At 48.5% G+C, this 555560-nt stretch overlaps 34 protein-coding genes and 2 long non-coding RNA genes across 97 annotated transcripts in view; 27 read left to right on the forward strand and 9 right to left on the reverse strand.

Moving 5' to 3' along the window:
- The first annotated feature begins 13571 nt into the window (after positions 1–13571).
- On the forward strand, positions 13572–73052 carry gpat2 (glycerol-3-phosphate acyltransferase 2, mitochondrial). Of its 11 annotated transcripts, XM_061816841.1 has the most exons (27): positions 13572–13767; positions 16898–16931; positions 32375–32427; positions 44841–44908; positions 45740–45831; positions 46704–46799; positions 46920–46999; positions 47616–47726; positions 48068–48190; positions 50137–50236; positions 53048–53181; positions 53633–53732; positions 54906–55085; positions 55459–55551; positions 56988–57070; positions 58380–58510; positions 58633–58703; positions 59696–59856; positions 60306–60409; positions 63267–63322; positions 63392–63451; positions 63949–64026; positions 65065–65187; positions 68409–68529; positions 69557–69625; positions 69856–69911; positions 72414–73052. In XM_061816841.1, exons 5-27 carry the CDS (start codon positions 45769–45771, stop codon positions 72528–72530), a joined length of 2310 nt encoding a protein of 769 aa, XP_061672825.1. In that variant the 5' UTR covers positions 13572–13767; positions 16898–16931; positions 32375–32427; positions 44841–44908; positions 45740–45768; the 3' UTR covers positions 72531–73052. The 11 variants fall into 11 exon arrangements, with proteins under 11 accessions (XP_061672825.1, XP_061672831.1, XP_061672826.1 ...); XM_061816847.1 differs by lacking the exon at positions 63949–64026; XM_061816836.1 differs by having other exon boundaries at positions 13573–13767; positions 63267–63451.
- A 922-nt stretch (positions 73053–73974) lies between these two features.
- On the reverse strand, positions 73975–77953 carry fahd2a (fumarylacetoacetate hydrolase domain containing 2A). Of its 3 annotated transcripts, none has more exons than XM_061816857.1 (8): positions 77629–77953; positions 76754–77001; positions 76457–76673; positions 75751–75810; positions 75530–75692; positions 75284–75392; positions 74253–74340; positions 73975–74077 (listed from the first exon to the last, which is right to left on the reverse strand). In XM_061816857.1, the coding sequence occupies exons 2-8, from the start codon at positions 76999–77001 to the stop codon at positions 74015–74017; spliced, it is 948 nt and encodes a 315-aa protein (XP_061672841.1). In that variant the 5' UTR covers positions 77629–77953; the 3' UTR covers positions 73975–74014. The 3 variants fall into 3 exon arrangements, with proteins under 3 accessions (XP_061672841.1, XP_061672839.1, XP_061672840.1); XM_061816855.1 differs by having other exon boundaries at positions 75751–75828; XM_061816856.1 differs by lacking the exon at positions 77629–77953 and having other exon boundaries at positions 75751–75828; positions 76754–77025.
- A 137-nt stretch (positions 77954–78090) lies between these two features.
- Positions 78091–85469, forward strand: zgc:152830 (uncharacterized protein LOC767682 homolog). Its single transcript, XM_061816851.1, has 16 exons — positions 78091–78229; positions 78706–78747; positions 78872–78962; positions 79621–79769; positions 79889–79997; positions 80596–80723; positions 80796–80895; positions 81018–81093; positions 81157–81242; positions 82700–82804; positions 83125–83200; positions 83269–83387; positions 83583–83666; positions 83738–83795; positions 84936–85117; positions 85203–85469. Exons 1-16 carry the CDS (start codon positions 78219–78221, stop codon positions 85335–85337), a joined length of 1551 nt encoding a protein of 516 aa, XP_061672835.1. The 5' UTR covers positions 78091–78218; the 3' UTR covers positions 85338–85469.
- Positions 85470–86588: 1119 nt separating this feature from the next.
- pcna (proliferating cell nuclear antigen) lies at positions 86589–90156 on the forward strand. Its single transcript, XM_061816852.1, has 6 exons — positions 86589–87180; positions 88056–88153; positions 88232–88299; positions 88375–88569; positions 89161–89284; positions 89775–90156. The coding sequence occupies exons 1-6, from the start codon at positions 86747–86749 to the stop codon at positions 89849–89851; spliced, it is 996 nt and encodes a 331-aa protein (XP_061672836.1). The 5' UTR covers positions 86589–86746; the 3' UTR covers positions 89852–90156.
- Positions 90157–90894: 738 nt separating this feature from the next.
- Positions 90895–92219, forward strand: LOC133499183 (uncharacterized). The gene is made up of 2 exons (XR_009794573.1): positions 90895–91147; positions 91323–92219. It is a non-coding gene; the product is annotated as an uncharacterized LOC133499183 (long non-coding RNA).
- Positions 92220–103726: 11507 nt separating this feature from the next.
- On the forward strand, positions 103727–132801 carry kcnip3a (Kv channel interacting protein 3a, calsenilin). Of its 2 annotated transcripts, XM_061816859.1 has the most exons (8): positions 103727–103926; positions 111699–111873; positions 129200–129324; positions 129988–130057; positions 130138–130316; positions 130506–130610; positions 130728–130790; positions 131899–132801. In XM_061816859.1, the coding sequence occupies exons 1-8, from the start codon at positions 103921–103923 to the stop codon at positions 131944–131946; spliced, it is 771 nt and encodes a 256-aa protein (XP_061672843.1). In that variant the 5' UTR covers positions 103727–103920; the 3' UTR covers positions 131947–132801. The 2 variants fall into 2 exon arrangements, with proteins under 2 accessions (XP_061672843.1, XP_061672844.1); XM_061816860.1 differs by lacking the exons at positions 103727–103926; positions 111699–111873 and adding an exon at positions 125221–126462.
- A 2231-nt stretch (positions 132802–135032) lies between these two features.
- slc23a2 (solute carrier family 23 member 2) lies at positions 135033–171673 on the forward strand. 2 transcript variants are annotated; one of them, XM_061816848.1, is made up of 16 exons: positions 135033–135441; positions 153247–153295; positions 154577–154794; positions 158240–158338; positions 159982–160098; positions 162443–162600; positions 164131–164219; positions 164294–164361; positions 164749–164930; positions 167210–167330; positions 168344–168500; positions 169138–169285; positions 169370–169475; positions 169600–169867; positions 170604–170699; positions 171232–171673. In XM_061816848.1, exons 2-16 carry the CDS (start codon positions 153247–153249, stop codon positions 171504–171506), a joined length of 2151 nt encoding a protein of 716 aa, XP_061672832.1. In that variant the 5' UTR covers positions 135033–135441; the 3' UTR covers positions 171507–171673. The 2 variants fall into 2 exon arrangements, with proteins under 2 accessions (XP_061672832.1, XP_061672834.1); XM_061816850.1 differs by lacking the exon at positions 153247–153295 and having other exon boundaries at positions 135036–135441.
- A 5131-nt stretch (positions 171674–176804) lies between these two features.
- Positions 176805–188091, forward strand: rassf2a (Ras association domain family member 2a). Of its 2 annotated transcripts, none has more exons than XM_061816853.1 (10): positions 176805–176985; positions 181573–181646; positions 182723–182798; positions 182896–183047; positions 184080–184180; positions 184252–184394; positions 185498–185651; positions 185791–185912; positions 185992–186089; positions 186983–188091. In XM_061816853.1, the coding sequence occupies exons 2-10, from the start codon at positions 181594–181596 to the stop codon at positions 187050–187052; spliced, it is 969 nt and encodes a 322-aa protein (XP_061672837.1). In that variant the 5' UTR covers positions 176805–176985; positions 181573–181593; the 3' UTR covers positions 187053–188091. The 2 variants fall into 2 exon arrangements, with proteins under 2 accessions (XP_061672837.1, XP_061672838.1); XM_061816854.1 differs by lacking the exon at positions 176805–176985 and adding an exon at positions 179970–180070.
- A 5110-nt stretch (positions 188092–193201) lies between these two features.
- On the forward strand, positions 193202–199911 carry LOC133498998 (gastrula zinc finger protein XlCGF8.2DB-like). Its single transcript, XM_061816432.1, has 4 exons — positions 193202–193335; positions 194253–194363; positions 194517–194553; positions 194859–199911. Exon 4 carries the CDS (start codon positions 195011–195013, stop codon positions 195962–195964), a length of 954 nt encoding a protein of 317 aa, XP_061672416.1. The 5' UTR covers positions 193202–193335; positions 194253–194363; positions 194517–194553; positions 194859–195010; the 3' UTR covers positions 195965–199911.
- A 437-nt stretch (positions 199912–200348) lies between these two features.
- LOC133498987 (serine/arginine repetitive matrix protein 4-like) lies at positions 200349–238791 on the reverse strand. 2 transcript variants are annotated; one of them, XM_061816411.1, is made up of 14 exons: positions 238670–238791; positions 236967–237083; positions 214995–215061; positions 214229–214344; positions 212859–212954; positions 211246–211356; positions 211127–211153; positions 210143–210193; positions 208365–208473; positions 205423–205643; positions 203832–203984; positions 203605–203709; positions 203128–203274; positions 200349–202971 (listed from the first exon to the last, which is right to left on the reverse strand). In XM_061816411.1, the coding sequence occupies exons 1-14, from the start codon at positions 238771–238773 to the stop codon at positions 202869–202871; spliced, it is 1527 nt and encodes a 508-aa protein (XP_061672395.1). In that variant the 5' UTR covers positions 238774–238791; the 3' UTR covers positions 200349–202868. The 2 variants fall into 2 exon arrangements, with proteins under 2 accessions (XP_061672395.1, XP_061672394.1); XM_061816410.1 differs by having other exon boundaries at positions 203128–203277.
- A 140-nt stretch (positions 238792–238931) lies between these two features.
- Positions 238932–247121, reverse strand: suds3 (SDS3 homolog, SIN3A corepressor complex component). Of its 2 annotated transcripts, none has more exons than XM_061816429.1 (12): positions 246409–246495; positions 244686–244758; positions 244543–244598; positions 244376–244447; positions 243145–243164; positions 242886–243042; positions 242724–242819; positions 242245–242306; positions 242143–242164; positions 240967–241072; positions 239281–239365; positions 238932–239190 (listed from the first exon to the last, which is right to left on the reverse strand). In XM_061816429.1, exons 1-12 carry the CDS (start codon positions 246422–246424, stop codon positions 239092–239094), a joined length of 864 nt encoding a protein of 287 aa, XP_061672413.1. In that variant the 5' UTR covers positions 246425–246495; the 3' UTR covers positions 238932–239091. The 2 variants fall into 2 exon arrangements, with proteins under 2 accessions (XP_061672413.1, XP_061672412.1); XM_061816428.1 differs by lacking the exon at positions 246409–246495 and adding an exon at positions 246981–247121 and having other exon boundaries at positions 238933–239190.
- A 1341-nt stretch (positions 247122–248462) lies between these two features.
- Positions 248463–252890, forward strand: mfsd14bb (major facilitator superfamily domain containing 14Bb). 2 transcript variants are annotated; one of them, XM_061816405.1, is made up of 12 exons: positions 248463–248598; positions 249592–249684; positions 249757–249819; positions 250001–250128; positions 250847–250961; positions 251020–251238; positions 251317–251430; positions 251503–251574; positions 251646–251758; positions 251840–251937; positions 252023–252165; positions 252370–252890. In XM_061816405.1, exons 1-12 carry the CDS (start codon positions 248542–248544, stop codon positions 252589–252591), a joined length of 1437 nt encoding a protein of 478 aa, XP_061672389.1. In that variant the 5' UTR covers positions 248463–248541; the 3' UTR covers positions 252592–252890. The 2 variants fall into 2 exon arrangements, with proteins under 2 accessions (XP_061672389.1, XP_061672388.1); XM_061816404.1 differs by having other exon boundaries at positions 250847–251238.
- Positions 252891–253040: 150 nt separating this feature from the next.
- lrrc2 (leucine rich repeat containing 2) lies at positions 253041–256603 on the reverse strand. Of its 2 annotated transcripts, none has more exons than XM_061816401.1 (9): positions 255923–256603; positions 255711–255817; positions 255464–255543; positions 254969–255125; positions 254770–254906; positions 254248–254393; positions 254024–254176; positions 253815–253942; positions 253041–253250 (listed from the first exon to the last, which is right to left on the reverse strand). In XM_061816401.1, exons 1-9 carry the CDS (start codon positions 256564–256566, stop codon positions 253201–253203), a joined length of 1602 nt encoding a protein of 533 aa, XP_061672385.1. In that variant the 5' UTR covers positions 256567–256603; the 3' UTR covers positions 253041–253200. The 2 variants fall into 2 exon arrangements, with proteins under 2 accessions (XP_061672385.1, XP_061672386.1); XM_061816402.1 differs by having other exon boundaries at positions 255988–256263.
- A 345-nt stretch (positions 256604–256948) lies between these two features.
- LOC133499001 (uncharacterized) lies at positions 256949–262196 on the reverse strand. Of its 3 annotated transcripts, none has more exons than XR_009794509.1 (4): positions 262005–262196; positions 259662–261334; positions 258431–258562; positions 256949–257850 (listed from the first exon to the last, which is right to left on the reverse strand). XR_009794509.1 is itself a non-coding variant. In XM_061816437.1 (3 exons), exons 1-3 carry the CDS (start codon positions 259707–259709, stop codon positions 257710–257712), a joined length of 321 nt encoding a protein of 106 aa, XP_061672421.1. In that variant the 5' UTR covers positions 259710–259887; the 3' UTR covers positions 256949–257709. The 3 variants fall into 3 exon arrangements, 1 of the variants encoding a protein (XP_061672421.1); XR_009794510.1 differs by lacking the exon at positions 262005–262196 and adding an exon at positions 261425–261993; XM_061816437.1 differs by lacking the exon at positions 262005–262196 and having other exon boundaries at positions 259662–259887.
- Positions 262197–262331: 135 nt separating this feature from the next.
- On the forward strand, positions 262332–267256 carry nudt18 (nudix (nucleoside diphosphate linked moiety X)-type motif 18). 4 transcript variants are annotated; one of them, XM_061816427.1, is made up of 7 exons: positions 262332–262449; positions 264696–264906; positions 265002–265112; positions 265469–265571; positions 265681–265804; positions 266310–266431; positions 266543–267256. In XM_061816427.1, the coding sequence occupies exons 2-7, from the start codon at positions 264751–264753 to the stop codon at positions 266923–266925; spliced, it is 999 nt and encodes a 332-aa protein (XP_061672411.1). In that variant the 5' UTR covers positions 262332–262449; positions 264696–264750; the 3' UTR covers positions 266926–267256. The 4 variants fall into 4 exon arrangements, with proteins under 4 accessions (XP_061672411.1, XP_061672410.1, XP_061672408.1 ...); XM_061816426.1 differs by having other exon boundaries at positions 262370–262675; XM_061816424.1 differs by having other exon boundaries at positions 262370–262675; positions 264511–264906; positions 266543–267251.
- Positions 267257–277058: 9802 nt separating this feature from the next.
- On the forward strand, positions 277059–283690 carry vsig10 (V-set and immunoglobulin domain containing 10). 5 transcript variants are annotated; one of them, XM_061816407.1, is made up of 10 exons: positions 277059–277199; positions 277280–277582; positions 278401–278694; positions 278903–279226; positions 279677–279961; positions 280055–280168; positions 281323–281335; positions 281499–281623; positions 281697–281793; positions 282647–283690. In XM_061816407.1, exons 1-9 carry the CDS (start codon positions 277145–277147, stop codon positions 281759–281761), a joined length of 1578 nt encoding a protein of 525 aa, XP_061672391.1. In that variant the 5' UTR covers positions 277059–277144; the 3' UTR covers positions 281762–281793; positions 282647–283690. The 5 variants fall into 5 exon arrangements, 4 of the variants coding, with proteins under 4 accessions (XP_061672391.1, XP_061672392.1, XP_061672390.1 ...); XM_061816408.1 differs by lacking the exon at positions 282647–283690 and adding an exon at positions 282258–282631; XR_009794508.1 differs by lacking the exon at positions 282647–283690 and having other exon boundaries at positions 278388–278694; positions 281697–282217.
- A 143-nt stretch (positions 283691–283833) lies between these two features.
- Positions 283834–289497, forward strand: wsb2 (WD repeat and SOCS box containing 2). The gene is made up of 9 exons (XM_061816420.1): positions 283834–284106; positions 284178–284346; positions 284951–285141; positions 285888–286019; positions 286105–286205; positions 287465–287661; positions 287732–287821; positions 287893–288009; positions 288097–289497. The coding sequence occupies exons 1-9, from the start codon at positions 284040–284042 to the stop codon at positions 288275–288277; spliced, it is 1245 nt and encodes a 414-aa protein (XP_061672404.1). The 5' UTR covers positions 283834–284039; the 3' UTR covers positions 288278–289497.
- Positions 289498–289712: 215 nt separating this feature from the next.
- On the reverse strand, positions 289713–294719 carry rfc5 (replication factor C (activator 1) 5). 2 transcript variants are annotated; one of them, XM_061816418.1, is made up of 11 exons: positions 294541–294719; positions 293807–293871; positions 293553–293689; positions 293406–293485; positions 292404–292477; positions 292178–292337; positions 291415–291496; positions 291203–291332; positions 290425–290502; positions 289957–290011; positions 289713–289857 (listed from the first exon to the last, which is right to left on the reverse strand). In XM_061816418.1, exons 1-11 carry the CDS (start codon positions 294684–294686, stop codon positions 289758–289760), a joined length of 1107 nt encoding a protein of 368 aa, XP_061672402.1. In that variant the 5' UTR covers positions 294687–294719; the 3' UTR covers positions 289713–289757. The 2 variants fall into 2 exon arrangements, with proteins under 2 accessions (XP_061672402.1, XP_061672403.1); XM_061816419.1 differs by lacking the exon at positions 294541–294719 and adding an exon at positions 293955–294285.
- A 126-nt stretch (positions 294720–294845) lies between these two features.
- ksr2 (kinase suppressor of ras 2) lies at positions 294846–339390 on the forward strand. Of its 8 annotated transcripts, XM_061816385.1 has the most exons (22): positions 298338–298424; positions 299005–299399; positions 301245–301385; positions 301588–301738; positions 307759–307794; positions 309015–309528; positions 316474–316661; positions 323044–323113; positions 323873–323956; positions 324642–324727; positions 325941–325961; positions 326236–326345; positions 327131–327299; positions 327401–327442; positions 328358–328430; positions 330898–330946; positions 332030–332376; positions 333711–333807; positions 333948–334081; positions 334199–334322; positions 335975–336104; positions 337199–339390. In XM_061816385.1, exons 2-22 carry the CDS (start codon positions 299259–299261, stop codon positions 337414–337416), a joined length of 2925 nt encoding a protein of 974 aa, XP_061672369.1. In that variant the 5' UTR covers positions 298338–298424; positions 299005–299258; the 3' UTR covers positions 337417–339390. The 8 variants fall into 8 exon arrangements, with proteins under 8 accessions (XP_061672371.1, XP_061672365.1, XP_061672370.1 ...); XM_061816387.1 differs by lacking the exons at positions 298338–298424; positions 299005–299399 and adding an exon at positions 294846–296303 and having other exon boundaries at positions 334188–334322; XM_061816381.1 differs by lacking the exons at positions 298338–298424; positions 299005–299399 and adding an exon at positions 294846–296303.
- A 3804-nt stretch (positions 339391–343194) lies between these two features.
- Positions 343195–401279, forward strand: nos1 (nitric oxide synthase 1 (neuronal)). Of its 6 annotated transcripts, none has more exons than XM_061816370.1 (31): positions 343195–343430; positions 345137–345216; positions 345289–345430; positions 353238–353830; positions 362455–362545; positions 367064–367186; positions 371857–371996; positions 372500–372662; positions 374465–374556; positions 375243–375384; positions 375894–376033; positions 376980–377154; positions 377223–377324; positions 378039–378233; positions 378843–378928; positions 380564–380708; positions 382271–382375; positions 383322–383380; positions 383480–383596; positions 384724–384898; positions 385354–385492; positions 386791–386869; positions 387716–387909; positions 390368–390537; positions 395232–395442; positions 397050–397137; positions 397215–397336; positions 398177–398325; positions 399185–399379; positions 400148–400266; positions 400893–401279. In XM_061816370.1, exons 1-31 carry the CDS (start codon positions 343257–343259, stop codon positions 400906–400908), a joined length of 4521 nt encoding a protein of 1506 aa, XP_061672354.1. In that variant the 5' UTR covers positions 343195–343256; the 3' UTR covers positions 400909–401279. The 6 variants fall into 6 exon arrangements, with proteins under 6 accessions (XP_061672354.1, XP_061672355.1, XP_061672356.1 ...); XM_061816371.1 differs by having other exon boundaries at positions 345137–345201; XM_061816372.1 differs by lacking the exon at positions 343195–343430 and adding an exon at positions 343689–343751.
- Positions 401280–411584: 10305 nt separating this feature from the next.
- On the forward strand, positions 411585–418028 carry LOC133498990 (zinc finger protein OZF-like). The gene is made up of 4 exons (XM_061816417.1): positions 411585–411983; positions 413309–413521; positions 413649–413738; positions 416461–418028. Exons 1-4 carry the CDS (start codon positions 411791–411793, stop codon positions 417279–417281), a joined length of 1317 nt encoding a protein of 438 aa, XP_061672401.1. The 5' UTR covers positions 411585–411790; the 3' UTR covers positions 417282–418028.
- A 709-nt stretch (positions 418029–418737) lies between these two features.
- On the forward strand, positions 418738–422339 carry LOC133498996 (zinc finger protein 674-like). The gene is made up of 2 exons (XM_061816430.1): positions 418738–419004; positions 420310–422339. The coding sequence occupies exons 1-2, from the start codon at positions 418818–418820 to the stop codon at positions 421059–421061; spliced, it is 939 nt and encodes a 312-aa protein (XP_061672414.1). The 5' UTR covers positions 418738–418817; the 3' UTR covers positions 421062–422339.
- Positions 422340–422801: 462 nt separating this feature from the next.
- On the reverse strand, positions 422802–428816 carry LOC133498989 (uncharacterized). 4 transcript variants are annotated; one of them, XM_061816412.1, is made up of 6 exons: positions 428674–428816; positions 425581–425754; positions 424868–425507; positions 423698–424028; positions 423448–423620; positions 422802–423353 (listed from the first exon to the last, which is right to left on the reverse strand). In XM_061816412.1, exons 3-6 carry the CDS (start codon positions 425491–425493, stop codon positions 423134–423136), a joined length of 1350 nt encoding a protein of 449 aa, XP_061672396.1. In that variant the 5' UTR covers positions 425494–425507; positions 425581–425754; positions 428674–428816; the 3' UTR covers positions 422802–423133. The 4 variants fall into 4 exon arrangements, with proteins under 4 accessions (XP_061672396.1, XP_061672398.1, XP_061672397.1 ...); XM_061816414.1 differs by having other exon boundaries at positions 425581–425698; positions 428674–428768; XM_061816413.1 differs by lacking the exon at positions 428674–428816 and adding an exon at positions 428139–428667.
- Positions 428817–429223: 407 nt separating this feature from the next.
- pebp1 (phosphatidylethanolamine binding protein 1) lies at positions 429224–437682 on the forward strand. Of its 2 annotated transcripts, none has more exons than XM_061816435.1 (5): positions 429224–429365; positions 435473–435631; positions 436393–436502; positions 436941–437041; positions 437125–437682. In XM_061816435.1, the coding sequence occupies exons 2-5, from the start codon at positions 435497–435499 to the stop codon at positions 437340–437342; spliced, it is 564 nt and encodes a 187-aa protein (XP_061672419.1). In that variant the 5' UTR covers positions 429224–429365; positions 435473–435496; the 3' UTR covers positions 437343–437682. The 2 variants fall into 2 exon arrangements, with proteins under 2 accessions (XP_061672419.1, XP_061672417.1); XM_061816433.1 differs by lacking the exon at positions 429224–429365 and adding an exon at positions 434129–434287.
- A 31-nt stretch (positions 437683–437713) lies between these two features.
- On the reverse strand, positions 437714–463716 carry taok3a (TAO kinase 3a). Of its 7 annotated transcripts, XM_061816394.1 has the most exons (23): positions 463359–463581; positions 462959–463177; positions 462451–462526; positions 454736–454982; positions 453465–453684; positions 452580–452651; positions 451556–451657; positions 451406–451451; positions 451055–451151; positions 449917–450030; positions 449551–449642; positions 449383–449476; positions 448790–448871; positions 447592–447759; positions 446687–446851; positions 446506–446613; positions 442708–442944; positions 442114–442242; positions 441643–441846; positions 440866–441105; positions 440385–440597; positions 439399–439581; positions 437714–438569 (listed from the first exon to the last, which is right to left on the reverse strand). In XM_061816394.1, the coding sequence occupies exons 5-23, from the start codon at positions 453594–453596 to the stop codon at positions 438402–438404; spliced, it is 2646 nt and encodes an 881-aa protein (XP_061672378.1). In that variant the 5' UTR covers positions 453597–453684; positions 454736–454982; positions 462451–462526; positions 462959–463177; positions 463359–463581; the 3' UTR covers positions 437714–438401. The 7 variants fall into 7 exon arrangements, with proteins under 7 accessions (XP_061672378.1, XP_061672377.1, XP_061672376.1 ...); XM_061816393.1 differs by lacking the exons at positions 462451–462526; positions 462959–463177 and adding an exon at positions 463588–463682 and having other exon boundaries at positions 463359–463384; XM_061816392.1 differs by lacking the exon at positions 462451–462526.
- Positions 463717–464051: 335 nt separating this feature from the next.
- Positions 464052–469673, forward strand: ercc6l (excision repair cross-complementation group 6-like). Its single transcript, XM_061816374.1, is given in 4 exon segments — positions 464052–464268; positions 464413–464457; positions 465948–468421; positions 468424–469673. Coding segments are annotated over 4 exon segments (3759 nt in total). The 5' UTR covers positions 464052–464185; the 3' UTR covers positions 469581–469673.
- A 510-nt stretch (positions 469674–470183) lies between these two features.
- On the forward strand, positions 470184–483407 carry LOC133498981 (disintegrin and metalloproteinase domain-containing protein 9-like). Of its 2 annotated transcripts, XR_009794507.1 has the most exons (26): positions 470184–470336; positions 470407–470742; positions 471798–471901; positions 472577–472635; positions 473062–473140; positions 473796–473872; positions 474538–474718; positions 475962–476027; positions 476911–476982; positions 477324–477493; positions 477574–477655; positions 477740–477873; positions 477943–478114; positions 478187–478279; positions 478381–478485; positions 478808–478898; positions 478982–479087; positions 479238–479421; positions 479504–479584; positions 479693–479798; positions 480771–480918; positions 481226–481328; positions 481515–481544; positions 481616–481674; positions 481765–481912; positions 483122–483407. XR_009794507.1 is itself a non-coding variant. In XM_061816397.1 (25 exons), the coding sequence occupies exons 2-25, from the start codon at positions 470661–470663 to the stop codon at positions 481832–481834; spliced, it is 2454 nt and encodes an 817-aa protein (XP_061672381.1). In that variant the 5' UTR covers positions 470184–470336; positions 470407–470660; the 3' UTR covers positions 481835–483407. The 2 variants fall into 2 exon arrangements, 1 of the variants encoding a protein (XP_061672381.1); XM_061816397.1 differs by having other exon boundaries at positions 481765–483407.
- A 2186-nt stretch (positions 483408–485593) lies between these two features.
- ogdha (oxoglutarate dehydrogenase a) lies at positions 485594–510721 on the forward strand. Of its 5 annotated transcripts, XM_061816376.1 has the most exons (23): positions 485594–486800; positions 488730–489128; positions 490860–491036; positions 495165–495254; positions 495554–495656; positions 501199–501314; positions 501672–501826; positions 501891–502037; positions 502125–502215; positions 502295–502474; positions 502535–502663; positions 503218–503550; positions 504160–504262; positions 504354–504482; positions 505687–505837; positions 506558–506685; positions 506800–506978; positions 507759–507830; positions 507913–508038; positions 508114–508186; positions 509407–509570; positions 509752–509906; positions 510004–510721. In XM_061816376.1, the coding sequence occupies exons 2-23, from the start codon at positions 488889–488891 to the stop codon at positions 510122–510124; spliced, it is 3162 nt and encodes a 1053-aa protein (XP_061672360.1). In that variant the 5' UTR covers positions 485594–486800; positions 488730–488888; the 3' UTR covers positions 510125–510721. The 5 variants fall into 5 exon arrangements, with proteins under 5 accessions (XP_061672360.1, XP_061672362.1, XP_061672361.1 ...); XM_061816378.1 differs by lacking the exon at positions 495554–495656 and having other exon boundaries at positions 495165–495258; XM_061816377.1 differs by lacking the exon at positions 495165–495254 and having other exon boundaries at positions 485596–486800.
- Positions 510722–511941: 1220 nt separating this feature from the next.
- Positions 511942–515821, forward strand: LOC133500042 (zinc finger MIZ domain-containing protein 1-like; the record flags this gene model as incomplete). The annotated part of the gene is made up of 5 exons (XM_061818600.1): positions 511942–512110; positions 512170–512297; positions 512354–512455; positions 512521–513220; positions 514863–515821. Coding segments are annotated over 5 exons (1263 nt in total), but the record flags the coding sequence as incomplete, so codon positions are not given.
- Positions 515822–515973: 152 nt separating this feature from the next.
- On the forward strand, positions 515974–519682 carry LOC133499000 (peptidyl-prolyl cis-trans isomerase-like). Its single transcript, XM_061816436.1, has 4 exons — positions 515974–516164; positions 518379–518498; positions 518588–518760; positions 519285–519682. The coding sequence occupies exons 1-4, from the start codon at positions 516096–516098 to the stop codon at positions 519415–519417; spliced, it is 495 nt and encodes a 164-aa protein (XP_061672420.1). The 5' UTR covers positions 515974–516095; the 3' UTR covers positions 519418–519682.
- Positions 519683–520128: 446 nt separating this feature from the next.
- tti2 (TELO2 interacting protein 2) lies at positions 520129–524572 on the forward strand. 3 transcript variants are annotated; one of them, XM_061816399.1, is made up of 10 exons: positions 520171–520839; positions 521180–521667; positions 521744–521916; positions 521987–522044; positions 522669–522797; positions 522935–523030; positions 523099–523283; positions 523350–523493; positions 523979–524141; positions 524403–524572. In XM_061816399.1, the coding sequence occupies exons 1-10, from the start codon at positions 520659–520661 to the stop codon at positions 524472–524474; spliced, it is 1689 nt and encodes a 562-aa protein (XP_061672383.1). In that variant the 5' UTR covers positions 520171–520658; the 3' UTR covers positions 524475–524572. The 3 variants fall into 3 exon arrangements, with proteins under 3 accessions (XP_061672384.1, XP_061672382.1, XP_061672383.1); XM_061816400.1 differs by having other exon boundaries at positions 520129–520839; positions 521209–521667; positions 523979–524572; XM_061816398.1 differs by having other exon boundaries at positions 520169–520839; positions 523979–524572.
- Positions 524573–524709: 137 nt separating this feature from the next.
- On the reverse strand, positions 524710–528446 carry LOC133498993 (uncharacterized). 2 transcript variants are annotated; one of them, XM_061816421.1, is made up of 12 exons: positions 528297–528446; positions 528111–528171; positions 527850–527989; positions 527612–527720; positions 527366–527454; positions 526637–526720; positions 526362–526478; positions 526031–526293; positions 525744–525920; positions 525262–525402; positions 525104–525167; positions 524710–525029 (listed from the first exon to the last, which is right to left on the reverse strand). In XM_061816421.1, exons 4-12 carry the CDS (start codon positions 527715–527717, stop codon positions 524925–524927), a joined length of 1146 nt encoding a protein of 381 aa, XP_061672405.1. In that variant the 5' UTR covers positions 527718–527720; positions 527850–527989; positions 528111–528171; positions 528297–528446; the 3' UTR covers positions 524710–524924. The 2 variants fall into 2 exon arrangements, with proteins under 2 accessions (XP_061672405.1, XP_061672406.1); XM_061816422.1 differs by having other exon boundaries at positions 527612–527741.
- Positions 528447–528514: 68 nt separating this feature from the next.
- LOC133498997 (cip1-interacting zinc finger protein-like) lies at positions 528515–531346 on the forward strand. Its single transcript, XM_061816431.1, has 8 exons — positions 528515–528677; positions 529066–529132; positions 529207–529342; positions 529434–529568; positions 530475–530599; positions 530679–530757; positions 530832–530936; positions 531016–531346. Exons 1-8 carry the CDS (start codon positions 528515–528517, stop codon positions 531136–531138), a joined length of 933 nt encoding a protein of 310 aa, XP_061672415.1. The 3' UTR covers positions 531139–531346.
- A 4689-nt stretch (positions 531347–536035) lies between these two features.
- LOC133499423 (uncharacterized) lies at positions 536036–536603 on the forward strand. Its single transcript, XR_009794648.1, has 2 exons — positions 536036–536216; positions 536308–536603. It is a non-coding gene; the product is annotated as an uncharacterized LOC133499423 (long non-coding RNA).
- Positions 536604–539532: 2929 nt separating this feature from the next.
- LOC133498847 (far upstream element-binding protein 3-like) lies at positions 539533–551214 on the forward strand. Of its 2 annotated transcripts, none has more exons than XM_061816041.1 (18): positions 539533–540172; positions 543875–543977; positions 544229–544259; positions 544369–544415; positions 544486–544557; positions 544637–544694; positions 544779–544941; positions 545026–545124; positions 545800–545901; positions 545993–546095; positions 546167–546267; positions 546729–546870; positions 546928–547088; positions 548032–548099; positions 548168–548253; positions 548396–548467; positions 549007–549104; positions 549508–551214. In XM_061816041.1, exons 1-18 carry the CDS (start codon positions 540041–540043, stop codon positions 549514–549516), a joined length of 1647 nt encoding a protein of 548 aa, XP_061672025.1. In that variant the 5' UTR covers positions 539533–540040; the 3' UTR covers positions 549517–551214. The 2 variants fall into 2 exon arrangements, with proteins under 2 accessions (XP_061672025.1, XP_061672027.1); XM_061816043.1 differs by lacking the exon at positions 539533–540172 and adding an exon at positions 540704–540968.
- Positions 551215–553954: 2740 nt separating this feature from the next.
- Positions 553955–555560, forward strand: part of LOC133498846 (PR domain zinc finger protein 12-like) — a 22740-nt gene continuing 21134 nt past the window's right edge. Inside the window, exons 1-2 of one of the 2 annotated variants that reach the window (XM_061816040.1) lie at positions 553955–554427; positions 555216–555281. In XM_061816040.1, coding sequence (XP_061672024.1) covers positions 554166–554427; positions 555216–555281 — 328 coding nt within the window. In that variant the 5' untranslated portion in view covers positions 553955–554165. The remainder of the gene's footprint in view (positions 554428–555215; positions 555282–555560) is intronic. The other variant, XM_061816039.1, reaches the window with a different exon arrangement.

Here is a 555560-nt window from a genome sequence, read left to right on the forward strand (position 1 = left end):
CACACAAGAAGCCTTGCATGCAGATTTGAACCCAGCACCTTCCAAGCATGAGGCAGATGTTGGAACCGCTTGTGTCACATGAATAATGGATTGTTTATTAACAGAATTGGAGAAGGAATTTTTCATTTATACTTCATTTGGTTTTCCCGTCAGGGTTGGGGTTGGTGCGACTCTCGATGACCCAATTCATGGATATGCGGGAAATTGCTCCGAGTGTTGATCCAAATTTGAATTGTTTGGGTTTTGCAGAGGTCCACGCTTCCCTGAGCGTCATTGCACGCATGACAAAGGTGAACACTTGTGCACTTCTAATTGTAAAACTCTTGTAGTTTTCTAGCATCAAGATTTAATTTACACATTCATTGTAAAACAAAACAAAAAAAAGATCCGTCCATCCACTATCCCATTATTATTATGGGTGAGCCGGGGCCTCAGCCAACGGAGGCGGGGACTTGCAGCCAACCAATCAGAGGGCACGCTCTCCTCTAAGGAGAATTTTAGAATCCTCAACGAAAAGCCACATTTTTGGAATTCTCACAAAAATGGGGCTGCACGTGTGTTTGCCACCATGCGTGTGCCATACTGGGACATGACAAGTAGGCTGAAGTAGCGTATCGATGCTAATATCATACAGTATCACTGAGCCTATATTTTTTTTCTTTGTCTTTCTTGCTTACACACACAGATTCTGTGACAGCTGGTAATATTAGAGGTCAGTGGGCCAACGGTGGATTGGAAAAGAAATGGAAATGTTACGTAAAAGTGCGTCACTTTAGTTGTCTTCTTGTGGAGTTGTTGGTAGTGTGCACCATATATATATATATATATATATATATATATTTATTTTTTTTTTATGATGATGATTGTCTTTGCTGCGCTCCATGGTGAACGTAATGAATGTCTTAGCTATGATTCCTCCGTCCCCTTTCGCCTGACCTGATCTCTGAACAATGAGATCTCTCTTCTGCTGTGGAAGCTCTCTGAGACAAAATATGACCACATACAAGCAACAACTGATTTATATTTGGGCTTAATCAGAGACAACAATTTCACATGAGTTGGAATGTGACTTTATCTTGATTTCTTTTTCTTTTTTCAGGTTCTAAGTCACATTCACGGTGGGAAAAGTCACAAAAAAACGTTATTTTAAAGAGGGGGGGGGGGTGTAGACTTTTTATAGCCACCATATGTTGACGGATGGCTTGGGGATTTGTCACTTGTCTTTAGTGTCATACAGAGAATCAAGTCACCCCCCCCCCCGTCCCCATTATCCACACGCCATTCAAAGCCACCCACCCACACACATAACAAAATATCGGCAGTCGCCTTAATTTCCATAATCCCATCGGTGGCATGACTCGGGGATGTGAACGCATAAGTTACCTGAGCCAATTTGGCGTGTGTATGTTTTCAGTGTTGTACATTCAGACAGACGCCGTGGCCCTAAGCTGCTTACTCGTTTGCCAACATTGAAATATAAAATATGGCAGGTGTGAGGCAGCGGAGACCCTCAGGAGGGGATGGACGGAACCCAGCAAGCACCACACACACACACACACACACACGCAAAATTCCTCCACATGCAATTCAATATGAGAGAAACACACAAAAAATGTCCAGCAACACAGACAAATAAATGCACATCATCACAGAGAGCAAATCTAACAGCAATACGCAAGGTGAATATTGATATTGATATTCAGCTCTTGTCCACATTATGTTGGCGAGATTCTGTTTCTGCCCTTAAAACAAAATACTTTTTTTTTTTTTTTTTTTTAAAACCCAAGAGGGAGGAGGAGAACGAGAAACCAAAAAGGGGGGCCGCTCGCTACGGAACTTTTTTTATATTGAAAAGCACTTTGGCCCTGTAAGATCTGTGATAAAAACGTTTTGTTTTGTTTTGTTTCAAAAAGGCTGCGTATTTACAATTACTCTGATTGGCTGAATGTGAATGAACATAAAGACTTGTTTATTGTAAACGGTCAACGCTGCTATCTGACTCGCCATCGGCAACGATTGTTCTGGCCTGGGTCGTTCTGGCAAAAGCTCATATGCTGTAACTTTACAATGCAACATTTGTATGCAGTAATGAATGTCGAAACCCCCGCGGGCTCAGCGAGTCCTTAAACTTTTTCCTCCACAAGTCATTCACCACCTTTGTCCTCTTATCAGCGCCTCTTTCACTTCGGTTAAAGCAACAGCATCTTTTGTGTGTCACTTTTTTGAATGCACCGACATGCCATCCATGCTGATGCACCGGTCCTGCTTCTGGGAGCCCGCTTGACTTCCAGGCTGTTCGAAATTCTTTCCCCACTGGAAATAATGTCAAGCAACGTAATGTGTGCAACGGATTAGTGGCTCGCTCGTCTGCTTCCCGGTTGAGAGGTTCTGGAGTTTAAACTCTGCTTTTGGCTTCCAGTGTGGCGTTTATATTCCAACAAAATGGATGTTGTCACGGTCAGGTCTTGAGGACAAAGACGCAAAGGAGCCAAGTGCAGGGGAGTCGGGACGGAAGGCAGGAGTCCAAGAATATCAACCCCCAAAATTATTTGAAAAAGTCAAACTAAGCAAATCATCAAGGAAAACCTTGAATTAAACCAAACTGGAAACAAAACTCGACCGGGGGCTGAAGTGCCACAGCGAGACAGCGACGTGGCCATGGAGCAAGGTGACACCGACGGACCGATAGGAAGTGAAAGAAATCGGGGTGTTGAATGCACAGAGAGAGAGAGAGAGAGAAACATCTGGACAAGACAGCGGCGAGGTGGAGGGAGCTGATTGCTCAACCAACTCAAGGGAGGCAGTTCAACATGAAATAAAACCAACCATAGACCAGGACAGGTGAAACGTTCATTGGACTCTCTAAATTGTCCATCGGTCAGAATGAAGTGTTGTTCGGTGTGTGCCCTCCAATTCTGTTCTTTGACCTTTTCACTTTGGCTTCAGTACCGTTCTGTGGTGGGTGGCACGGCAAAAACACACCAAAATCCCCCAAAGCAGTCAGGCACACTTGTGGTACAGTTAATACCCGAGATACTCACTGAGCTGAACTCCTGGCCTGTCTGTCTGTCTGTCTATCTCGATGAGGAGGAGCCGTGTGGCACAAACGCTGCATGGGAGGAAGACAACCACGATGAAGAAGAAGTTCATTTGCATGGAGGAAAAACTCATTTGATACTTGTCAGCTTTGAATATTTGTGACGAATACCTTCATGACCTGACTGCGAGTGTCTCGCACCACCATTTTACGGAATCCCGTCACATTTGGGGCTGTTATGTAATGCCCAAATACTGCATGGGTTATTTACAACTTGCAAAATGCAGAAACTAAAACTTCATTCTTAGCTAGAGTGCATACAGCAAATAAAATAAGCGGAAGCGATCCTGCTGAATTCCCAAACCCATAAATAATAAGTCATACAGGCTGTCTGCCCAAAATCATTTGGAATATGAATATCAGAATAACGACCATAATTTCCGGACTATAAACCGCGACTTTTGTCACACGCTTTCAACCCTGCGTCTTATACAATGATGCGGCCAATTTATGCATTTTTCATTTTTATTTTTTTTCTCTAATGACCGCCAGGGGCGCTCGAGCATAAAAGGTAAGAGTGAGACAGGTGTGTCGAGGAAGACACAAGTTGAATGTAACTTTGTGCTTTGTGCGTGAATAAAATTCGCATGAACACACGCTCATCGTGGAAAATGCAAGAAGAAATGCATACGACGCAGCTTTCAAGTTCAAATCGACCGATAACAAAGGAAACAAAGCTGCTGCTGCTGCACGTAAACTTAAAATGAATCGATGGTGAGACGCTGGAAACGGCGGCGGGAGGAAGAACTGGAGCAATGTAAAAAGATGAAAAAAGCTTTTAAAGGTAATAAAAGGAGGTGGCCTGAACTTTGTGGCCGCTGCATCTCTGTGACTTTTACCAGTACGTTTTTTTTTTTTTTTTTTTACTAAGCCCTGTTAGTGCTGCGTTGCCGCCGCGTCACAAGCACTGTTTGGAAAGAAAAGCGAAGGTTAAATGATTAAAACTTTGACGACTCTTTCTGTGCACAATGTGGGTACATGTGGCTTATAGACAGGTGCAGCTAATATAGTCCAGAAATGACGGTACATGTCCTAGGCAAAAGAAACTATGGAACGTACTGTAGTCGTTTTCCTGAAAAATGAAGCATTTATTTATTTATGTATTTATTTTTAAAAAAGACAGATATTTGCAATGACAAATATTTACTTTCACCTGTATGAAAAAAAACCCCAAGAACACCAGCTAAACTTCTGGCTCAAAATTGGCCTAAAACTGTTAAGTCATACGAGCCCTTGATTCCGAGCAACGGGTTGTTTTCAAGACTTATTCCAACAGAGAAGAACAGCAAGAGAAAGGATGAGAATAATATTCATAGCAAGTCATGTGAAATACGCAGACTCGCATTACCTGTCATTATTTTGGGGTTTCAAGGTGGTTAACTTCTCTTCCTGCTGAAAAAAAAGGAGATTCCTTTCATCATTGAAGTTTGATACCATCTATAATGTTGATGGCGAAAAGCTTATTTCCATGTCCATTATTTCCTGTGGGGATAATTGTTTCTAAAAAAAAAAAAAAAGTCAGCTTTGATGTTCAGCAGTGCATTTATTTTGTAAGTGCCTCACCTGTAACTCTGACAATGTCTCCTTTGAGTTGAAGAATTACTTAAAAATGGAACTCCCGTGACATCGGCGAATTCATTTTGGAATGATTGAATTCAGTCATTAAATAAGGTTGGGGAAAAAACATTGCGTCAGTAATGTCACTCCAAGCACATTGAAGCCAGCACCAAACTGCATCGTTGCCGCACGGTCAACAGTACGGCCGGCAGTTAAAGAATTGTCGGTTCGAGCGCAATTGCGACGCAACTCCGAATCATCTGATGGAAAGCGCACAGATTATGAAACAAACACGAAAACCGCAGTTGACGTCTTTGTTGTGAGGCACAAAATAGTTTCAAAAGGGGATGATTCTGTGTGAGAGACTTCCAAGAAAGCGCTGGGCTTTTTTTTAGCCGCGCCGTCATGGAAAGGTCAGACACCCCCCTCGCGCACAAAGGAAACATTAACGCGCAATCAATGTGCAACAACAAAATAGATAAACAGATGACTGACACTCAGCTGCGCATACAGTATTAGTACATATCAACACAGTGCACTGTATGTGTGACCAGAGGCAGTCATGTGCACAAATTCACCTCCCCCTCAAAAAAACCTTCACCTAAGTATCTCATGATTTTTCGAGCGCAGACTGCCATTTTCAGAATTAGTCGTGCTCTGCTCATCAGTTTGAGCCACGGCAATCAGCTCAACATCAATCTGGCCTCAAACCTTTTCATAATATTTTCGCAAGTGAGCCCTCTATGTGTTTTTTTGGAGTGTGGCGCTGATTAAAAGACGCAAAAAGAGCCACGTTGAGATTGCAAAAGGTTGTTTGCGGTCCATACAAATGAGAATTTCCACGCTGTGTGTGCGCCAGACCAATTTTAGGGCACATGAAAGGCAACAGGAAGCATTGCGTATGAGGCCACGCGACGGACGGACACGTCTCCACAAACGAATCCACTGGATAGAAGCAAGCGCACGACAAATATGTCTCATCTCATGCACAACCCAGGGTCCCTGATGCATCATGCAACAGACTTCTAACGTCACAGGTGACAAATCTTCTTCCATCTCTTGGCTCATTGTCAGACAGATTGTTTTTGAAAATTTCATCCCTCCGCCTCCCAGATTTGTATGGATTCATGTCATGTGATCCCACACCGGTTCGTGGATTTGTGCTATTATCCTGTTCATCTGTGTGTGTGTGTGTGTGTGTGTGTGACTCCTGTTCGGCTGTTGGATCAAGCGCGAAGGAAAATCTGCTGGAACTGTGATTTATATATTTTTTTTAAACTGAAGTTTATTGCAGGTCGATCAGTCAAACAGAACGGAATTTCTAGGGGGGGGGGGGAGACAAAGACCAAGACAAAGACAAAGCGCTAACTGTAATAAAGAGAATGAGAAAAGTCGATCAGAGCATAATCTACCAGAAAGAAACGTGAAAAATGTATGTCGCATGCGCCCTGTGAAGGAAGGACGGGACGAGGCCTTTTTGCCACGGTTGACCCGACCGACCAGGAGCGTCAGGCCCAAGACAAATAAGATCCTACTTTCATTGGGACACATAAATTCCTCCAGCAAAATACAGAAATTGTTCCTGGAAGGGGGATGGTGATACATGCAGATATTTCACAAAACGGACAAAATAGTGACAAACTTGGTTTAAATGTGGCACGATGACAGATTGACAGATTGCATTCTTAAGTGTACGTACTTGGATGCCAGTTCACTGTGTATTGCTACTGTACCTTGAAATACAAGAAATTTTTTTAGACATTTTTTTTTTTTTTCCATGATTGATAAAGAAGGTTTAGTGAAATGACCTGCCCTAAATAAATACAGTATGACTGCCACTCATAGGACTGGAGTGGAACACTACTGCACAACATTCCGTTCTATTTTATTTTATTTCTACATTATTTCATCCTTAATCAACTCAAGACCGAGGAAAAAGCTCAACGCTGTTCCGCGCCCAACTAGCCATCCATTTTCTGAAGCGCTTATCCTCACTGGCGCCTATTTCAGCTGAGTCGAGGCGAGAGGAACTGATCGCCAGCCAATCACAGGGCACATTCATAGTCATATTTGCACCTATGAGCAATTTAGAGTCTTCGCTTAAGCTACCAGGCATGTTTTGGGAATTGAGAGGAAACCGCAGTACCCAAAGAAAACCCAAGCAGGCAAGAGAAAAAGGGAGGCCGGATTTGAGCCAGGGGCCTCAGAACTGCGAGGCAGAGGTGCCAAATTGTCATCTACCGTGCCTGGCCAACGATATCCAAGAAATATGATTTTCATTTGACAATCCCCCCACTTCCACCAAATTTGATGAGGGTTCTGGTCTTGATTATGCCGGCATAGTTTTCTTGTTGGCACTCTCCTCTGTGCTTTTCTGCCCCTGCAGTAATGGATTTCGTGGTTTGGCCTCTCATCATCAGCGTGGATGAGGACCACCATGTGACTAACAGGCGGATATCATCCTGCAAAGCAAATATAAAGAGGCATCTATTACTAATAACAGTGGTAACAGTCTAGCATTGTTGAGGCCCGTAGCAGTCATATCTCTGAGCGGTTCAATGTGTTTATGTGATTTGTTTTCAAATCGTTCTTTAAATGAGGTTGAGAAAACAACAATCTTTTGGGAAAAAGAACCCTTTTGTATACGCCGAAGTGTTATTTGTGCAGCACTTTTTTTTTTTTTTTTTCTCACAGGTTCGACTCCTCTTTCCAGCTTTTTTTTTTTTTTTTTTTTCAAAAAATAGAGAAACTCCATCCACCGTGCATTTACAGCAGAACCCTAACCCCCCCCCCCCCCACACACACAAAAAAAAAAAAAACGAACCCCTCAGAGTGCACATTCAGCATTTCTATGTCGGGCTTCGGAAAATACTGCATGAAGCGGAAAACGTCAAAGCCGTTTGAAAGACACGTTTAGTGAGGAACGCCTCTCCATGGATAATTGGAAGATTATTATTGACCGTACCCGGCCCAAATTGATGACTGTAAATTGCAATACAGCATCCAGAGGATCATTGAAGAAACAATTTTATGATCAGTAGTGGAGACTAAAGTTGAGTGCAATTTTTGCGACCACGTCTAGTTTGGCAGTCGTGAAACGTGAATGTGGTCAACTGATCAAATGATCACATCACTTTTTAGAACAAGTCCTGTATTGTTGTGTTGTACCGTACTAAAAAGTTTTGTTTTTATTTGGGCAGTTGGTAACCAATCAAAATATAACTTTTGATCATTTCTGACACGAGAATTGGTACAGTCGAGTCGTAAACAGGGTCAAAACTCAACTTATGACAAATCATGACAATTCATACCTCATATTGACTAGGTTACACACTTGTAATTATTCAATCACTATGTCCATTTCAATTTTCCAAGCCGCTCATCCTGACTCGTGTCGCAGAAGCGCTGCAGCCTGTCCCAGCTAACTTTGGACGAAAGATGGATGACACCCTGAATTGGTCGCCAGTCAGTCGCAAGGCCGACATGGACTCCATCTTGGTAGCTTTAGTTGTTTGTCTTACTGCCAAGCTTGAAGAGACTTGTAACATCCTACCCAGAGCCTGATTATGTCCTCAGGTCGTGGAGTTATCAAATGAGCATTATTCAGATTTTAAGGGCAAATTGTGCTACATAAAGCCAGACATCTAGGTTTAGGGAAGACCATGTGAACAGTTAGATGAAGTTGTAACTGAACAGGCAAAAGACGGAAAATGCTTAAGAGGGAACACATTTCGTTCCATAGAAGAGTGATTCCCAACCAGTGTGCCGTGACAGCGCTTGCTTCTCTGGTGCGCCACGGGAAATGATCACATTTCCCTTAACTGGTCAAAATAGGATTTATTTACAACAACAAAAGAATGATCTTTGTTCAACTATCTGTTGCGGCGGCATATAAAGCCAGATAACAAATAAATGCTTTTCTATTTATGGCAGAAAGTGTATATAATTAACCCATGTATCCACTTTTTCGTGGCAGTTTTGTTTGTCGGCGTGCTGTGAGATTTTTCAAATGCAAGATAGGCGCCTTGGCTCAAAGAAGGTCAGGAATGACTGCCATAGAAAATCCAGAGAACAGAGCTGAAATCTGTCATCGCTGAAAGAAATCCTTCAAATTTTGACAAATGGCCGAGAAAGAATCTGGAAAAACATGTGCAAGTATTTCAAAGCTGTAAAACATGTCTGGAGGCAGACGTCCTTGCGAAAGGGTTAGCAATAATAATTATGATATTAACAGAGTGCTTTTTTTTTTTTTTTTTGCTGTCCTTTCCATTCCTATTGTTAAGCGATTGCAAATGCTGGAAAGACGTTTAAAAATGTTTTCCATCTCGACCACCGTGGTGCAGAAAATCGATGGACGGATGTTAAATCGGTTTAAAAGTCCGATTCTTATTCACTTAATGATACCATTTATTTTGGAAGGTACTAGAAGTGGAACCAATTAGTCTACTATTCCTCATCTCCATGTTTAAAGCATCTTCAGTTTTGCCTATCCTCACGACTACCACGGGCATGCTGGAGCGCATCCCAACGATCGAGAAGCGGGGTACACCCTCAACTCGTTGCCAGCCAATCGCAGACAAGACAACATCACATCTGTCCTGGTATAAGAGTATGAAAATTGTGTCCCACTGGTGGGGATGTGGTGCGACCATGTCTTTTTCACAAAAACCTGTGTGCAAATGAACAGGAACTACGAATGCCTATTGAAAGCGAAAAAGTTTATTTTCGATATTCGAACTTTCACATCTTTGTCCAGTGCGTCCCATCAACCTTCCTGCCAAATTGCAAGATTTTCCCACAATACCACAACCATTAATACAGATTAATAGAGTGATAAAACCAAACCATTGAGACACAGCAAACATTTGAGTGCACTTGACTGAACAGACGAGCTCAAGTTTACCACATGCTAGCAAAAATGTTCGGGCACTTCAAGCCCTGTAACACATCACGATACTTTGTGTTGATTTGACACTGTCGTAATACTTGACCCGTTACTGTGCCACACTTATGCGGAAATTAGCAAGATAGCGGGCTAGCGAGCTAGCGGCAAGCCAGCCGATGCTAACAGAGACGCAGATTCCAACCTACACAACCTGCAGTCGGAACAACAAAAAACACAATTTTTCAAGTTGTAAGGATAGCTTGCAAGGTAACTGCATGCCCTTGATAGAACCGCAGCGATAAGTGCGATTGTCAACGATATGTGGCCCCAACTGTGACTTGGGTGCTGATTGGGTACGTACGTTCAGGTCAGCATCGGTCCACTTAACCTCTGCAGATCAGGAAGACCCCATTTAATTGGTATGTGGACACGGAGCACTGAATCCCAAATCAAGGTTTTAAAAAACAAACAAACACCTGCTTCCTATATAATGTGTCTTAATTATTTTGACAGTGTGAGGTCACAGTTGAGGCTGATTAAAATGTCCATCACGTCAAACAGCCAATTGCTCCTTTTTTCTTCTCTGTACCGTACTTTGCAAAAGTGACAAATCTTGAAAATAAGTGGAACCAGATTTGCATAGTCTTTGCATCATTTTAGGTAGGCTATTGCAGGAGTGGACTAAACTGTCCAAACAAAATCTACAGACTGCTCTCTTGTTTTACAGCCGTGGCTGAGCAAATATAAAGCTTTGTGTTTATCTCCCATTGCAGAGCGATATAATCATTGTGTCTGAGTGAGTCCGCTCTGTTTGTATGTCCTGCATGCTAATGGTGCTTTTGTTCCAGAGAGACGCACCGACCGCTTTGTACAGTACAGGCTCGGCCATAAGATAGATGGAAGATGCCGCACTCAATTTGGTTAAACCGCACGAGTGATCGACAGCAGTAACATTTTCGAGGGGTTTTTTTGTTTTTGTTTTTTTTTTTCACCACAGAAGGGCGACAGATGATGGAGTGGATTAATGAAAGATGACAAAAAGATACCATCAAACTGCCACCTTTTACCACTTGAAGCAGGCAATCACTTCCCCCGATCATCTTTCACAATGTGCATGTGTGTACTTGCTTTACACACGCGCAGGTGACTTGGTAAACAAAAAACAGACAACACTTCCTCTGAGTACGCCAAATGGATAAAAAGGCTGAGCCAGATGTAACCTAAAAGTAATGCTGCAATCCCGACCGCTGTGCACGATGCAGTATTTTAAAAAAAAGATCAAATATTCTGGATGAAAATCATCTGTTTTTTTTTTTTTTCCCCCTTTCTTGAATCAAATTGATCATGTGGTTTTTTTCGTCCTGGTATTTTAAAGAACTTTCAAGTAGGCTACCACGGACCCAGATACCACAACAATAGGATCCAGACCCAGTAGGGTCCAGATTTGAGGTCTTTGGGTTGCCTGACTACCATCATACCTCTATTTTCACCCTTCACCTATTTATGTTTTTATTCTGCAAGTTGGCTTTAGCATGAGATAAAAAGTCGTGAAAATGGATGGACTTTCCCTTTCTGTTAGCAATACTGTATATTTGTGTAGAACGCGCAGATCATTTTTATACGCATATTCTATCCCTGAGGAGCAGTGGGCAGCCATCACAAACCAGTAATTATCGTTCACTTTGTCCAAAACCCGGATACGAGCCATCAACGACATTTTTAGCACTGTCATAATGATAATAGTGGCATGTTTGTTCATATGTGCACTACATCAGAGGCAATTATCCCAATAACATATCCTAATATGTCTTGGAACAATTCTGTGGCGATGATCCGTCTGCCTTATTATCTCAGTAATTGCGCAGCTGGAGACTACTGTACAGTCAATATTGCGGGGAAGTGAAAGATCATATCAGTCAAGTATACACTTGATAGACAATGTACGAGTACACGCTGGCTGAAAGAAGGGGTTAATTTTCAGGCAAATTTAAAATGGCTACATTACATAAGTAGAGCCTTTTAACACCTAATTTCAATTAAGGACGATAGATTTCCATCCAGTCATTCATCAGTTCATCATAATTCCATCCATCATTCATCACGTACTCGATAATTACTTCCGTTATGTATGTGTAGTAAGACAAATGTTGAAAAATAGCCTTTCTTGCAATGTTGGCAACAGTGGAAAAAAAATGGACCAAACACTCGAGACCTTCAAGAAAATTGAATCAGCACTTCTAGCAAACAACCCAAGTGTCCAACAAAACTTCCTTCTCGTCATCATTAGTGATGTCACAGGAGACAGGAAGCAACATTAAGGTCACCTTTTGTGATACCTCAACATCGGGATAACAATGACGGTTGTGAGTCACGTCTTGCACAGAAAGATGAAAGAAAGAGCAAAGATGGGGGAATTTTCATTTTTTTTTTCTCTTTGAAGCTTGACAGCCACCTTTGTGAAGCAGGTTTTCTGCCTGAGGTCTTCGCTTCGCTTCAGACCGCCTCCCTGTCGACCCCGTCCGTGTCTGTGCGTGTCATGGAGAGAAAGACAAAAGAGCAAGGAGGGGGAAATTATTATTATTATTTTTTTTGAAGTCCAACTTGAAGGGCAGCGGGTGGACCGGGTCTTCGGGCTGTTGTGGGCGCTTTAGAGTGGGAGAGCAAATGGGAGGTGCTGAAAGTCCAACGCAATGGTCAGCGTGTGGACAAAGGCTTTGTGCTCCTGTTTAGAGCGCCTCGTTGTCGCCGTGTGGAGAAGCCCCACAACGACTCAGAGGGATAATATCCATCCACCGACCATTTGCAGCTCAAACATGAAGTTATGTGTAGGCACAAAAATGCTGCTTGGCAGCACAGCAAATATTTTCCAAGGTCATACAATGACCTTTTTTTGGTCCAATAGTCTCGCCTGGCTCAAGTTTCTTGATCAACTTGGAGTGTGCGGTTGGGTTCATCTGCCAAAGAACATTATAACCTTGAGACACTCAAATGCACTTTTAATCCTGTTCAAGATGGAAGTTTGAACTTTAATGTGCTAAATATGTTACGCGGCAGGCTTTTAACCTTTCTCCTTTCGGGGACGCTTCTGTAATTGGCTTATTAAATGGCAAAGCGTTCCTCAGAACTCCCTTTAAAGCGGTTGGACCAGACACAATGGCTCGTCTTTGGAGCTGCGTCACGACCGTGCAAGATGCTGATGATGATTGTGCCCAATACAATCGAATGATTATCCTCGTATCAGGTGTTAAAAGAGTGCAATACTTGACTTCAATCAGGTGAGGTGCTTTTGATTTTGTCCCAATTGCAAATGTACTTTGCTCCCTGAAAAAGAACAACACCTACAGGTTCAACAAAGCGTTTTCATTCTGGTCACTTGGGCTATTTTCTCTTTTTACCATTCTTGATATTAGGATACACGTTATGGCAGGGGTTCTCAATCTGAGGAGCCATACTTTGGGGGTCTGGAAAATAAATTATGATGATGTACATTTAAAAAAAAATGTGTGGGTACAGGCGCAATCAAGTAAAGAAAAACACAGAACTCCTTCCTACCGTCGCTTTGGTCCATTTAAAAGCCCTGATAGGATTGTCACAAATTATCACATAAATCTGACATTCCCGCATGAATGAAACAGTTTTTCCGTTGAATGAAACTGATCCAGGCAGTCAGATGACCACAAACAACATGATCACTGCTCCATACAGAATCAAGATTTTGTGATTAATTAATGTGATGTTTGGCAAAAACAACAGAGTCAGAGGACTAAGAACACCAGTGGCCTCACGCTCATTCTATGATTCTGTCACAAACTATATCATGAGCTAAATCGCCTTGTAGGAATTAAAACCATTTCTTATGGCTGAAGTTGCCTAATGTTCTTGCTTTCTTTCGTTTTCTTTTTTTTTTTTTTTTTTAAATAATGATAGAGTTTATTAGATAACATCTGAATTTGCACAAAAAACGCTATGAATCAGAAGTTATTCACCAGTAACTCGGTAGTTTATTTTTTACACAGAATAATTATGATCGAGTGAACGTTGAAACGGCGACGACGTCATTTTTAAAATTACGTGAACGAGGCTGGCAGCGGTCGCAGGCCGGGAGGCGGCCTGACGTGGCGGGTGCAAGAAGAAGCTAACGTGACGGTCGCGGTCGCTGTAGTCACGTCACGAAGACGTCGAGGCACATTTAAACTCGCAGTTCAGCCGAAAGACGATTATTTACTCGGTATGTAAACGCTTTTCTCCGAGCATAAAAATGTCACCGGGCTGACTTGTTGGGAGTGTGAACAACAAGTGTTAGCATATAGCTGGTCGGATGGCTTCTCGGTCACTTCACTGTTTGACAAGCTAACGTGTGTGTGTGTGCTGGGATCAATTCTGGAATTTTAACTGACTTTGACCAGAAAACTTTCGAAGAGGGACTAAGTGCGTTTCATGTGCAGCGCATAGTCCCGTTTTCACGACGCTCTTAATTTTCTGAGGGCGGCAAGGTAACTTCAACATGGACGTCAGTCGAAGCTTTCTTCGTCTAGTTGCCAAATTATCATTACAGGACGTATGTAAACGAAAACACACTTATGCGCCTAAGCGGCTAAGAGAATGGATGATATATAGATGCTATGAACCTGTAAAACGGGTGAAAATGCACACATTTCGGGACAACCTCTTAAGGCAACTGATACCAAGATAAAACCTCTGACAAATATGTTACTTTGAAATTCTCATAACTTTCTCAATCCTTATCCTATTTTCATAAGGTTGGTATAAAAAAAGCTTGCTAAACACAGACAACGTTTAATAATGATGATTACTACTTTTTTTTTTAATTCAAAAGTTATATTAGACAATTTTCGCAATGATAAAAACAAATTAATAGTCAAGAATCAACTAAAACTCCATAATGTGACTGAATAAAACAATGGTTTTAGACTGGACCCAAAAGCAGACCGAGACTGAAACGCAGTTGGTAAGGGTTTTATTAGGGGGATCACGAAGTCTAAAATTTCGAGGCTTGAGGGTGCAACGTAGGAGCAGGTGGGTGAGTTTTGCAGTGTGGTTTGTAGCAGAACGAACTGGAGGAGGATGACAAAACAAGAGGGGAAGTATATGCGCAAGTGATCAGGTAATCTTGGTCCACGAGCGAAATCAACAACAAAGATTCGGCCGGTGTACCACGGGGGTGTGAAAATACTCTGGAGCTGGGACAGTGGGACTGCGATGACTGCTAAACGTGATCAGTGCTGAAGAGACCTGCCCACGTTCCGCAGAGGTGACTCTGGGCGCTCGCTGACTTGTTAAAAAACATCGTAAGGAATTAATGTAGCGCACTTTAAGGGCATTTTCCATCCCTAGCCAATGTGGCACCCCAGGCAAGATTTTTATTTTTGCGCACCCCCACCATTTGTGCTTTGCGTACATTTTCGTAGTATTTTTTTTCCAAAGTCTTTAATTAACACTCAATTTAAAAATAAAATAATAATAATAATGATAATTGAGATATTGATTGAGTAGGTTTCATCCCCACAAATGATCTAGAAAGAAAAGATCTTTTGATGAACTATCTTTGGGCACATGTACTGTGCAGATGGGTCATGAGTTCCGATATCCGTTAAATCAGTGACCGTTAAACTGAGGTTCAACTATACATGTATTCAAATTTTGTCTGAAAACACCAGCCATAAGATTTTTAGTAAGTTAGGTTTATTCACGATTACAGTAAGTCATCAAACCAGTCATGCTCATTTGTGAGACAAGTGCAGGATGTCAGCTGTCCCATTTTCCGGGTATGGTCTCGTGACGTTCCATATATATGTCATAAAAAATGTATACACACTTTAAATAACGATACTTGTAAATTCTTTTACATGTTGCAAATTATTTGAATTATAATAAACATCAAGTTTACAATTATTAAAAGCGTGTATACGTTTTTTGGGGACACCCTGTACATAGATACATTTTGCATAATTTATCGTTACCCCAGGCCCTGGCACGACTGCTACAAAATGTGCTGCGGCACAGCGGTTGGGAATGATTGGTTGAGACTACGTGGTGCAGGTGTACCTTGTTATACCCGAAAATGAATATTTCATCAGTAAGGCGATGCCAGGATCCCTCAGACCGCAAACCTTTGACACGAGTGCCTCCTCTGGCAATTTTGAATAAATGGACATCATCATCACAAGTGAACATTGCTCATCATCAGTATGCAACGTGGGCCAACCATTGAGCTACCTGTGCCAATATTGAATTCAAAGGTCCATGCAGAAAACCTCTTTTGAAATGAAGCCAAGAAGAAAAAAAAAAAAAAATGACGGTTGTAGCGTTCACTGCACAAAATGTTCTCCCATTTTTCAGCCTTGTGAGCTGCTTTTCTAATATTGCACTTTTATGGAAAAGATAAGCTTAGCATTTTGTAAGATACATTTTGTCCCTGTATTGAGGGGAAAAAAGAAAAAAAGTTAAGAATTTGTAATGCCCACTTGAAATATATGGAGTGACGTGTAGTATAAATCTTTGCGCTGGTAAATACAGAAGAGTTTGTTCAGTGCAGCCAAATGAGCTGTTAGTCCCCCCCCCCGCCCCGCCATCCTCCAATCACATCCCCTTCGCGATCCACTCATTTGTCTTTGCCCGCTCCTCCGATGCCTTCTCCGTTACCTCTGATTTGGCTTGTCTCGTGGTGAATACCTAATCATGCCGTGACGACTTCATTCTTCTCTTTCCTTCTTCCCTTCTCATCTCATCAATGGGCCGAGACTTATTCCTCGCAAGGAAGCGGGTTTGGTGCCATGTATAGTTCATATAAGCGTGAAAAATGCCCCATGCCCGTCATGACTTTTTATAGTCACCCGCTGGGACGCAAACACAGGTTTAAGTGAAAAAAGAAAAAAATATTTAAAGGGGGCGGCCCGGAGTTTCTTCGTCTACCTCGACATTTATGACCTCTGCTAAATGCAAAAGTGCAAGGCGAGCGGTTTTGTTGTTAAATTACAGAACACATTTCCATGAAGCGTTGTAGAAGCCTGGCATATGGGCCATAAAAAAATTAATCCTAATAAAAGTGTGGATTGAAGATTTTTTGGGGGGGCATTGATCTTGCCGTAATCCGTCAGAAAAAGCTACTTTGTAAAATGTTCACAGTTGGCACCCACTCTGTAAATGCATATTAGTGCCACCCACAGGACAAAATCGCTCAGCATGTCAGAGACACATTTTCAAGTCCGTGACATTCACAGCTATTTGCACTCGCCTGAGTGATGTTTCAGTTTTGTCATTGATTTTATCATTTGTGAATTCTGTTATTGTTTCATGAACTTCCTGCTTCTAACATGTCTTTGTTTCTTACCTGACAGTGTTGCAACAATCTCTTCCCTGCTTGGGGATAAGGTAGGAATGATCTTGCTATTGCGACCGTGTGTGTGTGTGTGTTTGTTGCTGCAGTGGTGTATTGGCCTGTCTGTACACGTGAGTTTACAGGGGCTCCACCGCCCGCATAGCGCCGTAGTTGTTGGGGCGAAGATAGAGTTGAATGTGGTGTAAAGGGCCTTAACAACAGCTCAGCCTTCTGTCACAGGATGTTTCCTTCCTTTCTTTGTTATCCAAGCTGTCCTCGGTCTAAAGCGTATCTTGCCTCAGGCTTGAGTTAAAGTTGTGGATGTGTCCAAGCAATATGGTCTTTCTTGAGACTACTTTTTTTTTCTGTGCTGGATTGTTTGTCCATCGATCTAGACAGCGATACCGTGACTTGCATGTTCATTTCCATGTCCGCTCAATTCACTCATTTATCAAATCGGTTTTTGTAGTATGTTGATTACATTATTGAACCGTAAATGTTCTATCAAAGCTTTTATTTCAGCATTAAGACAAAATAGATGTCTTTCATTAAAAACACAACATAAAGGATAGCTATTAGATTTAGTACCAGAAGTATAAATCCCCGTCTGTACAGTCGTCGCATACACTAAATGAATGGTATTTAAAAACAAAACGAAAAAAAAAAAAAACAGCTTGAAGATGTAAGCTTTGTTTTCTGGTGCAGGTTTTGTGACGTGATTTGCCTTCGTGGGCCAAATAAAATCATGTGGCAGGCTGGGTCTAGCCCCAGGGCCTTAAGTTTGACATCTGTGACTTCATGGTTTTGGATCGATTTCTTTGCAGTTTGGGCTTTTCTTGGTACCTAGCTGAGGATTGTTCCTGACCTTTATCCCTTTATGTCTACAATGTCATGATCTATTTCCTGATGTTTTTTTTTTTGCTGGAAACACTCAATGTTATAAAGCTTTAATGGTCTGAAACTACTCTTATGAACATAAGAATAAGGTGACATTACTGAAATGGCCCCCACTCTCACCTGATCCACATCCAGTTTTTGGGATGCGGTCGTTGGTGAATGTGCAGTCTTGAATTGATTACTGCTATAGCGTCCATTTGTTCCATTGTTATACTTTTTTCATGATAAAGAATAGAAGCAATGTTGAAGGCGAAAGCGGGTCCAAGTCAGTAACTAGCAAGATATACTTTACAAAGTGCTAGTTGAGTGTATACACCAGTGGTGTGCTTTATAAGTGTTGTGCCGAGAGTTCTGAAGCAGGAATTCATATCTGGTGGTGATTGCATCTGGTTTCCAATGCGCAAGGGCAGTCCAAGAATGCAGGTTTATTTTTTTATTTGCAGTGCCAACTGGCATCCTCAAAATTTTGATCATGTTGTTATTACGAATGTTTCCTTCTTGTTCCCTTAGAAATCTATCTGTTTTTGGGATGAGACCAAGTAGGGAACTACTGTTGTATATCTGTCAATTTCAATAGTAGTGCAGCCACAGCCAACATTTTCTTATCTTTATCAGTTCTAATGCATTTTCTTTTCAATGCTGACTTTTTGTTGTTGTCGTGTTTGGCTGTTAAACCAAACAGAAGAGAGGATCTGTATCCGTTTTTGGCCGGAACATTTTTACCGTCTCAGGTGGAATTTCTAAGCTTCCACTGTGGTCTCTTAGGATTTGAATGGATACCTATTAAGAAGCAAAGTCAAACTCTCAAACGGAACAAGGTTTCATGAAGGGAGTGAGAAAAGACGAAGCACTGGCAATAAGATGGGAAAACGAAATCATGATATACCAAGAACAATGACACGTTAGATGAGCGTTGCATTGGGGAGTAGTCCGACAGGAAAGGACAAGCGAGGACAGGAGGGGGAAGCATGCGCGACGAGGGTCGTGAGCCCGGCTGTACGACTGAAGTGTGGTGGGAGTGGCTATGTAAATCACAAAGGTCTACAGGACCAGAGTGTGACTGAGCGCAAGAGAATCCAAGAAATTTGGATTGTAATAACGTGAGGACCCCCCAATTGACCCCTCCGTACAGGGCACTTAGACGTAAGACAAACAGTAAAAATGGCAAATACAATACAATACATTCTGAACTGAGACAGACTCCAAGCTTCTGATTTCATTCAAATCAACGATGTATTAAAGGTTCTAAATACAATACATTCTTAACTGAGAGAGATGCCATAGTTCTGATTTCATTCAATCATTCACACGTAGCAATGTTATGCTAGCGCAGAACGTCTCATTCATTTATACGAGACGTGGATTAAAAATCAAATTTAGGGCATATCTTCGTGCAAACACAGTCTGGTTAAGCTTCGGCCGCGAGCCAGCCAGAAATCGATACGTTTGTGCAGTCCGATCATCGCTAAATATCGCTCAACAAAGAATAAGTGTGGCATTCGTTCACACGCAGTGGTGTTATGCTAGCGAAGAACTTCGAATTCATTTACACGAGACCTGTATTAAAAATCAAATTTAGGGCATATCTTCGTGCAAACACAGTCTGGTTAAGCTTCGGCCGCAAGCTAGCAAGAAATCAATACGTTTGTGCAGTCGGATCATCGCTAAATATCGCTCAACAAAGAATAAGTGTGTCAATCGATCACACGCAGCAGTGTTATGCTAGCGAAGAACTTCAAATTCATTTACACGAGACGTGTATTAAAAATCAAATTTAGGGCATATCTTCGTGCAAACACAGTCTGGTTAACTTTCGGCCGCGAGCCAGCAAGAAAGCGACACTTTTGTGCAGTCCGATCGTCGCTAAATATCGCTCAACAAAGAATAAGTGTGTCAATCGTTCACACGTAGCAGTGTTATGCTAGCGGAGAACGTCTCATTCATTTATACGAGACGTGTATTGAAAATCAAATATAGGGCATACCTTGGTGCAATCATGTGTGTTCCGGTTGATATTAGATGGATTTAGTTGATGATGCGGTCTTCCACAAAGTTTGATCCATCGAAGGCATTTTTCGTACCGGGTCTTCGGTTTTGGAAAGGGTACGAATCGAAGTCCCACCGACTCGCCTTTCGGGATACCCGTCGTCACGATTACAAAGTCCGTGACTACACCTCTTAACCATATTTTTTGTTGAATAACCCAAATACGGGATAAAACGCTAACTAAACCTATACTGGACCATGCAACGTTGTCTGAGAAAATGGCGGGAGCAAAAACTGGCCTTGGCTTATGCGGATCTCTGGCCTCTGATTGGTCAGTGACGCGGATTGCGCAATATCAATTGCTGTGCCTGCATCGCTGGGGCTGATTACCCCGCCCACTCAGTTGAGAAGCGGCGTCGGGCCCAGGAGTCGACTACCCCAGAGCGGCACGGTGGATGCGACACGTCAAGCACTTAAGGACCAAGGGCGGTCCACCGGCTGCCATGCCTTTTGCCCCGTTTTGTCCTTTTGATGATGTACCGGTCTGATGAAATCGACCTGCTTTGGATACAGATTTATATGCAAATACAAGGCTTGGATCAGTTTTGAAAAAAAAAATTCAATTGTACTCTTCACAAAGAGATGAAAAAGATTTGATGCCTGTCATATTGGGACCAAAAAATCGGAATCAACCTGCGGTGTCAACATGGCTTTATTTAACCAGATAATCACACCAGACTTCGCGCAGTACATAAGTCGACAAAACATTTACAGAAAGCTGTGTTATCTTAGAGATTCACCTTTTAATAATCCTATAACTTTCACATCCAGCAGTTAACCTATCTCGTAAAGTGCAATCATACATATAATTTCAAGATCTTACAATTTCCGTACTATATGCATCCTGCCTGTTTAGTTTGATTTTTTAATTTCAATTTCAATTTTGCTTTACACTTACATGGAAAACATTGTAAATGTTTTGTTCCAGTGAGAGTTTGACCCCGGAAGGTTTTTTTTTTTTTTAAATATCATTATTTCCGACGGGATATCCTCTGGGCTAATTTTATTTTTAGAGGAGAAGAAAAGTGTTTAAAGAGATGAGTGTTCATTTCGGTCAACTGACACACTCCCCCGGCCCCTAACCGCCTGCTTACCATTTTCCTCTTTTTGAGGTGTCACTAATTGCCGAACCACAGGAACAGGCTGTAGGGAAATTCTATTTCTCTCATCACTTTTTCTTTTAATACCGTCAAGAGTGTCCTCACACACTGCTCGTATTCTCTCACAAAGCGACTTGATGTGTCACGCTTGAGCTCCCCAGGAGACTTTGGGACGGAAGATGCGGTCTTGCGGATTCAAATGAAGAAGTACTCAGTTTCTTAACGGCACCAAAACACTAGCCACTTTCACCGTGGCCAAATTTCAACCCTCGATTGGCCTCAAATAGGCTGTTCCTCTAAAATTGGGAAATGTTGACAATGCTGCCCGGTGTTGCGGAGTAAATGTCAATGATGTCATTGAGCATGATACCAAAACCGATTCGCAAAGAGTGCCAGTTATCGGCCAATCTGATCAAATAGGTGGACAAATGTTACAAAATATCATCCCAGTCACATTTTATTGGTGTGGCGATTCCAAACCTTTACAACAAAATCAAAATGAACGTTGAATCAGAGCTCCGGGAAATGGATTATTTTGCCACAACCGCGGACTCGTGGCGGACAATTGAACCGTACATAATTCTATCAGTCCATTTTATAAGTATGAATTTTTGAACTCAAGACCCAAATGTATACAGACGTCCCCCCCTTTCCTCCCCCTTACGACTGTCAGTCTTCTTCTTCTTCTTTTCCTTTCGGCTTGTCCCGTTAGGGGTCGCCACAGCGTGTCATCTTTTGCCATCTTAGCCTATCTCCTGCATCTTCCTCTCTCAACACCCCAACCGCCCTCATGTCTTCCCTCACCACATCCATAAACCTTCTCTTTGGTCTTCCTCTCGCTCTTTTGCCTGGGAGCTCCATCCTCAGCATCCTTCTACCAATATACTCACTCTCTCGCCTCTGAACATGTCCAAACCATCGAAGTCTGCTCTCTCGAATCTTGTCTCCAAAACATCCAGCTTTGGCTGTCCCTCTAATGAGCTCATTTCTAATCCTATCCAACCTGGTCACTCCGAGCGACTGTCAGTAATTTCTAGTAATTGTATTGTGCTTATTGCTGACTGTCAATGTTGTTGACTGTCACTATGTTGTAATACTTCCCACATCCTTTTGAATTATTTATCTTTGTCAATTAAAAAAAGATCTTTTTCACTGAACCTGGAGCGATATAGTTCTTTATGTGGCATGTATATCGAGATGAAATATAGTCTGTATCGGCCAGGCACAGTCAAGAGTAAATGTAGCAGGTTGTGGTCGAACTGTATTCTTTTAATCATGTGCCATTACTTGCATAGTGAGCTTCATTGGCCTTATTTTATTTATAACTCCCATATATGTAGCCCTTGACATTTGACACCCGTGACCCGCATTCAAGAAGCATAAAAGCAAGCATATTTCAAGGGCTTGCTGACGTAAATTCACTTGCACACCGGTAGCCTCTTGCGTGTTTTTTTATGATGATTTTTTTTTTTGTCCTTTGTTTGTTCCTTTTGTTTTTTCCACTTCACATTGTAGTGGCTGTAATGCTATCACATCTGTGCCATGTGGGAGAGGGTTGTAGTGTTCATTTGGCCCTGCAGGACTCTGTTTTGTAATTGTGCATAAGTGAGTAGTAGTCGCCACCGAATTAACACTCAAGTGATGTGATGTCTTTCCACTGCGGTGCTATTTGTGTTTTCAATTTGACTTTTCTGTTCACTGGCCACTCTTCTCGGTTTCTTGCTCTTCTCGCAATCTTTGTTTCTATTTTGGGCGCCGCCATCGCAGTACTGCCCTATCACAATAGTTGGTCTCGACCGCATTTCGGAGAGTGATTTTGCGTTTCCCTTTTAAATTGTTTGTCTTGATCGCAAACAAACCAGCACTGTCTGAAGTTGAACATCTTGGAAGGCCAGTTGTTGGGATTTTGACAGGATTAAAAAAGATTCCACGGGTGAATCTTTTCACGTGTTATTGTTACGATGTAGCTGGTTTAGTTGACCAGCAACTCAGAATAGATTGTCTGACTTTCTACTGTAAATTTTGCTTTTAAACAAAATAAAACATCAACTAGCAGTATTTTCTAGTGCTGACAGATATTGGCATAAAAGTCTACTATGACTGCAATTTAGTCGTGTACAAATCTGATGATTAAAGCTGCGTCATTGGCTAATTTTTCTTCCAGTTGGGTTCTGGTGCCGAAGATGTCCTGCTACACCGTAAAAATGACTCTCTTGTCACCCATTTATATCTGATATCATATCGCTTTTATCACAGACAAGGGCCTCTGCTCAGTCACAGTCCACTAAAACATCACATTAAAAAAAAAAAAAAAAAAAACCCCAAAACTTTCTTGTAGTTCTGAATCACTAGCATGTTGGTGGGGAAGATGTGGTTCTCTAAAGTCCTTTCTATTTTTGGGGGGTACATTTTGTATGCCTGGCAAAAAAATGCATATTGCCCAGAACGAAGTTGGAAACCTCAATTTGTGCATCATCCCATAACCTTGTTTAGAAATCTTTTTTTCCCCACAATAATGCTCTGTGGGAAAAATGCTGTTGTGCTGCATCCATGAAATTGGTCTTGGCCTTGCACTGAATTCACGTCATTGTCAACGTGATGTTTTTATGGAATATGTGATTTTTATTTGTCTATAATTTGTTTTCTGACATCTATAGGCTCATTGTTTCACATCAGCAGTACCGTCCGTTCAAGGTTGATTCTCTAGTATTCTCTGCCTCCCTCAAAAGACCTACAATGTATACAATACGTTAATACACCCTTATTAAAAAGCCATTTTTGTGATTTAAAAAAAAAAAAAGTAATACATTTTCAAAAGAAAAAAAAAAAGGGACTTTTAGCCTGTACAACTCCGCCCATCCATTTTCTGTACCACCTGTCCTCACTAGTATTCACTTGTCACAACTATTCACACTCACATTCGCACCTACGGGCAATTTAGAGTGGTCAATCAACCACCATACATGTTTTTTGGATGTAAGAATAAAGTTAAGTACCTGGAGAAAAGCCACACAGAGACTGGGAAAACATGCAAACTCTACACAGATGGGGTCTGGGTTTGAACCCGCATCCTCAGAACAGCGAGGCAGAAGTGCGAACCAGTTGTCCATTGTGCTGCCCCGTACAGCTAATTTGAAATGAAAAAAATAATACAAAGGACAAATAAATATAAACAACTAAATAATGCTGTTTGCACAAGTGTGCACATTCTCCTATGACTGGAGATGCGGGTGTGTTGAATATTAACCAATAAGTGTTTCAAACTCATGTCAATGGGAGTCGGCATACACTTGCCATCAGTTTCATAACTAAGTGAAATAGAGTTCAGCTGTTCTCGTAGGCTTGCATTTCTTGTCCCTTATGAAAGGCCAAGCCATTGTCATGGAAAGAACTTCCACGGCATCGAAGGGATTTCAGAATTAGACGTTCAGAAGGAAATTTACCAAGTAACACCGTGAAGACGCTCTTCATCAAGTAGAACAAAAAGGTCACAACAAGTAACGTTACCAAGTACTGGATATCCTTTTTGAAAGATAAGGTGGGATGAGGCTGACGAGAGGCAAACTGCAACGTTGAAGGAGCTGAAGGAATTTCCGACACGTACAGTACAGGCTTTTCGGTACGCGATAACAGTGTCCCATCTTTGTCGTTCGTCTTTGTCTGGCAAATGGAGGAGGACGACCAAAGAAAAACATCCCAAATGCACGTTATGTGTTATGGTCTGAAACCAATGTTGAATCTTTTTGTCCTCAATTCCAAATTTTTTGTATTGACGCAAACAAGACTGCTCATCATCAGAACACAATCATCACGCATGGAACTTGGGCTTGTTATGAGCACTTCGGAATTCCTGCCGGTGTTAACGTAAAACTGGAAAAAAAAATCAATAAATAAAAATCCCAACAGAAGATTATTTGGAGGTTAATCTGAGGCACTTTAAATTGTAGCAAAAGTGTGCTGACTCCCATTGGTCATTCACTTTTATTTGTCAAAAACACACAAGGGATTTGTCTCCGGTAGTTGGAGCCGCTCTACTGTAACACCAATCAATTGACAGAGTCCTCAGAACTGTGAGGCCAGCAGTTGATCATCGCTGATGCTTTCCGAAACCACAACTACTGCTTCAGAATGGGAAGCCTCAGGATCCGCTGCAGTATTTTTTCCGATTTTACACTTCACTTATTCTTGATTTCATAAGGGAGTTAAGTTTTAAGTAACAGTGTTTCGAATTGGAATACAGCTTTCTCCTGGAACAGAGATTTTATTGAGGAAACAAAACGCCGAGCAACCAATCCTTTTATCTATAGATCTATAGATAATGCTTTAAAATCTGGGTGTCTTTTACGCCACTTGCTACTGGTTACTTACACTTTGACAACTAAGGTCTCACACTTGGGTAAAATCCTACTTTTTTTTGGGTGAAACGTGGCTGAAATGTATTCACCTCATTTGGTGACGGGTTTTTAGACAGGATTAACAGTATACTCAAAGAAGAGAAGAAATTACCCAGTAAGATTATATCATAGTTTTCCAAATGACCACTAATGTCTTTTCTTACCGTTTTCCCACTGTACTTCTATGATTAAATTGGCTAAGAAATGTAATATCAGAAGTTTTACTTAATTCAATTCTTTCGAGACAGATGCTGGAGGCTAAAACCACTTTCCTTCACATTATAAATGGATGATTGTTTTTGGCGTTTCTCATCCCAATAATGATTTAACCGTACTCTGCAGCAGGCGTGGTCAGCCAAGAGAAGTTCTTTGTTCAGCATCTAAGACTATTGGTTCTGACGTATTCTCGTGTTTACCTGCAATCATGACAGCTCCAGACCAACTTATCCGTAGTACAAACGCTTGGCTTTTGCTGTAGAACTGAAACTCTCTGACAGCCAATAGTTATTTAAAAGAATTTTTTGTAATAAACCGTTTGTTGCATGGGAGAGAAAACTGGTGAGAAACAAGACGTAATGCGTGGATCAGATTACAAGACAAATTTGCTCTTTCACGATTGCGCTATGTCAGACTATTGCAAGAAAATCTTGTACTCTGATACCACCCTATCCTGTTTTTTTTTTTTTTTTTTTTAGGATCAGTCTGGTTTTATCCGGTCAACTCAAATGCGACAATTCCAACAAGAAGCCTGAGAGACACAATTTACAATGTTGATGGAAATGACACTTGTCACAGATCCAAATCCAGGTCCCTTGTTCACAAAAAACTGCTCAAATTCAGCTCTGAGAGTCCCGTCAAGGCACTACGAAAACCAGAGAAAAAACAGGAAACTTTTTATTCTTTGCATTTATTTTCTTTTACTCCCAACTGTCACAAAAAAGACTCAAACATATGCACAATACTGTCCCTACTGGCAGGAGTAGTTTCAAGTGTATCGTAAAACAATTTTAATTTTCTCCACTGTGAATCAAAAGGGAACGCTGGTATTTCTGTACAGCAAAAGTGAGTGTTTTTTTTTTTTTTTTTTTTTCCACATTAAATAAGATGCTGACACAGCACAGATTGCATTGAAAATACGCCAGGGCAGTTCTTGAGAGGTGGGAATAAATCAGATCCCCACGGCACAGACGAATTGGAAGCCCCGGGAGACTTAAACCCCGGGTTGGACGGTTGTTGATTGATAGTGGACGCAGTCGTCTATCGTCACCATAGTTAAGCTCTTAAATAGCCTCATGATGTAGTGAGGGAGAGAAATGAGGTGGGCAGACATGAGATATGGAGAGGAGAAGAAATAACGATGGTAGACATCGAGGTTGACGCTTTAAGGTGAGAGCTGCGCAAGTGTGAGAACATTGACAATAAGGTCATAAAGGGGAGACTGTGAGATTACTTGTTCAAAAAAAGAAATCACTTGCAAGGCTTTATTCCTTCATTTGTTGTCGAGTCCTGCTGTGTTATTTTGTGCAGCAACCAACAATTCCATACCCAAAATGGAATCACGAGATTTTGGATTTGTGATTTGTTGATCTTAATGACATGGATGTCAGCTCTTGAAATTCTATGTACATTGTCCATCACACTCACTCTATGTAATTGAATCTTTGGACAATACGTCTTGCTCCTTTAGTGTCCTCCGTGCAACACCACAATGTTTAGTTTGGGAAGTCCTGTAAGTCCGTTGCAGTACCTTCCAAGACTAACGTCACAAATGTACATCATCTAAGTAGTCCTCCAAAGAACCGAGAAGCAAACTAGTTAGAGGCTTTAATGTAAGCCTCTTTTGAGATCCATGGATGTGGATCCCGGCCCGGCCCCGCCTGTGTGGCGCTTGCATCTTGTCCCCGAGCCCGTGTGGATTTTTTTTTTCCGTGCACTCCGGTTCCCTCTCACATCCCCCAAAAAAAAGCATTAATTGGAGACTCTAAATTACCGCGTCGGTGTGATTGTGATGTGTGTGTGTGCCCTGCAATTGGCAGGCAACCAATTCAGGGTGTACCCCGCCTCCTGCTCGATGACAGCTGGGATAGGCTCCAGCGCTCTCGCGACCCTGGTGAGGATAAGTAGCTCAGAAAATGCATGGATGGATGGATAATTTTGTCATCGTGGCTGTTTGATGTCATACAAGAGTGGCTCCAACTACCAGAGACAAGTTCATTGTCTTATAACATATAACATAAACATAACATACTTAGCTAATAAAACTGATTTTCATTTTGATGTAATGTATTTTGAAACAAATCTCTGAATCCACTTTAAAGGGCCTGGAATGTCTCGTTTTTTGTTGTTGTTGTTGTTGACATTATTAGTGTCAAGTGGAAGGGGCTGAGCTTCCTTGTTTAGACCCATCTCTAAGCACAAAAAAAACCTCATAGTGCACATGCAACCTTTGGGTTGGCTTTTCTCGTTTTACCTTGGTCAGAATCGACTGTTATTGGATCCGGAAATTGTTTATAAACCAATTGTAGAGGTAATTTTTTTTTTTTGTTCCCGGATCCCTTTCTTTAACGAGTCTATTCCTTCTTTTGATTTAATATCGTCATGCGTGCACTGCAGTCTCCAGGAAACCAGGTTATGCGACAGAACCTTCTTGAGTGAGTTCAACGTCGCCGGGGAAATCTGTGGTAGTTTGGATGACGCTGTGCTTAGTGGAACACTACAATGTGCACGATCATTTTTTTGTTCTGCTTTTGGAAAAAAATGCATTGTTTTTAAAGCTCATTCAAAAAGTGGAAAAAAAGAATAAACCGTTTTATCCACAACGGATATGATGTCACGTTGGAATAAGTAGAACATTTATGTAACGGCTCTTAACGACAAGGTTTGGCCGCTGCTTCAAAGTTGTTCCTTTTGCCATTACTTGGTTTAGTATCACACGTGATGCGTGGCCAGGCACTCCAGAGGTCCAACTGTTTTCATAAAAACGTCCATTTTGAGCTTCAAAAATATAAATGGATAGAATTCTCTGTTGTTGCTGTTACGGCCACACACTTATTTCAAGAGGATTTGGGCTGCTAACTCTCGGCATCATAAGCGTACCCTGACATGAAAGCTTTGGTGGAGCCACGAACTGCAGACAATTTTCTGTATGAGCATTAATCGGCTCTATGACAACTGAATAGAAATCATCCAGATGTCTAAATAGGCCAAAATTATCTCATCTTTTTGTTTCCTAAAACTGATGTTCACGGTTTGTCCACAGCTGGGCTTCGGAGCCACATGCGACTTTTTCATCCTCATGTTGTGGCTCTGGATGGGTTGGGAAAATAAATAAGTGTCCCCTCGAAGTGTATGATATTTGTCTCAAAAGGCAGGCAGAATTGACAGCCAGCATGTGCGGAAAGCCCAGCAACACCAAAACTGCACAATATCTGAACAATAGTATTTTATTTCTGTTTATTCGTTTGTATAATTGGAGTTGGGTTTGTTAAGTTGCGCTGGGTTTTTTTTAAGCTGCTTTTTGTAATCAACACACAAGCTGCTCTAGCTTTTTAATTCATTTGAAAGAGACTTTTAACCCAGCGATTTATTTATTTTTTTTGTAAGAGATATTAATGTTTAAGGTTGGTGTGAACGGATAGGATTAGAAATGAGCTTATTAGAGGGACAGCCAAAGTTGGATGTTTTGGAGACGAGCTGAGAGAGAGAGAGAGAGCGTGCGAGAGAGCGAGAGAGAGAGAGAGGGAGGGAGAGAGAGAGAGAGGAAGACCAGAGAAAAGGTTGACGAATGTTGTGAGGGAGGACATGAGGACAGTGGGTGTTAGAAAGGAAGATGCACGAGATAGGCCAAGATGGAAAAAGATGCTGTGGCAACCCCTAACGGGACAAGTTGAAAGAAAAAGAAGAAGAAAAAGGGTCTAATGAATAAGATTACATTTTCTGAAACATGGATTTCACAAGGAACACACTATTTTACAAGTGTACAAGATGTATACATTTTTTTAGAGGGTGTATGTATGGACACCAAAAATATATATAAGCTAACATCTTCATTTCTGATGTCAAGAAGTGTTTGCGGCTCCCAGTGTTGTCTTTTCCGTAGAAACCTGGTCGAAATGGCTCTTTGAGTGTTAAAGGTTGCCGACCCTTGGTCGAAAGCATGTGACCCTCCGGTCCCTAAACCGTGTCAAACAAAACCACACAACATTTACATCACAACTGCTCATAAAAATGGCCATGTGAATGAACCTTTTAGTGCGTTCAATTACGATCTACAGTGTTCCCCCGTTATTCGCGGGAGTTACGTTCCTTACACCCCCGCGAATAATGAAAATCTGTGAATAATGGATGCAGTATTAATATACCTATGTATGATAAGTACCAACCATAAAATGCACTGAAGTCTTATATTTTCTCCAAAGTGGACACCTTATGTGCTAATTTTTGTGAGTTGGCCAATGAAGTAGACTTGAATACACTGGTTGCAATGTTAGCGTGCATGTAAACAACCAAATGACTCTCTCTCGCAAGGCAGTTAGGAAAAACAATCACATTTCACACATGTGAGCAGAAGAAGCTTACATAGGCCCACACACTGCCTAGTAGGGAGGTCATTAGTGACGATGATGATGATGATGATGATGATACACACACACACGCACTCACAATGTCACATCGAAATCAAAGCATGCTGGGAGCATGTGAAAAGCGTTTAAAGGGCATGTTTTGCGTCAGTTATTTCGTGAGTCATCTTTTATTTGTTTTATTATTTGCTAGTTATGCTATTCTATTTGCTGTGGTGTGATAATTATAGTTTCGATGTGACACCGCGAGTGTGTACAGCATTGTCAGTAATGACCTGCCTACACAGGCATTGTGTGGGCCTGTTTAAGCTTCTTCTGCTCACATATGTGAAATGTGGGTGTTCTTCACTGCCTCATGACTGCCATCATATGGTAGCTTACATAAATGCTAACAGTGTAACCAGTGTTTAAGTGTACTTTGTTGAACAAGTCACACAACAACATGTGCATGTGTCGGAACTCTGTGTGCACAGGGTGCATCAGGTGCTGTTTAATGTCGCCTCATCTATTTAGAAGAGAATTGAAAACATCAACAATCATGAAAATATGGTTAGAAAAAAAAACTTGACCTAAATACATGAATATGCCGGCAATGACCCGCGAATGGGCAAGGGCACACGGTATACACTTTGGCGGAGCCGACGTATCCATCCATCCATCCATCCATCCATCCATTATCTACCGCTTTTCCGGGTCTGGTCGCGGGGGAAGTAGCTTCAGCAGGGATACCCAGACTTCCCTTTCCACAGCCACTTCTTCCAGCTCTTCCGGAGCGATCGAGAGGCGTTCCCAAGCCAGCCGAGAGACAAGGTCTCTCCAGCGTGTCCTGGGTCGTCCTCGGGGTCTCTTTCCGGTGGGACGTGCCCGGAACACCTCACCGGGGAGGCGTCCGAATCAGGTGCCCCAGCCACCTCATCTAGCTCCTCTCAATGCAGAGGAGTAGCGGCTCGACACTGAGCAGCTCCCGGATGACCGAGCTTCTCACCCGTTCTCTAAGGGTGAGAACGGGTGAGAAGCCTGCGGAGTAAACTCATTTCGGCCGCTTGTATCTGGGATTTTGTTCTTCTTGTGCTTTCGGTCACGACCCACAGCTCATACCCATAGGTGAGGGTAGGAACGTAGATCGACTGGTAAATTGAGAGCTTGGCCTTTTGACTTAGCTCCCTCTTTACCGATACAAAGTCCGCATCACTGCAGACCCTGCACCGATCCGTCTGAAGATATATGAGCATGAATATTACTTTGGCACCTTCAGTTTTTCCTGGCTCTGGACGGACATTGTCATGCGATGCGAACCAGATGCTTTCCTCCTTTTCGCCTGCCTTTTTGTTTGGATGCTTTAAATAACAACCTTCCCATGCCCCTTTTCATTGAATTATGTTTCCTGATCCTATCAGTCTAGCTGAATCGCAAGTTGTTTGATATTATTGGTTTTTAGAGATGTATGTGTGCTCTGATCTGACGTGTTCTAGCCTCACCCCAATATGATGAGTCAGCGGGTATCCTTGAAAGTTTCCCATTTTATTTCAGATAATGTATTTGCATGTCATTGAATCCAATCACCGATTGTTCTTCTTCTGGGAACAAGTGTATGGAGTGTTGGAGAAAAAGACTTACAGTTGCTGGCTAGTAACTGAAGATAAATATGTTCTCAAATGACTTCCAGAAACATAATTGAATTGGTCCTGTGATCCATTTCCAACCCCTTAAGGCATCAGCCTTGTGATGGCAGAGACAACATCTCATTCTTTTGCTGCAGAATGCCAATGTCACACTTACCTCATCTCTGACTGCATTCAAACCACAAAATCCTTTTAATTTTTTTTTTTTTTTTTATTGCTGCTTATTTACAGAATGGCAATTGTTTTTTTTTTTTGCGTGTGTGAAGGAGAGGAGGTTCTGAAATAAATCTGGAAATCCCGGAAGTTTTAGCTTGTTGTTAGCTTTCTGTTGGAATAGGTGCCCCTTTTTGAATGGTGCCAATAGGAAGGTTTTGAAATTGATTCGCTGGAGCCTCATTTACATCCAGATTGCGCAAAACAATGGCTAAGTAACAAACCCATGCTTTATATCCATCCATTTTCTTAGCCGCTTATCTTCACAATGGTCGTGGGAGTGTTGGAGCCAATCGCAGCTGTCAACGGGCAGGAGGTGGGGTACACCCAAAGCTTGTTCCCACCCAATTGCCGGGCACATAGAGACAAAGAACCGCAGTCACAATCATACCTAGGGGCAATTTAGAGTGTCCAATTAAACCGGTAGAACATACCCTACTAATTCCAGATAGGAAAAGAAACATGTGACTTAAGTCTGGAGGCGTTGTTCCTCACTGACCTTAATACTAACTTTAACCCGTTCCAAACCCCCTGAGGCCCCACCCATAGCCCTAAATCTAACCGTAACAAAATTGTTTTTATTTTATACAAATGTGATGCATGTTTAATTGACAATAATGTTGCAGTGGTTTGTGTCCTTCCAGGAAAGTGGGAGGAAATTCCAGACACGATAGCCACCTATACTCCAAAAGCCAAGGTAAATGTTATTGCATTTTCAATCAAATGTAAACTTTTATGCTCATACTACCCAAATGAACTTTCTCGCACCACAAATTTAAATGTTCAAAGTGACAATATTTGAAGTTATTTTGGAAATACAGTATCATGTAGTTACTTTTTTTCCAGTTGTACCACCCAGTCAACATTCAAGGAAACTCACTGTAAAAGTGCAGCACTCATCTGTTTCTTATTACATAAAGAAAATGCATGAATATTTTTTGCAGGTAAAGTGTGATGTCAAGAGTTCATTTATTCAGAACTACAATTTGTATTTATATATTTTGTACATAGCGTTCTTGAAGTCTATACAGTTGAAGACATCCTAGAACATTTGGTCGTCTGAACTATTACCACTGGAGAGGTTTTACACCATTTTATTAGCATTGCTGTAATGAATGTCTACAACAAGGGTACACAAATACTAATCTTGAAGGGAATATTTTCAATGAGCTATTAAAGATAATGTGTATACATTCAGTTCAGTTTGAAAAAAAAAAAAAAAAAAAAAAAAAGAACTCCCTTTGAATGAACAAGATACACTGTTCCATCTTTAGAAGATAATAGCCAAACTCATTTTTAGAATTTCTTTCAGAAAACATTAAAGGGCTGTACAACTGAGGATGTAGTTGATATTAGCATTTTTGATCCCAGTTAATTTCAGACTTGTACCAGTAGTGAAGAGCATTCACTCTTTAGTATTCTGCAATACCAAGCAGCTATACTGCTAATACTTTGTGTAAAATTTCAATTGTAACAATGAAGGATCATTTGAAGTAAGGACCAATCTTTCTTTATGGCACGCATGATTATTTCTCCATGTCAAACCTCCAACTACTGAGGAAGACTGACTCAATATCAGATTACCGGACGCCTCCCTGGTGAGAGGTCCCACCGGAAAGAGACCCCGGGGACGACCCAGGACACGCTGGAGAGACTGTCTCTCGGCTGGCCTGGGAACGCCTCGGGATCCCTCCGGAAGTGGTTGGGGAAAGGGATGTCCGGGTATCCCTGCTGAAGCTACTTCCCAAGCGACCTGACCCGCCGTTAAAAGTAGAACATGACTGGATGGATGGGTACTCGTGAAGGCAGCCAAGAGCAGCCATCAATTCTTAGGGTGGGGGGGAACAAAAGTGAGTCCTCCTCACCAGGAGTTGGCACTCGATTGCAGTAATTACACACATCAGTGAACTATTGCATATGTCAGAAAGAAGTCTGTTTGCCATTTCCTGTCAATGTCTTGATTGAAATTTTATTTAGAAAAAGTACTATTAGTATTGGTACTCTGTATTGGTGAGTACCTTTTTGAATACGTATTGGTTTTTATCTGGATTAAAGTGGTGTCAAACTTCCCTTGTATGAAATTCCCAATACCTTGAAATAAGGCCCTGATAACAATATCTGGTATCGTTACTTGCTCATAAAAAGTTACCATTATTTTGAGATGACTATTTTTTTTTTTTTTTTTTATGTGGTCAAGCGTACTCCGTTCTTGGTTTTGCTGTTAGCAGTGTATATTTTGGAATGTTTTTTTTTTTTGTTTGTTTGTTTGTCTGTTTTTTTGTGACAGTCCAGCTTCAGGTCTGTCTGCAGAATCACTGTGGTATTTTAAGCACAGCTGCTGGGTTTTGTGTGTTTTTTGCAGCATCCTATTTGAGCAACGTGCAGCCACTAGCGCCTTTGTAGTTGTGCTGCTCACTGTTGTTGCCCAGGCACCGCGCATGGGACCATAAATCTGAAACTCTTGTGACATCACCGGTCTCTGTGGTATGGTTCCTTTGACTCTTAAATTCAATATAAAGGGAGAGAATGAGCACATGATTGAGGAGCAAAGTATAGAGAGAGCCTGATTATTTCTTTTCGTCATAATGCAATTTTTCTTGCAAGCGAGCGAGCCTCTATCGTGTTCGGTAATCATATTGATTCCATCTGTCAGTCAAGTACTTTGCAAGCGCACGGTCTTGGTTGAGTATGCTCTTGTCTGCCTGCTGTGGAGCTTCAGCTTGGCCACACAAGGGCTTGTCAGAGGAGTTTGCCTGTAATTAAAGATTGTGTGGCAACCACATGGTTCCCATTAGACCAGAGTATCACGTCCCAGCCATGTGACTCCGTTTTGTCAGTCAAGACACTCTTTCCTTGTTTAATGCAATTAAATGGGACCCTAATTCGGCAGCACCGTTTGCCTGTAGCAGTCTCACACTGAATAAGCATTAGTGATCAGCCGTCGACAGTGATCGGGGTTTAATATCGGGCATTAGGTCGCAAGTAATTGCATATATTCAGTCTTAATAAATACAAGATGGGTTGCCTTCAGGAAGGTTGCCCCTTCCAACCGCACTGAAGAAGACTTGTTGTGCAGAGACTTCTGCAAGTCATCATCCATCCATCCGTCGGGCCGTCCCCGTCCGTCCGTCTGTCCGTCCGTCCGTCCCTCATGTCAGTTCACTCTACTAAACATCAATTAACTCCAATCAATCCATTTGTGATCTGTGAGTTTAGTTTGGTGCGCGTGTAACGCGTCAGGTTGGCTGCTGGTCTGCACCTGAAATCTGAAACTCACAAATTGCTTTATTTTCACACAACTGCTGAGTACTGCCAAAGACACATCCTGTTTATCTTCTTTAACTTTATTAGGTGATTTTTTTTTTTTTTTTTTTTTTTTATCAAAAAGCACATCCTTTTAAAGAAAACCGGACATCTTTCATCTTTTTTAACGCACACATTCTAGAGAATATACAGTGTGCAGTACATGCTAGTATGATATAAAGTGCATGGCCTGCGTTAAGATGCTATTGATACATCTAATCACGCAGTACGCTACTCAAATGGAGGGAGTGTATGCGCCTCTCTGGAAGTCTGGCCTTTTGAAATGTCACAGCCATTTGAAAAGAACTTTGAAGTCTTTTAAACAAGAAGATTTCAGTCCTTGATCCTGCACTTGTCTTTTCTCCATTTCCACTTTATCTCCCCTTCTTTGGTGCTCCCACTTTTTTTGTTCACCATCTCTTCTTGAAGCCTTGACAAATGTCACATTGTGACACAAGTGATAGGAAATATAAATGTGCAGTATTAAAACTCTTTGAGCAAAACTTTTTCATACCGGGTGTAAAATACTTGAGTGAGGCTCTGTAGAAGTGTGGACGAGTCTAATATGAAATTCCTGCATTTGTTTTGAGAAAATATTCAATTATGAGTAACTTCACAGTGTAAGGTTGCTTGTGATGAATGGTTACCTAATATTTATACACTGAAGATTGTGTCCTGGGGTTAAGGCTGGGTGATTATGGAAAAAAATATTCACATACAAGTGTGTAATAAGTTTGTTTGATATTAAACTGTTTAAAACATGTACTGCAAATTGCGACACATGGGTCAGTCAGGTGGGATTCCAGTTTCCTGATTATTTCTTAGATTTTGATAGATTACAAAGTAAGTAAAAACATTCCACCACACCCGTCGTTGGTAGCACTGCCTTGCTCATTTCATCCATCATGTCCTTTTCTCCCATTTTGTCCCATTGGTTGGTTATTGCGTACACACAACTCTAGTTCTCACATCTGTTGCTGTTGCGACCCTGCCGATGTGAGTCTCAAACAATTGACCTTAACATGAAACCTTTAAACACTCAGACAGCAAGTGGAAGTGCTTTGGTTTACCACAGGTCACTCACACAGTTTTCTCCCACTCAGTTTTGCTTACTGAATAGGCTGAATCCAGCAGGATTGCAGTTTTTGACCTCAGGCTGAATGAATACATTCCTGGACAAATATAGCCTTAATTTGTTTTTCCATATTTGTAGGCCCGTCAATGTGATAGAGGTTGGTTTCAGGCAAGATCTTCAGCGGGAACTGCTACCTCAGTCATTGGAAACTTACAGCTAGATGTTTGAAGGAATTTTCCAGCCTGAAAACTATATCGAGTCTTCACGTTAAGGTTCAAATCCTTACAGCATTGTATTGTGTAAATTTAAGCCCTCTAACCTGTGTGACCTTGTGACAATGCTGTCATTGTTTGAGGTAGTTTTGGGGAAAATATATCGTCCTAAAAAAATCTGAAAGAGATCCGTTCCTTCGCTGGCGACATAACCCAAATTTCCGCACAAGTCGGATATCGCCGTTAAAGCCAAAATTTACGATGATAGCTGGATTGGCTCCAGCACTCCTGTGACCTTCGTGACGCTAAGCGGCTCAGAAAATGGCTGGGGGTGGGTACTTTGTATAAAAAAATAAATGCATTAAAAAAAAAAAAAAAAAAAAGATGCTGTAGTTACCATTACTGCGAGAGGTGGATGGCAAAGGAGGAGGGAAGGCTGTGCTTAGCTATTGCTAAGGAAGCAAGTGCAGGCCGCCCTCGCTAGCGGTAAATTCCTCCTCAGCGTCCTTCCCTTTTCTGCTCTTTCCAAGTTAGGAAAATATGCTGTGCCGTTTCCCTTAATGAACTTTAGCCTGCTATTAACCCTACCTTGATTCTGATCCTCAATCCATAACGTAAGTAATCTGTCCATCTCTGCAACGATCGATGGGCCTTGCTTGTTTTTTTTTTTTTTCCGTTTGTTTTTCCTTCACGAAAAAAATCAAGCAAGCTTGAAGATTCTAGAAGTCCTGCTGATGCCTGTGAGCTGCTATTCTTCAGTCTAATTTGATTAGAAATTGCCATAAAGGGGGCATATTTGTGAGGGGAGAAAGTGAGATGAGATTCATCCAAGATAAATGTCTTCCTTTATTTATACCAATAGCACTGATAAGGACAGGTTGGTTCTTTATTGCTATCATTAGTTTTATTGGTGGTGTTAATGCTATGGTGTGTTCTTTTGGCACTTTGGAAGCAGAGAAGATTAGTGGATCAATCACAGTCAGATTTGGCTTCTGGAGGATAACTGTTGTGAATGAAGAGAGGAAATGCTGAGTCAGTAAGCAGAAAAAATATGCTAAAAACGAAAAAAAAAAAAAAAACCTGATTGGATTAAAAAAAAAAAAAAAAAACCCCGAAGTGGATATGTACGAATTTTAATTCAAGAGACGGGCCCAATTGCGACAAAGATGCATTGCCTTGGATCATGTGGTGTGGTTATGAAAGTGATTTAAAGCTTGGGGGGGGGGGGGGGAGTCACTGCAAGAAAAAAAAATATATATATATATTTATTTATTTTTTATCTCTGAAATGCAACAATAAGCACCTCCTTAGAAATAAGTGCTGCAACAATACAAAATATATTCAGCATTTCCCTACAATATGAATAATATTTAACATTCGTGTGCTGACATTTTAGGGGATGTGAAATCCTCATTTCACCCACTAACTGACTAACCTGTATCAAGAAACGCAATTAAATGTAAGTGGATTTGCCTCTGAAATATTCCAAAACTGTCACTTTTCAATAAGACACATCAAAAGATTGGCTACCAAAGGTCCCATTCCATCTGAATACATTTTCTCCAACTGTTTTATGCATAGATCAAAATGAGTTTGATGTACGTTTGACACCTGTGGTTTGTCAATTGAATGCAAAACACAATAAGGTGTAAAAAAAAAAAAAAAAAAAAAAAAAGCTTGTGGTCCCGATTTCCTGACCGACCCTTGGAGAGAGGCTGAGAAGCTCGGTCAAATTCGACCCGCTGCTCATCCGGATTGAGAGGAGCCAAATGAGGTGGCTGGGGCATCAGATTCGGATGCCTCCCCGACGAGGTGTTGCGGACCCGTCCCACCGGAAGGAGACCCCGGGGACCACCCACTACATGCTGGAGAGTCTACGGCTCTCGACTGGCCTGGGAACGCCTCGGGCTCACCCCGGAAGAGCTGGATGAAGTGGCTGGGGAAAGGGAAGTCTGGGGATCCCTGTTAAAGCAACTACACCACAACATGACCTTGGATAAGCAGTAGAAGATGAATGGATGAATAAAGATATGAAGGTACGCAGCCAACTGTTCATTTTTTTCAATAAAGATCGTGCACCGAGATCACAGAATCATGTGATCGCCATATTACCGGTCAAACAAAGGATTGTTGAAAGTTAATTTCGTTGAGATGAAATTAAAATGTCTTTTAGAATGACACCCAGAGTTTTTTCCGATACCGTTAAACATTTAGAAGGTGATGATAAACGAAGCTACGTGGAAAAATTAGACACTTTGCATGGAGGATGCATTTTTAATGCCAAAGTCGATGTTTTCGCCGATAAGAAATTTGTTAATTCGCTTTCCTGTCTTGGCCAACTAGATCCACACGTGTACCTGGTGAAGAAGTCGGCGAGACTTTGAAAGCGTATTCAAGTCTTGATGCATATAAATACTTGGTTGCTGGATCTGTTCTCAATCAGGAATAAATCCCACATAGTGACTGACCCACTCAGATTTTTTCAATACAAATACCAATATTTCAATAGATGACCCCGACCAGGTTTTACACAAACTCGCATTCATTAACTATGACTGGGGGGAAAAAAAAAAAAATGTAGGACAGGGAGTCGTCTCATCCGTACACGGAAGCGTATCGCCGCCACACGTAAATCTCCTGTAAGCCACTCTGTGACAGATGGCTTATTATTTTTTTTAAATACGCGTTGTTCTCAAAGGAGTCAACAGCACAACAGGTCCTGGGAAATGTGAAAAATCTGCTCCTGTTCAACGACTCCCACACCGCCGAGCAGCTTTGTTTGACTGGCAAAACGGTGACGTCACGTGCGCGATCTCTATACTTGGAAGAGTTTATTTTCTCTTCTTCGTTTCAAGTGATGGGATGAATGATAGCCTGTCGGCTTTTTTTTTTATTTTTTATTTAACACAATGTCATGCGATCTACCTATACTACCTTCGACGCAGTGAGGCACCCCTGCTCTAGTATAACCACGTAAGAACCTACTGGTATCATTGTTAAAAAATAAAGTATAGAATCACTTAATTTAGGGCTCGAAGAAAAATAGATGGATTGTAAATGTTTTCTTTGTGTTCACCTTGAGTAAATCCATGAACTGCAAAGACTGATCGTAGCCTTTCGCTTTGTGAGTCAGTAATTCTAACGCTGCATCTATTGTTGCTATTACTATTACTGCGTATGAAAGCGTGTCCTCTTCCATCTGGTCTATTGATTTAAAAAAAAAAAAAAAAAAAAATCCTTGGAATAGAACACGTCGATTTTGTTGTTTTTCTGGACTTGGACAGTTGGTTTATTGTGAAAAAGACCAAGGTCGTGTTGTTTTTCCGTTTGGGAGAAGAAATAAAGGATGGAAAAGAGTCGCATCCTTTGCTTCTTTAACCACTTGTCCTTTCAGCAGGAGCAGATGGCTGGGTGGGTGTTGTTAGTCTTCATAGACTTCACCCTTGTAAAGCCACAGGCTCTTTAATGAGCTCACCTAATAACCCTTGCATGTCTGCCTCTCTGAAATGAATCCACCGGTCCGCTGACTTCTTCTGTTTGATTCGGTCGGCTACAGTGAAATTTGTGGTCGTGAGACCTCAATATAGTTGTTTGGTTTTTTTTTTTTTTGTTTTCTTGGAAAGGGATGGACAGACTGCCGCATCAACATCACTCCTGGTTACAGCTGAGTAGTGTAGTGCACTCTATTTGGACTCACTCCCTTCAAATCTGCAAACAATGGAAGCATTATTAATAATTAATATGCCTACTCCTCTTTTTCCCTTTTTCTTTGACTTCTAAAACCATTGTGTAAATTAGCATGCATACACTGAATGTCGGGAGACAAGATGTGAAGTGCTGCATCCATACTGTTGTTACCAATTCCGTGAGAAATGGACCATTTTGTTATTTATTTGTCAACTCTTTAAGTGATTTGTTCGCTAACTGCAACCTAAAATTCCACCTAAAAGTGTTTCTTATAATTTGGTCAGTATTTGACATTTACTGCAAACCAGTCAGCAGGGTGACAAAGTGCTCTCGTTTTTTTTCTCATTTTTCTTGGGGACTACTCCTGGTGCCAGTCATTGTACCATATGCGACTCGTTTTTGTCATGAATACATTTAGGACGTCCCATTAGTCATCTGCAGCTGCAAGCACACAAACACGCTTTCATGCAACATTCCTCCTCATATAATTAACAACCGCACACTATAATTTCTCGTATACAATGCGCACGTTTTTCAAAAATATTTTCAGAAAGTCAATTGAGCACATTATATTTAGGTATAGATTAAAAATAAAATCACATTGTATATTTGTATACAGGTATTTAGAGAGGTTAAAAAAAGGTATAAATTTACATTTGCAAATGATATTCAATGTCTTATGTTACACATTTCTATGTGTTAATGTAATATGCGGCCACCAACCTGAGCTCCTTGACCTGCTCGCGGGAGTTTGCATTTTGAGCGTCGTTAGCGTAGCATATTTTTTTGCTACGCTACCAAACATCAGAAACGGCTGCCCGTGAGTTTGATTTAACTTCAACTAAGACAAAATGTCGCCTATAAGGTTTGTAAGGGTTAGTTTTGCAGCCACTTTTAAAAGAAACACGTCATCACTCCTGCCGATGTAGTTTGCAACCCGGAAGCGGCGTGACATTTAAAAACAGAGAGCTCAAACTACGTAAAAATGAGTTCCACAACGATGCACCAAAGGTAGCTACTATCACATTGGAGATGAGTCAGATGCTTCTTTTGAAGGCTTAGCCAAGGATGTGTAAAGTAGTGGATATACTGCACTATGCACAAACGTTTTATCCACAAATATTGAATGCAAAAAAAAAAAAAAAAAGATGCACAAAGTACGTTAAACAGTGTTAGTGTATTTATTTAAGACAAAATTTTATACTGTCATTGAGCATTTATTTTAGTTGGTTGAGAGAATCTATTCTCCCAATTACAAGGACCAGGACGAGCGTGTCCTGTGGCCTGTCCCGAGATATATACAGTATTAGTGCTCCATCAGTACATGCACGAAGATTATTATTAATGATAGTTGTACAGACAATTAAAAAAACAAAACAATACAAGTAGAAACAAAAGTGCAAACCTAGCAAAATAGAAATACAGATAATTCTTAATATTTTGAGCATATGGATAGCAGCAAATTGGTGGTGCGCATTGTACATTGGTAGAAGGGTTTTCCTGATTTATTTTTTAAATGTGTACATGTGCACAGATTTTATCAATATATTCCTTGCAGAGAGTTCAGAGGCCACAGGGTAAGTTATGTCTTTCAGACTGTTGATTGAACTTTTATCAGTGCAATGAAGCAATTTATCGGCAGTTAAGTATCAGTTCTTGTCAATTTTACTGTTAAAGATTGATGGAAATCCATTTGGCGTCAACTTGTCACAGCGACTTTTTTGGGGACTACATGCTGGTTTTGTTATCCCATTAAGCAGCAGAGCAGAGGCCATTACGGAGATGAAGTTGATGAACTGGTTTGTGGGTCAGGAAAGCTCTTGTTCTTTGCTTGCTTGATTTGATTTATTTTATTTTTTATTTAACCTTCCTCTTTTCGTCACTTATCCACTTGTATTTACTGTTGGGTCTACTACAATAACAAATGCCAGTCAAAGCACTTAATCATGGTTTATGTATTCCAAATGTTATGGTCTGTCTAGTGGGGGTCTCCTGCACATGAAAAAGGTTTTCCATTTCCAAAAAGATGCAAGCAGCCGTGATGCACTTCACTGTTTGTGCAATGAAAACGATTGATTGACAACAGGTTTTATCCCGGATCTATAATCTTAAACAAGAAAAACTTGATGGTGAACTAAGGCAAAAACAACAACCAAAACATTTGCGCTTGTTTGTATCAGTCAACTGGAATCCAACATTTCTCTGTCCCAGATGACGCTGTACCCCTGCATATTCCCTTTTCAACATCTTCAGCAATTCCCTTATTATTTTTGTTATTTTTTGGATCAATCAAATTGGTTGCAGAGGATGCGTTACTGTTGAAGGAATCTGTCCTGGCGTTTATTATGCAAATATTCCTTATTTCTGTGACCCGTTGGTTGCTTATAATCTTGTATTTTGGAGCTTGGGAGAGGCACAGACATTGATATTTCATTGTGTCATTTCTGTCCAGCAGAGTTATTTCTTGTACGCAGCAGTAGCTGTTCTGGAATAGATCAAACATGTTAAAAGATGAGAGCGGGGCGATAACTGGGAGGCGGATTGTCTCCAACTAAAATTCTTGCTCTTTTTCTTTTGCCATCCCTAATTTACATAAAAGTCAAATGGTAACAAGATGTGTATGATCATCAGTTAGTCACTTTTCTAAATACGGTAATCCCTCTCTACTTCGCGATTCACCTATTGTGGATTCACTGCATCATTTTTTTTTTTAAACCCTAACCCTAACTCAAAAAAAAAAAAAAAAAAAAAAAGCCAGATGGGCTTACATTAGGTACTATATTTATGTGAGGCACGTCCCCAGCGCAACATGTGAAAAAATGAAGCAAAATTTCATTGGTTGCTGGCGCGACATCGACCAATGAGAGCATGAATGGCAACTTCCCTTGTCCCAGCCATTTCCTTGTTTTACACATTGTCTCGTCCACACTGTTGACAGTCTCGCATATGAAGTGTTTGTTCGCGTTGTGTTCCTGGTAACATTTTTTTTTTTTAAGCGATAACATTTTTTGATTATGTGCCACCTCACTTTTCTGGCCCAGCGGAAGCTTCCTCTGAAGTGGTAACGCCATGGGCACTTTTTTTCCTTTACGGATCCACCGAGAGGAATGGGCTCCTATTTGGGAAGCACTTTCTCCTTTTTGGGAAACATCGGGAGGAATCAACCATTTTGAGCAGCAAATTGGGCGCGGACCTACTGGGATGTCCTCCGGGCTCCGGACAGGGCACTTTTCACTTTACCTGCAGCTAATTGTAAGGCATGAAAAATGCTGATTTATGAATAAGTCATGTTTTTCAGTTAAAATTTTCTCCAAACCGCAGCATGGACTTTGAAGTTTACAGTAAGCAGTGTGAAGTTTAAGGAAGGTGTGAAGAAATCAATGCAGCTGTGCGCTGTAACACACAACTACTGATAGATACACTGATTGATTTCCTATACCTACATGATTGTAGGAGTGAGGCTGACAGCTGACTCATTTTGTCCAGCGTTATGCGCATATCTATTATTCCAATTCCAGGGTTCCTTGAAGAATGTGATAAAAGTCCATCACGTCGACGTCCCACTGGTGTTACTCAACACAATCCTCTGTCTCGGGTGTTTTGATGAAGCAGCCTTGGGCTGCATTTAAATAATGCAGCGTATCACTGGATTATTTTGTACTGCTTCGACGCAAGTGCTGTCACAACACTGCACGAAATGTTGTTTGGATGCTTTTCTTTTATCTTAGTATAGATTAGGTTTACTGCTATAACAGATGGTAATAATGTGTTATTTTGAAAAATCGTAACTGACTGACTGGCTTTTGAGAGGAATAATTGCGCACATTATGTGGCATGATTTGTACCATTGAGTTTTCACATAGAGTATTTTTTTTTTTTTACTGTGATGAATTTTTCATTTTCTAGTCTGTTAAAGTCACTTCTTTGTTGGCAGTTTTACATAGGTCTGCCCTTGGAATACTGGTGTCCGTTGCTATTTCCACGTGGTTGTGTTTTTCCTCTGAAGTGCGTTATATAACCCCATTAGAGCCTTTGCATATTCTCTGGCCGTGTAATTTGGAGTTTTATTCCCTTTTTACTTGCTGTTTTGCTGCCATCCCCCTCCATCAACCCTGCACCTGCAAAGCATCACGGATTCCCACAAACCTCCCGTCAGTGACTTTGCTCCTGGTGGAGTTGATAATGAATGTGGGAACTTGAGCTAGGAGAAATGGAGCATCTCCCCACGGGCGGGGAGCCCAGGGTTTAAATTAGCTAAGTAATAGGGCAGCCTAAGATCCACACGCGAAGGTACAAAGACAGTATTCCATTAAAACGGAGTGTTCTCACTGATGGATTCTCATCACCGAGAGGTTTGTTACACGAGATCATGCCCATCATATTTTTTTTTTTCCACATTTGGCATCAGATGTTTATAAATAAAGTAATCCAGGTATATTTTTGTGATAGAAAATAAAATGCATTTCCATTCTTAATGTTGAGGGATCCAGTTTGGTAATGTATCACAGACTAAGCGCAGAGGCAAGATACTTTATCGTCCTATGATCACAGCAGAGTTCCTCTCTGTTGATGGGGAAAAAAACTAAACTCTTCAGTTTGTGTTAACGAGTGTTAGTATCATTTGGACTAACACCATTCTGAAGGTGTTTAGGTCTCAGTTGGTCATTCGGCTGGATTCCGACTGCAAGGTAAATAAATGAAAAAAAAAAAAATCAGTCTGGACAATCTCTTTATTATGAACTTCTGTTTCATTGCCAGGTACATATTGAGAAGAATAATTTTTCAAAGTAAGGTCAAACTCCCATATCTGACGTCATCGTGTTTTTTTTCAAGGTCACAAACTAGTTGAGCTGCGATTCCCTGGCGACCAGTTCAGGGTGAACCCCGCCTCTCGCCTGCAGGTAATAAACCCCAGCACGCCACAAACCCAAGTTAGGATAAGCGGTTTGAAAAATAGATGGCTGGAAACTAGTCGAGAGTGTCATTAGTGCCGTTGCTGATTTGCAGCCAATTAGTGAAATCCATTTTGCCTTAGTTGCTTCAAGCCATACCAAATGAACAATCAGTTCCTCAAAATCTGCATAATCATCACTTGTAAAGGGGCTGGAGGCGGTGCTTCATTAAGTAATTGAGTAGTGTGGCTAATAATCCTAATCATCGTACTGCTGCTCACAGCCAAATTTGGCATTGCAAAATAGCGAAAGCATCAATATGCGGATTGAATGCATCCGCTGTGAACGAGCCACCGAACGACAGCGCGCACCGGATAATAAGCCACGCCCGCTCCGTGCAGCAACCCCCCCACATCCATGAGCTGCACCTGTCCACAGGCCACGGAAATAAACCGTACCTACTGCTGTGTTGTGGAATCAGTCAGACCAAAAGACTTGGTAAATTTGTATTTCCATCCCTTGTTTCCAAACTGTGACTGTAACCCAGTGGAAAATGAACCACTGTCAGACAAGCTACAGGGAAAGCTCGACTCGCTCCTCAATTTGCCCGCGAGAATGAAACAAAGATGATGATGATGATGATGATGGAGAAGTGGTGGTTAGTTGGATGAAATTGCATCTATGACCAAAGAATGACAGATGGTGAGTGCTCTTATAAAAGGCTTGCTTAGCAAGAGCCAGAGGACGACATTGGCTGTTGTTTTTTCAGTCTGTGTCTGTGTTATTCCTTATGAAATGCTTTCAAATAGGCATCTTTTCCCCCCATCTTTGCCTTGGCAGATCCCGGCATTGAAAGCCGTCTCGTCCCCATGGAGCAGCGTTTGAATGGCGGCAACGCCGCAGATGTGATGAGTCCACAGAAAAGATCTGCTGTAAGACCACCCCATGCTTGACTGGCTCCCCAATGTTATCTTCACCAGATGATGCATTCATTTCCTAGTGCTCCTCCTTGACAGTCACAAAGAAGCAGATGTGGAACCATGCGTGTCTTCATCTGCAATCTATTTCCTATTTATTGATACAAATTATTCACCAATAAATTGATCTACGCTTGCATGCCATGAGTAATGTAACATGGGCGGGTAGTCTCCCAAGACCTTTGCTATGCAATCCTAAAAACAAATTAAACCCCAAAGGAATCAAAATTCCAACAATATTTAACGTACAAATTTCAGAATACACTGCATGGTAAGAAGCATTTCTCCACTTATTGCAGCATAAATGCAGTGTTTTCCTCAGAGGACTTGATAAAACTCCTTTGAGTTTCCCCATTCCTGCATTATAGTGTCTCGACAAGACACTTATTCAGTGGACGGTTCTGTTTTCTGAGATCATTATCGTTGATTTCAGCAGAGCCGTCGGTGTCTTATATCTAAATTGGATTAACCTGAATTCTAAACAATGCCTTACGTCATTGTACTTACGCCTCGTTCTTGGAAAGTGCAGCATTCATTGTTCTTGTGGAATTTTTGGTTGCTTCTTTAAATGTAATCACTTTATGCACCCTCAAAATCAAAAAAGAACTCAGCCATATTTCAATTGTGTGTGGACTCAACCTTATACTACTATTTTTCTATCACGTGTACGTTTCCATTACTGTTAATGCTGCTGCAATTTATAGATAATTTTGGAAGTACACATTTGATTGATTCTTATGTCACCAAATTGTAATATCTGTTTTAATTGTATTTTGACTCCTATGATTAGTGTTGTATGAATATCATTTTATTTTCTCATCCTTTAGTTGTCACGGTCATTAAAGATGACTCCGATATCCGTGTTCGGCTGTTTCCGACCAAATGTGGGTCAGTGCTGCCAACAGTGCACGCCAGACAGTCTTGTAAGTGTGCAATTCAGAAAGAAATCATTCAAATGAAAATCTTAAATACATCTGATGGTATTGTGATATTGTGGGCAAATATTTACACCCAAGTCAAATTTCTCCTTTGTCTTTTTCCAGTCACGCCATCATAAGAACTTTGGACAAGGACCCGCTCTTGGCTTCCATAACATTCTCTGTGTCAATGAGACTCACACGAGGTAATATTGATATTCTACAAAGATTTTTTTTTTTTTTTTTGCTCAAATCAAAAAAGTTGTCAAAATATTACTGCTCAAAAACTCCTGTGGGACAACGAGGCGTTCTAAACACACACAAGACAATGACAATGAGCCGCTCTACGCGCCCACGCCAGCACAAAGTCCCATGCACATGTTTGCTGTTAAGTCTTTTTAACAATAATAATGATAACAATAATGCATTATATTTTGGGCGCCTTTCACCCCCCTCAAGGCCACTTGATGGGTTCAAAAGATAGCCAAATATCCAGTGAAGAAATACAAAAACGAGCAATAAAATAAAACAAAGTGGAAAGCAATTTAATACTCTATCTCCACTATAGAAAACGGCATCGTTTGATGATCTTTGCACATTTTCAGCAATTATCTTCAAATGTGTTTAAAAAAAAAACAACCAAAAAAAAACATTTGACTTTTGAGGGTCACGTCATGGTAACCACTGCATGGGAATTTTCTCATTCCAATTATGACATGATTCAATTTGTCGTGTTTCTCTTTTCAGTGTGGTCCCTGTTCAGGTATTTCTACGAGGACATTTGATTCAACCTGCAATACATTTTTTTCCTTTCTGTTGTAGGTACAGAGGCTGGCTAGTGCGGAGGGTATGCGGCATGCTGTTTGTGTGTGGGTGCGAGGTTTTTCCGAGTCCTGTTTGCAGTCGGCGGGAGGGGGTCTGCGAGAGCAACAGGTACTGGAGATGGAAGAACGAAGGAGCGTAAACAAATGATTAGGAGAGATCAAGAAAATGAAATGGGATCCTGCATTTCTGGGGAGGGAAAGACAAAAGGCCAAAAGATAAGGCACATAAAAAAGAGAGGGGAGGACATGTATCACCTGGAGAGGGAATAAGGTACAAACATCCTCATGATCTCTTTGTCAATATCAATGAGTTGCGCATATTGCCAACCACTTCACTCAAAGTTATTGTAATTCTACGGTAAGATGAAAGAGGTTTGTTAAGAGTCTTTTTATTTATTGATTTAAAAACATTTTTTTTTTTAACTGAGCTGTGTCGTGTGACTGTTTCAGGGTGAAGGAGGCTCTTGCAACAGACCCGAAAACGCCTGAGGGGGCTGACAGCCAAGGGCAGCTCAAAAGCATCTCATCATTTCGCCCCATAATTAATACCTGCATCTCCCCATTTTTTTTACGGTCTGTTTTGAATCATATAAATACTAGGAAATGCAAACTCTTAACCCACCCGCCCCCCTAAGATTAACCTGTTCTTGAAAATTATGCTAACAGAACCATAAGAATGTTAAAGCAATATTTATTTATAGGAAATCCATTTCATTTTTTCCAGACAGAGAACTGTTGTGTCACATAATGCAACATTTAACTTTCAGTCTTATTGAATACTTGATGATACAGCAAAATGGGGCGCGGTGAGAGTGGAGTTAATGTTTTGTGTGTTTCATATTTTTATCAAATGAGTGGCTGGCACTTAGAACTTTGTTGTATTGTGTAAAAAGAGTTCAACAGACGGCAAAGCATATTCGTCAAGGCAACTTTTTATGAACGACTCAAGGCCATAACAAGGCTCCCAGTCATCTCGGCAACATTGGTGTAACATTTTGTCAAAAGTCAGACCTTAAAATAAACGCACTCCAATATAATAACATACTTATTTAGCAATCACACTTTGAGCTATTATGTGCTCTTTTGGTTGTGGCTTGAGAAAATCTGGTTAAAGTATTTATTGTGTGCCATTAATTTTGAAAGGCTGACTTTGAACAAAATGGTTCACACAAATGTGAGTCAATTCCGAACAACGGCCAAATCAGCCGAAAAAAAAAAAAAACAAAAACCTTAAACTGAAGCATCCAAAAACTACGGATTATGTAAACGGAGGTTCTATTGTTTTCATGTTTCAACCACATTTACATTCGTTTGAAATCCTTCTTTTTTAAATCCTCTTTACCAGCAGACAGTTCTCTAGTATGGTGAAATGGGATATTGTCAAAATGGAATTGATATCAAGTCTGACAGAAAAATGTGAAAGTTAAAATGGAAAATCAATCTCCAGAATTGACCCCTCCGTACAGGGCACTTAACCACGCCTCCTGAAGTGACGTCACGCCACGTGCGCTGACGTAAGACAAACGGTAAAAATGGCAAATACAATACAATACATTCTGAACTGAGACAGACTCCAAGCTTCTGATTTCATTCAAATCAACGACATATTATAGATTCTAAATACAATACATTCTGAACTGAGAGAGACGCCATGCTTCTGATTTCATTCAATCGTTCACACGTAGCAATGTTATGCTAGCGGAGAACGTCTCGTTCATTTACACGAAACGTGTATTAAAAATCAAATTTAGGGCATATCTTCGTGCAAACACAGTCTGGTTAAGCTTCTGGCCGCGAGCCAGCAAGAAAGCGACACTTTTGTGCAGTCCGATCGTCGCTAAATATCGCTCAACAAAGAATAAGTGTGTCAATCGTTCACACGTAGCAGTGTTATGCTAGCGGAGAACTTCGAATTCATTTATACGAGACGTGTATTGAAAATCAAATATAGGGCATACCTTGGTGCAAACATATGTGTTCCGGTTGATATTAGATGGATTTAGTTGACGATGCGGTCTTCCACAAAGTTTGATCCATCGAAGGCATTTTTCGTACCGGGTCTTCGGTTTTGGAAAGGGTACGAATGGAAGTCCCACCGACTCGCCTTTCGGGATACCCGTCGTCACGATTACAAAGTCCGTGACTACGCCTCTTAACCATATTTTTTGTTCAATAACCCAAATACGCGATAAAACGCTAACTAAACCCGTACTGGACCATGCAATGTTGTCTGAGAAAATGGCGGGAGCAAAAACGGGCTTTGGCTTATGCAGATCTCTGGCCTCTGATTGGTCAGTGGCGCGGATTGCGCAATATCCACGGAGGGGTCAATTATCGAGGAGTTTCCCCAATTGCATTGCAGAGTGTATGTGACTACTTGCAGGAGTTCGCTGCCTTTCTTGCTTGTCCATTCTTGCTTTTCATGAGTCATCTCACTGTGTTCATCAACAGCCATTAATTTTCATTTTGATCTGCTTTCTTGTGTCTGTCTGCATCGCTGCCACTCCGCTCGTGACTAGATGTGTGGGTTGGGCGATGATGAAGATGTTTTGCTCTGTTTTTGGCGGCATTCAAGTGAACCTCAACCACTTTGTGGCTTTGCACAGGGCCTCAGAAGAGGTACAATCTCCATCTCTCTCTCTCTCTCTCTCTCTCTCTCTCTCTCTCTCTCTCTCTCCTCTCTCTCTCTCTCTCTCTCTCTCTCTCTCTCACACACATTATTTCCAAATGAATAAAAGTGCATAAGACCGCACATGCTTGGTCTCAAGTATTTCGACTCACCTCCCCTTACACTTGTGACTGAAGTCATATTGCGTTCTAGCATCATATATGAGACTCGAGAGGGTTGCTTCATTCATCCCTTGTCATTGCTTTTATTTTAAGATCCTTCTCCTGGCATTTAATTTTAGTCTAAATTTCATGAAAATCCTTAGATTTTTATTTATTTATGATGGGAGGCCACAGTTTGAATTGTTACATAGTTGGCTGAGTAATTAAAACAATGTACAATAGTCTGTATTGGTAATTATAGATGGGCATGAATAAATTAGTAAACTATGTGCATCTGGTTAAATCATATGAAGAGTTTTTAAAATTAGTGCGATGTTGCTGTATTCTTAACTGGTCATTTTTCTGGGGTCACTGTACTATTTGTATCTCGTCTACTTTTGGAAAAAGTGGTTCAAATGGGAATGGTGGGGTTTGACCGCGGCAATTGATGGCTAACAAAGCGTTATTTTATATCAATTTGAGAAAAGGTTTCAGGATGTCTTTTTGCACATAAGTCCATCCCCTTCATCCCCATCCGCGTGTTCTCATTGGGGTCATGCATGAGCTGGAGTTTATCCACACCGATGGACAATTTTGTCTCCAAAGAACCCGAGAAGCCTTTTTTTTTTTTTTTTTTTTTTTGGAATGTGTGGAGGAAGCTCGAGCGTTCAACGAAAACTCACTCAATTACCGATTCTTAACAATCGATCAATCAAACGGCTAATCGACTGTTTTGTCTCAAGCAGATAATTAAGTTTAAGTCTTTGGAGTATTTTTAAACTGATGCTTTTCTCTGATAGCAATTTTGTGTCTTCCTTCGCCATTATTGACTTCTGTTAAAAGTCTTTTTTTTTTTTTTTTTTTATTAAAGACAGGTCAGTACACATCATAAGTACCAGTATGTATTCATTCCGCTCTGCAGTGAAAGGAAATTGGCATTCAGAAGCTAGTTTTGTCACCACTCATCACTTCACGAAGAGGAAAATCAAAAATGAAATGAAGAATACAAATGAAGCAAATTAGCAAATCATTTTAACACACTTAGGAGTAAGAACAGAGGAGCTGTCAGCCAGAAGTACAGACGGCAAATTAACTGAACTGAGATTTGTGTCAACACTAGTGTGAGCTGCACAATTAAAACCCTTTTATCAGTCCAGTTAGTGCTACACTGGTAAAAAGTACTTCAATATACTCAACTCAAACATTTGTCAGTTGCACATGATGAAAATGTTTGAAACGTTTTATGGCGGCGCAACCGGTTAGCACGTCGGCCTCACTGTTCTGAGGACTGGGGTTCAAATCCCGGCCCCCGGCTGTGTGGAGTTTGCATGGTCTCCCCGTGCGTGCGTGCGTGGCTTTTTTTTCGGGTGGCCACTCCGCTTTCCTCCCACATCCCAAAAACATGCAACATTTGTTGGAGACTCTAAATTGCCCCGTCGGTGTGATTGTGAGTCTCGATGTGCCCTGCGATTGGCTGGAGGTCAGTTCAGGGTGTATTCCGCCTCCTGCCCAAAGATGGATTAGGCTCCAGCACTCCCGCGACCCTTGTGAAGATAAGCGGCCCAGAAAATGGATGGATGGATGAATGGATATTTTGTTTTTGAGGAAAATGTCATCGATGTTAGACATTTTAATTATGTGCAACCGGAAATAAAGTACTTATTTTTTTCAGAGTACCCTTCTACTAATAAAAAGAGTGTGCGATACTTAAAAGGCAGAACAATAAGCAGGGCAATAAATCATTATTATAAAATGAGGTCCTGCTAATGGGGATAAAAAGACTCGAGAGTTCTCTGCTTGTTTTTTTTCATAGCTTTTACTTCCCTTTTCATTAAAATAGCTAGAAAAGCACAGCCGTGTTTTATTTCTCTGGGGATATACAGTCGAGTCTGTGATAATTAGATCGTTTACTTAACACTAATAAAAAATCTGATTGTGAAAAGCAAAGAAGTCAAATAATAGTCGAATTGTGCAGTTGCTTATACTTGCAGATGAATCACATTTGTTCAAAACTTGAGTGTAGACAAGTACAGTGGTACCTTTACTTGTGTAATTAATTTGTTCCGAAAGTCGTAATGTGAATTTTTTGCAAGTAGAAGTGTTTTTTTATACGCGTAGATAGCCTAATCCGTTCCAAGCCCACCACTCGCCCCAGAAAAAGCATTCAAAGTACATAATGTAAAAAAAAGTGCTCACAAAAACAAGTTGCACTTTGCCAGGTGCGCCTTCACATGCTGTCACACGCTACCGTGTGATTCGGTGACGCTTGAGTGTCCAAGGGACATGAAAAGCATCCTGGGTAAAGATTGATGTCCCTCCTCGCCAATGGGATGCCAGGAAGATGCGATGGCGATAGCCAATGAGGGAGCAGCTCTATCGCACCACTTTCAAACCAAGATACAAGATGTTTACGTTTCCAGCGTCTATTTTTGCCTTTTGTATCCGAAAATTTTCTTCGTAACTAGAGACAGTATTTTTTCCGATTCATAACCTAAAAGTTATTTATTTTTACTAGAGACGTTTGTAAGTAGAGGTACTTAAACATTTTCCCCAGAAAAAACACGACGCTATACTGACGTTCTCATCCCTTCACGTCTGTACAACGGACCCGCAGTGTGATGAATGTTGCTTATGGTAAGCTGCTTCTGTTTTGTAACTCAGGGATCGCTGCTGGTCTACGTGTATGTGCGTCAGAGCATCATGGACAGCGTTCTCCTCTCGTTGGTGCTCTTCTGTAACAACCTGAGAGTCCCATACACAATTTTTCCAGTCCAAGTCTCCAACTCCTTCCTCAGGTATACAAAAAAAAAAAAAACCTATTCAAATTTCCCCCACATTTATCTTAGACATCACTCTGATAAGCAAAGAGAAGTGAGTTGACTTTGCTGCTACGACACGGCGCACATATGTCAAATTATTGTAACCCCCCCCAAAAAATCGGCTAAACAATGGCAGATGTCTTGTATCTCAAGGCGCCACTGTAAATCTTAAATAGGATCTCGGGTCTTGTTTAAGTGTGCAGACCTTTACCATGCCAATAACTGCTTACTCACCTGTTACTTGTCTCAGGAGCACTACCCGCCCATAGTTCATTTTCTCAGTTCATTGACAAGTAAAGACATACACACGACACAATTCTAATCAATCAGTTCATTGTCAAATGTGTTATGGTCCCCAATCCCTATTGATGACGTGTCATCGTCTCTTGAGATGTCAGAGACGTGCGAAATGACGATTCTCCTTCAGATCGCTCCTTCAGAAAATTGGCGTGATCCTCTTGCCGCCATCAGCGGCGACCGAGCAAGATGCGGAGATGGAGAAACTTTACGGGCCCGTCATGACCTCCGTAAGTCTGGCCTGTTGAGGTTGAATGCAACAGTTTCAGGTTTTCCTCGCGCCACGAGCTCTCCCACGTGACATTACACGCCAGTCGTCTGCTTAAGTTTCATATGCAAATGTAACTGAGGTTAATCCGGGGTCCAGCGCTTCCCTTTTCTCTTAGTCACCACGCTCAGAGAATCCAATCTGACCGCGGCGCAATCCATTCAAGCCTGACAATTGGAGCAGTTCTCAATAACCACGTGTCTTGAAATGTACACACAAGTGAACAATGAAATGGAAGGTCCGGGTCATGAATCAGAAAAAACATGATGCTAATGCATTTTTCTGGAAGGAAAAAACCTCCAGGCTGGTGATCATATAAAATTGCTGGGTAAGCACAAGATAGCTGGCCGGCCTTGTAATTTGTCTTTCAGTGTGCTGCTTTTGTTTTCGTCCCTCCGCGTTGGGCTCCTCAATCAAAATAAAAGCCATCGTGTAAACTCTCTTTTATTTCCCAGCCTCAGCGCACTCACAATTCCTCCTTTCTTTGCTTTTACTGCTCAAGTGATTCCATGCCTTTTTTATATTTTCGTTCTCATTTTTCCGTGCTCAGCGCCTGATTACCATCTTCCGTGTCGTGTTTGGCAAGTTAGACGTTGGTGCTTCGTGTCATTGATCTGAAGATTTCAGTTTCATTTGGAGGTGTAACCGACTTGAGTAAGATCAATAAAAGCGCTCTGGTAGTCATTAATTAGCAAAACTATAACGTTGGTGAAACAAATTGGGTTCTTTCCGTGTATTTTCTCCCCTCTTTGACCGTGAATGTGAAAAAGCGTTTCGGCTGCGTGTTCAAAAGCAATTTTGTGTATTTCAATGTTCACAAACCTCTGTTTATAGTCCAGTTTAGCTTTTGTCGCATCATGGTTTTGATTTTGTGAATTGTCCCCCATAGTCTTTTGTGCGCTCTTTATCCAGTTTATATTTTGACTTCTTGCTCTTCATCTGCGCCAAACACATTTTTTTTTTTTCATTCTGCCAGCAAGGCCTTGACCCATCATTTAGCTAATATATAATTTAATATGCACGGCAGGCATTTTATGCTAATTGGTCCCATCTGTCACGACCTTCCAGACCTTCTTCTATGACATGTCTCTCCCTCCCTCTCTCTCTCTCTTTCTCTCTCTTCTCTCCCCCACAGGTAATACGTGAGCTGCTACATGAGGGCCAAGCCTTGAGCGTCGGTGTGTCAGCCGAGTCTGGTCAAGGGGCCCGGTGGCTGGCTCGCATCAGGCAGCTCATCAAAGAGAAGTCTGTCCCTGATATAAGTCTGGTCCCTGTGGGAATCTCTTATGATTGTGTGCCAGAGATGCACACGCAGGTAAACGGCTGTAAACACACAACGCACCCTCAAGATTTGCCGAGAGGGTACTCTTATCAGTTCATGCAATGTCCGAGGGAGCAAAATTAGTTTGGAGGACGAATGGATTTTTTTTTTTTTTTTTTTTTTTTTTTTTTAACAAAGGTAGTGATGAAGTGTCATCTCGTAACTGTTGTTGCTGGGAATTGGATGTTTAGGTGAGGTTGGAACGTCGTTGATGGTTATTTGGCCTCTTATGAGTTGAGTCAACACTGGAGAGTGGCCTTCTCCTCTCATTAGCGGTAGCACATAATGTGCCTCCTAATGGCGTCGCCTCACGATGATATCATCTCCAAGTCACTGTGTGATGTGGTTCTCTTGTACATCTTTACAGGTTGGCTCTCTATTTCGCTGGCTCTTGTCTCTTCTGTGGAGGAAACCGGAAGGAATGGTTAGGATCCATCTCGCGCAGCCCTTTTCTCTTCAGGTGAACACACTGTCGGAGTATATCTGTGGCTGTCTGCCTGAGTCAACAAAACATAATAGCATCTTGCTTGAGTTACAAAAACCACCGTTTAAGTGGGTATTACACGTTCCATTCCCATCATATACTGTTATGCAGCATCAGCACAATACCTCGCCAAAAATGGCAATTATAAAGTTAATACAGTACGTAAAAAAATGAGTCACAAATTTTTATATACTAATGACGGCGACAGCTGTCCTCATCGGAGTCTGCGCTCATACCAATTCCCAGACCTGTCAAATAATATGTTAATATGTCACAAAAGCAAATCAGTTGGATTATATCAAACTACCCGTCCATCCATTTTCTTAGCTTCTTATGCTCACAAGGGTCACGGGAGTGCTGGAGCCTTTATAGTTCTGTGGGTCACTTAATCAGCCCTACCACATTGCAGTTGTATAGCCGGGTTCATGATCCTTGCCTTGCATTCGTCTTCTCCTGTCCTTGTCCTGTCCTTTCTTTCCTCATTCTTCCTTCACAGGATTTAGCGCCGCAGTCTCACGCAACATCCAGTCTTAATGTTTCTTTGTTGTGTATATATGGAACGATTTACTTCTCTCGTTCTGTTTACAGCTTATGCTTTGTCTTTTTTTTCCTCTCACCTGTCTAGAAATTCTTTTCTGTTTGACTGACTCTGGTCGTCAACAAGACTTCAATTAAAACACAAGGAAATCACTGGAAGCTCAAAATCTCCAGTGTGACACAGTAAAAAGGATGCAGATTCTTCATTCTACTTGATCTAATATGCAAAGAGGACTCAAAAATAAAAATCTTGAGCCAAAAAATGACGAAGAGGCAGAGTTTTATGACAGTTTAAGTGTCCAAGAGAATGAATAGTTAATAGGTTAACAGTTTTAGAGCGATTTCAACACTTTATATTATTTAATATTCTGTGGAAATAACAGACAGACCAACAGGTTTGATTTGTGAAAAAAATATAAAACGAACATATTAACCCTAACCCTCTTCTTTGACAAGTCCCATAATGTGCAAAAGGAACGGACGCTACGATGTTAGTGGTTAAGTCGGTTATAAATGTTTACCAACACAAGTTGGATGATTTCCAGTCAGTGGGACATTTGGTCCAGCAAATGCCACAAGACCATGAACCCAACGGTGCTCTGGTACAATTAACGATATTTATGATTTTACAGTCATAAGAATGTGTATTTTTACTGTTTAAGTGTTGACAGGGCACTATATGTACTAAAGCAGTTAAATGCACCAGACAGGTCATTTGAGGGAAATGCATTGTACTATTAAAAGAAGCTGATGTCTTGAACACAGCGCTTGACAATCTGTTCTCAAAAGTCACGAAATAAACAATTTAATATGATTTATTTGGTGCTCAGGAGGCTTTGAGGGTGTGTTGTGATAGTTTGTGTTTGTGTGTGTAGGAGATGTATGCATCAGGTAGGTGCAGAGGACTTGAATGGCGCCCTCTACAGGACTTGTTGCTGCCTGTTATCCTTTGCAAAAGGTAATCTGGCGGTACAAACACACATGCATACATACATACATACATACATACACACATACAGACTGTCTTGGAAAGTCACCACAAGCCTTTCTGATCCAGCAAAAAAAAAAATCTGCCCCTGATGCAGTCAAAGTTCATTATAACATTCTCAATGAGGTGTTTCGGCTTCTGGGAAGTAGGGGTCTCACCTCTCACCTTCAATTTCTCAGAGGTTGTGCGTAAAAGAAAGAAACTGAATGATGAAGCGAGATGAGAAGTGATGGTAGACAATGTATAGTTTGATTATATTGTTTGCATGCAATTTCATCCACTTTTGTTAGACGATTTTAACAAGCTGTGGTGCAAGCCATCATACAAGGAAACGATTACCTGACATACTGTAAAGTAGTTGTAGCACGTCATAGTACACTGGAGGCACTGTCGAACCTTTGAAAGTTCACAGTGACAGATGTCAAATGGTCTCTCATCAAAGCTAATCCGTTTACTTGAAATGCAGCGTAGCCACCAGTCAAATTAGAGCTGCAATGACTGAACGTGTCTTTAATAATCTGTTATTCAACGAGGGCCTGCTATCTTCATCTATTGCTGTAATGCAGGCCTTCCAAACCATTGTGCCGTGGGAAATTATCCATTTTTATTTTTTTTTTTTTGCTCAAAAAATGGATTTCCAAAGAACAATGTATCTTTCTTCATATGTCTACGCCAGTGGGGCATAGTGACAGACAGAACAAAAAAAAAAAACTGAGTTGGCAGGAAATACAGACAGTAATTAATGTATCAATTTTTTTTTTTTTTCCAAATGTAAAATATGTTCCTTGGCTCCATAAGGGTTGGAAATCATTGCTGTAGTGGTTCAAACACGACTCATTCTAATTGTACACAGCCATCTTCCACCAAAAAAAAAAAAAAAAAAAACTTACCCCCCCACCCACATAAAGTATTTTTCAAATGATTCTCTCTCAGCCAATGGCCGTTTCTGCACTTAGGGCGCCGTTAAAGAGCAGCGGGGCCACCTGGTCCGGTATTCACTTGTTTAGCTCGGTGTTCCTCAGGGAAATACGGCGCACCGGCAAGCGGCTGTGTCTTGTTAATGTTTGCTGCGGAGCATGTGGTGTACGGTGGGGGGTTGCAGAGGCACACTGACACTGAAAGATGTTGTGTAATTCACAATTGTGGCATTAAATTGAAGACATCTCCAGCTGCAGAGTTGGATTCGCATTTTCCGTATCTATCCTCACAATGCAATTGTTGTACTAAAAATTCCCACTTGATCCATTATTGATTGTGGCCGTTTGCTTTTTCAATCAAGCACAGAGAGTGTGTTTGGTCAGAGGAAGATATCTTGGCTTTTGCCTTCTCGTCGTGCGTCAGAAGCAACCGCAGAGCCAACTCATCGGGAGAGCGAGCTCAGCATTGGCATTGCTGTCCACCTCATCTTCTGTAAGTGAGAGATAATATTCCCCCGCTGGTCTCTAAATGAATCCCATTGAGATGTTTTAATGATCTTTGCATTGGCCAACGATATTTTTTGGACAATGTGTCAGTTCTGCTTTTCTTCCCAGCTGCAACATCCTGCATGGCTGTAATGTCCACCAATCTGCTGTCCAGTCTTTTGTTGTACAGACACCACAAGGTAAAAGTTTCATCGCTGCTCCGTAGTCAAACTGGTGCAGGCAATTCAAAAGTAATCTTTACACTATGGGACAACGTGGTAATTGCTAATTAATTGTGACGTGAAGTTGCAAAAAAAAGTTGATTAGGGGATACAATACACTTGTAACAAGTCTGGCTGGCAGTGTTGGCTAAGATCATTTGGAACCGCGCTATAGCAGGGTGCATCGGAACAAAGGATGTATTGGGATTAACTGCTTCGTTCATTGTGATCCTACTCACACACGAACATGTAGGCTGTGGGGGGGGGGGGGGCAGGTAATCTGGAACTGTGAAGGACAAACAAAAGGAAAAACAAGAAGTGGGTTCAAAGACCCCTGACAAAAGACAAGAATCAAGTATCTAAAGGTTAAAAACTACAAATATCTAAACAACGCAGGCATTCTATCCAGTTATAGCAGGGAGTCATCAACTTTGAAGAATAAAATAGCTGGAAAATTAATAAATGTCTCGGGGGGGGGGGGGAAATACCACCCTGGGACTGGAACTCACTGCCAGTCCGCTATGTCACTTGAGAAAATGGACCTATAAGGTGAAAAGTACACCAAGATAATTATTTATAAAAGATCAGTCACACATTTGGGAAGTTTTAAAATTTGTTTGTGTTTGATGTCGAAAATAATAACAATAATAAGAAAAATATAAATGCAGCTCTGCTAAATGATGCCATATTTTTATTTGTATTTTTATCACATGAAATAAAATGGTCTCCCGGTTGGTATTATTAGCCCAGGCATGCAGTTTACTTACGTGGTCCTTGGGGGCTTTTTGTCGAAAGCAGATGTACTGCATGTACAGTATGCCCGACTTTAATTCTTTGGATTTCATCTCAGAACATTCCAAAACGTTGTGGAATTCCTCCACAATTAGAGAGGCGATGTACTTGAGAAGTTCCACTGTCGTTCCTGACAAATTGACTTTGTCACAAGACTCTTCCCTGGTTCCTCTGGGCAGGGTGCGAGCATGTCGGTCTTGTGTCGTGATGTCACCTGGCTGACAAAGGAGCTCTTGTTCAGAAACAAAGATGTCGGATTTGGAGGAAGTCTAGCGGAGGTGCTCCGTTACTCCCTGGCACTGCTCGGCCCGCATCTCATCATAGCGGCGGTGCCGTTAAGGTTGGTTCTTCACAAATCAAACAGATGACTTGCCATCCATCCATTTTCCCCACCGCTTATCCTCACGGGGGTCGCGGACACGCTGTAGCCTATCCCAGCTAACTCTGGGCGAGAGGCAGGGTACAACCTGAATCGGTCGCCAGCCAATCCCACAGCACATAGAAACAAACAATCATTTCCACTCACACTCACACCTACGGCGAGTTTAGTCATCAATGACTCTACCATGCATGTTTTTGGGATGTGGGAGGTGGAAACCGGCATCCCTGGAGAAAACCCACACAGCACGGGGAGACCAAGCATACTCCACACCGGCGAGGGCAAATTTCAACCTGGGTCAAATGCGCTAAAACACTCATCCATCATGCCACTGTCATATGAATATGACTCAGGAGAACTTTGCATAACGTGCAGTATCTTTTTTTTCTTTTTTTTTTTTTTACCTTTAGGCAAGACCCTTTAATTGTCCCTCGTCCTACGCCTGCCGCCGCACTTCACTTTTTCCTGCAGGCCCAGATTGTTACCCATACTTTTATTTTGGAAGCAGTTGGCGGTGAGTGATTTTGCATGCATGTATTTTGGTAAGATGGCAGAAGCTTCACTCAACACTTAAGTCACGTTAAGACTTTATGTTCTCTTTGTGGGAGGGTTTGGCTGAGACTTGCGACGGTTGCCATGCCAGGATGGAAAATTCATTTGAAACATGATATTTTAAAAGTTCAAAGTGTTATTGGAGATACAACAAGAAGACTGCCAATGAGCTTCCTTTTTTTTAAAAAAAAAAAAAAAATCATCCACAGAGTCTGAAGTTGCCATCAGTGAAAGTGTCTGAAATTTGTTCATCTACCATTTACTGTTGTCCCCTGCTCGAAATTTTCAGATTAATGCCGTCATTGATAAGTTACTCATTTATTTAAAAGTTGACTCAGAAGCAACTGGATCTGGTTATTTTTGCAAGGCATAAAAAAAAAAAAAAGATTTTTTTTTTTTTTCTACTCATGGACACCTAACTCTAAATTCCTGCCATCTCAGCATAAATATGAAATTATTGGGAAGCTGAGATGCATTGGCAAAAGTTGCTCTTAATTGTAGAAACCATACGGTTAAAGTTATCTTGTCCTGGATTCTTAACTTTAACGATATGTACTGTACGTGTGCTTGTTTCTGTAACTTGCAATTGACACAGCATAAGCATTATGGAGGATTTATTTATTTATTTATTTTTTTTTTAAATTGAAAATGACTTTGCTGTTCGATTCATCCTAGCAACAATTTCATTTCCACTTAATACATTGTGTCCAACATAATCAGGGACATCAAATATTATTGAGGGGGTGCAGAAGACTGCTCAATTCTTTACATTTTAAGTCATTGTGTCATTACTGAAGGTTTTTACAAAATACAATATACGATGATATTTTTTTCATTAGAAATACATTTCAAAATTTGACATGCTTTTCAAAAGAGGGAAACTGATTTGGGATATGAATGTTTTAAGTTACACAGAATAAATGTGACTCATATTTCAAGGCACCACTGTGCGTTGAATACAAAAAAAAACAACACAATTCCAACAGGCCGTCTCATTATTTCGCCAGTGGACATCGATAATGTTGCAGAAGCTTTGAATTTTATCCTCGTAAGTAGCCAAAACAAAGGCTGTATTTCTTTTAACCACTTGAAGATGTCGTGTCATTTTGTACTTTTTTGAAAGATGTTTTCCTTGAATCGCCGACTGTTTTGTCAGACTCTTCTGCTAAGCCAACTGGTTTTCAGCTTCCTCACGTTCTATAAAAAACATGCTTTCACCTACTTAGCCCCTAATCAATTTTTCCTGGCTGTGTCGGGAATGGATGGCTCTCAATCTCAGTCTGCACGCCTCACTGTGACCATCTGCTCACGCTTGATCTGCCGACTCAAACATTTGTTCTGTAGATTGCTCTTTTTCCTCATCTTCAACTTTTCATCCTGATTGCTCCAACTTGCTCTTGAAAGTCTGCTTCCTATCTGTGGCCCTCGAGAGTCAGGATGCTCCTTTTAAAGTTTCACCTCCTTTCTTTCACTCTTGCACCGTCTCTCCAGAGACTTAGGATATAGTAGTTGTTCTTTTGGACCTGGTTGTATGTGTCAAAAGCGGTGAAAACGGACCGTATTGCTGTCTGGAGAGAGATTCAGCCATGTGTTGCTGAAAAGTCTAGTCAGAACCATGTATCAGCATCTACGTACTACTAAACTTCTCAAGATAAAGATAAAGTCTCAACACTAAAAGGAAACCAAACAAGGTGGACATTCAAATCTTCTTCCTTTTTTTTCCAGAATCTTGACTGAGCTGCTTTTTTATAGCCACTGCCATGACTGTGATGATTCACTTGCGCTTCATTGATGGCACATTCTTAGCTCTGTTCTGTTTACAAAACACTTGACTGACAGTTGACTGGCTGTTTTTTCAAGCACGTTTTTTTTTGTTGTTGTTGTAGTTGCCTGATTATTATTATTATTATTATTATATATATATTTTTTTACGGGAACATCCAATGCCTTGATAATAATGGTCTCTGTGCACGATCGATTATGTAAGCACAATGTATTTCTGTTGCGGAAGTGAAGGTTGTGGGCAACAAACATTATGAAACATTGTCTTTGCTCTCAAATCCTTCAAATAATCCTGACTATAGTCAGCATACACTTTATTAGGTGCACTTGCATATTGTCAGACCTGTTGCATTGTCACAAATTCTGCCTTTAAGATGATCGACACTGTCTGAGAGGTATACATTTGTGTGTGTGCGTGTGTGTGTGTATATATATATATATATATATATATATAATATATATATATATATATATATATATATAATAGTTTACAGTGGCGTGGAACTCCAGTGAATCGCATTGCAGCGGTTTTTAAGTATAGGACTCGCTGATGAGTATCGTACTTCTTGGGAGGGCTTTAACATGCTTAAAAATGCACTCTCAATGCCTGAGATTTTACTGGAAGTCGACCATTTTGGTTTGAGGCATCCTTTTTGAATGAATTCCAGTGCTTGTAATTGGAGCTCCTCCGAGGTAATTCTGCCAATCGATCCCCAATTGGGGGTGGTGCCATCTTACTTGGTCTGTGCAGGACTTGAAAGATTTATGGTCATTTCAAGGATCATTTTGATTGAAAGATTTCTGGGATATACAAGATATAAAAGTAGGAAAGTAATTCCTGTCACTTCTTTGTCTGGTGAAGCAAACATGTTCAGCTCTTTCTTAAGAGCATTTCAATGACTGCCTCATTCCTCTCTGTATTATACAATTCATGACACCCCTACAAGTGCTATGTGTGTGAAATACATGTACGCTCAAAAGTGACTTATTTTTTGTTTCCATATCTGTTTGTTGGCCCCCCCACCCCCCACCCCCAGCGTGTGCGGTGTCAGCCATGCTATTCGAGATTGCAGCCACCGGCGTCACCAGCAAGGTGAGGCCCGACAGCGCAGATGGAGACAAAGTCAAAGGTGACGTGGAATTTGATGTGGTCCTCTGCCAGTCGGAGCTGACTGAAAAAGCCCTGCAGCTCTGCCATCTCCTGCCTCCGGGCTTCAGACCGGTGAGTTTGAATTCATATCACACGCGCGCGCACATCCGGTGCGCCTTGTTCAATAGACGTTTAATGGAGCTGAACAGTGACTCACCCTGCGCTGCGAGCGTTGAATTGCGTGCACGTGCTGTGTGTTTGTGTGCGGCTACATGTGTGCATGCTCCATTACACTGACTTCAAGGGCTCCCGGTAGGAGGCGGATATACTGTGCCTTTCTCTTTTGGCCCACCTTTCATTGGAGCAACCACTCTCTCTTTTTTTTTTTTTTTTTTATTTTGCAGCAATTTTCCTCAGCCTTTTCCTCCGTGGAAAATATCGCTCCCACTCACGTATCTCGCTGTCCGACTCTGCTTCTCTGCCTCTGATCTCATCTTCATCTCCATCTCCACCTCACAGTCAATGCTCTTTGTCACCCTTTTTCCTCTGCTTGTCTTCCGTGTACGACGAGACTGAAGCCGTTCGCTCCTCTCAATGACTTCTCGCTCATTTATTCCCAAATTCTCCAGCCCTGCCAGTCTTCTCAAAGTTTCGCGGTGGATGCTATTGACAGTCTGGTGCGATGTGGCATCTTGATCATGGAAGAAGTAAGATGTGTTTTTCATAGTTCAATAAATGTATATTGAGACATAACACCACAGCATGCCAATCAACCACTGTAGTTTTCCGTAGAAGACAGCGAAGAATGATTTTTTTTTTTTTTTTTTCCCCCCCAGAATAAACTTAATGAAACCTTTTCACCACTGGCAATTTTTAGATAACTGTCTTAGTTTGACAAAGAAAAATGTAAAACATTTAAATGGAGAGTTTCAATTAAAAAAAAAAAAAAAATTTACTTTTGTTCAAAGTAAGTAAGTTTCTTTCGGCTTGTCCCTTTCGGGGTCGCCACAGCGTGTCATCTCAGATGTTTGGCACAATTTTTACGCCGGATGCCCTTCCTGACCGACGCAAACCCTTCTCAGGGAGTGGAGGCCCCAGTGGGATACGAACCCACAACCCCTGGTTTTCCAAACCAGTGCTCTAACCAAGTAGCCCATGATAAATGTGATCTGTGAACAAATGAGTCATTTCCGGCCTCATCTCATGCCTCAAATTTGAAATATATGAACCCACTATGGCCATAGATAAACAAAGTCATGTGATAACTAATAGATGAAACGGATGACATTCATTGTTACTGTAGCACTGTGTTATAAATAAGGTGCTTCTCTGGTGTAACAACAAGGTACGAGGGCAGCGGAGGCTGCAGGTTTTTGATCCTTGTGAAGTGAAGTGAAGTGAAGTGAAGTGATCGATGAGGCTAACTGCAATTGTCTTCCACAACCATCTTCGTTTCGCACTCTTGGACGCACGACGTCTGCGTTGCTTTTTTGCTGGGACATTTTGCTGCTTCACGCAACGCTGTAGCCCAGCGATGGCAGCAGATGGATGGACAAATCAAAAGTCCATTTATTGACATATAAACTGTATTGATGTGGCTTAGTAAAGTCGACGCCGGTTCAACCCCTCGTGAATATGTTGGGGATGACAGTGTTCTGATGAAGTCCTTTTTAAACCAGGAGGTCTTGTATTTGTTTGTGTTCATAAATGGATGCAGTTTGTTTCTGGAATGTCTTTCCGCACAGGTCCAGAGGAACAGTCCAGTCTGTGATTCTTGGAAGAGGGAGGGCATGCTGACCTGGACCCCCACAGACGAGCTGTATCAAAGCGATTCCGATTGCGAGGACGAAGATTTGTGCTCCTACAAGGTACCCGAAAAGCGCTATTAGGTTTTTCTGGCTCCATCACATGCCACAGAGATGCACCTGAGCTTCCACTACATGTTAGTTGTTGACCCAGTTAACGGAGGACTGCGGCTTACCAGGGTGCAAACGGGCCACTGCGAAACTGGCAAAGCCACAACACCAAAGACGCTTTTGATGCGAGTACATCTCCATAACAAAAGTAGCCGTGCAGACGAGATGCATCACTTGAATACCAATTAGCAATACGTGTGTCAGTTTTAATTGAAAGCTGTCACGAACGCATATGTGACGTTTCAAAGCACCACAGGGAAGCTCATCAACTCCCAAAGTGACTTTGAGGTGTGGCCTCTTAATGATTGACATCAAAGCACAACTAACCAGAACTGACATCCACAAACCACTCAATTCACTTCCTCTTTTCTTTTTCCCAGAACAATAGTTTATCTAGCATTCAAATGTACACTGATTCTCTCCCCCCCAAGCGGTGTTTTTCCATCCAAATGTTGTTTTTGACCTGAAGCTTTGAGAGAGGCAGTTAGTGCAACTCTTGCCTCAGTGAACATTTTCAAAGCTACCCAGGATTCAAAACTCTTATTACATTCTGCATTCTTCTCCGCAAGCCGCCGCCTTCTCTGCTCAGACTTCATTTGGAAAGACAAAAGGGGCATAGTTACATTGATGATAATGATGATATTTCATGTTTAATGCAACATTTGGAACTTCAAAATGTTCTCAAGCTCTGCTTTCCCAGGCCTTATGTTCGGTTTCAATTGTCTATATTGTGCTTGGTTGTGGTTGACTTTTGTTCCTTTTTTTGACGTTGCATATTTAATGCAATCAACAACGATTCTGTTTATAGGAACTCTTCCTTATAAGAGTCGTGCAAGATGTGAAATCTTCTTCATTTAGAACAAGGAAGAGATAAGAGTGTGTTAAGCTTGGACCGAGTGGCCTTCTTACCCGTTGGCGGTTCCCGTTCTAGACCGGTGCAATGACAATTGTGCAAAGGGAGCAGGTTAAAGTGACCAATCGTGCGATACTCTGCAAAATATATTACTAAGACTGAATGGACCAGTGGGACGTGAGTGAGCGTCCCAACAATTGCACGAGGCAGAAAATATGTTGTAGGTTCGCTGATCAAGAATTGAATGACTTCATTGCCAGAGGGGAAAAAAAATGTTCAAATGCTTGCTCGTTTTAACTTGCATTGATCGCGAGCGCTTTCCCAACGGAAGGAACTGGAAGGCTGGTGGCCGGGATGTGGAGGGTCCGAAAGGATCCTGCCTGCTCTGGACCTTGTCCTCAAGAGTGGGTAGAGGACTTGTTGTCCCTTCGATTAAAGTTAAAGAGCCATACGTCGTTGTACAGTGTACAGTATTGTTGCATGTAGTTGGATGGGGTGTACAACTCAACTCCAGCATACATGTCTCGTCGTATTGAGGAGTGAGTGGAATGGAATATTAGAAACTCCTTTGTGTAGTTCTGTTCACGTACGGTTAATAAGGAGTCTGGTGTGTTGTTTTAGCAAAAAAAATATATACATTTTCCCACAAGAAGTCAGCGTGTCTTGGTGGATTACTGACTTTGTAGCATGCCACCGTATTGACAGCATCCTCCTCTTGAGGCAAGAAGAATCCCTTCATGATTTTGTATGATTATGAGCGCCAATGCCAATACAGTCGAAGTTTCCCATTACAATGAATGGAAAAGAAATAATGCGTTCCAAGCCTAAAAAATGTGACTTTTTTTAGAGCTTTTTTTTTTCTTTTTTTTTTTTTTTTTGCTTTTCCTGATTGTAAACTGCATAGTAGAAATACATGCATAGTTGAAATACTATATTTAATAAAATAATTTAAGAAATATATTGATTTTTTTTTTTTTTTTAATTTTTTTTTTTTCCTTGAAATCTATGCTTTACCCTAGACCTGGAGTGCATTGCTGTATCTGTGGCGACTCGGCCCCCACCTTGTAAACTTTTTTTTTTTTTTTTTTTATTAACAAAAGCGCAGAATAACTTTAAACAAGCAACTTGTCTTCTTTGGAGCCATGATTAGGGGTTAATGTGGTAGTCCTCCATAAGAAGAAAAACAACAGTCACTACCGGGACACGTCCGTGTACCGAGGCTGCGTTATACACAATAACAAAAGGGCCCAGGTTGCGCCGCGCACGTTATGTCATTTCTGGGGTTTTTTTCAGGGGCCATTTGAATAGACAATAACAAAACGCGTCGTGGGTGGGTCGGCCGTATTGTTATTTCAGGGTTTTTTTTCAGCAGCGTCGGGATTCACTACAAAGCCCGTCGTGGGTCATCTGGTCGGGCTGCGCGCAATAAGGGGATGTTCAAGTAGCGATTTTTCGTCCAAAAACAGAAGCAAAAAAAATCTCAAAATTTGCGTTTGAAAACCGAGGAACGTTCACGAACCGAGGCTTTACTGTAATACAATTTCATAGAACCGGCTTCACAATATTCACATTTTCTGTATCTATTCCATCATTAAAGCAATTCAACTGTCTTAGTAAATTTGGAATGCATGAATGATCAGAAGAACACCTCCTACCTTATAACCCCCAAAATAGGTCACACAATTAAGATAATAAGACTTTGCTGGCAGAGCAACTGGTTGCTAGGACTGCAAAGCACAGGAAGCATTATGGACAGTATGACCATGCAAACAAAAAGACTGAAATGTTATATATGTTCATTTTAAACAGGTGCAGATGGCATTTTCACCATCTTAGCCAGGAAATATTGAGATTCTCATGACAGGAAGACTGTCAAACTATATGACCGCTTCCTTTGAATCGCTGACCTTTACAAAGGGAAACTCACGAGATTATTCACGGCAATAACCGATGGACATGTCGTAGTAGCTTGCGTCCATATTGTTGCTCACTTGAATGTGAACCTTAGCGGACAAGCGTGCATCCCCGTCCTCTGGGGCGCCACGAATGTTTTTATGAACTCTCATAACAATCCATAAGCACACACAGTCGCTGAATTATTTCAGCAGTCTGAGGAAAAAGATGAGCCGACGGGCTGCCGGACAAATTGACAAAGAACCAAATTTAAGAGAGCTATTCAGCTCCATTTCTGTGTGGCTCGACAGGCCAGCTGACAGCGACATTTCACAGGGAGTTGAAAATGTTCTTTCCTTAGTGAACTCTTGCAATCATCCTCCCGTTGACATTTCTATCAACCTCTTTCTTTCCCCTTGCTTTCAAGGTAGGCCAACCAAATCACTGCCCTGACATGCTCCTCTTCCTATGCAACATGCTAGCCGGACGTCTGAGGGTTCTCTCCTGGACCACCTCGTTCCTGGACCACCTCTACGCTCCTCTACCAGGTTCATTTCACGGTTTTTCCAGAGAAATAAAAGCAAAGTAACAGCTTCTGTCACCTCCTTGTCGTCATGTACTGTCTGTCATAACGATACACAGTTTTTACAGTGGAGCCTCGAATTTCAAACCTTTTTACATTTTGAAAACTGACCAAATTGTTGGAGGGAAAAATGCCGCAAGTGTTTTTTTTTTTTTTTTTTTTTTATGCCTACCCTTGTATTCCAAATAATATAATATTAAATATACATCTTGGGGTTCACACTTTTTAATGCCATAGTTAACATTTATTGTCAAACTAAACAAAAAAAAATAACTTTAAGTGTTCATAGCTTTTGCCTTATGGCCATCTGTTTAGCTTAATGCTAACAAACTATGGAAAATGCTATAAGCTAACAAATAGCATCGGTGCGATCTGTCACAATCCTTTGAGGAAACTAATATTTGGTGCACAAAGTCAAATAGTACTCACAGGGATATATTCTTAATCATTTGCGAAAAATGACAAATATTACCTCACTTTATCGTGTCAGTTGTGAAATTCTTACTCGTGTTTGCCAGATTGCCATATCACAAGGAGCAGCACATTGTCCGTGGGATTGAAGCAACAAAAGGGGCAAATTTCTTTTGCCATTCTATTTAAATATGTTGTTTCTGTATGTTTTTTTTTTTTTTATGAAGTACAATATCTATTTTTCTTATTTAAAATTGTGCAGAGAAGGGCCTCTTAAACAGATTATTTCCATTTACATTTATTTGAAGCATTAGTCGCAGAACAAAATAAACTTGTATCTCAATACACCACTGGAATATTGAGGTATGATATTTTGATTATATATTCTGATATATTATTTACGATAGGAACAAATCGCAGGTTGATCAGCACTGCAAAGGCAATTTTATTCCAACTTTGAGGTTCCACTTTATGAGGATATCTTCAGGCACTTGGGGACGATATTCTCCGTCTTCTATTATAGTGGACGCCAAATGATATGTCCAGACGAGCAGAATAACCTCCCTTCTTCTCTCCGGCAGAAGAGCATTTTGTGTCTCAGCTGTGCTTTCATCTGCGCGAGATAGCAAATAAGAAGAAAGAGCACTACGGTGAGCACATGCCCCTCAAAAGACACACCACACAACTCCTCCGCACATAACGCAGACAAAATCCCGTCTAATTGAAACCACTCAATGTAAAAAAAAAAAAAAAAAAAAAAACAGCTTGGAATAATGGCTCTCTTTTTTTTTTTTTTTTTTTTTTTTTGTCCATGTTTTTCCTTTATTGGATCTCTGTCTGTTCTTTTGAATGCCGCCTGCTTTTGTCCGATATCTCGTAGAGAGCTGCTCACAGGAAGCTACTCGTGCTGCCGTTGGAACGCTAAAAGATTTGGGGGTGAGTGACGGTCTTTTTATATGCTGTGTGTGCGCGTCCAGTGAACGAATATACATGATAAAATATGGATGACATCACATCAAGTAACTTTTGACTGCCCTTGTGAAAGTTGCAATAGAAAACTTACGGAATTCAACTTTGACTTTTGAGCGCGGTTTAGGGTTCCAAGGATGACCTTATGGCAATGAATAAAACAGAAAGTTTGAAAAGGCCAGATAAATGCTTGATGATGGCAGTTTGAGATTCAGCGCAAGGAGCAAGGCCACGAGCGGTCTCCTTTCAGATAACAATAGATAGCGTCTCATCTCCTCGGAACAAAGACGAGGAGAAGGGGGGCTTCAATCCGAGCTGAAGTGAACTCTGTTCTCCTGACGCGGGCCGCGGCTCGGCCAATCGCGCATCAAAGTCTCGGAAAAAGCGTCCAATCTCGGTCTTTTGCCGTTGACAAGTCAGCCCTTCGGCCGGCGCAGTCATCAGTCTGCTCCCGCTGTGTGAGACGGGAAGCGCTGTGGCGCTAGAAGTAGAGCATCGTTGACCTCCATATTCGTAACTCTTTCAACAGACAATTATGAATTCACTTATCAGGGTCATCACTCCCAAACGCGTTTGTTTTTTCTAATTGGGTTCCACTTTACCGGCGACACGTTATGGAAAACTTTTCAATGACTTTTTGAAGTGTCATTTGGCTGCTTGCGAAAATAGAATTTGTTTGGGTTTGATGGGGACGTGTGGAAATGGGGCCCTTCCACTTAACTGGCGTTCACGTGATTTGATCAAAGAATTGAAGTCAAAATGCATTTGGAATAAGCAAATTGTCCCGCGCAGTGATCTGGAAAGATTCAATTTGCTGTGTTGTCGCTTAGGCGAGTTTCCCGGTTTGTCTCCCAACCGCAAATCGGGCAGGGACTTGAATGAGGAGCATCCCTACATCACGACAAGACCTCATTTTGCTCGGCTTATATTGCATGCCTTTTTCCTTCCGACACCTTTTTCATACAATCCAAAAATGGATGGCATATTTAAACCAGGTAACAGACTTTTATGGACCTACATTTTGCATAGAAAGTGGTTACAAAAAAAAAAAAAAAAAAAGGTTCAATGGAATGGGACCTTTAAGAAACGCTTTTGTCTTTGAGTCCTGCATGTCAAATCGATGTGAAAGCGTTTTTATTCGCATCCCATATTGCGGATTCAGAGTCGTGCGTGCAAGCCACAGCGTTCAGATTGAAAATGTTTAATAAAGTATTAGATGTTTAAAAATAGATAACAAGCATCAGAAGATGGACTTCAGGTGGTGGATCAAAAGCCCGATACGTGATGCAGCTCTTGCATTGGAGCGGACGGTCGCTTAGCAACCTGATTATTTAGACCAGGCGGTTTCCAACTGGAGGCCCGCGGGCCATCTGTAGCCCCCGCCTTACTGTGAAAGTTACATGATAGTGCGGCCCTAAAGTTTTATATGAACGGCACTTTTACAGTGTTGTGTGCGGAGCTAACGAACCTACCGACGACGGTGGGCTTGTGGCTCTTGGGGACGTGACGTTGACCAGGCATGATGCAAGCAGGGAAACATTTTTCATTGGGTGAAAGTTACAGTGGCGTTGCCATGGAGAGTTTTAGTAGTTTTTAGTAGTTTTGCACACAACTTGTTTACTCCACCAGCTTCCTTGCTTATCTCATTTTGTCTTTAAAGGATATAAAGGACATGTTTTAAAATTTCTCATTGAAACTGCGCACATGTGCGCCGACGCTGCGGCCCAGCCTCGGCCAGCGCGTGCCTTCGGCGGCCCCCGAGGTGAATTGAGATTGAGACCGCTGATTTAGACAGTTATATTAAGAATGTATTGATTTCACTCTCACAGAGTGGCAACGTCCAACTCCATATATTATATGATCAAACACAAAACAACCTTGAGCCGTCACCTAATCACGGCGGAGGGGTTAGCGTATCCCGATGATCCTCGGAGGTTAGTTACACCCCTGGTAGGGTCAGCCACGGCAGAACGGTCCTGGGTGAGGGACCAGACTAAGCACGGCTCCCATAAACCCCAGCGATGAATGCAAAAAATTGAATGGGGGTTTCCCTTGACCGGATGAGGGTCACCGGGCCGAAAGGGCAACGCCATGAACTCATCACCGGTGGGAGGGGCCATAAGGGGTCGGGTCGCGAAGGAGAAATGCTGGGTGAGGTCGAGAAGTTCTGACTAGATATGGAATATATATTCCAGCCTCCATTTCAGAAAGACAAAGTCCTGGTCATGACACGACTAAAGCATTTCGGGATCGGCATGATTACAAAATAAAATGTACATCAAAAAGATTAACAAATAACTTGTAGACATGACAACCGTGTACTTTTTGGACTTAGTTTAATCACTCATTACTACCTGTTCTAATCTAGTCACTTTTTTCCAAACATTTTCATGATTTGAAAAAAGTCAAACTTGTAGGCTGAGAAATCAGACCAATATGGTTACAAATCCATGTTCATGCTCTCATTAGGTCCTGATGGAGGAGCAGCGCGAAGGAGGAGTCTTCCTCGGGGTCACGCCTTTGTTCCAGTCGGCGGAAAACAGGCAGAAACTTCATCGTTTCATCTCTCAGTACATCTACAACTAATATGATAAACAGCGGCGTTCAATGTTAGTGGTCGGAGTTAAAATGCTGTTTTATGATTGCGTGGCTGCACGCTGGTTGCAGAGGCCTTTGGGGTTAATTGCATTGAGATTTTTCAGTTATGAGACATTGATTGAAAGTTTTTCCTTGGTAATATCATTAGCATAAAGCTGCAGGAGATGAGGATTACGAGTCTGCCGTAATCAGATGTGTGGCGCCGCCGTAGTGTCACGATGCGGAGTCCTTTCCATCGTGTTTACATTGCAACCAGGGCACTTTTGCTTGGAACCGTTCTTGCTTTTAAGTGGGTTATTTCACGTGGTAATGGGTGCCCTTGCTAATGAGGCCCACTTCTGTTCGTTTCATTTCACTGATTGAGGTTGTTTTTTTTTTTGTCTTGTTTATGAAGACTAAAGGACTTTCAACAGCCCCTTTTCTGCCGCCATTCTTCATTCAAAGTGGATGCCCGTTCCATGAGTTCTATCACATGAGTCCGGACAAAATAATAAAGAAATGCAACGTCAATTCGTTTGTCAGGATTACAGTCAGAAGCTGTAAATCCAGCATGAAACTCTACTGCCCTCCGGTGTCGACTTGCATAAAATACACAATCGGAACTCTTCCCTCCATTCCTGCAGGTTGTGTGGATTGACGTGAGTATTCTCAACTGTTAATGCGTCACCAATATACCTTTCCAGCCATCCACAGCCGTTTTCTTAACCGCTTATCCTCACGAGGGTCGCGGGAGTGCCGGAGCCTATCCGAACTGTCATCGGGCAGGAGAGAGACAACAGTCGCACTCGCAATCGCACCGACGGGGCAATTTTGAGTCTCCAATGACTGTTGCATGTCTTCGGGATGGGGGGGGGGGGGGGGGGAACCGGAGGAAAAACCCACGCGGGCGCGGGGAGAACATGCAAGCGGGATTGATCTCTGGACCTCAGAACTTTACAGCTGTGCCGCCGCAATATACTCAGATTGGGGAAATTATTAACTGCAAACAATCATCCTGGAGCACAAATTGTACAACAAGTTGCACATAACTGAAATATTTCTGCAGGCACTTACTGTACCGTGTACTGTAATTTTGTATCCATTGTGTTAGGTGATCGAGTCACATTTTCTTGGGAAGCCTGGAAAAACTTCAATTAAGTTTAATAAATATCGGTTGCATTTACATAAACTGAATTTTGATTTTGAAATTGTTATTGGTTGCGCGTTGACAATTGTGCGCGTAAATGCACAACCAATACGGTCGAGCGATCATCTTCAGAGTAATTTTACCACAGGTTGCATTACCATCGTTAATATCTCCATAGAAATGTATATATTTTCAAATGTGCATGCTTATTACAGAACTGCAGCACATGTACCATTTCATACGAAACGACATGGGAGGCGGATTTGGTCCGCCTTGTGAGAAACTTTTTTTTTTTTTTTTGGTGAAGGTGAAGTTTGCAGCAGCTGACGTGAACGTTTGTGGCAGTTCAAAGCACTTTGTTGATGATGGAGCCCAGCTGGTCTATTTGACACTCCACCACATCCCCTTTCTGAAAGACAACAGTTGGATGAGAGCAACACTATTTTGAACGCGTCTCATTAAAATGTTGCAGCTGGTTCCACGGCGCAACAGTTTTTAAGTCGTCTATGGAGCTCGGTTTACGTGCAAGCTTTTCTTTTTTTTTTTTTTTTCTTGCATCTTTTAGCCTTTTGATACAAAATCACCTTGAGGAAGACGGGCGGCTTCCGGAACACCCCCACGCCGGGAGGGGTGCCTGTCAGGAACACGTCTCCGGGAGTTAATGTCACAAATCTGGCGGGGGGGAGAACACAGGCAAGTTGAGACACATTGTAACCATCGTGCCTTTTTACACTGAGGTTATTATGCACATTACAGCAACAAGATGAAAACCACAGATGTTGGAAATTTATCATTGATGTTTTTGTTACTTAATTCTTAAAATATTGCACAGATCCATGTAATGTTTTTTGTAGTATGTGGGCCATTGTATCGAATCTGTGCCATTTGCAAGGGGAGAGGGCGCTTAAATACAAGCTAAAATAATGTTTTGCATTATTCCTTATCCCAACTAATGCATTGCTTAAGTTTATATTTAAAAAAAAAAAACAGTTTAAATATACACTTTAGACTTTCTTGGCCTTCCTGTCAATGCTGTTACTTCAACATGTCACCCCTATGAAAGAATTTGAATATTCCACATGCTACGTCTCATCATTTGGATCCTCTAAAGGCCTGGAAGGCAAAAAGTATTTTCACTTCTTATTTTGTCTGTATATTGAATAATATTTCAACTTTGACTGAGGATAATTTTGGATTCAATCACTTTGATGTCTAATCATGATATTGGGATGTATGCCATGGCGGGCAAAATCATACGTTTTGCTGGAATGACCCATATACAATAAACATCCATCCATTTTCTGAGCTGCTTATCCTCACAAGGAGTGCTGGAGCCCATCCCAGTTGCCAACAGGCAGGAGGCGGGGTGCACCCTGAACCGGTCGCCGGCCAATCGCAGGGCACATTGAGACAAACAGCCGCACTCACAATCACACCGACGGGGAAATTTAGAGTGTCCACCGAATGTTGCACGTTTTTTGGGCTGTAGGAGGAAACCGCAGCGCCCATCCAGAGAAAAGCCACGCAAACTCCACACTTGCGGGGTCCTCAGAACTGGGAGGCCGAGCCGCCGTACAATAAACGGTTCCCTGAAAAGAAGAATTGGCAGCCTCACTTTGAAACCCAGGCGATGAGTTCCTCGGTCTTGAAGATCATCTGATCGGTATTGCCGCTCTGGACTTCCTCTCCGTTGACGAGGCAGCGAATTCCCAACTTGTGCGGATCTGAAGGTGACGACATGTTATGACAATCTAATATCTTTAAACAGAAAGCATTTGTATTGGCTCGACGAGCGCAGCAAAGGTGAATAGAAGCGAGGACGTGAGTAAAGAGGAAAAGCTGCCGGCGACGTGCGAGTCACCTGTGACGGCGTCCGCGGTCACTAACGCGGGGCCGAGGGGACAAAAGCTTTCAAACGTCTTTCCCAGCAGCCACTGCTTTCCGTTGCGTTTCATTTGCCAGTCGCGCGCGCTGACGTCATTGGCCACCGTGAAGCCCGCCACGTAGGAGAGGGCGTCCTCCTCCTAAACGGCCACACGCGTGAGGAGCTTTCGGGGGTTGCGCGGCGGCGGCGACGCTCACCTTGACGTGCTTTCCTCTGCGTCCGATCACAAACGCCAGCTCCGCCTCCCAGTCCACCTCCTTTACGCAGGAAGCGCACTGTTGTAAACGTGAAACTACTTGGACTACTCTCGTATTTGCGTCCACGTTGTTTTGTCTCCATTTATGCCGCGCTGGAGCGACTGCCCGGTTTGGCCCTCTCCACGCCGTTTTAATCAGTGTCGGCATAAACAAAAAAAATGTATTAGCGATTGAACATGTTCTGTTGTTTGTGGCTAGCAATACATTATCGCAGTATAAGCTGTAGTAGCAACTTGATCAGGGCAGTGTTCATCTCCCCCCCCAACCTTAGGAGACGTGAGGGTTCCACCCAGTGCCAATATGTCCCCTACGACTGAGCGATGACCGCCCGTGATGTACGCCCAACCCCCCCAAAGTCAGCCGGGAAAGGCTCCAGCTCACCTGCGACTGTGACCTTAATGATGACGAGCAAAAATGGGTGGATGAGATTCTTCCCAATTTGGGGATTTCTGCCTCTACAAGTTTTCTGTCCTATAGTTTTTTTTTTTTGCATAATGCTGCTGCAAAGTTAAGGGGAATTGTTTTTATGAGCCGAAATCATACATTTAAGAAGATGAATTCTGAAAACTCTTATTTAAAGTTATACTACAATGCTGGAAAGGAGGAGTGATTTTGCTTTCACTCTGAATTGTCATCGCAAACTCACGCGGCTCTCGGAAGGCAGAACGATGTCATCGTACGGCCCCGTGATGGCGTTGGAGAACTTGCTGAAGATGACGGGCTCCTTCGGGATTGCGGCCTTCTGTTCCAGGCAGTGGTCGCGGTAGTTGAGACCCACGCAGATGACCTTCTCTGGGGCTAAAATGGGAGACGACAGCCTCACGTCCGAGCGGTCCAGCACGCAGCGGCCAGACGACAACGCCCTGAAGGGGGGGGGGGGGGGGGGGTGACGACGAGGTTCACGTCATGTCCGTGACTTGATGCGTGTGCGTGCGCGCGATACCTCCGTGCGCACGCCAGACCCTCATCTCCCAGCTCCAGAAGGCCTTTCATCGTGGAAGGCACGGAGGGCTCAAACGCCTTCAGGTCCACCACGCCGAGGCCCGCAGCCTGCTCGACTCCCACTCGGATGGCGCCTCCATCGCCGCGACGATAGAACTGCACCAGGCGCAAGCCCCTTTTCTGGTGGTTCTTCGGCTGTCTGAGGGAGAACAAGCTGCGGATGCCCACGGAACCCATAGGAAGTCTCATCTGTTGACGAGGTCCAAAAGTGCACAGTATGTATGGAATCGGTCCGTTTGCTTCATGATTACAATTCAAACTCAATGTTAGTTTTATGCATTATCATCAGTTTTGTGTTTTTTGTCTGGATGTTTTACAGCAAAACGATTCAGACTGCAAACTACAACCAGAATAATAACCCAACCATGTATCTGCTAAAGTCCTCGCTAGGGTCCCAGGTGGGGCTGGTGCGCACACCCTGGACTTGGTCACGAGCCCACTGCAGGGCGCAACTCTTTGCACTCACATTCACTCCTAATCTAACAAGTGTGGAGGTTGCATGTCCCCCCCCGGGTGCCTGCGTGGGCACTCGGCTTTCCTCCCACATCCCAAAAAGATGCAACATTAACTGGACACTCCACTCTTGTCTCCGTGTGCACTGCGACTGGCTGGCGACCAGTCCAGGGTGTGCCCCGCCTCCTGCCAAGGTGATAGCTGGGATTCAATTTCAAACACGACTGCGTTAAAGGTGCAAAGGCGGTGATCGCATTGGTTGTCTTGTCAGCTAGTCTGATGAGGACATTTTCAAACATCATTACATACGTTAAAAAAAAAAACAAAACAAAACGTGCGTTCTCAGTTAATCTTACTGCTTACCTGAAGCTCGAGCAACGTGATCTACTTTTGCAAGATTTCAGAGGTCATTGAAGCACAGTTGCTGGTTCCTGCTCGTCCTCCCAAAACTCGACTTCCACAACTTCCGCTTAGCTGCTGTGGCTCATTTTTCATTTATTCGCGCTCCCACTGAAACATGGTTAAATAATGTATACGGCCACGGAAATAATCCCATGTATCCACATGAACTAGGTATTATTAATAATAAGTTGCGTACGCATTTTTTTAATTAAAAAAAAAAAAAAATTCCCGTCAGGCATTTCCAAGCACCGTTCACGGTAAACGGAACATATTGTGTTGTATTGCCCGAAATGGACATTTGTGGTTCAAAAACAGAAAAAAATAATATTGGTTAATATGAGTGACGTGAATATGTTTTTGAAACAGTTAATACTAAGCTAAATGTGCATTGAAATTAGCTACTTGTAATTACGATTGTGCAACTCCAACATTTTTAATGCACGTGAATGCAACCCGTGTGCCACTCGGGGAGATCATGTGACCACACGGTTGCCAGTTCCATTCTTTCCAGTCTTCGCCTTTGACGACGAACGAGCCAGTCCAGCGTCATCATGTGCACCAGGTAATATCTGCGCATTAACAACAATCTGTGAGACTTCTTTTACGAAGTCACGTGCCAGATTTTAATTTGCGGAGTGCATTGGTCGATGATTGACAATGTGTGGACATAAAATGGAATGTTTTTTGGGAACGATGGAATGTTGAATTCAGTGGACTTTTGCTTTCCGTTTCGTTCTGTGTCATTTGGCCTTACTGGAAATGTCGACTTGACGGACGTTTTTTTTTTTTTTTGTTTGTTTTGTTTTTTGTTCTCTCTCTCTCTCTCTCTCTTCTCTCTCTCTCTCTCTCTCTCTTTTTTTTTTTTTTTAAAACGTACAAGTCGAGACACTCTTTGTTCAGAAGAGATTGAAGATAAACACGGACCAAAGGTCCTCCCAGACTTTGAACAGTCTGTTACGCACCGGCATCTTTGACTTCTTATCTGTCCAGCCCGAAGTTGTCTTAACTCTGACCTTTTTCTCTTGTTGTTTGTTGTAGTGTGCAGCCCATCGAGTGGACCACTGAGGTCAAGGACCAGAAGTGAGAACAAAAAGCCGCCGACTCACATCCTCTTTTTTGTTGTTGTTGTTGTTGCTGCTGGTTTTCATATCCTGTGCATGCAGACACTTTGTTGATTATGCATTTTTTTCCCCCCCACATGCAGATTTGATGGCATCATATTGGTGACCCACATCTATGATGATTTGCCCTCTGAACTTGAGTGTCTGAAAGCCCCCCTGCAAGACTACAACTCTGTAAGTTTTCCATGTGTACGTAGACAATATTATACTTATGTAAAACCTCTTGGGTCTCAGGGTCTTGATTGCAGAACGTGGTTATCGACGTCGCTATTGGGCGTGTTCGCTGCTGAGCCTGGCTTCTTCCTTCACTTTTTATTGGAATTTTGAAACAAAGATGATTGTTGTCAAAGATTAAAAAAATAACATACACGTGCCATATTCGTATTTCTTTCTTTCGGCTTGTCGTCTCAGATGAACGCTCATATTTGTTTGGCACAGTTTGTACGCCGGATGCCCTTCCCGATTTACACTATGAATATGGCACATGGACTCGCTAAAGCGTCCAGCAAAAGTCAATGCAGCTCTGCTTACCGTGTGGTGTGGACGCAATTCCAAGAGTTTTCGCACCTGTAGACGTTTCACTTTAGTTGAATGTAGCCATTGCTTGAAAGTGGCTCTGAACCTTCACCCAAGATAACAGATCATGCAGAGAGAGGGAGCACTTGTAGGTAATATGAAAATGAGCCACACTGTCGGGTAGAACGGCAAACTCTTGACTCCTTTTGACTAATGAACGGATAACAACGCCCGAGTCAAAATGGATCTGTTTTGGGAACACATGAAACTTTGAGCTTTGTACATCATAACGTGTCACGATTCAACGTTTGAACAGGTGGACAGCGGACTGGGGGAGGAGGTGGTGCTCCTGAAGGTCCCCGGTCTCCCTGGCAACCGCCTGGTGTTTTCCGCCACCGGCCCCGTGGACCGCGACTACGACGACGTCCGACGGTTCAGCGACGCGGCCGTCAACGCCGTCAAACGGTCAGCTCGTGTTCGCGCCGGGAGAGGGGATGGGAGGGGAGGGGGCGGGGAGGGGGCGGGAGCGGTTGTTCTTCAGACTTTTTTTTTTTTTTTTGCATTACTCACACGTGTCTTTCCAGGGCCTTGAAAGCCGGAATGCAGCGGCCCTTACTGATCTGCCCCCCGCACAAGGACTACAAGAACAGCACGCTGGTGGCTGCGCTCGGGGCTCTTCATGCGCTCTACATGGTTCGGTTCCGTCCGCACGTCAAAACAATCGGACTGCTGTTGCGCCCGTTTTGCACTTTCCCGTACAAGGCCGTCAAATGTCACGCAATCTTACGTCCGCCGTTGTCCTAGAAGAATATCCTCATGTTGGAGGTGTACTCAAGAGTGGATTTTACTCAATTTTAGGGTCCGAAACGGGTGGAGGCCGACAATCCTAAATAATGTTCAATATTGGCGACTGGAACGCTTGATGAGTGCGGGGAAAGCAGACTGCCTGAATTGTGACGTGGAACCGAAACTTGCCAATCCAGACCTGGCCTAAAACTTTACTTTACTTTCATTTTTTTTTTTTTTTTTGGTACAAATGTGGGCTGATTTGGAAAAATCCCGATGTTTGGTCCAAATAGCATGCGACCCACAAATTGGATGCACGCTATTGCTCGTGACTTGATTCACACAATTTTTCCCCTCGATCGGCACGATGCGTGCAAACTCATGAGCGTGACTCGAGCATTTTTGTTTGATCTCCACGTTGACGCTTGCATAGCTGTCGGTCGTGTCACGCGTCGCTTGAAGCGTACACGCCGATGCAGTCACAAATCTGTGTGTTCCCTTTCAGCCTCTGGAAGTGAGGGAGGCGAACATCAAATCGTCCAAGCACAAAGTGTGCGCGCTGGGTCTGTGGGCGGCTCGCGAGAGCCACGCTCAAAGGCTGGCGGAAGTGGCCGGTGCTCTGGAAAGCGGAAGGTACAAATACGTCAGCTCCGGCTCTCGTGATTGCGCCGTCGGAGCCCTCAACCCGGACGTGCGCTCTCTCAGGCTGGCGTGCCGTGACATCGGCGGTTCTGATCCCGAGCGAATGGCCGCTCCCCGTGTGGCCGACTACGTTGCGGAACTCTTCAAGGACGGCCCCGTGCAGGTTGTCGTTTCACATGCAGATCAGAATTTGTGACGTCTGCAGGAAAGCTTTTGTCGCGATGTAATAAGTAATACAGTATTTGTCGTGGATAATATTGATCTAAAGAACATGTCGCCTTTCAGGTGGCGGTTATCGACGATGTCAAAGTTCTGGAGAGGGAGTACCCGTGCCTGGCCGCCGTCAACCGCTGCGCCAACAGTAAGGCCACATCTCGCCGGCGGTTCTTAACCCGCGAGCTCACTTTGGGGTTCCGTCGCGCAGGCGTCCCCCGTCACCGGGCCAGAGTCGTCAAGTTGGAGTACTGCGGCGAGGGACCCGTCGGGAAGACGCTCATGCTGGTGGGCAAGGTGAGACCAGGACAGCCGTAAATGAAAAGCTAAGTACAGGCGTATTTGCGCATTTATGGAGGACCGACACTTTGAGATGACAAGAAGTCTCTTTTCGTTCTTACAATGATGACAAAAGTACTTCTCACTATGAACGTAAATCAATTTGATTTGCCATCACGATGGCGACCAGTTCTTGGCGACAAGTGCTTGACTTTTGTTCGTTTGATTATTTTGTCTTTATGCGAAAAGTTGTCCAAATGTGTATTGGCAACGTCAAGCACGAATGCTTTGTTTGGCCTCCTCGCCGTCTGTGAACGGCTTTCCATCGCTCACTTCCACTTTGCTTGCATTTGAAGGAGGACGGAAAAGAAGTGCACCCCACGATTCTCAACCACGCCCTGAAGCCGTTCTCCCCGACTTCTTTCTTTTATTTGCTTTCCCAAGGTGGGGGGGGGGGGGGGGCAGAAGCATTAATGATGGGTCACATGTCAAGCGAGTGAATGAAAACGAACATTCGTAAGCGTCTTGGAACTGGAAAGTGTGGCTGAAGTTCTCCTCAGGCTGGCTCCGTCTGGTCTCCAGGTTCTTCCTCTTTTTGCCGCAGAACTTTCTCCCTCCACAAAGGCTGCTCGTTCGTGTCGAAAACTTTGCTTCTCCTCGTCTTTTTTTCTTTGAGCGACTTTTGTCAAAAGTGTTTCCACGATGAGTTGTTGCGACCCGCTCTGCGTTCGACCCTTACCTTCCTGGCGAAGCAAACTGTCTCAACCTCCTTTGCGTTGGCCACGTCACATGTACAGTGTGTCGTTAAGAGGACGCTGCGAGCCGTTTGCAGCCGTCAAAAGAGCCAGATATGGCTCGTGAGCCATAGCTTTCCGACCCCTGACCTATGCCCATGCAATTAAGTAGATTTTAACCAAAACAAAAAAAAAATGAGCAAACAGTTCCGTCCACACTAACAAAAACCAAACGCACTGAATTAGCAGGTGAGCACATGCCAGGCAACAACCTGAAAACGTTTTAGCCAATCGTGAGCTTTGAAGCAAGTCTGACATTCATTTTCTGTTGTCAAAAGGTAAGAAAGTTTATTTTGGGCTTGTCCCGTTAGGGGTCGCCAGAGCGTAACATCTCAGATGAACGCTTGTATTTGTTGGCCACCGTTTCTACGCCGGGTGCCCTTCCTGACGGGGGGGGGGCAGTGGGATACGAACTCGCAACCCCAGGTTTACTAAACCGATGCTCTAACCACTGAGCTATGCTAATTAGGATCTTTGGTAAGATGGTGCCTGGCATCTGATTTTAAACGTGAGCCAAAGTGAACCATATAAGGATTGGTCAATCAATCTCAGGGCGCGACCATTCACCCACACATTGACACCGAGTGCCCTGAAAAGGATGTTTGTTAAAAATTGGACTCTTCGGTTTGATGTCTCGGCTGTAGAGTTTAAAGCTGCATTTGTCGATTTGCCGGCGCGCAGGGAATCACGTACGACACGGGCGGAGCGGACATCAAGGCCGGCGGTTGCATGGCGGGGATGCACAGAGACAAGTGCGGCGCTGCAGCCGTCGCCGGCTTCTTCCAGGTGAGCCACGTCCGGGCCAGTGAGGCAGGGCGGTACCGCGGTCGTCAAAACCTCGCCTCTCTCTCTGTACGGGATCGGGACTGAGCCCTTTCAAACATGCGGTGGGGCCTCTCATGTTTGGTCACAGTGCTTGCGGGCGGGCGGGCGGACGGACGGACGGACGGACGGACGGAGGTCTTTGAACAAAGTTGATCCTAAAATAAAGTCAAATGTCATTTCAAAGTCTTATCTGACTTGTGATATCCAGAAAAACAAAGTTACATCGGGAACTGCAGATAAGATTCATGTGATTGATACGTTGATGCCGTTTCCCATTTTAGATTTTAGCTAAGCTGAAGCCCAAAAACCTGAAGGTTGTTGGTTCCATGGCCATGGTGCGCAACAGTGTGGGTTCAGGTTGGTGCCGTTTTGGAACAGCGCTGAATGGAATTCTGAGAAGAACGTAAACGCGTTTTGCGTTTCAGACTGCTACGTGGCGGACGAGCTGGTGGTGTCGCGAGCGGGCCGCCGAGTCCGAGTGGGCAACACGGACGCCGAGGGGCGCATGGTGATGGTTGACCTGCTTTGTGAGATGAAAGAGAAGGTCCGAAAGTGCACGCATTTGACTCCTTTTCCGGCCTTGCCGTTAAAAGTCAGCAGAGATTATGACGAGCGATTCTCGAGACGGTCGCGACTGTCCGTCGTTTGTTAGCGTGAATCTAAACGTGCTCGTTTGAAATATGTAATTACCTTAGTTCAAAGTTGACTTTTTTTTTTTTTTTGCTTCACTTTCTCACAGGCACTATCCGAGACTTCCCCGCAACTGTTTACGATCGCGACTCTGACCGGCCACGCCATCAGAGCCATGGGACCCAACTACTCGGTGAGGACCCACGCCCAAGGTTGTGCATGAATAGATGTTGTTCATCTTGCCCACTTTCAATCTCTCCGTAGATTATCATGGATAACGGACCCGCCCATCGCGCCGGCAATGCGGCTAATTGGCAGAAAGGTGAGACCGCGTGGTTGGGAAGTCACGGGCACGCGTGAGAAGTCAATTTTCCCATGCCCCCGTGTCGTCGTCTGACCAGCGTGGGAGCGTATTCATTTTTTTGTGGGCATAGTTTAATGCCCACTGCACGGAATAAGATCTTAAGATAGTGGGGAAGGGACCCGTCTACTTTTGTCACATGGTTGGCTTTTTTTTTTGGTTTGCTTTTTTTTTTTTTTAAATCTGGCCAGTTGAGATGATGAAAACGTTTTAAGATACAGCTCAAGGATTCAGCACTTAAAACCTATTCAATATCTTGACGAACATAAACACGACTTTTGGGGAACTTTTAAGTATGACTAGACCTGTCCCGAATTTTTGTAAACCAAATTTTAATCAGCTGGTTTAGTGGTCCCGTGACCTGAGTGAAGATTAAAGGATCTGAAAATGAGTGGATGGGTTTTTTTGTTCTTCAATTGAATAATTGCCCGATCAAAGAATGAAAACTTGTTCAAGTTTAGCCATCTCTGTGGAATTTTCTACAAGCACGTCGACTGCGAACTTGAAACACCTGCAAAATCCTGCAGATAACAGTTGAAATACATATTCGCCGACCCGAATCTGCGCTCGTTGAGCTTTTGAGGGCAGCTAGGTATTGATGCACTGACGTCTTGGAATTTCAGCCCGTTTTGCCAGTGATTGGAAAATTGTCATCCCAGTCAGAGAAGACGTCCCCCAAAAAGCAAACAAAATGAGATGTGTTGAGAAATCATTTTTACTCTGATTCGAAGGTGTTTGTTTGTTTTTACCCGATTCACTCAACGCCGAACCCCAACATCAACCCAGTGTTTTTTTTCCACCACCACCACCACCACCAACAACAACAAAAAAATGTCTGCGATTTTCCAAATTCTTACTGCGTTGTACTTTGGTTGAGACGGTTGTTCCAAGCCTACTCGGGACTTTGACAGACTGTCACTTTTGCTGGATCTTGCCACGTTCCCAGCGAAAAATCAATCCATTTGTTTTATTGTTTTTTTTCCTTCCATTTGCTCACGATGGGGACAAAATGATGAATGATCCCTCTTCTATTCTTGTCATTTGGGATCTTCCCCAAATTCCATGCATTTTTCTGCCAAGAATAATTGACTTGTCACGCAGCCGGGGAGGTCCTGGGCGACCCGTTGGAAGTGTCCCGCATCAGGAGGGAGGACTACGAGTTCCACAAGGGGAAATCCGAGTACGAGGACATCCTCCAGTGCAACAACCTGCCGTCTTCGGCGACCCCTCGAGGACACCAGAGCCCGGCGGCCTTCCTCATCATGGCGTCCGGCCTGCACAAGGTGATCCCGCGCAGAAACGACCCGGCCCCATTTCTCATCCCAGATCTAAAACGATTATTATTCTATCGGCCTTCCCCCGACGCAGCACGGTGTGGATTCCGAGTCGCCTCTGCCGTACTCCCACATCGACATCGCAGGCTCCAGCGGGCCCTTCCCGGGGGTGCCGACGGGAGCGCCGATCCTCGCCATGGCCACCAACTACTTCCTGTCTGATCTTTAGACCTCGAGTGGCAGGAAACTACCCCAGGTTGAAAAATGATTTTTAAAACGCCGTCATTGTTAAGTGGCAGGCCGCATGTCGCCGGATGCCGAGCGTTTCCCATTGGTTAATAAATATCCTCTGATCACTTGATTTTTTTTTTTTTTTTTGTTAACCGATGATGGTGTTGGGTTTTGCTCGCCGTGCCCACTTGGGGATGTTGTGAACGTGAACGCCACGCGAGTCCGGGATTACACCCCCGCCCGTCGCCCACTTTCAGGACAAAGGGATTGGCCCGTGTTCAGGAAAAACAACAATGTCATTAAGAATAGTTGAACAATTTTAACATTAACCAGACACACAACAGCACTATGAAATTCACAGACATTACTTTAAAAACTATTTTAAGCATGATTAGTGCTTGAATATTGATTCTCAACCATGGGAAATGATCCAATTTACCTCACCTGGCCTGAAAAATTTAGCCATGACAAATAATGTAATGTTAAATCTGCGTGATATATAGTGGCAGAATAAAATACTTCACTCGATGTCAGAAGGTACAATAAACCACCTGTTGCCATTCACGAAACAAAACAATAACTTTGTATACAACGAAACAAGCGTAGAAGTATCATTGAACAGACATTGAGGGGAAAATAACCAAAAGAAAAGATTATGGAAAAAAAAAATTGAAAACATGAGCGGGGACAGACAGATTTGGACACATAATTGAGTTTTGAACATTCAAAGAATGTCCTTTTTGTGACGTTTGTCGTCGTCGTCGTCTTCTTGTTCAGGGAGACTTCTTGTCTCTGAATAATTACCCGGACCGAATCCTCTGAGCTCCACATTCTCAGGTGAGATCCTGGAGCGCAAATTCTGGGCCTGAGATGAATGATGTCACTTCCACCTGGCACACCGATGGAGTCAATTGTTAACGGAAATGACGTCGGCCACCAAGTCCAGGTTAAGAACTCCACCCCCGCCCGTGCTTATGATCGAGCATATTTAACAATTGTGAAAGAGCGAGAGGAAGACCGAAGAAAAGGTTGATGGATGTTGTGAGCGAGGACAGTTGGTGACGGAGAGGAAGATGCACGAGATGGGCTTGGATGGAAAAAGACCCCGAGCGGGACAAGCCGAATGGCAAAGAAGAGGTTTTCAACTGTATGTTCGTTCAATAGTTGAAGCGAGCCGTCTTTTATCTATCTTTTTCAAACTGTTTTTAATCGTGTCATATTGAGTACCTTGTGTATGAAACAGGTTTGGCTTGCCTTCACAAAAGGGGAAGTTGCGGGGTTCCGTCGTTATGCGAGGTCGAACAATAACGCGAGTTCTGTTCCTGTTCCTGTGTTACGACCCTCCGCCTCCTTTTCGCCGGCGCTCCAAAGTGACCTGTCAAACGCGGCCGCCCAGCGGGAGCGGAAATGACGACAGAGCTGAACATAAGGCAGGAAGTGCGCGCGCCTCCGGCTCAGAGCTTCTTCCTGCAGAGCGGCGACGGCTTCGCGCTTTTCCTCACGAGGCTCGTCTTTTGTTGTCGGACGTATTTCCAAATCTCGGCCTTCGAGGAAGTCACCCACACGCCCCCCACCACCGACGCTTACGTTTTCCTTTCAACGACTCAGCAAACGGCAGGCATGTTTGAGGCTCGTCTGGTCCAGGGATCCATCCTGAAGAAGGTTCTGGAGGCCCTGAAGGATCTGATCACGGAGGCGTGCTGGGACGTGAGCTCGTCCGGCATCTCGCTGCAGAGCATGGACTCCTCTCACGTCTCCCTGGTGCAGCTGACCCTGCGCAGCGACGGCTTCGACTCGTACCGCTGCGACAGAAACCTCGCCATGGGGGTCAACTTGAGCAGGTTGGACTCGTTACACGCCGTTGCGTTGACAACGGCGGCGCTTTGCTTTAATTCGTTGTTGTCATTTTTGTGGCTCTCGTGAGGGAAAAGCAAAATTGAGGGGGGGCGGGGGCGGGTTGGCGGCCATCATGGCGGATTTAGCCGGGCATCTTTTAAACGCCACAATTTGCTTCGGATTGACTATTTAAGTGTGTCTCGAGTTTAATCGTCGTAATAACATAACCGTCCGTAGTGTTAGAAATTTCATTTTTTTTTTTTTCTGTTCAGCGTTTGGTCGCCAGCGAGCTGACGTCACTTGGGCGCCAATTTCAGATTTGGCGGGAATAGGGTTGACCCCGGGAATTTGTACTTCCGGTAATGACGTCACGGCGGCGGCGGATGCCCTCGTTTTCATACACAGCGGGGCGGGCTTTATGAGGAAAATTACTTGTTATTAAAATGTTAATCCCTGCAGTCACGAGCCGCTTGTGTGTGCATACATAACAAAACGTGCACTCACCCTAATATTTGACTGTAGTTTACCGTGCATTAATCCGCCCCTGCAAGCTTTTGACAATTATCTCAGAACTTGATCTGCGCATTTTTGGTAACTACTACGTTACAAACTATTGGTTAAAAATGTTTTTGTAAAGAAAAAAAATCAACAAACAGCCAAGTTGCCTCAGTTCCTCCACTTTAGGACATTAAACAATTTTTAGCAGGCACTTTTATATTTTGACGATAAATTGAAATGCCTCAGATGATTCTGTTGTTGTTTCTGAACGATATTTTTGCTGCTTACTCTTTGATTGATTTAAGAAAATGACACCTTTGAATGATTGTAAGTGCAATGTAGATGGTCAAAAGTATTTACGAATGTGTATCTCCGACAACAGCATGTCGAAGATCCTCAAGTGCGCCGGAAACGAAGACATCATCACGGTCCGAGCCGACGACAACGCAGACACGCTGACGCTGGTCTTCGAGACAGTCAGTAAGTCGGAGGACAATCTGGTGTGCCTGATGCCGTTCTTGCTTCAACTTTCATTTATTTATTGTTTTTTTTTTAAAGACCAGGAGAAAGTGTCCGATTACGAGATGAAGCTGATGGACCTCGACGTGGAGCAGCTGGGAATTCCGGTAAGACGGCGTTGTGGCTTTCGGGGAATCCGCTCGCCGAGGCGGATTCTGACCGGCTCCGGTCCCGTTTGGCAGGAGCAGGAGTACAGCTGCGTGGTGAAGATGCCGTCGGGGGAGTTTGCCCGCATCTGCCGCGACCTCTCGCAAATCGGCGACGCCGTCATGATCTCCTGCGCCAAGGACGGCGTCAAGTTCTCCGCCAACGGGGAGTTGGGAACCGGGAACGTCAAGCTGTCCCAGACCAGCAACGTGGACAAGGAGGACGAGGCGGTGAGTTTGGCCGACTGAAAATGTTTGAGTTATTCATTGAAGGATTAAAAGTTAGCCGTGCCGGAATTTGGCTCATAAAAGGGGGGGGGGGGGGGGGGCTGAGGGCTTTGACGAGGGCTGAGCTTGTTTTGCTACGCTCAAGTAAATCCAAAAATAAAGCAGTGTTTGATTTTGCTCTGATAAAGTAAATTTCAAATTATTTGAAGGAATGATTGTTCAGTTGCAAAAGGACATCTTGTTTGGTTTTGATACATTATAAATTATAATTAAAATTAAATCTCAATGATTTTTACTTTACTTACTACTTTCTTTTTTGTAAATAGTCATTTTCGAGATTGATTTACACGGTCAAAGATCTTAAAATAAGTCATTTGCGATTCAAGGAGTAAAGGATTTAAAAAATATATATATCTACAAAATAGTGTAGTAAGGGAAGTTCGACATTCAACTAAGTACAAATGAATTTAGGCATTTAGAAGTAAACATGGTTTTCATACACTGAAATGAATTTTCAAAGTCAAGTAACGTGATCCAACACGTTATGATGATGATGATGAATCATGTCAAATGGACGTTTTGCGCTTCTCTCAGGTGACCATCGAGATGAACGAGCCGGTTCAGCTCATCTTCGCCCTCAACTACTTGAACTTCTTCACCAAGGCCACGCCCCTCTCCAAGACGGTCACCCTCAGCATGTCGGCCGACATCCCCCTCGGTAAGAGCGCCAAAAACGCGGCGCGCTCGTCACGTCGATTGTCGTCTGACGTGAAAGCCGAAGCCGAAGGAAAGTTAGCTTGCCGCGAGCACGTAACGGCAGATGGGCGAATGAAACCGGCGTCGTGTTCTATGTGCCGATATATTGTGCTGCCCTCTCGTGGCCGATGCGGACGCACCAGAAGGAGCAGCGCAATGTCAGTTGAAATGAAGTTCCAATTCGTGTTCATTCTTTCCATTGCATTTAAGAGCCGTTCAGCTGTGCGCGTTTTTATTTTTAAAGAAACATTTTGCCGGGGGCATTTTCATTGATTTCTATGAGGAAAGATGATTTGAGCTGAGTCACAAACACGATTCAAAATTAATTCTGGCTTATCGCTCGTGTCCTTTGTCAATGTCTGACTTTTTTTATTTTATTATTTTTTTTTTTTTTACTATATATATATATATATATATAGTTTATATTTATTTATTTGCTCGAATCTGTCCAGTCGTGGAGTACAAGATTGCCGACATGGGCCACGTCAAATACTACCTGGCGCCCAAGATCGACGAGGAGACTTCCTAAGCTGCCCGAAAGTCCCCCAGAAGTGAGGACGACGGAGAAGCCGAAGACCGCCGAGGGTCAGGTGGTCTCCTGGTTGACGCGGCGAGAACTTCGGTGTCAACGTTTTGAAAAGAGTGATGCAAATTCCGGTTGTGGGGAGATGTCAGCACGTTTCGGGTCCTGCTGTCAATTTGCATCCACACTTGCAGTTTGTTGTTGTAGATACATATTTGTAAATACTTTGTGGTTTCCACCTGTCACTTACCAATTGTTTTTTTTTTTTTAACTCTTTGACTCGGCCCCAAATAAATGATCCATTTTTGACAGCTCTGCGGTGGGTGCCTGCATTTTGAAATCAAGTCGTACAAGTGAGGCTGCCAATAACACGAAATACAAACTTGTGTCCAAACTCAAACTTTGCGTGCATTTTTGTATGAAATGGATTTATTTAGTTTACTGTTCTAACCGGACAGTTCCATTGGCTTAGATTTATATTTCTATCTTTTTAAGAGCGAAACATTTGCTGTGTTTCTACACAAATTTGAAAAATGGTGAAAATGGGTTGCTAGTTTTTCAGGTATGCTTCTTGTTGGGATGATTGTAAATATAGTTATCATATGTTTGCTGTGCTTTGCGGCGATAATGAAATGCTTGACGACAGAAGTGAATTTAGCAATCCAGCAGGAAACAAAAAGAGGAAGAAGTAATCGGCTGCCGAAGACCAAACGGGGGCAGTCTGATGGGAGCCACCTGAAAAGAAATCCCAAATAAGTTTTTGCCTTTTCCAAAATGCATAATAAATCAAGAAAACCACTTCCGCCCTCGCCCTCCGTGGTTGTGTAAAGCAAATTGTAGTTAAAGAGGTTTCATCGTTTCAACGAAGATCTTCCCGGTGCACTCGTGTAGTCGTAGCTGGCCTCTACTGCCATCTCGCGGCCTTTTGTCATGCCTACACTAATAAAAGAAGGTCGGATTCGGACTTTTCGAGCGCACTTGCCATTGGACCTTTCCGATTGGCGATCTTAAGCTCCTCCCCCCAGCTACGTTCGCACAAGCTTCCAAAATGGCGACAGAACAGGTTGGATTCTCTAACGCGTATTCCAGATAATATTGCGATATATTTTTTTTTTTGCCAAATGCGTCAGATTTGTACGAGAGGGTTCTACAGAGAGGTCTCAACTATTTCACGCACACGGAATTAAGATTTTGGACGGAGCCGGGACGCTGGCGACGCAAAACAAGTCCGACGCCGAACAAGCTTCGTATTGAAATCCAACAGGATGAAATTGTGGAATCGTACTGCGCGTGTAAAGCAGGGTGAGTACTTTTGACTTGGAAAGATCACCAGTGACGTCTTCATAATTCATTTGACTTGGCTCGTAATGGAGCCCACTTTTCTGATGTGATCCGAATGGGCAAATGGACATTTGTTTTGCATTTACGTATCCCTAACCCCAACTCTTGGGCATAAAACAGGACACACTTCGTTCAGCAGGTAACAAAGTGAAAGTGCTTCTCCTCCACTGATAATAATTCAATGAAACTCAGAGAAGATACTTCTCCCCCGCTTACCCTGGGACATACAGCCTTGTGTTTGTTGACATTGTCCACATTTAGTTGTACGTGAGCTCTTCTGTGACCCTTAATCCATCGTCGACATCAACCGTGTGAAAATGAATCAAGCGGGCGGACCCCTTGTAAGCTAGCCGGCTACCTTTCATCAGAATTGGACGTTCCCCAAGCGCATGGGAGGACCATTTTCTTCGCAACGTGAACTTTTCCAAGCGCACGCTACTGACAAGCAGCATTGCTTGTGGGACAACATGGCGGCAGGGGCGTGTCAAGACAACGCGGCTATCTGATTCGAATCGACTGGTGAAGCCGACGTTTCTAAATCGAGTGACGGATATTAAAGTAACTAACGGCGTAAATGGAGACATGGCAGTGAGTGCTTTTGTCCACCAGGTGTTGCTGTTTTCTCTCTCTCATTAAGTGACCGCAAAAGCTGGTCTGCCTCGCGTGACTTTCCCTGAAAATCAAGCTGATCCGTCCGCGCCTTGACAAATTGGTTCGGAATTCCGAGAAATGACCTCGTTCAATTCGTCGCAGGCGGGCGGGCAGAGTTCCGCGACGGTCCGCGAAGGCAACCATCATCCATCAAACCGAGTAAATCTGCTCGTTTGGGTCTTTTTGGGTCAGATAGTTTTAATCTTTTGGATAAGCTTTTTCATCTGGTCTGGCGCTCGGATTGCATCTCCTTGCTGTGCAAACTCATTTGGGTTGAACAGATCCGCTTCCGTATGAATGACAATTTCAACGTGCTCACTTTCTGTGGGCTACATTAGCTGAGAATGCTAACATTAAGCGTGGGTGCGTCCCCCCCCCCCCCCCCCCCCCAAAAAAAAAAAAAAATTCAAAGAAGCACCGAGATACATTTCCAACCCAGATTACATATTCAAGTCCTGGTGACGATTTCAATTTAAGAACCACGTGAGGCTCCAGTCGAGTGACAGCGCGTAACTTAGCCGGCTCCCAATACACTGTTTTACTTTCTATTAATATAAATGGAACATTGCTGACTTTTGTTTTGTGTAATTTGAGAAACACGAGTCTAGTGTTAAGTTGCATGCCAACGACGTACTATTTGAAACATAAAAGGGAATTTATATCACAACACGTTCTCCAAACAGGAAGTCAGGAGGTGTCACCATCCAGAATTTACCCAATTGCATAATGCACAACGACAGCGTTTCTTCTTCTTCTTCTTCTTCTTCCCGGTCCACTCATATCATTGTAGCTGGCCTTGACTGACATCTAGTGTACTTTTGACATTACTACAACTAAGCTGAGAGGCTGCAGGTTACTTCCGGGCGCAAACTTCGCCGAACAACGAGCGCAAACAGAATTCATTTGAAATTTGGTCAATTTCATTGAAATGTACTTGTAATGTATTGTATACATGTTCTACATTCCTAATGTTCAACAAAGTACTAGCGCAAAGCTCTATTGGGCTCCTAAATGTGTCAATTCTAAATTTTAAGTAAAGTCGATGACTTAGCTCAGAATGGCAACGAATAGTTAATGCAGCATCCGACCAGTACCTGTACTTGGACTGTCTGCCCCCACCCCAGCCAGCCACCTGGTTTAAAAATAAATAAATAAATAAAATCATCTAATAAAGTGCAGGATGAAATGACGCTGCTGTGGCAGAACAGATTAAACGTGTCTGCCATCATAATCCCTCAAATTCATCAGATGAAATGGCTCAATCGTAATGAGCCTTTAGGAAAAAAATGGGGGGGGGGTTGCCCCTGGTGGACATTTTTATATCATAATTCATCGCCGGCGTCTTTGACATCCCGAGTGAATGGGAGGCGAGCGCGCCCTCTGAGGCGCAGTACTCCGAGTACTCCAATTTGATATTACTGATAAAAAACACTGCAGTCGTTTGAAGAAGTTTAATTAAGCGGTGACATTCAGGTTCACTTTAATTACTTCCTGCAATCAAAATCAAAACGGCACAGTCATAATTGAGTTTTGCAGTGTCAAAATAACGCCTATTCTTTATCTCAAAGTTGCTGACCTCATGACCAGAGTACAGGAAAGAGAAAAAGTGTGTACAGTCGCCTCTGAAGTCGTCAGCTCCAGGCAGACGCTCGCTTTCTCTTTTTCCTCAAAGTGCGCCACTGGTAACCGCTCGTCTTATCTTATGTCAAGGACCGTTTTTGAACGTGTTTGGGTAAACTGAACTCATTCAACTTTTACGTACGAGACCTCTTCAGTGATTTTCGTTGTCAGAAATTTAAGTGCTGTGTTAATGTCGAAACTGCATTTTGTTTTGGCGGCTCACGTTCATCATTTTTAGGAATAAACCTTGTTTTTGACGAGCACCTATGGCTACTATGCTACTGTACTTTGATGTTGGTCAGCGTCACAAAGTTTGTACTTGTCAATGTAAGTACAGTACAGTATTTATTTTGGGTCATACTTGGTGGAGAATGTTTAAGAACCACTCCTCGAAAGCTGGAAAAAAAAAAAAAGAATTATGTAAATGTTTCTCTCAGATGATAGATTTTTGTTTTGTGTGTTTTATTTATTTATGTTTACTTGACCCCTTTTCCTTCTTTTAAAATATTTTTTGAAAAGAGCTATTTTTACTTTATTTTGAAAGAGTCTTTTTAAATAATTATTCTTTGAATTCCTACTTTGTTCTTTATCAAAATAACTGTCATCATTTCTGATCATTAAATATTAATTAATGACATTTATCGGGATGTAATTATCTGTGTGTTGCCTGTTAAATGATTTCAATCTCTTTGATTGTTTTTGTAGTATTAATTATTCATGAATTATTTAATTGACATTATATTAAATGGTTAATGAAAAAGATTTAAAAATGATTCAAGTCAAATGTAGCGGACTTTTTGTTCGTTTTCCAATTATTTTTACGTTTTTTAGACTTTCTGATAATAATGCGCACAGCGGCCTTTTTTGACATTTGTCCCTCCCGGCCTGATGCGTCAATATTTTATATATCAAATTTTGTTTTGTTGAGTTGGCTTATTTTCCTCCTGCTTCATAACAAGGTGTACGTGTACGTGGTCCATTTTTGAACTGAGCTTCCAAAAATCCGTTTCCGTCTTCATCAAAGCGTTAACCCGAATCTCTTGACAAAGCTGACTCGGGCAACTGCTCGTATTAGGAACGTGCACGCGATTTAATGAAGTGGGTATAAAGTGCACTGAGGACGGCAAAGTAACCGCATGAAGGGGAGAGCAAAACATGCTTCCTTTTCCTTGATGTGGAATTCTTATCTTGACCTTGCGCTCCTTCTTCTTCTTCTTCTTCTTCTTCTTCTTCTTCTTCTTATCTGTCTGGCCTGCCTGCCATTAAATTGCTTTCCAGTGGCAGGAGATTTTTCGTCTGGGAGTTGAAACGTATGCAGGCCGCCTCTCTTTGTGGGTGTCGAAAGTCAACACCCCCCTCCTCCCCCATCTAAATCGCACTTTTTTCCCGTATGTGAAAATGAAGAATTTGAGAAAACAAAAGTAGATGGTGGGCCTTTAGATATTGATTTGAGAGAAGAGTGATCTGACCTACAAGGTGTTATTCAGTCATTTAAAAAAAAAAATGTTTTTTTTTTTTTTTTTTTTTGCTTGAGATAGGGTTAGTTAGCCACGTGTTGGGAGTGAACCCGGTTAAATTAATTTCACAATAAGCAGCGACGTGGTTTTAAATCGTTACATCGCTTCTACCAGTTGACTGCCAAACTAAACATCAAACACGGTGAGGATTTAAAACGATCATCCGTCTTTGCCGCTTACATTAATGCTAACGAACAACGCAAAAAGTCATTGACGTGTTTGAGGTTAGCATCGACACTGATGCTTTTGGAAGCAACACGTTGTAACATAAATGCTGGAGCAACGCATGTAGACAGTCTCCCACACAAAGTCAGTGAATGCTGAAAACGGAACTTTTTTGGGGGTGGAGACCAGCCACTTTCCTGCCGCGCCATTTTGACATTGCTTACTTGAATGCAGTTACTGAAACCAAAATTCCTTCAAGATGAAACATGCTCAAGGCTCATTTTTGGGGGACTGAGATGAATATGAGCAGTTACTGACCGATGCAGAGTTCCCGTACCATTCGGGCCTCTGCGGGAGTACAAAGGCGCTTTTAGTACTTTGGATACTTACGTTTCCAATGAACGCACTGTCAGATGAAGAAATGTCTTTCTTTCTTTCTTTCTGATGCACTTGATTGTGAATCGCCAATGTCTGAAACCGCCGCAGTCTGCTACGCTCTACGGGCCAGGTGGACTTGCAGTATTTACATATCGTTGGCTCGTATCAGCAGTCTTCACGAGTACCCGATCCTTTGAAATCCGGCCAATATCGGGGGCCGTTCCAGCCGCCTGGTATCGGTTCTTCCCCCTTCCTATTCATGATGTCTCTTGGCATCTCTCCCACTTGACGGCCAAAGAAACGATCGTGAGAGGTTAGGAAGGATGACGGGAATCTCATCGCCTGCAAAATCCTTCCTGAAAAGCGGACGTTTCGCTAAGGGCAGGCGAAATGGCTTCATTGATCGGGTTGATATCCTTTAAGTGTGATTGACACGACATTGACGTGTCAATGCAATAGTGCAACGTCCTCACTTTGTTCAAGTTCATCCAACAAATATAACCCAAACAAGCACAAAATGCTGCTTTTAAACCAGTTTATTTATGAAGGAAGAAGAAAAAAAAAAAAATCCAAGTTACCTGGTCCTTTGTGTCATCGTCATCAGCAAATCATGAATGAATTGCGGCTAATCATAATTTTTGGTTCAGTTTCACTTCGCCGCACATCCAAGCCTGATTACGTCCAGAAGTGTTCAATCAAGAAGTCACACAAACAGATTCTCTCCTGACACAATCAAGACGGCGACAAGGATTTAAAGAAATGCAGGAATTGATTTTTTTTTTTTTTTAAAGCCATTTGTAAAACTTTAGGACTCTAGCGAACCACAGGGAGAGCCATATCCTCACCTGGAGAAAAGATGGAACAGTGGCGAACCTCCCCACTAGTTGCCCGCCTACAAAGATGAACCCAAAAGAAGAAGAAGAAGAAGTCATCCAGGAGGCCACAAAGGAAGTTTAGGACAACTTTTAGGCTCCCTTGCCTCAGTTAAGGTCAGTTTTCATGACACAAGAACCTGGGTGGAAATGGTATGGTTCCGGGGTGAAAGCCACGGCTGAGCAGAAAGGCTCTTCTTACTTTTGGCAAATAAGTTAATCAATCAAGCTGAATGATCGGCAAGACTTTTGGGGGAATATTTTGTGAACTGACCAGATGAAAGTGGATGTCTGCTCACATCTGGGGTTCATATCATGTAGCACATCATACCAACAGCGCAACGTGATGACGGCCTTGGAAACTGCAAAAACTGAATATGAGAATGGACTCAATACTTTTTCATGGTCATGATGTGCCCTCTGTGGTTTGAAGCAGTTTCGCACCCCTGCAGTATGCAACCGGAGTATTTAAAAAAAAAAAAATCTCCTCAGCATTTTTTGCTTTTAATTTGTCAAGGAGTATTTAAAAAAAAACCAATCAATTTTTCATATTCCCATGGACTCAAAGAAAAAAAAAAAAGTGATGCCTCTCGCCAGTACTACTGAAACGGGGATGGGAAGTCTTGTGGTGGTTTGTTTGGTTTTTAAGGGCGGGCGGTGGGGGTTAGCCTTCCCTGTGAGCACATTTCCCGACGAGAAAGCTTCTTTTGTAAGCGCAACAGCGGGTCGGGTCGCGTCCCGCGTGGTGCGTGCCGCCGCCCGAGACCCGCGACAGAACACTCTCTTACGTAAGCCCGCAGAGCTCCGGCTGCGTGGATTATTCATGCTCGGCGATGCGCACGCACGTCCCCCCCAAAATTTCCAGGTGTCAGGATGTGAGGGGCTTTCCAACCCGAGAGGGGCCCCTTTGATACTCCCCAGCATCCCTCACAGCAGGCACGCGAGTATTTGTGACTCTGGTCCTCCTCGCCAGGCATTAGCATAGTAAGGACGCGTCCTTCTTTCGTGACCTGTCACGGGAGACCAGACAGCCCGTGGAAGACGGAGGAAGAGGGGCGGCGACACGCAAGAGAAACTCCCAGGTCGGATTCTGGAGATGAGGAACAAAAGTCGACCCTTGATCCCGTATTGCTCGCCCCCCCCACAAACATTTTCTCTGTAAACTGTTTTGGGTTTTATCTCGGACTTGTGATCGGCTCCATCTCGCCCGCGCCATTGAATGGGGACGAGCCCGACAGAAAATGATGAACGGATGGATGGATGGATGAACTCCACCTTTGCGGTTTCAACATAAACGAAGCAAGTGTGACGCTCACCGATTTGAAAGTTGAGCTCAACCGGTGGCTGAGTTTTGTTTCCGGATACGTTTTGCGTGTTTGAAGGCGAGTGGCCACGTGCCGAACAACAATCGTTGAGCTCAAGATGCAAATTCCTCCCGCTCGTCTCAGCGGGCCTGATAATATTTGGGACGGGGCTAAAAACTTTCCCCGTGATGTCAGCAGTCTTCGTGTCATCTTTTTCCATCCTCCCCTCTGTCCTCGTGTCCTCCCTCACAACATCCGTCACCCTTTCTTTTCTCTGGTCTCTCTCTCTCTCTCTCTCTCTCTCTCTCCCTCTTTTGCCCGGCAGCTCCATCCTCAGACTCTCTCTGGCCTCCGGACACGTCCAAACCATCGACGTCTTCTCTCTCTCTCTCTCTCTCTCTCTCTCTCTCTCTCTCTCTCTCTCTCTCTCTCTCACCTCGTCTCCAAAGCATCCAACTTTGGCTGTCCCTCGAATGCAGTGGTTCCCAAAATGGGGGTGAAAAACGTCTTTCCGGGGCGTCCGCCACTCGATGTCCGAGACAGAGTAATAATAAATAGTTTTCTGAAGAAAAGAACGAAAAACAAACAAAAAAAAAGGATAACTTTGCTCATTTCCCAGCACTTGAAGAAGAAATCCAGCAGCATTTGAAAACAAAGCGGGCAAGTTTTGACCACTATTTTTTTTTACACTTGATGAATTGTTTGGGAAAAGAAGAATCACGGGTTCGAGATCCTTTTGGCTTCAATCTCGACACGATGCACGACGACAGAAAGGAAGAACTCCCGGAAGTCCGTCGTTCAGAAGCCATCCGTCGACAATTGGAGACCAAGTCAAACGGCACCCAAAACTCGCCAAATCAGCCGTGGAATACTTTGTTCCCTTCCTTACTACGGACAAGTGCGAGGCGGGGTTTTCAACTCTATCAGATGTGAAGACGAAAAAACAAATTTGTCTGGAAGCTGATCACGATGTGAGAATCGAGCCACGTTTTGATTTGTTGTGCGAGAGCACGTGAGCCACTAAAATGGCGTCTTTCTTATATGGCAATATGTGTGTCCAGGACTACGTTATTGGCCAAAGTTGAGCTTTTTCAACGACTCACTGGGGGTCCGGACCCACCTTGACTCTAATGAGCTCATTTCTTATCCAATCCAAGCTGCTCACTCCCGAGCCAGAACCTCAACCTGTTCAGTTCTGCTTCAGGGCCATCTCCGTCCGTCTCTAATCCGTCCATCGTTGCCGTTTCATAAACTTTGCCCTTCGGCGACTCTTCTGTCACAAATGTCAGCAGTCTCTCGGCGTATACTTTTGAGCAATCTGAATCTTGGGTCACCATTCAAGCTAGGAACCGCCCGTTGCCACAAACATTGTCCCATTATTATTATTATTATTATTTTGGGGGTGGGGGTGGGGGGGGGGCGAAGCACACGCACTGGCGCTTGTCATGTTAGTACAGGTGTACCTAATGTTGCGACCATTGAATGTAATTGTCCCTCCGTGTCCGGGGATACCGCAGTTCGCTCCTTAGCAACTGTTTCCACGGCTACAAAGTTGACCCCCTCCCCGCCCCCCGCTCCCCAAACCTACCTCAATAATAAGTCGCTGGTGCCCCTTCGCTTCATTTGCATCCGCTGCCTAAGCCACCTGATCGTGTGGAACATCGTGCGACATATGTAGTATGGGGGGGGGGTGGGGGGGGGATTCTGATGCTATGATGTCACTGCGTCTTCTCTCGGTTCTTTGCAAGTCATCGTCATCCCTCGTACTTTGTCCGTGTATCGTTTCACTCTTCAACGAACGGTCGTCATATTGCGTATGTGAAGCAGGGCCGTAAATCGGGTTTGATCCCGCCGAGCGCGCTCGGTCGCGTACATCTAGACGTGCCATTCAAGCCTCGGAGCCACACAAAGATCTATTTATACCCCTCCTAAAAATAGACAATCTTCTCTCCATAGAAACGTGAAATCCTTCTCCGGGGCCGAGCGGCGCCACACACACACACACACACACACGCGTGATCGCGCATGGGCGTCGTTAACGCGACTAAACGCGTGTTCTGCTAATTCTTCCAAATGAGCATCATTGCGGCTGCGAGTCGCTTTTATTCGGGGAATCTCCGCTCTGACGCTCAGCAGGAGGGAAACGGGGACGGATTGGAAAGTCCACATTGGGGTTCGTGTGGCTTACTCTACATTTTGAACCATTTTCATGTTGCAAAAAAATACAGTGGTGCCTTGAGATCGGAGTTTTAATTGAGTCCATGACCACACTTGTAACTCAAAGCACAACTGCTGAACTCAATGCAAAAGCGATTCATCTGCCCCAGCCTCTCTCTTGTACCCTACATTATGGTGCCTAACAGTAGATAAACAAAACAAAACCAAAGTTTTTGCATAATTGGTTAGGATGTAAAGAAGTAGACCGGTTGTGCATTACGATGAATTCACTGCGCCTGTTTTTGTTGTGCGCGTCTCGATCGCAGCGGGACGCTCACGCAGACGCGACCGAAGACGAGTTTCATCACTACTAATAAGAAATGCAGTAATATTCGTCCTTTTTTTTCCACATAGGGAATGGAAAATATGTCTGTGTGTTGTTACGTTGCCTGGCTACATGGTTAACGTTCAAAGATGTTATTCCTGCCCGATTATGGCGTATCTCGTGTTAGCGTTAAGCTAGTGGACTCGCGCAAATTCTTTTGGTTTGGTGTTTACTTTGACAGTAAACTGCAACTGGGAGAGGCAACAAGAAGCTTGTTCATGATCTGCCAAACTGGTTCTTGGTGTCAAGTGAGCCGAGCTGGGTTCACGGCACCCCACGGTCCTCGTACGTAATCTCTATACGATTTTCGCTTGCCAGTCGTAGCAAAAGAATCGACTTGATGACAGCTCTTATCGCAAAAACCGTGTGAACGGGCTCCTAGAAACAGGGGTGCTCTTCTACACTACGGCACGCACGCCATCTTAAGTAATATCATCAAAATATCGCATCATATTCCTTGTGAGAAGCAGAAGATCTGACAGAGTTTATGTGTGTCGATAGCCTTGATAGATTCGGGAAGGTCTACCTGATGAATCGTCGCTTCAGTGCAGAAATAAAGTGGAGGACATTTTTTCCTCATGTTCAAAAATAGCTGTGACTGTGTGTGTGTGTGTGTGTGTGTGTGTGTGTGTGTTTTCCTTTTGGGAAAAGCAGCGTGCATGTTTTAGACAAAGTCACTGAGGCAGAGATAAACCCCAAATCCCACAGACGGCGAGATGGAGATAAGAGAAGAGGACGGGCAAAAAAGACAAAAGCAGAACTCTCGCGATACATAACATTCTGGACACAATCGGAACATTTGTGCTGATAAGAGCCGTGTGCACAATGCTGTGCTCGCAAGAAAATTACGCGCAAAAGATTTGGTTGCACTTACAGGCTGATGTTACCATTTCAAAATTTACAGTAACTCCAAAGAAGAAAACACTTTGATTAGTACTGAAAACCGAAAACAACAAAATCGATTTGCTTCTTAGTTTTGACCGAAATCAGACAAGCAAAATAGCAAATAGCAGATCATCACTTTCCTCTTCCTGAGGGCAGCACGTCGTGTGTCGTCTTCAGCAAAGTTGCTCATTCCACTCACCGTAACATCCATCCATCCATCCAGCCAGCCATTTTCTTGGCCGCTTATCCTCACAAGGGTCGCGGGAGTTAACCCGGCTGTTAGCGGGCAGGAGGCGGGGCACGCCCCCCGACCCTAACCCTAACCACAGCAACACGAGAAAAAAATCCAAAGTGATTGTCTCCTTCCCATTTCTTCGGATTTTGTCATGCTCGTTTTTTGCAAAGTATGTCAAAAACTCGAGAAATTTGTCTCCATTAGCTGGAGCCGCTCTAGTATGGCGACATAGCGTCATTTCCGGCCTACAAGCCGTGGCTTTTTTCACACACTTTTATGCGGTGATGCGGCTAATTTGTGCATTTTTTTTTTTTTTTTCTAACGGCCGCAAGGGGGCACTCGAGCGGAAAGGGGAAGCGCGAGACCGGAATGTATGTGCCGAGGAAGGGACTTTTACCGGCCATGTTAGTGCTGCACTAGCGTTAGCACTGTGCTACCGTGTTTCTGCTGTGTTACTGGGGTGTCTCAGTGATTTTTACCGGTAAGTTTTTTTTTTTTTTTTTAAACCTTCCCTGTCAGCAGTAGCGCTGCGTTAGCGCTAGCGTTAGCACCGCGCACTTTCTGTCTACCGCCTTTACAAATATCTGGTGTTTGAATGTGGGTTACAATGTGGGCACTTGCGGCTTTTACACGGCTGCGGCGTGTGGATGTACCAAATAGTATTTCCTTTCCAAATGTACTGGATGAGGCTCTGTAGACCGGGTATTACGGGTAAATTTTGAAACGGCCCAGAGAATTGAAGAATAAACTCAGGAAAAAGTCCTTCATATATGAGCATGATTCCAACCTTGCTGTTCGTTTTTGGACCAAAAATGACATCAGCTCACCGGTCGGTGTTGCTTTTATTTTGACGGCTGACATTTCCTCATTGATCCCGCAGGCTATTTCCATATCTCGGCTGTTCACTAGTCAATCAATGGGACGTGTGAGGAGACTCGACCCGGCTTGATTGCTTCTTTGCATCTCAGCCAAGGTCGCTTCAATGGATTCGGTCACAGAAAAAAACTCGAATTGGGTTTCCGCCGCCAGGCCGTCGCTCACGTGCCCATCGCGGCGAATTTCTCTCGTTCGCGCGCTGAAGTGATCACAGAAGAGATTAAAAACAAAAAGTAAGGTGTCGCCTTCGAGCAGTGCTGTTAAAGCGCCGACTTTCATCTGTCTGAACACAAATTGGAGCGTTGAATGCATCGCCGGTCTTTGAAGTCGGCCTCACTGCATTTTTAAAGACGTTTATTGTTCTCGTCCGTTGCACGTTATTGCGCGATAGGTGCACCTGCGCACTTTGGTAACTTCTAGAAAGGCAAAAAGTTTTGAGGGACACGTATTATTTTTACAACTCTCTATCTCGCGCACTGCTACTATTTCAACTCCCTTTAAAGTGGGGAAAAAAGTCTTTGAAATTTGCCAAACCACAAAGGAGAGTGTTGTTATCCTGCCACCGATCAAAAAAAAAAAAAAAAAAAAAAACAACACGAAATAAAGCTTACACCACGTTGCACCCCAAACTCAACTGTCAGTCAAATACTTCTCCTCCGACGGGTGACGCAAGACTTGTACTCGGCTCTCCCTGCTTCTCTTTGTGACGTGCGCTCACTCGGGGCCAACAATGAGGCGCTCTAAGCAGCCACGCGAGCCTAAAGCGCCAGTCCACGCGTTGGCTTTTCCTTTTGAGGATTGTGCTCCCACTTTTCATTGCGTGCCGTGCACACACTCGCTCGCTGACGTCAAGGTGGTCGAAAGCGGCCTGCGTTTTTTGGGTAGCTGCAAGGCCCTAGCGTAACTGCTGATGTGGACGTAGGCGCTCAAGTGTTTTGACAGTATATTGTGGTTAGGGTGGGGGATTTCTGCCTCGGGTGAGGTGGCCCCCGTTTTAGCAACGTTGGAAGTTGGAGCTCCACAATTCAGGCGTTGTCTTTTTTTTTTTTTTTTGGTTGCACATTTTCAAACATCAATCATCTTAAAATGTCATGTCATTCTCCAAGCCGCTTATCCTCACAAAGGTCAAGCCGGAGCCTATCCCAGCTAGCTTCAGGCGAAAGGCGGCCTACGCCCTGAACTGGTCGCCAGTCAGTCATCGACACCATCACTGAGCGGGAATCGAGCCCGCGCTGCCCGCGCCGAAGACGGGCGTGTGTACCACGACACCATCAGTGACTCCATTTTAAAATGTCTTTAGCCCAAATAATATTTGTATGATATCGCTAATACTCCAATCTCAGTGTTGCTGTTAAAGGTGCAGGAACTGTGTTTTGTATTGTGTCGTGTACAGCCCCCCTCCGTCCCCTCCCCGCCCACCCGCCATATGTTTCCTTTTCCTTGAACAATTTGGCGACGGGCGGCCGCGCCAAACCTCTCCGGGTGAGGTTTTCGAGCTTTGCCCGCCTGTTGACTCCATCTTTCCACGTCGCTAGTCTCTCTCTCTCTCTCTCTCTCTCTCAACCCCGCCCCCACCCAGACGCCACACGCCGCGTTGCATTCCTTCGCATCCCCTCCGTTAGCCTTTCAGTCGGAGGTTGAGGCGCGCTCCGAGCGGACACGAAAGCGGGAGCCCCACGCGCGAGCATCATGCAGGTGAGAAACATCGGACAGAAGTCAAAAGTTAAGCTTTTGTTTTCCCGTCGGAGCCGACTTAAAAAGCGATCCTCCACTTAAGATGCTTGTTGCTGCCACTCTCCGACTCGCCCTTGTTGTTGTTGTTGTTGTTGTTGTTGTTGTGAAGTGTCCCTTTTGAGCCTTCTAAGCAATTTCTCAAAGTTATATAATTGCACGGCCGATGCCGTTGCCGCTTCGGCGCTCGACCGGCGCCGACGCTTTTCTAGCAAGTGTCACTTGGCATCTTCCTCTCACTAATCCTCCTCGTCGTTCCTCTTTGTTCTTCGTTTTCCTCTCCCCCCGACTGGCTTTGACGCGGAAATCTCCAAAGGGCAGATGGTGCGGATTGAATCGAAAGCGCCGCAAAGTGACTTTCAACACCTTGGCTCATTAAAAGCGCCGGCAATGCTGCGTCTGCGCGTCACACGGTAACCCCGTAACTTTGGACACGCGCCATAAAATGTCAATTCTATTTACGGTCTGCTCCGTCCTGGCCGCCAAATTTGGCGAGGAGGAGCTTTTCCAGTAGTTGATCATCGTCAATGGGACAAATAGATGAAGCGCCTTCTGCACTGTCTCAACTGGGCCGCTCATCAGGCTGCATTTTCGTTTCTGCCCTCGCGCACGTCTTTCCTGTGACCCGGTCGGAAGGCTTTTTCACCCGTTCCACAGCAGCTGTTCCTTTCTCAAAAGTGGGCCTTTCATTGCGTGTATCCAGGTCAAGCATTCGTTTTCCACGCCGCTTATCCGAGTCATGAGCGTGAGGTGCACCCAAGACCGGTCACCGGCCAATCGCGGGGCTGATCCAGATGAGCAAACGCTCCCATTCACGCCAGCGGGGAAATTACAGTCGTACAGTTCAGATTGGAAGCATATTTTTGGAATGCGGTGGGAGGATTGAGAATGTGGAATATGCACCTGTGCGCAGGAAGAACGCTCGCTCGACCCCAGAACTGTTGGGCAAATGCGCTCTCCGCTCGGGCACCGTGCCGCAGAGGTCCCGATTGTCTATCGCACGTAAGATGGAGGGAGCTTGACTTGGGCCTCGGTCCCGTCGGTATGAATCTTTTAATCGGATTAGCCGGAGCTCACAGCGACGCTGAAATTATGTTGCTGCTCTCCGACTGGCGCAGGTGTGTGAGGACCGTGTCACCTCGCCGTTTATTGACGGGGGAAATGATCTCACGCCGGCAGAAGGGCGAGTCGGAAGGTCCTCTGTAAAGTGGACGATCGATGTCAAAATCACGGGACTACTCCATTATTATTTGTCATCGCTTCTCATGTAAACGCAAACTTGTTGTAGTAACAACACACACGGTTCAGCTTTTAGTTTTGTTCTTCTTTTGACCACTTTCATATTTTTTTTTTTTTTTTTTTTTTTTTTAGCTGTGGTTGCGTCTCTTGATGAAGTTTGGCCCCACATTTTCCTCTTATCAAATTGAAGTTCAGAGCATCCGCTGTGCTTGTGTGCTCTCGGGCTAAAAAATGCAAATAGAAATGTGTCAATTTAATTCCAATTCAGCCGTCGCGTGTTTGTTGACGCAATTCAACATAGATAATGATTGATATGTTTGTAGCTGACAGGGAGAGCGAATGTGCTTCTGTTTCATTTTGCCCTCAGAGCCGAGCACGAGTTTGACTTTTTATGTGTGCGCGTGAGAGGCTGCCACGTAGCTAGCTCAGTGGTTGGAGCACTGGTTTGGTTGTGGGTTCGTATCCCGCTGGGGCCTCCACTCCCTGAGAAGGGTTTGCGTCGGTCAGGAAGGGCATCCGGCGTAAAAAAAAACTGCGCCAAACGTGTATATATATGTGCGCTCATCTGAGATGACGCGCTGTGGCGACCCCGAACGGGACAAACCGAAAGAAACTTACTTTACATGAGAGGCTGATTTAAAAAAAAAAAAAAGAGGCAGAATGATTAAAAGAAGTCGTCCATTTGTGCTGCTGCTGCTGCTGCTGCTGCCAGATATTTCCAATGAAAGAAGTCGCTGAGAGCGGCGGTGCTTTTCTCGTCTTTCCACAAAGTGCAATTATCGCGTCCGCCGCAGAAGCACTTTCCACAACTTCCCGGCTTCATTGTTGTTTGAAGATAAAATGTGAATTCACATGGGAATCAAGAAAAATGGACCTTCAGTTAGGGGCACATTGTCTTTAGCTTTACTGGTTTGAGATTCTGAATTAGAATTAAGCGGCTCTCGTGTCAGATTATGGCTGAAGGAAATAACAGGAATCATTTCAACGATTCCATCGGAGTTAGAGTTGAAAACTGACAAATCGCTGTATTTGCCATTAAATTAGCTGCCAAATATCAAAACCGAGGCGGCACGGTGGCTCAGCTCCTGCCCGTTGACAGCTGGGATAGGCTCGGGCACTCCCTGCGTCCCTCGTGAGGATAAGTGGCAAAGAACATAAATGGATGGATGGAATATTTAAACCTCAATTCGAAAAGAGACTTGCTGTTTAAAACAGATCTTTAAGCACGAGTCCTGGTCTTCCTTGATTAACTACATCCCGGATGTTTTTTTTTTTTTTTTTTTTTTTAAAAAGATGAGATATAATATCTTCTGGGTTTGGCTTTAACGTGAAGCAAAATTTTAGTTTGATTTAAAAATTGCAGCTCGCGACAGCACATCTGTGTAGAAGAATGGCAGCAATGTAAACACGAGCTCTGGTACGCCCCCTTGTGTCTGCCTCCCCATTTATTTGCGTAAATATGTATCTCACAGATATTAAAAACAGGAGAAAGGTTGGATGTCTGTCATCGTGCTGAGGTTGGCCCGTGAGAGGCGACAAGGTGCCACAGAACGCCAGAAAATACAAAGAAAAATGAAGAAGAAATTTGAATTGATTTCCTCTCGGCCTCGCCTGCCTTTGGTGCAGGCAGCGCGGCGTCCGTTCCCACTCGGCGCTGGTGTCGATATGTGCTCTGCGATCAATTCGGGGAGTAGTTTGCCTTTTAGCTGGGATAAACTCCGGCACACCCGCGACCCTTGTGAGGATAAGCGGCTTGGAAAACAGATTTTTTTTTTTTTTATTTTTTCCCAATGCAAACGCTCAACGCACTCAGTTACTCTTCCCTTTGTGTCCGGCAACAGCGCGAGCTTCGGCTTTCTTCTTAATTGACTCTCCAGCTTTGCACACACGGCAACCTTACCCGAACCCCTCGTGACAAATTTGCCCGTATCCATCGTCACGTGTAACTTCCGGGCCCTCCCTGTCGGAGCGGACGCCCGCACGTCGGCCCTCGTAGGATGCCCGATGGGACCATCTGTTCAATAGGTGGCGCGATTGGAGACGCGTTATTGAATTTTTTAACAGGGTTAGTAACTTAATCCAGGCTCGTTCCGTCCAGCGGGCGTAAGGCAGGATGCAGAGCGGCCGTTTTTCCACTGAAAGCCACTTGAAGTCGCCCTTCAAGATGATTTTGGAGGTGGAACGACGGCACGTTATGTACGTCATAATCGTAATCATCTCTAATCAATGAATGCACGGAGGGCCTCACGCGTCACGCTTACCAACAGCCGATGCGGCCCGAACAAGACGGGCGACAACACGACGCGATGCGACGGCACCTCGACCTCGATCGGCCCGAGGGCTCCCGGAAAGGATGAATTCTTTCTCCGCATCAATATCGTTTCTGCCACGCACAGCTTGTCCTCCATATGGACGGAGCACTCTGCCCCCCGCCCCTTCCGATTTACACTGACTGAGAGCGCAAGCTGTCCGCGCACAAATAGTATCGGCTCTTTTTTTTTTTCGGCACGAGTGCACAGCGGACAAACAATTGGGTCGGATTCAAAGGGCCAAACGGAAGCGTCATCGGACCGAATTTGCCATCACAGCAAACAACAACATATACACTTTGTCATAGTTTGACAGAAAAGTTGATCGCCTCTGAGGTCGAAGCATTTCCCAGAAGTCGACGCTTCACGTTGGACCGAACGTCTGTTGTGCATGATGTGTTTCGCTTTTTTTTTTTTTTTTTTCTGCATTCTACATGTTGAGTTCCTGAACCTCTTTTGGACCGAGAGCTTCGACTTGGGCACCGATGAATGCTAATTGCAAGCCGTTGATCTGAATATAATCCAAATGTAGCTCCCGTAAACGCGTCAACTGAGAATTTTTCATTCCAATATTCGAATTCCATTTGTACAATAAAGATTCTGTTTCATCACATATTAAAAGGTGATTGACAGAAGTCCATTTTTAATATGGATCGACGACACCGTCTGTCTTTTTAAATCATGTGCAAGGTGCTTGGAGCGATTACTATTCATGCTCATTTGCATATGACCAGAAGACATTCTTTCGTGGCTCTCAAGAGGAAATCCCATCTTGCATTGTTTTTCCGTACATAGCATCAGCCAATTTCCATATTCCTCTCGCTCTTTAGGACTTAATCCAAAGCAGGAGGCCTCAGACGCGATGACGAGGGAAAGATTTGACTCGACTGGTGGGGAAAAAGAGGCAGATACGAAGAAACGAGAGTATTGGGGAGGTCTGAATGTGGCGGTGACAGCGTTGAGGGGAAAAGAACCAGCGAGCGGTTAAAAAAAAAAAAGAGTGAGGGACAAACGTGCACGAGAGGTTTCGCACTACCAAGATTCTACAGCACTCATAAGACTCTTGTTCTTTTCAAATACTGTAATTTCCGCCCTTCAAGCCGCGACTTTTTTCACACGCAGTTTATGCGGCGATGCGGCTAATTTGCCCATTTTTTTTCCCGAACGGCCACAAGGGGGCGCTCGGGCGGAAAAGGTAAGAATGAGACCAGTGGAATATATATGTGCCCAGGAAGTGACTTTTAAAGTGCTGCGCTAGCGTTAGCGCTGCGCCAGCGTGTTGCCCCTGCGTAATTGGCATGTCTCCGTGATATTTACTGGTAAGTTTTATTTTAACCGGCCCCGTTAAACTCTTTCTGTGTACCATCTTTCTTTGTAAATATCTCACGTTTCAATGTGGTCACTTGCGGTTTTTACACAGCTGTATGTACCAAATGGTATTTCCTTTACAAATGTGCTGGGTGACGCTTGTATCCAGGTGCGCTCTTTAGGCCCCGAATTACGGTAATGTTGCGGACATCAAAATATCTACAGAAGAGCCTGCGTCTAGAATCTTAGAATTATTATTAATAAAGAATCAGAAGTACAGGAAAAGGATGCATTATTACTATTATCACGACACTCGAATCAAACAAAGAAAGTGAAGCCGCCCAAACGTTTGGCCTTGAATTTAATGTAAATTGGTTTTTTTGTATTAAAAGTCTAACATTTCTAAGGGATTGAAATGATTACATTTGAAATGAAGCTTTCAATTGTCACGAGCGTCAGACAAAAGGGTAGGAGCCAAATGCAGGACTCCGAGGCGGGGACGGGATTTTTCCAGGGTACTTTCATTGTGTCGGAGGTCATACGCAGGTAAGCGGTCCGAAAAGGGAGAATCTCCCAAAAAAAAAAAAAAAAAATCACGTGGCGAAAATGCAAGGTCCAAAAATCAGGAAACGAGGTCCGATAACGACGAGGCAATTATAGCAAATACGCGGGTCGTTCTTCTGAGCCCCTGAGAGGTACACGGTACAGCGGTTGGAAGAAGTATTGAACACATCACCGTTTTTCCTCTTTTGGAGTTCTTAAACATTTTGCAGGACCCTTGTTAAGGGTTCATCCTCCGACTTTCCGTTTTTGTTTTGACTCTGTGCTTGCGGGTAACGAACACGGCCAAGCGTGCAAATTGCGGCCGAAGGTGGGCCCCTCGCCCAGCAGCGTCTTCACACTCTAAGTCGCGTTTGTCTGCGCGCTCAGCAATGCGTGTATGAGCCGCTGACGTACCAAAGAATTTCCCGGCGTCCAAAAAGAATGTCTGCCTGCAGCTGATAGTTTGGGGAACGTTGCCCTCTGGAGATGTGCCGTACCCGGATTCGTCATTCCGGCCCCCGTCACTCCTCTGGGCTACAACTCTCGGAGGCTCTTGAGGGAATAAATGGATGAATCCAAATTCAGATGTCTGCAGCGTGTACTTGCATTTTGTTGCACAGCTTGGCTTTCTTGTCGTCTAGTAACATTTTAATGGCAGCACATTTTGGGCCATTTCAACCTCCAAAGAAGGACTAAGAAGTGTCAATTTCATCCAATTCCACGAGTAGGGTCGAGTTGCGCTTTTTGGCATCCCGTCTTCCACTTGTTTGGATTCGCCCGATTGCCGCCACCGCGCGTCGGCCGATGGCGGCAATCGGGCGTTTCCGTATCTCCGTCTCCGCTCCGCCCCGCCGTCCTCTGCCCGTCCTCTCGGATCAGGCTGGGATTCATTCTGCTAATTGACTCGAGTTCTTCCAGGAACGCCGGCGGACCTCGGAGCCCTCCCGTCGCAGTTTTGCTCTCTCGCTCTTCCGCGCCGCGCTAAGACATTTATTTGCATGGTCGCGTCCACCCTTGGGATCCGATGGCCACGTTTGCGCTCTGATTCCTTCTGTTATGCTTTGCTTTCTTCTCCTCAACACAGCTTTGTTATGTTACGTTTTTTTGGTCTACTTGTCACATCCACCCGCGCATCGCTTCTCTAAATACTCTTACGTGTATTTTATTTTGTGGATTATGTCTGCGAAGGAAGAGCGGCGTAATTGAGTTTTCTGGAGTCTTTCGACGAAAGATTCTGCACATTCCAAAGTAAATATGAAACGAACGCTCGTTCAGGAGTGCTCAACGCAAAGAATATCAATGGCGGCTCCTGACTGACTTGACTCGACACGGTGCTTGCTGATTGGAACCGCATACAAAAACACGTCGACACCCAGCTGAAATGAGCGATGGTGCGGTTTATTTACATTTCAAGCCAGGGGGTGATATTTAACCCAAGCCTGATCATTTGACACACACGCAGAAGAGCACGTTTCATGTCACATCTTTTTAAAGTCTCTGGGAATGAAGATCGGGTCGGAAACGAGGTTCCCTCAGAACCGATGCTCCCTCCCCGACCTTTTTCGGACCGCAGACCGGGAAATAAATTTGCACGATTATCTTCAGAATAATGAATGTCAAATGTTGAAAAATTCCACTCGTCCTCCTCTCAAGTCTCAACCGTGCCTCGAGGTTTGCTCCCATTTCACTTATGAAGCGGGATGTTTTCAACTGTTTTTTGACTGGAACCTGTTCGAAAAGTGTCGTAAATGTGTGGCGTTAGTTGGTTCGCCATCAAAACAGCGAGAGAAATGAGCGTAAGGGCCACATGAAATACACGTAAGAAGAGTCACACAAGCCAAAGCTGTCGCTGTCTTGATAGCGACCCAGCTGACGTGACGCCATCGGTGTGGGGGCTTGTCAATCGCCCGTTGCGATGAACCCGTAACACAGATGGCGATCTGGGTATTTTCATTTCAATTCAGATTTCTTTTTGCAATTAATTTGTGACCCCCTCCGTTGTCTCATTGTTTGTCTTGTATTCCCTTTCCCAAGAAACTGTCCAGTCAACTGTTTTTGGTTCATTTTGCGAGGGCAAGCGCCAAAGAGTCAAGTGCGGAAATGAGGCGAGGGCGGAGGTGGTTGTCTTTCAAAACAAGAGATCCTGGGGGGACGGGACGGGACAATTTATTATTTAGTCTTTGCGGCCTGGTTCAAAACCGGTACCAGTCCGGGACCACTGATGTAACTTTAATGGACGACACTAACCTACTGAGCATGTTTGCTCACCCGTAACAAATTAGACGGAACGTCGGCTGGAAAGTAATTTTCGTCCCTCACTCGCGTTCCCCCCCGCAGGCCGACGGAAAAGTGGCTGACGGCAGCCTACGGGGAGACGCCAACGGCGTGGAACCGGCGCCGGGCCGGGGCAAGGAGGCCGGGAAGTGGCAGAAGCCGCGGTTCTCTCGCAAAGCTCTGATGAAGTGCTGCCTGGTCAAATGGATCATCGCCAGCACGCAGCCTCAGGACAAAGGTGAGAGGGCGACCATCGTGGATCTGGCTGAGCGCGTGAGACCATTTCAGGAGACAGCCCAGACCGACCAACAGAATCTCACTCGCTCAGATAATTGATTTCGGGAAGCTTTCTGTCGATCCCACGGGAGGGCAGCGACTCATTAAAGAGTCACGTACCTGGGAATCGTTTATCGCCGTGACTCCACTGCTCCTTCCTGTCCCGTCATTTAAACTCACAAGGTGGAATTTACTTCAGTAGATTTCATCTTTAAACTAGACAACGAACGGTGCTCAGTTATCACAGTGCGTCAGCTACTGGTGCCTGCAATGCAAAAAAAAAAAAAAAAAAAAAAATCAAATAAAAATCCGCTGTTTAGAATGCCAAACTAAACATAAAACAAAAAGATATGCATCTTATGTATTTAAAACAACCACAACTTAGCTTTAAATTGTGTAAGCTAACATATGATGGGAAATATTACAGCAGTGCTAAGGAAAAGCATGTGGCGTTGTTACATATTTAAACACAAACGATACTGAACACGTGTAGACAGAGTAAATAACAACACAGTGGTGCGTAGAGATGGTAGATTAATTCATTCCATGACCGCACGAGTAACTCAAAACTCCCCGCCTGTCTTTTTTTAAATGAATAAAAACACCCAATCCAAACATTTTGATGCTGAGAAATAGCCCTCTATAATATTGTACTTTATGAATACATAGCATCATAACTTGATGAAATGTAAATGTCAAGAATAAAACATTTTGTGTCTCACGATTTCACGTTCCAACCCACCATGACCACTGAGAGGCGCCGATAACACAGTCATACAGACACAAACTTGAAAGAATTACGGTAGTACCACCAGTACCGTGGATCAGTACGATGCTGTAACGTTGGCATTTTTTTAGGATGGAGAATATATGCCTGTGATTATTGTTAAGCGATCTGTCTGCATGTATTGCGCAACCCTTTGTGTTCAAATATCTGTTTGCTTTCTTCAAAAAAAGTAACTATTGATGCTAATTATGAGCATGTCATCGTTAGTATTAAGATACGAGGATCAGGCCAAAGTCGCCGCTCAAGTCACTCGAATATCAAGGCACGACCGCGTTATTCAAAGTATTCACGTAAAAACGTTTCTGTTGATTGTATTTCATCTGAAAGTCAAAAAATAACTCCGAGGTCCATTGAACATTAAAACAAATATTTTTAGTACTCACTGGATTATCCCAACCCCCAAACAAAACAAGAATGAATTGAAAAAATTGCATACCGTTTGTGTGCACATACTGCATTGTTTTCCCCGCCAGAAATGAGGTTGAGATTTGTTTTGTAAATCCAACCGATTCCTATTTGGCCGAGGTTTAACGTTCCGATAACCTTTAGCAGAGTTGACGTTCCCGAAAAGTGTCTCTTTTTGTACACGCAGCGTTCAAAATGTACCAAAACGGTGAAATTGAGCTTGTCCGGCCGGGAGATGAGGAGATGTTCTTAAAACCTCTGATCCGGATCGTATTTCTCGTCTCTGGTCAGTCCAGATGTGGGACGTCATCGACTCACGATCGCTGATCGGTTGAGCAGATTCCTCTTTGCAACATCTGTAAGGAACGACCCTCTTGTCTCCTTCGGCATACAATTTGTCACGTGCTGAGAAGCAAATCCTCGGGACGTCGTTTGTGTCTCCATCCGACCGATGACACAAAACCTACGTAGGATACGTTTGTGCTCGTTTTGTTTGCATCTACGCACGTGCACCGCCTTTTGTTCCCCGTAGGCGGCCGCTTGATCGACTTCGGCGGCTTACAGCAACGCGAGGCCGCATCGGGCTGGTCGGTGTCGAGTAATCTTTCCGGCACTCGCTCTTCATACTGCCTGTGGACTCTTTTCTTTTCGTGCCATTTCAGCTTTCCCTCTCGCTAAAGTCTCCTTCTGTTCTTTTTGCGCAGCTTGCGGGCAAATCATGAAGCAGAAAGGTGACGGAGAGCACCGCCGTGATGGAAAGTGCGACTCACGCAAGTCACTCAGTTTGTTTTCGGGTGAGCCCCTCACCTGGGCTAAAGATAGCAGCATTGAGATGGAGACGCGTATTGAAGGGAAGACGTTGAACCCGCTTGCAGTGGGGTGAAGTACAACGAGCGGATTGAAGGCCGTATTAGAATTGGAGTTGTTGTGAGCCCAGGCTCAGTTTTAGGATGAATTGACGCATCGAAACGGTCTCATTGCGAGTTGTGGTGGAGGTCACTGAGAGGCAACACCATCAAATGAGAGAAATCCTGCCTGTCGCTGTTTTTGGGCTGGAGAGTACAAGTGCACTGCATCATACACAGAATGTTTTCTAACGCTACCAATAGTTTGACATCACCGCATGCTGTCTTTGCATATAAACGCTGACATTAATTCATTGAGCTGGCAGATCCCAGATATGAGTTGCTCATTGAGCTGATTATTTTTTTTTTCCCCCCTTGTCTTGCATTCAAAAACTTGACATTTGACTGAGCTCAATTGGATTCACTTCACAACAAAAAGCTGTTTGCGCAAATGTGAACAATTTGTCCAAAGAGCCTTCAAGCTGTTTATTGCCACTCATTGTGGCAACCAATCAGAATCTACGAGGCAGCACAAGCCCGTGTTGACGATGGAACCGACGACTGCGATTCGAGCAAGACGACACGACCCGGCGAGAATTCTGCCTTATGGCGTTTCCCCGTTCCCGTCCCGGTGGCTCTTGGGGGTTCTGCCCGGGTTACCTTTCCCCGTTCTCGCCTCTGTGACGCGTGGCCAGAGACGACCGTGAAATGCGAGCGTTTCCTTCCCCGCCGTCGGTGGACGACGGAGCGACCCTCGAAGCTTTGACCCGCTTTAGCGTGAAGAGAACTCCACGATACTTGATGCCGGCTTTGGGTTGACCTGTCACTGGCGATCTCGAAATGATTGCGAAAATCCTTTCTCGCTTTGCCGCCGTGCTGCATTTTGGGTTGTTGGCTCTGAAGTTGCACTCGCCCCGTGTCGCAAACAACGCAAAGCGACGCAAGCTAACGAAAAACATCGCTGCGGTGGTGTCGTAACCCGTTAACCAACAGATAATTAAACGGAAACGCGTCTTATACTCGCAGGCATATATTGTTCTTAACCCATGTAAAGAGCAACTAATTGTACTTTTACTTTTAAGTGTTGTAATATTAATAGTTTTGTGACCAGCGGCGCAATGATTTCGAGCCAATGACGTCATCATGTTTATTAGAGAAGATGAGCAGAACACACACAAACATCCTTTCAAGCCAAAGCGTGCTCCACATCCCGACGGAGGAGTCGGATCATCGGGCCGGGAAGAAGCGGCTGTAATACGAGTCGGCTTCGGAGTAGACAAGTGAGCTGAAGACCGCAGCGCTTCTCAAGAATCAACTTCTCATCTTCTGCAGCCTTTTTTTCACTCCAGGTTGAGACATGCTGGCGCGTTCCAACTAATTGCTGGAGAGGAAGCTGGCCGAGTTCCGGTCGCGCTAAAGCGGCAGCGGCCCCCAAGTTCCCGACGACCGGTGCGAGAGGAGGAAGAAGGGAAGGGAAGCAAACAGTTTGAGGAAGGCCGGACAATTGTTTGCTCGCCTACATTTAGAATCATTTTTCCCCGGAGAAAATCACGTGCCAGGGTCAAAATGTCAGCGACATCAAAGCTTGAGTCAAATGTTGAATTGTGTTCGCACGCAACCGTTGCTTACTTAAATGGAGCCACGTGGTGGGCGGGACGGTGGAGCATTTCATTTCCGAGGGCTCGGGTTCAATCCCAGCCTGTGTGGCGTCTGCATGTTCTCCCCCCTCCCCCGTGCCTGCGTGGCTTTTCTCCGGGTGGGCACTCCGCTTTCCTCCCACATCCAAAACACTCGAAATTGCCCCGTCGGCGTGATTGTGAGTGAAGCTGCTTGTCTCGAATGTGCCCTGCGATCGGCTGGCGACCAGTTCACGGTGTACCCCTCCTCCTGCCCGTTGCTCCGGCACTCCCCGTGACCCTCGTGAGGATAAGCAGCAAAGAAAATGGATGGATGGGTGGTTGGACACTCTAAATTGCCCCGTCGGTGGGACTGTTTGTCTCGACGTGCCCTGCGATTGGCTGGCAACCAGCTGAGGGCGCAGCCCGCTTCTTCCCCGTCGACAGCCGGGACGGGCTCCAGCGCTCCCCGCAGCCCTCGTGAGGATAAGCAGCAAAGAAAATGGATGGATGGGTGGTTGGACACTCTAAATTGCCCCGTCGGTGGGACTGTTTGTCTCGACGTGCCCTGCGATTGGCTGGCAACCAGCTGAGGGCGCAGCCCGCTTCTTCCCCGTCGACAGCCGGGACGGGCTCCAGCGCTCCCCGCAGCCCTCGTGAGGATAAGCAGCAAAGAAAATGGATGGATGGATGGTTGGACACTCTAAATTGCCCCGTCGGTGGGACTGTTTGTCTCGACGTGCCCTGCGATTGGCTGGCAACCAGCTGAGGGCGCAGCCCGCTTCTTCCCCGTCGACAGCCGGGACGGGCTCCAGCGCTCCCCGCAGCCCTCGTGAGGATAAGCAGCAAAGAAAATGGATGGATGGATGGTTGGACACTCTAAATTGCCCCGTCGGTGGGACTGTTTGTCTCGACGTGCCCTGCGATTGGCTGGCAACCAGCTGAGGGCGCAGCCCGCTTCTTCCCCGTCGACAGCCGGGACGGGCTCCAGCGCTCCCCGCAGCCCTCGTGAGGATAAGCAGCAAAGAAAATGGATGGATGGGTGGTTGGACACTCTAAATTGCCCCGTCGGTGGGACTGTTTGTCTCGACGTGCCCTGCGATTGGCTGGCAACCAGCTGAGGGCGCAGCCCGCTTCTTCCCCGTCGACAGCCGGGACGGGCTCCAGCGCTCCCCGCAGCCCTCGTGAGGATAAGCAGCAAAGAAAATGGATGGTCGGATAGCCATATGGTGCTGTCTCAAGTTTGTCCTCTGAAAAATATGTACCGTACAAGATGACTTTGAATGATATGACCTCACGACTTTTATCGGATCATATTGCCGCTCTTTCCTTTTCGGATGTTTTTTGCATGTCCGTGTCCGATAATTCATTGATTGAAACGATGGCATGGCTTCTCCTCATCTTAAATCAGCCCGATTGGACCCCAGTTGACCCAAATTCTTCGTTCCGTGTGATATGTGAGCCTCATACCTGCACCGGTTTGTTCGTTTAAGCGGAGTACAAATACGCCGATAATCGGGTCAGGATTATCCTGTGGTGTGTGTGTGTGTGTGGGGTGCGTGAAGAATACTTTTTCCTCCCTGATCATCTTGGGAAATGTTCACGGTCTGACTGTCGTAAAGGTTAACGCCGTTTCATATTTACAATCTTTTGATCCGATTATCGACGGCGATAGCACCGCGTGTGTGTGGTTCCTCAGTCTCACATAAAAGTACATTGAGATCAGATCAAATTTGTATGCACTGTACATATAATCTGCTTTTTGCACGTTGTCCATGTCAGGGGATTATCCTCCCTGGGAGGGTTTTCTCTGAATGGGCTCTTTGCAAAATGTGCTTTACTCTTTCGCTATTGCACAAGCACATCGGCCGTATTCGCGCTCTTGACTAAACAGCCCAGTAGGAGTCCTTGAAGAAAATGACCATTCAAAACATGAATATTGCTGCGTTACAATTTCTGCATCGTGGGGGGCAGCTGAACAGTTCATCATCTGATGAGCATTTGGCCACGTGTGTTTTATTCTTTGGCACAGCCTAAAATACGTCATCCAGCGGTGTTGGAGCAGTGCTCGCGTTTGGGCTGAATATAAACTCTCAAAAAAAAAAAAAAAAAAAGTCCAGAACGGGACTTCTGACATTGTGCTCAGCATCACGACACACTTGAGTGCGTTACTCCCCGTCGTCGATTGTGTTGACTTCTGCATCTGCCTCGGTCAATTGGCAAAGTCCTCTCTTTCTTTCTTTCTTTCTTTCTTTCTTTCTTTCTTTTGATAGTTGGGTTTTTTTCTGAAGCTAATCATCGAAGCAAATGTCCTCTGCACCCAAGAAGACGGCGGCCATCAACTTGGCGAACGTCGAATGTTTTCCACTCCACGTGGACAATGCAGTGATTAGTGTGTGTGGAGTGTCGTCACTGGTGTAGTTACGGTGGGTCAACGGACAAGGTTTTTTTTTTTTTTTTTTTCCAGGGATGTATATTATGCCGTATTTTCATGGAAGCTCCTGAAGCCCAAGGTAATGAGTCGGTGGGAGGCTGCAGTGTAGTGTTGCGCTTTAACTGTGCCCACGAGAAATGATTGACAGCACCTTCCGTGCTGATTGGCTGTTTTGCTTCAGGTGCTGTGGTTTCTTCAAACTCTCATGCAAATGCGGCCCAGAGGCTGATGATTTTTTTTTTTTTTTTTTTTTTTTTCACAGATCATTTTAGCATTTTTTTGGGGGTCAAGTCACAGTTTGAACAAATACATTTTTGATTTCAAACTTAACCTTTAGGAGGGCTCAGAGTGTTTGCTGCTCATCTGAACTACGTCGAGTAGGATGGCAGGTCAGCTTCACTCAAAACACAAAAATATGTGTACTATTGTAGCCCTCGAGTGGTGAATTAGTGACGTTTGAGCGTTGCTGCCACGCTGGTGTGTTTAGAAATGGTTTACTTCCCTCTTGTGTTGACAGGAGGTACCACAACGTGGCGCGCTTGTCTGTTGTCGTCTTGCCGACGTCACATCACCCCAAGTGGGGCCCTCCGTTTTAACGGATGTTATGTAAACACGAAAGTGGACCGTCCACTTCACGGGAGGGAGCACAGAGGGATTAACCGCCGTTGTCGCTGCAATCCCAGATTAATTGTGGGTTGGTTTTGGGCCCCCCTCAGCAGCCGGTCCGGCATTAGTGAGCAGATGAATTTGCTCGTCAGTCTATTGAGTGACTTAGAACAAATGACGAAGGCGCATTCATTTTGTGCGTCCGCGTTTTCGCTCGAAAAAATTGCGATCCACTGCCGAGTGGCTGATGATGTTGCATTAGTACGTTTCGGCAAACAGGGCACAGCACCAGAGAGGCTGTTGAAAAGAAAAAAAGTCTGCTGGAGGAAGTGGATGTCCTTGGAAATAAATGACCCGTTGAGAATTGTGCGGAAGTGGGAAATACAGTCGGACTGAAAGATTGATCTCTTGGCAACATGCGGAAGTTTAAAAAGTTCGACTTCATCTCACAAGTAAATGTCATTTTTTTGGCGGATCCTGAAGGGTGACAACGGGGCCGCCGTGGAGGGTTTTGGCCCCGAGCTTGTTTGTCGTTTGGCCTTCCAATAACTGCAAATATGCATGCAGAGGAGAGGAAATGTGGAGGTGTGCAAACATTATGGGATGCGAAAGGGCACAAGTTCTTTGATCCTTTTGCTCTGTTCTCGGCTCAAAGAGATTTTCAAATGTGGCCCCCCCGCCGAATGAGGCACGTGCGCCCCCCCCCCCCCCACCCCTCCACCCCTTCATTTTGTCGTCCAGTCCCGAGCGGCCGGGCGGGGAACGCGAGCTTCTCACTTTCGGGCTGCTCATCCGTCACACGCTGAGATTAGCATCTGCACGTCGCCGTTTGTCCTTTTAAAGTTCGCACTTGTCTGCGAGCGGCAAAGTTGAGAAGTTCAGCTGCATTATGGGAGCCGTGATGGCTGCTCTGTCTGTGGAAGCCCGCAGACGTCTTTCGCGGCCCAGTTGTCTTTCTCGCTGCGGCCACAGTACAGCCAGGTACCATCGCTCAGGTAGGAATTGGGTCTTGCTCTCTCTGTCAAAAGCATTTTTGTCTCACCGGTACCGATCGCCGCCGTCACGGGTCACAACATTAGCCACACGGTCACGCTCGAATAAGGGCAACGTAACGGGATTTGATCGATCTCGTCAACGAGATACTCGTCCGGTTAGGGTTCCCGCTTGGAACAACTGTCATCCAATAAATAATTTGCCTCTTGGGGTGCCTGAACGCACGAACCAACCGCTCACTAATTTATGCAAAGAAAAGTCATTGGGAAGATGTCCCTCGGCTCTATCAACAGTTTCCAGACAGCTGCTGCCATTTCTTTGCTGATGGATGTCATCGGACGTGTGCAGTCGAACCAAGTGCAAATGTGTGGAGCTTGCGTGGCTTTTCTCCGGGTGGGCACTCCGCTTTCCTCCCACATCCCAAAAACATGCAACATGCCCCGTCGGTGTGATTGCGAGTGCGAATGTCGTCTGTCTCCGTGTGCCCTGCGACTGGCTGGCGACCAGTCCAGGGTATACCCTGCCTCCTGCCCGTTGACAGCTGGGATTGCCTCTGGCACCCCCCGCAACCCGTGAGGATAAGCGTCTCAGACACCGGACCGATGCGTGCTGAAAACCTGCAGTACTGCAACTGTCCTCCGAGAGGCAGTCCAGCTCCTGCCTTCCTGCAATTGACCCCTCCGTACAGGGCACTTAACCACGCCTCCTGAAGTGACGTCACGCCACGTGCGCTGACGTAAGACAAATGGTAAAAATGGCAAATACAATACAATACATTCTGAACCGAGACAGACGCCATGCTTCTGATTTCATTCAATCGTTCACACGTAGCAAAGTTATGCTAGCGCAGAACGTCTCATTCATTTATACGAGACGTGTATTAAAAATCAAATTTAAGGCATATCTTAGTCCAAACACAGTCTGGTTAAGCTTCTGGCCTCGAGCCAGCAAGAAACCGACACGTTTGTGCAGTCCGATCGTCGCTAAATATCGCTCAACAAAGAATAAGTGTGGCAATCGTTCGCACGTAGCAGTGTTATGCTAGCGAAGAACGTCTCATTCATTTATACGAGACGTGTATTGAAAATCAAATATAGGGCATACCTTGGTGCAAACATATCTCTTCCGGTTGATATGAGATGGATTCAGTTGATGATGCGGTCTTCCACAAAGTTTGATCCATCGAAGGCATTTTTCGTACCGGGTCTTCGGTTTTGGAAAGGGTACGAATCGAAGTCCCACCGACTCGCCTTTCGGGATACCCGTCGTCACGATTACAAAGTCCGTGACTACGCCTCTTAACCATATTTTTTGTTAAATAACCCAAATACGCGATAAAACGCTAACTAAACCCGTACTGGACCATGCAATGTTGTCTGAGAAAATGGCGGGAGCAAAAACGGGCTTTGGTTTATGCCGATCTCTGGCCTCTGATTGGTCAGTGACGCGGATTGGGCAATATCCACGGAGGGGTCAATTGCGTTTGGGGATGGACAGACCAGGTCCAGAGACTCAAATTCACGTTCAAATTGGTTCTGGGTTGGAGTGATCCAAACCCAAGTGGGGACCGTTCCATAGAATCCCTGTAAACAAAGGAAGTTGTGCAGTATGCCGTGGGTTGCAAGACCACGGAGCACTTTTCTGCGACAAGTTGGATGTTTTCAGACGTTTGCAGTGAGATGTGATGCGATGCAATTTCTCTTGGCCTTTCCAGACTCTGACGGCGGCCGGCCTTCCTTTTCCTTTTCCAAACCTGTTAGTGTCCTAACGCCTGCAAAGACGCAGTGCAATGCTTCAGGGTGTGCACTCCGGCCAGGTTTCTCCATCTCACTGAAGCGCAAATCAAAAATGTCCATTTTACTTGCAGCGGACGACGGCGCACACGCTCCCATCTGTCGATTGGCAACTATTGACGCCGGAAACTACACTTGATGTCACGTTTGATGCTCTTTCTTCTGCGTGCGTGCAAAGAAGTGGAGACTTGGGGAAAAAAAAAAGCTCAACAGTGTGAGGGAAGTGACCACAGCGATGTGGATTTTGCTGCCTCTGGCCTCCCTTTCTGTGTCTGCTTTCTTCAAGCGTGTCGGTACGCAAAGCCCACCTCCGCGCATCAGCAAGTGCAGAGTGATCCGTTATCCTCTCGACACGCCACGCACGATACAATATTTCATCCACTGGAGCTGCGGCCAGCTGTTAAATACTTTCGAGGAAATACTTTTCATTCCAGTCAGAGTATTGTCAAAGTAAAAAAGGGGTCGTGGCAAGGGTGGTGGATGGACCAAAGTTATGGAACCATCGAGGAGGAGGAGGAGGAGGTGTGTTGCGGCCTCAAATGCATATCAGATGGAGAGAAAGAGAGCAGGGAAAAGATGAGGCGGAGAGGCTGACAACGCAGGGAAGGAGGGAAAGGAAGGCGCTGTGAAATGCACGGAGCACTCGCAGGGGGGGGGGGGGGGCGGAGTCCCGTCCGCGGGATATCCCATCGCGGACGCTCGGCCATCCAGCGCCTCCCTGGACTCGCCTCCATATTGGGAGCTGCTTCTGGACTCGAAACTCTGACATTGAATTTGGATTTCGTCACCCACCGTGAAGCTGTTTCCTGAGCTCACTTTTGGGGGAGCGCCGCTTCCTTCCACCGGAGGCGGTTTGATATCGAGCGGCAGCTGTTGGGTCCAGACCGTCTTCTGTTTTCTTTTGGCTTTGTGCCTCTCCAGCATATGATGGGGTAATTCATTTATCATTGTGTCGTATGGATGATAATAACGGTCGAACTTTCTCGCGCCTAATGGAGAAGCTCTGGATCCCAAAGTTGTGAGGACAATGTTCGGGGGTGGGGGGGGGGGGGGGACACGTTTCCTCTGAGAGTTGAACCCATCATGTGATTTAATGCAAAGCGCTGACTGATCGTAGCTGCTTGCTTTAAAAGGCCGAGCAAGAATCTGGAGGAAAGTGGCCCCCGTCTTGCCTCGGGCATCCACACGGGAAGATTTTCCATATATGTCGGCGGCGTCCACCTTGTTTCTACTCCGCCATCGCTGTTGACATTCCGAGCGGCTCGTTGGCCCGCTTCTCGGAGCGTCTCGGATTCCGTCTCCCACCTGATTTCCCACCTCCGGCGAGGACCCTCGGCGGGTCGGCCCGGCTCCCCCGTGGGGATGCAAGGCATGGAGCTGTTTGCCATCGGCGTGGTGATCATCCTCTTCGTGGCAGTTCTCAAGCAGTTCGGCATCCTGGAGCCGATGTCGTCTCTGGAAGGTAAAGGTCGACGCGGGGCCCCTCGGCTTTGTCTTTCCTCAGATGGCGCGAAACCTCCGCCACGTTAGCCACTGCGAAAACAACACCGAGAAAAAAATAGAAGCGTATACTGGCACGGAGCCTGGGATGGGACTTGTAAAAAGAACAGCAGGGGACATTTTGTTATTGCAAAGCTTTGACTTTTTATTATTTGTTTCCAGGATGAAAAACCAAAGACGCGTCCTGTTCAATCCAATGTAAACTTTGCGCCTAGCGCCATAATTGATAGCCTGTTGGTCCAAAATGAATACAGCGGCAATAGTCAGCCACCGGGCAAATGCTGCACTTGAGGGCTACATAATTGATAAAGATGAGAAATACAGGAAACGATGCGATCTAGACAGGTGGCTCGAAAGATTGACTGCTGGAAAAGTACGCTCGGAGCTACGGAATCGGGTCAACGGATGGACTGAAGCCGGGCAGGGTCGGTGGGTGGTTCTGGTGGTGAGGTCCGTTTCCCGATTGGGACAAGGGATCACTACGGATGGAAGGGGTCAGTCGATCCCAGGTGACTTTGGGTGAGAAAGAGGCAAGCGGGGCATCTTGGACCGGTCGCCACTCAATCGAAGGTTTCCGTGTAGACAAAGAACCCGTCGCACTGACATGTACACCAGTGGACAGGTTGGCCTTCCGTAAATCTCACGTTCAGAATTTGGGAGTACGGACAGGAGAGTAGGAAGACGCAGAACTTCGACAAATAGACCCAGGCGAGCCTCGGTCGTAGTTCTACGTGTGTGTGGGCTCCATCTAGTGGTAGGCAAAAGAATCGCTGCCTTCAGGGCGTACAGGTCAGTTGTATTTCACTTTTAGCGTTTGTACTCTTTAAAAAAAAAAAAAATATATGCAAATATCATGTCCAATACATTATTGAAATAGTTTTTTTTTTTAATTTTCCAATAAGCACGGCAGCACTGTGGAGCAGCTGGAAAAGCGTTGGCCTCACAGTTCTGAGGTCCTGGATTCAATCCCGCACCCGCCTGCGTGGAGTTTGCACGTGCGTGGCTTTTCTCCGGGTGGGCACTCCGCTTTCCTCCCACATCCCCAAAACATGCAAGATGAATCGGACACTCGAAATAGCCCCGTCGCTGTGATTGTGAGTCTCGATGTGTCCTGCGATTGGCTGGCGACCAGTTGAGGCTGCGATTGGCTCCAGCACTCCCCGTGACCCTCGTGAGGATAAGCGGCTAAGAAAATGGATGGATGGTTAGTTAAGCACAGGTTCAAATTGTACTTCCTGCTACAGTGGCTTGCAATGATATAAAATATACTTTTGGGGTTTCAAAGCCGTCTTCACAAACATTCATGTTCCTGTATTTTGATGTACTTGAAATTCATTTTTTCTTTTTGGCTCCCGAGGCGAAATTTCCCGGCGTCTCAACGTTTTGCATGACGTTTTTGGGCCTTGGGAGTTCATATTTTTGCTCTTCTGGAGCCGTGTTGACGTCTTGGGGTGGGAGCGACTTGGAGTCAGTTTTGCCACGACAATTACAGCAGCAAGGCTGCAGGCGCCACATTAGCCTTTTAACCTTAATATTGCTCAGCATCGGCAAGTCATAAATGGAGCAAAAGCAGCGGTAATGTTCTTTTCTTTTCGTCTTCCTCATCAGCCTCCTGATGCGATTGCTCCTTCCTTCAAGCCTGCCGTGATACACCCGGGTTGAGCATTACCTCTCATTAATTATACACGCGGTATCGAACAGGTTTTCTCTCAGGCTGCCTAAATATGGAGGACTTCTCCGGGGTCACGAAGGACATTCGTCATCTGTCAGTCGTCGTAAAATAAAGAAAGAAGTCGCATCCTCACCGTGCTCACGTTTCTACTTGACCTCGTCGCATCCTCGCGCATCTTCTCAATCATCAACCGCACTCAACGTCACCGCAATGTTTCCAAAGAACATCACGCAATTGTTTGACTTCTATCTGGGCATTTGAAAGATTTTTTTTTTTTGACGCGTGCTCAATTGATAAAGCCTCCATTTTTGTTTTTGTGTTTGTGAAAGTTCTGCGAGCAGCTGAGTCGGCGCATCCCGAGACTTCCAAACGGTCGGTGGGCCGACGCCGCTTTGCTGTTTCAATCTTTTTCAGTCTTTTCAACTCCAATCACATTTTTCAGCCAGCTCGGCCTTATTTTTGGGCGACATCCATGTAAGCTTGATGTTTACAGCTGCACACCTTTTTCCATCTACAGTTTTTTTTTTTTTTTTTTTTCCTGCATTACTGACCAGTCATTTCCTTGCTTGATGTTGTTCGATTTGGCGAGTTGGAATTTTTTCATTGTTCGTTTAGTTGAGATCGTTTTCCAAAATCGCTTACTGGGGGGAATTCTGACTTCAACTGGTAGAGTATCCAAAAACAATGATCACTTGTTGTATTTTGGGACTCAATCTCCAAATTAATCAAATATCTATCCAATAAGGTCATCCGGCTATTTCTAGCTGTTGTTCTGAATGAGTTCACCCTCGTCGTCTAACCAGTGGGAAGAAGGTGACTCTGCTGTTCCATTGAAGAAATCTACGGACCTGTGATATAAGAGATGTCCACGAGAGGGAGGCAAAGAGCCACGTTCTCCGTCTGTCCGTTCGTTGCTCTTTGAGCAAGTGTAACAGAACCTGAGTGAGGAGTGAACGTTCCCTGTTCCCCGTTCCTGTTCCCTTTTTTGATCGCTCCACGAACGTGTCAGGAGTCTTTTTTGTCGAATCTTTGCGAGCGTCCCGGAGGAGACGGCGGAACAATTGCGAAAGTGGGTCACGCGGCTAGCGGAGGAAATCTGACTTATTTAGCTAAAGTCACATGATTGACTTTTGACACAAAGGCGGTGAATTTCTTGTCTTCGTCAGGAAAACAAAGAAGAAGAAAGGAATAGTGTGACGTCGCCAATGAACATTTGGCTTGGAGTCATTATCTGAGGAGTCATTTTGAGTCATTATTTGAATCCACTTGCTGCACTGGATTGGCATGTCAATGCAGGTTCTACGACGCTAATTCAATTAGTAAACGACGTCATTCTGTAACTGGTGTGGCATATGCAGTATTACTAAGAATGGGCACCGTTAAGCTAATGCTTTTTTTTTTGTACTGTGCATATTCCCGCCACTTGGGAGCTTCTGAAAGTAACTAAAAAGTTTCTTTTTTCCGAGGTAACGAGGGCAACGCTCGTCACCTTTCGCGTGCAGACGCGCCCGGTGAAATTTCCCAAAATGCAATCCGTTGGAGGGACGGAGGGAGGGCGCAGAAAGAAAGAAAGAAAGAAAAAAAAGGCCGCTCAATTCACATGGCAGAGGCGGCGAGCTAAAAAGAGGCACCGCCGGGAAGGAGCGTGACACAAAAGAGAGTGACGAGCGAGCGCGCCGGCAGGTTTGGCGGCGCAACCGCGATGAGCAAATAGCGGCAGACAGACAGACAGACAGACAGAGAAAGAGCGACGCCACCGTGGAAGGGAAGTCAGAGGACGAGGGCAGGATGAGCGTCCGTTGGGAGACGGAGGGCCTGCAGACGGTGGGCATCGTGTGTCTGGTCATCATGTTCCTCAAACTGATGCACCTGCTGGGCCTCATCGATATCACTGAGACGGGTGAGGGAGCCCACTTGGCCACTTACTTTGCTGAACTTGAAGAGGATTCCGACACAAACCCGAATCAGTGGATTATTTTTGTCACAAATCGATACCGGGCGTTCTTATCCTGTTGACGATATTTTGACAAGTGTCGCCTGCTCGTCACGCCGTGCGGAGTTACGCCAACTCAAGACTGAAAGTTTCTGCGATCAACGAGTCAAAACTTGTTAGTTGAGATACATTTAACGATGCCTGTTTTGTCAAAGTAAACACCGAAGGGAAGAAAGAGAATAGATAGCGGTGATGATTGCGGTCCTCCTATCAGGCAGGCCTGTCCGCTTCTTCGCAGTCGTTTACTTTTACAAGACAATTTGTCGTCACCGCGTGGACCGTGTGGCCACGGCCGGCGACCGTCGTTTTGCCCTGTCCTATTTGCGGGCGAGGGCAGTGGAAGGTGTCATAGGGACTCCAAAGATGCGACGTCTGGTAGCCCGAGACCGCAGCAAACAATCGCTCTTCATCTGAAATGTGATTTTTAGGCGCACGGAACTTGCCCACTTGGGAAGCAAAACTTGAATCCAAAGCATTTTCTATACCATCAAGACACAAAAATAAGATGAGTTAGTGAGCAAACATGAGGTTTGACAATGTCAAGGAATCCAGTATAAAAGTTGTGACATTGGTTCAAGGGCACCTCCATTATTATGGACTGTAGTGTTTCTCCATCCATCCATTGATGCATTTTTCCTCACTCGTTTTATTTCTGGTCAGGGACTCAGACACGGAACAAAAGTTCCACTCCAGCGCCAGTCGATCGCATCATTTTCCATTTGAAGGACACCAAGAAAGGAAGTGAAGTTGAAAGAGGAGCCGATCATTTTTCGCGACGTGCGCGCCGTAGTGGGGATGATTTCGACCCCCCCACCCCCCCCCCACCCACTTTGTTTTCAACTCAACGCATGCCGCGACAGGCAGCCAGCGAGTGAGCAATTATGAGGGAGAAAAGAAGCGTTCAGCTTTTTAACGCCACTCCCGTTTGACGTCAAACTAAACAGCGAACGAGAGAATTTCCGGTTACGTATTCAAACATCGCATATTGCTTTGCCTTAGGAAAGTCAATTTAGTTCATTCCCACACACCAAACCAAATGTCAAAAACTGGCCAATGAGTAGCATTGGTGATGAAGATTTCAATACAAATAATATCAGAATTCTAGCAGGCATATACACCGTCGTTTCCGGCCTACAAGCCGCGACATTTTTCACATGCTTTCAACCCTGCGGTTTATGCGGCGATGCAGCACTAGCATTAGCGCGGCGCTAGTGTTAGCGCACCTGCTCATAAGCCTCGGTACACAGAGTTCAACGCCAGCGCTGCGCGAATGCTAGCACTGTGCGAATACTAGCCCCGCACTAACACTGGCGTGGCGGCCTTTCTGTGTAGAGAGGCTTATGACCAGGTGTGCTCCGAAGGCCGGGAATTACGCTACTTTAACTTCTGCAAAGAACAACTGATGTGACTGTGGCTTATGAGCTTATTCGCCATGTTTGTGCGCAAGGTTCAAACCCCCCACCTTGTGGAGTTTGTATGTTCTCCCCGCACCTGGATGGCTTTTCTCTGGGTACTCCGGCTTCCTCCCACATCCCCAAAGGTTGATCGAAGACTCAAAATGACCACAAGGTGTGAATGTGAGTGCGAACGGTTGTTTGTTTACATGTGCCTTGCGACTGGCTGACCGGCAGTTCAGGGCGCACCCCCCGCCCCCCACCTCCTGGCCTCAAGATAGCTGGCATTGGCTGGAGCATGCCCGTAACCCTCGTGAGGATGAGCGGTAGAGAAAATGGATGGTGCTATTTTGATTGATTGCAAAAACATTCCCCCGAATTGTTTACCACGCTGCCATTCATGTCAGTGGGGAAAGATGATTTGAGATGCAATCATTTTTGAGGGACGAGCACGCCGACGGGATGAAGTCAACACGAGGCCGAATCGGGCGTAGTGCGAACGTGGCCAATGAAAGCGTTTGGATGAACGATGTCTTTTTTTCGACCTATCTTTGCAATTCTGTTGATTTGAATGAACTTGTGTCGTTTCTCAAAGTCCCGACGTCCACCGGGCCGGCGTGCGATCCCTTTGCGAGCGTCTCGTCGACTGGCAACCCGTCCGCAATCGGTCGCAACTGACGTTACTCCCGCGACCGTGGACGTGACAAGATGCCTTCCAGTCTGCTATCATGGTCCAAATATCTCCATTGTCCAGTCTGACTCGATTTCTTTGTTTCTCTCCCACTGTCCCTCCCCCCGTCCTGGCGTCTCCTCTCTTGCCTAAAGACGGTGAGTACGGACGTAGCGTCATCATTTCTGGTCCCGTCCGTCCCTTTGATGTGATTTCTTTTTGGGTTCCTCCCGGCCACGCAGTGCTTTCTCTTAGTGTTTGTGAACTGGCAACCAACAGATGACATTGATTGTGTTTCAAAACAAATCACGCAGAAAATGTTTGGTGACGTTTCCGGCATTAAGAAAGTACCAGCAATTTTTGGGGTTTTGTTTGGTTTTGTTTTTTCCTGCCTTCTTGCTTGTGAAGACGTTCCGTCTTCAATTTGTAGTCCCAGCCCTCCCCGAACGTTGGCCCGTATCCACGCACTCGGCGTCTGTCCCCCGTCCTCCTACCCCCAGCTCCACCCCCCCCCCACCACTCTCTCTCTCTGCATCACTCCCTATCTTTCTTTCTTTCTCTCTCTCTCTCCGGTCCACAGAAAGCAGCGACAGCGATCTGGAGCTGTCGACGGTGCGGCACCAGCCGGAGGGTCTGGACCAGCTGCAGGCTCAGACCAAGTTCACTAGGAAGGAGCTTCAGTCACTCTACAGAGGCTTCAAAAATGTACGTTTGGGGAACTAAAAATTCTTTCTACTAAGGAGCTTTGTGTCCTGCTACCCACCGCTCGTACGTTCTCCAAAATTTGAGACGAGACCCGAAATGCTTTGACTTTTACTGGGTCACAGGTCATAAAGTCCCGCAAGCTGGTTTGCTGATCATCAAGCAGGAAGCACATTTCTAAATATTGAGCTGAAAAAGTTTGTGAACGTCCCTTTTTTAAACAAAACAAACAAACAAAAAATGTCTCCAAGCTGAAAATATCTGCCCGACAGTCCGGAGACCCACGTCGACATTTCGGCTGCAACGTCTCCGCGTGGAGTTTGAACGTTGTCCCTGCGTTTGTGTTGATTCACTCCCAAGTTTCCCAGATTTTGTTCTTTTTTTTTTTTTTTTTTTTTTGTTCCTGTCCAGCTTCTGGTTACCGCCGGCCCAGTTCACGTGCCCACGGCCTCTCATTACGAAACAAACCTCCACAGACATTCAGAAGTCATCAAACTAATTCCCTTAACACAAGAGAGTAGTTCAAAAATATGTCAATAAGATAGTGGTTGTCGCTGTATCCATTTTGAATGATCTCCACTGGTAACGTGTGGAGACAAAAACGTTTTTCTCAAACTTGTCATCGCTCAGCTCAGCTCATCTTTTTTCTCGCCATCCCTGGAGCAGGAGTGTCCCAGCGGGCTGGTTGATGAGGAGACGTTCAAGTCCATCTATTCTCAGTTCTTTCCCCAAGGAGGTCAGCGCTCCTCTCCTCGCTCCGGGTTGTATCCATGGCAACGTACGCGGAACCCTCACAGCCTCTTTCCCGCTTGACAGACGCGACCACGTACGCTCACTTCCTCTTCAACGCCTTCGACATCGACCGGAACGGCTCGATCCGCTTTGAGGACTTTGTCATCGGCCTGTCCGTGCTCCTCAGGGGTTCCGTCACCGAGAAGCTCAACTGGGCTTTCAACCTTTATGACATCAACAAAGACGGCTACGTCACCAAGGAGGTCATTCTTTCTTCATTCGTCTTTCATCCCACCATCGTATCGCCGAACTGGCCACTTTCATTGGGATGTGTCGGCATGCGACGGTGAAAAGTGTGCGCGCGTGCGCGTGTGCGTGCGTGTGTGGGGGGGGGGCGCGGCGGCGTGGTTACGGTATATGCATTTCCAAAATGACTTTTGCGTCCTTCGCAGGAGATGCTGGCAATAATGAAGTCCATTTACGACATGATGGGCAGGTACACGTACCCGTGTGTGCGAGACGAGGCTCCGTCTGAGCACGTGGACAAGTTCTTCCAGGTTCCCGATACACACATTGATGCAAATGAGCATAAATCCTGCAGTCGTTTCTGATGTGATTTTTGTTTCTTTGTTTGCTTTTGGTTTTGCTCTCTCCATCCTGATTCTCTGCTCCAGAAAATGGACAGAAACAGAGACGGCGTTGTAACCATTGAAGAGTTCATCGAGACCTGCCAGAAGGTAAATATGCAAAATATCCTCAATACGGTTTCCAAACTTGGGCTTGAGAACCCAAAGTGCATCTCCGGTATTGATACGAGGGGCTCTGAGTTTGTGGACTACGGAACTGCGGCAGAGGGCAAAAAGTGCCTGTGGGTGTGTGTCCCAATTTGAAGCAGACATATGAAATATGTGCGGTCGATGAAACATTTCATTCCTTGATATGTCACCAGCGGGCATTGAACCTTCTGAACCGCTGTAAAGATCAATTCATTATTATATTTTTCGAATCAACAAGCCCATTGGCCGGCATGCAGCTACGGAAGAGGGAACGTGAACAATAGCGCGTGAAGTTTTCTGCGTTTAATCAAGATGTGTGTCGCCCCACGGCCAAAAGCAGCGACAATGCTCCAGTCATGCTTGGATCGTTCTTGCGCACAGAAATGTCTTCCCGTTCGGCTCATTTAAAGGGAATGAGAGGAGCCGCTTTGATTGGCAGGGACCGAAGAAGTCCGCTGTGTTAACTCTCCACTTTTTCTTTGAATATGGCTGCCGCGGGGGTCCGCCAAATCAAATCTAGCCCACCTCAGTGCGGTAGGGCCGTGCTTGGTTTACAGGCCCATGCTCGATTCATATTTATTCTACAAAATGAAAGTATGTTACTGTTTATTATCCAGCCCGAGTGGATTTTATTTGAAGATATTTTGTATTTTACCAAGTCTCGTCCCCGCGGAGGAACCTTTTAAATTTAGACGATAAGGTGAAATGTTTCGGCAAAAGCATCCAAACGTGATTGTTCCGTCGTCCTCGTCCTCGTCCTCATCCTCATCGGGGTGACAGCTGACTTGGAGCCGATATCTCAGCTGGTATTGGGTGATCTGGACTTGTCACGGGGCAACTGCAGGACACACGTAGAAAAACGCCTCATGCATGACATAATCGTGGGTGGGAATGTGAAACGTTAGTTTTTTTCTCGCTCTCTCTATTTGTAGCCCGCTTCTGGCTCAAGGTCAGCTCGACCGAGACCCTGATGAGAATGCAAATATGTGAAATCGTATTGTGTTGTCATTTCGATGCATAAAATGTCGTCCATCTGATACTCCTTCCTTTCTATCCTTTCCTTGTCCAGGATGAAAACATCATGAACTCCATGCAGCTGTTTGAAAACGTTATCTAATTTATCATCAGGATCCTCTGACCATGTTTTTTTTTTTTTTTTTTTTTGTAATTGATATTTTTTCTTCACACAGCAGACCCTCACAAACACAACACACGCATCACTCATGGCACAAACACCAAATAGATGACATCTCGCCACTTAATGTAAGTAGCATAAAGATAAAGAAAGGAGTTTTCTATTTCTCACCAGGATTCTTTTTTTTTTTTTGGGGGGGGGGGGGGTCATTATCTATCCGGCAGCTCCATAAAGGACACGAGACGGGCTTCCTGGCGAGAGCGCACACCCTTTATGTGTTCTGTGCCCTTAAAAAAAGCCACAAAAGGACTTTTGTTAGCAAAGTGAAAGAAGAGCTCATCGCCAAATGAAAGACAAGACAAAGGCCTCACAGACGCCGCACAAAGTCGGCCGCGCTATGACCAAACGCAAAGTCAAAAAGGTGAAACGATCGCGTTTGCCACGGGAAATTAAGATTGCGCTCGGGGTTCACGTTTAGGCGCCTTGTCAATATCTGCTCAAGGGCATGTTTGCGTAAATACGCTGTCGACTTTGGAAACAATTCTGACCTGGACATGAAAATGTTGGGAAAAAATGTTTGGCGTCATCATCCCACAGAAGCCAAGCAGATTGCCGCCGTCTTTTTTTTTTTTTTGTATTTTACGGAGACGACTTTGAAAATTGTAAGCTGCGGAGACTTGACGTTATCTGTGCGCTACTGTGACGAACGAGCTCTGTAAACGTCGACTTTATGTTGGGTCTTCGGTGTCTGCTCGCATGCTGACTTCAAGTGCCACGGTTGAGCCCGGCCACACCTTTGTGACGCGGCTTAATAAAAAAAGCACTCGGCTGCTGTGACCTCGCCTCTCGTTGTTTTTTTTTTTCTCGGCCATCTTTTACACATAATGAGCTATCAGTTGATTTAACACGGGACAAGTGTGACATCCCCAGCAGGAAGCCCAACTCCAGCCGACGGCTTTTGTTCACATCCACGAGCCGGTGAATGTGTCCCGGTTCCCTGGTTTGGAATTTCTTGGGACCACTGCAGTCAAATAAAAGCTGCCGCGAAATGTCAGCCTTGTGCTTGCTTGCGTGGAAGCATCAAGATGTAACGATGCAGTTTCAAAAGCTTTTTAAATTCATTTTACAACGCCACCCATTTGAAAATATTCCTGGAATTCACTTGCATCCTTCAGCATGATGAAGTACTTTTAGGGTACTGTTCATCCATCCATTATCCTTGCCGCTTATCCTCACAAGGGTCACGGGGAGCGCTGGAGCCCATCCCAGCTGTCGACGGGCAGGAGGCGGGGCACACCCTGAACTGGTCGCCAGCCAATCGCAGGGCACATGGAGACACACAACAGTCGCACTCACAATCACACCGACGGGGCAATTTAGAGTTTCCAATTAATGTTGCAGGTTTTTGGGATGTGGAACCGGAGTGCCCACCCGGAGAAAAGCCACGCAGGCACGGGGACAACATGCAAACTCCACAGGGATTGAACTCGGGACCTCAGAACTGTGAGGCCAACACTTTACCAGCTGCTCCGCCGGGTACTGTTAATTTTTCTCATATTGGTGGCACGGAGGGCGTCGGAGTGGTTAGAAAGTCCGTCACACGGTTCGGAGGTTGCGGGTTTAGATTTGGGCTTGGGCCTTCCCATGTGGACTTTGTATGTTCTCCTTGTGCGTTGTTGCCTCCCACCGTCCCCAAAAATGTATGGCAAATTTAAAAAAAAAAAAAGCCTCTAAATTGCCAGCAGGTGTGAATATGACTGTAGTATTGTCTATAATCTGTAATAAAGGCCATTGACCCCTCCGTGGATATTGCGCAATCCGCATCACTGACCAATCAGAGGCCAGAGATCGGCATAAGCCAAAGCCCGTTTTTGCTCCCGCCATTTTCTCAGACAACATTGAATGGTCCAGTATCGGTTTAGTTAGCGTTTTATCGCGTATTTGGGTTATTGAACAAAAAATATGGTTAAGAGGCGTAGTCACGGACTTTGTAATCGTGACGACGGGTATCCCGAAAGGCGAGTCGGTGGGACTTCCATTGGTACCCTTTCCAAAACCGAAGACCCGGTACGAAAAATGCCTTCGATGGATCAAACTTTGTGGAAGACCGCATCATCAACTGAATCCATCTAATATCAACCGGAACACATATGTTTGCACCAAGGTATGCCCTATATCTGATTTTCAATACACGTCTCGTATAAATGAATTCGAAGTTCTTTGCTAGCGTAACATTGCTACGTGCGAACGATTGCCACACTTATTCTTTGTTGAGCAATATTTAGCGATGATCGGACTGCACAAACGTGTCGCTTTCTTGCTGCCTCGCGGCCAGAACCTTAACCAGACTGTGTTTGCGCGAAGATATGCCCTAAATTTGATTTTTAATACACGTCTCGTATAAATGAATGAGACGTTCTGCGCTAGCATAACTTTGCTACGTGTGAACGATTGAATGAAATCAGAAGCATGGCGTCTTTTACGGTTTGTCTTACGTCAGCGCACGTGGCGTGACGTCACTTCAGGAGGCGTGGTTAAGTGCCCTGTACGGAGGGGTCAATTGGCAAGTGACCAATTGAGGGTGATTCCTGCTTCTCGCCCAAAGGTCACCTGGGATGCGCAACCCAAGTGAGGATAGGTGCTACACAGAACGGATGGATGGATGATCACAGATACACATTTTTTTCCATCTCTCTCAATGCAAGTGACGTCGAGTGACGGGCAGCTATGAGTGAAGGCTCTTCCACTAGATGGCAGAAGAGACGATGAAGCTGCTTTTTTTTCCCCCCACCTGTCGCCATTCAAACGGCAGAATGGCTCATAACTTTGTGTTCACCGCATTATTGTATTCCGTTATTAGGAAATATTTTTCAAAGTACAAATGGTCGACGGTAGAAAGCAGCGTGATGTTTTCCCCCAAATAAGAAACAGTCTCATAAACCCCCCCCCCAAAAAAAAAAAACACATCGAAAAATGAGCCCGCGAAGGGATTGAATTGGAATTATGTTTTTCATAAGAAACAGCAGTAAAATGTGTGACTTTAATGCAGGATCAAACTATCGCGTGCAAACGGAGGCGTTGCGTCACCATTTGTCCGACTCTGATTGGTCGAGGCGCTCGCGAATGTCCGGTGTCTGACGTCACGGCGGATATGCGCGCCTCTGATTGGCCGAGACGCTGCGGGAGGCAGGTGCATGACGTCATGAGCGATGTGCGCATGCACGAAGCCTTCCATCAAACCCGTGCTTTTGCAAAAGCCATAAATCCCTCCGCGGGGGCGAAACGGTTCTGTTGTAGAGACGAGGACTTCCTACTCTCCCCGCCGGGCTCCAAGGCGCTCTCGTCGGCCCGCCCGCCTGTGAGCTTCGTTCCGGTTCCGAGCCTAAAGCCTCTCGGAGCCGCTTACCGAGCAGCGAGCCAGCGGAACGGACGTAGCCGGCCGGGGAAGCGGGCTTCGTCATCTCTTTCTTCGGTCAGGTGAGTCAGGAAGACCGCGCCGGTCCCGTTTCTCGCTCTCGCTCTCGTCGTCGTCATTATCGTCATCGTCATCGTCATCATCATCATCATCATCATTCTTCTTCTTATTATGTTCGCAACTACACGAGGTCAGCGAGGATGTTTCCAAAGTAAGACAACGTGGGTCGGTCGGCCGAGGCTCTGGAAACAAACACACCCTCCTCCCGGGTCGACCGCGGCTGATAGTGTGACAGGGACCGACCGGCCCAATGTGGCATCCTTCATCCCCACGTTGCGAAACGGGGGGGGGGGAGTCACGGCGCTGATGTGTTTGCCCACGTCACTGCACGACTTCGAACGCGCGTTGTCCAAAATGTTCCTTTCTCGAGTCCCAACTCCAGCTGTGGCCACCCCAGTTTGGGTTTTTTGTTGGTTTTTTTTGGGGTTTTTGTGAGCGCGATGTCGCCTTCTCCTGGAAGCAAGGCCGAGCAAGCGTGGATGTGTGTCCGTGCCTGAAAAGACCTTTCAAGAGTCAGCCTAGATAGAAAAAGTGCACGCACCCCTGTTGAAATGCCAGGTTACTGACTCCCGAGGTAAAACCATTTCCAAACTTTTTTTTTTTTTTTTCTACCAGTGTGACCCATAACCCATCCAATTTAATTGAAATGACTGAAATATGTAAAGGGGGAAAAAAGGCAAGACTTGAAAAAACAACACCACACACAACCTTGTTGCATTTATATGCACACCCTCAACCTTTGGCTTTGAATGCAACACTCAGTCAGTCAGTCAGTCAGTCAGTCAGGAGTCTTCAGTGCGGCACATCTTTGATTTTGGCAATATTTGGTCAATCGTCTTTGCAAAAACGTTCACTGGTTCGCCCCGCCCTTTTCAGATCTTTGGACAGATGTTTTGTATCAAATGCAGGTCTGGACTCTGGCTCACGTCTTTCCGAACCCTTATTCCGGTGCAGCCGTTCTTTTGTTGATCTTTTTCGGTCAGAACTTGACTCGTGGGCCGACGGCCCTAAATTGAGAGGGCGGGGCCCGTCGCTCCATCTCCGTTGCCGTGGCCGTGCTCCGCTGGAGCTGTGCTGTCCTTCCTGTGATGTTTGCACCGTTGGAATGATGGACTAAAAGAAGCTAATGCGGCTATGGTTTGACATAAAATGGACCAACGAAGACAATAATTGATACGTTGCAATGTTCCCACCTCAAATTGGAAATCAGTTCAGCAAATCCTCTTCGGCTCCTTCCTTTACGCCATGCTTTACCTTTTCAACGCTTGTGTAGAAGTGCTCTTTTTCTTATGTAGGCATATCCACAAATGAGGTTTTATTTTCATTCCTTTTCTTGCTCAAAAATGTGAGGTGACATACCACATGGGACTAAGAATAAATATTTAAAGGTCGTGGAATTGTTAGTGTATTTGTATTTCTTACTGTATATCGAATTGAATCACAACCTAGAATATCAAAGTTCAATTGAATCTTTCTAGAACGTTTAAAGATTGTTCGGGGTTCTTTAATTGGCGGCAGGCCTATGCTGACTCCCCTTTAACATACATGAAATGGGCGGACGAATTAATTTTGAACACATCATCATCATCATCGTCAACATTTGCAGGAGGATGTGCACACTTGTGCAACCACATTATACATTTACAGCCGTACCTCTACTTAGTATGTGACGTCACATGACTCAGAAAGCGTAACAGGATTGACTCGGTGTTGGATTCTGACAACCTCTGCTCATGTCTGTCACCTAAAGTAACCCTTCCCTGAATTTCAGACAGCGAATTTTAACCAGTTGAATTTGTGATCACTTTGAAATTTTGAAACGTAGTCAAAATAAGTACACAAAAATACACATTTTTAATTCAAATCCTGGTGGCACACCAAACAATTTCCTCAACTTCAGGTTCAACCTCCACTTGGATCCTCTCAAAATCCTGTGGAGCAACAGCATGAGGCCACATGCACGCATTCCTTTTTCACATTTCTCGCAGATTTTCTTTTCTTTTGTCTTGTTGGACAAAACAATTCTCGAAGAAGGAGTTGGCCAGCTTGAGCGCGCGCGAGCGTATGTCAATGGATTCGGTGACCAAGATACAGTACAGGATGTGCGTCATGGGAAAAGAATGACGTCCCTCCTAGCCAATGTGATGCCAGGAAGATGCTCTGGCCTTAGCCAATGGGAGAGCAGCTCTATTGTGCCGCTTTCAAAACCAAGATACACTACAGGATGTTTACATTCGGTGGAATCCAGCATCATTTTTCTCTTTTTTTTTTTTTTTTTTTTTTCGTATTCTAAATTTCCTTCGTAACGAGAGACGGGCTTTTTGTTAGCGGAATTTTTCGTTGGTAGAGACATTTGTAAGTAGAGGTATGAATGCATTTTTTTTTTTTTTTTTTTTTTTTTTTTTAACTGCCCACTCTAAAACCTTTTCTTCAATTGAGTTGAACAAGTTATTGGTCACATTTATGGTGGGGAAAGTGTTGTAACTATTTTTATCTAATTCACCAAAACCTTGTATTTGAACAGGGGTGTGTAGACTTTTGTTCCCGCTGTAATTCCCAATGTGCCAATCTGCCTCTTGACCCCAACTTGACCCCCAGGGGACCTGCGCAATGACGACAAAAAGTGACATTTGCCCCACAAGTGCATTATCAAATATTTATGCGCACTCCTTTTACAGCTTTTTTTTTTTACTCACCGGCAATTATGAGACAGTAAAAAAAAAAAAAATTCAAGAGAGGTCATCAAGTTTGTGGTGCAATGAGATCACATTACACATTAATCTGTTAAGTTGATACTGTCGTCTGCATCATCCGTCCTTTCCCATCTCGGTGAGTCCCGGTTAAGACGAACCACGAGAGATGTTGTCCAATTGTCAGAAGATCGGTTCTTCGCTTCCATTTTTCTTTTGACTGTCTTACACTCATTGAGGGCTGAGCATTTTTTCCCCCTCCCCTTTTCCATCCAAAAAAATGAAGTCTCTCATGTAAAACCGGCTACACGAGATTTTGTTCACGAGCCAAAAGTTTTTTTTTTTTTTTTAAATTAATTGAAGGCATCCTTTGGTCTTATTTTCTCAAGTCTTGTGAATCTAATTTTGCAGCGTCTTCCTTCTAAATTGAATTTAGATCAAAATAAACTTCACAATCAGATTTTTGAGATCCACGAGTGTCACAGTCGGTGAAGTTGTGATTGGAATTTGTCTATTTCATTTATTTAATTTTTTTTCTGGCTTTAGTAAGTCATGTTGGTTTAAAAAAAAAAAAAAAAAAAAAAAGATCTGTGTACACATCAGTGTAGCGGGCTATTTAATTTGCATGAGATTGGGTTTCAGTCGGTTCCATTATGCATGGTGACCACATGCAGGACAAACTTTTTTTTTTTTTTCCCCCCTCGACTAGTTGATATCACTTTGAGACCGGACCCCGAACAAGTCTATCCTGTCTACAGACTTAAATCAATTATAAATGGTTTAATTATCATGTAATTATATTAAACTGTGGCAACCTGTGCCCAAAATAACCAGCCTGCAAAACTTGTTTCGTAATCTTAGATCTTTTTCAGCTTTTCATATACTCAGACTTGTGTGTCATATACTTTCTATTTCACCGATCACAAAGATTGCGGTGCCTTGAGTTTGGAGTTGAATTTGTTCCCTGATTTAAAATCGTCTCTCCCTGTTGAAATGAATGAAAATAATCAGATCCAGTCCCAGATTCTGCTCCTTCTGGTGTGCATGTCCTTGTCACCAGGGGGCAGTGTAGACACCCAAGAAGAAGAGTTTCACAACCAAGTGACTCTGTGATTTGCAACAGTATTAGTTGTTGTTTTTTTTTTTTTTTGCAGAGGATAAAGAATACGGCAGAACGACGGGCAACAGGTTAGGTTCAGAGAATCCCGGTTCAAATTCAGCCTCGCCTGTTCGGATCTCGCAATGTTCTCCGTGTGCCTGCGTGGGTTTTCTGTGGATGTACATTTCCTGAAACATGGCGGTCGAAATTGCTCGTGAGTGTGAATGACTCCCTGCGCGTCCTGGGATTGTCTGGCGACCAGTTCAGGGTGTCCCCCTCCTCTCGCCCAGTCAGCTGGGATAGGCGCCAACATACCCACGACCCTTGTTTGGATAAGCAGTTGGGAAAGTGGAAGTCCATTGACTCTGATTCTGTTAGATTTGCCTAACCGATCTTGACGGTGAGATCCGTTTTTCACTTCTATTGCGGTTATCGTTTTCCTGTTCGAGCCCGCTGTAAAATACGATGCGACGGTGTCCACCCGTTATTTGCGCGGGTTGCGTTGGTCACACCCCTGCGAATAACGAAAATGCGCAAATGATGGCTGCTGTATTAATAGACACCGGTTACGCCGCCGACGCGCTTTGCGGCTCACTCTTGCAGGGCCTGTTTTGTCTCAATTATTTTACGACTCCTTCTTGGATTTGCTAATCATGTTCATCTATTTGCTGTGGTGTGATAATTATCGTTTCGATGTGACACCGCGAGTGCGTACAACGTCGTCAGTAATGCAGCGTGTGGGCCTACGGAAGCTTCTTCTGCTCACATATTTTGAAATGCGATCGTTCTTCACTGCCTCATGAGCGCCATCATGTGGTGGCTTCCCTACACGCTGAAAGACTTGCTGGCGTGCGTGCTAACAGTGTGGCCGCTGTGTCCAAGTGTGCGTATTTATTTGGACAAGTCGCAACATTTGCAAATGTTGGAAGTCCACATTTGTAAGGCGCCAAGGCAAATGTGGTGGGTCGTCTCTTGAGAGGAGAATGTAAGACCTTTTCCGATTGTGAAAGTGGGGGGCCGTGAACGGTGGACCGGGGAATGGGCAGCGGCGCACTGCGCGCACAGCAAAAAGGGAGGGATCGGATCAGCTAATATTGACGCGGTCCTTGCATCAATAAGTTATCTCATCTGCACACCAAGTGAGTCAACTGCCGGTTTGAGTCGAGTCTCGGCGACTATCGGGATCGTTTGGCCTTATCGCCGAATGCGAGCTTCTCCGGCTTTCAGATAATATTCGGTACAACATCTGAAGATCTTGTGTGGTCCTTTTGATGGGAGTGACTGATCAACGTTTAGCCCCTTGCATTTCATTCTCATTTAAAAACTATGGTAAATGATTTTTGAAAGGTTTCCAATTTTTATGAAACGCAGTTTTGTTTGTTTTTTTACACCGTCGTCAAACATGTTGCGACTGTAACATCTGCTAACTGTCTGATGTTACATCAAAGCACGTGCGAGCGGCCGTTCTCGAAATCATCTTGATTTGCCAAGTGTGTCAGAAGCGCACAAGGAATTTGTCTCCGCTCTGGTTGGACAACGAAACGTTACTTTTAGGACGTCGGAAACGTTGCGCTGAAAGGTTGCCGGTGACGTGCGAATGCCGATTCGGTGACGATTGTCCTCGAGCGAAGGCGTCGCAAATAGGAATCGCTTCTCCATTTATCTGGATAGGGTCATGTTTTCATGGTATCAATTATTTTTAACTTTGATTAAGATCAAGTATAATATTTCTACAGGATTTCCCCAAAAATGTGTACACACTTTAAATAATATTTGTAAATTCTTTTACATGTTAAAAATTATTCAAATTATAAATAACATCAAGTTTACAAAGATTTAGAGTGTGTGGGTGTATAATTTTTTTTTTTTTTTTTTTTTGGGACGACGACGACGACGACACCCTATTTATACAGTACCGTAAATGTGAGATTAATTTTATCGGTTGTAAGGTAAGCCAAAGTAGCTCAAGTAATGAAAGTTTCTGGACTGCCGGCTGGCTGGAAAAGAGCCTTTTGTCGCTTTTCTGCATGAATGCCACCGACGTGAAGCTCTTCATTTTCGACACTTTTAACATCTTGTTAAATGCGCGTTCTTTAGCTACTGTTGCAGGATGTCTGCGAAAAATGGGATCAGAACTCGACATGTTCAAATTGTAATAGATGACAAGATTATGGGCTCATTTATGAATAGCCTGTAGTAACATTTGGTTAGGGTTAATTCATTGCATTTTCTATGAACTTATCGTTTGCGAATTGACAGTAGCTCAGCAGTCCCCCCAAATACAGACTTAGCTGCGCTGAGCATCGGCAGCGGCCAAACCCAGCACGACGCGGTGTTATTTAGGTCGCCGAAATTTGGTTCTTGGCTGTGTTTGCTCTGTCACTCGCAGCATGTGACTAAGCTTACGCTTTAGTTGGTTCGGCGTCCGCCCACCGTACAGCCCGAATGTGGCGTGTGTGTGTTTGCACGTCGCTCTGAGTGGTGTATCTTGAAATCTCCTTTTTTCGTCGTCGTCGTCGTCGTTGTTGTTGTTGTGTTCTCCTCCAGACTATTTCGTATTATGAGTGGTATGCAACTTTGACCCACTGTGTGTGTGTGTGTGTGTGTGTGTGTGCGTGCACAGCACATTGGCCTTCTCTAATTTTCAACTTTTAACGCCGCAAAAGAGCCAGGAATACTTTTGTAATCATACTTGTAAAAATACTCTGATACAACAACACTTGATGCCAGCCCGTCATCTACGTACAGTATTTTCCCATTGTGGGCAGGCAGCATGCAGTTTTGGCAGATAGCGAACCGTTTTTTTAAAAAAAAAAACAAACAAAAAAAAAAACAGTTGTGTGCTCGCTTGAGGCTGTCTCCAGTTGAAATGCATGATAAGACTGAACCAAACATCTAAAATATATATTTTTTTTTAAATCAACATAAATCTTCGTGTACACCCATAATTCAAAGTGCCATGGACGGACTAGTTGTCGCAGTATAAACCTCGGAATAACAGATTTTCCAACACAACCGTCGTAAAAACATGCGAGCACCGAAAGATACTGTGTGTATCAAAGTATTGGTACCCGGTAGCGGCGTGTACGCAGATATTTGTATTTGTAGTCTTACTTTGTCTGAAACATTTGACAGGAATTGTTTAATCAGAATCAGCTTTATTGTGTATAAGAACACACGAGGATTCTTTTTTTTTAATTTTTTCTCCAGCAGTCCGCGCTGCCCTAGTACGACGTTCAGAACATAGAACAACAAAGCAACAAGAGACATTTCTATTTATACGAACTATTCCTGATAGGAGTCAAGAATTCACGCGCAGAAAGTGCTCAAATCTATGTGTGTATACAACTGCTGCTGTAGATGTTTTAAAAAAGGTGATGAATTTGTTTTATTTTGGTGTCGTATCCCGTTAAACAACGCCAACGTTTTGCTCGTCCTCATCTGGCCCGGCGCAGCGTTCAGCCGCTTCGGCTTGAAACGTCGTCTCCGTGTGGGTCGGAGTGACCCAAGGGGGGGTCCTTTATTGATCTTTTGGAAACGCAACTAATCCTAGCAGACGCGGGCGCCTCTTGCGGCGGAAGGCCGCGCTTGACTTTTCGAGCGCTTAATGCTCTTTTGTATCCATGTCCAGAAAGCGGAAGAGTTGGAACAAAAAGGCTTTCTTCTGTCCGGTGTTGGCGTCTCTGCTCGGAGGCAGAGCTTAGTAACCCCACAAAAATCCGATGAGTTTTGCATCCGAGTGAGCAGACCCACATGATGCTCGCAACTTTGCGTCACGATGCCGGCCGGACAAGTGGGAGAAGAGCCCGACGAGCGTCTCGCTCGTTAATTCTCAGAAATGTCCAACGTTGTTGTGACACCCATAATAGAACTGAGACTATTCATCAGAGGGATGCGCCAAAAACCGCCGTTTTTCAGATCGAGCGGAATACTTGTATTCCAGTACTCACTTATACCAACTATCGTAATTTCCGCAAGTTTTTTCACACTCTTTCAACCCAGCGGTTTTTGCGGGAATGCGGCTAATTTGTGCATTTTTTTCAAGCGGCCACAAGGGGGCACTCGAGCGGAAAATGTAACCGTGAGACCAGTGGAATATATGTGTAGAGGAAGTGACTTTTGCTGGTATGTGTTTTTTTTTTTTTTTTTAACCGCTAAACAGTTAGCGCCACTTTAGCAGTTGCTGCTGTGTCACTGCCGCGTCTCAGTGATTTAGGTTTTTTTTTTTTTTTTTTTTAAACCGGCCCTGTTAGTACTGTGCTACCATGTTGCTACTGTGTATGTTTTTTTTTTTTTTTTTTTTTTAACAAATTGTTTTTTTTGGGGGGGCGGTGTTTTTGTTAATTTTTAAATTTTTTTTTTTTTTTTTTTTTTACCAGCTTTGTTTGTGCTACCGTGTTGTTGCTATGTTAGGCTAAGCTAAAGTATTAATACTCTGAAAACTCCTTCTGTGTACCGTGTTTCTTTGTAAATATCTCATTTCAATGTGGGCGCTCGCGGCTTTTACAGGGGTGCGGCTTATGTATGTACCAAATGGTATTTCCTTAACAAATGTACTGGGTGAGGCTTATAATCAGGTGCGCTCCGTAGACCGGAAATTACGGTACCAAGTTTTGATGATGCACATTTGACATTTTTTCATTTTAATCAAATATTGTTCAGAAACAAACCAAACAAAAATCTTTATTTAACCGGGCATAAGTTTTAATCAAACTTTTTTCATACACGCTATTTAAAAGTTCATATCACAACATTGATGATAAATTGTTAGCCCATTTATTTAAGATGTTTTTTTTTTTTTTTTTTTAAATATGTGTATGTAAATTTTTATTTTGTTAGTTAGGCAGTAGAATTCAACGGAAGTGTCAAGCAACCGCTTTTCTTTTCTTTATAAATACTCTTTGCTAGCTGGCAAGCTACACTGCACTCTCAGGGAGGCAGAATAGTAATGTCGTACGAGTAAAGTGGTGTTTGTGTCATACGATGAACATTTTGCGAGTCCAAGTACAGATGTGTACTTTTGGAAAGGACTCCAGCTCATCTGTGAATGAGGGCAAGGGCTTTATAACGTTCAGCGCTAAAACAAAACCCAAAGTGGTTCATGTTTAGTCTGGGTGGGGGGGGGGGGGGGGGGCACATAACAATGCAAACGACAATGGACGGACACAGGACCGCGGTGCCGGTACTACTTTTTTTACAACTGCTCGTTTGTCCCTCGGAGTTTCATGACTGACGTACCGTATTTCTGCAAATTGTGTCTGATGTGGGGAGGGGGGGGGGGTCCGCGCATGAAGTTGGAATGATTTTAAAAAAATGACCAATTTGTTCCGTTTATGCCAAGTGAAAGCACTAACGGAGAAATGCAGCAAAAATGCCAAGGCAGGCTTTGGAATAAACTCATTGAGTTTTGTTTTGATAGCGCTTCTCCCAAAACATTCACAAGTCGCTTCTTTCACGTGGTTCAAATCTAAAACCACATTTCTGGTCTGCTGGGAAACAAAAATATCATCTTCAAATCAGCTTTATACGAGGTGGCGCACGGTCTTGTTTGCGCACGCGATGCGTTTCAATGAGCTCAACAATGTTTTCCTGATTGTCTACGAGGGTTGCGTACGCCGTTTTAGGAAATGCGTTTATAAACGCGTGCAGACAACGAATATTCACTTCAGTAGTTGACTTGCATTGCCACAACTGGAATTTTTCAAACCATTTTAACAATGCAACGGAGGAAAGTTACACACAAAGTTTTTCCAGAAGCAGATTATAGCACATTATTTAATTCCGGAAGATTAGCACATGTCTCGTCTTCAACTTTCACCTCCATGATGTCATATTAGTAATACATTTTTTATCTTAGTCATTAGGCAGGGCAAAGGCCAAAGCCCTTTTGTTGGCAAATGAAATAATTGGATCGGCACGCCGTTCCCGTTGGCAGCATATGAGGGGGGGAAAAAGATCTTTCTGGCATCTTCATATCGTAGCAGGCAAGTGTGATTTTTTTTTTTTTTTTTTTTTTTTTTTTTTTAAATAGTCCATCATCACCATGTTGCAGTCTGATGTCAGGCCTCCCTCAGTTTTGATGCTCGTGTGCACATTTTTATTTCTATTTGTTTTTTTTTTTCATGTCCAGGACGGATCAGTCAGGGAAACTGAGCTGAAATGATTTTTCTTCATTGAGAAACAAATGTTCACTTACGTACTATGAAATGTATGCAATAAGAGACGCCCCCCCCCCTCTCCATTTTGTTGACTTTGTAGTTGACGCAAAGTGCCCACTGGCTCTTTGTTCTCTCTGTCCAACGGGTTAAGCACCGCTGGCGTAACGTCCGCCCCGTCACTCCGGCTAACCTTGATTTCTGTCAAAGCCGCGTTGGTTCATTTGGCTCCCTTATCACTCCCGCCGCTTTCACGTGAACTTGTCTGGAGAGTGACCTTTGTATCATCCTTCTTCACAGCTCTCCTCCTTATCGGCCTCCATTTTGTTTTGTCTGCCGTGTCCCCCCTCGCAATGCAAACGTTCCTCCTTTCACCTTGGTGTGGGTCGACACCGGTGTCAGAAATATCTATACGGTGTATGCGCTAATATGAAGCGCAAGTGCATCCATTCCATTCCGGCTCTGTTTGGAATGGCCGATCGCCCGGTGTGCACGTGTGAGTTGCCGACTATATTTTGTTATGGTGTGCGGCGAGCCTTATGATGCCAGATTATGACTGTCGCAATGTGTCTGGAAAAGAATTCAACACAGTGGAGTACAGTGGATAAATGTCAGGTTTTTATTTGATATAAAAGTGACAACTGACAAGTTTAATGTTCGTACCGTTAACGTGGCCTTTATCTTGTCACGTCACTGATAATGTAGCGCTACGTTGGGCTCCCTTTAGTGCGGACGGCACGTGTTGACTTCTCGTGTCTATCGTAGGCGCGACTGACTGGCGACCAGTTCGCCGTGTCGTCCAGCTTTCGCCTGAAGTCAGCTGGGATAGGCTCCAACGGCCTGTAACCCTGAGCAGGATGAGCGGTACTGACGATGGATGGATGGATGGCCGCACATCGAAATGCATGATGGGCGCTTCCTTTCAGCCGGGCTCAAGTTTGCGAGCGTACTTCGCCTCTCCTGTTGTGGCCCTTTCGCGCGACTTTCTGAAAGACTGACCACCAGAAGGAAGTCGTAAGCCAGATGAACTCATCACGTCCGAGTTGTTCAGTCGAGCCCTACCCAGCGTCTTTCGACATTGGTTCTGTTAACTGATGGCTCGCCCCGCCTCGTTCCACTCCAGCTTCAGTGGCATCCAGATTCTAAGTTTCTATCTTGAATAAATCATGAGACAACTTCATGTTCTGCACCATGAGTAAGCCGAAGATTTTCCCCGCAGGCCCGCCGTTGTTGTAACACGCGGCTATGAAACCCTCCGGGGCGTAAGGGAGAACTTAAAAACTGGCGAGTGTCTCGCTGTGGCTTAAAGGATTTTGATCTACTTGGAGCAACATTGAATAGCTTTTGGTCTTAAATGCGTCTGCTGGGCTCTGCGGGAGGGCAAAGGCCCGAGAATGTCAGGTGATCCAGTTGGACGAACCTATACGAAGAGTGTGCGGTTACGCGACAAGCCGGTGGGTTGTGAGAAAGTCGGCCGAGCCTTCGCCGGTCGTGTATTTGCAGCCGGCGGCGTGCTGCGCGGGGGCTGCCGTTGCCGGGAGAACTCAGTTGAGGAACATTCAAAGGTTGAGCATCTTTGTGTCTCTCCCGCTGCCTCGCATTCTCCGCCTGATGAATATGTTTTGTATAGCGCCGTACGGGAGGCCACCCGCTGTCCGAGCGCGCAGCGTCCCAACTTCTCCCTTTTGGGTAGACGCGACCGCCTTGCCGTTCTGATGGTCTGCAGCTGGATGGCCTTCCTCTGCGGCATTGGCGTGTCTTCTGCACTCGCGTGTGCTCCCTCGTCACACTTTCCACCCAAAGTCAGCCAGTCGCTCCCCTGTGACCCAAATGCTATACAAAGTGCAAAGATGTTCCAGCTTGAAGGAATGACCTAGTGTACAATTTCAAAAGATCAACGTGACGTTAGTGAAGACCTCCACCATGGCCCAAGTTATCCGGACAGAATTCAAATCAATCAATCGATTGGTAACCTTTATTCTTTGTGTCTCTCTTTTAACAAACAAGTCAAGGTAGACTCATTTTTGACTGCGACTCCAGCGCCCGTTCTTGCCTTTCGTGTCCTGAATTGTCCTTTGTAACTAGAGACGACATTTTTTCATAACGAGAGGCGTTGGTAAGTAGAGGTTGCGAGTTTCCGTCTTTTTCCTTCAAACGCGACAACGCTCATTTTGTCGGCCCATGAATCTAAAAAAATGAAGGTATTTATTCCCATGTGCATTTGCAAACTTTAATCTGGATTTTCCTTTGCAGTAATTGCTTTGGAATGGCTTTTCAACGCACTTTGACTTTGACAACTGCCAAAAGCTATAGTCTTAGTTTAAATTCTGCAATCATTTGTTTTTATGGTCAAACCAGTTTTTTTTTTTTTTTTTTTTTTAAATGCGATGCAATGCATGCATACAGTTCATTTTCCACAGTAGTCAGAAGCTGTTGAAGGTTTCTCCCAGAGCAATATAGTCTCGTGTCGTCATTCCCTGCAACATTTGAATCGTTGTGAGACGCGGCAAATATCATTGGAAAAACAGTGTGAATACTTTAGGCTAGGGGTTGGCCACTTAACTTCGACAAAGGGCCACCAGAATTGGGGGGGGGGGGAAAAAAAAAAACAAAACAGAATTGTGTCAGAGGGACGCACCATTGATGACTGAAATCTGAATGTCTGTTCACATATGTAAGTTGATCGTAAGAATCCAGCATTGAGACTGACCCGAAGTGAGTCCTGTCTGAACATCACTTGGTGCATTATTCACACCGCCGTTGAGGGGAGAAGAAACCATTTATTTGACCCTCAACTGTTTTGAAAAATCACCTCGAAAGCTCTCCATGCAGTGCTTCTAACATGGAGGTGATCAGATGATCTGATCTTGTTGCTTCCTTGACTGTTGGCAAGTGGGCGGGAGAAAAGAAAAGTTCTTCTCCACTTGGCTTGAGAGAAGCTGCGACTTTCTCCCGAAAACTTTTTGGTGTCTAAAAAGGGCCCTTGCAACGCAGTTTGTCGACATTGAGTTCATTCAACGGTTTTCTGGCCATCTATTTGATAGACAATGGAAACGTGCGTGTTCACATAAAAGCAAACCAATGACAAAAGCCATGTGTTTACGTGTACATACATTTTTTTTTTTTTTTTTTTCTCCTCCCCAAGTAACAGCAGCATAATTGACCTTAATAGCATTTATATGTGGGGTGTTTGGATTAAGGGACAAAAAACTGATTTGAATAAAAAAATGTTAATTCGTTAAAGAAGCAGTAGAACTTTGCGTAATGATGTAGTTGTTTTCAAAGCATGCAGTACGGTACATAAAACTCTTTAAACGCTTCTAATGAACTTTTTTGGATTTACAGTATGTATCCTGGGGTGTATGAAGTGAAGATGTATCGATCTTTTAGTGGACAAAAGTCGTAGTAGTTGCGCATCTGTTTTTGGCCCAGTTACATTCCTTACACCCCCGCGAATGACTACAGTCCGCAAACAATGGATGCACACTGGTTACCCCGTCAGCATGCACGCCTGCCCGTGTTTTGGCGTTCATGCAGGCTTACCTCATGGTGGCGCTCACAGGGCGGCGAAGAACAGTTGCATTTCACATCTGTGAAGCTCACGTTGCCCCCGGCAGGCCACACGGACGATGTCGTACACGCTCGCGGCGTCCCATCGAAAGTGAAATGATCACAAACAGAATAGCGTAAATGATAAAAGAATAACTCGTGAAATAATTGACCCCAAACATGCACTGAAACGCTATTTACATCCTTTGGGCCGCTCGAAGCCTTGCTGCACTATTGAGGTCCTGAGCGCCGCCAGGCATGCTGGGGGCATGTAAATAGCGTTTAAAGGGCATGTTTTGTGTCAATTATTTTGCGAGTCATCTTTTTCTTTGTTTTATTCTTTGCTAGTCATGCTAGTCTATTTGCTGTGGTGTGAAATGTGATCGTCCTTCACCGCCTGATGAGCGCCTTCATATGGTAGCTTACATACATACATACATACACGCTAAAACACTTGCTGGCATGCATGCTAACAGCGTAACCAATGGGTTTAAGTGTGCGTACTTTGTCGGACAAGTGTTGGTCTGAGGGCTCCCCCGTGCTGAAAAGTCTCCTTGTGCTTGATGCACGTGCGCTGCTAAGAGGGGGAACTCTGGCTACGTAGCAGACGCTGACTGGGAAATCCCCCGGTCTCATACTTCCCCTTTTTCGACGTAAAGGGAGCGAACATAGGTTTTCACCAAACCTTAAAACAAAAGTTGATGAAAAGATATCCACGTATATGTACATTTGCTGTGTTCGTCTTTCTGAGACGTCCATAGCCAACGTCGAATGGCACATGTTGAAGCACGGATGGGGATGTTTCAGACCGGCCAGAAGTTTACAAAATATACGCGCATTCATTTTCAGCACCGGGAGCGCTCAGACCGTCACACCGGGCTGCGAACGGTGAACCACAAATGGGCAAGGTCACACCGTTAATCTCAACCCTCACAAAGACCGTTTATTTCTTCCCCCCCAAAAAAAGAAGATTATTTCCATAACTCTCTATTTGTGGACAAAGGAGTCAATGAACTTGAGTTGCGCGTGGCGGGGCTCGCTGCGCTCGGTGGTGGTGTAGCTTTGGTTCTCCTTTTTGTTCTGGTCTTTTTGCTCAACGCAAAAGTTCCTCAAGACTGCATGTAGGCTTTGCCCAACATGGAATGGCGTTTCCGAGCAAAAAAATACAAGAGAAAACATCGAGTCTGGTGTGACGAGGGGCCACTGGCGTGCGAAAGCATCGGTGCTGTCTGAAATGTGCGTGTTGCCGATAGCGGAAGATCTATTCTCATTATTAAATGATCATATTTTTGATGCTTCAATTGTTTGAGTGATTCTGTTTTCAGTAGGGTCCATTAGCAGGCACACAAAAGGAGCACATTACGCACAATTGCTGCGCAGCGAAATCAATTTGGGGTGGCCAAAATTGAATGGTGGTGGCCCGCCACGAAAAAGAGGCAAAGTCCTCTCTGTGGGTTTAACGCTTTTTAATACATTTGTAATAAATGTCATATTCAAAGTACTTTCAACAGAGCGTCACTGCCATCATCATCATCATAACCCCCCCCCCCCCCATCCCTAGCGTAATATTATGCCCCAGATGGAAATGAGCAACACTACTATTATGGTCTATTTTGCCATAAACGTCTCAAATGAATCTGCTGCTATTACATGAATGTGTTTGCGCTTTGGAAATTTTCATTTGGTTGAATGAAAATCCCTCGAGCCACTCCCAAATGTAATAAAAACAGAAGCCATACCTGCAGCACGTCATGAGTGAAAGTTTTAGAATGTTTTGCGCTTCTGTAAGGAGGCTGTCAAAGCTCTCATCTTTTATTCGTCAACTATGACTCATAACGGCAGTTTCATATAATTAGAGGCTATTACCAGGGAACCAGATTTTGTTTTTTCTTGTTTTGTTTTTCTGTTTTTTTTTTTTTTTTTTTTTAGAAGTTTACGGGATACAAGACGTTATTGTACTTTTTTTTTTTTTTTTTGTTCCTTTGATTCTTTATTTATTGCCATTCACATCAAACATTTACTGTCATTTATATTTTACTACTGCCTTGGCATAAGTTCATGGTATATGCCATTTTCTAACTTACACAACATGAAAAATTTGGCTCTGGTCGCTATCTTCGGGACAAAGTTAGTTCTATCTTTTGTGCGGCGCAGCGCGGCGCAGGGGGCACGTCGTCATGGTGTCCACAGATAAGAAATGAATGAATGCGCTGGGACGTTTGGTGACTGTCGGAGGGGCCGCGGGCGCAGAATGGCAGCCACGGCGACATAAGTAGCTTAGCTCCACCAGGGTGTGACCGCGGAATGAATAAATACTGTGCAATTGTCAAGCCTCTTTGAGTGTCAAGAAAAGTGCTGCATACTATAAGTGTGCATTCCAGGATTATGAAACCTCGGGCCTCGGGTCATTTGTCCAACCTTGGGGAATTCTACGACAAAGGTTCGCCTTCATCGGGTGTACCGTACCGTCTGCAAATTCCTAAACTCCAAACTTCCAATGTTCAATTTTACTTCATACTCGAGTGGAATTTTCAACTTTGAAGGGCGGTACTTCGATGCGCGTTAGAGATACCGTAACGTACAAGAAGAAGTGTAGACGGCAAGACAGACAAATTTCTGGCCTGAAGCCCTCACTCGTGCGTCATCTTCGGGTTCCCACGGTGACGAACCCAGGTAGAGACGACGTGTGGCAACCCGTTAATACAAATGACCGTTTGGAGTGCCGTCAGCGGGCCCGACCCGTTACACGACAACGCAGTTCGCTGCGTTTCAGTTCTGTCTTGTGCTGGCCACAAGTTGTCTGTTTTTCTGCTACGTGTCTCTTGCATGGATGCATTTCCTGTCAACCGCCATCCCATCACACGCGAAAGCATGAAAGTGATTCTGTCTATCTGGCGGAAAAGGATTTGTGGTGTTTGCACATGCCTCGCCAGACCATCACGCACCCGCGGGCTGCTGGGATACTCTGTCAAACAATTCGACCGTGCCGTGTGCTCTCGGGCCACGTGCGCCGTCCTCGTCGGGCCTAAAATCCGACTTTGTTACCGACCTTAATGGGATGATTAGCAACGTGGTAAGTGGCCGCTATCTTTGTGGAATTTTATTCGTTGAAAAAAATCCACTTTAACAAATATATTCATAACCCCCCCCCCCCCCCAATGAAAAATGATTGCTTGAGGAATATGTCCTGTTCTGCTGCTCTCACCAAAAACGCACTGAATAGGTCGAGTTTTTAGTTGTAGCATTGGAGTAACTCAATTTCACCGTTCAATGAAGATAAGCGGAAGAGAAAAGGGATGGATTGATGGATTTCAAATCTACATATAATTGAAAAATGAATAATAATACTGTGGTAACTTGACTTATGACTACACCAACAGTTACGGCACATCGCTTTTACTTTGTGTCGCTCGCTGAAATTTTAGTTATGAGGGAGCGTGCGAGTACGTCACTTCTTGAGTCAAGCGGGGGCGGGGGGGAGGCTTTGCAGTATGTAAGTTACTGTAATTCCCTCAAAAGTAGGGAAAGACGGCCACAGTCGGCCGGCCATGCGCAAATGGACAACAAATTGAGAACACTCGCAAGCCGTCATGCCATCAATCCACCGCTATGCTAGTTAGCACTTTCACGGGAAGTCCACTGCGTCTTTTCCAAGAGTGGACACCTGACGTCCGCGACGCCCGCGTGACCAGAGTCGCGATGATGATGATGATTTCGGGTGACGAGCAGAGGCCGATATTGCCAAACGTGATCAAGCGCATCCTCAGATGGATGAATTCATCAGTGGAATTCTTACTCCATGAGCTCCATCTTGATCCAAATCCCACGTTTCGACGAGTAGGGGCAAATTTAATAATAATAATAATAATAATTTAAATTGAGCGTCGTTGCCTTTTTCAATTTGAAAGTTGCGCTCAGGTGACTCGATGTTGACATTTCAAATCGCATACATGAGCTTTTTTCCCCGTCTTTGGTCTGTTGGAGTTGCGCAAACACCCAGCGTGCTTATTCAGTCAATCGTCAGCGTTTTGGCTCCTCCTCCTGCGCATTTTTCTTTCATTCTGCAAGTGGCTATTAATAATCAAGCACTTATTAATTTTGTTTTGTATCAGTCATGTGTGTCCAATTAACTTGTGTTTCACCTCCCTGCTCCTTCCTGTCTTTGACCCATCCCTTGTGCCTCACCCCAACTTTTCCTCTTTTCCTTTACCTCTCCTCACTTACTCTTTCTTTACCTCTCTCTCTCTCTCTCTCTCTCTCGCCCCCCCCCCTCCCCCCACTACTCTCTCCCCAACCCCCCCCCCACACACACAGATGCTCCCAGCCGTGCAGATTGACAGGAGTGATGGGATATGTCAACTAGGTATTTCACCTATCCCCATACTTTTACACAGCAAGCAGGGGGATTGGTTGGAATGGGGGTGGGGGGGGGGGGTGTTCGTGCTTGGTCTAGTTTATTTAAAATAAATAAGAGCCTGTTCAATGATCTTGTTGTGATACGTTTTCTGCCATGGTAGTACATTTAACATTATCTTTAGAATGCTATATGACACACAACTCTCGTATTTTTTATTTTTTTTTTCAATTTCTCATTTAAAAAATGACAAATTTGAAAAGTGCTTTCACAGCCTGTCCCTGTGGCCCCTGAACTGATCGCTCATCAATCAGTCAGTTGCAGAAATTAAAAAGAAAAAAAAATCCCAACAACCGTTCAGAAAGTCAGAAACTATGAACATAATGTCTTTGTGCCTTCTCACAGCAAAGTAATCAATGTAACACCTCAAAATATGAATTCTCCTTATCTGATTTTATTTAGGGAGTTTTCAGGTACCCCGAGATGTTTTCTTCTAGTTTATTTAGCTGGGGATAATGTCCTGTTTTTGTGTTACACATCACAAAGTCCTTTTAAAAACTATTCTTTCTATGGCCTTCTGTTTAGGCCTGTAACATTGTTAGAAGTTACTTATTGCCTATTACTGTGACTTTTCACTTTTTCTTAATTGAACGCGGTCCTCTCAAAGCCATTTCAAATTACTGGTCTACAAGGTTAAAGAGTCATTTTGGTCGTGATCAGAATCGGCTTTATTGGACGAATGTGTTAAAAACGCAGGAGGGATTTGTGAGCACATGAAGCGCAGTTATCAACGAATCCGCTGAAGCTTTGGCCGACGTCGGCCAAAGGACGTGCACTGTGCCGACTAAGCGAGCTGAAGGACTCCTTTTACCCAAACAAAAGTTGCCATGACATCTGAGCCATTCCAAATAGCGGGTCTGCTATCTTTTACTTGCATCTCTCCCACTAACGTGCCGGCTTGTGTTTCACCATCTTCCCAAACTTTTTTTTTTTTTTTGCACACTGCTTCCTCTGTCTTCTCTCCTGGCGCCTGCCCTTATTTTCTGCCATATTTTTGTTATTGGAATTCGAGCAGATGTGTTGGATTGGCTGCCATTCTCTGTCCATCTGTTTAAAAAAAAAAAAAAAAAAAGTCTTATTGGGTGCGCTGTAATGCTACAAAGAAGAGCAAAAAAATATCTGGGATACTTGTAGCCTGGCAACTTCTCAGGTGATCGGATGTGAACTCATTTAATCCTGAAATGAATCTTTTCTATCTCTCTCTCTCTCTCTCTCGTGTTTTCCACTCAGATAATTCATCCGTGAATGATGTAATCGGACGTGCGGACTCATCTGCGGCGTTGACACCGGAGCGAGACAAAGCCGACGAGGCGGACCAGTGGCTAGACAGAGGTGCTGCGATCATGGGCGTGGGCAAGAACACCACCTCCAGGCCCGTGGACAGCGCCAGCGAGGGTGGCAAATATGAAGAGGAGAACAAACACGCCGCGGACTTCTACCCCATTCCGGTACTTGCTTGCGCTGCGGGCTGAGAGCGTAACGGACCCGAGCCTGCGCGTAAACGTGAACGTTAATCAAAATATTCGCGCTGCTGGAGTCACTTGGGGGTTCACACGGCTCAACTAACCATTCCAAATAAATGAATGCAAAATGATCAAGGGTCGCATAACGCAAAGCTACTTGTGGTCAGCATCCAAAGACCAAGGTCGCAGGGTAGTGTAAGTCCAATTTCCTGAAAGAGCTTCAAGTGAACTTGAGAAATTGAAGTTTACACGCACACGAGTGGACAAAAGTCTTCCAAATCCTCCATTCAAGCCTCCTTGAAATTGGCAAAAGCAATCAGATTTCAAACTTTATTTACAATTAAGCAAAGGAAATTTGATCGGAATTTTGGCCCGTACGACTAATACTACATAGTTGTATTGGATCGGATCGGATCAGCAGTGGTTCTCGGCCCGAGTTGTTGAGGTGAGGCGTTTACATTTGCGGCTCCATTTCAATGACCAAATGTTATCATCTGAGTCTTTGGATCTGTGGTCTTCCAAACAAGTATTTGCCCGCCTTTCTCTCTTCAATCCAAGCCGACGTTTCAAGATTGCTTCCCGATCGCAAAAGCGGCCGTGACTTCTGCGGATCTTTTTCGACCCAAAACGCCCCACGGGCGGCTCACCGCTGGGGAACAAAGTGCACACCGACAGCAACGACAAAAAGATGCAAAGGGGAAGGAAATGTCTCAGATTTGGAGCTTCCTCCGTGGTGGTTTGCCACCCCTCGTGACACAGAAGCTTCCACGTGTTATTTCCTTCCACCCACGTGAGCAACATTTTTTTTTTTTTTTTTCTTCCCTCCCATCATGCCAAATGTCCAAATATTTTAAGCATACAGCATTGACACATGGTGTAGTGGAGCTTCTTCAGCTTGCACGTGTGGAAATTCTTTGTCAGAAAGCCTTCGCTACTGCAACATGCTGTCCTCATTGAGCTTCTTCATTGGCACATATTTGCTTCCATAACTTATCGGTTTCGTTACGCGTCACTTCCTTGAGTGCCATTAATCTGTAAAGGCGATGCGATGCGATGCGATAAAACGGTTGCTGGGTGTTACTTTATATGATGAAGCGGCGGTCTGTCAGGGTCACGGTCTTTGGAGTCTGAGGACAAGAATTCGAGTCTCATCTTGGACAAAAACAAATGGCAACTTGTTGTTTTTGCGGAAGGGGTGTCATGATTTGTTTTCAACCAATTTGAATCATGGTGAGCGATTCCATTCACGAAAAAAATCAACCCGTGTGTTTGTCAAATAAATAGCTGGATATTGCATAGCCCAAGTGAATTTTCAATTGTTTTTTTTTTTTTTGTTTTTTTTTTTTAAGGGAATCGGGGAAAATGTAATTCCAGATACAATTCACTGCAAATGCAAATGCAATGCTAACATCTCATGTTGAATTAACAGTAGGTTTACCTGCTACTTGTGTTGGGTTTCAACAATTAGAACATTCACATAAAAACATTCAAGTCCAAGCAACAGCTCTTGAGATTAAATGAGCAGCAGTTGCACCTGCGACGACAGTGGTCCCTCTACTTATGAAATTCATTTGTGCTGGAAGTCGTTTTTTGTAATGTGAATTTTTTTGGGAAGTAGAAGCGTGTATTACATGTAAATACCGTAATCTGCTCCAACCTCCCTGCCAAAAATAAGCATTCAAAGTACGTCATGTAAAGAATAATCAAAATGACGTTCATTCACCTTTGCCATTGAGCGGCAATGTGAAGAGGAGCAAAAGTCATCGTGGGGGGTGGAGGAGGAGGCAAACCTTTGACAGCTGAGAGGAAATAGAAGTACGAACATACGCACAACTTCATTCCACTGAAGTTTCTTGGGAACCGGCTGAAAAAAGATGGATAAACTTACAAAAAAGTTGTACTTTTCCAATGTGTGCTAACCTGTGACAGCGCTAGCGAGAGTCGAGTGTCCGAGGGAAACGCAAAGCATCATGGGTAAAGATTGACGTCCCTCCTTGCCAACGGCATGCCAGGAAGATGCTTTGGCGACGGCCAACGAGAGAGCAGCCGAGAAACAGGATGTTTACGTCTGGTGGGATTTGGGGGCTGCCAATCCAGCGCTTATTTTTTTCCTTTGGTATCCTGAAGTTCCTTCATTAACATGAGACGATATTTTGCTGAGGAGGCGTTTCGTAACTTGCCAGGGACATTCATAAGTAGAGGTACCTCTGTACTCTCATTTTAATATTCAAACACAAGCGCGCTCATGTTTAACACGAGAGCAAGTGGGGCAGAGTATTCTTCAATGACAAAAAGAGCCCTCGTGTGGGGGATAAACGGGTATCATACCAATGTTTTGTGTTTGTTTGGAGCCCGAAACACGCCATTGAGACAGACAGTGTGTGTGTGTGTGTGTGCGCGCCCCCCCCCCCCCCCCCCCCCTTACGCCTGGCTAGTCGGCATTGGAACGTGTGATGAGAAATGTGAAAATCCCACGGCGGCTTCGCAGGTGCTTGGCGAAACAGCGAGCGACTTATTTAGAACATTTCCGTCATCATACCTCCACACGCTTGCCTGACACGAAAGTTTGATAATTTCCCGCTGGCCAGATTCTCACCTGCCATCTGCTGTGCTCCGCGTTGTCGCTTGCCAGCAGCGATGACATCGCAGACGGACCAGCTTATTCGCGTAAAGTCCTAAGAATGCACGCTCATCTATGTGTCCATCTCAAATCTGCCGTACTTAAAGCCATTGTATTAGTTATCCGTATCGATACAATCGATTTCATTTGCCTTTCAAAACGTGTTTAGATGGATAAATGTCATCTGGGAGTCCGATATCGATGTCGTTGGATTGTAGGACTATAAATCGCTCCGTGGACTGAGTCGATGAGTCGTTACAAGCCAACATTGCTCACATCTTTCTCTCTTCTTTCATGCCCGCGTGTGCGTTTTCTCATTGTCTGTAGTGCGCCGCACGGCGTCTACATCAGAATGGGAAGTGAGGTACACGAAGAAGTACAGAAGTGAATTTTAAAACGTTAAAAATGGTATTGTGCATAAAACAAGCCACACAAGAAGATACAATATGTTCGTTTGCATCAGCAAGAGACGTAATTGTTCTTTTTTCCTCATTGGTTAATTGAAACATTTATTAAAATGTTTCATTAATTGATTTCTTTATAAATATCATAGTTATTTTTGTTTTTTTTTTTTACTCTTCAATCTAAAAAAGCATTCCTTAAATGATCGGCTAATTCCTTACAAACGACTTGGCCCGACTGTCCCTTTAAAAATCAAATTTCCCTCGTGAGCACGACGTTTGCCAACCCGTGAAATCGTACAATTCAAAAGATGCGTGTTTAAATGTCTTTTAATGGTTCTGCATTATGCTAAAGGTACATTGATACAGCGGGGAACCATTTTTGAACATAAACCATCTTTGTGGTTAGGTGGTGGTAAATGGAGTGGGCGGAGCCAATGGCGACCAGGATACAGAGAACACCGAGCTGATGGCCATCTACACAAAAGACGCTCAAAGAGCGGAAAAGGTAACCGTGAAGCGGCGCTCGGAGCTCGTGACCAAGTCACGGGTTGCAGTCGCAGACTCGCATGTACTGCACGCTATTCGTGGGTCGAAACTTTCGCAGGCAACAGCAGCCCAGTTGAAACACAAGTTGACCCAAATACAATTGTACTGCGATGTCAGATGGAAAGACAGAGAAGGCCTCAAGTTTGGCTTCAGATCACACTTGAGTGCAAAGAGCGCGTTCACATCCGCTAAAGAAATTCATTTGATTTTTATAGCCTCTACCACCCGCCGCCAGTTACAACGTGTTGTGATGGCCCGCAACTGGTCGAGGAGCCGATCCTCGACCGGCCACCGGCGCGCTTTCAATCCTTTCGCGGGACAAACGGTAACCCAGATTCATCCTCTAGCTGCGGAAACTCAACCGATGGCCAGAGTGCGAACGCACAGACTGGCTGACGCTTAGCCGGCCAACGGCCACCGCCTGCTAACCTGCACCCCCCGACAGCCGAGCATACTGTCAATTTGCCGACTCCCATGTCACTTGCCAGACTACGGAAGCGTACTGCTGCCACACCCCCAAAAAAAAGGAAAGTTGTCATCACGTTATAACGTGATATGTTTCACGTTATAATGTGGTTAATTACACGTTCAACGCGATTCATGTTATAACAATTCATTTCATATTATAACGTGAAACGTTTCATGTTATAACATGAAATGAACCACGTTACAACATGTAATTTATCACATTATAACGTGAAACATATCATGGTAAAACCTAATAAGTTGTACGTTATAACCCGAAAAGTTGGCGTCAAGTTGCTGCGACCGTGTGGACTCACAAAACATGGATTTGGCGAGCTTTTTACCCAATGGGGGTGAACCCGACGATTGCCTCTTACGCGTGGACCAAGAACATGTCGTAATGTAGTTGAACCGGAAGTAATTCCCCTTTGGGGCTGGGGAGGTGAAGAGGGGTGAAATTTATTTATTTCTTATTTCCTGTGTTGTAACGTGAAACAAATCAGGTTATAACGTAGAGCATATCATGTTAAAACATGAAAGTTTCACACTAAAACATGAAATAAATTATGTTATGAAACTTTTCACATTGTAACGTGATACTGGCCTTTTTTTTTTTTTTTGGGTGTGGCTGCAATACGCTTCCGTACCAAGCAAAACCTACCTACTGGGGGGGTACACGACTACTATACTAGAGTCTAAAATGTGCGGCGATGCCTAGTTTGTATTTAAAAAAAAAAAAAAAAACAACAACAACCCCCTCCCTCCCCATCTGAATTTGAGGAAATAAATTTCCCTAAGAAAGGTCCTTTACTTTGTTTTCTGCCTTATCTATGGCTTAATTAAACCTCTGTACAATATTTGAAAGTATTGTTAAACTTTTAATGCACAGTAGCAGCTCCATACCTCCACCATAGCCCCCCCCCCTCGCCCCCCCCCCCCCCCTTCATTCTCACGCACGCGTTTCCACGTAGTCACTGTGACGGTGCACTTTTCGTTTCCGAGGAAGTGAAATTGCACCAGATTCGAAACTTTCCTTCATTGTCATCCTTTTTTTTGATCTGATAATTTCACACCCGAATGTTGATTACACAACTCATTAATATGTTATGACGTTGCTGTGTGTGTGTGTGTGTATAGAGCTCAATGTCGGAGACTTTGGACAGCTCAGACAGCACCGATCCGAGGAGGATGGACATGATCTATATCATAGAAGACACTCCGCCCTGGTACCTTTGTGTGTTTTTAGGCCTACAGGTAAACATTTGGGGGGGACCCCCCCCCCCCCCCGCCTCCCCAAACACGCCCACACGCAGGCTCTCTTATCGCTGTAACGTAAAATTGAGTTCAACTCAGTCTTTGTACATTTGCGGTACAGCGCCAAGGTTGAAAAGGGCCAAGACAATAATTTCAAATATGAAATTACTATTAGAGAGCAAATTTTTTCATCTTCTTCTGAAGATATTCTTCAATGAATACGTCATCTTTTTGGCACAAATCTGATTCCCGTGACGTCGAAATTATGATGTTAGTCGTTCCAAATGAATCCATTTTTGAGGCACTAAGCATCCATGAACACTCACAAAACATTGCACACATTGGTGAAACTTTTGATCATTTCATGTTTACCAAAAAAGTAGCTCAACAGTACCTCCTAGAACCACATCGCAACTCCATCAAAGCACATCTCTCTCACCGCTCTCGTACGCATAGAAAAATGGAAATTGAGCACGTTTGCCATTTGGAAGCTTTTGTGTGAATCTTTTTTGGCACAATTCCAATGGCATAATATTTCTCCACCACCTCGAATCTCCCCGCAGCTTCTCACGATGCGCGAGCGTGGCGGAGCGCTCTTCTCCATCGCCGGACCCCCTCAAGTTACATTCAAAATAGTCTCCTTGTAAAACACAACGTATGTAATGCTCATAGAGCGCTGGAATGTTCCTTCCGTATATGTATAAATAACTCCGGCGATCAAACTCATGCGCAGTCTGAACCTCTGACCTCATCCCCAAAAATCATGATCGTTTAAAGCCGAGACCAAAGCAATCACAAATGTAAGCTTGTCCCCTTTCAGCGTCTCCTTTCCGATGAAAATCAATTGTGGTTGAACGGAATTATCATTTTTTGAAAAAAAACAAACTCACGGAACAGAGCTGGACAAAAATGATGGCACCTTTGGTGGGGAGCCTGGTCACGAGATTAGGAAGAAACTCTTTGACAAGCACGTGAAAGGTCAAGGCCGTGTAGTTTGATGCTCCCGTGACTGGAGCTGCAAAAATTATCTCGAAATTGAAGATACACCGGACCGGACCGGACCGTGGCCACGAGGCAAATGGATTAACATACCCGAGAGATTGATCGTCTGAAACCTGGAGGAGTCTCTTTCACGTTCTGGGGTCGCTTCGCCGCATCTGCCACATTTAATCGATCCAGGGTAGGTCGACGAGGTCTGCTCGTGAACTTTGGGAGACAAGCCCGATCGGGAGACTTTCCTGGGAATTCTACAGTTGTCGCATCCAGTGAAGTACATCAAAGTGGTTCGAGAGTAACTGCACTTTCCACTGCATCGCGGGATTTTGCTCGAGTGTGACTATATTCTACATGCAATGTTGTGAAGCCGTGTGGCTTCCAGAATTTGAACTGTTGCCATCATCCATCCCGATTTATCGCATGTATTAAACGCAAACGCGTCATTCCCTTTGAATAGTTGGTTAGTTAGCCGCCGAAGCCGTCTTGTGTGACTCGTCAGCACCACGATGAATAAAAGTATTGATTTGACACTCGTCTTGCGTACTTAACACGCTAAATTCAAGGTGGAGTCGCTTCTGGGTTTTACGGTCATTTCCGGAAGCCCTTTTTACGTTCCTTTCTAGAACAAAGCAACAATGGTGAACGGAGCATGGCCAGGGATCGGTTCAATTATGCTTCAGAATGGCGGTGGCGGCACAGTTGGTACGTGGAACCGAGGGGAACGCTGCTTATGTCATCGCCGCATCTGACTAAGACGGACCAATGACCAGCGACGATCCCCGCCAGCGTTCCGCGCGTAGCAACAATTTTTGCGGCACGGCCCGATCGGGCCGTCGCGTGATGCAATCCGGCCGGGCGCAGGAGGAGTATAAAGAGGCCTTTCTTATTGGTTAAGGCAGGATTTTTGACACACATCTGATAAGTCGGGGATTCCCAACCACTGTACTGTGTGGCACTTTAGTGTACTTGGAGAGATCCGTCAGCTACGCTGTGGGAAATGTTCTCTCCTCTACCTTATTGGTCTGAAAGCCAACGATTACAAATAAAATAACTTTGTCGATGTATCTCCAGCAATGGCAAATTGTGAGGCACGACACAACTCTGCGAGATAGCCGGAAATTCCAAGAAAGGGGTGCACACCTCTTGCCAGTCATACAGAATCGTTTGCTAAAACATCAATTCAGAAATGTGATCATGATCTCAGTTTGACGAGATTCCGAGATTTTCTTCGGAGCGAGGGGGGGGGGCGGATCAACCTGTAAAGTGATTTATTTTCCAAATTCGGGGGGGGGGGGGGGGGGGAGATTTTGCGCTGTGTCTAACCAGCCCGCCGGTGTGGTGTTTGCAGCATTATTTGACGTGTTTCAGCGGAACCATCGCGGTGCCGTTCCTCCTGGCCGAAGCCATGTGTGTGGGCTTCGACCAATGGGCCACGAGCCAGCTCATCGGGACCATCTTCTTTTGTGTGGGGATTACAACCCTTCTGCAAACCACACTGGGCTGCAGGTACACACACACACAGACACACGCTATTCAAAGCTTGTTCTTCCACTTTCGAAGCCCTCGCCATCGATGGCCCCTGTCGTCATTTCGGGCTCATCGTGCGCTCACGTTCGTGTCGTTCGAATGTATCTGTCAATATGGCTCCGCCCAACTATACACTAACACTTGTCCCCAGAGCTCGATAGGACTATCATGTCCGTTCTAATCCTTATGCAAAGATGTGATGGTGGCGCAGTGTGGATGATACCGAAAGCCAAAGTTGTTATTGTTGTACTTCCTGTGTAATTAACTGTGAAGGGAGCTTTTTGTCTTGCCCGTTTGTGGACTGACTGGCGCCAGCAACCCAGATTTCAACAAAGTTGAACTGTTTTTTACTCTTGAGATTTATTGCAACTTCTTCCATCAATTGAACGTGCACGTATCGTTCTGCCTGTCACTGGCTTCGATAAAATTGTAATGTTAAAAAAAAAAGTTTTCTGAGAAGTGAAATTGGAAAAATGGCCCACTGCAACCTTGACGCACTCTCGTGGGCCGCGAGGACTGCATCGGTTCGCAGCGGCGCAGACGTAGAGCGTCGGCCTCACGGTTCTGAGTGACCGGGGTTCCGATCCCGGTCCCTCCCCCCGTGCCTGCGTGGGTGTTTTCCGGGTGGGCTCTCCACTTTCCTCCCACATCCCGAAAAACACGCATTGATTGAAGACCCTAAATTGTGACTGCGACTGTTGTCTGTCTCCGTGTGCCCTGTGATTGGCTGGCGACCGTTTCGCGGTGTACCCCGCTGACAGTCGGGATAGGCTCCGGCGCTGCCGCGACCTTTGTGAGGATAAGCGACTCAGGATGGATGTCGGCCTCGCAGCGCGGAGGTCTGGGGTCTGAATTTGGCTGCGCTTGTTTGGGTTTTTTCACTGGGTCCATTAAGTTTGCGGGAATGTTTAGCTCACCCAAAGTCTGCTGGGATACGCTTCAGCTCTTTGGGATTACAACGAGAATTAGTTGCGTGGGTTTAGGGTTTCCCACCGTTCTAGATATTTTGGCGATATCAAAATTCTCTTCTTTATGTATTTAGTACGACAAAAATGCATTTCATCCTCCTACGTGAGGACTGGACTTCTTCTATCTTTTAACTGTACATGTTGGTACCGAGTCAGCCATAAAGTTTGAGACCAGAAAATCAGATTTGCACTGACGATTAGCACCATAAATTACAATAATATCTTTGAAAAAAATGCTAACTACCATTCAGCTCACTCGTCAGTCACGTACATGATCACAGGTGCTGATCTACCGGTTTTGGAAATGTTTATCACAGCCAACAAATGTTGGTCAGGTAAACGTGGACAGCGGCCAAAATGGCGGGACGAATGAGCTCTTACGAACGATTATTTTCATTGCCTCGAGGCAGCAATTTTTTTTTTTTTTTCTTGTTGCCGTAGCCGAGTTCCACATTTCGTTGAAGTTTGTTCCACAATGCTGCATGGATTGTCGCAGGAAGTCTTGTGGTTCAATTCCTGACAAGTGTTTGGTGGTGTGTAGGTTGCCCTTGTTCCAGGCCAGCGCTTTCGCCTTCCTCGCCCCGGCCAGGGCCATCCTATCGCTCGACAAATGGAAGTGCAACAACACGGGTGAGTTACGGTGAAGATGGCGTCAGTGATTATGGAACGTTTTTGTCATAATCTCCCGGTTTGACTCTCCTTAGCGATCCTCGAGACGAACAGCACAGAAATTCTCCACACAGACCACATCTGGCATCCCAGGATACGAGAAGTGAGAATCGGAACAAAACAAAAAGTGTTCACACTCAAAAGGTTTTATAGGGAAGCGGTTGAAAGCAAATTGGGAACTGAAATTCACATTATGTGACTCCAGCGTAAGCGTTACCGTAACCTGTTATTAAATGAGTTGAGTAACTTCTTACCAAACAGTCGTCGAAAGCTGCCAACATATCAACAAGAGCATGTGACTGTGACTCCGGGGCTTGATTTCCGATGAATATTCATTCTGCTTGCACAATCCCAGTTGAGGAACGATTAAGTAAACGGGAACCAGTGATGCAAAAAAAAAAAAAAAAAAAAAAAATCAAATAAAAATCTGTATTTGTAGTTGCTGGAGTTGACGAGTGAATTGCGTGTATGAAAAGTTTGTTGTGTTCAGATCCAGGGGGCCATCATCGTGTCGTCCCTGGTGGAGGTGTGCATTGGGGCGCTGGGCCTACCCGGGCTCCTCCTCAAGTATATCGGACCGCTGACCATCACCCCGACTGTCGCCCTCATCGGCCTCTCCGGGTTCCAGGCTGCGGGGGAGAGGGCGGGAAAGCACTGGGGCATCGCTATGCTGTAAGTTGATGTCATTCTGCCCTTCCCCAACGTTGGAACATTTACAGAAGGTCAAATTCTGTTCATCTGTAAAGGGTTGAAATGAAAAATACAAAAAACGAAAAACGAAAAAATAAATATGAGCGGAGATCCATCCGTCCATGGGCCAAGTTGCGGAAGTGTCATTCGACGACGTCCGAGTAGTCGCCATATCGGCTGCGTCTCCTGCCCGTGACCTCACCCCAAACATCCGCCATTGAACATCCATCCATCCATCCATGGGCCAAGTTGCGGAAGTGTCATTCGACGACGTCCGAGTAGTCGCCATATCGGCTGCGTCTCCTGCCCGTGACCTCACCCCAAACATCCGCCATTGAACATCCATCCATCCATCCATGGGCCAAGTTGCGGAAGTGTCATTCGACGACGTCCGAGTAGTCGCCATATCGGCTGCGTCTCCTGCCCGTGACCTCACCCCAAACATCCGCCATTGAACATCCATCCATCCATCCATGGGCCAAGTTGCGGAAGTGTCATTCGACGACGTCCGAGTAGTCGCCATATCGGCTGCGTCTCCTGCCCGTGACCTCACCCCAAACATCCGCCATTGAAAACGCGCGGCAACCCCCGACTTCGGGAGACCACCGCGCCTCTTCTGACACGGAAGCTCTTTTCAAAGAAGAGAACATCTCACAACCGAGTGAAGTGACTGGGGCAATATTCGTTTCGAGCCATATTTAGATGATATGCGGATTACGGCAAAACCACCTCCCCGCCCGATCCACCTCCGCGCGGCGGTGATTAAAAACAACGCCGCCCATCCGCGAGCGACGATGACGCACGTCGACACATTTAGCCCCCCTAACTTACGGATTCTGGATTTTTAGCTGTATAGACACACCTGCGTCGTCCTCTGCACCCGTGCACGACATTTTTCACGGCGAACCAGGTCTCTTGCAAACTTCTGACGGGTAAATTCATCCTCCCGAGTGTTCGAGCAATATCCGGCCATACAACAAGCCGGCATTTTGGCTAACGCGAAGGAACAACGAGCGACCTTCCGGCAGGTCAAACTAGTAGAAACAGACGAGACCGCTTGAGTGCGCTACTGCCCCCCATGTCACTTCCTGCTTCTTCTCCAAAACAAATCCCTCAAGAGGATTTTCATGGCGGGAGTTACAAAAAGCCATACATGTCCAAATCATGTTTTTGTGGTGGATTGGTCCATCCGGCTGCCGTTATTTTCATTAATAACATACTAAAAATGATGCATTCGATGAGCGCGGACCTTTGACATGTTGAGCCGCCGTGGACTAAGGTCCATCGCTCAGATTGCGGCGTGTCGTGGCTCTTTCGGCCCAACGGTCTTGCGGTCGCCTCCGTCTTGCTCTCTCTTGGGCGGTCGAGGTCATTGATTTTTTTTTTTCTGCGCGGCCTTTTCCGGATCTAACAAACGCAATACGGTCGCTACGCTCGCTGAGGCGTTGTTGAAATGCAATCATTTGTACATCGCCATCAATCGCAGCCAAATGAAGAGGCCGAAGAAATTCGTTTGTCTGCCCGCTTACACGTAATCCGAGTGAATGGACGCTTCGCTTCTGCAAATTGGAAAATTCGTTCTAGTTAAACAAATCACTGCAATCGGTCCAGTTAAAGCAATCCTGATTTGTTGTTCTCACTTGGCACAATTGCTCATGCCGCATGTCAGAAGGGGAAAAATGGAGAGATTGGAAACGCGCTTGGAGATGCAAAGGACGGCGCACTCCGTACGATATTGCTGGCGTCGGCCAAACGGACGAACGCCATATTTGTTGAATCGTTTTCCGAAGCTATTTTCAAGACTTTGGCCGATAATTTGGAAAATAACCAAACCCAACTGACCAATAATAGACTTGTGAAATCAGAAGAAGGCTTTACTGATCCCACAGCAGCAGCATCATTGACTGCGTTCAGCATTGAACAACAATATGCAATATTTATTTATTGGGATTATTTATTTATTTTTTTTTTCACGTTCCATCAGTGTAAATTCACCTTTATCAGATTTGTATCATATAAAATGTAGTGGAAAAATAAAGAGTGCAACAATGATACAGGCATTAAATCCAAATTGGACACTTGAACGGATTGTGAGCTTGTGAAAATACCAGACGAGTCTTTGTTTGTACTTATTGAAGATGCTGCGCAGCGGAACGTTCGTCTTGGTGTGCTGAATGGAACAATTCCAGATCTGTAGTTACAAATCCAAAAGTGTAGAGGCTCAAATCGCTCCTTCTCCTTCATCTTGTTCCTGTTTGCAGGACTATTTTCCTGGTGCTCCTCTTCTCGCAATACGCGCGAAACGTCCACTTCCCGTTGCCCGTCTACAAAGCAAAGAAAGGCTGGACTTCCTACAGGCTGCAGGTCTTCAAAATGTTCCCAGTAAGTGGATCCTCCGCTCGGTTCCCTTGCTGCGTAACAGCAGATCTCTTTGCACAAGTACTGTTTTGTTACCAGCCAAATGTTTTTTCACATCGTTGCGTTGCAAACTTGTTATCCAAGCGCGCCACCGTAAAGTGATTTTGCTGCCATCTGCTGGTGGTGGAGTGACAAAAAAAGGTCAACAATAACAAAAGAAATACATTCAAAAGCGTAAATAAAGTGGCACTACAAGTACATTCAAATTGGGTTTTGATTGACGGAATGCATGATCCATTCATTCGTTGGTCCTGGGCCAACGACGTCGTTTGGTGCCGAAATGGGCCGCTGATGAAAATTTGGCTGTTATATTGAGCCTCATCTCATTATTGTCACTTATTTATGATTGTATATGATAGGGGAGGATGTACCGTGATGTAGTTTGACAATCCATTTTCAACTCTTTGCATCCTCACTGGAGTATTTTACCAACAGTATCTTCATTTTTTGTGCGCTTTCTTTAATAAGAGAGATGAAATATTGTTTTACGTAGACTACAAATACTTTTTTTTTTTTTTTTTTTGCAGGTGTTGTTGTGATTACGGGCAGAATGTTCGACTCTTATGTTCAATCTCAGAAAAGTACAGTGCGGTGGTTACCTACGGAACGTAAATCCTTTTGCTTTTTCGTGTTTTGAGTTAGAATCTTGCTGACCGTGTCACAACATTCACTTTTAGTCTTCACTTCATGTTCCAATGTACCGATCAAATCAAATCAAATTCCTTTCGTGTCATTCTATGCATCCAACAAAATGATGAGCGCTTCTCCGCAAGGTGCAATAAAATCAAAGAATATCTTGGATAAAAATCAATGCAAGTCCAAGCTAGCAGCCATTCAGCGGCCCTCCAAATTTCCGCCTTGTGCCGTTGTTGGGACGCTCGCTCACGTACGTAGCAGGGCGGCCGGCGCGAATTCCTCGTGTGTTTTTGCACACTGGATTGTGATGCGATCGCCTTTGTGGCTTGTCGTTGATCCAGATCATCATGGCCATCCTGGTGTCATGGCTGCTGTGCTTCATCTTCACGGTGACCGACGTCTTCCCGCCCGAAAAGGACAAGTACGGCTACTACGCCCGCACGGACGCACGGCAAGGGATCCTGTCGGTTGCACCCTGGTTCAAGATCCCGTATCCCTGTGAGTGTCTCTTTGTGGGCTCAACACTGGAGTCAGCCTCAGAAGCAGGGCGGTTCCACCGACGGACGTCCTGGCCCGCTTTCACGCCATGTGCGCAGGAAAGAGAGAAGAAGAAAAATCTTTCACCTTGTTTTCCACGCATCTCGCTAATCATTGAGCGAGATGTGGTGCGTTTGGGCGCTTCAATTTGTCCCGTTTTTCCTCGGGTTAAAAACATGAACGGAACCTTGCGTGTTTTGAATGCCACACTCGTTTGTCTTTCGAGACAAAATTCCTCGCCCAAATATCAGCCGCCGTCCGTCCATGCCTGAACTCATCCCGTTTTTATTGTTGCCGAGTTTCACGTTCCGTCTCTCCCGGAATGAGTTCCAACTTTTTTTTTTTTTTTTTTGTCAACGATTGAATGAACTCATGAGCTGAGTTACCACTTTTTGCATTTGGGGTTGCTCTGACTAAGACGTTATTTATTTGTTGTTTTGTTTTGGCTTGTTTCTATTTCAAGAAACTGTCGCCCGGGCCTAACGGAAGACCTCGGACATTCTTGGATTAATACCCCCCCCCCCCCCCCCCAATACAGAACCAGTAAGGAAGCTCGAGGTCATGTGACAAACTCCTCATGTCCAATGTTTTGTTTCAGTCCAGTGGGGTCTCCCTAGCGTGACGGCCGCCGGCGTGATCGGGATGATGAGCGCCGTCGTCGCCAGCATCATCGAGTCCATCGGCGACTATTACGCCTGCGCCCGTCTGTCGTGTGCCCCGCCCCCTCCGATCCACGCCATCAATAGGTAACCCGACCTTTGGCAGGCCTCCGCCTTCCTCTTCCGGGGAATTTGTGTGACTCCGATAAAATGGTTCCTTCGCCTCCGTAGGGGGATATTTGTGGAGGGCATCTCTTGCGTTCTGGACGGTCTTTTCGGGACCGGAAATGGTTCCACCTCCTCCAGTCCAAACATTGGCGTCCTGGGTATAACAAAGGTATTTCCTAGAGGATGGGGGGGGGGGGGGGGCCCGGGGGCCCTCTGACCTCTGACCTCTGACCTGAATAATCAGTCAGGTGAACGCGTGAGGTCACTGGCGCTGATGTCGTGTCGTTTCCCAGGTGGGCAGCAGGCGCGTGATCCAGTACGGTGCCGCCATGATGCTGTTGCTGGGCCTTGTGGGTAAATTCAGCGCCCTGTTCGCATCCCTGCCGGACCCGGTGCTGGGGGCTCTGTTCTGCACCTTGTTCGGCATGATCACGGCGGTGGGGCTGTCCAACCTGCAGTTCGTCGACCTCAACTCTTCGCGCAACCTTTTCGTCTTGGGCTTCTCCATCTTCTTTGGCCTGATGTTGCCCAGCTACCTCAAACAGAACCCGCTTGTTACAGGTGCGTGCGGTGACACGTGAGATTGCGTTCGTGGAAATGCTGCTCATTGTTTGCGGGGCGTGGGGGGGGGGTCATTGTCTCTGTCAAGAGGTATGGAGAGCACTACACGGGAGTAACCAGCAGAGGGCGCCGTTAGTTAAAATCAAAATTACATACCGTGGTTTATTTTTTTCATTTTCGTTTTATTTCTTTAATGTGCTGCTGATGAGTAAGAAGGTCAATTTTGTTTTAGTTTGATGGGGAGAACAACGTGCAGTTTTTCCGTTATGAACTAACAAGTCTCATGGAACTCGAATTACTGCTATATAGTAATGTATACCATGGGAAAGATACAATTTCAATAATAACGTGTCAATGGATGTATAAAAACAAAAAAACCTAAATATTGTTTGAAAGCTAATTTATTTCAGTACTTAAATTGAAAAAGTCAAGCTTTTGAGGAGGCCAATTCCGATTTTATATGAAGTCATTTTGATTGTTTCTTATTGTAATTTGGGGCTTTTGTTAGCTCCAAGCCGTAATGATCAAAATGGTTTCAAAATAAATGGTTCAGAAAAATTTCATTTTTTTTTTTCAACTGAACTCCAAAAATGCAGCTATATACAGTATTTTAATGTTCAATTTTTTTTTTCTTTTTTGGTGCAGGTTTGGCATAAAATGTTCTTGTAAGTCAGTCTGACAATTAAAAGTTTTCCTCCTTGTGTTTTTTTTTTTTTTTTTGTCTCCCCCCCCACAGGCATTGTTGAGATTGACCAAGTATTAAATGTACTGCTCACCACTGCCATGTTTGTGGGAGGCTCGGTTGCTTTTATTTTGGACAACACTATTCCAGGTGAGCCTTTTTTGTTGTTTTTTTTCCTATTCAAATAATTCAATATCCTAGTAGCTCCGATTATTACGGTGCGGACGTATGAGGTTTCAACTGGCGCAGAATAAATGATTATGCTTGAATTATTTAATCCATAGGCGGTTCAATTCTCCAAATGATTTGTTGGAGACAGCCCGAGCGCCGATTGTGTTTTTGCTTGATTGATCTCGTGGCGGCGTCGCGTTACACACGCCTGCCTTCGATTCCCGCTCAGCGACGGCGTCTCTCTCTGCCCCGCGACCGACTGGCGACCGGTTCAGGGTGTAGTCCGCCTTTCGGCCGAAGCTTGCCGGGATAGGCTCCGGCTTTCCCGCGACCCTTTTGAGGATAAGCGGCTTGGATAATGATCTTTCCTACCAAATGTTCCTTCCAGCCGGGTTGCGGTAGGTGGAATGAAATAGCAGGTGAGGTTTTTTTTTTTTGTTGTTGTTTAACGTCGTACTGCGGCGTATTCCGAGTGGCTTCCTGACGCGAAATGACGTTTTTGTGTCGTCAGGATCTCCTGAAGAGCGAGGCATCAGGAAGCTGAAGCGCGGCTCGGGTCCCAGCGCCGCCGAGCTGGAGGGGATGCGGTCGTACGACCTGCCCTTCGGAATGGACTTCATCCGCAGGCACGCCCTCTTTAAGTACCTCCCCATCAGCCCCACCTTCGCCGGCTACCAGTGGGGGCGGCTGCGGGAAAGCTGCAGGAGCGGCGACGGACACGGGGATGCGGGCGAGGGCGAGGGCAAGGGCAAGGGGAGGGCTTCCCGCGCCGAGAGCCTGGCGTAGCTGTCGGGTGCCGTGCGTCCTTTCGGGGAGGAAGGGAAACCGCCACGAGGGGGGGATGAGAGGCTGCGGTGCAGGATTGCCGAGCGCGTGGATGACGTGTCAACCGTCGACCTCCGTCTGTCTCTCTGCCCGTCCTGTCCTGTCCTGTCCTGTCGTGTCTGCCTGCCTGTCTTTTCTTTTGTCCCTTCCCACGACGCAAGCCTCCAGCCAGGCTGCTTCAGGAGATGTTACCACTCGGCGTGACGGCCTCCGGCTTTTACTGACACTGTCACTTTAATCCAAATGGAAATATAATGACGCACCCAATCTGCCAATTGAGAATTATGCAAAAAAAAAAAAAAAGTTGGAGCGGTGGGGCTGCGACGACCACGTATGCAAGCACATAGTTTGGCCCCACACACACAATCCCTCGGCCCCCCAACATCTGCCTCGTCGTTTGCCAATGTGAGGAAAATCGTCCCGCTTACCACGAAACAAACACACCCGCTAAACAGTTTTGACTTTTCTCTCCAGTGTTAGCCTCGACTCCACGAACATTTCCACCGTCGCCCGCGTTTTGGCTGCTGTAAATCATTTCACGTCATATTTCAGTGCAGTGCAGCTCCGAAAGGCCTCTTTCTGGAGCCATCTTCACTCCTGCCACGTTGATTGGCTCGTGTAACGACGTGGAAACAAGGCATCATTTCATTTTCGGGAAGGGTTCGGGTGAAATTTTCCTGACCTGCAACCCGAACGAGGACAAACTCCGTGGAGCAAATTGATTGGTCGCATTGTTCTTCTGGTGCTAAGTAGCCAGATGGACTTTTGTGTTCCACTACTTTTCCTTTTTTGGTTGACGGCAGAACGAAAATGGATGTTCTGACGGCGGCGTGGTACTGAGCAGAACGATCCGTGTCATTGTCAAATCCGAGCAGCGGGAGTGAAGATGACTCCGACCGGTCCCGGCCGCCGCCATCTTCTCCCTGAAGCAGTCGTGTGCTTGGCGTTGCCTTCTCACCGGAGACGCGGTAAGAAGGGGCCGCGCGCGCTTGACTGACTCGTGGATCCTCTGTTACCGACCGGTTGCCGCGATCCATCTCAGCCGTTTGTCCGCTCGCAACGGTGCCAACTACTGTATTTTGGGTTTAGACGACAGGAACGGAACAAGCCAACGTTTCGGTTCCGTTCTCTGGCTTGAACGGATCATCTGTTGCTATTTTTTTCCCCCACCTTCATGCAACACACCCGACTCTTAGAGCACAATTTAAAAACAAAAAAAAAAACAGGTTGACCTTAATATATATTGTTTAACGAACCAAAAAAATGAGTTTGCGTTTCAATTTTTCCTGTTACCAAAAAAAAAAAAAAAAAGTGAAAAATCCAAACATGTACGCCTAAAAACAAAGCTGCTTTTGAAGCTACTTTTTCTTTTTAATTTTTTCCTGATCTACGGGAAGAAAGTCGGTGTGCAAAGCTGGGTTGAAGCAGGTCTTTGTGCGCCTTGCATAATTCTGAAACTTTTACGATTTATGAGTTGTCCTCCTCGCTGAAATGAAACTGACCATATAAGGCGTCGGCTGCCACGATTGGCCTTCCAAACAAATGCGTCCGCTTTGCCTTTTTTACGATTTCATGACAGACAGTTGAAGGTGCCAAGAGTATTTCCTTGACCTTGCGACGACCCCACAATGGACCTGACGTTAGACGCAAGAACCGCAGAATACTGCCGGGCCTTAACTCTTTAACTCCCTGACTGTTAGCGGCCGCCACCTTCTCGGCATCGGAAGTTTTTCTTTTCATTTTTCAATTTCACGTTCACGTGTACAGTGTTTCCCAACCTTTGTGAACCCAGGCACATATTTTAGATGACAAAAAGCGACATTTTTTTTTTTAACGTCCCAACACATTACACGAGAGTCGTGCTTTGACATCCGAGTTTTCTTCGTTCCATGACCGTGCTTGTAAGTCCAAATTCTCAACTCAAATCATCTTTCCCCATTGAAATGAATGGAACCAGCCCTTTATTCATCTTTTTTTTTTTTTTTTTTTTTTTGTAAGGCGTTTCTAATAAAGAATAACGGCACTCTATCTTGTACTTTACAAAATCGTACAGTAATGCTGATTGGAATATAAATGTTCTGCTCAGATGGATATTGCGCTCTTCCCTTTGCTGTGTGTCCTTTGACCGCATGGGGGCAGCATCATACACACACACGCAGTGCGTGTCAGTCTCAGGTCCTCACTAATCCCGTGTCAAGTTAGTCGTTCTTTGCAGAGGATTAAGAAAAAAAAAAAAAAAAACTATCCTCGACTAGTGTTGTATAGTCTGCACGTGCCGCACCATCGTTTGTATACAATGTGTCATTTTCTTTGTGTTTTAGGAAGCATCAACTGTTAGTGGCGTTGAATAACTTCAAGCCTTTATTATGATTTTTCTTTGTGAAGAATCATTCAATATTTGCTCAACTGCAGCTTCTTGTCACGTGAGTTGTCTTTGCTACCACAGACTGCTCATATCTCAAATGTTTTGCCTCCCCCTGGTCAAAGCAAAAAAAAAAAAAAAAAAAGTAATAATCGTGGGCTCATCGGGTCGGTCACTCGTATCTCAAGGCGTCGCCGCTGTGCTGTACTCTGATGTAAGAGCGGATACAGAGAAAGAGAAATATTGCACCTTCTGCTATCTTGTGGAAGATCATTTCATGGTTCTGCGGATGACCGAAAATGGAAATTGTTTTCCCGCCACATAAGTCAAATTGTAGCATTTCCTGCGGCTCTCGCAGCACAATGATTGGGAATCACTGTATTGTATCATATCCCGCGTTAATATTTCAGTCGTTCAAAAACCTTTGTGCACATAAAGGCCCGCAGCCACAATGTGCAGAACTGCTATATTTTGGCGTTTAATTCCGTACAATCAACTATGCTCTTAAGGTTGTCGCAATTAATATATATATATATTTTTTTTTTTAAAGAAAAACAAACTTTCACTACGGCGTCATGCGCGTTGCGTCATAATTCATATTCTCTCACACACCTCCCCGTGCTGTCCGTTTGCGTTTGGAGTCCTCGTACGTGTTGTCGTCCGCGAATAATAACGACCGTACCGTCGTCGTTTGGAAACATAGAAGAGACCCAAACGAGCGGTCGACTGATTAAGAAGTGCGACCCGACTCGATGGCGACTTAGCTCGACGTGCCTGAACGCAACTTTGCTGGATTTGGATTTGAACGGCGACCGACGGTGTACAAAACTGGACCTGAACCGTCAACGTGTTTACTGGTTCAATGACGAAGCAGCAGGTGCTGCTTAAGAAAGTTGCACACAAAGACAAGATCACCGCCATTGGGATTCGGATTCGGATCCGGATCCGGATCAGTCCCTTTCAGTTATTATGAAGGGGGTACCATCATCTTTTTGGTGCACTAACTACCTGTAATACCTTTGTCATTGTTCCTGGTTGTTGATTTTTATTTTATTTTTTTTTGTAAGGAAGAAATTATAACTTAATCTAAAATCATGCTGGAAAGTGCACTCTTTTGTCATAATTGTATTTAAAGACAAAACTTTAATATTTGATCCAATATAATGTCATTATGGGTGTTAGGAAGTTGATGTCCCCCCCCCCCCATTTACTTATGAAATTGCTATTTTGTTAACATATTACCAGAAAATGCAAAGCAAAGAAGATACGTTTAGAGAACAGAGTACATGTATATTTAACTTCAGAATTGTAGCGAAGAAAGTAGTTTACTATTGTTCCTAATTTTTTTTTTTTTTTTTTGTTCCTGATTCTATTTCACAAGATGTTACAGAATGTATGATGGGTTTTGTTTTCTTTTTGGTCTTCATTTTATACTTTAAAGAAAAATGTGTGTGCAGATGTCTGCTTTCATATATGCAAATCTGCAACCTATTGAATTCATCAGAATCCAATTTTAAAATCATGAGAAGAAAATTATGTCACTATGCTAACGGAGTAGTTGTGAGAACTTCCCAAATTGGACGGGTTTGTTTCCATCAACACTCCTCAATGAATAAAAATTGTACAGCATGTGAAATCATATTTCTCACTGCAATTTTGTCTCCGCACCGTTATTTTTTTATTTATTTTTGTATCGTTTCCGCTGGTGTGACGTCAGGATGATGCAAACTACAACTACACCATAACACTGACGAACAATTGAAATAAATTGTACCGACAACGTTAAAACAAAAACTGAACTTTTATTGTCTGCAAAGTGTTATGGATGGAAGCAAATCGTTGTTCAGCAACTTCTGGTACAAAAGAAAAATAGAAGTATCCCTAATTCATTTTTTTTTTTTTTACAAGATCAAAATAAGGTCATTTTGAATTTTTTTTCCCCCATTAATTTGACATAATCTGTATTGACTTTTTTTTTTTTTTTTTTTTGAGAGGGGATGTAAACATAAACAAATGAGAATTTTGCACAAGTGTGCACACCCTATTCTCCAAACTATCTTCAAGTACCACTAAAATGTTTGTGGACATTTGATCGACTTGTGCCACCTTCCAACCCTGAAAATATCAGAACGAGAGTCTAAATATTACAGATTGCTCCCCTATGAAGCTTTTTCTATTGTGAGCATCCACGGAGGGGAAAATGCTTAACATTTATTCAAATCTAAATTATTGGACTGATCATTTTAATATTTTAAGTGGGTGTGTAAGGAGAGATGTCCACAAATTTTCATGACATTTGGTCGTAGGTTTGTGACTCTCCATGGACAGAAAGAAAGGCGCTCCGCGTCCATAAAAAGTCCATCCATCCATTTTCTTAGCCGCTAATCCTCACAAGGGTCGCGGGAGTGCCGGAGCCTATCCCAGCTGTCAGGAACAGGCACGGGGAGAACATGCAAACTCCACAAAGGGGGGGGGGGGGGGTTTGAACCCCGGTCCTCAGAACTGTGAGGCCAACGCTTTCCAGCTGCCCCCCATAAAATCCAAATGATTGCGACCCTGATGAGCATTGTGTGGCTGTCCCACTGTTTATGGACGTGACTGAACATCAGCCAGCAGGCTACGTTGACATAGCAACACGTTCAGACTGAAATCTGATTGGACAGAATAAATAATAATCACAATACAAGTAATAAACATGCACCTCCATGCACACGTAGGGACTGGCCAAGCTCGTGATTGTTGTGTCTATTGTTCGGTTGCTTTCATTCATGTCGGTGGGGGGGGGGGGGTTCCCCCTCACAGACAAAAGACGAGTTGTCGTTGGGGGGGCGGGGCGGGGACGCTGATTGGCTGCCTCGCAGCCGCCCGCCGCGACAGATGGACTCGGCTGGGCTCGATCCGAATCGGAGCACCGCAAGCCGGCCACACCGAGCAACGGCGACGTGCCGGGGGGGGGGGTTCGGACGAACCGAGCGGCGGAACGGCTCCACTCCCCCGTGACACCGGCGGCTCGCGTCAAAAGGTCAGACGGAAGAACCGGAACCGAACGTGTGGAGGCTTCCGTCGTCGTAGTTTGGGGTAAGCTGCCTGAGGTCATACATTTCACGTTATTTAAAATGTTTTGAAGTCATCAATAGTCCGCGTTTTGCGTTCTGTCTTTCAAAGCATCTTGATCAAGTGATGCTGGGCCAGCGCCCTGCAAGAAGTGTGTCGGGCTGCGTCTAAAGCTTGGAGGAGCATCCAAGTGGGGGTGTGACCGATTATGTAACAGCGAGTAGATAAGGCGCAAATTTGTTTGAAAAAAAAATATGCTACTGTGACCTTTCCCTTGAAAAATACGCCAATTCGTGTAGCCTCTGATGAGAGATGTACTGCCACCTCTTTTATTACACAAACACTGGAAGGATTTTCTGGACGTTTACTTGCCTGTGTTCGAATTCCACGCAGAATGTTTGCGTGGCTCAGTCTCAAATGTGCCCTTTGGTGGTTTGGCAACCGCTCCTGGCTATTTTACCCCCACCTCTCACCTGAAATCAGCTGGGGTTATACTTTTTTTTTTTTTTTTTTTAAATATAGAGTTTCATGCACGCTGACTTACACGTCAGAAGCCTAAAAGTGTTGTCCTCCGTCTACTAGTATCGGTTTAATTTAGCAAATACAGAGAGTACTGTACAATATCAGCCCCACTACTGCTATCAGTATCGATTCCACGGCATCATTCGCTAATCGTGGCCGCCACGGGAGAGAATAAGATGCACCTCTGGCACGTGTCGTTCATTCAAAGGGAGGATGAGGACTAATTAACAGCAGAAAGGCAAAGACATAAAAGTCACAAAACGCTCAACTAAGTCATGGCTGATACTTTAGACATTTCCGTCTGAGGCCGCGTTATGGCGGACAGTAACCAATTTCAAAAATATCAGTTGAGTTCATCTGTCTGGAGAGAAAATACATGTACATAAACGCATATAGTGTACACAATCACGCTAAGGGACTGAAACCGCAATGAATTTCATAGCCATTTATTTTGGTGGCACCACTTACGTATTTTGGACTCGACTTCCACGTTTTTGCTGGTCGGTAACGGGCAATAATTTTCATTTTGCTGCTTCACTACGTGAAACCCATTAGCACCTTTTTAAAAACATATCGTAAACACTCTTTTTTTCCCACATGCAAGGCATTCATTCCAGTAAGTGACCACCGGAGAGCAGAGCGGTACAGCAGTAAATCTTTGGACTTGTCCCGTTAGAACCGATAGCTAGCTAGATTCTCTTTTGACAATTTCAATGATACGCGCAATGTATAAATGAGCACGACCGAGCTCAAGTTGGGTTTCACGTGACCTGATCCGTCTTCCGGTCTCATCGGCCCCCCCTCCGTGTCTCACGAGAAGCAGGAGCAAATATATTTCAACGTTTTTGTCTTGTTGCCAGGAAACTACCGACAATAGAGGCGATGGGCGGAGGCGGGACGGTTGAAAGGGGTTTCCGACGCCATTCAGCCCACTGAAATTTGTCACTTTGGGGTGGGGTGGGGGGGGGCAGGAAGTAGTGGTCATGAGTTTTAATTACATGCAGGATCCTTTGCGCTCTTTCACAACCACACAACAAGGAGAGAGTTCAGATGAGATGGCGAATCCATTCACATTGTAGACGTGCATCTGCTGGGGGGGGGGGCAGCGGAGCATAGACGGAAGCAGACGAGCGGCTGAGGCCTAACGAGCCGCGAGGGACTTTATCCGACTGCGATTTTTCATTCAGACTCTCGACTCCTCCTCCATTTTTTTTTCCCCCTCTTTGTTTGGATTCCAAAATATTTGTTCCCATATAAAGGAATTCATATTGAATGAGAAATAAAGCCTCGGCGAACTTGTCGACATTGGTTATTTTTTTCGCCACCGGCCTGTCTAAGGTAAGCGAGTAACTTTATACCCCTCGTCGTATACTTTGGAGCTGGTTGCCGTGGCAACCCTCAGCATTGGCCTGGATCTGCAAGGAAAGAAAACACCAAGCAAGCGCAGCTAAAGTCAAGAAAAGCATTTTTACTGGTAGCAGTTGTGACACTAACAAACGTTCACCAAAGTTATGGCTCGTCCTGAAAAAAAGCTTTCCGCTCCTTTGATGTCAGACGTTATTATGATTGAACTCTGTGACCCTAGCCCAGGAAGCAGCACATAATATGGATTCATGCTCAGATAGACGACAAAAATAACAGCAGAGCGGGAGATGGGACGCCCCTAGAAAGTCCGTCATCACCGGACCCGCTTGTACGAATTGTTCCGTAATCCCCCCCAAAAATGTGGAGGAAATGTCAATCCCAACAAAAGCATTCCGCCTTTGATGTTGTCTGATTTGAGGCGGTGGAAGCAGCGCGAAGTGGGCCACAATACAACCGAGCTTCCGAGTCAGCAAAGGCCCGATTGGCAGATGTCTTTCAAAGATGATGCTGACTGATTATCTTGCGGTGTGAAGTGCTTCCGACTGGTCTGCTCAGAAAACAAGTCGGCCATCGTTAATGTTAAACCTGTTCAACAAACCGTGTTGTGGTTAACACGGAGTTTGGTCGAACCGCTGACTGCGTGATCGTGACGTGAAACAGAGCGATGGGCGAGTCCGAACCCGTCTGAAGTTTGTTCGAGGTGTTCGGTCTTGGTTTGGGGGAGCAGACTCGCCGTGGTCAGCGATATCGTCACGTGTCAGATCCTGCTCGTGAGGTCACAACAACCGAAGATCTGCAGAATCAAGCGCGGAGCGGCGCTGTGGCGAGCCCCCGAGCGCGGCCGCAGTGTGACATTTTGTTGCTTGACACGCCCGTTATGATGCCTGACAAGCGTGACCTGCAACTGCTGAAATGTGGATGGCGCTTGGCTGATTTCCCTTTTCATATTGAATCCAATTCTGAGAAGCGATTGACGGGCAGGGCTCAGATCGTAGCAGATGTCTTCTTATTCCCCGCCGCGGGTGCCTGCGGGTGCTGATTCATCTGCGTCGGCGTCGGATTGAGGAAGTCTCGGCCGGGTGTCGACTTCCTGTGCGACCGGCCGAGCAAAGGAGGAAGTGATCCAGCGCTTCCTTTATATGGCCGCCATCTCGCAAGAGAAGCTTCACTTTATGAACGCTCACAAAACACGCTCGGATGACGACGCGGCTCGTAGTTTTGGGTAATGTCACTGTCTTCCTGTATAATGCGACGTATTTATCTTGATTTATTCGTCTGCTGGATCTCGAGCGTCTCATTGGGCCCAACGTTTATACCCAATTCATTGTAGTATTTCCATTTTTATTGTGCAATAGTACTGTGACTTTTTTCCGCGGCCGAGCCGGCAACCCATTTGATTGCAATAGCAAATGTTTTTTTTCATCTATCCGGCCATCCGTTTTCTGACCCACTTATCCTCACAAGGGTTGCGGGCCTATCCCAGCTGTATTCGGGCAGGAGGCAGCAGCGGAGTGCCCACCCAGAGCATGAGAGCACGCAAAGCCCACACGGGCGGGACCGGGATTCGAAGCCTGTGAGGTCAATGCTCTAGAGCTGCTCCACCATGCCGCCTCGTTTGCTTTATTTTCCTTCAAAAAAGAAATTCAATTAAGAAAAGCACCCTCGTATTGTATAAAAACAAATGAACACGCCCAACACTTTCGCCAATGAAAATAAAATTCATGATGGGTTGAAGCTTGAATATTAGTCTTCTTGTTTGAAGTAAATCCATCCAATGGTGTCCATTGTTTACTCTTTCAATTGGTACATTGATGAAGAATGAATACATTCGGACGCGGCCAATGTGTTTTTGGATAAGTGTTGCTCAAATTAGTGTCACAGATGTGCTATTTTGATGCTAAAATGTAGAAAATCAAGCCGTGTGCTGTACGTTGTAGCTCACAGAATAGCCTTTGTTTTGCTGACGGTCTCAAACGACTGCCTTTCACAAACCCTGTGATGGAGACTCCATTCCCAGTCTTGAATAATCTTGCCATCTTTTCTGTTACACGCCCGCTTCGGAGAATAGATCCATGTTTTTCATTTACTTTCATTTCGGAACACATCCCGCCAGCTAGCTAAACCTTAGCACATGACGTTTGTGTCCCGGGGCCGTCGCATGGCCGCCGTTCACGTCGCCATCAATTCCCCCTCAGCCCCAACCGCGCACCGGTTGAAAGTCTCGGGATTCCCCATTTCGGAACAGGACGGCCGCGCTGTGGAAAAACGCAAGCGTACTGTCGCCAGCTCTCCACTTTTCTCAAAATGGAGCGAACACGTGCACGGGATTGGAACTTCATGAACGTGAGCTCAAATGTTTTTAGTTGTTCCCTTCATCTGCCGTCCGGCCGCAGATGTGTCGGAGCAGCTGAAATAGGAATTTGGCCGAGCCCGTTCCACGTGTCCCGCGCTTGTTCACCCCGACGGAACTCGGCACCAACAAAGGTCAAAATGAAAAAGGAAGCCAATTGAGTGCGGCGGCGGCCAAGAGATCCGACTGCTGTTTTTGCGTTTGTCTCTCGGAGGAAGTAACTGCAGTTGCCACGTCACATCTCGTATTTTGACTCTTTTTTTTTTTTTTTTTTGTGCGTGTGTGTGCGTGTGTGTTCCTCCTCTGCCGGTCACGAGGAGTCACGAGACTCCGGCGAGATGACGATGTCGCTCGTCTTTTGTTTCTTCCCTCAGCGCCGCTCGTGCAGTCTGACCATGGACGGCACTCGCGATGGGGTTCGGGTCGGAGAGAACAAGTTCATCAGCAAGTAAGTTGACTGAGCGCAGCTGCCGGTGCCCCATGATGCCAACTCATCCATCCAATAATACGGTGACCGACCCGAACTCCATTCCCCGCATGCCAATAGTTTGTCCCGTTTTTGACTCCCGTGATTCAATAACGAAAGCATTTCTTAGCCGCCGTCCGTGTCAGCGACAATTTTAATGGGGACACGCACGCGACACACTTGCAGCGTGACATGGCGACTGATGCTAACTCTCGCCGACAGTAACTGCAAATTCTGGGACCACCCCCAGACCTCCCTTACAAGGATTTGCAACGCTTCGGATCCACCGGAGACAAACAAACTTGTCTGACATTCAGGAGACGTGTCGCAAATGAGAAATTGCCCCCACTGGTGACATTCAAGTCCTGGGCTAAAGTATGTTTTGGTTTGATTAAAGAGCAATTTGCGGCACGGTGGACGACTGGTGAGAGGGTCTGCCTCACAGTTCTGAGGACCGCCATTCCAATCGCCTATGCGGAGTTTGCAAGTTTTCTCCGGTTTCGTCCCACATCCCAAAAAATCTGCAACATGAATTGGCGACCGTAAATTGCCCCGTCGGCGTGACTGCGAGCGCGGCCGCTTGTCCGTCTCCGTGTGTCCTGCGATTGGCCGGCGACCGGTTCAGGGTGTACCCCACTGGCCTCCTGCCCGATGACAGCTGGGATGGGCACCCGGCACTTGTGAGGATAAGCGGCTCAGACACTGGACGGATGGCTCACGAGCAGTTCTGACTACAAGAACAGAGGGGGACTTTCTCAGCGCCGGTTTACGGGACAAGTGGACTTTTTGGAAAGGCGTAGTGTCCGTTACTTCCGACATCCGCGAATCGAGGTTTTACCGTCGATGTAATTTTGATTGAATCCAAAGAAAATGAGTGGAGGGCGACATAAATGGGATGGGAGAATATTTACCGCGGAGGGATTTGGAGCATTTTAAGTTCAACAGTGGCTCTCGACACTTAATCGATGACTTTGACGGTCGCACCTCTGCTGGACGCGTACGGCGATCGTTCCGCTTCCAGCTCGATGGCGCTGACTTTCGACCTTGTCTGTCTCCAGGGCGACCATCCTCTCGCATCTGAAAACGTACAACCTTTACTATGAAGGGCAGAATCTGCAGCTCAGGCACCGAGAGGTCCGTATCAGCCTCACATTGTCCTCCCTTTTCCACTCACGGCCCGCCAGTTCTTCCATCCGCCATTGATTCCCCCCCCCCCCCCCCCCCGTAACAGGAAGAGGGGGAGCTGATCGTCGAGGGCCTCTTGAATATCTTTTGGGGCCTGCGGCGACCGATCAGGCTTCAGATGCAGGACGACCACGAGCGCATCCGACCGCCTCCCTCCTCCACGTCCTGGCACTCGGGTTGCATTCTGGACAGTCACGGGTGAGAAGTGCGCAAATGTTGGGGGTGGGGGTGGGGGGGGGGGCCACACACTGGGCACCAATAGGACCCCGTGAGGTCCGAGAATCCACCGGTCTTTGTTGACATCTGATGCTGTGTTTCAAAAAAAAAAAAAAAAAAAAAAGTGACAAAGGGGCCATGTCATTTGTAGATTTACAAAAACTAAAATAAAATTCACCATATTTTATTTGAACTAAAATCAACTTTCATCATTGACTAGACAATTATGTAATACAAAGATACCGTCAAATTTATATCCTATATGTAATATAGTTTTTTGTAATATAATTATTCCTAGTTTGTAGTTACATTATTTTCAGTGATTTAATATGATTTCCCGGAGCAGTTATTTAAACACATTAATGGGATTTTTTTTTTCAATGTAAATGTGACATATCCCCTTTATATTCATTCATGTATGAATAAAAAAATGATTCACATTTTTAAAATCATTCACTTAACAAACCAATAATCAATGAGAATAAAGCTTGTTTAGCGTACGTAGTTCCTTTTTTTTATTGTACATGATCTCATTTTATTGCCAACAATCAAGTAAGCATTTATTTAATGGACAGATAAATTCTTACATTCTTACAGTATAATAATTAGGCAATTTTAGGGGAAGAATGTCTAAATTTTGTATTTATTTATTTTAAATTACAAGACTCCTGATAAAATAATTGTCTGTGGACCGAAGTTAAGAATTGCGTGGGTTACCCGCGGCTTTCGGGCCGTACTTTTCCCACCCTTCCCTTTGGCCCTGTGATTGACTGGCGACCAGTCTCGGGCGTACCTCGCCTTTTGTCCAAATTCAGCTCGGATAGCGCTCGCCTCACCCTTGACCCTTGACCCTTGACCCTGACAAGGGGATGCGCTCCATAAAATGGAGGTAGCGTTATTAAGGATTGTGAATGTAACTAACGTTGACAGTGAGTGTAGGATATTTAATGTATGTACAGACGAAAACCGGGGACAACCTCTCAATGCGAGACTTCTTTGCGCTTCCCCGAGCAGCGCAGACGGTCAACAGAAGCCACACGCGACTCCGCCCGCCGTGGAGGTGACGCCGCCCGACAACCAATCGGAAGACAACGGCGCGATGGAGCACGCGGAAGGTCAGCCGGCGTCCTCGTCAGGTCTGATGAAGAAAGAAGTCGTTGCGGAAGTTTTCTTGTCGATCCCTCAGAGGAAAGCGAGAACTCGGCTCAGCTCCTCAGAACCAAGAGCGACGCCGGGGTCCTGAGGCGGGCCCACCGCCGCTCACCCAGCGACCAGAGGAAGATCCGACGCCATCGCTTCTCCATCAATGGGCACTTCTACAACCACAAGGTGGGCGCCTCATTTCAACACGGACGTGACACGCGTCGGGAATCGAACACCCCCCACTTCTGCCATTTTGTTGATGAGGACCAGCAGCCAAGCACCCAAAAACAAAATGGAAGCACCCGCAAGGAGCATCAAGCGCGTGTGGAAAATAGCTTCAGTGAGAGCTCTGAACGTCCCCAACCACCGGCCCGCGGATCGGCGCCGGCACGTGAGGCATTTGTCACCGGGCCACGGAGAAAGAATGAGCAATGGATATCATTTGTGGTGCATGGCAATTTGCGTGTTTGATTTTTGAAAATTGAGCGGACAGATCTTCTCCGCTTCCGTTCCCGGCGGGCCGGCTAATGGCGGCAGAGCTCAAAGGAGCAATCGTATCGTAAATTCATTCCGTTTATTTCATTGACTGAACACATTTGTTCTTTTGCACTAAATGTTCGCCAAGGAAACAACCCAATTTTAGGAGTCCTGCTTAAAATTTGCCTTTATTGCGACAGTTAAGTGTCAGGCACCGAGTCCGCTCCGACACTGACCCAGTTTGAGGTTTCTGCTCGACAAAGGTCAAAATACTTTTCCGGAGTTAAAAGTCGACTCTCATCGATGCGATCATGCTACGGATCTGCAAAAAAAAAAAAAGAAAAAAACTTCGACGCCCGCTCCTGCTTCGTGGACATTGAAAAGATGATTTGTGATATTGCGGAGACTGGGCGATATTTCATGATGAAAATTCAGCTTGCTCATGTGATTCGCAATGATAATCAAAATCAAAGTCAGTATTTTCAGAAAGTACTTGATTATTTGTACTAAACAATGGGACGATTTGGGAATTGTTACGTCACAAATATGCTGACCCGGGCGGGGTGAATGTTGCCCCCTGACCTAAAAACACCCGCCCGTGGACTTAATGTGGTACTGTACTGTGTACGTAGTGCATATGTCACCACGGAGCGTTACGCGAAAATCCCCCAAAAAAGAAGTGGACTGGAACAGATTCTGATCATATTTCATTTCACTGAGGAAAACTGATTTGACACACGACTAAATTGAGTTGCGCGCTCGGTCACGAACTCGAATTCCACTGATGAAATTTCGACGCGGGTGTGTCTCAGACGGCCGTGTTCACGCCCGCTTTCGGCTCGGTGACCAACGTCCGCATCAACAGCTGCATGACGACGCCGCAGGTCTTGAGAGTTCTCCTCAACAAGTTCAAGATCGAAAACAGCCCGGATGACTTTGCGCTCTACCTGGCCCACGCCAGTGGAGGTCAGTCATAGCACCCACATCCTTTTCATCATCACATTATTATTATTATTGTTATTTTATTTCTTTTACACTTGCGTTATCTTTTTAAAATTTGCAATCATAATCTGTATATGTGTGTGTGTGTGTGTGTGTGTTTCAGAGCGAGTGAAGCTGAAGCGCAGCGACTTCCCTCTGGTTTTGAGAGTCTTGCAGGGTCCATGTGAGCAGGTGTGCAAACTGTTCCTCATGGAGGAGGACCTGGGAGAAGAAGTCACTTACGATGTCAGTCGGTACCACGCGATCACGCGCAGCCAGACCTTGGTTGGGCCCGCTCATGTGCGCGTCTTGTGCGCTCCACCAGGTGGCGCAGTATATCAAGTTTGAGATGCCCGTGCTGCAGAGCTTCATCACCAAGCTGAAGGAGGAGGAGGACAGGGAGGTGCAGAAGCTGAGGAGAAGGTACGGCAACTGACGGAGCCCGAAAGAGCTCCACGTCTTGATCACATTCTCAAAATATCGCGAGACTTTATTCAGCCTGTTTCGTAGCCCGTTTTGAGCGAGGTGGATCTCGTGCAGGTCAGCGGAGTGTCTGCTTTTTGTTACCATGACGATTGGACCAACTGGAACCTGATCTGCAAAAAAAAAAAAAAAAAAAGCCACAATAGGACTGGAGTAAGCGGCGCATGGGAACATCACCCCCCCCCCCCCCAAAAAAAAAAGCATATTATTTCAAATTGACAGTGCACAAATATAAACTGATTGTTATTGTCACGAGCAGGCAACACGGGGTAGGACCCAAATGCAGGGACGTCATTTTCCAGGGTAGTTTAATTATGGCGGAGGTCCAACACAGGTGAGCGGTCCAAAAAGGAAGAAGCACAAAAAAAAAAAAAAAAAAAACGTGACAAACAGGCAAAGTCCAAAAATCATGAAATGAGGTCCAGTAACTACGAGACAAAACTTGAACAAGACTTGACTTAAGTGGCACAACAACAACAACAACAACACAAACACAAACGCCGTGTCAACCACAACAAATTGCCACGTGGCAATGGAAAAACACGCAAGGCCGAATCAGGCGCAGGCGAGGGGCTGCTGGCCACGCCCCTGACGGCTATTTTATTTTATTTTTTTATTTCCCCAAAGTAAATGCAGATGTGTGCAAATGTCTTGTTTTGATTGAACACAAAGCTAATCAAACTGTTTTCATCGTGGGTGACGCAAATGTGATCATCTTTACTGTTAAATCAACGGGATTTTTCGAATAAAAAAGGTCTCAAATAATAACCTGACGAGAGATTGACGAATTGTGGACGACGTGAGGCTAATCCGTAAGTGTTTACGTTTTGCAGGTACAACGTCCTGCGCTGCATCCTCGAGAAGCAGCTGGGCTGCCTCCCCGAGGGTCCCGCATGCATGTGAACGGCGACGCGTGGGACGACCGCAGGCTCCGAAACGCGTCTCGGAGCGACCGTTTGGTACGCCGTCCGCGGCCATTTTGCAGCGCAAAACGTGACTCAGGGAAGCTGACGAACTCGTCATCATCGGGCACCGATTGGCCGGCCCGCCATTTTTTTTTTTTTTTTTTTTTTGGAAATAACGGATCGTCTCATTTGGAGCCTTTCCGAGCAGACTTTGCGCGAGAGGCAGGACACGCCCTGGGGAACCTTCAGAGAACCGAAGTCCCTGAAGAAAATGACACAAGCCCAAAGGGGACATACAGCCCATATTCAAACCCCGGCCTGTTGACTGTGACCCGGGCCTGTTAACCACTAGGCCACGCCGATTGTCTCGAGCCTGTTTCAAGCACAAGCATCGTGTCAAGTGCCTGCTAAAAAAAAGCTTCCTCTTTACCCACAATGCACTGGGCAGCTTTTTGCAGGGGGTACTCCGAAATAACGTACGCCCTCATTCAAATAAATGAAAAATGATGAATGTCATGTTGACACGTTGAAAGCACAACCCAAGACCGCTCGTGTGTGTGTGTGTGTGTGTGATCCACACACGCTCAGAGCGCAAGTGGAAGTAGTTCAGTAAAGGTGCTGCACGCCACGTAGACAGACAGAAGGCCAGACGGCATCAAGTTGGGTCGTCCTTGTCTGTTATGAAATAATGGTCGCCGAGCACAAAACCCTTAAGCCGCTTAAAGGTGTCCACTACGCGCGCTGCCCGCAGAGGACATATTTTAGTGGTTTGGTAGGTATCTTTTTTTTTTTTTTTTACTGTTTTTACCTGTTAGTGTAGTTGTTCCAGTCCGTGCAAATGAGTGAACGTCATTGTGAGCAGGTGCATGCTTTGTTGCAAAACTTTTTTTTGATTTTTTTTTTTTTTTTTTGGATGACTTCTTAGTTAAAGTAAACGAAATGTTGAGTCTTTCCTATGTGAACAATTCATAATGACGTGAAAATGTAGGGCTGAGGTGGTTGAGTAATGATTGTAATTTAATTAAAAAGAGTTTTGATAAAAGATACTCACGTGTGTGTTGTTGAAAAAGAAAAAGTTTCACTTTCTATTTCCTCAAAACAGGGGCCGCCAACCGAATACTGTACATACAGTAACATGCCCCGAGCGAATCAGGGGATGCGTTTTCTGTACAGAAAAAGGTACGACTGCACCGGGCTTAAATTTTGGACCTTAAAGGAAAAATCCAGTGCTTTGCACGAACAGTGTACCAATGGGTCATGTAATATGAACCCTATTTCGACAATGGGATGTTATATCCTCTCCCTTTTAATAAATAGTCTTTTTGAGGAGATTTTGGTGGACGATTACCAATTTTCAGGGGTGCTGCCATTTTCGCAAGTCACATGATGTATGCGGGCGTATGTGCATGTACTCTGTATCATGTATCTGATGAAGAAATAGCAGTATCGGTTGACCGGGAAGACGGAGGAATACTTTCATACAGATTGGAACCCGTGGCTGTAATTAATGTTGAATATTCGGACGGTCCGTCGGGCAGGACGACGCGGAGTCTGACCACTCGGAGGCCTACCCGTGACGTAAGCGCGTAAAGAAAGGCCCCCGGGAGGGAGCTCCGGGCCGGCAGCTGGGAACGGTTCTTCAGACGGGAATGACGCAGGGTTTACGGTTTTTTTCTGAATGCGACAATTTCACGGGACTCTTGACAATGTAAATGCTTAGCGGGCCGAATGAAAGAACAAAGGAGGCCACACAAGGCCCGCAGGCCTTACTTTACTCCAACCGACTGAAATAGCCGTCAGTCGGCGCCGCAACCCGTCCAGCAATTAGCGCATTAAGCCCAAATTAGGCCCGCTAGGTGTTGGGCTTAACTGTCAGCGGATTACCGAGCAGTCGGCCGGCCAATGACGGCGGCGAGGGGGAGGCGAGATCCCCTCGACGTGGCCGTCCGTCTGCGAAACGCGCTTCGCGTGCAGTGTGCGCCATTCGGGACCCAGTACAGGCGCCGTCGGGCGGGGGCACAACTGCTGGCGTACGCGAGAGGCAAAAAAAACCTGAGCAACTTGAATTTCTCACAGGTTTGAGCACTTTCTCTTCAGATCAGGCCTCAAATTGAGAGCCACTTCTCGGGTATTGATCAACGCCAAGGGTTTTACCACTTCTGAAATGTTACATTTGCTCTCCCGGTTGTTATGATGAATGATTAATAATCGCCATCTCTGCGAAAAGGGTTGACGTCCATGATTTGCATCGTCGGGGAAAAAAAACATTATTTGGAAAAATCTCTTCGGAGGTTTACATTTCAAAAAGTCATTTGTGCACCGTTCCTAGGAAATCACAACGTCCCGCCAGAACAGGCCCATCGGCGGCTCGTGTCGTCCGCGCTAAATTAGAATATCGTGGAAATCCCAATACATTGTTCTGTGGTTCTAAATGTTAAAAGTAATGTGGAAGTCATCTATCATCGAGATCACAGTAGACGGAATATTTCATGATGTCATTTATGATGAGAATTTGTAAGATGACGATGTCGGACCCCAAATTGTTCATCTCAAGGAATGACATTCCACAAGAAATGTTTGATTTTCAAATTTGCAAGCCATTGGCCTTCTAAGTTTTAACGATGGTGTACAACACTTCACGCCGACAATTGTTAATTGAGACGTTCATGCCAATTGACCGCCACAGTCGTACAGCGTGTGCGTGCACTTTGATTCTAATATCGGCTTGTACTGTACCGCCCACAACAGTTAGGTTTACCTGCACAACCTGAAGATTATGATTGTGTGCATTTTCATGGTTTCACGAGTAAATGATTGCGGAGACCACGTCACATTTGTTGGTGTTGGAAAGTGATCGGTCCCGTAAGAGGATTACGGATCGCAAAGTCACCTTAGCCGCAAGTCTGCGCGAGCGCGTTGATGAAAGAACAAATGACGTCACTCGTCCGTCCCCTTCCGTTATTTCCCATCGCCGTCACGCTGCGTTTATCGCTCGCGTGAACATAAATTCACACGGAACTCTGCGATGATCATTTCCTTCTTTTTGAACGACGGAGAAAGCACGTGGTACCGAACCCAAGTAAAGGCACGAGAGATTATGAAAGCTTGCGTAAAAAGTGCGTCTCCGTTCAGGAGGATTATTTGGAGCTCGTCAGCATTTGGCGTGTTAAAAATAACAGCTCAGAACATCCTGTGTGTTTATGTTGGCCTTGGGTCAAATCATTGGAGGTCGTTTGTTTGTTCCCTTGCAAGTGGCTTCATTCTGCCTGAAGTGCATTTTTAGAGAATTTTTTTTTACTGAACCAAACATCCCAAAATAGAAACCGCAACTCTGTGTTGTGTATTTCAACGCGGGCCAGACGAACGTGCACCCGTGGAATCTTCCGGCACACTTCATAAACTCCATTATTATGATTATAATAGCAATTGAACGTGTCGCCGGCGGTCCGGTTCACTTGCCAGACTGGTTCTGTTTCCACGCAGTGTTGGTTCAGCCCCACGTCTCGCCCCAAATTCAGCCGCGAAAGTGACCGGAACAGGATGAGTCCAGTAGAAACTGGATGGCTGGAATACGTGAAATATTATGATGTTATTACGATGTTATAATACATGTAGAGGACCAGTCAGTCTCACCGTGTGTGTTCTTTTTTTCTCGTCATATTTCTGGACACTTGTTGATGTGTTTGTCCATCAAGGAAAGAAACCAGTCCAAACACATCCAGCCTGACTCTTCGCCGACTTTGTTTTGGCTCCTGTAAATTCTACCTTGAGTGTCAGCTTTACAGGTGCCCAAAAGATCCTGCATTATGAAGGCAGTTGTGCACGCCCGCCACCTGTGATAATAATCAACGTGTTGTGTCTCGCGTGTTGCAGGTTAACTGATCATGTTGAGGCTAGAAAAAGCCCCCCTGACAGTGGCCACGTGTGCGCTGCTCTTAACCGCACTGGCCCCCAGCTCGGAGGCCCGACGCGGCGGAGGCTTCCGGGGGGGCTGGGGCGGCGGACGGGGCAGCAGGCCGCTCCCTCCCAGGAGCGGCGGACCCAGCGCGGGTAAAGTAGCCGGCGCGGCGGCGGCGGGCGCCGTCGGGGGAGCCATGCTGGGGTCCGCCCTGAGCCGCCCCGGCTACGGCGGAGGCTACGGGGGTTACGGGGGAGGCTACGGGGGAGGCTACGGCTACCCGCGGTACGCCGTCGGCTACGGGGCCAGGCCCGCGTACGAGCCGGAGGGCTCCGGAGATATGGGCTACTACGCGGGCGCGTCCAGCGGGCCCATCTACAACAGCATCGTGGTCGTGATCGGCTTCCTGCTCTCTCTGCTGCTCATGGTGTGAACGCGCGCCGGGGGGCAGCTAGCAAAAGTAGCGCCCGCGACACGACCCTCCACGAAGGACAAGACGCGGCTCCGCTGGGCCTCGTCGTCTGCACCGGAACCCGTCGAGGACGGCAAGCTGCCGCAGGGACTGGCCTGGACCAGGAGTCAGTTCAGGACGATGACTCAAAAGTAACTCCCGATGTTGTCGCGTGCTAGAGGAGGAGCTTTCAATCTGATTGGTTCCGATTGAAATATTGTATTAGTGAATCAAAATTCTAATAAAATGATGACAAGCTATCACACACACGTTTGAGGTATTTCTACCTTAAGTTGAAGCTTTTAGAAAATGAGAATATTACCCAAACACACGTAGCTTCATCCTCCTCCTTTCTCAGCTTCCACCGCATGTTTCTCTGCTCTACGTTTGCCTTCTTCCCCTTCATCTTCCTCCCCACCACCGGGCGACGCTGGCGAGCTCCACTCTCCCCCACCACGACCCTACAGTCAGATGACGTCGTCTGCACAAAATAGAATCCACCTGCGTGCTTCTACCTCCGCTCTAGTTTGGGTTCTAGTTCTATGTTCTTACCTCTTCTCGAAAAAAAAAAGTGTTCACTCCCGCCATTTCCATCATTTTTGCAAAGTTTACCACCATCTGTGCCCCAAAGTTCCTTTCCTGGATCCCGTACTTACCCGTCACTTTTTCCTTCACCAACGTGTCCTTTGAAATCTGCACCAATCACAACTCTCTCTCCGTCTGGCTCCTTCCAGAATTTCTCTTTCGTCTCTAGGTCTAGGTGGGGGCGTAGCCGCTAATTACATTATTTAACAATTTCAGTCTCATCACTCTTTTCACCTCCAAGACATTCTTCGGGTTAGGCTAGGCTAGGTTAGGCTAACTCTTCCTTTAAAATAAGCCCTACTCCATTTCTCTTCCCATCTACTCCTGGGTAGAATAATTTAAACCCTGCTCCCAAACTTCTCGCCTTAGCACCTTTCCACGTTCTCTCTTGGATGCAGAATATTTCAACCCTTTCTCCTAATCAAAATGTCAACCAACTCCTGAGCTTTTCCTCTCATAGTCCCAACATTCAGTTGTAGGCTCTGTGCATTCCTCTTCTTCTTCTTCTTCTGCCTCCTCGTCTCTGTCTGCGACCCAGAGTAGCCGAATTTCCAGCGAAGCCCCGCAGGTTAGCGGTGCCGAGGATTGGGGGGTTGTCAACCCGGGCCACGACCGATCCGGTAAGGGATTCTTTAGATGAACGCTCAAATTTGTTTGGCGCAGTTTTACGCCGGATGCCCTTCCTGCGACGCAACCCTCTGCGTTTATCCGGCCAATGGATAGGTTTCAAATGACGTCACCACCCCCGTCGACCAATCGGATAAATTAACGACAGAAAAAAAAAACTTGACGCTTCACCTGTCACCTGTGTTCTCTGACCTCTACGACGCACAAGATGGCGTAATTGGAAACCTATCCATAGATTCCACTGGCTTGTGCCCTCAAGGGGATGAATTAGAACATTCAAATCTAATATGCACGCAATAAAAAATACTCTGGTGTCTTAGAATATATAAATCGTTATTTAGGCATGTTGCACCGAACGCTAAATGGTTGAAAAGGTCACGACAGTTGCAATAAAGCAGATGGACTGAGGGAGGCGGCAGCGTACCGCAAGTTTTGGAGTCCTCTGAAAAGCAGGAGAAAAAGAAGAAGAAAAGGCGGAAGTTGAAAACACGACTCTTGTTTATTGCACAAACTCCAGGGTGTAATCGTGCAGGGGGGTGGGGGGGAAAGTGAAAATGTTGAAAGATTTTGTGAGGGAGCGTTTAATTGCTGCGGCGGACGAAATCTTCGACATGTTCGGGCGGACGATCGCGTCGTACGAGGAGCAACTTTGTCGAGCAAGAGAGGAGAACGAGCGACTGCGAGACGTTTGGGACTCTCAAACGCTCAAGCGCCGCCAAGGTTTGCTCACATTTACCGAACTTCTTCTGAGTCTTTGTGTTGTTGTTGTTGTTGTTGTTGCAAACACCGCCACAGAAGCGCCAAACAAAGCAACGCCAAAGTGACATATCGGTACAGCGCATGCTTACACGTGGAGACGAAATGCGTCTTTGCGTTTGAACATACAGTACAATGATGGCACTATGAGTAATAAGTAGATTCATTACTTTTTGAAAGCACACTGCGATAGTGTTCTGGTCAAATATACACGATAAGCATGATTTTGCTGTTCAAGCTGTCGTTGGTATCCCACAACAAATTCTGTGAAGCCGCTTCCAGGAAAGATTTCCCCCAAAATCTCTTCACCAAAGTATTTGTTTCATGAGATGACGACAAACCTATAAATGTCGTTTCCATCCATCCATCCATCCATCCATCCGTATTCTTCCGCTTATCTGAGGTCGGGTCACAGGGGGACAGTAGCCGTAGCGGGGACGCCCAGATTTCCCTCCCCACAGGCGTTCCCGAGCAAGCCGAGAGACGTAGTCTCTCCGGCGTGTCCTGGGTCGTCCCCGGGGTCTCCTCGTGGTGGGATGTGCCCAGAAAACCTCACCAAGGGGGTCTTCGGGAGGCGTCCGGATTAGATGCCCCAGCCACCTCATTTGACTCATCTCGAGCCCCCTCCCTGCGCAGAAAACTCATTTCGCTCGCTTATATCCGGAATCTTGTTCTTTCGGTCACGACCCACAGCTCGTGACCACAGGGGAGGATAGGAACGTAAATCGACCGGTAAATGGAGAACTTCCTCTCCTCGCCCGAGTGTCCAAGACACGCGGCCGTTAATCTGATGACACGAACACAAAGTCGACCGTCAGACGACGACATAAGGTGCGTACGTGGACACCCTCCCCTTAGGCTTCAACGTGATGTTTGTCTAGACGATCAGCGATGAGCATAGAAGTCCAATAACAGAACACCGCTCGGGTTCGGATCGGGGAGGCGGCGTTCTCCCCAATCACGGCCTTCCGGGTCTCACCGTCATTGGCCACGTGAGTATTGAAATCTCTCAGCAGGAAAAAAAAAAAAAAAAAAAAAAAATGTGGCTTGTGGCCAAATCTCTACCCCGGCCGGGTGTCACAATTGTTGTGTCGTGTTCTCACTTCTCTTCCTCTCGTCCACGCTTTCCCTTTGTGTGTCCTCAGATTCATTGGAGACTGGAAGTTGCCCGTGAGCGTGAATGTGAGTGCGAATGGTTGTTTTGTTTTTAAGTGGCTAAAAAACACTTTTGCAAAAGACAAAGGTACGTAGAACCACTACTCTGCCAGGCTGTGCAGGTGAACAGGGCCGCTTTAAAAAAGAGAGGAAAATGCTCAGCTCGTTCGCAACAACTTGAGTAGTATTTCCCATTCCTGAATTCGCACGGCAAAAAAAATCCTCCAATTCTGAGCTCTTCATATATTCCCCATTTTGTGACAGATTCAAGCGATTCCAATTTTCACTTTCTCCTGATCAGCGTTTTCGTTCAATGTTGAATGTTTCCGCAGACATCCAGCAACCGACTGCTCACGGAGAAGAACTTCCCCCGCGGCGGAGCTCCATTTTGGAGGATCCGCGGCCCCCCCACGCCGAAGGCGACGAGGACGAGTTACCGTCAGCCGTCGCCAAAGAGGAAGAGGAGGAGGCTGACGTCGGCGGGATGCCGCTGACCGTCGTCCCTGTGAAGAACGAAGACAACCCGCCTGAAATGTGCTTGAGCTCCATTTTGGAGGATCCGCGGCCCCCCCACGCCGAGCGTGACGAGGACGAGTTACCGTCATCCTTCGTCAAAGTGGAAGGGAAGGAGGGTGACGTCAGCGGGAGGCCGCTGACCGTGGTCCCTGTGAAGAACAAAGACAACCCGCCTGAAATGTCCCAGCTTCCAAGCGGACCGACGCCACGGGACGAGCTCGTAGCGCCGCTGCCGCTCGCCGGCGTCGTCAAAGAAACCGGCGGAGGTGACCACGAACTGACAAAAGGTTCCGAGAAGCAGACGGCCAAAGGGCGTTTCAGCTGCTCGTTTTGCGGTAAAGGTTACGCTTATCGCTGCAAGTTGGCTTTGCACGTGAAAGTGCACACGGGAGAGAAACCTTTCCCTTGCTCCATCTGCGGCAAGCGCTTCACCCAAAAGGTCAACATGCTGTCGCACACCAGGACGCACACTGGAGAGAAACCGTTCAGTTGCTCAGTTTGCAGGAAAACCTTCGCCCACAAGTCAAATATGGTCGCGCACGCCAAAACACACACGGGAGAAAGACCCTTCGCTTGCGCCAATTGCGGCAAAACCTTCTTTCAAAAGTCCAACATGTTGACACACATGAAAACGCACTGCGGAGACCGACGAGCTTTCGCTCCCGCCGTCTGCGGCAAGACTTATTCTCATCAGAACAGTTTGAGCGTCCGCGCGAGGTTGCACGATGAGGACAAATCCCTCACGTGCTCCGTTTGCGGTAAAAAGTTCTCCCGGATGATCGACCTGCGGGCGCACGCGGGAGAGAAGCCGTGTTGCTGCATTGTTTGCGCGAAGAGGTTCGCCCAAAAGACTCACCTGGAAGCGCACACGCGAACGCACACGGGTTGTGCGGCAAAAGTTACGCTTATCAGAACAATTTAGGCGTGCACATGCAGACACACGAGGTGGAAAAATCCTTCAACCGTTCCGTGGGCGACAAAAGTTTCTCTTGAAAGGTTTTCACGGTCGCACGCACGCACTTGGGAGAGAAACCCGGCAAACGCTTCACTCCAAAAGTGCACCCGGCGCCGCCGCCAAAACGTCGGCTTGCTTGCGCACGGCGGCGGGGAATTAAAGAAAAAAGAAAAAAAAGTGAAGCTCCCGGGCAACAGATTGCGCCAAAAGATTCGCAGGCGCATGAGGGGACACCTCAAACTGGGTTTGGATTTGTTTTTTCCTTCTCGTTTTTTTCCTTTTTGGGGGGAACCAACTCAAAAACGCACACATCACAATCACTTTCATTCTTTCTTTTGTTGTTTTGCACATGATGTCAAGTTGACGGAGATTTTTGTCTGCTGTACGTGCGGCACGGCGGGCGACCGGTTAGCACCTCTGCCTCAGAACTGTGAGACGAATGTGCCCGCGTGGCTTTTCTCCGGGCACTCCGCTTTCCTCCCATAACGTGCGTGCCAGGAGAATTGAAGACTCTTCATTGTTAATGTGAGTTCCGAAGGTCGCCCGTTTTCACGTGCCCTGCGATCGGCTGGCGACCAGTCCGACGCGTTTGCCGCCTCTCGCCCGGAGTTAGCCGGGACAGGCTCCAGCGCACCCGCGGGCCTCATGCAGAGAAAATGGGCGAAGGGGTGCGTTTACTGTCAGCCACGGATGTCAAACTCAAGGCCCGGGGGCCAGGGGTGCCAAAACAAATCACGTGTTGTCGATTGCACGTGTTTTGTCACCTTCATTTTGCTGTCAGCGATATGTCTGTATTTTTTCAACTTGACTCTCAATGAGTCTCGTGCATCTGGGTGAGTTTCAGTTTTTGAAATGAACGACCCACTGAAATGACTCATTTGACACATATTGCAATTTATTCTAATGTACGTTGACATTTTTTGTGATTATTATGAGCAGTCTGAAATTCAATTTCAAATCCGCTGTTTGGCTTTCACTGATGTGCAATTCACATATACTCGTTAAACTCTGACAAGAAAATGTTGTAAATGTACAGAAATGTGTGAAATCTGTCTGGAAATCTGAACACACAAAGTGCAAGTACAGAAAAATGCTGTACAAGTTGTGACAAAAGCCAAAAGTGCTCGCGTGTCGACTGCTACGTAGCAATTTTCATTCATCTCATTCGTCGCTTCTGAAACTTTGGCATCGTTTTGCTTTCCCGAGTGCGTCCAAATCGGGCGTCCAATGGTGGGCGGCGGCCAATTTCCCAAGGTCATTTAAGCGCCAAGTGCTCGTCTGTGCCACCTCTGGTGGACGACGTTAGCAACAACCGTTACCTCCGCTGACAAATTGCCACGGGCCCCAATCGGACTCCCCGACTGTCCGGTTCTTGCCCGCGGGCCGTTCATTTGGTTGCACTGCTTTTTTTGCAGGATTTGGGCAACAAGACTCACGAGAGAAGCGGCGAGCGTTCGCCCCCCGGTACGGCCGCCGCCTTGAGATACGAGCGACCCGCCGTGCACCGCCTTGACTTGTGAGTTTGAGACGCCAGGCTCGGCTCGGCTCGGCTCGGCGTGCTGAATTGGACTCGCGTGCTGTTTATTGGCCCGCTCAATTGAAGTTTCCTTTTAAATGAACCGGCAAACCTTGCGTATTTTAAACAACTGAAGCGGGTACAGAACGTATTCAGGGATCCTCTCCAGTTCTGTCAGGTTGGATGGCGAACGTTGGTGGGCAGCCGTTTGCGGGTCTCTCCAGAGAGGCTCAATTGACCCCTCCGTGGATATTGCGCAATCCGCGTCACCGACCAATCAGAGGCCAGAGATCGGCATAAGCCAAAGCCCGTTTTTGCTCCCGCCATTTTCTCAGACGACGTTGCATGGTCCAGTACGGGTTTAGTTAGCGTTTTATCGCGTATTTGGGTTATTGAACAAAAAATATGGTTAAGAGGCGTAGTCACGGACTTTGTAATCGTGACGACGGGTATCCCGAAAGGCGAGTCGGTGGGACTTCCATTCGTACCCTTTCCAAAACCGAAGACCCGGTACGAAAAATGCCTTCGATGGATCAAACTTTGTGGAAGACCGCATCATCAACTAAATCCATCTAATATCAACCGGAACACACATGTTTGCACCAAGGTATGCCCTATATTTGATTTTCAATACACGTCTCGTATAAATGAATTCGAAGTTCTTCGCTAGCATAACACTGCTACGTGTGAACGATTGACACACTTATTCTTTGTTGAGCGATATTTAGCGACGATCGGACTGCACAAAAGTGTCGCTTTCTTGCTGGCTCGCGGCCAGAAGCTTAACCAGACTGTGTTTGCACGAAGATATGCCCTAAATTTGATTTTTAATACACGTCTCGTGTAAATGAACGAGACGTTCTTCGCTAGCATAACATTGCTCCGTGCGAACGATTGAATGAAATCAGAAGCATGGCGTCTGTCTCGTTCAGAATGTATTGTATTGTATTTGCCATTTTTTACGAATTGTTTGTCTTACGTCCGCGTGACTTCAGGAGGCGTGGTTAAGTGCCCTGTACGGAGGGGTCAATTGGGTTGAAGTCAGGGGTCTGGCCGGGCCATTCGAGAAGAGTCGTTCCGAAGCCACTCCTTCGTTATTGCTTGGGGCCGTTGTCTTGTTGGAAGGCGAAAGTGGGAAAATCTGTCCTACACTGCCCCCGAGCGGCCGAGGTGCGCACGCCTGAAGGAGCAGCGCCGTGCCCCGTGAGTTGAAGCGTTAAAAACGGGAGGAAAAGCCTTTGATTCTCGCCTCTCTCTTGAATGACATCATTACTGCATGCAAAATTGCATCAAAGTTGTTTGTGTCCATTGTGAGATCTGAGCGTTCACGGAAGGAATTGAACTCATATCTCAGAGCACCGCTGAGGGCAAGCGACATAAATAGAATGTATTTATGATTCTTCTTACAGTTGCCGTCTGCAATGTTGGTGTTGATTCTCGTCATTGCTGTAAATACAGATGTCCTTGGCTTGATGTGTGTGCGTGTGCAGCTCTCCCATACGTATATACACACACGCACGCACATCAATGCTACTCAAATCTTGAAGCCTTGAAAAATTAGAATCCTTGAAAGATGTGACTCTTCCACATTATTCCGAGTCTTTCCCCGATAAATGTTTTTGTCAAATAAATAGCCATCCATCCATTTTCTGAGCCGCTTATCCTCACGAAGGTCACGGGAGTGTCGGAGCCTATCGTGGCTAATCCTCGGCTGAGAGGCCGGGCACACTTTAATGTGCAAATCAACCCCAGAACAAAAGCTCAAGACCTTGCGGAGAAGCTGGTAAGAAAGCGTTATTGTCCTGCACCAAGGTTACATCCGGAGGAAAAAGGGGGAATCGAGTAGACCTGAGAACACCGTCCCAACTGTGAACGATGGAGGTGGCAGCATCATGTTGTGGAGGCGTTTTGCTACAGCGGGAACTGGAGCGCTTCGTAAAATCGTGAAGAAAGACCATTACATGCAGAAATGAAGGCAACGTCTCGAGACATCAGACGGGAAGCTAAAACTTGGGCGCAAACGGGTCTTCCGAATGGACAACGACCCGAAGCGTACATCAGAAGCGGCTTGCGGATGACAAAGTCAATGTCTGGGAGTGGCCTTTGCATGCTACTGGATACTGCTGGAATGGATGAAAGCTTTTGACCTCAAAGAAAATATACGCACAATTCTCTGTCATTATTGTGGCATTCAACAAATTGGAATAATTTTGGGGATCTTTAGTCTGATTTGACTGCATATGATATGATGACTTGATTGCTTTTGTTGGTTTTAATAATCTTACCAAGGCCTGGACAGAGGGAATAATACCGCTTATTTCTTCATGTTTGTTTATTTATTTGTTCGTTCGTTCATTCATTCTTCTCGAGTTCTTGTAGCAATAACTGATGTACGCATTTATTTTGTCTGGTATTTTTGCATGCACCTCGTAGAAAAGCGCTTGTTTTTGTTGTTGTTGTTGTTGTATGCACAACATATAATGACGTGAAAGCCTTTTGATTGATTGTTTAAAGAAAAAAAAAAACAATGAAACTCTTACTGAGAAACGTACAATTTTGTTCTTGGGACGAAGATTTGTTTTTTCCTTTAACGACAGCAACAAACTTAATTTGAGCAAAAATGCACAAAAGAAGTATACAGCAGATACATGTTGGCACAAAACAAAACGGCTTCAGTACTTAAAGGGGGACGAAAAACCTGAGCGCAAAACGGTAAGAATAAGATTTTTTTGCACTCACCTGAGACTCCGACGCATCCCTCCCTGGTTCTGACGTTAAGTTCGTGGGCCTTGAGTTCATGGACATTGACGCACCCTTTCCACGGTTCCCCCGCCGCCGCCGCCGCCGCCGCCACGAGGCTCGCTCCCCCGTGACAGGTCGCCGTAGCGGCGCAAAAGTCTCCCTCGGCCATGTCCGATCAAAGTCAACGCAACTAACGAGTCGACTCGATTTGTATCGCCAATGAGTCCCGAAAGGCTTCGGAGGAGTCACACGCTGATATAAAATCCTTCCAACGTAGTCAAAGGCCATCATTTTCCTCAAAGATCCAATAATACATGTCAATGTAACACATTTTAATCATCTACATGATCAATTTAAGCCAATTATCCAGTACGTTGCGCGATTTTACCAGCGATAATTCCAAACTTTGCAGAGAAAATTTCATTTCAGTTTGTTTTTGTTTACCACTTTTCTCGTCATGCTTATTTCTGAACTGGCCTTACAGTTGTACAAGAAAAAACATATTTGAATGGATAAAAAAAAAATCCACATTTTGTAAGAGTAGTAAAAATAAAAAAATACAATACAATTCGAGAAAAAAAAATCAATGCATAATGCAAAATTGCCGCTGCAGCACATTTTTCTTTCTGAATATTGAAAGATTTGCAGCCAATAAGGAAAATATCCTAATGTGAATATTGTTATTATCCAAGAATAAATTCAGACATGCATGAGCAAATATTTGGAATTCTTAAAAGCGAAATTAAGATATTTAGTCATTTATTTATAGATTAAATAAATGTGCATTCGCTTTATCAATTCCCAAGTATTTGTATGTATTTATTCTTTATATTTCCAAGTTAAAATAAATCATTCCAATTGTACAAAAAGTTGAATTAGCGCCACAACGGAAAGAAGAAATACAAAGATAAATAGTGGATGTGTCACTGTTTTATGAGGAATTGATTTCCAATTTTCAAGAAACATTTTCACTTCTTTCATTGTGCTCCCAAAAGTGCCTCGTACAAGCACAAAGTTGACGGATGAAAGCGTTTGTATTATTATTATTATTATTTTTTTTTTTTTTTTTTTTGGTCACATCATTCCAAAACATAAAAGTTTCAGATGGCACAGATTTTAGCATCTTTACAGTACAAGACCACGTACACATTCATATCTACATCACGTGACATAATGAGAAAAATAAGATCATTCCTCTGTACAATCACGTCTCTGATTAATAACAATATTATTATTGACTCCCGGCAAATTTATTTTATCTTGTTGACGTGTGACGTCCGGCGAAACATGACAACAGAAAGTCATTTTCAGATTGCATCAAACTGATGATGAAAAGTTTGACGAGTACACCGCGTCGTTGCTCATCGTTCGCTTGCTTAGCTTAGCACAAAAGCGACGCTACAAAATAAAAATGTACGCATCATCGCCGGTCTGGTCGCCGTTAAGATCGCTGAGCTCAACACATTTCCTCGGTGGTACCGAAGTAGTATTCTCACATAATTAACGCCAGGAAAAACGGAAAACACGTTTTGTTTTTTTTTTTTTTGCTTTTTGGAACAGATTAGCCTACTAGCTGCTGCGCTAACCCGAGCAAAAATAACGTGAAAGTATACATTTCCTTATTTTTCAGACTCCAAAACGTAAGCGCGCAGATTAGCCTGGTCACCACTATCCCAAATAAGCACAAAAGAATTGTTCTTAAACACTAAATGGGCGGCTATCCTGTATTATCACAAAAGTCCCAGCGAGAAAGTCAACCAATCAAACTTCAAATGGCTCAATTTCTGCTTTTTCCGAAACCAAAAGGTTTGCACACAAGCTAACAAATTAGCCTGTTTGATGCTATGCTAACCCTCGTGTAGACACGCTACGTTACACGCTAACCTTGATATTCTCGCACAAAAAATCCCCCCCCCAAAAAGTCAAATGATTACATTTTTTGGGCAAAACAACAACGTTTACACAAAAGCCAACAGAGTCGTCCACTAGCTGCTGGGCTAACGGTAGCTTTGGGCAGCAAAGCTAGCAGCTAGGCGGCTCTTGCAAATGTCAAAGTATTCATCATCCTCTTCTTAAATAAAGCAAAAAAGCCAACTTTTTTTTGAGACAAGCACATGAATTATTTACACGCCGCGCGTGGTAACAAGCAGGAGACGTTGCATAGATCAATTACCACTACAATAAAGCAATAAATAGTCAAAGAAGACATACATACGGAACATACAAAACATCCACGTGCGTCTGCGCTCGGAGACACAACAACATGAATAATCAATCGTGTTCAGACGCTTCATCTCCGAGTTGAAACCAGTTTTGAAATCGGTGGCCGTGATGTTGCGCTTCTGACTTTTGGATTGTTTGCGCTCGCTTCTGTCGTTTGACTTCCGCCACCGGAGACAGCAGAACAACCCCCCCCCCCGACCCCCCTCTTCAGATATTCTCCAAATTTGAACCTGATGCCCTCAAAACTTCCTCAACCGTTTAAAGGCAACGGATCAAATCCCTGAATTGGGGAAAGTTGAGGCGGATTTGCCGTCGGAAAGGGTCTCTGGTCTGGTGCCACAGCTAATGATCAACGCCCGGAAATGAGGTTTCGGTGGCGGGGTCGGGCGACTAATACCTGCTGACGCCGCGGCGGGCCGCCCCGAAGCTCCCTCGGGTCGAAGAGCGGGAGGACGAGCTGCGCCGGAGGTACGGGACGGGCCTCTTGCGGGCGCTGCGGGGGATGAAAATGCCAATTTTTGAACATTTCCGACTCTGAAGCTATTTTTGTACTTTGATATTTTCCACATTTTTTCATGTTTTTCCCAATATTTCCACAAATCTTTGGGTATATTTCTTGATTCCCATAAGACAGGCGCGCATGGGCTACCTGGTTATCCGGCGGGCTTCCAGATGGCTGGGCGAGCACCTCCTCCTCTTCCTCACGGGCGAGTAGGACTCGCGTCGCCACCTCTTCCTGCCGACTTTGCGCTCTTGGGTTTCTCTGGAGCTGGACGCTCGCTCCCTGGATCGCAACCTGCTGAGTCGGATGGGCCGTCGGTCGGCCGTTGTATTTTTGTGCAGTGATTTCCCGCGAGGCGTGCCGCAGGGCTCTATCTCGGGGACCCATTTTATCGTCTATTTACACATGGGGTCTTTGCAAATATTTGTGAAATGCCTCAGACGTGAATAAAATTGACACATTTGAAGTAAAAACATGTTCTTTTACATGTACTGTTTGTATTCGAGGTATAAGGACAGTACCGTACGCCGCTGATTGCTCGGCCAGGTTAGCGGTGTAAACGAGACCTGGCCTTCGACTGGACTTCTACCAGATGAATTGAGAAAAGTAAGAATTGGAGCTGACCTTCGTCGTCTGTATGTGGAGTAGCTTCCTCGGGAGCTGACGCTACTCAAGCTGCCCCATCGCCGCCTCAGGTCTGTCGAAAAGCTCGGCGAGCGAGAGTAGGAGCTGCAGCGACAACCGACAACAAATCAAGAAACCCGCAAGAGCTCGGCTGTGTCGGAAAGGGCTCTTTGAACGGAACCACTTGGCTGAGTGGACTTTTGGTCGACAATTTGGGCATTTCAGACCTGGCGGTTGACGGCGACGAGCTTGGATATCTGGAGCTCCCCGACGATCTGCTCCTCTCGCGTCTGCGGCGCCGCTCGTCGCTCCTTCGCCCCCTGGAGGACGTCCGAGGTGATCTTGCCGGATTGAACCGGTATCCCAAAGTCTGGTGTTCTCTGTGGGGAAAGCGCATCTTTTTCAAGTTCAGGATGTCATTCTCGCCAACCGCACGATAGAGACACTCAATGCGGTTTCTGAGATATTTTGCCGTTCGCCGTGGGTTGTTCTGGAGCTTCGTACGCAACGTTGGTGTTTCGTGCTATCAATGGATGTCATGGAAATAAGTATGACTTCATTTTATGCATCAACCGTGTCATTATGCTGCCCTTTTTTTGCACCAAAGAGGCCCAAATATCGCTCAGCGGGACGAAAGCAATGTCTGAAGGCGTTTGGAAGCATTTGGAATGTTATTTAAGTCTTTGGGGAGGGTTTGCGGGATATTTATTGTTTGAAGTATGAAGATAAGCAACAGTAATAACTCTTACAATTATTCGGTAATGTCGGGGATCCACTGCTGAACGCTCCTTCATGGCGGTCTCGGATACGAAGAGGAAACATTTTCTTTGACACTAAGTCTTGAATCACCAGAGGTGCAACAAATCAAATTAATATTTTGGTCATCTTGTCATCGTTTTGAGACCTTGTTTATCTTTAAATTGTCCAAATCATTTGAATTTCTCCCATTTCTGACGGCTCAGACCGGACCCCCACAGAAACTGATTCAGAATCTTTTGCCAAATATGTCAAAAACAGACGAGGAATTTGTCTCCGGTAGTTGAAGCGCGACCTCGGACAGCCATTTGACACACACAAAAAAAAAAAAAAAATAATAATACTTTTGAGACATAAAAACACGTTACGAAGAATCACTGAGCAATGGAAAGCTTAGCACTCATGTGGTACTTCCGACACTTTTTTGCAGATGGGGAGTCCTCGAGTAATTGACAACAGTTTGAAATGACTTCTTCTTCTCCTTTGGGCTTTCCCGTTCCCGCTCGGGGTCGCCGCGGCACATCATCTTTTCCCACTTTGAAATGATGAATAGAGCAATCGTCGTGGATGGTGGCCATTGTGCAAATGGCGCAGAGACTTCAAGACATTTAAGAGGTTTAAAGAGACTTTTCGAGTGCGCATCATCAATATAACCTTGTGCAGATTACTTGATGATTAAAAACATAATTGTTCTAGTCCTGCATAATACTGGGGGAGGGGGGGGGGGTCTCTTTCACGTCGGATGGCCTTCCTGACTGACGCAACCCTTCTCGGGAAGTGGAGGCCCCAGTGGGATACGAACCCACAACCCCTGCTTTACCAAACCAGTGCTCTAACCACTGAGCTACGGGGCCTCTGGTCCTGCTTAATACTACTTTTATAAATCACGTGAGAAGTTTTCATTTCATTTGACCAACAATTTAAATGTGGGATCTCTTGTACTGTAACTACACTTCCAAAACTAGCGTGAAATCTTTAAGCGTGTGAACTTTTTCTCCCAATCATCTGACGTTTCTGATGGGGAATCGCGGCTCGTCATTGAGGCGAGGGCGAGCGCGTCACCTCTTGTGAAGCGCGCCGGCGCTCGAGTCGTCTTCCCCGCCGGACGCGTAACTCGTCAGCGAGTTCCCAGAGTCAGAAGCGCCGTCGGCGGGGGGCCGCGGCCCGTCACCCGCGCTCGACTCGCCGGACGGCGGCGACGACGTGTCGTTCCCGGAGTCGCAGTCGTGCGAGCGCTCGGTCCGTCGGGACGATCGTCCTCGGAAAATCTCGCGCGAAAACATCTGCGGGCGGACAAGAGAAACCGACAATTAGGAGTCAGGGCGCCCCCCTCCTGGCCCCCCCCCCCGCCCCGCAGCTAACTGCACAAATTCATCTTCATACAAGACACAAGATGTCTTCTTTCTGTTTGACAAAAAAAAAAAGATCCGGAAACTCTCGACTCCTCCATCTATGAAACGCAAAGAGAGCCGTCATGCAAATTTGAGGCATGCAATTCAAAGAAATTCAAGTTCAAGTCAGAAAATGCGCTTTCACGCAAACACTTACAGTGGCATCTTGACTCACGGCTTTTGTCCGTCGCCGGCCGCGACCGTAACTCGAATCGCTCGCATCTCAAAGCAGCCGAGAGAACTGAATGCAAATTAGCCAACGGGAGAAAAGATGACGACAGTTCGTGGCTTGAATGGCTGGTAAAAAAAAATACAAATACAAATAAAAAAAGCCACACATGTTCAGATCAAGCAATGCGGCGAGTCGGCATCAGCGTCAAAAGGCCTTCCCGTTCTCGTGTTGCTTGTTTTATCGTTTGTAGTGTCGCAAAACCAAAAAGCATAAACCAAAGCAAAGCCTGCTCGACTGCTGAACTGCAGTGAAGAACGCAAAACGTATATTGCGTCATATGTATTCTTCTTAGCACAGCAATTACGCTCGTACTACTTCACCAAGTCGTGCGCCTCGTTTGTGTTTTTCATTGGCTGCAATGTGATCTGATTGGTGGCCAGATGTGAAATTCGGACTTTTTTTTTTTTGTGCCCACAACACAGATAAAAAAAAGGGTTAGGGTTAGTTTAATTTTACCAATTCACAAGTGAAGGTACCACTGTTTATGAAAAAAAAAAAAAAAAAAAGAAAAAAACGAAATCTAGCATGTATCGCTCCCCAAAAAACGAGTCGCGCGAGAAACCTCATTGGACAAACAAAAATGTTGTTTGGTTTTGCACAAATGCAGTAAAAGAAAATGGCGCCGTCTTGACTACAGGTCACATGACTCAGCCTCTTTCCTTCGGCCGTTAGCCTAGCTTAGCCTAGCCCAGCTTGAACACCCCTCAATCCGTGGGTTAGCATCCACTTACCAATGGAGATTTCCTCCTTAAGTAGGGAAGGTGTAAGAAAAAGGGGGCAACATAAGTGCATCATTAGAGACGTGAATTGGCAAGACAAAGACAATCATTTTTTGGGGGGTTGGGGGCACGGCAAGTCCTTTTGGATTGATTTGACCTATCAAAACAGTCAAAGCATTACTACAATTGAGTGTCTTTTCCCCGTCATCGCTTGCAGATGGCATTACCTGCGCGGCCCCCGACACATTCAAACTGGTCACGGCTGGAAAAACAAAATAAGATCAAATAAAAATCGACGTCATTGGGAGGGAAACTCTTTCAATTCCTGCGAATGCGGCTGTCGATGGCGTTTACCGATCGCGCTTCCGTAACCAATGGTAGCGTCACATCATTAACGTATGCTAATGAGCAACTTTTTTTGGAATCAGCATCATCGGCAGTGTGGCAATGAATCCGTAATGAAGGAATTTGTGCTGTCAGTCATCTGTGGCTCGATTATTAATGAATTCGTGGCTCGTCTAATAGGATGACGACAAGGACAGAACGCCTACGCCCACAACGGCTTCTTACTGGGTACTTGTAAGTTTTGCAAGGTGAAGTCCTTTTTCTTTTTCTTTTTCTTTTTCTTTTTCTTTTCTCTCTTCAGCTTCTGTGCTGGAGACGTTTTGCCGGGCAACAGGGAAGTACTAAAGTACAGTACTTTTGGTGCGTTTTTTTTTTTTTTTTTTGTGCGTTTATTTAAAATGCAGCTGGACGGAAAAGAGTTTTGGGGGACAGACAAGGGGACTCGGGGCGCCAAGCGCAGCAGAACGATAGTGAGACGGCCTCCGTATTGGAGCGCAACTAACATTACAACAGTCAAATGGTGTTCGTATTTGTGAGGACGGGAAGAGTGAGGGCGGAAAGGGCGCAGGACGGAAAAAAGATGTGGGAAATGAGCAAGGCACTGCTACTGACAAGTAGCGCGGTGGGCTGCTTTTTAGTGTCGAAACACCTGGAAGAACAGGTGGGTTGCTATGTTAGCATAGCCTGCCTTTGCTTCACTTTGCTACGTTAGCATTAAGCTGCATTGTGATTCCTGCTCCAGCACAAGCAATTAAAGGCGAGAGCGTTTCTACGGCACCTTGGGAGCAAATGAATATGTCACGTGCACGGCAGTCAACGGAGTCGCCCGGCCTCCGCCCCGCACAAGGGAGGGGTCGGGGGTGCGGGCCAATGAGGGATTTGAACCTGCAACCCATAAAGTGTGAGGCAGATGTGCTAAGCAGTCAAGCACCGCACTGCCCCATGTAACATACTGTGTGTGTGTGTGTGTGTGTGTGTGTGTGTGTGTGTGTGTGTGTGTGTGTGTGTGTGTGTGGTGTGTGTGTGTGTGTGTGTGTGTGTGTTGGGGTTTTATATACACACACACACACATGCACAATATATTGTTGTAGCGGTCCCGGAGTTGAGCCCTAAAATATGGATGGAGGCCGGAGGGCCCGATGGCACGTTGGTTTCCCGAGATGATTTGCGAGCAGGGGAGCTGGCGTTTTATATCTACACACGACATCTCTCCCTCTGCTGCAAGGGCTGATATAAAAAATATATATATATATAAAATAAAAATAATAATAATAATAATAAGAGAAGAGAAGATGAAAGTGACGAGAAGGAACTTACGGAGGCGCCGCGGAGGACCGAGGGCGTTTTGAGTGATTTGGCAGCGCCGCCCCCCCTCGTCCACTTGGCCTCCGACGTCGGACGCGTTTCCTTTTTGTACGCCGTCTGTCTGCAAGCAAATCGTCACAAACATCAACTTCGGCCTGCAGTTGAAGGCAAACTGCTGAAAGATTTTCCAGCACAGGCGTAAAAAAGAAAAAAAAAAAAAGGAAGCTTGTCAATATTGCCAGCACATTTTCCTGGGGCGCTGCGATAAGGGTCACCTCAGCTTTATCGCTCGTCCCAGCCGACGGCGCGATAACGTCAAGTGAGTTCGTTGCCGAGCGGCTCGAGATAACGTGGGAACGTTTTAGCCTCACTCGCGCGAATATGTGACAATCGCACCGCCCGCTAAATTGCTCACCAGCGATGTCGGGCCAAAGCGAGCTCGTTGTCAAGCGTTAAAAAAACTGACAGTGTCCATCCATCCATTTTCTGGGCTCCTTATCCTCACAAGGGTCGAGGGCGTGCCGGCGCCCATCCCAGCTCCCTTCGGGGGAGAGGCGGCGCACACCCTCAACTGGTCGCCAGCCAATCGCAGGGCACACAGAAACAAAACAACCATCGGCACTCGCATTCACACCTACGGGCCATTTTCGGGTTGGGGGAGGAAAGCGGAGCACCCGGAGAAAAGCCGCAAAGGCACGGGGACGACGTGCAAACACTACACATGCTGGGCCCGGATTTGGACCTGCAACCTCACAACTGTGGGGCAGACGTGCAAAGCGCTGTGTCGCCCGACTACAACTACAAAGTCCGTAACTTTTTTAACCGAGCCTTTGATTAAAAAAAAACAGGACATTTCAAATTGACAGTGCAGAAAACATAAATTGATGATGAAGAATAGAAAATGGATGGATGGAAGTTAGAAGATTACAGCAATTGACATTTCAAGTCTTTTGGGCGTTCGCGCCCCACCTGCGGTCCGCGGCCGGGGGCCGTTCCGACGCCGACCTCCCGCGGCGCCGCCTCCCGTGCCGGCTCGTCGTCCCAGAGCTGAGGGAAGAAACGCAAACGGGAACACGACACGGGTGGGATCGGTGCGGTCCGACAAGCACTGTGGGAGAACGGAACCGATTGCCACGACGAAAAAAAAAATCGAGCAGCACCGATCGTTACAAATATGTGCAGAAATTTGTATGACAATAAATGACAACGTCATATTACAAGAAAAGTTGCAATGCGAACCCGAATAAAGCTGCGAAAGTTTGAGAAACGTCTCATTCTTGGTATGAGAAGGAAATTAAAATATGAAACAACAAAGTCGGGATTAGGACGAGAATATGTAAAGTCATGAGAGGAGCGTTATTATCATTTGTATTGGAATAAAGACAACGTACGAGAAAAAAAATCCAATTGAATTTTGTACGAAGCCGCAACTAAAAGAAAAAAAAAAAAAAAAGATCATGTTCAACAAAAATGCAAAAAACTGTACAAAATTCTATGAGAAAAAGTCGTCGTTTGCATGAGGTGACATTGCAAGGAAATACCGACAAGTCGTAATCCAATCAAGACAGTAAATAATACAAGTTGTGGACTGTAAAAGCTACCAGAAAAAAGAAACTGATATTCATAAAGCGTTCAAAAGCCAAGTCGTGACGTGACAAGAAAATGGAAAGAAAATTGTCATTTGTGAATGGGAAGAGATGACAGCATGGAACTAAAAGGACCAAAAAGTAGGATTTCAGTCTTTGCGCCAGAACCAAGTCAACCGGGGACCCCCCCGAAGAGGGACTGACCTTTCCTTGCCTTTGCGCTGCTCCTTTTTCCCGCGCTTGAAACCGGAGGAGCTGCCGGACGCAAGCGCAAACACAACAAACGTCACTCCAACAACTTTTTTTGCTTTTGATTTTTCCTCACGTGGCCGCGTTGATGACGACGGCTCGTCGTGAGCGACCCGCTCGAGACTCTTCCAGCGCTTTATTGAACAAATGCGTCAATCGAGCGGATGTATTTGGACCTTTTCCTTTCAAACTTTCAAAAATAAAAGGCCAACATTGGCCTTTTTCGTGAGCTGTACTCCAAGATGTCCAGTTTTTCGTCCCTTTCCCCTCAAATGTTGTGCACGATTCCGTCTTAATGCGCGTCACTGGGCATTTTTTCCCTCCCCCTTTGGCCCCGGGGAACGCTTGTGATGAACGTTCATTCCTCCACCCTAAACCGTTGCCGTAGCCTCAATCCCAAATCCCATCACGGGTGGAGGGGGACTTGGGGGGGGGGGGGGGGGGTTGTGGGCACCGACACAGCCGCGTTTGACTGTACTGCAGCGGAGACGTCCCGAGGCCCGTTTGTCCACGCGGGGCCTTTTATTGTGGCCAGCCAAAGGCAATCGTCACGCTGTCGAATCGGCATCTTCGGGGTGGGATGGATGGATGGATGGATGGATGGATGGCCTCCGCAACCGCAGAGGTGAAACGCTCACCGGTGCCCATTTTGGGGAAACGGACGGTTGCGGTTGTCAAGGAAAGCGGGACTGTTGCGGTTCTGTGTTGATTTAGTGGAAGTAAAATGAACCAAAATAAGTAAATACCGTACTTGAGTTTAGGATTGGAAGGAGTAGTTGTACCCTTACCAGGGTATGCTTGACGAGAAAGATTCCTTTTTTGCTTGAAGTACTCAAGTACGCTGCAGAGTCTCGAGCGGAGGCCGCAAAGTGCATTTGTGGGACGTCGAGGCGCTTCGACATTACCGCGGCAAAAAAATTGAAAAGTGGAGCGACGTACCCGTGTTTGGACTTTTTGGAGGCAAACCTGGAAGGACAAAGCAGACTTTGGATGAGTTTCTACACAATGAAACTTTGCTTTTAAGACGCCTGATTAAAGCAAAAGTAAACGACGCGTACCGATGCCGCTTGTTCTTCTTGGAGCTTTTCTTCTTCTTCTTCTTCTTCTTCTTCTTCTTCCCCTTCTTCATTTTCTTCTTCCTCGGCGGAGAGAGGCTGCTCGAGGGCACCCTAAAACAAGGCGGCAGATTCAAACGTGAACCTCCCCCACTGGCAGGCCTTCCATGTAGTACCAATTTGCGCCACAACGCGCCTGCCGGCAGTACTCAGCTCGACTGGAGGACATGAAGCGTGATTAAAAGGCTGAGCGGGTCCAAGTCCAATTTACAAAAGAACAAAGTCACAATTTTAGAGGAATAAAGTTCCGTGAGAAACATTTTTTCCCCCCATATCACAATTTTTTTTTTTTCCCGGAAATATTACACAACATTTCAATTCTTAAAGAAGACAAAGTCACAACTTCACAAGAATAAAGTTGCGGTACTTGGAAAACGTCAAGAATACCGTTTGCAGGAAAAATTTGTACACTCGTGAGGGGAAAAAAAAGTCATTTCCACACAAATACAATCCTTTTTTCTTTTTTTTTAATGCAATTGTAGGAGTAAAGTCAACATTTTACAAAAGTAATTCCAACTTTTTTCCTGCAACATCATTGCTTGTTCAGAAAGTTTTTATACGGCAACTGATTAGCACGTTTGCGTTACAGTTCTGACGACCGGGGTTGAAATCCCGGAGCCGCCTGTGTGGCTTTTTCTCCGGGCGGGCACTGCGGTTTCCTCCCACATCCCCAAAACACGCAACATGAATTGGACACTCTAAATTGCTCCGTCGGTGTGATTGCGAGTGCGGCTGCTTGTCTCCATCTGCCCTCGACCGGTTGGCTGGCAACCGGTCGAGGGTGTACCGCCAGCTAGGATAGGCTCCAGCACTCCCGCGACCCTTGTGAGGATAAGTGGCTGAGAAAATGGATGCAAGTTGTACAATTACAAAAAAAAGTCACATTCTGACTAACATAATAATGTAATCTCTCCACCCCCCCCCTCCAAAAAAAAAAAAAAAAGATGCACTATTGAATTCCTTCATGTTCCATTCCACTTGCACCCGAGTACACCCTGGACTGGTCGCAAGCCATTCACAGGTCACACAGAAACAAACAATCATTTGCAATCCCACCTTGGGGAAATTTAGAGCGTCCAATGACGTGTTTTCCCGCACAGGCAGGGCCGGGATTTGAACCTGCGACCTCAAAAATGTCAGGCAGATGTGGTAACCTGTCATCCACCGTGCTGCAAAGCTGAACAATTCATCCATCCATTTCCCAAGCTGCTTATCCTCACAAAAGGTCACGGGCGTGCCGGAGCTTATCGCAGCTAACTTCAGGGTAAAAAGGCAGACTGCACCCTGAACTGGTCGCCAGTCAATCACAAGGCACATAGCGACACGTCACTGAGCGGGAATCGATCCCCGCTGCGCGCATCAGACAAAAAAAAAAAAAAATAAAAAGTGCAGTTTCAAATCACATTTCTTCAAAAAGAAATATTTATTCAAGGTATAACACGTTCAAGTGTGTTTGAATCCATTTTCACATATGAGGGTGAAAAGCGCAGCTTATATGAAGACAAACTGCTCTCTTTGGAAATGACCTCGTTTTCACCGACGTTTACGAAACTCACCTTCTCCTCGACGTTTTGCGCTCGGACTTTCGCTTCTTCTTCTTCTTCTTCTTCTTGGCTTCGAGGCGCGGTGACAACTCCTCATCAAAGGAGGCGCTGCAGGAAGGGCGAGCGGGGGTGGGGGGGGGTGGGGGAGTTTGCTTGAGAATTGCACAGTAATACATTTGGAATATTATGAAGTATCATCACAAATTGGACAAGGTTGTAATATTCTGAACTGCCGTGACAGCCACCAGACCCCCCCCCCCCCATTTTTATCTTAAATTACAGTCGGTGCCGTTCACTCTTGTTGGCGTATCCACGGTAACGAGTGGCTTTGGAGTTGAGCAGACAATAATCGGGATGAGCTGGCTGGGCTCAAAGTACTCCACAAGATGTGATCGCTGGAGGCAAAGAAATGAAAGTGTTGATTTTTTTTTTTTTAATTTCTTCCACCAAACACTGACGTCACTCCAACGTGACGGATTCCCGTATGAAATATTTGCCGCATTAGCGCGGAAGCGCCGCTATTTAGCCTTCATCGTGTTTAATCCTCGTGACTCACCGTGTGAATCAGTATAAAATATATTAAAAAAAAAAAAAAAAAAAAAAAAACAATCATGAGCCAGATTATCTGCGAGTCTATTTGAGACCGTCCCACGGCGACAGGATGTCGAATCCCCAGAAAGGCGCCAAAGACGGAAGGAGCCGCGTTGCTCCGAGGGCCCGGGACAAAAATGTAAATAAAATAAAATAAAATAAAGAACATACGCCATTGCGTGCGTTCTCACAAAAAGGCGGCGAGAAAAGCTTTGGCCAAGGAAGCTCACTGAAAAAAAAAAAAAAAATCCGTTTGAATGAACTTCCAACAAAAACTACAAGAACGCAGTAACTTTGACAAAATCAGAATAGACGCAGAGTCAAGTGGGGAAGAAAAGTCATGTGTTGAACAAGAATATATCAAATCAGAATCAGATTTATTGGCCCAGTGCGTAGAATACATCATTTGGAGAGAGAGAGAGAAAAAAAAAAAAGTCAACATTATCACGAGAAAAATGAGTATTTGAAGACCTTTCATAAGAAAAAATGCTTTTAAAAATGAATTCATCCCGGGACGATGCTTGGAAGTCAGATGCCTCCCATCTCAATCAATCAAATCATTTTACCCCATCGAAAGCAAGTGAAAAGGCATAAATCCGTTGCGCCTGTCAAAAAGTCCTCCAAAAAGTTCCTCAAGAAATTGCTGAGTTGATGACAAATGATTTGAGCAGAAAGCAAAATCTTGCTCTTGTTGCACTCCAATCTTTTGGAAGCACACCTCCCAAGGCGAGGAAACGCGCTTTCAAGCACGAAGCGTGGCTACGACCTTTGCGCTCTGTGACCTCGCTCACCTCTCGGCCCGACGGCGGCGGCGGCGACGGTGACGCCGCTTGTGTTTCTTCCTGCCGATAGGGGGCGCCGCGGAGTCGGCGGCCGCCCACTTCCTCGTATTCCCGTCGTCACGTGGCTGTAGGAAACACGTTCAGTTTGACTACACCGTTGGCATCGTTTTGAAGAAAACTTCTTTTTGTAGTATTTCTGTTTGTACGTGTTTGCAATTCGAGGGACATCTTTGCTCATTTTCACAAGTTGACACTCAGCAAATATTACAAAGTGTTGACCCGTTGGCCGTTCCGGACGGAGGAGGTGACCTGACTTTGCCCTGTTTTACGTCTTTACAACTTTTTATGTCTTCATTCTCATAAAAATTCAGGCAATTTGTTTTTGTAATATTACGCCTCCTTTTTGCCGTTTTGGTTGATTGATTGTTTGATTCTTGGGTCATATCTGGGGCCCTTTAAGTTTGATACAAATTCAGACGACCTGTAGGAATCAATTATTGTTCAAATTGTGATGATTTCTTGTAATATTATGACTCATTTGTGACTTTATTGGCGTACAATGACAATGCAGCTGATTTTTTTTTTTTTTATATATATATATATATATATATGACGATTTCAGTTTGGCAACGTTTTGGTGCAAATCCAAATTTTTTTTGTAGCAGCGAAAATTTTATGACTTTTTCTTTTCTTCTTCGTAATCTTATGACTTGATTGTCATACGAATACCACTCTTAACATTAGGATTTGTATTTTTCATTGCAGTCGGGGTCACCTCGGGGTCAGCGGTCGTCTCCCGCCTCCGGCGGTCGCCCGGCGTTCGGTCGGCCTTGGCCTCGGGACTGGAACCAAAAAAAAAAAAAAAGTCACTTTGGGTGCATTTTGTGGTCGGAGCAACGCAAAAGCGCGGGTCGCATTTTGCACCCCAATTTATGGGTCGACGCTTTTGGCGGGGGTGCAACTGTGGCCTCCTGCTCTCCGAGACGAAAATCCCACATTTGCCAAATTTGCAGCTTTTGATAATCAGACAATGGATCCGTTTGTTTGGGCAGAATTCAGCAAAACGCCAGGTGGCGCTCAAACACGGGTTGAGCTTTCAAATGTTAGGCTTCAAGTCTGGGATCGGGCCGCCAATCACGCGGATTGATATTGCCGTTGAAATTGGATTCATTTTTGTGAAGGAATTTCAGATTGCTGAGACAATTTGGAAGAAGATGATCATCAACAAATTTCTTTGCTCCCTTTGCACGAGCCGCCGTCACGTCGCGGCAAACTACTGTTTTGTTTTACATATTTCTCTCTTTGCCATTTGAAAGTGCTCTAATTGCATCTTTTTTGCATAATTGTAATACATAAATAAATAAATAGGCTTGCAACCTTTTACTGCTCTCTTTGTGCGTTTTTGACACACTTGGCAAATGGAAAATGCTTCTGAAATGTGAATATTTTCGGAATGTTTTGGAGTAGTCGTTACAAACGGTTTCTGCGGCCAGGATGAGACCGCTTCGGCCCGTTTGCATTCAAATTGTGGCAAACGGGACCGAGGCCTTGACAAGAGAAGGTTTCCGTTTTTTTTTTTTTTTAGCTTAGCGAGCAGACCTGCCGACTCTGACGTCACCCACAATGTTGTGTTCTTAAAAGACGTTTTCCTGCTTGAAGGCTTCGTGGCACATTCACGGGTACTCTGTGAAAGGTCGCCATTTCTTTTTTGGGGACAGCACTCGCAGCCCATCCGGACCGGCCATCCCCTTTCCGGTCGCCGATTGAGAAACGACAATCGACATTCGCTCGTCACATTTGCCGCGTCGGCGGCTGTTAACGCGAGTCTGACTCGCGCCGATTGCCCAAAACGGAGCTCGGGCAAGCATTCGGCGAACACGCCAAACGTGTCGGGGCGACGCCTGGGCCGGCCGCCGGATGACAAAGTGAAACGTGGCAGGAAACGACTCCGGGAGAAAATCCATCTGGGCGCGGCCAATTAAAGGAGAATCGTTTAGAAGCTGGCGCTGGGCTGCAAATGCGCCAAAAAGCTTCTCGGGTGTGTGTGAGGGAGACGTGGAAGCCAATTTCAAAGTCTTGACGTGGCCGCCTCCAATTAGACGGCGTCGCGTTCTCTTGTTGGCGTGCGGAAGTCATCCCTGACACACACAAACGAGTGCATGCAGCTACACGACGGCTACTTTTCTCAGTGCTTCACTTTTTCGAGACAGGCCGAACACACACTGGGATAATTATATCGCTTTTAAAAAAAAAGCACCAAATCCTCACCAAGAGCATTTGCAAGGGATCACATGCTGTATTTACAGAGCTGAAGTTGGAAATAAAATTAAATGATTAACGCCCCCCACCCCCACCCTTGAGAAGTCTCAGAACATTTTGCATCAGCGCGGCTAAAAATGGCGGCCACGAGCCTCAGAAGTGAACCCACACGCTGAGAGTGAATCATCAACGTCGCTGAAGCCCAAATCCCAAATCCCATCACGGGGGGGGGGGCGAACGGCCGCAGGTCACCTTATCGTCCTCCCCCTCGGCTCGCACATCGATGACCGCCGCGACCTTGGCCTCAAAGTCGGATAATGCGACCGGGGGAGAAGCTTCATTCATTTTGCGCTCAATGATTTCATTACGCTTAAGTGCCAGGGAGGCCGTGGCCGTCAAGGTCCGGTGGGGGGGGGGGGGGGGGGGGGCTACCCTTTGTTCCTCAGGAAGAAACAGGGAAACATTGAGCACTCGCGTCTCGAGATACGAGGGGCCGGACTTTGAACTTTTTCAAGATATGAGCCATCGTCGGGCTGATTTTTTTGGTTGTTTTTGCTTTATAGCGGCGCAGCTGTAGAGCGCTGGCCTCGCAGTATTGAGGACCGGGGTTCAAATCTTGCCCCCCGATAACGCCTTAGCCGGCTAATCTCCCTGCTGCCTCTCGGCGGGATGAGGCGCCGGCGGAGGGAAGGACGCCGGGCCAGATGTGTCAATCATCGGCCCCGGAGAGGACGCCAACAAAGTCACCACGACGGCCGAAAATGAATAATACATCCCTTGCAGCAGCATCGGGACATATTTCTCCTAAAAAACAGCAACAAATAGTGCATCGTTACTGTGATGTGCTTGACGAGCATAAACGTCCACGGCAGCGAATGACTTCCCACTGGCTAACGTGCAACATGCGCTGACAAAAATGGAGTCTTGGAAAATTTAACGCCGTCCACCTGTTGGGTATCCCTGGTTCAAAATTCCACCAAATTTGATGTTGAGAGCTGATTTTTCTAAACATTTCTTCAGACTTTGACTACGATCCTTCAAATCGTTTCGCGGCAAAATGTTTGACTTCCAGTTTCTTCTTGGGAAAGCTTTCTTGGGACTATTTTGTGGGTTTATTAGGTAGGAACACGTCTACCAAATTTCGTGTTGCTGCGTGAAATTTCCTCCGTTGGCTGCAGTCAAAGGACAAGCTTTGAAGGTCCGGTGAAAAGGTTAAAAAAATAACACCAAAAAATGCCAGACAGCCTTTTGACTTTTTTGCGTGTACGCTCATCCAATGTCATCTTTCAAAGTGCAAATCCTTTTTTTTTTTTTTTTTTCTGGGGTGCACCGACGATCCACCAACTTCTCGCTAACTTCCAGAGACAACGCAGACTACTTGCGCCTTTCAGGTCGTGACTTGCTGGGATATTTTTGTGGCCCGACTCATGAGCGACAACAGCTACCAAATTTCACAAAAGCGACATCGGGGGGGTGGGAGTCTCTACTGAGCCAATTTGACATTTTCAACACGATGAACACACGTTGATATTTGCTGATTAGGGTGTAAGAAAGCCCTCAAAACGATGATGTCCTCGGGAAATAACGACGCACGTTTAATCGTTCGGCGTCGTAAAGCGCCGGGACAAAAGGTCCAATCAAAGACAAATCATTAAGTGCGAGGCTCCCTCGTTAGGCAGTCCGAGTGTTTTATTTCAAAGCCATCTCAAAGAGCGCGCTGACACAAAGACAGACTCGCACCCCCGCCGTCCTCCCCTCTTCGTTTAAATGGAACGGCTCAAAATAAATCTTTAATTACGTGGCGATCGGAGACACTTTCATGTTTTTCCAAATGAAGACGGAGAAGAGGAAAAAAAGAAGATGGAGAGCAAGAAAAGAAAGAATGAAAAATGAGAAGCAAAAGGAACAGATGAAGAACAAGAAAAAACGAGAAGAAGGAGCGTGAGAAGCGATTCTTTCGGTTGATGCGAGAGCGGAAAAAGGAAACTTTGGGGACTATCGAGTGACGGCGAGCCGCCGGAATGAGCTCGTCTGCCAAAGCGCTTAATTATACAATTTTATAATTAGCCGCGTAGCCGCCACACAATCACGGACGAATCTCCTTCTCGCAAGCTAGCGCAGCACGCGGCCTTTCTCCTTTGCTTGGTGATATCTGACTCATATCGAATGATTTGTCACATTTCGGATTGCGCATCCGAGAGCGGTTACAAGTTCAGGGGTGGGAAGAGAAACGGACCTCAACGGAATCTCATTTTAACGGCAGAGTAAAAAAGGGTCAACGACCGAGTGATGAGGCTGAAACTCCAAATTGGGATTAGAGGGGCTACGCCCCACACGTAGGATGCGACCCAGAGTTCAAAGAGAAATTCTGGAAGGAGCTCGGTGATGTGGTTCTGAGCATCCCGGACACAGAAAGCCTTGTGATTGGTGGAGATTGTAACGGACGTGTTGGTGAAGGAAGGGTCAGGACGGGTAAGTACGGCACCCAGAAAAGGAACTTGGTGGCGGACTTTGCAAAAAGGATGGAAAATGGCTGCAGTGAAGACGTACGGTGGCCTACGAGAGGGAGTGGCCCCACGCCGAGTGACCGAGTGAGTCCCAGAGGGGACGAAGGACCGGTGGGATTGCCGCCGTCTCGCACGGAAAATAAAATCCAGAGGTGATCTGTGGGGCCGCGGACCCTCCCCCGCCACCACAAATGCGGGCACCGGCAGGAGGCCGCAGAGGCCCGAAGCCGCCCCCAAACCCCCAGGGGCCCGCGACCTCCCACCCCGTGGAAGGCGATAAGCTCCCCCCAAATCTGCAGGTCCCCCGATGTAGCCACGTAGAATAGAAAGGAGGGAGGGATGGGGGCAGCAGAGAGAGGAGCCGCAGAGCATGAGAGGGAAGCCCCCACCGCGAGAAGCCATTAACACAAGAAGAAGAAGAAGATAACGTTTGTTTGCATTTGCATAAATGTCGGCAGGAAAAATGATTTGCAACCAGACGCTTTTTCTCTTCGGCGTGAATGCGTCGTGAAAATGATCCGGAAGCGGCAGTTGCTGTCAGCTAGCATGACGCCGAAATCTTCTCGCTTCTTGTTACACAAACGCCAACGGAACTCGTGCACGGACGCTAAAATGTTGGTTACGCTCGCTCCAGCGGCCGGCGGCGCGCTTTCATTTTTACGTTGACGTCCGCTGCAGTCGTTCAACACTGACGTTGAATGAAGACAGTGAAACGTCGGAGGTTAGTTCCAAAAGTTAACGTTTCACCTTGGCGCTAATGCAATATATTAGCAACGCCATCAAATTAGCTCGTCGATGTCAGCGATGTCCCGATCGGCGGCCAAAGGCCAGAAGAAGAAAAAAAAGACAATTTCGATGAAATGTCTCTGCATTGAATAAACGCTGCAATTATGTTTTTTGGTGTTTTTTTTTTTTTTTTTTTCCAACATACATTCCACCAACACGGAGCGCATCCTTGCCGACGTCTTGTCCGTTCAGACTTTCCCCAAGCGAATGGAGTCCTTGTATCCAAGACACGAGGTAGGCAGAGCTGCAGCGTCGCCGCAAATTTGTGCGCGCTCTGATCACCTTGCAATGTTCGCCTCAGAGCATCTGGCGCTAAAATGAGTCAATTTCACCATGGAAAGAAATGGTTGGAAAAGGTTTTGAAATTACGATTCTCCTCCTGGAGACAAATTGCTTGGATGAACTTCAGGCCTTCGCTTTCCCTGAAGATTTAAAAAAGAAACGTCGTCAAAGCGTCTGGCGGGAGAAATGAAAGGTGGACGGCGCCGGGCTGCTCGGATTTATCCAGGTCACCATTTATGACTTCTACCTTGAAAATGTGAAGCTTCTCATTTGGTGTTGGCGCTGTGAGGACCTGACATTTGACTTTGAAGGGGCGGCGGGGAGATATCGCAATCTTTGTCAGACTCGGAAAGATGCAGTGAAAACGGACCCGTTCCTGGCCGACTGCAATATTTCACAAAATTCAGATTATTTTGCTCAAGTGTGTGAAAGAGGTCAAGCTACATAGGAAGAACTTGAGCTCGCCTGGCATGAATTGTCCCCGCAAATTCGGACGCCGCCACGCAAGATGTTTCGCTGCGCGTGCGCCGATGAACTCGTGGCGAACAGCAAGCTCATGGCTAAAAAAAAAAAATGAAAATGAAAAACCTTTTCTAAAACGCCCCAAACAAGCAAATGTGCAAGGACACGTCACATTTGAAGATCACACAAGGAGACCAAAACTTTGCTCCCCTCCCCCACCGGACTCACTAATCCATCGCGACTGACATCACCTGCTGAGGTGAGAGCGCGGAGAACAAAACGGCGGCGGCGGCGGCGGCGGTCCAGTCCAGGCCGCCTCGCGACACGCCAACAGAGACCAATCTGCTTCCTCGTCGCTCCCAATCTGTCTGCCGTTTGCCCTGAGGGACGCCGGCACGCTCCGTCGCCGCTCAGCTCACCATCCGCTTCGCTCTTGATCCCGGCGAGGGCCAACGCTGAAGCTGAGGAGACGGGCCGCAGACCCCCCGCCCCCCCCCCCCCCCACAGCATCCACATGCCATTTTATTAGGCACACTTGATGAGAATAAATAATGACGTGGCGTCAAAGCTGATTGCATCCCGGAGCCAGCTGCTTGTTCCGAAATCATGTTCTCAGTCCTGCTTGGTTTTGGTTTTTTTCCGTGTTCCCTGTCTTGCGTTCTGATTCTGTGGGTCGTGTCCACCTGTTGGCGTCTGCCCCTCCTCCCTTGTCTGGACCGATCGGCTCCCTCCAGCCTCTCACGTCCCGTCCAGGTGTTTTTCGCTCCCGGTTTTCTTTCCCTTCTTGTCGTCCTTGTTGCCGCGTTGCTCGTTGCATTTTTGAAAGGCAAGTCAAGTTTCTCGTTTAGCTTGAAGTCCTACTTTGAGTATTTGCAGTTGTTACTTGAAGGAGCTTTTTAGAATGGAAGATTTTGGAGATTCCTGTACCCCTGCCTTACGTCCCTGCTTTCCGCCATTTGGGTCCTCCACACCTTGCTGTGGCTTCCTCGGCCTTCAGTGGCCCCGACCCGACCGTGACATTCGCTTTCCGTTAGTGGGGGCCGAACCCATTTGATAAGTTGGGAATGGGATGTTTTGTTTTTTTTTTTTTTTTTTTAAAAAAACCCTTTCCCATCCCCATCTCATTAGAAATGGCTCAACAAACGACTTTCCCACTTTGTTGTAAAATTGCCGCCCAGGAAAATATTTTTGGGGCCGTCTCAGTGCTCCAACGCATAGAGTGACAGGATGTGACATCATTATTCGCCGCCAACCGTTCACCACGTTGTCAGCCATTTCAGAGCGTTTGGACTGAGAAGCAGCAGACTAATCTTTATCGTCCACTTAAAAGTTGTACTGATCTCCAAAGCAAAGTGATGCAATGCCGCCATCTACAGGGACCCGTTAGCCATGACACACCAGAATTTAACAGGCCAGCTGGGTGGCTGAGAGCCTCCTCCACGCCTTCTTCCCGTTGCAAATCGTACTTGACGAGTACATTGGACGGTGCGGGGAAAGGCTTCGATTCCGCTGGACAAGTCCAAACGCCAGTCAACCAGTTAAGTCGGCTAAGTTTTCTCTGAAGGGAGCAAATGCCAGCGGCGATTTAGCCAAATCCAACCCAAGCGCCGCGTCGCGTAGCGCGAGAGAAAAGTGTTTCAATAGGCAGCCGCGCGCCATTAAAGGCGCATTAATGCTGCACGGAGGCGATGGGCCGCGCTAAATCTCTTTAACGCGTCAAAGGTCACCTGAGCGAGTGTCGCAGCGAAATCAAAACAACTTCACTCGATTTCGGCTTTTGGATGAGTGCTCGAATCTGAAAGTCCCCAACGTGTTCTAGTGACCACGTAAACTCTGACATCGACGTACAATCGATAAAACTCCGCCACAGCACTGGTTTTTGTCGTCCATGAATTTCAGATTCACGATTAGTAGTCTACAATATGAACCTGTCCTGTTGAGCGCCATCCCACGTGTACTGTATACACCGTATATAAAGTCTTGTTGAACCTAATGTACATTTTTGTTGAAAACACATTTAGACTTGCATAAAGCTCAGCAGGGACACTTTTAATGATGTCTGACGTCACGTGTGTTTTTGGAAACATTTGGATTTAAAAAAACAAACCCTCTGGTAAGCATTTTCATAACATTTGAAAAATATTAAGAGTCTTTCACCAACCTAACATGCAGTTTGTGGTTTCCGAAGTAAAGTACTGACTTCGATGTACATTGTTCCAAAACGCCTGAACGTGACATTTAGACTTCAATAAACATCAAATACACTTTTCGATTTTGTAAACAAAGAAGCCAACAATTTTTTCATAAATGACGACCGTTTTCAATGTTCCTAAACACTGAGCACAAAGTTTTTTTTAAAAACATGAAATTTTTCCAAAAAATGGCTTTCCAGTCTTCGATGAACCGAATGTGCACGTTTTCATCAACTGAGACTGACGTCAATTTCGAGGCTTCGAACGGCCCAAAGTTTGTGTTTTTGTAAACCCGGACGGCATTTATTCTCCCCAAAAACTCAGGCATGTACTTTTTGCAAATATTGAACACCATGAAGAATCTTCAACGAAGCAACCGCCATATTTCCCCCCCCCAAAAAAAACTGATAGGGAGCGTTTGTGTTTTTGTAAACATCGATATGATGTTTGGTCTTCCAAAGGTCAAGTTTTCGGGAACGATCAACAATCAGTTCAGTTTTCACCGTTCCCAACGTACGTATATATTTTCCAAAACACAATTGTCCACTTAGCCTTGCATGTTCTTGTGAACTTGGGCGACAATTTGTCTGGATTCCAACTGATGTAGGCGCTTCCATCCACATTTTTGCAGACAATTTGGAGTCTTCAACAAATTCAATTTGGTTATTTCCGTTGACGCCGAAGCCGAAGAGGTCAAAGTTGGACTCACCGGGTCAGCCTCGTGCGCGCGGTGATGCTGGCCACGATGACGCTCTCCGGCCTCGGCGTGGCGACCGCCTTGAAGGTCCCCTTCCAGAACTTCTCAAAGAGCTGCTTCTGATGAAGCGTGGCGGCGTTCTCCTGCGACTCCGCCGCCGCCGCCGCCCGCATCATCCCGAGGACGTCGCGGCGCGCATGGGAACGCGGCCGGGAGCTGTCCAAAGTCCTGAAGCCCGCTGCGGGTCAGTGTGACGGCCGGGGGCGAAGCCCACCCTCGCTCTCCCCACTGGGGGGGATTGTTGTCCCAGATGAGCGCCGGGACCGAGATCGCTCAGCTCTGTCACATCTGAGGAGCGTCCGGGTGGAATCGGTCCCGCGTGGGGGTGGGCGGCTCAGAAGGTGGCGCTTCGCTCCGACAGAAGCGAGCGTGCGCGAGTGAACGCGGAATGAGCAGCTCGGCGGCGAGAGGCTCGTTTTGTGTCTCTCGGCCAATGACGTCAAAGGAGGGAGGGACGTGAGGGGAGTCGGTGGGGGAGGGGGGGTCACCTCCTATCATCCTCCCTTTCTCTGAACCTCCCCCCCCCCCTCCCCAACTCACATCATCACTTCACTCGTCCCTCCGGCTTCGGCTTTGCGCTCATCCCAGTCGTTCGGGTAAAATGAAGCAGGCGCTGGCTTTTTGTGGCGAGCCATCAGGCTTTGGTGACTGGCTCCGCCCACGCGCAATGCTAGAAATGAGGTAGAAATTAGTGGAAATCAAACAAAATCTCTTGGAGGTGTTTCTTGAAGGTTATACGGAAAAATGAAGCCAGCCAACCTAAAGTGGTCACGTCAAACAAAAATCACGCACTTCCTGTCTGCTTTCGGGACAGGATTCTTCGACCTTTTTTGTTTTCAAAAGTTGGAGAAATTTGACCCTGGAAATAGCCAAAATGAAAGCAAAAGGAAAAATGTCTGCTTGGAGGCGAGATCGCGGATTTCCCGTGGGTTTTTTTTTTGTTTTTTTTTGTTCAGGAAAGGCCTCTCGAAACATTTCAGTGGCTCTACTTATTGCCTACCAAATTGGGGGGTTACTCTTTGTAGATGTCTACAAAATTGCATGTTGCCAACCCTAATTGGCAACCCAAAAAATGGGGCTGCCAAACCAATTTTCAGCTTCAAAGTAAAATGGCTGACGTGCCGCAAATTCTTCAGACTTGACAACTTGACGGTCATACGCATCTTAACGAGACCCACCAAAAAAGATTCAGCAAGAAGCCATCCCTGAAAAGACACAGGAGGTCAGCCATTTTGCTTGGACTTCATCCCCAAAATCAGCAGCATGAAATTTGGTAGGCCTGACCACCATCACGAGAAGACCCACAAAAAGTCCGACACTTTGAATTCAACCAAGAGGATCGATTTTGGCCAGATTTTTGGTCATTTCCAAGGCTCCTTCAAACCGATTCCCTGGAGATTTGGTGTGATTCCGACCAAATCCGAACCACGTCTACCGGACGGACGGATGAGTTCAACGTCGTATTTGTGACGTCGAAGTTTGATGCGTGATGACGTGGCAGACGAGGACGGCCGGAACTCGACCTCGTCTCGCGCGACGAGAACGTCGTCGGCGTGCCTGGCGGGCCGGAGCAAGAGAACACAAATCACTGGCGGAGGTCCGCGCTCGGGCTGCTGCAGATGTCAGGTCCGTCCTTGACGTGGAATCCGCGCAAAAGGGATGGCAACGATTTGCCGTTTCATACGTTGCAAATTGCGTGAGGCTGAACGAACGCACGCATCGCAGGAGTGTCCGGGGGGGGTCCCGGTCGTTGGCTCCTCCCCTGCACTCCGCTCTCTACATGACACACAAACAAAGAGCAACAGCCTGGTGAAAGGCGCAACGCACCCGTGATGCAGCCAGCCCAGCATCACCCCGTCTAACGCCGGCCGCAGTCGGAACGCAAAACGACTGAAGCGCCGACATCAAATCAGACTTCATTCAGTGGGAGATGATCAGAAAAATAAAGATAAAAATGCAGCAAGACATTGACCGAGTTCTCCTCGTCACTCGCAGCCGCTAAAGCGTTTCTGGCTCTTTGTCCCCGGTGGCTCTTTTGTCGTTGGACGATGCGATCGCAAATGATGGCAGATTTAAAAAAAAAAAAAAAAAAGCATTTGACAACAAAGATGACGATTCTTCTTCTTTGCGTTCGTTCATTCCAGAGTCCACTCAATGCCGGCGGAAAGAAGCCGAGCACAGCACAGCAATCGGTAATTGCTACCAAGATCATCCATCCGTTTCCTGAGCCACTTATCCTCACCAGGGTCGCGGGAATGCAGTCTGACTTGACAGGACCTAAGTGGCAGAGTTGCGTGCGGTCAAATTGCAATTTTGAATCCCCTTCATGGTATAATTGCCACACTTAAAGAGGCAGAAAGGCGGACCCAACACGCCGCAAAACCGCCACCGATCGCGATAACTTCACGTTTGTTTGCGCGTCAAGACGAAGAAGCTCCCGGATAAAATTTGGAGGAAAATGTCATGAGAAGCGGCACCGGCCGGGCGTCGACAAGATCGGGTAGAGATCCTCCGCCGACCCGGGCCAGAGCGTCGACGAGATCGGGTAGAGATCCTCCGCCGACCCGGGCCAGAGCGTCGACGAGATCGGGTAGAGATCCTCCGCCGATCCGTCACTCGGCGGCGCGGACGCAAAGACTTCCGTTCGTCTTTCATTTCCGTCCTCGCCAAACGGCGGCCGGAGTGGACGTCGTAACGCTCGACAAGGACGACGGAGCGCGACGCCGACGGCCTCGGCTGACCTCCGCGGCTGTCGCGTGACCGCTGGTGCGCACACAAAGGCGCCATGTGGCAAACAAGATGTCCGCCCACGTGAACTTTGCCAACATTCTTGTGACAAAAAGCTGGCGGACTTCTTCTCGTTTCTTTTCTCTTTTTTTGTTTAAAAAAAAATCTTGAGCTGAAAGGCTCAAATACAAAGTGACAAAACAAAACAAAACAAAAAAAAAAACATTTTTTTTCAGTTTTAGGAGCCGTAGGGGAAATTGAATTCTCTTTGTCACAAGTCATGTCAAGTGCGACATTTTTCTGAAAACTTTCGTGCCACAATTTTTCTTACAGCGTTGGAAGGACGGAGCAACCGGGGAGAGCGTCGGCCTCACGGGTGGTCCCGGGATCGAACCCGGGACCTCAGAACCCTCCGCCGTGCCGCCCCTCCCTTTCTGTTTCTTTTTTCTCTTTTGACTTTGAAAATGGACCCGTTACACAAGCGCTCCACTTTTCCAAAGCGCTCGGGGGGGGGGGGGGGGGGGCTCCACAATGACGAACCGAGTGAATAATGTCGTCTAATTGACGGCGCCGCTTGACCCCCGGCGTCAATTTGCCGTCGTTTTCGTGAATCAAAAAAAAAAAGAGGAAGAAGATGAAACGCAAAGCAAACAAAATTGCAACAATCGGCGTTGTTCTGGAAGCGGAGAAGGATTATGCCGAATCACCACATCTTCAAAAAATAAAAACTTCAACAGCAACCAAGGTCGTGAGTGACCCGACAAGCTGACTCAGCAGTCTCAGAGGCTCCAATTGACCTTCACGGCTGACCACTTTCTTGTGCACGGAAGCGTTGCAGCGACTCAAACGTATCGAACCAACAAATTGAAGGTCGGACGCAACGGTCTGATCTATACACAGAAGACGGTCAGGAGTACTTCTTGGAAGCCGCTCCCATTGGCGGAAACTTGCGGAAAATGACGGGATCTCGCCTCGAGCTTTGCGCAAATCGCCAAAGGATTGTTGAGCTACCACACAGAGAGCAAAGTTTTGGTGGTACTACGTGTGGGGTGCTCCAAGACAGGAAAAAAAAAAAAAAACGCTCACAAAGATCGCGTTGCGGCGCTGATCCAGAATCCAGTCCTCCAAGACAGAAACCTCACAGGAGTGACAAAGAAGAAGACTGGAGGCAGGACCGCCGTTGCCGTTGCCGTTGCTTTGGAAAATACAACAGCGGCCGGGAGGTACGGTTTCTGGCCTCGTTCCGAGTTGTGACTCGGGCGACGTCGGCGCTCACCGCACACGTGAAATATGTCCCGAGCGCTGAAAACAGGCAAGGAACTGGTGACGTAGACATGTGGGCGGAGCCGAAACCCAACTCCGTCATGTGAAAACTTTGTCGCGCAAAATAAACACAAAGTCACCTCATTTCATTTGGCTTCCGCACCGAGGCCCGTTCAGCACGCCGGCGTGCGGTTAGCAAGCTAGCGACGTGCCCCCGCCCTCGGCCGGACGACTCCATTTATAGAACGGCGAGGTCACCCCCAAAAATGAGGAACTGAGAAAACGCAGAATAGTCAGTCAGGCAAGATGTCGTCAGAGCCAACACGGCCGGCTAGCTAACTTGATACTGGCGGGTTCGGCTGTGACGCTGAGTGGTCGAGTGGATTGCTGATCTTGACCACTGCGAGCATTTTGTCTTGAAGATGAGCCTCAAAAACGGGGATTTGCGTGGTCTCGGAAACTCGGGGGCCACTGGCTTTCCCTTTTTCCGCATCCATTGGATTCACCCAAGTTGATGTCGGCGTCTTTTGGGTTCGCTGCCCCCCCCCCCCCCCCCAACGCAAACTGCGTGTGCCAATGCGAGAAGAGACGACCCCCGTAATCCCGCCGGGTGTCGGCGCGGCGCCGACGTCAAATCGTTTAGCGTTTTTCTCGACTTGAACTCGGCGATGGGTCGGGCTGCCTTCCCGGTGGGTTGCCGTGGGTTACCGTGGGTTGCCATGGGCTTAATGACACGCTGGTGCCGGAGGGCGAGAAGCAAGTTTAGAAGGCTCCTCGTAATTAGCTCGAGATGGGCTTCAGCGAGGCGGGGGGGTCACGTCAGTGTTTTGTTTCTTTTGGCACGGTCGGCCTCACTCGCTAATTTCAAGAAAACACATCTCAGGTATATTTTTTTCAAAGAAATGATTGCCCTTTTAGTTCAATTCATTTAATGAAATGTTTTCTTTGTAATGCATTTACATTCATGCATGGAATATCCATTTTAATTTCAAATACTTTCACTCTTGAACATGTTTAAAGAGGACGGCAAGGTGGAGCAACTGGTTCTCACATCTGCCTCGCACTTTGGAGGACCGGGATTCAAATCCCGACCCGTGCCTGCGTGGCTTTTCCGCGGGTACTCGTCTGCGCACCCCCACCCCCCCCCCCACCCAATAAAACCATGCACGCTAGCTTGATTGAAAAGGATGAGAGCGCCAGAAAATGCTAGTTTGGATGTGCCCTGCGATTGGCTGGCGACCGGTCGAGGGCGCACCCCGGCTCCGGCCCGAAAATGGCCGGCGTGGGCTCCGGCGCGCCTGCCGCGCTTGTGAGGATGAGCGGCTCAGAATACGGATGATGGATATCAATAACTTGTACGTAAATGTATTGAAAAAAATTCAATCTAATTGAATGTTTTCAAATGAAGACGGTTGAAATATTTCTGATTAAGAAAATAACAAATACTTTTATCATAATACTGTCAGTATAAAACTGTGCTATAATGATGACAATAAAATAACAACAATAATGTCACCATATGAGAAAATCACATAATTAAAACAGATTTTGTAACCGTGACAATAACATTTGTGCAGTTATCCACCCCTCCATCCAAACCATAATAATCTGAGAATCAAGTCATATAATTAATAATATCATTTGAGGACAATGAAATGGAAACGCAGTATCAAGTATTTGCTACGCTGAGTGGCCGTTCCTGACCGAATGTGAGATCGGTCCCACTCCCCGCGCACAATTTGGCCCATTTGGAATTTGTCGGCGTGCGCCGTCATGCTCCACTTCCCCGGCACGACCCCCCCCACCCCCCTCCGGATGACAAACGTGGACGAAGATGCCGGCCGACAGGCGAGCGGCCAAGCGGCGCCGAGCAGGAAGCAGACGTCAAGTGATCATTTTTGGTTTTTCTTGCTTTGCTGTAACCCCCGCCCCACCACCACCACACGACAACGATGACGGCGGCGGCTGCCTTTCACCTTTGACCTCCCGGCCGTGTTACGAGCGCCGCTGTACGTCCCGCCGAGTGAAAATGTTAGCTTGTGAGGAATTATCGTGATGATTGCTATTTTTCTTGATTTGTACGCGTGAGGAGAATTTGTATTTTTCCATGAGCTGACCTCACGTGATACGTTTGTTTTGTTTCCATTTCTTGCAAATCTTGTTTCCTGTCCAACCCCGGACTGGTCGCCAACAAATGATTTATGACAATTCTTTTGCCAAATATCTGAATCAGCATGAGCCTAAAAAAAAAATCCATATTGGTCAGGCCCGAGGAAGCATTTTTGTTTTTTGAATGCTTGTGTAAAAGATGTACAAATTTGACAGCTAAAGGACGGCTCGAGTTAACGGGAACAAAATAAAAAATACAAAAAAAAAATCATTGGGGGCCATTTAAAAAAGACCCAAATGCTTTTTTTTTTCCTTTTCTTTTTTTTAAAATGTTACTCTTGGCGTATGTTGAATCCGAAAGATGGCCACAGTGGAGGAAGCTCACACGTTGCCGTCGAGACAACGGATCGTCATGATGACGACGATGATTGATGAGGAGTATGATGATTGATAATGATCATGATGATGAGGATGATGACGACGATGACAATGATGGTGATGACAATGAGTGATGATGATGACATTTGATGACGATGATGACGATTACGATGACAATTGATGATGACAATGATGATTACGACGATAATTGATGATGATTACGATGATGACGACGACAACGATGACAATGATGGTGATGACAATGATTGATGATGATGATGATTACGATGATGATTGATGATGACAATGATGATTACGACGATGATGATATTGATGATGACAATGATGATTATGACGATAATTGATGATGATTACGATGATGACGATGATGACAATGATGTTGGCGAGGATCATGATTACGATGATTGATGACGGTTGATGATAATTGATGATGATTGATGACGATGACTATGATATCATGATGATTACGATGATGATAATTGATGATTACAATGACGATGATGATCATGATAATGATTGATGATGACTACGATGGTGATTATGATGATTGATAATGGCGACGGTGATGATGACACTGATGATGATGATTGATGTATGATGATGATGATGGTAATGATGATGACAATTGCATCCTGATATCGGAGCATTTTTCTCCGCCACTGTCATCCATCCCACCGCTGTGTCCCCCCCCCCCCCCCCCGGAACCCCAGCCAGCCCACGATGAATGATAATGGCCGCCGCCGCTCGCCCGTGTGCGACGTTTTGCAATCAAGCACTCGGCGTGACGCTCGGTTCGACGCCGCTCTTCCACGTTGACGCCTGGTTGCATCATCGGCGACGGCTACTGATGAATTTATGCATTCGCCGGCGCCCCCGAAGGTCCTCGGCGCAACGGTGACGGGCTAATAAGCACGCGCGACGGCTAATAAATCAACAGCACACTCGTACAATCAAGATGTGGTTGACTTGGCCTTTGGGGATGCGGCGCTCGCCACAACGTTGCAGATTTTCAGGCAATCGTTTTCACGTCACACGCAGTGTAGTACCACATTGCGCCATAACAACGGGGGCAGCAACGAGCTCTGCTGGGTGGAGGTGGGCCGAATTAGAGCGCAAAGAAGATACGATCATTAGCATTGTTTGTTGCATGCGCAGTTTTTTAAGTCGCTGAAAACAAAAAGTAATTGTTGTAGGAGTAGATCTTGTAGTGGTCCTAATTTTGCTTGTTGTACTGGAAGTTGGAGTAGTAGCAAATGGTACATGGACCGCACTTACGTATTAGTCGTATTAGTATGAACTAGTAAATAATGGCAGCAGTGATTGTAGCACGAAGAGAAGCTGCGGTACTCGTCATCATCATCATCATCACCTCCTCATGCACTTTCTTCCCTTTCGGCCACGTTGGGTGCGTCTTCATCGCTGATGTGCGTGACGTCACGTGACCTCGCTTTCAAGCCGTGCCGGCGATGACGCCGCCGTGTCCGCCGGCCCGGCCTTTCGTCCGCCTCCGGTTCGTCATCGCGTCCAATGACGAGAAATCACGGCCAAGGATTTCGTCACAACGGAGACGACGCGTCTGTCGGGCGTTACGCACGACGCCCGCGACAACCGCCGACACGAGCGATTTCAACTTTTCAAGTCGGTCGCCAATGAATTGTTTCCAAAAAGACGGCGTCGCGCCTGGCGACTGCCAATCAGGTCGCGCGAAGGCCAAACGCGTCACGTCAACGCCGTTGGAGCGTCGTCGTCGCCCTGGAAATCCGAATGAGAGCGTGGCGGTGGCCGCCGCACGTTTTGACACTTGAGGATGGGCGTCTGATGGCTCTTCATTTTGCGGCGTTTACGGCGCTAAAAGCTCTCACACTCGCTAAGAGGAAGACGACACGAGCGAGTGAGGGTGAGACAAACGCTCTTATTTCATCTTGTCAAACGGAATTGAACCCCCCAGGGCCACTCAACAAATTTCACCGTCATGCTGTAGCCGCACGTTATTTACAAAAGGCAAATTCGCGGCCATTTGCCCTCAAACGTCCGTCGCGTGGATGTGGTCCAAATTGGACGAGTTCATCACAAAAAGTCACAAGATGAGACCAAAAAAAAAAAAAAAAATCAAACTCTTCTGCTTCCTGTGTCTTCGCCAAAATGGTTTCCCGAGACCTTTTTTTTTTTTTTTTTTTTTCTACTCGCGATCGACACCTCGACTAAATTTCAGGTTGCTGACTGCTTGGCTTCGAGGGATCAATTTTAACTTTGAAAAAAATTCCAGCGGTTCCTTCAAACCAGGATGGGACGACTTCCCGTCTATTTTTTGGCCACGGCTGCCCGGGATCGCCGATCAAATTTCATGTTTCAAAGTCAAACTGGCTTCAGGGACTTGACTGCCGTTTCAATATTGCGTGTGCGCAACCCCACGCCAAGCTAAAATCCATTTTCCGAGCCGCATATCCTCACAACGCTCGCAGGTGTCCCGGCCAACTTCAGCACCCTGAACTGGTCGCCGGTCAGTCGCAGTGCCAAGCTAAAACGGTCGCTTTACAGCAAAAATGGCGGACTTCCTGTGCTTTCTCAAGCATGACTCAAGAAACACGTCTCCAAAAGGTCACATCCAGACAATTTTGTCCATTTTCTAATCCCTTACGTCATCGGTGTCAAACTCTGGGGCTGGGGGCCAGAGGCGGCCCTCCACATCATTCTAAGTGGCCCGCAAAAGTAAATCGTGTTCGGCAACTTCCGTGATTTTTGCTCAAATTTGTAAACAAATTCCAGGTTGTCATAATAACAAAGCAATAATGTAGAGATATTGCATTTTACTGTTGTAACTTCAACAATACTTGAAGAAACTATTACCCTTGTCTTTTGATTTCAAAAGTAGTTATCCCCATTTTGTTGTGTAATATTGGTGATATGATGAAACATTGATATCGTTTCATTAGGGTTCCACGACCCTGTGTGGGAAAGCATAAGTAAAATGCGGCGTGAGACAAAAAAAGACTTTTGACAGCCGTGCCTAAAGTAATTCAAGGCCAAAAGTGCAATTTGTCGCTTTTTTGCTCGCCGACGTGATGGTAGGCGCCCACGAAGCCGTCCCGCGCTCGGCTCGCTCGTCTTCTCGTCATCGGCCGCTCCATTTGGGGCGCCAAGTGAAAAAGTTGCCTACGCCGTCCCGAACGCAAGCTGGCGATCTTTGCCAGCGCGCGACTGAGATGCCGTTTGCCGAGCGGGAGCGGCTCAACCTAGTGGTAAGATTTTCTCAAGTACAGATCAAAAACAATATTTAGAAAAACGCTGTGAGTGTTTGAGAGAGACACTTTTTGTCCACATTATATATCGTTGGAAATGTGCACACGCACACAAAAAACAACAACGCATCCGATTATGAACGACGTCCTCGACCAATCGGAGGAGCTCATTGACGAACGCTCCTCAAAACTAATTTAGAGGATCATAAATACGGGTGAGCATTGACGTTCAAGAATTGAGCACGTCTTCGCGTCGGCCTCCTAATTAATGGAGTCAATTAGCCATTTTTAATAAGGAGCCGACATCATCGGCGGCCGACGAGGCCCGAGGCCAACCCCGGCCGAGCGTTTTGCGCAATTAAGAGCCCTCGTCAAATGTTTTCGCCGCAAAGACGCTAATGAAGAAGCTTGACAAACATGATGGAACAAATGCCAACAACATGCTAACTTTGCAACACCCCCCCCACCCCTTTTTTTACCAGTCAATTCAACCTGTAACATGCGTGTCGTTACACAAGAATGAAAAACGAATGACTCAAAAGAAAAGAGGACTTTTATCCAAAAACTTAGATCCCTAAAAGAATTGTTTTGGTGATCTAATGCAATCAAGAGCCGTGTGTCTTTAAAAATGGCAGAAAAAAAACCCCGCCTATACATCATGAAAAGAAGGAAAGGTTTGACCGTCAATTTTTTTTCTACAAACTGAAAATCTTTTTTCTCGCCTTTTCCGGGTCCGTCCGACCTGTCGTGTAAGAAAAAGGAAATAGTATCCAATGCAAGATATTATTTGATGAACACAAAGTCACCAAAGAAGGTTCTACTTTTTTTTTTTTTTTTGGGGGGGGCTGCAACTCAAGAGGAGAGTAGTTGCATTCGTGGTCTCCAATGCAAGAATGCAAGTGTTTGTTTGCGGCGCTCTGTCATGGTCCTTGAAAAGGAGCCGTCTGCGGGCGTCACGGCCGTGTGGGCCAACCTGGAGACGCTTCCGCGGAACCTTGACTTTTTTTTTTTTTTCTTTTCTTTTTTTTTTTTGCGCTCAACGAAGAAAGACTCCCACAAAGAGAGAACGTTTTCATGGCTACTAAATGTACGTCTGCCCACCCGGCCGGGCGAGTAAAACTCTCCTGCTGTAAAGCTGCTCACGTCCTTTTGCACACACGAGCTCAAAATTCAAGCTACGCTTTCGAAAAGATCATTTGTCACGCCTCAGTCAATATCGCCCCTAAATTGGACCAATTTTGGTGGCGTCGCACACACCGCCGGCGGTTTTGTCCCAAAATTTCAAAAATGAAGTCACGACCTCCGTTTGTGCTCGCAGGCAGAAAAGGACAAATCAGTCCCGCTCGCCCTCCCAACACGTCAAACGGACGTTTCCGTCTGACTTCCGTCACGATTTCCTCTACTTTTGTCTCACAATTATTTACACAAATAGAGATCAGCGAGTTAAACGTTGTTTTTTTTTTTTTTTTTTATGTTGTGTGTGTGCATTTATGATGATTTTTAGCTTATCAACGCATTTGGGAAGCCCCCGCCCCTCCGTCCACTAGGCGGCAATGTTGCGGTCTCTCTTGATGGACAGCTAGCCACGGTTATTAAGGTAACAGATATGGACAGCAATTTCTTTTCATTTTCCTTACTGGCGGGGCTGCGGTTTGTCCGCCTCGTTCAGCGACAATTTGAGCAGGATCGGACCGCAGTCCAGACTTCCCGCGTGTGCCTTGAAAACTGCTAAAATGCTAACACTTGCTATGCTAACATTTGAAAAGATGGCAACCTAAATATAAAAAAAAGCAACCCTAAACCACAGCAAGTTGATAACGTATCGCCCTAAAGTCAGGTAAGTTTAAACAAGAATGGTTCAAATGCTAACAAGCTAACCGTCGCAATGCTAACATACAGAAATGTAGCAGAGTAGCGAAGACGCTAATGCCGATTCGTCACGATTTGGACGCATTACCCTACGGTTCAGTTCTATTTCTATTGATGATGGGTCAAATGCTAACATTTATTATGCTAACATATAGCAATGTAGCGGAACGAGTAGCATGGCTGTTGCATTTGCTACTAACACGGCTTTTAAACATTTCCCTGCAGTTAGCAATTTTTACATGGAGAAGAGTTGAAACGTGAACATGCTAAGAGTTGCTATGCTAACAAAGCAACGTAGGAACCCAAGCAAAAAAATTGCTACAGCACATTAGTAAGATTTTGTGTGAAGATTGCTTCAATGCAGCAAAATAGCAACCTAGATTATGAAAGTATTAATTCAATCAATTTAGTCCTTCGAATCCAGTTATGGATAAGTGTTTTGATTTTCTTCATTTTCTCCTCTTGAAAAGACACTAATAATGGACGGCCATATAAAAGTATCAGTTATGACTCATCAATCGCGACCAAATGTTTTTGGCCTTCACCCTCGCTGAGATTTCATCAAGGGTACGACGCCCACCCGAGGAGGGAAGTCATAAAAAGCATTTTTCCCTTTATTTTTAGCATCCTGCAGCTAAGGAAATAACGTGCTTGTGTAACTTTGCAAAGGGTTAGACAACTGGCGGGCCCCGGGCCACATGTGGCCCGCTTGACTAATTCTTGAAACTTCATTTTGCAGTTTGAAGGCACCAAAGAGAAAAGTTGACCGTGAGATGGCAGATATTGTTGAACGAGGAAACAAATTGAACACAAAGTGTCGGGGTCAATTTGAGCGTATTTGACATCTCGCCCTGTCGTCGTGTACGCAGTGGGATCCGCCTCTTATATGAACAACAGGGACGTACACATTTTTTCATATTGTCGGGAATCATTTCCAAGAATGGATCAAATGCTAACATTAGCACGCGGTCACGCTAATAGTTTAGCAGGAATTATGGTAACAACTTGTCACGGCAAGCTAACAATCCGAGTGCTCAAGTGACGTCAGACCGATCAGGATTTGTGATCTTGTCTGGTGCTCGGGTTCAACTTCAAATGTAAACTGATTAAATGCTAATAGTGGGTATGCTAATATCTTAGCATAGCCTGAGCGCAAAAGTCGACTGGATCAAGATTTGACATCTTACCTTGTCGTCTGGTCGGACTTCCAATTGGAATTGAAATACGGGCATGCTGATATCACGAATGCTAACAATTTAGCATAGCAAGACAGCAACTTGAGGCAGATTGCACAACGACCTAATCAAGTGGCCAACAAATGCATATTACGGGATAACAGTTTTCCATATTTCTCTCCCCGCATGCACTGAAATATGAGCGCTGTCACATGAAATTAAACATCATTGTCTTGACACACAAACGCTGCATGACTCAAGTGGCCACAAGCGCAATGTGAGCGCGCTTGCGGGAGTGTGTATTCATATGCAGATTTTCTTTTTTTTTCTCGTCGGTGTATATGTATTCATAACGCCGCCGTGTTGGCCGGTGACATCATCATCACGACAATGTCAATGAGCCAATCAAGAGGTTTGAAGCAAATGTCGCTCTTTGTTTGTTTATGATTGGGCCTCATTGTTCCCACGAGTTGACGCAGCACGTGGCGGAGCGGTCGCCGGGGAGGGGGAACAAACGTGTGGCGCCACCCCCTTCCTTGACCTTTCACCCCTGTGGCTCTCCCCTCCCACCGCTTGAACCCTTCCACTCTCCCCTTTCCAAATCAACCTTTGACCCCCATTTTTGCACCCCCAACCTTTTCCTCCTGAGCCTCTGTTCACACCCCCGACCTTATTCGCCCCCCCCCCCCCCAAGTGCTTTTCAACACCCCCTTCCACTTACCTTCTTTTTTGCACCTGGTGCTCCCCACTCTCAAACGGATGAGCGAGCAGACTTTTGACGCGCTTTTCCGAGGGGACGTCGCCGTCTGCGATGGGACGACATCGAGGGGTTTGGCCGCTTCAAATAAATCAACACAAAATTTGTAAAAACAATGTGGAAAAAAAAAGACAGATGAAAGTGCTGCCGTTGCATCAAAAAAAAAAAGTGAAATCGTGGAAATGCCACTGAAATGAGTCAAATGAAGAAAAAATGCTATTCAACCGCATACTAGCTTAGCATTAGCTACGGTGCCCCATATTTGCTACGTGTACATTAGTATGAAATTTTGGGCCCAATCGATTTGGGCATTTTTCAGGCCGATGCCAATTCCGATGTTTGTCTAGCCCATCCATCCATTTTCTTAGTCGCTTATCCTCACAAGGGTCGCAGGGAGCTGTCAACGGGCAGGAGGCGGCCCACACCCTCAACTGGTTGCAAGCCAATCGCACGGCAAAGTTTGTCTAAATTAATTCCAATAACTTTCTCCCAAAGTTAGCCGAGATAGGCTCCAGCACTCGTGCGACCCTCGTGACGATAAACGGCATGGAAAATGAACGGATGGAGCGGATTCATTTCAAAGTATATAGAATGAAAACATCAGCTAATGCTTTGGTCTGTAAAAACGTGATTTACAGCCAGAACAACATTTGAATCTTTTGCAATAATTAGCATCTGTTGAAAAGTAAAAATGGGACAATTTGTACCCTGTACGTATTTATTTGGAGAGTGAACGTGAATTCGCCTCATGTTGGTGAAAAACAAAAGGGCCTATTTCTGACGATTTGAAAAGAGCCAATAATAATAATAATAATAATAATTGTCAAATGAAATAAATCCACTGGCTGATGAATGGGTCGGGCACCAAGAAAATGCCACAAAGGTCCAAATTACGAGAGACGGTCCGGGGTTGGGAAGCCTCGGGAAGGTGCATAAGCAAACGCACCCCAACGCAAAAAGCACCCCTAACACCCACACAAACCTGAACACACACATAGACACAAGATCCAAATACATACTTGCGTGCGTAGACACGTGTGAACACAGACCACCACCGCCACCACGACAAGGACGCGGTGCAGCGTGTTGCGTTGGCCACGTGGCGCCGGCGTGCCAAGTCTCAGTTTGGAGCGTGGGCAGATGAAAGCGCCGCCACGCAAACGCTGGGGGACGTCGGCGGGGGATTTGCGCCTTTCATTTCCCGCCGAAGCCGCGGGTGAGGTTTCGATGCGTCCCGCCAACGAGCGCCAAAGCCTTCCACGGCCAGACCGGAGAGCGGAAACACAAGACGACACGCCGGACCTGCTGGCCACAAAAACGGCTTGCCTCAAAGCAACCCCGGGAATTTCTTTCTTCCTTTCTGGTTTTTAACTGCAGATTTAGCAACGTGAGATTTGGTCGGGATGTCTATCCGGAGTAAAATCGCAGCACAAAACGCACGGGAGTCGGCCATCTTGGTCCAAAAGGCCTTTCCAGGTGTCCCGAGAGTTTAATCAGAAATTCAGACCCTCAATCCAATTTCAATCGGCAACGTCGAATTTGGCCCACGTCTATCAAAACCGGCGAGAAAAAACAAACAAACAAACAAAAAAAAGTCTTGTGGCCCATTTTGGTTTGAATCTGACATTTGATGGCACCGGAGAATTCGCAAAGACGGTTTCACTTACAAATATGGAACGTGGACGATGGAGGGAAGGGGGGCGGGGGGTGCGCCGCAGTCCTGACTTCCAGGAAGCCCGAAACGCCTGAAAAGATACAGGAAGTCAGCCATTTTGTTTTGCTTTGAAATCCTCTCCAGAAGAATCTTGATCGGGTCCGAAATGACGAAAGACAAACCCTTCAAATTCAGGGACAGCAAACGAGGCCTGTCGTCCAACAAAAAAAAGGAAATAACTTGATGACCAAAGAATGGCAAAAACTTGACTTGGCAGTTATTGGATTTATTTGGGAAAAAAAACTGATAAAACCAGACAAGACGGCTAAAACAAAAGTAAGAAGCGCGTGGCGTGGATACATGTACAAGTAGGAAAGGGGGCGGGGTTAATGTACAGGGGGGGGGGGGGGCATTTTTGTTTTTTGTTTTTTTTTTTCACGCCGCCGACCGCCGCCGGATGACAAAGGCTCCCCTCTGCAGCTGCCCCAAGTAGATCCTCATCTTGGTGCTGTCGCTCGTCTTCCTCACCCAAATCTACTCGACGACAAGCGCAAAAAGACGTTCGGTAAAAGCGAAGCGCGGCGACCGACCGAGCGGCGCAAAGGAGCCCCCCCCCCCGCCCACCTCGTTGGTGGCCACTGAGCTGATGACACAACTGATCTTGGTGTTGTCTTTGGACTCCAGATAGATGGCCTGGCTCTTGTGGTACCTAAGAACAAACAACAAACGGAAAACACACACACACACGGAGGCCTTTTAACGTCGTCGCCGCCGCCGCTTGGACATTTACAACCTTTGCAAACGTTCTGCTGACATTATCGGAGCACAAAAATTAGGAAAGCAAAATCGGACTTGTTAACAACTGTAGGCACGTTTTTCCTGCATAATACAAGGGATAGCCCCCCCCCCCCTTCCACAAAAAAAAAAAAAAAAAAAGAAAAATCCACAAATCGGTACATTGAATTCCACTGTACGGGATAGACTCCAAGCACTGCTGCAACCCTTGTGCGGATAAGCAGCTTAGAAAATGGACGGATGGCCAATATTTGTAAAACACAGCGTTACAAAATACACTCAAACTTTGATATTGCAAAAAAGAAGTTCACCAGTAGACAAGGATGTGGAAGATAATTGGCCAATCAGTGGTGCGCTATTATTGATCGATCGTCGCTTGGGCACATTTGTCACCATCTTCTTCACGCAAATCTTTTCCTCCTCGCCTCAAACTGCAGCAGAACGTTCCATCACGAAGACGACAAACACGAAATGTTGGGCTTAATTACTATTATTATTAATTTTACTATCATTTGATAAAAATATTTTTACTATCTTTGCAAAAGAAAATTTTTTTCTTTGTAATGAAGATAATAAACATTTAATCACTGCTGGTGTTTTTTTTTTTTTTTTTAAAGACAAAAAAGGTCCTTGGCTTTTAAATTGAAAGCATAAGAGCACAATGGCCTAACCTTTTTTTTTTTTTTTTTTTACTGTATTGTTGTCAATTAGATAAATGTGCTTATTAAAAATTGTGTTTTTTTTTTTCTTTGCGTCATCTGGGTCACGTGTTGATTTCGGGAATTGTTCTCTTTTTGGTGGGAAATCCGTTCGAGTGATTTGATTTTAAGAGTGACTGCCATCTAGGGGTCAACAAGAACAATCCGACGTCATCCACGTGGCCTGAAAATGAAAAGTGAAGAAAGCTAAAATACTCATTTTCGGACCTCATCACAAAACTGTTGTACCAGGAAGGGTTTGGTTTAGGAAGAAAATGAACAGATTCACATTTAAAAATCAAAACTAAAAACATTTACTGCTTCAACTTTTGCTTTTAAGGAAAGCATCACGGCAGACTAATCAAGGTGGCAGATACACGAAACAACAAAAGTTTGAACGGTGAATTGTTGTGCTTTTAAAACACAAATAATAATATTAAGGTACCTAAATTGGGAATTTGGGGAATAAATGGAGACCATATGATTACAGGTCACCATGTAACAATTAATCCATATGAATCGGACATTGATATTTATCTCTGGTTTCTGTGGTCCGCCATGAAAAGAGCGTTTGCCTTTGGAACCGTTCGCTTGTGCCCCGCTCACCAATTCGGCACTTTTTAGTGGACTTTGAATATTAATGTTATTAAGTATGTTGGGACGGGGGGGGGGGCGCAATTCGGAGAACCAGGGCGGGACCCGAGAAATCACAGATTCCCCGAGTCCCGGACCGGGACGCAGACATTTTCATTGGACAATTTGGATCCGGCATACGGCGGTCCCGACAAAGCCCGAACTCGGAGGACGACGCACCCACCATCGTTTGTCGTAGTAGAGCCTCCCCTCCTCGATGCGGGCCTCGAAGCGCTGCGCCGGGTACTCCGTGGGCGCCGAGGGCACGTGCTCAGGGGACGACGGCGACACTGCCAAAGGCGGGAGAACGGATACGGCGGTGCAAAAAAAAAAAAAAAAGAGAGAAAAAAAAAAAAGTATTCAGTCAGCCAGCGTATGATGAGCGCAACCTCCCCAGCTTCCTTCAGATGATGTCTATCCAGTTTGCCACCTGCTGGCATTTTGGGGTCGGCGAACTTTAAGTCTGGGACCTTGATTTGGACCAGGAGGTCATGACTTCCCTCAGAGGTCCGTTATGACCGCATATAATTATACACACACACACATCACAGAATCCTATAAATACGGGTTCTTCCAATTGTTTTTCAAGGGAATTGGCAGCAAAAATTTATTGTATTTTTTCCATTTTAATACAAGTGAAGTCAAGTTGTTACTTTGATATTTTCACAAAAAACATGATGTCTACTGGGTGATTCAGGAAGAAGTAGTATTTTGGCACCAACTTGTTGCCCCCTGGTGCCAAGGAACTATGTTGAAGAGAGGGTAGGAGTTTCATTTAGTAAAGCCAGAGCACTGACTAATATAAAAGTAGGTTTTTGAAAGCCTCTTGGTGCCAAGGAACTACGGTGGCCTGAGAGGAGGAGCATCATTTAGTCAGGCCATGACCCTGTCTAATGTATACATCATTCTTTGGCTCCATCTCGTGCTATCTTGAACTGTGTTGAGGAGCTTCAGTTAGACAATGAAAGTGCTTTGCCGCCTACCTGCGGCATTTCACTGCCAGGGAACTTTGCTGGATTTGAGGTGATAAAAGTAGTGTTTTGCTACCATCTTTGTGTCAAAGAACTATGTTGAGATGGGGAGAGGAGCTTTATTTAGTCACGACCTAGCCCTTTCTAATACAAACTTGTTACAAGGAACTGCTGTAAGTTGAAGTGAGGGGAGAAGATTAATTTAGTCATCCTGTACCTGTCTAAAAAAATAGGAAAGTAGTCCTGATAGCCAATTGGGTCAGTAGCTTGGGGCGTTATAAAGGTTTAAACTCCGAATTCATAAAACATTTTAAAACAATTCTGAAAACACCCCCCCCCCCCCCAGAGCACCCCTCTCCAAGGTAGTCGTCGTGGGAATCGCGTCGTACCTGCTCGTTTCGGCGACTTGAGCTGCAAACACAAGAAGACGCGTTTAGCCAAAGACAGAACGGCTTCTGCACAAAGTTCCGAAGCCGTTTTAAAACGTTGACCTTATTTAACGTTCGGAGATCTTCCATGATTTGGTCGTCTGTGAGCAGATAATTGAGTTGCGGTGTGGAGAGTTAAGGTCAACTGAACAAATGAATGCCCAACCGTCAACGACTTTGCATATCCGTAAAGACGTTGAATAAATACATGTCCATATGATGGCAACCAGTTCACGGTGTCTTTTAATTTACACACTATATGGACTATATCATCATCATCATCATCTTCTTTTCCTTTCGGCTTGTCCCGTTAGGGGGCGCCACAGTTGCGTCATCTTTTTCCATCTCAGCCTATCTCGTGCATCTTCTTCTGTCCTCATGTCCTCCCTATATGGACTATATCTAATATTTCAAAATAAAAATAAATACTGCAAGTCATTTAAAACTCACTTTACAAAATCAATTTGACAAGTGACAGCCGGTGCACGTTGCAGTTGCGCAACTCCACCACACGGGGCAGCGCGCGCACGACAAAAGGATATCGGGCGCCGGCTTTCGTCGCTTGTCCGGAATCGGCACGGGGTCGTTCGGTCTTCTCCTCAGCTTCCGGGTCATGATGGGCTTGACCTCCATGGAGTCTGATGAAAAGAAAGCTTTTGAAAATCTGACAAACGAGATTGTGGGGAAAATCCCGTGAGGCTTACCGCCCGTGAGTTCCATGGTTAACTTCTCGCTCTCGATCATCTTCTTCTTCTCCTCCAGCTCGGCGATGAGGTTCTCCTTCAGCTCCACCTTCTTGTCGTCAAACTCCTTCACCGCCGCCTTCTTCTCTTTGATGTAGTTCCTCTCCACCTGCTCTGTCTGAACGGGACGCGTTCGAGGCGAGGCCGAGTGCAAAGTTGAAAAAAATGAATAAAAGAAAGTCATTTGTGATGTTTGGCGGTTGCCGAGCCGACAACTCACCTCCAGCTGGAGAAAGAGATCTGCCGAAGGAAAAAGACGTCGCCATCAGTGTATTATTATTATTGGTGGTAGGAGTAGTAGCAGTACGTCATACTTTGTATGAGTCGTATAGCCATATATTACGAGAACAAAGTTGTGTAGTTGGGGGGGGGGGGGCCTAAATTTGATCGACATTTTGGACGAATAAACTTGACTGCTCAGGGAGGAAAGAAGTATATTTTACACATAAAGATACGTACAGTATAACTTTCGAGTACGTGTACAGTATGTGGCGATCCGATTAAGTGATCACACAATGGATTTTCAGACGATGAGATTGGGTTAAAAATAAGAAAAGGAAGAATTTTAGTCGTTTTAATGGATTGTCCGGGCTACAAGGCGCTACTTTTTTTCCTGACACCGTGAACCTTGCGGCTAAAATATTGTTGTTGGTGGTTTTTTTTTTTTGTTTTTTCCTAGTGGCTGTAAGCGTAAACGTACAACAAAAGCTCGTTCAAACGTAATGGTTGCAACGTGAGCGTTCGCTCTAATCCACCAGTGTCGGGGCACCCGCAGACGCTTTCCGCGTGTACCGTGAAAGCCTGAAAGAAGAAGCAGAATTTCCAGAGACTGGACTGCTACACGAGGGCGACAGCACAACTTCAGCGGTACCTCGAGACGCAAATGACATTGAGAGCGACAGACGGACTGAAATGCTGTGACGGAGACGTTCTGACGCTCTTCAACTGACGACGACTTTGGCGGTTTCACGAGGAACAAAAAACGACGACTTTTCTGCCATTTTACTGCAGTGTTAGTCACTGTTTGGAAACAAATTATGTAAATAGACATTTACAAAGTCTTTCTGTGTGAATATCTAATTTCACAATGTACCCTTACTCGCAGTACATACCTACGGCGTGCGGTGTATTGTATGGGTATAGTATAGTACTGGGTGGTTTCTTTTTTTGTATCTTTAAGAAAATAAGTCAAACTTTTATAAACAGTTCAAAAGCTACCAGAATACATTGCATATTTTGAAACTTTGAATTGGTAAATTCATTAAGTTTGAGAGTAATTTGGGAACATTAAACTTGCATCTTTTTAAGATTAAAAGTTGTAATTTTAAAAGGAATAAAGTTGTTCATTTTTTACTTCAGATGACAATCTTTTGAGAGCAAGTTTTTTTTTTTTTTTTTTTTTTTAAATGGCTGCATATATGAGCGGCTAGTCGGCCACCCTCATTCCTCACCTGCGTTACGCAGCCTTTCTTTGTATTGCTGATCTAACTTCTTCATCCTCTTCTGGTACTCCTGCAGCGTGCCTGCAAGAACATCGGAAGAAAAACAAAAACAACTTGCTTGGTGGGCCACTTTGATTAGCATTTAGCATCTCGCATGGCTGGAAGCCCAAAGGCACCTTCTTGCAACTGCTGCAGTTGTCTTTTCAGGGAGGCCAGCTTGTCCTGGTACATTCTGGAAAGGACGCGCACACACAGTAGGCAACATGGTCCAGCAGGCCCAACACAAACACCTTGACAGTAGTTCAAGCTCAAGACGTACTGCTCTTTGATTTCCACATAGTCGTCGTCTTCGTCGTGCTTGGCGAGGTCCGTTTCGCTGGCGTCTTCCGTGTCTGCAATGACAACGGCGGGAGAAGAAAAAAAAAACATTCAACTTGTAACGAGCACCAGCGGTTTCGTTTACTTTCGGGAACACTTCACGCGGTGGCCCCAATACGACGCGCTGATTAAAAAAAATAACTGCTCCGATACGACGCCGCCGATCAACTTCACCAGCAAGACATCAACCTTCCCGGCAGGTGGCAGGAAAGCGATAATATCTTCAAGTAAACGTTGAGCACAAAACTTTAATCCAATTGGAAATGATGCTCTGCAAAACCACTGTTGATTTGCGGCAGGGGGTCGTCCGGCAAACGACTTTCTCCGGCCTGCCTCCCGCCCGCCCGGTCGAACCGCGCCATGCGCCGTTAATGTGGTTGTTGTTACATCTTCCCAAAGTGTTTTAGGGATCAAGGGGACAACGTTTTCCCCCCCTCTGAAAATCAGTTACGAGACTTAACAGAAACCTCGCATCCTGGCCTGGCCTCGTGACAAACTCGAAACTCCAGGTCCGACTAGGTAGTCGCGACCGGTTGTGTGGCGCCATCTCCAAAGCCACGTGGGACGACGCTATCAGCTAGCCCAAGTGCAAGGTTTCTCAGTCCCCTGAAAGACGCCCATCGTCCAAGTCACGTTGCGGAAGGCACAAAAGCACGTCAGGCTCACAAGTGGCATTAGCACTTAGCCACAGGCCAGCAAACCGAAGCGTCGAGCGATCAGTTGATTTGTGAAACGGTGAAAGTCGTACTGTTCTGTGAGATGACGCGCATTTGAAAGTAGCGAGAATGTTGACAGTGTACGAGGCGCCATCACGTTTGCAAGCCACGGTCTCGTCATTATCCCAGACGGCCTGCTTTCTTTCTTTTGTGTGATTGACCGATTTCAAAATAGTCCACTTCAGTTGTATTTTCCGACATCTGCTGCACTGTCATATGAAAATTGTTTTGCTTCATTCGCTTAGCGTGAAAACCTCGACTATGACGAGGGATGTGTCCAGCTTCTTTAGTTTTCAGCGCAGATGCTTTCGACATTTTTTGAAAATATTTTCAAAAACCCAGTGAAACTGGAGATTGGTCAACACAAACAAAATAATTCAATCCCCGTCTGTGTGACCAGACTTTGGTGGAATTTAGAAACCTCAAATGTGACAAGCCAAAACTCCTGCCAGTGATAGTGAGCTGCAGATACTGACGGCTTTGTGGTGCAGGACGACAAGTGAGCGAGCGCCATCAACTCGCCAAATTTCTGCCCTCTGTCGTGTCCCACAGCGAGGCTCGTGCGTGGCACTCGAACCCCCACAGGAGGCGGCGAACCCTCGTCCGGGGACTCGGCTCAATTTTAAACAGGGAGGGACAAGCTGGCTAACGCCGCACGAACAGGATTAAAACGAGAGGTCAGCCAGCTATCAAAGTTATCCGTGGTTTATTCTTCTTCTCCTCTTTCGAATGATGCCAACCGGTGTCAGTCAGCCTAGCGAAGTGAACCCGCGGACCTGACACAGCAGCTTTTCCGTTGTCTTGAACAAGGTAGCGCAAAAACCAGTGAGTGCTAGCTCAAGTTAGCTCGGTCAGCTGTTTTGAGGACAGCGGAGGCGGTCGGGGGGGCAGACAATCGCGATTTAAAAGCGACCCAAGAAACCCCATTGTGAAGTTCCGAAAGCAAACCTGGCATGGCTGTCATCGTCCCGTCTCTTTTTTCGCCTCTGTGTAATGTCGTCGCCTCTCATTGGAGCGAATGTTTATTTAAAAAAAAAAAAAAAAAAAAAAAACCTGGGGGGGGGGGGGGGCGCTGCGCTCTTACTGGCCGGTCGTTTTCACCGCTTGCCTTTGCGCTACTAAATGATTGAGCTATCGTTTAAAAGTCATTTGCCATGCGCGGGTCTTTTAAATGTAGCAATAAATTAAGATCATTTTGGAAGACGTGCGAACGCGTTGTTACGTCACGGAGCAACGTTCGCCACTTTAGCCTACACAACATAAGACTGAGCAGCTGCGCCTTAAACATTTTTCTACCTCACTTTTTTTTTTATTTAATTCGAAAGTAAATTTGTACTTAATTGTTAGCACTGGCGTGCTCCTTCGCGATATTAATCAAGCTCCTCGAAGACACTCCCAAACACACAACAAGGAGGACCGTGAGATTAGACACACCGGTTGAGCCAAATATTGAAAGTAAGTCATCCGAGCGAGGCCAGGCTGAGTTGTTGTTGTTTTTCTCGTGCTTTGTCTTTGTTTACCTTCTTCCGAATCTCTCCCTCTGAAGCTGCGCTCGTCGTCGTCGTCCACGCTGTCGAGCTCCTCTTCGTCGTTGTAGTAATCCACCGCGGACGACAGCAAAGCGGCGGTGGAAGCCATGGAAAACCGGGAAATTCACACACACGCCTCGTGTCCCAATGTAAACAAATAAAAATTGGGAAAAACAGACCCCAAAAAAGAAACTATCCCTTTTTTGGTCTTGTTGTTGTTGTTTTTTTTGTGTAGCTCCATTCGGCGCCTACAAAACGGAAGGACCCTCGCGCGGAAAGATGACTACAACGGTGCCTGTTTGTAAATCGGGGACTTTAAGGGCTAAAGTGGGACAATATGTGTTATCTTCAGCATTCATTTTGGATTTTGTTTTGATAAGGTCATATTCTTTCAAGTACTTGTCATTAATCGACGTGGGGTCACGTTGGCGAGCACACATTTAAGTGGGCTTATCTTCGCTCGCTTTTGACACATGGGCTAGATTCGTTCTATTGCTCGTCAACACAAAAGTCATCATCAAATAACGGGGCTATGATTCCAAATAGATGATTAGACTCCACCTCGTATTTAGCTCGCTTCTGTAAACGTTAACGCATAGTCAGAGTAGTAATGGGCTCAGGGGAGACCCCGTCTGTCTCCTGCCAACCCCCCTCCGACCGATGGTTGCTATGGTTACTCGACTATAATTATATTATCCGTGCGTTATCTGAGCCGTTTATCCTCACGAGGGTCGGGGGAGAGTTGGAGCCCATCCCGTCTATCGTCGGGCAGGAGGCGGGGTACGCCCTGAACTGGTCGCCGGCCAGTCGCAGGGCGCACGGGGACAGACAACGGTCGCTCTTACGATCATACCGACGGGGCAATTGAGAGTCTCCAAGCATCCAACCGAGCATGCCATGTTTTGGGGATGTGGGAGGAAACCCACGCAGGCACGGGGAGAACGTTCAAACTTTTTCTCCGGTTTCCTACTCCTGCTTTTGGGCCCCAAAATCCTCTTAAAGTCTCCTCGGATCTATGCGCTCTTTCCAACGAGTCAAAGTATTATTATTATTACTACAGTACAGTATTTAAAAAAAAAAAAAAAAAACCCATTTTCAACACAGTCTTACTAGGCGAGGCTTGTTCTGGCAGCGTTGTCGCGTAACCTGACAACTTCTTCAACTCGCTGACCCTGAGTCAGAAGCATCGGGCTTGTTTGGGAGAAGGAGACCATTATGGACAATCACGAAGCTGATCTGAGAACAGCCATTTGGCGGCCGCTTTTCGAAAGTGCGTTCGTTTTGCCTCTCGTGATGCCGCCACGAGATGACATCTGGCGGAAGGAAGAGCAAAACTCCAAAGCTCTCTCGCGTTCGGGAAAGTTCATTGCGACTGGTACCGGCTCGGCCCGCATTAAGACTCAACCCGTGACGAGTCCCGTGGGCCGAGTGGCACCCCACTTCCGGGACGTCCGAATGAGAGAAAAACGCCGTTTGGCAAGTGAACGCGAGCGGCAGCAAACTCGGGACAAGGTTGGAACTTGGGGCGGACGGCCATGCTCGAACATGTGAGATGATCGCGGGGAGGCCCGAGGCCGCCGACGTCGACATCATGCTGGTCCGGAGCTCGGTGAGCCCTTATAGCTTAGCGTCGGCGTCGGCGGCGGCGGTGGGCGCCAGCAACAATGGCGGCTAATAACGCAGGTGACGGCGAAAGACGAGCGAGCGGACGTTTGCGCTTGATTCGTCCCAAAGTCGGCCTTTAGTTTCTTTTCTGTTTTTCGTGAGACGACGCCACGTCAAGTTAACCGACGAGCGTCTTTGACAACATTTTGGGTACATTAACTGTCAACAAACGAGCGGCTCAAATCACTTCCTGCTTTTTCCAAACGTCGACGCTGACGTCATTGCCGGTTGTTCGACAGGAGAAGCGAATCGCTAACTTGAAGTCGTCACGCAGTCGAACAACTCCAAATATTCACTGGCGCTTTGAGATGCGAGCGGTTCCGGCCATACCACAAAGCACGTACATCTCAAATCATCTGTCTCCGGTGGAGTTATTGGAAAGGCCATTAATCCGTTGCAGCCTCCCTCCAAAAGTATTGGTCACGGTTATTGTATCGGCAATAACAATCTGATTTTCAGGTATCATGTATGAGTGCAGAGTGACATACTAGCCATTGATAATTAAGGTGAAAAACGTTCATGACAATAAAAGGTGATAATTCTTTAAAAATAAACAAAAAATGACATCCACGCCAGTAGTGTGCGCTGCACTGCTGTGGTGGAAAAAAATCATCTATTTTCTGAGTCACTTATCCACACGAGGGTCACATGGAGTGCTGGAGCCAATCCCAGCTATCAACGGGCAGGAGGCGGGGTACACCCCGGACTGGTCGCCAGCCTAGGGCGGGGCACATGGAGACACACAACAGTCGCACTCACAATCACACCGATGGAGCGTCCAATTGACGCGTGTTTTTGAGGGGTAGAGGAAAAGTGGAGTGCCTGAAGAAAAGCCACGCAGGCACGGGAGAGAACATGGGGGGGGGGGCCGGGATTTGGACCCCGGTCCTTTGCTCTTAGACGAACGGGAAGTGACCGGAAATTGTTTTTATGGCAGCACGCGCGAGGCCGAGCCAGGGTGACGCACGCCGTCGTCGTCATCTTCCTGGAGTTCTTCGCCTGGGGGCTGCTGACCACGCCCACGCTGACGGTGAGAGGCTCGCCCGCTGCCGGGCTAAGCGCAAATGCTAACCGGGCGAGGCGCCGGTTGTCCTTCTTCCAGGTGCTCCACGAAACGTTTCCGCAACATACGTTCTTGATGAACGGACTCGTGCAAGGCGTCAAGGTGAGCGCTCGGGTGCCGCGCTGGCGTCGGTGTGTATGTCTTTGTGTGGTCAGGCGTGCATGAATGTCTGTTGTATGCGTGGCAGTTTGTGCGCGCGCGTCCTTTGTCGTCATGACCCACTTCCTGTTCAGCGTCAATTCTCCTCTTGTTACGAAGGCATTTGTCCATTGGTGTGTCTCAGGGCTTCCTGTCGTTCCTGTCGGCGCCCGTGATCGGCGCCCTGTCCGACATCTGGGGCAGGAAGTGCTTCCTCCTGATGACGGTCTTCTTCACGTGCGCGCCCATCCCCTTCATGAGGATCAGCCCCTGGTGAGCGCGCCCGCCGGCGACGCTTTGCGTGACATCACACTCGGCTGAGTCTCACGTGAGGCGCGAGCAGGAGAACAAAAGTCTGCTTGGAACGTTGCGCTCAAAGGAACAAAAAAATGCTTGAATGAGTCCGCCGCTTTCATTCATTTCATGTGCATACGTCTCAGCGTGTGACGTCGCGCGCATGATTCTTCATCTTTCTCACATTCACGTCCAAACATGGCGTTAACATCTCATCGGGCACGTACTGAAGATATCCAAATGGGGGGGGGGGGGGGGGGGGGAATTGTCATGCTCTGACGCAACCGAGGTTGGAAAGTCAAGGAAATGTCCGGAAACGCTTACGAGAACACTGGAAATGCGGTTAATCAGAAGCGCTTAGAATGGCAGATTCCCATTGAACAGGAATTTGAATGCGACTGCTTCATTGTGAACACACACACACACTGCCACTTAGAAGGGGGGTGTGCACACTTGTGCAACATCCTTTCAATTCCGTTTGGTGAAAAATGTTGGGGATTGCTTTTTCCTGCTCTCATTGTTTTCTATCACGTGTCGACTTTTCCGCAAGCAGGAGGCAGATGCGCGTGTCGTGGCGCAAATGCGCACGTTGCTCACCCGCATAAGCCTGTCATCCACGTAACGCACGTCATCCGGCACACGGCGAGGCGTGTAGCTGTCGCGCGTCACGTGACGCGTTTTCCCGGCGCGCCCCCAGGTGGTACTTTGCCCTGATCTCGGTGTCGGGAATGTTCGCCGTGACGTTCTCGGTGGTCTTCGCGTACGTGGCCGACGTCACGGACCAGCGTCAGAGGAGCACGGCGTACGGCTCGGTAAGCGCACGCCGCTTCGTCCCCGCTCGCTCCGCCCGCCTCACGCGCGCGTCCTCAGGTGTCGGCGACGTTCGCCGCCAGCCTGGTGACGAGCCCCGCCATCGGGGCGTACCTGTCGGCGCGCTACGGGGACAGCCTGGTGGTGCTGGTCGCCACGGTGATCTCGGTGGCCGACATCGCCTTCGTCTTCTTCGTGGTGCCCGAGTCTCTGCCCGACAAAATGCGGCTGACCAGCTGGGGCTTCCCGCTCTCGTGGGAACAGGCGGACCCCTTTGCCGTGAGTCGGGGTGGGGGGGTCCCCCCGGGAACGATTGGCACACAGCTCCCGTCGTCGTCGTTGTTGTCGTTTGCGCAGTCGCTGCGCCGCGTGGGCACAGACTCCACCGTCATGCTGATCTGCGTCACCGTCTTCCTGTCGTACCTGCCCGAGGCCGGCCAGTACTCCAGCTTCTTCCTCTACCTCAGACAGGTAACGTCACGCACGCGACCCAACGACAGCAATTCGCATCCGCGCACAAAAACCACTTTTGTTGCGCTTCAGGTGGTCGACTTTTCTCCCGCCGCCATCGCCGCCTTCATCGCCATGGTGGGCATCCTGTCCATCATTGCGCAGGTGTGAGTTGGTGCGCTTGTTTGTGCGTTTGTGTATGTACCCGCGTGACAACCCCCCATCCCCCACCCCAGACGCTTGTTCTGAGCGTGCTGATGCGGACGTTGGGCAACAAGAAGACGGTCCTGCTGGGTCTCACCTTCCAGCTCCTGCAGCTGGCCTGGTACGCCTTCGGTTCCGAGCCCTGGTGAGTCGGCTGCCCGGCGGGAAGTTGGTGCGCGTCCCCGCGACGTCGCCACGGTGATCGTGCCGCTCTCCTCTCTTCCAGGATGATGTGGGCGGCGGGCACGGTGGCGGCCATGTCGTCCATCACCTTCCCGGCGGTCTCGGCGTTGGTTTCCCGCAGCGCCGCCCCGGACCAGCAAGGTCTCCGAGACGGGGCGGGTCTGGGTGTGGTGTGTGCATGTGAACGTGTGGGGGGGGGAAAAAACCCCTTTGTGCGCGCACGCAGGTGTGGTCCAGGGCATGATCACGGGCATCCGGGGCCTTTGCAACGGCTTGGGCCCCGCCCTGTACGGCTTCATCTTCTTCCTCTTCAACGTGGAGCTCAGCGACATTCCGTCTTCACAAGCGCCCGACACGCAACATGTTCAGGTACACGCGCGTAGTCACAAAAGATACACACAACCGTGTCCGACAAGTGTCGATCTCTGCGAAATTTGAAGCTAGGGCGGTGAAAGGAGTCGTTCATCGGGTAGATTGTGTTGACACGGCAACACAAAGAGTCCGAAATGCACGCCCCCGAGCTTGTACCTCGGCCAATCAATGCGATGAATTTTTTTTTTTGCGTGTCGGCAGAAGTCGAGCGTTCCCGGGCCGCCGTTCCTGTTCGGCGCCTGCGCCGTGGTCTTCGCGCTCGTCGTCGCCGCCTTCATCGCCGAGCGGCCGCCGGCCGCCGTCGTCGCGACGTGCTCGGACAGGAAGCCCGGCGGCGCGGGCCCGCCGGCCGCCGCCCCGCCGACCACGCCCGCCAGCGACGCCGACGACATCGAGCCGCTCCTACAGGACAGCAGCATGTGATTGGCCGAGGGGCCGCCCGATCACAACAAAACGTGCCAATTTTATTATTTTTTTTACATATCCAAGAGGTCCAAGCGTCATGGTTACCGTAGCGAGCAGCATTTCTTGTTTCCTTGGAAACGCCACATGACCGTTGAGCTTTCATTTGACGGAACCCGCCGGAGCAATTCCGTTGACGCGCTTCCGCCTTTTCCGACGTCAACAAAATGGCTTTGACGACTTACTGACGCGCAGTCCACAATTTCAGTGTTTATTTGAGTGAAAACAAAAAAGAAAATCTTCTTTTTTCCCTCTTTGAAGATTTTGTCGACTGAATTTCATTTTTTTGGCCAAGGTGGAGTTTTTCAGCAGAAAACTTGGAAATCACATTTTGGAATGATTTTTTTTTTTTTTTTTTGTCTTCAGAAAACAAAACAACTCAAAACATCATTTGAGCTTTTCAAAACAAAAGATGAGGAATTGCTGAAGAAGAGATTCACACTTAAATATCAATTAAAAACTGCATTGTGAGCAAGAATGTTTTGGATCTTCATAATGAAAAAAAAAAGGACCAATCCGATTTGAGTTTTTTCTTTTTTTTTGGGGGGGGGGGGGCTCCTGGGGACGGGGTCAGAGCAGGCAGGAAATGCTTACTTTGGTGGTGGAGTAGGGCACTTCCTCTGTAGGGGGGAACAACAAATATTTCATTTCCTTATTTTATTTTGGAGTGTCACAGAGTTGACTGAATTTTATTTTGAAGTCTTGTTAGGTTGACTTGAAGTGTGAAGTAATCGACTTCTTTAGAAAGGTGACGTTTTAGTCTCGAATGTACAGTTGAGTTTTATTTTGAATGAGTTTTCTTTGGTGTGACGGTCTGCATGCGTAGTCTGAAACGTCGCCGTCCGTGCTTCAACATGTTGCCGAGCGAGTTCGTGCGCGCTACGGACGTCTCAAAGCATATTTTAAAAACTCTAAACCGTCTTGAAACCCCAACACTCACGTATGCTGCCATCTGTCGGCGGTATTTAGAATTTCTGATTAACGGTGATGGATGGGCCGTGCCCGCGTGAGGATAAGCGGTACGGGAAAAGGACGGCTGTTAGCGTGTTTTGCCAGGGAGGTAACCCTTCAAAATAAAAGTCAACTTCCTGACACTGCGAAATAAAGCTCAATATAATGAAAATGTCACTTTTTAAAAGGCAACACCAGACTTCGCGTAGTTGACTTCCTGTGCGACCTCTGACCTCTGTCCTCGAGCGTGCCGACGTAGGCGTCCATGAATTCTTTCTCCCTGCTGTCCTTCGTCTCCTCTTCGACTTCCTCTTCCTGCCTTCCCCGCCCGCCGGCCGCGCTGGCGTACATGCGGATGAACCTAAACACGCACATGCGTGCGCGCGTCATTTCCTGTGGGGGTGGCGTGCGCGCGATTGTACATGCAAAAGGTGCGTCGTACTTGATGTTGGGGTTGCTGCAAAGTTGCGTGGGCACGCACACGAGACGATCTCCGCTGACGACGACCATCTGGAGCGTGGCGATGTTGGTGAGGCATTCAGGAAGGTACGAAAGGAGATTGTCGTGCACGAGCAGCGTCGCCAGCGAATCCAGCCTGTCGCGGGCGCGCACACTTCGGAGTAAAAGACGCACACTTTGCGGAGCGAACGGACCGAGACGGCCGACCTGTCCGTGTCCTGCGGGAGATCTCGGAGTCGGTTGCGGCTGAGGTCGAGGAAGCGCAGGCCGCTCATCCTCAGAGCGCACACGGGGATGGACGCGAAGCCGTTCTCGGCGATGTCCAAGTGAGCCAGACGCTTCAGAGAGCTCAGCTGCAAACGGGCGCGGTCGCGTCACGCAAACGCGGGCTAAGACACGTCTTAACGCAAACGAAGCCTTGAAAAGTGTGGCAACCGCTGTCAACGTTTGTTAACAGCTGCTAGCACGTTCCCGCTCACACGAGCCAGGACCTTACGGCATGCTGACACTCTGATTTCTGCCAAGTCGCGCCAACTCGGTGGTTGAGATTACATTGTTCTGCGACCCCTCCCCTCACGTGAAACTTTCTCGGACGCCACAGGCACACGTTAGCAAATGCTAGCATACGCCAAAAGGTGACAACACGTCGCGTACTCACATGCCAACAAATGTTCCCAGATGCAAACACACGGCAGCACATCCCAACGAGACAACGTAAACGTTTGGGACCTCAAAAGGCAGCTCGCAGAGGTTGCGATTTGCGGCAAGTTCCAAGCGTTCCAGGTGGCCGCACGTCCCGAGTTGGGCGGGGACGGCCGACAGACGGTTGTAGCTGACGTTGAGCTCGCGCAACTCCAGCAGCTTTCCTGGGAAAGAATCGGATTTGAGACCGGCGGGAAGCGCCCGGACGAGACGAGGACGCCCTCACCGATGTCGGGGGGCAGCTCCTCCAGTTTGTTCTTGGACAGGTGCAGCACCCTCACGAGACCGAAGGAAGCCAAGTAGTCTGGAAGCTTCCGGATCCTCGTGGCGGTCACGTGCCACTCCAGCAGGAATGTCTTCCACTGAAGATCACGTGGGAAATCCTGAAAACAACAACAAGGTTTGTTGTCTTTCGCACCGACTTCCTCCGATGGACAATCATGCAAAAAAATACTTGGACTCGGAAGCCTTTTCCAGATGCCTGGTTTTATTTTGAAGTGGAATGAAAATGCGTTTCATTTTCAAGTGTGAAGTTTTTGTGGGGTTTCGTTGTTATTATGTTGACTTTTCTCCTGAAATGTTATCAGGCTGACTCTTAATTTGAAGTCTCAGCTTTCCATGTACTGGAGAGTTGTTGAAATGTAAAGAGGAAGTTTGAAGGAGTTTGAACGCTTCTTTCTGTTTAGCGAAGCAACTCAGCTCAGCTCGGGTGTTTGCTCACCTTCCACTGCTCACCGGACAGACGGAACGACAAGGCGTCGACGTCGCCGTCCAAAACTTTCCCTTCCGGACCTTCTCCAACTAAAACGCAGCCAAAAGATGTTTTTGTTTGGTAACGTGTGGAGGGCACTAGCGCAGTGCGTCTCAAACATCGAACACCAAGTTACACCCACAAAAAAACAAAACACAAAAATACTTGTGCGATATGTGCGGACCGTATCAGTTTGCGTGTGTTGATGTCATTTCACCTGAGCGCGTGTTGCGTGTCGATGCGTTCAGGGAGCCGTCGGGCACGTCGCGTTGTCGCGTGTCGAGCGTCTCGCCGCGCAGCCGATATTGCCACTCTTGTTCGATCCTGCGGGCGCGCGAGCGCAAATTGACCTTTGACCCGTGCGGCCATTTGCAAACATAAAACAATATGTACGTGCGAACGTTTCAACTTTCTCCGGTTTGGTCTCACCAGACCGTCAACTCATCACCGATTGGTAATCGATGATTAATGACGACGGTTGTGCGGCGTGTGACCTGGAGAGGGCGCTCCTGTCCTTCCGCTCCTGTTCTTTCTTCTGACGTTGACGATGTTTCCTGACCCGAGATTCCCAAACGCTCAGCATCGACGCCACGTCGACACGGCCGCCGCCGCCGCCGCTGAACTTCATCCCTGCAACTTGACAGGAACAGGAACGGGAAAAAGTAGGAGGAGGAGGAGAAAAAAAGGAACGCAAAGAAGAGGTAGAAGAAGGAAGTGAGCAGGCAAAAGGGGGAAGGAGGAAGAAAGAAAGAAGACGGCAGAAAAGCAGGGGAAAGAAAAAGGGAGGATGGATTGGAAGAAGGACCAGCAGGGAAGAAAAGGAAGAAGCTACAAGATGGGGAACACCAAGAATAGAGAAAGAGGAAGAAAAGAGAGATTGTGAGCAGGCGGGAGGAGGAAAAAGGAAAATAGAGGAGTATGAAGGCTTTGGAGAAGAGGAATAACAGGAAGAGAGAGAGCAGCAGCAGGAAAAAGAGGAGGGGGAAAAAAAAGAAAGGAGCAGGAAAAACAGGAAGACGCACAAAGAAGAAGAAGGAAAAACAAAGACACGCACGGGGGTGGAACTGTGGCATTGAGCGACACACACACACACACACAAAAAACCCAAAAGCAAAGATGATCAGCAAATTTTTACCTCCAAAGTTTCTGCTGCTCTTCAAGCTGCGCAATCGCCTGCCTGCGCCTGCGCCTGCGCCGCCGTTGCTGTTCTATTTCTAGCTGCACCGTTGGTCACATGACACTTGCACATAGTTGGCCGACAACGCGCAACAAAAAACACGTCACAGTGCACAAAAATAACACGACTCTTTGTCAATCGCAGATGTTGAGGTCCGATGGCAGCTTTCTCGCTTTCTGTTCACACACACGCTGAAACGTACACAAACAAAAACTTGCTGTTGTTATTGTGTGAATGTTATGGTTGGTCTTTCTCTTCTGCTGTCTTGTTAAAAAAAAAACAAAAAAAATGTTCGGCAGTTTTTCTTTTACATCTTTGCTGAAATACTTTATTTTTATCGTGTGGAGATGTGCAAAAATTGTTTCAAAATGGAAAGAATTGACAGATGTTATGATCTTTGTCTTGTTATCGTGTCCAAAAAAATATGGAACGGTTGCCCCTTACTGATGGATGAGTTAGTCCTTATTTATGAAAATATTTGAAAACAACAACAAAACATATCAGTTTGAACACCTACTATCTTGTCTTTGTAGTTTATACAACTGAATTTAGTTTGAAAAGCATTTGCAAATCATGTTTTCATTTATTTTTACACAATATTCCAACTTCAACTTCTGGGTATGCAGGACAATATGACGTGATGAATAATACGAAAACAATCATATATGAAGACATATAACACACTAACATACTAAAAATGACATCACACCTTAAAAGACAAATGAATGACATCCTTGACTTGTTTTGATTTTGTGTTGTCATCGTAAATTGTCGTGCCAGGTGGAGAGCGCTGCACGGTGGCCGCAGGATGTAAGTACACAAGGGGAAAGCGACGCCTATAAAAGGACGTCCGGGTGTGGGCGGGCGTGACCGACTGTCAAAGCCAAAAGGTAAGCTGAGCTGCAATGCGGCCGCATTGCCAGAGCCGCACACGAATTGACTGAATTCAATTATTGATCGTCTTTTTCCAAAAATTTCATAGCCAAGTGATGACGCGCCTTCAAACACCCCGCAAAATGGAAAAAAAACCCAAAAACATTCAGAAAAGCGCTGCGGCGTCCAGAGCTTTCACGCGCGCGGCGAAGAGCGCCACACTTTTTTCCACGTGAGCGTTGAGCTGCGCCGGCGTCGCCCGGGGGTTGGCGCGCACAAACTGCGCCACGCTCAGGATGCACTCCGTCTGCGCACACAATCATCACGTGGTTTTATTAAAAAAAAGAAGAAAAAAAAAAAAGGCCAAAATTGACAACTTTTCCAGTTCCACTCGAGCAACGTTGGCGTCCACAAAAACGAGCACGCAGCATCAAACGTTGCAACTTTTACGATGTTTTCATTTTTTCCCAAACAGCCCTCCCCGATTAGCACCTATCAACACGTTTCACAACTTTTACAATTCATTTTCATACTTTTTTTGCTCAAGAGCCAAACACTACTAGCACCTCGCAACAATTCAGCACTTTTAAAACTCGTTGAACAAAACATTTCATATGCTTTGTTCAACAATTTAGAACAGTTTAGAGCCAATTTAGGCTCCCGCATCTTGCAAAGGGACATTTGGACAGCGCCGGGATTCAAGCCGGCAACCTTTTACTCGTTCTCCCAACTGAGCCACAACCTTTTCGGCAGATTTTAGCAACTTTGCCAAAGCCAAGTTCAACTGGGCGGCCACTAACCACTTTGTAATCGACGTAACTGTCACGGAGCGGTGACGGCACTCAGTAACCCGTAGCAACAAACTCCCGCAAGTGTCCGTCGCGCACCTTGTAGGCGTCCACCTGTCGCTGTCCCGTGAGGCGACCCAGCAGCTGGCCGGCGACGCGGACGCGGGTCACCGCGGTCAGTAGGCCGCGGTCCTCCGGGCTGTCCGAGCTCAACCACCTCAGCAGCGCCACCTGCGGGAAACGCAATGTAAAATGTGGGGAGCTGCTGTGGGCCACAGCTCAACCCCTGACGCTCACACGCAGACTAATCAGCTCAACGCTTGAACACTTACAATTGGTTTTTGTTATATTCTTTTGCAAAATATCGTCATTAGATTTTTTGGAAGGGTGCCGTAATGGATTGGCATTTCAATATATCCATCAATTATCTGAGGCGCTTATCCTCAAAAGGGTCACGAGCGTGCCGGGGCCTGTTGCATCCATCTACGGGCAGGAGGCGGGCTACACCCTCAACTGCTGCTCAGCCAATCGCAGGGCACGTAGAAGCACACAACCGTTCGCTCTCCCATTCACACCTACGGGCAATTTAGAGTCTCCAGTTAACCTACCATGCAGGTTTTTGGGGACGCGGAGTGCCCGGAGAAAACCCACGCAGGCACGGGGGGATGACATCATCCAAACTCTGCACAGGTGGAGCCGGGATTTGGACCTCCGTCCCGAGTACTGCGAGGCGGGGGCTCTAACCAGTCGACCATCACCCAGTCGGTTTCAAATCAAACCAACGGGGGGGTGACTTAACTGGAGTCAAACGAGCACCCCGGTAGACGACTGGTTAGCACATCTGATTGTGATCAAATCTGCATGTGTGGAGTTTGCACGTTCTCCCCGTGGCTGCGCGGTTTTCTCGGGTCACGCTGCTTTTTCTCCCACAACCCCAATTTAACATGCATTGATTGGAGACTTTGAGATGGCCCGCGAGTCTACATGCGAGTAGCAGTGGTCGGTTGTCTGTGTGTCCCCCGCGATTGGCTGGTGACCAGTTTCAGGGTGCTCTCGTCCTCTCGCCCGGAGATAGCCGGTGAAGGCTTCGGCAAGCCCGCGACCCGCCGAGTGAATTGCTTGGTCGTCAAATTAAATCGAATGATTTACTCAAACAAAGGTTTCGGTTGTGAGAACGTTTCACTTGGCCTGGGAATGACCCCCCCCCCCCCCGCTCTCAAAAAGACAAGCTGATTTGTTGAGTTTAAGAGACAAAAAAAGGAAGGTGGACGGACAAGAAGTGACCTGTTGAAACATGATTGTGACGTTCATCTTTGGACTGAGTGCTTACCTGCTGAAATAAATCCATGTTACTCATTTTCCCTTCACCCGTCGTCATGTTCAATACCAGAGTGGCAAGGAAAGACGAAGCTAAAAAGCCACTTTTGTCTTAAAAAAAAAAAAAAAGAATCAAAACCCAACAACTTGAATGACGACGATCAATTCTTCTTGTTTTACTTTTCTCCTTTTCCGCCTTCTTGTTCTTCTTCTCGGTGGTCAGTCGCTAAGTTCTACGCCGCTGCTGCCGCCAAGCGGCTCCACCGTGACACTACCACGACGGTGGGTAAACGTCAACGCTTCAAGCTATGAGATGTACAACCGTCGTAACCAATGCACGTTACGCCCTTCCTATGTGATTCTAGAGCTTTTTTTTTTTTTTTTTTTTTTAACCAAAAAGTATGTTCGTAAATTCACCCCAAGCGCTCTCTCTCCATTCCGGAACCTTCGGGCAACCTGAGCGCGTTTGGGGTGTGCAGTTGGGTCCTTCCGAGGGCGGGGCAGGACCACACGTTTGTTTACAGGCTGAACTGCCACATTCAATATGGCGGACGCACTGACGTATCCCTGCCGATGGCCGACACCCTCGCCCCTAAATTCATACAAAATGGAGCGCAGCTTCAAGTTTGGAAAGATGTATCATATTTGAACGACTTATCATTTGCGGTGCCTTATGCACCGACCGGGCCAGCACGGGAAATTCACAAGGCATCCATTCCATTTCCAGTGAGAAAAGCCACACAGGCATGGGGAGAACACGCAAACTCCACGCAGGTAAGGCCGGGATTTGAATCCCGGTGAGGCTGATGCCCCACCACTTCCCCACCGTGCCGCCCAATGAATAAAGCATTCACTGAATATTTCAAAAAATAATGCCGAGGAGATGGAAAAAAAAAAAAGAGCTGTGGATTATAGCTTGGAAAATGATGCTTAAAATGTTACTGAGTGGGAATGTTTTTTACACTTTACAATTATTTGTATTTCCATAGTATACGTTTCCCACGTATATTTCCATATACGTACGGTATTTGCATGCTGACACGTGCGTTTCCATGTTGCGGTTACACTTTTAGCATGTTTTGTTTTATTTCTTTGCATCACAAACGTAGATGCAGCGTTACCATATTAATGTATTTAAAATGAAAAAAAAAAACAACACAATTCTAATGGGCCTTTGTACAGTCATCATCACGCGAAAGATTAACAGCTCGACCCGAGACCCGACGGGCGGTCAGTCGGACAGCGTTTGTCCCGGTCAGCTGCGCTCCGGGTTTTTGGCAAAAGTTCCCAGCTGCTTGGTGTTGACGTCCTTGAGCTGCTCCAGCTGCCGCTGAGCTCGCCGGTACAAATACTCGATGTGCATCACATCCGTCTTCTTGATGCCGCCGGCGTTCTGGCGGAACTCGTCTCGGATGCGGGGCAGGAAGCCCGGTTTGTCCCGTCCGGCCCGCAGGAACTGCCGGTAGAGCGCCAAGACCTGCTTCTGCAGCTTACTGTGCCGCGCCATCCGTGACGGCGGGCGGAAAAAGCGTCACCAGAAGGAAGACGGCGCAATCGCGACGAGCGCTCCCGTACGACTCGGAACGCACAAAAGGCCCACTGAGTGGCGCAGTGAGAAGAAAAGTCTCCAAAGTTCTGAGGAAATTTCGACACCGGCCTCTGTTGATCCAGGTGAGTTCTGATTGGCTGAAACGCAGGAAGCACAAAATACAAATTGGCATGACAATACAACAGGCTGCAGGGAGGATGCTAACTGGATAACCATGGTAACACAACCTGAAGCACCGCTGACGATTTTTGAAGACATTTTGAAGTCTGATGACAAGAATTCCAAAGGAGAGTAATGCACCATCAGAAATCAACAATTGTGTGTATTACAAAGCCATAAACATGCACTATTTCCCCATGAATTCACGTTAATCGTGGAAATGCTTAAAAAAAAATCGCATCATGTGGAATAAACATTTATTTTAAAAACACACTTCGGGGAGGGACAAAAGTCAAAATGTGCCACACAAATCACGACTTCACATTTTGACGAATCAGCGGATATCAACAGGAAAACTTTGGACACACGGTGACTTGGTCGTGTTTACAAGATAGATATAAATATGCATTATGTGCCACACAATTTCTCTATTCCCTCATAATCAGTGAAAATCATTGATTGTTGATTGTGTATAAAACAGTACTCGACCGTGAACATGTGACGAATCGGCGAATCACGAGAAGACGTTGCACGTAAAAGGTGTCTCGTCCACGTTGACAAGGTTTCACAGAAAACAAACAAAAATAAAATAAACAAACCACATACGAACTCATTCGCGTACAAACAAGATGCCCTTATTAAACTCACAGTTTGACTGGCCGCCGGTAGTTTTACGTCATTCTCTTGGCGTGAAAGGACAAACAACCTTCACGTCGCTGCTCGCTTCGCTCAGCTTGTTACGACACAATAGCCTACTTCCCATTCATTATTTCAAAATAATTGTCCGTGGGTTTGAATTCTCTAATACTGACTTAGCACACACACCAGTGACTGGAAAACGCAGTATAAAAACGATATAATAGGCCATACATTGTATTTGTTTCACGGTTTTACAAATAATTTGTCTTGAATCTCCAACATGAGTACACATTAGCTTTTATTTTAAAAATAAAAAACACTAAGACGGAAGTAAGTGTCCGTGCGGCGAGCATTAACGTCTCAAATATCAAAACATTGCAGAGTTCATTTCAGGAAGATATTCAGCTTGGATCGAGTCTTTCCCCGCTTTTTTTTTTTTTTTTAAGAAAACATTGTAAGTATCGAGTCTTGGAGGCCCTGTAGCTCAGTGGTTAGAGCACTGGTTTGGTAAACCAGGGGTTGTGGGTTCGTATCCCACTGGGGCCTCCACTCCCTGAGAAGGGTTTGCGTCGGTCAGGAAGGGCATCCGGTGTAAAAATTGTGCCAAATATATATGTGCGTTCATCTGAGATGACACGCTGTGGCGACCCCGAAAGGGACAAGCCGAAAGAAACTTTATTGTAAGTATCGAGTCTTGACGGGCTTCAATTGGACGGTTGTGTTTTGATGATATTTGAGTAAATAATTTGATAGTTTAGATGAACTTGTGCAACCTTCTCTTGAGGATTGGTGCATTATCTTAATATCATTCATAACTTTCGGGCTGCATTGAAGAAGGAGAGTGATGATATCAGGCTGAAAAAAAAAATCACTTGCCGGAGTAAACATTTCTGTCTGAATTATTGTTTTTCTACACAAGTTACAGCTGTAGCAGTTCAACGATGCCCCATTTTGTGTTTTGCGACAACGCCGCTGGGCACCGGGTGGCCGCCCCTTGTCGTCATTTCAACATTTTGTTACTCTGTAGTTGATGATTAAATCATTTAATGCGAATAGCCAAACACAAAAGGCTAAAGTGAAAAGAAATACCTCGAGAATTCCATCCATCCATCCATCTTCTACCGCTTATCTGCAGTCGGGTCGTGGGGGGGCTGTAGCTTGAGCAGGGATGCCCCAGCCAGTTCCTCCAGCTCTTCCGAGGCGGTCCCCAGGCATTCCCAGGCCAGCCGGCAGACGTACGGGGGGGGTGTCCCTCCCCCATATCCATCTGTTGAGCTCCCGTTTCATTCTTCCCCCCGCTCATGAACAAAACCCCGAGATATTAGAACTCCTCCACGTGGGGAATGAGCTCATCCCTGACCCCTTTTCCTACTGAGGATCGTGATCTCAGATTTGGAGGTGCGGATTCTCATCCCAGCAGTTGGTCACTCGGCTACGAACCGTTCCAATGAGAGTTGGAGATCGCGTCTTGATGAAGCCAACAGAACCAGATCATCTGCAAATGCAGAGATGCAAAACTGAGTCCACCGAGCCGGACACCTTCTATGTTGTGACCGTGCCTAGAGATTCTGTCCATAAAAGTTACATTACGCCTGGCCAGCCGGTACCCATCACCTGTCTCGGGGGGGGGGGTCAATAAGTACACCCACATATGCGTGGCACCTCTCACCATGGGCAACAACAGACTGGGAAAGAGGACTAGTACGAAAATCATGCCGTGTGTGGAGGGGGAGCCAGACCATATCTAGTGGAAACTTCTCAACCTCACCTACCAGCTCAGTCTCGTTCTGTGGCAGAGAGGTGAAATTCCACATCCCTCGGAGCAGTTTCTGTCACCAGGGATCGGATCCCCGAGATCTTTTGGCCATTGCCCAGCTCACGCTGCACCCGACCTGTATGGCCCCTCCCACAGGTGGTGAACCCACAGGAAGGGCGAGGACCTACCCTATCCTTTCGGGCCGTGGCCGGGTAGGCTCCTTGTGTGCAGGTTCGGCCACCAGGAACTCACCTTCAAGCTCCACCTCCAGGCTCGGCTCCCGGGGGGATAACCTGCTTCCGGGCAAGGGAAAACGTCTTCCTGAATGTTTTCTTTTCTTTTTGGGTTTTTGGATCCGTAGTTTGTCTGGTCCCTTACCGAGGACCTTTTTTGCCACGTGTGACCGTACCAGGGGTATCAAGCCTCAGACGGTTTACCTCCTAGGATCAGCGGGACACAAAAACCCTCTACCACGATAAGGTGACAGCTCGTTGAATGGAGTTCTAAGGTTGCAGGTTCAAACCCTTCCGAGCAAGGGAATTAATTGTGTTTGTCATTGGGGTTTATGGAGCCATACTTTGTCTGGTCCCTTACCTCGGACCTGTTTCCCATGGGTGACCCTACCCAGGGGTATAAAGCCCCAGACAACTTACCTCCTAGGATCAATGAGACACAAAAACCCTCTACCACAATAAGGTTGCGGGTTCAAATCCTTCCTAGCAAAGGAATTAATTGTATTTGTCATTGGGGTTTTTGCAGCCATACTTTGTCTGGTCCCTTACTTCGGACCTGTTTCCCATGGGTGACCCTACCAGAGACCCGAAGACTCTGACAATTTAGCTCCTGGGATCTTTGGGACACACAAACCTCTCCACCAGGATAGGGTGACAGCTCAAGGAGGGGAACCCGGCACGTGTGGCATGAAATCCGGTTGTGTCCACGAGGTGTCCGGAGCTGGTTAGCTGAGATCAGCCAATGAGAGGGCAGTGAGTCGGTCACATGGAGCTAGAAGAGGTAGAGACACAGGTGGAGAATCTGCTGAGCGGCCTCGGCTGCGAGGTGACAGCGTGCGACATTGGCCTCGAGCAAAGCAAGCCGGCGTCCCTCAAGAACAACGTCACGTACGTCGTGTGCGCCGTCATCTTCAACGACAAGGTGACGCACATCGCAAAAGTTCATCCAAATGGATTCTGTCAATCAAGACAGTTGCCATAGTTACCTAGACGCTCTCTCTGTTTCTCTCTTGTCAGGAGGAGGTTCTGATGGTCCAGGAGGCTAAGCAGGACTGTTACAAGAAGTGGTATCTGCCAGCGGGTAGGGTGGAGGTGGGCGAGAGCCTGCAGGAGGCGCTGCTGAGAGAGGTGAGCGGAAGGATCGTTCCAAATGTTCCGTCTATTTTGAAGTATGACTTCCAGACACTTTTTTTGCTGGTCTGATCGTGATCGACAGTGCCACTAAATGTCAAACTGGCTTCGTAGGATGAATTTCCCCTTCCAAAATATACCAAATTCAAGGATCTGTGGAAATGACCCCTAAAATGTCACCTTAAGCCAAAATAGTGGAACTACCGTGTCTTTTGGGTCTGACTAATTGAGGATTTTGTGTGGGTCTACTCATGATAGACAGGACTACCGCATTTTATACTCCCAAATCAAGCTGGCCTCAGGGGCTAAAGTGCGCCACAAAGCCAATTTTGGGGGGGTTTGTTTGCATTTAGGTGAAGGAGGAGGCGGGCTTTGAGTGCCAACCAATCACATTGTTGCTGATCCAGGAGCAGGGACCTCAGTGGATCCGCTTCATCTTCCTGGCCAAGATCACAGGTGTGCAATCGTACGTTTGTCCAGTCGGAGTTGCCGTGCAAAAACTGGAGCGCATCGGGTTGCTTGTACATTTTGGGTAAGATCACGTGCTCACTGTCTGCCTTTCTAGGCGGAAGCATCAAGACTTTGTCATCAGCGGACCAGGACTCTCTGCAGGCCGCCTGGTGGGACCGGCGCGCTTCCCTCCCTCTGAGGGGCCGAGATATCCTGCGGCTCATCGACTTCGGGCTTAAGTAAGACCACGTTTGGTTTGTGTTGGAAGGTGGCGTGAGAGGGATCTTGGTCTCCTTGATGTGTAATAGTGGTCCTGGACTTGTCTCTGTGAGTCAGAACAGTCTTTAGATACAACCTGGGTAAGCGTTATCTCTGAATGAGACAGATCTTGGACTTGGCTGAGTCATAGCAGTCTTTGACTTGTCTCTTGGTCAAAGTGGTTTGAGATGGGTTTTTTTTTTCCCTAATTCAGAGTGGTGTTAGATTCCATCTGTGTCAGTGTACTCTGTGACTTGTCCCTGGGTCAGAGTGGTCTAATACTTGGGAGTCGAAGGGATCTTGGATGAATCTGTCAGATTGGTCTTGGATTTCCGGGTCAAAGTGTGCTTGGATTTGTCTGAACCAAAGTGGTTTTGGATTCTTCTCTGGTTCACAGTGGTCTTTGATGTGTTTCTGAGTGAGAATGTACTTGGGACTTCTCTCTCTGCCGGAGAGTTGCCTTACGCTGACCATAACTGCATTCAGATACCTTCGAGAGGCCTGGCATCCAGTCACACTGCCGCTGGATGTGAGCTGCCGCCACGTGGTCCAGAGGCTAGTGCTGATCTTCAGCGCGGATCAGAATGTCTGGATCCTGCTGGTCAAAGGTAGCCCGCTCATCTGACCGTTGCTTGTATTTGTCCATTAGAACGTGCCACCAGAATGTTCTGGCTTTCTGGCCACCCATCCCTGTCCTGACTTCCTGTGGTGTCCCTCAGCACCCAGGCCCCACCTCCCCGCGGCGGCGGCTCTGAAGACTCACACAGTCACGTGGGCGGCCAACATGGTGGTACAGGACGCCATGCCGTCGGCGTACTACGAGCACAACGTCAGCACGCTGGGCGTGTTCAGCCTGCAGCACGACGGACGGCAACAGGGAAAGACTGATGGCGTGTGCTTCAACACGCTTGTGGCCCTGCAGCCCGACCGTGTGCAACGCGATGAGGACGGCGCCGCGCTACCCGCGCCGCCCACCCGGGTGCCGCCCCCCGTGGAGAACCCGCGTTACATCTGGCACCAAGTTCTCGCACCCGCGGTCAGAGAGAAACTCCTGGAAAAGAGCAGAAACACCAGCATCCTGCCCATGCACAGCCTCTACTGATGACACTTGTAGGTGCCCTGCGATTGTCTCGCAACCCGTTGAGGGCTTTCCGCACCTCTCGCCCGAAGATAGCTGGGATGGGCTCCTGAACGCCCATGACCCGCGTGAGCATAAGCGGAATAGAATGTGAATGAATAAAACAAGAGCGTCAAAGTCATTTTTGTTGCGGGTTACGGTTTTCCTCTGGGGGGCCGTTAAACTGAAACCATCAAAATATTTGATTGCCTCATCATATTTCCGCATTAAATTTATGAACTAGTTTGGGAATCACAATCACAAATCAAGGGTAATGGGTTTTTCAAGTATTGTTGATGTTTGGTCACACAAAAATGCTTGCAATATCTCACATTATCACATATGATATGACAATTTGAAGGTTGGGTAGCGATTATAACAAGAAACACATGATTTCCCTTCGCGGGCCACATAAACTCAAGCGGCGGGCCGGATCTGGCCTCCGGGCCTTGAGTTTGACACCTGTGGAATAAATGAATGAATACATTTTGTGACGAATTAAAGGAAGGTGTCGACTTGATGAATTCACAGACGAGTAGAATACGGTTGAACATTTTACGAGAACGACATTTATTCAGAGTTAATTCGATGGATGTCGCGCAAGTCAGCGAGGGCTAATTTAATATTTCATCTTTTTCAAGCGGGAGTTTTCCTCCAGGCTCTTCAGGTGATGATTCCGCGTCTCCAGACGGACCAGCCACTCCCCGCGGAGCCTGACAAGGACAGGAAGAGGAAGAGGAACAGGAAGTCAACGTCAAGTCATTGCCGCCAAAGTGACCAACAGCAACGCTTTCGCTTCTCCTAAACACAAAAGTCGTCCAATCGCGTTCAGACTTTGAGCTGCGCTGCGGGAACTTGTCGACAAGAAGCACGCAAGACATTGAACAAGCGCGAGATGTACGTCAGAAAAACCGCAAAAAAAAAATCTCCTTTTCCAATGTCTTGCTTGGAAAATGGATCCATCCATTTTCTGAGCCCCTTATCCTCACGAGGGTCGCAGGAGTGCTGGAGCCTGTCCCAGCTGCCATCATGCAGGAGGTCTGAGCTGGTCGCCAGCCAATCGCAGAGCACGCGGAGAGAGACAACAGTCGCACTCACAATCACACCGGACGGGGCAATTTAATGCGTCCAATTAATGTTTTTGGAATGTGGGAGGAAAGCGGAGTGCCCGAAGAAAAGCCACACAGGCACGGGGGGGGGGGACATAAAAAGTCCACACAAGCAAGGGGGTCCGGGATTTGAATCCCGGTCCTCAGAACCGTGCCGGATTGCACACAAAGACCTGCAATTCTGCTTTCTTTGAGGACTGCAAAAAAAAAAAAAAATGGCAAATATTTACTGGTGGGAGGTCTGATTAATAACTGTAAACTGAATTGATTGTCAAAGCAGCTGCCAATTCATTTGATAATCAGTTGTTGATTCGTCCATTCGATGTTGCTGGGTCATTATATGATTGTGATTCATTTCTCATTGATTGGGATCATCCGCTGTGTGTGTATCGTTTCTCCATATAAGATGGCGGGAGTATGCGTGACAACAGCCAATCCAGTTGCCAGTTGGAAACACAAAAGAGGAAGCAGAAACCCCGGTCGGAAAATCGAGGCCTCGTTCTGGCAACGGAGGCGAACGGCGCCAACTCCAAACCAAGATGGACCGAAAGGTACGTCGGCACCCTCACAAACAGGCAACATTCGTTTATTTCTTTTGGAGCGCCAACACCACCCGAGCGATGTCGTGGAAAGCAGAAAAAAATGGGAGTGCGCTCAGTACAGCGTGTCACTCTGTGGCGCCGCTAGCGCTCATCAGTGAATGCGAACACCGTTATTTACATTCCAAAGTGTGATTATCGTCCCAGAGGGGGCACTTGATTTATTTTGTACATCACAATTGCAAAATAGCAGGAAATCTTTGTTTGACTGTTGTCTGACAATTTTGTATTTTTGTCTTGCTTGCTTCTCATGACAACATCAGGTCTGGCTTACTGTTTTCAAATATTGACTGAGGAATGCCGTCAGTAAGGGTTTGGCCTACATTTTTGAGGGCGATAAATGATAATTTTGTGGGTTTTTTAATGCCTCTGAAATCATGAGAAATGGTGTCTTTAGTCTGCCGGAGACGAGCCCTCGCCTGTTCATCAAATATGTCTTCAACGCGGACCGCCGAGGTTCTGGCTGCTCAACGGTTAAGTTGCCGTTTGCGAGTGTTCCGTGGAGACGACACACGCAACTCGGAGCGAGGTGCTGACATTTTAAACAACGTCGCAAACTAGCGAACATAAACAGTTGGCGTTCCCTTGAGTTCGACACGCCGCACGTGGAGCCGACCGGCGTGAGTCTCAAAAGCCCCCCCCCCCCCCCCCCCCCCGACGCTGCCGTCCGCCGACTTGTCGAGGTGGGAAAAATCTGGCCTGTCTATTTTTTATTTCATGGACGATTAGTCGATACGGTCTACAAAAAGCGTGGATAAAATGTTGAGCTACTCTTTAGTTTTCAGTGCAGATCCTTTAAAACGATGTAAATAACGATTAAGTGAGCTCGGACGATGTGAAAAACTCCTGCAGGACGCGTTGACGACACCTTGCGTACGCCACAGAGCACGGCGACTTTCAGAGTGCGCTACGAGTATCATGATGAAGAATCACTGAATTTGGTACCTATAACCCTTACAACATATTTTACGATATTCAAAGGCACTGGTAACGTTCCAAAAAAACCTCCGGCCCATTTGTTGAAGTACACGCTTGTGGCTGGGTTGCCATGGAAACGTCAATCCTTCCACACCGACGCCCTTCAGACGGGACGCGGTCGCCAGGCATCGATTACCGGCGGCCGTGATGAGCTCGGGCGTCGTGGGACATATTTGCCGCGTGAGCTTCATCCCGTTTGGAGAGCGCTCGTCAGCACCCGCGTTGGGGAGGCGCAGCTGTCGATCGCCCGGCTACGTTTCGACTGTTGCGGATTATTCCCCTCGCAAACGCACAATCGGGCAGACGCTTGAAATGATTACGATGACGGACATCCCCGCGCAGGCCGTCGGCCTCCTTTCAGTTGACGACATTTGACGGGCCGGAAGGTTTTCCCTCAATCAAGCCGCGAACTGGTTGCCAGGCAACGGGGTGTGATTTGTGGGACATCTGAAGTTCTGGGTGGGCGGGTGTGATATTTCCTCCACGTGGCAGCACATTTATGACATCGTTAAATGACGCCATTAACAGATTTCTGCGTCGCTGGGGTGGCTCGGTGCCAGGTAGGGGCCTGAAGCTCAGTTTTAGGATGACTAAGACAGGAAAGCTTTGACATTAGCACACAATACCAGATATTTGGTAGGGGGTTTTTCAGGGAGCTTCACCCCCCCCCCCCCCCCGGCTCCCCCTAAAATAGGCCTAGCGTCGTTGAGGAACGTCAGTAGCTAACGTTAGCGCGAGGTGACCTCTCGTCACTTATCAGTTTGCCATGAGGATTTGGCAAGCTGGCCGGTAGCAGCGTGTTTTCCGGCCTATTCGTGCAGCGAGCTAAGGCAAAGCTGCTTGAGAACTGCGAAATGATGAGGGGATGACCGGACCTGCCCAACGACAGCGGCGGCGGGATGAGCCGCGACGGACGGAGGATGGCTCATGCTTGGGTTACGCTAAATGCTAACGTCACTCCACGAATGAGGATATGTACTGAGTGTTATTTAATGACAACATGCTAAATGTTGAAGATGACGAGCACTAAACATTTCTAAATGAGGACTCGTGTGGTAAATGTCAATCAATTAGGTTTTGGGCTAAATGTCGGTAAATTAGTCGTGCACTAAATTTAGCACAGTGGATTAGCTGGAAAGTGTTGGCCTCACGGTTCTGAGGACTCGAACTCTGTCTTTGATCAGGGAAGCCACTCGGCGCCTCTTGGCCCTCGCTCGGTTGTCTACCGCCGTTGCTTCATATTCAATTGATTTTAGGATCCTTGTAGGCAGAAAACGGTGCATGGATTCTTCTTCTTCTCATTATTATTATTATTATTATTAGGAACAAGCCACCTGGCTGGTCTTGACTTGACTTTGTCCTGAATGGCGACAGGAGCAGATTGAACGAGGCATTTGGGTAGCGTTTATGCAGAACGAATACACGAGGACGCTTTCAAGATGTTTCTGGGAAATATTTGGAAAGTCTTCATGAGCCGTTTTGCTTGTATAAGGTAGGTCTCGATAAATGACAGGATATTCATCGTAATCGCTCCGGCCGATTGTGCAACGGAAGCCTGCAGATGTGTCTTTTCTTGTTCTCCGATTTGGAGTGGAACTTTGTGAGGCTTCTCCAGGTCTTCACGTCCCGTAAATCACATCTGGAGTCAGGCTTCTGTTGCCGCTGAATGACATGCACCTGTTGTGAGCGTAGGTGGCGCTGAGAAGGCCTTTCCGCCGGGGGATTTAGGTGCCGTTTAGGTGCGGGAAGGATTTACGTCTCACTTGTGCAGCGCGCTGGCGTCGCGCCTGCGCTCCTCGCTGGCGGCGTCGCGCTCGTGCCGGTCGATTCGTTTCTCCCAGAAGTTTTGGATGAGCTGCCGGTCGGCGATCAGAGCCGCGCTCATCTAAACACGCGCAAACAAACCAGTAAACGGCCCATACAGTACCTTGTCGTCGTCATACTTTGTGGATTTGTTGCCATGAAAATCAAAAACATCCTTCATCTTGCTATTTATCATTGAATCATGCCAATGATACTTTTTGTCTGACAGAGATTGCTCAGATTGAATGATCTAACAAAATAAACTAAACTAACGGCGTAAAACTGTGCCAAACAAATGTGCGTTCATCTGAGATGACACGGTGTGGCGACCCCTAATGGGACAAGCCGAAAGGAAAACAAGAACAACAGAACTGAAATAAAATCCACCATCTCATCGTGATTTGTGACATGCTGAAAATCACCCACCTTGGTTGTGCGCTTTGTCCTTGAACGTGAAGACGGCGCGACGCCTGAAACGTTGCCTCGTTTGTGCGCGCGCACGTTTTAGCCGTCGCCGTGAACGTGAGCTGCTCATGTGACCTTCGCTGGTGATGATGTCATGTACAATTCACAGCTTGTCTGTCTCCAAGCGGCAAATGAACGGGCGGAGGCGCGCCCAGACTCGACACCGCCCCCCCCCGCCGCCCCCCCCCACTCCCCCTGTTTACAGTCCCGGTCAAGCTCGGTAAGAAAGCGCTGCTGTATTGCCACCGCGTGATGAAAGTGATCATTTAACATTGCTTATAGGGTTGCGACTACTGCGACAACATGCTAGTTTCGTTAGTCCGTCTATGGCGGTTTGCATTGTTTGCAAGCATTAAGCAAGTAGACTTGAAGTTAGGTGGTGCCATTATAAACATCGCGTCTTTGTTTTAGACATAAACGTCAACTGGGAATGGCAATGAATGAACAGCTTGAGGCCGAAGCAACTTTCTTGACAGCAAAGTAACACAAGAGGGCAGCAAAGCATCATGTTGAAATGAAACTCCTAAACGCAGTTCAACATATTTCCTGGACACCAAGATGTGCCTACATGGCAGCAGCACCCCAATAGATGATATCAAAAGACATCATTCATTTAAGATTTTACGACAAATTTTCTTTGGTGGGGTGTCGTGCACTAGCGTACCCCCCGCCCAGTGCCCCCCCAGTAGAAGTTCAAGAGCTGCGCGCTGACCTCTACTGGTTAAACATGACACTTACGCTTGGACGAGCAATCCGCTTTGATTTTATCCTTATTTGTGAAACCGTTAAACGAAGTAAACTCAAACTGTCTGCAAACATGCTTGACGGTGAACATAAAAGGTTGAATGCAGCTTTAAAAAAAAAACAAGACACGGTATGTCATATTTCATCTGTCTCACGCCCACATTTTCTGTCGTGGGCGTCCTGGAGCCTATCCTAGCTATTTTTGGCCAAGAGGCGGGGGTACGCCCGCAGCTGGTCCCCAGGGCACGTAAACAAACAAACAACGCTTCACACCTTCAATCAAGAAAAGCCACGCAGGCACCGGGAAAACCTGCCAACCCCGCATCGGCGAGGCCCGGATTTGAACCTGCAACCTCGGAACTCTCAGAACAAAATACAGGACAGGACCAACTATGACCAAAATCCAAATGGTTTGCGTGTTTTTGACATACAGTACTTGTCCATTAACAATGATTGTGATTCTAATAAGATTTTGCAAAATTCATTGCAGTTGTGATTATTCCTGCATCTTTATGATCTCGTGATTATGTTTTCCTTTCTCCGTGTCGTGTGTGGCAACTTTTCTTTGGGGTCTTTCATTTTCAGCGACTTGGGGTGACTTTTGAGTCAGTAGTTTGGTTTTACAGTTTTACAGTCTGCGATTTTGTGACTGTATCTTGAATTTTGGGATTTGCGTTTGCGATGCTGACTTTAAAAAAAAAAAAAAAAAAAAAGGTGGAGGTTTCAAGGAATGTGTTTTAGCGATTTAGAAAACCTGCAAGTGCCCAAAAAAACAGCAACACTACAGAAATATTATTTGCTTTGTTCACTTAGATGACGGAATTTTTCTGAGCAGACATATTGATTGTGTGCATATTTGTAAATTTCTGTTAAGCGCTTTGTCCTGCATTTTCTTCTTCTTTTCCTTTCGGCTTGTCCCGTTAGGGGTCGCCACAGCGTGTCATCTTTTGCCATCTTGGTCTTATCTCCTGCATCTTCCTCTCTCAACACCCCAACCGCCCTCATGTCTTCCCTCACCACATCCATAAACCTTCTCTTTGGTCTTCCTGTCTCTCGCTCTTTTTTTCCTGGGAGCTCCATCCTCAGCATCCTTCTACCAATGTACTCACTCTCTCGCCTCGGAACATGTCCAAACCATCGAAGTCTGCTCTCTCGAACCTCGTCTCCAAAACATCCAACTTTGGCTGTCCCTACCTCTAATGAGCTCATTTCTAATCCTATCCAACCTGGTCACTCCGAGCGAGAACCTCAACATCTTCATTTCTGCCACCTCCAGTTCAGCTTCCTGTCGTTTCTTCAGTGCCACCTCTCGTCTCTAATCCGTCCATCATGGCCGGCCTCACCACTGTTTTGTAAACTTTGCCCTTCATCCTAGCAGAGACTCTTCTGTCACATAACACACCAGACACCTTTCGCCAGCTGTTCCAACCTGCTTGGACCCGTTTCTTCACTTCCTGACCACACTCTCCATTGCTCTGTATTGTTGACCCCAAGTATTTGAAGTCGTCCACCCTCGCTATCTCTTCTCCCCGTAGCCTCACTCTTCCCCCTCCACTTTTCTCATTCACGCACATATATTCTGTTTTACTTCGACTAATCTTCATTCCTCTCCTTTCCAGTGCATGTCTCCATCTTTCCAATTGTTCCTCTGCATGCTCCCTGCTTTCACTGCATATGACAATATCATCTGCGAACATCATGGTCCAAGGGGATTCCAGTCTAACCTCATCTGTCAGCCTATCCATTACCACTGCAAACAGGAAGGGGCTCAGAGCTGATCCCTGATGCAGTCCCACCTCCACCTTAAATTCCTCTGTCACACCTAAGGCACACCTCACCATTGTTCTGCTGCCATCATACATGTCCTGTACTATTTTAACATACTTCTCTGCCACACCAGACTTACGCATGCAGTCCCACAGTTCCTCTCTTGGTACTCTGTCATAGGCTTTCTCTAGATCCACAAAGACACAATGTAGCTCCTTCTGACCTTCTCTGTACTTTTCCACGAGCATCCTCAAGGCAAATAATGCATCTGTGGTACTCTTTCTAGGCATGAAACCATACTGTTGCTCGCAGATACTTACTTCTGTCCTGAGTCTAGCCTCCACTACTCTTTCCCATAACTTCATTGTGTGGCTCATCAACTTTATTCCTCTATAGTTCCCACAGCTCTGAACATCCCCTTTGTTCTTAAAAATGGGAACTAGAACACTTTTCCTCCATTCTTCAGGCATCTTTTCGCCCGCTAGTATTCTGTTGAATAAGTTGGTCAAAAACTCCACAGCCATCTCTCCAAATTGCTTCCATACCTCTACCGGTATGTCATCAGGACCAACTGCCTTTCCATTTTTCATCCTTTGTAGTGCCTTTCTGACTTCCCCCTTAGTAATCATTTCCACTTCCTGGTCCTTCACTCTTGCCTCTTCAACTCTTCCTTCTCTCTCATTTTCTTCATTCATCAACTTCTCAAAGTATTCTTTCCATCTATTTAGCACACTACCGGCACCAGTCAAGACATTTCCATCTCTATCCTTAATCACCCTTACCTGCTGCACATCCTTCCCATCTCTATCCCTCTGTCTGGCCAACCTGTAGAGATCCTTTTCTCCTTCTTTCGTGTCCAACCTGGTGTACATGTCTTCATATGCCTCTTGTTTAGCCTTTGCCACCTCTACCTTTGCCCTACGTCGCATCTCGATGTACTCCTTTCGCCTCTCCTCAGTCCTCTCAGTATCCCACTTCTTCTTCGCTAATCTCTTTCCTTGTATGACTCCCTGAATTTTGGGGTTCCACCACCAAGTCTCCTTCTCCCCTTTCCTACCAGATGACACACCAAGTACTCTCCTGCCTGTCTCTCTGATCACCTTGGCTGTCGTCGTCCAGTCTTCCGGGAGCTTCGGTTGTCCATCGAGAGCCTGTCTCACCTCTTTCCGGAAGGTCGCACGACATTCTTCCTTTCTCAGCTTCCACCACCTGGTTCTCTGCTCTACCTTTGTCTTCTTAATCTTCCTACCCACCACCAGAATCATCCTACATACTACCATCCTATGCTGTCGAGCTACACTCTCCCCTGCCACTACTTTACAGTCAGTAACCTCCTTCAGATTACATCGTCTGCACAAAATATAATCTACCTGCGTGGTTCTACCTCCGCTCTTGTAGGTCACTATATGTTCCTCCCTCTTCTGGAAATAAGTGTTCACTACAGCCATCTCCATCCTTTTTGCAAAGTCCACCACCATCTGCCGTTCAAAGTTCCTTTCCCGGATGCCGTACTTACCCATCACTTCTTCATCGCCCCTGTTTCCTTTACCAATATGTCCATTACAATCTGCACCAATCACAACTCTCTCGCTGTCTGGGATGCTCAGAACTACTTCATCTAGTTCCTTCCAGAATTTCTCTTTCAACTCTAGGTCACATCCTACCTGTGGTGCATAGCCGCTAACCACATTATACATAACACCCTCAATTTCAAATTTTAGTCTCATCACTCGATCTGATACTCTTTTTACCTCCAAGACATTCTTAGCCAGCTCTTCCTTTAAAATAACCCCTACTCCATTTCTCTTCCCATCTACTCCGTGGTAGAATAATTTAAACCCTGCTCCCAAACCTCTAGCCTTACTACCTTTCCACCTGCTCTCTTGGATGCACAGAATATCAACCTTTCTCCTAATCATCATGTCAACCAACTCCTGTGCTTTTCCTGTCATAGTCCCAACATTCAAAGTCCCTACACTCAGTTGTAGGCTCTGTACATTCCTCTTTTTCTTCTGACGCTGGATCCGGTTTCCTCCTCTTCTTTGTCTTCGACCCACAGTAGCTGAATTTCCACCGACGCCCTGTAGGTTAGCAGTGCCGGGGGCGGGCGTTGTTAACCCGGGCCACGACCGATCCGGTATGGGATTCTTTAGATGAACGCTCATATTTGTTTGGCACAGTTTTTACGCCGGATGCCCTTCCTGACGCAACCCTCTGCATTTATCCGGGCTTGGGACCGGCCTACAGATTGCACTGGTTTGTGCCCCCATAGGGCTGCATTTGTCCTGCATTTTAATGTATACAAATGCAGTAAGAATTCATTTTGATTCTTTCCAAAATTCTTCATCCCTTCAATGATGCTGAATTTTTCAATTAACAATTGATTTTAAATGTATTTATCGCACACCCTTTGTAGAGACAAAGGGAAAAACTGCGGAATGAGGAAGTTCTGACTGACCTCTTTTCTCTGGAACGTTGCCCTCACCAACATGGCCGCCTCGCAGGCACGCGGGTTGCGCGCGTTCCTACAACCATATCGGACGTTTCCTACCTGGACGCAGCAGCCAATCACAATCCAGTGGGACGCGTCCCGCCTGGAAACAGGCCAACATGGCCGCTGTCGTTTTCCGAGCTCACCTGGGTTTGACGACTTCCGGAAACTGGTCCGACTGGTTGAACGAGGAACATTTTTTTGTTCTCACAAATCATTGTAACTAAGGCCATGAGGATCGTGTGGCGATGATGATGATGAGGAGGAGGAGGACGTTGGTGGCCGTCTATGTGTTCGCCACAGGTGGGTGTGGGCCACCCCTCACGTGAGCAGCAGATAACGGAATATAGTGCCAACTTTCCCAACGGCCATGTTTGTTTCAGTCGGCCTTCTTTGGGCATCGGAGGACGTGTCGGTCGTCGCCACGGCCTCGCCCGGCGACGTCGTCCGACTTCACTGCTACTCGGAGGGCTCCGTGACGCCGTCCTCCGCGCGTTGGTCGAAGGACGGCATCGAGGTGGGCTCCACCGAGGCGACCCCCCCGGGCGGGCAGCGGCTGGAGGTGCTGGCGGACGGCACCCTGCGCTTCCGGACAGTGGCGGAAGGAGACGAGGGCGTGTACCTGTGTCAGGCCGCGCTTCCGGCCAACATGACGTGGAAAGTGCGGATCAGGCTACAAGTGGCCAGTAAGTCTTCTTTCACCTCATTATACGTTAAGTTGCCACACGCGGACAATTAAAGATGAGGTTTTTCCAGCCCTTTTCAGCGTCATATTTATTGTCATGAACATACGTGCACACAAAATATGGTTCCTTCCCATCACAATCAACACACGCACACACGCCGGAGCAGGGGGTAGCCAAAGTTCCCGGGGAGATGGTCCGGTCGAGGTCTTGAACCTACGGCCGCCCCTTCCAATCGTACGCCTCATAAGATTATCCCGCAGAATGATCCTTCGGTGTGAAATCTTGTCGGAGTAGATTTGTCACGATTTGAAACTCTGAACCAGGTCAGGGTTGACGATCTTAAACGTTCAACACGGTCGCCATCTGACCAAAAGTCTTCGTGTGTGTGTGTGTGTGTGGAAACGAACCGTCCATCCGTTATCCAAGCCGCTTATCCCCAAAAGGGTCACGGGAGAGCCCGAGCCTGTCCCGGCTAGCTTCAGGCGAAAGGCGGACTACACCCGGAACTGGTCGCCAGTCAGTCGCAGGGCAGATATCGACACCGTCACTGAGCGGGAATTGATCGGTGACTATCTTCGAAATGAACCAATTTTAGGTTACTTTTAAAGCATATCCAATAACGGATTGATTGGATTTATTGTACATAATAAAGTAAACACTGTCAGTTTAACAGTAGGTAAAATGCACACGTTTTTGAAAACGTTTATCTCATTGTAACTTCTAAAATGGAAATATTAGCACGGTCACGATTTTTCATCTGCTGAGTGAATGGGTGATGTCCTCGTCATATTTTCTTCTTCCAATGGCAAATTTTGCAGGCGGTCCCTCGAACGTGTCGCTTTCCATCACGCCGTCCACGCTGTTGTCCAACGGCACGCTGGTCACGTACCGCGGCTCCGGCGTCTCCTTCCGCTGCGCCGCCGCCTCGTACCCGTCCCAGCGGCTCACGTGGAGTTTCGCGGGGACGCCGGTGGCCTCCGCCGACGGCGCCCCCTGGCTGGACTTCCAGATGGAGGACGTGCGGCCCGAAGCGCAGGGCGTCTACACCTGCGCCGCCGACAACGCGCTGACGCACGACGTCGCCGACGCCAGCGCTCAGCTGCTCGTCTACTGTCAGTATTCAGTAGTCACGTGTTACGAATACTCACCTCGCGCACGTGTTTGGGATGTGGGAGGGAGGACGGGGGAAAAACTCCGCACAGGCCGGGCCGGATTTGAACCCGCAATCTCACAACTGTGACTGCAACCGCTCAAGAACTGAATTTGAGAGGTTTTGTTTTTGTCAGTGTGCAAAGTGGACCTTTTTGTGTCTTGGCGCAGACGTTCCCGCCACACACCCCGAGTGCTCGTGGCTTCGGTCGGAAGACTCCACGCAGGTGCGCCTGGGCTGCGCCTGGGCCGGATGCTACCCGGACCCGGCGCTGAGATGGACCCAGGAGCGGAAGCGGGACCCGAGCGCGGACGGGGACCGGGACAGGGACCGGGACCGGGACCGGGGAGGCCGCGTGCTGGCCTCGGGGGTGACCTCCGTCCTTTGGGTGGCGCTCAACCGCTCGCTGCTGGCCGACGGGCAGACGCTCAGGTGCGCCGCGCAGCACTTGGCGCTGGCCGGCGGGCGGGAGGCCACTTGCACCTTTACGCTCGGTAAGTCGCGACAGGACACTTTTTCCGTTCAAATTTCATTTCCACAAAATCCACGGGAAACGCGGATTGACGCTGGAATGGAGCAGATAATTTGCTTGGTGACAATTATGGAAAATGGGCCACAGTGTGATTTGTGGAGCAGACGATTTGCATCGCTTTCAAGATTGTGCCTGTTTTCCGTCATTTCCTATTGACAGCTTTGGAACTTTCAGTCACAAAAAGAAATTTTCCAATTATTTTGATTTTCAAAGTTGGTGACCCTTTGACCCCGGAACAGATCGTTGGCATGAAGTTTGAAATTGGGACAGGTCATTTTCCATGATTTGCTAAACATTTTCAAATTGGTGACACTTTTCCAATTGTCTGCAAGCGGGCACAGCGCCGCCTAGAGCATCGGCGCCGGACGTCATGTCTTCGGCGGCTAACGGCACGCGTGCGCTCACCCCGCAGAGGCGCCGCGCCCCGAGGTCTCCCCGCTCGCTTGGGCGCAGGAGGGCGACAACGTGACGCTCACGTGCACCGAAGCGACGTCCGTGCCGCCGGCCGACACCGCCTGGTGGCGGGAGGCGGGCTCGGCGGCGCTGGCCCAGGGCCCCAAGTACGCCTTGAGCCGGGAAGGCGCCGCCCACAGCCTGACCATCGCAAACGTCAGCCGGGACGACGGCGGCGTCTACTTCTGCCGCAGCGAGAACCCGCTGGCGCTGCACCGGGCCGAGGTTTACCTCAGCGTCAGGGGTGAGTTGGCGGAATGCCCGTCGACCGGGCGCCGTGCCTCTCATTTTTTTGGTTTTTGTTTTTTTTTTCTTTCTGGATTATCTTTCTCGGCAGCGTCTTCGGACTACACGGGCGCCGTCATCGGCGTCTTCGTCGCCGCGCTCATCGTGGGTCTGGCGGCCGTCGTGGCCAAGCTGCTGTTCGCCAACAGACACCGCGTCTGCCTGGGTAAAAGCATCAGCGCCAGTTGGCACAACCTCTCAAAAAGGCCAGGAAAGCTTTCGAAGTCGGACCCTCCGTTCAATATTTGGACAAGTTGGCAAACCCTCCCAAAAGTCACTTGCCCCACCCCCCAAAAGACTCCCATTATCATCATGAATGAGTTGGCACTTTTTCAACATCCCAACGGAGTTGGTGCGTCTCCCCCACCCTGGAAAGCTGCAAAGTTGGATCGGAACCTTTTCGGGTCGATATCCAAAATGAGTTGGCACACCTGCAAAAATAAAAAAGCCTTTCAAGCTTCACACGAGGTGGGGGGGGGGGCTAAAGGAAGATCAAGCGAAAATGTGTCGACAAACCCGCCCCAAAAATTAATCCGAGTAATCTTTTGCCCCCTGGAAAATTCTGGCCACTGTCTGGAGGGGGAGGGGCTAAAGCAACCACAAAAATGTGTTGACAAACCCCCAAAAACGAATCAGAGCAAATTTGGAACATTTCGCCCACCGTCCGTGTTCATCGCATGCACACCCGTTTGTGGCAGACATGCGCAGTGTTGGCCCACTAAAGGAAGTACAAATGATTTTTAGGACACCGTCCGATTTATATTCTACACGTCACCAGTGAGAAGCAGGACTGAGCTGAATGCGAGTTAGCTTTTTGTTTGTCTTTTTGTACTTCGAATGGTCATCGCTGATCTGCGCTAATGCTCGTTGCGAATGCTAACTGTCGAAGATCGTGAAGTGGACCCTTCATAAATGAGAAATGATTTTTTTAAGGGGGGGGGGTGGCAATGATCGATTCTATTGAGATTTGTCGTCCCCCCCCCCCCTCCCAACACCCCCTACGTAAATTGGGGCGGTGCGCCCCCCAAGAAAAGTTGTTAGCACCTTCAGCATTCACAAAAAGTCTTTTCGGCTTTGTCCCGCCTTCACCGTCACAACAGAATTGGGAAAAAAAAATCTGAAAATGTATTATTGCTAACTCTTAAACGCACGTACCCCCTTCAACGTCCCGAACGTGATGATGCACCCCTAAAAATAATTTTTGAAGCCACGCACCCCGTAGTTGAGTGAGGTGGACCCCCACCCCCACAAAAAAATTCAATTTCAAGTGCCCCCCCCCCGCAGCAGTCCTGACCTTCTTCTTTGGTGTTTGCGTTGCAGGAGGACCTTTCGGGTGAGCCGCCTGCCGTCGTCGCCGGCAAGAAAACGAAACGCACCAGCGCAAAACTGTTAGCGTTGGTCGATTTTGCAAGCGCCGCCGTTTGGGGCGCGGCGTCCGCTGGAGTTGGCGCAATTATGTGACGCCACAGCAAATTGCTTGCGTGTTTTCTTGGCAGGCCTTCGCCGGGCGACGGGGGCGACGTTCTGAATTTGGTGGAATCTGACGAGGAGCAGATCTTCCAGGCCGCCCCGCGCCTCCCCCCGATAACCGCGCTGGTCCAGATCCACCCCCTCCCGACCGGTGGGGGTCTTGACACCCGCGTGCGCCATGACGACAATTTTTTCTTTTGTAACGCTGGTGTCGCCCCCTACAGGTGAGCAGGAGGGTGTGGCAAATGAAAACGGCAGGGAGGAAGCCCCCGACCTGGTGACCCTTTAAGTGCGGGGGGGGCTTTTATCGTCAACAGGAAGGTCAGTGAGAATAATTGGACATTTGGAGGCCACGCGGTTTTTGTGGGAATAAAAATGAATTTGTTTTGATGGTGACCCGCAAATGGCGGTCATCCACTTCCCGCTCGATGTTTTTAGCGTTGGTGTGTAAATGACCAGAACTTAAGTAGTAAAATTGAATTTTGTTGCTTATGTCCGGCATATATTTTGATATTTTACAAGATAATTTTTTGGTAATTTATTTGGGGAGATTTTTTTTTTTTTTTGAAATCCATAATACTATCTTTATGAAAGGAATAATTAATGGTTTTATGAAAAAAAAAAGTTTTAGATATCTAGGCCATAAAGGTTCCTAATTTGACACCGATGTACAGTATGTGTAACAAATATCAATGGCTCTAAAGAGAGAAAAATGTACATCAATAAATGTCATTGTTGTCAGCAGACGTGCTGATTATTGAATGAATTCATGCGCGTTTCGCCAGTTTTGTCGTCCGGCGCCGTGACGACGGATGTGAAACGTGACGGCTTCAACGAACGGTACCGCCGCTCGTCGGGGTGACGGTCCGTGGGCCGATTAGATTGACCCGGCGACACTTAAAGGCTGAGATCCGATCGGACAAAAAAAAGGCACCATCCGCGGAACTCTTCCGGCAGTTCCTGGTCTACTCGTCTTTGTCTCTGGAGAATTTAGAATTTGTTTTGTTCTCAATGAAACCTGCTTTACGTTTTCAATTTTATTGAGAGGGTGGATAAAATATTGGCACATCTGCATCCCAGTTCTTGAGACCAAGGTTTGAATCCTGGCCTCCCCGTGCCGTTGTGGCTTCCCTCCCACGTGCGCGAGGTTACTTGAAGACAAAATTGTCCGTAGGTGTGAACGCGAGTGCCAGTGGTTCTGTTTCTACGTGCCTCGTGATTGGCTGGAGAGCAGTTCCTGGTGTGCCCCGCCTCTCGCCCGAAGATAGCTGGGATGGGCGCCGGCACTCCCGTGACTCTTGTGAGGATAAGTGTCTGGTAAAATGGATGGAAAGAAAATGCAAAACACACACACCAAAAAAAAAAAAGGAAAATGTACACATATGGCCTGCAAAATGTGTTTCAAACTTAAAAGGTAGGCCCCAGTGTAATGTAAAAACATTTTTTTTTCTGCACAGTTTGGGGATGAACTGTACTACTTGGACTGAAATAAAATGTTTCACAGAAGTTCAGTCAAGGTGGCATCGAAATGTTGAAAATATTGACTGTGAGGAGGCTGAAATTCCGAAGATCTGGACAATTTGAAATTATTGGAGCTCTAAACGATCCATGATCAAAATAATTGAAAAATAACGCATAAATGATTCGTTACTGATGAACGGTTGCAGTGCAACTTAGATGAAGTTCTCAACTTATGTATTGTATGTTTTTTTTGTTTTTTTTTTTTCCTTGTTTTCACGTTGCTTGAATTGATCAATAATAGTTCATTGACAGCCATTTACCATCTTTTGATGCAAAGCATCTTACATCCTGTCTTGGAAAGCCACACAAATGAAGTTATGATCAAAAATCAGTGTAGTTTTTCTTTCTGTCGTCCAATGCTGAAAATGGAATGGAATTTTGGAATTGTCAGAATGTGCAAAAGATTCTCGACTTTCAATGTTTTGACCACGTCTCAATGAGGGAATTTTAACATCGTTTGGGAATTGTCGGAATGGTGAAAATTGTTTGCCGGGTGATCTTGTGAGGGAAAAATCTGTCTCGTTTTTTGTTTTCTCTGTCCTGCATTTTTTGCCCTGATCATTCTTCACGACTGCAACTTTCCAATAAATTACCGCCCGTCTGTGTGTAAAGCAGCAAAACTGAAAGTTTTCCAGGTCCTCGATTGTGCTAAGGAAAACTACAAATAACAACAACACCCTGGACGCTGTGAATTGTTGGAATTTGTTCACGTTGGAATGGTTTCATTTGGTTGAGAAATATGAACGTGGCGGTAGTAAAAAAAAAAAAAAAAGACGGAATTAGAAAAACGATGACGAGAGGTGGGGGCGGGGGCGGTCATCTGGTCGCTCCGATGATGTATTTTTTTTTTTTTTTTATTATTATTTTTGTCGCTGAGCGTCCTTACGCAAGCGGTGACGAACGTCGTCGTCGACGTCCACGACTCCGAAGACGGCGTCCGGACGCCCGACGGGAAGGTTTAACCGCGGCCGCCGAACAGCCCCGACGACATCGTGGCTCTTTTTTCTCCATGGGCGACCAAAGAGGAGCGGGCGGAACCGCGTAAAATGAGACCAAAAGCCACCCCGACCATGTCCTCCACGCAAGAAAACGAGGCGGAGGTCCAGTCGACGTGTACGTAAACCCCGCCGGGATCGCGGGCGCTCGTCCGCGCCGATTGACGCGGTCGCTTCCGCCTTCCGCAGCCGCCGACCCGGCGCTCATCCTGGAGCTGAAGACCCGGCGGCCGCCCTTCCTGGAAGGGCGACCCGGCTGCGAGACGTGGAGCGTGGACTTCTCCCCCGACGGAGCCTGGTTCGCCTGGTCAATGGGCCACGGGATCGTGTGGGTGGTCGCCTGGCCCCTCGACTCCGAGTACGCGAAACCGTCGCCGGGGAAAAACTCCATTTATGCTCCTAAATTGGAACTTTGGGACATAAAATGGCGGTTACAGCGTTTAAAACCAACACAAAGATTCTTATTTATTTGTTTGTTTGTTACCCCCCCCCCCCCCAAAAAAAAAAAAAAAAAATAGACTTGATGACTTGGTTCATCCAAATTATGACACATGCTGAATGATTGACAAAGATTGCAAAATTGTAGGCGGGCCGCCTTATTTGCTCACAAGTATGTGAACAATCATTGACTGACTGGTGAATGATTCACCCGTTGCGTTTTCCTCACGGGGATCGCGGGCGTGCTGTCGCCCATCGCAGATATTTTGGGGACTGGTCGTCGGCCGATCGCCGGACACGTCCGCCCGTTGGCACCCGCGTTCACACTTTGGGCCTGTTTCGGCGTTAATTAGCCTACCACGCGTGTGTCGGGGATACGGGAGGAAGGCTGGGGCCGTGATTTGAACCCGCAACCTCAAAGCTACGAGGCAGACGCGCTAACCACTTAGTCCACCCCGCTTTCCGGAATGACTTTCATCTTTAGCTTTGCGTTCGTTGGTTCGTTCCGTCCTCCCCCCCCGCAGGGAAGGTCAGAGCGGCGAGGTGGACCGAGCGGACAAGAGCTACAGTTGCGGCCAGCCGGTTTGGGCTCTGGCCTTCGGACCGCGACCCGCAAAGTCAGAGAAGCCGCCGTCGACGGGGAACAACAGCGGCGCTCTCCTCCTGGCCACAGGCTTGGAAAACGGCGTTATCAAAATGTGGAACGTTCTCACGGGTGAGCTTCCTCCTTTCTTTCTTTCTTTCTGTCCACAACTCCGGCGGTGGCGACGTCACCGCAAGTGCAAATATTACCAAAAAAAAAAAAAAAATACAGAACATGTACAGGAGAAGTACTTATTCCACTCCTTAATTAAAAAAAAAAAAAGAAAAAAACAAAACAAAACCAAAGTACGAACAAGCTTGACGGTTCAAAAAAGGCCAGCCTTCTCAATGTCGTCTGTCCGGGAGAGGTCCTCGGAGATCGGGACTCCCGACAACCTCAGTGTGTGGACTCTCTCCACAAACACACACTCGCGGAGGCGGTTCAGTTCTGTTCCTCCTGATCCCCTTTTGTTTTTGTCGTGTTCAGCGCCGGACTGTTTTCTGTAGGCCGCCTCATCTCCCTTCGAGATCAGCCCAAGCGCTTTTGTGCGGTCAGCGAACTTGACGCCGATATGATCGTTGTAGACTCGGCTAAAGTTAAAGGTAGAGAGAGACGCTACAGGAGGGGGCTTAGCACGCAGCCCTGCGGCGAATCGGCGCTCCGTGTGCAAGCGGAGGAAAGGTGGGAGCCGATTGTCAGTGCGGGGGTCTGTTGGTCAAGAAGTTCTTGACCCGGGTGCATGTGAGAGGAGGGCGGTTCAGTCATCAGAATGGATGTAAGGTACTCGCACTCTGTACTTGAGTAAAAGTACTGATGCTTGTTTAAAAAAAGACTCTTTATTATTTATATGATGAATGAGTTTTTTTGTCCTTGTTGAGGCGTGTCCGTGTTGGAGCTTCAGGGGCACGAGGGCGTGGTGCGGAACCTGATCTTCCCCCCGAACGGGACGCTCACGCTCGTGTCGTCTTCCCGTGACAAGACGCTCAGGGTCTGGGACCTGCCGCACAAAGGTTTGTTTTGGTCTTTGTCTTCTACTCCCACCCCAAAAAAAAAAAAAAAAAGCCAGAGTAGTTGACGGTCCTCTCGTGTGGTCAGGCAAGAAGGTCCAGGTGCTGTCCGGCCACAAAGACTGGATCAGCTGCTGCTGCGTATCGTCTGACTGCAGCATGATGGCCACCGTGGGGCGTTTCGACAGGGTGAGCGGCACCGCCGGGGGGACCCGGACTACGAGCCAAAAGCGCCAATCCGTCGACTTGTTTTTCTTCTGCCAAAGCCAGGGGGGCAGACTCAGGCTTGCGTGAAAGTCGCTGAACGTCCGCCCACGTCAAAGCCTGGCGAGTTGTGTTCAAGTTGGCGGATTTACAGTCGAAGCCAGAAGTTTACTTACATTGTGCAAAAACACTTTTTTTTTTTTTTTTGGTCTATCTTAAGTCAAATGCGACCTCCCACGTCAGTCAGGATCCCAAAAAGGTCATTCATTTAATTTTGTTGAACAGAGAGAATTGTATAATATTTTCTTGAAGGTCAAACGTTTACCTACACAAAAAGTACTGTCTATGTCCTTGAAGAACACGCTGAAGCCCAGATGATGAGGTCATCTGACAACATGCGAGTTTATAGACTGCACCCCTGGGGATGTATTCGAGGCCACGACCTTGTTTGAAATCGCAGGAAAATCAAAAGAAATTAGCCAGCAAAGTCGGGAAAGAAACAAAAAAAAAAATCCTGGCTCATCCTTGGGTGCAATTTCCAGATGCTTGAAGGGACCGCGGTCATCCGTTCAAACAATTATAGGAGAGTGTGAACATCATGGGAAGGAGGCTCACAAAACCCTCGTGAAGGCCGGACACCCAACGAGAATGAAGCCAAAGAAAGAGCGGAAAGAGTCCAAGACATTGGAATTGCACTTAGTCAAAGTCAGTGGACCTGGCCCAAAAACCGTGGACTTTGCTCAGACTCGCAGATCAATCATTGACATCAAAGGGAATTTACACTCACAGTTCACTACTTACGTCCAATCCGGTGGACTTGCGCTTACTTGAAGTCACCGGATTTTGGGCCACGTCAAAGCCGGTGGACGGCAAAAGTGCCGGCTCAGCTGCCGTGACCCATGATTTGAAAGTGATGCGCCATTCTAAATTTCCACACGGCTTCGTATCACGCGGGTCCACTTGTGGGAAAAGTTTCCACGAGGTCGAGGACCAAGTCCGTGGGCACTTTAGCCCGTTTTTCCCGGAGCACGTTTCGTGAGGTCACAAGAAGGCCCGCCTCACCGTCCGCTCCGAACCACCCCAAAGGTTGGGCGGCGGAGGGTGGAGCCGTTCCACACTTAAGAACGGGAGGTCACTTCAATTCGCATCGGGTGGACTCGGACGTCGTCCCACCCCCCCCGGACTTATGGGTGGTGTGTGTGTGTCGTCGTCGTTCCCCCCCCCCCCCCCCCCCCCCCCTACAGATGGTCTGCCTGTGGAGCCTGCGCTCGTACACTTACATCCGCAACCTGACGGGCGGCGCCCGCAAGACTCTCTACCTGCTGTCGGCGTGCGACTTCTCCCCGGACGGCGCGCTGCTCGCCACGGCCGCCTTCAGCGGGGCCAGCTGGTGGATCGACCTGTGGGACCCGTACACGGCGCAGAAGCTCGCCACCCTCACGTGAGCTCCTCCGTTCGGGCGGGGGCGGCCCGCGCCGGGTCGGCTTTTTATCGCCGCACGTCTCCCGCAGAGACTACTTTGAGGAGTACGGCCAAAACCAGATCTCGTCCATTCAGTTCTCCCCCAGCGGCCTGCGCCTGGCCATCGTGACGGACGACAGGTGAGTTGGGCCGTCGCCGCGGTAACGGCCGAGGGCCCGACTTGACCGGTCGCCGCGCGTGGGCCACGCAGGGCACTCGGCATCTGGGAGCCCGGAAAGTCGGGCCTGAGCACGCGGACCGAACCCGACCGCGACTCCAACGGCCTGTGCTGCAAGTACCATCCGCGGGGGGGGGTCGTCGCCACCGGGTAAATATGACGCCCGCCCGACGTTTATTTGCGCGTCACCTTTCGGGCGTGACGCCGACTTTTAACGGCGGAAATGTCCCCGCTCAGGACCCGCGACGGCCACGTGAGGTTCTGGCGGGCGCCCCCGGCCGTGCCGGCCCTTCGCCACCTGTGCCGCGCCGCCTTGCGCCACTCGGTGTCCACGCACCAGCTGGAGCCGCTGCCGCTGCCCAAGCGCATCCTGGACTTCCTCAGCTACCGCGACCTCTCTTCGCACGTTTCCCATTGATTGCCGGGAGGGACGCAAAAATGGATTTTGGGGGAAGATTCCGGAAATGATCGTGGAGAATATTGCACGAGCGCTACTTGATCCCACTGCTAATTTATTTGATTGTACAAAGGAAGTTGTGTTTTTACGTCGTCGTGCAAAAGGACGCGTGACCGCACGTTACATACGACAGGAATAACTTTTATTTAAAAACCCTAAAACACATTTTCTTGATATTTGTGCTTACTATGGACAATCGCTGGGTGCTTTCGTACTTTGGATTCTGAAAGATTTTGTTACTGACATTCTAAAATACAAATATTAATCACTTTGACGATAACGCCAGTCTGAAAAAGTGAGCTCGCAGCAAAGTTGCGCAAGCCCGACGAGGCGCAACGGGCATCCCGGCGGCGGCGGCGGCGGCGTTGTCTGCGACGTCACGAGCGGACGTCCCACCGGCGCCGTCGCCTCCTGCTGCGGCAGACGAACCAATGAGCCATTTTGGGATTTTCAGGAAGAAAACATCTCCGATGGGTTCGGAGGGAAGGACTCGATTACGTTGTGGTGACTCAACGTCGTTTGGCCAGTTAGCTGGCGTTACGCGCGACTCAACCCTTCTATTTTGTTGTTGTTTCGTGCGTGATTAAATTGTCTTCAACGCCATACAAGTGCTTTGTTATATTTTACCGGTTTGACCGAGGGGACTGATTCAAAGTGATGACAGAACATATGCTATAAACTGACAAATGAGTCCCACGCCAACTATTTTTTTTTTTTACTAGCTCTATACACGCCTACCTGTGATTTCGAACCCACAAAGCCCTCGTCCTTCGCAATTCATTTTTCACGACGAACCGGGTCTTTTGGAAACGTGTAAAGAGTGAATTCAAAATCCGGCAACACGACGAGCCGACATTTTGGCTAACGCGTCCAAAAAAAACAAAACAAAACGCTAATTTCCCGCCGGTACAACCGGTAAATACACAAATGCCTCGAGAGAAAAAAAATTCAATATACGGCAACATTTTGACATGTTGTGAACAAACAGATGAGTCCATTCCGGCTGATTTTTTTTTTTTTTTTTGGTTAACAACGTACTAAATTTCTAGTTTTTGGTGTCAGTGGCACTTTAAATATCGATATTTTTTTAACAAAAAAGTACAAGGGAAAATGTTGTAAACTGCATTTTAAGGGGTTATTTTGATTGGAAATGTCATTTTTAGAATGAGGAAGACATTTTTAAAGATTTTTGACGCCCTCCCCCCCCCCCCCCAAAAAAAACCCAAATCTATTATTTTTTTTTTTTTAGTTAAGAAAAACTAATTTGAACAAGTAGCAATTTTATGGTGAAGTTTTAGAGCCAACGGAGTGGCACCTCCACTTACGAAAAGCCTCTTTGGGAAAATATTCCCTCGTTCCAGAGAAATGACAAAAATGATACCTTGAACGTAGCACATTTGGTCGGCGTTTGTTTATTTGTCCCGGCCACGATCGCGCGGCGTCACCGGGCCTCGCCGGCCGCCAGGTTGCGGACGGCCTGGAACGCCGCCACCATGGAGCTCAGCTGGATCTTCTCGTTGGTCCCCGACGCCAGCCGGTGCCTGCACGAGACCGCGGCAGGAAGGCGGCGTTAAACCGAGCCGGACCGCGCTCGGTTTCGCGTGCGCGCGAAAGCCACAAAAGGGGGTCACGCGACTTACTCGATGTCGGCCAGCTTGATGAGCAGACCCATCCGGACCGAGGACGGGAAGTCCACTTTCCGTTGGAAACGGACATTTAGGAATGGTCACAAACAGAGCAAAGTGATGGCTCAAAAAACAAAACATTTGGACATGTTGAGCTTCTTGCTAGGATCTCAAAGTCAACCCAAAAGCACAAAGAAGCTTCTTTCAAATAATTACAAAGGCTAGAACAACAGATATTGCTTAGTTACGTGGAAATTTCAGAGCAATTGCAGTTTCAGAAATGTGGGGGTTTTTTTTATTATTATTATTTTAAAACAGGAGCTTGCTTCCACGCCAGTTTCCCATCCGGGTCCGAACCAGAAGCAACCCTGCTTAGCTTCTGAGATCAAACGAAATCAGGGAAAAATGGACCGACTTTAAAAGCTTTTGCTAGTCGCCGTTTGGAATCGGGTGCAAACGATATGCGGCGGGCGCGTCGGTCACCTCTGTGGATGAGCAGGTGCACTTCGGTCAGGATGTCTTGCAGCGCCAAACCTTTCAACGTCTTCAGCTCCAAGATTTCTGCCGGACACGTGAGCACGAGCGTTAAAAGGGGGCGGCGCCTCCCAAAAGAAAACACGGCAAGACGGCGCTTCGCTCGGAACTTTTAGGGAGGACGCATTCAAGGAAATTGCAAATATTTTTCAAGAGAGAGAGAGAGAAAAAAAAAAAAGCAATCATTTTTCATTTTTAGCTTCAATATCTGGGTGCTTTTTCATTTCCAAATAATGGGCAAAAAAAGGGTATGCTTCTGGGAATACAATTTTAGGTTTTTAGAAAAAAGTACTTTGGGGGAAAATGACATTTTTTAACGCCATGGACGCAACATTTTTCCTTTTTCATCAATCACCGCTTTTGACGTTTACGATTCAACGTGTGAAAACTTGGGACTAAAATAAGAACTTGCGCCGAGGCAGGAATCGACGAGTCGCCTTCTCTGTGACAATATTATGTTCAATTTCAAAACACCGTTCGAGATCCGAATCGGTTGAGAAGTCCATGTTCATCTCACAAGTTTTGTTTTGTTTTTTTTTTTTTTAAAAAAAAGAAAAAAAAAAAAAAAAAGAATCGGAATTGGATCGAATGGCCACGTGTGCAACAACACACAAGGAATTGGTTGTCTCCAACAGTTTGGATATATCTATATAGGACTTTTTTTTCCTCTTTTTTTACAGAAAGTGGGAGTTTTATTTATGCGTGTGTGGCAGATTTTTGGACTCACGCTTGTAGGCAGTGTTGAAGTCCTTATTGAGCGACCAATCGAGGATGTTGGCGATGTCGGAGCGCAGCGGGTGCCCCGTGCACGCGTACACCGTGTCCTCGCTCACGCGCTCGTACGCCATGCTGGTGCTCTGCACGCACGCACGCACGCACGCGGGCGCCGCCGTCACTCAAAGGTCAAGATGGCCGCCCGGAGGGGGCCGACGCAGTCACCTGCAGGATGTTGAGCGATCTTCGCATGTCGCCCGCCGACAACGTCACCAGCGCCTTCATCCCGTCCGGAGTTACGTCGACGCTGGACGGCAAAAGAGACGACCGGGCGATTATTTCTCGTGCTTTCTCCAAGGAGAGGGAGAGATTAATTTTTTTCAACAAAATGAACAATTTTTAGCCAGGCGCCGTTGCCAGTGAATGCTTCACGGTTCCGGTCCAGGTGTCAACTATATGCAGCAGTCCGGTACATGAAAAATCCCGCGTAGCGATGAAGGTGTGAGGAACGCGTCCGCCATTGCGCACAAAAGGCGTTGGCGGCACGCCGTCGGCTACAAAACGGACCGCCCCAAAGTCGCGGTCAGCCATTTGCGGATTTTGCTCCATTTTGGGGAGGAGAACCCACCTTGAAGGTGCGTTTTCATCCTCACTTATTCAAGAATTTTGGTGGGCAAATAAATCAACCCCCCATTATTTGACTTCAGATGTCAATTATCAGCGCTCGCGGTCCGGTCCGGTCCCTGAAGCGAGCTTCCACTCTATTAGCACCTATTCAGTTAAGCACTCGAGCGCTACGTCTCAAAAGTCTTTCCTCTCAAAATGGCCGTCTCGTCGTACTCGGGCGGCTCCACGGACCGAAGGCGAGTGCCTGGTTTTTGATTTTAGGGACTCATCGGGTCGGCTCTACTCAGCGAACGATTCCGAAGCGTGTTTTTTCCAACTCTTGGGAATCTCTGCGCAGGGAGCAGGATGGGACGGGACGGACCTCTCCTGCTGGATGACGTGGCGCAGCCTGGGTACCATCTGGTCCGGCGACAGCGGTCCGAAGCGGAAGCGGGTGCAGCGGGACTGCAGCGCCGGGATGATTTTGGACAGGTAGTTGCAGATCAGGCAGAAGCGAGTGTTCTCCGTGTATTTCTCCATCACTGGCGGGAAGAACGGGAAGACGTTTACGTGCGCGGCACGCCGCGGGCGACTCGCCGCTCGCTCACCTCGCCGCAATGCATTCTGGGCGTCCTGGGTCATGGCGTCGGCCTCGTCCAGTATCACCAACTTGAAGCCTTTCCTGGAAAAACACGCAAGGTGACGCGATTCCTTCGTTCCTTCCTCACCGTGGAGGGATTCTTGTACGGCGGCTGAGACGATTCCGCGAAAAATATCGAGATAGAGAGTCTCGCCACTCGGCTAACTACGATGTTGGGAATTGGTCATCATTCCCTTATCGCTACATGAGGGTTTTTATACGGTGAACTCGTGTATATATTTGAGTTTCGGGCCGAAAGGATTCATCCAACGACAGCGAATCGAGCCCAAGTAAAAACTTGCAACTTGCTGCCGTGGGAAATCGGTAAGTCGTTGGCGATCGCATAAACACTTGATCGAGAGGGCTGAAACAATTCCCGGGATACTGAAAGACTCTTTTATCCAAATGACTTTTAATACAGAGCAATTGAACGATCACGAAGTTACACCCTTTTCCTCAACTTCTCGATTTTCAAAGTATCGGCACCGTTGGGCAGAAACCACGTGTGTCCAAATATGGTACATTTTGTATTTTGTCACAAATCAATAACATTGCTCCCATTGTTTGATTGGTTGCGCATTAACTCACCAACATAAAGTCTCCTATTGAGCATCTCTAATCCTCACTGAGCTCATCAGCACAGCACTAACGCGAATCATTCCACTCGGAAGGCGAAGAATAAACAACTCGGAGCACGAGTACGCACGTCCCTGTACTCTTGTTTTGTCTGTCGACGTGAACCAGTCGGCGCTCAAGCTGTTGCTTCAAAGCATAAGCAAGCATTAAGATATTCTTTATGCAGTTTTAAGTTGACACGGTGTCGGTGGCTATTTTCCGTTGACTTTGGAAATAACCTTCAACTCAGAGCGGCAAGAAATAGTTTGAAGGCTCCTTGCGGATGACTAGTTGATCATTTGCCAAAGCGCTGCTCTCTTAAAGTGAGTTGAGGTCAATTCGACGGGGATCTTACTTGAAGATGGTTCTGGTGCTGGAAAAGCTCAGGACGGGCCCCCGCACGACATCGATGCCTCGGTCGTCAGACGCGTTGAGCTGCAAGGTCAGCGCGGCTCACAACGCAGCGACGACTTTTGGGATCGGATCGATGACCGGGACGTACCTCCAGAACCATCGAGTTGAACTCCTTGTCCTTGTACAGCTGCTTGGCACAGGCCAAGATGGTGGAAGTCTTGCCGGTTCCGGGCGGCCCGTAGAAGAGCAGGTGCGGCAGGCGGCCCTCGTTGATGAACTTTTGGACTGGGAACGATTTTATTATTATTATTCTATTTTTTTTTTTTTTTTCCCCATCACACATCACCTGCGTGAATTCATAAGTTGGAATAACTTGATCTGCTTTTTTGTGTTTGATCTTACTGGTGCTGAGAATGTCTTTGTGTGAGATCAGGTCGTCCAGTTTCTGCGGTCGGTATTTTTCAACCCTGAAACACAAGGAAGACGAGCGGCGGAGTAAAAGTTGGTCACTTTTGATCGCAGCAACCAATCAGAGGAAGGAAAAACTGACAAAAGTCAAGATGGGCCACTGCGAACGCGATCGGTTCCAGTTCACGCGTTAACTGTGAGGGCCTCGGGCCGAATGAGATTGACGTAGCAACAAATCTGATTGGAGGGGGGGGGGGGGGGAATGAACCTGATATTTGCATACAAACTGGAAGCAGCACAACCAAATGAAAACAATAAAGTGCAAGTTATTAGTGGAACAAACGTGAGAAATTAGCTCAGAGGTGTTGGTCAGATCAGAAAACTTTGCTGGCCCGTACCACCTGTGCGCTATTATCATGACAATTTAATGTGAAAAATGCAACATAAGCACACATGAGCAAGATGCTCCAACACGTCGAGAAATTTCTGATAGCGGAAGTGACGTTTTCAAAGCGTTCCCTCTCCCGCCAACTGCGTATGGGAGTAAAATGCGATTTAGGTGAACAAAAGCAAAAGTAACGAGTGAACTGAATCAATCGTATAAATCTCTTCGAGCCTTCTTGGGCCGAGGAAGTCGAAAATCAGTTGGAAAAAAAAAAGGCTTGTTATTGAAGCATTTCCCGGGACTTGAGGGAAGAGTTTGAGCTCAACGTGCGCGACTCACTCACCAGGGTAAGTTCCTCGCCTGCAACGGTGCTTTTGCGGCGGACGCCATCGCGTATTTCTTGCAAAAACTACAACAAAAAAAATTAAACGGCAGCGGCACGAGAGAACAATTTTTAATACGGGGATCCAACTTGTGCTGTACGCGCATGCGCGATCCCAAATCCGGAAAAAGCGTGATTGCGTCATGACGTCCAGCCAATCGGAAAGCCGCTTCCGGTCTGTCGGCGGAACGGCTGAATTCCACCCCCGCGTGGGGGTGAAATGTCGCTCGAGGAAGTGCCTTCGTCCGTCGATACTTTATAATCTTCAGTATCAAAGAGGGAAAGAAAGGTTTTTTTTTTTTAAGGCATTTCTTGTCTTCGTCTTCTCATTTTTTGATCAACTTCAACATACCAAAGAAGAGACAGACCACAAGTTCACTCGACTCAACATTGTTCCGGCTGTCCACTCATTTTAACACAGGCCAGATTTTTGGGGCAATTTTTATTATTATTTTTTAAAAAAAAAAAGGGTCTGTCACTTTATTGCACTGCTTGTTTTCCGTTTTTATGCAATAACCCCGAAAAGCGGCCACAAAATGATAGCAGTGTTCAAGTTCGAGTCAGAAAAAAATGACTATTCCATTTTATTATTCACAATCAATTAAATGAAAAATCAGGTATAAGGTCCAAAAATAAAACATTTGTTCTCGTTATTAAATGCGATGAATGTGATTTTACTCAATGACGTTTTGACATGGTATGCAGGCTGTTCTGTTGCACACACACACACACACACACAAAAGGACCGCAGAGAGTTGTAAGAATTGCAGAATTAATTCAAATAAATAATTGGCTGCCATGCAAGACGGGACATTGGCAACAGCCGTGATCTCACTCAGGACAGACACTTTTCACCTCAGTCAATTACATCGCACACCGCTAGATCCATGAATGTTGATTTATGTTCATATTTTTTGGATTGCCTGTGTTATCTAAACGCAAAGATGATTGCACTTTTATGCATTTTTACCGAAGCACTTTTAAACGTTGATATGTGCAGTTTGGTTGTGTTTACATGCAATGATGATTTGGGGGGGGGGGGAAGCAACAGGATTGGAACCTAAAACCGCGTTTTGAGCTCTCGGCTGCTTTTAGCCGTCCCTTCCGTTTACAGCCGCCTTTTCCTGCAGCCCCCTCACATGCTCTGATCTCGCGAGATTTTCCGACCGGGCTTTGATTGACAGCTAACATGTCGGGGGGAGTACCCTCCTCCTCCTCCTCCTCCTCCTCCTTCCCTTGCTCGCCTTTTGGGGACAACCGCGGTTGGCTAGCCGCCTGCGTGAGCCTCGGCCTCCTCCTCCTCCTCCTCTTCCTCCTCCTCCTCCTCCACCTCCTCTTCCTCCTCTTCCATCACCACCTCGATGAGGCGGCATCATCATCGTCATCGTCGTCATCCTCATCCTCATCAGCAGCAGCGGCGGCGGCGGCGGCCGCAATGGAGCCGCTGACGACGCCGCGACGTCTCCTCCTTCCTCCTTGCGCCTTTTTTGCTCCCGCTTAACAAGCTCACGCACACGGAGAAAAGGGGAGCGTGCGCGTGCGCGTGGATGGGAACCATGAGCGAGCTGGAGGAGAGCGGCCAGGGCGCGCGCGCGCACAAAGCCTTGCAGCAGTGCGAGCTGGTGCAGAACATGATCGACATCAGCATCTCCAGCTTGGAGGGCTTGAGGACCAAATGCGCCACATCCAACGACCTGACGCAGAAGGAGATGCGCACGCTCGAGGTGAGTGAGTGAGCGAGCGCGCACCTGTCGTCGGCGTGCGTGCGTGCGTGCGTGCGTGCTTGCGCCTGCTCTCATTGCGTAACTCGGCGCAGAGCCATAAATCGAGAGCAAAAAAAGATAAACAGGGAAGGGGGCAGCGGTTGCATTTTATAGGTGGACGCGAGCACGAGGGAAGGAACAAAATAATTTCTCCCCCCCCCCCCCCCCCCCACACACTTCCTCCTCGTTATGCAATTGAAATATAGCAGCAATAACTGTTTGACCCTGAGAAAAGTTTTGCGAGTCAAAGATTCAAATGAAATGGAACAATGTAAAAATAGATTTGTAGTTCTTATTTTGTTTTTACAGTCTCTGGAAGGAAATTTAAGTAAACAAAGCAAAAAAAAAAAACAAAAAAAAAGTACACAGTATGTTTCAGTACAAAAGTCGAAATTCATTTTTACACTCACGTAATGTGTGTCCAAGTGGCGATTTAAAACATTAAAAAAAAAAAAAAGCTTAAACGCAACGCAATGTCGGTTATACACGATAGTCAAAGCATGTACATTATGTCAGAGTAAAAAGTACAAACTGAAATGTACTCAAGTACAAAGGTAGTTTGTACTTAGTAATTCGCTAAAAGTAAGAATGATGAGAGGAGTAATTATGTTTGGAGTGTATTCCTGTATAATTTGCCTCTACTCTTGTACAAAAGCAAGGATTGAATATAATCAATTATACATGAAATTCTGGTCAAAGAAGGACTGAATCCCGGTAATTGGATGCAGTGACGTAGTGATTCTACTTCTAGTATGTATCACAACGTAAAAAAAATTGTACCAGAAGTTAAAGTCAAAAGTAAAAGTAAAAGTGATTGAAAACGTAGAAGTGCTGATTTCGCTTGTATACTTCAAGTAGAAAAATACATCGAAAAGTATTACGGACTTTGAAATGTTCAAAAGTAAAAGTACATTTCTACTTTCAACTGTACGGTGGGGCCCCTTGAAAGCGTTGCGAGGCCCCGGGTCCAATCCCGGCCCCCGCCTGTGTGGAGTTTGTATCTTCTCCCCCGTGCCTGCAAGTGTGGCTTTTCTCCGGGTACGTTAGGCTGGTTGAAGACTCTAAATTGTCCATGCGTGTTTGCTTCTGGCGACCGGTTCAGGGCGTACGCCCGAAGATGGCTGGGATCGGCTCCGGCGCGCTGACATTATTTCAAGGCCAAAATCCTCAACCAAGCTACCGTTTTGTCCGATGGAGATCCGTCGGTTAAATGGGCACCTAGAATGCAAAACGCCATAGACTAGCTAACGGGAGTGAGAACTGACGTATCGGGACGTTACAAAATGTGGCGCGTTGTTGTTTCGCCGAGACGGACGGAGCAGTCGTTCCGGTCCATAAAGCAGCCGGCGGACTCAGACAACGAGCGCCATTGAAAGCGGCCGAGCGATCCTCTCAGACTCGCTTGAGCGTGGAGCACTTGTGAGCGTGCAAACAAACCCTAAGACGGCCATAAAGTGTGCCGGGGTGGCCTTTTATGGCGCGCGGATGCCGTAAAAGTCGGCGGTTGGCGTCCGCGTCGGTCGCAACATGTTGCAGACTTTGAAAGCAAATTGCGACATTTTGTCGTAACAATTTCCGCACAAACCACATCTGATACCTCAAAACCAAACGGTACACTCGGTCTCGTACCTGTTGAACCGACCCCCACGACAGGAGCCAAATTCCCCAATAATTGACACCCACTTCCTAAAAGTGCCTCCGATGCCACCAGTTGACGGCAAATCACTACTTTGATCTCGGCAACTCAATGAAGCGCCACAATTGCTGTCAACATAGTTCACTGGCACCAAAGCAATACTTTTTCTCTACTTTCCCGGGGTCGTACTGCGTCTGTCGACAAGTTGCACTTCACTTCCTTGAGCCTTTTTCCCGCGTCGCGTCGGGACAGAACTTGCATCGAACGGGGAAACTGGTGTCGGGGTCTGAAATTTTGCCCCCAACTTTTCAGAGGTTGCTCCTGAGGTCATCTTACCCAAAATGCCCGCTTTCAAACAAGATGGCTGACGTTTTGGGGTCACGTCCATTTCACGATTTCCATGAAAATGAAACTGGCGAGCGACCAGGGCTGAGTTCCTCTGAAAGGTAGTTTGCTCAAAGGTTCCTTTACATTGGGTTTCAAAAGTGTCTTTGAACAAGTTGCTAACGCTCTCTGCGCTGTACGTCTAGTTCGGTAATGACTCAGGTCCTTTGTCTGTTGGCGGATTTTGGGGCAGGCTTGGATCAGAACAGCTACGACGTGACGCCGCTACTCATATTCCGCGCCCCCCCCCCCCCCCTTCCCGCCAGATTAATACAGGGATGAAGTGTTGCACCGGTGTGAGATTCACTGCGGCCCGTTTCCTAGGATACGGCCAACACGGCGAATGCTTTTTAAAGAGGCCCCCGCACGTGACGTGCTGTAATCGAGCCTGGCTCATTTCAAAAGCGTCCACGCGGGACAAACAAGCTTTGTCGTGTGATGCCGATCTCACCTCGGAAAATATCGCAGTACGCACTCAAACAAAAGTATGACCGAAACTAATAATGCCCAATTAGCATTGATATGCTAACGTTAGCATCGGTAACAGTAAAACCCACATCATTCTCTTGGAAAAATAATCAATATTACATCCCCTTCATGGTCGTGGAGCTAACTTATTTTGTGCCTGCTTTATTTTTACAGTTATAATAAAAGAAAAAAGAAAGAAAAAGGAACTCTGAAGACATTCGCAGGCCTGTGTATTAGTCGACCAGCGCATCGAGCAAGAGCAGAAAAGTTCTAAAAATTTCCAGAAATGTCAGGAGAATCTTCAGAGAGAAGGAAGACCAGGAAGTGGCAACGGTTAGCAAGGGGGAAGTCAGACAGGCACTGAAGAGGATGACAAATGGAAAGGCACTTGGTCCAACTTATTCAACAGAATACTAGCCGGAGGGAAGATGCCAGAAGAACGGCGGAAAAGTGTGCCAGTCCCCATTTTTAAGAACAAAGGCGATGTCCAGAGCTGCGGAAACTATAAGGGGAATAACATTGAGTTATCGGAAACAGAAGTGGCGGCCAGACTCAGGACAGAAGTACAGGTATCTGCGAGCAACAGTACGGTTTCATAACAAGAACGGGTACCGCACATGTGTGCATTATTTGCCTTGAGGATGCTCGTGGAAAAGTACAGAGAAGGTCAGAAGCAGCGACATTGTGTCTTTGTGGATCTCGACAAAAACCGATGACAGAGTACCAAGGAGAGGAACTGTGCCACTGCACGCGGCGGAGAAATATGTTCAGAGTCGTACGGGACGTGTATGAGGGCAGCAGAACGGCGGCGAGGTGTGCCGTAGGTCTGACCGAAGAATTTAAGGTGGAGGTGGGACTGCATCAGGGATCTGCTCCGAGCCCCTCCCTGTTTGCGGTGGGAAAGGATGGGCTGACAGACGAGGTTAGACTGGATTCCCCTCGGACCATCATGTTCGCAGATGATATTGTGATCTGCAGTGAAAGAAGGGAACAGTTGGAAAGATGGAAGTAGGCACCGGAAAGGAGAGGAATGAAGATTAGCAGAAATTATGAGCGTGAATGAGAGGGGCGGAGGGCGGAGGGCGGAGGGGGGAGTGAAGCTCCGGGGAGAAGAGATGGCAACGGACGGTGTGGTAAGGAAGTGAAGAAACTGGTCCAAGCGGGGTGCAGCAGCTGGCGGAAGGTGTCTGGTGTTCTATGTGACAGAAGAGTCTCCGCCAGGATGAAGACGGGCAAAGTTTACAAAACTGCGGCGAGGCCGGCCGCGATCTACGGATTAGAGACGGACGGTGGCGCTGAAGCAGAACTGGAGGTGGCAGAAATGAAGACGTTGAGGTTGTCGCTCGGCGCGACCGGGTTGGGTTCGGGTTAGGAATGAGCTCAGCCAAAGTTGGATGTTTTGGAGACAGGGTTAGCTGAGAGAGCGAGAGCAGACTTGGATGGTTTGGACAGGTCCGGAGGCCAGAGAGGGTCGGCATGTTGGTAGAAGGATGCTGAGGATTGGAGCTGCCAGGCCAAAAATGACCAAAGAAAAGGTTGACGTGAGGGAGGACACCAGGACAGTGGGCAGTGTTAGAGAGGAGGATGCACCAGATAGGCCACGATGGAAAACGATGACACGCCGAAAGGAAAAGAAGAAGAAGAGAAACGGAGAATCTTCAGAAAACTTGCAAATCATTCAACTTCAAAACGCTGAGGCCTTTTTGGCAATAATCGCTTGAAAAATATGATTTGGGAGCAATTTCTTTTCATGACCTTTTGATGGAGACCAACTGATGAATTCCAATAGTTGAATTGGTCAAAAGGACGACTTTTCAAGGGGGATTTTCCTCAAATTATACGTGTGGAAATAAGCACCGAAAGGGGGGGGGGGGGGGGGCGGGGGGCAACGTGCATGGACCTGGCGACTTAGGACCCCCCCCCCCATCCTCATCAGCGCCTGTATTTGTATTTTGTCTCTGTGTTTTTGAGCACGTCGGCCTGGTACGGGTTCGGGCCCGGTCCTCCAGGGTGCGCGGGCCTTCGCCCGACCGGTCTGCATGTGTTTTGGGGGCTTGGAGAAAGCGTTCCACCGTGTCCCTGGGGGGGTCTAAGGGGTACCGAACGCCCCCTCAGCTGGGGGACTCGTTTCCGGTGAGGCTCTCGGCACCGATTTGTTTCCTACTTTTGTTTCCCAGAAATCCACCCGAAATTTCTGTTAGAATTTCACCCGAAACGTTGGAGAAATGGACGTGACGCCTTTCCGGAATCGCACCTTTTCCGCAGATGTCCTGATAACCTCTGATCGACGGTTGTGTTGCGTTGTGGCGTTCCCACTTTTTTTTTTTTCCCTCTTTGAAGTCGCGCGAGCGTTCCTTCACGTCGGTCTCCAAATATGGCCGATCGCTTTCCAATCGGGTGCGTGTTCCCGTCAGGGTAACCTGGTGAAGTACTTCAGCCGCCAGCTGTCGTGCAAGTGCAAAGTGGCCTTCGAGGAGCGCAGCGCCGAGCTGGAGGACTTCCCTCGTCTGGGCCACTGGTTCCGTATCGTCAACCTGAGGAAGGAGGTCACGCGGGTAGGCCGCCGCCGGCAAAAATATCAGGAAATCCCCCCTCCAAATGCTCGATTACCGTACACTTTTCAAATATTTCGCTTCTGTTGTGGGGGCAACCGCCGTGCCTGCCACCCTGTCCATGATGTTAGCTTCTGCAAAAAGTTAGCAAGCGGCCTTAAAGTTCCGGCGACTGAAAACGCGTTTGTGTGGCGGCGCGCGACAGGACATGAACGCCGCCGGCGTGACGCTGGAGGGCCTTCTGGAAATGAGCGAGCAGCAAATGTGCGAGCTGCTGCGAACGTTCGGCGCCGACGGCGAGGAATGCGCCCGCCTCAACGCCTCCCTGGACAGCCTCCGGAGGGCGCGGCAGCTCGGTAAGATCGCTTTACACCATTTACCCTTCGGTTGGCAATCGATCGAGAGAAAAACAAAAAAAAAAGAAGTTTGGAAAAGGCCGTTTAATACGGGTGGGTGGAGCTTAGCGCCCGACACACCCCCTGAACAAAACCGGAAAATACTCCGTCGGTGGACACGTTGAATTGGGCCACTTGCTTTAGAAGCCTATCCATCCACTCGTTTTCTGAGCTGCATATCCTCACAAGGGTTGCGGGAGTACTAGAGTACTATCCCAGCTAGCAACGGGCGGGAGGCCGGGTGCACCTTGAACTGGTCACCAGCCAATCGCAGGGCACATGGAGACAGACAACAGTTGCACTCACAACCATCATAAATGTATATATATATATGTATATACTGTATCTATATCCATCCATCCATTATCCGAGCCACTTTTCCTCACAAGGGTCACAGGAAAGCTGCAACCTATCCCAGCGAGCTTTGGGCGAAAGGCGGATTACACCCTGAACTGGTCGCCGGTCAGTGACACCATCACTGAGTGGGAATCGATCCCACAGTTCTGGGGACCCGGGTTCAGTCCCGGGTCCGGCCTGTGTGGAGTTTGCATGTTCTCCCCGTGCCCGTGTGGCTTTCCTCCGGGCGGGCACTCCGGTTTCCTCCCACCTCCCCAAAACATGCAACATTAATTGGACGCTCGAAATTGCCCCGTCGGTGTGATTGTGAGTGCGACTGTTGTTTGTCTCCATGTGCCCTCCCGTTGGCCGGCGACCAGTTCAGGGTGTACCCCGCCTCCTGCCTGTTGACAGCTGGGTTAGGCTCAAGCACTCATGCGACCCTTGTGAGGATAAGCGGCAAAGAAAATGGATGGATGGATGGATATATATACACACGCAGGTGATTTTTATGGCTGTTGTGCGAGCTGTGCATTGCACAAACAAGCAAACTATAATTTGAAAATGAGCTGCAATTTCCCCCGCAATGACGAGAGGCCGCCGCCGCCGCCGCCGTCGTCGCCGTCGCCGTCGTCGTCCCTCGATTCGAAGCGTTCTTTGTTCCTGCGTGGGCGCCGCGACGTCAGCATTTTAATTGCTTCCAATTAGCAGCCACACCTGCTTTCCATTAGTCGTCGTTGTTTACGAGCCGCCTCCACCTTTCCCGTTTCCGGAATATTCCCAAATTGATTTCAGCAAGTGTGCCCGAAGTGTCCTTTGTGGCTCGCGTGACTTCTCACCGATCGGAAAATTTATCCCAAGGAGTTGATGATAAAAAGCGACCCCCCGCGACGGCATTTTCCGGAGTTGTTCATCGCGGTTGCGCAGTTCGCCGGTCAGACACCGGGGGGCGACAAAGACCACGCTTGCCCTGCTCTTGTAATGCCGGCAGATGATCACAAGGGGGCAGTAGAGCACCGCCCACACGGAACCCTTTTGGTGAAGTCTGAAGCGACAACAAAAAAACATTGAGCTCAACTTTGACACGCGTCGCACAAACAACACAAAGCAGCAGGACAACTCCTGAGCCTTTATTGTGACCCCCCCCCCTCCCCACGCAGAATGGAATTAATTGAGCCAGGTGGTAAATTGACTGAAGGTTCTCATTCCAAAAACTTTTCCCTCGACACGCAAACGTTACATATTTCTATCACTTCTCAGACAAAAAATAACAATATAGATTTTATGAGCAATATTGATTTGAATTTTTTTTAAATACATTTTGCTTGAGGATTAAACACAGACATCTGTCTATCTAGCGATGTATCATAGAAGTTATGTGTACATAAAGTTTGTACGGGAAGTTTTTAGGCCCTGAAGTTTTTCACTCTTTGTTCGATTGCAGCCATTTATTACAATCGTTTAAGTTTACATTTTCCTCATTAATGTGCACATATTGACAGGGAAAAAAAAATCAAATTGGTGATTTTTTTTTTTTATTTTTGCACACGTATTAAAAATGGAAGTATTCAGCCCTTCCATATTTAGCAGCGTCCCCCCCCCCCCCCCCCTTTGAGTCCGGTGCAGTCGCAGTTATTCACGGCTGGATTTGGGGATCATCCGCCTTTCCTCCTCGCGGATCGTCAACAGTTCTACCGGGTTGGATGGCGAATGTTTTCCGGTCCCTCCACGGATGCTCAATTGGGTTGAGGTCAGGGCTCGCCGCGCCTTTGTTCGTTCAGCTGTGAGCTTCTTGGTCACTGTCTTGTTGGAAGGTGACTTTGAGGTCCGCAATGTGGAAAATGTCAGGGTTTGAATACTTTCTAGAGCTACTGCACGTTATGTGCTGGTAAACGTCCTTACACGTCGATGTACAGCGTAAACTTGCTGTTCCGATGGATTCCTGCAGGTGTCAGTGGTGCGCTGTCAAAGTCTTCAACCAGGAGACGCAGTCAGTCGAGTGCACTTTTCACTTTTCAAAACGCTTTCTTTTTTTTTTTTTTTTTTTTTTTCAAATTCAGAAAATCAGTTCAGGTGAAGTTCCGTCAAGACTCCCCACAAGCATGCAAGCGCTTTCATTTTGCTGCGCAAGCGACTCGGAACCAGCGCGTGGCCGGCGTTTGATTTTGATGTTTTGGATTCCAAAAAGTCCGTCTTTGTACACGTCCTCTGTCGGACCGCCACGCGCATAAACCTTGGCCTCGTGGTGGATGCTCAACTGAAAAGCTGTGCCGATCTCGGCTCCAAAGCGACACGACGGCGCCACCTGCTGCCGTCCGTTGGTCTTTCGCGAAGCCCGTCGGAAATGACCTCGACCAATCGAATTTGTGGCTGCCAGTCAAACGTAATAATCCAACTCCAACGCAAATCTTTCCTTGCGAATTTTTGAATACGACTCCGCATTTGGGGGGGGGGGGCACGTGGTTGAGTCGCAAAATGAAGCCTGCCGCCCCCCCCCCCCCCCCGCCCCCTCATTGAAACGCTGACAACAGAAGGTCGTTAAACAAATGACTGACCAGCGCTGGTGAAAGTCATTTCGGACGGGCTCAGACGTGGAATCCAACAACAACAACAACGAAATCGGTGTTGAGGTCGACTTCCTCTCCCGAGTTGGCCCGCTGGACACAACATTAGGGACGCCTGCACCAAGCAGCGGCCAAGTCAATTCGTCAAATAATAAATGCTCGACACAACCGGGCAGACGTTTGACATGTTTCCTTCACGGCTGTCTTAAAAGCTTTGAAAGCACAAATTGTCACGCTTTTTTTTTTTTTCTTACAGTTGAGGCCTTTTCTCAAGGCTGCCATCAGCCAAAAGAAAAAAAAACAAAAACCAAAACACACTTAAAAAAAAAAAAAAAAAAACACAGGTAAATTCCTGCAAAAACTGTCGGAACATCCGCCCAAATCTATACAATATTTTTGGAGAAAATACTGGCCTGTTTTGAGAGTGAAGAAGTTGATCCCAACAAACAGAAGAGCCGGAAACCTTTTAGAAATCGAATCAGAATCAAAATCCGAATCAGCTTTCATGGACAAGTTTGTACCGACACTTTTTTTCGTCAACTTAATTTGCAAAGAAATAAAGTCGGCATCTTTTGACAAAGAAAGACATTCTTTTGGGTCGCTATTGCTTAAACATGGCAGTGAACCACAGCTTGTACAAAAAGGACTTTGTTGGTCCGCACACCTCCCGAGCCGAATTGATTCAGGACGTAACCGTGTCCGCGTCTTTCCATTCCCGCTCACGTTTGCACCAACGGGCAATTTAGAGCCTTCGAAAAACAAAAAAACAAACAAAAAAAAGTTTTGGGGAACACCCGGAGAAAAGCCACGCGGGCCCGGGGGAGAACACGCAAACTCCACATAGGTGGGGCCGGGTTTTGAACCCAGGTCCTCAGAACTGTGCGACTCTATAAAGAGATTTTCCGTCTGCAAAGAGAGACTCGGTCGTCATGTGAAAGTTAGAAAGCGTTGCTTTATCTTCTCGGTCCTTTCAGCAGAACCTCCTCGTGACCGTCATCGCGTTCTGCGGCCCACGTCGCCGTCGTCGTTTTTTTTTTTTTTTTGCCGCAGGGCTTCCTTCGGGCTTTTCTTTTGATTTGCTGTCCCGTTTAAGTATTTTCAAGGCCGAGGCTCGCGGCGGACGTCCGTGTCAGATGCCCCCCCCCCCCCCCCCCCGTGACTCATCCGGGGCGGGGGCGGCTCACGCTCGCGGGTGATATCAAACGTGTCCGTTTCAATCCTGCCGGATTAGGCACGGCGGCGGCGGGCATCCCGGCCGCCTGGCGCACGACGGAAACTAATCGAATTTCTCCACTCTTGGGATGGCGTGTGCGCTCCGACGGGCGCAGAGGATGACTCATCATCCACGCGTGGAGCGCAAAAGGCCGTGCGCGAATGTTTCCTCGCTCGATCGCACACTTCCAGCGGAAAGGTTTTTGGTTTGGGTTTTTTTTTTTTTTTCATTTTATGCGGCAGGAGGCGGCACGTAGAGTTTCTGCCTCACAGTTCTGAGGACCCGGGTTCAATCCTGTGCGGAGTTTGCGTGTTCTCCCCGTTGTGAGCGCGACCGCCGTCTGTCTCCGCGTGCCCTGCGATTGGCTGGCGACCAGTCCCGCCCGCCTCCTGCCCGGTGACAGCGGGGATAGGCGCTTGTGAGGATAAGCGAACTCAGAAAATGGATGGATGGGATTTTGAGTGTGTATTGAGTGTATGTCACGGTTGGCTTTGCACTTAGCGATCGCGGCCCCAATTTGCAGCGATTGCACCTCCCAACAAGTATTCAATACTTGTTGCTGTCATTTCCGATTGTTCCGCACAACTTTTTTTGTTCTACTTTCTTTGTGTTGGTCCGTTGTTGGGACTTTTGCAAGTGTATTTGGCGTGTCCGATACTTCCTCGTATCAGCCCTGCACGAAATTTCAATTTTTGCTGGTTGAGCCCCGGGAAGCCAGTCGGCGTCGGCGCCAGGAAATTTGCTGGGCGGCGCTCGGCACATCTCCGGCATGACAGCGGCCATCTTGGTCTGAGTGAGAACGAAGAGCAGAGCCCCAAAAGTTTCCATTTTGGCCTCCCAAAGTCGTCAAGTTCCTCCGGACGACGCACGTCTCGCTTCCTTAAATTGTCAAGTTTTGTTTACGAGTCAACTACGTATTGGGTCGTTCCTGCGGCTCCTCTGTCGCCCCGAGTTGGCGAGCTCCGTCGGGACCTTTTAATGGGTAGGTCTGTTTTTCTTCTTCTTCTTCTTCTTCTTCGGGGTTCAGTTGACGCTGCTGGTGTTGATTTTGTGTTTGAAGTTCGCTTTTGATGCTCGTCGCTCCCGCGAGATGCGGTGAAACAAACATAAATTAAAAAAAAAAAAAAAAAAGAAATGAAAGGATCAAAAACGGGGGGATGAAAATGCCGAACTAGCGTGACCGAGACGATAGCGATGCAGTTTTTTTTCCGCCTTCGTTCCGAACGCCCACTCGGGTTGAACGTCGGTGGCTTCCTCCCGCGACAACGCCCGTTTTGTGCCATCGTTAAACTTCGCCACGTTGTCCGACTTCCAGCGTGTTGTCTTTTCTCTCCTTTGTGACAGTCGGACATTTTCTTCTACTCAAAATCTGTTCATCTGAAATCCAAAGCGATGCAACGTTACCATCTGCTGACATCTTTTAGTCATGACAGCAATTTCCAAGCTGGCCTTGTTCAGACAAACTCGGGCCAATGTGTCCCGTTTGTTATTTTTTTATTTTCCCAGTTCCTTTGTTGACAAAGTCGTGGAACGCGTCAAGAGAACGAGTTGCCTTTTGTATGAAGGAGATTTCATACGGGAGAAAGCCCAAAATGTGGCGATAATTGCTCAGACGTTATCTAACGTTGCTCAAGCACTCTTGAAAGGAGTGACAGAGAGATCACAGTGAGACCTTGGTGAGGGTCTCCGTTTGGATTTCAGAAGACGGCAGCGCTTGAGTAAAGCATGCTCGAGGGCTTCTCTATCGGGTTGAGGTCGGGGGAGTCCCGCGGCCCCGCTGGCAAAAAAAATCCACCGTAAATGTTGACCTTCTCCTCGCTGGATGACGTTGAGACTTTTCCTTGTTGTTGTTTTCTTTCCCTCGCAAGAACAACTGGAGGAGGAGAAGTTGCACAGCAACGGAGGTAACGTATCTTTGCACTTTGCTTTTCTGTGTTGTCATCCGTCGGCTGCCGCTCGTCCGAATAGGAGAAAAGAAAAGAAAAAAAAAAGCAAAACAAAAGCAGGGTCGTCGTCAGACGCGCTTTACATGCGAATCGGCGTTTCCTTTCCGTTCACCGTTTGACGGCCGACGAAATCTTGGACAAGGACATAGTTGACCTGCGTAGTCTGCAGTCTTTACTGGAACACGCAACGCCGTACGCCATTTCATCGCTGTGCTACACATCATTTCATCCTTTTAACTGAGCTCCACTTTCTTTCATTTGCACAACTTTCCTGTTACCAAGCAAAGCAAAGCAAATTGATTTGTATCACGCGTTTGATACACGAGGTGACTCACGGTGCTTTACATGATTAAAAGGAGTCCAATGCAGAGAGGTTAAACTTTAAAAAACAATAAAATTGACATCAAAATATATACATGTTCAAAAATCAGAGTACAATTAAAAACGGTGTACAGTGGAAGAAATATTACGACTCTTAAAAGCAAGTTTTCAAAACGTTCTTTCTTCCACTCGGGGCTGAGCTCACCTCGGTCGGGAACTTCTTCCGTATTTTTTTTTTTTTCCCAGCATTATTTGCAAATGCTGCTTCGCCACGTTTGCTTTGGACTCCGCCCTCCAATATTTGACCCGAGTCGGTCAACGTCAGAGATGTTCTGGGTTTGTATTCCGTCAGCATTTCTTTCACGTTTCCACGACAGAAAACCGTTTAGCGATTCATAGACCAGCAGCAGATTCATACCCCATTTTACCACTGCACACCTTTGACCGGTACACACAATTTTACCGTTCCAGTGTTGTAGTACTGCACACTGCAATCCTGTTGCCGACCCATCTGTCGCATTGCTGGATACCATTTTGCAGTTGTACGATATTTAATGGGTATCCAGCATTTTCCTGCTCTCCCCATTTTCTCGGTGACCATTTTGGTACATGGTCGTGTCGCATTTTGCTTCTGGACACACTTGTACTGCTTTTCCCATTTGGCAGCTGTCGTGTATCCACCATTTTGTTCCTGTTCGCCGTTTTACTGCCACGGCCTTTTCCCGCTTTCATTGGACTGCTCAGCAATTGACGTTCGACGGTTTGCAGCTTTCCTATATGAGAGGAGAGAGTTATTAGCATACGACAATCATCCGTCGGGCCAAAGACGTCGTGAACTGTGTTTGTGTCCCCCGCAGGGAGCCAGGCCAAACAGGATTGGTCCATCCAGTGGCCCACCTCCGAGTCGGGCAAGGAGAACACCCCCGTGTGTCAGCCCGAGCCCGGCCAGTGGATCCACTTCCAGCTGTCCCAAAGCCCCAAAGTCCAGCCCAAGTACAACCGGCACACGTGCCGCGTCCCCCAGACCCAGACCCCGACCCCGACCCCGACGGCGTCTCCTTTGTACGCCGAGCGGCTGACGGCGGACGGGCCTTCGGCGGCCGCCTCGGACTGCGGGCGCCGCTCGCTGCCGCCCTCGCCTTGCCAGAGGCGCTTTGGCCACACGCCCCCCCGAACGCCGCTGGTGTTCAACACCATGACGCCGCCCGGTACGCCGCCCGTGAGGCGGAGGAACAAAGTCAAGGCGCCGGGCACGCCGCCGCCCCCCAGCCGGAAGCTCATACACCTCCTGCCGGGCTTCACCGCGCTGCACCGGAGCAAATCGCACGAGTTCCAGCTGGGGAACCGCCTGGACGACGCGCACACCTTAAAGTAAGTCGAGAAAAGAAAGTTCAGTCCAAAATAATCTGAAAAAAAAAAAAAAAAAAGACAAACACAAATCAATGTTGTAAATACCAAAAAAAAAAAAAAAACAAAACAAACAAAAAAAAAACCCCATCTCAAAAGCATCCCCGAGCACAATGCTAACATGTAGCGTGAAATTCAATAGACAAGCCTACGCAAATGAGCAATCGGTGTTTCGCAAATGAGAAGCCCTCCTTCCAGCACATACCAACGGAGGGAGCAAATAATAATCCTCGCAAGGGATGCGGTTTCGGCAACGATTGCCGGACCTTCTGTGCCTCTTCTTCTTGCCTTTGATCAGGCTGCATCTTGTGCTGCCGGGCATGTTGTGGCACAACGTGGTACTACACCATCGGCGTGCATTTCGAAATGCTCATTTGCTGGTGTACTGTAATAGCCCATGAAAAAAAACATCCACGCATCCATTTTCTGAACCGCTTATCCTCACAAGGGTCGCGGGGGAACACAATCGCTTGAAGTCAGGTTGGCGTCGCATGTTGGCGTTTGCCCAGATGACTTTTTTTGTGACTTTCGATGCACTTGCTGCTTTTCACTCATTTTTGCATCTACATTTTACGGCGCTACATATTTACCCATCTTTGCCCTTTCCTGGTATGCTCCATTCCTTTTCAAGCCACACTGTTCATCCACGTAGTCTGCACCATCTTAACCTACCTTCAAAAGCACAAAGACTTACTTGTATGCAGCATTTGACTGCTATGCACACTTTTATGTGCGAAAAGCCCCCCCACCCCAGCCATACACGTACTTCCACAGGGTTGTGGGGGGGGGGGCAGCACGGGTTGAGTACCCACTGAGCGAGCGCCAAAGGTTGTCGGCGTCAGCACGTGCCCTGCGACTGACCGGCGACCGGTCGAGGGTGGCGGGAGGCCTTCGGCATGAAAAAAAAACTAACCAAAACATTGAGGAGAAGTTGCCAGTGCGCGTCGTTCCAAGGCTGCCACGCGTTGCGTGGATGACGTCTGATTGGTGGATGAATCTCACATGGTCGCGACGTCGTTTGACTCGTCTTCACAATTTGAGCAGACGTATTTTTGAGTCGATCTCCGAATTCGACAAAGTTCGCGGCTCCAACCTTTTTACGACCGGAGCGGAGGCCGATCAGAGTCCAACGTGGGCCGTAAACAAAGGAGGGGGCCACAGATAAGGCGGCGGCTTCGTGACTCGTGTTGCGTCCGCTGCCGACGCTGATCAGATTTGAGCGTCAAACGTGTGCGTCTGTGTGGGTGTGTGTGTGTGTGTGTGTGGGGGGGGGGGGGTGGGGGTCACTGCCGGCAAGTCAGGAAGCAGAGCTCGCCGCGCTCGTCCCGCCCGAGTCCTCCGAGGTCCGCTAATGCCATTTGGACCTCCCCGGCCGTCGTCAGCGTTCGAGTTGCCCATCAAGAAGATCGGCGGCTGCTCTCCGCTCTGGCTAAAAATCCTTCAGGACTCTTCCGACCCCGGTCGGCACCCGATGGACCCGCAAAAACCTGGACCAACAGACTCAAGGGCAGGTTTTTCCCCCCAGAGCCGTCAACACCTTGACGAGAAACGCGACCGGAATGAAAATCTATGCAACTGCACTTTCTTTCGTTTTGGCTTTTCTTACTTTTCTGTGCAATAACAGGTTACAAATGTGTCATAAACTTACCAACGCCTGCACATGCACGTGGCCAGCAAGGCAACGTCTGCGTCTGAAGTCATTTTCAGGTATTTTTATAGAGCGGACCAACGATATTCTTTTTTATTATTATTATTTTTTTTTTTTCCCACTGTCAGGCAGGAGTGCGGGAATCTAACGCCCCCCCCCCAACCTCCGCAATGCGAGAATGTGTCAATTGTCATTTTCGCAGCAGCGAGAAGAATGTCTCCCGCGGGGTCAAAGGTTAATCCCTGGGTTATTGCGTCCCGCTTCGTGTGGCGGCCAATTAAGACGCTCGCTCGCAACGAGGCCACGCAGAGCTTATTAAAAACCTGCAGGTGTGGTCCAGTTTCTCTGATTATTTTTTTGGGGTGTTCTTTCCCTGAGAGGGAGCTCCGGCAAGTGCCAGCATGTTAGCTGTCAGCGCTTGGTGGCGCTCCGGCAGGGGGCTGCAAAGGGCGGCGAGAGAAGGTGGACAAACGCAGACTTCCCAACATCGGGGCAAACGTCCGCTGGGATTTCAGGAGTCTTTTTTTTTTTTTTTCTGGGTTTTGCATGTGTGGCAAATCTGATCTCATCCAGTCAAACTACATTTTCGTTTACGCTTGTTTGCCTTTCAGTCTGCTTTAAAGCAAAATGGCTGACTTCCTGTGGGTTTTTTTTTTTTGTTTGTTTTTTTTGGTGCTACTACTCATGACTGACATGTCGACCAAAACTTCATTTCGCTTAAGTTTCTTCTTCTTCTTCAGCACCTCCCATTCATGCACATACACAGTCCTACCTCTACTTACAAACATCTCTACTGACAAAAGATTCAGGTTGAGAAAAGCCTCCCCGGAAAATATTTGTCTCTAGTTACAGAAGAAATTCGGGATACGAAAGGGGGGAAAAATGGCTCTGGGTTCGACCGAACGTAAACATCCTGTACTGTATCTTGGTTTGAAAGCGGCGCAATAGAGCTGCTCTCCCATTGGCTATCGCCGTAGAATCTTCCTGGCATTACATTGGCTAGGAGGGATGTCAATCTTAAGCCATGATGCACATCCTGCCTCTTGGTATGTGTGGTGCAATAGAGCAGTTCCCTGATTGGCTAGCATGTTGTAGCATTGGCTTGGAGCTACGTCAAATTTTTTTTTTTGGGGGGGGGGGGGGGCGGATGTCAATCTTTACCTGTGACGCACTTCCTGTATGTTCATCACGGAATCTATTGTCATACGCTCACGCACACTCGCACTGTTTGCAGATTTATTCATCTTTTTTTTTCCACGATGGGCCTCTAGAAATTGCTGGCCAGTGCCAGTGAGGAGATGAAGAAGAAGAAGAGTTGTTTTGTCCATCAAAACAAAAGTAAATCAGGATAGACAATAATTTGGAGGTGCGATTCTCAGTGCGATTGGATATTTGTCTCTGCGCCCTGCGATTGGCCGGCTACCGGTCAAGGGCGGACCCCGCGTCCTGCCCAATGACAGCCAGGATTGGCTCCGGCACTCCCGCGACCCTCCTGAGGATAAGCAGCTAAGAAAATGGACGGATGATGTAATCAAGCACAATTTCATGACCAAATTGACCCTTTGTGAAACAAAACAAAAAACAACAATCCCCCCCCCCCCCACACACACACACACACTTTTTCTCATTTGAAAGAGTGCCACAGTCGCGTCACCACGGCAACGGATGCTGCGCGCAAAGACTTTTCCAATTCGTGGCGACTTCTTCCACGGAAGAGTCGGCAGTGCGAGTCGCCATGGTTACCTGCAATTATCATCCTCCTAGAATGCTTTTTAGCCAAGTGTTTGGGCTGCGCTCCGTCTTTGGTGACCTGACGGAGTTGCCCCCAAATGAAGACCTCCAAGGAAAGGAGGGAAAAAAAGTCAGAAAGAACTCCACAAAAATCCAGCCGGAGATCATTCCAGACGCAGGTTTTTCCGAAATGTGCACGCACTCATGTACATACATACAAATGCATGCACACGTAACAACATACACAAAAACACACCCACGCCCCTTGAAAGCAGCAGCTGGCGCGCCCCCCTCCCCGTCTCCCGCCCCCGCCCACCCATCCATTTTCTGTACCGCTTCCCCCGATCGCAGGCCACCCGGAGAAAAGCCGCTCCAGCCGGCGGGAGAACATGGCAAACTCCACGCAGGCCAGGCTGGACTTGAGCCCGCGGTCTCGCAACTGTGAGGCAGATTTGCTCACCTGTCGGTCACCCCCCCCACCCCCTCCCCCCTGAAACATGAAAATCGAGTTTCCTGGCTTGATGTTTAATCTCCAAACACGACCATCACGAAGATGCCTCTTTACGATAATTTGAGGTCTTGCGCAATCTTCCCCGGGCATGTTCGAGAACAGGGGTCTCAACCTGGCAGACGGGGGGCAATTTGCGGCCCACGAGACAATATTTGGTGGCCCCCACCTTAATACGAAAGTCTAATGTTAGTGCGGTCCTCGGCTTTTACACGAATAATGCTTTTACAGTATTGTGTGGGAAGCTGACGGCCCAACCAATCACGGTGGGGGATGTGGGATTTCGTTTTTTGACATCAGAGAAACATTTTACAGCAGCATTGCAGAGAAGTGTTTACCACTTGTTGACAGCAGCGTCTTCGTTTAGCTGATGTTGTTCAAATTTCAAAGAACATTAAAAAAAAAAGGTTTGAGAAGATTGTTCCCCCCCCCCAAAAAAAAAAAAAAAATGAATTGCAATTGTTGGAGGCTGCGGCCCTCCCCTGGGTAAATTGAGTTTGAGACCCCCGCTCTAGAAGTGGCCACAATAATCCTTAAAGGTCTTTTACACAGTGATAACTTTATGCGTCCATCCCTTCATTTGTCACCCATCCGTCCGTCCGTCCGTCCGTCCGTTCGTCTCTTCCTGGACCTCAGCGATTGTCGAGAGGCGGCGGCCGGACGAAATTGCCGATTATTCGATTGTGTGTGTGTGTGTGTGTTTGTGTGTAGGTTGAGGTTCCGCCCCCTTCCCAACGGCGTTCCTCCCCGAAACGAAGCCCGAAAAAAGAAGAGAACAAGCAAATGGCCTCCGCCGTCGCGTCCCTCATCCGACCATTTGTGCCACTTAACGAGCGCTCACAGCCAACGCGCCGATGGGAGTCATGACTGTGAATTTAGATGAGTGTTTAGGGGAGGCGGCTGCACGGCTTTTACGAGTCGGGAGGGGCCGCTCGTCATCGCGGGATGGGGGGCACTTAACGAGCTCGGCGGCCGTGAATCAACAGGAAATGACCGACCGGTCGCACTTGATTGGATTTTCATTCGAAAAGAACGATAAGGACTGCACTTTCCTGCCGATGCCCAGTTCAAAGTCAAATCCAGTGGAAGTAGTCGCTCTCTCCAAAATTTCAACAACAACAACAAAAAAAACCCCACAAAAGTTGGAAGTGAAAAGCAATACCAACTTTTTTTTTTTTTTTTTTTTTTTTAGCATAGGCGCAGGTCGCGCGGCTCCAGCCACGGTTTGGCCGCGACGGTGAACGGTCGTCGGCCTCGTCGTCCACAGCGTGGTTAAGATATTCCAAACATTTTGAGCAGCTTTTATAACACTTCGACAGCATTTCAACCTACAATCTTTCAACATTTCTTGCGTTTTCACAAAACACTTTCAAGAGTTTTAACGTTTTTTTTTTTTTTGTGTGTGTGTGTGCGACATTTCAACATTTCCGAGTGAGTGCGAGGAGACTTTCGAAGCGTCGTCGTTGCTTTCCGACAAAATTGAGCTCCGGATCTTTATCTTCACCTCAAAGTTTTTTCTGAGCTCATATCCAAAGCGCCGCCACCTCCCGGTGCCTGATCTTCATGACAACGGTTGGTTGGTTGGTTCGCCGCGCCGGATTTGGCCGTGGCCGTGCAAAATGCGCCTTAAATGTTGACTTCCAGCTGGTTGGAAGGGAAGACATTTTTATCCTACCCGTTCTAAAAAAGCCAAAATCTGTCATTTGTATCTTTATTGTTGTCATCATTTTGATTCATGGGCCAACCAGGTGCTGTAAAATCTATTTTTGCCAAGAGGCGCCGGCTTGAGGCGAGCGCCGCTGTTGTCGTCATGGCGACGGCACGCGGTTGCGCCGCGACCGCACGGCCGTCACTAAATTGGATTGGATCCTCATTAAAGATGACAAATGACTTTGAATAATAATAATAATCATAAGAGTAATAGAGTGAGGTGTTATTTACGGTATGTTGATTAATTTGTCAATGACGACGTGAACAAATAAGTTTACCTGAGAGAAAGTGAATCCGAATGTTCGTTTGGTCAACCAATCGGCTCCTCCCAACCTATTCGCGTCTGGTCCGGGCGTGCCTCGTTGCGCGTTAGCATGTTTTCATGTAGCCTTCCTTTGTTTTGAGCCTATGTCGCTGTGTCGCATTTTGCATTTTTTTGGGGGGTGGGGTGGGGGGACTTTTGGTAACTTTTCCCTCCTACCGTGTTTGGCTTCGGGTTCGGGATCTCCCTCTGGCCGCCAAACGCAAACTTGGTCGCTAAAAGATGATTCTGACGGGCATCCGAGACGCGGCTCTCGTCTGGTGTGTCGCCGTCCTCGGGGTCTTTTTTCTGCTCATCGCCGGCCCGCAATCTGCAACTTTGAGTCTCCTCGAGGCTGAATAGACGCGCTGATGGTGGCAGCCGCTGGAAAGAGTGCCGAAACGGGGAGTCCTCTCCCTCTCCCTCGCCCTCGCCCGCGTGAGGAGGAGGAGGAGGATGAAGAGGCTTCTTTCATTCATTTTGGCTTTTGAAAGGCGCCCGCCCGTAAGTGGCCTCGTCGGAATAGCTGACAAAGGCGGGTAACGGAGGAGCGCGAACCGCTAACCTGCAGGCTGCCGCCGCCGCCGCCGCCGCCGCCGCCGCCGCCGCTTCCTCGCTTTAATTGCGTGACTCAGTCGTCTTGTCACTTTTTTTTTTTTTTTTCAAGGGGGCGGGGGTCTTCGTTTGAATGTTTCTTAATGATGAATAAAAATAACACGCTCCTCGCGCTTTCTTTTTCAAAACGGCGCCACTGGCACGTTTACGTAGTTTAGCTCCAGAGGCAGTCGGTCGACTCAGATGAACTTTTCCACGGGGGGGGGGGGGGGGGGGGGGGGGGTCAACTGCGACTCCTTTGTGACTGGCTAACACCCAACGGAGGCTCATTCATGGCTTCCATGTGCAAGAACAAACACGCCACAGCGCTGAGACCACGTCTGTCTCACTTTTTTAGGGAGATTTGGGACTTTTCTCTCTGCAGATTGCACTAACCGGCGTGTTTTCTCCCACCAGAGGCAAGAAGAAGAGCAAGCCCTTGAACCTTAAGATCCACAGCAGCGTGGGCAGCTGCGAGCACCTGCCCACCAACCCGCCCGGCCAGCGCTCGCCACTGCCCACCGAGCGCTCCCTGAGATCCTTCTTCTTCTTCCCGTCCTTGGTGCCGTCCACGCCACCCGTGCACGCCGAAACGCCCTCTGCAAGTGAGACCCCCTTCCGTTTCTCATTCTCACCACAGGTCTCGGGAGGGGGGTGAAGCGAATTCCCCCCCCCCACACACACACACAAACTTGTCGGCTCTCATAGGACCGCCGGCCTGAGCCACACTAAAATTCTGCATGGCAGTCGGCTTTCGCGTTCACCAGAAAGGAGGCCGAGGTTTTATTCCACGTTGAATATTTTGGGATCGTTTGTGCACCATTTTGCAACACTGCCCTGAAATACAGGACGTGAACATAAACTCGACTTCAATGTATCATTGAAACACTTCTTTACATGGAAATGTACGTAGAGATACCGACGGTACGTGAATACAAATGTGTAACTTTCAACAAACCCAACATCGAAGACGCGCCCGTTTTTTGTAAGCGTGCTCCAATCTGGTTTTCCGCGGATGGAGCTTAACGTTTTTCCTCAACATCCGAGGCAATCTCATCTCCGAAGAATCTAGAAGGCGAGGTCGTGCAAACGTCGAGGCGCATTTAGCGTCTTCAACTCACTGAGGCTAGCGTTGCGGACGGCAGACAATTTCGTCTTGACTGCTTTTTTTTTTTTTTTTTTTTTTTTTTTTGTAAACACCCGAGACCGGCGGAAGAACTTTGAAACGCATTCAAGTTTGAGAATGGAGACAATTGAAGGGTTCTTTTGTGCTCTGTCGCGGGCCTTTCGACGGCATTCCGGCAAAGCGTTTGCCTCTCCGCCGCCCAATAATCGCGCTCATCTCCATAATCCATCTGCGCTCTCCGGGGTAGACGTGCAACGCGGCCCCCGCCGCAAATTGCCGCCGGCGGGTGAACAATGAGGCCGGCGGCGCAGCGGAGGGGCCGAGGCGTCGCCGCTAATGCGTTCCGCGGGAACGGCGCCCAAATTATTAGGCGGCGCTGCCTGCCGGGGAGCAGGAAACGGCCAAATAATGGAGTTTGTGTCGAAGAAAGGGGAGAGGCCTGATGTATAGTTACTGATTGAACTCTGTCAGAGAAAAAACAAAAAAAAAAAAAACCCCAAAAAAAAAAAAAATGCCATTGGAGGCGTGCTGCGGAATAATTGCGCGCCGTACTCTGCGGAGGCTCATTTTCATGCCGGGACGTCGGAGCGCGACGCTTTGTCATCCGGCTCTTCCGTCAACGTCAACGTCAACGATCGGGCGCCGACGGGAGTCCCGATTTGCCGAAGCCGCCTCGTCTCGAGTAGTTGCGTACAATATGGAAGCCGCAAGAAAACTCTCCCAAAATCCATAAACCGATCAAAAAACAGCCCAGTACTCTTGTTGGAATGCCTGCATAATCCAAGTCTACATCGGCGGTTCTATTCAGACGGGTTCGATGGGATCGACGGAGGACTCGCGGAAACCTTTCGATTGCGACCATTTCAACGCCGTGGCGATACGCAGCGCATCCCATAATCCCAAAGAAGCCCAAAAATTTACCTTCTCGAGCGTTCCAGGGAAAGACGGTCGTGAATTTTCCGCTGCCCTGGCACGAGATTGCCATCACCGCGGGCGACGGCAACCGGCCAACAATACGTTTTCATTCCGATGAATTTTGTGCTTTGTGTTGCTTTGATTCTTTCGACACATTTATTTTGTGGGTTTCATTTTTTGCATGACCCATGAAACATTTGAAATACATTTTCTTTTGGGAAAACTCCCCATCACACTTGCGGAGTTCCGTTCCTCCGACGAGGCAGTTTTCGCGCTTGCGAGAATCCAAAGTCGACCGTTTTGTAAACATCCAAGGCATTGTGATCTCGGAAGAAGCTGGAATTCTTCTTTTTGAAAACATCAAAGACAGCTTGGCTCATTGTCAAGAAGAGAAACATCGAATTTGCGTTTCTGTAAAAAAACGACGAAGAGGCGAAACATCAAAGACAAATTTAGTCTTGGATGCATGCAAGGTTTTGTAAACGTCAAGCACAACTCAGAGTCGTCACTGATCAGAAAGAAAATACTTTATTTATTTATTTTTTTTTTTTAACGTTCTACAGCGCCGGTGTCAAACTGGTGGGCCGGGGGCCAGATCTGGCCCAACACTTCATGCGATGTGGCCAGCGGAAGCAAATCAAAATTACTAATTGTGTTTTATTGTAATAACATGAACATATTGCAAGTACTTTTTTTTGGTCACCAAACTGCTTTTGAAAAGAAATGTAGTTATTGAAAAATATCTTTTTTATAGGCTTCTTGTTTGAAATTGGTCAATTCGCCATATCATTAATTCTTGTACATCGGTTCACGGCCATGAAGTCCCTCGGAGGGAAGCCCCGTGACAAAACAGGACTTTGACACCCTTAGGTGGGGGCGTGGTCAACGAATCCAAGATATTGATTTTCTTCAACATCAAAGACAATGCTAGCCTTCAGTCGACCAATGGCACAAGTTGTTTTGCAACATGAAAGACAAGACGTTGTTTTTCCACGCACGGGTGTAAGCGCGGCCACGCCCGCAGCCTCCAAAGATGATTTAGCTCGTAAAAGGTAATCAATGTATCAAGGAACAAAATCGAAGCGTAACCTAGTCAGAGGCCCACAAGCGTTATCGCGCCGCCGTCCTTCATTTTTTTACAGCCTCCATAACCAATTTGGTCTGGTGTGCTTTTGGCCCCCGCGGGGGTGGCGGCGGCACATCGACGAAAAAAACATTTCGGGATGAGTATTCGGCACAGTGTCGCAACTGGTGGGCCTCACGGTTCTGACGACTGAGGCCCGAGGCCCGTGTGGAGTTTGCGCGTTTCTCCCCGTGCCTGCGTGGCTTTTCTCCGGGTGTGCACTCGGGTTTCCTCCCACATCCCCAAAACGTGCAACATTATGAGGACGCTCTAAATTGCCCCGAAAAGTGTGAATGGTTGTCTGTCTCTGTGTGCCCCGCGATCGGCCGGCGACCAGTTCGGGGCGCGCCTGACGACAGCTGGGATAGGCCCTGGCACTTCTCTGACCCCTGTGAGGATAAGTGGCTCAGAAAACAGACAAATGGATGAAATATTGATTCCACTCATTTACTTGAGAGCTAAAGTAAAAAAAAAAAAAAGTACAGACTCCAAAATGTACTCAAGTCTGTAAATCCAAGTCCAAATATGCAAATGTGGTGGAAGGCGGACAGTTCTGGCCCCTTTGTGGACGTATGTCGGCGTAACCGGTACCCGGTTAGTTCCCGGCGCCGCACACGCGTGGGACGTGTCAGGCTGCAATTGAAATGCCCCCCCCCCCCCCAAACTGCCGCCGGGACCGTTTTTCGATGCGGGGGTGACGTCACCCTCTTCAAAGCGCCCGCCGCCGCCTTGCGTCACGCCGTCTCCCGGCGACCGACCGGGGGGTCCCGTTGGGACTCGGCGCCTCCGAATTGGCTCGGAGGACGTGCTAAATTTAAATGCGGGGCGAGAGGGGGCAAAGAATAAAGTCGCTCCGTGCCAGCGGTGAACACGAGGAGGAAACGTGAGCCCACCTCCCCCGGGGAATCATTGCAAACGCGGCAACTCCGACAAAGTCTGGGATTGAATCAATAAATGACCCACCCCCCCCCCCAAAAAAAAAACAAAAAAAAACCCAATAAATCAATCAATCAATCAATCAAAAACGAACGCCCTGAACGGCGTGGGGGCGACAGACGGAGAGTTTTGTGTCAAATGGTGGCTTCAATCAAAGCAAAACGGCAGCCGTCCTTTGCCTTTTTGTGGGTCCATCCACCCAGTCGTCCATTTTGAGGGGGCGTTTCTCCGGGATTTGAACCTGTAACCTCATAGCGTCCTAACCGACTCTCCACCGCATGCTAGCCAAATTTCATTTTGCGACGAGAAAGCCTTTTCAGGGGCTGAATTTTCCTCCAATTGCGGTGGGCCAAGTTCGTCTTTGAAGGGACGCAAAATGAGGCGTAAAAATTGTGCCAAACATATATGTGCGTTCATCTGAGATGACACGCTGTGGCGACCCCGAAAGGGACAAGCCGAAAGTAACCTCCTCCTGCAGCAGGTGAAGATAAACACGGGCGAGGTTCAGTTTTTGCCGGGCTGCAAATTTCGATGGTTTTCCGCCCGCCGCGACTTCTTCTTTGTGGGCGGGCGGCCGGCCGGCCGGAAAACGCCGTGGCGCTGACGTTGCCGGGGGAACAGGAAGCAAAAACAGAACCAAAAAAAAAATAATAATAATAATTCAGCTTTGCCACCTGTGACTCCATCAGCCTCTTCTTAGCGCCACCATCAGGTTCTGTGAAGGAAATGTCTACTTGGAAGCCAAACAGTTTTGTTTTGTTTTTTCGGGACTTTTTCCATCAAATTTCATGTTGCTGCAAAATGGACAAAATGAGCCAAAAATATCTGCTTGAACCTTTTTTTTTTGGGGGGTGGGGGGAGGCAGACGTGGCCACCAAATTTCAACTTGCAAAGTCAACATTTGAATTTAGAAGCGTGAACCCAAAACGGCACATCTTCTGTCATTGGGGGACGGTGTTGGCAATTTTTTTTATTAATAATAACAAAAACGAATGAATGTTTTTTTTTTTTTATTATTGTAACGTTTGGCCGAGCTATAATTGTGGATGACAACAAAAGAACAGCGCCGCGGTTCCAACATGACAAAGGAAACAAAACGTCCTTGTCCGCCATTTGGACGGCGACTTTTGACTTTTTGGCGTCATTTCCGTGCCGTCGTCTGCGATGTGCCGGAAATGAAGCCCAAATATGAAAACTTCAAATACCGCAGTGGCAAAGGCAGAAAGTTGGCCTCGATGGGCATTGCGCTATCCCTGTCGCGTGGGGCTCGGCGGGCTCGGCACCACCCAAAAGTTCTGGATTGCAGCTTGAAGATTGAAATCTTCAGACTTCCTTCGTGCTTGCTCACACGTACAATTGTTAAAAAATTTCAAATCATTTCATGTTTTTATCATGTATAGTTGTATTTTCCCGGATTAAAAACAGCTCACCCCCCCCCCCCAAAAAAAAAAAAAATGCTTTTGGGGGGGCTGGAATGAATTTATGCGTTGGACCTGATGAAACTGTTAAGTCACTGTAATCAAGGCAGTGACCCCCCCCCCCCCCAAACAGCGCTGAGTGGCATCCAATCAAGCCCCCCCCCACCCCGGTTCTGGATCGAATTATCATCCTGATTGAGTGTAATTGAGACGTGCATCGGAGTGCCGAGAGAGGACGGCGGCCCCCCGGGGGACGAGGCGGCAGGAAGAGGGGGCGCTAGTTGGTGGTGAGGGGGGGGGGGGGTGCACGTGGAGCCACCAGATGAGATTAGCTGTCAGCGAGTCCGCATCGCAGGCTGCGGCGCTGTGATGAGGAGCAGCTGCCCTTGCTCGTCATTAAACCAAATTAAAAAAAAATAAAAAAAAAAAATCCCTCTGAATTGCTCCAAGTCGGAGAAGACGACGAAGTCAACGCCGCACTTTAAAGGAGAATCGCCAAATCGGATAAGAAAACAATTTGAAATGTCAAATTGATGCCACAGAAACGCCACAAACGTCAAGCGATGATCATTCGGTTCCTGATTCGGTCCATAATATTTGTCAGAAAAACAATATTCATCAGTGTCCTTTCACAATAAAAATAAATGTCTCAAAACATCTGCAAACACGGAATCGTGCAATATTCTCGGAAGATTGGACGATTTCCCGTTCAACAAAGTGGCTAGACAATTTCTGGATCGTCGATAATGGATAACTTCAGGGGTCGGGATCCATAAAGACCGAATATTTCCAAATGCCATTTCAAAAGAGCCGTACAGTGTTTTAGAAAAAGAGTCTCTGAATTTTGTTACCATGTTGCTCGCCGCCGCCGCCGCCGACGACAAAAGCGCTTCTTCCCATCCTCGCGCTTTTGCTGATGGCTTTCTCGTCGTCGGATGAAGCTTCACGCGGGCGTCGAGGATTCCGTCCGTTCACGGTGAACGGAATTCAATTCACGATGGTGAACGGTTCTTGCTTCGTCCGATCTTGTCTTTGTGTCGGCAACGTCGAGTCCGAACGCTTCGGCGTCCTGCCCGTCTGCGACTTTCGACACGCATCTCCACAAAGTTTGTCCATTCTTGTCCAAAAACTTCGCTACTCGTCCTATTTTTTTTTCCTTTGAGTGACCTTTGTCAAAAGCGTTTCCATAATCAGTTGTTCCGACACGATCAGGGTTAGGACCCTTCTGCACCTCAGGACGTCGGCGACCCCGCTAGGACAAACCTTCTCTGCGCGACACAAATCAGGACAGTACCGCGAGCCGTATGTCACCACCAAAAGAGCCAGATGTGGCTCGCGACCTCCGGATTACTTATTGATGAATTGTTGCACCCTGAAAAGGGATCATTTCCCATCGTCTGATTTGCCGCTTTGAACGTTTTGCTAATCATGTTCCTGCTTTGTTCTGTGTTGTTTTTTTTTGTGGGCAGACACTCTGTCAGTGCCTCGCTGGTCCCCGCAGGTCCCCCAACGAGATCTGGGAAACTCCATCAAGCACAGGTAAGCGTGGCGGGCGGCGCTCTTGCGTAACTCTCTCGTCGGGGCGACGGCAGTCGACAACGTGGAGGTTTGTGCGTTCGGGGCGGGGCGGGAAGGCCTCCATTGCTGGCCTGAAGGCGCAACAAAAACCTTTCCAGGACGGCCCAAGTCGGTATATTGTGACGTGCTCGAAGACGGCCACGGATTATCGTTTATCTTCAAATGGACAACGCAGGCCAACCAACGTCAGCGTACGAGCTGCAACTCATCAAGATGGCCGTCATAAATCTCGACGCTCCGTCACGAGTCGGGTCCGGGGGGGGGGGGGGACGGATTTTGCGTCTCTTTGCGACCACAAATGGAAATTTCCATCGCGCTTCTCCTCACCAGGCTCGCGGGCGACGCCCTCAACCGGTCGCTCGCCGATTGCAGCCCAAATGAAATTGCCAATATTTGCGTGGAAAATATTCGACCAAAAGTAATTTAAAACTCTTTAGCTCCAATTCAAATCTGAAAGGTTGGTGCTAAATAAATAAATAAATAAAGCCGCTTCAATTCCGATTTTTTTTCCCTAAAATTTGGAATGTTTTCGCGTTCCCTCGTCTTAACCTCGTGTGGACGTTTACTGGGAAAGTTGCGAGGCAAATGGAAAACTGTGGCGGCGGGTCGGATGTCCGTCCTCCAACCGGGCGGGACCGAGGCCAACCCTCGACGGGCGAGAAAACAAATCGGCGGAGGGTGATCTACTTCCTGTCCGTCCGTCTTGTTGTTGTCGTGCAGATTCTCCACCAAGTACTGGATGTCGCAGACGTGTATCGTGTGCGGGAAGGGAATGCTGTTTGGACTCAAGTGTAAAAACTGCAAGTAGGTATCTCTGCTCGTGTCGAAAACGTTACACCAAGTACCTCTTTCAAAAATACTTGGATCTCCGAATGAAATGTTTGTTTTTTAAGAACTACTGTATTGCGGAAAGAATGAAAAATTGCTACCAATGGAGAAATGTGCCTTCTTTCTGCATTGATAGCGGATGCAGGGAATGTCTTTAAAAAAAAAAAAAAAAAAAAAAAGTCATAATAACCCTGTGAAGATGTGACTCGAACGAGTTCAACTTTGCTATTTTCACCATTAACAAAGCTCCCGGCCTGCTCGGCGACACTCGCGCGAGTCGGGGCAACCTCGGCGGAACGCGACCGCTCAAGATAATATCAGACGGACTTTGGGCTCCTTTTCAAATGTGTACAATTGAAATTTTTGTTGTTGTTATTTTTCTGTGAATTTTTCACCGGTACTTCCATCGAAAAGCATAACCACGCTCGCATAGTATTAGTTATTGTTTATTCGGAAGGTTTGACTTTGGTCGCGCAGACTTGCAAAATGTCGAAAAGTCTTCATTTAAATCAGCTAAGAAAGGAGCATGTCCAGAAACCAGACGGGCTTTTCTAGTCACGTCGGACTTTGTCGTTGTTCTTGGCGGCGAATTCGCCAAAGTGTGTTGCTTGCTGCGCTGCTCTTCTGTCCTCCGCTGAGCGTAATTGACTTGAATGTTTAGGCTCAAGTGCCACAACAAATGCACCAAAGATGCGCCGCCCTGCCATCTGCTCATCATCCAGCGAGGCGGACGAGAAGCCCTCAAAGGTCAAAACACACATTCTTCTTCTTCTTCGTCTTCTTCAAAATGGCATTGGGAAAACTCGGACGTGGAGGCTTTGTCCTTTCAAAATCATCATTTAATGGTTTTATTGGCATTTTTACGTACGTTGTAAAAAAAAAAAAAAATAAAAACAAAACAACACAAAAAAGCAGCGGGGGGGGGGGGGGGTCTTTTATTTGAATGGCATTCGAAACACGGGCGGGTGCGTTTTAAGACAATAACCGGCGGAACGGTGACGCAGCCGGTAGAGCGTCGGCCTCACAGTTCTGAAGACCGGGGTTGGAATCCCCGTGTGGCTTTTCTCCGGTTTCAAAAAGATGCAACATGAATTGGCGGCTGTCGTCCGTCTCCGCGTGCCCTGCGATTGGCTGGCAACCAGTTGAGAGCGTGCCCCGCCTCCTGCCCGTCCACGGCTGGGATAGGCTCCAGCACCTCGTGAGGATAAGCAGCTAAGAAAATGGATGGATGGAATCGTAATCCCTCGAGGAATGTGCTTTTCTATTCACGTGACATTACTTATCTTTTAAAAATGGTTATTGACCATTTGATCAGAAGCTGAAACACAAGCTAACAACGGTGAAAAAAACAAAAACAAAAGCAGCCTTTCTGGAGTTCCAAAAATGCGCAAAAACAAGAAGCGATTTATTTATTTATTTATTTATTTATTTATTTTTGGGGCGGGGGGGGGGGGGGGGGCGACCAAAACATTTGGAGACGCCTGCTTTTCTACTGGGGTCAATTTGGAAGGAAGCTAAGCGTACGTTGCCCAGCTAACCCAAAGATGACCGAAGCATGTCCGTCCATCCATTTTCTGAGCTGCTCATCCTCACAAGGCGCGCGGGAGCGCCCGACCCGGCCGTCTCGGGGGCAGGAGGCGGGATCCGCACACCATCGGGCCAAAGATTTCCGACGTTTGCACTCGCAGTGTTTCCGCGTCTGACACGTTGCAGAAATTGGGGACGCTGCCTTCTTAATGGACGATGTCAATGGGACATTAGCTCCACTTCTGGGTAATCATACATCAGCACTTTTCTAAACCGAAAAAAGCACATCTCCAATTTTTGTGAGCTTTACAGAGATAATTCGGTCGACTTAATGAGTCGCTTGCGAATTCAATGGCCCGCTGCTCCACTCGTCCGTCAAAGCCTCCGAAGAAAACGCCGTCGTCATTTTGTCTTCTCTCTCTTTCCCACACAGACCACCAAGGAATGACTCAAGGTAAATAAAAAAAAAAAAAAAACCAAACCAAAAAAAAAACCCGCTAATTAATATCCGCCCGAAGCCAATTTCCCATGAAGGGCGCTTTCATTCTGCCGCGATAATGAATGTTCACATTGGAGGCAGAAGGCTTGATGAAAGGAGGATTTACCCTCATTTACGGAAAGCCATTAGGAGCCTTTTGTTTCATTTTCAACACCCGCACAAGCGCTTTGTTATCCTCATTGTGGTGAGGATTACTTTCTTTCTTCTTCTTCTCCTCGGACGCTCGCAGTAGCTCGCCTGGTGCGGACCGAGTCGGTGCCCTGCGACATCAACAACCCGCTCAGGTACAGCGACCTGCACGTCAGTCAGACTCTGCCCAAAACCAACAAAATCAACAAGGTGAGAGTCCAAATGAGCCACGGCAAACTCCTTTGCTTCCTCTTCTTGAGCTTCGGAGACCAATGAGAAATTTCCACAAAACAAATGTGATGTTTTTTTCACAGCTTTAATCGTCTTTAAGGGGGTCCCACAGGGTTCAATTTTAGGACCACTCCTCTTTCATTTATCTGTAAATCACATCGATGACATGCGCTCCTGCGCTTCCTTTGCAGTTTTTCCATTTTGGAATATTCGTAAGACAAGACCGGATCACCCTTGAGAACGAGACCTCGGTCTCAACGGCTTTTTCATTTCTGCTCACATCCAGGTTTTGATAGCTTGTACAAGCGCACGAAGTTCATTGGGGGCAGAATTGAGGTCAATTTTCATGAAAACACGCAAGTCAGGGTCTTTGCAAACTAAGTGTGATGTTTTCCAAACATACATTCGAGCCATTGGAGAATAAATCAGCCTCAATCTTTATCATACACAAATGCACGAGGTTTATTGAGTTAAAAAAAAAAACCTGGTCGATTATTGTTTTTTTTTTAATGGTCCATTAGTGTGAGTCTTTGAAGACTGCCGAGTTTTTGATGTTTCCAAAACATGAAGATGATGTTCATTGAAGACACTTGAAGAATTTGTGTTGTCCGTTGGCGCGTTGAAAAATGAGTCAAAATGAGAAAAACTCCCAAATTGAACAACAGACACGTGACATGTGAATGTTTACTAAAATGCCGTCCGTCCGTTGGTGTCCCGGAAGACTTTGGTCTCTGATATGGAACCCTAACCCTTGGCTCGTTCAGGATCACATCCCGGCGCCGTACCAGCCGGACTCCAGCAGCAACCCGTCGTCCACCACCTCGTCCACGCCGTCGTCTCCCGCCCCGCCGCTGCCCAGCAGCGCCACGCCGCCCTCGCCGCTGCACCCGTCGCCGCAGTCGGCGCGGCAACAGAAACACTTCAACCTGACCGGTCGGCCGCGCCCATCACACCAAAGGAAAACAAATCACAAAGGAAGTTCGAACAGCAGTTTGTCTGTCTGTCTGTCTGTCCGTCCGTCCGTCCGTCCGCAGCCTCCAGTTACTTCAAATACAAACAGCAGTTCATATTTCCAGGTAAGTTGCCTTCGCTTGGCTGGCATTTGATGGAAATGAACCCTAACCCACTTTGACGTTCCAAAATCACAAAAACAAAAGCACTGCTATAAATTGTCTTTGAAGTTCATCTTTGACTGAGTTTCCATGTTTCGTCGATTTTATTGCCCCCTGTGGCGAGGCACTCATCATTTCGTTGGATGCGCAGCATATGATGACCACAAAGGCTTTTGATTTTGATTCGTCTATTTTGAAAGAAGACGTAGATCATGTTAAACACAGAAAATTCTATTTGGTGCGCACATAAAGCGTACGTCGTTTTCGTAGAACGCTGCACAGATGCTTTGCGCGAATCGGTAACTTTCCGTTTTCGCTCCAACTTTCAGCCATGGTGGTTGTGCTCTTTTGGCGCAAAGGACAGCCAGAACACGACCTTCCATCTGATCCAGACCTAAAATCGTCTTTGACGTCGGGTTCCTTTAAAGCTTTGTAGCGTCTTTGGATTTTCAAGAAACGGCAACCGCAACTCATTCCTGAAAGTTGTTAACGATGATCTCAAGCTGGTTGAATCCCTCTTGATGTCGATGAAGCGTATTTCGTCCTTTCTGAAGTTTACGACGCGCCGACGTGGTGTCATTTTTTCCGGTTCTTGCTGGAACGGAACCAACAGGTCAAGCCGGACCAACTGCTTGTCCTGGACTTCGGTCCTGTTTTCAATCGTCACGTTCGCTACAAAGCGTGACGAGAGAGAGGGCAATTTTAGTTTGGACTTTCTTACTTTGTTGAGTGACGGGTTGGGGCAACTTTGTCACTTGTCTTATTGTTTCCGCTGAAATCAATGCTGATCCCGATGCTAAAATTAGATTTTCTCTCTCTCTCTCTCTCTCTCTTTTTTTGGGGTGTGTGTGTGTGTGTGTTTGTCCCCAACTTCCCAAGACGTGGTGACTCCAGAGGTTCCGCCCAACAGAGCACCGCAAGTCATCCTGCATCCTGTCCTGTCTGAGCCCAAGTGAGTCGAGCGCAGGAAAAACAAAAACAAAAAAATTATTGCAGTTTCTGAGGGGAATTCACGAGAATGGAGAATATCAGTGGGTACATTCGAGCCTGCAGAATTATGGTTTGAATACGTTGAGAATTGCTTCAACGCTAACCCTGCTAATCATACTGTAGGAATGCTAACAAATATTAATCCAAAGGACGGTCCATTCAGTTCTTCTATGAAAATGTGGAAACACGATATAGCGGACGCTTTTGGACGGTCAAAAATTGTTCACAAGAAGGGTTTATTAATTGAGTCGAGCTTTGTTAATTGAGTAAATGCGGAAGTGTGGAAGGCGGAGGGAAAATGAAAACATCTCCATTCCTTTCAATCGGAATTTTGTCACCCCAAAAGAAAAAAAAAAGAAAGACGGAAGTCGGGCTTCGCGAATGAGTCGATTGTTCGGGTCGCTTGGAATGGGAAATGCTGACGGACGACGAGGTCAAATGTCTCCGTTTGGACACTTTTGCTGGGAAATTGTGCAACACTGAAAAGGTGGCAAAATTCAGATCTCCAGAATCAGTTGGAAAGGAGGATTTGTTTTTTTTTGTTTTTAATATTACTTGGCGGAAGATGATTACTGTTCGTGTTGATTTGAATGTCGACGTCGGAAACGTGTGAACGAATGTTGGGGGAAAAAAAAGCACCGATTTGAAATCCTTTCAAAATGGCGTTCACGACACAAACGTGTGAAATTGCGCAAAAGGTGGTCTGGATTTCCTCAATGAGTTGAAAGGTTTGACACTGCAAACGTTTGAATCAGATGACAAATATTCCGCAGGAGGAAAAACAATGTGGGAATAATTGTGAAAAATGTGGCGTCACACAATAGGCGCTCCTCATTAGTCGGTTTTTTCCCCTTTTTCGTGGCTGACATTGTGGCGATTTTGGCCGGGTCACGAGCACCGACGTTAGCGCCGCGCGGGCTTCACGCTACGCCGGCCACGCCGAGCGGATTTCGATCGCGGGGAAAACGAGGAGACGGGGAGACGGGATGCCTCTCGACCCAGACGTTGATTAGATTAGCGTCGCCGTCCGTCACCGAGCCGACGAGACGTTCGCCTTCGCTGCGATGGCTTCATCAATGGCCGATAACGCCACACTTCATCTTCTGCCTTGTTCAAATCTCCTCAGTGACTTTGGGATTTGATGTCGTGCAGACGGAACACGGGGACACGAACGCTCTCTGATTGTCATATCTACGACGGTGTAATAATAAACGCCCTCCCTCCTCGGCCCCAGTTAACTGCCGCCGCCGCCGGACGCAAACGCAAGCACTCGAAATAATCCGGCCGGTCACAGAAATCGCCATCTTTTGCCATTTCTTTGGGTTGACGGGTGAAATTAGCTTCCAGGGGCTTCGTTTTTTCCAAAGACCTTCCGGGGGCTAAAATGGCTGCTTGAAACTAGCATGGCTCGCGCGGTTTCGGGGATCCGCGATGGCTTCTTGAGACTTTTTTTTTTTTTTTTTGGGCGGGTCTGCACATGAAATTTCCCCTTGCTAAGTGAAACTGGCTTCGGGAATCCAGGGTGGTGCTCCTGAGCCAATCTACTGTATCGTTTTTCTTCATTCTTGCCGGCCAGCCGTCCTCTCGCACACAAAGTGCTTCTGTGGGTGGAAGATGCGGCGCTATGCTGAGCATGTCCCCTTAACGTTGGGTGATGAGCCCCGCCCGACAAGCCCAAGCGGGTTCCGCCCATTAGAGGTGCCGGGCGAGCGGCGCCGCACGAAATCATGTCCTTATCTTTCTCGCGCCGGTGATGAAGCGTTTTTGTTTTTCCTCTCTCTCTCTCTCTCTGTCTCTCTGTGAGAAGGCGACACACCAAAGCAGGAAAGCACAAAAGAGGACGACGAGCTGACGCTTTTCAGCCTCGACACAACGGTGGGACACATTTGCCAAAATGGCAGCCTTCCGAGCTCTTTTCACGCATGGCTTTTGTGCACGTCTCGCCACGATCGAGCCGTCTGCGAAATTTCATGTTGACGGGTGAAACTGGCTTCGGGGGCCGAAACGCTTCCAAGGTCTCCCGCGAATGGGCAAATTGTCTGCTTCAAACAAACTGCGACGGCGGACGTCCTGTGCATTCTTTTTATGGGTCAGGTCCGAGTAGACTGACCATTCTAGATGGCGCTACAGAGCAACAATTCGAAGCCAAATGGGAGACTTCGGGGATTGTTTATTTTTTTTTAGAGGTAGGAGGGGGGTGGGGGGGGGGGTCTAATCATGATCAAATTTCATGTTGCCTTGTGAAATAACTTTCAGTGGTTTTGAATTATCATTGCAAAGTTTATGAAAACAGCAGCCGGATGAATGAACAGGAGGAATTGGGCTGTTATATTGACAACATTTATGGAAGGGAAGCTTCTGATCCAAAAACAAAAGTTTCTGAGAGTTTGCAAACAATGTTTCTTGACGGCTTTTGTTTGTGCTTCCAGCGACGAGGGAAACCCGTTGCTCCAAATCGAAGTGGAGCCGACTTCCGACGTGAGTCAATCTCCCTTTGAATGTTTATTTCTATGCTCTTGTTTTTGTCTGATGGCTGCAAAAAGTGGAAAGCATTTGAGGCCCTCAGGTAAGGCGTGCGTCACAGGCAAGAAGCGTCGACAACGGCTTTCCCTGAGAAGATATTCAGGGGAAGGGCCACGGAAATTGCCTTGAATAATATTCCGGCGGGCGTCTTGAAATAGATCATTTCCGCCCCTCGCGATACATTATCTTTCAAATCAAATCGGAAGGAATCAGCCGCTTGGTTCCCCCGAGCCCCCTCTGGCTGTTTTCCCTTTTCATAACTCCTTTTTTTTTTAAAAAAAAAAAAAAAAAAATCCGTCAAGGCCTCAACTTCAGTCTCATTTCAAAGCAAATCAAGAGAAAATGCAAAGTACGTTGCGTTCATTTCGGTCCTCCAACGACGATTCGGGTTTTGAACGAAGTTGAAGTTGCAAAGAAAAGAATTGCGGAATTCTCGGAAAGACGCCGATAAGGGCCCGAATGACCCGAAATTGCTGCTCGGAACCAAAATGGCTGCCTTCGCAGGCACGGCTTCTTGAGACTTTTTTGTGCTTCTCCTCATGACGGCCTGGTCGAGCAAATCTTGCGCCGCAAAATTTCACTGACGTTGGGGGCGGGATTTTGAAATATTGTTTGAGAAGGTGCGGGCCAACTAAAATATTTACTTGGAACCAAATGCGTTTGTGCGTTTTTTGTTGGTTTTTTTTTTGGGTGCGGCACGACATTTTGCGGGTCTATTCATGATAGACGCGTCTGCCAAATTTCACGTTGCAACGTGGGATACATTTTTGAATAGAATTATTGAGGCGCCGCGGAGTCGAATTGGCCACTTGAAAGAACAACGGCTGCCTTCTTTTGGCGTTTCCGGGCATTCCCTTCTTCCGACGTTTGTGCGGGGCTGCACGTGATCACCACGGCTACCCAATTCCACGTCATTACGTGAAAGTCGTTGAAGAGGCTGAACGTTATCGACGCTCTCCAAACGACAGCTCGAAAGCCAAAGCGAAGATTTTTGCGGCGTCTTTCATGACGCTAACTGCCGCTTTTGTGACATTTCAGAACGAGGAGTCGGGCGACGAGTTTGAGGAGATGAACCTGTCGCTGCTGTCCGCCCGCAACTTCCCGCGTAAGGCCAGCCAGACCAGCATTTTCCTGCAGGAGTGGGACATCCCCTTCGAGCAACTGGAGATCGGCGAGATGATCGGCAAGGGTCGCTTCGGCAAGGTTTTCCACGGCCGCTGGCACGGCGAGGTGGCCATCCGCCTCATCGACATCGAGCGCGACAACGAGGACCAGCTGAAGGCCTTCAAGCGCGAGGTGATGGCCTACCGCAACACGCGCCACGAGAACGTGGTCCTCTTCATGGGTGCCTGTATGAGTCCGCCGCACCTGGCCATCATCACCAGGTATGTGGTCTTCAAGGGGGCGCCGTGTGGACATTTGGCCATCACAAAGTGGGCTCGGCTGCCACGGTGGGCGAGATCAGCCGTCCGTCGCCCTGCGCGGAGGTTACCTGTGCAACTCCGGGGTGCGGGTGGACTCTGGAGTCTTCATCAGACGGGAGTTGGGTGCTATTCCGCGCGTCGACCGTAGTTGTCGGGGTCCTCGGGGGGGGCGGGCGCTGGATCCGAGCAGGCTAAGGTGAGCCCGAAGCGAGGTAGAGTCGCTCAATTCCACGCAGCCGGTCCACGGAGGATTCCAGGAGCCCGGACCCGCCGCCTTCCTCGCGTCCCTCCTTGTCAGCCGACTCCGCCCGAGGGCTCGAGGCAGCCAAAAGCCTCTCCGTTGGCGTTGAGAGCCTGCAGGAGACGACCGTGACGTGCTCTCTCCGGCCGGCCCTGTCGTAGGTCGTCCCGTAAGTTGACCACGTTCTCCGGTGGCGTCGAACTCGAGCTCTCGCCGCGCTCGTCCAGCGTCTCGGGTGACGTCACGCGGGTGAGGTCGTCTGAGCTCGTTTATGTGCTTCACATCCGCGTGTTTGGCATGCAGCTATTGGGTCACGTTCGGTGGATGCGCACAAATGTGCAGAGGTTGTCATCCTCACAACGTTAGCGTACACGATCCGGCACGTGTCCCACGGACTTTATGAGGCTTGCAGGCTTTTGCTGCTGATTAGTATGCATGAAGCGTTGGCTTGAGGTCATTTTTGGTCCTTGGCTCACCCGCGTGGCACAGGGGCCGGAGGGGGTCCTCTGGTGCGCAGGTGCGCGGGGGGGGCTTTGGGGGTGCTAGACCGTCCTATTAATACGCCGTGACGACACCGCGGCCCGAGGGGAGCTTTTTGCGTTCACTGCACGCGGCTGGGAGGCCACACGCGGACGTCCGTTGCGTCGAGGCGCCTCTCATTTGTGCTTTTCTCCGAGGCCCCCGAAAATCCGCAAGCGAAAAGCTTGTCAACGTTGGGCCGCGCCCACATCGTGACGACCGTGCGCAAAAGGACTCGAAAGTCACCCACTTTAGGAGTTGATGACAATTAGAAAAGACGGGAAAATGTATGGAATTGGATCTGGTGATTACACTTTTTGGGCTGAGATTCAATTTGATCTGCGTGGTGTGCTGATGATTGGATTTTGGTGGAAAAATGTTTTTTTTTTTTCTTTTCTTTTCTTCCACTTATTGCACTTGTGCTTTCGCTGGCATTTGTTTCCTCCTTTCACTTTAATTTGAATGCTGTTTTTTCCCTCCCTCCCCCCTCTCACGTTTGTTTGCCCTTCTCACCTTTCGTTTCTGCCCGTCGCAGCCTGTGCAAAGGCCGAACGCTCTACTCGGTGGTGCGTGACGTCAAGGTCGCCCTGGACGTCAACAAGACGCGACAGATCGCGCAAGAGATGGTCAAGGTAACGCGAGGCCGAGATCACATCCAGTCGTGCGCCGCCGTATCGCGTAGTCCGCACGCGTTGCGCCGGCGCCGATGGCAATAAAGATCGGGGCGGGTTCCGGCCGGACCTGAGCTGAAGGTTCCGGTCCGTGTTCGCAGGGGATGGGCTACCTCCACGCCAAAGGGATCCTCCACAAGGACATCAAGTCCAAGAACGTCTTCTACGACAACGGCAAAGTCGTCATCACCGATTTCGGACTCTTCACCATCTCGGGGGTCCTGCGAGCCGGCAGGTGATTTCGCTCGTCAACAATTTCCGGGTCGACGGCGGGTGGGCGGCTACAAAATGACCTTTTTTGGGTTTTGTTTTTTTTTGTTTTTTTTTTTTTTTTTTTGGAGCCGGAGAGAAGACAAGCTGAGGATCCCGAGCGGCTGGTTGTGTCACCTGGCGCCAGAAATCATCCAGCAGCTCTCTCCGGACACCGAGGAGGACAAGCTGCCGTTCTCCAAGCAGTCCGACGTATTCGCCTTCGGGTGGGCCGCCTCGCCGAACCCGTCTTGGGGGGAATAAAAGACGCAAATATCCAACAAATAGAAATACATAGAAAGCAGGTCAAAGTCAAAATATTCCTCATCTTGGAAAAGATGACTTTTCATGTCTTTTTCCCCCAAAATACAAACTAATTTGTGATGACTTAAAAAAAAAAATTTCCATCTAAAAACATCTGACTTTCCATGAATCATAGCAATAAAATTTTTGTAACTAAATAAATAAAATAATGATTTTCTTGTTTAACAAAAAAAAAAATCTTGCAAAAATGATTTCCTTCATCATAAAATTTTAAAATTAAAAATGTGTTTTTTTCTAGTTGAATGATAACATTTAAAAAATCAGTTTTCCCCTCCATAAATATTTTAATGGGGATTTTTTTCAACTTTTAAAGATAATTTTCATCCTTTTTGTCTTTAAAATATGACTTTAAAATCAGAATTTTCTTCCTTACAGAAAATAACATTTTTCTCCAACAAATTTGTTTTTTCTCATCCAAACACTTTCACCATTGAAAAAGTTGACTATTTCTCTCTAAAAGAATATTTTTTTTTGCAGTAATATTTGTTTTTTTTTTTAAGCAGAGAATTTCAAAAGTCCACTTTTTGGCCCCAAAAAGTTTCTTTTCCTAATTTTCAAACTATGACCCTTTAAAATGTATTTTTCTCGCTCTAAAGAAAAAAAATTCCTCAAAATGACGAATGAACTTTTATTTTTGGGATGGAGTCCAGTTAGGGCGTTCATGCGAATCCTGTCCACTTTGTAGCGGGACCCTCGTACCCTGGACGGCGGCTAAACCTCAGCAACAAAACCTTTGGAAAGACGTATTTATTAATGAGCGTATCCAAAGAGTCCCTCCGCCGCCGGTGCGTTTCTCCGTCGTTAATGAAAGTCACGCTCGAGTGGCATAAAAATAGTCGGCAAAAGTGATCACTCATGAATATGCAAAGGCGCTGTGGGGGGAGGTCACCTCCAGGTGGCACACCAGATGGAGCTTCCTCATCCGCCCGTGCCGCCTTTGTCCTGCGCAAAATCTTCTGGATTGCGTGAAGCCCTCCCTGTGCTTCTTTGAAAGTGGTTCTGACTAAAAAGCCGACCTTCAAGCACAAATGTTGGCGCGAAATCCAAATGGAAAACGGCAACCTGTGTCGCAAAAATAAAAACCTGGCCCAAATCCCTCCTTTGCAACCCTAACCCCGAAACCTAAACCCTACGTCGAAGTTCCGATCCGGTCTCGGAAGCCTCACCAGAAGAGTTGAGTTGAGTGGAAGCCCTACTTTTGCAACTCTCGCCCCCAATTTGAAATCCTGACCCCGTTCAGAACTGAACCGCATATCGAAAGCAGAATCTCTTGTTCCGATTAGAAAAGCCCACCCGTGTTTGAGACCACAACGCTGACACCATTTGAAACTCCACTTTGAATTCCTTGAGCCCAAACCCGACTCAAAGCCTTACTTTGAAACTTGAACCTGTTTGGAACCAATTGAAGACCAAATTGCAAATCCTTCCTGCACGAGAAGAGGAGGACGCGGTGCCTGCGAGTTCCGCTTCCTGCAGAATCCGGCGGCGCTGTCCGAGCCTCGCTGACTCGTTCTCGCTCTCTCCCGTGTGTGTGTGTGTGTGTGTGCGCGCGCAGCACCATCTGGTTCGAGCTGCACGCCCGCGAGTGGCCTTACAAGAGTCAGCCGGCCGAGGTCATCGTGTGGCAGATCGGCAGCGGCGTCAAGCCCAGCCTGGCGCACGCCGGCATGGGCAAGGAGATCCTGGTGAGGCCCGCGTCGCGCTAGCCGCCTACTTTTCCGTCGCGGCTCGGAAGAGCTCCGAGTCGCCGGGCCGGCCCCCGGGCCAGCGTTACAATCGACTCGGAAGCTCTGCTACCGGCCAGCTGTGAGTCGCCGAGAATACAAAGCCGCCAGGGGGGTCTCCGGTCTCAAGTCCGATAGCGGGGCAGTGTTTTTCAACCTTTTTTGAGCCAAGGCACAATTTGTTCATTCAAAAAAAAAAAAAAAAAAAAAAAATCCCTCGACACACCACCAGCGGAAAATACAGAAATGAATCGCTTGTCGCCCACATGAACAAATACTTTGCATTGTTGTTCTGAAGTGAAGGCTGTCGGGTTCGGAGACGGCATTTACGCTTCCTTGGGACCATTTCACCGCACACCAAGTACAACGGAGTCGGAATCGCCGGATCCCCGGTTAGAGTAAACCCAAGCCAAAGATTTCGCTCGAGATCTTCTGCGGGTTAAACGTCTTTTCTTTCTTCTTTGGATCTCCGCACATACTTACGCGTTCATCTGATTCAGAATTTTGTCCGGGAGTCCAATTCCGAGTTGCCGTGCCGCGGCACAGTGGTTGAAAAACACTGCAATAGCGGAGCACCGAGACGGAAGAACAATTTTTGGAAGTCCACGTTCAGAACGCCTCTTTTTTTTTTTTTTTTTTTTCGTTGTCTTTCTTGGACCCGACAGCACATTTTCTTTGATCTTTCTCATTCTTTTCAATGCTTCCAAGCCGCCGCGTTTTGAAGCGCTGGTCACGGCGCACTCGGTCAACTGGTGTATGAAATGCGCGATACGCCGCCGTCAGCGAACGGACTTCCGAAATTCATTTGTTCCGGAAGTCTTTTCGTAAGTAGAAGCGCTTGGTACACGTAAAGTTCCCAATCGGTTTTCCCAAAGAGCCGAGCGGTGTCGTTGGTCGAAAACGAAAGAAAGATTGACGACGCTCAAGCGGCTTTGAGCCAAACATTCGCCAGTCCACGCGCTCCGGTGCTGGGATCCTGGGGGGTTGGGAACATTTGTAGCCCCGCCCTGCGCCGGTGGGTCGCTGACGCCTTTTGTTTTTTGGGCCGGCCGCAGGACATTTTGCTGCTGTGCTGGGCCTTCCAGCAGGACGAGCGGCCCAGCTTCTCCAAGCTGGTGGACTTGCTGGAGAAATTACCCAAGCGCAACCGCCGCCTCTCCCATCCGGGACACTTCTGGAAGTCGGCCGAGTACGTCAAATGAAGCAAGAACGAACCCCCCCCCCAGGAAAGGGACGCCCGCTTTTGGAATTGCTGTCGACTCGATGGCTTTAACGGACGTTCGATTTCTTTCGAGTCGCCGGCGCTGTACCGCGTGAATGTGCGGCACGTTTTCCCGCGGAAAACCTGAACTGATGCGCGGAAACGAGGAATTCTCGGGCAGCTCGTCCGCATTGGAATTTTGCTACATTTCGACTTTGGAGTGTTTGAGCTGCGCCGGGAAGAAAAAAAAAAAAAAAAAAAATTCTCACCTGACGAGAAGAAAGTCGTTTTCGTACGATAACGTCAATGGGCCGTATCTTTCCCGGTGGGGGCATGTTTACAAAAGTTTTGGCTCAATCAAAAACAAAAACAAAAAAATGCAGCTTTTCAAAAGGATTTTTGGGGAAGAAAATCTTTCTTGTTTCGTCTGCATTTTTTTTCCTTCAATTTCACCATATGAATGCAAGATTCCAATTCCAAAAATACCCCAACAAGTTTGTTCTCATAATATGATTTCCCCTTGTGTTTTTCTTTCGTTCAAGTAGAAATGCAAAAAATGTAGCATAGACTTTGCAGACACCTGAAAATCATATTTCTGATATTATTAGGAGTCTTATCAAAGAGAGGATTCCTAAAATTGCAAATATTTCTTTCCCACACAACGTCAAAAATGGACTTCCAAAAAAATATGCTTCCTTATAATTTTTTTTAATGATGATTCTTTTTGCAGAATAATGACGCTTATTAAAATAAAAGAATAATCCACTGAGAATGGTTGCGCGTACTTCTCCAAAATGGCTTCCCCTTCAAAAAATGTTCTCCAAATTTAGATTTTTGTTGTTCAAAAAAAAAAAAAAAAGTCTTCTTCCTTTTCTAGAAACATTTGACCTCTGTTTTTTGGGGTGTGTGTGGGGGGGACATGACAGCGTCCGCCCCCACCCAAAAAAACTCAACCATCACTAATAACTCAAGATTACTTTTTTATAATTGTCTGCCGGCTATGAGGATTTTTTTTTCCCCCGTTTTTCTGTTTTTACCCATTTTAGCTTCACAGGGGGAAACTTTTTTTGCTGCCTGATAATATTTTCTGCTTCCCCTATTTTTTCTTTTTTTTTCTTTTTTTTTTTTTTTTTTTTTGCAGATCCCCACTCAATGACTTGATTGTAATTTGAACAAATTTGAATTTTTTTTTCTTTTTTGGGCTTTTCTGTCCCTTCCGAACCCATCAAAAACCCCAGAGACAATCATATCAAATCCATCCATTTTCTGTCCCGCTTCATCCTCACGCGGGTCGCGGGCGTGACGACGCCCATCCCGCCTATCTTTGGGCGAGAGGTGACTGGTCGCCAGCCGATCGCAGGGCACGTAGAAACGAACGACCGCTCACACTCACATTTCCGGTCTGAAGTGAAACGAGCGGAGTGCCCGTAGAAAAGCCACGAAGGCGGGCAAACTCCACACATTTGAGGCAGGGATTTGAACTCGGATCCTCACGTCACCCCCCCCCCCCCCCACGTGGTGCCACAATCATTAAAAAAACAAATTAAAATAAAATATTTGATTGCTGCTGTTTATTGGGACTCTTTTGCAGAGACTGGACCATTGTGTATGGAAGAAAAAAAAATATATATCCATCCATCCATTTTCTTAGCCACTTATCCTCACAAGGGTCGAGGGTATGTATCTCTCTATATATTTATGATGTTTGGCTTTTTTGCAGGTGCCGCCCGATTGTTGCTGTTTTTAATTTTCGATCTTGTGAATAATGAACGCTAAAAACAAACAAACAAACAAAAGTGTGTGATCAAGCGACGACAAAAATCTAACATGAGTGCCAAGTGTACAGAAGAGATTGTAAACCGCATTTGCCGTATGATTATGACTATAATGACTATCATTATTGTTGCTCTTTCCTTTCCTTTCCTTTTTTTTTTAATTTTTAAGACTCTTTCCTTTTGAATGTAGGAAAAAGTGTCGTCGTCGTCGTCGTCGTCGTCGTTGTCGTCTTTGAAATTCTTTTGTGGGGGGGGGGGTTTCCCGGCGCGCGTGTGTGTGGTAGCCAATAGCTTGTCGACACGTGCGCGGCGCCGTATCCACTTTGAGAATGGACAATGTGAAGGACTTGTTCCTTTTCAATCCAGGACTGATTTGCACTCCTCCTTTGTCAACGTTTGTGGATGACAATAAAAGCTCTTTTTCCTCTTTTTTTCCCTCTCCTCCTTTACACGAACGCACGCGCTCTTTGCCCCATCTGGGAAACACACAAAAGCCTTTTTTCGGGGGGGGGGGGCTAAGTTAGGCTTTCGCTAATTTATTCGAGTTCCAAACAACATTTGCCGATTAAGTGAGACCTCGGGAAAAAAAACAAAAAAACAAACACAATCGTTAGCATGCACAGAGGTGTCTATGTGGGTGAGTAGACAGACAGACGGACAGACAGACAGACAGACAGACAGAGACATTTTTGGGGATGGGAGTGAGTTAGGGAGTTTTCCTAATATTGAAACGCTTTTGATTGATTTTTTTTCCCCCTCAAAAGGATATGGTTAGTTTTAAGGGGGAAAAAATCATTAAAAATTAATGAAGTATAAATTAAATTAGGTTGTGGCTTTTTTGTTCGGAAAAACATTCTTTAGAATTTATTTTGAACAAGCTAAAAAAAAATCAGTTCTTGGATTCTTGAATTCATAATGGGAGTAAGGATATGAATTTGTGGATTTAAGACTTTAAAAAGAACAATGTCCAATCAAACTATATCAAAAGTCAGCCGGCGCATTATTAGCGTCCACCCATTTTCTGAGCTGCTGATCCTCACGAGGGTCACGGGAGCGCCGGAGCCAATCCCGGCCGTCGCCGGCCCTGAAACTGGTTGCCGGCCAATCGCGGTCACTATTAATATTTCATGTGAAATGCCATATATTGGCATAAATATGAGGTACTACGGTCAAGTTAAAGCACACAATCAACCAACCGCTACTTTGACGCACAACGAGGAACAGCACAGCCACCCAAAGCATGAAACAAATCTCGCAGGCATATTTTCCTCCTTTCATCTTCCTCTTTTTACCCTCGGCCTCGGGCATGGCGTTATGAAAGTAAATAAATCACGAAATAAATCCCATCCCAACCTCCAGAAGGGCAGCAGCTCCATCATCATCAAACGCATCAGAGCGTAAACGTCTGGAGTGATAAAAATGGCAAAAAGTTTGGCCAGGAAATGCGATTGATCTCCCGAAGATCGTCCACTTCTGCTCTCCGGGCCGAATGAACGAAGACGGCGTCTGCCGGGGCTTGTTTGTTCTTTGTTGTCCGCCGTGCCTCGCCGTGTCTCGCCTGCCTCATTTGTGACTCGCTAACTAACGTCCACGCCGCCCTGACTTGCTTGTGCCTCGCTTTTGTTCCCTGTGGCTCATTTGTGGCTCGCTAACGTTCACGGCTTTCATCCGCTGCCGCTGCTTACTCATTTGTGACTCCCAATTATCCCCCGTGATTGGATCATGCCCACCGTGACCTATCTTCGACTGTGCCTCATTTGTCACTCCCTAACACCCACTATCAGCCGCTAACATCTCCCGCGACTTATTTTTCAGTGTGACTCGTTTGTGAATCGATGCGGTTGACTTTCGACTGTGACTTTTCATGTGCGGTGCGTCGCTTGGGTCCACTCTGACTTGTTAGCATCCACGTATGCGAACTCCCAATCATCCGCTGTAACTCGCCGTTGTTTGTGGCGAGTTCCACTGTGCCTCATTTGTGAGCGCTGACGTCCACTGTGAAACAACAATGCCCCTTCAAGTAGGTTGGGGCTCACAGTTTTTCAGTGCGACTCACGTGCGACTCGCGATCATTCACTGTCATTTGTTTTCATCCACTCTGATTCTTTTGCGAGTCCGAATCATCCTTTGTGATTCGCTCGTGTCCACTGTGCCTCATTTGTGACCCGCTAACGTCCACATTGACTCACTGATGTTCACTCTGACACGTTTGTGACTCACAATTGTTCGCCGTGACTCGTTTGCAAGGTCCACTATGACTCTTTCACACGGGTCCACGAGGTTAGCGAGTCGGACCGGATGACGGCGAGTCACAGCGGGTGTCAGCCAATCGAGACGGACTTGGACGAGTCCTGTTGTTTGTCACAGCGGATGATATTCAGGGACAGTGGACGTTACGAACGCAAATTTGATCAAATTACCTGAGTGAAAGGAAAGCAGATCTGATCTAAATAGAGCGTCAATAATCCAAATGCACAGCAACAATAAAAGCAAACAAAGTCTGGGGGCCCTGGAGCCACTTTGGACGGACGGACGGACGGACGGACGGACGAACCGGCTGGGCCGCACGACCGCCGCCCCCTCTTCATTCTTTTAAAGACGCCCACGGAGCTCATTATGCCCAGGAAGCGTTTCATTAGATGGAAGCTTTTTTTGGGGACGCGGAGGCGGGAGAGCAGACGCAGGGTAAACGCGAGTCCCGTCGGGGGGAGGGCGCGGCACCGAGGCGGGCGCGACACCTGTACGTCGCCGCCCACGGGCGATTGGCTACGCCTCACCTCGGGTGGAAAAGGCGCCGCCTTACAGTCGCTCCAATGAACCGAGCGTCCCGTCGGGGTGAGAGTCCAACGACTTGAGAGTCGCGTTCTCAAGTCCCAAAAGACAAAAGAGAACATAATGAGCGCAAAGAAGACAGGATGTCGCCCTCACGCGCCCTACGGCGACTCGTGCGATGGCCCATCTGTTCACGTGCGCACACAGTGACACTCTGACTCATTCATGTTCACGACAACGAGGCGCTCTGAAGCGGGAACGCCCACTCAGAGCCCCCCCCCACCCCCCTTTTTTGAAGAAAATCTGCCCTTCCAGATCTCCGTGACGCGTGCCCACTCGCTAGCAACAATGGGGCGCTCTGAAGCGGCAAGACCGGCGAGTGTCCGCGTCCTCGCTAGCAAGCTAACTGCACATCGCTGTGATGGAAATGGGCCAAGTCGTCGGAACTCAGTCACACGCACTTGCGAGAAAGGATTTGAGTTTTGAGATGGTGTGGGAGGGCTGACTCATGGCAGACTCCAAAGGGCGTCACGCGCATCCTTTTAGCCCACCCTGAAAAAAACCTCCAAAACAGTTCATCGCTATCTGTGCAATTCAGCACCACAAATATTGTAAACTTGAAAAACGAGTCGCTGAATTCACTTGACGAGCTTCACCGACTTTCCTTAGTTGCGGCGTCATCGTGATCCGACGCTGACGTAATATTTCTTTCAACGAGTCTCCTCAAGGAGACGACGACGTCCCTCGGACAAAGCCTGATATTTGATATGATGGAACATTTTTGTCTGAAATTTAAAAAAAAAAAAAAATGCAAACTGTCATTTGCTTCAGTCCGTCCGGACTCCAAATCATCGACGCTCTGCGTCGGGTCGTTCATTTTCACATCTGATTTCACGGAATTTGGTTTGTAAACGAGACACTAAATGACCTGCTTTAAAATGAGAAAAGTGACACTCATGGAGCGATGCCATGGAAACATGAAAAAGTCCCTTTGAAATGCTCAGTATGGTGGGACCATTTTTAGGGGTGGGGGATAATAAAAGTGCTCCTAAACATTAGTTCCAAGAACGAAAGGCGACATTTTCCTGCCAATATGATGCTGATTTCAAAGCGCTGTTACTGCTCGAGTTGTGTATTTGTGTATTATCTATTGGCTTTGAGATTGATGCCAAAACTCCTGGTCCTGGTCCTGGTCTTGGATTCCCCCCCTGTTCAGTGAGGTGTGAAATGGTTCTGTCCAATCCAAACAGGTGCGGTACAGAGCTCGTACGCGTGACGTCACCATTTTCCCGGCGCCATCTTGCCGGTCCAAAAGAGCTGCTCGACAGTCCGCGGGGGGTTGGGGGGGGGAGCAGAATATTCACGATGCGCGGCGAGACTTGTTGCGCTGCGCTGTCGCTTGTCACAACAGACGAGGCAGACCTTCAAAAAGGTCATTCTCTGGAATCGCAGCCGAAAAGACCAGAAAAAAAATTAAACGTGATGGATGGCGCCCAACCAAAATACACACACGCCTGTGTAGCAATCGCTTCATTTCAGGTAGGAATTATTCCTCTCAATCTCAAATTCCAAAGATGGATTTATAACGCCAAGTTGGCTCATTTGGGAACAATGCATATGAAAACAAAAAACAAAACAAAAAAAAAAACACGACAGGGAGTCGTCTAACGAGCTAACGACAGCGACAAAAATTTGTCTGCCAAGAAATAAAAAATGATACAATTTTAAAAAGCACGGAGAGACACAGGAAGCGAGCGTTTCCTCGACAACCTTTGTGTTCGCCGCATATGCTAATGTGTTAGCTTGAAGGATAGCATCGCTCACTGCTAAAAGCTCTTCGTGCCGGTAAACTTTATTCATGTACGTAAAGGGCACGCGTGTCGAATTTGACTTCCGTTGAGAACAAGATTATTCCACAAACATTGGGAGGAGGATCGCAGTCGTCGCGTATGTCAGCGACGGCCACGGCAGTTCGTTTGAGTGTCCGGAATCGTTTCCTGAAAAAAAAAAAAAAAAGATTCCTTCCCCGAGTCGTTCATTCCGTGAAATGCTTCCTCGTTGTGTTAATGATGCTTCCCTGGATTTCACCGGAGCGCTAAATGCGTCGTCGTCGTCGTTGTGGATTTTAAATAGGAAGAGAAAAGAAAAAAAAAGTTGTTGCTGTCGCCGAGGGCGGTCCGATCTGCCTCGGGCCTTCGCACTCGGTCGTGCTGGCCTCAGGAAATTGAAACTCACAGAAATTCCCGGACGCCAAGTATGAATTCTTTCCATCTATCGAATTGTACCCGCATGTCTGCCTTTTATACAAAAGGTGGAAGTCAGCAAATGAGGACGTGCTACGGGGTGGCTAGCGTTAGCCGCCGAGGACGGCGAAGGGGACAGTTGAGGCTAAGAATCTGCAAATATTGATTTTTTTTTTTTGGAAGTCATTCTAACGAAGGGTGGTAGATTACTGTATATTCAATTAGCTAACAAAGTAAACTTTACCGGAGACGTGCAGTTGAGTAACAAGTCTGGTGAGCGGATTTTATTTGCATTTTTCCAAATTGGAGTCACGTCGTCAGCTCAGCTTGTTTTCGTACGATTTTGGCGCGGCGCTCTCTCGGGATCTGAACGGAGTCGGCCGAGTCGCCACCGAGGGTCTTCCTCGGGAACGCGCGTTGACGTTGGCCCCCCGGGCGCCGTTTGTGACGCTTGACGACGTGTTCAAGGTCTCCCTCAGGCCACGTTTGCAAAGCCTCTCAATGTCCAATCGCACATTTAAGCAAGTCGCGGAGGACTCGTGACTTTGGGCAATAAAAACATCTTTTTCTTGATAGGCAAATTGTTATAAGAAGAAGTCATTTCATAGATGCTTACTATGAAAGTTTTTGCAATAAAATGCACTTCAACCGTCACGGTCTGAGATGTATTAAAAGTCTGAAAACTTTTTAGGAACTTATCCTTCCGCTTATTCTTGGTAAAAAAAAAAAAAAAAAAAAAATTCCGATCCAATTATTTTCATTTTAGAAGAACGCTGCTTCCCCCTCAATATATTGTTTTTCCATGATGGCAATTAGGAGAATTCTGTTTTGTTTGGGTTTTTTTTTTTTCATTTTTAAATGAAATGTGCTCCATTCCGGCCATATCTTTTGCTCATTTTCAGCTTTTTTTGCGTGGCAATTTTTTTTCTTTTGTTGAACCCGTGAAAGTTTTTGTCACATTATTTTCCAAGCAAGTCATTTCCAGTCTTTTTTCTTTTCCAGTCCTGTTCCGTAGGATCTCGGGCATGCCGGAGTCTGACCCAGCTATCTTCGGGCAAGAGGGAGGGGTACGCCCTGAACTGGTCTGCAGCAAATCCCGGTCCACTTAAAAACCAAAAAAAAACCTTCAATCAACTTGGCCCGGGTGTGTGCAGGGATGTGGGAGGAAGGCGGCCTACCCGGACAAAAGCCGCTCAGCCGCAGGGAGACCGTGCAGACTTCATACAGGCCAGGCCGGATTTGAACCCGCAACCTCACATCCGGGAGGCACTGCCAATGTTGCCAACGTTTCGACAGGTTTTGTATTCTCTCTTTTCTCAAGCAAAGCCTTTTACGTTTTCAGGCAAGAAATGAGTCCAATATTTTACGAGAAGACATTTTTCCCTCCATCAGAAAAAATCCCTTTATTGGCAAAAAAAACGTACTCATCCCAAAATCATATGTAAATAGTTTTAGCAGAAGTTTGATTTGCAACCGAGTTGCGTGGCACTTCTCAGGCCGCCTTATTTCTAATGCAAGCGTTTAATTGTTGATGGCGCCGCATTTTATCGACTGGCGAAATTGTGGCGGCGGTGCAGAAAGGAGGGGGGTGCCTGATTGGACGTTGCCATGGAGACTGCAATGAATGCGAGGGGAGCGTCATGAATGAATAAATAGTCACACCTGTAAAAAAAAAAAACAGTACGTTGCGTACCGTGCTGGAACTTTTCTTTGGGATTTTCTCAGACGCCGCAACCGACGCCGAGAGAGCAAATCCCAAAAAAAAAAAAAAAAAACTATTCTAATTTGTATTTTAATTAGGAGAAATAGCACCGCGTAAAATTGTTGCTTGTAGAAACAAATTGAATCAAATTGAATTGCCGTCGCCTTATCACGGCGGAGGGGCTTGCGTGTCCCGACGCTCCCAGGGGCCAACTCGTCCGGGGCTTCACCCCCCCCACCCCGCCAGGGTCACGCACGGCAAACGGGTTCTGAGCGAGGGACCAGACTCCATAAAGTAAAATTCGTGGCTTCGGGTCTTTCTTGCCCGAACGCAGGCCATCGGGGCTCCCCTCCGGAGCCAGGCCGGGAGGGGGTCTGGAAGGCAAACGCCCGGACCCACGAAAGGTACAACGTGAGCCCGCCCTTCCCATGGACTCACCACCTGCGAGAGGGACCGGAGGAGTCGGGTGCAGGTGCAAGGTGAGCTGGGCGGTGGCCCTCGGCGATCCGGTTCCTGGCTACGCAAACGAGCTCCGACCCAGCTAGGCACAGGCCGACGAGGTGTGGTCGGACCCGCCTGGGCGCAGCGCTCAGGCTCTGGTTCCACTCTGGAGTTGCCCACAGTGCGGTGTGGCTACAGTGACCGCCCCGTTGGGGTTCACTCCAGCGGATGAGAGGTTAGCACCCGAGTGGTCTTCTGTTACTGGACTTCTGCGCGCGCTCATCACGGATTGTCCATAACGGTCACCGCGTTCACACCGAGACGCCCTCGGTCGCAGTTTGGTGATCGACTTTCTGGTTGTGTCTTTGGGAGCGTGGGGGTACCGGACCCCCTGATAAAGGCTGTGAGACCGGTATCGGAGCTCGGTCCGCGTCTCATTTACGGCGAGCGTTGGCCCCAAGGCTGCCTGCCCTTTGTCACTGATTCTGTTCATTTTTCTGGACGCGTTGGCGGCCTCTGTATCGCATCTCTGATTTTGGCAGATGCTGCCGTTCCGTCGGCTTCACCACGCCGTAATCTCCGACTCTCACTTGGGGCGGCTCGCAGCTGAGTGTCAAGCGGCACCTCCGAATCTGAGACCGTGGTCCTCAGTTGGAGAAGGGGGGCGTGCCGTATCCAGGTGAAGGACTTCAAGTATCTTGGGGTCTCGTTCACAAGTGAGGGGAGAACCGAACCGCGGGGATGCGAACTTCGGATCGGAAAGAGCTAAGTCGGCTGGGGCATCTGATTCGGATTCCTCCGGGTGTTCCGGGCGCATCCTGCCGGAAGGGAAGAGGCTCAACCCAGGACACATTGCAGAGACTGAGTCTCGGCTGACCCGGGTTAACCTCGTGCGTCCCCCCCTCCCTGGCACAAGTTTGGTGTATTTGGAAGTTGTCTTTCTTGCATATCAACTGAAGAGGAATGGATGCGAGCTTCACTATTTCATTCCTTCATTTTCCACAGCCTTTCTCCTATCCCGGCTATCTTCGGGCGAGAGGCGGGACACAGCCGGAACCGGTCGCCGGCCAATCACGGCGTGCATATAAACGATAGAACGTGCACTTCCGATACTGTGTTTTTGTGTGGCTGGTCTGCAAATGCCGTGTTGCCCTTCAGCGGAGTCGAGTGGGCCGGTACCAGACGCAAAGTGCGTGGGTACTTGAATATTAATGATCAAAATTACTATTATTCTAATCCGCCCGTTTCGCAAGCCTTTCGCCGTTGATTGACTTTTCCATTCAGTCGACAAACGGCGTACAACAATGTCACAGACTCACCTGGACCCATTTTATGCGTCAAACCGTATTGGGGGAGGGAAATACTGCAAATTCTGAGGGAAGGAGACCTTAAAGAGCCGAAACTGGAAAATCCGCAGTCAAAATCTTCCCTTCAATGCCAGGTCAGTGACTGGTTCTCTTATTTTAGTATCTGGTGCTGATCCGGCGGGGACTCGGCGGAGTCGTCGCCGTGACCCGGCTGCCTCGGATCGGCGTGCGTGCCAGTCTTAAGGCTGCGCAATGGTGGGGGTGGGGCTGGGGGGGGGGCGAGCGTGGGCGCTTTGCACGGTGATCCGTGTGTGGCTTTACAAGAGGGCAGATGGCGGCACTCAAGCAGGAAGTGATTGACATAATCACATGCGCGTGCGTGCGTGCGCATAAGCGCACATCCTTGTTTATGTGGGGGGGGGGGGACATTTGCATTTCCTGTATGCACGCGTCGCGAAAGGAAAGGCACACTTCACAACGCCAAGGGATTGGTAGAGAGGCAATTGCTTCCTTTTTTTTTTTTTTTTTTTTAAACGTCCTTGAATGATGGGCGGGGGGGGGGTGGGGGTGGGGGGGGGGGGTCTTTCTGATCCGATATTGTTTATCATTATCGGTGCCCGGAGGAGTTCCAGTGAGGTTGGCTGTACCCGGCTGGTCTTCAGGCCGGCGCTGGAGCGGCAGCAAAATCCTTTTCAACTTTCATTGCTTCTTCATCCCTCGAGGTGTCGCTCACGAGTCAGCTGCGTCGTCTCAAAACCGCGTTTCAGTCGGATTTACGTCACACGGGGTTTTCCGCGGGTTCCTAACCCCGGCAGACTCATTTTGAGGCCTGCGCTGGAGCGGCGGCAAAATTTCCTTTCGTTGCTGTCAAATGCGTTCTGTGACTTTCTTCACTTGTAGGAGTCGCGCTGGAGCAGCAGCAGCAGCAGCAGCAGCGCTTTTGAACTCTCGCTGCTTCTCACTCGGGTCTCCAAACAAGTCAACTTTCCTTTCTCGCGTTGGGGCTTGTTGAGCAGCTTTTCTAGCAGTACTTTGTAAAGTTTCGCTGAAAAATCGCCGGATTTCGCTTCTGTTCACCGGCCTCGTGTCCACTGACCGTGTGAGTCATTTGCAAGATAAGAGAAAACACCCGCGCGATGACGCTAACGAAGGCAATTTTGCGCGTCTATTCCAGATGTGAAGCGTAACCTCACGTGACGGCGATCGGCGGGATCGCAAGAGGGACCACCGGTTGATTTTTGTCAGTCGTCGTCGTCGAAGCGCCCGCGCACCTGCCGCAGCGTCAGTCGCGTGGCGGTTAAAGATCGCGGCGGAAGCGGAGGCAGATTTGTTCCGCTACAAAACGATCCGCATTTACCGCACGCACGTCGAGCGCTCGGGCCGTATCCTTGAATTTGGTTGAAGAAGTGCAGGGAAGTCCAGGTCATTTCCTGATGAATTTGTTCCGAGAGGCGGATAAAAAGCTGCTCAGTGGCAAGGCCCCGGGGACAGATGAGGTCCGCCTGGAGTTCCTGCCTGAAGGCTCAGGAACTCAAAACTAGGAAGCATTCAAACAACAGTTTTTCCCTCTGGCAATGAAGTCATTCAATTCTTGATCAGCGAACCTACGAGGTATTTTCTACCCTGTGCCGTTGTTGGGGCACTCCCTGACATCCCGCTGGTCCAATCAGTACTAGTATTAGTAATGTATTTTGCAGAGTATCGCACGATTGGTCACTTTAACCTGGTCCCTTTGCACAATTGTCATTGCACTGTAACGGGAACCGCGAGCTTAACACGATGTGACACGCTCTTATCTCTTCCCTCTTCTAAGTGAAGAAGATTTGACATCTTGCACGACTCTTGTGAGGAAGAGTTCCGAAAAACTGAAGCTCTCTTGTCCTTTGTTCTTGTTGCTTTGTTGTGTTGTTTGTTCTGCATGTGGTCCCAGGACAGCCGGAGAAAAATTCCTCATCTGTTTTTACACACTTGGGCAAGACAGCTGATTCTGATTCTGACGTTTTGGGGCTTTCCGGGTTGACACGAGTCACCGACGTGTCGCGCATATCGGGTGTGATTTTCGTCTTGGCTGGAGGGAAAGTGAAGCAGTTTGCCTCCAGGGTGCATTGGGAGTTTGCTCAACCGGGCTACCTCTTTTGTGGAGTGAGAGAAACCATTTGACCGTGTTTCTGGGGAGGGGGGGGACCCTCTCATCAGGGCTGTTCAGTTTCCAGTGAGAGTTGGACTCTCCCCCCCGGTGTGCCCTTTTCCACTGATTTTGTCCATTATCCGGTGTCTCATTACAGTGTCTCATTTGGTGACGTCAGTATCACGCCGTGGTTCTGTTAGGGAGCTTTTGAGCTGAGCTGAAACTCAGCACCTCCAAATCTGAGACCACCGTCCGGAGTCGGACGGTGGAGGGTGGCGAGGATGAGATCCTGCCCCGAGTGGAGGAGTTCAAGTATCTCGGGGTCTTGTCGATAAGTGATGTCGAACGGAACCCGAGATCGAGAGGCAGGTGGGTGAAGCGTCGGCACTGACTCTGTATCGGTTTCTCGCATCCCGCCGGGCGGAGGCGTCGGAGATGACCCGGGAGGGACACGCCGGAGAGACTCCGTCAATGTCCCCAAATGTTCAGAATGTCCAGAGACAAAAGCTGGCCGATTTGCGCTGACCTTTATGAATGCACATTGTCCGCGTTCGATAAAGCAATGGCTAAAATGACAACCGGTCGTCGTCGTCGTCGTCGTCGTTTGTTGCGGTGCTCTTCGGCCGTGCACGTCTGCTTTTAAGTGGCGGCGAGAAGAGCTTGCAAGCTCCATCTTTCTATCGTCACTCTCTGCAGCGGGAGGGGACGACGACGACGACGACGACGACGAGGACGAGGAGCCTCCCGCCGTGAGCTGAGCGATGACGACAAGCGATGGCCCCCCCCGCCCCCCTGTACACTACCACCGCCTCTTCCTCATCTGCTCGCTCGCTCGCTCTCTCTCTCTCTCTCTCTCGTGGCTTTTAAAAGGCACCCGAGTGCGCACCGAACCACAAGCCGAGCCTCCAGAGAGGCAGAGCGTGAGCAAACCTCGGCTTTTTCAGACACCTTTTTGCCTCTTTTTTTTTTTTTTACACCCCCACAGCCCACCCCTCCATCAATTTTGAAAAATTGATATTTATGTTTTTTGTGGGGGTGCGCGAGGGATGATCCGGGCGTACCGCTGAGGAGTTTCTCACCAAGTTTTTTTTTTTTTTTGCACATCCACAAAGCTCGTGCTCAGATTCTGAGTGGGTGAGTCGCTTGTTTCTGTTCTACAGTACGTGAGCGCAAAATTGGCTTTGCGGGTTCTGTCCGCCGACGCGCACAACGGAGACGCGTGCCGAGACGAAAATAAGAGTTCGCACCTGCGTTGCTACCCCCCCCCCCCCCGATCCATTTACAACTTGTTGCTGCGTAGAAAGGCTCCTCATGAACATGATTGTGGCTTTTTTGAAGCCAACATTTGATGTCCAACACAAGCAAGCAGCTTTAACATCACTTGAGTGGAGTTCCACTCCAATTCGAATACGCAGCAGCGCAATTTGAGCAAAACAGAACACGAAATGGATCTGCAATTTAAGATCAATACAGTACAGTGGAGTGCTCTCGGGCAAGTTTTCGTGTACATTCCGTGCGGCACGCGGTCATCACACCGAGCCGCTTTTCGCAATCGGGTCTCGTGAAACGTTGTTGTCAGGAAAACGTTGACATTCCGGACCTGAAATTGTCGCCCGTCTTGAGGGGACTCCTGTCACTACGGAGAAAAGACACAAGCGAGAGACCCCGTCGGAGACCCCAAATCATCACCGGTGATTGGAGAAATTGCAGATACAGTATTTGGTTTTGCGAGCGCAAAGTCGAACGAGCTGCTTTTTTGGCATCTCATTAATTATGGAATGCATATTTCCATAGGTGTGGACGTACTATAACTATACTGAGTGGGCTATGTGTGTCGAGATGCCATCGGTGGTTATGGAAACACGCGTGTTACATTGATTGAAGAGAAAATCAGTTCTTTTCTTTTTGTTACCAATATTGGAACAACTCTCAGTTCATCAAAGACTTCGTTTTCACCAAGATTTACTCATACATACGTTTGGATCGTTGCAAAAGATCAAATTGTCGCCATTGCTTATAAAAACAAGCCCAGTCGACGCTTACGTTGTTGTGGTCATTAAAAACTAAATCAGTTGTTTTGACTTCCTCTAACCCCAAACTTGTTGATGAAAACACCAACGCTGGGTCCGCCAAAGACAAACTCGTCACCTCTGCGTTCGTTTTTCTCATTTTTTTTTTTTTTGCGAAGGGACAATCTCGGCTTTTCTAACGAGGGAGAGAGGAGAACATTTTGACCCGCAAGTTTGGTCTGATGATGATGATGATGACGATGCTGAGGAACTGAGTTGAAGTGGGTTGAGGAGCTTCTTTTAGACCAAAGTGTTGCTTTACAACCATCCGGTGGTATTTTGTGCCAAGGAACTGTGTCCAAATGGGTCGAAGAGCTTCATTTCGGGGGGGAGTAGTTGTCCTGCGATGCAATCTGTTTGCAGCCTCTTGTGAGAGACCGACGCTGACGTCGAATCGATGAGCTTCATCGAAAGAAAAGTAGCGCTTTGCCGTCGTCGTGGCGCTAAAGAATTATGTTTGAAGTGAGTCGACGTGCTGCATTCAAACAAAGGGAGCACTGCGCGTTCACGTCGCATTTGTGTTGGCGACAGTTGCCCGACTGCCACGAGCTCTCGTTTTTTGCCTGCTGTTTTTTTTCACTTCTCTCAAGCGGTCGCGCGAGTGACGTAAAAGAAAAAACCCAAGCCACTTTTAGCTGTGAAAAGTCAGACTCCGACCCGCGAGAGATTTTGCGATGGCGAGCGACCCAGGCTGGGGTCTCCGCTCACCCGACTCGGAATGACATCGGGGAGTCGCGCGGCTACCCGTGAGCCGCGTCTTCACGTGGTCAAATGTGAAGACGCGAAAGTCCTCCATGTCAACTGCTTGGTCCTCGGCTGTTTTGTAGTCGCGGTTGGCATCGAGGGAGGTAAAATTCCATCACGCCAAGTTGCTCCGTGGAGCTGGTTTTCCCAATCCCGGTCGCTCCAGCACTTTTCTGACGTGAAAATGTCAAAATTAGTAGTGGCCGGATCTGGGTCAAGACTGCACAATTTCAATCACGTGTTCAAATATGGCCTTGCCGCGTTCCTTACGAGGTAGTGCGAAGACGGTAGAATGGAATCGTCTCAGCTTCTGGGGTTCCCACGGAGCCCGACCGGAACGCCCTTTAGATCCTGAACGGCCACACCCGAAGAAGCGACGCCAGTCGGTCCGAATCGAGGACGACCCAGCGAAAGGTGGCGGCGGTGTGAAGCCCGCTGCATGGATTTCAACGTATGGTCGTGTGTACCGATCGAATGGTTCGGACGTAGGAAAGTTTAAGAAGCCGGTTTTGAGACGCTCTCGGCCCTGTGAGATCATCAGAACGGGTCGTCTGTTTTCTCAACTCCGTCCATTTTCCGGACCGCGTCCGAGTTTGACCGCGTGACGACACCGCGGTCGCCGTCCACTGTGTTTTTCTGATCCAACAAGTTTCCCGCGAAGCTCCTTTCCTCCGACATGAATAGCGAGCGTCTCCTCCTCTCCGCTTTTCAGGAAGTCAAGTCGCACGCGAGCGCCATGCAGGAGTCGGAGGCCGGCGTGTGCCAGCTGCAGCCCAACGTCATCTCGGTGCGCCTCTTCAAGAGGAAAGCGGGCGGCCTGGGCTTCCTGGTCAAGCAGAGGGTGTCCAAGCCGCCCGTCATCGTGTCGGACCTGATCCGGGGCGGGGCGGCCGAGGAGTGCGGCCTGGTCCAGGTGGGCGACATCGTGCTGGCCGTCAACAACAAGCCGCTGGTGGAGCTGAGCTACGAGCGCGCCCTGGAGACGCTGAAGAACGTGTCGCCCGAGAGCCACGCCGTGCTCGTCCTGCGCGGGCCCGAGGGCTTCACCACCCACCTGGAGACCACCCTGTCGGCGGACGGACGCCCCCGCACCGTGCGCGTCACCCGGCCCGCCAAATCCCACGACCGCCGCTCGCCTCGCCCGAGGGCCGTCCAGGACCTCTCGCCCGTCGGCGGCCTCTGCAACGGGCTGGAGGACGACAACGAGCTGCTGAAGGAGATCGAGCCCGTGCTGCGCCTCATCAGGAGCGCCAGGAAGGAGACGAACGGCGAGGGCCAGAGGAACTCCGCCCGCAGGGACGCCTGGTAAGTATTGGCCCGCTGCCGTCTCTGGCCCGACCCGAATGTCCCCGGGCTTGCCATAGTTCGGATGCCAGAGGTCAAGGTGTTTCTTTGTGAATTTTCGGAACGTGACGGGTAGTTCTCAAGATGCCGGAATATCAAATGAACATTTTTGAAATGGGAAGGAAGGCGTGTGTGTGTGTGTGTGTGTGTGGATGAGGTCAATTTCGAAACTCCTTCCCAAGATGTCGTCCCGAGTGAGCTCGACCGTGTCAAGTTAGAACGGAGCGCAAAGTCAACCGTGCTAAGTTGGCTTTTTCTTCTGCCGTTTTCTTGCTAACTTTGCGATTGGGGAACGGGAACAATCCATCGGTGGAAAACGGAGGTCGGTGGGGGAAATCTGCACTCGTTTGGGAATTCCGTCGGAAAATGAGGAATCGCGTCGAGTTTCTCTTCATCTGCCAACGTGATCAAGATGAACATTTTTCACCTCGGAATGTTTGCATCAGTGGCCAAATGTGGAACGATCGTGTGGAATGGCCGCGTTCACACCTGGGAAACGGCGATACACATCACGTGGTGTTGGCGGGAATATCAAATTCAGATGAATTTGGACGCCGTTATTCTATTGCTCTGCTTTGCCATTTCATCATTGTGAGTTGAGGAACTTCGCAATGTGCAATTTCAATCCTTTTTTTTTCTCAGGGGTTGGAAGTTACATATTTTTCCACGGAAGAGTTCGGTCCTGATTTCGCAGGACTACGATGACTAGCATTGTCGATATTTCCCAATTTAATGATTCCAATTAGTGGGAATGCCGTCAATACATTCCAGCCTCCCCATAAGCCCAAAAATGTTGCGATGCTTTTTTTTTTTTTTTCTAGGAGAAAAACAGCACCCCAATATATTGAATTAAAAAGAAAACACACAGTTATGACATGATTAAATACAAGTAATAAGAACGTCACACCTCCTCCGTCAACGTGGGTCTTGGTCACCCGGGGGCAGTAGAAGACAAATATATTATTGATCGATAGTTCACGCCCTCTCACGGTTCAACAGTACGCCACTGATAGGAGTCGTTCTTCACAGAGGATAAAGAACGTAAGGCTGGGAGCCTTTTTTTTGTTTTGTTTTTTTTACGATGGCGTCTCCGCCGATCGATTGTCTGTCGGACCGAAGCGGTCGGTCACTGATCAAATCGGGTTCTGTTTTGGAATCTCGGGGTGGAAATTCAAACAATCTTCTTCAAAAATGATTTGTCGATTCCTAACAAAAACGGTTCCAGATGAACTGATGATGAAAATAATGAAAGCCATCGCGGCTCTCATCCGAACGTATCACATCCGGGATTGGGAAACAGGAACCGAGTAGCAGACTGTTCAATCGATCCCGATCGACGGGGAATTTTTCGATCGATCGAATTTGTACACTCGCCGATCGGCTGTCGCGGGATGAGCGATTGCTTGTCGGAGGCTTTTCTTTTTTATTCCTTCTTAAAACGGCGCCAAAGCTCAGCTCAAGCTCAAGAAATGAGATGTTAAGTGTTTTTGGGCTCAAATATTGATCCAGACAGATCATGGAATCGTCTTGGTTCTGGTCAGGTCTCTGGAGGGAGGGAAACCTAAAGTCTCTCGCGAGGGTTTAACCCATGAAGCGCCATCCCCGAGGATGCTCTCTGAGTCGCGAGCTGCTCCCGTGGCCACTCGACGTGTTGTGTTGTCTACGCGTTGACCAAATTGCAACGGCGCGATTTTTTTGTCAAGTGGATGGGATTTGATCCGGGAGCCCTTCGACGGGCTGTCAGCGTTCCGACCGGCATTCGAGTTGCCTGCTTGATTCTAATTATTGCCCCGCCGCTAATTATGATGCTCAGTGGCGACACTTGAACTCATTGACAGAATTGAAACCGAGAACTGAATTTCTTTCATTGCAGCCCAAATTCTTGCGAGTGCGAGACTGGCGCTCACTTGTCACTCACGTTTGAAAGAAATGCATTTATCCTTACGTGAAGCATTAAAAAAAAATAATAATAATAACCCCTCCTTCATGTTTGGGATAACCGTGCGTGCGTGCGGAAGACGCGTGCCAATTTTCGCTCAGCTCTCCAAGAGGGTTGAGCCTGCTTCGAGCTGTTCATTTGTCACTCCCAGTTGAAGTCGCCGCAATTCAACATCATACCTTCGGGACAACACCAACATTTTCAAACCGAGCATAAAATTGACCCAAGTCCACTAGCGCGATACAAACGTCTTAACGTGAAATGGCGGACGGCTTGACGCAAATTAGCTCGGACGCGTAAAGGCCACTTTTTGTCCATTTCGCGGGGACGCCGATCCCGTGGCAAGCGCGTCCCAGCCAGAGCGTCTCCGTCTCCGTCTCCCGCCCGTCGCGCTCAGCGGGGCGACCGATTGAAATCCAATTGCGGCGACCCTTCTCCCGGAATCCATATCTCAGTCTTGATCCGTCCGTGCGAGTCGGCTCCTCTTCCGTAAATACCCGTCGGATGATTTACGGTACGGTCTTCTCGTTGAAGAGGGGAAAGAAGAAGAAACAACAACAACAACAACAATTTCAAGCCAATCAAGAGACATTGTGCTGAGCTGGCTTGCGCTTGAGACGCTTTTGAATCCCCGCCATGATGTCGAAAACACGCTGACATTTGCCCAGCGCGCTAACGGGACTCGCCGGCACGACGGATGACCTCGGAATTGCCGAGTCGAGGGCGCAGGCGCACCGTCATCCTTTTAAAGAGGAAGCGGCGGCGTTTTCACTTTGTTTTGGTTTTTTTTTTTTTTTTGGGGGGGGGGGGGTGAGCTTCAACTCAAGCTACTTTTAGTTGTCATACGCAAGCAAAAGATTCATCCATCCTTTTTTTTTTTTCCAAGTAAAACTGAAGATTGGAACCAATTTCAAATAGATGCGAGAAGAAGGTACAGCCCTCCCCTTTAGCGGTTCACCGTCGGCAGCCTGGCGAACTCGCTGGCGCTCCCAAAATGCTTTGCAGCGCTAAGGATGTCAACAGCGTTTCTTTCAATGATTACGAATGACTCGCCTACGCCGCCGCTGTGGGGGGGCAACGTCAGCTTCTTCCGTTTACGTGTTGAAATTGGAATTTGTTCTTCGTTGCATGTATACCAGCTTTGGGATCATCGTACGTCATCCTCAGCGTCAGCTTTCATGGCTCAAGTATGCAACGACACGCAAGGAATTTTTCTTTTGCGCCATGGTGCACGCACAAGCTGTGTTCTATTATAAGGTGCCCGGTCCATCCATCCATTTTACGAGCTGCTTATCCTCACTAGGGCCGCGGGAACGCCGGAGCCGATCGCAGGGTACGAGGAGACAGACGATAGCCGCACTCACGATCCTAAGGTCAAGGGTCATCCCTATAAAATGGATCGTCAAGTGAAAAATACACATAAGATTATTCACATCAATGTCCACACGGAAAAATAATTATGAGCGGAGAGCGCGTCATCCGTGCGCCAAGTTGCGGAAGTGTCCTTCGACGGCATCCAAGTGGTGGCCACGTCGTCTGCGTTTACCGTCCGTGACGTCGCCCCAACATTTGCCATTAAAAACACGCGGGAGACAAACGCGCCCCTTCAGACACGAAGAAGGGAACGTCTCACAATCGGGTCGAGTGTCCGGGCCAATATTATCTCATGGTTTCCGGCCATATTTATTCATTTATTTCGGCGGCGACGGCGCACTCGGGCGCGTGCGACCACAACACCGTAAAGCGGCCCGGGTAAGCCGCCTCGGCGCCGCAGGTGAGCCACCCCGGCCGATAATGTGGGCGCGCGGTTTTGGAGGACCCGGACAAAACCCAGGCAAGCAGAGAGAACGTGCGAACTCCATACTGCAAGATTGCAACCTGGAGTGGAGCAGCAGGTCGCAGTCAGAACGAGGCCCACGTTGCTTTGGGGCATTTCCCGATGTTGGGATTCGCCTCCCTTTGCTCTTTTGCTTTTGCCGTTGAGCATGTGAAGTTTTGGCGTCCAACCCCAACATATTTTCATATGACCTGCACGGTGGCATTCCACATTGGCGACAAGATTTGATTCAGAAGAACTGGTTTGGAAGAAGCGTTTTGGAATACTTCCATCTGCCAACGAGTCACATTGAAAGAGCTGCGACCTCACCTTCAAGTAAACATAAATCAAGTTCTCTGAGTCCTAACAACAAGAACACCAACAAAGAGTTGAGTGTGACACAAACTTGTCAACGCCTCAGTCAAGGAACCGAGTGGAAATCCAAACCAGCACCCATTTGCAATTAAGTCTGGCTGGCAACGAATTCTTGATCAGCGCCCATCTATTCTCTTCCTTGTGCCGTTGGGGAGACACACCCCTCCCTCTCGCATCCCGCTGGTCCAATCACTGTTGCTATTGAGAAAATGTTCTGTGGACGAGCCCACGACTGCTCCCTTTCCACAACTGTCGTCGCACCAGTCCACAACGGGAGCCGCCAACGGGTAAGGGCACGCCGTACAAGCGTCGCGTAATGTGGGGGACATTGGCGAGCTCTTACCTCTTCTAAATGAAGAAGACTCTACATTTTATACGTCTGTGACTCTCACTGGGAAGCGGTCCCATGAATGTGTTCTTTGTTCTGCATGTCGCACCGGGGCCAGCGCCGACTGCCGGAGACAAATTCCCGTGTGTGGTGATTGCGATTCCCGTCCGGAAGTCAAATTGGTTGTATTTCACTTTGGGCCCAACGCCAGTCCCACCTTTACCGGGAACTTCATTTGAAGAGTCACGTCCAGCTGCTCAATATATTCGCTACCGTTTGTACAACTTTGTGTTTTCAAGCAAGGAGCTGAACTGGAAAATTCACATTCATATGTCTTAGTCCAATGAAAATTGGGATTTAAACCATCCTTTTCGACATCACTAGACCGAGACAATACCGAACGATTGCGCAACAAGTTCGAGGCCTTAAACAGGAAGTGGCTTCTGAGCTCTCGCCGCAGAGTTTTGCCAAAGACAAATTGGATTAGGCACAGAAATCTACGCAGTGGTCTTCCTCGTTCACAGGTGAAACACCTGTTGTGAATGTTGCTAGCTTGAGAACAGCCAGTTGTGTACAAATTCTGAAACATCCAACGGAGGGACATTCAAATGTTCACAGATGGTCGAATTAAGCCAGCCGTATATTTTAGGTTTGTCCGAAGCACAATATTTGGTTCTTGGACTAGGGTTAGGACCTGCAGAAAACCCAAGAATATGTTGATGAGAGGCCCACAAGTCAGGTGTTCAGAGGCAGAACTAAACGGGGGACTAGAGCTCAACCCTCTGGCATGCCATACAACCAGTTGCCTGGGAGACACTGACGCGGGTCCAGATCCAAGACAAAACGGCTTCGCAAGCCGTTCCCAGCCGGTGGCTCGTAGGGACCAGCGAGAGACGTCTGATATTGGTCCAAATCCTCAACAATGGGAAACCTGTGACAATTGGGGAATCTCCCTCATGAAGCCCCCGCATGTTTGTATTTCAGATTTCAGACCATGCATCCGGTGCGAGGAGGGACATCAAGGAGCAGTTTTATCCTGAAGGACAGAATTGGAACCACGTGCTTGAATTCAAGGTTCACTTCAGAACACCCGTCTGACAGACGTTTTCATAAGTAGCGTCGGTGCTTTTTCAATTCATAAATCGGGTTTCCATTCCACGTTTGGGATGAGCTTCCCAACCATGTCGTGCAAATTGCTTCAGCCCAATGCATTTCTCCCAAGTCAAACATCAATTATAAGATGTGACATTCTTAGCTGACGTAGCAGCGAGCTTCTTTCACCTGTCGTATTGTTTTTTGGCCAAGTGAGAATAACAACGGGCTACGATTCCATTCTGAAGCTCAGGAGAACCAGTTTGTGACGTGGCACGCCCAAGCTTACTCACACCGACTTCTCCGGTCCAAGGCTTTAAACTTTGTTTTTTCTAGTGGCGCTCCGTCACATCTCATTTGGCTGACGCGCCGTGTTTAAGACCCAATCGTGGACAACTGCAAGAAATTCTTTTCGCTGGTCACCTTTCCCAGAAATCGCCGTCTTCTTTTTCCAAGCCGGCGGTTTTAGGAATGACGAGTGTTGAAAGTCTCGTAGTTAGTCAGCGCGTTGTTCAATTGTCATGTTATTTGGGGAACGGTCCTCTCCACAGTTTTCGGCAGAGGAGCTCGGTCTTCCTGGTCGCAGCAGAGACGTTGGTAAGCAGAGGTATGATTGGCGGTCCTGACATATTCGACGATGCACTCGTGGAGCTTCCAAAAGATCGAACTCGGAGCCAGTCCCAAGGAGGAGCCGCGCCGACTCTCTTCTTAGCCAAGTTTGCGTGAATTATTGGTCGTAAATTATGCGGCCTTTATGTATCCAGGTCAGGCAATTTAGAACAGGTCCTCGTTTGCGACGCTGACCCGATCTGTGGCATGGCCGCAAGTTTGAAAAAGACGACGCTACGCGGTGTCCGGAGAGACGGACGTTGCGCGGAGGGACACCTTCGCAGGGGTGGAGCCACCGCCTCATTGTTGTGACAAGAGAAGCGACTCGATAAGAATTCTCTCTCTGAGCTCATCAAAGATTCCCAACCAAAGACGGAAATGGGAGGCGTGCAGACGGGATAGAAACGCCAAGAGAAGGTGCGGATTGGGCAGTTTCTTCCAGAAAGCAACGTGATCGAGGAGGATCTTGCGCGCCAAAGTTGCAGAGCGGGTCCGGCTGTGGAATCCTGACCACAGCCCGTTACTTAGCCAGACATCAGCTTGCATGTCGCTTTGGATCCAGCTCTTGTGTTCAGGTGCTCCGGGCGTTCCGCGATTTGAGAATCTGCGTTGCGCGTTGCGATTCTTCAAGGCCGCGTCTCGAATGGAGTAACGCTTCAGGGCGAAGACAAAGATACGACATCCCATCGAAACGCAGTGCCAGCTTCTTATTGGGTCTGCTCCGCTCAAGTTCGGCGTGTCGGAACAAAAACCGGGCGACTGGCGTTCGGACCACTCCCTCTACATCGTGGTCTGTGTTCTGCAAATTGAATGAAATGTCACCAAGGCGACGTATTTTTGTCTGATTTTGACATTCCCAAGTTCAGCTCTTCAAATGAATCAATAATGGAGCAGTTATGCCAAAGTTCAGTCTCTCTCCGCGCCACGTTTGGCTAATTTGGAAGCCACGCTGGTTGTTGTTGTTTTTTTTTTTTTTTTCCTTTCTTCTTCCTTCGGCTTGTCCTGTGAGGGGTCGCCACAGCTCAGCGCGGAACCTCCCCTTTCCCATAACTTCATTGTCATCTTTATTCCTCTGCAGTTTTTCCGCAGGTTTGAACGTCGCCTTTGTTCTTAAAAATGGGAACTCGCAAACTTTTCCTCCATTCTTCTCACCCGCTAGTACTCGATTGAATAAGTCGTTGAAAATCTCCACAGCCACCTCACCAAGTTGCTTCCATACCTCCACCGGTACGTCATCGGGACCGACTGTCTTTCCAGTTTTCATTGCCACTTCCTGGTTCTTCACGCCTGCCTCTTCTACTCGACCTTCTCTCCCATTTTCTTAACTTCTCCAAGAACTCTTTCCATCTACTGAACACACGGCGGGCGCCGGTCAAGGGACTTCCATCTCTCTCCTTAATCAGCCTTCCCATTTCCATCCCTCTGTCCACCTCCCTTTTCTCCTTCTTTCCTATCCAACCTGGTGTACATGTGGTCACATGCCCCTTGTTTCTCTTTCGCCTCCTCTCCCTTTGCCCTACGACGCATCGCAATGAAATTCTGCATTGTTGGAGAAAAGGGGCGGCACGGTGCCCAACAGGGGAACCGTTGACGTTTTGCCTTTTGAATTTTTTTCCCCCCACCCTGAAAGATTATCCAGCAGTGCGGGAACACCGCTGTGGCGCTTGCATGTTCTCCCCGTGCCTGCGTGGCTTTTCCGCGGAACGTGCCACATTCCTCCCACATCCTAAAAAGTTGCGTGGTCGGCGAATTGAACACTCAAAATTGTCCGTCGGTGTGAATGTTGAGTGCGACTGGTCGTTTGTTTCCATGTTGCCTGGCAATGAGTTCAGGGCGTAGCCGCCTCTCGCCAGAAAATAGCCAGAATTGGTGCCAGCGGCCCCGTGACCCTGGTGAGGATAAGTGGTACCAACCCTAACCAGGGCCCGTCCTTCCTCTATGCGACTCTGTCCAGCAGCTGACCAAAACGCGCGCGTGATATTGGCTAATATGATCCATAGACACGGCAAGTAGCTGCAAAGCCGTGGCGGCTGAACAGGAAATGGTTCCAAAAAAAAACCAACAAAAAACTGGTTTTAATTTCACGAAGGCATTCATTTGTCTTGAGGAGACGACTTGCCCGGCCACGCCGTCTGCCATTCAAAGCGATTTGGTGACATACCGTCAAGTCCGATTATTCAGCTCCGCAAAGTCCAAAGTAGTTTCGCTTGACAAGTAGACCCAATAAAACGGTCTCAAGGGGGCCACGGCTGGAAACGTACTACCGGGTAGACTTTTCCGGTCCTGTCTGAAAGATTTTGTCCCGTTCCTACCAAATATTCCCCATGTGCAGAATATGAGACGGATTGGGGAGCTTTCAAGTGAGTTTTTGTGCATGTTTTTGCTGCGGGCTCCTGCGACTCGGTCACCCCGTTTTCCCGTTCCAGTGAGCTCGGCGTGGGAAACGGAACTTCAGTCCAGCCGCCGTCCGACGGCGGCAGGAGGCGGGACAACATGCACAACGTTGATCTTGAGCAGGTAAATAACAACAACAACAACAACGACAACAAAAGGCGACACTCGTGCCGTGCTGGCCCTTTTCACAGACGTGAGGAAAAAAACGTGACGAAGGAAGCAGCACCGCACATGTTGAATATTCCGTTCAAATTTGGCCCGTTCAACTTGTTGTTGAAAACGACAAACATGTTTTCTTATGACATGAACTTTTCATTTCAAATGAAATAAGAAATAATCCTCGAAATATGAAAAAGCGACTCCCGTAATGCCACTGTAACGTTATGAAACATTTGTCATTAACCGGAAGTCTTCTAATTTTAGATTTTGCGTTTATGAGAGATGAGACCCCCAAAAACTTTTGCGTTTTGATGTCCTGGAGAAAATTTGAGCACCTTTTTTTTTGTTTCTTTCTTTGTCATGAGAAAGACGAGCTGTACATTTTTTGTTCAGTAACGATCTTAATTATTTTTCATGAGAAATTTGTAGAAATGAGGCAAAAACACGGGGGCCGCATTTTGCCAAAATGATTTTAGGTGTACGATGAACGACGCGGCAAATCACGCAGGGACGTGCAGGGATGGGGCGCCACAAAGAAATTGCTTTTACCGCTTCTAATTCTTGTAGAGATGTACCGGACGTGTCCGATCGGGCAACGCTCGCATACTTGAAATTGTTTCTCAGACCAAATTCAAGTTTGCTGTCTAAAGTGAGAGCGAAATATTCACGCCCGGCCGCCCGCCCGGATCTCCAAGCGTTATCTTGATGCCAATTGATGGTTCGGAAGGCACAACGCAAATGAGCTTCGACGTTGACCCGACTTGACGCCCGCTCGGAGCAGCAACGCGATACAACGCGCGAACTTTTTGTCTTCTTCTCCGCGTGACAGCTCAGTGCCGCTCGGGTCGCCTTGTGGCCTCGCGTGGTACTACACCGAAGGCGCGCCACTTGCTTGTCGACTGTAATCCTCTTTCGTGCTTTTAGGAAATGAGCTGGCGTATTTGTGTATCCTCTTGGGGGGGTGGGGTGGGGGGTGGGGGGGGGGGGGGAACATGGCCCAGAACCTCACGGCCGACAAACTGTTGATTGACTCGGCGGTCGGCGACGTTTAATCCGGATTAAACGTCGATGGCGGTGTCCTAATCTGATGGCGCTGCGTGTTTGTCGTCCTCGGCCGAAGACTCCCGTGGGGCAAAACGGACGTGCCCCCCCCCCCCCCCCCCCCCCCCCTCACATATGGCAAACAGAAAAAAATGAAGTACTGCTGGAGAAGCAATTTTGCTTATTCAATATCACGCAAATAGAACACACCAGAACACCCCGTACATATTCATCTTGGAAGTAAATGAAGTTGTTTTATTCAAAATATATGAAACGTTATCTGTAAGACATTCTTTTAATTTCATGTAGGCTTTACATGACCGGGATAAGATGGAATTTAAATCACCTGTTCATTTACTGTATATACTTGTGCACTTAATTGCTCAGTAAATACATATTTGCTTTAAATAATGTATATTTCTTCATCTATTTATGCCGGTGAGGTATAGCGACAGAACAAAGTAATGAATACTTTGGATGGCAGGAAGTACGTACAATAATTAACACATCCACTGACCAACCCCCCCCCCTCCCCCCAGACACACACACACAAAAAAAAGGTAAAAAAAAATAATTTCAAATAATTTTGGAATCATTCGGAAGTCATTTTTCCCCCCTTTTAAGGACCACATGCATCTATTTGAATGCGGTTTTGTCAAATGCGTTTGCGCTCAACACGCAGCAGCAGAAAGTTTCGGCACAAATCCGACAGCGGGGGGGGGGGGGGGGGGGGATCCATTCAGCCTGCGATGCAAGCGTGGGATCCTCACACTTGACTGCAGGATTACCCCTGCCCGCCTTCGCCCCCACCTCGCCCGGAAAGTTCCGCCGGCCCGATCTCCATTAAAAGTGCAAAATATTCCCGGCATCTGCCGAGCCGCCGTCCGTTTGGATTTTTCACGCTTTGCTTTGCCGGGCTGCCGTGCGCACTCATCCTCATCTCCAGCTTTTTTTTTTTATTGATTTGATATTTTCATGCCTCACGGATCCCCCCCCCAAAAAAAAAGACTTTTGCTTGTTGGTGCGTGAAGCATAAATATATTTTATTTGAATTTATCGTCCCCTAAACATCAGTGTGCTTCAGCAGAAATATCAACTTTTCAATTGAGAATCACATCAAATGTATTTGTTTGGGTGAACGTAGCAAACCCGCCTCACAGTTCTGAGGACCGGGCTCCAACCGGGGTCCAACCGTGGTCCAACTGTGGTCCAACTGTGGTCCAACTGGGCTCCAACCGGGGTCCAACCGTGGTCCAACCGTGGTCCAACTGTGGTCCAACTGGGCTCCAACCGTGGTCCAACTGGGCTCCAACCGGGGTCCAACCGTGGTCCAACCGGGGTCCAACCGTGGTCCAACTGGGCTCCAACCGGGGTCCAACCGTGGTCCAACCGGGCTCCAACCGGGGTCCAACCGTGGTCCAACTGTGGTCCAACTGGGCTCCAACCGGGGTCCAACCGTGGTCCAACCGTGGTCCAACTGTGGTCCAACTGGGCTCCAACCGGGGTCCAACCGTGGTCCAACCGGGGTCCAACCGTGGTCCAACCGGGGTCCAACCGTGGTCCAACCGTGGTCCAACCGGGGTCCGACCGTGGTCCAATCGGGGTCCAACCGGGGTCACTGCGTGGCTTTCCTCCCACATGGCAAAAACATGGCGGCTAAATTGCCCGTATGTGTGAATGGGAGTGCCAGTGGTTGTCGGTTTAGGTGGCGTGCGATTGGCTGACGACCAGTTGAGGGTGTGGCCCCCCTCTCGCCCGCAGTCAGCCGGGATAGGCGCCAGAACGCCCCGTACATATTCATCTGTATCTCAGAAATAAGAGCATTTATGTTGCCGTCCGCTATTGCGAATGCAAAACGTGGCCGATCCCTCCGGCGTAGCGCAACCGGACGAGGAGGCTCCGTCCGCTGGCGTCGACGCCAAAGACGCTTGCAAAAAAAAGGAAAATAACACGCGTCGGTTTGTTTCTGTGGAAAAGCCAAATGAAGTCCGATCCAGCCAAAAATTGCACATTGACACGTCATCGTTTCTGAACCAAATGAACATTTAAAACCAATTCGAAATGAATGCAGAAATGGTTTTTCATCGTTAATCCGGCAGCAAGCGGCAAGGCCTGCCTGCCCCCGACGGAGCGTGCCGAGCGTGGAATACGCGCCACGGGTTACGGCGGATCGATATCCCGCTGAAAGGTTAGCCGCCGGCAGCGGCCGATTCTTGTCAAATTGAGCGCCCGCCGTCTCCCATCATGCACTTCTTCAACCGGAGTGGCGCTCGGCCCTCCATTGATTGGCTCACGTCGAGTTGCGGCCGCCGTTTATCTTTCTGATTGTCCTAACGACGCGGCTGCGAGACAACTGCTTTTCGATTCGATCATAATCGGTCGTGACCTTTATGAACATAATGTGGTGAAATGCTGTAAAACGGCAGGAAGTTGGCTTTGAAAGTAAATGAATGGATTTTTTTTTTTTTTGGGGGGGTTTGTGGTGCTCGACGAGGACGCGCCTCTGCTGCCAGCGTCGCATCCACTTAACATGATGACAAAGTTCAATGGGGAACTTTATTTGCGTGCAGGAACGGGGAAAATGTCAAAGCCACTTGAGATCACACAGTGCATAAAGAGCGCTGTGGTTATTTGGCGCATTGCCCCCACCCGCACACTCCCGGCGCGTTTATGCTGACTTGACGGGCCGCCAATCACAGCCGCTCGTCTCGTCCCCTTTCAAAGCGGAGCAACTAACTGGAGGATCGTCACAGACGACGGCTAAACGGGTACCCTTGATATAATACGTCTGCGGAGTTCACGATTTTTGTCTACCGGCGCCTTGTGTGAATCTCAATCGCTTTTCTGCCAATAAATTGTGACTCTGCCTGGTGCACGTCCAGATCGGCGCACACCGGTCTGTCGACTTGGCAAAAATCAGCACTCCGCCGTCTGCGATTAACGAGGTTGACTTGGGCCAAATGAAGGTTGTTGGACGAAATTCATTTTGTTCCGTACGATTTGTTTTGTCACGGGAATCGCGCTTTTTAAATGTAAATGGCAACATTTTTTTCCAAGCCCCCGACCCCCGACCCCCCCCCCCACACACACACAGACACACACACAGCCTCACCAAAAATGAACTACATCATGTAACGTCCGTTAGTAGAGGTACCGCCGTAATTGTAAAGCTTCCGAGCACTTTGCACACACCGACTAACAGAGATGCTCGCCGTCCATTCCGCGACGTCTCCTCGAGCGTAGCTCAGCGCTGCCAGGGTGGTCTTGTGGCAATTTGTGGTACTACATTGGTGGCAGGCGACTCCGCCCCACGATACAAAACGCTGATGAAAAATTCCGCAATTAATGAGGGAACAGAGAGAAAAATAGAAAAGACAAGAGGAAAAGTTTGAGCCTGCGTTTTGGGTGTTCCTAAAGTCACGGCCGCTTGTCTGCTCTCAGGGCCACGGCACGGGCAAGACGTCGCAGAACGGAAGCCCCTCCAAGTGCCCCCGCTTCCTGAAGATCAGGAACTGGGAGACCAGAAACGTCCTCAACGACACCCTCCACCACAACGCGGCAAAGGTGAGGACTTTGCTGAAATTCTTCAGTGAAACCGTCGCAATATTTGGGGAAAACGTTGAAAATGAAATGGAACTGAACTGAAACTTTTTGCTCAAAGATATTTTTCATAGTTTCATGTCTTGACATTTTACAAACGCGTATGTCAAAGTTTTCACGTTGTTTTTCATCCGCATTTCTTGTTGGCATATACAGAATACATGAGACCGGTCACAATCCGATTTATTGGAGGACGAGCGAGTCGATGCCGCCCGAGTACGACGTAAACAGTACACGTGTGTCTGCAGAATATGTACAGTATGTGTCAAGAAGTATCTATTTCGATTTGAAAAGTGGATTTTCTAAAAGACAAGAGTTAGCTAGTTCATCTATTTCTAAAAATATCCTTGAAGATTGTAATTCTTTTTATCGCAATAATTCACAATTTTTCATCTAGTAAATGAAAAAAAAAAAAACGGATGGATTATTTCCTGATTATTGAAATGGCAGAAGAGGAGGAGGCGAGCGAGGCCTTGCAAGAATGCGGCGCAGAGTATCAAGCGGGATGACGTTTTCGAGCGGGGGGGGGCTTTCTAGCGGAGATGCGACTCCTTTCCAGGGTGGGTGTTGTTCAGGATCGCACGCTCGGCGGGGGCCGGCGAAGACGGAAAGTGACGAGCAGACCAAAACGTCCAGTCGGCGTGACCACGGCGGCATGAAGATCGGCTTTAAGTCCCGTTGAGGCTCCTTTCAAGCGAACTTGGAGAAAAAAAACCCAAAAAGTGTCCAACAGACGAGCCGCATTTCAGCAGTGCCCTGCAAACGGGGGGTGGGGTGGGGTGGGGTGGGGTGGGGGTGTTGGGTTCTGGCGGGGCGGCTAGGAGGGGGCGACGTGTCCGACACTTGCCGGCAGTTACCAGGCAACCAGGTTGCCGCATTCAGCCTCCGTGCGATTGGTTAACGCCGCCTCTCTTGCTCTCAACAAGCCTCATCCGAGGACTGAGCAGGCCCGTTTTCATACGCACGCATCCATCTTCCGCCTCCATCAATGCCCCCAATTTGCTTTTCTTTTTTTTTTTCACCGTCATCACCTCTTACACTCGCCTCGGTGGCCTCGCGCTATAATCTCTCTTAATACTCTTTATCCTCTTATTTTTAGTCGTGTTTTCTTGTGCTGTGCGCGTCACTTTTTTTTTTTTTTTTTCATCTTCAGCTTTACAGATGCTCCTGCTACTCTGCAAGCATCCTTTCCTACCCCCCATTGGCCTTCCCGCTACTTCCTCTTTCCTGCTCATTCCCTGCTGCGGGCATTTCCAATCGGTCTACTGGTATCCAAGAATTTCCTGCCGCGGGCGTTTCAGCACATTTTTCAAGAGGTGGGCGTGGAAGAGGGTCCGGCGTGAATTTCAAATTTTGTAAACCACTGTACTAACAGCGACGTGAACGATATCATCTGTACAAAGTTGGCAAACTAACACCCTAATAACAATTTGGGGAGCTCATTTATGTATATTGACAACAGTAGCGGACCTAAAACAGATCCCTGTGGCACCCACCCCCGCGTCATTTGGACAGACATTAGACCCCTGAATTTACCCAGACTCCGTTTTCTTGCTTCCAGATTCGGGGAAATTGTTTTGATTGTAATGAAATGTTTATCGGCACAGAAGGGGTTGCACTAGTGGTGGTGGTTCTGGATGGGTTCTGGATGACACGGTGCATGCAGTCAATAATGAAGAACTCACTTGATGTTCAACTGGAGACGCGGTGGGTCGCCGTTGCTCTCACTGCGTCTCCTGGTGAGATATTTCGTCATAAGTTATTATTTTGCCATCGAGAGCGGCTTGTTTTTGTTGCGTCGTGGGTGTCGCCAAACTTTCTTTTCACAAGGAGGACGCGCTCAGAAACGGATGTTTTACAATCAAGATGTTTGCTTCGTCTTTCCGTAGATTCTGCGCCTATTTTGTCAGAGAGAGCAACATTTTGCGGGTCTTCGAAGATCCGTGGAATAGGCCGGCAATACGGGGGCTGCTTTGAAAGTCGGCGATCTCCTCGTGTTGTTGGAATTGGGCGGCGCGGCGTCCCGTCGTCCTCGTTTCCGGATGGTTCATTTTGCCCACCGCCACCTTCTGACCGCGTGCGTTACCCCCCCCCCCCCCCCCCCCCGAGACGAGTCAGGTTTGAAGTGAACGCGCGGAGTGGCTGTGGCGCAACGAGGCTGAACGACAGCCGATGGTCCGATGGTCCAAGTCGCTTTTTGTCCTCGGTTCTCTTCTTCTTCTTCTTCTGGCTTTTCCAGGCTGGATTGTGTCAGAGCGCATATGTGACTCACCACTCGTTTGTGTTTGTCATCCATCTCGTGGAAAATAGTCATGATCCGCTCTGGGCGTTTGGCTTCATTTTTATTGATTTTGTTTTTTTATGATTGTAGACCTTTAATTGACATTGAGAAGAAAAATGAAAGCGCGGAGGTCTGTTTTATTTACAAAGATTCGAAGGCTCACTCTGAGAAATGTGATTTTTCAGGCAGGAAACCGTCGACGGGGGGCTGATTTTCATTTTCTGGCTTTATTGCCTTTTTCGTGGCGAATCCTCGAAATGGTGGTGAAAGTTTGGCGGCGTGCCCTCGTCTCGCTTCATTAGATGTGTTGTCGGGGGAATTTTTAAGCCTTTACAAAGACAAGACAAGCACTTGGAGAAATATGCAATCAAGTTCAAATACAAGCTGATGTCTCAATTTCTCCTTCGGTGAGGTCCTAAACACACACACTTGAACAGGCCAGGCTTATGCAACTCGCCCCCCCGTCCCCCCCCCCGCCCCAACCCCAACCCCATCCAACAACGTGGTCATTCTTCTTCTTCTATCAGAGAGAGAGAGAGCGAGAGAGAGAGAGAAGGTCTGCGTTCTTATCTTTGCAATAAAACAAAAAGATGACCTGAGGCTTTTTTACATTCACCATATTTGATCCAAACCCAATTCCAATCAGGTTGGGATGTTGCGTTAAGTAAGATTCAAAAGTGAATGCAATCAGGCAAATCATCTTCCGCCCGTATTGAATTCAAAACACTGCGGCGATAAGATGGTGAACGTTCAAAGTGATCAACTTGGTTGAACTTGGAACGTTACGGCTGTGAGATGTTTCAAACAAGGCGGGACAGGTGGCCAAAAAGTGGAGGAACGCTCATCAAACTTGGCTTTGGAGCATCCCGCAGGCGGGGGCCGCCATTGGCTGGAAAAAGAAGCTTCCCCGAAGTGTCCATTCACGAGCAAAGATGGGGCGGGGTTCGCCTCTCGGCCAACAAGTGCGACGGGCTCGGGAACACTTCAGAAAACCAATGGCAGTCGGTACACTTTGGCGCTACTTCAAACTCTACTATGCAACGCCAATCCCCCAAACGCCCAGAAACGCCGCCGGCTCCTCTGGGCTTGAGCTCATCTCAGACGGACTGACGGCAAGCGGGAAAGTGCTCTGTGCTCCGCTCCGACGAGTCCTCATTTCTGATTGTTTTTGGGAAACTGGACGTTGTTTCCTCAGAGCCCAAGAGGAAAAGAACCACCCACAAAGTTCAAAAGCCGGCGTCTGTAATGGTACGGGCCCGTGTTAGTGCTATTGGCACGGGTAACTGACACGTGCTGAAAAAGTACCAACGGGTTTTGGGGAAACATACGCTGCCATCCAAGCAACATCTTTTTCAGCAAGACCGTGCCAAACCGCATTCTGCGAGTGTTACAACAGCATGGCTTCGTAGTAAAAGACTAGTTGCCTGCAGTCCAGACCTGTTTCCCATTGAAAACGCGTGGCGCATTAGGAAACCCAAAATATGACGACAGAGACCCCGGACGGTTGAACAACTGAGGCTGTGCATCAAGCTAGAATGTGAATGAAATCCACCTACAAAGCTACGACAATTGGTGTCCCCACTTCCCAAAAGTTGTTCAAAGAAAAGGTGCTGAAACACGGTGGGAAACGTGACCCTGTCCCAGCAAGTCCCGCACGCAGCCATAAATTATTTGGTAAAAACGAGCAAGTTTAGCAGTTTGAACATTTGATATCTTGTCTTTGAAGTGTTGGGGTTCAATTAAGTATAGATTGATCATTGTATTGTTGTTGTTGTGTGTGTGTGTTTAACAAATCAAAACTTCCTTGGAATCGGTGTTGCAGTTGCACAGGCACATTTTTCTAATAGCGGAGATTTGCAATTTGGCATCAGCCGTCTTTCTGTTTCCAACTGAGCCCATTTGGACGGACTCCCCACTCAGAGTTCGCCAAATTGGACTCAAATTCCCAATTTCCCGTTTTACCGTCGGCTGCGCCTTTGAGACTTTTTTGCGAGTCATCAAAAACAAAAGCGACGTTTGACTTTGAAAAAGTCCCATTTACGCGTTGTTCGCATCTCGTAAAATGGGAATTTGCCCAAAATAATCAGCCGCTTCCATTTGCGCCGTTGGCCCCCGAGACTTTTGCTAGGCGTGTCCCCCCCCCTCCCCCCCCCCCCCCCCCCCCCCCCCGACGCGGTGCGAAATCAGCGAAAGGCCGATTGATTTTTTTTTTTTTTTTTTGGGGGGGCCGCGAATGAGGGGATTGGAAAAATCATTTTTCGGCGTCACACCCTAAGAAGCAAAACCTGCCGGTGGTCATCAACGAGCAGACTTTTCTCAAGCTGGGGCTGCTTCTCTTTGTCGCGGCTCGCAGTTGCCCACGTGCGGCGAGAACGTGTGCCAGGGTTCCATCGTGACGCCCAGCGCCCGCAAGCCCGAGGAGGCCCGGACCAAAGAGGAGCTCCTCCGCTTGGCCACCGACTTCATCGAGCAGTACTACACCTCCATCAAAAGGTAAGAGACGCGCGCGGACGGAGAGATTTTGAACGCGGCTGCCGCTTGTCGGTACCGATTGATTTGTCCGACTCGTCCTGATTCGGACCCCAACGCCTTTTGCATTCGCGGGTCCTGGCGACGTCTACCGATCGGAATCGGGATCTGATCCGCACCGATACGTGTGCGTGCGTCGAGGTTTTTGCCACTTTGTTTATTGCCTCGTTCCCATTTTAGATGGGCAAAGGGTAGAAACGAGCAAGTCCGCTACCCGTCGACTCTTTTCTCCGCTGGCCAACTGTTGCTCCTTTCCTGGAAAGGTTTTTTTTCTGCGGACTTGTAATTGGACCAAATGGGCGCGCGGCGTGCGGTTCGGGGGAATCGTAGCGCCGCCACCTGTCGCCTTCTCACTCACATCTGACGTGGAATTGAAAGCACGGGGACGGCTCGTTATTGGTTCTCCGGCGAGCGCGCGGGAACACCGGAAGCGGTTTTGACGGCGCCCGCTCGGCCTTCGCCCACAGGTACAGCTCCAAGGCTCACATGGACCGCCTGGAGGAGGTGACCAAGGAGATCCAGGCGTCGGGGACGTACCAACTCAAAGACACCGAGCTCATCTACGGCGCCAAGACCGCCTGGCGGAACGCCGCCCGTTGCGTCGGGAGGATCCAGTGGTCCAAACTGCAGGTCGCAAACAATGAATTTGCCTTTTACTCCACTTTCCGATCATTCGGCGCGTCTGGTTTTAAGGACGCTTGTCAGGTTGAGGTCAGGATGATGATGATGATGATGATGGCCTCACTGTAAGTTTTTCTCATTTTCTCGGTGATTTTTTTTTTGTTTTAAATTGGTGATATTCAAGAGACAACTTCTCGCAAATGCTCGTACCACAAGTTGGAAAAGGTACAAAATATCCACCGGAGAGCCTGAGCGTCCCTTTTGAAAGAACTAAGCAAAGCTGTCTGAGATCGAGGCAGAGAAACAACCACTGGAAATCAGTCCAAAAACATCGAGAGCAATGATTGGAAAGCGGCACTCTTCGCCAGAAGCAATGCAAATATTTGTGTCCAAAAAGACTGATAAAAGGATTTCTTCAACTCTCACCTCATTAACAGCAAAATATACTCTTAAGTGTGTACAGTGGTGCCTTGGTTTTCAAACACAATCCGTTTCAGAAGGCTGGTTAAAGACCAAAACGTTCAAAAACCAAAGCATGTATTCTCATGACAATGAATGGAAAAAGGAAAAAATGCGTTCCATGCCTAAAAAATATATATTTTTTAAGCCATTTGTTTTAGTATTTCATGATAATAAACTGCATAGTAGAAATACATTAAATCATTGAAGAAATAGATGTATTTTTTGCTTAAAATGTATGCTTTCGCCCAGTAGAGTGCGCTAGGCTGGGAGTGCATCGAACCCCGCCTTGTAAACCTTTTTTTATTAACAAAAGCGCAAAATAACTTTAAACAAGCAATAGTGGGGGTGGGGGAGGGGGGGGACAAGTTGTTTTTTGATTTGCACAGAAAGTACGTAACATAAAGAAAAATTAACTCGCAACTGGAAGGTAGGGTTAATAGAACAAAAGACAAAAAAAAGCAATGCCAAACAGCAGTTTGAGATGTCTTTGGTGGGGTTGACTCGTCCCTTTTTCACAGAGAAAGAATCTAATGTTTGTTTCTGCCATCTTTCCTGAAGTGGCTCATAACAACATCATTCAAATGTTGCAGTCCTCTGCAACGTTCATCTTTATTCGGGGGACGAAATTCTGGATGTGGTTCCACGTAGCGCAGAGAGCTTTAATACGGGCGCTTGAGACCTCCTTCCTGCCTCGGGCCTCATCGGACGACATCCCCTCCCTCCCTCCCTCCCTCCCTCCCTCCCTCTGCTCGGTCTCCACGTTTGCAACATGACCTGCTTTGAGGGCGTCCTTTTGTTTCAGGATGGTGCCGATCGGCCATTTCGCCACGCCGGACTTCTTCGATAGCTCAGAAGCACGCAGACCAGATTCGCGCTCGGCCATCAAATCCTTCTTGAAGGCGACAGTTTTACGCACCGCTTTCCTTTTTTCAGCACCAGCACCTCCGCTCGCCTTCTTTGGAGCCACGATCGGAGGTTCATGTTGCTCAATTGGAATAAAGAAAGTCACGACAGTACTGGGAAAAAGTCAACCGGTTGGCTCGCGGTCGTGCGCGTTACGTCTTTTTTTCAGGGAAGCGTCGGAAAGCACGACAACAAATCGTCGCGGGTCAGCTGGTCGGGGTGTTCGAATATCGATTTCGTTTGAAAACCAAAGGGAAAAAAAAAATCTCGAAATTTTGGTTCGAAAACCAAGACCTTGGAAAAGCGAGGTACCACTGTATATATGTTTTGCTGTCAGTTAAGATCCACTTTTGATCACTTGGCACACGGAAAAAAAAATCAAATAGAATGTCGTGACTTGCAATCAAATATTTTGCCCTTTGCCCTTTGTGGCTCTTTTGTTGCAGGTTTTCGACGCACGCGACTGCACAACAGCGCATGGAATGTACAACTACATCTGCAACCACATCAAGTACGCCACCAACAAGGGCAACCTGAGGTAAAAAAACAAAGAAAACAACCGAAAATCGGCATTGCGCCATCTCCGGGTGTCCGTCCGGCAACCCCCTAATCACAGGCGACACTTCATCTCCACTCCACTCGTCAGCCGACGGGGTCTGACCTTCGGGCGGGGGACCGCTCGCTCCGATAGGCGGCGACGGCGGCGCCGCTCGATCTCGCCCGCCAACAAAACGCACAAAGAGCTTAACTTTACGACTGCGTGTCGGCGGAATGTTGTTTCCCCCCCCCCCAGCATAAATTATGCAAGCTGGAAAAAAAAAAAAGGTCAAAAGCTCAAGCGGGGGAATTTGAGCAGGCTTGCGTGTTCGTCGATGCAACCTAACTGGCCAGAAAATAAGAGAACATATTCAAAGTAGCCGTGAACATTTTAGCATTCATCTTTTTGCATCTATTGAAAAGAAAATTGGACCCGATACTTGCTGACTGGCCCTCATATCTTCCAAAACGCTTAACGTAAGTGAAGAAACCGACACCCAAAACAAAAGAATTCGGCAGTCGATATTTGAACTGAAAGTCTGCTAGCATGGTGCTAACGTCTAACGCAAAAGGCCAAAGACGCAGTAACAACAATTAGCCTCGACGTCACGGTATTTCGAAACCCGTGGCTTGTTCGGCAACGCGTGCAAATACTTCAACTTTCCTGCCGTCAATTTCCTCTCGCAGGTCGGCCATCACCATCTTCCCTCAAAGAACGGACGGCAACGGCGACTACCGCGTGTGGAACTCTCAGCTCATACGCTACGCCGGCTACAAGCAGCCCGACGGCAGCGTCCTGGGAGACGGCGCCAACGTGGAGTTCACGGAGGTGCGTGCGCGCGTTGTACTCCCTGATCAATAATTGGCCATTGCATACAATATCCTTCACTAGAAATCCCATTTTAGGCATATGAGAGTAGGTGACGAGTGATTGATTGAGCGACTGCGTATATTCTTTATCCTCTGCAAACATTACGGCTGCTTTCGGAGGAGTTGACATCTGTTCCGTTTTACAGCACAGTTCACCAATCGTGGATTCAGTGCAGTGCGGATTTTCTTTCATTGCTCCTATCGTGGGATTTGGAGTGTATCCAGTTATCTTTTGTGGTGGTTAAAAAAAAAAAAAAAGAATAAAATGGGCATAGTGAGCTGCTGTTACTGCTGTTTAATGATTAAAAAAAAAAAAAAATAAAACTAAAAATGCTCATATCAGTAGAATGAATTGATTTACCCAGGTGAAATTTCTCCGGCGTCATTGATGAGGTGGTGTGAAAATGATCCGTTGAAACGCCGGCGGCGAAAGCAAGCGAGGCGTGACATCTCGTTTTGGGCCGGCAGATTTGCACGCAGCTGGGCTGGAAGGCGCCCAGGGGTCGCTTCGACGTCTTGCCCCTCCTGCTGCAGGCCAACGGCAACGACCCGGAACTCTTTGAGATCCCCGAAGAACTGGTCCTGGAGGTGCCCATCACGCACCCCAAGTGAGTCGCTTCTTCGCATCCATCCCAGACAGCGAGACTCCGTGCGTAACGAGCGTACGCCGCACGGTCCCGTTCCTCGACGCCAGCGCTTCGAGTGTCCGGGGCCGTTGTCCACGTTGTTACGTTTTGTGCTAGGCGGATCGCGGCTACGTTGACTGCTGCGGTCACGTGACTGGACTGTAATCAGCCGCTCAAACGGATTTTCGGGGCCGACGACGCGGCGCTGGCTGCGGTTTTTGAAAACGAGCGGATGGACGGACCAGATTTTTGGATTCTGCGGAAGCCACCAGAGAAGCGTTGCGGTGTGTGACGCGAGACGGTTGAGCGCCACTTCCATTGGGCACACGGAACGCACGAGACAAGCGAACTGAGATTTCTTTATCTTCAGCTACGGATGACGGATGAGGTGTTTTTTTTTTGTTTGTTTGTTTGTTTGTTTGTTTTTTTTTCCTCCAAGAAATTGATTTGCAAAACCCGTATCAAGGAAACGCGGCACTTGACAGACGGGCCGGGCAAATCGAAACATTTGGAGCGTTCCTCCTTTCTAAGCGGATCTCGCGAACTTGAACCGAAGATCCCTGAACCGTGACGGCATTCCGAGTATGACCGGACGGACGTTGCCCACGTTTGCTGGGAACCTGAACTTTGACAGTCTGTGGACTTTTTCTTCTCGCTCCGTTGATTTCGATTGTGCGAGACCGCGAAGAATTCGGCTTCGGTGGATTCCATGTGACCGACCGTGTGCTGTGCACGTTTGCGGCCGGATTAGTTCTCGTCAGGCCAAATTGTCGGACCGCAGCCAAGTTTAAATTGCGGCGGGGCGGGGCGGGGCGGGGGGGGGAGGTTGAAGTGAGAGGCTAATTTGCGCTAATGTTTGTTTTGGCCCGTTTGCCAGTTGGGGAGCCGACGCGTACGTACGTATTCCCGTTGTCGTTGTCCCGTCCAGGTACGAGTGGTTCAAGGAGCTGGACCTGAAGTGGTACGGCCTGCCCGCGGTCTCCAACATGCTGATGGAAGTCGGGGGCCTGGAGTTCACCGGTTGCCCTTTCAGCGGCTGGTACATGGGCACCGAGATCGGCGTCAGGGACTTCTGCGACAGCTCCCGCTACAACATACTGGAGGTGGGCTCCCGGACTCCGTTAGCGTAAAAATCGTACAAATAATTCAGACCTTGGAAATCCGTCCGCAGGATGTCGCTAGCAAGATGTCGTTGGACACCAGGAAGACTTCTTCTTTGTGGAAAGACAAAGCTCTCGTGGAGATCAACATCGCCGTACTGCACAGCTTTCAGGTGTCTTTGTTTTCTTCCACACTTTCTGATGGGCACGAGCGCGTCTAGAGGAACTTCTAGTCTGCATGGTTGGAGGGTGATACTGCCTCCCGCTGGCCAAAGCGGGCACACCACAGAGAGCGGCACAATCAATTGAGTTGCAGTATGAAATGGTGGCGCACTTCTATTTACGGATCCACCAATTCAATGGTTTATTGACGACTCTTCTGATAATTGACGAACGGTTTAAAATCCTTGTTGGCCTTCGAATTGTGCGAAAGGCTCGCAATTTCAGCATCTCGACGGTGGATATTCTCCGCTTTCTCTCGGCTGTTGATCTTTTTGTTTTTTTGTCGTCTTGTTTTCAGTACGAGACATTTGCAAAGTCCTGCTTTTATTTGGGAAAACAATGATCGAGATTTTTGAGGAAAGATGTTGCGGCCCCGGCCAGGAGCCGACTCGTCGTCAAGTTTTCTGCGCTTTTCATGTGTGAAGTCGTGCTCTCTTTTTACAATACAAGGATGAAAAATCATCAATTCATCGAGAAGAGAATGAACAGAATTATCAATGATGAAAACAATTAGCTGCAGCCTTCATTCTATTTTACGTTATCGTGGATACGTCTTTGAGAAATCATTCGCGCAACCCCGACTCACTCAAAAGGGATTTTCAGTGGACTTCCTGGGAAGGGTCCAGGAGGTCCACAATTGAATGGGCGTTCTTCCCCTGGCCCAGGCGTGCAAGGTGACCATCGTGGACCACCACTCGGCCACCGAGTCCTTCATGAAGCACATGGAGAACGAGTACCGGGTGCGCGGCGGTTGCCCCAGCGACTGGGTGTGGATCGTGCCGCCCATGTCGGGCAGCATCACGCCCGTCTTCCACCAGGAGATGCTCAACTACCGCCTCACGCCCTCCTTCGAGTACCAGGTGGGTCCACGGAGCACAACGCAGAGACTTGAAGGCCCACTTTGAAATCTTGAAACCCCAAGCCCGGCTTGAGACCTTCATTCTGGCTGCAGAGCCTACTTCGAAATCTTATGGAAGGGTTAAGTCCTTGACCGTTTTCACGCGGAACTCATTTCAGACCCGGTCCTGCCTCCGAACCCGAACATACAACCTGAAAGCCCGACTTTGAAATTCTAACCCTGTTTTTAAAAGCCCAGGCAAGGCTTTATTCAAACTGTGTCTGAAACCCAAATTTGGAACCCGAACCGAGGCTTGAAACCTTGATTTGAAATACTGACCGAACTCGAAAGCTTAACCCTTTTAAAATTCTGATTTGCTCCCCTATCTCTGGTTTAATAAAAAAAAAAAAAAAAAAAAAAAAAGCTCTAAACGCTAATTTGGCACCCTAACCTTTGTTTGGCGCAGTCAGGGCTTGTCAACTGCCTTTTCGTCTCGTCTCGCCGCATTTATTGAGTCACGTCGACAGCGGCTGCGTACGCGCAACCCGGCGTCGCCTCATCAAATGCGTCGGCAACCTTCTGGCGCTCCCGCTGGTGTCAAACGTGCGGCGCGCTCTCCCGTCTGCTGCAGGTCGACGCGTGGAACACTCACGTGTGGAAAGGAGTCAACGGGACGCCCACCAAGAAACGAGCCATCGGCTTCAAGAAACTTGCCAAGTGAGTGGAGGCTCGTGATCGAAAAGTTGCGGGACCGATCGCAGCTTCGCAATGCCGATCCCCCAGACGACACGTGAAGAGCAAAATTCACGGCATGACGGTGCGGATGTGGTAAATGACACTGAATGGCGTCAGGAAGCCCCGAAATGAAATCCAGTCTTCTTGATAAAAGATCTTCTGAATATGTTCCGGTTACAAGTATTGACAATTGAGCGGGAGGTGATGTCCACCAGTGGATTGAACCGTTCTGTGCTATCGCTCACCTCAGTTTACGCTATCAACATCAACAGAAAGTCGTTTATTGATATCTACGTTCTTTCGTCTCGTTCAAACTTCAAATCTCGTCTCCAACTAGAGTTGCGGTTGTCGTTTCATCGATGGCAGCGACGCTACTTGAGATAAGAAGAAATTCCAACTGTTCAAAATGGAATCACGACGAGCTCTCGGTGGTATCGACGATATTAATTGAGGATATTCAGACTTGGCTTTTAAATGTGAAATCCTCTGGGGAACATTTGATTTCTTTTCAATGACCGGAACAGAATTCTTATTCTTTGCCAAATTCCTGAAACTCCAGTGTTGCAAATCTTTATGAACGACAGTTTTGAAAGATTAATAAGTTGCAAGCAGACACGTCGTATTGTGGTGCTGTTTTGGGGCCTTTTCCTACAGAATGAATAGATTTTACACGCTTAACAATCACACTAACTTGTTTAATAATGTAGATGTTATTGCGCAACAGAAAAATGACTGAATGTACTTTCGAATCGGAAGGTACTTTCCAATCAATTGTGCAAAGCAAGAAAATCTCCCTCAAAACGAATCCGTTTGCTCTCGGAATCAAACGCAAATTTTCCTCGGTGTGCTCCGAAGTGAGATTTCCCAGGGAATCAACATCATTTGGTCAGTTTTTCTTGCTGGAACAGATGACGAACGCCGTCTGAGAAACGCCGCTCACGTTCCGGTCCAGCTTCTGTAAATAAATTCAATTACCAGATTTTGTCATCTAAACATTTTCTGGTTTACTAGTTCCAGATGTCACAAGAGCAAAAATAACAGGTGTGAAAGTCACTCTTCTGTTTAACAATTGTTTTTTTTTTTGGTCAAAATAAGAAGAAGAAGTTTCTTTCGGCTTGTCCCTTTCGGGGTCGCCGCAGCGTGTCATCTCGGATGAACGCACACATATGTTTGGCACAATTTTTACGCCGGACGCCCTCCCTGACGCAACCCTTCTCAGGGAGCGGAGGCCCCAGTGGGATACGAACCCGCAACCCCTGGTTTACCAAACCAGTGCTCGAACCACTGAGCTACAGGGCCCCTTTTTTTTTTTTTTTTTGGTCAAAATAAAAATAAAAAAAAAAAATACCCGTTTTCGACAACTGATTGCCAAAGAACAAAAAAAAGATTCTTTTAGTGGGTTGGGTGCTGCTACAGAACATTTGTGAGCAGTATTTTTGTAGGTGTGTCAAAACGCTCTCGCAATCTGGGAAAAATGGCTGCCGGTCAACGAGTCAAAAACAAAACAAAACAAAACAAAAAAAAAAAAAAAAAAAGGAAATTGAACTGGTGAATGGACAAATGTCATAAGCTTGAGGACAGGACGGACGAGACCAGTAAGTGAGGTTGTCTCGGCAGGGCGGTCAAGTTCTCGGCCAAGCTGATGGGCGCGGCCATGGCCAAGCGCGTCAAGGCCACCATCCTGTTCGCCACGGAGACGGGCAAATCTCAGGACTATGCCAAGACGCTGTGTGAGATCTTCAAGCACGCTTTCGACGCAAAGGTACGCTTGCGACGGCGAGGGACACCTGTGACGCTAAGGTACACTTCCGGGGGTAAGCTCGAGTACGCTTCCGACGCTAAAGCACGCGTTCAATGCTAGGTATGCTCACGAAGCTAAGGTACGTACGCCTTCCACACTGAGTTATGCTTTCGACACGCTAAGGTACGCTTATGATGCAAAGGCACGTTGTCCATACGAAGGTGCGCTCGCGACACTAAGCTACTCTGGACACGCTAAGCTACACTCGTGACACCAAGGTGCAGTTTCCACAAGATCGATGCTAATATGCGCTTTCCACGCTCAGGTAAGCTAACAATGCTAATGCACACTTGCAACACTAAAGTAGGCTGGCGACCCTCAAGTCCACTTGCAAATCTGAAGAACTGCAGTGCATTTTCAAAACCGGGCACACGGGTTGCGCTGGACTATCCAGACAAATAGCGTGCAGGGCAGCGGCTGCGATGGCAGCGCGTGTATAACGAGGCCTTTAGGTAGACTTGTGACGCGAAGGCCCGTTTGCCCACACCTCGCATCAGAGAAACTCGTCTTTTGTCGCGCTCGGCTCTCCGGCCAGGGGGAGGCTGGGGGGAAAAAAAAAAAAAAAAAAAAACCCTCAACCACACATTGTGCACTTTGCCTCTGGGTTTGTGATCAATAGCACAAAAGGGACACGTTCCGCGTGTGAGCATCGCAAATGCGGATGCGTGGGTGTGCGCATGCTGCGACGCCCGCGGTCGGGGATGAAGCCGGTTTCCGCTTTAGATTTGGTCGTGTGCGCCAGCGAGCGATTTCCACCCCCAACGCTGAGGAGGCCCAGGTCGGACCAATCGACTCCTCCGAACCGTATCGTCACCCTGCGGAAATGCCAAATGGAGACGCTGTTCCCCGCGCCGTCGTTACTGTGTGTTCGCTTCAGGTGACCTGCGGAGCCGTACTACGCAAAAGAGTCGTGCAAATATGATGCGTCTGCAGAGGCTTTCATTTTCATTTTTTCTGTGTTCAAGATGACCACAACACGTTTAGGCTTTGTTCGTGTTTATCAGATTGGGGCGCGGTGGGCCCCAATGTGGCCCCCCGCCTACACCTTCAAGTGGCTCCTTAACGAATTTTTGAAAATGTAAAAAAAAAAAAAAAAAAAAAAAAGGTCCACTACCATACCTGATCTGTCTGCCTGAAGTTGCAATAACACATTGCACCACTAGATGGGAGACATCAGTTTGCCGCTTCTATGTGGTCCTTTTCAATCAGGGAAGAAGAAATTGAGCAAATTTCAACAAAAACGTGTGTACTGAGTTCTCAGCCGCGATTAAGTTTGTGGTGCTGATGAGTCACAAATCTCGCTCGTTAGCATTTTACATATCTGGTGAGACATCAGCTAACATTGTTTGTTTTTTTTTTGTAAGATTCGGGTTAGCATACAACAGAAGGGACCGCGCGTTTACTGCGTTAAAGGCGAGAAGGCCGGCGGGGGCTAAAGTCGGGGCCTTCGCTATCGGGAAATTTGTAATCAACGATGACGTGGGAGCAATGGACACCTCTTTGGTTTTCCCACCTGTGTGCAGGTGATGTCCATGGACGACTACGATGTGGTGGACTTGGAGCACGAGACGCTGGTGCTGGTGGTGACCAGCACGTTCGGCAACGGCGACCCACCTGAGAACGGAGAGGTGGACAAGTTCATTTTTCACGCGGATTTCACCCATACATGTTATACTGTGTTTGAATTGTGGCCACATTTTTTTTTTTTTTTTTTTTTTGGGGGGGGGGGCGCCCTTTACACCTGATTTATGTCCATCGAGTAATTTTATGGACAGCTTTCCAATTCCGCCATCTTGTGTGTCATAAAGGGTGAAAGGTGAAGCGTGATTCTTTTTTTTTTTCTCTCTCTCTCAATTCTTTCAATTCATCCGATCGGTCTCAGGGCGGTGGTGACGTCATTGGAAACCTCTCCATTGTGGCCCGAAGAAAAGTTGACAATGTTGTCAGAAATGTATTTCTTGCGCATGTTATACCTCCTCGGTGGCATTTTGCGCACACACGATTAGTGGCTGGAACCCAAAAGTCCGAAAGGTTTGGGCGTTTTTCGCTAGAAACGACAAGTGCGAGGCCGAAGCCGAGAGCCGCACCGCATTTGTCGCCGGTCTCCGCTTGTGTGGCTGGAGCGGCGTGCAGCACCGCTTCTTTTCCCTTTTTTTTTTTTTTTTTTTTGTGTGGAAACCCAAATAATCGCCCACTACACGAGATCGTTGCCAGATATTTCCATTCACCGTAGCTAAGGTCGGCATTTTCACACGAAGAAAAGTTCAGAAAAAGTTGTGGCAACCTTTCAGATGAAGGACTTGTGATCCGGTCCTGGGGCCTTGACTTAACACTTTAAGACTTGGGATTTGCTATTTGATATCCGCCCCATTTATTCTCAAGGCATTCCTTGTATTGAGAATAAATTCATTTCATAGTCAGGGCACTGGACTGTTGTTCGTCTTAGAAGACGTTTGGCCTCTCCCCGCGAACGGACTTTGTCAGTTGATCCAGCCAGGCTTAGTCGGGACGCAAAAACCGGCGATTGTGTGGAAGACCCAGCAATTGATGCTCTATATCCACTTGTCGTTGTAGAAATTCGGAGCTGCCTTGATGGAGATGCGGCACCCGACGTCAAATACGGAAGACAGAAAGTGGGTTGGAGCCTCCGCAGTGGATTATCTATTTTCTTTTTTTTTTCCCCCAACAGCCCAAAATGTCAATGGCACTAAGTGTTTTCATCATCCGGGCAGGAGCTACAAAGTTCGCTTCAACAGCGTGTCCTCCTATTCGGACATCAGGAAGTCGTCCAGCGACGAGCCGGAAGTCAAAGTCAACTTTGAGAGCACCGGGCCCTTCGCCAACGTCAGGTACGCCAAAGCTGCGTTCCCCGAAACCTTCTTTTTCGACTTCTTCCCTTGGGTCGGGCTGTCTTGGGAATCCCTCCCCCATCTCCAAAAAAAAAAAAAGTCCCATCGACTCAGAAAGTGGGAGGGATTCCCGACACGGTCCGAGTTTCTGTGGAGTCTTACAGAAAAGAATAAAAATGGGAAAAGAAAATTGGTTTAGAAAAAAAAAGAATGGATGGATGGCTTGGAGAAGGCACGGTTGAATGAATGAATGAATGAATGAATGAATGGATGGATGCATGAAGAAGTGCAAGATACAAACTGCTGTCAAACAATTTCCTTCCCCATTTGAATCTTCTCACTTGACTGCTTGTGGGCGACGGAAAGACGGACGGGTGGAGATTAGGAAACGATGATTGCTTTGGAAAAAAAAAGGGGTGATGGATGGATGGATGGATGGATGGATGGGAAGCAGCAAAGAGTGGATGGATGTGAGAAGAGAGGAAGGATGGCTAATAGGAAAGACTCCGGGACCAGATGGACGGATGATGGAAAGGACCGTTGAGTGAGAAAACGGGGAAGAATGATTAGGTTGGAAGGAACAATGATTGATTGGGTGGATAATGACCAATCAATAGCTTGGTGAAGGGAAGAAGAAGGGAAATCCATCATTGACGGACCGGTCGGTGGCTTGCTCTCCTAACCCTCAATGGCGGCGACCGATCAGACAGACTCAACGGGTGGCCCTTTGGTACATTCGTATAAAGCGACCCGCAAACCGCCGTCCAACCGCAACATTTGCTTGTGAAACCAGCTCGGATGCGCCCGACCGCCCGGGACGACGCGCCGGCGAGACCGCCGGGCGAGAGGGCGGGGAACCCAATGGGGTCCCGCAGGGTACTGCGGTGGAAAACCGGCAGGCCAGGGAAGATGGGAAAGAGCAAAACGGCGCACCTGTCAAAAAAGAACGAAAACCACTGAAGTATTTCAAACATGTTTGGTCATGTTGAATTTGGCGGGATTTGGTAGGGGGGGGGGGGGGGGTCTTTTCCCATACGCTAACACTGCACTGCACTGTGTGTGTGCGTGTTGTTTGTTTCTCTTTGTGTGTGCTTGTTGTTTTTTTTTTGTTTTTTTTTTTGGTGTAGGTTCTCGGTGTTTGGTCTGGGATCCAGGGCCTACCCGCACTTCTGCGCCTTTGCCCACGCCGTGGACACCTTGTTCGAGGAGCTCGGGGGGGAGCGCATCCTCCGGATGGGGGAGGGCGACGAGTTGTGTGGCCAGGAGGAGTCCTTCAGAACTTGGGCCAAGAAGGTTTTTAAGGTGCCGCTCGCACCGCGCACGTTAGATTTCGTCGCATACCTGAGCGCTTCCAATTTTTCCAGTGCGCGCGTCCTGGTGCAAATTGTGTCCTAAAAGTCAGTTGCTTGCATCTCAGCTAAGCTAACCCTGAGTCTGACGTAGACTTGGAAGAAATACGCCGCTTCCAACACAAAGTGGGCCGAACATCTGCCTTCATCAAAAATGTCCCAAGAACCCATGTCCAAAACTGAACCTCGGGGTAAATTCCAGGCTTTTCGATTTAGACGGACTGACTGGACTTTCTGCTTTCCGTGATTATCAGTCACTTTACAGAAGATAAAGTTTCAGTTGCATATTTTGAGGATTGTCTCCCCCGGGTTTGTAAATTGTAAAGCAATTTTTTTTCACGTCGTCAACAGTTGTGCGGCGGATCCTCCGGTCCGCTAAAAACTTTTTGCCGTCTTTCCCTCGTCAAGGCCGCCTGCGACGTTTTCTGCGTGGGCGACGACGTCAACATCGAGAAGGCAAACGACTCGCTCATCAGCAACCACCGGAGCTGGAAGAAGAGCAAGTTCCGCTTGACGTACACCGCCGAGGCGCCGGCTCTCACCGACGGTATCTTAAAAAAAAAAAAAAAAGAAAGAAAAAACATTCTCGCTTGTGCTTTTCGCCCTATTCAAAGCATGCGGCAAAAGTGTCCACTCACTGTAATTAAATGTCACCGTTTGGTTGCGGAATGTGGAAATTGGCTTGTCGGAGCAGACGGTGCCACTTTGACGCATTCAAAGCATGCAGCCACTGTTTACTGTCTCACTTCTCAGAGAAGCTTCTTGCTTAGCCTCGCTTTCATATTTGTCCACCAGACTCTGCTACTTGTCCCGCATTCAAACCGTGTGGCGACATTTCACACTTTTCCTCCCCGCGGCGGTCGGTACCTCTACTTGCGAACGTTACCAAAAAATATGATCTCGAGTTACAAAGGAAAATTCGGGATACGAACGGCAAATAATAGGCGCTGCTGCTCGCGCCGAACGTAAACATCCCGTATCTTGGTTTGGCTGTGGCGCGATAGAGCCGCTCTCTCGTCGGCTTTCGCCATAGCGTCTTCCTGCCATTCCGTTGGCTGGGAGGGATGGCAATCTTTACCCATGATGCTTTTGCTTTCCCACGGACGCTCGTGTTGTCAGCGAATTACACGCGAGCGCACGCTAGCAGATATACAAAATCCAATTTTTGTGACTTTTTCCATTTGTGTTTATCGCAAGTTTGTTCACCGTGGGCCCCAAGAAACTTCAGCGGAAAGAAATTGCGCGCACGCGTCCGTCCGTACGTACGTTTCCACTCGTCCGTCAAACGCTCGCCTCCTCCTCCGTCCCCCACGGTGCCTTTCGTTTCTCTTTCTCTCACCGAAGGTAAATGAACATCATTTTTTTCTGCACTTTGGTTATTTTTGGCGGGGGGCCGGGGGCTTGGAAGAGATTACGCTATTTACATGTAAAATACGTGTTACCACTTCCGGTACCCCTGTACTTGCATAAGTGTCATTGTGTATTGGAGAATTTACACGTGACACCCCCCCCCCCCCCAATTCAAAGCATGCAGCAACCTTTTATGTCGCCGTGTTGCTATTCATGTTGAACAAGGAGGTGATAATTGTCTTGTCCAGTAGGCTGCGCTCTTTCCAAGCATGCGGCAAGCACCCTTGCCACCCTTTGCGAGTTGCTGCCGAGGCGGAGGCGCGTCGCCCTTCATCTCGGAAAATGGCAAATTGATTTGTCCACCGGATGACGCGAGCAAGCGGCCACATTTCACAAATATCAAGTTAAAAGTTTGGCATTACGCAAAAACGTTTCTGATGGTGTCGATCAGAAATGTAGACAGCTAGCTCTGACTTTTTCTTTTTCTCTTTTAAGCACTGTCCACCATCCACAAGAAGAGGGTTTATGGAGCAAAAATGTTGGAATCGCAAAACCTCCAAAGTCTCAAATCCAAGTGAGTTTGCCATGTTTCAATTTCAATTTCAATCAAAAGTGACAACAACGAAAAACAACGGTTTGTACCTTCTCCGAAGGCGTCGACGTGTTTAGCAGGCTGAAAAAAGCTCTTCCCGAACTGATGTGATGATGAATGTCGACGAGCGTGAACGCAAACACGGAACGCCGCCCGTTCTAATGACCTCGTGGAAGTCGGCATCGAGGCCACAATCCTTGTGACCTCTCAAACCGCAATTGAACAAACACAAATCAGCGAAGCACGCGAAGAGATCTTGCAAAAAATACTCACAGGCATACAGTATGGAGTAAAACGCACCCCCCCCACCCCCACCCCTCCATCGCGGGGGGTTACGTTCCAGACCTGCCCCCCCCCCCCACACCGCGATGACTGAAAATCCGTTCTGGTTGTACAAACGTGAGCTTTTTTTTTTTTTTTTTTTTTTAACTTGAGACAATTTCACTCATCAAACACTTAAATGCAGACGATTTGGAGAACGCTGGAGCAACAGATGAAAAATGGCAAAAGTGTTGAAATGACCAAAGAAACGTTTGCGTGCCAGAGATGATCTGTACTATCAATTGGCTAAACTGTTTTGTTTTGTGTTTTTTAAATAACAATAATAAAATGAAACGAGTATTGCACAATAATAAAATTGCTCTGTGAGAACTTGGGAGTTTAGTTGGGGTCCTTCTCTGCTCGTCTCGCAGTAGAGCTCAGTGCTGCCCGGGTATCGTTGTGGCACAAGGCGGTACTACACCGAAGACCCAGATTTGCTCACACGCCTTTAAAAGAAACAAATTGAAACGAAACGATTCTGCGGCGGTCGGCTTTGCTGTTTTTCAGTCGCTCCACCATATTCGTGCGGCTCGACGCCAACAAGCACGACAAGCTGAGCTACTACCCCGGCGACCATCTTGGCATTTTCGCGGGCAACCACGAGGACCTGGTGACGGCGCTCATCGACAAACTGGAGGACGCGCCGCCCGTCAATCAGATCGTCAAAGTCGAATTCCTGGAGGAGAGGAACACGGCGCTAGGTGTGTGCGTAGCGTGCGCGTGCTCGCCTCTTTCGTAGTCGCGCCGTGACTAAAACGTTGTGATTTTGGAGTTCTCCCGGCAAAATGTACCTGACATTCTGCACTAAATTAATCATCCCACACACGCCGCTTCCTCCTGCCATTGTTCATTATCATGATTGTATTTTTATCATTTACATTTCTGACCTTTCGGCACTTTCTCAATTTTTCTCAAGGCCAAAAAAAAAAATAATTGGCTCATTAGGGAAAAAAAAACCCTCTTTGCCGCATATTAATGCACCTGCCGCTCCAGCTCAGCTGGGGAGGTTTTGGCTCGTTCTTTTCTTTTTTCATCATTTTGAATCATTCTTCACATTCTCACGATGAAATATGGAAGTCATGTCCATCATGCGTGTAGCCACAACAACAACAAAAGTGCTTAGAATTCCCAAGCGCAGTGAAAGGACACCCGTTTTAGTACAAGGATGCCTCAGTTCCATTCCAGAAAACGACTCGAGAAGTGATTTGTTCGAAAACCGAATCAATGTTTCCCGTTACAATGAATGGAAAAAGAAAGAACGCGTGCCCAGCCTAAAAAATTGGGCTTTTTAAAGCCTTTTTTTTTTTTTTTGCCGCGTTTCGTGAGAATAAACTGAGTAGTAGTTGAAATACTTTATATAAGAAAATAATTTCAGAAATATATTGACTTTTTGCTGTAAATGTATCCTTTAGTCGTGGAGTACACTACGTTGGGAGCGCATTGCCGTATCTGCAGCGACTCGGCCCACAGCCTTGGCAACTATTTTTCTGAACTAAAGTGCAGCGCGTGCGTTATGTCGTTTCCGGTTTTGTTTTTTTTTTAACGTGGGGGGCCTTTGAATTGACAATAACAAAGCGCGTTGTGGGTCGGGGTTAGCTGCTTGCGCTGCGCGCATTGTGTTATTTCCGGGTTTTGTCGGCAGCGTGCAAATTCACAATAAAGCGTGCTACGGGTCAGCGGTTCTGGCCGCGCGCAATATGTTATTTCCGGGTTTTGTCGAATGCCAATTGTCATTTGAAAACATTGGAAAACGGGGACCTTTTCTGTATTTCAAAACATTCAAACGAGCGCTATTTTACCCACACGGTGCAGCAACGCACACAAACAACGTACAACAATTCTCTCTGTGCACTTTGTGGAGCTGAGTTGAGTTGAGGACCGTCCCCGCCTCTCTTCTTCTTTTCGTAATTACAGCAGAGCTCCGCGCTGCCCGGCACGTCGCGGTAATCCGCCCGAGACGTACAACTCCAACTACAAATTTGGCTGTAAACTGTCAAATCTCGTTTTTTTTTTTAAAAAAAAGAAAGAAAGAAAGACAGAAAGAAAGAAAAAAAAACAACAACCTCTTGATCAGTCACTAAAAATTGTGAGAAACACTCAGATGCACTTTTGTGCTTCACGGGAATAAGAGGAGGCTCTCTGTAACCATGGCAACCCTTCCTCAAGAAGCACTTTCAAGGCCTGAACCCGAGCAGGACGCGTGTCACGTACCTTGCGGTGTCACGTTCGTCATTAACGCGCTAATGAGATGGCCAAAGTGACCTTTTCATTATTTTTGTCAACAGTGGGCGGGATGAACCCCTTCGCCGCCAGGGCGGAAAATAGTCCTCAAGTACGTTAGTCAACGGGTAGGCGGAGGGAAAAAAGCGCCTCTCGAAGCTCCTCTTTCCAATACAAACGCATTGGCGCTCTGCTCGCATTAGATTGGAGCAGCGTTTTGCTAGCTTTAAGTCTGACAAAGGTCCATCAAAATTCCGTAAAAGTGCTGGGGGGGGGGCTCTGCTTAGGGGAAATGGCCACCAAAAACCATAACCAACCAAATCGGGACCGGTTCCGGGTTTCCAAAAATCCAAATGAATCCGGCAGAGCTTGCTCGTGTGCAGGATAAATGGACCTGCGGTAAGGCAAGATGGAAGAAAATTCCCGTCGGGTTTGTGGAAGATTTTTTTTTCGCAGATGTGTAAGCAAGGGTTGGAGTCAAACTTGCAGACGGAGGAACTAAAAGTATCAATAATTGTGTCCTCGGCATGCAAATGCGCAAGGCAGTTATTGATATCATCGTCTATTTACGGAATAGAGTTGATGTAAATAGTCAAAAGTGGTGGACCGAGTACGGAACCCTGCGGGACAACTTTAAGAAATAGAAACGGGGACATGAGAGCAGATCTTTCCCCTTGAGTTCCAGCGTTCGTGTCGGGAAATACTTCAAAGGAAACATTCAAGCGTGGAAATGCGAGACCGCTTCGGATCTCGGAATTTCTTCACGTCAGCTGAGACGTCACGCGGCATAAAATGATGATTAAAGACACGGCCCCCGTTTTCACAATCAAATGCCGCCGAAGGCTCCGCTTGCCGACGGTTCCGACGGCGCTATCGCTGAGACGCCACGGTCAAAAGACCCCCCCACTAAGTTCAGTCTGCCTTCGCCCCGGCCGGCAGGCGTCATCAGCAACTGGACCAACGCCAGTCGCATCCCGCCCTGCACCATCGTCCAGGCCTTCCAGTACTTCCTGGACATCACCACCCCGCCCAGTCCCGTCCTCCTGCAGCAGTTTGCCGCCCTGGCCGCCAACGACAAACACAAGAAGCGGCTCGAGGTGCTCAGTAAGGTAAAAAGAAAAATCCATCGTGATGTTTGCTGCCGTTTTAATTCCCTTCCACCGAGGAGGAGGGAAGGTTTCTCAGCTTGGTTTAGGTCTTTCTCAAAACCGGCCAACATGCTGAAAAGGTACGTTTGCCGCCGGTTGCAAAGCGCCGCATCGCCTACCCTGTCTCATTCACGCGGGTAACGGTTTGCATCGAGATTTGTCAGAGTAGTTTTCGCGACGCGTATGCTTTTTGCTCTTATTCAAGCGTTGAAAGAGTGCCGCGGGACTCCGTTGGAATCGTTTCCACGTCGCTCGTGACTTTCTTTCTTTTCTCGAGGGTTGCGCGTGCCGTCTGTTGTTGGACTTCTCCCCAGCGTGACGCCCGCAGGGATGTTTCACTCGAGTTTGCCGATCAAACGTCACGTCGGCAGACAAAGTTGGCCATCGCGCCTTGCGACGTGTGTCTGAGAGTTCGGAGACCGGAGGCCAAATTTTTCCGTTTGCTGTAAAAGTTATGACGTCGTTTCAAGCAAACGCAAACGTAGCGGATGAAAACACCTTTTGGTGCTTTCAGGAGAGCCAAATACTTGAAGAAATTGAACAACGTCGGCGGGAAAGATCCGTCTGCATTTCGAGCGAGTCACCCGATGTCGTCAATGATCTGGTCGATTCTGCGAGCGCATATCCCCTCGATGAACTCAAGGCTCACAAGTCTCTACAAGCCTACGACGACGGCAATCAGTGCGTCGTGGCGGCTCGCGTGAGACGTTGGACTCAGAGGTCCGCCGAGCCGCTACTCCGTCCCTGGATCGTATCCCAAAAGGATGGCCGCGTTCTCTCCGGTCATTGACCTCGTATGGCCGGTCTTGGAGAAGCGTGTTCACGCGTGGCTGCCCGACGCTTTGCAGTTTTTCCAGGCTTCAGTCAAATTAGGGGATAGCAAGAGAGAGCGAGGTCTTAATGTCAGTCGATGATTTTTTTTCTTGAGAATGGAGAATTGTCTGTCGTACCTTTGTGTAGAACACGTAAGTTATTCATTCCTCGTTGGCTCAAGTATTTCACTGATTATCCGAGCGGACTCTTTGCGGGATCAGGAAGAGATCCCGCTCGGTGGGAGACGCTTACTTTTACTGCCCCGGTTGACCTTTGGAATATCAAAATACTCCCTCTTTGTTCCACCGCGGTTCGTACAGGCCCAAACGACTGCCATTTTTGAGGGCCGAAAGGGGCTCGCTCGCTCGCTCGCTTGCTTTGTTGACCTCGACGCTAACTTGCTACAGAAACACAAAACGGCGAATCCCGGGACTGCGGGGACGTCACCGGAAACCGACCCGTTGGCCGAGCAAGCCGAGCGAGTCGCGTAGACGTGACCAAGCGTGAACGGCGGCAGCTTTTACGAGCAACGTAGTTATTTCAGCCCACCTCCAACGTGACAGAACACTTTGCGCTGCGCTGCGGACGTTTTTATGCTCACGTGTAATTGTAAAACAGGCGTCCGTCCGGTTCTCTCTCTCGCTCTCCTTCACTCATCAACAAGTCTGGTCAGCAAACGGCTTTTTTCGTCCGAAGACGACGACGTTTGCCGTGTGGTGGTGGTCCACCCCCTCCCCCCTCCCGCTTCAAAATTGAAATGGTGGCAAGGGCGTTCGTCTTCTCATTTCAAAAAATAAGGCGGACGTTACTCAGTCCTCGGAGTTTGGTTTTTTTTTTTCACCGTGTACTTTCTTACTCCTCCTGGAGTAATTATTTGGAGCGCTCCTTGTTTTACTAGAGTCATCCTAAGCAAAAGTAACGGTACTCTTACGGTCTCTGGCTACTCTAGCGCGACTCCCGGAAGTGACGCTGCCTTTCATTTTGGGGCGTCAAAATGAAATTTGCCGCTCACGTCCCGCTGTGAGTAAAGCCACAAAAATGTAAGAAGCCACGCCGGACAAAAAAAAAAAAAAACGGAAGTCTGCCGTTGCCGTTTCTATCCTACACAATTGTTTGTAAAACAACTTCGGTTTTCGAAGGCCGTTTGATTTGGCAGCAGGACGTTTTGTCATGAGAAGAACCACCAAAAAGCCTCAAGAAGGCCTGCCAGACGTCAGCCATTTGGGGGCATGTTGATCATCTGCAAAGGGCCTTCAAAGAACATTTTGTCCACTTGCTACCAAATTGACACGCACGGGCAAAATGAAATTACATACGCAGAATTATTTGTCACTTTGGAAAGGCACGACAACTTCCGTCGTTTTCCCGTCGCGGAGTGGCGGGTTTCTGGCCGAGGCTGAGGGCTGACTCACGTATCGTTGTAAACATTTCAAGACGCGGCGGAAAGGAAGTCATCTGAATCGCGCCGAGGAAACAAAAGCGCATCGTCGCATTCGGTTTTTATTTTTGCCTGAACTACATGTGAACTGAAGGCATCTCGTCACATCCTTTGTGCTCGTGGCACAGATTTGCCTCCTCGTGAAGGCGTCGCAGTCGAGTCCTATTTGCAAGGGATATTCGCCCTTTTCTTTGCTTTGTGCAATTTCAAACACTTTTGACGGGCATCGCGTCTTCCGGTGCGAACGTACCGCTCGACGTCTTACTGGCCCGACGAGACCTGCGCGCAAATTTTGGGGTCCCCACCTTTGACAAATATTTTTTTTTTTTAAAAAAACCTTACAAAAAGTTGTTAAATACTTTTATTTTTTCATATGACGGACGGAAACATTACATAAAAATGACAAAAACTGAAGACGACGAGAATTGGGCAATCAGATAAATATTTGCAAAATCTGACCTAACCCTAACCCAAAAAAAAAAAAGGACAAAGATCTGACAGTTCTGGACACAAATACGACAAAAATATGGTGGAAGGTTACAAAACATGACACGGACGGATACAAATAAGTAGAGAAGTGAAAGTGGAAAAAAATAACTTGTTCCCCCCAAAAATCTGCCATCAAAGGCAAAAACGATGCCAACAAACCTGAGCAAAAAGTGCAAAATGTAACGTAGCCGTCTCCGCATTTTTTTGTCGCCCGGCCGAACGTCACGCAGACGCCCAAAAGCGGTTCGGCCGTCTGGTTTTCAGCACCTCGGCCGCTCGTCTCTTGTGTAAGCGGAGTGACGAATGTTTGGCCACGCCAGCGACTTTTCACCGGCTAAAATAATAATCACCTTCCAAATGGCGATGACGCACGCTTGCAAACACGCCGTCGTCGTATTCCGCTCGCGCTTGTTTACGCAGCTAAAAGAGGAAAGCTGCTTCCTTGGCTTTGGCCGGGGAAACGCAACAGTTGTGCGCCTCCCCGCTTTAAATCCCATAAACCCAGCGGCCCAAAAATAACGCTCATCGTACGGGGTGGGGGCTGCGGAGGCCCACCAGAAAGTGTTAAAGTCCAACTAGATCCATTTTCCTCCGCGTTGGTCCGCTTCCAGCTTTTTCCCCCATACGGCAAACAATTGTTAACGCACGGCATCAACTGGGAGCTTGAAATCTTCCCTTCCGGAGCGCGTCTTGGAAAAGGTACAAAATACGACTTCGTTGGGGACTAACCCGACTTGATAGCGCCACAAAAAACAAAACACGTTTTTTTTTTTTTTCCCAAAATGCCAGCAAACGACTTTGCCACGTACATCATCTGAATCCTTATCCAAAAAAAAAAAAAAAAAAAACAGCACGACAAACATTTGCATGAATGACAGCAGAGCCGCTTATGCTCACGAGGGCCGCGGGAGCGCTGTAGCCAATCCTGGCTGTCAACGCGCAGGAGGCGGGCGGGGTGCACCCTCGACCGGTCGCCGGCCAATCGCGGGGCACACGGGGGGGGGGGGACAACAATCGCACCTTTTTGGGGTGGGGTGTGGGAGGAAAGCGGAGAAAAGCGGGATTCGAACCCCGGTCCTCGGAACTGTGAGGCAGATGCCGCAACCAGTTTCCCCCACAGCCGCCAGAAATGCTGCTTATTAAATGTATTTTTTTACGAGTGTCTAAAACTAATCACATTCCTCAATCCTACCTGCTGTGCGGCAGCTTTTACTGGGGCTTCATTTTGGACCGTCTCTGCCTCTTCTTCTTGCTGTCAAATACGCTGCATCTCTTCCATTGGAGCTCAGTGCTGCCTCCCATGTTGTGGCAAAACCGGGCACTACACCAAAGGCACGCACAAGTCAAGTCAGCCTCGCACGTCCGTCCGTCCGTCCGTCCGTCCGTGAAGAGTTGGGGGGAAAAAAAAAATCAAGTACTATGTGTGTGTGTGTGTGTGTGTGTGTGTGTGTGTGTGTGATACACTTCCAAATGTTTTGTATGGATGCATCACGTTCAAATGTTTCGGTCGGTTGTTTTCGTCATTGATTGTGCTGTGTTGGTTTTCATTTCCTTTGTTGAAATGATTGATCCGATTTCAGATCATTTGCACGATTTCAAACTGGTTTTGATTCAATTCCCGGTTTGACTCGTGACATCCATCTGAGAATTGGCAATTTTCCAAAGTAAAAGCTGACCTTTTTGCAAAAACGCTTTCCTTCCAGGCAGCACGCATTGGCCTCACAGTTCCGAGGACCCGGGTTCGATCCCGGCCCCACCTGCGCGGAGTTTCCGCGTTCTCCCCGTTTCCTCCCACATCCCCAAAACGTGCAACATTATGGATCAATTGGGCACTCGAAATTGCCCCGTCGGTGTGACGGCGAGCAACGGAACTTTTGTAGCTAGCGCGTTTGTTTTGATTTGCGTCGTACTTCAGGGTCTGCAGGAGTACGAGGAGTGGAAGTGGTACAACACGCCCACGCTGGTGGAGGTCCTGGAGGAGTTCCCGTCGGTCCAGATTCCGTCCACGCTGCTGCTCACCCAGCTGCCGCTGCTGCAGCCGCGTTACTACTCCATCAGCTCGTCGCCCGACGTGCACCCGGGCGAGATCCACCTCACCGTGGCCGTCGTCTCCTACCGGGCCAAAGGTGAACCCGGACCGCGTTTGCCAACCGCAAAAGTGCTCACGCTCGACTTTCGGAGCTGAAATGCTTGGCAGGGCTTCTTCTTCTTCTTCTTCTTTTTTTTGTTTCTTGTTTTTGGTTTTTAACAGCATAGCTACTGCCATTACTTGTAATCGTTATTTTATCATCTTTTTTTCCCCCCATTGTTCTATACAAGTGGGACGTTGAAATGTACTTAAGTACAAATCCTCCGGTAAAAAGTACAAGTACTGAGTCGTCTCAACTTTTTTTTTTTTTTTTTAAAGTTCAGTTATTATATATCAAAGTAAAAAAAAAAAAAAAAACCACATAAATGCAAAATGTACAAATGAAAAGGATTCCCCCGAACAATTCACCGGGGAGGCGGAGGCGACGCTTGTTTCCGGGATCTTGTTCTTTGGGTTCACGACCCGCAGCTCGTGCTCACAGGTGAGGGGAGGAACGCAAATTTGAGCGCTTCAGCTCGTCTCCTCCCTTACACCGACGGCATCGCCGCGGACCCTGCACCGCACCGATCCACCCGTCGCTCTTCCCTCACTTGTGAACAAGATACTTGAAGTCCTCCACGTGGGGCAGAATCTCACCCTCAACCTGGAGAGGCCTCGCCTCGCTTTTCCGACCGAGGACCACGGTCTCGGATTCGCAGGTGCCGGCCGCTTCACACTGGGCTGTGAACCGCTCCGGTTAGTTTTACGAGTTCACGGCTTGATGAAGCCATCGGAACCGCTTCATCTGCAAAAAGCAGAGACGCGAGACTGAGGCAACCAAATTCAAGAAATTCTCTCCATAAAAGTTCTGAGCAGAATCATTGACAAAGGGCAGCTCTCACCGACCAACTGACTGCCTCCAACGCAGACCAACCTCTGACAGCCGTCATCCAGGGACCAAACGCTTTGTATCAAGGGATTCTGTGCGCCCCCCCTCAGGGCTCCCCAAGGGAACACGGTCCAACGCCTTCTCCAAGTCCACAAAACGCAGTAGGCCAATTCCCGCGCACCCGCGAGGACCCTGCCGGGGGGGGGTGTAGAACTGGTCCGCTGGTCCGCTGGTCCGCGGCCAGGACGAAAACCGCATCTGCGATGTTGCAGTTTTAAGAGACCAAAGTGGGACAGGTTATGAATAAAATTGCAATGTTCACAGAAAGTGAAAATGTCGGAAAAAACGACATATATTCCATGGAGAATATTTTAGATGTGAAAAAAGTTGAGATGATACTTTATGAAATGCACGTATGATAACATGATTATCATATACAGGAGTGGTCATGGTGATAGTTCTGTGGACATTGCGCCTGCGCTTCTGCTCCGCTTGTATGATACTGACATACATAAAAGACAAAAAGGCCTTTGCCAAATATTGTGACTCTGTAAAATGGACAAATAGGGCAGTTTTGCAGAGGATGAAGAATATTTGCACGTGAGTACATTGCTACTATCTCTGTCTGTCTTCATGTCTTGCGGCGACATCGACGGTAGTTTGGTTAGCCCGTCTATGGTGTTTTCCGTTGCTAGCAGACTTTGCTCAGAGAGTCGGAATTCACCGAAGCGCCCCGTTGACGACGGTCCTTTCCTTCCTTCCTTCCTTCGTTCCAGACGGCGAAGGACCGGTCCACCACGGCGTCTGCTCGTCGTGGCTCAACAGGATCGAGAAGGGCGACGCGGTGCCCTGTTTTGTCCGAAGGTAAAGGCCACGGCGACGAGCTCGCCCCGGGTCGCGCTTTTGCCCACGCGCTTTTCTTTTGTGTCGGCCTCGTTCAGCGCACCTTTATTCCGGCTTCCCAAAGACCAGCAAGCGCCTTGCATCCTGGTGGGGCCCGGGACCGGCATCGCCCCCTTCAGGAGCTTCTGGCAGCAGAGGATGTTTGACCTCCAGCAAAAAGGTCAGAAGAAAAACGGGACCAGCATAAGTCCGGGTCTCACTTGACAGGAATAAAGTCAAAATGTTTGAAGCCAAAATGGGAGTTGAATGGGGGGGGGGGGGGGGGAAGATACATAAGTAATAATAGTTCAATTCAAGTGTGACGTACATAAAAGGGAAATGAAAAAAAAAAATAGGACTTCAAAATCCAATCTTTGGAACGTCAAAGTGAAATACAACTGAATTGTACTCTCTCTGATCCCGTCGCGCGAGTGCTGCACTCTCACCGTCGCTATTCCACTTTTATAAATAAACAACCGGGAATTGAAATATAATACGTACACTCGTTAAGTGAAATAAACAAACGTAATAGTCTCGTAAAGTTCCACAAATAAACTTAATAGTGTAACAAAGTGCATTGACGTCGGGCGAAACATTCTAGGGTGGGCTGGAAGGTCCCTGGTTTCGTTCGATGAATCGAGGTGTGGGGTTGGTGGGGGGGGGGGGCTGAACCAGAATTGAGGTGGTGGTGGCGGGGGGGGGGGGGGGGGGGGGGGGCTGAACCATCCTTTCCTAAGCGTCCATCAGATTAAACGCAGCCTCTGAAGCTAACGCAAAAATAAGATAAATTCCTTTGCTAGATATTGTTTGACTTCCTTTTCGAAACCGGAGAGCCACGATGCAAACTCCACAAAGGCGGGGCCGGGATTGGGACCCCGGACCTCAGAACACCACGGCATCCAAGAAACATAATAGCGCAATAATGAAACCTAATCCCGTCAGTGCCTTTTTGCTTAAAGGAACTCAAGTCAAGGATGTCGTACGTGATCCCCACCCAAGATTTGCTTTTGTCCTTGGTCAGGTGTGGAGTCCAGGCCCATGATCCTGGTGTTCGGATGTCGCCAGTCTGAGATGGACCACATCTACAAGGAGGAGACTGTCCAGGCCAGGAACAAGGAGGTCTTCAAGGAGCTCTACACCGCCTACTCCAGAGAACCCGGAAAACCAAAGGTGACCCGCTGTCTTTCCGGTAGAATCGTAAACTTAGACGCCGCTGGCATATTTGACGAAACCTTTGGAACTAAAACCTTTCACTGGGGACAAGCGCCTCGTCTCGCATTTTGGTTGGTACTTTCTCTCAGGATGGGAACTTTTTTTCTCGAAACTCTGGGGTCAGAAACTTTCTCTCGGACCTCCACCTCTCTTTGGATTACAACCTTCTCTTGGAACTAAGCCCTCTCCCATGATGAGACTCCTTTCTTGGAATGACACCCTTCTCTCAGGACTAGAACCTTCTCTTAGCATTGGAATGAGTATCTTCTCCTTGCACTAAAAGGTTTTGTGAGGACAACAACCTTTTCTGAAGACAAGATCCCTTCTCTCGGCACAAAAACCTCATCTCAGGACTAAAAATTTCTCTTGGGACAAGTACCGGTACATTCTCTCAGTACGGGGGCGAACGCATTCTCGAGATGAGCTGAGTTATCTCAGGACTGTGGCCCTCTCTTGAGACTTGAACTTTCTTTCTATCCTAGAATCTTCTCTTCGGACAACTACTTTCTTTTGAGAGTAGTACCGTATCTTGGGACAAAAACTTTCATTCATGAAAACAACCTCTTGAGTCGAGAACTTCTCTCAGTGGGCAAAACGTCTCTCTGGACTAAGAACTTCCCTTTTTTGGTGTTTTGGTGCTTACCTAGTATCTACAGAGTAAACATTTGTAACCATCAGATGAAACGTAACATACTCTACTGGGGTTTTGACTCCGAAACCTGTGACTTGGTAAGAGTCTACTTCCGTTCATCGTCTTTGTTTTTGTTTGTGTTTTCTCTCAGCGGATTTCAACTTCAAGTGTTTTTTTTCCCCCCAGAAATACGTGCAGGACGTCCTCCGCGAGCACTTGTCCGAGCGCGTCTACCGGTGCCTGCGCGAGGAGGGCGGCCACATGTACGTGTGCGGAGACGTCACCATGGCCGGAGACGTCCTCAAAACCGTGCAGCAGATCCTCAAACAGCACGGAAATATGAGTCTGGAGGACGCCGGCTTCTTCATCAGCAAGCTGAGGGTGAGACCGACGCGAAAAAGACAATCTACGTTACCACCGTCGCCATCGGTCCATCCCTCTGGAGTACAGCTTTGTGTAGGGAGACTTGAGAAGGTTACCTCGGGATTTAGTTGCTTCTGTCGGGACTACAACTTCATTTCGTGACCGGAACCTTTTCTTGAGATGACAGCTGGAAACTTCCCTCGGGACTAAAACCTTCTCCTGAAACGGGAATCTTCTTTCTGGGGAAAGCGCCGCGCCGCTCTGCTCCGTCACCAAAGTAACGTTTAACGTCGCTCTGAGGAAACGAGAGGACGACGCTTGCTCGTTCGTACACTTTTACTCGCTTCCTGCAGTTTCATTTCTCACTCAATGGAAGTTTTTGAGTAGTTTAAGACGCAAGACAAAGCAAAACTCAAATGACGCATTGCATGTCGAAACACTAAACGTTCAACCAACGTACGACGATGACGACTAGCCGCTAGCTTAACGCAAATGTGAAAGTGAGGAAAACGTTCCGATAGCTGTAAACCTTCAAACAAGCGCAACGCTGCACACGGCATCAAATGCAAACGATAACATCACCCTGACGGGCGTATAATCTCTCGGCGAAGCGGGAATTGAGTTGGGGGCCTTCTCTGCGTCGTCTTTTTTTTTTGTTTGTTTTTTTTTCCCTCCCCCTAATTGTGCTGCACATCTTCAGTGCTGCCCGGGATGTTGTGGCACAATGTGGTACTACACGCAAAGTTCACGACGGCAAACGTATCTGGTGTGCGATGTCGTCGGCAGGACGAGAACCGCTACCACGAGGACATCTTCGGCGTCACGCTGCGCACTTACGAGGTGACCAACCGGCTGCGCTCGGAATCCATCGCCTACATCGAGGAGAGCAAGAAAGATCCCGACGAGTACGTCCGCCCTCGCCTTTCCCATCCCCAAAAAGTCTCGGCACAAAGAAAAAAAAGAGCACTTTTTCCACCGCAAAGCGCATTTATTTAGAGAGCGTATTTCATGCACAAGGTAGGTGACATCCGAATGGGGGGGGGGGGGGGTGGATATTGAAAATGAATATGACAATGAAATAATATACTTTCATTGAAAAACGGCATACAGTGCACTTTAAGGGGGAAAAGATGACAAACTTTTTAAAAAAATGTCCTCAAAATTATAAAAAAAAAAAATGTGGTTTGTAATTTTCTAACTTAACCCTGAACAGAAAGGGATTTTTACTCTTTTTTTTTTTTTTTTTTAAAACCCCCATTTTCTGGGGCGTTTTTTTTTTTTCCTACCATTTTGTGACTTTAATGTCATGAGATTTCTACTGATATCATCCCAATTTATGAAAACGTCGCCGTAAACGTCCTCGTCACAAAAGGAAGCTGCCGTCACGTGAACAAAAACAAGAGCGTCGCCATGGAAATGCGTCGGCGGGAATTTCTTTCTTTCTTTCTAGTTTTTTTGTTGTTGTTGTTGTCCTTGTTCGTATTGAAAGTAAACGAGAGTGTAACATTTCCATTTTTGTGTTTTCCTGCAGGGTTTTTTGCTCGTAGGCCGTCGCCGCCAGGACGCAGCAGCGCCGGTTCTACAAAACTGTGCCAATTTTTGTACTGTTCCAAAAAAAAAATCGCATCTATGTGTGTACGTTTTGTTTTTGTGTTTTTAGGCGGCCGAGGTTCTCTTCCACTCGCGCTAACTCGTGTTGACGCCTCATTGTGAACGCATGACTCCGAGAGACAAGAAATAGCCCATAATAATCCCTCAGTGTTGACTGTGCTGCTGACTCGGCTCCGCGTTTGCTTTCCGGCGCTTTGTTCTCCACGTTTGCCGACGTTTTGGCCACGAAAAGAATTTTGGAGGTGAGCGGCAGCTTCGATTGGACGTCTGAAAGTTAACATGACCCGCAAGCGGTCGGGGGGGGGGGGGGGGGGGGGACGACGGCAGGAACGTGCCACCGCTAAATTTATCGTGCAATTTTTCTCAGGAGGAAGAAAAAAAAACAAAACATAGTTCTGATTTTGGGGAATATTACAAAAACTGCTTTTCCGTCACATGGCGCTATTTTTTTTTTTTCCTCAAAAATTGACATCGCCCCCCCAACCCCCAAAGATTGTTGACTGTTCTCCCAATAATACCACAGGGCTCCATTCTAGGCCCCCTCCTACTGGCTCTCACTAGGGATGCAAATTGGTCCGGTGTTTGATTCTACTACTTGATCCGAATCCTTTGTTGATTCTGCTTCTGAAAATGTCATTTTTCAGACTTTTTCTCAAAAAGGCAAAACTGATACAAGAATGCGGCTGTGACGTTGTAGATGACACAAATGCATCTTAAAAGCATTTTTTAAAAGATCTCTCCCGAAAAACACGTTTATTCTTGAAACATTCTGACTTTTTTTTTCCTGGGGAGAGAGAGGAGGAACTTTTTTTTTTCTTGTCATATTACAATTTTAGTCTCCTTATTATGCAACTTTATTCCCATAAAAGCTTGTTTTATTTTAAAGAACTTCTCATGATTTGGTAACTTTATTGAGTTTCCTGCCCCCTCCAAAAAGTCTTCATAACGTGATTTTACTCTTCAAAAATTCTTCCAGTAAAACTGTGAAAATGTGTATTTTTTGCTCAAGAAATCCAACTTCATTCTCATAACCTTGAATATTTTTTCTTTTCTTTCATAGTTTAATTGCAAATTACTTTTGAGCAATCTGACTTCAATCCCGAAAGATTGATACTTTTTCCTCCTAACCCGACACACAAAGCGACAACTTAAGCGTATCCTTGAAATATTTTGTCGTTTTTAACTTGAATTTATCTTGGTTTTGTTCATCCCAATTTTACTTTATTCCCATGAGATTTAGACGTGGTTTTTTTTTCCTCTTTCCCCCGCCCCAGATTTTATTTTTTTTTTTTCTCCTCTCCCCTCCCAAAATGGACATTATGAAATTGCGGCAATGGTGAGAGTTTTGGATTTGGGAAAGAAAAAAAAAATCTCCTTTGGGCGTCCTGCTTTCCGCTCTGCGTGACGGCAAAATTGGCGACGGGATTTCGTCCAAATCTCCGTCGTCGTCGATGATGAACCGCTACCACGGTCTCTTCCTCTTCCTCTTCCTCCTCCTCCCCCCGTAGAAATTTTCTCGGAACGAGAGTCGCGAAGTCTGTGGTGTAAAATGTGCAGCGGGCAAACATCTGAAAGCGCTTCTTCTATGGTATAATCAGTCAATATAAAGAGCCTCCATATCAAGACATGCGCATTCAAAGTATCAGAGTAAGGAGAGGGATCTTTTCTAAGAATGTATTTTGAATATGTATGTGAATTTAAAATGGACTGATTGATTTTGAATAAGTCTGCGGGGTGGGGTGCAGGCTCAATGCATGGTGATCTTGCGTCTCCCGTTTGAATTGTAGAAGTCTCTTTAACCAGCGCTGTGCATCGTGACTTTGTTCAGCGGCGGGCTTGCTTGTTCATTGCTTCTTTCTTTTTTTTTTTTTTGGGTGGGGTGGGGTGGGGGGGGTTGCTACTGATGCTGCTACAAAGAAGAAGAAGAAGAAGAAGAAAAAAACGGAAAGGTCGTGAACCCGATCAGCCTGGTTTTTGCTTGGGTTTTGGGTTTCTTTGGGGGGGTTTTTTTTTTTTTTTTTTTTTTTTTCCCCTCTCTGGCGCTCCAGAATCACCTGCGTGCTCCAAACCATCTTTGAATGCATACCACTGCCAGGACTGTGCATTTACTTACAAAATAAAGGATAACATTTACAAAATAAAGAAATGGTTTCATTTCTTTGCCTTCAAAAGGTCTTGACTTGCTTTTTGGATATGTTTCATTTCACCTCGAGTGGAGGTCCTGCTTCTTCTTCTTCTTCTTCTTCTTCTTCTTTTCCTTTCAGCTTGTCCCGTACGGGGTCACCACAGCGTGTCATCTTTTTCCATCTACGCCTATCTGGCGCATCCTCCTCTCTCAGCGTCCTCATCCATCAAGCTTCTCTCTGGTCTTCCTGCGGCTCTCTCTTCCCTACCATCCTCCTACCGATATACGGACCCTCTCGCCTCGGAACTTGTCCGAACCATCGACGTCTGCTCTCTCGGGCGAACCTCGTCTCCGCTGAGCTCATTTCTAATCCGATCAGAGCCGCTCCTTCCTGGAGAGAACCTCGACATCTTCATTTCTGCTTCCCACCGTCCACGGTGGCCGGGCCTCACCGCTCTTTGGTAAACTTTTCCCTTTCTTCATCCCAGCGGAGACTCTTCTGCCACATAGGACACCAGACACCTTCCGCCAGCTGTTCCAACCCGCTCGGACCCGTTTCTTCACTTCCTTAGCACACTCGCTCTGGATGGTTGAGCCCGACTATTTCAAGTCTTCCACCCTCGCCATCTCTTCTCCCTGTAACGTGATACTTAATACCCTCAAATCCAATTTGGAGGTCTTGCTGACTTCAGTAAACTTCCATTTTTGAAATGTTTTTCAGTCAGACCGTGAAACACGGACATATGCTGGCCTTCAAAAAGACATCAAGGCAGAACCACCCCCAAAAAAACTTGACTGAAAGCAAAAAAAAAAAACATTCCAACAAGATCACTTGATCTGAAAATAAAATTGAAAACAACCCAAAAAAGCAACCACATTTCGTGTCAGGATGGAATACTGGTCAACGGAGCACAACCTTTTACACCTACTGAAGACTTTTCGGAGGCAAAAAAAAAACAAAACAAAGCAAAGACAGGACAGGACACGACAGACAAAGCCAAGGAATTTTCCTCATTGCTAGTTCAAGTCCGACCCGCCACGCATGCACGCGCGAACCGGTCGTTCGCTTTGTCTGATCCGATCCGAAGCGACGGCAAAAGAAAAGCTAAAAGGAGAGAAAAAGGCAACATTTTGAAATGATGATGGCGTCACTGGGCTCATCTTTTATGAGCGTTTGTCATTTTTCATGACCGTTGCCCAAGGTTCTCTTTCCCGATTGCGGGATCACGGGATTGGCCGGAGGAAAGGACGGTAACGTTTTTTGGTCCAATTGGATCCTCGCACGGGAATCTTTTATTGGCGGCGTGCGTTGCCACGCCAACAGTGTGACTTGCACCCGCTGACGGAAAAGCGACAACGAACGCCGAGAAAGTTGAGGGCGAAAGAGCAGATTGCGTGGATGTCAGGTGTCTGGTTGCCATAGCGACGCGCTGACACCCCCCCCCCACCCCCCCCCCCAAGGCGACAAACTCCTCGCAAGGATTGGACACGTGGGAAAGGGCGGGAAATCCTCTCAGGTGCAGATGGAAGTCAGCAACTGCACGGAGGTAAGTGACTTCCTCAAATCACAACAACAAGTTCGGATGACAATTTGGATTCAACTGCTACAGAGCTAACTTCCTCTTAGCATTTCACTCTGGACAACAAACACCCTGAGGTGTCCCACAGGGCTCAATTCAAGGTCCCCCTCTTATATACATGGGAATGGATCTGAATTTTTGCTGTTCTATTTCTTGTATCTTTCCACTACCATTTTGCCTTGGCTAACCCCCCCCCCCCCCCCCCCCAACTCTCTCTTTTAAGCACTACTGTGTGACATTGTAAATCATACATGCAAAAAAAAAAAACCCTTTGAGAAAATTGCGAGCTGATCTCAGTCTGACTTTTTGCGTCTTTGTTGTCCCCCATCGATGCTTTGCCTTCGATGGGGGATCGTTGGCGGAAATCTGCTCTCAGAGGTCGAGCTGTGCGTCATTTGTCCACAAGTTCAATGGGACCGACTGAAAGTCATTAAAAAGGACTTTGCAGCTCAGGCCACCGGTTGAATACGCAAACGAATCGTCCAAAAGGAGTTTTGTGACTGAAGCAGCTACCTCAAGATCGAGGCGTACAATATACCGGGGACTTTGTCACTAGAGTCCAGTCAAAGCTTGTATGTCGAATTTGCTAAGACGCAATCGCAGACAAGCTGTCGCTTTTCGACCAAGCCGCCGATTACGCTAACATGGACACGGGAAGGGATGGCGGCGGGCTCGGCGAATCCCCTGTTTAGCTGGCCCACGAGATTCAGTCCCGTAAGCCCCTGGGACCGATTGAGCACCAAAGTCCAACTCTCAAAGCGGGCCGGTTTTACGCGTGATTCGGCAAGCGCAGACGAGATTCCCCAAAATCCGGAAGATGGCACCGAGGACGCTGGCGGCATTTGTGTGCCAACAGACGCCAAGAAAGCGGCCGACGGATCCCGTCCGGAGGCTGAGCGATGAAGACCTCGGATGTCTTCTGTGGACTGCCACAAGATCGACAAATCTTCCAAGTCAATGCGGCCCCTCAGCCCAAAAGTTTGCTTCTTCTTCTTCCTTCTTAGGAGCCTGCACGCTCTGAAAAGTAATCCCAAAATCAAATGTGGAGCTCGCGCCCCGCACGCCTCCGCCAATGTTCTTCTTCATCTCCTCTCTGATACGATTCGAACGGGAAAAAAAAACAAACAAAACAAAAAGAACAAAGAAAGAATCCGCCGCTCGTGCGTGTGCCTGCGCTGGCAGGCCGGCGAAGCGCTGGCGGTCGCCGTGGCAACCAGCACTTCCATCGTCAGCCTCAACCTGCGAGATAATGGCGGAGAGGGTCCGCCAGCGCGCGAAAGTTCAACGCTCATATTGCGGCTCGCCCCCTCCCTGCGTGTCTTTCATCTTTCATCAACTGTGGACAAAAGTATTGGGACTATCAGCGCACGCAGGCATCCAACCTCGCGACTTCAAACCAACAGCCACAAATGCCGGCTTCAACTGAGACGGCACTCGCGGAAAAAGCGGGCTGCGCTTCTACGACTTTTTCATCAAGGTTTCTTTCTGGGCCGAAGAGCAAAAGGACCGTCCGAATCGTTCTCATCTGTGACGGCAATGGCCGCTAACGTGGGGACGGTCACTCGGACTTCCGCGATGGCTCCGTTACGTCGTGCCGAACGGTAAACGTACACGGCACGCGCGTGCTGCCATCCAAGCGCCCTCTTTTCATTGACGTCCGTCCCCGCTTATTTCGGCGAGACCACGTGGCCCCCCCCCCCCCCCCCCCCAGACGCCTCGCGCACGTGTCACGACGGCGTGGCTCGCTAGCAAAAGAGTCAGGTCGGTCCCGCTCCCGCTCGCTCGGAAAACGTGTACAAGCGCGACACGAAGTACCACGATGGAGAAAAAAGGTTGAGGACTCGGGCGGAGCGCGTTAGTGAGGATGTCTTCCTCTCGTCTGCGTCGTGCCTTGTAATTTTTCATTTCGTGACATAAAAGAATGACATGAAGAATCTTATTTTCTGCTGCTCTTCACAGGGTAAAAATGACATTTCCCACCCAAAGCTCCCTTTTTGAGCGTCACGATTCAAAGTTCCTTCAGAAGCAGGACAGTGGAGGGCTCGGATTCCCAAAGTTTTCCTTTTCGAAATGTCCCTTTTACCCTCACGAGGGTCATGGGAGCGCCCAGCTCACTTCAGGAAAATGGCGGACCGCCGGCCACGGAGAGACCCCGCCCAAAGTCAAGCGGTGTGGACTTGTACTCCACCATCAGTCAGCTGCTGTTTTCCAAGATATAGAATCCAAATTTGCCCTGCGAAACTTCGGGAGATTCTGGGGGAAAACTCGGGAACGCTGAATATTCCGAAGAAAGAAAGAAAAACTGTATTTATTTAGTCATTTCTCTCTTTAGGATTCTTTCTTTCGAAATGATTATTTGTTGTTGTTGTTTTCGTTCTATCTCATGGACGAAGCCGTCGTTGGTTCTCATTTGATTTGAATTTGAATTCATTTTAGTCAACCGGTTGTGGGACCCAGACCTTCATTTGTATTTGGAAGGATTCTAGTTTGATTCTGACAAAAGGGAGCCATTGTGTATTCCCGTATTTCTTGATCTAAATATGATCTACTGCCTACTAATCCAGAGTTTGGAATTGGGAGCGCACTGGAAACGGATCTTCTCCATCTCACCGCTGACGCCAAAGAGGAGAAGAAGAAAACCAAGTCAGCGAGAGCGCCATCCCGCAAAGCGCAGCTGAGCCTTTCGGGCGAACGGCCGCCTCCAAAGATGATCTCATTGGCCGTTGCGTAACGCCAGTGGGCGGCCGTTTTGCCTCCCGACGCGCGGGAGACAAAAGCTGCCGGCGGACGGAGAAAGCGTCGTCGTGCACAATTACGGCGACCCGGGGCCACGTCCGCGTCGCCGGCGCTGATGTCTTTTGAACAAAAGTCTTCATGGCACAATCTTCAATCACGTCACGCGAACTGCGAGATGTTGCAACTCGTCCTGCATCCAGTTCGGTGCGGCCCAACCAACTCTCAATTTTGGCGCCGCTTCGGGCCCTCGAAGACGGGATCTTGTCCCATCGCCGCCTGATTTGACGACCGAATCCGGTCGGACTTTTTCCCCACACAATCCCCGCCGAGCCCGATATGCGGCCCACTTCGAAAGCCGCAACAGGGCCAGGCCTTGCTAACGCGCTCGCTTTTCACTGACCTTGAAAGTTTCTGCTTTCTTTTTTCTTTGAATACAGTAACTACGTACCCGCCGGTCTCGCCGCATCTTCTAATCCGTCAGTAATCCACCAGAGTCTTGGCGCAGGCGACATTGGGGACGTCTTTGAGGAGGATTTATTGCGTAGGACATTTAAACATCCTTGGCTTTGTTGTTGTTGTCGTGATAGCCAGCGTGGCAGTGTTGCCGCGCCGACGTAGACAACCGTGCGAAAGCGTTCCAGCCGTTGGAAAGCGGCCGCCCCCAAATTCTGCCGTGAGCGCAGCAGGGCGCGCCGGGCAGTTGAACGGGCGCCGCGTGTCGCCTGGCCCGGTCCCGCAGTTGGGCGAGGATGGATTTCACGACGAATGTGCTCGTCAGCGGCAAATCCGCACCGCCCCTCGGCGGTCAAAGAATCGTCGGCACTTTCCGGTGCAGTTACGCTACGTCGACGTGGACAATCCTTTCCGATGCTTCCGTGTCCAGCAGAGGGTGGAAATACGAGGGCCCGAGTTCTGCCACGTATCTCAGTCAACTTTTGCACATTGCACGAGTCAGTGACTGGGCCGACGTGTCTCATCGGGCATGCGTGAAAGTCTGCCCTCAAAGGCCCCAAAAACTACTGACCTCGGCACAACGCACGCAGAATTTGCGGAGTTGGAACGGAAGATGTGCCCCAACTGTCCGTCGCCTTTACCAGTCTCAGGGAGTCACGGCCGAGAAGATACGGCGGGAAATCTTGGGGGAAGTTCAGCCGCCGACGTCGAAATGAAGTTTGCCAATCGCCAGCAGACCCGCAAGAACTCCGTCGGCCCCCGGGGGCAGTTCTAACGGGCGACGTGACTATCGTGCGCCGACCCCCAAACCGGTCTCGGGAAGCCGTCGGGCGCCAGGCACGGTTAGCGGGACGAGGTGGCTGGAAACTCTCGGAGGCTACCGAGAATGAATCGGCCCTTGAGAATTTGGGAAAATGGCAGCCCAAAAGCCACGAGAAATTTGGTAGCGTGTCTCGATGACAACTTGAGCGCGAGCAAATCTCAAGAAGCTGAAAAGGAAGTCTGCCACACCGGGCCCCGATGAACAAGACGGAGGACAGTGCCAGTTTGATTGGAGACGAACTTCCCTGCCGAGCGGTTCCGGATGAAGTCCGCCAATTTAGTCGCTCCGGAGAGAAGATTCCGGAGAAGTGGCAAAAGGCGAAAGAAATAATCCCGGATGATGTGACGTTTTTGGTTGGCTCATTTGAACATTGTTTTGACAGCGCCGCCTCGTCGCCGGCGTTCCCCTTTCCGTCGGGCCCACTGGCGTTTCCCGTCCCGCTCGACGACATTGCCGTGACTATCTGCCGGCGCGGGTGTCGCGTCGGCGTGCGGCGAGCGCCTTTCAACTGCTACGGAGGGGGGGGGGGCAGAGGGCTTTTCTTCAACTTTTTTTCCCGCCTCCCCCCCCCCCCCCCACACAAGCGTGGGAGCGTTATCGCTGCGCTTTGACTCCGACCCGCAGGAGCAACCAATCCAGCGTACGCACGCCGTTGGCTTCGCAGCGACTTTTGGGCCTTTCCAAAGATAATTCGAGCTACGTTTGGAATCCACCCCCCCCCCCCCCCCCAAATGGCTCCTTCCAAACGAAATGGCCGCGCGACATTTTCTGGCATCGGACAGACCCTGACGGGATTTTGGTCACGTCCCATCGGAACGAGAGGTAGGACCCAAATGCGGGAACTCGGGAGACGCAAGGTAGTTCAAGAAGAGACACGTTTATTGTACGCAGGGGTCGGGGATCGAGCAGGCAGTCCGGTGCGGCAGCGGTTGTTGTGGCGTCGGGCGAAGAGAGCAGATGAGCGGGCAGGCAGGAGGGAAACAATCAGCGCGGGCAGAAGTGTCGAAGGAGTCAGGCTTGCAAGGTTGGTCGAAGGTCGGTACACACAGGTTCAGTCAGGAATACGAGAGTGCTGGAACGGGGCATGAAGCTCAAGGAACTGGCCCAGGACCAGTCGTCACCGGGTCCTACATATTTATATATATACATACGGGGGATGATCAGGCCGCGTGAGGCGCAGGTGTGCGCCTCCCAATCAGCGCAGCCTTCACAGCTGGTGCTGAAGCGGCGCGATCATGACAATTTTGCTTTTGCTTTTGCTTTGACAAGTCCGCTGTGAAATGTTTTTATTTGGCTCCACTTCTTGGGTACATTCAGTCTTAGGTAAATTCTTTGTATTTTAAAAGACAAAAAACATTCATCTTATTGGACTAAAAAGTTAATTCCAAAAAAATGTAATCACTCAAGGTTGTCCCTTTTTTTTTATTATTTTTTTTACTTGGGTATTAAAAAGGCTACGATCCAACCAGTTCAGGGTGCCCCCACCCCCTTGCCCAATGACAGCCGGGAGAGGCATCCAGCATTCCCGCGACCCTCGTGAGGATAAGCGGCTCAGAAAATGGATGGATTGTATTCCAAAGGTTCAGACCCATGAAAAAGGTTTTTAGTGGTGACCACAGTGTGTGTACATTTCTTTATTTTTCTTTTTTTTTTTTTTTTTTTCTTGAAACGAATCCAAATGTGGTCAGAGAAACTTTGATGTCTTTTGTCAGCCATGAAAGCCGTCAAAAAGAAAAGACGGAGAAAGAAAGAAAGAAAGAAAGAAAGAAAGAAAGAAAGCCAATCAGTTGGCTGCATGCAAGTCGGAATCAGAGTGTGAAATTGGTTTCTTGGAGACGAAGACGCTCGGCCGCCGTCGGCTTGCACCAAGCGTCCGACTCGTCTTCTGCGCTGGACCCGACGACGACGACGACGACGACGCAGCAGCAGCAGCAAACGAACGACAAGCTCGCTTGGCCGTCGCGCCTTCACAACATGAATTGAGCGGAAAATGAATGTTTGGCTCTTTCTGTCTTCCTCAAATAGAGCAAACGGGAGGAAATGAGCGCTTGTTAACTTGTTGGTTGCAAAATTGCTGCTTGGCTGCAAATCCGCCTCTATTGGAAATAGTTGGGGGGGCTTTTGAACTGGACCCCCTCGCCAGGCTTGTCCGCAAAATGTTCGCTTCCGCGTAATTGCAACGATGAACCGACGCCCGCAGGAGGCGGCGTTGCACCGCTGTGAGTTTGCATCAGCGTCGCTTTTGAGTAGAAGATGAAGATTAGACCTTCAGGCTCGGTTCGGTTATGAGCGAGGCAAATGTCGGAAGCACCTGACGCTCCAACGGAATGAAGTGGACCCCCGCGCACTCGCTGCACGGTGGCTCAGCTGGAGCGCGTTGGCCTCACAGTTCTGAGGTCCCGGGTTCAATCCCGGCCCTCCCCGTGTGGAGTTTGCACGTTCTCCCCGTTCCTTGGTGGGCACTCCACGTCCTGAAAACAAACGTGCAACGTTCATTGGAGACTCAAAATCGCCCCTAAAAATGTGAGTGGCTGTTTGTCTCCACGTGCCCTGCGATTGGCTGACAACCAGCTCAGGGTGGACCCCGCCTCCTCCCCGTTGACAGCTGGCATAGGCTTGTGAGGATAAGCGGCGAAGAACACGGACGGATGAAAAGGAGGCCCAGGTTCAAAGTTGGCGATCGACGGGATCCATTTCCAGTGTTACGCTGACACCTTTTGGTCGATCTCTGCAGTTCACCTGAGACGTCGTACGGTCCTGTTTTCTGAGTTCGTGGGAACCGAACATTTGATTATTATTTTTTTTTTTTTTTTTTACTTTAATTTGAATCCGTATTCGGTTCTTTGCCGTCTGTTTGCTGCACGCTTTCCACTCAAATTTGGGATTTTTTTTTGGGGGGGGGCATCAAGACAACTCGTCGTCAATACCGTTGCAAGATGGCCAACTTGTGACGCAACGTTCTCCCGCTCCCACACTGCCCAATAAAGAAGGGGGGGGGGAAACCACAGAAGAAGAAAAAAAAGCGGAAGTTCGCGTCCCTCCAAAACAAACGACAGACGACGAACGACGAACGACGAGGTGAACCCTTGACGAGCTGCAAAATGTTGAAAGATTTGCTGAGGGAGCGCCTGATCGCGGCCGCCGACGAAATCTTCCAATTATTTGAGCGAACCGTCGCGTCGTACGAGGAGCAACTTTGCCGCGCGCGAGAGGAGAACGAGCGACATCGACGACGACGACGACGACGTCTGCGAGACCTTCGCGACGCTCCAAAGGTCGCCGGCGCCGTCCGAGGTTGGTTTCCTTTGGCTTTGTCGCCACGGCGTGTCGTCCTTTTCCATCCCAGCCAATCTCCTGCATTTTCCTCTCCGACCACCATCACAACATCCAGCCACCTTTTCTTTTGTTTTCCTTCCTCTCTGCCGTCCATCCTCAGTCCTCTCTCGAACTTTGCTCGTCAGCACAAATGCTTGCCGCTGGTAGCGCAGGTCACGAAAGGGGGCGCTATAACAGCGCTGACGACTCAAATTAGTCCTGTACATTAAACAATGGAACAAGAGTCAACATTTGAAGAACCGTTGACACACACAAACCACGTTTTCAAAAATAACAACAAAGAGGTTGTGTGTATCGTGTTAGCGATTATTGCGTTTGGAGCCCTTGCATAACTCCAGTCGTCCTCGCCAATCTTGGCACCCGCCCGCTTGAATTCAGTCCTAAATGTGGAGAAAACGAATCGAGTGCAAGCAAAAAAAAATGGCGTTTTCGGCGACGACGGCGCATTGAAGCCTTGAAGGAAAACAAGAAGAAGAAGAAGAGTCAAGCGCTGTGGCGGGTCCATATAATGCCGCGGGGCTGCTTGGCCGCATCCGGGACCGGACGGGAGGCCTCGGCTCGGATCACGAGCAGCAGATTTGACGGCCTGACGTCGTACCCGGCGGCTGAGCGCGAGGGCACGAAGCCACAACACCAGGTTTCATCTTGGAATGGTTCCGAGTCGGCTTTAATGTGATTTATGCAACTCTTCAAATGTGACAAATTTGGCCCGTTTTTTGGGTGGGGCCGGGTTACGTTCTGATCTCGTTATCTACGAGAGGTGCCGTAGCTCCATCTAAGAACAAGGCGCTCCCTCTTTTTCTTTTTGACGCCAGCCAAAGTGCGTCAAGCGCTTCCGCTTGCAGGGTTCCTAACCAGGACCTTCAAAATAAAAGCAGAAAAACGTGACATACATTTGACCATTAGACCAAAAACGATGACATCCAGGCAAATATTCCCCCTATCAAATAATCGGTCAATTATAGCTGATTTTTTTTTATTTATTTATTTTTCTTCTCTCTTGTGAAGTATTCCAAAAAAAAAAAAAATCAACGTCAAAGTATTGTGAAGCAGTAAACCGTCCTTCCTGTAATGTATATCTTTGCTAATTGTGATTATTTTATTCGTGATACGGTTTTTCAAATGAATTCGGAGGAACGCGCGTGTCTGCAATACTTTGAAAAACGCCAAAAGAGGGTTCGTTTTTGTCTGCAACCGCCGCAAGGGGCGATTGCGAGGCCTCCTCGCCGACCGGATTAATCCTCGCTTAACGGTTGCGCGTCTGCCGTGCGTTTGTGTGGCAGAGCCCCCCGCCGTTCAGGAGAAAAAAGAGGATCCGGAGCCCCCCCTGGTCTTGAAACAGGAGGAAGAGGAAGAGGAAGAGGAGGCCCACGCGACTGCCCAAGAAAACCGGCGACGACTTTGCAGCGGGGGGGCGTCGCCCGACGAGCTCACGGCGGCGTCCTGCGATGCAGAAGAACTTTGGAGGGGGGCCCGGGGGGGCCCTCCCGTTGAAGGTGAAGACCGACGGCGTCTGCTGGGGTGCCCGCCGGGAGTGGAAGTCGCGCCTCGTCTCTCCAGATTTACTCGATGGACGTTGGCGGCGCGGTGAGCATTTTTCTTGTTGTTCTTGTTGTCTTTCAGGCGACACCGACTGGGATCTCGCCGACGGAACGGATCCGGAGGCGGTCTCGGCCGCGGGTCCGAGCGCTGCCCGACGTCAAGAACGTGAAGGTGATTTTTTTTTTTTTATTTTCTCCCTTTTATAAAGATGGAGGCGTGCGCGTGCAGTCGTAACTCCCTCGAAGACGTGCGGTGTGGCCTTGAGATGCGAGCAAAGTTTTTCCAGATAGCAAACATTTGATTCGATTGATGGGCTTTTATTTTTGTACCATCAATTCAAGAATAGTTTTGTATTTCTTTCAAATTTTGGCACGACAGCGTTCCAGTGGGTCAGGACGGACTGTGAAAAGACGCCGGTCCAAAAGTGGCGCAGACTTTGTGCGCAAAGAGGCAAGCAAAAGTGCGGGCGTACGCGTGAGGGAGGGAGGGAGGCCCGGGTCTCGCCAGTCTGGGTTTCGCAAGCCAAACCGAACCGAACCAACCCGCGAATGTGTCCGACGACCGACCGGCGTCAGCGTAAATGTTTGGCTTTCCGCTCCGGCGTCACCGCGGAGGGGCGAAAAGAGAAAACGCCGCCCGGACCGACGGCTGAGAAGTCAAATGAAAGAAGCCCGCAACAAGGGAAAAGCGAGCAGAGCGTCGCCGCCGTCCCGGAGAAAAACCCGCTCGCCCTCCCTCGACACCCGTGCCGACACGCGTCACGGCGGCTCATATTCCGCCACTTCTGGGACCTCGGGAATTTGGACCTGCGGAACGCTTTCATCTGCGCTCCCGTCAAACTGGTCCGCGTCCAGAGACGGCGGCTGGCGGGCCAGAAGCCAAAAAGCGCACGTACTCGCGCAAGTCCAGCTTGAGCTCCGGCCGGGGCGCCCCCTTTCTTCCTGGAGACGCTCGGCGTGTCCAACGGAAGAGTCGATCGAGCGCTCCGAAATCAGGCGCAGGAAGGCCCCTTTCGCCCCCCCCGGCCCGACGGCAGCGCGACAATCGCAAAAGAGTCGGCGACCGGTCCCTGCGGCTGATCGGGAAGTTCTCGAGCGTGGCCCAAATGCGTCGTCTTTACCGGGAGCGGTGCCGAGAACCGGAGAAGGACGACTCGGCCCTGTCCTTCCGACCGCCTCGCGGGGACCAAACTTTGGGTTCCGGCCTCCTCGTGTGATTCCGAAAGAAAGAGCTCCGAACCCATCCCGTCGAGTTGCCGGCGTCGGCAAACGGACCCTTACGGTTTTTCCCGTGTTTTGGGTTGAAATCATCCGCGGGAGAACGCCAGAGACTCCGCTCCCCTGACGGCGACCCCGGCGGAAACTCTCCCAAAGTGCCGAGCTGAGAAAGACGTTTAGGTTTCCTTCGTGTGGACAAATATCGTACGGTGACGCCGACTTACGGCGCCGTGAAAAAGGAATTTGCCTCCTTCCGAAAATGAACATTTTGTCTGCATTGACTCCCCAATTTGTGTAAGATTATCAGGGAGAGGTCAACTTCATTTCATTGGTTTTTGAAGGGGGAAAAACGTTGAAGGGTACCCGGACCTGTGTGGAGAAAGTGAGGTGCCCCTTTAACAGTGCCCTTCTCGCCTTTTTTTTGCAAAGCTGATTTGTTTTCAGCAACCACACCAAAGTACTTCCAGATCTCTTCCGTCACAAAATCCCAAAACGCGACGGGTCAACAAAGAAAAAAGTGCTGAAAAAGCGGCAACAGAATGGCACAATCCAAAGAAATTCAAGAACAGATGAGAAGGAATTTCCAACTAGCAGACATTCCTCAAGCTTTCGGACTCCAACGAACCACAGCACGAGACGACGGCGTTGGAGTGGCCGACCTCCAAAGATTTCCCCGGGGGGGGGGGGGGGGGACAACTTGGAAAGAACTGCTGGCGTCCCTTGCCTCCGCTAAGGTCAGAGGTCATGACACAACAATAAGAAAGAGACTCGAGGGCAAAATGAGTTCTGAGGCTAACACCGAACCAAACCACCAAAAATATCGCCTCGTTTGTACTTTTTTTTTTTTTTTTTTTTTCGCGTTTAAGGTCAAATTTGCCCACGCGTGTGGCCGAGGAGCGCCACCCGCTTTGCATGCAAGTCCAACAAAACGAGCTTTGTGTGGGCCATTTTCAATTCACAACAGTAAAAAAAAATATGTAGCTATTCACCGTGAACACGTCCAAGAAGCATTTCCACTCCAAGCAAAAACACGCAAACAATATTTGAAATGAAATTCGGTGGACTCGTTGTTGATGGAAAGGAATTTCAGTTCCCAGTTGAATCCCACAAGAAGCTTCCGATCGGCAATCGTTTGTGCATAAGACGTTGTCGTGGAAACTATCTGGAGGCGTCGCAGCCCCTTGTGACGCAAATCAAGAGTCATCTGGCTGGGATGATTTCTCCGACGGAGACACAAAGAAGAAACGGAAGTCCTGCGTGGACGACGTTCCTGACTGCGTTTGCTCGTGGACCGGAAGACATTTTGGAAAGGAACCTCCGTGGCGGCCGCGGTACGCCGACCTCAGAAGGAGAAGAAACCGGACGTTAACCTCGCTGCAGACCCCGCGGGAGGAAAAAAAGACGTGGTGGTGAAACCGCAGCGAGTTTCGCAAAGCAAAAGGGGGAAAATGTAGAAAGGTTTGGTGAGCGGCCGCCGACCAAATCTTGGAATTGTTTGAGCGGGAGAGCAGAGCCAGCGACGTTTGACGTCGCAGCCCCCCAAAAGTTGGCGTGATCCCAACACGTCGATCCCCACGGGCGGCCCGGCTCGTTTTTTCACCTTAGCCTGTTTTCACTACGGTCCGATCGACAATTTGTTTTTTTTTTTTTAATTTATTCTTGCTTGTGGCCTGCAGAATTCGTTCCCTCGCGCTCGCCCCCCCGGCCCGCCCGCGTCAAAGAGGAAGCGCAGGAGCCGGACGACAGCCCGTCGCCGCTCGCCGTCGTCGTCCTGAAGAGCGAAGACCGCGAGAACGGAGCGCCCGGAGGACGCCGGTCGGCGGAGGCCGGCAAAAACCGCTACGGCTGCTCGGTTTGCGGCAAGAGCTTTTCTCACAAGTGCAACTTGCCCACGCACATGAAAACGCACACCGGAGAGAAACGCTTCCGCTGCTCGGTTTGCGGTAAGAGCTTCTCTCAAAAGTCGCACGTGAACTCGCACGCCAGGACGCACACGGGGGAGAAACCCTTCCGCTGCTCACTTTGCGGCAAGCGATTCTCGCAGAAAGTGCACGTGGAATCGCACACGAAGACGCACACGGGAGAGAAACCGTTCGCTTGCTTGGTTTGCGGCGATACTTTCGCGGTCAAGTCGAGCATGGTGTCCCACATGCGAATACACGCTGAAGGGAAATCCTTCGTGTGCTCAGTGTGTGGTAAAAAATGTCCTCAGAGGGTGCACATGGAATCGCACATGAGAACGCACACGGGTGAGAAACCCTTCACCTGCTCACTGTGCGGCAAAAGCTTCACCTGTAAGGGCAGCCTGAACGTGCACACGCGCACGCACACGGGAGAGAAACCCTTCGGCTGCTCACTTTGCGGCAAAAGGTTCCCGTACAGAAATAGTCTCAGCGCCCACATGAACGCACACGTTTTGGCCTGCCCCGTTTGCGGCATGACGTTTGCTCAAAAGAGAACTTTGACGGCGCACGTGCGCTCACACGACAGACAGTGAACCCTCGCAGCGGACTCACGCCAACGCCAACGCCTTGGCCGTCAGATGTTGTCAAAGCCTGGGGACTCGTCTCTCCAGACGCACAAAAGACTGTCCTGGGACAATAGAAGCGCGACGACCGCCAGAAAACTTTGGCTAGCTTTTCCCAGTTCCTCGTAACAAGCTGTAAAACTTGGGCTCGTTTCACCAAAAGCCCCACATGCTGAGCAAAAACCTTTTCCGAAGTGAAACTCAACTTAAACCATAGAAACAAAGACGCGCGACTTCTTGTAAATGAGCGGTTTCAAGAGCATCCGTCTTATTTTGCGAGCCGCGTCGTGGCTCTGGTCCGTTTTGCACGCGCCATCAAATTCACAGCGGTTGGCGAGAAACGTCCACCTAAGTCTACTAGCCGGCTAGTTGGCACAGCTGCCGGCAAATTTCCGCGGGCACGGCCGTCGGCGGCCCGCCAGGCGAGATCGGCGTCTCCGTGGAGTCAAAATGGCGGCAGTGGTAAACAACACACGTAGATGTGTCGCAAACACGTCGCGGGATTGCGGCTCTTGTCGGAAAGACGTGCGTCGAATCGTTTTGATTCAGGGTTCCAGATTAGTTTTTTTTTCAGTTGATTCATTCCGAGCTGTCGTTTGTCCCGCTCGGACACGCGACATTTCTCACCTTCATCTCCACAAACCGGCGGGATGTCATCAAATGACTTTGGGGCTTGATCTGTGACTCCAATGGTAAAAATAAAATATTTCAATATTTTTCTCTGTTCGTTGTTGGCTAACTATTTGCAATGTGAAAAATGATTCGTTAGAAGAAAAACACAAACAAACTTGTGCAGTCAAGCACTACGCTGTGTAATTTGTGTTTGTTTACTTCATAGATATAAATCTAGTTTTTCATCTTTGTCCTGAACACATCCTTTACACCCACCCACGACCCTTGTGAGGATAAGTGGCTCAAAAATCGACAGACATTCATGGCATTCAAGACAAATATCATCTCTTTGGAGCTCTCCTTTCTTCCTTGCCACGCTGATTTATTTCATATTTGTGCTCTTTCTTTCATGTATATCTACTTGTTTTTTGTTTTTTTTTTAAATGCTCAAACAATGAGAAATGCAGATTCTTCCTAATTTTCAACTGGTCTTAAAATTAGGATTAGGAGTGTGTGCATCGATAAATAAATAGATGTGGGTGACTGGGTTCGAATCCTAGCCCGCGTGTGTGTGCGCGCGTGAATGCAAAAAGGTACAACACTCGTCGAGTAGAGCGTCGTTTGTTTGAGTTTTTGGTGCGGAGCGCCTGAAACCCAAAAGCTTTGCTGACATAATGACGTCAAAAAAAAAAACTAATCAAAACAAAAGGAACTCGTTTCCGAGTGTTCTGGCCTTCGTCCCAGCGGACGGCTGTACCGTTGCAAGATGGCCGCCGTGCGATGACGTGACGTCGTTCGACTGCCATCAAGCCGCCCTCCCTGCCGCAAAAGCCGGAAGTTAGCTTCCACTTTGGACTGCAAGTCAGAAAACGAGGTCGGGCGAAAAAGGTCAAAATGTTGAAAGATTTGGTGAGGAAGCGCCTAATTGCGGCCGCCGACGAAATATTTGAGCTTTTTCAGCGAACCATCGCGTCGTACGAGGAGGAACTTTGTCGCGCACGAGAGGAGAACGAGCGCCACCGACGACGACGACAGGAAGTTTTTTCTGTCAACGCTCCAAACGAGCGACACGCCAGCCAAGGTCACTTTCGTTCACGGGACGCATTTCTCTGTCGTTTGCTTTTGTTGGGGTTCACGAGGATGAGCGAGAGAAAAAAACAAAATGTGCCCTTTTCAATGCAAACCCGGATTGGGTTTTTGCACTCGGCGTGGGTGTCGATGGAGTCGGGCTTTGTCTGCTCTTTTTGTTTTGCCAGGGCCGTAAATTAAGCCCCATGCAGACAACTCAGCTCCAGGGCTCAATCGGGACACAGCAACCCCTTCGACTCTTTTTGGGGCAAAATCAACAACTAAGCAATGGTGAAACTGATCGACAGCTACAGTCCCGCCCGCCCGAACGTTGTTGTTGCTGCTGCCTACGTTTGGGTTCCAGAACAAAAGGGGAATATGAGCCATACATTTAGAAATGCAGCTTTAATTTCTCAGTATTTACACGGAGACGACTCAGTACAGAGCACCTTCTGTTTCATTTTTTTTTTTAATTAAATAAACATCAAGTGGATAACATTTAATATTTGGTGACTTGAGCTTTTCCAGCAAAAAGTGTTTCGCTCCACCAGACCGTCGCATTCTTCATTTGAAATGCTTTTCCGAAGCCTTTATGGCAGCCTCTTTCGGTTCTCGTTTCTTTCTGGGAATTTTGCAAATTTCATGCTCTGTTGGGTTAAGGTCCGGTGAGTGACTTGGCCAGTCTGACCTTCCACTTTTTTTTGGCAGTGGGTTTACGGTCGTAGTCGTGTTGCGTTGTGACTCTTCTGCCGATGAGTTTTGGTGGGGGGTTTTTTGTTTGTTTGTTTTTTTTTTTTTAATTTCCTGGCAAAATGATTTTACAGACTTCAGAATTGATCCCGCTGCTCCCATCATGAGTTCCGTAGTCGATCACGATGAGTGAGGCCGTTCCAGAAGCGGCCAAGCCTTGTCGGGCCACCTCCACCGCGTCACACGGACGAGCTTACGTGGGGGGGGGGGGGGGGTCATGAGCAGATTCGCAGGGTCCGTTCCCAAACTTTTGCTGCGCCGTCGCGTCGAGACATAAAAGATGGAATGCTTAACGTGTGTCCCATATTCATCTCGATCTGAAAATCACGTCTTCAGAATGCAACAATGACAAAGGAATACACTTTTTGCATTTTTTGTATTTTCCTGGTTTCATGTCCTTGTCGAGCTCAAAATTGTGTTTCAAAGCAGGACTCGTGCCAACATCCGCTTCGACGTCGTAAAATAGGGATCAAGATTTTTGAATCTACGTTTGCCTTTTTCAAATCGGATGCGTTGACAGACGAATGGCTCGTTTGAATAATCTCGCCTCGTGGCTTGTGTCCCGCAGAAGAAGCTCCGCCCCTGCCGCGCGGGCAGCCCGCCCGCGTCAAACGAGAGGACGACGAGGACGTCGGCGAGTCGCCGCCGCCGGCCGTCGTCGTCGGCGCGGCGAAGCGCGACGAGGACGCTGCGCCTCGCTCGTCCCGGCTCCGTCGTCGTCCCCGCGGGGGCCCCGCCCCGCCGCCGGAGGCCCTCCTAGCGCCGTTGTCAGACAGCGACGAAGGCCAAACGGCTCCCGACGGCGACCCCGAAGCCTCCGAGCGCCGGCGGACGGGAAGGCGCGGCGCCCCGAGCCGGCCCGGCTCGTTCACGTGCGGCGTGTGCGGCCGGATCTTCACGTACAAGTGCAACCTGAACACGCACATGCGCACGCACAGTGCAGAGAAACCCTTCGCCTGCTCCGCGTGCGGCAAGCGCTTCTCGCAGAAGGCGCACATGCTGTCGCACATGCGCACCCACACGGGCGAGAAGCCGTTCACGTGCTCGCTGTGCGGCGTCAGCTACCCGTACAAACTCAGCTTGACCGTGCACATGCGCACGCACACGGGGGAGAAACCCTTCTTCTGCTCGGTTTGCGGCAAGCGCTTCTCGCTCAAGTCCACCATGGTGTCGCACAGCAGGATTCACACGGGGGAGAAACCCTTCCGCTGCGCCGTGTGCGGGAACAGCTTCTCCCGGAAGTCGTCGATGGTGTCGCACATGAGGACTCACGCCAGAGAGAAACCTTTGGCCTGCGCCGATGAGTCTTCGAGGCAATGAGACGGACGGGGGCGCCTTGGCGTTTGGACGTCAAGAGTGGCGTCGTGCTGTCAACGAGGATTTGGGCTTTGGTCAGATGTTGTGCGGCTCGTTGGTTTGGTAAAGCAGGGGTCATGGGTTCAAATCCCAACTGGCGCCTCCGCTCCCAGAGATGGGTGGGAAAAACTGTGCCAAACAAATATGAGCGTTCATCTGGGATGTCACGCTGCGGCGACCCCTCCTTGGGACACTTTTTTTATTTTTACGAGATTAAAAACTGCAGTCAGCTGAAAGAACTTGTTTTTGTCACAGACGACAACTTCTCCTTCAATGGGAAAAGCAAACAAAAGCATTTGTTTGGAGTGCCAGAAATCTGAGATTTATCATCATAAGCAAAGCAGATATTTGCTAAAGATTTTGAGAGTTTCAGTCGCTTGATTATGTGAAGCGTGTCAATCAAAATAGAAGATGTTACGTTGCTTGAATTCGGAGCTGCAAGTGCAAAATGTCGTCCCCTCACGCCGGACTTCCGCAAGCCTAACCGCAATTTCAACATGCACGCGTTCAAAGTCGCGGATACGACGCAGCCCAAGTGGAACAGCTCACACGCATATTTTGCCTTGCGGTTGTCGTTTAGTATGTCTTAACATCTTCCCTCTTACGTCATTTCTTGAATCATCGCTAACGAGAATCATCGTCCTGACGTGTGTACAAACCAACTTTTTTGGATTATTAGGAAACGATTGTTACTTTGAAACTCCGACTTTCACATATTCATAACCGTTGAGCAGTCTTACGTCACTTGCACAAACAAATTGTGTTGCGTGTCCCGTGTCAAATGAAATGTCATTTATAATGTATGTAATTGTGGGCATGGACAGATTCAGTTTTGAAATCTAACCCCCAAAAAAAAAAAAAAAAATGTTCCGGATGCCCTGGAAACATTTGACCCATTTGGAAAATTTGAATTGAAAAAATTGCAGTCGGTCATTCTCAAAAATGCGCTTACGACCTTTTGTGGATGGAAGCGGAGATTGCGCCATCTTTGAGTCTTTGGACAACAGGAACTTGAACGGAACTCCCAAACGTCGCCTGTGACGTCACGGAGGGACTGTTCCGGCTTTCCTCTACCCGCGAAGCACCGCCAGGTGGCGCCATTGCTCTGCAAACACTCAAGATGTCTTCAAAGGCCCAAGTTAGCAGTTTCACTTGATTCTACGTTGACAACAAAAGGTCTCAATTTGACACTTTTAACGTGTGATAGTTACAAAATGTAACACGGAGAAAATAAAAAAAAAAAAAAAACCCTATTTTGGTGCTGTTAAGACAAGGAAATGGCGCCGATGCCGGGCGACCTGCCGCTTGACGTTCTTATCGGCGCCGCGTTCTGACTCAACACAAAAACTCTTAAATGCGGCAGATGATAAGAGAACGGCAGCGATGTTTGTTCTACGAAGTTTATGGTGGGGGGGGGGAGCCATAAAATTGTGCACAGCTGGCCAACGGTCGGAGATGATTTGTGGCGGAAACGACAGACAAAGGTCACAAAAGTTGATTATTTTCCTTTCGACAAACACTTCCTTGATTCAAAACACTTCAGCCACTCCCAGCTGCTGAAAATATGTTTTTATGACTACGAATCATGTACCTTTGTTGATCTCACTATTCCAGCGACGCATCACGAAAGGAAGAACATTTAAATGCCTTTTTGAACGTCTGTAAAAAAAAAAAAAGTATTTCTATTTCGTAGACCTTTTATTGCACAGGGATGGGGCGCGCGGAACGTAGCACCCGCGCTGGACAGAAAATGCAAACTTCTTTCATACGAAGCAAGGAAAAGCTAGCGAGCACATCAACTGCTCTTGAAATTTTGGTCCGCGTCAAATTAGATCATCAGTGCGGCACGCATATTAGCTTCAAAAAAAAAAAAAATGCTTCTGCTTGAAATCTTCGGTCACGTGACTGGGTGAAATGATCTTGAAGTGTTTCATTTCTTTCAAAAACCTGGCAAGGGTGTGTCGACTTTTGCTAGCCACTATATTCTCAGCCCCGCTCACCATGATGAAGGATGACATGTAACGTTTCGTCCTAAATTACGTCGGAAGCAGTCCCGCTCGCTTTAAAACGCCGTCGACGTTGGGGATGAGTTTTCGATGGAAGTCCCACAGTCTGGTGTCCACGTGGAGCTGCTCCAGAGTCAGCGAGGCCTGCAGGGGGGCCCGCACGTGAACGATCCGGCACACTTCCCGCGGGACTTTGTAGCTTTTGCCGAACTGCCGCAGCACTTCGTGCACGGACGTCTGCTCCACCAACCTGACGGAGGCAGAAGCGCACGCTGGAAATTTGTGGGCGCGAGGCGGGGCGCTCGTTTCTATGCTTAAGAGGGTCCGGTCGGGATTCGGCGTACCTCGGGCGAACGATCATCTTGTACGGGTGATAAACGGCCTTTGGCTCCTCCCTGTAGATGTGCTGCAGGATATTCAAGCCGGGCACACCTTCCCACCGGGGCAGTCGGAACCTCCCGCTGGGCTCCACCCGGGTCTTGGGGAAGATGTGGTTCTCGATGCGGAACTCGCCGGTCTGGAGGAGGCCAGAGATCGCGTGCGCGTCACTACGTTGCCGCCGGACCGCGAGCGCCCTACGACTTGAGACTTTACGTCAGGGTGGCGCCGTCGGAGCTCGCTCATCAGGGACGGCAGATCGTCGTGCCGGTAGGGCGTGACGATCTCGTCCAGGTCGTTGAGCAGGACGTAGCGCGAGCGCTCCATGGACCTGTAGATGCACTCGTTCAGCGTGGTCAGCTGACCAAAGTAGTGCAGGTCGCCGCCGCTCTCCGAGAACCGCCAGCCGCTGGAGGGTCTCAGGTGCCTGTCGATGGGCCAAGGGACGATCTCCAGGAAGCCTTCGCCGGCGTAAACGCGCAACAGGCGGTCGAGCTCCGGCCCGCTGCTGGTGTTGTAGATCACCACCTTGTCCACGCCCAGCAACCTGCGGGAAGAGGCGGCTCCAGCAATCCCGTCGAGTCTTCCGAGGCTCGGGGAGAGAGCAAAACTTTCAGCGGTATGAACGGACTTCGGACCCAGACCGAAGGTTTGCGGACAATTCCACACCGCCGAGTCTTTGAGGGCTCCAGGGCTTCTCGGGTGTGGATTGGTTTTTCGTACAGTATTTGTTTTACCATATTTTCCAGATTCAAGCAGCTCCAATTTTCACGCAAGGTGAACCTCGCGCAATATTTAACCGTTTTTTTTTTTTTGTGTGTGTGTCGCTAGCAGCTATGGAGTTGCACCGTACAACAAAAAAAAATGGTGTGGCAGATGTTCTGAAGCGCTTCAACTCACATACTGAAAACGACGACTCGAGAGGTTTCAGTGGACAGGAGGAACTTTATGACGTTTCGCGGCGGCGGTTCAGTCACCGTTTGCAAACGAGCCATCGAAATAAAAGTCCGTGCGGGACAATTGAATTTCACAAGGTACCGTATAAAATCTGCTACACGGAGCGGGGACGGCTTATCCGAGGCTCACTGTCCGGAAAACGCAGCACTCTGCCGTCTGTGGCCAGGTCGCCATTGAAAATAAGAATCTGTTCGGAATTGCCTTGTTTGGAGAAATAAACGCTAAATGAACGGGATTGAGTCCAGAGACGGCGTCAAGACCGAAACTTTGACTGGCAGAGACGGCGTCGCGGGGGACTCATGAAGACCAAGAGGCCGATTTGACACGGAGTCGGAAGCACGCAATCGTGGTGAATCGCGTCAGGAAAACCCTGACCCGGCACCGTGTGGCGCTGCTCGTAAACGCTCTCAAAAATTGTGCCAGACCGACCTGTACATCTCCAGGGTCTGCGCCGCCTGGAGGACGTTGTTGAGCTTTCCGAACAAATTGGAGATGCAAACGGTCAAGTTGAAGGGCAGCCGGCTCTCTTCCCGTCCCGCCTCCTCCCGGTTCCTGACGGGCAACCACGTCAGGTTCCCCGTCTCGTCGCGCCGGTCAGACGGCACCAGCGCCACGTGCGATCCTCGGCAGCCCGGCGGCGTCTGACACAGGACGTCGGTGGTGACGTAAGGGAAGCCGAAGTTGTCGGGATGCGGTAGAACCGTCGCGTGACTCCTTCCGCACCAGGGCCGCGGGCCGCAGAAGACGCAATGCAGCTGACGGGGCGAATCCCGCTTGAAGATTCCGATGATGCGCACATCCTTGCCGGACAGTCTCCGGTCCGCGTAGGCCGACACCAGCAGGTGCTCGCTGCCGTTCAGACGGGTGATGGTCTCGGGGCTTACTCGTGCGGGACACGCAGCGGGAGGCCGCATGAACGCGGCGCCGCCGCCGCCGCCGCTCCCCGTTGCGTTCGTCCACAAGACCAAGACCACGACCGAGGAGGCCACGAAGAACAGGCAGAGTTTCCTTTTGACGGCGTTGCCATATTTCATCCAGTTGGGCAACGGCCACATCCTAAAGCCAGACACTGACCGAGAAGAAAGCGTCAGAACCGTCGGCCGATCATCACTCACCGGGCAGGCGTCCGCTCGACATCTGACCTTGCGTTTGTTTGGAAAGGTTGCTCGATCTCTTAGTTTATTTGACAAGCCAAATTTCAGCTCCTCGTGTGCGGAAAAACTCGGCGCTCGCCGCCTTGCACTTCACTTTGCTCGCTGACTGCAATTTGCAATAGCGTCGGCCAAAGGTTAGACTCCTACTGCGACTTCAGAGGTCTAGGACACAAGTCAAAGTAAGGAGCAGTTCTCCAAATAATGCCTTAATTAGTTAGTGTGTGTGTGTGGGGGGGGGGGGGGCGACGACCCGACAACCCCCCCCCCCCCCCCCTCGGTATCTCTTCTCCCTCCCCACCTCACGCTGGTCTTCGTTCCTCTCCTTTCTAGTCCACCTTTTTAATTGTTCCTCAACCCGATCACAATATGACCTGCGAACATCGAGGTCCAAGGTTCTGAGCCTACCCTGCACTACTCACATTGTGTGGCTCATCAACTTTATTCCTCTGTAGTTGCCGCAGCTCTGAACGTCGTCTTTGTTCTTAAAAATGGGAACTGGCAAACTTCTGGCATCTTCTCGCCCGCTCGTATTCTGTTGGTCAAAAACTCCACAGCCGCCTCTCCAAATTGCTTCCATACCTCCGCCGGTATGTCATCGGGACCAACTGTCTTTCCATTTTTCCATCCTGTTTCAGTGCCTTTCCAACTTCCCCCTTGCCAACCGTTGCCACTTCCTGGTCCTTCACACTTGTCCTCCTCATCTGCTCTTGCTTCTCTCTCATTTTCTTCATTCGTCAGTCTGTCTCACCTCTTTCCAAAAGGCTGCACAACTTTCTTCCTTTGTCAGCTTCCACCACATGAATTTCAGCTTTACCTTTGTCTTCTTATTCTTCCTTATGCTGTCGAGCTCCACTCTCCCCCACCACTACCTTACAGTCAGATGACACAAAATACAATCCACCTCCGTGCTTGTACCCCCGCTCTTGTCTGGGCACTCTATGTTCCTGCCCCTTCTGGGGGGGAAAAAAAAAAATAATAATAATTCACTGTAGCCATTTGCATCCTTTTTGGAAAGCCCATCACCATCTGTCCCTGAAAGTTCCTTTCCTGGATGCCGTACTTACCCATCACGACTTTGTCACCGCTATTTCCTTCACCAATATGTCCATTACAATCTGCACCAATCACAACTCTCTGTCTCTGTGGGATGCTCAGAACTACTTTGTCTGGTTCCTTCCAGAATTTCTTTTTCATCTCTAGGTCACATGCTACCTGCGGGGCATAGCCGCTAATCACAATATTTCACAATTTCAACCTCATCACTCGGTCTGATACTCTTTTCACCTCCAAGACATTCTGAGCCAGCTCTTCCTCTGAAATAACTCCCACTCCATTTCTCTTGCCATCTACTCCATGGTAAAAGAATGTCAACCCTGCTCCTAAACTTGTAGCCTTGCTACCTTCCCCCCCCGCACACTACATCAACCTTCCTCCGACTCATTATTATCAACCAACTCCTGAGCTCTTCCTGTCAGAGTCCCAACATTCAGTCGTAGGCTCTGCGCATTCCTCTTCTTCTGCAGACGAGTCCCCTTTCCTCCTCATCTTTGCCTTTGACCCACAGTGGCTGAATTTGACGCCCTGCAGGTTAGCGGTGCTGTTGGCGTTGTTTACCCAGGCCGGGACCAACCCGGTATTCTATTCTTTAGACGAACGCTCATATTTGTTTGGCAAAGTTTTACACCAGATGCCCTTCCTGCGACGCGACCCTCTGCGTTTAACCGGGCCTGGGACCGACCGGCCTATACGTCGCACTGGCTTGTGCCCCCGTAGCGTATGTATACATAAGGGCGTATTTTTTTAAAAAAAAAAAAAATTACAGTCGGATGCAGCCTCTTCTATTAAGGCGACCATGACCTTGTTTACGAACCCCCCCCCCCACCGTGGTGAATTATTTGCATGCATCCCAGACTTTTGTAGGCTTTTAATTCCACACCGCGGGATGGGGAAGGATTACGTATACGTCCGGATAACTGGCAGCACTCGTCACAGAAGAAAACTTCTCTAATCGGTAGTCTGTATGGATCGATAACTTCTTGACTTGATTTTGTCCACACAACAGGCCTTTGACTGCTGATGCAGATGTTTGGCGTTGCCAGACAAAGAAAATTCATCACGGCATTCACTTGTCCTCTCCACGACGGAAAAAGCATCCAAAAACAACCAAAACCTACGCTAGCGCCTCCGGATTCTTGTGCAGAAGCCTGCCTACCAATATGGCTAAAGAAACAAAAGGGACGTCTCACACACACGCAAAGCCTCCATTGAACTCTTAAGTGTCGTAGATGCGCGACGTTTTGGGTCTTTTGAAAATGTTTGCCACTTATGGCTCCGAGTCGAAAAGGTTCCCGACCCCTGGTCTCGATATTTGACCACAAGTAAAGTTACAACTCTCAGGTTGCGGATGGGGGCGGGGACATCCGGTGAAAGAGAGAGCGCAAAGAAAAAGGACGCGGAAAATGAGCGTTTTTCTAAGTGTCTGAACGCCCGTGACGTGAAAGCAGAACCTTTGTTGTGAGTCGAGCTCTTTGGAATTTAGGACTTACTGAACAAGATGAAAAGGTGAACGGTCGTCAATTGGTGGACCGGACGGAGTCGCTGAGCCGGCACGCCGAGGAAGGGCGCCTCGCCCCGCCCGACCAGGGGGACACCCCATTCTAAAGACCGGGTCGGAGCGCCCGAACGTCCTCCCCGCCCCCCACCCCTCGTGCACTGAAACCAGAGGACCCGGCCGGACGCGACTGGGAATGACAAAAAGAGTCGTCGTGGTTGGAGCGGCCGGCAACGCAAACGCAAACGCAAACGCAAACGCACTCGCCTGACTCGTTCTCGGAGACCCCTCAAAGGCTTTTTTCCCCTGCTCTCACCCCCGAGCGCTTGTTGGCTTGTGCAACGCCTCCGAACTGGCCCGCGCCTCGCTACAAAACCCAACAATTGTCCCCTTTTCCGAGCCAAAGACATTTTTGATGTGGCGCAAAAGCGGCAGCGATGACAAATGGCTTCGATTGGCCAAACTTCTTTTCGGCACGTCGAAAAGCAAACACCGCCGCTTTCTCCTCAACACAAACGGGAAAAACTCACCGAGGGTCCGCCGAGCGGTCTCGTCGGCCGGCCGGGCGCTCAACTGGGGTTGGGCGGCGCGCTCCCGTCGTCATGACGGCACCTGCGCGCGGGAGCGAGCGAGCGAGCGAGCGAGCGAGAGGCGCAGGATCCGCGACCTCGGCGGGGCAAAGGTGAGCTGAACGGGTGGAAACCGGAATCCTTCTTTCCACGTCGGAAGGACACTTTGGAAAACGCAAACAAACAAACACGGCCAAGTCAATCTTCTTCAATGGAAAGCGGTCAACAGGTAAACGGCCAAAGAGTTGGACCCAAATGCGGGATGCCGAGACTTTTATTCCAGCCAGGGGTCGGACACAAGGAAGCGGTCCAAAAGAGGGGAAATGAGGTCAGATTGTTGGGGCGTGGAATCACTTTCCTCATTTGACCTTTCCAACGGGGGTAGGAAGACGCTTTCTCACGTCAGCTGCCACGTGGAAGCGGAAAGAAGGAACAACTTTATTGACAGTCGATGCACAGACGGATGAGATCGTCGACATCGTCAACACGGAGAAGGATTTGGCAAAAAGCAAAACTTGACTTGGCGACGGTGGCACGGGAACGAGCCGAATACGCAATAAGACGCCGGTGTCCTCACGCGGACTGATGCGCTCTCGAAAAGCAACCAACTGGCAACAAGCCGAGGCTTGAAAACGGGCCGTCGTTAGCCGCAGGTGAGAGGCCGCGCCCCTAAATAACACTCATTAACTCCCAAAAAAAAAAAAAAAAAAAAAAAAAAAGGAAAAATGACAATATTTGTGCAAGTTTTAAAAAAAAAAAAAAAAAAATTGGGGGGGGGGTGGGTAATACGAACATTACCCTGAAATAAACTCCAAGATTACATACAGGAAGCAAAAGCATCTTTATCTGTCAGTTTTTTAACATCTCTAGAAAAACTTCCAAGTTGTTCAAGATTTGTGCTAATTCTGTCTCAAAGCCGTACCGCTCGGACGCGCTTCGTATTTTTGGGTTATTTCAAGACGATCGTGGCCCGCCGGCTTTGGAGCGCTTTCCAATCGCCGCCATCTTGTGTGTCATAAGCGGTCAGAGGCCAGCGGTGAAAAGTCAAGCGGGAAGTTTTTTTTTTTTTTCCCCCAATCGGGTGGTGGTGACGTCATTGGAAACCTACCCATTCTCGCCAACCTCAGCAATACGGCTAACGCTCATTAGCTGCTAAATCGCGCCGCGCGCTTCCAACATCAAGTTGCAACGTCACTCGTTCGGGCCGCTCGTTTCCGGGCTCTCGTTCTTTCGGTCACCGCCCAAAGCTCGTGACCGTACGTGAGGGGAGGAGCCAAGAGCCGCCGGTAAATTTGAGAGCTTCAGCTCGGCTCCTCCTTTACCGCACCACCGATTTCCATCCTTCCCTCATTCGTGAACAAGACCCCGAGATGCTCGGGGCAGGACCTCATCCCTCACCCCGCCCTTTTCCATCTCACATTTGGAGGTGCGGATTCTCACCCCGGCTGTGAACCGATCCACTGAGAGTCGAAGCTCAAAGCTCGACAAAGTCGACGGAGCCCCTTCATCTGCAAAGAGCGGAGATGCGATGCCGGGGCCTCCGAACCGGACCCCCTCCGGGCCTCGGCTGCGCGCGCCCTTTTCCATCTCACATTTGGAGATCCGGATTCTCACCCCGGCTGTGAACCGATCCACTGAGAGTCGAAGCTCAAAGCTCGACAAAGTCGACGGAGCCCCTTCATCTGCAAAGAGCGGAGATGCGATGCCGGGGCCTCCGAACCGGACCCCCTCCGGGCCTCGGCTGCGCGCGCCCTTTTCCATCTCACATTTGGAGGTGCGGATTCTCACCCCGGCTGTGAACCGATCCACTGAGAGTCGAAGCTCAAAGCTCGACAAAGTCGACGGAGCCCCTTCATCTGCAAAGAGCGGAGATGCGATGCCGGGGCCTCCGAACCGGACCCCCTCCGGCCTCGGCTGCGCGCGCCCTTTTCCATCTCACATTTGGAGGTGCGGATTCTCACCCCGGCTGTGAACCGATCCACTGAGAGTCGAAGCTCAAAGCTCGACAAAGTCGACGGAGCCCCTTCATCTGCAAAGAGCGGAGATGCGATGCCGGGGCCTCCGAACCGGACCCCCTCCGGGCCTCGGCTGCGCGTCGAGATTCTGTCCGTGAAAGTTATGAACGGGATCAGTGACAAACGGCAGCCTCGGCGGAGTCCAGCTCTCGCCGACTTGCTGCTGACAATGCGGACCAAACCCTGACACCGGTCGTGTCGGGGGGTTCGGTACCCCCGTAGTCCTGAAGCCCCCCACGGAGCACCGGCACGGAACATTTTTGGATTTCACCCAATGGCGAATTTCTTGCTTGCAATTCAAGACGTTTTGTTTGATCATCTTGTTTTTTGTTTGCAATTCCAAAATTGTTTGCGAGATTCTTTTTAGGCACAAATGTGATTTTATGCCAGCAAGCGCATCAAATCACAAGCGCTCGTCATCACGCGTGTTGTAGGGCGTCCCAAAACATTTGCACACTGCTCCGGCAAAACAACAACAAAAAGGGGACAGACGACCTTGTTAGGGGGTCGCGTCCCACAAAGGACACAAGAGAACGACCCGCGTTCCTCGCCCTGATCCAAAGCGGAGACTCGCGTGGACGACCCGCACAACACCGACCGCCAAGGAGAAAGTCCAACAATCTTCGACTCCACGTGCAAAATCGTTCCTGGTGGAAAAAAGCAAACGACATCCAGTTCTGCTTACCTTGTAGCTATGACATAACATTCATTAAGTACATGGTAGAGCGTATAATAAGATACATTCAATAATAATGGCAATAGTATGCAATTATATATCTAAAACATTTCATTGTACCCAAATAATCCAAATCAGTTTTTCAAAACCTAAAAGTGCAGAAGAGAATACGAAAAAGGCTTTCAGGGTTGAAACGGAAGCGGCACGGCGGACGGGTGCCTCACACTTGTGAGGCTGCGGGTTCAAATCCCTGCGTAGGCTTTGAGGCGTGCGTGGCTTTTCGCCTTCCTCGCCGCCAGGTCACAGCGAGCCGCGCCCCCCAAACAAAACTGAGCAAGACGTCTTCTTCTCGCAAGTCTGTGCTCAGTTCAACAGAGCAAGATGAATTCCACAAAGTTCATAATTTGCTCATCTTTATTCAAAAGCGATGACTTGTGAACACAAACAAAAGGCCACAGAGATGTCCCGACAAACTGCAAGTGCTCCCGAGCTCGGATCTTCCTAAGCAGCGGCAAACCAGCTGCCAAATCAAATGAGAGCGAGAAATTCTGGGAAGAGGCCAACGTTGGCCAGGGGTCACGTGACCCGGGGCGGACCAGCCCAGCAAGAGGTGCTGGGAGTCACCAAGTCTTCTTCTTTCTTTCCTTTCGGCTTGTCCCGACTAGGGGTCGCCGCAGCGTGTCATCGTTTTCCATCTTCGCTTATCTGGTGCCGTCCTCCCTCACAACATCCGTCACCCTTTCTTTTCTCTGGTCTTCCTCTCTCTCCCTCTTTTGCCCGCCAGCTCCATCCTCAGACCCTCTCTGGCCTCCGGACCTGTCCAAAGCATCCAAGTCTGCTCTCGCTCTCTCAGCTAACCCTGTCTCCAAAACATCCAACTTTGGCTGAGCTCATTCCTAACCCGAACCCAACCCGGTCGCGCCGAGCGACAACCTCAACGTCTTCATTTCTGCCACCTCCAGTTCTGCTTCAGCGCCACCGTCCGTCTCTAATCCGTAGATCGCGGCCGGCCTCGCCGCAGTTTTGTAAACTTTGCCCGTCTTCATCCTGGCGGAGACTCTTCTGTCACATAGAACACCAGACACCTTCCGCCAGCTGCTGCACCCCGCTTGGACCAGTTTCTTCACTTCCTTACCACACCGTCCGTTGCCATCTCTTCTCCCCGGAGCTTCACTCCCCCCTCCGCCCTCCGCCCTCCGCCCTCCGCCCTTCTCATTCACGCTCATAATTTCTGCTAATCTTCATTCCTCTCCTTTCCGGTGCCTACTTCCATCTTTCCAACTGTTCCCTTCTTTCACTGCAGATCACAATATCATCTGCGAACATGATGGTCCGAGGGGAATCCAGTCTAACCTCGTCTGTCAGCCCATCCTTTCCCACCGCAAACAGGGAGGGGCTCGGAGCAGATCCCTGATGCAGTCCCACCTCCACCTTAAATTCTTCGGTCAGACCTACGGCACACCTCGCCGCCGTTCTGCTGCCCTCATACACGTCCCGTACGACTCTGAACATATTTCTCCGCCACACTGCAGTACCACAGTTCCTCTCTTGGTACTCTTCACACTTCATCCCTTTAAAATGTTTCAAAGCTTTTCATTGGCTCACGGCGGTTTCCGGTGCTTTGGCGCCACACCAGCTGTAAAAAATGCACCAGTGAGGAATTCGACATTGGACAACCACACAAGTCCCCCAACGCCAAAGTATTCTCTTGAAAGGTTTTCTTTCAAAACATCACACATGCAGAAAAAAAAAAAGTTTCAGAGTTCACACACTTGCAAATTTGCACAAGTGGAAGGATGGCGAATCCTGTTTTGAAATCACGCTCAAAGTTTTAAATAAACCGTTGACCACATTTATGTGGTATGTAATTTGCATTTCTTCTTTGGGTTCATTTGAAATATGTTGGAGACGATCGGGGAGAGCGTCTGCATATGTTCCCGTAAAGACCATTTCGTCCAGATTTTGCATGAATTAACAAAGGACTTGAACGATCATCCGGACTTTGGTGTACTTTGTCTGCTGTGGCGGGAAAGAGTCCCGGCGCCTCAGCTGCGCTCTTTCCAGGTTACTACGGCTGCCGTCGCCCGCCAGATGTCAACGTCACTGGATCCTTTCGGCGCAATCCTTGTGAGGAAAAAGAATGAACGAATCTTCCGAAAGCCTCGGTGCGCCCACCTTCAATTTAGATGATATTTTGCCGTCGTTGGGACTTATTAGACATTTAATCGTCAACACGCCACGGATCCGAGCATTTGAAATGAAGGTTTTTCCTTTTTTAGAAGGCCGCAGCCGCGAGTAATGGCGCAAAGCGAGCGACACACCTCGTGCGTAGTCGTGATCCGGAAGCTTTTCTCACTCTACTTCGCTCTTACGAGCCGCTGCATTTTCAAGACGCTCGAAAGGGACTCGGAGCATCTTTTTGTTGTTGTTGTTGTTGTTGGACACGAAGGAAGGAGAAAAAAAGATCTCTACAAATTGGCCAGACAGAGGGAAGGATGTGCAGTAGGTAAGGGAAATGTCTTGACTGACCAGTGACCAGTCGTGTGCTGAATGGGTGGAAAGAAAACTTTGAGAAGTTGATGAATGAAGAAAACGACAGAGAAGAAAGACTAAAAGAGGGAAGTGTGAAAGACCAGGAAGTGGCAACGGTTAGCAAGGGGGAAGTCAGACAGGCACTGAAGAGGATGACAAATGGAAAGGCACTTGGTCCAACTTATTCAACAGAATACTAGCCGGAGGGAAGATGCCAGAAGAACGGCGGAAAAGTGTGCCAGTCCCCATTTTTAAGAACAAAGGCGATGTCCAGAGCTGCGGAAACTATAAGGGGAATAACATTGAGTTATCGGAAACAGAAGTGGCGGCCAGACTCAGGACAGAAGTACAGGTATCTGCGAGCAACAGTACGGTTTCATAACAAGAACGGGTACCGCACATGTGTGCATTATTTGCCTTGAGGATGCTCGTGGAAAAGTACAGAGAAGGTCAGAAGCAGCTACATTGTGTCTTTGTGGATCTCGACAAAAACCGATGACAGAGTACCAAGGAGAGGAACTGTGCCACTGCACGCGGCGGAGAAATATGTTCAGAGTCGTACGGGTCGTGTATGAGGGCAGCAGAACGGCGGCGAGGTGTGCCGTAGGTGTGACCGAAGAATTTAAGGTGGAGGTGGGACTGCATCAGGGATCTGCTCCGAGCCCCTCCCTGTTTGCGGTGGGAAAGGATGGGCTGACAGACGAGGTTAGACTGGATTCCCCTCGGACCATCATGTTCGCAGATGATATTGTGATCTGCAGTGAAAGAAGGGAACAGTTGGAAAGATGGAAGTAGGCACCGGAAAGGAGAGGAATGAAGATTAGCAGAATTTAAGTGCGTGAATGAGAGGGGCGGAGGGCGGAGGGGGGAGTGAAGCTCCGGGGAGAAGAGATGGCAACGGACGGTGTGGTAAGGAAGTGAAGAAACTGGTCCAAGCGGGGTGCAGCAGCTGGCGGAAGGTGTCTGGTGTTCTATGTGACAGAAGAGTCTCCGCCAGGATGAAGACGGGCAAAGTTTACAAAACTGCGGCGAGGCCGGCCGCGATCTACGGATTAGAGACGGACGGTGGCGCTGAAGCAGAACTGGAGGTGGCAGAAATGAAGACGTTGAGGTTGTCGCTCGGCGCAACCGGGTTGGGTTCGGGTTAGGAATGAGCTCAGCCAAAGTTGGATGTTTTGGAGACAGGGTTAGCTGAGAGAGCGAGAGCAGACTTGGATGGTTTGGACAGGTCCGGAGGCCAGAGAGGGTCGGCATGTTGGTAGAAGGATGCTGAGGATTGGAGCTGCCAGGCCAAAAATGACCAAAGAAAAGGTTGACGTGAGGGAGGACACCAGGACAGTGGGCAGTGTTAGAGAGGAGGATGCACCAGATAGGCCACGATGGAAAACGATGACACGCCGAAAGGAAAAGAAGAAGAGAAACGGAGATGACGCAGGGCGTCACGTGACATTGGTGTTTCCATCCAAGCTCCGCCCCCTGCGTTTGCGATCACTCCGCGGCTAGCATTGCTGCTAACTGCTAGCTTTCCTCCTTTCAGCACGAGCGAGACAGCGACGACAACATGCCCGTGGACGTGGAGCAGTGGAGCGGCCCTCTGGAGCTCCACGAAGTGGAGGACAAGCCCGCCGGGCCCCTGAGCGTCAAGTACGGCTCGGTGGAGATCGACGAGCTGGGCAAAGTTCTGACGCCAACGCAGGTTAGCCGCGTTAGCCGAGCCGCCAAGACAAGTTTCCATAAAGTCAGTCCGCAAAATGAAAACGCCTCCCGCCAGGCAACGATTCGGGTTCGGGTTCGGGTTCGGGTTCGGGCTCGGGCTCGGGCTCACGGAGAACTTTGGCAGCCGCTTTCAAAGTTTCAAGGAGATTCAAAACAACAACCGTCAGAATAACATCCAGGCGGAAGTGGCCTATTTTGGGGATCCAAAACGGCTCTTTATATATTAAACATATATTACGAATATCATATTTGTATGAGGGACATTTTGAACGGCTCGGAGAAAAAAATACATTTGGGTTTATTCATTGAAATAAAAAAAGTTGCATTTGTGAAAAATTACAATTATTTTTCGTTTTATTTAGCAAAATTAACGTGATATTTTAATTAAAACGTTACTTATTTTTTTTTTACTATACAGGCACGATTTATTTTGAATGTGTTAGCAGATTTTCATGTTTTGAAACTTTGTCCCCAACTTTTTTATTGATTTTTGAGGCATTTTTTTACAATACTTTTTAAAATTTAAAGTTGATTCAAATGCTTTTTCTATATCAAAATGTGAACTTGATCCAATTCTTATTCGCCAACATGGCATGTTTTTAGCCTTACTTTAAACAAAAAGAATCTAAATCAAAATTTGAAATAGTTCAGCAACTTTGAAAGAGTTTTCTTGTTCTTTGTGGGTTGCGGTGAAGAGCCTTGACGTTGATTGACAGGTGCCCCCCCCCCCCCCCTCCCCAGGTCCAGAAGCGGCCCACGTGCATCGAGTGGGAGAGATGTGACCCCAACAAACTTTACACTTTGGCCCTGACGGACCCTGACGCCCCCAGCAGGGGAGACCCCAAATTCAGGTCACACCCGCCACAAATTCAAATTCTCAGATAAGTCCTATTTGAATGTATCAGCAGCTTTTTTTTTTTTACCCAAATTGTTCACCAATTCGCTTGAAATATGTTAACTTTTTACATAAATTATTGGGGAGGCCCAGTTTTTCCACATCTTAATGTGAGAATTCAAATGTGTACCAATTTCTTCAAGTTGTAGTTTGCCGCATAACGTCTTTACCATTTTTATTCCGTTGCCTAATTGTCACTGTTGCTTTAAAAAAAAAAAAAAAAAAATCAACAAAGGGATGCATTAAAAACAGGTATTTATTTTTGGAATTATATTTCATCACAATGAATTGTAGAGGTAGTTTTTCCCCATGTAATATTTCAAAGAAAAAAAACCAAAAAAGAGCTGACCTTGTCAGACTGAAATTTGAAATGTTTTTTTGCGGTTCCGGTCAGGGAGTGGCATCACTTCCTGGTGGTCAACATGAAAGGAAACGACGTGTCTTCCGGCACCGTCTTGTCCGACTACGTGGGCTCCGGACCTCCTCAAGGAACGGGTGAGGCCCGGTCGCCGGCGCCGGAGTCCCGTTTTGCCGAGGGACTCGGAGAAATGCGTGGCGTTGTTTGTGGCCCGCCGCAGGTCTCCACCGTTACGTGTGGCTGGTGTACGGCCAGACGGGGGCGCTGGCGTGCGGCGAGCCCGTCCTGGGCGCCCGCTCGGGCGACGGCCGAGCCAACTTCAGCGTGCGCGCCTTCCGCCGCAAGTACGGGCTGGACGCGCCCGTGGCCGCCACCTGCTACCAGGCGCAGTGGGACGACTACGTGCCCAAACTTTACCGCCAGCTGGCCGGAAAGTAGCCAAAGCCCAATTGGCCGTTTCCACCGGACAATTTGCTACAAAGTCAAGACGCGTTCGCTTCCGATTTGACAAAAGCGGGCTTGGGCTGAGACCCCCGACGAAAAGTTGGTGACAAATCACCATTTGGAAAATATGGTTTTTGGTTTGGTTTGGTTTTTTTTTTTTCCTCAATTGCAATGCAAACATTTTCACAAATGATGGAAGTGTTTCGAAAAAAAAAAAAAAAAAAATCCTGTGACGTCAATGCAAACGTGGGATGGAGCTGACAAATTCATACGTTAAGTTGCTAACTAAAAAGAATTCATATGAAGACAAATAAAGTGAAAAAAGTTCAAATCAGGGAGGTTGGTGACTTTTTTTCAAAGACAAGTTTGCTTTAAAAAAAGTACTTTTTAATCACATTAAAAGTAGACAGGAAGTTGGCAACAACCAAAAAATTGAACTTTGTGACAACTTCTAATTAAAAATAGTGACAAAAAGGCATTTTAACGTCCCCTTGACAAACGAAAAACTATCAAAAAGAAAATCACAGTTGGCAACAATTTCAATCAAAATGTTGAACGAAGATTTGAAGGAAAAGCCAAAAGTGTCTATATCATATTTTTGTTAACATTTCCGAAAAGACAAAACGTCTGCGTGCGATGTTGCGGCTCAGCGACGACGACGTGCGTGCGTGCGTGCGTGCGTGCGGGTTTTGTCCACAGCAGCGCTCTATTGAACAAATAGCATTAAAAACTCGTCAGCGCCGAGCGCTATTTTGTGATGGCGCCGCCGCCAAAGTGCACGCGGTCGTCATCGGCGGCAGAAAATGGCAGATGTGGATCGCAGAAGAAATGCCCGCCAAACGGGAGTTAAAATCCAATACGAAAATAGCAAAAACCTCTCTGGAAATCCTTCATCTTTCTGTACAGAGTCGCCGGCAACGAGCCCTTTCGTGCTTCCTCCTTCCTTCCGTCACGCCCGCCGATTAGCACGTTTCACAAGAAGAACCGTTCTTATGATTCACCATCGCGCCTCTCACGTCTCGGTCCCCAGAAGTAGAAAACAAATCGGCGACCTCATCTGTAGTCGTCGTCCTTGGCCAAGTCGAGCGCCGCCGCCGAGCTCCCGAAGCCCAGGCGAGCGCTCTCCGCGTCGAAGGCGTCCAGCTCGCGTTGGTGGCGCTCCAGCAGATGTTTGAGGCGTTCCGTGCCGTCCTTCTGCAGCGAGAGCAGCTCCTCTTCCATCTCAACAACAACAACAACAACGTCGTCGTCGTCATCGTAGCAAAAAAAAAAAAAAAAGGGGGGGGGGGAAGGAGGCAAAACATTTTGCGTGTCACGACAACACAAATGTCATGTGACCAAACACAGCTTGAGGCCAAACCGCACACACCAACGACAAAAGGGACTTCCGGTTTTCGGAGAAGCACAAGAAAATGGTTTCGCTTCAAGTGATGTCATTGTGCAGGACCCGCAAGGCGGCGCGCCTCCAGCAGAGGGCGACACGCGACAAGTGCCGTCGGACGCCATCCTTTGTGCGATGACGTCACTGCACGCGCGCACAAATATGATAAGGGGACATCGCGCAACGTCGGAATCCTCCGGGGTCGTCTTTCTCTCAGTGGTGAACTGGAGAAATCTCCTTTGACCCTTCCAGATCCAAAGCCCTTCACGCCTCCGCGTCGTCGGCCCAAACGTCAAACGGCGCCGGGCGGCGATACGTTTGTGTCGAAAACAAACGCGGCGTCAACGATTCACACGCCCAATTGAAGATTCACAGATGCGCAAGACGTTCCCAAACGCGGATATTGACGATCCAGTGGCGAAAATCAGACCGATCCCTCCCCTGACCCGTGAGCAGACCCGCCAAAAAGAGGAAAACCTTACGGGAAGTCGACGATCAAAGTCGAGTCGTTGCCGGACGACCGAAAAAACAAATGGAGCCCGCAGCGGGGCTTGCTTGGCGTATTTGCGGTCGGCTTTTATTGCTCAGCGCCTGCTTGCCCCGGTGCGTTGTTGACCTACTTGGCAAAGCGAGACGGCGTTTTGCGCTCGCTCGCGCGCGCGCACGCACCTTGCGCTGGAGGTGCGCGCGTCTGAGCGCCACTTTCTGCTGGAGCTTGCGCAGCTCGCGCTGGTGCTGCGCGTCCGTCTGCATCTTGATTTTGCTCTGGTAGGCGTTGAGCAGCTCCAGCTCCTGCCGCAGCTGCTCCAGCAGCGCCTGGCACGCGGACTCCTGCGACGAGTCCAGACGCAGCTACAAATAAAAAAAAAGCGTGCTCAACAAACAAACTTCTTGCGTCAAGTTTGTCATCATTTTTACAGGTCAAATATTTGGAAAGCTAGAAAAGTGGGGACTTTCTTTTTTTTTGTTTTTTTTAACAGGTAAAATTAGGTTCAACAAAATTGCTTTTCCGGGGAAAGTTATAAGGGGAACCATTATTCACTCTTATGAAAGGTTATTGTTTAAAAAAAAAAAAAAAAAAAAAAAAGGACGTAGAAACATTTTTTTGGGAAGGGAAAAAATGAGAACCGTAATTTAAAAGGGGAAAAGTCTTTTTTTTTTTTTTTTCTGTCATGAAAACCAAATCAAAAAAATCTAAAATAAGAACTGAGATTTTTAATTTTTTGACTTGAAAAATCTTGAATCTTGGATGAAAAAGTGACAAAAATGGGTAAAACGTTGCAGAAAAATCTTTTTGAAAAGTTTGGCAAAAAATTGTCAGACGAAAGTAGTTTGTACTTGGGCCAAAAACAAAATGTTGCAACTTTCAATGCATGGAAAATGTTAATGTGTGGAAATGAAATCGTAATCTAACCGCTCAAAAAGTTTTTTTTTTTTTTTTTTTTTTTTTTTTGGTCTGTGATTTCAAGGTGAAACTAAAAATGTTTGAAGACATTTTGACTTGAAATCTTTGGGGTGATTGTAATATGGTGAGGAATATACATATTTACGCGTGAAAAGTTTGACTCCACGTAGGAGATCAAAAGCGGCCGATGTGGAAAAGTAGAGATAGAAACAATAATATTTGCATTCCCTGAAGGCGGCCGCGCACTGACCGCCTGCTCGGCCATCATGCGGTTGATGCTCTGCTCGTAGCGCTCGGCCAGGACGGCCAACTTGCGCGTGTGCTCGTCCTTCAGGGCCTTGAGCGCCCCCTTGTGCTCGCCCTTGGGCGTGACCTCCAGCTGGTGGTGGCGCAGCGCCTTGTACTGCTTGCTCTGCACCTTGCACGTGTCCTGGAACTGCTTCTTGATCTGCAGCTCCAGCGCCTGCGCGACAGCCAAACACCTTTTTTTTTTTTACCATCCCGGCGACCTCATCGCCAGAAACGGGAGGCCGACCCGCGAGGAAGCGGATTCTGGGGTCCCTCGCGGGAATCGAGCAAGTATTCCGCCCGGCGCCCCGCGTCGTCGGCAGCGCAGCACAGACGACGCGGGGCGCAATTTCCTGAGGAGTCCAGAACGGCGCTCGGGGTGGCCGTCCCCCCGCCCCCGCAAAGGTTCTACTTTAGCGGGATCCCAAACGGCTCGCCCGTACCTTGATGTTCTTGGGCTGCTGGCGGAGCTGCAGCACGTGCTTGCGGCGCAGCTCCCTCTGGCGCCGGGCGTTGTACTCCATCTGGTTGTCCAGTTCCGTCTGGTGCTGCAGGCGGATCAGGTCCACGCGCAGCTTCTGGAGGCTGCGCAGCTGCCGGCCCTCCAGCTCCTGCGTGGACTCGTCGTGGCGGATCAGCGCGGCGTGCTCCGCCTCCTTGTGGCTCTTCTTCTTGTTCTGCTCCTGAAACGACGCAAAAACGCAAAGGAGCCCGCGCGTTCAAACCCGTCGCGGACCATCGGCGCCTTTCTTCATTTTAACCGCACGGGTCCAGACATTGACCTTTGCTTTTTGCGAGAGTAAAAAAAAAAAAAAAAAATATATGGCAAAACATTCAAAAGCTCTTCTGAGAATTTGAGGAAATTGGGGGAAAAAATTAAGATTTGACCTTCCGATTAAAACATCATCATGAGAAATTTTATTTACAGCATAAAATCCCATTTTTAAGAGAGAAAAATGACACAAAATGGTCATTTCACACATAAGCATATTATGATCCAAATTTCCATTGAAAATGTTTTTAAAAAAAAAAAAAAAATCAGAAGAGTGAAAAGGTACTACAAAAAATATTTGATCCCGAGAGCAAAAACTAAAAGCGCTATCTGAACCCTAACGGCTGAAATGTCAGCTTTGGAAAGCAACAGCTGAACATTTTTCCCCGAGTAGGACGAGTCCCACGTCCTGCTAGGAAACGCAAATCCAACGTATTTTCCTCGGCACCTCTCGCGCGTGCTCCTGCTCCAGGCGCTGCCTGGCCACCAGGGCGGCGCGCTTGAAGGCCCGCGCGCGGCGCTCCAGTCGCAGGCGCTGGCGGGCCAGCAGCTCCGCCTCCTCCTCGGCCTGCGAGTGCTGCATGTTCTCCTTGTGCTTGGACAGGCGCTCCTGCTTCTCCTTCTTGGGGGTGCTGCGGTCCTCGCTCATCTCCTGCCGGCGACACCACTTCACTCTCAGCCCCCACAACAAACGAAAGAAAGAAAGAAAGAACGCGCTTCTTCCTGGCTTCCGGCGCCAGAGTTGGGTCGCCGGCATTTTAACAACAATTCAAAGGCCCGTCTCGCAACCGACGTCGAAAAACTTTGAAGTCGCTCTCGACGGAGACCATAAAGGCATTGAAATTGAAATATGGGGGGCTCATATTTTCACCCGTTCGGGGCCTCCGAGTGGTTTGAAGACTCGCTAGCGCCCCCTCACCTCCTTGATCTTCTCCTTGCAGAGCTTGTACTGCTTCTTCTGCGTGTCCAGGAATGTGCTGAGCTCCTTTTTCTGCTGCGTCAACATCTGCTGCTGGAACTTCTTCTCGTCCGCCAGCGTCGCCTTCGCCTGCGCGCACACGCGTCAGCTAGCGCGTTAGCACGTAAAGCGGACAAGCGGCGGGCACAGGAACGGCCGAGCGCGGGCAGATTTGAAGCCTTGCCGCTCGACTCGACTCGACTCGAAGGGCCTTCTCCTCCTTTTCTCAGTAAAATTGTCAAAACGTGGAAACGGGTGAAGCGGCATAAGGCGCGAGGTTCTTCCCAGACCCGTCTGATTATTTTTCGTCAACGTGAACATTTGAATGTGCAACATTGGTTGTTCCTTGCCTGTGCGTGCTGTCTTTTCCCAACGATACCTCTCAGTGCAAGTGTCCCCCCCACGGTACTTTTTCCGAACTCTACATATCTTTGAGCGCATCTCCAGCCCCATTTTTACCTCCTTGCCTGCCTTTTGCGTGTATTTTCCCCGAGCGTAGACCCCCCCCCCCCCCCCCCGGTGGTCCCCGCACTCGGCAGGCGTTTTCCCGCGTACCTCCTTGTCGGCGTGCGCGGCGTGCCTCTTGGCCAGCTTCTCCAGCTCGATGAAGGCGTTGTTGGCCTGCGTCTCGACCTCCTTGTGCAGTTTGAGGCGATGCTCGTCCATCTCGGCCTTGAGTTTGTTCTCCAGGGCGATGAGCTGCTTCTGGTGTTGCCTCCGCATGCGCTTGTAGCCCGACATCTGCTCGCGCAGCTCGCTATCCTGCTCGTGCTCGTGGATCTGCTTGGTCACCTGGAGATTGGGGGGGGCAGAACCGCCAACATTACTGCCGAAACTCCATTCGAGCTTTTTGTCAACATCCAAAGACTTGATTTGAACCCTAACCCTAAAATAAAAAAAAAAAAAAACGAACCCTCGTTGGACGGCGAAAGCGAAAGACGTTCAAACATCCCAAAGGACAAAAGAAGGAAACAAACGACATCGCTGAGTTGTGGGATACGACGATGTTCTGCACCCCCCCCCCAAAAAATTCTTTCGAATGTCACTTCAAGTGCTTGCTAAAATTGTCTTTTTCCTTCACGGTTGTGCAGCTTTTCGGGCGACGGAATGCAGATTTGCACACAAGTGACATTAACACCGCCCCCCCCCCCCCCCCATCTTTCCCACTCCGGCTTCAAACTGTTCAGTTCGTCACATGAGCTCAAACTCCCGCCCAACCGGTTTTGCAATTTTCGATTTTTCTCCGATCCTCCCAAAAGTCACATTTGCAAGGCAAAACGAGTGCACCTCCACCCTCCAGCCTTTTCCAGACCAACACAAATCACTCCAACTTGAAAAGCTGCTTCAGGACACGAAAATGTCGCTCCGACGGCAGCGCTGGCAATTTTGCCAGTCGCCAAATATTTGCCATTCCCCCCCCCAACATTTCTCAAGCGCCTCCGACCATTTCCACTTGGGATGCTTCTGCTCATTCAGGACATCGCGGGAACGAAGCGGTTCTGGTTGCCCCAAACCTTCAAAGTCAAGTTCTCAAATTCATTTGGGCCGTACTTCCCGACAGATTGAAAGCATTCCAAATTTCCAATCATCTGGGAACAATTTTTCCCATTTTTGGGGAATGCAGATATTTCTCCAGCAATTCAAAGCGTTCCGTCCTCAACAATCCCGAAGGCAAAACCCCCCAAAAGGGACCCCCACCCACCCCCCATTCAATTGGCAAGACGACGCGCTGACCTGAAGACGCGACGGCCGCTCCGCGACCTGGCGCCGCTCGCCGCGCAGCTTCTGGTAAGTCCCGGCCGAACGTCTCGGGCCCAACATGGCGGGGAGCCCGGCCCGGCCGAGCGCGGCGCCGTCGTCGTCGTCGTCTGGCCCACACGCGCGCCCGTCTCGAGGGTCCGACGAAGCCGAGCCCGACCGCGCACGCACCCCCCCCCCCCCCGCGCCGGGGGAGCACAGAGCCCCCCTTTGAGTGGCGCCAACGCTAAGCGTCGGGCGGCAGGTGGGTCGCATGAATACCTCATTGACGGGGCCTTGGTGGCTCGTCGCCAGCCCGGTTTACGCTCCGCCGGCCAGTTGGCTTGTCAACCTTTTTAGGTTTCATGCAAATGCCATCAGATTTTTCCAGTTAGCAGGAAAGACGTGCGGGACGCCAACTCTTCGTTATCTTTGTCCTCGACGCACGTGGAACATTTTGCATTTCACGGCTCGCCGATCAAGAAACAACACGAGTACGCATTTTCATTCAACTGAAAGAAAAATGGAAAGTTTTGGGCTGGCTTCTCGTGCAAACCGCCCAACAAAAACGAACACGAGCGGCGAGGAGAGAACAGAGATCGGCTGGCCGGCGACCGGCCCAGAGATCGCTCGTGAGGATGAGCGCAACGGAAGAAATGAAAATGCAGAGAACAGTTGGGAGTAAAACTTTACAAGTGGGAACTTGTCAAACATCCTACCGACCGCACACGCGTTTCCTCAAAAGGTCGCAGCAAGACCAACGCGACAAAATGGAACGTTCCGCTTTCGGAACCCAACAATGTTCTGTCTTCTTGGTTCTGCCATTGGGTGACCGACATCACAGACTTGTTGAGATTGTTGAATCCGGATTCATTTTGAAATGTTCAACCTAAGATTTAAACAGAGAACCAAAATGAACCCCACCCGCAAAAAAAAAAAAAAATCATCTTTTTCGCTCAATGCCCCAAAATTTGAGACGTCTGCTTGTTTGCAGACATATTTGGAACGTCACAGTTTGAATTTATGATTTATAAATTATTATTTTTTTTTTTAATTCAAACTCAGGGGGCACAAATGTTTTCAGACGCCCTTAAATTTGTATCTTTTTTTATTTCAGCCATCTCCTATATGATATTTGCAGATTTATGAAAGCCACAAGTATTCAGAGTCCTTTAAGGTTAGGGCTAAATAAATAAATTGAATAAATTCAACGTCAGATTGTTCGGCCATATTTTGCTGTTTTTGTGCAAAGTCAGTTCAAAATTGAAGCCACGATTTTTTTGGTCTCGCACGTTTCATGGTAAAACATTTCAAATTGAGATGACACAAATACGCTGAGAGAAAAGGAAAAAGAAATGAAGGAGGCAACCAGCTCGTCGTGGAAAACGTTGGGGGGGGGGGCAATAAATAAAGGGGAAAAAGGGGAAATATCCAGCCCTTATTTATCATTTCTAAGACTTTAGGCAAATATTTTTGGTGGAAATACGAACAGAATGTTGTTTTTTTTTAAATAATCCCCCCATCATTCCGGAGCATCTCAACCAACTCAAACGGGTTTAGTACCCCCCCCCCCCCCCCATGAATTTAGCTACAGCTCGAACTCTAATAACCTCAGCCCTCAGCCCCCCCCCCCCCCCCCATCAACAGGGGCGCCACAACAAACGGTGACATTCACTCACGCCTGATAGCCCCCCCCCTCGACTAAAAGCCACAGCAAAAAGTCCCCACGTAGTCATTTGGGAGTCGATTGTGAGCGCGACGGCGACAAAAGACTTTTATGACGGGAGCCCGAGTCCGTTTCCGGCCGACGCCAACGGTCCCGCTCGGCTGTCCGATCCAGACTCACGAACCCCGACGGGCGCTTTTATGTTGTGGACCTGCAAATGCTTCCTGCGTGTGCCCAATGAAAAATGACGGGCATTTTTTTTTTTTTTTTTTTCCTTCAGACGTTATTTGCACGCGTTGCCGCCTGGCCACACGGAAGTAACGTTCGCACCCAAACATGCCGCATCTGTTCGGTCTAGATTTGTTCTTTGTCCAGCTGCCGGAGGAAGGAAGCGGGAAAAGGACGACGATGACGATGACGATGATGATGTCATCCGGCGCCACTCGAGCGGTCTCATCCGAACCAACGTCTTGTGTGTGTGTGTGTGTGTGTCCTTGCCAACACGTGCGCACAAAGCAGGAAGAGGTTGAAAAAGCCCACGTGAAAAAAAACACGACCTACTACGACGTGCTGGGGCCTGTTGCTATGGCAACAGACGGGCGAGAGACACTCACAAAGAGGAAAGACGGAAAGAGAGAGAGAGAGACAAGACGTGAAAGGGAAACGCGGCCCGTTTCGGCGGCAAAACCTGTCGTCGCTTTGAGGAAAATGAAAAGAGGGAGTGGGATCAAATTTGGGGAACCAAAAAGCGACGAGAGACGGCAAACGGTAGCCGGCACGCCTTGGACGCCGTGCTCTCTCTCTCTCTCTCTCTCTCTCTCTCTTTTCGGCATTTGGAGAAAACGTCAGCGAGCCGAGGCAGAAAGGCCCAAAAGCAAAACGGCCGGATCACGTCGGGCCCCGTTTCGGCGGTTTTCAGCTTCTGGACGAAGCGACGGGGACAAACTCACCAAGGACGCCGACTTGATGGTGGCAAAGCAGGTCTGGTTCTTGTAGTCCCGGGCCCGGCCGCTCTCGTGCTGGACGACGGCGTCGTCGTCCCAGTTGTACCGCTGCTCCTGACACACGAACGCGCTTCCGTTTCAAAGAGATCAAACTTCCGCCAAGTCACGCCAGCCCGTTCGGCGCTACCGTGCGGGCGCGCGCGGACGAGTCCGGGGCGGCGCCGTAGTCCCGGGCCTGGTCGTCCGGAACCTCCTGCAGGCTGTTGACGCTGCTGCCCGTGCTGAGCGAAGCGCTGGGCGCGGAGCGGTCGCTGCCCAGGCTGTTCATCTTGCAGCCGGTCGCCTCGCCGTCCTGCCGACGGGTCCACATGGGCAAAAGTCACGTCCGCGCGACAATCCAACGAGTAAACCGGGCCCCGTCGTGCCGGTCCGGCTGCGAGACGGCCATTTTGGTTTGGGCCGGCCTTTTGCGGTGCATTGGCCGGCGTCCAATTTCGTCAAACGGGCCCCGACAGAAGGCGGGGGGGGGGGGGTCATTGGTCCTTTTCCAATCACTTCACTTCACTTCACTTGCACGTTACGCACGCGGCGGGACCCCAGCCGCGCCCTCTCAGAAATGTTTTACCGGTTGGGTTGGGTTGGGTTGGGTTGGGTTGGGTTGGCTTCGACAGTGCAAACATTTGAAATTGAAAATCAGAGTTGGGGCCGTTTTTAAACAAACGGGATATTTACTACGTCGTAAAAGGTCATTTTCCCTTCCCGTGAGGATTTGCTCAAGTTGGGTCCTCACGCAAAGTTTGCGTTGAACGGTTGAAGTTTCCGGAGCACGTCTCGGAGACGGCGTAGCGTACGCGCGAGATGCTTTGTGATTTGAATTTTGTGGCTAATTGGCGGGTTAGGCTGCCGTAGTGCGGCCCGGCTACTTTTCATCGGGCCGCCCGTGCAGACGACCTTTCGCGCCGCATTTGAGCTTTTGTCAGTTTGAGAACAGAGTTCAAAGCGGGAGCGGGAGTGACATATTATTGAAGGAAGCCCGCTTTGCGTCGCTAAAACCGGTTTGGAGCGCCTCGGCGGCTGCGGCTTCGGTCCCACCTCCTCGTCCTCCTGGCTCTCCCCCATTGGTCCGTTGTGCTTCTCCTGGTAGAGGAGCTTCTTCATCTTGCGGTACTGCAGGTTGTCCAGTTCGCGGACGGCGTCCTTGGTCCTCTGGATCAGGTCCAGGAGGATCCCGGGCGACCGCTCCCGGCGCACAAAGTCGTGCTGGGGAACCAAAACAAAACACCGAGCGGGGTTTGTTTTTGTTTTTTTCTTCCATAAACAGATAGAGAGCAACCTGAAACCGGTTGACAAAAACTGCTTTGTCACATGATGGCGATCAACTAAACGGTGAGTCGATGAATCGGGAGCAGGTTGGAATCCCGAATCACTCGAGATTTTCGTCTATGGAAAAGCTCATTTCTCTCTCTCTCTCTCTCTCTCTTTATTTCAAATATTTGGATGATTTTCAGACCTTGTCTTTCATTTAAAGGGGAAATCCACTGGTTTGCATGAACAAACGTATCCAAATAGGTCACGTAATACGTACCCTATGTCATGTCATGTCATGTTAAATCCTCTCTCATTTAAGAGTGTTCTGAGAAGATTTTTTTTAATTGACAATTACGAATTTTCAGGGCAGGGGCGCTGCCATTTTCGCGAGTCACGTGAGCTACGTGGGCCGTTCCAAACGCCGGATTACATGTGCGCGGGACGCCATTATGCCCAGCGTCGATTTCTCGGATTTATCCTCATCTGATGAAGAAATACAAATATCGGTCGATCTCCCGATCAGACAGAGGAATACTTCCAAACAGATTTGAATCCGTGGCTGTCAATAATGTCGAATATTCGAATGGTTCTTGGGGCGGAATGACGCGGCGTCTGACTACGTGCGGGAATTCAAACTAAAGTTTCTGCCGTGACGCGGCGTCTGACGAGCGAGCCGAGGCCGAAGTTCGCCGTCCGGGGGGGCCGTTAGCTCGCTGGCCAGAAACTTTGGTTGGAATTCCCAGGCAGGATATCCTCTCTCGGAGCTGCCGTGCGGTGTACCGGACTCCATATTTCTCCGGATTTTGTTTATAGTGCCTCAGTTAGAGAGGAGAACAATGCACCTGTTTGCGGTGCAAAGGAAGTACATGAAGTCCCGAACGTCAGGAAAAGACTGGAAGGCTTTCTACCCGAGCACCGAGCAGTCTAGGTCGACCCGTTCCAAATTCATTGGTCTCCGCACGCGAGCCGCGCCGCCACTCACTCGTAGCAGCTCCGCCGACGAGGGCCGGTCCTGAGGAATTTTCAGGAGGCAGTAGTCCACGAAGCTCCGGAAAGCGTCGGACCTGCGCAAACGTGCGTCCTTACAAACAAAAACTCGCGCCGTCTGGTCCGACTAACATCTGTGCAGCGACGACGACGGCAAATCAGTTTTTGGAAACGCCGGAGACGGACGACCGAGGTGCCGAATTAAATGACGGACAAAACCACATCACGGCGTTTGCTAAAACCGCCCAAACTATTCTTTCCGTCGACGAAAATACATGGAACGAGAGCTAAATCCATAAGATGGGGGAAAAAACTGAAAGAAGTGGAAAAGATAGCGCGGGGAAAACAACACAATGGCTACAAACAGGGCCCAGGTTGTCGAAATGAGAGCAGATCGATGAGACTGATAAGATTGACGGTTAAAGCCAGAGGTGGGACGATGGCTCAAATGACAACAAAACGTTGTTGTTTTTTTGTTCTGCAACTGGCCAAGAAAAGGAAAACGCATCTGACGTCACGCGCGACTCGCCATCATTCCGTGCCGTCGACGTTGCAGCGCCGTCGCGTCGCGTTTGGTCGGCGCCTTACCAGTCGCCCGCCTGCAGGGAGGGCGAGTCGTTCTGCGCGATGTGGTACAAGGCGCTCATGGCGTTCATGTTGAACAGCGGCGGCTTGCGTTCGGCTGCGGGGACGAGACAAGAGTCACGTTTTCGCACCCGCGCCGCCGGGGCGGACGCCCGGTTCGGCGCCACCGACCCAACTCGATGCAGGTGATGCCCAGCGACCACACGTCCGCTTTGCCTTCGTACTGGCCCTCGTCCATGGCCAGGATCACTTCGGGGGCCATCCTGAGAGAGTACACACAAAAGCGGCAAAAGTACTCGCACTCGCTACTCCGTTTGTCCGTTTGCCCGCGGGACGACGCGCATTACAATTGCGTCGGGAAATGGAATTTTTAAAAAAAAAAAAAAAAAAAAAAAGATTATTTTTATTCAAAAAAACCCCCCTTTTTTTTTTTTTAAATTGTCTTCAAACATTTCAATAGCATAAAACGCCATTTTTAGGGCTGCACCCCCCCCCCCCCCCAAAAAAAAGCCACATTTGCCCGCCTCAAAGTCTCACCAGTAGGGGGTCCCCACGAAGGAGTTGGCGGGCGAGGCCATGGAGGCGGAGCCAAAGTCGGCCAGTTTGACGTGGCCCCCCTCCGTCAGCAGGATGTTGCCCGCCTTCACGTCTCTGAAAAGCACCAGCGGCAAAAGTTGCGACACGCTCAGGGAAAGAAAAAAAAAAAAAAATTCCCTTTGTGTCATCAATGCACGTCGGAATCGTTCAAATGATATTTTTCTTTGCCATTCACACCCGAAATTTCCACTTGCCTGCTTTTTAATTGGACACCAATTATTCACATTTTTGTTTGACTCAAAACAGAAAACAACTTTGGGGTTTCCTTTTTTGTTTCCAGACAGACTGAACATTTTTTGAAATTGACGTGGAAAAAAATGACAACAACAACAACAATTATTTTGCTTGAACTGCCAATCGCAGGCCACGCGGAGACTGACAAACAGTCGCACCTGGGGAGAAATTTGAGAGTGTCCGATTAATGTTGCATCTTTTGGGGATGTGGGAGGAAACTCGAATGCCCACGCGGAAAAAAAAAACAAAAGTCGGGGACAACATGCGGGTCCGGGTTCAAACGCTGGACCTCACAACTGCAAGTCCGCTCTTTGACCTTCCTTTTTATTTCCGATAAAAAATGAAAACATTCCCAAAATTCAAAAGGTAATGCTTTTCAATAAAGTGTTTATTTTCCAGTTTTATGTATACAAAACAAGTTTTCTTGATGAAATCTTTTTTTTTTTTTTGTGTGTGTGTAAAACATTTTCTACATTGTGGAAAAAGTGATTGAAAGCAATTTCAAAAATGTTGCTATTTTGAAGAGTTTCAGATGAACAAAAAATATCCTTTTGGCTTTTTTACCGTCCAATCAGCTTTTCATTTTCATTTTTTTTTCCCCCTAATATTGAGGTCAATTTTGGGCTGTCGCACGGCACACCCTCGGTCAGTGTCGACTCGTGATGGATTTCTTCTCAAAACGGGAAAACTGAAAACATTTTTTGGGGTCTTTCGGCAAAAATAGAGATGCAGTTTTGAAGTTCGTCTTTTTGCACACGCGTTTAACCCCGTCCAAAGGTGCGCAAAACGGCTTCCTTTTATCGCCTTTGCGGCAGGTCAAAGGTCGTCTGGCGGCGGCGCTCACCTGTGAATCATGTCGTGGCAATGCAGGTAGGCCAAACCCAGCAAGGCGCCGTGCGAGATGGCCGCGATTTCCACCTCTTGCAGCGGCTTCTTGTGGACTTGCCGGAACGACACGAGTCAAAAAGCGACATCAACGCCGCGTTAACGCAGAAAAGTGCAGAATTACATTCAAACAAATTCGACTTCAGGAAAAACTAACCCATGCGGTCACGTTACAGACAAAATATCGTCAAACTGGCAGGAATTGAAACGACGGCATAACGGGGAGGGGGGGGGGGGGGTTTCCTCGACGTCAATGAAATGGAGATCCTTCCCTAAAGGAGCGACGAGGCGCTCCAAAAAGCAAACTCACCCTCGAGCAAATCGGAGGCCGAGCCCAGGCAGTACTCCATCACCAACTTTTGGGAGGCACAAGACATCAGATGAGAGGAGACGAGACGAGACCACAACGGCGACTCACTTCCTGCAAGGGGGGGGGGGGGGGGGAGCCCGATCCACCCACCCAGGCCGTGTTGTCCTTCAGGTAGCAGCCTTTGTACTCGATGGTGTTGGGGTGCCGCAGCTGCCCCAAAAACTTCACCTCCTTGATGATGTCCTGCCACTTCTGCCCAACAACAACAACAACGACGACGGCGATGAGTGCACGTCTGACACCAGGGGGCGCTCTTAAAGGTCAGAGTGCCTTCCGTTTGTCATATAAGCGGAAGTACAGACGAGCACTGCGTGGTTACCACCCGCCCCGCGTAGCCATCGAAATACCCACGTAGGGACGCTACAAAATTGTGTGAGTCGCGAGATTTGTGGTTCGGAAGGCCCGCCGGGCATCCGTAGAGGACCCGACCGGATTTCTTCCCCGGTCGATTGACACTGGTGGAGTTTTCCCTTTTCACTGGGAAAGCTGCCCCCACACCACCCCCCCCCCCCGCCCCCAACAAAAACAAACAAAAAAAAAAAACCCTCTCACCGCTGCCTGAACCCTTCGCGCGACCCATTTGGGCTCGGGTTCCGACGCCACGTTCCGCATCCTAGTTACCTAGTTCCGACTGCGCCGTGTCTGGCCTTCTCGACTTGTCCGGATCAGAATGGATATCTTTGTCCTCTGGCCTCCACTTTCTCGGTGAGTCTCCGAATTCATCCCGCGCGCAACCGGCAATGGACGGGTTTCCGATGACGCCATCTTGTGTGTCACAGAGGTCACTGATTGGTGAAGCGTGAAGTTTTGTTTTTTTTTTTTTTTTTTTCGATGGTTCGTTTATCCGATTGGTCCAAGGGTGGTGGTGACACACGAGATGGCGTCATTGGACATCTATCCATTTGCAGCTTCAAAGTTTGCCTGCGATTGGACGCCATCGCTCACCGGAATTGCTTCTGAATCTATTTTTTTAGGAGACCTGCAAACGGCCCAAATGAGCCTCCAACCAAAACGCTTGACTTCCTGTGGCTTTTCGGCGGGCGTGACGTCGGCGTTGTACCCTTTGCGCGCTCGCGCGAACGTAGCTCAGTGTTGACTTGTGCGTGCGTCTTACTTCAGTGGTCTGCTTGCCGTTGTACGACATCTTCTTGATGGCCACCACCTCGTTGGAATACGAGTTGCGAGCCTGGGTGACAAATTACGACAACAAAAAATGCATCAAAGTTATCGGCGCGACGTAAAAAGATTTGCAATTAGATAGTTAGCCTAATAGCGCAATTGCCACAGAGTCATTTTTAACTTTATTAAAAAAAAAAAAAGATTGCAACGAAATTGATGGAATAGGTTGGTGGAAAAAAAAAAAAAAAAAAAAGTCATTTGGGTCCATGTGAAAGCAAAGGTTGAAAGGGGGAAATTGGGGTGTTTTTTTTTTTTGCAAAAGACTGAAGAAAAAAAGAAAAAGGACTTTGGCAAATGTGCTGCTAAGGCCATCAATTTGTCAGGATTCCATCGAAGCCGCAAAATGGCCGCTTCAAACCGAGTCGAGTTTCAGGGGCGCCTCCTGGAAACTTTTTGCCGCTTTTGTGCTGATGGCCAAAACTGGCTCGTTTTTATTTGACACTTGAAGCTTGCACGGCCAATGGTCAAAGCTTCCGGCAACATGTCATTTATCCGTGCGGTACGAAATATTTGATACTTCGAATGGAGATTTTCGTCGATCAGGGCGTCGAGGTATTTTGCCGTGCCGTCGAGAAGCTCCATCGAGGCAGTGGAATTTATTTCAACCGTTGAAGGGCAATTTGCAATTGATGAGCGCGAACTGCAAGGAAGCAAAATCAGCCTCAAAAGAGGACGCGGAGGAGTAAAATTCTGCATCACCAGCATTAGGAAAGAGAAGGGTCCTAAAATGGAACCCTGTTGGATGCCAGTCTGTGCGCAAGCCAGGAGAAAGCCCCGAAACCGTTTTGGCCCAGACCCTCCCTCAAAAGGATCTACTTACAAAGTAGACCGCCCCGAAGCTGCCATGTCCGATCTCGTGCAGGTCGCAGAAGACGTCCTCCGGGTCGTCCTTGAAGAAGAGCTCGGCCAGCTCGGGGTCTTTGAGCGCCCCTTTCCGCGCCGACGACGGCATCGTGGTCTGGGCGGCGGTCTAGGTGGCGCGACCGCTGCGACCACCGGCCAACGTGTCGCGGCGTTGGCCGGCCGCACCGAGAAGGACTCTGGGGAGGAACAACAATATGGTACGCTTGACATGAACACATCCTGAAAAATCGAGCATAAAAAGTCACCATGGCACCAAAGCCCCGTCTGACAAAAGTAGCGCTTTGGCCCCATCATGTGACATCTCCAATTACGTTCACGTGAGCGACAAATGGCTCTTCTGTCAACTCATCGGCGCGGCACTTTGATTAGTCGTTCCCAACGGAGGAGAAAGAATTTGGGAGACTGCGAGTCGCTCCGGTCGTTGCTTCACGGGTTACACAAATGCCACATAGATGCAAAAGAGCGCCAGCGTTCAGCTCGCTCGCGGACTGAAAGGACGTACTACTGCGTGCTTGTTTGAAAAATACAAGTGGATGAACAAGACCTATTGAATATTTTACGATGATGTGACTACATGCTACATCAGAAGCGCATAGACCTCAAATACGACGCCGGTGTGAATGCAGCTCATCCCGACTCGGCATTGGCCCGACGCTGAGGCGCGCGTCGACCTCAACCGGCCGCATCCGGTCGACGCGCTCGCCGATCGCACACCGGACAGAAAATCAGCAAGCGAGAGAGGACGACAAGCGTGACGACAGAGCAGAAGTACGCCAGCGAAGTCGTGCGTGCGTCGCATTGTGCAGCCGAGCTAACTGGAGCCGCCGGTGCCCCGCGGACGCCCATCGTCGACATGCGGATCGGAGCGCCGGCTTAACGTTTGCGGGGGGAGGGATTACAGATGACCGTCCTGCGATCCGAGCTCCAAAAGCGCTCGTCGACGCAGACCAAAGGAAGCTTCCCGCCCTGGAAACGGCAAACGTATTCATGGAAGATTTGCGACGCCCCCCATTTGAGCGCCACTGACGGAGAGGAAATTTGTTTCAACGTTATCATCTCTGTCTGATGTCGTATGCTTATGTTCACGTGTAAAGTCAAAAGAAAATGGCGACCAACGTATGACTGTTCGAAAAGGCCGTCGAAAAGCCAGGCGGGCACGGTGGGGGCGGCGGGATTCCGACCTCGGTCCTCACCGCTCTAAGCCCACCTTTGCAATGTCTGGCTTACCTGCGCGAATGTAGCGTTTGCGGGCTGCTTTGGTCCCAGCGCCCTTTTTGTCCTCACTTGAAATCCAAAACGGCTTCGTCGCCGATGCTCCCCGCTGTCGCCATCTTTCTTCTTCTTCCTGCGACCAGAACAAGTCCAGAAAGGTCCGGAAAGTCTCACCTCGTGCTCTTTTGGGCTTCAGATCATCTCAGACGGGAAGAACGAAGCCTTGCAAAGCCAAACGATGGCCTCCCTCAAACTTTGCCAACTGGAAGTCACCGGAGTTACTCGTTAGTCGTGAGCGCAAAGACGTCAGCTGGTTCGTCGGTCGGGTCTTTTGTCCAACCACTGCCAGCTAATCGGTGAACTCGAGAATCGGTCAGGGCATTTTTTTTATTGAGTCAATCACTCAATCGGTCGGTCCGTCCCCAAGTTCAAGTAGTTAGCTAGCGAGTTGCAGGATTTCGTTGGTCAGTCTGGCAGACATTCTGACGCCAGGGCCGGCCGGTTATCATTTGGGGTCGTCCCCGACCCCCCACAATTTGGTTTCAATCTGGTCGTTAGCTCTGCGTTAGTGAGCTCGTTTGTTTTGATCATTAGTTCCTCGGTCAGTCTGTCATTCCATTCGACTGTCTGGCCATTAGCCAACCAGTGCCTCCGTGAGTTAGTCCCTTTGATTTGTCGCTAGCTAACTTGCCCGTAGCAGCTAATTCATTTGAATAGCAAATACGGCAAAATGATGACCAGGCGTTACCGGCGTGCTAATTAGCGCTAACCCCTTAAGCAGACTGGACTAGTGAAATTGAACATTGGGGATTATCTTTTGGACCAGCTGCTGACGGCGCGTTAAGAAAAATGAGGTCAAGCAGTCAAGAGCAGACGCGGCTCCGCTTTCAGGAAAAAAAAAAAGGAAAATCTGCTCACGAGATCCCAACAGCGGCGGCGCATCCTTAAATTGCCGGAGTACCGGTTCAGGATATCGGGCTTCGGGTATCAACGCCCATCTTGTACGACGCCTCTACTCGTACTTCCTGCGGCACCGTCACGACTATTCCGAGATTATATTACCGCTACGGAAGCACATGCACATTATTATTAATGATTGATGTACGGAGACTTTTTGGAAAAACAATACAAGTACAAACCTAACAAAATATAAAAACAGATCATTCCTAATATTCTGAGCATATGTGGTGGTGCGCATTGTACATTGGGAGAAGTGTTTTCCTGATTTTTTTCAGGTCAACTTTGGGGGTGCGCGTTATACTCGAGAAATGACAGTACACGTTATACATTTGCCAAAAGACATACGTTAGCTTAAAGCTGACACGGAAGGTTAAAGGCCATAAACGGGCTGACAAAATGAGCACATATTGGGGAGGATACAGTATCCCCGTGCCCATATTTGGTTGCCAGCCAATCGCAGGGCGCATGGAGGGAGACAGACAACCAATCGCACTCGCAATCACGCTTTGAGGGCCAATCAATGAATGTTGCGTGTTTTTGGGATGCGGGAGGAAAGCGGAGTAAAAAAAACAAAAAAAAAGCACGCAAGCAGGGCGAGAATCTCCAACCTCCACGCAGGGAGGGGGCGGGATTTGACCCCTGGTCCTCAGAACTGCGAGGACAATCCTCTTGCGGCTGCGCCACCGTGCCGCCGGTAGCATGACTGGCAAATAATAAAACATAAACAAATGACTCAAAAAAGGGTTGACATAAAATAATTAATCCTTCAGTTAAAACTGAATATAACTAACAATATGAATGGTGTTCATTTCATTTTGTCTCACGAGAATAGATCAAATTTTTGACAAACAGAACCGCGTGGAATGCAAAGTTAGCAAACGTCCTTTCGCTGTCGTTGCTGTGACGACAACGAATAAATGAAACGCCAGTACTGCGCGGTACTTTAAAGAAAATACCGTCAAGAAAAACCACGAACGACGTCGCTTTTGGACTGACTGCAAACTCGACGAGCTCATTTGTTGAACTCATTTGCATAAAAACAAACTTTTCCCATCACTGACAAAATTGGACTTTGCTCAACATTTTGCACATGAGCGGAACAGAGATGAATCGTTTTAGGTTTAAAAAAAACGGAACAAAAATAAATCCCACTCAGTGACCCCCCCACCGCCACATCTTAAACCCCCAAATGAAAGATGGCCCGCGTCCGTCTGCAATAAATGTCCGGCGTGAAACATCGGTTCCGCCGTCGCAAATCTGGTTCTGGGGGCGGCGGTTTTTTTTGTTTTGGTTTACTTTTGGTTTTTTTGGAGTCCCGGCGCTACTTTGAAGGAGGTAAACCTTGAAGTTGACTGAACTGAGTTTGGTTTTTTTTTGTTTTTTTTTTTTTTTTTTTTACCCCCAGCTGTGGTGTACATGCAGCACTTTGCCAAACTTGAACACGGCCGCAGCGTCACGATGGCGTTCAATTATTCATGGAACCCTCGCAGACTATTTTGAGCGCGGAAGGAGACGAGCGAGCGCACGGTCTCAAGTTTGGGTCGAAGGGGGGAAAAAAAAAAAAAGAAATGATGAAGTTAAACAGAGGAAAGAGAAATAAAGACAAAATGATGGACGGAAGAAAGAGAGGCCGAGAAATACTTTTTTTCCCCGCCAAACATCAGTCGGCGGGGGTGGAACTGACGTCGCATTCTTGCGTCGCGTTTCTTAACGTTGTCTTGCAATTGAGGCGTTTGCGCATTTTGCCGCCGAGGGGTCAAACTGGGGTCAGGGTACGGGCACGAAAACAAAAGGGGGCTCGGAAAAACACGCCTTCCTCACGCCAAAGCGCTGCTTTTAAATTAGACGGAAAAAGAAGCACAAAAACAGCACAATCAAAATGTCGGCGAGTCGCGACCCTGGAAGGCAGCGTTAAGCGTCAAAACAGGCCAAGGGTCGCGCGGCGCTCTCGGCCTCAGACGGACGGCGCAAAACGCACGTCGGGCCGAGGATCTTCCACGCGCCGGCTGGTGAGTCACACTGGGCCAATCGGCTTTTCGCCACCGGGCCATGACAGCGCACGCGTGGGGGTGGGGTGGGGGGAGTCAAGTGTGCAAATACCTTCTAAGCTTTTACACGTGTACAACCTCCCCCTCCCCCCCCCCAAAAAAAAAAACAAAACACGTCACATGTAATCATCACTGCCGAAAGTCCTTTCATCAACAAGCGAGTGTGTGTCGTCGCTGCGTGAAGCGCGACACTAAAGCCCGAAAGGATTTTCCAATCAAGAGTAGCACAAAGATTAAGCGAGCCCCGAGCGAACAGTGCCGAGCCAGCGAGTCCGACTTACTCCCGCTCGCTAATGCGGCGGAATGAGGGCGGATACCAAAAATATCGCCGCGCGCTCGGCCCTCCCTCGCTATATCGCCATGGAGATTTTTTTTGTTTTTGGGGGGTGGGGACAACCGTACAGAACTGTACTGTGACTCAAGAACACACTAAACATTTTTCAATTTTCCGTTACCCAGTGTGTTTCAAAATGGGCGGGGGGGGGGGGGGGGCATCAACTATTATGAAAACTTTTCAACATTAAGTTACAACCATCTGCCCCACAACGGCGCTCAAAAATGTCATTTGGGAACCACCAGTTTAACCTCACACGACCGTGCCAGAGGGCTATCGCAGCTAACTTTGGGGCGAGAGGCACCGTGGTACGCCCTGAATTGGTCGCCACTCAATGGCAGGGCACATAAATTAAAAAAAAAAACCCCAAAAAAAGACCACATTCACCTACGGGCAATTTAGAGTCTTCAATTGATCTAGCACACATGCTTTTGAGATGAGGGAGGAAACCGTAGCCCGGGAGAAAAACCTGACCTCTGAGGCGGACGCACGCACCGCCGTTGTTGTTAGCTAACACCACACTATTGTAATCCCTCACAGGTGGTTTGGATAGAAGACGGTTTTAAAAAGCCGCTAGCTGACGGACTTCCTCACAAAACCTGCCAGCGGCCTCAACCGACGCCGTCACCGAACACGGCGTTAGCACGTCTTCATGCGTCGACATTGAAAAGATGACGTGAACAAGCTGGCGGGTTCCGCGCGAGGCTCGGTCAGATGCAGATCAGTTCAATAATCCCGCCAGCTCCGCTCGGGTCGTTCCGAATTTCAGAATTTCCGCACGACGACGTGCCGGAAACATTTTCTTTCCCTCGATGAGCACTTTTGCCGCACGACCAGAAGATCGCTGGTGACAAAATGCCGAGTCATCCGCGACAGCTGCGAGGCGGCAAATTTGGGGGCAGTAAATGTCATGTAGCCCCAGTTAGCGTTTAGCTTCCGCTCGGCACGCTAAGCAGGGGGAGGAAAAGAGGAAACGCGCACGTAGGCCACCCAGTCATCCTGGTTGGGTTTCGTTTGGTCGTCTTATGCTATCAATTATGTAAACGGCCCGTGAGGGGTTTTTTTTTTTTTTAATTCCTCTGGCCCGTTGAATCCGGCTTTTCATCCCTCGTAAAGTCGTCATTAGCTTCACGAATTAATTCAGGAGCTCAGAACTTCTTTTTTGAGAGGGGGAGGAAAGGATATGTCATAAAAACAAAAAAAAAAAGAAAGAGGGAAAAAAAAAAACCCCTCCATCTTGTTTGATAATGTCGGCTTTTAAACCCGCTCAACGCCCCCGCCCAGCTGTCTTCTTCTACTCGCCGACTCCCTCAGTCGACACATTTGTCTTAAAATCCGAAATAGAAACTTTCCAGTGGCAAATATCACCATTAGAAAAATGTCATTCATGACTGTACGGGCAAAGAGCTCAGCGTTACTAATAAAAAAATGGAGCGATGCTAAGCTACACGCTAACTCGGGCAAGAAAATTGACGTCAGAAATATCGATATGATAATGCTAACCCTGCCTCATCAAATTATTTTGCAAGGCCTGGCCTCTTCTAAGTCTTGTTTGAAACCTTGACCTGCTCTTTGAGCCCAAACCATAATCGGACTTTGAAAGTCCAAGCCCAAGCCGGGCCGGAGAAGCCAAGTTGACCAGAAAAACTTTTATTTACTGTTCAGAGGCTGAAATTGGGAGCGTGTCAACAATTTTAAGCGCTTTAAATGATTATTCAATGATCAAAATAGCTGTTGAGGACATCTGATGACTCCTCGTCAATTTATCGGTGAACTCTTGCAACTTGTTCAGGAAGGACAAACCATCAGAAGAAAAAAAAAATTGAGATATATATATATATATATATATATCTCAAAACTGGATTTGATGTGGTCCACAAAAAAAGCAAACGGTGAGCACGCAATTCATATTTGCTGCTCAAAATGACTGAAGAATGTTGCGATATTATTTGCAAGGCTTGATTGCTGTAAAATGTCAACGGCTTTCAGTGACTTTGAATCTGAATAAAAACGGCAACAGCTGCTGCGTCCGTCAGACGTCGGCCACAAGAAGCGACTCGCGTGCGTGAGGGCCCCCCCCCCCCCCCGTGAGGAAGGAGCAGCTTGGGGGTGGGGGGTCACTGTGGTGGAAGGCTAGCTGAGCTTGCGCCGCTAGCCGCAAACGTCAGAATGAGCCACGACGGCTCACGGTGGCGCTCCAGGACGCTCCTAAAAATAGGCCACGACCCCCCCCCCCCCCCCCCCACGGCGAACATGGCCGTCACGGTCGGCCATCTTAAGTGTGGCCGACGTGCTCCGCTTGACTTTGAAATAAATAAATAATGAAAGAAGGAACTTTTGCTAAAAATAGCCGCATCCCACCAGGCGGTGACGACGTCACGATGCTGAGAGACCGACATGGGGGGGGAGGGGGGGGCGCCATTTCATTATTGTTGGCCCACTCCAGCGTCCAGCATTCTTACAGAATTCATGAGTGCGCTAAACAATTTTGAATGCTCATCGTGTGGGGCAGCTGGCAAAGCGTTGGCCTCACAGTTCTGAAGTCCCGGGTTCAATCCCAGCCCTCCCTCTGTGGAGTTTGCAAGTTCTCCCCCCCGCGTGCCTGCGTGGCTTTTGTCCGGGTGGGCACTCGGGTTTCCACCCGCATCCCAAAAATATGCAACAGTCATTGGAGCCTCTAAATGTCCCCGTCGGTGTGATTTTGAGTGTGCCCTGCGATTGGCTGGCGACCAGTTCGGGGCGTTACCCACCCCACGCCCGTCGACGGCTGGGATCGGCTCCGGCACTCGCCGCGACCCTCGTGAGGATAAGCGGTTGAGAAAATGGATGGCTCTCGTTCCATCTGCGCCCGTCGAATAATGAAGCAGCCAATCATATGGCAGCATCCAACCACTTCCTGTTTCATCTCGCACTTCCTGTCCACGCGTGAACAAGACCCGCGACCCTCAGAACCGCGAAGCCGACGCTCTAACCAGCTGCCCTTGACTTCAGATACTCCTGAAATCATGATCATGAGCAGATAAGTGGAATATACTTTTGTAGACTTTAGGGCTGCACCAATAATCGGATATTCTGAAACGATTTTTTAATACAGTAGCCCAGAAAGTTTGATCAAATGAAAATGAGTTTTGGAACCCTGCTGCTATTAATGACGTCATCGCTGTCGCAAAATTACAATGCACAGGATCAATTGGCGGACCTGGAAGTCCGGAGGAAATACGGACCAAAATCAAGCAGTCAATCATAATGATGTGATAACGATTTAAGATGATCTTATTTTACGCAATAAATCCAAACTGTGAACCCCACTGGGCTCATTGGACTGTGCATATTTCATTGTCGAGCGAGCGTGATGGCGGGGGTGTCCAAAGTCCGGCTCGCGACAGGATTTTATTGGCCCGACATACATCCCAATAACAAAGCGCTGTCTTTCTTTTTTTATGTTGCTGTTCTAATATCCTGAAAAGTTGTCATTTTGGAGCTGAGGGGATCCTGCAGTGTTCGGAAAGTGCCCCCCGCCCCCAGATTCACCTAGGAGCCTATTTTTGTTGCCAAATTATTTTGACCACCCATTTTCCCTTTGTAGTGTTTCTATGTTGGTGAGGGGAACCTAGCCCCAAAACACTTGTTGGATTTTTAAACTCACTTCTTCAAAACTGGGGGACTTGACTTTTCTCCTGTCGATTACAGTCCAGTACGTGAGGTCCAAATCGGGCCCCCGGGCCTCGAGTTGGACACTCCTGGGCTATGGAGTCTTTTTATCGGTCCAAAATGTGCAAGGCGCCAGTCAGTCGTCGCAAGTCGCCCGCCGACCCACGAGCCAGTCACACATTAATGGCCGCACAGGACGCCATAGCGACGGTCGACTTGGCCTACTTCCTGGTGCGCGATGAGGACGAGACTACGACGCGGGCTCGGAGGGATCCGCCCAACGAACCTTCCGTCTCATACAACTCGCAGATACGACCGTCACGTGACCTCCATTTCATCACACGTACTTTCCTCTCCAGTAGCTCGATGCTAACGTATACTGCAAAACGCCACAGATGGGCTAACTCATAGCAAGCAAACCATTAACGCAACTTTATTGATACAGATCTTTACAAAACAAAGGCAGCTGTGGAAAAAAAAAAAAAAAAAGTGTGATACAGCTTCAGGATTCAATGTTAAATATCAAACATATTTAGTCTCATCATCTTGATGTATCACATTCAATGGAAGTTGACGTTTTTGAACATTGCTATTAAAAAAAGCCTTCACAAAGAAAAAACTGGAAGATGGATGCCGAGTTTCTTTCATGTTGAAGGCCTAAATCAAAAAGGAGCCTGGTGGCAAAAGCATTCTTTGAAACCAATAACCTACTTTACAAAACATAAAATAACTCCAACCTAGTCTAGAAGCAGCCCTGAAACCCGAATCTTGGCCTCCAAAAGCGAACGCCCGTTTTCAAGCATCCAAACGCAACTTTGGAAGCACAAAGCACAAAAAGTCACACAGACAAACCCCCCCCCCCAAAAAAGCGCGCGCGCGCGCACACAAGGGCGCGCTCCCGGGGAACGATGACATCATTCTTCGAGGGTTTTTTTTTTTTTTTTTTTTTACTACGATCGGGTTTACTTTGAACGTCAAGCGTGCAGCGCTCGCGGCGCCTCAGTGGAGGACGTCCATCATGTATCAAATTACCAACAGCAAGGACAATATTATTGATATCAATCAATTCATTACAATACAAAAATAAGTGCACAAAAAAAAAAAAAAAAAACCTCGAAAAATAAGCAGGGATTCGGGTCGGGGCAGCCACGGCGCTGATCGTAAAAGCCTCGCAACGGACACTCCGGGTACTTTTCACGTGGGGTGACCCGAACCGAGCCGAGCCGATCCGACCTCGTCACTCACCGCCGAGCGACGCGTCCCGGTCCTTCATCCCCGGAACGGACGGGGCCGGGAGCAGGTGCCCCCAGCTCAGCTCAGCTCAGCTCAGCTCAGCTCAGCGAGCGAGCGAGATCGCGCTCATCACGACTCGACGCAGCTGCGACGGCGGCGTCGGCGGCCCCCTCCGAGTCCGGTGACGTCGATTTAAAGACTCCCAAGTCGCTCCGCGTCCACTTTGGCCGCCTGCTGGAGCGTTAGCATTAGCTGCCGGCTAACCCCCCCCCCGAGGAAGTGTCACTCGCTTTGGTTTGGGCTTTTCGCGTTCGTTTTTTTCGGAAGGGGGGCTCGCACGCACGCACGCACGTTATGGCGCCCCAAATAAATAAATTAAAAAAAAAAAACCCAAAAACGGGTGGCAGCTCACCTTTCGGGCCAGTCAGTCGAGTCGTCCTCGCACCACATTTGAAAAAAGGCAAAGGCGCCCATAAAAGGAAAAGAGCTTTCAGTTCCACTTTTGAGAGGCAAAATGTCTCAGCGGGCGCTCGGACTTCCTCGTCGAACGAAGCCTCCTGACGCCCGCGCGCCCGACGACGCCGACTTGGATTTTCATAACTCAAACGGGCGACGACTGTAATGGAGGAATTCCTTCTTACCTGCTCTTCGAGGCGCGAACTCCGCTCTTTGGAAACCGTTCAAGACTTGCGATCGTTGAGCGTGCGTGCGCGCGTGTCATTTGACAAGTGGGCAGATGGACGGATGACACACGAGTCCCCGCGAATGCAATGCCGCCATCTGTCGGTTACGTCTGGAACCCGCGCGCGCAGTCAAGGCGGTCGTGTTTTGTTGGTCGTTTGATGACAGCATCTTCAGTTGGCTTTTCAAGTGGGCAAATGCACGAGAACGGACCTGATTCAATCCACTTCAAGTGAAAAAACGGTCATCAAGCCTTCAACTCATTGACGCCAACAAACTTTTGCTTTTAGCAAAGTTCTTGAAATGTTTTTTGTCGTCTGCAAACTTCTGCTGGAGTTCGGCCAACTGCGGCGATGACGCTCGGAGACGAGGCCACTGCGGCTGCGCGTCGCGCCTCCTTTCATTGGCTGCGCTTGCCCCCGCCTACTCCCGAGCCTTCCTTCCTTCCTTCCTGCCTGCTCGCGATTGGACAACGTCCGTCAGTGACGTCGGCAGGCCGCCCGCGTGCCCGTGTTTGAGGAAATTGGCGGGCTCCAATTGACGCACTTTCTTCCCGACATGGCCGACGAGCTCGCTTCAGACGTGAGGGGACATTTTCACAACGGCGACGACGTCAGGGAGCTCGGGAACATGTTGGAAAAGTAAGCGCCCTTTCGCTCGCCTGCCCCCACGCCCGGCCGGTTAGCAGCTAGCGGTGCACACTTGGCCGCTCATCACGACGTTTTGGTTTGTTTTTAATTCAGGCGTCGCTTTTTCAATGTCTGACTTCGTTGTTGTCCTCTCAGGGGGTTGTCCGTGGACGAGGAGGACAACATGGAAGCCTACCACAGGTAAAGTGGCTTTCCTCGTCACTGCACGCATGTACGACGTCTTCCGCTTTTCAGTGCACAACTTTGGCGAATCAATCCATCCGTCCCTTTTCTGAGCCGCTTATCCTCACAAGGGTCGCCAGAGGCGGGGTACGCCCTCGACTGGTTGCCGGCCAATTGCAGCGCACGGAAAATATCCAATCAAAACGGGTAGAAAGTACGTACAACAAAGGGTAATATTAACACAAGTCTTAACACAAGAGCTTTTAAAGAGGCAGTACCCTCAATTACCAGTGCTTTAACTTTTGGGCTTTTTTTTTTTTTTTCCAGATACGAGAGCTGTTCACTTTGTCCCACTTTCTTTCCCCTTTTGCTTGGTTGCATTTTCAATAAATATCCCAGTTAATGGAAAAAAAAAAAAAAAACCCAAACCATTCTCCAGCTCTTCTAGGAGGGGTGCCGAGATGGTACCGGCTTAGGCCCACGTGGTGATGTTCATCTTGATTGTAACTCCAATTCCGTCACTCCGGACAAGTTGCTCTTTTTCACAGGCCTTCATTAGCACGTCAACAAGCTTCTCTGCCGACGTGCCAAAACGTCAAAGATCCCAGAGATGTCATAGATGCCGTAAGAAGTATATACAAAATACATTCAAACTCATATTACACAAAGGCGTGACAAAACACAAGCAAATAAACATACCTCATTGACCTTCTGACCAAACGGAGTTGTTCTTCTTGCTTCTCTCTCTCTCTTTCCATAACTAACACCCGCCGAATCTTTGCCGCTGAAATACTGTTTGTACACGAAGTGCCCCAAAATAAGCGTCCTGACGCCAACGGCATTGGTGAACAAGGTTCCGCTACATAAACATGGACTAACAAAACGAAAATGTTTTCTCTCAAAAGCATAAATTCTTCGTCCTCTGTGCGTTGGCTGCGCCTCGAAATTGGTGTCTTAAGGACAGCCTCGCCAGAGTCCAACTCTCGCGGGCAACAAGTCCGACTCATTGCCGGAAATGCAGACCAAACGGTGACACGGGTCGGACGGGGACTGAACAGTCCGTACCGGGGGGTTCAGTAACCCGTACCCCTGAAGAACTCCCCGAGGGACAAGTCCTCAAAACACTGTTGATTGAGCGAGCGGTCGGGCAAACTCCGATGCACCCACGTGGGTGAAACCCTGACATTTTTTTTGAGAAGCGTCCAATGAAAGAGGTCGCTTAGCCAAAGAGATCATTTCCTCCTCGTCTTTCGTCAACAGCGTTAGGAAACGTGCAAGTGTCGCACGAGTCTTTATGACACGGCATACCTGAACGGCGGCACTAATCCAGGTCAGGACTGTTGGGCCCCTTCGCTGTTTTGACTAGAGGCCGAACTGACGCTTTGGTGCGATTGCTCCTTCGTTTCTTTGATGCTAATGATGTCACATGTTCACGATGTCACAGGTTAGTGATGTCACGTGCGGGTGAGCGCTTCATAGTGGCTGTGCTGACTTTTGTTTCTTTGCAGACACGTCCGAGACGGAAAAGATGCGGTCCGACGAGGAGACGTGAGCGAAGCGCTGGAGCTCTTCAAGATGGCCAACGACATTCAACGCAGTGACAAGCTGCAAAAGCGCATCGGCAAAATTGAGGAGTTTTTGGCCCAAAATCTAGAGGACGAGAACAACGATGACTTTGTGGACGTCAACAAGAGCGGTCTGAAGCTGTACAAAGAGCTTTACGACAAACTGTATGACTATCAGAGGGACGGAGTGGCCTTCTTGTACAGCCTGTACAGAGACGGGCGCAAAGGTGGGATTCTGGCCGACGACATGGGCCTGGGCAAAACCATCCAGGTCATTTCCTTCCTGTCGGGAATGTACGACAGCGAGCTGGTCAGGCACACCATGCTGGTCATGCCCACCTCGCTCATCACAAACTGGACCAAGGAGTTTTCCAAATGGACTCCTGGCATGCGAGTCAAGGAGTTTCACGGCGCCAGCAAAGCTGAGCGTACCAAGAACCTCGAGAAGGTCCAGAGTAGGAGCGGCGTCATCATCACAACGTACACCATGCTCATGAACAACTGGCAACAGCTGGCATCCTACAGGGGCCGGGAGTTCAAGTGGGACTACGTGATCCTGGACGAGGCCCACAAGATCAAGACCAGCACCACCAAAACGGCCAAGAGCGCCTCCGCCATCCCGTCCAAAAACCGAGTGCTTCTCACCGGCACCCCTGTCCAGAACAACCTCAGAGAGATGTGGGCTCTCTTCAACTTTGCTTGTCAAGGAACTCTGCTGGGCACGGCCAAAACCTTCAAAATGCAGTACGAAAACCCCATCACCCGGGCGCGGGAGAAGGACGCCACTCCGGGGGAGAAGGCCCTTGGGTCCAGGATGTCGGAGAACCTCATGGCCATCATCCAACCGTACTTCCTGCGCAGGACAAAGGCTGAAGTGCAGAAGAACAAAGATGATGTGAGGGACGCTTGCCGATCTGAGAATGCAGAGGGACAGTCGGAGGTCCGGAAGGACTCTGGTGCCAGCATGCCCACGCTGACTAGGAAGAACGACTTGATTGTGTGGACGTACCTCAGCGGCATCCAGGAGGACATTTACTGGAAATTTATTTCGCTGGAACACATTAAGGAACTGCTCATGACGTCCAGGTCGCCTCTAGCAGAGTTGACCATTCTAAAGAAGCTGTGCGATCACCCGAGGCTTCTCTCCGCCCGAGCCACCGCCACCTTGGGGCTCAAGGAGGCTCGGCAGAGCAACGACGACGACGACGTCGACAGCCAGAGCATTGCCGACGTTCCGGATGAAACTTTGATAGCGGAGTCTGGAAAACTGGCTTTCCTGGTTACGCTGCTCAAGCGTCTCCGAGAAGAAGGTCATCGCACGCTGGTCTTCGCCCACTACAGGATGGTGCTGGACATCCTCCAGCGTGTCCTGAGGAACCAGGGATTTAAAGTCCTGCGTCTGGACGGGTCCATCACGCAAGTGGCGGAGCGGGAGCGACTTATCACCCTTTTCCAGACGGACCACAGCTACTCCGTCTTCCTCCTCACCACCCAGGTGGGCGGCGTCGGCATCACCCTGACCGCAGCGGACCGGGTGGTCATCTACGATCCCAGCTGGAATCCAGCGACCGACGCCCAGGCGGTAGACCGGGCGTACCGCATCGGCCAGACGCGAAACGTGGTCATCTACCGGCTGATCACGTGCGGCACGGTGGAGGAGAAAATCTACAGACGGCAGGTATTCAAGGACTCGCTGATCCGCCAGACCACCGGAGACAAAAAGAATCCATTCCGCTACTTCAGCAAGCAGGAGCTGCGAGAGCTCTTCAGCCTGGAGGACACCAGATCCTCCTCCACACAGTTGCTGCTCCAGTCTCTGCATTCCAAACACAGAAGCGCCGACGCTGACCTGGACGTGCACCTCGCCCACCTCCACACCATGGACATGTTTGGAATCTCCCATCACGACCTCATGTTTTCCCTCAGCGTGGAACACGATGAGGCACTGCAGGACCGAGACGAGCAACAGTATATCGAAGGGCGCGTCCAGAAGGCCCAGGAGCTGGTGAAGGCCGAATCGGATCTGCAGATGCAGTTTGCAATCGGCTTGGAGTCCAGCACCGAGCCGGCGTGGAGGCGAAAGTCAGCAAGTGAGCGCGGAGAACAGTCACAAGAGAAGAAATCGGGCAAACCCAGATCTAGTCTTGCATCGCCGCGCCGCAGCCACACATCGCCAGCCCGGGCGGACCCAGACCGGTCCGGTGAGAGCAGGGAGGGCAAGCCTCGGGGTCAGAACAGCCTCATTGAACTCACCGGGGATGAAACTCTGCCCCTAGAAACCCGAGAGAGCTCCCTAGAACGCGACCCAACTCAGGAAGGGGGAGGTATGGAAAGTGGGGAAGCAAGAAGTGGTGCCGATGATGGCGAAGTTAATGACTCCTTTGTGGAAGTAAAGAAAGTTCCCCCAGATGCCTCCACGCAATTAGTCACGACCGAGACCTCAACCTTAACTCGGATGGGAGTCCGATGAAAACCCTCCACAACAAAAGACTGTCTGTCCTCCAGTCGTCCGTGTCCAGCTTGAAACTGGACTCCCCGTGCAGAGTTAGCGGCGGCGGCTCTGACATTATGGAAGGAAACTTCAACCTGCAGCTGGAGGAGAGTGAGCTCTCCTACCAGGACGGAGAGAAGAAGCCGCAGTCACACTTGCAGGAGACAGACTTCCTCTACCAGGATGAGGAGAGAAAGCAGCTGTCACCCATTCAGCTGGACGTGGAGACTGACGTCTTGTATGAAGACGATGAGGAAAAGCTGCTGTCACGTCTTCAGATATCGGGAACCTTCGACGTGCGCAAGTCCCTGACAGAGAGGCAGCTCGGACTCAGCATCAAGTCCCAGGTCTCCGAGGTGGACGACGGGTCTATCGTCGCTTCCGCCAAGAGAAAGAAAAAGACGCCGCGCCTCATTTACGACAGCAATGAGGAAGTAGAGGAGGAGGAGGAGGAGGAGGAGGAGGAGGAGGAGGAGGAAGAGGAGGAGGTGGAGGTGAAGGTGAAGGTGAGCCCGCTGTCTACGAAGGCCGCATTCAACAACTTCCCACCGCACGGATCCTCCACGCCAAAATCCTCGCCGCCGATCACCTCGAGAAGGAGCGTAGCGGGAAACGCGTCGGTGGCGTCGCGCCGCTCCCTCGTCCCCTCCGTCCTCCGAGACTTCGAGCGCGAAAATGAGGACGTTTCAACGAGGTCTTCGGATGAGGGTGAGGAGGAAGACGCGGCTGCTCGGATGGAGGGCGACGCTGGAGAGACTCTGAACTCGGACGATGAAGAGGTGGAAGAAGAAGAGGTTGAAGAAGTTGAAGAAGAGGAGGCGGAGCCCCGGAGCGGCAACCGGGAGGAGTCCACCAGCGAGCCCGAGCTGGCGTCCTCGGAGAGGTTCGAGCGGTGCGGCTCCGACTCGGCGGCGGCCAGCGTCGACGCCTACGAGTTTTTGGTGACGCGAGGCCGCGAGTCGTTCAACCGAGGCAGACCCGGCGAGGCTCTGGATTTTTTCCTCAAGGCCCTCGACATTAAGCCCGGAGACCCCGAGGTCCAGTTCTTGACCATCCAGCTGTATCGACAGCTCAGTGGCAAATAATCACAACTCTCGTTGGAAGTGTGCCACAAAACTGACTGACTGCTCTTTTCAGTTGTCTTCAAAATAAAAGCCTTTTCTTCGGTTGCAACTGTAGCCCTGTTGTTCTTAAAAGTCGTCAAAGGTTGGGATCGCTCATGATGGTATTCCAAATAGTCCCCGAGGGTGCGTGGGACTAAGCGGACTTCCCAGCACTGGTTTTCCTCCCACGTCCCCAAAACATGCACTCATTGGAGACCCTTTGAGTGTGCCGACGCTTATTTGTTTCTATGTGCCCCGCGATTGGCCGGTGACCGGTTCTGAGCGTAGCCCGCCTCCTGCCCAGTCACAGCTGGGATTGGCTCCAGCACTCCCACGACCCTCGTGAGGATAAGTGGCTCAGAAAATGGATGGGTGAAAACCTCCACCTAGGGTACTCCTACTACTGTGCTGTATTTTAATGTAGGTCATTATGGTGGTACTCGGAGAGCAAAGTATTTTTTTTTTGGAGTGGCGTAAAAACAATCACTGCTCTAAAGTGGACTTGAAATATAAATGTCAACGAATCTGTTCTAAAGTGGGAACAGGAAGTCTTATTTTGAAGATGCGTTCGGGAGCGCTCGTGCACAAATCTCGGCTCTTTCCGGTCAGGACGTGACGTCACGGCAGGACCGGTCGTCGTGTGTTGGTTTGCGGACTGGGGGGCCCCGTTGGGGTCGGGACAGGAGCGAAAGCCCACCGGGACGACAGAAAACACCACCAAGACCAAGTTCCGGTCAGGTAGAAAATGTCGCGTTTCGGGGGCACAGGGTCGTCTTGGCTCGGATACTAACTTCGCCTCTTTCCGTAGAAGCCGAAGGTGACGTCACGTCAGTGGAACGTCTTCGAGGTGTCCCCGCGAGTCGAACGGGGTGGGGGGGCCCTGGCTCACGTTTCAACAGGCGTCGTCCACCCCAAAAAAGAAGAAATAAATTAAAAAAAAAAACACCGGGTCGGAACCGCCCTGCTCGGGCCCAAATGGCTCCGTCGAGAGACGACACGGCTGGGGGCGGCGGCGGCGTCGGCGTCTGACGAACAACGCGAAGGGGGGGGGGGGGAAGGACGATGGCGACGACGCGAAGACGAGCAAAGCTGCTGGAAAGCTGCTGTTTGCTGCTCCTGCTGAGCGGAAGTGGTCAGAGCGGAGGTGAGGAGGCGGAAGCGGAAGTTGAAGTCGAGCGGCGACCTTCGTGACTCATTCCCACAAAACACGCGTGACCTGAAAGTAGAAGCCCAAGATGGCCGCCAGAGCTTTGCGCTACTTAACGACGTTTATGTTGGATTTGCGGAGAACTTCACGCTCACACGCTGCCCCCTGTCGGTCGGGGGTGACGTGCGACACGTTCCCGTCCGTCTCCGTTCATGAGAAGGCGGTCGAAAAGTTCTGCTTTCAAATTGATGCCCCATGCGTCCCAAAAATCATTTTCATTCTTGAGGAATATTTTTTGTTTTGTGGAGATGGTAAACATAAAAAGGAGGAGAGTCCGCTCAATGCAGAAAATCACATTGTCTGATCTTTAAATTCGTTTGTAGGAGCAAATTGTGGTGGTATTCATTTAATATTCAATACCCTTTATTGGCAACGACAAAGGTCAAAGGTTTTCCGTCCAGGCTTCTTGCTCAGGAGTGACCCCCCTCCATTTTGGTAGGAAAGCGGAGTGCCCGGGACTCGAACCCGGTCCTCAGAACTGTGAGCCCCCCCCCGCTTTTCAGCTACGTCACTGTGCCGCACGAGGCAGGTGTATTTCAATTAATTCAAATGCAACTAAAACAATACTCCAAATGCGTAGTTTACAAAAACAAGGAAGCGTAAACGTGCCAATTCCAACATTGGCGAACCGGTGGACACGTTTGATGGGGGGGTGACACATTATTATTATTATTATGATGATGACATGCAATATTCAGAGTTAATACGACTCAATCCAGTGGCGGAAACTCTACATTTACTTCCTGCCTTATTGAAATATTGTTCGGTACGGCGCGTGTGCCATTATTCCAGGAAATCTTGCGTGTTTGGAGTCCAACAAATACCACCAATGTCTAATCAATTCTTGAAAAAATGACAATGGTGTATTTGAGTTAGTTTGTTCGAATGTCATGGCCCCTCCCGGCCTCGAAGGTGTGCTAATGCTAAGCTAAAATGCTAATTGCTTTTTGTGTGTGTGTGTGTGTGTGTGTGTTTTTTTTTTCTTTCCCCAGACTCCCGGCAGCAGACGCGGCACCTGTCCTCCTATCAGCTGACGGTGCCTCGGCCAATAGGAGGCCGGCCGAGGAGGGATGCCGACGGCTCGCCGCCCGACCAGGTGCGGAATTCGCTCGTCGTGCAGACTCGTCATCGTACGCCTGTGACCTCTGAACTCGGGAGCGCGACGGCGGCGCTCGCTCGAGCGGCCGACGCCCCGTCAGCCGCGTGACGATGATGGCGGCGCGGTTCGTCCCATGCCGACCGTGCCCGTATCACATACGTATACGTGGAGCCCCCCCCGGTTTGTAGGACCGAAACCATTCGGGGTTTGTAGGACCGAAACCATTCGGGGTTTGTAGACCAGCAGCACAACGTTGAAGTCTGTTCTAAAGACTTCAGTACTGGCGTAATGCGTGTTCTGATCAGCAGCTCTAAATGAGCTGCAGCTCTTTAATCGTCTTTTGGGGGAGTCCGTTCAGAAGACCGTTGCAATAGTCAAGTCTACGCGAGATGAAAGGTTGGATGAGCTTCTCCTTCTCTGCTTAGCACAGTCAGTCTGGATATGTTCTTCTGAGCGATTGGATTGGACTCGCGAAGGTCAGGTGGGACTAGATCAGCGCGCCGAGGCTTCGGCTTTGAGGGAGAGCGACTCCGGCCTGTGCGCGGCGTGTCTGCGACTGCGTGCGTGTCCGAGTGGCCTTGCGGGGACGCTCTTCGCTCCCGCAGGGACTCGCAATGACGGCGTCCGTGCGGGTGCCTTTTCCCGCCGGATAATCCCGCCTTCCCCCGGCAGGTGTCGTACGCCGTCGACGTGTCGGGACGCCGCCACGTCGTCCGTCTGCAGAGGAACCGGTGAGTTGCCGTCACGCCTTTGGAAAAAGTGTCCATTATGTCATTTTTTTTTTCCCTTTTCTTTTGCAAGGGAAAGGGCGGAAGGGTTACTTACAAGAATCACTTTTCGTTTGCTCTGCAAAAAAAGGATTTGTTGGACAAAACAATGATTGCGTGCTGCCTTTTGCAAGCGGGCGCTTCTGTCGGCACGTTCTCACCATGTGCCGACAAACGCCTGCGGCAAAATAAATTCCGCCGTGCTGACCTCCCAAGTTTCTTCTTCTTCTTTTTTGAATCACTCTTGGTCGGAGCAAGCGAACGAACAAACGGCTGCAACGTAAACTTGAGGGTCCGGCGTCAAATATGGTCGCCAGGAGGTGGCGGCGGCGCGGGGTCACGTGACTTCGGAGGCCGGCTCAATGTATTCCGAAATGTTGTCGTCTTCAGGTTGTTGCTTCCTGCCGACTTCAAAGTGTTCACGTACGCCGACGACGGAAAAATGGTCACCGCCGTGCCGGCTGTCAAGGTACGCGCGCACCACAGCTGGAACGACGTCAGATTTTCGGGGGAGTCGACGACGTCGGTGACATTCTACTGAATATTGTCTACTTTCCGCGCAGCATCTAGTTTTGGCTCCATACAGACGCCCCGGCAGAAAGCCGCCGTCGGACTGTAGAATCTCGACGGAAGCCATCTCGGACCAAAAGGGATCGGCGCCGCCAAAAATCCAAAGTCTAAATTTGTCACTTTGAGCGCCTTCGACAAAGTCTGCCGCTTCCAGAAGCGGCCACTCTTGTTTACGGGCGGTGAGAACGTCCCGTTCGTTGCCGTATTTGCGGGTCACGGTACACGTGCGCGTCTAACACGGCTTGGCGGCCGTGTTGCATGTGGCCGCGTGCCGGGCGGCGAAATCGGACGGCGCGTTTTTCCCATTTCTATGGCAGCTGATTGATGGTTGCAGCCAGCGTTTATTTTGGGCTGAGTTCTCGGAAAAGCCGCAGTCGAATTTTTTTTTCCTTGGCATCATCCCGACGTACTCGATGGCCAGAAAATCACTTGCGATTGCATTTGTGTGTGTGTGTGTGTGTGTGTGTGTGTGTGTGTTGTGGCTCGGCATCCGATGGGAACGTGGAAGATGACGTGCGCCCCCTCCTGGTTGACGTCTCATTGTGTGTGCGCAGAACCACTGCCATTACGGGGGCTTCGTGGAGGGCATGGTGGGCTCGTCTGTCGCCATGAGCATTTGTCACGGCCTCAGGTAATCCATGACATCACAGTCCCAGAAATGACTTCAAAGATGTCTTTTTTTTTTTTTTTTTTTTATCGTCAATTCCTCCTTCGTTGATGCCGGTGATTTTCCTCTCGCTGGTCATTGCCGTTCGGCACTGGTGTCACACCTGATGAATTTTTCCAAATATGACCTTGAGGCGCCACACGACACTGTAGCGCAATCCATGAGCGTATTCTCCGAAAGGCAGCGTGCACCCTCTCTTTGTGTATCGTTTACCCCCCCCCCCCCACCACCACCAAATACATGAGCCGTGCGTACTTTGTCAATATTTATTTACATACTGTACTTTGTTACCAAACAGGGACTGTAACACGGCACTAAAACGGCTCAAACAAAACAGAAAAGCACATCTATTTACTGAGCCGCTTATCCTCACGAGAGACACGGGAGCGCCGGAGCCAAACTCGGCTGTCGTCGGGCGGGGGGGTTACGGCCTTAACTGCTCGCCGGCCAATCGTAACGCACACAGAGACGAGCGAGCACGCGCGCTCACATTCACACCCGCAAGCGCGTTGGGAGTTTTTGGGTTGTGGGAGGAAAGCGAAGGACCCGGAGAAAAGCACGGGGAGAGGAACAAGTTGTATTTTCATTTTCTAATAGTTGTGCGGTGCCTCATTTTCTGTGCGCGTCAGAGGCGTGATGCACCTCGACGACGACAGCTACGCCATTGAGCCTCTGGACTCCGCCCCCGAGCAGCACCTGCTGTACCGCTTACAGGATGTGACATCGCAGCCCCGAGGATGCGGGACGCCGCATCCCCACCACCGCGCACGAGGGGCAACGTCGGCGCAGGAAATCCAGCGGCGCGCCAGGGTGACGTCACACGTCGCTCGATGGACGAGGTTCATTCGATCGGGTGTCACGAGTGCTTTTCTTTGGTGGTTCGCGTTGCGCCTTGGCAGGAACTTTTCAGAAACTCGCAAATTGAGACGCGTCGTGTCGCGCGCATTCACGCGACTCGCAAAGTGCGGCTTCCGCTCGACATCGACGTGAACGAAGTTGGGACGTTGTGTTCGTTCAAAGACAAACAATACGATGAGTTGCAAATCATCTTCAACTCAATGCTGTGCACCACAAACGCAACATATTTCACGTTCAAACTGGCTTGTTTTTGGCAAATAAGTGAGATTTTTACGGCTGCGACACTTTCCAAAAAAGCTGGGACAGGGTCACGTTAACTCACCGTGTCGCCTCTTCTTTGAATGACGTTGACCAAATGTTGTATTTTGTGGGTGGTGGAATTCATTCCCATTCGTATTTTGCGCTCCATCGTGCGCCAGCCGCGCATTTTCAACGGGAGGCGGGTCTAGCATCTGCACTCTTTTACTACGAAGCCACGCTGTTGTAACACTGTGGTTTGGCATCCATCGTCTTTTGCTGAAAAGGGGAGGCGTGTCCGTGAAAGAGACGTTGCTTGGATGGCAGCGTATGTTTCTCCGAAGCCCGCCTGTACCTTTTGAGCATTGATGCGAGTGTGTAATTTACCCGTGCCACAGGCCCATACCACGCCAAACGGTTCTTTTCCTCTTTGGCTGTGAGGAAACAACGTCCAGTTTCTAAGCCTAAAAACGGTCGGACATGTGGCGTGGTCGGAGCGCGGAGCACTTTTCCACTCGCCGTCAGTCCATCTTAGATGAGCTCAGGCCAGAGAAGCCGGCGGCGTTTCTGGGTGTTGTCCGTTGGCTTTGCATAGTAGAGCTTGAAGTAGCACCAAAGTGTAGTGACTGACGTTGGTTTTCTGAAGTGTTCCCGAGCCCCGCTAGGGATCAAAGGTCACGGCCATTCAATGTCGGTTTTCGGAACCTTTTGATGACGTTATGGACCGTAGATGATGAAATTGGACTTTGAGGAAGATTGTCTTTCAGCTGTCGCGCACTTGTTGACCTCGCCCCCATCTTTGCGGGAAGCTGCTTTTTCTAGCCAATGGTGGCCCCCCCACCTCTTCCTCCATTTATTTTTTTTTGGGGGGCGGCCACCTGTCCCAGCTTTTTTCAACGTCGCAACTTGCTTGACATTGCGCAGACGCAGTGCATGAACGTGTGTTTGTGCTTTTCAGGTGAAGCGAGATGTCCTCCACCGCACGCACTACGTCGAGCTCCTGCTGGTGGTGGACAACGAGCGGGTGAGATGCACAAAAGTGTACGTGCAGTGGGTGACGCAAGTATTCATTCATTCGTCTTCCGTTCCACATCTCCTCTCGCTTCTCGCGGGAGTGCCGGAGCCTATCCCGACTATCGACGGGGGGGGGGGAGGGGGCTTACGCCCAAAAACTGGTCGCCACACAATCATCCGTTCACACCGAAGGGCAATTTGGAGTCCTCAATTAACCTTCCGTGCCCGTTTTTATGTTGCGGGAGGACACCGTAGCGCCCGAATGAAAGCCACGTAAACTCCGGATTTGAACCCCGGTCCTCAAAACTGTGGAGGCGGACGATCCGTATGCTACCGCAAAGTATTCAGAGCTCTTCAAAAGTGTTAACGCTTTGTTATATTGGAGTCATCTTTTCAAATCATTGTTTACTGAAAGGAAAAACGGAATTGTTTATCGTTACGTGTCAATTTGGAAGAAATGGGCCGGGTCAAGCCAGCAAAATATAACCAAGCGCTTGTGTCGCGTTGAAGACGCACAACAGCAAACTAACACGAAATACACGCGCAAAGACACTTTCGTAGCGTGTGACACGAGCTAGCGAGCCAAACGTTAATAACAGTATTTCCAGCAAACGTGCCAGCCGTAGGGTTATAAATTACGAGAGGGCGTCGGCGAGTGGTTACCTGTCCGAAGCAGCGGCGGTCGTAAGAAGGCCCGTCGAAAGCCGCCCTCTCCGAGCTTCCAGAAAGATCCGCGACGTCATTGGGCCCGCTGAACAAAAATGGTTGCGTCATCAAGAAAATACGTTGCGCCCTTTGTCTGCATTGTCTGTCTGAGTACTTTGCGTACCCACTCTTACGTTGTGTTCAAAAGTCCTCGTGAGTAAACGTGTGCTGATTGTTCCTCCCCTCAGTACAAAAGCATGAACCGGAACCAGAGCGCGGTGAGGGAGGAGATGGTTCATCTGGCCAACTTCCTCGATGCCGTGAGTACGCGCCGTGCAGAGACACGAGCGCGACATCGCTTTTGCCACCGTTTTTTTTTTTTTTTTCATTTCCGCAGCCAAAACTCGCATTCGAGCCCAACCCGGGCAAGGGAAACCAAGATCCAATTTTTGTGGCGGTTTTGGAGTCGTACTTTGTGCGGTCCCTCACCCAGGACCTTTTTGCCGCGGGTGACCCTACCAGGGGCGCCGAGCCCCAGACAACTCGGTCCGACCCAATTCGAAATCAAACATGAGTGGCAACAGTAAAACTGTTCAGTATGTTGAGTGGATCAAAGAAAGAATGTAGCCGTGATTTCTGGGGTGTGATTGTGCGTGCATAGATCTACGTGCAGCTGAATGTGAGGGTGGTCCTGGTGGGCCTGGAGATCTGGACCCGGCGGAACCTGATCAGCACCGAAGGGGGGGCCGGCGAGGTGCTCAGTCGCTTCACCCAGTGGAGGGAGAAGGAACTGCTGCCTCGGCGGCGACACGACTCGGCGCAGCTCGTACTGTTGAGTACACGCACACGCATGGATGAGGATGAGGATGAGGATGAGGATGGTGATGGTGATGGTGCCCGTGATGATGCAGCATGAAGAGTTTTGGGGTGACGGCAGGGATGGCGTTCGTCTCCACCGTCTGTTCGAGAAGTCACGGTGGCGGAATTAATGCGGTACGTACGAGAAAATAAGCAACGTTCAAAAAGGTGCGCCGGTAAAAACACATCAAAGTAACGTGGACGCGCGTGCGCGTGCAGTTCACAAACAACAACGTGTTTGCCTTCGCCTCCATCGTGGCGCACGAGCTGGGTCACAACCTCGGCATGAACCACGACGACAGCCGAAGCTGCGTCTGCCCCGCGGAAGCGTGCATCATGAACTCCGGAGCCACGTAAGACGCAAGCGCGCGCAAATCACACGCAGGTGACGCTGACGCCGTGGTCGTGTCGTGCGCCGTTAGAGGTTCGCGCAACTTCAGCAGCTGCAGCGCCGACGACTTTGAGAAGATGCTGCTCCGCACGGGCGGCTCGTGCCTGCTCAACGTGCCGCGGCCCGACGAGGCCTACAGCGCCCCCTACTGCGGCAACGGCCTGCTGGACCCGGGCGAGGACTGCGACTGCGGATCGGCGAAGGTGCGGGACGCCGACGTCCTCCGACGCCAACCGTATGCGTGTTTGTCAAGTGGCCCGTTTGTGTTGCGGCAGGAGTGCGAGAGCGACCCCTGCTGCGAGTTCTCCACGTGCCGGCTGAAGGCGGGAGCCCAGTGCGCCGACGGCGAGTGCTGCTACAACTGTCGGGTACGCTCGCCGCGGGAAGCCGGCGCCGCCCGCGTCGTGGCGTCTGTCTGAGCGTGCGCCCGTGCGTGTGTGTGTGTGTGTGTGCGTGTGCGCGCGCGTAGTTCCGACCCGGCGGGACGGTGTGTCGCGCCGGCACCGACGAGTGCGACCTGCCCGAGTTCTGCAACGGCTCGTCGTCTCTCTGTCAGAGCGACGTCTTTGTGCAGGTCAGTTGCGCGTTTTCTTCAAAGGACGCGGGCAGCGGCGGCGGCAGCGGCGGCGCCTTCGTTGCGCTGCCGTCTCGCTTAGCGCGCGTGCGAAAAACGGCCACATTCACCGTTACCGACTCAAAACGGGCCATTAGGGGGAACCGAGTGAGTCGGGTCGACCGCTCCGTCACCGAGGCGGTTCCGCTCAGCGGTTTGTGTGACGGCGTGCCCCCCTGAAAAAAAAAAGTCTTCACGTCTCGTCTCGTTTGCTCGTCAGATGAGGAAGTCTTGTACTTGTCACGTGTGTGAATTATTAATTATGATCGCGCGCGAGTTTCAGAACGGTCAACCGTGTCGGAACGGGCAGGCGTACTGTTACAACGGCCGCTGTCAGCACGCCGGAGAGCAGTGCAGGAGCATCTTCGGGGCAAGTGAGTCGGGCCGCCTAACAAACGCACCCACGCGAGCGCAGAAGGAAGGACGTGCTGTCGCTCCTCCTCCTCCTCCTCCGCAGAAGCCAAGGTGGCGCCGGAGATCTGCTTCAAAGACGTCAACAGCAAAGGCGATCGCTTCGGGAACTGCGGGTACCAAAACTACGGCTACAAAAAGTGTGAGAGCAGGTAAACGTCACCACACGCCGTCGGCGAAAGAACGGAGAGAGAGAGAGAGAGAGGTGGAGAGAGCGAGAGCGAGAGAGAGAGAGAGGCGGCGGCGGCGTGAGGAACACAACCGATGTTGTTTGGGCCCGTCCGTCACGTCCCGCCCCGCAGGAACGCTTTGTGCGGCAAGCTGCAGTGCGCCAACGTGCGGGGCGTCAAAGCGTTCGGCGTGCAGCCGTCCGTCATCAGCACGCCCATCGGGGGCGCCGTGTGCTCCGGGGTGGACTTCATGCTGGGCTCGGACGTGCCCGACCCCGCCATGGTCAACGAGGGCACCCGCTGCGGCCCGGACAAGGTGAGCCGCGCCCGCCGGCCGGAAGCCACCACGGGCGACGTGGGCTTGACTGTGCGCCTTTCTGTCGCCGTGTGGCCTTCAGGTGTGTCTGAACTTTGAGTGTCGCAGCGTGGACGTCCTCAACTTTGACTGCGATGCCCACAACAAGTGCCACGGCCACGGGGTGAGGACCCACGCCACACGCCGGACGCGACTGAAGTCTTTCGGGCCGTCAGCTCGCTAGCTTACGGTCTCCTCCTTGTGATTTTTGCGCCATTTTTGTGCGCGTCAGGTGTGCAACAACAACCGCAACTGTCACTGCGAGGCCGGCTGGGCTCCGCCCTTCTGCGAGCTGGCGGGTTACGGCGGCAGCGTGGACAGCGGCCCCGCCTGGAACGGTAACCTCACATTTTTCCGTCAGACGTTCGATGATGGCGCGTTCCACAAGAAGTTGGCAGGTCAGTACGTTCGCTACGTTAAAACACGATGATGAAAAGGCGCAAAAGGCCTTGGATCGGATGACGTCGATACGCTTTTTTGGGCGCGCAATTTGACTGCCACGATGTCTGTGAAAACGGCCGACGTGTTTGCTCATCATTGCGAGTTGCCGCGTCATCCCGGTCGAACGGTCGCCACGGGACGCTTGTCGTTTGTCCCCGATGTTCAGTTACGCTTGCAGGATGACGATATGCCACATTAGACGTCAACGTCAAAGAGACGCGCTCCCTAAATTGGAAGAAATATGCTGAATTAGATGTGAAATAGGATCGATTGAAACCCCTGTCAATATTCTGCATTTGACATTTCATGAGGTGAAAAGTAGGATTTCAATATTTTACACAGCTCATGACGTAGGCCGCACATGTGCCATGTTAGGAGTATGATTCCCCCCCCCCCCCCCCCCCCCACATCTGGCGCGCTCGCCCGCTGCCGTCGGCCAACGGGCTCCCTCGGCGCCCTCCCGTTGTCCGGGCAACGTCTGCCTTTGGCTTCCTGTTTCTGTCGGCGTCCTTCCCAAATGCGTTGCGCCCGTCCGTCCACCCGTCTTATTTTCTGAGCCGCTTATCCTCACGCGGAGCCCGCCCCGGCTATCTTCAGGCAGGAGGAGGCGTGGCCCGTCGCGGGCCGCACACAGACAAACGACCGAGCGGGCGGTTTCGAGGTTAGGGTTAGCCCTGACGCGAGTGTAGTTGACCTTTTTTTTGGAACGAAAGACCATTTTGTGCACTCGGCTCCTTCGCAAGCTCAACGGCGACGACGAGCTCAAGATGATTTTAACCACGATATGTACGCGACGTGACGAGTCAGCCCGCAATTCCCCAAAGAGCAAAATAGAAAAGTTCCATTCTTGCCGTTTGTGTCGCCCGCAGACCGCGACCATTCGCTTCGGGACGGCCTGCTGGTCTTCTTCTTCCTGTTGGTCCCCGCGGGCGCGCTGGCCGCCCTGGCCGTGCTGCGCCGGAAGCAGCTGCTGCGGCGACTGGGCCTGACGCGCACGGGCCGTTCTCGGGCCTACCGGTGGGTGGCGCCGCAAACTCGTTCGAGGCGGTCGCGACATCGGCTTTCTCGGCCGACGAGCTCGGGAAAAGGCATCGCGGTCCCGGAATGCTTTCGACAATCGAGAAAAGAATTACAGCCGGAAGGTTTTACACTTTGACCGCGTTCGTCGTTCTTTCCCTCTCGTGTGTCGTGCCCATTTTGGGCCATTTGGAAAAAGCTGCTGCCGGAGCTGTAAATGCGACGCCGCGTCCGCTGTTGCGAATCGACGTACGTCCGCTGAACGTGACAAACCGAAACACGCTAAACTGGCCGTGCGCTCCGTCAGGTCCGAGGCGGCGGCGCCGGCCGATCCGGGCGCAGGACCGCCTCCCGGGGCCCGGCCGCCTCTGGTCGCCCGCGGCAACTCCGACGGCATCCTCAGAGACCCGGTGAGTGCGCCTTCCTAATTGACAACATTTGCGTCGTTACAAAGATCGTTTGGACTGTCGTGGCGATCGCCGGCGTCGGTGTTGCGCTTACGTCACGTCTCAAACGTGTGATCCGATGGATGCGTGCGTGTCACCTGTTAAGCGTGTTGCTAATTGTGTTGAGTTCTCCCTCTTTTTGTCGTCCAGCATCACAGTCAGCTGCTGCCGCCCCGCGAGGTGAGACGTGAAGTCGCCGAGCCCGCCGTGCACCGGCGCGTGTAACCGCGCGCGTACCCGTGTGCGTTTAGGTGGCGGAGACCGGCAGAAGCGCGACGTCGTTCGCCGCGAGGCCTCCGCCGCCCCCTCTGTAAGCGGCAAGGCAAACGCGCCACAATTGTAATTTTAAGCGGCTCCATCATTTCATTTCATTTCATTTCGTTTTGTTTTGTTTTGTCAGGAAACCAAAACCGTGCGGCACGGCGAAGCCTCTGATGCCCCAACGACCCGCCCCTCCGCCGCCCGTGTAACCGCCTCCTCTACCGGGATTCCGCCCGCCCGCTCGCCCGAACCCGACTCGGGTGGCTCTGGGACCGGAACGATCAGATGTGATTCCGGCTCCATTTAGCACGCTGGCTAATTAGCGTTTGCCGGGTAGCGGCCGATGGCGAGGCGCGTTTGAGCGCTGCTGCTCTCTGATTGGCCGTTTTGAAGACGGCGACACCACTAGCGCAGGAAGCGCAGCCTGCGTGATTTTTGTTTGGATTGGTTTTACGGCAGCGCTCCCCGACCTGCGATGGGCCGCGAGGAGGGAGCGGACCCCCCCCCAAAAAAAAAAAAAAAAACAGTCGAAAATGAGATGCATCGGCCTCTGCCGAACGTGTCGAAAGGCAACCTGGCAAAAATGGGGGGGGCGGTCGGGGGGGGGGGACAAGACTGACGGAGAAAGGAGGAGACAACCACTTTGGAGAAAGCGGGTCAGAAGGGACGACGTTGGCCAACCTTCCGTTTTCGGCCTTAAAAATCAGCAGATCTCAAACAATACTCACATCATCGCACTGAAAAGTCTCAAATTGTGACGGTGACGGGCGGGGACATCGAGCTCGTGCACCTACGTCATCAAATCGCGTGACTTTCGTTTACGTCGCCATGTTGCCGGTCGAGCTAAGCATTGCTCCGTGCCGAGTCGCCGGGAGACCGCACGGAAACACGCCCCCGAGTCTCGTCCCATACCGTCGAGACGTTTCGAAGGTTCAAAAAGGAATCGCGGGACGTGGGAAAAATTAGATCAACTCGGCGTAGAGGACCCGTATTTCATTGGCGAAGTCGCCGATGAGAAAGTGGACTGTTAATTCGCTTCCGCTTGTCTTGGACAACTCGATCCGGACGGAAAAGTCTGGGCGCACACAAATCCCTCCTGGATTGGATCAGGAAGAAATCCATCGATCCTTTCAGCTCGTGGTCAATACAAATACCAATATTTCAATGAATGAATGACCCCTGGTTTGACACAAACTCGCTCGCATTCGTTTAACTACGATTGGGGGGAAAGAAAAACGGACGGAGCGGTCTCCACGGAACGTACACGGAAGCGATTGCGGCCACACTTAACCTCCGTAAACGTTTTTTTAATACGCATTGTTCTCAATGAGCCAACTTGCCATTAGAAATACTTTTGGGGAATTTGAGATTGAGAAGAATAATTCCTACCTGAAATGAAGCGATCGCGACACGGGCGCGTGCGCGTTTTCCTTGGCCCCCATCCGTCACGTTTAATTGGCCAAATCCATCCATCTTTTCTGGTCTTTTTTTTTCAGCTGCGGATTCCATAGAATCACCTCTTTGAAGATCACGCACGACGCCGAGCGGCTCCGTTTGACTGCCGACACGGCGCCGGGAAAATGCCGACGTCACGTGCACGAGCTCGTACCGGCGCGCTAGGCCAAATATGGATCGAAAATGTCGTGAAATTGCAGACGCTTTTGAAAATGGGCATGATTCCAATTTTAGTGCCGAAAAGAGCCGATTTTGTTTGGATTTGGTTGCACTTGTCTTGGCGCATTTGTTGAAAAGTGAAAAATAATCTGAATGTAATGCGATGCACCTGGTTGTCTTCCTTGAAATGTTAGCACATCTGCTCCACAGTTGTGAGGTCGCGGGTTCCTCCCACATCCTAATAACGGTCATTGAAGTTATTCGAAAAGAGAATCGTCTGTGGGTGCGTGCCGGTCCCCCCCCCCCCCCCCCCGCAAAAAAAAAACAACAAAAAAAAAAAAGGATGCATTCCACGCTTGCTCCATTTCCAGCATTTCCCACACAAGGACGACAACTGCCAAATTCTGTCGTAGACCCGCGGAAACGCCACGTCTGGGCTCGTCCTCATCAATTGTCCGCTGTCGCCTCGAAGTCGTTGATTTTGGGGGACTTTGAATCAGGCCAATCAATATTCGCCCAGAGTGCGCATAATTGCGCATTTCCCCCCCAAATACCGACTTGATGAAGTGCAAGCTGCTCTTCGGAGGCGGCGTTTTCCCTTTGGGTTCACGTCAATATTGCCCAAAACTGCCAAAATGGGACATTTGAGAACAACAACCCTCACGCGCAGTGTTGCCGTAGTTACCTCGAAAAAGTCACTTGGTGACTTGACTGTTTAGTTGGGCTTGAAAATAAGGGTAGGGTAGGGTAGGGGGGGGGAGTAACTTTGTGGCTACTTTCAGCAGCTTATCCACAGTACAACCAATGTATGAATCATAATCTCCAAGGATGATGTGTCTCATTACATTTTACTTGAAGCGCTCGCTCCCAAGTTTTCACCTAATTGTACGCACGCCTCGAGTAGTTGCGATTGTACGAATTATGTGGCATCCGTCGCCTCAGCCACATCGCAAATGCAACCCTTCGATTTGTATGAAGGAGGAAGACCCGCCGGCGGCTTCGTGCGCTTTCCAAAATGTCACATCACTCTCACCCGAACGGCTCTCTTGTAGAATCCGAATCCGAATCCGAATCCGAATGGGCTTTATTGGCCAATTGTGTATTTGTCTCCGGCAGTCGAGTCGGTGGGCATTTTCTTCTGGTGGTGTGGCAAATTCCTCTGAAGTGATTTCATTTCAAAGAACTGCAATGGGAGTTAGTCGTGGAGAGAGAGAGAGAGAGAATCTGCTGCACGTCTGTTAACGATGACAGAACTTGAAAAGTGTTCAGCGCCAACGCCGAGTCAGAAAAACGGAATAGTGAGGATCCAAAAATCCACGTCAAAAAAAAAAAAAAAAAAAAGCATACTGGACCACTCTGATCATTTGTGAAGCTTTTAAGAAAAGAATTGTAACGTCTTCTTGGGTCGTTTTCCCAGTAAACGACTGTGGAGTTCCCCGCGGGACCGACCCGGTTGCCTTTTTCCCACGGTGGCGTGCTTGCTCGACAAGCGGCCAAAGTTTCCTCCCTGCATTGTCTGTCCTTATAGGTTGGGAGTGTCTGCCATGCCGTCCGTCCGTCCGTCCTTCTTCTTTTTCCTTTGGGCTTGTGCCACTAGGGGTCGCCACAGCGTGTCATCTTGTTTCCCGCGGCTCCCCCTCGCAACATCCATCACCCTTTCTTTTCTTTGGTCTTCGTCTCTGTCGCTCTCTTCCCTGACAGCTCCATCCTCAGACTCCCTCTTGCCTTTGGACACGTCCAAAGCATCCAAGTGTGCTCTCTCGATCGAACCTTGTCTCCAAACCATCCAACTTTGGCCCAATCCAACCTGCTCACTCACCACCTCCAGTTCTGGTTCCTGTTGTTTCCGTCCATCGCCGCTGTTTCATCATCCGAGGAGAGACTCTTCTGTCGCCTAACACAGCAGACACCTTCCGCCAACGGCTTGGACCGGTTCCTTCACTTTTAGAACTGGTAAGTGAGCAGAAGGAAGCCGGTCGCCAGAAAAGTCACGCCGACCGGCGAGAACCAAGACGGACGGAAGCGGACGCGAAAGGATGCTCGCAGAGGTTTTGTTTTTGTTTTTTTTTCCTTTTCCAATTGCTCTCCCCGCCGCAAAGGATTCGTGGACGAGCCTTTTCAATCAACTGATTCCAACTCAAAAGAAGTGCCTTGCCCTTTGCGGGCTTTCACCGCAGATCGCAACGTCGTTTGCGGACGTGGCGCTCCACGGGGATTCCGCTCTAACCTCAGGAAGGGGCTCAAGAGCTGATCCCTGATGAAGTCCCACGTCCACCTCACTGCTGTTCTGCTGCCCTCATTCAGGTCCTGTCTTGTTCTAACTGTTTTTTTTTTTTTTTTTTGCCACCACCCTAGACTTCCGCGTCTGCAATCCTAAGCTTGCTCTTGGTCTTCACGTCAAGTGTTGCGCGAGGCCGTCCAAACCCCGCCCCGAAAACGTCGCACGTTAAACTGGGTGACGTCGCCGGGACGCGTGGCGGTTTCAGCTCTCTTTCGCCCTGCGCTCTTTTCCTTTTCTTGTCCGCCGTGACCCCAAGCTCGCACTTTATTCCCTGGGACAATCTGAGCGATGACCTCCGACCTCTTCATGGCGCCAATTCAGCAAATGGAGGTTCAGGTTCTTCACCGTGTCCTCCGTCGCCTGATGCGCCGAGACGTTTTCCTTCACAGCAATGATCTCACCATCGCTTCAAACTCGGGGAAGTTAGTTAGGAAGCCGTTAATAGTTTTGAAAATGGCAGCAGTGGGAAAAAAAAACCTTCTTTCATTTGTGGAACTTCAGTTTTTTTGTCTTCTTCGGGTCCATGAACTTGGGTGACTTTCCACATTCCTCACCAATCTGACCTTTTTTTATTGCTTTTTTTTGGGGGCCCATTTTCATACATTTGTCTCATTTCTGCTTCCGTGTCAACTTTTATTCATACATTTAGCTAATAGCTAACTGCCTCAAAGACAAAGTGTGAGAAAAAAAAAACCCAAAACCTAATCCTCGTCTGAGTCCATTTCAAAAGTTTTGCTGCAATGACAGTCGCTCAATCAAGCGGGTCGCCATCTTGTCCGACGCACGCATTTGGCCCCGTGGCGTCATAACCTGACGGCAAATGGAACGGCGGCCAACTTGTCACGCTGCATCTTTTAATTTATATTTCAGAAGGTTTTTTTTTTTCGGGGAGCACGCAATGTGCTTCGTGACGTCACCATAAACAACCGCAGACTATTTAAATTGAAATGAAAACGATTGTAGCTTTGCGGGCGTCGTGACTTATTGACCATAAACTACAAGACACTATTTATATTGTTACTTAAACTCTATCGTACGGCATGAACTTTTTTTTTTTTTTTTTTAACTTAGTGGGCATAGTTATAATAATACTGTAATTCAGAGGTGGGTCATTTTTGGTGCATGGCATGGTCGTCACTTCCGCCTCCGTACGTCACTTCCTTCCCGGGCTTCTTCCAGGCTTGTCAGGCCCAGTTCGAGCTGTCACTCATGCGCCGGGAGAGTCGAAGGGCGTCCTGGCTGCCGGCACGCAGGCGAGCCGCTCCGTAGAGTTTGTGGAGGTCAGTAAAGCCGCCGAAAACAGCCGAGGGACGCTCGCCCCCGCCCGACTGGCGTCTTTTTCCAAGACGGAGAAGGCGCGACGTCCTTTCTCGGGAAAGGCGCCGAGACAAAAAGCTGCTAGCTGGCTAGCAGCGCACGCTAGCAACCTTGAGCGAGGCAACCCCGAAAGTGACTCGAGGCAACATTTTCGGCCTCCGAACCGAACGTGGCGGAAAAGGAAGGCTAATTACGGAAGCGGTTGAGTTAGCTCCCGCGCTAGCGGCGCAGACGTTTCTCGGAACGTCTTTTTGTTGGAACGTTTCGTTGTTTTCGTTCAGCTCGGACGTTTGGGGGAGGACGCCATGATTGACGGTTGCCCCGCCCACTGGAAACAGCCGCCGCCGTTTTTAGGCGGGCTTCCGATGCGGCAACCAATCGGGACGGGAGAAACGGTCGGTGGGCGGGGGCTACGGCGAGGGCCCCTGCGGAGACCAACAAGGTCAAAAACTTGTCGGCTTGTCGGCTGCGTCACTTTCTTTGCGTTTCGCTTTTTAAGGGCTTCGAACGCTGCTTGTCCGTCTCGAGAGGTGCGCGACGTTCTGTGGACATTGGACTTTGAGATTTGCTCTTTTGAGGAGCAACCGTTCATCAGCACATTCGCCCACCGCTCATTTCACAATCGAGGAATCATTCCGAGACCTTGTTAAGATTTCAGCCGTTTGCAATTTCTTGTGCCCTCTGTGAAGCAGTCATGAAAAAGAAGACGTTTGTAAGATGAGTTTGATTTCCAAGCACATTGATCGACGTTTTGGCCTCGACTGGAGCAGGCCGAACTAGTTAGCGAATCGTCAATCGGCGGTTCTCAAATTGTGAAAGTGGACCTTTTTTAGTGACTGGACTGTAAATGTCTCTCGGAAGCGCTCGTGTTTCTGAACGGTCTCAAAACGGGCTAACCAACGTAACTTCCGAAGCACGTTTTTTTTTTCTTTTTTTTTTTTTTTTAGCCGACTCCTCCCGCTTCTTCGAACTAAATTGAGTTCTGATTGGATCCCGTGTTTATCAAAAACCACTGAAATCCTTGACCGAGATGGCAGTCCATTTCGCCATCGACTCAGTCCGGGTGCCCTCATTTTTATGTAGTCGTCATCTGCTTCTAGTCAGGGGTAAAAAAAAAAAAAAAAAAGCTTATCGACTATGATTGTGATGAAAATTTGGGGTCCAGAATGTGTTAGCCCGGGAGGTGATCCTCCTGCAGTCTGTGGCTCTTTGCCAGGATTCAGGCCGTCCTGAAAGGATTCTGAAGATAGTGAGATAATCCCATTTGCAGCTCGGTCCTAACGGCCATCATGAGCGCGTTGAGCTTTTGAAAAGAGGCAAAAACAAATGTCGGCTGGTTTGGAGCACGCCAGCAAGCGTCGGATGCTCTGAGCGTTGACTACGCTCGGCGGCGCGTTCCCTCCTCCCCGATTCCTGGTGGCGTTGGTAGCATCCAAGTACGTTTGCCGGCCACCTCCTTTTTCCATTCCACTCATATTTGAGGCCGTGCCTTTGCGCGTGCCATCCGACGACTTCGCGCCTCCATTTGTCTTTTCGCATATTTGTAACACTACATTATCGAGACGGGCAGTCAGTACAACGTAGATTGCGGGTGTCGCGTCGAGACTCAAATGATCGCAGCTCGCAAACTCAAACGGCGTAGCGTAACCAGCACATAATCAAACCGATACGAGATTGACTCGTGAAATATTTGACAGAAAACAAGCACCGGCGCGACTCGCAGCAAACTCAAACGTGGCGACCAAACTGATTTGTTCATATTCAGGGAAAAACTTGACATGATGATGATAAGAAGAAATTGAGCAAAACGTGACTCCTGGCATAAGTTTTCAAATGGGACGTGTGATTGACTTTGAAGGTTTCCCGCCTTACGCAATGTTTCCTCATCCCAGGATCTGATTGGAGAAAGGCCCCAGTTTTTGTCCACCCTCGTTATTGTCACCTTGAGGAGCCCTCGCCTTTTTTGGGGGGATCGTCGTCGCCGTCATCCTGTGCGGTAGCGCTGTTGCCGCCACGCGCGTGCCAGCTTGAGAAGGACTACGACGCTACCGATGCATCGATTAAGGACTTGCGCCGTGCGCTTGCGTCCGCTCACCGCCTCGCAGGCGGCTCAGAGCGTCGTGCCGCCGCGGCCGCCGGCCGCGGCGGGCCCCTCGGGCGCGAGGACGTTGGGGCCCATCAGGCGCTACACGGCGCCCGTGGCCTCGGAACCCTTCCTGAACGGGACCAGTTCCAACTACGTGGAGGAGATGTACTTTGCCTGGCTGGAGAACCCAAAGAGTGTTCACAAGGTGAGCTGGCCGGGGCAGGGTCGCGTTTCAAAAAGTCACAAGTAACTTCACTCAGGTCGATGCTAATATTAGAGCCGGCAAATATCTTAGCGAGGAGACTGTGCCTCTGGGTGACAAATGAACAAACGATTCCTTCCTTTTCGATGCTCCTGCGTCACCGTGGGAGGCGAGCTCTGCTCTGCGCTGCTACGGAAGCACAGAGTTAAGTCGGGTGTGGCATTTCCTCGCGCCCGCCGATTCCGTCGTGTGTTTCAGCCTCGCTTTTCACGCCACTTGTTGCCAGATGCTTGTGCGTTCGCCCGCGCCAGCCGTCCCGTGTCACAACTCGCTTACATTTTCATGTTTTGCCATGTCTGATTTTTGACATTGTTTCGTGTTTTCGGGACTGACCCTTCGTCGGTTTTGATCCTATTACGCATGAGAGAACTGAGAAGAAAATGGCGGCGTCGGGTTCTGGAGGCAGAGTAAAAAAATGAGTTGTGTAATGTAGGAAACCAGAACCACAACCTTTTTTTTTTTTTTTTTTTTGGGGGGGGCCTTCGCGGTTGACCTGGATTAACACTATAAAAATGTGGTTCCTAAACCGGGCCCCATTGACCTCCGCAAGACAGGGTTAGGGTTAGGGTTGCGTCAGGAAGGGCATCCGGCGTAAAAATCGTGCCAAACATATATATATATATATATATATATATGCATGCGTTCATCTGAGATGATCCGCTGTGGCGACCCCGAAAGGGACAAGCCGAAAGGAAAACGACAACAAGACAGAACCGCGTTAAAGGAGATCGTTTGCGAGCATAAACGACAGCGCGGAACGTCCCGGGATTGTCAATGACAAAATTTGCGTACAATTCAAAAATGTTGGCCTATCCGAGCTCAAAGCGGAAATACAGAATAATATTCCGAAGGATGTCAATCATACATCATCGATGCTTGAAAAGCACACGCGGATTGCCATACACGTATAAAAAGAAGTTACAAGGTATTCTGTTTACATTTGATTTCTGTGAGCAGCTCTTGTTGAGAGAGCCTCTTTAATTTCATTTACAATAAGAAATCATAATTTGGAGTTCATCCTGATTTTGTTCAGCCTTGTTTCTGGAGTTCTGATCACGCCTTTTCGAAAGTGGGGACTTTCCAAAGAATTATTGCAACTTGAAAAAACCAAAAAGTGGCATCTGGATTCATCCCGACCAAGTTTAAATGAGGACACACAGAGCAGCGAGCGTGTTTTTGTTTTCTCTTGAAGGGAAGGTTGAGGAATGTGGCGACATGTTTGGGAATGTTGGCGAGGAGCAAAGGACAAAGCATCCCGGGTCACGTTGGCTCCGCTCCGCACGTGACTCGCTTTCGTCAAGCGAGAAGTTGGCGCCGTCCTCCCGGTGGAATATTTGGGAAAGTGTGACGCGGGATTCTGACTCAGGCTTGAGTCTTCTGACCACTCAGAGCTAACTGCTAGCAGCAGACTTGGAAACGACGGCCACAAGTGCAGCGTTGCCATTGCCAAAGTCTTTTCTGGCATCTTGTCCCTTCGCACCCTCGTTTTCCCTTTCTGACGCTCGGTCACCCTGTAGGCTGAGAGTCGGGAACCGCTAATCACGAGTAACTGATTGCCGCAGTTGGAGATTAGCGTAGCGTCTACTGAGCAAATGTTTGTTTGTCTGTGAAGGACAAGAAGAAAATGTTTGGTTGTTTGACCCTTTCTCTGCTCCGCTTGTTGTTCCCGACCAGTCATGGGACGTGTTTTTCCGCAACGCCAACGCCGGCGCCCCGCCCGGCACCGCCTATCAGTCCCCGCTGGGCCTGTCCGAAGCCCCTCAGATCTCATCCCTGGTGGGAGCGCAGCCCAACGTAGAGAAGCTGGTGGAGGACCACCTGGCCGTGCAGTCCCTTATACGTGCCTATCAGGTACACTCGAACGCGCGCTTTGCTGACGTGGGAAGCGGCAAGGCTCTGTCCTCAGTCCCTCCCTCTTCTGTCATGCACTAGTCTTACAGTATATGGAACATTGTAACAATGTTGTGTGTGTGTGTGTGTGTGTGTTTTTCAACATTTTTATCATTGCGAAGGGCTTGGCACCAGTTGAAGATGTGTATTTGCTAGCATAAATGTTGATAAATGTTAGAAATCACGGGGAGGAACATGGCAAAGTTTTGTGCTTAAAACGAGCATACTTGCCAGTTCATTTTTAGATGAAGACTAGTTGCACGTGCAAAGTTGTTCGTTTTAGTACAAAAAATAAATCCTGAGCAATTTTGACATTATTTATGATTGAATTAATTAGCCAAATATTTGAGTACAAAAAATAAAATGAAATCAAATTAATTTAGTTTTATTTATTTTTGATTCATCCACGAGCCTATTATTACTAAAGGCGTATGCTTGATTTGATTTAGTCGTGAAATTTGTGTTCGTTATCATTTTCTCGACTTCTAATTCACTAATTCTAATTATTTATTCAAATTGAGACAAAAATGTTACGAAGCGATAAACCGGCACAACAAAGGGCGTGTAAAGTCCACAGAAGAGGAATGTTCATAAGCCTGCCAAACTTGAATTTAAAAAAAAAAAAAAAAAAAGGCTATCAACTCGGGCTTGAAAGTCGGAACGGATGGATGCAGACATCAAAAAAATCACGTTAGGAACGCGCAAGTTTAAAATGGATCGATTGTTGTGTGCTGTCCCACTTGTCAAGTGAGCAAAAGGACAGCATTTAATAAACTTCAAGTGAGTAAGGTTTGGAAAACTGGATCACTCCATCAGGCCGTTGCATTGTTCATTCGAAATACTCGGCCTCTTTCAGTTCTAGTTTTATTTGTGGGGATTTCTCCTCTTCAAAAGGTAAATTACGTCGACTTCAACTTTTCCCCCCTGATGAAGTCTTTGATGTTGGCAGTCGGCTTCAGGTGATCAGTCTTGTTGCACGATGTTTCTCCCAATTAGTTTTGGTGGATTTTTCTGTAAATTGCCCGACAAAACGGTTTTATACGCTTCAGAATTCACCCTGCCGCTCCCATTTATGAGTTCTGGAAGGAATCAAAACAAGTGAGCCCATTCCAGAAACACACAAACTCCCCCCCCCCCGCCCACCCTCGAAAGTGTCTCCCATGGAAAAACGATCCCTGTGACGGAAAATATGAATGCGTTGCAATTCCCCTCGCCCGGGTCGGATCGGAGGCGGGGCTCATAGGCGTGCGCCAATTGGACCCGGCCGGCCACGCCCCAGCCCAGAAAGTGAAGGTGAAACGTGGCCTTCCCATGGGCTCGCCACTTATGGGAGGGGCAGTGGTGGGGTGGGCAGGTGCGGCGCGTCCGAAGGCGAAAACCTCGGCTAGCTTCAGAAGCTGTCTCGAGTGAGGTGGAATGTCGCCTCTTTGCCGGGGAAGGAACCTGAGCCTGCTATGTGAGGTGGAGAGATTTTGACTCCACACGCAGCCTGGGCTCTGCTACGGGGGTGGGGTGGGGGGTGGGGGGGGGGACTCCTTCGCTCCGCTCCGGAATGGTCCGTCCGCAGTCCGCGGCTCGTGACCGTAGGCGGGAGCGGACAAAATGACTGGCTCAGAGCGGCTGCGGGTCAGGTTAGGCTCGAATCGAAACGATCCACGGGAGGCGGCCGGCCCATCGGAACGCGTCCCAGCCGGGGACTGGCGAGACTTTCTCCCAGTCGGCTTCGGAGCAGCTCGGGGGGATCCCCCTGGAAGAGGGCTTGAAAATGAGCTGACTTCGGATTGATGGATACATTTTGATTTTACTGTTAATCCACTAACCGGATTTCAAAAGAAAAGGCAGGAATGCACATCAAATAGTTTTTGAATCGTGCAATTAACCGTAATAGAACTACTTACAATTTTGAAATATGTAAGGTTGTTTATTTTCCCAATTAATTTTAGTTCATCCAACTCACAAGTAAAAAAAAAAAAAAAAGGTCCAGTTTAAAAACAAAATAATTCACTGGCATAATTAAACATTATTACATCAATCATAATTTTACAAAATAGATCCACATTTCATAAAAATGTTTAATTCACACATTAAAAATGTAATTTTGATGCTTTATGTAATTGAGCTAAATAGTTCTTAAATGGGTGGAATGAATGAAAATGGCGACTTTGCCCACGCGAGTCGGTTCCTCGGCTGCGATGGATGTCGCGCGGGTCTCGGCAGCACCCGCGTGACTCGTGTTGGGTGATTGGACCCGCGGCCACACCCCCTTCCCTTCATGTCCTATTTCCCGCGATGCACCGCGCCATACGCAGTTGACGACGAACGCCCGCTGGCACAGCGGAACCTCCCGAGTCGAACTTGCCTCTTGGGAAACGGTCCAGTTTTTGATCCCCGGTCGGGTTGCGAGGCATTTTCCAACATTGTCACTTTCTGGTTATATTTGGCTAAAATTACACCGTGTTTGATTTGGAAATGATGATTTTTTTTTTTTTTCCTCAACTGATGAAGTACAATTCGCTCACAACATCTGTCTCTCTTGTTCCACTTGGGTTTTTATGCTGTTCATTTTTTCCAAAATCAGATTTCTTCCAAAATTTGAGTTGTTTTTTTTTTTTTTTTTTTTAGATTTTTACTTGATTTTTGGTTATTTCTCATCTGAGAAAGCGTTTTCTAACAATTGTCGCACGCGCGTCGGCGAGGCTTGAAAGGCCGTCGACTCAGAATGACGCTAATCCATATTTGCCAAGTGTGTCAAAAACACACGAGAACATTTTTTTTTTTTTTTGCAAGAATGCGTTGTATGTGCCCTCCAGGCTAAACCCGTTATTGCGATTAAGATTGTATTTGTTGAATAAGAACGAAGCAGATGAACTGACTTGTCATCCATCTCTTGTGCTCGCATTGCACACACATGCTCAAGTTATACACAGGGGGACAAAATTATTAGTGAAGGAACGATGACTATTTTTTTCCCCAAACTATCACAATAAACTGTTTTTTTTTCCCCCCCTCCCTCTGAAGTAAAGAATCGAGCGTCGAGCAACTCTAACCCTTGTGCCGGCTCACTAGCTTGAGGCACTCTCAACTCTCCTGCGTGTTTATTGGGGATGAGTGCACACAGCGACGCTGGAGCGACACGCCAGGACCCACGCGCGCGAGACGCCAACTAAATTTGCGCCGGTGTCCGTAAAGGGGACTTCAAATGAATGAGCAGCTTCCCGTCAAATGTGGATTCTTCTCATCAAAGACGAACAGAAGCCGGCGGTCGACTGCCGCGAGAGCCGATTTTAGCTGGCTAAGGCACACGTTGAACAAATTGAGTTGTTAAATGGCCAACAGCCAACAGCCGAGGGCAAGCGCCGGTCCCGCCCGCCAAACGTTCTGTTCGCACGGCACCCTGGCTGGACTTTTTTTTTTTTTTTTTTGGTTATATTTTTGTGCATCTTCTCCTTCAACCAAAACCGCTTCGTTTTCTTCCAGAGATGATCCGTCGTCGTCAGTAGGACGCGATCATCGTTGGCGGTGTGTGCAGAGTTAGTGCCTATTAATTTGGGGGGCGTGGGGGGTGGGGGTGACTTTGCGCGCAAACGCTCCAACTCCAACGTTTGTACTCTCTCAACGTGGCGCAACCCGTTCACGTTCGCTTTAGTCCAAAAACGCAGTCCTCGCCTCCCTTTTTGTTTCCCATTAGTGTCATTTATTTTCTTTGTGTCTCCCAATAGATCTTTTGTAGTTTGAGTGTAATATTCAATAAAAATGTGGTTTTTTTTGCGGTTTGGAGTTGAATCGGGAGACCTCTGTGATCTACAACTGGTATTTCCTTTAGATTATGAAACCGATTAAAGGTTTGTCATCGCTTTGCATCCATTTTACCAGCTTCAAGTCACGCAGCTTGGCTGGGAGGAATCGTTTCTTAAATCAATAAAGTTGATCCAAACGCCGCTATGTGCTACAAAAAAAAAAATCCAGCCTTTCAACTAGTGGGGGCACATCCAAGTGCATTCTTGAGCAAAAAAAAAAAAAAAAAAGATGCGGTCGGGGGTGTTTGTCGGACTTTGGAGGTTCCAGTGTAACAGTTGTGTGTGTGCGTAGGTAATGGGTCATCACAATGCCCACTTGGACCCGCTGGGCATCAGCTGTGTGAATTTTGATGACGCGCCGGTCAATAGTGGCTTCCAAGACGTCGGTGAGCAAAAGACGGAAAAGTGTTTTGTGCTCGTTGTGTTAACGTTGCCTCTCCGTCCCACCCACCACCCGCCCTCCTCTTCCTCTTCCTCCTCCTCCTCCTCCTCCTCCTCCTCCTCCTCTTTGTGTTTGCTCGTTTGTGTTTGTGTGTGTTGCCATCACAAAACTTCCCGTTTGGTCTTCGTCCACACGTTTCCTCACTTGGCTTCGCTGTCCTCCATCCTGTCCTGTCCTGTCCTGTCCTGTCCCTCATCCTCTTCCTATCCCGGGTGGGCTCTGTCCTCATCCCCCTGTAGATTCGCGGTCACCAGGTGGCCCAGTTGGACCCGCTCGGCATCATGGACGCCGATCTGGACTCGTGCGTGCCCACTGACATTATCACGTCGTCCGACAAGCTGGGTGAGGAACCCGAACGGCTCTCCGGATCCCGCTCTGCCTCGCATGGCGGCACCCCACCCCCCCACACCCCCTCTACCCTCGGCCCCGTACTTCCCCGAGTTTTTTCCCGCTCCGTCGCTTCCACGGCTTTCTTGACCATCACGAGGACTTTTCTTCTCCCGGATTTTGAAGATTTTGCTCACGTCAGTCGTACGTCCGGAATGTTTGGAGCCGGCTCGGTGTCTTGTTAAAGTCTCCCGGTCCAGAATGTCTTTTTAGAGGGGAGAGAAAGAGTCTCGCTGGTGCTTCCAAGGAAAGGTTTTAGGCAGGTGCTAACTGAACCCTGGCTCGCAGTTGTCAGGTGGGAATCCAAACCCTCAGGAGATTTGCCAGCTTTGAAATCCTTTGTCTTGTTGGCGGGTGGGGTGGGGGGGGGAGGGGAGATTATTTATTGGTATTATTTTATATATATATATATATATAAACTTGCTTGTCTTCTTAGTTAGGGGTTCTCAGATTTTGGGGTCCAGGCATGTTTCCTACAACCACGGGCACCCAAAAACCTAAATACTGGCGAGATGGGAGCCATTCTAGAACTCTGTCGCATTTCAAGACCCGCAGAGGACACTTTGTTCTGTGACTATATCAGCAATGTAAGAGATTGGACTTTGTAGCTTTGTAGCTCTTTCCATTCTTTATCGATCAACAATAGCGTGGAATGCGTAGCGAGCAAGACGGCAGACCCTTTTTAGCTCGGATCACCACCGAGGTAAAGAAGATCCGACACGTCGATCCCCAATTTATGGTCGCTGCGGTCGTGTGCTGAATCCTTGGGCAGTTTTTCGGGCTTCGTGTTGAAACGTCGCAACGGCGGCATAGACGACAGGACATAACTCAGTGCCGCGTATTTTCCGCAGCTCGAGTCACGGCTTGAAGGCTTTTGGGGGACCCCAGTTTGAGAACCGCTGGTTGAAGTCTTGTTGCCGTTTAACATCATCTTCCTTCAGTGTGTTGCCTCGCGCTACTAACTCGCTTAGCTCTCCTGCGGCCAAGAATAAGGCTCAACCCGTCAAACCGCCCCCCCCCCCCCCCCATACACCCCCCCCCCCCCATGCTGACCTCGCAGAGCTGCCAATTGTTATGGAACATGAGGAGTTTGTTCTGGAAATCACTGATCATTGACTCGTTGCGTCTACAGCGCCGATGACTCGCTGATGGTTGCCCCCGCGCCGACCAATGAGCTACACGTCAAATAGGCCCGGACGTGGAGCGCCTTTTGGCGTTATCACGAAGGAAAAGATGGAAAAGCGTCACGCTCATTTTGAAGCGACGCTTATACAGTCGTCAAATATCCAAATCAGTCATCTGGTGGAACAACACACTTGCCGCGGAAGGCCGGCTGCAAATCTGAACGACCTCGAATGAGAAACCAACGAATAGAAAGTAATGCACGTCCACACGGGACGAGGTCGGAAGCCCAAACCAATCGGGATGAACGTGGGCAGTTTAAAAGTTCCATGATTTGTGATATTGGAGAACTTTTATCACTCCCACAAGGTGGAAATTTGCATTGTTTCCCAGCAGCAGTTGGGATGTCATAAACGTAAACTGATATGAATCGCGCGGCCCGTCACCGAACGCTCGCCGATGGAAGTCGACTGGCGGTGTGTGCGCGGTGTCGCCGCGCGTGCTGATTTTTGCACGAAGGTCGTCGAAAGCTTCGCGCGACCGCCTTGCGTCGTCGGTCGTCCGTGGCGGATCCCCGCTGACCGAGCAAATGAGCTCGCGCCGCTTCAAATAGTTATGCAAAAAGAAACTTCACTTTGCACAATGAGATTGGATCGATTTTTAGGGCCTTCATTTTGATGATACCTCGTAACGTGCGCCTCCCTCTCCTGCCTACTCCTGTGTACAAACAACACAGGAATACAGTTTGAATCTTATATCTGGAAAATGTTTTTGTTGCCCAATCAGGCCAGTAACGTTGTATGTAGGGCAAACTGCGGGGCGGCGCCGTCGTACAGTAGTCGGCCTGGCGTCGGCTGGCCCAAGCTTGCATAAAAGCCCACGCCCCCAGAGCGAGCCGCCGTCACCCGGCCGAACTTCCGCCGTGCACCAGAATTCCGCCGCAATGACTTTTCGTGAGCGCTCCAGTTCCACGTGGTCGTCTTTGGCGTCCTTGTCGCTGCAGTACCAGAAGTACGTACGTCGGACAAAGTGGAAACCAAATCTATTGTCCGTCCGTCAACTCTCCGTTTCAGTCGTTGTAAAAACGGCGGCGGGCGAGATCTGATCAGACAAATGAGGTGAATTTTCCCAGGTTGGCAGCTCTGCGTCGATCACGCGGGAGGCAACGACGGCGCTGGGCTAGCTGCTCCGCTAGTGGCTGTTGGTTGTGGTGTAGTAGCAGGTGGTAGGTGACTAATTTTTCCGGATGTTTCCTCCCTGTCCGGCCCCCGTCCAGACGCAGTCAAGGATCGGCTGAAACTCCTCACGGTCGGAGGTACGATTAGCAGCGCTAGTGTAGAGTGGCGTTGCTAGCTTCTTTTTTTTTTTTTTGTGCGTGGGCAGCGGACAAACATTTGCCTTTCTTCGCCACGGACGCTGAAAGTCATTCTTATCCATCGGTCATTCTCGTATGATTTGATCAATAACAAGTGAAGACGCTTATTTTTTGGAAAAATGAATTTGGCATGTTTTTTGAGAATTTTAGGCCATATTAGTAATGACAGTTGTAAGATGCAAATGTAATTTCTTTGAGTTATACGGAAAGATCATGATAATATTTTACATTTCTGCACAGAATGGCGGCTTACTGAAATCCACTTTTCCACTGCTCCGTAGGAGTTGTGGGATTTATTGAGCCGACCAGCGGTTCAGGTGTGCTCCGCTTTCTCAGATTCGTGCAAAGGCTGTCAGCCATTATGTGACCTCTGGTGTATTGCGACAGCTTGAGGCTCCCTCCAGTGGCGTTAACGGTGAAGACGGCTTTGATTGACGTTTCTGAAAGAAGCCAATAATTCCGTTTTAAGACACTAACGTGGATTCTTTTTTATTTTCATGGGAAAGGAAAATTCAACGGGGAGAGAAAACCAGTAGCCCCCCCCCCCCCCCTAAATAAAGAGGTAGCGCATGTTGCAATCATGAAATTCCATTTAGGTCTTACAACGCTGCAGAAAATTGACCTTTGAAAGTGTAAGTTTATTCGAAACTGATGGCCTTTTCATTAACCGCTGCCAAAATCCAAATAGTTGTATCAATAAGAATTGGGCTATATTTTCACTGTTATTGATGGGGGGGAAAAAAAAATACATATGAAAATGACCTCTAATCTGATCCAACAGCGTTGAAGTGGGTTCCTTCTTGTTGTGTTGTGTGTTCTGCTGTGTGTAGTTAGCCCGGTTAGCTTCCAGCCGCTAGCGCTGTGTGTGTGTGTGTGTGTGTGTGTGTGAGTGAGTGACGTGAGCGTCCAGACGTTGACCCGAGACGACCGAAGGTGAGACGTCGGAAGATGTCTGTCCCGTTCAGAACACGTCCGATCGCAGCAGGAGTCGGCGGGAAGCCGCGATCGCGGCGACGTGAACCGGACGGAGGCTGCGCGCACGCCGCCGCCGCTTCTCCCGTTGGCTGCCGGTCACGTGATGCGTGCGGAACCCGGTTCTGTTTTTGTCATTCGGGCTTCCCGATTGGTGAACAGGCCCCAGGTTGTGGGTGTGACAAATCCAAAAGTTTTCCCACATTTGCCCCGATGACGTTGATTTTTGTCACGAGTCTTGTCCGTCGATGCCACCTCTTCTATCTGAACTGCCGCCTGTCACTTAAAGGTCACCAAAGTGCTCCTTGACACTTAACGGGCAACCTAACGTCTGCCGTCACTTAAACGCCATCTAACGCTGTCCCCGGCCGGATTTTGCAACAGAACTTAACGCCTACATTTGAATCCAGATGTTTACATACGTTGTGCAACAACACACTTTTCTTTTTTTTTTTTTTTGTCTCACTCTCTGAAGTCAAATGAGACTAAACCTGTCCTGTTTTAGGTCAGTGAGGGCACTCGCCAAGAATGAAGGCATGACTCCAAAAGAACCGTTAAAAAAAGACACCACGACAAAGATCTTAACTTCCGGAGACCTGCCTGTCCTCGAGTGGGGCCGTTTGCCCTTCATCACCAAGGTTACATCAGCTTGTAGATCTGAGAACGCTGTTCCAACCGTGAATCGCGGAGGTGGCAGTGTCATGGTTCGGGGCGGTTTTGCGGCAGCAAGAACTGGAGCTCTTCATAAACGAGACGGTGTCAAGAAGAAAGAACATGACGTGAAGATATGAAGGGAACATCTCAAGACATCAGCCAGGAAGCTAAAACCTGAACGTAAATGGGTCTTCCAAAAGTACAGCGACCCCGAGCATACCGGCAAAATACTCCTAAAGTGGCTTGAGGTAAAACAAAGTCAGCGTCTTGGAATGACCACCACGAAGCCCTGATCTCAAGCCCGCGGAAAATTTGCGGGCAGATGTGAAAAGGCGCGTGCGAGCCAGGCAAGCGACAAACCTGGCTCGGTTCCAGCAGTTCTGTCAGGAGGTCTGGGCCACAAGCTTGTGGAAGGTGACCCAAAACCTTTGGCCCAAGTCATGCAGTTCAAATGAAGGAAATGGAGGTCAACTTTTGACCTTGAAGAAAATAATATAGAGAAATTGTCTCCCTCGTCGTTTATTGTGGCGTTTCACATAACAAAATTCATTTGGTGATCCAGATTGTTCTGAAACCAGAGTTTGTTTAATCTCAATTGACCTCAGACAGTGAGAGAAAAAAAGGAAACGTTTGCAAGTCTCTGGCCTCAACTGTGTCTTAGTTCCCTGACTGCTTCTTAAACTCTTCCTGAGTCGAGACCGCCGTTCCTGTCTCCTAAGTGCTCACCGTCTACCATCCACTAGAGTCCACCTAACTACCAGTGGACACCACCTAATCATCATCATCTTAAGTAGTAAACAGTAAGCTCAGTACTCCGGGACGGTTCAATTCCACATAACTTCCACCCAAGGCGCCAGATTTCTGTCATGCGTCCTATGCCTGCCACCCCTCACTGTCAGCTCACTGTCCTAACTGTCTGAAGGAAATTGAACCGCAACCTTCACTGTCCTTGGACTGCCGCCTACCTCTTAACGCTCACCTGAGCTCCAGCTAACCAGCGTCTTTCCTTTCACCGAACTCTCACTCGTCTCTTGTTTGGCATCACTGTCACGTTCGTGCTTGTCCCTTCTGTCCTCATTTGTGGCCACGGAGATCCGAGCAGCTCGTTTGGTTGGTGTGCCGCTGCTCCTGGTGAAAATGCAAATGAAAACGCTGATGTGCTGCGAGTGGAATCCACCCGGGAACGCGCGTCTTGGCCGATCGGTCGGTCACGCGGCGCTGACGATTGAAGGAAGCGCTGACATTTGAGGAAGTCTTGAGCCAAAGTGGAGGCTGGACGCATAGTCGCGGTCCGCTCCTTCACTCCTCACCGCCGGGGGGGCCGTTTCCACCGGCCTCCTTGACTTAGTGCTCACCTGCCGCTGTGTCACGTAGGCTTCTACGGCCTGGACGAGTCGGACTTGGAGAAGGTCTTCCGGCTCCCCACCACCACATTCATCGGAGGTTCCGAGAGCGCTCTGCCCCTGAAGGAGATCATACGACGACTGGAGGTATGCGCCGCGGGTTATCAAGGTCAAAGGTGGAAAAGCAACGGGACATGGCACGTACTGCGCGGTTATGGGATTACAGCCAAATTGGAACGAATTTGATGCGTCTCCAGCCAAATAGCCATGGAATGGTTGTCTTTTGAATGTACCGCTATCTGGCGGTCAAATATGTGAAATATCTGAATTGTGATGTCACAGTGGGTGGGGGTGGGGGTGGGGGGGACAAAGCCTTGACTCTGTCGTTACTCTCATGCTCTTTGCAACTGGATGAATTGCGATCGTTTTCCGAGTAATTGGCAGTTGACTCGAGAGAGAGTCTCGTTGACACGCAACATCTCCTGGAAATGTGGCTGGGCCCAGATGGCGTACTGTCAGCACATCGGCGTGGAGTTCATGTTCATCAACGATCTGGAGCAGTGTCAGTGGATCCGGCAAAAGTTCGAGACGCCTGGCGTGATGCAGTTCACCCTGGAGGAGAAGAGAACTCTGCTGGCCCGCATGGTCCGATCCACCAGGTAGCCGGACGCTTTCGGTGAGAACGAAGAACGCGCGTTGACGGGTTGGCGCGTTGCGGCGCAGGTTCGAGGAATTCCTGCAGAAGAAGTGGTCGGCCGAGAAGCGATTTGGCCTGGAGGGATGCGAGTCTCTCATCCCGGCTCTGAAGACCATCATCGACATGTCGTCTGGGAGCGGGGTGGAGTACGTCATCATGGGCATGCCTCACAGGTAAAGCGTACTCGCACTTACGTGTCCGGCGTCTCAATATTACACACGCACTTTTTGAAAAACGAAAGCCGTCATTGCCTTCTTCAGAGGTCGTCTTAACGTTTTGGCCAACGTGATCCGCAAAGAACTGGAGCAGATCTTTTGTCAGTTCGACTCCAAACTGGAGGCGGCAGACGAGGTACCGAGCTGTTCCGTCTTGAAGGCGGTCGCCGTGGTCACGGTGCCCTCACCGCAGGACCCCCGTTTTTCCTCCTCAGGGTTCCGGGGACGTCAAGTACCACCTGGGCATGTACCACCGCAGGATCAACCGCGTGACTGACCGTAACATCACCTTGTCTCTGGTGGCCAACCCGTCGCACCTGGAGGCGGCCGACCCCGTGGTGCAGGGGAAGACCAAGGCCGAGCAGTTCTACTGCGGGGACGACGACGGGAACCGGGTGGGTTGCGCCGGACCCCGGACTCGCCCCAAACCCTGATGCCCGTTGATCTGCGTTCAGGTGATGTCAATCCTCATCCACGGGGACGCCGCGTTCGCCGGTCAGGGAATCGTGTACGAGACCTTCCATCTGTCGGACCTGCCGTCCTACACCACGCACGGCACTGTGCACGTGGTGGTCAATAACCAGGTAAGACCCCGCCCTAGAACTGCTCGTGTCCGCCTCGTACCAGGAGACCGAGGTCGGAATCGCCGCGATGTCGACGCTCATTCCCTGTTAGCTTGTCTGTGGCGTTTTTCAATATATGTTAGCATTGGGCCAGCAGACTTTGATGAGATGATTTTGCTTGAACATTTTCAAGTGTAAGTGTCCAGTATTTTACGCGACAGTTTCACCATAAACTTCAACTAAGAGCGACCGAGAAACAGCTTGAAGCAACCTCGGTCTGACATCTGGGGGGGGGGCGTGAGCTCAGGCGTCAAAAGGGACTTGAAGTGCTTTTGAATTTGTTGTAAATGAGTGTTACTCAGATGCATCAATTAATTAGTTGAAAATGGATTAAAATGTTCAGTTGCCGCCGTAGTCTCTGGAAAGCTTTGATTTTCACCCGTCTTTGGTGAGTCTGAAATGTATCCCTCGTAATAAATGTGTTTTCCCTGCATGCGGGGGAAGAAAACAAAGCAGGACGGGCGCAAATAGTTTTCCACAGGATTGTTTGCTTGCCTCGCTTTCCCGTGGCTTAGATCGGCTTCACCACGGACCCGCGCATGGCTCGCTCGTCTCCTTACCCGACGGACGTGGCACGCGTGGTCAACGCTCCCATCTTCCACGTCAACGCCGACGACCCGGAGGCCGTCATCTACGTGTGCAAGGTGGCGGCCGAGTGGCGGGCCGCCTTCCACAAGGACGTGGTGGTGGACCTGGTGTGCTACCGGCGCATGGGCCACAACGAGATGGACGAGCCCATGTTCACGCAGCCGCTGATGTACAAGCAGATCAAGAAGCAGAAGCCCGTCCTGCTCAAGTACGCCGAGAAGCTCATTGCCGACGGGAGCGTCAGCCGCCAGGAGTACGAGGTACCGGTCCAGGTCTCGTTGACTGCTTCCGATGATTACATTCCTCCAGTACCAGGGTCTCGCCAGGCTTGTCTTGGGACAAACACACCAGTTCCACCATTTTGGATCTGGCATTAGCGGGTGCATCTTGGCTCGTCCTATCGGGGGGCAATTCGTGTTGCCAGGTGACACTCCCAACATAGTACGCAGTGTTTATCCCTCTTTAAATGGAGACCATGCCGCGATGGGTAGTAAGACGTAAAAAAACATGGGGCGGTGGCGTCAGTGGTGAACGCCATGAAACGCCTACAAAGGTTCAACTCGCGCCCCGTTATCCATCTGCCCACTGCCCATTTTCTGAGCCGGGTCGCGGGAGTGCTGGACTGGTTGACAGCCAATTGCTGGGTTCATCGAAACCACCAACCGTTTGGTCTCGTTTTTGTTTGAAAGTCCCAAAATATTTGCGTCAAATGTTTTCTTTCTTTTGTTTTGTGTTGCGAGCACCCCCCCCCCCACCCCAAAAGGAACAATTAAGGTAGTGTATTGGCGCCCTGCCACGCGGGCTAGGAGAGTCACAGGAATACATCATCACAAAGTCTCCCAGACGGTCACCCTGACGTCTTTGTTCAGGAGGAGATCGCCAAATACGACAAGATCTGCGAGGAGGCCTACGCTCGATCCAAGGATGAGAAGATTCTCCACATCAAGCACTGGCTGGACTCTCCGTGGCCCGGTACGGGATGACCGGGATGGGGGGGGACAACCGCTCCGATCCCATTCACGGTCCGGATCAAGAGCTCGTCACGTGTTTGGTTTCTTTCCAGGTTTCTTCACGCTGGACGGACAGCCCAAGTCCATGAGCTGCCCCTCGACCGGACTGACTGAGGAAAACCTGGACCACATCGGACAAGTGGCCTCTTCCGTCCCCGTGGAGGACTTCACCATCCATGGCGGTCAGGACACAACCCCTTGCCTCATTTCACTGACCTCACACCATCAATAAACTCAATCCGGAGCTGTCTCGATCTCTCTCGCTCTGTATCCCGTTAGCGCTCGCATGCCTTAGTTAGCGCTTGTGAATTGAAGTGATATCCCATTCTAAGTCCATTCGGGTTCAGATGATGCTGGTCTACCCTTTGCAACTGTAACCGCTTCCACTCTTCTGCAAAGGTTTTCCATAAAGCTTAGGAGCGAGTTAATGGAACTTTACGATCATTCAAGATTTCCAACTTTGTGGGAACGGTTTGGCCTCGTCCTGTTCTAACCTGACTGTGTACCAGTGCACAAATCAAGGTTCATGAAGTCACGGATGAGTGTTTGATGTGGATGAACTTGACTGCTGTTATGGAAATTAAATCAGGAGACAATCTTTGCACGTCTTCATTTGCAGCCTGACATTTATCTTGTCCTTGAGAGGAAAGGGAGGTTGGTGGAGCCAGAGTTGAGAAACAGTTAAGATAAAGAGTCACACAAGAACAAAGAGCTATTGCAGTCAATTGTCATATTACCATAAAAGAGCATAAAGATTAGCTTTGTGGATTTCATTTTGCCATAGGACTGGCCTGTCAGAGTCCTGCCCTCAACCCGTTGGAAGATTTTTGGATGAATGAGTGTAGACTGAGAACCGGGTCTTGCGGAAGAATCGTCCGCAGTCCCCACAAAGGCCCCCGTGAAGCTCGTGGACAGCCTTCCTGGTAGACTGGAGCTCGTGGACCGGGGTTGCATTCAAGCCTTTGCGTGTCGCTGAGCCGAGCCGCTTGGTACTATGGCGTGTCCCTCTTGCGTCTCCCTTGATCTCATCCCGGTTTCTTTGATTGCTCCCTCTATCAGCCTCTTATCTCACAGGCTGTATCAAGTCAACTCCATCGTCCCTCTTTCCTTCGAAGGTTCTGTCCTCCTCCCTATTTCCATTCATCTCAACTTCACTCCCCCGTTTTTATTTCACCCTCGCACATACGTGCCCGCCTAGGTCTGGTCATCGGTTGTGACCTGTCCGTATCCAGCGGTCTGTTGGGTTAGTGGCTATCTGCTTCTGTCATTCTCTATCCAGTTGGCTATCTGCAGCTCGATCTACTGTATCTAAGACCGCCTGCAGTTCCTATACCTCTTTCTCCACGTGGCTATTATCTAACAATGTATCCTAACTAACCTGCGCAGGTCTGAGCCGCATCCTGAAGGGTCGCGCCGAGATGGTCCGTAAGAGGACGGTGGACTGGGCCCTGGGCGAGTACATGGCCTTCGGGTCTCTGCTCAAGGAAGGCATCCACGTGCGTCTGTCGGGACAGGATGTGGAGCGGGGGACCTTCAGGTGGGTTTGCGGGACTCGCTGGAGCTTTCCCACTTGCGCGTCCGTCATAGGCGTGTGCAGTTGGGCTCGTATGTTTCCAGACTTTGCCAGAATTTGTGCAATATTGGCAGTAGTTGGAAAGTATCGCTGAAGGAGGAACAGGGAGTATCTTATTTTATGGGTTGCTGTTTTCTTTCATAATTAGTCATTTCTCGTGTATAATGCGCACCCATGTATAATACGCAACCCCGAAGTTGACCTGAGAATTGTGAATTTTTGCCCATGTGTAATGGATTTTTACAAGAGATGATTTTGCTCCTCCCCTTATGATGAAAACATGAAGTATTATCTGTATTTTAGCTTTGTCAAATAATAAGCGCTTTATTAGAACACGTAATACTCTTGTTTGTATCCACTGCCCTACTTTCATGTAGTAAATGAGAGAGCACAGTTGTGCTTATATATTTGATGACCTGGGCAGAATTTGTAAGATTTCCGACAGCAAAATGCTAAAGGGATAGCAATCGCAAGTCGCCATCGTGTGCCAGTGATGACCATTTTAGGTTTCTTCCTGATGATTCAAGTTAAAAGTACGTTGCACCCATCCAACAGTGACTTAAACATGACTTCCAGGCGCAGTTTTAGTGGCTCATCACTGTGCCCGTCAGCGGAACAAGCCGAAATTCTGCATTTTCTCATCATCTTGTTATGAGCATTTGTATTTTCTTGTCACTTTTCCAGCCACCGCCACCACGTCCTCCACGATCAGAATGTGGACAAGAGGATCTGCATCCCCATGAACCACCTGGCCCCAGACCAGGCACCGTACACGGTCTGCAACAGCTCTTTGTCGGAGTACGGCGTCCTGGGTCAGTCCCTCTTACGTCCACTTCCTGTCAGGGCCGGGCCACAAAAGGGCAGCGGGGTGGAATCGGCCGGTTTCCTGTCAGTGACAACTTGCGCGCGCGTGGCCTTGCGTTCAGGTTTTGAGCTCGGTTTCGCCATGGCGAGTCCCAACGCGCTGATCTTGTGGGAGGCGCAGTTCGGCGACTTCCACAACACCGCGCAGTGCATCATCGACCAGTTCATTTGTCCCGGCCAGGCCAAGTGGGTCCGACAGAACGGCATCGTGCTTCTGCTGCCGCACGGCATGGAGGGAATGGTGAGGACCCCCGCCCGCCTGCTCGGCATTGCTGTTGTTGTTGTTGTTGTTGTCCCCCCCCCCCCCCCCGAGATCAGCGTCAGATGATCATTTTATTGGCTTCATGAATGTAAAGTGTGGCAGCAATGATTCACGCAAGCTCGGTTTGGGGGAAACCGTCAAATCTTTGCTCGTACGTTTGGTAAGTTAGCAAATTCCCTGAGGATGCCAAAAACAGGCCTTGCAAGGCTGTTTAAAACACAAACCACAGTCATAACAGCTTTATGAACACATTCATAAAAGAGCCGGGAACAGATGCAAGTAAAGAGCAACATTTAGCTTGATTTAAAAACATCACCTCAGTGGCTTCTGGGTATCCACAACGTTTTGAGCTGAGTGGATCTTGCCGGTGCGGGAAACGTCCCCGTGGCCGATCGCTGGTGTCGCTTAAGAGAAAACGCACCACGTCTTTAAAAGGCATGTGCCAAACGAGGGTTTTCTGTGATGGAAAACGGCCTATTCGGTAACACAAATTCGTATAGACGCGAGAATAATTTGAATGCGACTTCAACACGCACAACGGAGCATCCGGCAATCCCTGCATCGCTTCCAGTAAAGCTGCTTGCTGCCCAGGTTGTGTTGTGGCAGAATCCGGTACTGCGCTACATTGATTGGGACCTACAAATATCTCGCGGAACCCATCGAATACCGCGGCTGTAAATTCTGAGAAATAGCGGTGGAGTGAATAATGAACGACGGAACGGCGTTCCCCCGGTGACGCCTCCCTTGTCACGTCCGCAGGGACCCGAACATTCTTCTGCTCGTCCGGAGAGGTTCCTACAGATGTGCAACGACGACCCGGACGTCATGCCGGTAAGACGGGCCGACCTCAGCCGCGCCTGCTTGCGCCCTTCGTGTACTTCCTGTCCACTGACCGGCGGCGTGGTCTCCCCAGACCTTGACGGACGACTTTGCGGTGCGTCAGTTGTACGACTGCAACTGGATCGTTGTCAACTGCTCCACTCCTGGCAATTATTTCCACGTGATTCGACGACAGATCCTGCTGCCGTTCAGGAAGCCGGTAAGACTTGCACACGCCTAACCTCCGGGAACGTGGCGAGCGGGAAGTGATGTCGTGTCCCGTTTGCATCCTCAGCTCATCGTGTTCACTCCCAAGTCGCTGCTGCGCCACCCAGAGGCCAGGTCCAGTTTTGATGAGATGCTGCCAGGTTTGCGCTCCCACACCACCCGTTGTTGACTGTAATTGATAGTACAAGTTATGTCTACAGTTACAGGTCCGTGAAAACATTGTAATGATGAGCTAGATGCACTGAAAACATCCTCCAGATAGATGTGAGTTAATTGACGGCACACCCGGGGAGGTACTCAAGACCACACCTCAAAACGTTACTTCCTTGTTTGAAATCACGAGAGGGGGGAGAATTGGCGCACAACAAATCAGGGAAAGAATTTTGGAGCTCATCCTTGGGTGCAATTTCCAGATGCATGAAAGTGCTAGATTTATTTCCTCAAACAACTATATGCAAGTAGAAACATCGCGGGAGTGTCCAGCCATCACACCGCTCAGGAAGGAGACGAGTTTTAGTGCAAAATGTGCAAATCAACCAAAAGTCAAAAGCCAAAGACCTTGAGAAGATGTTGGATGAAGCTGGTAAGAAATTGTCATTATTCACAGTGAAACGAGTCCTGCGTGGACATGGGCTGAAAGGCCACTGGGCGAGAATGAAGTCATCGGTGCTCCAGAAAGATCAAAAAGACAGATTTTCAGCCCTTCTACAACCGAATGAAGCTGTTTGTCCATCAGGACCCAGGGGACACCTGGAGGAAAAGGGGAGAAACTTGGAGACCTGAGAACACTCTTCCAACTGTGAATCACGGAGGGACTGTTTTGCTGCAGCAGGAACTCCAGCCCTTCATAAAATAAACGGCGCCTCGCGATGAAGAAAGAACACGACGTGGCGATGTTGAGACAACACCTCGAGACATTGGCCAGGAAAGAAGAACGTGACTATCGACGGAATGCCTCCGGTTCGGAACGTGGTGCCGTGACGCCGCCGGCAGATTCCTGGTGTGTTCTTACACACTTGGCCTCTCAGACCTGCGGCGCTGTAGTAAAATGGACCGAAATATGTGCGTTGTGCCATCGTGCGAAAAAGATTATAAACCTAGTGGCCAATCTGGCTAAGCTAAGAAGAGGAACTCCAATTGCCGTACAGTCCAGTTATACGCGCACGTGCGGGTTGACGTGATGACCTGCGACGTCCACACTTGAGTATTTTGGGCAGCGGATTGAAATTGGAGCCCAGTCATCACTCGGGACACCAAAAGAAGAAGAAGACGACGACGCCGACGCCGACTTTTCTCACAAACTAGCAACTGGCAATAATTCCAAAGGAAAGCGACTGAGTTGCGTCTTTCCTCGCTCCAGGAAGCGAGTTCCAGAGGTTGATCCCCGAGGGCGGCGCGGCGGCCCAGCGGCCCGACGACGTCAAGAGGTTAATCTTCTGCACGGGCAAAGTTTACTACGAGCTCACCAAGGAGAGGAAGAACCGCGGGATGGACCAGACGGTGGCCGTCGCCCGCATCGAGCAGGTGGGCCCCCGTCGCGTTTGGCCCGATTCGGATCGTATTCGGGACTTAACCAACGCCTGCCGCCGCGATCCTTAATCTCGAGTGGCCGATCGCGCCCGAGAGGCTCCTCGCGGAACTCTCCGGGTCCACCATGTGTCTGTGCCCCGCAATGAGCCGTGCCCGCGTGCGTGCGTGCGTGCAGTTGTCGCCGTTCCCGTTCGACCAAGTGAAGGCGGAGTCGGAGCGATTCGCCAACGCCGACTTGGTGTGGTGCCAGGAGGAGCACAAGAACCAGGGTTACTATGACTACGTCAAGCCTCGCATCAGGACCACCATCCAGAGAGCCAAACCCGTCTGGTGGGCGCCCCCTCCTTCTCTCGGTCACCCCCTTGACCCCTGTCTCTTATTTGCAGTTTTTCCACCTTAAACTCCCCCCCTTCTCCGTCCGTCTCAGGTACGCCGGTCGCGACCCCGCCGCGGCGCCGGCCACGGGCAACAAGAACACTCACCTTCTGGAGCTTCGGCGTTTCCTGGACAAGGCTTTTGGTCTGGACGCCTTCCAGGACCAGCAGTAGAAGACTCCTTATGACCTCTGACCCCGCAGCAGATGGGACCCTAACCCTAACCTTTGACTGTCACGCACACGCCCGAAGTGCTAAAGTCCCAATGTTGATTTTTCTTTTCCGAGTTGCTAATTGGAAGTGACTTTGATTGATTGACAGGCTCTTGCTTCCCTGCAGCGCCTCCTACAGGCCACCAGTGACAACACTGATTTCTGTGCAGATTTTACTGATTTTTAAAGCGCCCCCCCCTCCATTGCCCAGTCATTTCCGTCGCACGTTCTTCTATTTTTTTTTTTTTACATTTCGTTGACCGACAGTCGGGCTTCTTGTGAGCACACAAAACAAAAAGAGGAAACCCAAAAAGTTTGGTTCGATCAAAGATGAAATCAAAGAAGCCGGCCGATTGTCGGGTCTGTCGAGCGTCGTTCGGTGCGCCGTGCGGCTGGAGAAGGTTTTGCGGCGAGTGCGGCTGCCAAAGGAGACTTGAGCTTTGACGTGAACCCACGAAGAAGGAGAAAAAGATCTTGTATTTATTTTGCTAGAGGGGAGCTGCCAAGTTTTCTTCCTGGTTTTGCTTCATTCAATAAAGATTTCTTGCTGTCCGCCACACATCTTGCCCTTGTCTTTCCAGACGACAACGGCGTTCTCGCGGCACGTTTCCCGTCGAGACCGCCGCTCATCCGCTCCCTACCTGTCACCTTGAGTGTGACGCGAGGAAGGACAAAGACTTTGCAAAAATAAATATCTTGGCCTCACGTTCGTAACCCCGTAATGACCGCGGCCGATTTCCCTCCGAAAAAGCGTCCGCTGGGGTGTTGGTGACCAAACTTTGCGCAGCGATTTGTTGGCCTGGTTCAGTTGTGGAGTTGGACAAATGTAGCTGTCGGTGTGGAGGTTTTGCTCGTCAATTTCATTTGAGGTCCACTCACGTGCGTCTTTGACAGAAGTGCTCACGTTACGACGAGGGTTCCGATTTGGTCAAAACGTGCACGCGAGGGGGAAAGCCAGAGTACATCGCGGACGGATCCCAAACTAAATCAAGCGTTTGGTCACGCAAACGCTTGATTTAGTTTAGCAGGTGATGAATCTTCCCCGTCGCTTTAGAGAAATTTTGTCCCGCATTTCTTTGGAGAATTGTTTCAAGTCCTGCCATATTGGAGACTTTTCTCGCATAAATTGTAGGTCACACCACAGCATCTCAATTGGAGTTGAATCCAGACTTTGACCTGGCCTTCATTTTTTTTTTCTCCGGGGGGAGCCATTCAGAGGTAGACTTGCAGACGGTTTTGTCCCGCCGCATGATCCGAGAGCGCCTGACTTTCAGGGCACCGACCGATGACTTGGTACACAGTAGAATTGATAGTTCCGTTAATCACACCAAGTCGTCCAGGTCCTTCGGTAGCGAAGCAGCCACACACCATCGCACGGCTACCGTTGGCGTAATGTTCTTTTGATCGAGTGCTGTGGCATTTTGTCGACAGGTGTAACGGACCGCACGCCTCCCAAAAAGTTGAATTTTTCTCCAAAAGTCTGGAGGATCGTCAAGATCCTTTTGTGTTCTCAGCTGCCGAGCAGTTTTGGCCTGGGAACTCTCTCGTGGTTGCCATTTTGGGGCTCTTGTCTCGTCTTCCTTTCCTGGCGGAGTCGTGAACGCTGAGGCCGGAGTATATTTACAGTTCTGTGTCGAAACTTTTAGCTTCAAATACGATGCGCAAAATGTCTATCGCGGAGCCGATCGTCATTGATACCGACCGATCGAATCGTAAAGCGTCGCCTTTCCGCCCGCGCCGGTTGCTGCGGCCGTTAACCGCTTGGCGCCTGTGATGTGACGCAGCCCGGCGGCGGGTTATCGAGCTACCCCCGACTCGCCGATTCCGGGTAACCCGACTCGGGCCGTCACGCCGGGCGGCTCCGTGGCGCCTCCCTGCATGTCACCCGGCGACAGCGACGTCAACAAACCCTCCTTTCTGCCCGACGCCAAAGCGGCCCCGCCCACAGGTGCGCGTCCGCCCAACGGGCCGTCTCGGGAAGCGGGCGCCTGACTTCCCGTTCGGCAGGTAACCCGAGCGACGGCCTGCGTCTGACGTTCCCGGTGCGAGACGGCGTGGTCCCGGAGCCCCTCAGGTTGGAGCGCAACCTGGCGGTCAGCAATCACGTCTTCCGGCTCAGAGACGCCGGTCACGAGGTCGCTTCCTGTCACCTTTGACGCTTAACAGTTTGATTTGACGGAAAGTTCTGAAGTGTGCCCGCGTGTGCAGGTACAGGCCAGACCTGGATCTTCAGTTCAAGTGCTACCACCACGAGGATCGGCAGATGAACGCCAACTGGCCGGCCTCGGTCCAGGTAGGACACGCTCGGGTGTTGTTTGTATGCGCGCTCAAAGCCCCTCCCTGCGGTTCGTTCCCAAGGTGAGCGTCAACGCCACGCCGCTGACCATCGAGCGCGGCGACGACAAGGCGTCGCACGAGCCTCTGTACCTGAAACGCGTGTGCCAGCCGGGCAGGAACGCCATCCAGCTCACCGTCGCCGCCTGCTGCTGCGTCAGTCACGCGCACGTCTCTCCGCCGTCTCACTGTCTCCCTCGTGTGGCGCAGTCCCACCTGTTCGTCGGTGCGTTCGGTCCTTCAGGGTCTGATGAAGAAGAGGCTTCCCGCCGAGCACTGCGTCGCCGAGAGAGAGTCGCCGGAGCGTTTCGCCACGACAGCTTTGGGTCCGAGCGGCTTGACGCTCTCGCGATGCGTGCAGTCAAAAGGAACTTCAGCAGCGGCGGCACCGTTGCTCAACGGCGAGGACGCAGTGGAGCAGACGGCCGTCAGGGTGTCGCTCAAATGTCCCATCACCTTCAGGCGGATCCAGCTGCCTGCCGGCCAGAGGGCACGACTGCGGGCACATGCGGGGGGGGGGGCACACTTTTCTCAGCGCTCACCACTTCCTGTTTGCAGTGCTTCGACCTGGAGCCCTACCTGCAGCTCAACCGCGAGAGAGGAACGTGGAGATGTCCCGTCTGCCACGCCGCTCGTGTCGCCGCTTTCACGACAGTAAAACGGGGCTGCTGGAGGGCCTGGAAGTGGATCAGTACATGCTGGGAATCCTCATCTACGTTCAGAGGTGAGTCGCTAACCCGCGCCGACGCAACACGCCACACGTCGGGCGTCGCATCACGGCGTCGCGTCCTCGTCCCGCGTTCAGTTCCGAGCACCGAGAGATGGCCGTCGACCCGGCGTGCCGCTGGAGGCCGGTCCCGGTCAAGCCGGAGGTCCGCGTCAAGGAGGAGGCGGACTGCCCGGTCCCGAAGCGCCGTCGGGCCCCCGGCCCGAGTCACGCGGTGCTGCCGAGCGTCATGGAGATGATCGCCTCCCTCCAATATCACATCGCCACTTGACATACAAGCGCCTTGACTGAGGAGCGGCCTTCGGTGGACCGCCGTCGGAACATTTGGGCGACAATTGTGTTTTTAAACCCAAAAGCGTTACTTTTGGGGTTAGGGTTCATGGGAAAATACATCTGGGTGGCGGGACCGGTCGGAGCCGGGGGCCTGCCTCACAGTCGGGCGGGCCGGGGTTCGAACCCGCGCGGAGTTTGCGCGCGTCTGCGTGGGCCCTCCGCTTTCCGCCGGCGTCCCAAAAACTCGCCGGCGTTGTTCGGAGACTCCACATTGTCCGGAGGTGCGATCGGCCGGCCTCCCGCTCGTGGATAGCCGGGACGGGCTCGGGCGCCTCCGCGACCCCCGGTGAGGATGAGCGGCTCGGAAAAGGGATGGAGCAGATGGGTGGTTTGCAGGCGTTGCGATGGCGAAGATCATTTGCAAGTCCTCCAAGCGGCGTCTCGAAATCTGAATTGCGTGTGTGCTTGTGCGCCAGCGTACGCCGGCTCGTCGGACTTGACCTCGGGGGGACTTCTCGTCGCCCGCCCCCCCCCCCCCCCCCCCCGCCCCTCTCAGGCGGGACAGGTGGACGTCGTCCTCCTTTTTGTCTTTTTCCTTTGCTGATTGTATTTTCTTTCCTTCCTTTTTCTGAATCCTCCTCTTCTTCTTCTTGACTCTCTCCATCGGTTTATTTGAGCTTTCTTCGGGTCGCGGTCGCCATCCCATTGCGGGCTTCCCATTTTTTCTTTCTTTCTTTCCTTTCCTTGTTGTTTTGTTGCTTCTTTATTTCCTTTGCTCTCCGTCCGTTCCTTTCTTCGGGACTTTTCATCCCTTCTTCCTCCCTCCAGCTTTTGTCCCCTTCCCACGGCGTGGCCCACCCTCAGCGGCCGCCCGTCAGTCTCCCCGGCGACCGCGACGCCCGACTCCACGGCCGAGCCTTCGAACTCGGGCCCGGCGTCCCGGAAGCTTCTCTCGACGCGAGTCCGTCGTGCCGCCGTCCTGCGTGGGTTTCCTTGTCGTCATGGTAACGTGTGTCCACACACACACGCGCGCGCGCGCGCAGCAGCTGCTGCTTCCCGTGTTGAGCAACCCGGACGAGCTGCTGTCCTACTTGGGCCCGCCGGACCTCCCCAACGCCGGCGCCGGCGCCGACCTGCTGTCGCTCTTCGTGAACAACTGAGCGGACGCTTCCGCGTTGGACAGTTCCTCGCTCATCTCTTGACATTTTCTGTCCTGAAGTCAACGGATTTGCTCGGGTTTTCCCATCGCTGCGGAAATCTCGCAAAGACGCAAAGTTGGCGCTTGCAGCAAGATCTGCCAATTGTAAAAATATCCATCTGACATTTTTTGTTGTTGTTTTCCCCCCTCCCTTATTTCTTCACTTAGCAACACAACTAGCCCCCGCCAAGTCACCTCCGGAAGCTTCTCCGACCGTCGCCGTCTCCGGTCAGGATCCTTTGGTCGGACCCGGCCGCCGGGCTCACGCGATGGCTGCCGACCGCGGTCGAGCTCGCTTCCTGTCTGTGACGCGCCCAATAAAGTTGACGTGAGTCCTGGTCCAAAATGAAATGAATATTTCTTTATTCTTAACAAGCAAATAATCATCTTGCTGGTGTGAACCTTTTTACTAATTGACAATAATCAGCAAATTCTTAGCCCCTGCATGTTAATACAGGACATAAGACAGTAAATTCAAACGTTTAAAAAAAACATGAATATTGTAAAATATGAAATGCATGCCGTGATGTCAGTTTGGCGCCCAAAGGACCGCATTGACATTTGAGGGCAGCTGTAATGATTCTGAATGGAAGAAAGCAGAAGCAGCTCAAGAAATGTTAGCTGCGATCGCAAACTGCGACATTGACAACAGACGAGTTATGACGACGGGGTCGCGATTATATTTCTCAGTACGGTACGAGAGCAAAAGAGAGGAAGACCAAAGAAAAGGTTGCTGGATGTTGTGAGGGAGGCCACGAGGACAGAGAGGAGGATGCAGGAGATTTGGCCAAGATGGGGAAAAAAGATGACGCTTGCGGCGACCCCGTGCGGGACAAGCCGAAGGAAAAGTGAAGTACAGTTTCGCGCAGATGACCGCACCCCGTCCGCGTGACCGCGCATTCCTCCTGGGTTGGGGGCGGGGCGGGGCGCGGCGCGCGCTCGGACAGCCGTTGGCCAATCAGCGCTGCTCACGATTGACCACTCGGACTATCGCTCGCCCCGATTCGCGGTCCGCCGGCGGGGGGGGCGGGACCGCGTATTCGAGAACCTTCGGCAAAGCGCCGCCCGAGCGGCCCGTTCTGAGGGGGGAAAAAAAAAAAAAACCCAACGCGGCGTAAAAATGGCTCGACCAATCAAAAAGGCACACTCGCGAGTCGCTAAGCGGCCTTCGGTTGTCTGGCTCCCGATTGGCCAAAGTCCAGGCCAGTGTTGCGGTTCGCCGCTCGCCATTGGCCGAGTGGGAACAATGCCCGCCCACTGGCGCTTGATATAAAGTTATTGGACGGTCGGCCATCTTTCTCGGCCCGTTATCGTCCACGCGCTGCGCTCGTCAGGAAATTCTCCATTCCTCCTCCTCCTCCTCCTCCTTGTTGTTTTTTTTCCTGAAGTAAAGCGGCAGGCATGGCCAAACCAAGAGTCTTTTTCGACATCACCGCCGACGGCAAGCCTTTGGGCCGCGTGGTGATGGAGGTAAGTCGGGCCGGCCGCCGTGGAGACGCGCGGGATGCGGCCGACGTGCGCTTCGTTCTTTGTGCGATTCCACCAGGCCGAACGCGGGGGGGGGGGGGGGGGGGGGTCGTTCGGGGTGCCCCCCCGGCCGGAGCTCCGCGTTCGGCGACGCTAAATGAGTCATGCTCAAAGGTAACTGACCTATACGGAGAGAGTCGGACTCGCCCCCCCAATATCTCATTGATGGCGTTTCCCAGGTTGCCGCCATATTGGAGATGGCCGTTATGAACTTTGACTCATCCGATGGTCCGGAATAAAAGGCAGTGTCTGCTGCGGAGTGGAACGTGGGCGTGTACAAGCAGCATCTTGAAGGCAAACTAGCAGTGAAAAATGCTTTTCTCTGAAGGGACCGTCGAAAACCAGATAAAGTTGCCTGATTGTCACGCGCCCGCCACCTGCTGTAGTTGAGACGTCAGTAAATTGCTCCCAAAGTTAAGCGAAAGTGTCGCGTTTCGATCAACTCCGAAATAAACGACGGGGGCCCAATGTTGAGATTGAAATGAAGTACCAGATACTTTGAACGACACTCGTCGGAGGCTGAGCTACACCGTTTGTGTGTTTGGAGCGGAATGCAAGATGGTCACGTTTCCATCTTTGCTCGTATGTTTCTTATCGACAATTTGCCGTACCGTGTATGAATATAGATTTTTGCCATACACAAAAAGAATCTGCATCCCACCACTTGGGAATCGTTTCAAGGCAGTATTCCTTTATATTACATTTAACCTCTGTCTAATGTCGCTCACGGACCATTATTGGGAGGGGGGGGGGTTAAAATTCAACTTTAATGTGGGATTTCACCTGTGGAGTAACGTGTTTCAGGAAGATTTCAACATCAGCATATAAATCAAATGAGTGTGACGTCATTCTAAATTGACAGCAAAGCCAAAAGTGGCCAAAACGAGCGAGCGAGCGAGCGAGCCGGCCGGCGGTTGATGGTCCGTGGCCCCAACCTTTAAATGACGGCCCCCCCCCCCCCCCCCCACCACATGCAAGATGGCAGCGACGTTGACGTGCAATTCCAAGTCAAGGCAGCGTTCTTTCGATCCTGACGCCTGGTTGTATATATTTATGTCTGCAACGGGAAAGGCAGTTGACTGTCGCTGTTGCTTTTCCTTTTGGAGCTTTTGGCCCCCCCCCCCCCCCCCCCCCGCACCCCCATTTTGTGTGTAGCTTTTGAGCGCACGAGCAGCACTGCTAACGGCTCTCTTGACGCTAGCACGCGGCCGGTCGCCGTCCCCTCCCCGGGCCAGGCCGCCGCCGCCGCCCGCTTTTATTGGAGACGCCCCGAATGAAATTTAATTTTGCCTCCGGGCGGCCAATTGGTCGCCCCCCCCCCCCCCCTTTTTTTTTTTTTTTTTTTTTTTAAAATCGGCTTTTTAGACGCGCGCCCCCGTTCGTGCCTGCGGGCGACGATTTGGCTGCGAGTGACGTGACTGCTCTCAACCAAGATGGCTCCGTTCGGCGGGACTGCGACATTCTTCTCTCTCTCTCTCCCCCCCCCCCCCCTTTCTGGAAACTTCCACGCTGCGGCGGCGAGAGGGAGGAAGGGAGGGGTTGTGGTGGTCACCGTGGGGCGGGCCTTCTCAGCCCCACGCCGCGCTTGTGACGCGCCCGCGGAACCTTTTTCAAACTCCGCGACCTCCATTTTGTCTCCTGACTTGGGCGCAAAAGCCTTTTTGGGTGTCACGTGAACGGGGCGTCCCCCCAAAAACGTTTATTTGGTACAGATTGTTTGGAATATGTAGATTTTTAATAAGTATGATTTGTAAATTGTACTCGTTGATGAAATACAGTTTCCAATGAGGCATTTAAAAATGTAGACTGCTTGATGTGAAAGTTGATTGCTTTTAATGAAGACTTTTGATTTATGAAAAGAAAAACAATGTTAAAAATGACTTGGCTAAAAGTTGTTTCCCCTCCCTCAAAAAAAATCCGTTGTATTCCAATTGAGCAATATCAAATATTTTCATGACTTGATGAGAGATACAAAACGTCTGTTCCAACTTCAATCTCCCACTTTGTCTCCAACACTTTGGTCAGTGTATTCTTTTGTTAAATCAGATTTTAAACGGGACTTTTTCTGAAAATGGCTTTGTCCCGTTTCGGCTTGAAATCGCGGAGATTCATATTGCGTCCACGTTTATTGATTTATTTATCTTTTTTTTATTGTAGCTGCGCGACGACGTGGTCCCCAAGACGGCGGAGAACTTCCGCGCCCTGTGCACCGGCGAGAAGGGTTTCGGCTACAAGGGCAGCACCTTCCACCGCGTCATCCCGCAGTTCATGTGCCAGGTGCGAGCGAGCGAGCGCCGTATCCCGACTCGTTTCCGGGCCCGTCGGACCGCCGCGGAGAACTAACGTCGGCGTGTGCGCGTCGGCAGGGCGGGGACTTCACCAACCACAACGGAACCGGAGGCAAGTCCATCTACGGGAACAAATTTGCCGACGAGAACTTCAGCCTGAAGCACACGGGGGCCGGCATCCTGTCCATGGCCAACGCCGGGCCCAACACCAACGGCTCGCAGTTCTTCATCTGCACCGCCAAGACCACCTGGTGAGGCGCACGTCTTGAACCGCGGGTGGGCCGAAAGGCTCCAAAGATGGCGGGCAACAGGAAAAGAAAAGCAGAACCGAAGGGTCGGGACGTGCTCGGTACGGGTTGTGGTTCTGTAACCTTTTTCGGAAATCTAAACGCTTCCGGTTTCGGGCGGCCTCGGTCGCTTTTAAACCAAGTTCGTTTCAAAGACGGAATCCAAATTAGAATTCTCGACTTTATTGACTCTTCGATGTATGACTCAAAAAGACGATTTTTCTATTCCGTGTAAAAGTTTGACTGTCGGTGATGTGGAATTTGGATTTGAAAACGGCGCATCCAAAATCTCATCAATGGCGATTGAAATAAATATTGATGAGCAATAGTTGCTGGCTGTGCAAAAATGCGGTGTCTTTTGGAGCCGGCAAGTTTGCCAAAGGATTGTTGGTGAAAATGTTTGCATATTTTTGGTGGGCTGTCGGGGATCAAACGGGGAGCGAATCGCGCCGTCTTTTTAATTTTTGGTCATTTGGGGCGTGTGCCAGGCTGGACGGCAAGCACGTGGTCTTCGGCAGCGTGGTGGAAGGTTACGACGTGGTCTCCGCCATGGAGGGCAAAGGCTCCGGTACCGGGAAGACTTCCGCCAAGCTGGTCATCGCCGACTGCGGCCAGCTCTGAGCGAGCAGAGCCGACCCGACCCGTCCGCGCCTCCTCCGATCCAGCCTTCCGCATTCCAGCTGATTAATGGAACAACTCATTTCCTCATGATTTTTTTTTATTATTATTATTTGTCAAACTTTTTAGTTTTGTAACTATCCCAAATTTGTTGCTGCATTTGTGACTTTGCCTCCGAAAGTTTGGTTTGCATCGAACGCTGCGTTCCAAAACGGTTTCCTTTCATCCACGACGAAATAAAAAAAAAAAAATGGCCTTGGTGACGAAACTTCCGCTTTCGATTCTTTTTAGAAGGTCTCCCTCTGCTGGTCGGATTATGTAATGACGGCACGTCAACACTAGCGCGACTTTCATTTATTTCTTTTTTTTTTTTTTGCTTCCTATTAAAGTAGCCCGATAGGAAAGAAAACCTGATGGCGTCATTGTCTGTATGCAGCTAACAGACTTCTGCCTTCGGGTTTCTTTTAAGCTCATATGTATAATATCTTGAGCACTTGCTGTAGTTCAGCATAAATGTTTGGCTTTATTCTTTCCAAACGTCCATTTGTCCCTTTTTTTTTTTTTTTAATTTGAACTCGACACTCTTTCCAAGATTTGTAACTGCAATCTAAGATGTGCTTTTTATCCCCGTTTATTTTCAGTGACTTACAGTAATAGTTAACGTAAGTACAAATACTACGTTATGAAATATCAAGAACTTCCCAAAATGTGTTGCTGAGAAATGTTTGAAAATAGTGAGTCATCCGAGCGAGACGTTCACTCCGCGACGTCGTTGTGCAAAGAATCAGAATCGACTTTAATGGTCAAGGAATTTTTCTCTGGCTGCGCTGGTACCGCATTCAGAACAAACAAGAGACTAGATCTGAAGTTGAAATATATATTTTTTTTATAAAGTAGTGCCAAAGCTGGATGTTTTGGAGACTAGGTTCGATCGAGAGAGCGGAGTTGTATGGTTTGGACATGTCCAGAGGCAAGAGAGAGTCTGAGGATGGAGCTGTCCAGGAAGACCAAAGAGAAGGTGGGAAGATGCACGAGAACGGCTTGGATGGCAAAAGATGACACGCTTGAGTTTTTATCTTTTTCCCTGTTTTGACATGGAACCCTTCAGTGTCTTGACAGCCAATAAAGTCGGTTCCATGGGGGGTTGGGGAGAAGACTTGTGAGACAAGACGCACGGGCCAAACTGTTCAAAAAAGGATGCAAATCTTTTCCCGTTGCCTGTTCAAGTGCGCGTGTTGGTCGCGATGAGACAAAAGTTGTCCGTTTCGCCGTTGCTGTGGAACCCTCGATTCGTTGGTTCCGGTTGCCGGGAGGAAACATTTCACAGACGAACGCGCCCGAAGCGGAAGTGTCCCTCGCGTCGTGCTCGGAGCCTTTTCAGCTCTTTCTCACTTGGCGATGATTTCCGAAATGTCCTTTTGAAAGGTAATCGCCACGCGCAGAGAACTTCTTTCGGAGGCGTTGATGGAAATGGATATGTTATCTTGTTGACTTCCATCTTAGTAATTAATCTCGTCTCGATAATTTGTTCGTGTAAATGAAAAAGAAAAAATCAAGCTCAGAAATCAAACATGAACGTTGCCAAAATGAACATATTTACACACGACAATAAGAGTCAAATGCCAAGTTAGTATGTGTGGAAAAATATATTTGAATGAAAAAAAATTGTCAACGGGATATAGAGAAGGAAATATTTTTTTTTTTATATGTACGTCACGGTAAAAAGAAGGCAAATGAAATAATTCAATGAAAAATGTATTTAAAGTCGATCTGACAGTTGTTGCGGCGCCGCAGACGACCATGTCGGAATTTTCCCAATTACTGGACGAGCTTGACGGGGACGCCGCCGACGACCCCCCGCCCTCGTCGGCGGCGACGTTGTTGGCCAAACTGCGGCGGCGTCTGATCGACGGCCCGCCGGACCCGAGCCGTCTCGTCGACGCGCTGGCCGCCTTCCTCCGAGCGGCCGATCCCCGTTGGCTGTTCGAGCCGGCCGACGGCGCGGCGGCCCTGGAGGCGGCGTACGCGTCCGCCGTCGGCGCTCTGACCGCCCTCCCGCCGTCGGAGCCCGCCCGCGGCGGCCCCCCGGCGGCCGACGTCCACGCGCACGTGCCGGACGCGGCCGCCCGCGTGTGCGCCGCCCTGCGAGGCCTGCTGGGAAAAGCGGAGGCGGCGGGCCCGGACGGAGGCGCCCGAGGGGTCCTGATGGCCGTGGCGCCGCACGTGTGCGTGTATGTCGCCACGCACGCGCAGGTACGGACGCACACGCGCTCAAGCGAGCGAACCGTTTTTCAGTCCGTCTCAAATTGCGCGCGTACGTCGCCCGCAGGACCAGCCGTGGACCAGCCGCGCGTCCCGGGAAGCGGCCCGTCGTCTCGGGACGGCGCTGCTCGCGGCCGGAGGCTGGCGAGACGCCGCCCACATGCTGACGGGGGAGCGGGACGCTGTCGGGGGGGGCCTTCTGGAAGCAGTCCTGGACGTCCTGCGGCCTGGGCTCAGCGGGTGACGACGCCGACCGGCGCCGTGATCCGTCGAAGGTTTTTCTAACGTCTTGCCAAAACGCGTGTTGAAGGGAAGCGAGCCAGAGGGACGACCGGGCGGAGGCGGCGTTTGCCTGGACGCTCTTCCAGGTAAGCCAGAGCAGCTGGTGGGAGCGCGGGGAAAGTCGCCGCGTCGGCAAAACACGACTTGCATGAGCTCCTTCAATCGGGAGAAAAAGGCGACGCTCGACACGCCCGAACCTTCTTGGGCGTCGCTCAAAAACGAATGCGGGTCGGGCGGAGCGAGGGGTTCCGACGTCTTTTTGCCATCGACGCGAATTGGCTTCGCCGTGGAGGCGTCGAGCACCCGTCGACGCTCAGATTGTCAGAGGAACGGGAAAAGCTCTCGGGGACGCCGTCCCGACCCAAGCAAAACGCGCGGACACCCAAACGAGGGCCCGCCTTGACAGTTGCACGAGATGGACAAGCCACACGTGAGGCGTCCAACTCCAAATCTGCGAGTCGGGACTCTTCTCCGTCGACTTTATTGATCGAGGACGTCGGACATCCGAGATGGAGGGAGGGCCGCGATCCGTTTGGGCCCCGCCGGGCCTCAAATCTCACCCCCAAAAATCGCCACCCGACGGTCCCAAAACCCCCAAATTGCGTGTTGTGACTTCCTTCCTGGTGACGTAGGCGAAACCTTTTTGGTCTTTGGGCTCCGAGCGTAACGCGTCCGACGGCCGACCTCGAGCGATGTCGTTGTGGGCGCAGGTGCCGCGCCCCTGCCTGGCCCCTCACCTGCCCCGCCTCCTGGGCCCCGCCCTCCTCCTCAGCGACCACCACGAGCCCCGAAAGTGCATGCTGGGACTTCGCTGCCTGCACCACATCGTGGACAACACGGTGAGGGCGCGCACAGACACCACCGCCGTCGCCGTGCCGCAAACGCTCACTTGCGCTCTCGGACCGAAATGTCGTCGCCCCGACGCTCTCCAAATTTTTTTCCTCTTGTCGTCGTTTCCCCACGTGTGCGTTTTCAGGCTTCCAGCGAGTTGCGCGCCTTGAAGCGGGCGGACGTGATGTACGACGCCTTGCTCAGACTCGCCTACGGCGCCAAAAGCGCCGACGTCATGCAGGTAACGCACGCGCGCTCGCACGGCCGCCTCGGCGACCCGACCTGACCCGCGCCGCCGGTCGTCGCAAGCTCGTTCTGCGTTGTCTGCTGGACCTGCTGGCGGTTTTGGAGAGCCCCACCTCGTCCGTCCCCGCCCCGCGGAGGGCCCGTCGCCACGACGACGTGCTGCGGCTGATCCTCACGCGCATGGAGGCCGAACACGAGGCGGCGCTCAGGAGAGTCTACGCGGGGGCGCTGCCGGCCTACCTGGAAAGGTAAAACAAAAAAAGGCCGTCGGGCGGGGGCCGCCCGACTCGTCAGTCACGCTTGCGCGTCTTCAGGATGGGGGCGCACGCCTGTCGTCACCTCCGTCGTCTGGGCCGCGTGGTGCCCGCCTACCTGGAGGTCAGCGACGCCCCCGAAGAGGTCGCCAGAATCTGCGCCCTTCGGGCCCTCGAACGCATCTTGGAGGCGGCGTGGCCACGGTCAGAACCCGCCGTCCAAAAAACGCAAAACTACTAAATATTAATTCATAAAACAAAGCGGGGGGAAAAAAAAAAGATTTCAATGTTGATCACATCCTTTTATTTCAAACACCTGATTCATGGCATTAATCAACAACTGTAAAAAAAGGAATCAATGATCAACAGCTCATAGAAAGTCAATCGGGATTTTGGATTATTGCTGAAAGAAATTGAACTTGAATGTTTCTGAAATATTTCTGATGATCACAACAATGCAGGCATTTTTCCAACTTGACTTTGACATTTTGGGGACTTTCTGACAGAAAGTGGCCACGCCACGAAAAATACACGATCAAAACGGGTTCCAAATTCGGGGTTGCCAACATTTTCAAAACTGAAACCGGATTGTTTTGGGGGATCTGAAGTGTTAAAAATGGATTTCGACAAGTGCTAATTGGGGAAAAGCAGTTGCAGAAACGGTTGGAAAACTTTTCTTGCGCTTTCAGGTTAGCGGCTAGCGTTAGCGTGTGGCTGCCGTCTTTGCTGCGCCTGCTGGCGGACGCGACCTCCGAGCCCCGCCCCCGCCGGGACGCCGCGCACGAGTTGCGCCGTCGAGCCGCCCGATGCGCCGCCCTGCTGGTGGCCGCTGCTGGCGGCGAGCGCCTGCGGGTGAGTGTGCGTGTGCAAAACTGCAAGTGTCTTGCGTGTGTGACAACACACGATGTTACGATGTGTGTGCGTTTAACGCTGCATGTTTTCCATCACACGAAGGTGCGTGCGCAACTCTTGTTTTTCTTGACACAAGTTGTGTGTGCGCACCTTTATCACGACACAACTATTTGTTTTTAACAACAGTAATATGGATGTGTTGAATGATTCTTGGCTGTGTGCGTGCGTGCGTGCGTGCGTGCGTGCGCCACGCCGGAGCAGGTCGACGTGAAATCTTTTACAGCTGACGTCACAAGTTATGTCGCAACGGTAACCACGGCAACAGAGAGCTGATCCCTTTGGCCATTGGAGCAGCTGTTCGGTCGTCCCGGCGACACCTGCATCTTTTTCATCCTGCTGGACTTTCAGAATAAAAGCTGATTTGGAAACGAGTCATTTGCTGCCTCTTTGTGCCGAGAACCGGCGACCCGCCGCGTGCGAGCTGGGGCGGCGTGGCTCTTCCTCCTCCTTTGAGTCGCCAGCGCTCACATCTCGATGGCCACAAAAAGCCTCAAACACACTTTGATAGTCCACAAAAACTGAATTGAAAACTTTCAAAATCAAGAATAAAAACTGTGGTCACGACCCGGCATAAAGAGTTGCGCAGTGTTCCAAAATCCAATCCAAGTCGTTGAGAAAATGTAGGGGGATTTTTTTTTTTTTTTTGCTTGTGAGTTTGCGGGTTCGAATCCCGAGTTTACAAGCTGGCAGAAATATGCGGGTGACAACGGTTGGGTTAAACTTTCACCGGCGACGACGCGTTAACGTGATGCGGGCGTGCGTTGCAGCTTGGCAGTCGACCTTTGGTGTTTTCGTCGCCGGATGTTCGGATGCGGTTTTTGGCGCCACCTGCACGCAAGCACACCAACTGCACTCAAGCCATGAGGGAAACGGGACGTCCACGTTCGCATCTGGCGTCTCACCCGAGTGACCATCCGGTCCAAACGCGCGCGATCCTCCCGACACGCCGACGTGAGCTCGGAAAGTCTGCCAATAGAAGGAGGCGGGGGGGGGGGGGGGGGGCATGATGGGATGTCGGCAATCTTCCCAAAGCCCTTCCGGGCGATGTGGGTGTGCGTACTTATGTATGGCGGCGCAAAGCTCGCGGGACGCCGCATCTCGATTCCTCAGCTCCGCCTCCTCTCGGCTCGGGCGCCGACGCTCCGCCCTCGTCCCGTTGCCGAGCTCCGCCTCCTTGTCGCAAAGAATTCTGTTGAAAAGGCTTCAAGAATGTTTCGATGAAATTAGCAGAAGAATATTTGCAAAAAAGTCCAAAAAGTATCAAATCCCAAACGTTAACGTGCGTGTTTAACATCATTTTTTGTCAAATGAAAAGTGGAAAATGGATGAAAAGTAAAATAACCCATCCATCTGCCGCTTATCCTCACAATCCCAGCCGTAATTTGTGTAGAAAACCGTTGTGTGTTTTCAGCACATTTTGTAGAAATGAACATTTGACATTTGGGTTGGAAAAGTTGAAAACACGGTTAAATGCCGTCCGATCCCGAAAATCGGTGTTGAAAAGCGTTTCACTGCGTTCCCAAAATGCCGTCGGGCCCTCACCTGTGGCCCGGCGCCGTCTGGCGGCAGGACGCGCGTGGCCCCGCCCCCTGGCTGCGTAGACGCGCCCGCGCGGCCGTCAGCCGTCTGTCGGCCTCGCGAAGTTCCGCTCGTCTTTTTTCCAGCGTCCGCTCCACGCAACGCACTTCGCCGCACACGCGCGCCCATGTGGAGTCATCTCTATTGCGCGCACACACACGGAAGGAACATTTAGGCCTCTTTCTCCCCGTGTGGACCCCCCCGACACACCCCCCCCCCCCCCGCGCGCGCGCGCACAACATTTGCGTTACTTGTCCGTGTGGCGTCGCGGGGGCGACGCCGACGGGTCCGCGCGAACGCGCGCGGCGTCCCCCGACGGACGACAGGACGTCCTCCCGTGCGCGACACTTCCCGGTTTCCCAGATTCCGGTCGGGCTACCCGGTCCCGGTATCGGGTCACCCGGTCTCGCAGCCGGACGACGCGGTCCCGGTATCGCGTCACGCGGTCTTCTAGCTGGGCTACACGGTTCCGGTCCGGCTGCTTTTGCTCCTTTTTTTGGTAGGTGCTGGGTCGCTGCATTAGTGACATCACGTCAACAACGGGAAGTAGTTGGAGCGGGTTTGCGGTTCCGCGCGTCTCACCTGTCCCAGTCTGAAACGTGGGTTTAGCTCCTCCCTCAGATTCCTCAGCTCCGCCTCTAGCTCCGCCTTCTGCCTCTCCAGAGCGCGAGCCTCCGTCTTCAGCGCCGCCGGCGCCTCCTGCCGGAGGTCAGACGCGTTCGCGAGCGGTATTCGGGCCGGAACCGAAAGGTTTCCGTCCGTTTTGTTCCCATTTTGAGGGGAAAAGCTTTCGCTTCCGTTTGGAAGAATGACAATTGGCAAAGTGAAATTCTGCCGTGCGGGGGTTCAAAGGTTACCGAGTCCGTGAGCCGTCTGCGGCGAGTCCGAGTGGCCTCCGGGCGGCGCTGAAGAGCTTCGTTCTCAGCTTGCAGGTCGCTGACCTGAAACAAGAAGAAGAAGAAGAAGAAGAAGAAGAAGAGCAGCTGCCGGACGCCGAAACGCTTCACGTTGGATGTTAGCGTTAAGAAGGACAACATTTGGGGGATTACATTAGGCGTGAAACCAATAATTGTTTCAAATTGGTTTCATTTCCATTTTGGGATTCAAAAACCAGGCCTTATTTCAAATTGACAGGAGAAAATGGGATTCACTCCCAGGTTGGCTCTGTGACAAAAAATTTCAAAAAAGGAAAATGCAAAGATCTTATTTTGGAAAAAAATCGTGGCGATTTGGACAATCTGACGTGAAACAAGCATACTCAAATTGTCGGTGGTAAATTTCACCGCGGTTGTCGGGGACACGGCCGGGATTTGAACCCACAACCTCCCAAACGTGAGGCAAATTTGCCGACCGCGCAATCTATCGCGTTTGCCCAAAGAAATGACGAAACGTGCTTAACGTTTGTCAAAAAAAGTCATTCAAACGTTAACAACTGTCAGCTGATGAATGAAAAAATGGCCGCCAGACGGCGAGAAAAAAAAAAAAGGTTGAGCTCAGCGGGCGTGGCCGGGAAGGGCTTCACTGACGGTGCGGCGAGAGGAAAGGGGGGCTGCGTTTCGTCTTTGGAAGCTGGTGGAAAAGGCAACCTCCAGTCGAAGTCCTCGGAGGTATTTGGGAAGGCAGCCCAGGATCCCGTCCGGGTCCTCCTGCGGGAGCTCGTCGGCCAAAGTCCGCCCTGGAGACCGCCGGGCCAAACAGACACGCTCAAGACGGCGTCGCGACGACCTCAAAGGTCACAATCACGTCATCGTCACGAACGACGACGGCGCGACGCGGTGACCACAAAGTCAGACGTCGCACGATGTCGTCACGTCAACCACGTCCGTGCTCACCGTACGTCAGCTGCCGTTCCAGCTCTCGGATCTGTCGCGTCTCCGTGGCGATGCGGGACAGGGCGTCGTCGAGGCGACCGGCCCCGTCTCTCGGCCCGACGCTCATCCCCTGGTGCGCAAAACCAACTCGCTTTTCATCATCGTCGTCATCATCAGCGAAAAGGAAGAAAGCGGAAAGTTGCTTCGTTGCGCGACAAAATTAATTCAGCTTGGAAGTCAAAGTATCAGTACGGGGTACCTTCAGCGTCCCGCAGACGTGCGGGTCGGAACCTCGGCGACGACCCGACGGGCCCGCTTTTTGACTTGCGACGCGAGCGAGCGCCGTTTGGTGGCACGAGGCTCCGCGAGCGCGATTCTTCAAGCCGTGCTTGGAGTTGACTACAAAACAAAGAGAAGGACAGAACCTCCGTCAACGAAAAACTTTTGCTCCGCAGCCGTGCCTCAAAAAACAGCGCCACCCAGTGTCGTAAAGAAGAAAACGTGCACGGAGCGATCGTACCGCTAATTATTCTTTGTAACGATGCTACTTTGGTCCAGTGTAGTGCTGTCCCGCTGTAAGTCTTTGGGTAGGGATCAACAAATAGAATCATATAAAAGATCTCTTGGCATGTTTGACAAAAACTAACCAGAGAAAAAGTCACTTTGAAATGAAGCTGGTGCGATGAAAGTTCATGTTTTACACTACCTCTACTTCCCCTCTTTCGTGGTGGTCACGTCAATTCTTTCAAGAGTCACTTCGTCGTTAAATAACCCCCCAAACATGATCTTGTTTTGGTCCGGCGCGCCGGTTAGCTTAGCTGCTAACGAACGGGGACGGTCGTTCGTGGCGCCATTTCCGGTTCTCGGCGAGTCACCGGGCAGGACACGCCCCCGCCGCAACATGATTGGCTCCTTCGACAAAAGATGGTTTCGTCTTCGATGTGGCCTCCCCGCCTGCAGGGGGCGACAGGCAGACAGACAGACAGACAGACAGACGCGCATCGGGAAGAAGATCCGAGCAGGCGCGAGGAAGCGGACCCTGAGCGGACCACCTCGCTTCGCCTCCAGCCGGACTTTCGGCTTCTCGGTTTGTCCATTTTTTTGTCGCGCGATTGGCTGGCGGCCGGCTGAGGGCGCGGCCCGCCCCGCCCGTCGTTCCAAAACAGCTGGGACGGAGGAGCCGTCAAGTGCTTCGGTGGCTTTTTAGCCTTCGGTTGCGTTAGCCCGCATCCGCCGCACGCACTGAACGGATAATTATTCGGGAGCTGTACGAAACCGTTCGTTCATCTTGCGTTCGGTTCCTCCTCTCGCGGGCCTGCTCGAGTCCATTCAAGCTCAACCCGGAGAGCGCGCCGGAATTCGACGCTCGAAAGCGGCCGGCCGCTGTGGCTGTGGTGCGGCTGGGCAACGAGCGATACGACCCGCCAAGGCGGGCCCGTTTTGATGACTTTTAATGCAACTGTTGCTTTTTTTAGATGACTGCGGAGCACCGTTGGGGTCAAAGGTTATCAGCATGGACAAGCGTCAGAAGAAGCCCAACAGGTGGGAAGTTCTGCACCCCGGCTGCGATCGCTCGTCATTCATTTCACTACCGGATGGCGGCGTTATTAGGCCAGTTTGTCAAGCCCAAACAGGTCGGAGGAGGCCGGCGGCGACGTGCCGCCCGACAGTGCCGCGCCTGCGTCGCGTGGCGCTCGTCCTCCCGGGCGGCAGCCGGCAGCGCAACTTCGCGACGCCGGCCAAACTTCGGAGGTGACTCGTCGTCGTCCTCGGCGGGCGTTGCTTGGCTTTGCTTTGCGCCGACGACGCGTTCACGCGCGTGTCTTGTGTTTGTGTGCTGCAGAGCGCGTGTTCGCTGAAGGTGACCATCCAGCAGGGCGGCGCCAGTCGAGAGTTCACGCAGGAGGATGAGACGGAGGCCGAGCAGGGGGCGGGGCTCCGCTGTCACATGTGCGGGGTCACGCGTCGCTCCCCGCAGGTGAGGACACGCCTCCTCCTCCAGTTGGGACTTCTGCGTAGCTTTTGCGGTATCGGTCCCGACGAGGAATCTCCGAGCCCGCCCGCCGCTCCGCCCTTGGTCGGCGGCTTCGAGGCGGCGACCCGAACGGTTTCCTACGGTGTTCCCTGAGCCCTCACGACGACCACGTCACGCGCGCGATTCTTCTGTCCACTTTTTTGTCGGCCGGCGGGTGCCGAGGTGACGCCGTTTATCCCTCCCGCATTTTAGTTTTCCGGTTTTCATTTCACACGATTGCGTCGAGACGTCCGTTGTTTGTCGTTTGTGGGTCGGGATCGTGCGGGTGGCCTCGGCTGTCATTTAAAAAAAAAAAAAAAAAAAGAAAGATTGCTCTGCCGCGCTGAAAACTTCTTTTGGTTTGTGTGTTATTGTTTTGCATCGGACGCGTGCGCTTTTGGCAGCCGTCGGAATGTCCGCACGTCATCCGCGTCGCCCTTTTTGACCCTTGCCTTTTTCTTTTGTTCTGCAAAACCAGCGAGCGTCTTTCGGTTGGAGAATTTTCTTTGGTTCTGCCGGGTTGTTCTCCAAGATCTTGCGCCACCGTCCCCATCTGCCGGAGTGACGGTCCGAGCGCTCCCTTGGGTTTAATGTGCATGTGCGTAGAATTCTTGGAATTTTTCCACTTTTTCTACATCCGTGGAGAAAGGGGAATTTCCCAGTCAGCGTCTGCGACGTGCCCAGAGTTCCCCTCTTAGTAACGCGTGCGCATTCGTCACAAGGACCGGGGGGGGGCGCGCTCGGACCGTCACCCCGAAGCGCCGACTCGCGGCACCGCTGGCTTCGGAAGGTTCGGACGCCGACGTCTACGGCCGGCGCGGCTCGGAGATTCCTCCGAAGTGGCCGATCCCAAAAATCGCCCTCGCGCAGCTCCGCCGCCGTCGCTGTGCGTCTGTGCAGGAATTTGAGGAGCACATGAGCGGCCCCGCCCACCTGGCCAAGCGCGAGGCCGTCACGCGCGCCATCGGCGCCGCCGCGCACGCGCTCGCCGACAGGTAAGACCGCACGCGCCGCGCAAACTGACAGCGCGCACGTGCGCACGCTGCCCTGTGTGTGCCCGCCTCCGCCCGGCAGACGGCGCCGCTGGTGCCGCACGTGTCAGACCGCCTTTGCCGGCCACGTCGTCAGCCACCGACAAAGCAAACAACACAAGGCGAGCCTCCCGCCGCCGCCGCCGCCCCCCGACCCGCCGTCGCCCTCGCGCGTCACGTGTGCGCGTGTCCGCAGGCGTGCAAGCGCGCGTCGAGGCCGTTCTGCGCGCCGTGCGGCCGCCACCTGAAGACGCCGCGCAAGTTCGTCGAGCACATGAAGTCCGACGAGCACAGGCGGCAGGTCGGAGGTCGGCCCCGGGCTTGGCGGCCCCCGGGGGCGAGGGTCACGTGACCGACGAGCTCCCGCGTTGTCTCCGCAGTTGGGCGCGAAGGCGGCTCAGGAGGAGGAGCTCATCACCGTGGACGCCGTCGGCTGTTTTGTGGAGGAGGCGGAGCCCGGGCGGGAAGAGGAGGCGGCCGCTTTGAACGACCACCAAGATTAGGTCACAAATAATTTTGCAAAATGCCTCGCAGCGGTCAGAACCGGGGTTCAAACCTGCACTTTCCTCCCACATCTCATGTGATCGTGAGCGCGACCGCCCAGAGCGTGCCGCGAACCTCGTGAGGATGAGCGTCTGGATGATAGAGTGAATATTGATGGCTGTGTGATATTTCAGTTCTATTTTAATAAATGTGCCAAAATTTCAAGAATTCCGTCATTACAGCTGCTGCACGTACATTCATGCGACAAAGATTGGAGCAAATGTCACAAAGGCTCAAAGGAGGTCTCAATACTTTTTTTTTTTTACACTCTTGCCCACAAGAGTCTTGTGGCAGCCATAAATGTGCAGGTTGTCCACTGATTTGTCAGCTCAGCTGGAAGTAGGCGGCGACGTGATCTTGAAATCAGGTCACATCATACTTTTGCCTCATTTCCAAAATAAGACGGACGATAAATCAAAGTCGCCTCATAGCTTCGTGTTAAAATATGGGACCGATATTGTTGCAGCGAGAAAGCCCGGCAGGGGGCGCTGCCTGACAGGCAAAGTCTCCCGACTTTTTTTTTGTTTGTTTTTGTTATAAATCATTCCTTCTTTTTCTATGCACTCATTTGATAGTAAACATTGGTGATTTCAAAATGAATCATATTAATTCAAATGTAAATAAACGGCATTTTTTTCCTCGGGCAAAAACGAGAAATATTTTCATTTCATATATATATATAGTTTTCCACCTTTGTTTTAAGACTTGGCGTTTTATTGCCATGAATGATTGTGCATCGCCTTTTTTTTCAATGTATTATTTTGTCGTTTTCTTGGGGGGGGGCGATTGGTGAGTTTGAGAAGAGAAAATAGAGAAAAATGTTATTTTTCAATGAGATTTGATTTTTTTGTGGGGGGGGGGGTCAACAAAAGCGGTCGGTCTCGACTCCTATTTTCACAAACAAAACGTGATCATCTTGAAAATGGAGCACGTCATCATCTTACTAAGTGATTGCTGAATTCAACGAAGGTTTTTGAATGTGAACAGAAAATCGTGACCACGAAATATAGAAAAGGGAAAAAGTGCAGTTGTAACCGACTGACTTGTCTTCTTTTTCTATTTCTATTTCCTCGACTGTGTCAGGAGTTGGAAGGCAAACATCGCACAGCAGCAGCAGCAGCAGCAGCAGCACACTCGCAAATGAAAAAAACTTTCCCAAAATGACCCCCCAAGGACGACGCGCACATGATGGCTTATTGATTTGTCCCAAAAAGGAGACCCGCTGTAACCTTGGCGATTGTGACTGCCGGTTCGTTCGGTTCTAAGAAAGCCCCCCACGACCCCCACCCCGCTGGTTTCTTGAGTATTCATTGTGATTGTCAATCAGCAAATCTTCTTTTATCGCTTGACGTCACCAACAAGTCACCGAGACCAAATCATTCCTTCGAACTAAACATTTTCGTCCCAATTAAAAATTTTCTCCGTGTCCTGTGCGGTCTCAAGCGCACCCCCCCCCTCGCCTTAAATAAAAATAATAGGAAAAGAAGAAGATTCAAAAATAAAACACTCGATACCGTTCCAGAATCATCTTCATAAATACAACTTTTTTTTTTCTGACAGGCTGTTTAGTTTGAGTTATTTTTTTTTCTTTCCAAAATTGGCCCAATTCGAATATTGAAGCCGGTTTTTTTTTTTTTTTCAAATGTCCCCCACCGCATCGACGACATTTCATGATGCGATTGGCTGAATGTACAATGTTTCTTCCCCCCCCCCCTTAAATGTTTTTTTTTTTTTTCCCCAGCTGGTGTTTTTCAAATATTGCCGCCGCCCCCCCCCCCCCCCCCCACGTTAAAAGCTCAGCAGCGGCGAGGTCAAAGCGCGCCACAAATGAGCCCTTAACGAGCTTTTGGATTCTGTTTTTCTCTCCATTTGAATGCGCGTTTTGCCATTGACGATCCATTATGTCCAAGGACGACGTCCCGGACGTCCTTGGACGCGACGGCGACGTGTGCGGATGCTAATGGAGCGCGCGCACAGCACACGCACGCGCGCGCGCGCGCGCACGCACAGCGCAGCAAAATCACTTTTGATGTTGCCGACAACTGGAACAAGTGTTCCTAATATTTGGAGCCCAATCGCAAACATCCAAAAAAGCCCTCCCACCCCACCCCCACCCCCACCCCCACTCCCACTCCCCGGACCCCCGCACGCCCGATCAGGCCGAACCTGTAATTAGCCGCAATTAGCTCGCAACGGTCACCGAGGAGGAGAGCCACACTTCCGGTTGGTGTCATCACTTCCTTTCTCATTTTGCCTCCTTCGCGCGTTCCTTCCATTTAGGATGTTGTTGTTTTGGTTTTTTTTTTTTTTTTTTTTTTTTTTTTTTTCCCAACTGCGCTCCTCGTGGCATGCAAAGCGGTTAATGGACTCCAAAAGCGGGTCCGGTCTTTTACGAAAAGTTCGAATCCGGTGTGGAATCCGGGCCCAAATGAGCGGCTGCCTTTTAGCTTGACTTGTCCTCAAGAAATGTTCAAGATTCACCGATTTGAACGCTCCGAAGTCCCGGAAGCCTTCCGATTCTTTTTGGACCCTGGGTCGGTTTATCGCCCATCTCGCCCGTTGGCCCCCAATGCCGCGCAAAGACGTCATTCGGAATGGCGCCGGGACAGCAGTTGCCCGGTGTGGCCGGCGTTACTTTGACAAAGTAACTTAGTTACTTTACTTTTTGACTTGAATTCAAAAGCAATAAAAGTCGAGCCTCTGGAAAGCTGCAATGAGGGTCGGGAGCCCGAACCGGTCGCGGAGCACATATGGACACCCGTCCGATTGGACCATCGCGGGAATTCGGACTTTTCGTTGGGAGTCCAGAATCTGACAACCGCACCAGATCCCATTCGGCGCCACGCAAGAGTCCGACCCAGGTGTGTGTGTGTGGGGGGGGGGGAGATAAACAAAATAAATAAAAAGTTGTCTTGGTTTGATGAGCAAGGTTAAAAAAAAAAAACAAAGGGAAAGAAGAATTTGGCGGCCGAGTGGGCCAGGTCCAATTTCAATGCCAATTTCTTCGTGCGTTTTTTTTTGTTCACGTGTTTGAGATTTGGACGAATGAGGCAAACGCCACAAATTAAAAAATGTTTTTTTTTTTTTTGGTCTGGTTGGTTTTGTGCATTTACAGTGACCGTCAGTAAAGGATTTGCACGTTTTCGTAACATCGAATTTTGCAGTTGGGGGTTCAGGTCCAGACCACCGGAAGCCAAAGTTAGTCGACAAATGTTAGAATTTGTTTTCCTTGTTTTGAAATTCTTCAACAATTCTGCAATTGTGTCAAGTGTGCCACGGAATATGAATTGGTGCGTGTTGCCATGGGAACCGAGCAACAAAATATTTTTTTGTATGATTAAATGTTCCAAAGGACACAGTATTGATCATAATTATATTGTAAGATATGCTTTATGTATGGTGAAAACAAAAATATTCATGAAGTCTGTGTTGTACTTTGTGAATGTTGTTGATATGAAATGTAAACATGTATACAAGTTTCCTTCTCGTATTGGTTGGACCTTTTTTTCATTTAGAATCGTCCCGAGATGCTTTTCATGCATGAACGACATTTTCTTCGTAGGAATATTTTGTACTTGGCCTGCGATTTTCAATCAATTAAATTGATGTTTACATTGATGAATTGTATTTTATAAAATGATCCTTACATTTGATTTCTTCTCAGAAGAGGTTTTGTCAACAAGAATGTAAACACGGAATGTGAATGTGTTTGATAACGTTAGTCATGAAAAGATTCATATTCATACATATGGAGTTCGACTCATTCTGACTTTTATGAGCTCTTCATTATTCCTGACATTCTCTTTGAAAAAGATGATTGGGATCGAATCTTTTCACTCCTCCAATTAGGATTCCTTGATTGATTTCTTTGACTTTTTCACGGTGTGCCCAGAAGGAAGAACATTTCAATCCAAATTTGCAAATTGGCTTCATTAGACGCACGCGCGTTAATGAGTTGACACGCGAGTCGTCACGGACGACTGCACAATAACAGACCCCCCCCCCCCCCCACCCCACCCCACCCCCGGCGCCAGGCTCGCTCCAAACAGATGGGCCGCCTTTTAGCGGGCGACAAAGAGCAGCTGGTGTCGGGCGTCATTGTTGACATTCTTGCGGTGGCAACAGTCAGCCGTCAAAAGGCGCATCGGGACATACGCGCGCGCGGGGGGGGGGGACAAATCCCAGTGTGGACAAAGACGGGTCGTCATTGAATTGCGTTCAATTGGAGGTGCGCGCGTGGGCGACCTTGCGCCGCCGCGGACGAAGATGTTCTCCCGCCATTTTGACCTTTTCATCATCATCATCATCATCTCATAAGGGCTTCAAGCACTTGACCTCTAACCCTTTCGCTTGCTGAGGCGTTCACAAAAAGGAAACGTGAAAAGAAAAGAAAAACGGTGGGCGGAAGTACTCTGAACGTTTTCCTTTGGTTTGAATGTAACAGGGAAAAAAAAAAAAAAAAAAAAAACATTTTCAAGGCAATCTCAGATAACCTGAATGGGAAAAAAAAGGCCACTTCAGCATCAGTCAAAAATAATCACAGCAATTTGAAGATGAAGTCAAATTCAATAGTTGTCCTTGAATTTTCTACTCGAGCTCCTCTCAAAAGTGGCTCGGTCATTTTCTCACTTTCCACTTTTCAAATTTGGGGATTTTTTTTTTTTTTTAACGCTTGCGTGATGGCGGACGGAAGCCGACAAACCACGAAAGAAAGAAATCAAACAAACAAAGACGGCAAATGCGTTTGTCCCAAGAATTGCACAAGAACAATGGCGTCGCTTCCCGTCTGCCCCCCCCCCCGCTCGGATTTGGCCCCTCCCCCTTCTCAATCAACACATGAGAAACCTTTGTGTGCGCGAGATCACGTGATGTGACAAGCGTCAAGTCACCTGACCTTGATGGCTTTTCAGCAACGAGAAAAACCAAAACCAAGGTTTTTGTTTGTTTGTTTTTTTTAGGTTGGTTTCCACGACGACCAAGGTGTCCCGGGTTCGTTCGTACGCCGCCGACGGCAAACCTTTGCCTGAAGACACGCAGCGTAAGACTTTGTTGTCACGGAAACGCGCGGGGTGACACACGAGACGCTCAAATGCGCTCTGACTTTTTTTTTTTCTGGACTCAAAACGCAGCGCTGACCTGCTCTCACACCTCGACCTCGAAAACGACGCTCCCAGGTCTGGTGCACGCCGTACGCGACCGGGGACCGGAACCGCCTCAGGAACCAGAGACGGCGGCGCAACCTGAACAGCCGCGAGAGAGCGACCCGGCGAACGGGTGTGCCGGGTGTTTGCCAACACGTCGAAAGGAGTCACTGTCAAATGTCCGTCTGTCGTCGTACTCGAGCGCCTCGGATCCCTTGTGTGTTTTTCACCCACTTGGCGAAATAAAGACAATTCTGAATCCGATGCAGACGTGTCGGCGAAAAGTGTATTCTATAAATGTTTGGGGCTTCTGAAAACGGGGTACATGATCATTCCAATATGCCGGCGTCACCTCGAGGTTAAAGAAAAAGGTGGAGCCTGCGCTTTCCATCCAAAGACTCACGTACGTGCTCATACAGCTGCGCTCACTACTTTAGACACCTTGGCAGAATTTGTGAAATGTTTTTTTTTTTTTTTTCTTTTTTGAAATGCTTGACGTTTTATTTTGAATCCCATTCAAACGATACAAAATGTGTTTTGCCTGGGCCTTCTCCATGTTTTCCCGAAAGATTTGTACCCATCTTACAAATTCTGCCCCGATAATCAAACATGGGAGCGGAACTGTGTGTTTTATCTATTACGGAATAAAAGTAGGGCTATGGATTTCAAAGTAAGAGCAAGTCAATAAAAAAAACAAGTATTGTGTGTTCAATGAAAGTGCCTCAGTCCAGAATCATGATTTGAAAAAAAAAAAAAACAACAAAATACAAATAAATTCCTCCAGCATGAGGTAGAACATTTCTTCCAGAATTCGGAGGCTAACTTCGGGGGTGCGTATTATACACGAGAAATGACAAAAAAAAAAAAAAAAAAAAGCGGCATGGTGCACCGCTTGGCCTCCTTTGACGTTCTTTTCCCTCCTAATTTCGGGTAGTGAGAAAGTCGCTTATCCAAATAAAGGTTGGAGATGATGAAGAGATTCTTGGAAGAATTGACTTACAGAATATTCCCCGGCACTTATGCAGAGCAGATCAGAAGTGCCAAGATACAGAGAGAAAACGCCTCCTTTTTTTTCTTGTCAGAAGGGCGGACTATGGGCGGTATCAAAGCTGCGGGATCGGGGCTTTCCACTTAGACGACGGGGTTTCTGTCTCAACCGGTTCTCGCTGGCAATGGATCCAGTACGCACTTCATCAAGGTTAGCCTGCGCGCAGAGATGCGCTCGAGGACACATCTGGCTACAGAGCTCCAGCGACGACGTGCGGAAATGATGCTGTCGTGACGAAATATGGGCGGAAGGCAAACTTCGCCGCCCAGAAAACGGTGACGGTGACCGATGGCTAACGAGCAGCCCGCTGACCATTTGTCGAGGAGCGATCGGAGGAAGTGAAACCGTGCGGAGGTGAAAAATCGGCCAGATGATTGGCGTTAACCGAGGGTGGACTGCCCCACCCGCACGGGAGGTGCAAATATTGGAAAACCTTGGACCTGATGCGCACGGGAAGAAGCGGACATAACGGGGGCGCCTGTTGCGCTTGGAACCCCCAACGGAGCAAAGCCAAAAACGACAAGACCAAGAACCTTTTCAGTGTCGGAATCCGACTCCCAACCACGTCCTGACCGCCCAACCTCCCGTCGCACGACGCCAGGGACGGAAATCCACAAAGTTGCGCCCGGGCCGAGAAACAAGATCACGTAGTTTTTATGTCCCTTCCGACCTCCGCAGGGTCACCTCTGAGGTGGACTTGACATAAAAGAGGCAATCGCGTCTCCCATCCAAATACACAAAAGACGCAAAAACCACACGCGCATAAAAGGCGACACAAACGACGCAAAGGACACCGACCGTTAGCCGAACACAGCACAGCACAGCGCAGCGCAGCAAGACTGAAACAAAGTCAAAACGCCAACGGATGAGATGAAATTTGACAAACGACGTTGTCTCGGAAACAAAAATATTGAACACGTCCGTGTGCTTGGATCAAAAGCAACGACGGGGTGATGCGCGCGACATCCAAGGTGGAAAGCGAAGACCATTTAGCACACAAGTCGACGAGTACAAAGACCGCCACCGCGCAAATGATGCAAAAGGCGCTGGAGAATTTGCGCAAGACTTGCGCCGCCTCGCGTCTTTGATGGGGGCACCCGCTGAGCGTCAGACGGTCGGCTGACGGCGTTAAATGAGCCGTAAAGTCGGGGGTTAGCCTACCTTGTCAGCGCGCTAATCATGAGGATAATTTCCCTCTTGAGTCCCACTGTGCCGAGAAATTTCAAGCGTGGGGGGCGACGGACGGGGCCCACTTAGCATTTCCATTAGCGACGCTCCTGTGATATTTTGCATTTCGCAAACCCCGTCGTCCGTCCGGTGACGGCAAACGCCTTCAATTGATATCCTGCACTCATACGCAAATGGTTAGCGCGTCCACCTGACAGTTTTGAGGTCGCAAGTTCCAATCCGCTCATTGACAAATTGCGGTCGTTTATCTCTATGTGCCCTGCGATCCTGCGGCCGGCGACCAGTTCAGGGTGTATCCCCCCCCCCCCCCCCCCGGCCGAAGATCCCCGGGGTAGGCTCTGGCACGCCTGCGACCTTTGTGAGGATAAGCTACTTTTCCAGTACAATCATCCGTCCATTTTCTGTCATAGTCCACAAATGTGTGTGATGACGTTTCACTGACTGCTGTGACGTCAAATTGTCGCCTTCTCCTCAGACCGCCCGCAGCAGAACACGCCCGCGTGCAGACTTTGGAGCGTGCCGACGTCATTCGATGTCAGGAGACGCCGAGCAAAGCTTCCGTACGGCAGCGGCACCCGCCCAGGATTTGCCTGAAAGACCAATTTTGTCCCAAATCCGAGGCTGTATTTCTACCTTTTGGCCAACGCAAACATCCGCCTGACATCTCAGCGAGTGTATGATGAGGCTCGTTACCGCATTTCTTTCAAGTTTGCTCCCGTGGGATCGGAATTATTTGAATATGCAGGAAGAATGTGACGATACCTGTCGTAATATTCAATTACAAAACGAGTTGACGTCAGTGGCGATGGGGGGGGGGGGGGGAAAAAAAAAAACATGATCGGTGAAGATTGGCTCCGGTCGAGTGGCTTTGACAATTATTCGTTTCGATGATAGAAACATTGAATCGGGGGGAAGAATACCCGTGAATAAGGCGATAACTCTCAGAGGAATTGGCCGACTTTTCTGCCAGCCAAGACACCACGTGACTATTTGTCGACGTCACGGCTTCAACGATACTAAAAACCAAATAGAAGTAGTTATAACCGCAGCATATGACAATACTTCAACGACGCGATTGTTGTAGTTTGTCAGGGAAAACCTGTCGTTTTTTTAAAACTTTTGCCACCTGTGGGCCGGGACCACGTGACCCAACGCGGAACCGGAAGCGCTCAGCTCACCGACAGCCAGCCGAAACCGCGCCACAGATCCTCTACGCGGATGAAGACCCACGCCCCGTGAGCTGCCGTTAAACCACGGCTGTCAAAAACACTCGGTCACACCGGCATTTCAATCAGACATTGAAATTGCCACATTTTGTATTCCCGAAAACCTTTCGCCCGCACTCAAGCACTTCTCGGACCCGGTTGACTCGACCAATGCGAGTGAGCCCTCTTTCTCGCGGAGAGCATCTCTCCTCCCAAACGCGAGCCGAGCTAGCGGCTCCACGGCTAGCAGCTAGCAGGCTAGCGGCTAGCGAGTGTCGCTATGATGGCGGAGCTGGTGCAGCAGGGAGGCGGCGGCGGCGGCGGCGGCGGAGGAGGAGGACAGGCCTCGGTCGGCGGCCAGGCGAGCCTCAAGTCGGACGGCCTGGCCGACGCCTTGCAGCGGGCCCGCCAGGTGAGACCTGCCCCGTGGTTCCCTTCCCGTCGAGTCGCGACACTTTTGGACCTTGTTTTTCGGAGCGTCGAACACTCGCAACTTGGACTACACACTCAACTCAAACGCGCATAGACACACACGCACTCGCACGCTAACTAGCATGCTAGGCTAGCTGGGGCACTTTTGCGGACTTTAACACGACTGACGAAAGCGCCCCGGGAAGGATTGGCCTCCCCCCACCCGGGAGAGACTCACTTTGGAGGTACTTTCACGAGCTGTCATGACGAAGTAGGGGGCAAAGACCGCTCCGACTCCACGACGACGAGTTGCGGGGGGAGGGGGGCGCACAAGTTTGTCCACACGTGTCACTCACACCGTCAGCCTGTTGAACTCGCGAACACCCAAACGACAACGTTTTTTGTCCACGAAGGAGCACGCAAGTGGGCGCTTTGTGCACTTTGCGTCTGCGGGGCTTTCGATGTCAACGCAAACACAGCCTGGTTATGCAAGCGGGGGCGCGGGGACCCCATCGATCGTTTGTTTACTTCATTTACCTGCGTGTGACGTGCACATTTTTTCTCTTAGCAGCGCGTGCTAACTTCTTGTGTCAAAATCACAATCGATAATGGATTTAGTCACACACAGGTTGGGACTTTTTGTGGACACGAAGTCACTGCGAACCCCTGCATAAAACTATTTGCTGCACGAGCCAACTTCCTGTTAGCCGAGCGTGCTAATGTCCGGCGTTGATCTCCCAAACAGCGCAAGACACGAACTCACACGCAAGCGGGCAATTTCGTGAACACTTGAGACGGTGAACTAAATATTTACTTTCTGCGACATGCTAACTTGGGGTCAGCAACGCATGAAAACTTCCTCTTTTAAAGTCACGAACATGTCTTGAGTACGCAGAGTACCACACAGGTTGTGTAAATTAATTCAGTCAACTCAATATTGTTTACTTTCTGTGACATGCTAACTTCCTGTTAGCCAAGTGTTCTAACTTCCTTTGTTGAACTCGCACTTAAATAACAGACTTAGCGCACGCACACGTAGGCTTGGTCATTTTAGTGCACAGTAATCATAATAATTACTATATCAGCTTATTTTCGGAGAAATAAAATGGACAATGTAAGTTTTTCTCGACTCGATAAATGGTCACTGTGGTGGCGAGCCACAGCGTTGGACGCGCTCGTGCAACGCCGTCGGACCGGTCCACCCTTGGTGGGGGGGTGGCTGAGTCCGATACGCCGCCGCCGCAGCCTTTCTCCGTGTGCAGCTCAGCAAAGACACTTTGGAGAAAGTTAACCCTTTGTTGTGTTGGTTAGCCTGGCCACGAGCTAAGGAGTGAAACGACTCACTCCAACATGGTGAAGTCATTTCAGACGTCAGTGCTTCGCCGAGTTGTCGTGTGTTAGTCCCCAGTTAACACAAGCGGGGGGGGGGGGGGCGGCGTACGGGTTATTACGGATAGCATCGGTTGCAACGGATAATTTAACAAATAGTTGATGAAAGTATTTCGTCAGCCATCAGTTGTGGAAGTTCTCCCACCTAAATGAGGCCTTTAATTTTCATCATAGGAATGAGGAAAAGCTAATCCAGAAAATCACATTTGATTTTGAAAGAATCATTTTCAATTTCTAATCTAAAATAACTATTTGGTCACTTTTGTGACACATTCACGTTGATTCTGAATGTCGTACCAGGGCAGCACCGACAGCCGGGGAAAAATTCCTTGTGTGTCTCACACTCTTGGCCAAGAAAGCTGATTCTGACTTCCAAACGAGCAAGATTTCTGGCTCTCGCAGACCTGTCACGTCTGGGGGTCCACACAAAATGTCACCCCGGTGAGCAAAAATCCCAGAACCGCACGAGTGAATGACCTGCCGAGAGCTGGAACCAAAGTAACCGACGCTACGATCGGCAACATCTTACGTAGCCACTGTGGACTCAAATCGCGCAGTGTCAGACGAGTCCACTGCTTAAGCCGGTACATGTCCAGGCCTCTCTTTTGACCATTTGGTTGATCCAGAAGAAGACCGGGGGACTGTCATATGATCGGAACAAACCCAAATAGAAGTTTGTGCTCAAAACTCGACGTGTTGTGTTTGGCGGAGGAAAAAAATGCTGTGTTGCGTCTGAAGAGCACCCTCCCTACCTGCAAAGGGAGCGGGACGTGTAAAGGAAAGAACGAACGGGGCCGTCGGTCGCGGGATTTTGCGTGGCGGCCTCCCTCCGTCAGCGAGGGCACTGAAGACAAAAGGTGGCTGGCCGGTTCAGCGTGACGATGACCCGAGGAGTGGCTTCTTCTTCTTCTTCTTCTTCTTCTTCTGCAGAAGAAGAAGAATTTCAAGGTCCTCGAGTGGCCTAGCCAGTCTCCAGAGCTCAACACCACTGAAAATCAACAGGGGGGACTTGCAAGTCTCACAGCCCCAACAGCTGGCTAGATGCCTTTTGCCTTGCTGGCCATTTTGATTGGCGTCTTCAGCAGGCGAGTTCACGTGGAGACCATTTGGTTCTTCTGATTTGAAATACTTCTGGTCCAATTGATCTCTTCAGATCGAACGCGTACATGATGTGACGCCACATGTAACAATAGGAGCGTGACGTTCGCGCGTCAAGATGGCGATCCGACCTCTATTGGCCAGATTAGATTGGACTGGATTTCTAAGTAGATTTAAAAGGCCGCCTGACGAAAGCAAACACCAGATCTCCCTCACATACGAGCTCCGTCGCGTCGAGGCCAAGTTTGTGCCGACAGAACTTTTCCCGGCTCGATTCCGAATGACATCTACATGGTGAAAATGGACCTCCGATGGCTTTGGGTTCAACCAAAGGAAGTTCCGTTGCGTGACAAAACGAGGCTGACGACGTGCAGCAGCGCGCACCAGGAAGTGGCACACGGCGCGGCTGCTGCCCAAAACCCGACTTAACGTTCTCGAGCGGGGTCGCGACGGAGAAAAAAAACCAAAAAAACTATTGCCCCTGACGCGGTTGGTGTAAAAATGTTGGTCGGTCGGGAAATCAGAATCACAAGATTTATTTTTTGTTTTTTGTTACGCCTTGGGATTTTGATTCTGGTTCCGAATGATTCTTTTTTTTTTTGGGGGGGGGGCTTGCTTAAAAAAGTTTGCATGGTTTAAATAAAGGATGCCTAACCCTAATTTAAAGCATGCAAACTTTTTTGACCCACCGCCCCAAGAGAATCACCTTTGTTGAGAAGCGGAATTCCTGAAAGCCGAACGATTCCCAACCGTACTGAAGCTCGAAGCGGGAGGGAGCGCTTCAGATGCTACAGGCGGGGAAATCCTCCTCCGCCCAAGTTTTGCATTCAGCTGTCAGGTCATCGTTTGAATCAAGTTCAGACCCACAAGCATATTATTATTATTATTTTTTTTTTTCTCTCTTCCTTCTTTGGGGGCGGCGTCAACATCGGGATCCAAAACGGGTTAGCTTGAAGAATCCAGAATGTCAGTCCCGGTTCCAGTGGGTTCCATTTCTGTCACGTGCTGACCTCCTGCAAGCCAAGTGTGCTCACTTCCGCTGTTAAACGAAGATCCAATACATTGAGTACACTGAGGAGTCTCTATCTATGTACTGCTTGTAGATGCTAACATCTATGAACTTCCGGGTTGAAGTCAAAAAACGTGTTTGGGCAATTTTGTGGACAAGGCCGGTGGACTCGATGCATCTCGTGCAATAACGTCCCCTGCCCCTCAGATGGTGGGCAAGATGGGGAGCGGCGAGGCCCTGGCGCACATCAACAGCTCTGCGGCCGGCGTGGAGCAGTCGCTCTACTACAAGCGAGCGCCCGACGACACGGGTGAGAGCCGGCGCGCGTCGCCCACCAAAATCGTCGATTTGCTCTTCCCACGGATTGAATTTAGTTCTCGTCCTGGATCGGGCTGCTCCTTCAGGAGCATCTTGGCCCCGCCCGCATCAGCTGCCTTTCTTTTATTATCAATAACCTTATTGTTATTATTATTCTCCTTGTTATTGCCATTCTTCTGATCACTATTAATTGTAAACTTGGTTGTTTGCTGATGTCTAATCTGCATGTGCGTGCGTGCGTAGGCATTCCACTGTCAGCTGTGGGACACCAAAGGTACGATACGGCCGCGCACACACACACACACACACACACGTTTCTTGAAAGTCTTGAGCGAGCATCCCAGTGAGTGGTGTGTTTGAGTGCGCACGCATCTGTGTTTCAGGGTGCTGACGGAGGACTACAAGGTCCCCGACAGGATGGTGGGCTTCAGTAAGTCAACTTCCTGTTTTTGCGTCACACCTCCAGCGCGTTGTCATGTTTTCGTGCGCTTGTGTCGCAGTCATCGGCCGAGGCGGCGAGCAGATAACCAGGATCCAGTTGGAGTCTGGATGCAAGATCCAGATCGCCGCCGGTGGGTCCCGCGCCGAACGTTTTCTCACTTTTGCGCCGGCGTCGCTGATTTGTGTGCGTGCGTGCGTGCGTGTGCGTAGATAGCGGCGGTCTGATGGAGCGACCGTGTTCCCTGACTGGAACTCCAGAGTGCATCGAGTGAGTCCACAACTCAGACTGTCACCATGTCACCTTCACACGCCCGCGCGCGCGCCTTTTGGACACATCTACTTGTGTGCGTAGGCAGGCCAAGCGTCTCCTCGTCCAGATCGTGGACCGCTGCAGGAACGGTCCCGGTTTCCACGGGGACGGGGAGGGCGGGGCCCTGGTGCAGGAGATGCTGATCCCGGCCAGCAAGGTGGGGCTGGTGATTGGCCGAGGAGGCGAGACCATCAAACAGCTGCAGGTGTGGCTTGTCGCCGAAGCTTCTGAGCGATCGGGCGGCCGTTCTGCCGGGTTGTTGACGCGTCGTTGGCCTTTTGCCCGTCAGGAGCGTGCGGGCGTGAAGATGATGATGATACAGGACGGTCCCATGCCCACCGGAGCGGACAAGCCCCTGCGCATCTCTGGAGACCCGTACAAAGTTCAGGTCCGGTCCGCCTCCTGACTTGTGTCCTCTTTCCTGTCAAGCGCTTTGCGATGTTTTGCCAGCTTGCACAACTGCGATTGTGCAATTGGTTCTGGCAAAGGATCCCGGACGAATGGTCTGTGGTCAGGGTTAGGAAAGTCGGGGGTGCTCATGACCACGTGATTCCCCAACCCCCCCCAAAAAAAAACAAACCAAACCTAAATATAAGACCGATCTGTGCGTCGATTGGCCGACAGTCGGTCGACCAATCCCGGCCTTTTCTGACGTGTCGCTGCGCACGTGCGCGTCACGTCGCGCTTTAGCCAGCTGGCCATTTGCACGACGCACCGAAGCGTCGGAAGGACGTTGCAGACTGCGAGTAATTGTCACTGCAGCCGGCCCGGTCGTGCGTCTTTTTTTTTTTTCCATTCTGTTCTCTGTGCTTCACAAATTCATATTTCTGTGGAAGCCGCTGACAAAGCAGTACTGGGCAATGCAAAGCATGTAAGAGATATAGCGATATATATATATCTATATATATATATCTATATATATATATCTATATCTATATATATATATATATTTGTTTTTTTTCCTCAAATGATTCAATGTCTTCTGACGCATGATTGGTGGACCAGAAATGTGTACTTTGGTTCTCAAATGTTCTCGTCTCACGTTGCCATCGACGCGTGGCAGGCGGCGAAGGAGCTGGTTCTGGAGGTGATCCGGGAAAAGGACGCCGACTTCCGGTCGGGACGCAGCGACTTCTCGGCCCGCCTGGGGGGAACCAGCCTGGACGTACGCTCGGCCGCAAGGGAAAAGTCGCCCTGCCCGCGGTTCTGGGTTGCGGGCGGCCCCCTGACGGCGGCGCTTGTTTGCTCCCTCGCAGGTTCCGGTTCCGAGGTTTGCGGTCGGCATCGTCATCGGCCGCAACGGAGAAATGATCAAGAAGATCCAGAATGACGCCGGCGTGAGAATCCAGTTCAAAACGGGTATTCGGCGCTCCCTTTGGGGATTCCCGCTTGACGGATTCCAGAACCTAAGTCCCGCTGTTTTGCGGCAGATGACGGCATCAGTCCGGAGCGGGTCGCCATGGTGATGGGCCAGCTGGAACGCTGTCAGCACGCTTTGCACCTCATCAACGAACTCATCCAGACCGCACAGGTGAAACGCGCGCCTTTGTTTGACGTTGTCCTTTCATGCTCAAGTGCTAAATGGCAAGCGTAGTTTTCCTCACTATTCTCTATTGGCGGTCCTACTAGTATTCCTCGGTTCAGGCCGTACTGCTGACTTGGAGTACTAGTACATGGACTTTACAATGCATATCAAGAATTTTGGCTACTGGCGTACCACACGTGCATACAAGTTGAGGCCAGTAGCGTTACTAGTGCAGCACCTTTTTTTTTTCCCCAAGGTTGAATTACGTGCTAGCAAGCCAAAAGTAGCACTAGTGCACTGAATTCTCTTATACTCATGAGGACACGAAGCATACTAGTACATGGACTTTAAGATGGAGCTCAAGGATCTTGGAGAGCAGATTTCTTGCTCATCCTTGACATCCAGCCTAAGCTTCGTGAACTAGTAGTCCAAAAGTGGGACTGGTAGCATGAACATCTCCTTTGCAGGAGCGCGACGGCTTCAGCTCAGTGCTGAGGGGCAACCGGGTGAGAGGACGCGGTGGGGATTGGACCATGGGTTCCCCCAGCCCCCTGCAGGAGGTCACCTACACCATCCCCGCAGACAAGTGCGGCCTGGTCATCGGCAAAGGTAGCGCCCCCCACTTCCTGCGGGCGAGCGGGAACTGAAGCCTGTGCTTATGCGCAGGCGGCGAAACCATCAAGAGCATCAACCAGCAGTCGGGCGCCCACGTGGAACTCCAGAGGAACCCGCCGCCCTCCACCGACCCCAACACGCGCGTCTTCACCATCAGGGGGTCCGCGCAACAGATGGAGCACGCCCGCCAGCTCATCGACGACAAGATCGGGGTAGGTACGGCGCGCGAGGGCGCCCGCTTTTCTCGTCATTTGTCTACGCTGAACGTTGGCGCTCGGTGTTGCCTGGCGGAAAACGGAAAAAATGTAAAACGGCATCGCTCGTGACATCTGTGAGGACTTTTCATAATTTGGGTGAAATTGAAGCCCATTTGTGCAAATTGACCTGCACGGCACGCTAGCAGAGCAGACCATCTTGAATCTCCCTCTCATGGAATTTCAATGGAGCTTTTGACACGTTTCAATCAGGTTTCCGAACTGATCGCAGTCCAAGTGCGAAATGCTAAAAGGTCCGTTCGGATCTCGGTACGCCTTTTGCCTTTTGATACGTGGGTAGGCCTGCGAGCAGAGGGAGCTCCTCTCACCAAATGGCGATGACCAGGGAGGGGTCCCTCGGCGGTCGCTTCTTGGACCCCTCCCGTTCGGCCCGTATGTGCGACCCTTGGGCCAGATGCTCATATTTTTGCATTTTCTCCAGACGACTCCATTGTCATTGTGGAAAGGCAAGAAAAGTGAGAATTGTTTGAGCTGACCGCTGGCCCCGCCCCCGCCCCCGCCCCCATCCACAATTTGACACTTGTAACGTTACCGGTGCTCAAATACTCGTTTGTAGAGGAACTGTTGTCCTGCCGCGGTTGGCAGCCCTATTGCCCCTGTCGCTTCTGTCCCCTCAAAGGCTTTTCTGTCAGAATCATACAAATAAATGAATGAATAAGCACAGCGGTATGATTTCCCACTGCCCTGTTGCACAGCAAAAGTGTCGAAGCACGAAAGGCATTCCCGATGCCGTCTTCCGCACGGCCACGCAGCTCAACGGGACGGGTTTCGTTGAAAAACAAAGAATCCCCCACCCAGACAGAAACATGAGGCCTCTTCCGCTTACAAAATAATGACGACGATGATGATGATGATGATGATGATGATGATCTATCTTCAGGGTTCGGGCATCATGAGTAACGGCGGATTCGGCTTCAGTCCCTTCACTCAAGGCCCCGCCCACCAGAAGTAGGTCCCCACGGCAACGTGCGCGCGTGCGCTCGGAGGTCATGTGACCTGCGTGTGTTTGTTTGCAGCTGTGGCGGCGCTCAGACCTTCTTGACGGGCGTGTGGGGGAACACCTACCAGACCAGCTGGCAGAACGCCGCCCAGCAGGACCCTGGTACGGTGTGGATTTGGGGGGCGCGCGCGCGCGCACACACACACACACACACACACACCCTGTGCCGTAGTATCCGTAGTAACGTGGCTCATTTGGATGCCATTGAGCAATTTGTCACTTTGTGTGTTTGCGCGTGTTGTAGGTCAGCAGAGTCAACCTGCAAGTGTGATGAGCGACTACAGCAAAGCGTGGGAGGACTACTACAAAAAACAAAGTACGACGTCATCGACCATTTTTCTCTCTATTGTAATATGTAACAAAGACTTAAAGGAATTGATGAGAGCTGTCAAGGATGATTATTATTACAAATGACAATGAAATTGTGATGGATTGTGGCAAGAGTTGTGCAAGTTGCGCCATATGACTTTCTTTTAAGGTCCTCGAGGGCCTTGAATTTGACACCTTTACATTCCAGGTCTAATATTGTTTGACAAACGATAAGTCTATAAACAATAACCGAGAAATATTGCATCATTCAAACTCAACGGCGGGTCTTGTCGGTCTTGTGCCAATCGACTCCTCCCGCTGTCGCAAAACCGAGATAGACTGAAAACCCGGATTGATCCGGTTTGTCGCATTGGACTGCTGCTGCTGCTGTAACTTCTTTTGTCTTTTCAGAATTTTCATATTTCTAGCTGTACCGATTTTTTTTTTCTTTCTTTCTTTCTTTCTCCGCTTGCAATGTTTGTTGTGCTTCTTTCTTCACGTTGCCGGTTTTTTGTGTGTTTTCTGACTTTGCGCGTCCGGGTGCAGGTCAGTCGTCCCAGCAGAGTTCGCTGCCCGACTACACGGCGGCGCTGGCCGAGTATTACCGCCAGCAGCCGTACCTGTGGAACCCCGCCCAGATCCAGGTATCTCGCAGGAGTCATTCCGCCAAAAAGTTGTGACCGCACATTCGCCGGCCGCCGCACTTTGGACCGTTTCAGACGTAGATTCAACTGTGTGTTGTCCATCGTAGGAAAGGCCCTTGTTAGGGGATTGAGAATGATTCCATATACAGGTCATTATTAACAATCTATTGGTTGATTAGACAGTGCCGTGAAAACGTATTTTGAAAAAGCGAAAGCGTAAAAGTAATTTCAATCACTTTAATGACAAGGAGCTTTTCAAGACGTATTTTTTAGGGGGGAAGAGCAAATTACCCTTGTTAAAAACATTATTTTCTCGCACTTCGCCCATATCCAAATGTCGTCATTTGATTCCTCTTGACTGACGCAGCCAGTACACGTTTGATGTCATTTCCTGTTTCTGCAGGATCACTAAGAGGCTCCTCCCACCCTTGGACGCCGCACCGCCTCCCTTCCTTTTGTAGAGAAAATTAACGGAAACAGGAAGTGCTCTTCTTCTGGTTTTAACCTCCAAAGTGTTGGACTTCCTGCTTTGTTTTTTTACGGGGGGGAGGACACTTGAACAAAGTTCACTTCGCCTCCTTTTGTCTTTTTCTTCTTTTTTTCACCACGTGATGCCTAGCAGTCTTGAGCAAGATGGTGGCGATTGTTCTTGTTTTTAAGCATGTCGCAGGTTGTTTAGCTTTTTTTTTGTTGTTGTTTTTTGTTTTTAATTTACCATGTAGATGTTATGTTGGCGTCGGACAGAATTGTGACGCTTTGCCTTGACTGGCGTCTTTTTGTACGAAACTGTCAATGATTTTCTTTGTCCGGTCACCGTTTCGAAGGTGCTTGTCAGAAAGCACTCAATTCCTGTTTTTCTCTCAGTTCTGCGTTCGAATCTTAAATTTTGTCCTCTCTGTGGTCAAACATCAGGCGATGATGTAGTGCAAGTGGCAAGCTAGCACGGTAGCACTTGACGTTTTGGTTAGCGCCCGGCATCTGACGTGCTATCGATCTGTCGCATCTTTTTTTTTTTTTTTTTTTGTCTGTCAAGTTTGATTCTGGGTTAGCTTTAGCCACCTAGCCTGAGTGAAGGCAATGCGCTGTCATGCCGCTAGCATAGCGCTGCGCACGGTTCGGGCCACAGAGACGTTTGACCTTGAAGGATGTCTTTTTGTACGAAACTGTCAATCATTTTCCTTCTCTGGTCACTATTATGAATGTGCTAGTGATAACGACAATGTCCAGATGAGTTTATTTTTGGTTTGATGTTAGTTCTTCAACTTTTTCTTTTGGGAGTTTTTACTGCGTCATATGATCATGTACTTGTGCGCTCTGTGGTCCGAACGCCATGCGACGTGGAGACAAGCTAGCACATTAGCACTGGATCTGATGTTAGCAGCTAAAGTGCGAGCAGTTTGTCACATTTTTTGAGTTTGCATGAAATCACAAATGTTGATTAAAATGAATTCACTTCCACACTTTTTTTTTTTTTTTTTTTTTTTCGCAACCTTCGGCGTTGTCACTTAGCCATAGCGGACGGCACATGCTAGCGTAGCGCAGCGCACGTGTTGGACCACAGAGACGATTTGTCAGGCTGCTCTTGTTCATAGTTGTTGAAGATGATGATGATGATGATGAGTTGGGTTCAGGTGTCTATTTAAATGAATTTATGAATGTTCAGTTTGTTCATGAGCTAATGTACATGTCGTCACTTCCAAATGAATTGTATTTTTAAGTTTTCACCCACAAGGAGAAGCTCTTCTCAAGACTGCTACGCTAAATGCTAACGCTGACCTCTCCCGGCCTCGCCGGCTATAGAGCGGCTCGATAGCCTCGTTAGCACGGGCGGCGACTCCGAGGCCAGGAGACGGATGGACTTGGGGGGGGGGGGGGCAGGTGATGTCCCCCGGGGGTTTCGGAGGTGGGCCCAGAACCGCCCCGTTTTAGTTCTTCCCAGCTACGCCACTTTTGTTTTGTTTTCTGTGGTTTTTCTAACGGACATTTGTCCAAATGTAACCTTTGGACTTTTCTAGTAGATTCTATGGACTGATGGACGAGGAAGACGAAGGTGATGATGATGATGATGGTGATGTAACCATGAGGGCTAATAAAAAAGGCTCCTTTCTGACTTCCCGTGTCTTTCTGAGCACTTCCTGCGGCGGCCATCTTGTCCGCCGGACCATTCATAATTGATGGGCTTCCAGATGGCGTCGTTGATGTCATCCCTGTTGAGTGTGTTTGTTGTAATGTGTGTACATTTGCAATGGGGTGGGCGCGGTTGTGTGGGCCTTTTAAGTGCGTGTGATGATTGACGAGTGTCCTGTACCAACGATCCAACTTTAATGTGCGCGTTCGGCGATGAAGTCAGTTTCTGCGGTTTGAGTCTCTCGGCTTTTAACGGTGCGTGTGCGTGTTTGATGGTTAAGTACAGTAAAGTGCTCTGTGAGTACAGTTGAACTCTGCGCGCGTGATGAATAGTTGATGAGGTATGGGCGTGTCCGCCGTTAAAAGTCCGTCTGTCTCCTCTGCGGGAAGTCACGTGACCTGTGATGTCGCGCGACGACGACGGGCGCGGTCACGCGGTTCCGTTCAGTCGAATCTCATCGAGGTTCAGTCACGTGCGTGCGACTCGCACATTTTCCCCGCGAGGGTCACGTGAGCGCCGGAGCCGATCCCGGCTATCGTCGGGGCGGGGTACGGCCTGGACTGGTCGCCGGCCAATCGCAGGGCGCACGGAGACGGACGAGAGTCTCGCTCACAATCACGCCTGCTGGCCGATTTCGAGTCTCCCACGAATGTTGGAACCGGAGCGCCCGCCCGTAGAAAAGCCGCGCACACGCGGGGAGAACGTGCAAACTCCGCACAGGCGGGTTCGGGGTTGAACCCGGGACCTCAGAACTGTGAGGCCGACGCTTTCCAGCTGCGTTACCTTACCGCCTACATTAATAGGACCAATCAGCCTCCCGCCCGAAGATTGGCTCAGAACATGGATGGATGGATGGATGAATATTCTGTTACCCCAACGTTTGTGCAGTAATGTCATTTGGGAATATCGTTGAAATCTTAATAGAATAATTGTGGAAGAGACGAGACGCCTCGGCCTCGGATTCCTCAGAAAAGAGCCGGACAACGCGACGCGGAAGTCGGCGGGCTTCCCCGACCCCGCGAGCCCATCTCAGATCGGCGCAAGTCAATGAACGAACGAATGAAAGAAAGAAAGAATATTCCGGGATTATTCAGTTGGTCCACATGAATCCCATGATGCCAAATATTCCATAATGATTCCCTTCACGTGATTCTTTCGGCCGTATTTACCTGCGGGTTGCGTGGCACCCTGCTGACCTTTGACCTCTTCCACAAGTCCGCAGACCACACGTCGACGACCCACCCGGTCGTGGACCCGAGGAGACGGCGGCGCCGGCGCGCTCCTCCGAACGTCAACGGTGCCGCCGTGGAGAGGGTCCACAGCAGCGAAGCCCTGAGACCTTTTCTCGGACCGCTGACCGAGCGGCATCTCCACTTCTTGCGCAAACCGAGAAAAGCCGGAGCCCCGACCTCCGTCCTGTGCCGGGACCGCGGACGGTATCTGGACCGACCGGCGCACGGCGAGGGCAGCCGAGATCATCCGTCCGTCCGCCGCCATCAGGGAGGAGGCTGCGGAGTCTGCGGGGCAGGACTTTGGCCTCTCGTAGACGCGGTCAGGAAGCTGACCTCTCTCCTATTCTCCGCCCACCTGACCTCTGACCCAGGACGCCCGAGGAAATGCACAATTTGGGCTTTTTATCACGTCATTTCCAAACAACTTCTTTGCAGCCGTCACCCCATCATTGAGATTTCTACTTTCAACGATACTTTTATACATCATTTGTCTGATGTGAGTAATGAGTCATTTCCATCGATCTTGAAGCTTCATCAGCGGGCGGCGTTTCGTCGTGATGATTTTTCCATCAATCTTCCGGGATTATTCCTCCCTTCCTCAAATATGTTTCAGTTAGGGCAACATTATTCCAAGATGAGATTCTGGAGTCATCTCCCAATTGGCCCAAATTTAGCCCAGAATTGTTCCTAAAAGATGATTTTCTTGTGTCCGAACGACCCAATTTGAAGGGGATGACGGCACCGTTCCGTGCGGCATAATTCCCGGGTGTTTTTCCAGGATAAGACGGCACATTGTAGATGCGGTCGGGCTCCGGTACCGGTCCTCTTGAGAGGTGTCGGACCCTCTGCCGCTCAGGTTCCCCACCGGCCGGCTCTGAGACCGCCGTCGTCGGTCGGAAAAGATTGATTGGCGCGTCCTCTCCGGGTCGGGGATGAGATTCTGACCCAAGCGGAGGAGTCGGAGTTATCTCGGGGTCTCGTTGGCGAGCGAGGGGAGAACGAACGAGAAGGAGATCGACAGGCGGATCAAGAAGGCGCCGAGCGGAAATGCGAACCCGTCGACGTACCTTCCCTCGGCGCCGGTCGCAATCTGCGGGTCGTGACCGAAACGACAAGATCCCGGGTCCGGGTCCGAGAAGTTCGGTCATTCAAAGTAGACGTCCTGCTCCTCCGCGTTGAGAGGGAAGTCCCGGATGAAATTGGAATATTATGGGATGTAGTCTCTTTCCTTGTTGGCTTCAAGTTGCCCGTCCTCGTCACGGTTTGCTTGCAATTCCCGATATTAATTTTCCCATCTCGTCATTCCAACACGTGCACTACTTGTCGCGTGACAGGCCGAGCGCCCCGCCTTTTTTTTTTTTTTTTTTTGTTCAGATGTGCATATTTGGCGAGGCGCGTGCACGCACGCATGCACCCACGCATGCACGCACGCGCCTCCTGTCAGAGATGCAGGCGCACGCCCCCCCCCCCCCCCCCCCCCAGGAGCCGTCGCTCAGGCGCGCGCACGTGCATCAATAAAGGCGTGAGGCTGCTGCTGCTCCTCCAGCTTCCTTTTCCGTCTTCAACTTGTTGAGGCGCGCCAAGTTTTTCTGTCCGGGAAAGTTTTGCGGTTCCGCTCCGGTCGGCAAGTAGTCGGAGGAGGACGAGCAGGAGTCGCGACTTGCCGTTTTTGTTTTGCTTGGGTCGGAGGTTCTCCCCGCCATGGGCTCGGTTCTTCCGGCCTCTTCGTCGGAGCGCAAGTCGTGGAGGCCCGCTCGGGGCCCCGCCGGCGCCGCCGGCGTCGCCGGTGTCGGCGGTCCGGTTCTGTCGGAAGTGATCACGTCGGACGTGGTTCACAGCTTCCTGTACGGACGCTGGAGGCGCGTGCACGGCGAGCAGCAGCTCGCGCAGGAGGCGGCGGGCACGACCGCGAGCCCCAAAACCGCGTTCACGGCGGAGGTGCTCGCGCAGTCCTTCTCCGGAGGTTCCCCCCCCCTTTTTTTTAAATTTTATTTTTACGATTTTCGCCGGCATTGTGACGACGACGCAACGGGAAAAATGTCCTTTCGGCTCCGGAGAAAAGTTCCCATAAATTTGCAAACGGAACGTTTCGATCATTATTCAAAACTACCAAGCAGGAAGTTCTTTGATCCTTTTTGGTTTGGTTTTCTTTTTCTTTTTTCTTCTTAATAGTGTTTCGTTTATTGAGTTGCTGAAAATTTGGTAATTTTTTTATGGGTGAATTCGTGTTGCCATCGAAGCGACTATAATTGAAAAATGAACGCGATGAAAGTCATTTCGGATATGGGAAATATTTTTGCGTCATCATTTTTCAAACGTGGCTATTTAAGCGGTCTTCATAAAATTATGATTTCATAGAAGCGTGTCAAATGAGATCAGTTATGCAGATGAGCTGATTAAGGCTAAATTTCGTTCGGAGAGGAACAAATAAAAAGCGCAACCATGCGCAACTTAGTTAAAAAAAAAAAACAACATAAAAATGTCGTCTCTGGGCCGCGGCCTTCACAATTTGTCTTTGATTTTTGTCATTTTTGTGCGGGATTCGTTTCGATTTTGTTTGTTTGTTTCTAAATTCGCGGTGGTCGCGGCGCGGCTCTTTAGATTCGGTATCTGTGAGGCGATTGACGAGCGCCTCAACCGCGGTTCGCCGGTCCCTCCGAGGCCCGTCGGAGGGACTTTTTTTCCGTGCGTCGTCCAGTTTTGCACTTTTGAGTCAATGTGACGTTTTTTGATCGTTGTGCGTTTGCGCAGAGGTGCAGAAGTTGTCCAGTTTGGTTCTCCCCAGCGAGGTCGTCATTGCGCAAAGTTCCGTTCCAGGTAAGCACACGCCAAAATTGTGCAATCGTAGCGAGATTTAAAAAAAAAAAAAAAAAAAGTAATAAGCATTAGCAGTTGGATTTTTTTTTTTTTTTATGGCAGCAAAATCTTTCCAAAATGTCGAATCGAGTTTTGCTGTTTCGAAAAGCAGGTCATTTTTAATCTTTCCCTCATCGATTTGGCTTTAGTCAATTTTATAAGTACATCCAAAACCCTCAAGCAAACATTTGAATCTTTTCTCGTGAATATTTTTTACGTGTCCATTACGAGTAGTTTTTA

Source organism: Syngnathoides biaculeatus, chromosome 4 (genome assembly GCF_019802595.1).
Source record: "Syngnathoides biaculeatus isolate LvHL_M chromosome 4, ASM1980259v1, whole genome shotgun sequence".
Taxonomy (NCBI): Eukaryota; Metazoa; Chordata; class Actinopteri; order Syngnathiformes; family Syngnathidae; genus Syngnathoides; species Syngnathoides biaculeatus.

Coding starts and splice junctions, on each gene's coding strand:
- gpat2 (XM_061816836.1), top strand. CDS start 45,769: ATGGAGCAGCGTTTGAATGGCGGCAACGCCGCAGATGTGATGAGTCCA. Junction 53,733..54,905: donor ACGGGCCCGTCATGACCTCC/GTAAGTCTGGCC, acceptor TCTCCCCCACAG/GTAATACGTGAGCTGCTACA. Junction 65,188..68,408: donor AAGATTTGTGCTCCTACAAG/GTACCCGAAAAG, acceptor CTTGCTTTCAAG/GTAGGCCAACCAAATCACTG.
- fahd2a (XM_061816855.1), bottom strand. CDS start 77,001: ATGAGACTTCCTATGGGTTCCGTGGGCATCCGCAGCTTGTTCTCCCTC. Junction 75,393..75,529: donor GACCGCGGACGCCGTCACAG/GTGACTCGCACG, acceptor CGTCACCTTCAG/ATCCGCACAAGTTGGGAATT. Junction 74,078..74,252: donor AGCCGCCCGTCTTCCTCAAG/GTGATTTTGTAT, acceptor GTTGTCTTTCAG/AAAGGGGATGTGGTGGAGTG.
- zgc:152830 (XM_061816851.1), top strand. Junction 83,667..83,737: donor CCATGGGACCCAACTACTCG/GTGAGGACCCAC, acceptor ATCTCTCCGTAG/ATTATCATGGATAACGGACC. Junction 83,796..84,935: donor TGCGGCTAATTGGCAGAAAG/GTGAGACCGCGT, acceptor CTTGTCACGCAG/CCGGGGAGGTCCTGGGCGAC.
- pcna (XM_061816852.1), top strand. CDS start 86,747: ATGACGACAGAGCTGAACATAAGGCAGGAAGTGCGCGCGCCTCCGGCT. Junction 88,154..88,231: donor GCTGGTCTTCGAGACAGTCA/GTAAGTCGGAGG, acceptor TTTTTTTTAAAG/ACCAGGAGAAAGTGTCCGAT. Junction 88,300..88,374: donor TGGAGCAGCTGGGAATTCCG/GTAAGACGGCGT, acceptor CCCGTTTGGCAG/GAGCAGGAGTACAGCTGCGT.
- kcnip3a (XM_061816859.1), top strand. Junction 111,874..129,199: donor CACGCAGCCTCAGGACAAAG/GTGAGAGGGCGA, acceptor TCCGGTCCACAG/AAAGCAGCGACAGCGATCTG. Junction 130,058..130,137: donor TCAGTTCTTTCCCCAAGGAG/GTCAGCGCTCCT, acceptor CCCGCTTGACAG/ACGCGACCACGTACGCTCAC.
- slc23a2 (XM_061816848.1), top strand. CDS start 153,247: ATGCTCCCAGCCGTGCAGATTGACAGGAGTGATGGGATATGTCAACTA. Junction 164,362..164,748: donor GGCATCCCAGGATACGAGAA/GTGAGAATCGGA, acceptor TGTTGTGTTCAG/ATCCAGGGGGCCATCATCGT. Junction 164,931..167,209: donor CACTGGGGCATCGCTATGCT/GTAAGTTGATGT, acceptor TCCTGTTTGCAG/GACTATTTTCCTGGTGCTCC.
- rassf2a (XM_061816853.1), top strand. CDS start 181,594: ATGGACGGCACTCGCGATGGGGTTCGGGTCGGAGAGAACAAGTTCATC. Junction 185,652..185,790: donor CCTGGCCCACGCCAGTGGAG/GTCAGTCATAGC, acceptor TGTGTGTTTCAG/AGCGAGTGAAGCTGAAGCGC. Junction 185,913..185,991: donor GAGAAGAAGTCACTTACGAT/GTCAGTCGGTAC, acceptor GCGCTCCACCAG/GTGGCGCAGTATATCAAGTT.
- LOC133498998 (XM_061816432.1), top strand. CDS start 195,011: ATGCCGCTGACCGTCGTCCCTGTGAAGAACGAAGACAACCCGCCTGAA.
- LOC133498987 (XM_061816410.1), bottom strand. CDS start 238,773: ATGGCTGACTTCCTGTATCTTTTCAGGCGTTTCGGGCTTCCTGGAAGT. Junction 212,955..214,228: donor CGCCGCCGTCGGGCCGAGAG/GTGAGCGAGGTC, acceptor CCCTTCCTGCAG/CGCCTCCTTTGATGAGGAGT. Junction 203,278..203,604: donor TCCACATACAGACGACGAAG/GTCAGCTCCAAT, acceptor CATCCGACTCAG/CAGGTTGCGATCCAGGGAGC.
- suds3 (XM_061816428.1), bottom strand. CDS start 247,098: ATGGCTTCCACCGCCGCTTTGCTGTCGTCCGCGGTGGATTACTACAAC. Junction 244,599..244,685: donor TATGTGGAAATCAAAGAGCA/GTACGTCTTGAG, acceptor CGTCCTTTCCAG/AATGTACCAGGACAAGCTGG. Junction 241,073..242,142: donor CAAGTCGCCGAAACGAGCAG/GTACGACGCGAT, acceptor CGCCTTTGGCAG/TGTCGCCGTCGTCCCCTGAG.
- mfsd14bb (XM_061816404.1), top strand. CDS start 248,542: ATGATCGCGGGGAGGCCCGAGGCCGCCGACGTCGACATCATGCTGGTC. Junction 248,599..249,591: donor TCATGCTGGTCCGGAGCTCG/GTGAGCCCTTAT, acceptor TTTTTATGGCAG/CACGCGCGAGGCCGAGCCAG. Junction 251,938..252,022: donor CGCCGCCCCGGACCAGCAAG/GTCTCCGAGACG, acceptor GCGCGCACGCAG/GTGTGGTCCAGGGCATGATC.
- lrrc2 (XM_061816401.1), bottom strand. CDS start 256,566: ATGCCACAGTTCCACCCCCGTGCGTGTCTTTGTTTTTCCTTCTTCTTC. Junction 255,818..255,922: donor GGTGATGAGTTGACGGTCTG/GTGAGACCAAAC, acceptor GCGCGCCCGCAG/GATCGAACAAGAGTGGCAAT. Junction 253,251..253,814: donor CGGCACGCTCGAGGACAGAG/GTCAGAGGTCGC, acceptor TCCCCCCTACAG/AGGAAGTGCCCTACTCCACC.
- LOC133499001 (XM_061816437.1), bottom strand. CDS start 259,709: ATGACGACGGGTGAAGGGAAAATGAGTAACATGGATTTATTTCAGCAG. Junction 258,563..259,661: donor ACATGGATTTATTTCAGCAG/GTAAGCACTCAG, acceptor CGTTTCCCGCAG/GTGGCGCTGCTGAGGTGGTT. Junction 257,851..258,430: donor GACAGGTGGACGCCTACAAG/GTGCGCGACGGA, acceptor TTGTGTGCGCAG/ACGGAGTGCATCCTGAGCGT.
- nudt18 (XM_061816427.1), top strand. CDS start 264,751: ATGGAGCTAGAAGAGGTAGAGACACAGGTGGAGAATCTGCTGAGCGGC. Junction 265,805..266,309: donor CTCATCGACTTCGGGCTTAA/GTAAGACCACGT, acceptor AACTGCATTCAG/ATACCTTCGAGAGGCCTGGC. Junction 266,432..266,542: donor CTGGATCCTGCTGGTCAAAG/GTAGCCCGCTCA, acceptor GGTGTCCCTCAG/CACCCAGGCCCCACCTCCCC.
- vsig10 (XM_061816407.1), top strand. CDS start 277,145: ATGATGATGATGAGGAGGAGGAGGACGTTGGTGGCCGTCTATGTGTTC. Junction 279,227..279,676: donor CACTTGCACCTTTACGCTCG/GTAAGTCGCGAC, acceptor CTCACCCCGCAG/AGGCGCCGCGCCCCGAGGTC. Junction 279,962..280,054: donor GGTTTACCTCAGCGTCAGGG/GTGAGTTGGCGG, acceptor CTTTCTCGGCAG/CGTCTTCGGACTACACGGGC.
- wsb2 (XM_061816420.1), top strand. CDS start 284,040: ATGAGACCAAAAGCCACCCCGACCATGTCCTCCACGCAAGAAAACGAG. Junction 286,206..287,464: donor CCGTGGGGCGTTTCGACAGG/GTGAGCGGCACC, acceptor CCCCCCCTACAG/ATGGTCTGCCTGTGGAGCCT. Junction 287,662..287,731: donor CAGAAGCTCGCCACCCTCAC/GTGAGCTCCTCC, acceptor CGTCTCCCGCAG/AGACTACTTTGAGGAGTACG.
- rfc5 (XM_061816418.1), bottom strand. CDS start 294,686: ATGCGCGTACAGCACAAGTTGGATCCCCGTATTAAAAATTGTTCTCTC. Junction 293,690..293,806: donor CAAAGACATTCTCAGCACCA/GTAAGATCAAAC, acceptor AATCGTTCCCAG/TCCAAAAGTTCATCAACGAG. Junction 290,012..290,424: donor GCACCTGCTCATCCACAGAG/GTGACCGACGCG, acceptor TCCAACGGAAAG/TGGACTTCCCGTCCTCGGTC.
- ksr2 (XM_061816381.1), top strand. CDS start 296,127: ATGGGAACCATGAGCGAGCTGGAGGAGAGCGGCCAGGGCGCGCGCGCG. Junction 333,808..333,947: donor TCGCGCAAGAGATGGTCAAG/GTAACGCGAGGC, acceptor CCGTGTTCGCAG/GGGATGGGCTACCTCCACGC. Junction 334,323..335,974: donor TCCGACGTATTCGCCTTCGG/GTGGGCCGCCTC, acceptor GTGCGCGCGCAG/CACCATCTGGTTCGAGCTGC.
- nos1 (XM_061816367.1), top strand. CDS start 343,939: ATGCTTCCTCGTTGTGTTAATGATGCTTCCCTGGATTTCACCGGAGCG. Junction 353,831..362,454: donor TCCGCCCGCAGGGACGCCTG/GTAAGTATTGGC, acceptor TTCCCGTTCCAG/TGAGCTCGGCGTGGGAAACG. Junction 376,034..376,979: donor GTGCCCATCACGCACCCCAA/GTGAGTCGCTTC, acceptor TGTCCCGTCCAG/GTACGAGTGGTTCAAGGAGC.
- LOC133498990 (XM_061816417.1), top strand. CDS start 411,791: ATGTTGAAAGATTTGCTGAGGGAGCGCCTGATCGCGGCCGCCGACGAA. Junction 411,984..413,308: donor GGTCGCCGGCGCCGTCCGAG/GTTGGTTTCCTT, acceptor TTTGTGTGGCAG/AGCCCCCCGCCGTTCAGGAG. Junction 413,739..416,460: donor CCGACGTCAAGAACGTGAAG/GTGATTTTTTTT, acceptor TGTGGCCTGCAG/AATTCGTTCCCTCGCGCTCG.
- LOC133498996 (XM_061816430.1), top strand. CDS start 418,818: ATGTTGAAAGATTTGGTGAGGAAGCGCCTAATTGCGGCCGCCGACGAA. Junction 419,005..420,309: donor CGAGCGACACGCCAGCCAAG/GTCACTTTCGTT, acceptor TGTGTCCCGCAG/AAGAAGCTCCGCCCCTGCCG.
- LOC133498989 (XM_061816412.1), bottom strand. CDS start 425,493: ATGTGGCCGTTGCCCAACTGGATGAAATATGGCAACGCCGTCAAAAGG. Junction 424,029..424,867: donor CAGACCCTGGAGATGTACAG/GTCGGTCTGGCA, acceptor CTCTTCCCGCAG/GTTGCTGGGCGTGGACAAGG. Junction 423,354..423,447: donor AAGATGATCGTTCGCCCGAG/GTACGCCGAATC, acceptor TGCCTCCGTCAG/GTTGGTGGAGCAGACGTCCG.
- pebp1 (XM_061816433.1), top strand. CDS start 434,147: ATGCCAGAAGAACGGCGGAAAAGTGTGCCAGTCCCCATTTTTAAGAAC. Junction 435,632..436,392: donor AAGTTCTGACGCCAACGCAG/GTTAGCCGCGTT, acceptor CCCCCTCCCCAG/GTCCAGAAGCGGCCCACGTG. Junction 437,042..437,124: donor CGGACCTCCTCAAGGAACGG/GTGAGGCCCGGT, acceptor GGCCCGCCGCAG/GTCTCCACCGTTACGTGTGG.
- taok3a (XM_061816391.1), bottom strand. CDS start 453,596: ATGCCGTCGTCGGCGCGGAAAGGGGCGCTCAAAGACCCCGAGCTGGCC. Junction 442,945..446,505: donor CCATCAAGTCGGCGTCCTTG/GTGAGTTTGTCC, acceptor CCCAATCTCCAG/GTGACCAAGCAGATCCACGA. Junction 441,106..441,642: donor AGCAGGAGCACGCGCGAGAG/GTGCCGAGGAAA, acceptor GCGTCGTTTCAG/GAGCAGAACAAGAAGAAGAG.
- LOC133498981 (XM_061816397.1), top strand. CDS start 470,661: ATGGCGACGACGCGAAGACGAGCAAAGCTGCTGGAAAGCTGCTGTTTG. Junction 481,545..481,615: donor AGCTGCTGCCGCCCCGCGAG/GTGAGACGTGAA, acceptor GTGTGCGTTTAG/GTGGCGGAGACCGGCAGAAG. Junction 481,675..481,764: donor AGGCCTCCGCCGCCCCCTCT/GTAAGCGGCAAG, acceptor TTGTTTTGTCAG/GAAACCAAAACCGTGCGGCA.
- ogdha (XM_061816376.1), top strand. CDS start 488,889: ATGCATCGATTAAGGACTTGCGCCGTGCGCTTGCGTCCGCTCACCGCC. Junction 501,827..501,890: donor CGCATGGTCCGATCCACCAG/GTAGCCGGACGC, acceptor GTTGCGGCGCAG/GTTCGAGGAATTCCTGCAGA. Junction 509,571..509,751: donor CCGTCGCCCGCATCGAGCAG/GTGGGCCCCCGT, acceptor GCGTGCGTGCAG/TTGTCGCCGTTCCCGTTCGA.
- LOC133499000 (XM_061816436.1), top strand. CDS start 516,096: ATGGCCAAACCAAGAGTCTTTTTCGACATCACCGCCGACGGCAAGCCT. Junction 516,165..518,378: donor TGGGCCGCGTGGTGATGGAG/GTAAGTCGGGCC, acceptor TTTTTATTGTAG/CTGCGCGACGACGTGGTCCC. Junction 518,499..518,587: donor TCCCGCAGTTCATGTGCCAG/GTGCGAGCGAGC, acceptor GCGCGTCGGCAG/GGCGGGGACTTCACCAACCA.
- tti2 (XM_061816398.1), top strand. CDS start 520,659: ATGAGACAAAAGTTGTCCGTTTCGCCGTTGCTGTGGAACCCTCGATTC. Junction 520,840..521,179: donor CCGAAATGTCCTTTTGAAAG/GTAATCGCCACG, acceptor ATGTATTTAAAG/TCGATCTGACAGTTGTTGCG. Junction 522,045..522,668: donor TTGCCTGGACGCTCTTCCAG/GTAAGCCAGAGC, acceptor TTGTGGGCGCAG/GTGCCGCGCCCCTGCCTGGC.
- LOC133498993 (XM_061816421.1), bottom strand. CDS start 527,717: ATGAGCGTCGGGCCGAGAGACGGGGCCGGTCGCCTCGACGACGCCCTG. Junction 526,479..526,636: donor GCAGACGGCTCACGGACTCG/GTAACCTTTGAA, acceptor GACCTCCGGCAG/GAGGCGCCGGCGGCGCTGAA. Junction 525,030..525,103: donor TGGACCGGATGGTCACTCGG/GTGAGACGCCAG, acceptor GCTTGCGTGCAG/GTGGCGCCAAAAACCGCATC.
- LOC133498997 (XM_061816431.1), top strand. CDS start 528,515: ATGGTTTCGTCTTCGATGTGGCCTCCCCGCCTGCAGGGGGCGACAGGC. Junction 529,133..529,206: donor CGTCAGAAGAAGCCCAACAG/GTGGGAAGTTCT, acceptor TTATTAGGCCAG/TTTGTCAAGCCCAAACAGGT. Junction 529,343..529,433: donor ACGCCGGCCAAACTTCGGAG/GTGACTCGTCGT, acceptor TGTGTGCTGCAG/AGCGCGTGTTCGCTGAAGGT.
- LOC133498847 (XM_061816041.1), top strand. CDS start 540,041: ATGATGGCGGAGCTGGTGCAGCAGGGAGGCGGCGGCGGCGGCGGCGGC. Junction 545,125..545,799: donor GAGACCCGTACAAAGTTCAG/GTCCGGTCCGCC, acceptor GACGCGTGGCAG/GCGGCGAAGGAGCTGGTTCT. Junction 547,089..548,031: donor TCATCGACGACAAGATCGGG/GTAGGTACGGCG, acceptor ATCTATCTTCAG/GGTTCGGGCATCATGAGTAA.